The following is a 542,752-nucleotide window of genomic DNA, read 5'->3' as shown; positions in this document are numbered from 1 at the left end:
GCCTCTGGGCCTCTCTACCTGCACAGCCGTCTCAGTCTCTGTCCTCAGAGCTGCCACCACTCCAGCCTCTGCTTTGCTCTCCTGCAGCCTTGCAGCCGTGCCACTGTGTCACACAGAGCACTGGGCAGGGCTCTCTATATAGAGTCAATAATGACGCATTGCCCACACATGTAGTGAGCTAGCCAGCCAGGGCCAGATGAGAATCCTGGCCACAAGAACCTTCACTTTATCCACATTCCACCCCTTCAGGATTCTCGCCTCTCAGTCTGTGTGCCCTCAATACTCTGCAGTGGTCCCTGTGTGAGAAAGCTGGAGCATTGTAAACAAATTCCATAACATAATACAATATACAAATAACAAAAATTAGGATAAATTATAATAACCCTCAAGCCTGAGGAAATCCATTGCCACCAAGTGGTCATCCTGGCTGTATTCAAACCAGTTCTACTCAAATGAGTTAACCAAAAGAACCATGAATGGGCCTTACAATACCCACCTTCTCCAGCTTTTCCAGCAAAATGTCTTGCAAACACAGGCTGATCTTGTTGCTTTATCTCTGCCTTCTGCTTCGTCCTCAGCAGCCAGAACTGCTGCTCCGGTCTCAGTTGTTGCCACAGCTCCAGTCATCCAATTTCCCTATGTCTGCTCCTGCCTTTTCAAATCAACCCACATCAGGATCCTCACAACCATCACAGAGCCCTTTAAATTCTTCCTTCGAGAAAGCAGACTGTATTTCCTTTTGTGCTTGAGCCTGAGGATAGAAGCAGAGCATGGAATGCTCCACGACCTGAGGGGGCTGCACCTCTCCTGAAAGAACCCATGGTTGCCGAGTCCTGGCTTTCCACCAGCTTTCCACCAGGTGGGGTCTCAACCAAGGAGGGGCTGATGCCTCCAGCACCAACAGGGTGTCCACCCCCACCTGTTCGTCAAACCACTGCTCCTCCATTTCTGGGACTGATGGCTACACTGCATCCTTCACCTGCACCACAGCACCTGGCAGCCTGCATGCTGCTGCTTCTCATGCTGGATTCAGTGTGACCAAAGAAATGACAGTAGAACGTTGTTAGAGTGAAAGGGTTTATTACCTGGCTTGTTCTCCTGGTGGTAGGTTGAGAACTAGCATCTCTGCCTCTGCCCAGAGCACTGGGCCGAGCTCTCTATATAATGCAATAATAGCTTATTGCCTATGGGGGTGGAAGCAGTAGCCTAGCAACAGGCCAGTTACATCATCAAGTGGTTTAAGTTCAGTGAGGATCCTGGCCACAGGAACCCCAACTTCCCCACACTCCACCCCTCCATGATTCTTGCCTTAACAACCTACATGCTCTCAATCTTCTGCAATGGCCCCTATGCAAGAAAGCTGGAGCACTATAACCAGATTCCACAACAGCAACAGAGGATAACAACTTAGAGATAATAACAAATTAAGATACAACAAGATTTTGATGCAAGTAACAAAAATTATAATAATCCTCAAGCCCAAGGAGGTTCCCAATCCACAAAGACCTTAGGGGCAATATGACACATGTTTTAATGACACCAACATAGGCAAATCTTGTCCATCAGGTAGGATGCAGGCAAGAGAGTGGTCCTATGATAGGACTGTAGCAGGAAGGAGGTCCTGTCCAGGTCTAGTATACCATACTTTTACTCCTCTCCCCAAGGGGGTTACTGAAGGGTCTACATATAGTGCTACTGGAGGTGCATGCACTGGCCATAATGATAAAACAAAACTCCCCGGTAAGATGCTCCTACCTTCTGGCCGTTCAGGATATACTACTGTGAACTTTGGTCGTCACTCTGCTATAATTCCAGGGCTACACAGGAGGCCAGCTTCCAGGCCTTGTCCCCAAGGTGCCAGGAGAGCCAACCATCGTTGGTCCATGTGTCAAAAGGTCCAAGGCCACGTTCACTCAATGGAGTCTCCAGGGTTCAGTGCAGTTGGTGCTGGCAGCAAGGTATTATTCTGGTGGCCGAACTTCGGCTTCAACGATTCTTTGTATTTTCAGTTGTATAGGGGCAGCAGCAATATGTGTTAACATGTCTACGGGGCTCAGGGCTCCCTTTAGGGGTGTCTCGTTCAAACGCTGTAGCACTGTCCATAAGCAGACTGACTATTGGTATCTGACTTCAGTCTGGATTTTAACAAACCATTGTGCCTCTCTATCATGCCTGCCCTGGTAGGGTTGTATGGCACATGAAACTTCCATTTGATTCCCAACTGTTGCACCCATTCTTGCAGTGCATGTCCAGTAAAATGGGTGCCCTGATCACTCTCAATTACCTTCACCTCAATGCTTCACAGCTGGCGTTCTCATGCCACCTCCTCCTGTGCTTCCCTCAGGAGTACCTTTTTCCTCTATTGCCTTTTACTCCTTCAGAGCACCTGGCAGCGCTGCTGTCTCATTCTTCCTTCACTGGACCTCATAGCTCACGTTCTCGCTCTGCCTCTTCTTGTGGTTTTTGCAGGGGTCCGTCCTTTTCCTTAATGCCCTTTACCTCTTCAACAGCACCTCACTGCCGGCGTTCTTGTACTGCCTCCTCTTGCATCAATGCTATTCCATTCTTCAATGAATCCACAGCAGTTCTCAGCTTGTGTTCTCGTGCTGCCATTTATTGTATCTCTTTCAGGAGCATATTCTTCTCATCTTTAAACTTTTTTAATACTGTGAGAAGCAGCCAATCCACAGTCCCCACTGTCTCATGTGCACTCTGTTTCTCAAAAGACCTACTTACTACAGGGCTACCGCTACTGCCTCAGGTATCACCTCCACTTGCCTCCAGTCCTGGGGTGGGGCCCAGTCCTCTAGGAGGCAAGCCACCTCAGACCACATACCCATTGGGGGACAATCCACTATCTCCCCATTCATAGGGGCAGCCTGCTGAAGCAACCCTCCCATAAGGACAGCCTGTCTTTTTCCTTGGTCAACAATGAATCCCAACTATGCCAATTGTCTTGCCAGTTGGTTTCAGCCCCGGGCAAGTTCACTATGGATTCAATGTGACCACAGAAATTATAGTAAAACTTTTTTGGGGTGAAAGGGTTTATTACCCGGCTTGTTCTCCTGGCAGTAAGTCAAACACTAGAGTTATGTCTGTATCCAACACACTGCAGGTCTGTAATCCTCCGTCGTCTCTGCCTCTGCACAGAGCACTGGGCTGAGCTCTTTATATAGTGCCTCACTCAATAATAGCTTATTGCCGATGGGTGTGGAAGCAGTAGCCTAGCAGCAGGCCAGTGATATCATCAAGCGGTTTAGATTCAGTGAGGATCCTGGCCATAGGAACCCCAACTTTCCCCACAGTGGAAGGTATAGAGGGGGTGATTTTTGGCTTTGTATGTGAAAAAAGCCTCCAGATATAATCAGGATCTGTCCCTTAGTAAAAAAAAAAAAAAAGAAAAGAAATTGCTTTGTAGGGATAGTGAGCAACTTGTCATAAATATCCAGATAGATGTTACATAACTGCCATGTAGAGTTGCTTGGATGAGTTCAAACAAACAATTAAGATTGATCTTGGTCAGGGATCAGAAAACTGCTACCTGTGAGACAAATCCTACTGACTGCCTATTTCTTTTTTTTTTTCTTAAAGTAATTTATTGAGGTAAAATTCACATACCATAAAATTAACCATTTTAAGGAAAACAGCTCAATGGTATTTAATACATTTACAGTGTTGTGCAGTCACCTCTATTTAGTTCCAAACCCCATTGCCTGTTTTTGTAAACGAAGATTTATTGGAGCAGAGCTATGCTCATTCCTTCACATACTGCCTATGGCTGCTTTCACATGACAATGGCAGAGTTGAGTATTTGTGACAGAGACTGCAAAGCTAAAACATATGTGGCCCTTACAAAAGGTTTGTCAAGCCCTTGATTCTCAAACTTAAGCTTGCATTTTAAGGATCACCTGGAAGGCTTTTTTAAAAATTTAAAATATTTATTCATCTCCTACTTTTTTTATTAAGGTATCATTGATATACACTCTTATGAAAGTTTCACATGAAAAACAATGTGGTTATTACATTCACCCATATTATTGAGTTCCCCCCCATACCCCATTGAAGTCCCTGTCCATCAGTGTAGTAAGATGCCACAGAGTCATTACTTGTCTTCTCTGTGCTACACTGTCTTCCTCATGATCCCCCCCAACACACACCATATGTCCTAATCATAATACCCCACAATCCCCTTCTCCCTCCCTTCCCACCCACCCTTCTCCACCCCTCCCCTTTGGTAACTGCTAGTCCCTTTGTGGAGTCTGTGAGTCTGCTGCTGTTTTGGTCCTTCAGTTTTGCATCATTGTTATAGTCCACAAATGAGGGAACTCATTTGGTATTTGTCTTTATGTGCCTGACTTATTTCACTGAGCATAATACCCTCTAGCTCCATCCCTGTTGTTGCAAATGGTAGGATTTGTTCTTTCTTATGGCTGAATAGTATTCCATTGTGTATATGTACCACATCTTCTTTATCCATTCTTCTACTGATGGACACTTAGGTTGCTTCCACATCTTGGCTATTGTAAATAGTGCTGTGATAAATATAGGGGTGCATATGTCTTTTTGAATCTGAGAACTTGTATTGTTTGGGTAAATTCCAAGGAGTGGAATTCCTGGGTCAAATGGTATTTCTATTTTTAGTTTTTTGAGGAACCTCCATATTGCTTTCCACATGGTTGAACTAGTTTACATTCCCACCAGCAGTGTAGGAGGGTTCCCCTTTCTCTGCATTCTTGCCAGCATTTTAAGGCTTTTAAAAACAAATTGCTAGATACCACCCCCACATTTCCTGATTTAGTAGATCTTGAGTGAGAGCCTAAAATTTTCATTTCTTACAGATTCCAGGTGATGTGATGCTGCTGGTTGAGGGTTACCACTAGTATAAGTGACCTCTAATGACCTCTAGTGTCTTTCCTACTCTGAGCATTGGTGTATTCTTACTTTTGAACATAATGGCTATCATTTATTGAGCTAGACTCTGTGCTAGGTACTACATTTGCTCTAATTTTCAGTCTTTTAGGGTGTGTATATGAGTGTGCATACAGGTGGATATCTGTGTGAAAATGTATGTGTGAGTGCATGTATCTGAGTGTGTATGACTGTATCTCATTCATATTTATTGAGCCCTTATTATGCTGTATAGTTTATACAGATTATTCTTGAGGTTGGTGATATTATCCTAGCTTTACACATGGAGAAACTGAGGTTTGCTGAGATAAAGTGATTTCTTAAGGTCACACAGCTAGTAAGTGGCAGACCTCTCCCCCCTGTTCCCCAGTGCTTCTCTGGGATACCCTTATAGGTCATAGGAGCTCAGAGCATTTTTTGCATTGCATGTATGTCTCTGAAACTCATCAGTTTCAGTCCTGAAGTTATTTTGGTTTCTTTGCCATGGTCTCCAAGGGCAACAAGAGGAAACTCAGATTTCCTCCCAAGGTATATAACGGAGGGCTCTCCAGATAGCAGGTGTCCTCAGTTAAAATGTTTCTCTGAATGCAAATTGAAGGCTCAGCAGGCCAGGACTTGCAAGTGAACCCCACTGGGAGTGTGGGCAGAATTTCCTAGGTGAGTACTGATATTTTAGTTGTAGAATTGCTGGTTGCTGAAATCTCCTTTAGTAAAAATAGAAGAACAAAAGCTATTAGATGAATGTAAAGTTGGGGGATGTATAGTGACATGATGAAAAAATATCAATAAACACATGTATACAAACACACACATCACTCCGTATCACATGGACAGTGTCACATGGACCCCATTTAGGAACTCGGTAAACAACAGTGTTTTCCAGTGTCTTGCCAATGGGCTTCAGCCCCGGGCAAGTTCACTATGGATTCAGTGTGACCAAAGAAATCAACAGCAAAACGTCCTTGGGGTGAAAGGGTTATACCCAACTTTTATTTCCAGGTGGGAGGTCAGTCACTAAAATCCCGTTCACTCAGAGCAAGTCTGCATGCAGCATGCTGGTCTCTGCCTCCCGGCCCCTCTGTCCCCACAGCAGTCCTCCAGGCCTCTCTGCACAGTCGTCCCGCACAGCCATCCTCTAAGCCTCTGTCCTTGACGCTGCTACCACTCCAGCCTCTGCTCTCCAGCAGCCCTGCCACTGTGTTGTTTGTGCCCAGAGCACTGGGAGGAGCTCTTTTTATAGTCAACAGCCATGTATTGCCCACAGGTGTGCAGTGAGCTAGTCAACCATGGCCAGGTGAGAATCCTGGCCACAGGAACTCTTTTTATCCACACTCCACCTCTCCAGGATTCTCTCCTCTCAATCTATGTGCCCTCAGTCCTCTGCAATGGTCCCTTTGCAAGGAAGCTCGAACATTGTTCTCCAGCGTCTCCAACAAAAAGTCTTGCAGACACACAGGCCGGACTCGTGGCTCTGTCTCTGACCTCTGCCTCTTTGGTCTTAATGGCTGGAACTGCTGCTCTGGTTTCAGTTGTTGCCATAGCTCCAGTAAGATCCTACTTGGCTTCCCGTCTAATTTCCTTGCATCTACTCCTGCCCATATCAAATCAACCCACATCTGGGTCCTCATGACCCTCACGGGGCCCCGCAAATTCCTTCTGTGAGTAACAGGTCTTACTTCTTTCTGGGTTCTCATTGCTTCAGCTACTGTATGTGTCACCTTGCATTTTGTAATCGCTGCCTCAAGGCGGGCTGCACTGTCAGGGAAGACAGCTTTCCCATCTCTGATCCCAACAGAACAATTCCATCCACCCCTAAGTCCCACAGCCACCGGCTCAGCCTGAGTGTAGGGGCGGACCATAGAGCGCTCCACGACCTGGGGAGGGGGCTGCTCCTCTCCTTGGGGAACTTTCAGCTGCTGGGTCTTTATTTTCTTTACAACCACTGGGAGTGCTTTCGATACAGGAGGCGCCAGTGTCTCTGGCACCACCCCTTCATCCTTCCCCAGCTCCTCCATTTCTGGGGCTGATGGCACCTTTCTCTCCACTCCCCCAAGTGCCTCCTCTGCTACAGTACCTCGCAACAATGCCAGCTCAGTCTTCAGAAGGTCTCTTATCTTCAGCTCAATACTTCGCAGCTGATGTTCTCATGCCACCTCTGCCTGTGCTTCCCTCAGGAGTTCATCTTTTTCCTTGATGTCCTGTTCCTCTTTCAGAACACCTGGCAGCGCTGCCATCTCATCTCCAGTGGCATCTTGCTGCCGACGCTCTCGTGCTGCCTCCTCCCACATGAAGGTCATCTCCTTCCTCAGGGAATCCACAGAGGTTTGCAGCTCACGTTCTCATGCCGCCATTTCTTGGGTCTCGTCTGTAGATTTTTTTAAGACTGTGAGAAGCAGACAACCCACAATCCCTGCTGCCTCCCGGGCACTCTGCTTCTCAAAGGATCTAGTTATTATACCAAGGGCCACCCCTACAGCCTCAGGTGTCACCTCCACTTGCCTCCAGTCCTGGGGTGGGGCCCAGTACTCTAGGAGGCAAGCCACCTCAGACCACATACCCATTGGAGGACAATCCACTGTCTCCCCATTCACAGGGACAGCCCACTGAAGCACCCCTCCCATAAGGGCAGCCTGTCTTTTTCCTTGGTCAACAGTGAACCCTGCTGACTTCCGCCAATTGTCTTGCCAATGGGTTTCAGCCCCGGGCAAGTTTGCTATGGATTCAGTGTGACCAAAGAAATCAACAGCAAAACGTTCTTGGGGTGAAAGTGTTATATTCAACTTTATTTCTAGGTGGCAGGTCAGTCACTAAAATCCTGTTCACTCAGAACAAGTCTGCATGCAGCAAGCTGGTCTCTGCCTCCTGGCCCCTCTGCACAGCTGTCCTCTGGGCCCCTCTGTGGCACAGTCATCCTGCACAGCTGTCCTCCAGGCCTCTCTGCACAGTCATCCTGCACAGCCATCCTCTGGGCCTCTGTCCTTGGCACTGCCACCACTCCAGACTCTGCTCTGCTCTCCTGCAGCCTTGCAGCCCTGCCACTATGTCGTGCCCAGAGCACTGGGCAGAGCTCTTTTTATAGAGTCAACAGCCATGTATTGCCCACAGGTGTGCAGTGAGCTAGTTAACCATGGCCAAGTGAGAATCCTGACCACAGGAACTCTCATTTTATCCACACAAGTTGCCCACTTATCCTTGTTACCAATTTGTGGAAGAGGATGCAGGATACTATACATAGACAAGATACTAGATTAATACTGAAGGACCCTAGGGACCCACCAGCCTAAGCCTTTCCCTCAGCAAGCAGAAGTTAGGTCCCCAGGAAGGACAGTGCTTTACCCAACGTCACAGGGCACCTGATTGGCAGAGCTGGGAGCAGGATTCAGATCTCTTGATTCTCAGGCCATCCCTTTCCATTACATCACTGAGGGATGAGTCATACTTATCTCTTATACAAGAGGCATCTGGTTCTATCACCGTGGAGCTCTTGTATCACTGACTTAGTTGATGATTTATCCTCACCACTCAAAGGGCTTGTGTTGTTCCTGATGAGTCTGCCCTGAGACAAATGGAAATTGCCTATAATGCCTGATGCTGCTAAGAGGGATGGGAAAAATTCTGACTGCTAGAACCTCAAAGTTACAAAGTGATTATGAGCTTCATTTGACCCTCTAGCGTGAGGTCTGAAGGGAAACAGAATTTCTTAGGACCACATGGCAATGAAATCAAATGGAAGGCAAGTCTCCTGGCTCTAGGTTGAAAACATCTTTCCTTCCCTCTCAGAGACAACATATTAGAAGAGGCAGGCAAGCCTGGGCTATTCCTAGTTTTGAGGCATCAGGTGAGTTATTTTTACCTCATTAATAAACTCAAGTTTTCTGATTTGTAAAATGGGAATGATCCCTTTTTGGAGTTTGATATGGAGATAATAGACTGGCAAGTGCTCAGTAAATGTCAGATTACTGTTCCTTCTAAACTTGCTCAGCATACATTTTTAAAAGTTTTTTTTTAGTTGAGGTATAAATTATGTATAGTGAAACACACAGAACTTCTATGTATTTGGTCGGTTTTGAAAACCTACACTTCTATGAAGATAAAAAACATTTCCATCACCCTGAAAGTTCCTTTACATTCTTTCACAGTCATTCTTCCCAGAAGCAACCACTCATCTCACTTGCAGTGCCATCGATGAATGTTGCCATAGATTAGTTTGCCTATCAAGTACTATATTTAAATACACAGTATGTACCTGTGGGGAAAGCTGGGGTTCCTATGGCCAGTATTCTCACCTGAATCTAAACTACTTGATGATGTAAGTGGCCTGCTGCTAGGCTACTGCTTCCTGTAGGCAATAAGCTATTGTTGACTGAGTCACTATACAAAAAGCTCTGCCTAGTGCTCTGGGCGAAGGCAGAGACAAAGGAGGATTACAGACCTGCAGACTGTTGGATGCAGACGTAATTCCAGTGGTCGACCTATTGCCAGGAGAACAAGCAGGTAATAAACCCTTTCACCCCAAGAACGTTCCATTTCATTCTTTGATCTCACTGAATCCATAGTGAACTTGCCCATGGCTAAAACCCATTGGCAAGGCAGTACCCTTTTGTGTCTGACATTAGTCATGTATTCTGTTCTGTCCATGTTGCACATGTTAGTTCATACCTTTGGCACTCTTTTAGTTTTGAATGCCCATTAGTGTTAACCTGTGCCTAGAACTGCCTGTGAAGACACAAGGGTCAGGCAGAAGAGATGGGTAGGGAATGGATTGGGGATCAGAGCAGCTGGGTTCTAGTTTTGGCTCCATCAATACATAACCTTGGTCTTGATTTTACAGATGAGTTAACTGCCCAGGAGGGAAAGAGACCTGTCCAGGGTAACCCAATTAGCCAGTCACAGCCAGAGATAGCTTCAGGTCATCAATTCCTGGTTCAGTGGATATTACTGAGACTTTTAGAAATGATTTTTATGTAGATCAGCAACTTTCAAGGACTGAATGCCTGGGTCAAATGGGCAGTTTTCCTAGTTAAGGCCAGTGGATTCCTCAGCTTCATGTTTTTGTCCTTTCCCTCTGGCTGAGGATGACTTGTTCCACCACTATGGAACCCTGGAAATTGCCAGTTGCAGATTCTGACAGAGAATGTTTTAGTGGCAGAAAAAGAAACAAAATGTGGACATTTTGGCCATTCAGACACTGTAGCAATACTGAGAGACCCCTCGTTCCTACTGTTTCTACAACATAAATTGTATTTGGCGAAGGAAAGCTCTGAGCATGCAGTATGTCTGGAGCTAAACCTGCTGGAGAGGCACTGCAGACAGAGGTGGCCAGTGTGTCTGTGCTTGTCCAATGTACACTTTGATCTCTTTGGGCTGTTTTTATCTTCAAATGTCTGTCTCCCTGAAGATTATGAAATTATTCATTTAGTTCTTATAATCCCCCTGGAGTAACTCATTTTCAGTCATTTTGGGTTTAGGTAATCAGCTCACTGTTTAGACAGAATACCTAGGATGCCTAGGCTCTGAAGAATGAAAAGTCTGTTCAGAGGATAGATGCTAGAAAAGGAAAGAATCCCTCCCACTTCTGCTTACTTTAAGTTCCTGCTGGAGCAGAGCAGGGAGCCCTGGCCTTCAATATAGTGGGAAAATGGAATGTTTCAAACTGGACTTGCTCCAGTTCTCTTTGGATTTCTTGTCAGCAACCCAAGGACTTAGTCTGGCAACTCTACCTGAGGGAGGGAGAGTGGGAGGAGTATCTTATTACTCATCTAATAACACAATTACAGTGCACCTTTGTGCTGAGCACAGGCCAAGTCCTCAGCCAAAGTCCTTGCAGAGAAGAACCAAGTTAGGAGTCTGCCAAGGCCTAGCCAAGGGGTGCACCTGGCTGAGGTCTCTCCTCATTCCTGGCACTAAGCCTCCCTGCAGAGGTAGGTGTAGATTGTATATGGATAGGCGTGGAGCACCTTAAACTCCAGCTCTGTGGCTGTGGGCTCCAGACCTGAATGACAAAAAAAACACGCTAGTCTAGAATACTGTGCACAACCTGCGCTGGTTAATTTCCATTTTGTAAAACACTAAAAAAAAAGGTAAATTTATATAGTAAATGTGACTACTGTCACATGTGACTTACTGTGTGTTAAGCACCATACTAGGTACTGGATGCTTGTGAGAGAGCACAAAGCAAAGGCCATCATAGGCTTTAGAGTAATACCACTCGAGTCTGATCCCCAGCCTGACCTTTATTTCTTCCTCTGTAGAGTGGAGTTAATGGACTGTTACCAGAATTAAATAAGAAAATGTGGCTCAGGTCGGTGACTATAGCCTACAATGATAATGATAGCTAACATTTAGTGAATGCAGTGTACCAGAGAGCTTCTTAGCTCTTTACCAATATTAACTCATTGTTTCAAAAACTCTGTGGAAAGTCTACAATTACTAGTTTTGAGGACTATGAGGAAGGTAATTTTTACTCAAAACTAAAGATTCTGAGATGTTAAAAAATTTGCCCCAAATCACACAGCTAGTAAGAGGCATGGTGGCATTTTAAAGCAATATATCATGGGGATTGATAGCACACTCTAGAGCCAGAGAGCCTGTGTTAAATGCTCCATAAATATTAGTTATAATAGTTCAATAAATGCTAAGTTTTTATTTTTAGGTATTTACATATTACCCCTCATTTAATGTGTAGTATGCCTATTAAATAGGAATTGTCCCCATTTACTTGCAGAAACAGGTTTGGGTGGCAAGAGAGCATTCTTTGCCCAGATTCTGTGGCCCACCGAGTTAGCTCCCTGTTAGAGCTGGAGTCCTGCAAAAGTTGCTCCTTCCACTTAGCTGCTTTGGAAACCACTGTTTCTTCTACGGTCCTTCTCTGCTAGAATCTCTGCCCTCATGGCCTATTATTTCTATTTTAATTACACAAGTTAATATATAGAACACATTCTTGTATTCTAGACTTGAATATATAAGACTTGAATATATAAGCAAATAGTCCTTATTGATGGAATTTTACATCATGACCATTTATTCACTATTGGAAACAATGCTGCAATGTAGATAATAGTAAATACATCTTGTAAAAATATATTTAAGAGGACTCCTAAAGGAGGAATTGCTGTATAAATATTAAAACTATTTTAAAATTCCACAAAATTGCCCCACAAAAGCTTCACTAATTTATGGTCCCTTCAATAGTGTGAATGCATCTATTCCTCTCCATGCCCAATACTGGACATTATAAACACTTAAAATTTTTGAGAATAGAATGAGCTAATAATACTTTAACCTTGTTCACTTTCAGTTGGGCTGTTTGCCTTTTCTTACTGACTTCTAGGAACTTTTTGTTGGTGATGGTAATCCTTTCTATTCATAAATAGGTTAACATCTACTTTATCTTTGAAGGTTAAACTCAACTCCTTTGATTTTTGCTGACGAGCTTCAGTCCACATTGCTCCTCTGATGACCCAAAGCACTGAACACACATGGCCCCACAGAGGCTTATGTCTATAACCCAGTCATCCCCTTCTGCTTGAAGGCTCAATTGAATTTTATTGCTTTAACAACTGGTTATTCCTCATACCTTCTCCCCAAATATCAATACAAAATAGTTTTAGGGCCTACTATACTTCAGATTTGTGATTATACATAGCTGCTTAAAAAATGTTACTGATAATGATGAAAGCATATAACCTGTTTCCTTCCAGCTTCTATGACAGGAATCATTCTCCCAAATCCCTTTCCATTCTCAAATGCTTAACAAGCCTAGGCAGAAAGTTAATAGAATGGGTAATACAGTTCCATGTCAGAAAAACGATCAGTGGTGGCAACTGTTATGACCTGGAGAGTACAGCCACCTATAAGAGGTATCGTTATAAAGCTCCAGCAAATTGTCGTCAAGTAGGAACATAAGCTTCAGGTTGACAGCGTCTTCATTTTTCAAAAGCTGAAAATATGATTTTATGTTAAATGTACTTTTTAAGGGTCAGACAGTGTGTTTACTGGGTTGGGAGTGTTGAGGTCAGAACTGCATCTTTTAATTCAACATTTTGGCATTTAAGAATCACTCAGTATGTTTTCTTCTTTTCATTAGCCTGAATGAAACATCCAGAACCAACAAAAGTAAAGGCACTTGTATCACTGTCAGGAATTAGTTAGTTGTCCTAGTGTTGTTTTATTTCTTTCTTCCAAACCAGACTAAGTAATCTGAAAGCAGGTTCATATTACTCATCATATCGGTTTACAACATAGTGCCTGGCACAAGGGAAGATCTCAGCAAAACTTGCTATTGTTGAACCAATGCCTCAATAAGTGAAGACCTGGTTGGATAGCCAGTTTACCTTTATATTGTGAATTTACTTTTAAAATTAAATGTCCATGAATTCAGCTCCATACTTGGCACACTGAGGCTGACCCAAGTTGTAGGGTAGGAGAGCATCCTTTAGCCCCACTGTTTTACTTGGCAAATATTGGCAATATTTAATATAGGTGGAACAAGATGGGTGAGGATGTGTGGGAATCTTGCCATGAAAACATGAGCTCTGTATGGCAGTAATGTCTAAACCCACAGTTCCCTGCCTCTCAACCCAAGTCCCAAAGATTATCCCTGAGTTTTACATCTCCTGACCCACCCTTCCACTGTTGAGGACTTCTTCCCCTCATGATTTCTCTGGGTGCTAGTTTCTGCAGGGCTGTCCTCTGGGGATAGGTGGTGTGGGGTCTCAGCAGTGGGCATTGCCTTGCTCTTTCTTCCTCTTCAGCTCCTCCCGACGCCTTGCCTGCTGTTCACTCATGCAGTCCTTGAAGGCCTGCACCTGTGGCTGGCACTGTCGCCAGTCCTGGTGCTGGGCCATGCACTCCTGCACCGCATAGTGGGAAGCAGCACAGCCAGAGCGGATGATCAGCTGGTCCAGTGGGTCTTCTTCATCCTCCTTTCTCACCTGCTGGGCCCAGCTATGGCCTTGAGTTGACATCTTTGGGAATCTCTAGAACATCAACAGAGGTAAAGGTTAGAATAAGGATATGATTATGAGGTCCCTCCACTATAAGCAACATTAAGCAAACTGTACTGTTGTAGCCTATTTATGCATCTATCTCTGCTTGGGGGCTGTCAGCTCATGTCAGTACAGATACTGGGCCTGATTCACCTTGGTGCCCCCAGACTTAGGCCTGGCAGAGAGCAGTCCTGCAAAAACGGTTTGAACTGAAAGGAATGAGATAAAATATGTGAAAATGCTTAACACAACACTAAAGAAGTTGAATAAATTCTGCTAATAGAATTTGAATTAGGCGAATGGTCACCTTTTTGGAGATGTTCTCTCTGATCCACCCCAAAATAATTAATCTCTTTTCTTTTTTCCTGTTGGCTTTATTCTATGGCTGGAAAAGAACAGTTTAACACTTGGAAAAGTACCCAAATATGTATAGAGTTTGACACATAGAAGGAATGGAAAGAGTCAGTATGGTTATAGCATAGTGTGTGCAGGGGCCAGGCAAGAGATGAGTCGGTGAAGTAAGAGTGCTTATGTGAGGTCTATACGCCTAGAATGTCTTCCCAAGATCATCTGCTTCAGAGCACCCAGCAGAATGTAGCTTACAGAAGGAATATAAGAAAGGTTTGAAGACAAATGACCTCAGCCTCTGCATAAATTTTGCCATGATAGGCTCTATAGGAGTTAGGACTCCTTAGTGCCTTTCCTGTGTCTCTCATTCATTCAACAAATGATCATGACTACTTATCATGTATCAGATACCATACCAGACTTGAGGATACAGGAATGACCAACACAGATACAGTTCCTGCCTTAATGGAGTTTACTATCTAGACAAATGAATAGGCAGTTTACTACACAGTGTATAGCTAGCTAAGACTGGGGAACACAGTGAAGGGATACCTACACTTCAGACATTGCAGGAAAAAGCAGGGAAGGCATCCCGGGGGAAGTGATTTCTAAACTGAGACTTTAAGGATGAATATGAGCTAGCCAGAGATGGGCAGAATATTTCTGGCCAATGGAAGAGCAGGGTGGGGGGCTGGGACAGAATTTGACAAGAGAGGACCTGAAAATTTTGTATGACTGGAGAATAGAGTATGAGGAGAACAGGACAAAAATGAAATTGGCAAGATGGGAAAGTATCTGATCATAGCAAGACCTTGTTAGCCATGTTAAGGAATTTAGAGAGAAATGGAGAATGCAAAAGAGAAGGATTTAAGCAGTCCAGAGCACTAAGCAACATTCATTTGTTTTGGAAACAGTACAATCTAAAGAAAGGGAGAAATGGGCTTTAAAAACAGACTTGGATTGGAAACCTAGCTTTGTTACTTACTACTTTCTCCAAATTCTCGTTTCCTTGAGCAAATCACTTCACTATCTCCCTTGAAAAAATAATCTACCTCACAGGATTGTTGAAGACCAAATGAGATAATGCATTTGACAAATCAAAAACTCTAGAGACCAAGAGACCTCTGAATTAAAAAGGGTAATTGAGCCTTTACAGATGCTGGCCAGAAAACGGATGGAGCCCCGCAACAGGAAGTTTCTGCTACAGCAGCAGCAAGGCCAGTCAACAGAAACAACTTGTCCACCAGACTCAACAGGGGACACTTTTAAGAGGTCTCAAGGAAAGAAAGATCTTTAAATTTACATTGGCTATAAGTGGGACAAGTCCAGGGATAGGCGGTTATTCCATAGAGAAGGCTCATGGATTGGTTGTTGATGATGAACAGGCACTCTTCACACTCAGGAAGGAGCAGGAGGGATGCAGTGGTTCTGGGGACGTTCTAGATAATTGTTGAAAAGACTTCGGGGAGTTTCTGGTTACTGCCTATAGTTACTGACTACCTTACCTCTCTCATCCCATTCTCTGGCCCTTGTGTCACTTAATTTTAGGACATTAAATTCCTTATCACTTGTAAGAAGCCGAGTATGTCCAAAGAGCTCAATAAATGATAGTTCTATTACTGTACGTGTCCTCTTCCTTAATACACTGTGAATGTTTTAAAGTCAAGGGGCACACCTCTTAGGGCAAGCATGGTGAAAACCGCCTTGGATACTAAGCCAAGAAATCCGTGTTCGAATACCTTCACCACGCCTTCCTCCTTAGAATATTTAACTCGCAGAATAAATATAAGGATTAACATGACAATGAAAAGTGCCTGCGCTACAAGATTCAGTATATGCTACTGCACTTTGCCCACCACATTCCGGCTTCAGTGTCCCCAGGAGTAAGAAGACCCTTGCCGAGAGATCAGGGTAGGCTAAATGTGCCGCAGCTAGATCGTGGAAGTCCGCCTAGACTAGGAAGGCGTGGAAAGGATGGGAAAGCAGAGAAATTCAAACGTCCAAATCCTTTTAAGGATCCTCTCCCACCTAAAGGAGACGACGCATGCGCGCGCTCGCACCCGCCGCACTCTCGCCGGGCCGCTACGCTCCACCGCACAAGGATGCGGCACGTGGTGCTCACCTAACAGGCAGGGCAGGAGGATCTGAAGGTGCACTGCTACACGGCGGCGCCCATCCTGCAAGCAGTTGGAATTCTTCCGACCGTCCTGCCAGACACCAGCCTCCTTCGGGGGAGTGCGCACGCACGGAAGTGGGAGGATAGGGACCCACTGCGCATTTTCATTGGTGGTCTCCCTAGATCCTGCCTCTGACCTCACCGCAGCCCCATTGGAAGATCCACTTCCGGGAGAGAGCGGAAGAGGCGGGCTGATGGGGGAGGGGCCAAGATGTCGGCACCTTTGAGGATTCAGAGCGACTGGGCCCAAGCCGTCAGGTGACTCCAGGCACAGAACAGGGACGGAGGAAGCGGGTGGCGGATGTTGTCTTTGCGTTTAAGAGAGAGGGTCGTGTCCAGTCCGGGATATCCATAGGGGTCACCTTATTAATGGTTTAGAAAAAAGAAGTCCCAAACCCCATAGTCATTGTCTTTCACTCTTAGAAGAGCTGTCCTGAGGCCAAGGGAACATAAATGCGCTGTGTGATCCCAGAGTCAGACTAAGATCAGCGAACTGGAGAAAGGGAAACTGGGCGGCAAGAACACTCTTGGTCGAGGAGTTAGAGTCATTTGGCGAATATTTATTGATTGTCAGGTGTTTGCCAAAGTCCTGGTGCTCAGCCACCACCACGTTATCTTGGAGTTTATGATGGAATCTTTATATCCTCCTCGGCCCCCAGGCTCTATGCTCGGTGAAATTCAAATGTGTATTCTTAATTTAAAAAGTGGTACCTGCCTTCAAGAAGCTTACAGCTTAATTGCAAATGCACAGCAAATTACGAATTTAACGTTTATTGTTCATATACTGCCCAAATTATTCTAGTCACCAGAATGAGTACAGCAATGGCACGAATGGCAACTGTTATTACTAATAAGGGTATTTCAAATTGAAAACAGTGGTGAAGATGAATAAAACACAGCTTTGCGCATTTAAGAAACTTACACCTTGCTAGGTGGGCTAAAATACACATTAATTATATTAGCACAGAATGTGTGGTATGTAATAACGGAAGAACACTGACAATTATTAAGGACCATCAGGTGTCTGTGAATAAAGAATGCAGGATCAGAATCAGAGAAAGTAACTTGCCCAAGGTCTTGCAGCTAGTAAGTGTTAGAGAGTTGCTGTTAACGTAGATTTTTCTATCTAAAAGCCTAGGTCCTTTCCACTATACTCTAAAAATGTTAGGGTGATGAGGTAAGGATTTATTGGATAGGTGCTTTCTGAAACATGTAAAGACAGAGTGAGGTGTAGAACACAGACATTGTGTACTATCCCAGGTTTCAATACCCGCATCATAGCTGGGTGACCTTGGCCAAGATACTTCTCTCTGAGCTTTAGGTTTTTTATCTTTAACATGAGGATAATAAAAGGTATCTTGTTAAGTTGTGAGGATTAATGATACTATTATGCATGATGCCCAGCACAGGGCCTGGTTAAAATAATCCCAATACATATCTAAGTATAAAATACTGATTTTTCAAAACTGTGTAGCTCTAATTGAATAGTGAACTCCCTATTGATTAACTATTTCAGCTTTCCTTTAACCGACAGACATCTATGTATTTAAAAATTCACAAATATTTCTTCAATAAATAGAATTTGTCTTAGAATAACCTACATCTGGATAAGATGTTAGACTAAGTCATGTCTAAGTACTATGACCAAAGTGGAAATTATACGATCTTTCTCCCTTACACTAGTGGCATCCTTTTTAGCACTGTGTGAACCTAATTAGGCTTTTGTCTCTCTTCATAGGAAGGATGAAGGGGAGGCCTGGCTGAGCTGTCACCCCCCAGGTAATGTCCATAAAGCTGTATGCCTTCTCTTTAGAAAAAAGGGAATTACTGCCCCTAGAAGAGAGCTCCCTACTTTCTCCTGGCCCATACTCCTTGCACAATGCTGTAGTCTTCAAATGCTCTTGGCCAGTCTGTACTGTACTAATGTCATTCCAGTCCTTCCATTCCGGTAGAAAGCCTTTAGATTGGTTTTCAATTTGGAAGCCACAGGCTTATTCATGGAGACATTGGTGATGCATCTTGATCAGTCCCTTAGCCATATATTGTATTCTAAGCAATTTCGTAGCTTCATTTTGACTTTCCTTATGATGATTCCTAGATCTGCAGCTCCATCGCTGACCTCTTGAAGTTCAAGCAGAGATTGAAGAGTTGCCTGCTAGACATTTCTACTTGAAGCTCTTGCTGTTATCTTGATTTTATCAAATTCAAAACCAGGTTGAGCACTTCTCTTGTTAAATAGGTTCTTTTTCTTGATTTTCTAATTAAGTTACCATCATTTTAGGCATTAGAGTGAAAAACCTAGTCACTTCACCCTGCCGTTTTCAGATAACTCCCAAGTCCTTTTAGTTTTTCCTTTGAATGGCACTTGTGGGTTATTTCCATCTGTTCATTTGCAGTTAGTGTATCATTCAAAATAAAAAGATTTTTTTGATTTGTGAGAAAGTTTAATTTTACTGATTATTTTTCATTTTCAGATACTTGATATCTTTTTATAATATAGTTTATTTCTATAAGAAACAGAGTTTTAAATAGTCTACTTTTGAGGAAATTGGTGCTGCATAGAAGAGAGGATGGGAGCTAAAAGTTCTCATAGCCAAGGGTTTTGTTTTATTTTTAAAGATGGGAACTAATTGGAGAGCAATTAAAATACAGGTTATAGGTAGAGGAGAGAAGTACTAACTGAAAAACCAGTGTCTTGGCTGAGAGAGAAGTATGTTCAGTTAAGTCTAAAAGACTAAGATGAAAGAAGGTGAGGGTCGGTGCTGGTACAGATAAGTGCATAGCCGTGGACATGGGATGTTGAGTGTCTGATAGCCTCAGTTTTCTTTGTGATGTTGGAGGTGGTGCCAGCCCTTAAGAAAGAGGTTTGTGGATTATTTTTTTTTAAACAACAGTTTTATTGAAATAAAATGTGTTGGATATTAAATATATATTATTTCTATTTCTCACACTTCTATGTGCTAGGTACAATTATGATTTTTTTTTAAAAAAAGAAAACTTTATTGAGATATAATTCACTTACCAGAAGGTTCACCTTTTTAATTCATTGAATTTTAGTGTATTCACAGAGCTGTGCCTCTGTCACCACTATCTAAGCACATTTTCATCCCTCCAAAAAGGAACCCTTTAACTGATTAGCAATCATTTTCTATTCTCCCCAACTCCAAGCCCTTAGCAACCATTAAATGACTTTCCATATGGATTTGTCTATTCTTTTCATTTTGTATAAATGGAATCATATAAAACATGGCCTTTTGTGTCTGACTTCTTTCATTTAGCATAACATTTTAAAGTTTCATCCATTTTGTGATATTTAATAGTATTTCATCCCTTTTCTGTTGCGTGGATATATCACATTTTTTTACCCATTCATCATTTGAGGACATTTGAGTTGTTTCCATTTTTTGGCTCTTTTGAAGGAAGAAGATTTTGATGGCAGGATATTTGTCATGAGAATTTGCTGCCATGAGGAATAGAAGGGACAAAAGGACACAAGACTGTGCTGTCTTTGGAGGCACGTAGTGGTGTCAGTCAGCATAGTTAGGTCCTTTTCTGAAGCAGCACTTAGCAACCTGCATGTAGGAATATACAAGGTGAATGTTTGGGTTAATCCCAGGTCTATATTATAGACCAAAATCCAAAATTGAGATCACTTCAGTGACTAGGAATGTAGAGAGGTCATTTTGAGGCTGCTGGTAGAAGACTGGTTGAAATGATGGTATGAGGACCAGACTTCAAATGGCAGCTTGTGAAGCCAGGAGGGAATCGTGGAGTGGGACAAAAAGCAGAGTTCTCACAATCTTATTTTTTGTGGCATCTCTCTGAACTAGCACTTCATATCACTTCCCTGCTGAAAGCTTCTTCACTGGATTTTCTCTAGTCCAGAGTTCTACAATAGATTGTGAGTTCCTCCATTAATATCCTTCAACTTCATTTCCTTTGACTGTTGTAACCAAATTGATATATTAACTGATGTCTCCTTTCCCCCTTATGCTTTCTGATACATAATTTAAAATTCTTATCATGCCCCTCCCTGGCTTGGAGTTGCCCTTCCCTATCTTCTGCCTAGCCCTGTCTTTCTAACTTCAGCCTACATCTTATCTTTCCAGGCCCTACTCAGGTCCCACCCTCTAGAAAGCCCTCTTGTTCTTTGTGAAGCCATTCTGGTTTCTACTTCCCTCTTACTCTTAAAATTTCAGTTTGGTGCAAGTTATTTACTGAATCATTTGTAGCATCCTGCTGGTGTCTCAAATAGTCTAATAGGGAGGTCAGACATGTAAACAGTGTGTTAGGGGCTGTTTCAGAAGTGTGTGTAAGGACAGAAGAAGAATAGAGAACCTTTTAAACTCTACTCCATGATCTGTGCATGTTTTTGTGTATATCTTATTTAGGCTGTATCACTACAAAAGCAGTGCTCCATTTGAGCAAAATTTCCAGATTACTGAAGCTATGTGTATGTACGGTGGATAAATATACATATGCATGTTGATCTTCACCTTTAATCCTGAAAGAATTCCATTTTCCAGGCAGTAAAACTGAGGTTGAGAGTACTCTAATGGCTTTCTCTACAAATGCTAAATTACATCTCTAAATCTTTGTTCCTAGCTTTTAGCCCTTTGCTTTTTTTCCCACCCCAGTGAGGTATGCTTAGGCTAGTGCTCTGTCACCTTCACCTCACCTTTAACACAAGTACCTGCTTTTCTTTTGTGAGTCAATTTCTTACCGTTTATACAGATGCCTGAATTGGGTCTTCAAGAAGAACAATGTTAAATTCTTATTTTTTGAGACATGCTTCTTTTGTGCTATATAGGGAAACCAACTTTGTATGGCAGCCTAACTTGTCAAGGGATTGGCCTGAATGGCATCCCAGAAGTTACAGCTTCAGAAGGATTTATTGTGAATGAAATAAACAAGGTAGGTTTTTATTTTCTTGTATGTCTACTTTGAATATTTGTACTATTATCTGTATGTCTGTGTTATCTCCATTTCATTTGTACAATAATCAAAGTTTTTACTGCCTTTGCATGTCAAAAGTTTTATTTTTCTTTTGTAGTTACCTGTACTTTTAGATGCACTTTAACTTCCTCTTACTTACCTTACCATTACTGTTTGGTAGATAAATAAGGTAAGCCACATAGGTAATATTAAATTTTCTAGTAACCACATAAAAGTAAAAAGAAAAGTGAAAAGAAACAGGTGAAATTAATTTTAATAATATATTTTACTTAACCCAATATATCTAAAATATTACTTCAACCTATAATATTAAATAATTATTGAAATATTTTACTTTCCATTTTTCTTATTTGAGATCATGTGTATATTTTACACTTACAGCACATTTCAGTTCAGACTCTTTAATTTTTTATTGGAAATACTTGGTATGTATGTATTTAGATTTTATGAAATTTACAGCTAAGAATATAGATTCACATACCCTAATAGTCCCAAATATATGTGAGAGGTTTTCCAATAACTGAATCCATTTGAAGAGTTTAAATTAAATTAATTTAGTTCCTCCTTTACATTGGCTACATTTCAAGTGCTCAGTAGCCTCATGTGACTAGTACCTACCAGACTGGATGGCATAGCCTTACAGTGTGTCTGGCAAGGCCACGGAGAAGATGGACATCGATAGTACTTAATAGTTTTTCTCATTGGTCTTTGAGGTAAGTAGATGGCCAAACTACATGTTGCAGAATCCAGGATCTGACCTTCCTTACTCACTGTGATGGCTGTAGTCAGTATGCTCTGGGAGATGATTCCCAAAGAGTAAACCAGCCTTTCTTTTTTCTCTTTTTTTGTATATTTAAATTTTTTTAGTTGTAAAATATTCCAGGTATACTGATAAGAATAGAGAATACTTAGTTTTTTACATAAGATTTTTAGCAAATATTTATTCATTGCCCTCTGTGCAAGGTAATAAGCTACATGTTATATATATTATAAATTTTTTTCATGAACAGTTATGGTATGGTAGAGAGTGTCAGAAGATCTCAGTCCAAGTCTTAGTTAACTCCGACATTACTAGCAACATGATTTTGGACAAATAACTTAGTTCTCTGATCTTCAGTTTCCTCATGTATAAAATAGAGGTGATACTCTACCTCATAGTCTGGCTTTATTGGGGAGTGAGACTTCATATTAATGAAACTAAAATATTACAAAAGTGAGTATTGTTGTTTTACCGTAACAATCCTTTGGGACTAACATTTCACATTTCTATTTTGCAGATGAGCAAGTAGACTCAGGGAAGTTAATTAACCCTAATAATCAAAGCTAGTTAGATCATATATCAGACTTGAAGCCCAGTTCTATCAACTTTAAGTATCACAGCACCTTGGAAGCCTGCATTTTTCCCAGGTGTTTTGCCTATATCCATCCACGGCCTGGGTGCTGACTTCCTTTCTTCCCTTTGTATGTAGGCCCTGATACAATCCTTATCTCTTCCACCATTGCCAATTTCTGCCATGCGTACCTGCTGGGTCAGACAGTAAGTGCTAATGGTTGAACATTCATTTGTTTCCTAGCTGCCATGAGTCACTTCACTAATTTATGTTGCTACATGGTTCTATTAAATGGTAGATTATGCTTACATACTTAACTGTGAAGAATAAAAAATTTGACTTTGAATTTTATCTTAGTGTGGAATACTCACACTTTCCCCCTCCAAATTTTGTCTGTTTTGATATCTCTTTCAGCTTTTCTTTAAAATATTTTCATTAACAGCATGATTCTTTGCTGCTTACATTGGAAGTAGTTTAACATCTGTCTTCTTCCACAGTTTGATTATGGGTTAAAGGTTGGTTTGCCCAGCTGATAAGAGTAGGAGAAAACCACTGTTTCTTGAAATTTTGCACATAATTAGTCCCAAAGAAATTGAGTCTTCTGAGAGCAAACCCAATTCTTATAGATGCCTGAACACTAAACTCTTGGAGCTCCTTGCTGGTATGAATATTTAGCCAGGAGAGTTTAGCTGGCCCTTTGGTTTTGGGTACAGGAGGTAATTCCATATCCAGGTTAGTTCTCTTGCAGCTGTATGGTCTTTGTCATGCAGTTAGAAGCAGAAACTCATTTACTGCAAGGCCTGCAGGCAGCCAGGCCTGTATATGCTGGCTAAGAAAGAACTGTTTTATAGATATCCTAATTGCCTTTTTAAAGGAATAGAAGACCTGTAATAGGAGCACATTGATTTTTAGTGATGAGAATATTAAAACTTTGAAAATATTCCTCCCAGTTAACTGTGAGGACCTGTGCTTGTTGTATATAGATAAGCCTTGAAAGGAGATTTAGAAAATCTTGATTATTGAAGATTTTTATTGTCTAGCAGAATTTCCAGAAGCTTTGAAGTACTACTGCAGAAGAGATAACAGGTTAGGGGCTATTTGGTTAGAGCAGTTCCAAAGTACATTCATGTCCCAAGTATAGGATGTGCACACTTAGGTGGTGGTGATGGTTTTTTGCTGGTTAGAGTAAAATATTGTCATATTGCAAGAGTCCAAGAGGAAGGGTTTACCAGGCCTTTTATGCCTTTACACATACTACCTTCAAACACCAACATACTCGTAATCAAATGGTTACAAAGGCTACCTTTAACAAGTCATGTCCCCTGAACTTAACATTTGCTTCTAGATTTAATTTCTTACTATGTCAGCAGTGTTATCTTGCTACAATGGCTGAAAGTTATGTGATTAACGACTAGGCAAAACACATGGGGAATCATACGGTAGCTATGTGATGATGACCAGTCTACAATTATGTAAAGGCAGTTTAAGTCTGAGGTAGGAGTGGGCACTGTAAGCCTGGCCAGGGCCTACACGTATGTCTACCATAAATTACCTTACTGATGTCCTCTGGTGACTGTAGATGTCAGTAGACCAATATTTTTTCTGAAATTTCTTACAGGCAGCGAATTTAAATTTAGGCTAGTCCCTTAGACCTTCTTTCCTTACATCTCTTGATCCTGTTCTTTGCCTCACTGCTAATTGGGAATACTAGTATTAGATTTTCTTCTAAAAATTAATGCTCTCATGTTTGCTACTTGCGCCTTATTGTTGCGTGTCTTCTATAGGACAGTTTACTTCAACATAAAAATATAATGGCATTTCAGCAATACCAGATTACATTGTAACCTTCTGTAGTAAAAGGGCTGCTGATCTATAATAGTGGAATGATAATTTTGTAGGCTGGGGAAGGAGAATTAGAAGGTACACTTAAAGGATGAGAATTTCTTGTCATCCTCATGTTTTCTTTAAGAGGCTTTAATTCCATTGGAGTAACTTTGCTGATGGGTTTCATATTTCCTTTTCTGTTTAGAAAAGCATTCATATTTCATGTCCAAAGGAAAATGCATCTTCAAAGTTTCTGGCACCATACACCACTTTTTCCAGGATTCATGCAAAGAGTGTAAGTATTTTGATAAAATGAGGAGAAAATGTAAAAGTATTCATTTTTTATTTTATCTGCTTGTCTAGTGCTCTAAACATATTCTTAATTAATGGGTGTTTCATTTACTTTACGTTGTAAAGTAACACAGCTGATGAAGTATGAAATGTACCACTTCTTATTGTGTGGTATATTTTTAAAAATAGCTATTTTTTACCCTTACTGCAAACAAATATATTTAGTGATGAAAATTTAGGGAATATAAGAGAAAGTGAAAATTACTCATATTTCTATAATCTAAAGATAACTGTTGTGAACTTTTGTTATATAACCTTATTAAATATAATCATAGTAGTAATAGCTAATGTTTATTGATGGCTTACAGTGTGCCAGCATCATGCTAAGCTTTATTATTTTATTTGATCTTCCCAATCTTTTTCTTTAAATATTTTATTAAAATAGGTTTATAGATTACATTGATATTTTATAACTTGCTTTTTATTTCTTAATAGTATATTATGTACATCATTCTGTCATCTGTCTATACTTTAAAGAGCTGCACAGTATTCTACTGTATGACTTTACTATAATTTGTTTCTCCAATCTTACATTGGATATCCAGAGACTCAGATATTTCTGATTTCATGATTTCATATCTTGATTGTATACTTTTAGCTAACCCTTTGCTCACAAAGGTAGGAAGAAATTAGAATATATTCGTAAAAGTTGAGTTGCCAAGTCACAGGCAACTATTCTAATCTACTACACTTAATTGATGTGTTGAGTCAACAGTTGCTCTGCATTTTCTCTGTAAAACATAGTGACTGATACCCACAGCACATTGCAGCTTATAAGCTCTTCTCTGAGTCTGCAAACTTCTGGTACTGTAGGTTAAGTTGAATGCTTGCCAGAAGTCAGTTACGATGCCAGTTACATTGTTTTCGAAAGTATGTCATTTGATTAAGTATTTTTAACTAATGAAATGGGAATGTGAAAAGGCAAAGTGATTTTATCTTTGAAAACTAAGTTGATTGCTTTGCATAGACATGACAAAGAGTTTTTTTTTTTTAACTTCTCTTATAGTATGTATGCAAGATAGATGAAAAATTTTTAGGAAAAAGATTTTTAAAAAGCCCTAAATGAATTTTTTCTCTTAAATTTCTTTGTAAGTTTAAATGAAGATTTGCCTTACTTTAAAAAACCTGGAAGGTATGAATTGTGCCTTTTGGTTATAGTTTATCACAAAAAAGTCAGTGTGAAACTTCCTTGTAGTAATCAGTGGACTAAAGAAAAGACTAGTGAATTTTTATGTACATTTATATATTTGAGTTGAAATAAAATGGAGATATTTATGTATCATTTTTTTTTTATTTCCTACTTTAACTGGCTTTTTGTTATTAATTGACTGACCACTGGGCCATATCCATTGATTAAAATGGCGTTTACTCTTTCTTTTCTACCAATCTGACTTGACATACTCTGCCAATACTATTAGAAGATTTTTTTAAGTGTTACCAATTTGAGAGATGGTATTTCATTGTTATTTTAATTTGCATTCCTTTGATTAATCATGGTTGACCACTTTTTCATGTTGGCCATTCTTCATGGCATTTGCCCACTTTTCTAAGTGTGAATTTTTTTCTTTGTTGGTAAGAGCTCCTTTTATATTATTGATCCTTTGCCATGTATCTTACAGATAGTTTTTTCTAGCTTATTGGTTATTGTTTATTTATGGTGTCTTTTGACATACAGGCATTTAATATTTATAGATAATAAAACCCATCAATTTATGTCTTTATGGTAACTGTCTTCAGAGTCCTGCTTAGGGTAGACCATGATTTTATATATATTCACTTTTAATTGCCCAGCATAAGAGGTAAGGGCACAGTCTCTAGAGATAGCGTCATCTTATTTGACTCCTTGGATTTGAATTTTGGTTCTGCCACTTAATAATTGTGAACTTAGGCCAGGTACTCAACCTCCCTGTACTGTAAGTTCCTTATCTGTAAGATGAGGGTAAAAATAGTATTTATCTCTTAGGGTTGTTATGAGGATTGAAGCAGGTAAAAGTCGGTCTGGAACATAGTAAGCATAATATAAGTGTTAAAATATTACGTTATAAATGTAGTATTTTCTTTGTATTTTTATGTTTTATTTTTTACATTTCAAACTTTTGTTTTCATTCCTTGGTTTGAAGTAGCATGTCATAGCACTGTAAAGTAATCCATCCTTTATCTCACTGACTTAAATTGTCATCTTTATCCAGTATTTAGGATTGTCCCATTGATCTATCTGTTATTTTGCTATGAATAAGGAACAGATTTGAGCTTTAGACTCTGACCTAGGTTTGTGTTTTGGCTTTGCTATGTCACTTCAGGGAAATTAATCACCTCTTAAACCTTAAATTTCTCCTCTGAAAGATAGGAATAATAACCTATCTTATACATTTTTGAGGGGATTATATAAGGGTAGTGTCTGTTACATGTCTGGCACACAATAGCCAGTAAATGTTAGTTCCCTTTCCTCTTTTTCTTTGATAAAATTTGAAGAAAGGAGGTAGCTGGTATGCCCTATAATCTGTTTTTCCATGTTCTATCGTTTTGGAAGAAATGGATAGTTCAGATTTAATTACTTTTTTAGGTGTAGGAACACAGATAAATAACACAATACCACTGTCCCCTTTAGGGACAGTATTTTAACTGAGAGGACACAATACAATACATCAGAGTTTCTCAATCTTGACACTGTTGACATTTGAGCTGGATAATTCTTTGTTGTAGGGGGCTGTTCTACTGTGCACTGTAGGGTGTTTGGCATCATCCCTGGCCTCTACTTATAAGTTGCCAGGGGGACACTGTCCCCAACTGTGGCAACTAAAAATGTTTCCAGACATTGCCAGATGTCCCCTAGAAAGCAAATTCGCCCAGCTTGCCAACTACTACAATAGGGGAACATGGTGTTGCAGACTACTGGGGGAATAAGTAATGAATTCCTTAAGGGAGTTAGGAAAACCACTTACATTTTGAGAAGTAGGTCATTTAAAGAAAAAATCATTAATTGTGCCTCTTTTCTCTCTCTTATTCTCTCTTTCTCTTCTTTGAGCTCATTATTAGGTGATTTATCCATTTATTAATAACCTACTGTATTCGAGGTACTCTTCTGGGCCCTGGGGCAATAGCAGTGAGTAAAACTGGTTGTGGCGCTTACATTCTAGGGGTGTGAGACAAGACAAGATAATGCCAATGACTTGGTTGTGAAATATGAGAGAAAATGAGGAGTTAACATGACTCAAAAAATTTTGACCTGAGAAGTGGATTAATTGTGCCATTTACTGACTGGGGGACAAGTAGTTGTATTGGTATGGAGCAGGGGAAATAAGAGTTTTGTTTTGGACATGTGAAGTTTGAGTTGTCCACTATAAAGCCAAAGGTAGATGCCTAGCAGGCAGCTGGATAGATGCCACCTGAGTCGGGAAACAGGTTGAGCTATACTGCTTTAGGGATTAGATCGATTCAGTGAGTAGGAAAGCATTTCAGTATGCCTTGTTTCTGGGGCCCTGCAAAGAGGGACAGTGATTGGTCTTGTTGTTAAAGGTCATGCTTTACTTTCCTACTTAATGTTGATGAGGTACTTCATCCTTGTCCCCAAACTGCTATATATATTTTTTGCACGCATTTGTTACTGTGTGCATAGCCTGTGATTTGTTTAAGAAAGTGCTGGACATGGTTCTGATACTTAAAGGGCTCAACATGTATCTGGGAGCTAGACAAAGAGTTGAAAGAAGTTGATTTAATAGCACCATTCATAAGATATAAGGCTCAGGATTAGAATGGAAGATCTGAGATATGTCTCCTACACTAGAATGTGAGGCAGGGCTAAGTCAAATTTATCTTTGAGCAGAATGGAATTATGAAGGTCAAAGATGTAATGCATTTGAAAATATTTTGTAAATGATAAAACATTATATAAATGTTAATTGTTATTATAATCATTAAAACTAAAGGATCCACAGAGACCTAAATGTAAGACATGAAACCATAAAACTCTTAGAAGAAAACATAGGCAAAAATCACTTGAACAAATGCGTGAGCATTTTTTTCCTGAACATATCTCCTTGGGCAAGGGAAACAAAATAAAAATGAACAAGTGTGATTACATCAAACTGAAAACCTGTACAGCAAAGGACACCATCAGCAGAACAAAAAGGCAACATACTGTATGGGAGAATATATTTGTAAACAATTTATCTGATAAGCAGTTAACATCCATAATATATAAAGAATTCTGATTCCTCAACACCAAAAAAGCAAGTAGCCAGATTAAAAAATGGGTGGAGGACCTGAACAGACATTTTTCTAAAGAAGAAATACAGATGGCTAACAGTCACATGAAAAGATGCTTCACATTGCTAATCAGGAAAATGCAAATTAAAACCACAATGAGATATCATCTCACACCAGTCAGAATGGCCACTATCCAAAAGACAAGAAATAACAAATGTTGTCGAGGATGTGGAGAAATGGGAACCCTCCTACAATGTTGGTGGGAATGTCAGTTGGTGCAGCCACTGTGGAAAGCCGTATGGATGGTCCTCAAAAAACTAAAAATAGAAATACCATATGACTCAGTAATTCTACTTCTAGGAATTTACCCAAAGAAAACAAAATCCTTGACTTAAAAGATATGTGCATCCCTATATTTATTGCTACATTGTTTACAATAGCTAAGATATGGAAGCAACCTAAGTGTCCATCACTGAATGAATGGATAAAGAAGATGTGGTACTTACACACAACGGAATACTATTCAACCATAAAAAATCCATTTGCAACAACATGGTTGGACTAGAGGTATTATGCTCAGTGAAATAAACCAGGTGGCAAAGACAAGTACTGTATGATTTCACTTATTTGTGGAATATAAAAACAAAACAAAATGAACAAAATAGCAAATAGACTCACAGACACTGATAAGCGTTACCATGGGGGAGGGGTTGGGGTCAGCAGTTAGGGAGGGTGAGGGGGATAGAGGGGCATCAAAATTCTCAGTTATAAGTTGATCATGGGGATAGTATAGCATGTAGAATACAGTCAGTGATTCTGTAACATCGTCCTATGTTGACTTACAGTAACTGCACTAGTGGTTATGAGGATTTAATAATATGGATAACTGTTGAACCACCGTGTTGTATACTTGAAACCAATATAAAATTGTGTATCAATGATACTTCAATAAAAAAAAAATCAAAGGATCCACAGTTAAGAGTACTTTTATTCTGAGGAAACAAAATAACGATGGGAAAATCTCAGAAAGTGTTAGAGTTGACCAGTATATCCCTTTAGTTCTTGCAAAACCTATTCATTATGGTTTGACTGACATAGAACAAAGTAAAATGGAAGGTTAGGTAATTAAAGCAAGAATCCCTAGTTTTTTCTTAATACTTTAGGTCATATGGGAATCATTGTTGCTGCAAATATGCTTGGGATTTTATCTTAGTCCTACATTTCTGGGATATTTGCAATTTGTTTTTTAATAAAAAGGGTATGTATGCATGCATGTGTATGAAGGAGACTTGGCATTCTGATCATGGCTTATTCATGAAGTGATTGCTAATGTTGAAACTGCATAATGAGTCTGAGAATTCTGTTACTTATTCTGAAATGCACATACAACACAGACACACAATCAGGACTTTACAGAGGGAACGTGAAGTAGTAAATTGGGAGCATCTTTGCTTTTCCTTGACTCCTATTGGTGCATCTTGGAAAACTGTGTTTTGTTTAAGCGGGTTCCTAAAAATTGGGAAAGGTATCTTAATTTTACAATAAAATAGCAAAAGATAGAAACTGTGGAAATGATAGAGGAACAGTGTAAACTTCTTAGCTGAAGCAAGGGACTAATGATAATTATAAGAATAACTTTCTGTTTTGAGAAATGAAAGGTATTGGCTCTAGCCTTTTGGGGAGATAGTGATAACTCAACCTTCAAATGAAACACGTCGTTTGTGTTAGGAAGCATAGGCTTGAAGAAGTCTTACAGGCATGTGAAATGGAATGTTTATAACACATTTCAAGGGAAGAAGAACATTTTGTTATTTGTAACACTGGTGCTTCTATTTTTTGAACAGATAACATGCTTGGACATTTCCAGTGGAGGAGGCCTTGGCGTGTCTTCTAGTACCGATGGGAGCATGAAGATCTGGCAGGCTGCCAATGGAGAGCTCAGAGTAAAGGCTTTGAATACACTTTTAGGGTCTTACATATAAAGGGTGGTCTTAGAAACCTTAGACTGGGTCATGGCAAGAAGAGTGGTACATTCTGAAAATTTCGGACCAGTGCACTTAAGTTGATACTTGTTCTCCCATTTGTTAATCTGAGAACCATCCCCAGGCTTGGTGGTTTACTATGGGCTGGAACAGCAGAGGAGTCAGGCCTGTGAATGTCTGAGTAGGTGGTCCCTTGGTAGGAACTGCTTTCAGTGACTGGTTTCTAAGACCAAGTAGCTAGGCTATTACACATCATATGGCTGAGTTCCCCAGCCTATACAGAGGATTTTAAGAAAAAGTAAGAGTCCTCAAGCCTCCACAGCAACTTGTATGTAGAACTAGACTTAGGGATGGCCATGAAAACCAAGGAGTTCAGATCCACAACATCTGGAGCCAAAGCTGAGGAAAGGGAGCCAGCAGCTCTCAGAATACTACCTGGTAGACAAATGTGCTGAAGAGATCCTTTGGACTTAACTTAGTTTTAAACCCTAGCATGTGGTATAGCTTGTAGATGCTTCATTTAAGGGACCAAGGATATGGGAGGTAAGAGAACAGTAAGGGATGGACAAGAGAACTAGCATGGACTTTTCTTTTGTTTTTCCAGAGGGTACTGGAAGGGCATGTGTTTGATGTGAATTGTTGCAGGTTTTTTCCATCAGGCCTTGTGGTTCTGAGTGGGGGAATGGATGCCCAGCTGAAGATCTGGTCAGCTGAAGATGCTAGCTGCGTGGTGACCTTCAAAGGTCACAGAGGAGGTATGAAGGGTGTTCTCCAAAAGGCTTCCCTAATGATCTCTAGAGACACATCACCAAAAAGGTAGAAACAGAAGCCAGTTATCCACAGGAACACAAATAATTCATCTATCTGGTCATTTAAATGAGCTTCTTCTCTAAGGATTAGAAATTCCCTTGCTGCTCAATCTTGTTATTGCCACCTAGGACTAACTGCCTTACACAGATAGTTTTCCACAATTGATAGAGGAAAAACATCCTCCCCAGAGGTTAACTACTTGTGTCCTGGGGAAATAAAGGGGGAGAGAGAAGAAAAGAGGGTTGTGCCCACATTTTCTCACTATTAGTCCTTTGGCTGAGGTGATAGTAAAAGCTGGGTGGCAGATGGCTGCTTTGCCAGACAGCACAGAGAGAGCTTGGTACTGATTGTTGATTCCCATTTAAATCAGAGTATAGATTTTTAAAAATGGATTAGCCATTTGACCAGTTGGTATCAGATTGTAGAGACAGACCATCTTCTCTTTGGTAGAAAAAAATAACATAATTCAACACCGCAAAATCTGTGGGATGCATTGAATGCCGTGCTAAGAGGAAAGTATATTGCAATACAGGCCTACCTCAGGAAAGGAGAACAATCCCATATAAGCAATCTTAACTCACAATTAACGAAACTAGAAAAAGAAGAACAAATGACACCCAAAGTCAGTAGAAGGAGGGACATAATAAAGATTAGAGCAGAAATAAATAAAATTGAGAAGAATAAAACAATAGAATCAATGAAAGCAAGAGCTGGTTCTTCAAGAAAATAAAAAAAATAGATAAACCCCTAGCCAGAATTATCAAGAAAAAAAGAGAGTCTACACACATAAACAGAATCAGAAATGAGAAAGGAAAAGTCAGTACAGATACCACAGAAATACAAAGAATTATTAGGGAATACTATGAAAAATTATATGGTAACAAACTGGATAACCTAGAAGAAATGGACAACTTTCTAGAAAAATACAACCTTCCAAGGCTGACCCAGAAAGAAACAGAAAATCTGAACAGACCAATTACCAGCAACAAAATTGAATTCATAATCAAAAAACTACCCAAGAACAAAACCTCTGGACCAGATAGATTCACCACTGAATTTTATCAAATATTTAGTGAAGACCTAATACCCATCCTCCTTAAAGTTTTCCAAAGAGTAGAAGAAGAGGGAAAACTTGCAAACTCATTCTATGAGGTCAGCATCACTCTCAGACCAAAACCAGGCAAAGACACCACAAAAAAAGAAAACTACAGACCAATATGCCTGATGAACATAGATGCAAACATACTCAACAAAATATTAGCAAACTGAATTCAAAAGATACATCAAGAGAATCATACACCATGATCAAGTGGGATTCATCTCAGGGATGCAAGGATGGCACAACATTAAAAAATCCATCAACATCATCCACCACATCAACAGAAAGAAGGACAAAAACCACACGATCATCTCCATGGATGCTGAAAAAGCATTTGACAAAATTCAACATCCATTCATGATAAAAAGTATCAACAAAATGGGTATAGAGGGCAAGTACCTCAACATAATAAAGGCCATATATAACAAACCACAGCCAACATAATAACAGTGAGAAGCTGAAAGCTTTTCCTTTAAAGTTGGGAACAAGACAAGGATGCCCACTCTCCCCACTTTTATTCAACATAGTACTGGAGGTCCTAGCCACAGCAATCAGACAACACAAAGAAATAAAAGGCATCCAGATTGGCAAGGAAGAAGTTGAAGTGTCACTGTTTGCAGATGACATGATATTGTACTTAAAAAACCTTAAAGAATCCATGCCAAAACTACTAGATCAAATATCTGAATTCAGCAAAGTTGCAGGATACAAAATTAATATACAGAAATCTATGGCATTCCTTTACACTAGCAATGGACTAGCAGAGAGAGAAATCAGGAAAACAATTCTATTCACAGTTGCAGCAAAAAGAATAAAATACCTAGGAATAAACCTAACCAAGGAAGTAAAAGACCTATACACTGAAAACTACAAGATACTCATGAGAGAAATTAAAGAAGATACCAATAAATGGAAACACATCCCATGCTCATGGGTAGGAAGAATTAATACTGTCAAAATGGCCATCCTGCCTAAAGCAATCTACAGATTCAGTGCAATCCCTATCAAAATAACAGCATTCTTCAACGAATTAGAGCAAATTGTTCTAAAATTCATATGGAACCACAAAAGACCCCAAATAGCCAAAGAAATCCTGAGGAGGAAGAATAAAGCTGGGGGGATCTCGCTTCCCAACTTCAAGCTCTACTGCTAAGCCACAGTAATCAAGACAATTTGGTACTGGCACAAGAACAGATCCATAGACCAATGGAACAGACTAGGGAGCCCTCATATAAACCCAACCATATATGGTCAATTAATATATGATAATGGAGCCATGGACACAATGGGGAAATGACAGCATCTTCAACTAACTGGTGTTGGCAAAACTGGACAGCTACATGCAAGAGAATGAAACTGAATTATTGTTTAACTCAATACATAAAAGTAAACTTGAAATGGATAAAAGACCTGAATATAAGTCATGAAACCATAAAACTCTTAGAAGACAACGTAGGCAAAAATCTCCTGAATGTAAGTATGAGCAAGTTCTTCCTGAACGCATCTCCTCAAGCAAGGGAAACAAAAGCGAAAATGAACACATGGGACTACATGAAACTAAAAAGTTTCTGTACGGCAAAGGACACCATCAACACAACAAAAGCCATCCTACAGTATGGGAGAGTATATTTGTAAATGACATAGCCGACAAGGGGTTAACATCCAATATATATAAAGAACTCACACTCCTCAACACCCAAAAAGCAAATAACCCAATTAAAACATGGGCAATGGATATGAAGAGATAATTCTCCAAAGAAGAAATTCAGATGGCCAACAGACACATGAAAGGATGCTCCACATCACTAATCATCAGGGAAATGCAAATTAAAACCACAATGAGATATCACCTCACTCCATTTTGGATGGCTAGCATCAAAAAGACTAAGAACAACAAATGTTGGCAAGGATGTGGAGAAAGGGCATCCCTCCTACACTGCTGGTGGGAATGTAAGTTATTCAACCATTGTGGAAAGCAATATGGAGTTTCCTCAAAAAACTAAAAATGGCAATACCATTGGACCCGGGAATCCCACTCCTTTGAATTTACCCAGAGAATACAACTTCTCAGACTCAAAAAGACATATGCACCCCTATGTTTACTGCAGCCCTATTTACGATAGCCAAGATACAGAAGCAACCTTAAGTGTCCACCTGTAGATAGATGAATGGATAAAGAAGAGGTGGTACATATACACAACAAATACTATTCAGCCATAAGAAAGAAACAAATCCTACCATGTTGCAACAACATGGATGGAGCTGGAGGATATAATGCTCAGTAAAATAAGCCAGGCGGAGAAAGACAAGTGCCAAATGATTTCCCTCATTTGTGGAGTATAACAATGAAGCAAAACTGAAGCAACAAAATAGCAACAGACACACAGACTCCAAGAAGGGACTAGTGGTTACCAAAGGGGAGGGGTGTGGGAGAGCGGGTTGGGAGGAGGGAGATGGGGATTGACAGGTATTATGTTTAGTACACATGGTGTGGGGAGTCACAGGAAAACAATGTAGCACAGAGAAGTCAGTCAATCTGTGGCATCTTCTACACTGATCGACAGTGACTGCATTGGGGTATGGGTGGGGACTAGATAATATGGGTAAATGTTGTAACCACATTGTTTTTTCATGTGAAACCTTCATAAGAGTGTATGTCAATAATACCTTAATAAAAAATTAAGGGACTTGTATCTGTTTGATTTGATATCTAAAGCCTTTGCAGCTTCTGGTAGGTCTTAGCTATAGATGCTTCTCTTAAAAAGACATTCCTGCTACTTCTCATACTTGTTTGTAAAGTTAATTCCTCAGAGATTCCTGCTCCTATAGGGCTCCTCTTTCTTATATTCTTATCATCTAAGAGGAAAGAGACTGACCTAGATACCACCTGTATTGTGAGTGGCATTTTATTAGTTTTATTAGAGAGGGGGTAATAAATTTTCCACTCTACTTTTATGGAAGGAAACTTTCTAGATGGCAGCTCTTTGCTGAGTCTTACTTGAAGTTTGCACAGTTAATACCATTCACAGCTCATCCTGCCTTGTACATGCTTTTCCGAACTATTTTTTTTTAAAGGTTGCATCACTTCCATGGGACTCAGTAACATTTTAAAATAGCAGTTGAACTTTACAAAGACATAAACAGATCTTTGCTTAATAAGAGCTGAAGGCCCTTCCTAATATTCCTATTGGAGCTTAGGATTCTTAAAAGATCTAAGAGCCTTTTCTAGCTAGATTTATGCTGAATGTATTATGGAGATAGAATGGAAAAGGGTGTTTTGCAAACTCAGAATACTTTGCAGTTACAAAATATATTGTAAATAAGAAACATAAAATAGCAAAACATGTTGCCTCCTTAGCTCTGCTTCTGAGGGGAAGGCTGTTTTAAAAACCATGTCTATAGTGGCCTTTATCCAATGGATATGGAATTGCAAGGATTACATTTTATTTTTCCAAAAACAGCAGTCAGCTGTGTAAATGGATTTAAGTTTTATCTTTAATTGGGTAGCTTTGGAAACACTGTGATTAAGTCCTACCTGAGTTGTCTGTAATCATATTTTCTTAAACAGGCTGTAAATTGGCTCCTTTTTCAATCTGTGGCATTTTTATAACATCTTTTTCTAGAAAGGGCTTTTAAAGCAATTTCCCATGGAAGTTGAACATACAGTCAATTGTGTTGGTCATTCTTTCCCTGTACCCTGTGTTGAGTTCCTGTGGAGTTTTTGTCAAGGCTTGTATACTGAAGTCATCTCATTGTAAGAGGAATGGGAGCAAGCAAAAGATGGCTAATTCACTAAGTGACCTTTGGTCAGTACTCTTACTACTCAATCTGCAAGTATTTATTGGGTATTTATAATAGGATCAGTAAATGGGTTTTAAGAATAGAAATATCAGCCTTGCTGGTATCACCACAGGGTCAGACTACCTTTCTACTCTATGGTCCTGTGTTATCAGCACCATATGTCACTGTATTGTAACTTTATGCCCATGATTCTCTACCTTTTTATACTGCGTACTCCTGTGTCCAGGAATCATAGCCAATATGCAGATAAAGAACTTCAAAAATTATAAAATCTGTGGGCATTTGGAATATTATAACACTCTGGATCTTATTTGATCTTTCTTAGCAGGCAATCCCCTGTCAAGGTATGGTGTAGATGTGTATGTTCAGCTTCCATCTGGGCCCTTCTAACACTACTCTGGCAGAAGTGAAGCACTGGCCATACAACCTCTTTGCAGACAGGTGAGGTGGAAGCTTTGCTTCCCCCTTGGTCCCACCGTCACCTTCGTGGTGACGGTGGGACACCAACGTGCCCCACCGTGTCTTGTACCACCTCCTTGCCTCCGGGTGGGCTTGTAAGCTCAGTTCCCTGACTAATACCAGGGGAGGGGTTGGGGGAAGGTGGAGTGCTACTTCCCACTACCTCATTCTACCTCTCTCTGCCCATTGCTGCCAGGTTGGGGTAGAGACTCAGCTCACCCCCGACCCTGCTGGGCCTAGTCAGTGTCACTGGGGAATCTGTGCTGCCTCCTGCTTCCTTAGAGGATGGGGTAGAGTGGAACTTCATAAAATGTCTATTTAACTTTTGTGTAAAAAACAGGTTTTAAAACCAAAATAAAGACTTGAAAACCACTACTCTAGAACACTGCACTAAAATCCAGAGTTTCTTTCTCTGTGTCTGTCTCTCACAGCTAGTCTTTGAATCATTGGGAAGCAGGGACTCTGTTCTATTCATTTGTTTTTCTAGCACTTGAACGTGCCTAGCCTGTGGTATGTGTGCGGTACCTTTTGAGAAGGAATGGGGTCACTGAGGTAGGTCCATCCGCATTGCCCTTGTAGTCTCTTCACTACCTATTCTGTCTTAGAGTCTTTTGTTCCTCTTGCCAGGTATCCTGGATACAGCCATTGTTGATCGGGGAAGGAATGTGGTATCTGTTTCTCGAGATGGGACAGCACGACTCTGGGATTGCGGGCGCTCAGCCTGCCTGGCAGTCCTTGCAGACTGTGGCTCTTCTATCAATGGAGTGGCTGTGGGTACTGCTGACAACTCCATAAACCTTGGCTCCCCTGAGCAGGTGCCCAGTAAGTTGATAATGATATAAGAGAGTGTTTTAGATTAGTATAGATGAGAAAGGTGCCACAGAAGACATTGACTTGAATGTTGAAGGATGGATTCAATTTGAAAAGATAAGAATGGGAAGAACAGGAGAATGGGAACTAGGGCAAGGGATGAGGGAGGAGCAGTTCACATTACAGCAGCATGGAGGAGGTGGAGAAAGACATACCATATGATTTCACTTACTTGTGGAATCTGAAAAAATGAACAAACAGCAGTAGACTCAGACACTGAGAAGTGACTGGTTGATGGTTACTATGGAGGAAGAGTTGGGGTGGGAGGTGCAGAGGATAAGCAGGATAAAGGTGCACAAAAGTCTCAATATAAGTTGGTCACAGGGATAGTAGTACAGGGTGGAGAACATAGTCATTGGTTCTGTAACATCTTTCTATGTTGATAGTAACTCTTCTAGTTGGGGGTGAGGATTTAATAATGTAACTGTTGAGTCACTGTGTTGTATAATTAAAAAAAAAAACTAGCATGGAGGGAAAATTGACTATTGGGAAAAAAGATAAGCATGGCTGGGCCAGAGGTTGGATTACCAGTAAAAGTAGTAGGAAATAGGTCAATGGAATGCTAGTTCTGGTGAGTCAGAATGATAAAGGTCCTAATACGGCAACTTGCATTCTTTTCTTACTTTCACATGATTATAATACTTGCTTCTTTGTTTCCATAAGACTGTATTTCTACCATCATCTTTGCCTCTCATATTTAAGAAAAAAATGGACTGTTTTAGAGCAGTTTTTGGTTCACTGTAAAATTGAGCAGAAAGTGCAGAGTTCTCGTATACCCTCTGCCCCTACACATGCACAGCCTCCCCCATTATCAACATCCCCCACCAGAGTGGCACACTTGTTACAATTGATAAATCTACACCAACACATTGTTATCACTCAAAGTCCACAGTTCATATTGGGATTCACTCTTGGTGTACATTCTCTGGGTTTGGATGTATGTATAATGACATGCAGCTATCACTGTAGTATCATACAGAAGTTTCATTGCCTGAAAAATCTGTGCTCCACCAATTCATCCCTTCCTTTCCTATAACCCTTGGCAACCACTGAAATTTTTACCGTCTCCATGGTTTTGCCTTTTCCAGAATATCACAGTTGGAATCATAAACTATGTAGCCTTTTGATATTGGCTTCTTTCACTTAGTAATAATAATAAGCCTTTCAGGTTTCTCTGTGTCTTTTCATGGCTTGATAGTTAATTTCTTTTTAGTACTGAATAGTGTTCCATTATCTGGATATACCTCAGTTTGTTTATCCGTTCACCTATGAAGGACATCCTGGTTGCTTCCAAGTTTTGGCAATCATGAATAAAGCTTCTATAAGTACCCACGTGCAGGTTATTGTGTGAACATATGTTTTCAGCTCATTTGGGTTAATTTTGCCCCTCACTTTTAACGTGCTACAGATACTCTCCTCCTCTCTTAAACTTCCCATACAGATGCACTGTGGTCCAAGAACTAAAACTATTGCTGACCACCAGATGTTCCCTGGCCCTCTTTGGGAATTAATGGGTTAATAGGCAGAGCGTATTTCGCAAAGTGTGGTACACGTGCAGTTAGTTGTAAACAAGATCATTTCAAGCAGCACACATTTTTAATAGCTATATATTCATACACATACTTCAAACCTAAAACTTCATAGATATTACTTAAAACAAGATTAAATTTTATAAGTTAGCTGATTTAAAGTAACTTACATGAAAATATTCTTGTTTCCTCTATTTCCTCACTTCCCACTTAGTCTTCAGCCCCTTCTCGAATGGTTTGTGCCCTCCTACTTGACACTGACTCTTGGCAAGGTCCCCAGTGGCTCCAAGTTGCCTAACCAGTGTTACTCTCTACACTTGTCTCTCTGAATTCTCAACAGCATTCGACATAGTGAGCTCCTCTTCTTGGTGCTTCACTTTCTTGGCTTCTTTCTTCCTGTTTCACTGGCGGCTGCTGCCTAGTCTCCTTTTATGAGTCTCATTTATGCTACCTTTAAATATTGGAGAGCCCTCAGCTCTAACTACAATTTCTCCCTTGGTGATTTCGTCAGTGCCCTGACTTTACTATATTTAAGCTGGTGATTTCCAAAAGTATTGAGTCTAAAGTATTGACCACTCACCTGAGTTTCAGACTCTATTTATAGATGTCTAATAGGCAGATTGATCTGGTCTAACATGGAGTGTTTGATTTGCTTCTTGCAGATCTGTTTTTCCCCATCTTAGTAAATGGCCCCACCATCTACCCGTTTGCTCAAGCCCAAAGCCAGAGACTGATGATCTGCCCCACCTTTCCTCTCGGCCCGCATCTGCAGTCTGTCACTTCTGCCTTTAAAGCGCGTGTAGTTTTTCCACTTGGCGCTCTCCCATTCTCCCTCCTGCCAGCATCCTGGCCCAGTCTATCATCATCTGTTGTCTGTACTGTTGTATAATCTGTTCTCTGCAGAGCAACCATTGTGGTCACTTAGAAAACCTGTCTTGTAGCTTGCCTTTGTTCCTTCTTTCCTCCAGTGGCCTTTTTTTAGACATGTATAAAATACTCACTCCTTACCATGCCTTAGCACAAACCCTTATATTTTCTGGCCCCTGCCTTCTCCTCTGGACTTATTCCTACTGCCCTCCACCAGGATCACTGTGTTCCAGCCACAGGCCTGCTGTTTATTCTTTCAGGATGGCAGAGTGTGCCCGCCTCCTGGCCTTTGCCTTGTTCTTCCCTTAGTCTGGGATGTGCTTCCCCCAACTCCTCACATGACTGGCTTCTGTTTAACATTCAGGTCTCAGTTGAAAAGTGGCTTCCATGGCATCTTTTTAAAGTTGAGATTTAAATTTACCTCTCCTGACCCATCCTCCAACCATCTACACTTTTTATCAGTATTTCCCTGTTTTATTTCCTTTGTAGAATTCAGTGTTTGAAAATAGCCTGCTTGCTTATTTAGCTATTCTGCTATTTCCTATTTCCACTAGAATCCTTGAGAGGAAGGACCTTGTTGTTCATATGTCACTATTTTCTCAGCACGTAGAGTAGGTCTGATACATAGTAGACCCTCAGTAAATACTGGTTTAGTGAATGAATAAATTTCATTTCCTCCAGATGGTAACAGCCTTGAAGTTTGTTCAGCACTGTACCCGTGCCCTAGCTTGGTGTTTTATCACATTACAAAGGACTTAATAGTACTGTTTTTCAGTTGGGTTTTTGGAGGTATATTTTACATATAATACAAGTCATCCTTTTCAATTGCACAGTTCTGTGAGTTTTGACAAATACGTATAGTCTTATGAACAACACTGCAGTCAAGATGTAGAACATAATAAAAGCCTTTTTAAAATAATAAGTATTCTCTTAGAGTAATTGAGTAGCCATCAGTATCTGTGTTTCCTGGGTACTGCCTACTGATCAACCTAGCCCATTTCTGACACAGTTTTTCTGTCATACAGGTGAACGGGAGGTTGGAACAGAGTCGAAAATGCTGCTGTTGGCCCGGGAAGATAAGAAACTTCAGTGCTTGGGGCTACAGAGCAGGCAGCCGGCAAGTGGTTCCTCTCAGACTTTTGAATTCTGGGGCAACATGGGTCACTCTGATTCTTGGAAAGCCATTTTGTAAACATTTCTACTTGTTCCCGTGTTCACCTTTTGAGGAAGCTGCATGAGTGAGAGGCAGTATGGTGTAGGGATTTGGAATAAGGGCAACATTAAAATACCAGCACTTAACAGCTGTGACATTGGACAGACTACTAAACCTCTCTGAGCCTCAGTTTCCTCATCACTAAACTGAGCATTGTAGGACTTACTTCATAGGGTTATGTGATGCAGATTAATAAATGCTCTATGCTCTGTGACCTTTGTTACATCACTTTGCATCTGGGACCCAGTGTGCTATATATACAATGAAGTTGTATAGATCCCCTTCTACATCTAAGGTAACATGAAGAAATTCTGAGTAACGAACTCAGGCATTCGTGACTATAGATCAGTTAATGACCAGAATGTCTTTTATAGAAGCATTAGCTAATTTTTTTCCCTTCATTCTTTGAGGTTTTGCTGGGCAGACTGCTCCTAATTTTGAACTCAGAGTTCCCTGGGATTAGATTTTTTAAATTTCTTTCCAGCTCCTGTCATCCTCACCTAGACAATTTTAATGATTTGATTTGGCCACAGGCATTGTATTTTCATTTCATCTCATTACTTCATCATGCTGGTGATGTTTCTATTTTCAAAATTTGTTACAGGAACATCACTATTCTTTTTATCATATTTCCTTTGTACTCTGAGTTTCCATGCTGGCTTTTACTTCCAAAGGGAACTTAGGGATATTTTATTGTTTTCTTTTATTTTGTTTACTTTCCTTTTTAGAACATTAGAGGGAGAAATAATCAGTTTGAGCTAACAGTAAGAAATAAATAGTTATTTCTTTTATCATGGGGAAAATTGTGACTTTAAATTGCCACTTTATGTAAGCATGTGTCTTTACCTACAAAGTACCTCCCTTCAAAAGGTTGTTAGAAGTGACATGAAGCAAAACTTAAAGACAAAAAAAGTGAACTGTGAGTGTTTCTCAAATGGAGGGTTGTAATGAAAAGAGGGAAAAGGAGGGGTTTTGGTGTTGAGGACCCTATGAGTCAGTGGGTTGAGTGGTACAGTTTGAAAATCGCCACCTCAGAGTATTACATAAACTACTTAAGGTGTCAGCCAGCCTCAGGTTCCTGAAATTCTGGGGGTGCCTCCTCCTCAATTGGTAAATGTTTAGTTTAGTTAAGAGTGCTAAAGGGGAAAAAAGAAAATATTTTTAAAAACAGTAAAATTTTTCCTTTTTTGGTGCCTGTTGATTCCTGGAAATAATCTTTAAATAGCTTTTGGCTCCTGCTTGTTCCCAGGTGTTCCTCTTCATTGGCTCAGACGCCTTCAACTGCTGTACTTTCCTCTCTGGCTTCTTGCTATTGGCTGGGACACAGGATGGAAACATTTATCAGCTGGATGTAAGGAGTCCAAGGTGAGTCACCATTCATTTGCATGTTGCAGGTCTTCTACAGGTGGAAATCTTTATTGGCTTCAACACTGACTTAGCCTCGCATATAGGTCACTATTGAAGCAAGGGTATGTTTTTCATTTATAAAGGTTCCAGTGTGAATTGTCTGATTGTTCTTATTCCTGGAATCATGTTAAAAGATAATTTGATTCATAACTGTCATGATTGTCCTATTATAGTGACCACTTGGAAAATAAAGGTTAAATAATGAACTAACATTTCACTTAAAATAATCTTGTAGAACTTAATTTTAAGGGGCTTGGTAATTTTATTTGATTTTTACATCTGGGTTGGCCTAAGGTTGATCATTTTTTAATTCAAATAAACCAGCTCTGTTTTTTAATTTAGCTTTGATCATAACCTATCTAAAACAGACCTTATCCTGGTCTTAAAGATATGCAGAGAACCACACAACCTCTTTGTCCCAGGATTGAACAGTTTCTACAGTTCTGTCATCTCCTCTTCCCATATCCTTTGTTCAACTGATATTTGTTGAATGGCTCCTGTGGGCACCAGGCCTTGTGCAGGACACTGGGAAACAAAATTGAAAGACAGACTCTACCTTTGAGGCACATGGAGCCTGATAGAAAACGCACAGAGAAGAAAAGACTGTTGTGTTGCAGTGTGATCAGTGGTCTGATAGGGCTGTGCACAGGAATTTGAGGAAATACTAAGAAGGAAAGGGACAAAGGTGAGACTGCTTCTCCAAGGAGAGGAGCCTTTAACTGGACCATGTCTAGCAGGAAGTTACCAAGTAAGGAAAAGAGAGACCTGCCCTAGGTAGAAAAGCATATAGAGAAAGATGAAGGCATGTGAAAGTAAGGCACTTCCAGGAATCTCTGAGTAGTTTAACATGACAAGTATAGACTCTGCAGATGGGGCAGTGGTCAGAAGTGATGCCAGACAGGAACACATGAGTTTGCTGAGAAAGGACTTAAATACCATCTGTCTTGCCATTGGGTTTCAGCCCCGGGCAAGTTTGCTGTGGATTTATTGTGACCAATGAAATTGACAGCAAAACGTTCTTGGGGTGAAAGGGTTATACCCAACTTTATTTCCAGGTGGCAGGTCAGTCACTAAAATCTTGTTCACTCAGAATGAGTCTGCATGCAGCAAGCTGGTCTCTGCCTCTGGGCCCCTCTGTCCGCACATCCGTCCTCTGGGCCTCTGCCCTTGGTGTTGCCACCACTCCAGCCTCTGCTCTCCTACAGCCTTGCAGCCGTGCCACCGTGTCGTGCCCAGGGCGGAGCTGTTTATATAGAGTCAACAGCCTTGTATTGCCCACAGGTGTGCAGTGAGCTAGTCAACTACAGCCAGGTGAGAATCCTGGCCACAGGAACTCTCATTTTATCCACACCATCCTAAGGAGTTTCCAAGAACAGTGAAGAAATTCCAGCGAAAGACTGATTAGTTTATGCTTTTTCTACCATAAGTTACTTAATTTTTGTACTTGTTTTTGCCTCCATGAAGATAGGGAATCTCTGATCAATATTATAAAATCATCTTTACATATATATTAAATTTATTTTCCCTTTTTTCTTGTCTTATAGAATCCTGACAAGTGTAATATTTCACAAATGCCTTAATTCTGTCTATAAGTAAAAAGATTAACATATTGTTGACATTGTTATCTTAAACCCTTGTCAGGCCTCCCCTAAAAACTGGAGATACTGGTGGTGAATTAGTTCATTCAGCTCAATGACATGTTTAGAGACATGTTTAGATTTACTCCAGGGTGTTTGTGAGTGGATTACCCTTATCTACCATTTAACAATCTTGCCAAGAAAGAAACCAAATGAATATTTAATCTCTGTCTACATTTGTCCTGTTTGCTTTTACATAGTTAGTACTATTTGTTGAGTATAGTCAAGTATAGCTTTTGAAGAAAAAAAGTAAAATTGCTCCTTTTACTCTGAATTCTAGGGCTCCAGTACAAGTCATCCACAGATCAGGAGCACCGGTTCTGTCCCTGCTGAGTTTCAGAGATGGATTCATTGCTAGTCAAGGTGGGTCCAGGGACCAACAAGAGAGATGGTTCCATGTAGTTCATTAAACATAGGTTTAAGTGCCTGATGGGCCCATGGCTGGGCTAGGGGCATGGTCCTCCACAGTTCTTTGGCATACAGTGGTTATACATGGTACTTACCACCCTACACCATAATTGTCTATGTTCCCCTCTAGTCCAAGCTCTTTGAGAATAGTAGCTATCCTTAGCCATTATTGTATCCCCGGCATTTAGCTCAGTGTCTGCTATGTAGTTGGTGCTCTGTAGTCATTGGTAGAGTAAATGTATTGGCATTTATTGCACACATGGAGGGTTCAGTAATAATCTGTTAGTTTCTGTCCTTAAGGTGCTCAGAGTAAAGCAGACAGACATGTGGACATGTGATTGAGTACAGTTTAATAAGTGCTGCAGCAGAAGACTATATGGGAATATGTAGAACTCTTGTTAGTAGTAGGAATGTTGCATGATGTCTTCATGGACTAGGTGACATGTAAGCTCATGAATATTTTACTAGCTGGAGATGTAAAGATAACAGTGAAGGCCACAGTTACGGAGTGTGCAGAAGGAAGAGGGGCAAAAAGAAGGGATCTATCATTTACTAGGTACCTTCTATGCCATATGCTTCATATACATAATGTAGGTAAAGTGAGTACCTTGGTGTAGCCAGAACAAAATATTTGGAATGGAGTTCAAGAGTGGGGTTGGAAGAAATGCATGGAACAAGGTGTGCACTAAGGGACACTGTAAATTCTTGCTAGGAATGCTGTAAGTGAGGAGGCTTGGATTGTATGACCACCTTAGCTGAGTATTTCAGTGTATCAGTTAGGATATTTTTCATTGTTAGTAACAGAATACCCAACTGAAAATGCCACCAATACAACCAAGAATTAGGAGAAGTGCAAATTGTAGCGCTCCAAAATCTTACAACTACAAACTATTTACTGTTAAAAGAACATATGGGATGTGAACAGTGCCCTGGAATGGGTTGTTTTAATTTGTCTGATTTTTCTCAAACTATTCAAATTCAGTTAGATAATAACCATCATATCATTGATAAGTTTTCACAAATGCCTAGGGTGCCTAACTGGTTTTCTTGGTTTCACTGGAGATGGCTGGTAATTACAGGTATGCTTTGGTTATGTAACTATACTCCTATTATGTTAATGTGTGTGCGCAATTTAAGTAGTAGCTTAAAATCTATACATGCTGAAGTTACTCTACAAGAAGATATGTCAAAGAAATAATCAATCTTCCCATGTTTTCTCCCGCCTGCTACTTCTATAGCTTTTCTTCTTTCTTCCTAATTACAACGAATTCTTAAATAGAATTCGTGCCTCATATCAAATTTACCGAGTATCATAACTCCTCCAAGTGGTAAAGATACCTCAAGACAAATGCTGGGCATAGAAGCCACAGGGCATAAATATGCAAAGAAATAAAAAGCTAACCATTTCAAACAATAAGGCTTCTCTCTCACTTACCAACTTAACATTTCCCTGTATGGCCCCGGAAGATGACTGGTTAGCCAGAGACGGGTAAGATTCCTCAAGGGAGGAACAACCTAAGACAGGCACAGTCGCAGGGGGGTCATCAGGTGAGAAATTGGGGATCAACAGAGGTGAGGCTTAGAACCTCACCCCCCCGTTCTGAGAGAAATCTTCTGCATATGTGGATGTTTTATTGCCCTTGTCTAGCTTGGATTAACACATAGTCTACAGGCACACACCTGATCATCTACATTTGCTCTCTTACAACACTAAACTATGTTTTCTACCTTTATGTTGTATCTACCTACCACTTCAGCATCTTATTAAAAATAATAAAGAGAGAAATGTGGTATCCACATATAAATCAAGTATAAAAATTCAAATGTGTATTCATATTTGAACTGACTGTTTATAGTTCATAATGCATGAGCAAAACCAAAAGTTTCTGTGATGACTGCCCTTGTACTGTTCACCATGTAACTTATTCACTATGTAAGAATTTGTTCTCCATGTAAGAACTTGTTCGTTATGCTTCAGAAGATTGGAGACTGACGAAAATTAGGCTTGGGGTGGATTAATGATTGTGCATTGAGCATTGACTCCCCTATACAGAATTTTATTGTTGTTAACAACCATTTGATCAATAAATATGAGAGATGCCCTAACAACAACAACCAAGAAAAAGTACACACTTCCAATTGTAAAATAAATAAGCAACCGGGATGTAATGTATAGCATAAGGAATATAGTCAAAATATTGTAACAACTTGGTATGGTGATAGCTGGTACTTAGAATTATCATGTATATAAATGTTGAATCACTGTGTTGTACACCTGAAACTAATGTAATGTAATACTGTGTGTCAAGTACCCTTCAATAAAAAATAATTATCTAAAAAAAAAAAAGAAAAGATTAGGTGAAATAAAAATTACATTGTCCAAGTAAAAAAAAAAAAAAGAAAAAAAAAGAAAATGCCACCAATAATTAGGGAAGTGTACTACTTCACTTAACAAAAAGTACAGGTTTGTTGTGGTTCCATATTAGATTAATTTAATAATTAAAAAATTAAGTCAACCAAGGAGACTAAGGAAATGTGACTGCTAAATCAGTGTTTCTGGATAGGATTTAGGACATTAAAGTAAAGATACAAAATGCAAAAAAGTATAAACTGAAACTGGCTGAGGGGTGTATAAGAACTTTCTATACTATCTTTGTAATTTTGCTGTTAATCTAAGCTTATTGTAAAATACAGATTTTTTTTTAAATTTAAAAAAGAAAGAAAAGCTTTAGTGAGGAAAAAGAACGAAAGTGAAGAGTCCAGCTTTTTTTCCAGCTTTTGGTGCTGTCGTCTCTAGCACGCCCGGCTTTTGTCCTCAGGCTTGTTCCGTCTTGGCCACAGTGCAGGGTAGGTACAGCAGCTCTCATCCCCACAGAACTGTGGGTACTCTTTATCCCTTTTGAGAATGAGGGAAATTTCCTCAGGAGCAGCCCAGCAGACTTACTCTCATACCCCATGGGCCAGAGTTCAGATGTATGCCCAGGCCTAAAGCAGTCACTGGCAGGGGAATGAAATTATCATAATTGCTTGGTTAATCAGATGTACCCCTGTGCCACCTGTTACTGGAAACAATTTGGGATTCTGTTATTGGAGAGGGCAGGGAAGGGCAGGGAAATAGATGAATAGGCAGCTAGTAGTGTCTGTACGTCCATGGCCATCTGTCTGATGTAGGTAGGTACCCTTCACCTTGTCAAAACTGGTATCTTACTTCCTTACCCTTCTCCTTCAGGATTTCAAGACAGTAACAGAGAGTAATCAGGAATCTGTAGACCTCACTTTCTAGCTCTCTGTACTCACTTGCCCTCAACCTCTTTCTCCCTCGTGTCTTGGAGGCAGTTTAGTGATGTAGCAGTACCCTTCACAGAGCCTTAGTAAGGGGACAGCTGGCGTAAGCTAGTGGAAGCCTTCCTTGATGCTGCTGTCACTGCTCATTGTGACCATTTTTCTTTGATTCCCTCTGCTGCCTTGCCGCTCTCTTCCCTGAGATTGCTGTAGTCTAGCTTCCATCCCCATCCCTCTAGTCAGACTGCCCTCTTGAAGGACACCAATGATGAATTTCTTGCTAGATCCGATGGCATTTATGTATACAGGCCCGTCTTATCCACTAGTCCCAAAGTTTCCTTGAGGGCAGACACATTCTTCATCACTGCATCCCCAGCTCTTGCACAGGACTGAAAATTCTCAGCAAGTGTTTGTTGAATGAATGAACATATTTTTCATCTTTCATGACTTAGTGCTGACGAATTCTGTTACTGTTATGCCCTTCTTAAAATCACTGGCCTCTTAGGATCACAGGAGGATGGTGGCATGAGTAGTTCAGAGGAAATCTCCTCCCCAAAACATATATATTTATGAAAATACAATAAATACAACTATTCCTAAAAGAGACACCAGTGGATGCAGTACAACAGCCAGGTTACATCTACATCTGCGAGAACTCAGCATCACCCGAAGTGGGTAAGATATAAGCCGCGGCCAGGCAGGACCTGAACACTCCCCCACCCCAAAACTCGGCGGGAAGAAAGGAGTCAGAACGGGGAGGGAGTGAAAGCCCAGGACTGCTAAACAACCAGCTCTCGAAATCCGCACCTGGAACACAGACACGAGGTGCACGGGGTGCTGGATATTAGAGAAATGGAAAAGCAAAACCTGTGGGCAGGTCCCTGCAACCGGCGCCCCTGAGACAAAAGAAAAGCGAGTGCTTTCTGCAAGTCTTAAAGAGACAGGGACCCCATAGCTGGATGAAGTTGTCCCAGCAGCTGGGAATACCGGGGAAACTTAGGCACCCTAAATGGAGGCAGTGCAGCTCTGAAGCCCCTCACAGGACTAGACAGCCTGCCAGTCATTCCTCCAACTGGTGCGGACCCCGACACACGGGCCCAGTAGCAGGAGAGTGGGAGTGCGTGCCGGGGGCGGAAGCGCTAGAAGGAACCGAGAGCAGATCCGTGCGCCGCAGGGCTAGCCTGCAGCGGCACGACTGAACAGCCCGGGCGCAGCTCGCACGCACCGGCGGCAATGAAGCCAGAGCCCAGAAATAGAAGCCTGTGCGGAAAAGCCCCTTGCGCACCGGCAGCGGAGCCAGAGGGAGCAGACGTGCTCCCAGGAGCCGACCGGAATCCCAGCTCAATGCACAGCCGCCCAGGCCAGACCCAAAGGCCGCTGTTGCCACACAGCTGCCTGGCAGGGTCGCCGCTAGCACAGAGAAGCGCACCTTGTGTGCCTGCTACTCCCCGCAGGGCTCCGCGCTGCTCTGACAGACACCCTGCCCACAGCAGCTTAGGAGATTAACCCGGTGGCTGCTCCAGGAGTGCAGGTAGCCGTCACAGGCAGCGGAGAAGGGCAAGGCATCCAGCAAGCAGGAAAGGACTTTCTTCTCCCAGCTGACACACCCACAACCTGCCTACAGCCACTGCAGTCACCATGAAAAGGCAAAAAAATCTGGTCCAGACCAAGATAGTTACACCTGAGGAAGGATCTGCAGAGGCAGACCTAACCAGTCTCCCTGAGAAAGAATTCAAAATAAAAATCATAAACATGCTGACAGAGCTGCAGAGAAATATGTAAGAGCAAAGGGATGAAGTCCAGAGGGAGATTACAGACGTCTGGAGGGAGATCACAGATGTCCGGAGGGAGATTACAGAAGTGAAACAAACTCTGGAAGGATTTATAAGCAGAATGGATAAGATGCAAGAGGCCATTGATGGAATAGAAACCAGAGAACACGAACGCATAGAAGCTGATGCAGAGAGAGATAAAAGGATCTCCAGGAATGAAACAATATTAAGAGAACTGTGTGAACAATCCAAAAGGAACAATATCCAATTATAGGGGTACCAGAGGAAGAAAAGAGAGAAAAAGGGATAGAAAGTGTCTTTGAAGAAATAATTGCTGAGAACTTCCCCAAACTGGGGGAGGAAATAGTTGCTCAGACTACGGAGGCACACAGAACTCCCGAGAGAGGGGACCCAAAGAGGACAACACCAAGATACATAATAATTAAAATGGCAAAGATCAAGGACAGGGACAGAGTATTAAAGGCAGCCAGAGAGAGAAAAAAGGTCACCTACAAAGGAAAACCCATCAGGCTATCATCAGACTTCTCAACAGAAACCTTACAGGCCAGAAGAGAATGGCATGATATATTTAATGCAATGAAACAGAAGGGCCTTGAACCAAGGATACTGTATCCAGCACGATTATCATTTAAATATGAAGGAGGGATTAAACAATTCGCAGGCAAGCAAAAGTTGAGGGAATTTGCCTCCCACAAACCACCTCTAAAGGGTATCTTAGAAGGACTGCTCTAGATGGGAGCACTTCTAAAAAGAGCACAGAACAAAACACCCAACATATGAAGAATGGAGGAGGAGGAAAAAGAAGGGAAGAAAATAATCATCAGACTGTGTTTATAATAGCTCAATAAGCGAGTGAGGTCAGACAGTAAGGTAGTAAACAAGCTAACCTTGAACCTTTGGTAACCACAAATCTAAAGCCTGCAATGGCAATAAGTACATATCTTTCAATAATCACCCTAAATGTAAATGGACTGAATGCACCAATCAAAAGACATACAGTAATAGAATGGATAAAAAGCAAGACCCATCTATATGCTGCTTACAAGAGACTTACCTCAAACCCAAAGACATGCACAGATTAAAAGTCAAGGGTTGGAGAAAGATATTTCATGCAAACAACAGAGAAAAAAGCAGGTGTTGCAATACTAGTATCAGACAAAATAGACCTCAAAATAAAGAAAGTAACAAGAGATAAAGAAGGACATTACATAATGATAAAGGGCTCAGTTCAACAAGAGGATATAACCATTATAAACATATATGCACCCAATACAGGAGCACCAATATATGTGAAACAAATACTAACAGAATTAAAGGAGGAAATAGAATGCAATGCATTCATTTTGGGAGACTTTAACACACCACTCACCCCAAAGGACAGATCCACCAGACAAAAAATAAGTAAGGACACAGAGGCACTGAACAACACGCTAGAACAGATGGACCTAATAGACATCTATAGAACTCTACATCCAAAAGCAACAGGATACACATTCTTCTCAAGTGCACATGGAACATTCTCCAGAATAGACCACATACTAGGCCACAAAAAGAGCCTCAGAAAATTCCAAAAGATTGAAATCCTACCAACCAACTTTTCAGACCACAAAGGCATAAAACTAGAAATAAATTGTACAAAGAAAGCAAAAAGGCTCACAAACACATGGAGGCTTAACAACACCCTCCTAAATAATCAATAGATCAATGACCAAATTAAAATGGAGATCCAGCAATATATGGAAACAAATGACAACAAGAACACAAAGCCCCAACTTCTGTGGGACGCAGCAAAAGCAGTCTTAAGAGGAAAGTATATAGCAATCCAGGCATATTTAAAGAAGGAAAAACAATCCCAAATGAATAGTCTAATGTCACAATTATCGAAATTGGAAAAAGAAGAACAAATGAGGCCTAAGGTCAGCAGATGGAGGGACATAATAAAGATCAGAGAAAAAAATAAATAAAATTGAGAAGAATAAAACAATAGAAAAAAATCAATGAAACCAAGAGCTGGTTCTTCGAGAAAATAAACAAAATAGATAAGCCTCTAGCCAGACTTATTAAGAGAAAAAGGGAGTCAACACACATCAACAGAATTAGAAAGAAGAAAGGAAAAATCACGACGGACCCCACAGAAATACAAAGAATTATTAGAGAATTCTATGAAAACCTATATGCTAACAAGCTGGAAAACCTAGGAGAAATGGACAACTTCTTAGAAAAATACAACCTTCCAAGACTGACCCAGAAAGAAACAGAAAATCCAAAACAGACCAATTACCAGCAAGAAAATTGAAGTGGTAATCAAAAAACTACCCAAGAACAAAACCTCTGGGCCAGATGGATTTACCTCGGAATTTTATCAAACATACAGAGAAGACATAACACCCATTCTCCTTAAAGTTTTCCAAAAAATAGAAGAGGAGGGAATACTCCCAAACTCATTCTATGAAGCCAACATCACCCTAATACCAAAACCAAGCAAAGACCCCACTTAAAAAGAAAACTACAGACCAATATCCCTGATGAATGTAGATGCAAAAATACTCAACAAAATATTAGCAAACCGAATTCAAAAATACATCAAGAGGATCGTACACCATGACCAAGTGGGATTCATCCCAGGGATGCAAGGATGGTACAACATTCGAAAATCCATCAACATCATCCACCACATCAACAAAAAGAAGGACAAAAACCACATGATCATCTCCATAGATGCTGAAAAAGGATTCGACAAAATTCAACATCCATTCATGATAAAAACTCTCAACAAAATGGGCATAGAGGGCAAGTACCTCAACATAATAAAGGCCATATATGGTAAAACCACAGCTAACATCATACTGAACAGTAAGAAGCTGAAAGTTTTTCCTCTGAGATCGGGAACAAGACAGGGATGCCCACTCTCCCCACTGTTATTCAACGTGGTACTGGAGGTCCTAGCCACGGCAATCAGACAAAACAAAGAAATACAAGGAATCCAGATTGATAAAGAAGAAGTTAAACTGTCACTATTTGCAGATGACATGATATTGTACATTAAAAACCCTAAAGACTCCACTGCAAAACTACTAGAACTAATATCGGAATTCAGCAAAGTTGCAGGATACAAAATTAACACACAGAAATCTGTAGCTTTCCTATACACTAACAATGAACTAACAGAAAGAGAAATCAGGAATACAAGTCCATTCACAATAGCATCAAAAAGAATAAAATACCTAGGAATAAACCTAACCAAGGAAGTGAAGGACCTATACCCTGAAAACTACAAGACACTCTTAAGAGAAATTAAAGAGGTCACTAACAAATGGAAACTCATCCCATGCTCCTGGCTAGGAAGAATTAATATCGTCAAAATGGCCATCCTCCCCAAAGCAATATACAGATTCGATGCAATCCCTATCAAATTACCAACAGCGTTCTTCAATGAACTGGAACAAATAGTTCAAAAATTCATATGGAACCGTCAAAGACCCTGAATAGCCAATGTAATCCTGAGAAGGAAGAATAAAGTGGGGGGGATCTCGCTCCCCAACTTCAAGCTCTAGTACAAAGCCACAGTAATCAAGACAATTTGGTACTGGCACAAGAACAGAGCCACAGACCAGTGGAACAGAATAAAGACTCCAGACATTAACCCAAACATATATGGCCAATTAATATTTGATAAAGGAGCCATGGACATACAATGGGGAAATGACAGTCTCTTCAACAGATGGTGCTGGCTAAACTGGACAGCTACATGTAAGAGAATGAAACTGGATCACTGTCTAACCCCATACACAAAAGTAAATTCCAAATGGATCAAAGACCTGAATGTAAGTCATGAAACAATAAAACTCTTAGAAAAAAACAGAGGCAAAAATCTCATGGACATAAACATGAGTGACTTCTTCATGATCATGTCTCCCTGGGCAAGGGAAACAAAGGCAAAAATGAACAAGTGGGACTATATCAAACTAAAAAGCTTCTGTACAGCAAAGGACACCATTAATAGAACAAAAAGGTATCCTATAGTATGGGAGAACATATTCATAAGTGACAGATCCGATAAAGGATTGACATCCAAAATATATAAAGAGCTCACATGCCTCAACAAACAAAAAGCAAATAATCCAATTAAAAAATGGGCAGAGGAGCTGAATAGACAGTTCTTTAAAGAAGAAATCCAGATGACCAACAGGCACATGAAAAGATGCTCCACATCGCTAATCATCAGAGAAATGCAAATTAAAACCACAATGAGATATCACCTCACACCAGTAAGGATCGCCACCATCCAAAAGACAAACAACAACAAATGTTGGCGAGGTTGTGGAGAAAGGGGAACCCTCCTACACTGCTGGTGGGAATGTAAACTAGTTCAACCATTGTGGAAAGCAGTATGGAGGTTCCTCAGAATGCTCAAAATAGAAATACCATTTGACCCAGGAATTCCACTTCTAGGAATTTACCCTAAGAATGCAGCACTCCAGTTTGAAAAAGACAGATGCACCCCTGTTTATCACTGCACTGTTTACAATAGCCAAGATATGGAAGCAACCTAAGTGTCCATCGGTAGACGAATGGATAAAGAAGAGTGGTACATATACATAATGGAATATTATGCAGCCATAAGAAAAAAAAAGATCCTACCATTCGCAACAACATGGATGGAGCTAGAGGGTATTATGCTCAGTGAAAGAAGCCAAGCAGAGAAGGACATGTAGCAAATGATTTCACTCATATGTGGAGTATAAGAACAAAGGAAAACTGAAGGAACAAAACAGCAGCAGAATCACAGAACCCAAGAATGGACTAATAGTTACCATAGGGAAAGGGACTGGGGACAATGGGTGGGAAGGGAGGTATAAGGGTGGGGAAAAAGAAAGAGGGCATTACGATTAGCATGTATAGTGCGTTGGCGGGGGTACGGGGAGGGCTGCACAACACAGAGAAGACAAGTAGTGATTTTACAGCATCTTACTACGCAGATGGACAGTGACTGTGAAGGGGTATGTGGGGGGGACTTGATGAAGGGGGGAACCTAGTAAACATAATGTTCTTTTTGTAATTGTAGATTAATGATACCAAAAAAAAAAAATCACTAGCCTCTTTTACTTTGGTGATACTAACTAATCTCCTCCTGATCTTTCTCCTGTTACTTCTCCTTTCCCTGTTTTAGCAGCTTATGTTTATAAGTGCTTACCCTGGTTCGTGGTGTAATGAATTTTTGTTGATCTTGAATCCTTTTGCTATTTCTACTTTTGTTGCCTCCCTTAACCAGAGATATTCCCAGAGTTCAGCCATTTCCCTTTTTCCTTTTCTTCTCCATGCTTCCTCAAGGACTGACTTTTTCATGGTTTTGGCTGTTAATGATTAGAATCCATAGCTCTAAACCTGAACTCCTACTTAGGCCTTACTTACTGGGCAGCTGCTTGATGTAGAAAAGTGTAGATTTTGGACCCAAACTGACAACAGCTAATCGGTAGTTTAAATCCTCACTCCATCATTTACTATTAGATTCAACTGTATGAAATTCCTAATATTTGACCATTTTGGATTTAGAAAAATGGCAGTTGTATGTGGTTAATCTAATAGTTCTGTGATCTTTGGTAAACCATCTCACTAAGTCTCAGCTGCCTTTGAGATAAAATATGTAAAGTACTTGATATCAAGTAGACATTCCATAAATAATAGTTTCTTCTTAATCCTGTGGGTACCCCTTGGCCCTATAAGCCCTCCTAAAAAGTACTCCTTATTGTGGTCCAGTGACAAGGCACACAACCACAAAAAGTAGAATCATGCTATACGGCAAGATATGCTGAAGTATCAAAGGAGTAGTGAGTGTAACAAGAGATGATGGGGAAGAGTTGACTATATGGGATGGTTAAAAATGGCTTCCCAAAGGGAATGGGAATAGAGCTGGGGCTTATGCATACAGAAACCTGAGTGCAGAAGAACAACTATGATGATCATATTTTTTTTGAGATGAGAGAAAAGGAGTTCAATAGTAGACGTCAATTTTCCTTGCTGAAATAGTAAGGGTGAGAAACCGATAAAAGATTATGGTTGTTTTCCCACTCTGGGTGAAAATGAGATTTGGAGACAGGAGAAATAGAAACTTCAAACCAAGAGCCATGTTGCAGTGTGTGAGACTCTTTATGCCTCAGTGGCAGCTCTGAAGTAACAGAGTTTAGTATTCCTGAGAACTAGCATGAAGGCTGCCCAAGGCCTCTGCATTTCTTACCTCCCTTGTCCTACCTTTAGGACATATAAAAAAAATATTCACATATCTATTACAAGGGGGTGTGTACGTAAAGTGAAGGAAGGGTAATGTGGAACAGAGCTAACTCAGGGCCCTGTACTTTCTGTAATGCTTTTCTACTTGAAAGAAGGAAAGGCATAACTTCTGTTGTATATAAAGGCAAAGAGTAAAATTGTAACTGTTTTCAGAAGACAAAACCTAAGACCAATAAAAGTAAGTTATCAAGAGCTACATTTCAGTTCAATATAAGGAAAGGCGTTTTGTTTTGTAAAGAAGGAAACTGGTGTTGGTGGTTAATGGTGAGCACCCTAACTCTGGGGATGGACAAGCAGAGGCTGGCTGACTGCTCTGCAAGGTGCTGTAGACAAATTCTGTACTAGTTTGGAAATTGGAAATAGATGATCTTTGAGGTCCTTTGAAACTAAACTCTTCGATTTATTAGAAAGGAGATTGAAATGCCAGATTAAACAATTTTTAAGACTTTTTATTTTGGAAATTGTCAAACAGATACAAAGGTGTATCTGTAATTAACCCACTGCACCCATTATCCAGTTTCAGCTCTTACCAATTTATGGCTAATCTTGTTTCATTTTGTTTTGTCCATTCCCTTACAATTCCCAACCCTTTTATTTTAAAGCATGATAAACATCATATTATTTTACCTGTCACTATTTCTATATGTATCTTTAAAAAATAAAGATTCTTTTTTGGAAAATATTTTTAATAGTAATACCAGAAAGGATAAATTCTTTCTGTATGCTACTGGTTGGAATATAGATTGATTAACAGATAAATTAAAATGAAGTTGATTAACAGATAATTTCATAAAGCAGTTTTTCAGATTTCCAAAAAATTTGAAAAGGTTAATATCTTTTGATTCTTTTCCAGGTTTCTCTACAAAGTCATAATCTTAATACATTAAAAAAACTATACATAAAGATATTCTTTCATGCAGTATGCTCTCAGCCATGTAAAATAAGAATTTTCACAAAAAATATTGGAAAAATAAATAAAAATGTTAACACTGTCTTTGGTAGATTATGGGTGATTTTTCTTTTCTCTGTTTCTTTTAAAGTTGTCTTCAATGAGCATGTAGTAGTTTTATATTAAGTAAAATAACATGAAAAAAAATCACCTTATTCAGCAGCTTATAGATTATCCTGTTTCATTTGTCCATGTTCTGAGAAAATTAAGTTTAAAAATTAGATAAACTTTTTATTTTCTTGGTATAACTTTCTTCCTTCACCTAATATATATTGTCAAGTTTATAGACTGAAGAATAATTTGGGAGAATAGATTTTTCTCAAGGAAAATGCTTATATAGGCAAATTCTCTGTTAAAACTCACCGTCTATTCATATTTGAACTGACTGTTTATAGTTCATAATGCATGAGCAAAACCAAAAGTTTCTGTGATGACTGCCCTTGTACTGTTCACCATGTAAGAATTTGTTCTCCATGTAAGAACTTGTTCATTATGCTTCAGAAGATTGGAGACTGACGAAAATTAGGCTTGGGGTAGATTAATGATTGTGCATTGAGCATTGACTCCCCTATACAGAATTTTGTTAACAACCATTTGATCAATAAATATGAGAGATGCCCTCACAAAAAAAAAAAAAAAAAGTACACACTTCCAATTGTAAAATAAATAAGTAACCGGGATGTAATGTATAGCATAAGGAATATAGTCAAAATATTGTAACAACTTGGTATGGTGATAGCTGGTACCTAGAATTATCATGTATATAAATGTTGAATCACTGTGTTGTACACCTGAAACTAATGTAATGTAATACTGTGTGTCAACTACCCTTCAATAAAAAATAATTATCTGTAAAAAAAAAAAAAAAAGACACAATTATCTTCACAAAAAAACAAAAAAAACAGAAAAAAACTCACCGTCTAGGATAAGTTTGCAACAGATACATAAGCTGCAGTTGCTTGCTCTGTGCCTTTGGCAGGCTTTGCTAATCAGAGACATCCCTTCTTCCCACTGAATTTGTACTTGGCCTTTAAATCCTGTCCAGCCCAGCCTTCCAAATGGCCAGTATATGTCCTCAAATTTGGCCCATATAATGAGACCTGTTTACCATTCTGGGTCTTACAGCAATCTTTGGGCTAGTGATGTACAGAAATAATCTAAGATACAGATTTTTTTAAACTCCTTTGCAGGCAGCTTTCTCTTCAGTTATCTAAATTTTCTTCCTGCCTTTTAGGTGATGGAAGCTGTTTCATTGTCCAGCAAGACCTAGACTATGTCTTTGAGCTCACTGGGGCTGACTGTGACCCTGTATACAAGGTATGACCTGAGAGGAGACCAGGCTGGGTGATTCTCATGTGTGATCTTCACACCTCCCCCAAAGCTTCTTTACCTCCCCAGTGTGCCAGTTCATGTGTAAAATGAGGATAATAATGAGATGATGACACATGTGAAAGCTCTTTGTAGATTTAAAATATTCTATATTAACTAATATTATTATTATTATTATTATTATTAAAAGCTCAAGACTATCTCATTTGATTAGGGTAGAAAGAGAAAAACGAAAGGGGAAGTAATATTTATTGACCAAACATGGTGGTGGATGTCTTACATACATTATCTCACCTAATCCTTATTACCATTCTTGAGGTGTAGGTATTATAATTCATATTCTTAAAAATAATTTTTAAAAAGTTAATGTATTAAAAACAATATATACCTATAAAAATTCAAACAATACAGTATTATACAGACTTAGAAGTCCCCTTTAAGATCTTTTTAATTCCATTCTTCCAGAAGAAACTAGCATTAACAGTTTGACACATATCTCTCAAGACTGTTGGAGAATTTTCAATTACATCTTTGTGTTTATGTATTAAAGTAAAACAGTTTTATCTTTAGTTTGTACATAATTGGGATAATTCTATATAAATTGCCCTATAACTTTTTCTTAAAACATCTGAAGCTCTTTCCAGACAGATGCATATGGATCTTCATTTTTAAAAATTCTTGCAGTGTTCTATATTGTGAATTAACATTATCATTTTCATTTTACAAATGAGGAAATTGGGGCCCCCATACTTAAAAAGTTGCCCTAGGTCACACAGCTACATATTAGCAAACCTGAGAGTAAGCCAACTCAAGCCCTCATGCTATTTCCACTAAATTTCCACCTTCTTTGAGGCTCAGACTTCTTTGAGAAGTTGATGAAATCTTCAGAAAAAAAGGCACATATTGAGAACATCTTTGGAAACAATTTTGTGAGGTTCAGTGATACCCAGGCCCATCTATGGACCATCTCCTTCCCAGGTACAGGAAGTTTCTGCACTCAGCCATAGAGAACACCAATGGGTTTGCTCTCCACTTGGCCAGCTAGTTTCTCTTTTCTATAGTCCTAAGTGCCCTTGACCCTGGCTAGATTTTTTTTAAATACGTATCATGGATGTAATTATTGTTTTGCCTTTGGAGTCAATAGAACTTCTCATACTCCCTTATACTAGTAGGGATTAATGACAAGTCTATCTTTTTGAAATGCAAGAATCCCAGGCTTCCTTTGAGCTGTCAACCCTTATGTTCCAGGTAGCCACATGGGAGAAGCAGATCTACACATGCTGTCGAGACGGCCTTGTGCGACGCTATCAGCTCTCTGACCTCTGACCCCTTGGAAAGAGGAGTTCCAGTTAATGAAAAAGATTGGTCCTGATCAACAATGAGCAGAAACTTTATCAGTCCTTTCCAAGGACCATGGCCCTTTATTGTCTTGGATACCCTTTGGAAGGCACAGAAAGCTACATTGGCCGTGTGGAACTATCATTCCATGATAAGCCCTACTTTGAACAGAGTAAGAAGCTGAGATGTGGTCACTGCATTTGCCCCATCACCTCCTCTTTTAAATTCACCCCAGCCTCACAGGGCAAGGATTGGATGCTTACAGTTTGATCTCACACTGGCTGTGTTAAATGTTTACAAAGACCAGAGGACTAAAGTCTGTTCTCTGAAAGAAATAAAGAGAATATGTTTGGAGGACTCTGATTTGGAAAAACTTTAAAAATACTCTTAGTTCAGCAAAAAATTAGGCAATCTGATAGAAGGCCTTTCTCAGACTCTCCCTGTTGGCCTGGCCATAGAGAAGGACTGCTTGATGGTAGCAGTAAATGTCCCATAAGCAGCAAGCTGGGAAAGATTCTTCTACAGGTAGGATTCCCAACCATTCCAGTTCTCCTCAGACTGAGGGGTTTTGTGTTACATGGAGCTGTTTGTCCCAGGCAAACCAGCATGGGTGGAAAGCCCATACCCAGGTGATGAAGTTGGATCATACCTGTAGAGAGGCAGTGGCTGTCAAAGTGCGATCCCTGCAACAGCTCCGTCAGTATCACCCGACAACTTGTTAGAAGTTCTTGGGCTCCACCTCAGACCTAAATCAGAAGTTCTATGGATGGGGCCATAATCAGTGGTTTAACAAGCCCTACAGGTGATTATTAAAACCCCAGAGTTTGAGACCTAGAAGAAAATATGGTGAAAGGCACTTTTGTCATAGGTGGAACCCAGAGTGAGGCTGGCCTACAGGAGATGAGGTAGGGCCCAAATAGTGAAGGGGTTTGAGTGCCAGGGAAGGAGCTTGAACTTCACGTGGCTGGCAGAGGGGAACCACGGAAGGATTTTAAGTAAGGGTATGACATGGTCACTTTTTTTTCTTGAAGTACAAATGGAATTATTATGTATTGCATGGTTTATTTTCACTTAGTCTCACTGAGTTCGTTCTTCAGTACATTTAGACCTTGTTCTTTTTTTAATAATTTCTAGAGTATAAATACCATATCACTTGCATTTTAGAGATGAATAGAGGAAAGGTTTCTTGGAGGATGCAAAATTTGATCTGAGCCATGTCAGCTAAGATTCGGATTTATTTTAACGGAGAAGGTAATTCCTGGCTGGGGTGGTAGTATGATTCACATAGTTCTTAAAGATACATTTTCAGGTAATCTTTATAACCAGGCTGTGACATGCGAGTAGTGAAACTCAAAGTGATGAGGTGATTTGCTAAGGGTTATAAAAGAGTTATCTTAACCTTAAGTCCCATTTTTTCTACCTATTGCTTATGCTTAACCCAAATTGTGAAAATAAAATACTGTAATTCATTGAGAATTTACTGGGTATCTACTGTGATCTAGGTATTTATATATTTAATCATCACAGCACTCAAGGAAATTGTATTATTTCTATTTTACAGATAAGGAAACTAAGGCTCAAGAAATTAAGTACCAGAGCCTTGATTTGGGCCTTGCTCAGTCTGTCTCCAAGGCCTATGCTCCTTGCACTATACTATGTGGCCATGAGGCCTCTGGGACCAAAGCAATTTCGTTCAAGGAGTGGTTTTGTGATAGGGTCAGGTAGACCTGAAAGGGACATATCCAGAGTTCAGAAACACTGAATCCTAGGAGCTCCAGGAGGAACACCTAAGAAGTAAGAAAACAGGATGAGGAAGGGTATGGCTGAGTTCATACAGCAAGTGTTTCTCTGAGTTCCCCTTCCAGGAGTCGCTCTTCTCCATTGTCCTGATGTTCATGAGCCCCTCTTCATAGGTCTCCGGAGTTGATATCCTGGCTGTAATGGAGTGCCCCTTGACAATCCAGACCTAAACAGAAGGAGCACCTAGCCCTCAGGTACCCCAAAGACTTGCCCACTATAAATGGAATAATGCCCTACTTATAACAGACAAAGCCTTTTCCTCTTGTGGATCGAGGAGTGCCTTCTGAGTAAAGAAGGGTGGACAACCCCCAATCACTGCGCAACAGGCCCAGGGAAGCTCTGAGGAGGCCTCCTTCCTTGGCTTTCAGATGCCCCCTTGTGACTTCCTTGGAGAACTGCCTGGTTTCTCAGGCCTGAAAAGTTGGCAGTGGCATCAGCTATTGAGCATGTGTTCTGTGCCAGGCACAGTTCTCACAATAGCCTTGCAAAGTAAAGCTTTCTTGAATAAGTGTCTTTGTGGAGGTATTTTATATTTTTTTCTATTTGTAATTTTTTTTCTGTTTATATTTTATTTTGAAATTTTAGACTTGCAGAAAAGTTGCAAGAACAGGACAAAGAATTCCAGTATATCTTCACTAGATCTCCCAGATGTTAAGATTTTATTATGTTTGTTTTATCATTCTCTCTCCATATGTGTGTGTGTATGTGTGTCTGTGTGTATGACACAGGTTATATATGCTGTATTTTTTTCTGAGTCACCTAAGAGTAATAACACAAATATTATGTCTCATTACTTTTAAATACTTCAGTGTGCATTTGCTAAAAACCAAGGACACTCCTGCATAACCACAGTACATCTGTCAAAACAAGGAAACCAGCATTGAACCTCCCGTACTGTCATCCAATCTGTGGATTCCAAGTAACCTCCAGTAGCAAATTGTTACTTTCCTTAAAAAATATTCTGATTTCTGAGTTGAGCGACCCTTATTAGGGTCACAGAATCAGCCCCAGCACTCCTAGCCCTATTCACTCTCTATTAGGCAGAGCTGAGAAGGCCATTTGCTCAGGCAGGAAGAATTACAACTCCCAGAGTGCACCTGTGGGTTGTCAGGAGCAACCAAGGAATGCAGACTAACAGCCGTGCCGGAGTCAGTACTATCCACCAAACGACTGCCTTGCCAGCAGCCATCCATGGGCCAGGATTATTACTCTGTGCTCCAGATCACTCGCAATTCAGAGGATGCCCAGATCAAGAAGGCGTAAGTTGGAGTGAGGCTTTATGGGGGTGCTGGGGCAGGCCCCACCCTTATCTCTTCCAAACAAAGCTTTCCTGTATAGCTTAGGGCAGACAAGGTAAACCTGGTTTCTTCTCTTGCTTCCTGTATAATTACATCCTGGTTTTGTGCTGGGTCAGGGTTCCCAATCCATCATCCTTTACCCTCCCTGTCCTGTCTGCTGAGTGCCCTGGTTTTCCTAGCAATGAAATGGGGACAAAGGAGACATTTGAACTGTATCCTGAATATTATGGAGAAACAAAGGATGCAAACAGAAGAGCGACCTGGCCAGATGGGTGTGTTGAAATTTTATTTTGGCCATCATGTGGGTTTTTGACATTGAATAAGCTGCATCTCTGAATACTTCCATCAAGTCTTGGGGACTTTGTGGCCTATTTCTAAGAAAGTCTAGGACAGGAGTCAGCACAGTTCTCCGAAAATATGGTATTTTTTTTTTGTAAATATTTATTGAGTGCCTATCACATGAGTTGAAGCAGTGGTAGCAGCTGGAGATATAATTGTGAGTCAGACAAATGCACAGCTGAAGTTGTTCGGTGAATACATGTGTTGACTAAGTCACAAGCACCATGTGTGTTACAAAAGGGGAGGAAAGGGCTTGTGGAAACCTATTTTGGAAGGAGAGTTTGGAGGCTGTCATGATAAGGCAAAAGATGAGGCTTACAGCAGGGTTGTGGGCTGGAGAGAGGAGAGGGAATGGATTTGGTTATTCATTGGATGACTCAGTCCATTCAGGTTGGGTAGTGAGAACCTTCTGTTATTTCATTTAATCCTCATAACAACCTTGAGAGGTAGGTGCCATTATTGTCCCAAGGCCATGTGCCTGGTAAATGGCAGAGCCATTATTTACACTCCATGCCTACTCGAGTTGCCTGCCACGGGCAAGGTGCTAGAAGGGACCTAAGTAGGGTAAATGGAGAGAGTCTAAAGTGTGATGGGAGAAACAAGATACAAACTCACAAAACAATTAGAGAACAATTTAGGACAGTGCTTGATGTCACCCACTGTGGCCAGTGGACCAACCAAGCTAGGGAGAGGTCACAGGGAGAGAGGGCAGTTGAAATGCAGAATGATAAACTCAGTTTAAGGATTGTAAAGGTCCAGGTCTGACTGAATCCAGGTTTTCCTACCTGCTAGCTGTGTGACATGGGAAAATTACTTTATCTCTCTGAGCCTCAGTTTTCTCATCACTAGAAAAATAAGTAAGGGTTGTTATGGTATTAAAATGAGATTATCTGAGATAATGAACATGAAAATGCCCAGCAATGATTTGCATTTGGAGTCATGTCATACAAAGAGTGATGTAAAAAACTGTGTATGTCTCAAATAACAGTCCTTAACCCTTCTCCCCTGGAACAACTCTTAAGGGATGAGTCACATGTATAATGCATTGTCCCATTGGGAGTACCTAAATTTTGACCAAAAGAAAAAAAAAATCTTCAAGTCTCTGAAGGTGGACAGAGCCGATTCTCTCTGTAAGGTGTCCAAGGACAGAGCCAGGACCCTGGTGGATGGAGGAAGCTGCAGAACAGCATACTCAGCTCAGTAAGAGGAAGTGTTGCCTAAAAGTCAGAGGGGTTCCATGGTGAGATGGGCTGCGTTAGGGGACAGACAGTTCATATCATTCATTTGCTCATTGCTGATCAGTGCTAGGCCTAGGACACAGAAAATGGGCACAGCAACTCAAGAAACTCCCGGGCTAGTGGGAGAGACAGACTAGGCAACAAACAACCGGAGCACTGCGTGCTAAGGACTGCATCAAAGGCACTGGGGCTGCAGGAAGGGGAATCTAATCTACAATGGAGGCTGCAGTCAGGGAAAGTGTCCTGGAGGAGTTAACCCCAAAGCTGAATGTTGAAGAACAAATAAAAATTTGCCAGAAGGAGATGGGAGGGGCTGGAGAGGGGTGAGCAGTACAGGTGAAGGGGGTAAAATGTCAAAAGGCATAAGCCAGCCAGTGTGCAGAGTATGGAGAGTGGTGAGAGGGGCCAGGGAGGTCATGGGAGCAGGCAAGGAGAGCTGTGAGTGAGAAGGCCAGACAGAGGCAGGCTTGAATCTTAGAGACGTGTAGATTTTATGCTGAAAACAAAGGGGGAACCAGTGAAGGACTTTGGCAGGAGAGTGACTTGGTCAGGAAGCATTTTAGAAGCATCAACCAAAGACAGGGAGATGCGTTGCATGGCCGCACACAAAATGGACTGGAGAAGGGAAAACTGGAAGCAGGAATACATGGTTCTGTAATAGGTGTGGGGATGAAGAGACAGGGACAGAACATTGGTTAGAAGAAAAAACCAACATGGCTTGGTGACTGATGTGATGGGGTGCAGGGCTGAGGGAGAACTTGGAGTCAAAGATGATGCTTAGCTTTCCAGCCTCAGTACCTGGACAGGTGGCGAAAAGTTAGGGAATGGAAATGTGCTCAATTTTGGGCTAGCTGTGTGACATATTTATTTTTAAAAAAGTGAGTTTGTGGAGCCTGGGGGGACATTGGAAGGAAGATTCTGAGTGGGCAGCTGGTTGCAGAAGTCTGGGTTCAGGGAAGTGGCCTGGGGTGAGATGGCACTTTGGGAGTCATCAGTGAGTGGGTGGTGCTCCCGGCCGTGGGATGGATGACGAGCTGTCCGTGGAGAGCTGTGGCGTGAGACGAGAGGCGGCAGAATCTGGGTCACCAGCCTGGGAGGCGTGAGCAGGGCAGAGGAGCTGACCCAGCGGAGCCTATGTGGGGTCACACTCGTACTGATCAACTTAGGAGGCTGTACTAATGCCCTGTCTTGCTACATCCTGCCCTCCGCTCTGGAGGCTGGCCTCACTAGATTTCCTGGCCCCCAGGCTTTCTAAGGCACCCCACAAAAGGGAGCACAAGGCAGAAGATCACGAAGGAGCAGAGTGGGGCTGGGGTACTTATTCTCTGCTCCCTTCCTGCTCTCTTCAGGTTGGATCTGTCCCTTAACTGAAGATTACAGCTCCTGCTAAGCACCCCGTCCACTTTCTCTCCTGTGGGTCTTTGGTGGCCTCTTTCCTCTCACCACTCTAGGGGCAGGGGTGTCTGGGGTGCCTCAGGGCACCTGGCCTGGGGACACTGCGCTGTCCCTTGTGGCTTCCCACACCTTGGTCCTTTATTAAACTCTCCACAAATCACCCAGTTTCTTCCTCCTGGGACGTTGATAATACAAACTCAGGTGCTGCAGGTGTCACCTGTTACGTCCCTGAGCCGTGAGACTGGGTAGATACAGAAGCGGGAAAGAACCGCCCAGAGGTGGGAGACTGCGAGAGGCCGATGGGGCTGAATGCCGCTCAGTACCAGGCCCTTTGCAACGTGTTTTATCTAATCTAACCAAGAAGCTTGGTGTTAGTTCAGTCACCAAAATACAATTAGATGTGCAAGAAATGTACTGGGGGAAGCACTTGTGAGGGGGACAGGGGAGGAGACCACAGTGCAGGTGGGCCTGACACCTGTGAACAGAGGGCAGGAAGGAAAGGCTGGGTTGTGGGTGCTGCAGGGCTGGAGAAATTCTCAGCCAGGCTGATGGTCCTCAAACAGAGGACTACTGTCCCAGCATTAATGTCCCCACCATGCGTGGGCATTGGCTGGGAGCAGCTTGGGGCATGTGTAGCCTCCGCACAAATGCCCAGAGCTGTCAGTCAGCCACGCTCCCTACACCACGTCCTCTTCAAGGGCATCTGAACAGTGTGTTTTCCTGGCCACCACAGTGCTGATTTATAGTTGGGAACATCAGAGCTCTGAGAGGCCAACCAGGCAGCAGACTGCAGAGCCAGCTCAGAACCATGTCTGCACCCCAGGATCAGATCAGCGGCGATGACTTGTATTTACCCTCCCTCTAGGTACCGGAAACTGGCCCTTAAGAACCACCCGCTGAAGTCCGTTGCGCCGTCCTCAGCAGAGACATTCAAGCAAATAGCAGAGGCCTACGATGTACTGAGCGACCGTGAGTGACTCCAGGACATGTCCTCTGTCCCACCTCTCCATTAAGATCATTCTTTAATTCCCTGAGTGTTGGGATTTTTGAGGGGGCCCAAAAGAGAGTAAGCATTTCTCCTCCCTGCCCAAAATCTAAACAAACTGAGAAAGAAAACAGAATGAATTGCCTTCCTCGGTAGACACAAGCTGAAGTCGAGGACATGGTGTGGAGAGCCCCGGAGGTAGGCTGATGTGCTCTCCCCTTCTCCGCAGGGTAGGACCTGGGCCCAGTCTCCCCTCCTCTCTCTCATTCCCTTCAGGGTCAGAGTGAGAGAGATGCCTGCTGCCAAGGGAAGAAGGCTGAAACTGAGAGGCAGGCATGCTCAGTTATTCCTCCCAGGTTACCAAATTGCTAAATGTCTTTCTGTCAGAGCACAGCATGCATATGAAGGGGCAGAGAGGCCAGTAATTAGGAAATTTCCTTCCTAAGGAAACCAGAGAGTGAAGAAAGTGTGATTCCCTGCCTTGGCCTTGGACAGTGCCCACATGGATTTCCCCAAGGGTTTGTCCTGAAGGCTATAATCATGGATACTGTGAAGAAGAATGGCCAGAAGATCACTAAGATTTCTCCAGCCCCAGGTTTTCAAGACTGGAGGATCCTTAGACAATAGAATTTCAAAGCTTCAGAACTTGGAAGCTCTAGAATTTTTATATTCTAGAATTTCAAGGCTCTAAGATTCTGTTTCCCAGATAAGGCCGTAGCTTGATGCCTGAGTTAAACCAAATCTCAAGACAATAGCCTGGAGCTTAGTCTCTCCAGCCCTCCTCCAATCCCCACCCATCCTCCAGCAAGTCCCAGTCTTTCCCAACTCTTGTCTAGGTATGGGACCACGCCTAGGTATGGGACCATGCTTAGGTTGACCCACAATGAAATCAGCCCCTTATTTTCTAGGGTCTTCCTCCTCCAGACTGCCAGGCAGTAGGCACTTTAGAAATAGCATTTTTGCCCCTTCTTCTCTGCCCCACATCCTCCTGTTTCCCAGCCCTCCAGCCATCTTAGCTCCCAAGGCTGGACCCCTCCTCAAGCAGACACATATCCACAGCTGTGAAGAGAGGCATCTATGACAAGTTCGGAGAGGAGGGTCTGAAGGGCGGGATTCCTCTGGAGTTTGGATCCCAGACCCCGTGGACAACTGGTTACGTCTTCCACGGCAACCCTGAAAAGGTTTTCCATGAGTTCTTTGGAGGAGACAACCCCTTTGGTGGTAAGAGATCCTACCTACCCCCTTGCCTCACTGGCAGAGGACATAGCTGGGAAAGATGCTTTTTTAAAATTGTTTTATTTTGTTTAAGAAATATGTATAGTACATGGTAAAAAACAAAACCCAACAACAAAACAATTTGTTGAAGAAGAAATAAATTCCAGTCCCCTGTTCCTGCCCCAGAAGCAACCACTCACATTTAACAGTTTATGTATCTTTCCAGAAATTTGCTATGCATTTATGAACATATATTTATTTTTACATAAGCCTTTTATGTTAAGGAAATGGGACCACATTGTACCCACTGATTTTTTTCAGTTAATATATCTTGAAGATTATTTAATTTTATATTATAAACAGATCTACTTTATTCATGTTAATAGCTGCATAAAATTTCATTGTATGGTGTGTGTTAGTCAGATGAGTACTCGGATGGGTGGATAGGTGGATGATCCCAGGTCCCAGACAAACAGTTCTGAGGCTCAGAATCATCTTGCAAGGACAGTTAACCTGGACCTGTCTTCCTGGCTCCAGTTCCAGTCATGCAACTCAGAGAGTCTAGATTTGTTTCCTCAACCCCCTAGCCCCTTCTCCCTGGCTATAGGACAGCTTTTCTGCATTTCAAAGGTTCTCTGTACCTTTTCTCCATGTTAATAAGGTAAGTGGGCTACAGCCCACTGCCCCTCCATGTCAGCGCTCCTTCCCACAGTGCACTGCCTTCACCTGTCAGAGGAAGCTAAGTTTACAAACTCCATGTGACACTGGAAGAAGTAAGGGACTTGGAGTCAGAGGCCTTGTTTCAAAACCATGCTCTGTCACTTGTGAGCTGTGTGATTCTGGGCAAATCTCTTTGCCTCTCTGAAACGTCAGCTTTCTTACCATTAAATGGCTGAAATAGTCCATTCTTCACAGGTCATTATGAAAAATTGAGATAATGTTCATGAAAATGGGCTTTGCAGTCTGAAAACTGTGATACAATGGACTTGTGTCTCCCAGGGACAGGTGAATGGAAAAGAAGGAGTTTAGAGGAGCCACACCAGAGCTCAGGGGAGCATCACTCATTAGGGAAGGTCAAGCTCAGGGTCTGGGGGTCCCTCAGGCAGTGCCTAGGAGCTATACTACTGCAGGGCTCCACTCTAGGGGTTCTTGTGTTCCCACTCCCTGCAGGGTGAGGGGCTAGGCTTCCTGTAATCTAGTTCTTGGGGGGTCTACTACCTGGCACTCCATAGGTGCTGGATGAACAAATGAATTCAGCAGAGCAGGAGTGGAGTAGGTAATTCACAGGCCTCTCGATTACCAATCACATCTTAGGGGCACATAGTGTGACAATGCCTTGCCCTCTCCAGTCTAAAGTGATTGCACCATTCTAGCCTGTGAAGTTCATTCCACTGCATTAACTATGAGAGGCAGAGTACAAAAAATCTTAAGTCATAATAGCAACCCCTGCCTGACTACAGTTTACAGTGGGCTTCATGTCTAGCAATAAGCATAGTATTAAGGGCATAGGTTCTGTAGTCAAATCATCCAGGGTTTAGATCCCAACTCTACTGTTACTAGCTATGGGACTGTGAGAATTTTGTTTGGCCTCTGTGGGCCAGTAAGATAATGTAAAGAGATGGAAAGAGCACTTAGTGCATAGTGAGCTCTCAACAAGTTTTAGCTCCTCTTCTTCATCATCTTGGTGTCTAATCTTAATGGTGGAAGGCAGGTCAGGCATAATATTACCCCATCCCACAGATGGAGAAACTGAAGCCAAATAATTGCACAGCACTTCAAGGGACAGGGGCTTTTTGCACTAGAAGGGAAGGGCAGGGTAGCAAGAGGTGTTATAGGTGTAGAATTGGGCAGGAGCAAAAGAAGTTGAGGAAAGAGGAGTTTGGGACCAAGTTTGTTAGCAACCAACCCTGCCTCACCCCCATCTTAACTGCTGACTTCATAGAAACTTGAGTCTGGGGTTTCTAGTGGTCTTGGGGGTGCTGGAAAGTGAAGGATGGGAGGAGCCCGGGGAAGGGTGGGGAAGACTGGAATGCTGTGAGCCCCGCCTCATAAGGCTAACAGCCGAGTCGTGTTTGGCACTACCAGGGACGGCCACCAGAGGGCACCCTCTCCCTCCCGAGGCAGCCAGCCTTGAGGGGTATTTCCCCAAGTTGGAAGGGTGGCAGGGAGAGAATCAGGAAAGTGAGGGAGTGTCCCCAATGGGAATGAAGCAGTGGGGAGGGGCCAGACACGTTAATCATTGGATCTGCAATTAAGGACAGCTTCCTGGCTAAACTGTATCAGCAAGGTGAAATGGGATGCTGGGTATCACACCTGGGGTCTGAAGGGGGTGTTGATGAATTCAAGTCTCTGGATACAGTTTTTCTCCCACCTCCTGCAGAATTTTTTGATACAGAAGGAAGTGAGGTGGATTTGAACTTTGGGGGGCTCCGGGGCCGAGGGGTCAGAAAACAGGATCCCCCAATTGAACGAGACCTTTACCTATCCCTGGAGGACTTATTCTTTGGCTGCACCAAGAAAATTAAGATCTCCCGAAGGGTGAGTACTTGGTTTGCTCCCACAAAAAGCCACCATCTGTCCCTTCCAACCCCACCAGTCACCTCCTTCCTGACCCTACCTGGAGACCTCTGGTATGATCTCTGACAGAACCACGGAATCAGCTGGGATCCTTGAATTCTAGAGTCTGAAGTTTGGAAGGGACAATTGAGAGAACTGTTCTGTTCTTTTCTAGTGCAGGGATCCCTTCCTACCAGACCAGGGCTGGCATTCCTAACTGGGTTGGGAGGTTTCACTTCTCGTTCAGCCCCATCTCTGAGGGAGGTCTGGGCTCTGAATGGGAGGAGTCTACTGTGAATTCTGACCTCTGGGCAAGACCAGACCATATACCTCTAGAGTTTCATCAGGGTGTAGGCCTCATGACTAAGAAGGAGCAGTGTGGGCACGGAGGGTAGACTGGGGGACAGTTCCCAAAGTCCCCGTGCTAGGCACATGAGCAGGGTCCCGCACATGTCCTTTGCCCAGCAGAGGAGTTGGCAACTGTGGCCATGCTTTCCACAAATGGTACCCATCTAGGTATGTGATTGGGGAATGGACAGATGACATAAAAGGAAGGCTTCTGTTGAGGCTCAGATATGTTCATCTCAGTGGATTTTCTCCCTTTGAGATTATGAGACTTTCCAGAGGCTCAGGGCCAGAACCTTGGGGTGGGAGGGAGGAACTGAGTGCATGTTCACTGCGTGTCCATTAGTGGCCAGGACCACATGATTGATAGGGCCGGAGTTGTGGGCTTGATTAACTCATGGTGACTGCTTGGCATCTCAGGCCCCAGCTCGGTGACATGCCTGCCACCCTGGAATCATAAGGTCTTGGTTCCACTGGAAGCAGGTGGGAGTGGGACTGGCTTGGGGGCAGGTTGTCCTCATTGCTAGAGGATTGAGCCTGGGCACAGATCCCACAGAGCATCTTTCACGTGTGTAATAGCCAGCTGGGAAATCCGGGGCCAACCTCCCCCTGCCGTCTCACTGCAGGTGCTGAATGAGGATGGGTACTCCTCGACCATCAAGGACAAGATCCTCACGATTGATGTGAAGCCTGGCTGGAGGCAGGGCACTCGGATCACTTTTGAGAAGGAAGGGGACCAGGTGAGAGGGAAGGCAGCTGACTAGGGCAGTCAGGGCTCAGTCACCCAGGCTCCCGTGGTGGGAGGACAGAGGGGAAGAAAGCAGAGCTTTTCCCTGCCCCTGTGAGCCCTGGTCTGGTAGGGGACCAGTCTGCAGAGTGGGCAAGATGATCCCTAATGTCCCCTCCAAGGGACAGAGCCTCACAATGCCTCTGTGAGTGGGTAGCCCAGGGCTTCTCCCCATTTTGCAGAGTCGGAAACTGAGGCCCAGAGAGGGAGGGGACTGCCCAGGGCAAGAGTACAAGCGTTGAGAGGAGAACCCAGTCTTACTGCCCATGCTCTTCCTGATCTCCAGTGCTTCTCTGAATACAGCCCAACTATAGGAGCTACTGAGAAGCCACTTATTAATAGTAATTTTAATGCTGTTTAATATTTTAATTTTAACTATTTATTGAAGTAAAAATATAAAATTGTCCAAGGTATGAGTCCTTAAGTCCTGAGAAGAGGCAGAATGATGGTGTATTTAGAGCCAAGAGAGATTAATTCCTCTGTCCACACTTCTTGCCCCCTTTCTTACCTATAAAACATCTACTTCCAAAAGACCCCCTTGAAGACCCAGCACCAGTGCTCCCCACTCAGAGCAGCCTCCCCTGACCGCTCCTCCCGGGTCAGCCCCAGTCTGAGCTCCCGCCTCTGGGTGCCCTTTACCATAACCTTGAGTGTGCTGAAGACTCACTGTGTGCCTATTTCCCCCACTAGACTGTGAGCTCCTTAGGGGTCGAGGCCAGTCTGACTACTCTGTCCCCAGTGCCCAGAAGAGCGCTCTGCAGAGTTTTGGTGACTTAATGAGGCCTAGCAGGACAGAGACTTGCAGGCAGTTACCTGACATGAGCTCAGTGCTGTGCCCACCACCTGAGGAAGCCTGTGTCCCACTCCAGCTGAGCGCGTGTATTTGAGCATGCTCAGTAGAGAAGTAATGGGGGGCGGGGCAGGCTTCTCAGAGGAGGGGCTATGGAGCCAAACTGAAGAGGCCTTTCCAGAAAACCTGGTCTAATCTCATCATTGTTCAGATGAAGACATGGAAACCAGTAGAGGCAGGGACTTGGCATGTCACACAGCCAACTAGTCCTTGGCCTCCCCTGCCTAGGGCCCCAACATCATCCCAGCCGATATCATCTTCATCGTGAAGGAGAAGCTGCACCCTCGCTTTCGCAGGGAGAATGACCACCTCTTTTTTGTGAACTCCATTCCCTTGGGCAAGGTGAGTGGGCAAAGCAGAGGAGCAGGGAGTGGGCAGCAGAGTGAGCCCCCACTCAGGTGGTCCCAAGGCGAGCAGGCCTCTCCTCACTCGGCCCAGTGCATGGCACAGGCCCTCAGGACGAGATGAATGCTGTGCACCATCTCCTGAGCATGAGTGGCCCCTCCGTGCCCTTACAACCCAAGCGAGAGATGGCCCCAGCCTTGACTCTGCCTCCCCTCGCCGGCCCCGCCCACAATCTGTCACTCAGTTCAGGCGATGCCACCTCCAAATCTCTGCTTGCTCCACTGTTCATCCTCACCTGGGTCTGCGCACCTGGCTCTGTGTGGCAGACTCCTCAGTGGCCTTCCTGCCTCCCTTCTCCAAGATCTTCCCACAGAGGTCTTTCCACACACTCATCTGACCGAGCCATACTCTTGTCCAAACATCTTCTCATGGCATTCGAGGCCCTCTGCTATCTGGCCTCTGCTGGTCTCATCCCCTGCACTCCCGCCACTGTGCCACTTAGAGCTCCTGCTCTTTTGGTGCATTTTCACACCTCCATTCTCATTCATGCTGGAACACTATCCACCCACTTTGTTTAACTGGCAAGGTCCCACCCATGCTTTAAAGGCCCTCATCAACAGCTACCACCACTGAGGAGCCTTCCTGTCCCACCCCAGAATAGTTTGGGGACCTCTCTTTGGTTCCCATTGATCCCTTTACTTCCCTCTGTCAAAACATGTATCCACATCAGTCTTACCTACCAGACTGAACTCCTTGGGGGCAGGTACCTGCCTCAATCACCTGTTAGTCCTTGAACATCCTTTTGTCTCCTTGAGGCTCAGCTCAGGGCTTGGCATTGAATAGGCTAAAAAAATGCCTGCTAAACAGAGTGGCCATGGTGACCTTCCCCACTCCCACCTTCAACCCTGACATCCCCTAGGCTCTGACCTGCTGCACCGTGGAGGTGAAGACCCTCGATGACCGTCTGCTCAACATCCCCATCAATGACATCATCCAGTGAGTCCATCTGCTTGGGACCCAGTAGGCAGAAGGGCTGGCCTGGGCCTTAGGATAGTGTCAGTCAGGTTGGCCTGGTACACCCACCACAAGGGGATGAAATAGGACTGAAATTCAGCTCCAACTCTGGCCAAGCTGTAGGCTGCCTTCGCCTGGCAAATGGAGGGCCTTTTTCTCACTTGCATGAAGCCACTGTAGAAGTGAGAGGCTCCCAGTGCTGGGCAATCCTTGCTGCCTTCATTTTCCAGAACCTTCTGTTAGAGTTCTGAGTTGCATTCCCTAAGTCTCCAAGAAGGGTCATCTGCATGGGAAGCTTTGCTGAGCAGCCCAGCATCCCCCACCCCCAACAGGGTCTGCTCACCTTTCCTTCCTTGTCCTGTCTTCCATATCTAAAACAAGATTCATGGAATTCTCCATCAGAGACTCCATGTAAATGGGTTTTCAGGGAGGAAGCTGTCTGGAACAAGCCAGTCTCTCCCCTCTCACTGGTTCTTTCTGAGAAGAGCCATCCCATGACAGCTGTGGGGACCGCCCTACACCTGAGCTTGTGAGGAGTGGTGGCCTGGGGCCTGCCGCAGGGCGGCTCTGGGGGATGCTCTAAGCTGCTTTCGTTCATCCTCCCGTCTCAGTCCCAAGTACTTCAAGAAGGTGCCCGGTGAGGGGATGCCATTGCCTGAGGACCCTGCGAAGAAGGGGGACCTTTTCATCTTCTTTGACATCCAGTTTCCCACCCGCCTCACAGCCCAGAAGAAGCAGATGCTGCGCCAGGCATTGCTGACATAACTGCTGGGCTGGGAGCTGGAGCGGGGGACAGAGAGGGCGAGCTGGGCCTTAGCCCACTCCTGCCCCTCCACAGCCTCAGGTGCACAGACGACATGAGGGGGGCATGGCATGGGACTTGTCAACTGACACAATAAAGATTTATTTCCTATCCTCCAGCTACACCCTGGAGAGTGTGTGTTGGGGGAGGAGAGCTTCATTTAGCTCCTCTGTGGAGCAAAGGGCAGGGCCCAGGAAGCCCATGACCCGGGTCCCTGTCCTGGCTCTGTGGACATGGCCAGGGCTGAGGGATCAAAGCTCTGTGCTCCCACCTTGACAGAGGGGCAGAGCCGAGTGGCCTCTGAAGGTCACCAGCTCTGCTCTGATTTCTCATGACATGTGATCTTCAGCAGGGGCAGTCTCAGGAGTGTGATATGGTCACACTGTAGAGATAGGAAGCACAGAAAGAAAATTCTGTCCCAGGTCACACAGGGCTCAGGGGCCAAGTTGTCACCAGAAACTTGACAGCCCACTTCCCAGACTCAGTGCTTAGACAGGCAGCACCTAGGGACCGACCACTGGCAATGGCTTGGTTTCCATCCTTCCAGCCTGTCCCCTTGTTCTGTGGGTGGTCCTGCACTCTCTCTAGGAGGCGCGTCTGGGTTCTGCTCCCAGCCCAGCCACTGACCCTGTGGATGTTGCTGCCTGTCTTGTCAGTGAAGCAGAGCTCATAACCCCCGCCCCGGGCTGCTTGTGAGAACTGAGTCATTGGTGTGGAGGTGCTTGGTGAACTTGCTGCTTAGGCTTCAGGGTTACAGCATGGCTGCTGACGTGACTTGCAGAGTCCCAGCTCAAGGCCAGCTGTGCAGCCCACAACTGCCTCCACAGTGCAGTATATCCCTCCTCCATACAGGTGACACTCCCCTCTCTGGAGTCTAGGTTTAGACTAGGATCAGCCCAAATTTACAGGCCCCATAATCATCCCCCATAATGGACATATGGGCCCCATAATGGGCCCTTTTCGGAGGTCCCAGAAAAGGCCTCGTGTTGTCCATATTGCTTGGATTCTATGATTCTAAGCACCATATTAGCTAAGGTATTTTTCTTAAGTGGGGGCTGGGGAGCACTTGGCCACTTCTACTGCATCGGGAAGAGAGCAGCAGCAGCAGGTGGAGATGTAGCATCTGGACCAGGGTTCTAGGAAGCATCTCCAGTTACTACTGGATGTGGGCTTTGGGGTCAGACACACCTCAGGTGTGCTACTTACCTGCTGTGTGCCCTTGGGCAAATCACTGCACATTTCTTGAGCCTGTTTCTTAAAGCAAAAATCACGACTCCTATCTTGAAGGCTTTGGGGAAACCAGATGAGGGAAACAGACTCTGCCCTTTGGGGCAGGAGAGCGGCAGTGGTAGCTGGCCTGCTCTGAGAGCAGGTGAGTAAGGGAGTGTGGAGCCTGTGGTGTGTATCTCTAGCACTCCAGGTCTCCTCTGGGCCAGCAGGGAAGCCTGCTCCTAACCTCTTTTTCATGGTGAGGCTCTGGAGGAAGCCTGGTCTCAGGCCTGAAGAGCAACCTCTAAGAGAAGTCTACCTCAGTGATATTCAGGGCTACCTTGTGAGCCAGGCAAAACAGGGCTTATGGTGTTGTATAGGCATTAAGGATGGAGGCCCAGTTACTGAATTACTGAGGCCTACTGATATGCTGTCCAGTGGTTCCTATCGCCTTCCCAGCAACTTGTCCCAGGATCACGTGCAGAACCATGATGAAGTCTGGTGGCCTTGAGTCCATTCCAGTGTCTGGCACACAAGCCGGTGAATGAACAGCTGAGACATGCTCATGGCAACAGATTGCACCTGTTCCCTCTGGTGCAAAACAGTGAATAGCCTGCCTCACAGGATTAATGTGAGAATTAAGGTGTATAAGACACACTGACCAGGTCCTCCGTTTACGCTGATTCCCTGCTGCCCAGCAGAGAGAACAGCCTGGCTGCACTGCCTGCCACCTTCACCCTGGTTCAGCTCATGTCATCCAACCCTGCCCCTCGGGGACGATGAGGCCTTAGCACATTTGTCAGAGGGTAGGTAGTAAAGCGAGGAATCCTGGGCACTCTGATGCAGGATTCTGGGATCTCACAGAGCCAAGTCCCTTACCCCTGGAATCAGAAGTAGCTCTGCCCACCTGCTTTCTGTCTGAGGACAGGTAGTAGGAAGAGGGACAGAAAGGCTGCCACCTCCGTGCAGCCTAAGCCCTGGTGTCTCTCTGCCTCCTTGGGATCTCTGCCCAGAGAGAGGATGAGACTCTAAAAGGAAAGTATCTTCTGGCTGAGGCCGGCTGTTTGCCCTGCAGCCCGTCCCCCAGTAGTAACCCTAACTTCTGTGAGTGTGCGTGTGGACATGGAAGGCAGCCTGACAGGCTTCAGTAGGTCTGAGGCTTTGGGCCATTTGTAATATGGAATAAAATAAGCTTATAGCATCTAAGATTCCTAAGTTCCTCTAAATCTTCCAAGAAGCACAGGGCATTTAGGGCAGACAGGAACGCTCTCATTTTGTACATCAACAGGCCTGGGGCCAGCTGGCAGTTTGAAAAGGTAGGTGCAGGAGTACCAGGCACCAGGGGAGTGAAAGCTCAGTTGGCCTGGCAAGAGCAGAGCCACTGTGACTCGGGGCTGCACCTTCACCTGCCACCTAAGCCCTGGGCCTGGGCCTGGGCCCAAAAGAGAGGTGGGCTCTGTGACCTCCACAGGCCCAGACTAGATGCTGGAGGTGGAAGGTGGGTCATACCCGCCTTTCCAAGTCAGGTGGCTCTTCCCCTGCTCACCAGGGGCCAAAAGAGTCCATTAGACTAAGACCTCTGTTAACAGCTGCAAGAGAGGGAGGAGGAGACACCAAGGTTGAACTTGTTTTATGGTAACATGCTGGCTGGACTGGGCTTGGGGAGAGGACGGAGCTGGGCTGAACTTTTCAAGGGACTGAGGGCTTGGCATCCTGGCTGGTGCTGGGCCTCCCCGTCACTCAGGGTTAGCTCTACCAGGACTGAGAGGCAGTGGGGAGAAGAGGTGGGGAAGAGGGGTGGGCATGTGAGGAGAGGGAAGGGGGGAGGTGGGAAGGGGAGCAGTTGGAAACAGTGGGGAGAGAAGAATGGGAAGGAGGGGAGGAGGAACAGGATGGAAGAGAAGCAGCGCCTGGCCGGAGCTGAGGCCAAAGCCAACGGTGGTCCGGTCAGCAGCAGAAGGCTCAAAAGGAAGGCCCCTGGGAAGTGCAGGCAGCCATGAGGGCACGTTTGAGCTGCTCATAGGTGACAAACATCACCACATTCCAGGAACCCAAACGGAGAAAGGAGGGCATAAACCTAGAGCAGAGAAAACACAGGTCACAGATGGCACCTTGACCTTCCCTCACCCTGCTGGGCTCTGGCATCCAGTCTAACCCCGTTGCTTTGTCCCAAAGGAGGTAGGGAGGGCCCAGGGAACAGAGCCTCACAGCTGTGTGGCTGTGAGCAAGAAACCCTGAGTCTCCATTTCAACACCCTTACAGTAGGGATGAGAGCAACTCTGGGGGGAAGGAGCACAAGCATGAGAGAATGCCGGTGAAATGCCAGGAGCAGCATCAGAAATAGTCTGACGTGTGATTGCTACTAGGTTCCAAGCCGTTCTCGGCCCCTGTGTGACAGGTATGGGCAGACAGGAGGCCTGGCACTGGGCGGGTGGATCAGAGGCTCACCCTTTGTAGAAGGCTCGGGGTCCCTCCTCCTGGAGCATGGTAAGGGCACAGTGGCCAGCGCTGCTGTACTGCCCCAGGGCAGAGTTCATGTATCTTGTCTTGACCACGTCAACAGGAGAGGCAATGATGGTGGTGCAGAAGCCTGCCCCGAAGGCGGAAGTGAAGTGGCAAGGGAGGTCATCTGCCGAGGAGGAGGGGCGGGCAAGGCGGTTAGGACTCCACACCTGGCACTCCCGAGGGGAAGAGATCAGTTAGGTAGCCAGGGATCTCCTGATTTTCAGGAGACAGAGACCTCACTGGGCCCTCTCCTGTGAGCCTGAGAGTCATTCTGCCAGCTTAGCCTCCATGCTTCAGTATCAGAGTGGGAGCCCCATCCCCGCTGGCTTCAATACGGCAGGTGAGAGAGATGAACTCACTCCGCAAGCAAAGGGGAACAGGATGAGAAGTCGTGGTCTTCAGGCACCCAGACTCCCTCAGCCGATCCTGGGTTGGGTAAGGGTGAGCCCCAGCACCATTTGTCCTAACTCACCTGTCATGAGGTTGGCTTTCAGGAGGGCATCCTTGATGAGGTCATAGGTCACCAGCTCAGCACAATTGACAATGGCATTACGAGCAACATTGGGAGAGGTCCCTACAGGAGGAAAGGGTATCTGTGTCAGACCAGGGAATAGGGGAGGAGGAAGATGGGGGAAAAACACCTGGTACACACCTTTCCAGAGTCCCCGGAACCCTTCCTCTCGGGCAATGGTCTTATAGGCATCAACAGTGCTTTGGTATCTCTGGCCACCTCCAGCTCGGGCCTGAGCCTGGAACCGGACCTTTACCACATCTGTGGGCTGAGCCACAGCCACAGCCAAGGCACCTGTGGTGCTGCCTGCCAGAAGGCGGCTCCCGATGCTGGCATCTGTGGGAGAAAGTGGGGGTCAGTGGCCAGCTGGGCTCACACTCATTTTATGCCTCTCCTCACCAGAGCCACTATGTCTTGCAATCTTTTGCCTTTTGGGAATAGGTTCCAGACCAGTTCTTGCTCTAAGAACTCCTTATGGCAGACAAATATCACTGCTTCCTACTTGCTAGATACTAGGACATAGCAAGGAGTGGGACAAAATGGACTCAGTGCTCCTTCGTAAAGCATTTCATTCCCTTCATTCACCCTACGCGACAGCCCTGAGAAGTCAGAATCATTTCCACTGGACAAATGTGAAATCCAAGGCTAAGAGAAGTGGCTTTCCCACATACTGAGACTCATAAGGCTTTGGTTCTCATCCCAGATCTACTTATCTCTGCCATGTAATCTTGCGAAAAGTCAACCTTTTGATCTGGGTTGTCCGTTTCCACACGTATAAAATGGAGGGTGGGCATGGCATGCTGAGGAGATGAAAAACTTTAGAGGCGAAAGTCCTGGGTTTGTTTTCTGGCTCCCCATTGTGCGCCCTTGGCCAAGTCCTTCCCCTGCCCACAAACCTCAGTCTCTTCATCTGTAACAGGGATGATACCACCTGCTCTCGAGGTGGTTATGAGGACGGCCACGGGATCATGACCTGCTCAGAGCATGGCACATCCCAGTGCTCAGGAATCATAGGAGAACCAGGGCCCCTCCTAGTTCTCTGTTTCCTCTGATCCTCCTCGGGCGCTTAGGGCCTAAAGGAGCTATGCAGCGTAATGAACTACGGTCATCGTCCCCGAGAAGAACACTAAGGGGTCTACAGCCCAGCCCCACACTCACGTTCAGAGCCCTTGGTGTAAAACTGCTTGACAGAGTCGTAGAGGCCAATGCGGATGGAGGCGAAGCTCATCTGGCGTTGCAGGCCGGCGACCAGCCCGTTGTAGAGGCTGCGGGGGCCCTCGGTGCGCACCATGGTCAGGATGGTGCCTAGCACTCCGCGGTACTGGGTGCTGGCCACAGTCCGCACTTGCCCCTGGCTTTCTCCTTGGATCTGCAAGACCAAGACAGGGAAGTTTAGGGATGGGTAGGTTGCTCTCCCCATCTCCTGCCATCCTTATGCTCCGAAGTTTACAGTCCCGAACAGCCCTCTGGTCCTGAAGGAGTGCGTGTCTTGGGCAGGGAGCAGACTAGGCACTGTCAGGACTCCTAGACTTCATCCCCTCACCTGCAGCCGGACTTTGGCGGTGTCCAGGGGAAAAGTGATGAGATCTGCAATGCAAGCAGCGGTGCCAGCCCCCAGGAACTTCACAGTGGCTGTAGGGGGCACATCTGTGGCCTTGAATCCAACCATGATGCTGATTTCCTGCTACCTCCCAGGAGATGGAGAACAATTGGAGGAGGGGCACCTCCAATCAGCAACGAGACGAGATAGAGGAACTCTGCCGGGGTCTAAGCCAAGGAGACAGAATTCCCATCAGCTCACCACCCACCCCCACCTGCCCTGACAGCACCACAGCCTGTGAGGGAAAATAGAAGTGAGCCCCAGAGGTATTTACATAGGGGCCAGAGAAGCAATTCCTGCCTGAGGAGTCCACACTGTGTGAAGCACGCTCTCCCTTCGCTGCAGGGCCACCTGACAATTCGCACTGGCCCATCTCTATACTGGGTGCAGAGTCCACCCACGATGCCCCCACGTTCCTGCTTCTGGGGGTCTGTCCAGAGGACAGGTAGAAGTGGGCAACAGGTTTCAGCCAGACCAAGACCTGACAGGCATACACCCATAGGCTTATACCCTGGATTTCTTAAGCAGGAGAGGTTCCTAGGGATCTGGAATTATCTAAGTTTAAAAGAAAAGGAATAGGTAAGACCAATTCAGTCCCTGCCCAGCCTTTCAGTCTAATTGTCTTCCTCAGTCCCCACACTGCTCAGACTCTCTAGAGTTATTCTTTCAACAAGAATGGTTTGCTGGGCACTCGTTCACTGAGAGACAGGAGACAAGATCTACCCTAGTAGGGGCTTATTCTCCAGCATAGGGTGGGCAGCTGATTCAAGCTGCATTAGGGGCTCACAGCACATGTTCTCAAAATGCAGAGGAAAGGACAACTAACTCCACTGGAAAAGAGGTAAGGATGAGTCAGTAATTAGAAAAGGTAATGTTTAGCTGAGCTTTGAAGGATACCGGGTGATTTTCAGGGCTGAGCTTAATGCATAGGCAGTGGACTCTCCCTCCGGTCTACTGTCCAGTCTACTATGATGCAGGGAAAACTGTCTCCCTTTCTGGCCAGTTGCTCTCCTCCAACACAGGGGATCCACATCTTCACCATAAGAGATGGGTATGGAGAAGTGCAGGCTGGGGCTATGAACAGTGACGGAGGAAACCAAAAGCTCCATTTTGTTCTCAGAGCCGGAATCGTGCCCTCCTCCACTGCCTCAGGAGGAAGTGAGCGCAGCATGTAGTGGGGGAGGGCGGCCTGCTTCTCTGTCCTGAGCTCATTTCTCTCACTTCAGAGGGGTAGCTGCTCTCAGCTCAGCCTGATTGGCTGCCTCTGTCGCTGCGCCAGGAGGCAGGAGCTGGTCGACAAGAGCGTGGATGTGGTGGGCGGGAGTCAGTTGTGAACACAGAGACCCATGGAAACAAACAGCCCACCCAGCTTCTTCCTCCCAGTGGAAGGGGGCTTTGCACCCCACATGGTTGGGGCAAACAGGGAAATCCAGAGTTTCCTCACAACACCCATGCATGGGGAGCTCCTACAGGGTGGGCCTGGCTCACATGAAGCTAAGGGATTGGCACTCAAAATGGCAGAATGGGTTGATGAAGGTGCTCCTGACTTACCTGCTTCTGACAAATTTCACACCTTTCTCCATACCACTGCCCAGGGCATTCTATGAGCTCTGACTCCTCAGAGCAGCCCTTTGACATGGCTGCCCTTACTTCCATGTTACAGATGAGGTAACTTAGGAAGAGTCACATCTGTGGGCTCCAAACCTTATGTTATTATTTGCTTTGCACTGGTGCCCAGAATATGTCTCTCCTGCTGTATTCTCAGCCCCAGGCACAGGCAGGGCTTGTCCAACACTCAAGTTCTCACATCCCAATATGACAGCTCTGAGAAGGCTTAGGCAAAAGGTGTCCCTTCTCTGGGCATCAGAGACATGATGAAATGAGCCTATCCTGTCCTCACCTTGAGCTGGGCTGCAAAGGGTGGTGAAGACCAGAGAAGAAGACCCAGCCCCCATCTGCCTCAAAGACAAGTGCATAGAGCTCAGCTGCCATTTTGAATGCTGCTCTGGGTTTGCCCAAATCCGTTAGAGGTGTGGATATGTGGGCAACATTTGTCTTTGCTCAAGACCCTACTGAGAAGAGTGAGTAAAACTGGCCTAGAAAGGGTTAATTATATTACAGCCCCTAGCAAATAACCAGTTTCAGTGTTAAAAAGTACACCTGATTACTAATCTCAGTCTCAGGAAGGGTCAAAGCTGAAGTCAACAAATGTAGTTAGAATAATAGGTTCCTGTCCTAGCTCTGCTGCTGATATTCAAACAGTATCCAACCTGGGCTTCAATTTCCTCCTTTGTAAAAAGGGGACCACCACCCCTTGGCTTGTCAGGGTCAGCTGAAAGGCCAGAATGAGACCAGGGACGTATGAAAGTGCGTTGTGAACTCTGAAGAGCAACTTCGCTGTGTTAGTAGTGGTGTTATTTTTGCTAATGTCCTACTGACCCTGGTACCCACCACAGGGTTAGGAGGCCACAAGAGATCCCCCTTCCCTTGGACTGGATTCTTACCCGGCTTTGAAGGTCCTACAGTGAGGTCTCCAAGATCAGGCTTCTTTAAAGGCATCCCATTCTTCAAAGCTGCCAGTGGCTATCATGGCCAGATCCCTTTGGTTTTCCATAGAAAATGGCTGGGAGACGAAACACCTAATGGTCATACTATGTGTTCTGTAGAGAGGGCAAAGGAGGAGAGTTTAGAAAGGGAAATCTGCCTTCAAGGACCACACTCCATCAAGGAAAGGGAGCCTGCGCAAGCCACACAAGCCCACCCAATCCTTGCCCTAGGGTGGTGGCTGGGGAGTGGAAGTGGGCCTGTGGGTTCCAGACCTGGGTCTATTTCACTCAGGGCATCCAGGGATTGATTAAGTGCACACACTGGAGGGTGGAAATGAACCCAGTAGTCCTCCCTCCCCCATCTGCTCTCTTAGTGTCACAAACTGACTCTTTTCCAGATTCTGCTTCAGTGGCACTCAGTACTCTGGAGAGCCAGCCCCAGCATAGTAGCTGACTCTGGGGAATGGGCATGTTGTGAGGATGTCATGATGGGTCAGACTCGCTGGCAGTCAACTAGGACCCAGGCACGGGTGAGGTTGTAAGAGGGGCTGGCAGCGGGCCTGCAGAAAATGTGCAGCTCAAGGCCTCCTCTCAGCATAAACAGCCCCAGGAATGGCCTGGAGTCGCCTGGGGAGGAAGAGTCACTTTGGTCATTATAGAAGCGCTGAAGGTCCCCACCCAAGGCGAGGCAGGACACCCTCCCTGGTCGAGGGGAGGGAGTGGAAGGGTGAAGGCTAAAATTACAGCCAACTGAACGCGAGAGGTAAAGAACAAAGGGAGAAAGATCAAGGATGAAAGAGGAATAGAAGAGCAGAGGACAGAGAGGAAACACACGGAATGGGCTGGGAAGAGAGGAGGAAAATTAGAGGGAAGCGCACGGATCCGCGCGGCTGGGAAGCGACAAGAAGCAGGTGTAGCGGGCGCAGGGTTGTGGCGGGCGAGGGCCGGGCTCACCGGGCCACAGGGAGAACACGAGAGCGGGCGGCTCGGGCGTCCGCGGGCGGAGGGTGCGGCACCGGGGTGCAGACAGCGGCCGATCCGGAAACACGGTGGAGCGGCTTGCAGAGGGCTCTGCAGAGGCTGCGGCTCGACTTAGGTCATGGGGGCGGGGCGGGGCGGGGCCGGCGGGGCGGACGCGCTCCGCGTCACCGACCGGGTGAGGCAACTCTCTACCCGCTGCTTTTCCGGGGGACTGTCGTGCCTGGGGCTCTCTGCTTGCCTTCATCCCCTCCGCTCCGCGTGCAGCCGGAACCCGCGTCCAGCACGTCGTTCCCAGAGTCACTCCCTCGCTCCGCCTCACACTGCCCCGCCAACCGCTTTGTGAGAACGGCTAGACTGACGCCGGAAAGAAGCAGAGGCTGCCCGGGGCCACACGCCTCTGCTCTCCCCCACACCTCCCGGCCAAGGCTCTCCCTAACTGCGGCCCGGGTGCGGGTGTGGGTGCACGCAGACCCACACACCGGGTCCGCAGCCCGGACTCTCACGCCCGCCGCCCGCCTTCGGCGCACGCGCGGGCTCCCGCGGGGCGTGGCCTCCCGGCGTCGCGCTAGCGGAGGGGAGCCAATCCCGGCTGCATCTGCAGGTGGCGGCAACCGCCAACGGCCGTTGGGCGCGGCTGGGCTTCCCGACTTCTCCCGCCGCCTACTCACCGTGCTCTTGGGGCCCCGGGGGACATCAGGCCTGGGTGGCGCGGAGACACCAGGCGTGACGCTCTCCCCTCTCCTTACAGACGAGCGAGCGGGCCCGCGCCCTGCGACTGGGAGGGCCGCACCGAGCCCTGGAGTGAGAAAGGGACCGGACCTGGGCCGCCCGTAGGTGGCTGGCGATCTCGTAGGGGTGACAGACACGTAAACAACCAGTAATTGGGTCTTGTGGCCTGGACAAGCACGTGCATTTAGGGAGTAGAAGCCCACAGGTCTCTTGGACTCTGCCGCTACTTTTGACTACCTTCTGCCTCTCTCTTCCTCTGTTTTCATCTTTGTCAGCCTCCCAGGGCTGTTGTAAGGATTAGTCAGGGTAGTGCAAGCCGCTTCCCTGACTACACTGTAAGTTCTGGAAAGCTATTTTCATATTTGTAGTATTGGGGGAGATGAACATTTGGTGAATGCAGTCACTGTATGTGGCTTCAGTGTGGATATTGCACTGGTATCAACCTCCACTTTACAGATGAGGATACAGTCCTGATAGGTTAAGTCCTGCCTAATGTCACACAACTAGAAAGTGGTGAGCCCTGACTTAAACCCTGGTCATCCAGGTTCTATGCATGTGTTTTCTGTACTATCCACAGCAGAAGGCATTGTCAGCTGAGGAGACTAGCTGGAATGGGACTGGAGAATTACAGCAGGAAAGAAAAACACACTGAGCACTTGGTCCTGGTAAAAGCAGAAGCAAAAGCAAAGTGGAAACTGAGAAGTGGAGCCGGGAGATTTACTTAGCATTGCGGGGTTTCCCGTCCACTAGTTGGCCGAGCTTTTTCACCTGAGCTTCTGTCTTTTGCTGTAATGAAACGATTCCCAGGATACTCAGTAAACTTGTGGTGAAACCGCTGGATTCGTCAAGTGATTTTTGAGGAGACATGAACAGGGTGCAACCAAAGGCCTGGAGATGAGAGTGGCTCCCTGATTGCCCAAACAGGGTAGAATCCAGATTCCAAAGGCTATGTAACAGCGAGATGTGTGTTCATCCCTGGCAAAATTCAAGGGTCTGTTAAAGGGTGGTTGTGTGGACACTTAAAAAGTGAAGTAGAGGTAGAGGACCCAGTATGGATTCTTTAAGAAGAAATCCTGTTAAACTCTCTCAATGAAAGGGTTTGAAAAGAACAAACAAAAACAAAAACTCAAAAACCCAAATTCTCTTTTATTTTGGATGGAGCCTGGCAGATTAGAACAATGCTACACTGTTACCTCTGGGTTTTTAGGACCTGTATCATCCAAGCCTTAAGAGGTCCCGTGGACAAATTGGAGAATGTATGGCTAGAGGTAAGTGCATTTTAAAAGCTTGTTTCATATCTATTTCATTGACTATATACACCCCAGTTTATTTGTAAACACCTATGCCAGAAACCAAATTAACAAAGTTTATAATGTTAATATCATTATCAGAAAACAATCCACTGTATTTATAGTTTTGGGACTTAAAAATTTTAAATACAAACTGTGAATAATTGAAAATGAAAAAGATACAAGAATAACAAAACTGAAAACATCAGGTAATAAAAACCAACTTTAGAAAAAATTAAAAGTGTCCCTGGTAATTTCTGCTGAAAATATTGAGTGGGGTTGTAGTAATTCCTTTCCCCCAAGTAAACAGAAAATTATTGCATTTTTAAAAAAGAAGTCAAGGCAATTTGATGATCATTTAAAAAAATGAGCTGAATTTCTTTAACCCCTGTTGAGACATGAAATTAAACCATATGTTTTCAGCTTCTACGTCCTTTTTGATGTTGTTCTTTTCTCTCTTGGTTTTTTAAAAAAAGGGGGTCGGGGCTGGGGGAATGGTGACATAAAGCCAGATAAACACACTTTAAATATATGCAGTAACAAAATCAGATTAATATTCTTTACTGAATCTTCATTGGCAAATAATAAACCTTATATTTTAAGTGTTGAATTGCAAAAGCTCTGTTAAGAGTTAAAAGGTGCATCTTTATTCAACAATAAAAAGGAATGAAGTACAGATATATGTTACAACACAGATGAACCTTGAAAACATTATGCTAAATGAAAGAAGCCAGACAAAAAGCATCACTTTTTGTTTGTTTACATGAAATGTCAGAATAGGCAAATCTATGGAGACAGAAAGAGGGCTGGGAAGGATGGGGGGATGGGAACATGCCAAGGGTAAGGGGGGTGTTTGGTTTGGGGTGATGAAATGTTCTAAAATTGATTGTGATGATGGTTGTACAATTACGTGAATATATTAAAAATGGCTGACTTTAAATGGATGAATTATATGGTATGTGAATTATATTTCAATACAAAAAAAGGAAGAAACAAAAACAAGCAAAATGCAAATCAGAGCATGTTAATCCTTTCAAGGACTGCTTGTTTTACACTCTGAATAAATTGTGAATGGGTTAAAAAATGTTTTACAAAACTTTTCCTGCGATGTCAGTAAATCTTTATAATCTGAGTTAAGTAAGACCTGATAAAACAAGGTTAAATTATCCCTAACTGTGCTGATTTGCATACCTTCTACAAGGTTCAACTGACGTGCATAACTTATAGATACTCACAGGAATTCTTAATGCCCCATCATATCATCTGTCAACACTGGGTATTTATTGTTTATACTCTTCCTACTCTAAACACCAAGAAGTTCTTTACGTCTCTTCCCATTATTCCAGAAAGTAAGTAATAAAATGCACAATTAAACAAGAAATATTTGAAAACCGAACACATCAAATTACCATTATAATATTCGTAATGACTGCTTGTAAGTGTTAACAGTCATCATAAAGCCTTTAATTTAGATTTATAAAGTGAAATGCAGATTGACTCAAGATGGTCAAGACGACTGACAATGCTGATTGCTAAAAAAGCTCTTTATTTTTAAAATAGTCCATTTTTTAAAAGCAACTCTTTATTGCTTTAGTATGTACTATAATGAGCAAGGCTCCAAACAATATTAAATGTTTCCCAAAGTACAACACAGCATCTGATTAGTGTTATTTAAATATGAGTTATACTACACCAGTAGGAAGCTTTTTAGTGACTGGCGCTATAAAGCTGACTTCAAGAAAGAAAAAAGACACCAATGTGAATAACAAACGATGTTACGAAATTATTGCAAATGAAGATTAGCGGTGAGAAGTGAGGAAGGTGACTGTTTATTCCATTCTGATAAGATGCCATCTCAATATTACATTCTTTGCAGCAAGTGGAACTCCCATGTCAGCATAAGATGATAAAGCGAACTTGAAAAACTGACTTCGGTGTGAATATCCAGCGCTGAAGCACCTTCCTGGATGAGTGAACAAAGGTAAGGACAGGTAGACAGTTTTTTACTGGAATGGAGGTTTTGAAGGCTTCCTTTTCTGCAAAGGTTGTGTGTAGCAGTTTTCCTACAAACTTTTGCAGTTAATTCAGAGCCAAACCTTGGGATTTCAAAGCACGGCTCAAGAAGAAACCAGTCGGCCTCTGTTGTGGCAACATCAGGTTTCTGTTTGTTGATGACTCCTTAGTTGCTTCCTCAATGACCATATCAGATGATTCTGTACTTTCATTTGCTCTGAGCCAGAAGTTAAATCAGGTTCTCCTTTCTCCTTAGAAGTGCCACCAAATTTTCTGATTGCAGGTTGGCCAGAAGCATGCAACATGGTGACATACCCACAGAATTCCCTGCAAGCCCATTTTGTTCCTTAATATTTGCAGTACTTTATGAATACCCATATTGACATGAGCACAGTCCTTGTAGTTGTTTTATCAAAAGGAAAGTTTTCTCTCATCCCATCATTTTGACACTGCAAGCTTATCTAAAGTAGAAATTACTTCAGGATTATGACACCATGACATTATTAATGCTCAGTAATAACCCTGAAATACAGCAGACCGTTTTGAATTCTTATACCTTTAAGTTTTAGGAGAGTAAAACAAATGAGATGTGACTTCCAGGCAGCACCTTCTGGGTAACTGGTTTAGTACACTGAGGGGTTCTAGTGCTGATTCAGTAGTGACAGGAGCCATTTTTGTTTAAACTGTTCCAAGTTGTAGGATGTAAATCAAAAAGGCTTTCAGAGTGTAAGAGATTCAGAAGAAAACCATAATTGGGTTCTGGCTATGTAGCTATGCAACTGTATTGTCAATCTGATGTGGATATGATAATTGTGTTTCTGTAAGTAACTGATCAAAAATATCTCTGCAGTCTGCACTTCTTCTTAAATGTTTTGAATTTTTTCTAGTCTCTAAGGAAGCTGTCTAGAGACTATGTGACTTTTCCCATCATTAAAGATTTTCTATCATTAAAAAGGCAAGAGCTGGGTCAAATAGGAGAGTAATATGTTTTGTATATCCTGTAGACAGACACAAACTGCTTGTCCTGTGTCAGCTGGATCCTGACTGTTGGTGTCAGTATCAGAGCTGACAAAGCTTCTTGTTCAGGACTCTTCCTTTCCTCACCGTCCTGTGGTAGGAATATCTTCTGTGGATCTATAGTACTTTTACATCTGTTTACAGATGGAATGGTCTGTCATGATGAAGGAAATTGATCTAAATTTATTGCTTGTCTTTTCTTATGGGCAAAGCCCGATTCGCAATATACAGACACATCATTGGTAAGCAGGGGCAAGTCTACCTCCAGGACCTTTGCCAGCCTGGCAACATGAGAATGCTCATCTATTGAAAGAAATGTAGTTTGAGAGTAAGCATCTAGTTATCTTTAACTCAATTCATTCAAAACCTTCTGGAGAATAAAACTATTGTCAGATACTGATACAGTTACATAAGTAATCCTTTATCATATAAACTATGTTCCACATTGTAGTCTAGAGAGTTGAGGACCTGAATCAATTATCTTAAATTTTTTATATTTCTCAGGCAAAATGCATATCTTTATGTCATTTTTGTAATTTGACCAGCCTGTACCACCCACTATGCCTCTATGTTTCCATGGACTGTTTTGGTAGAAAAGGTGACCATGCTTCAAATGGTCACACTATATGTGACCAGTCCTCCAAATTTGAAAAACAAAAAAATTTGATGGTTTACACTGATTTGTAATATCAATGTATTGTCTATGCCAGGAAACCTCTGCTGGCCCTGATAAGACTGGACAATGAAACATAGCTCTTCTCATTGTTCATGATGTCCTCTTTCAGTATAATGCAAAAATGGTGTTACCTCAGGCCCTTTACCACAATATCCAATAAATGGTAAAGGTACAGCATAAAATAATCTAGACTATAATAGTTCCTCAAAGTATTTGCATTCATCTTTCTTGACATGTGTAAGTTATACTTCTGTAGCATAGCTCATTGTGGATATGTAGAGGACAGCCTACTTTGCCTGTTTTCTTTGTGAATTTTGAAGATCCTGTTACATGTTGGCCAGCAGCTTGCTCTGAGTGTAGCTATGTGGAGCTCCGTGTCTGTGGTGTGAGGGCCCTGGGACAGTGAGGGTAGCTCTGGAGGCCCAGTGTCTTACGCTTGAGAATGCCCAGGCCACCCCGTGGTGAGGGCCCTGCACAGCTCAGCATGGCGGAGAACAGAGAACAGGGACAGGTGAGTGGAGGGTGAGGTTTGAACCCAGTTCTGTCATCAGAGCCACATAGGCTGCTGAGCAGCAGAAAGAGACTGGCATTCTGGGTCCTCATCATCAACCTGAAAGACATCCAGTCAAGTTCAGAAGGAGGTCAGGTGGTTCAGTCCTGCCTTTTACAAGTAGAGAAGCTAAAGCCCTAAAAGGCAGAGCAACCAGCATGCCGAGGGCAGAAGGCAATGTGGGCATGTGGGGCCAGATGCGGCCCAGCCCTGACAAACAGGAAGCCTGAGGTGAGAAGGGGCAATTTTGTCCAAGAAAGAGGAGGCTGAAAAGTGGCTGTGCTCATTCCCACACTCAAAGTGTGAATTTCTTTATTGAGTCATAATAAATTTCCAAAACACTCTGAGTCTTGCTACTTGGGGCTGTCAGCTGGCATGTACCCCCTCTCCCCCAAACCCCACACCCTTCCAGGTGCCTCTCAAGACTGCCCTGGAGCGGGGCTGCATGGGAGCGGGGCTTCTGCAGCTGCACATCACCCTCTGTCACCTTGGCCCTGGCCCCTGCTTCCTTCGGTCTCACCTCCAGAAAACCGTCTTTCAACACCTTCTTCCCTGGCAGCTCCCCACTCTCCTGACAAAACCTTCCCAAAGGCATTGTCCTTACTTACATCATACCAAGGTTTTGCTCTTTAGGCACTTTCTGTGCAGCTTCTCACTGATCCTCATAACACCCGTGGGGTGGTAGGAGGGAAGGGATTATTACTCCCAGGAAAGGAGACGGCACTGCCCTCTTGATTCTGCAGAGTGGTCAGGGAACATCTCACATTGGCCCAGCAGTGCTCCTTTGGCCTAGGTTCTAGGTTTTCTCTTTTCTTTCTCACGTTTCCTAGAATCCAGTGGATTCTACTGGCAGACACATTACGCACATGGCCGATGACCTGCGGTTACTTGAAGGCTGTGCTCACAGCCTGTGTAGCTCTGGCAGTGTCCGTCCAGCCTCCGTAGCTGATTTCCAAGTATGCCGTGTCTGCCACGTGGTCCTGGGCTGGCAGTCTTTCCTGTTTATAATTCATCATTTAATCATATTTTTAGGGGACATACATGTGCAGACTTCCATTTTACCCAAATGGATCTGTTTTGGTTCATTTCCTCATGCCTAAATGTTAGGCATCAAACCTAAATTAATATAATTTATTTTTCATCTTGTCAGTGCAAAACAAAGGTGTTCTTAAGATAAAGCACTGAAGACCAGAATCCTTCCTCCTCTTCTATTTCTTGAGTCAGTAGAAAGGAAAAAGTTCTGTAAACATGTGTGGGTCTGTGTTCATGTGTGCATGGACCCACTGCTTTAACTGGTTTTGTTCCAGTTAAGTACTGAGTGGCCTTGTCTCATTCAAAACGGAGATTCCCGAAGTGCCTGGACTTTCATCAAGGCCCGTTTCATCTGCTCGTAGGTCACAAACATCACCACATTCCAGGTTCCCAAACGCAAGAAGGAGGGTGTAAATCTGGTCAGAGAAACAACAAAGCATCAGGTGGAGCGTTGGTGCCCAGCCTTCTGTTAGTCACAAGCATTTTCTGAGATCTGTTCAGTCTTTTTCTTCTCTGCTGATGGGGTTTAGGCAGAAGATGGAGTCAGAAAAGGAAAGAAAACTTACATTTTGAGCCAGGTTACTGTGTCAGGCAATTATTCCCACAGTTCTGTAAGGTGACTAGGATGGTTGCCAGGCTTCTTCTTTAGAAACTGAGGCCCAGGACAGTTAAGCAGCTCATCTACAACTACCTGGGTGCACCCTGCTGCTGTGTGTTTCTGGGCTCATTTACATGCTGAGTGGCCATCCCTGAGGAGGCCCCTGCCTGGTCACTACAGGGCCAAGACAGTGTGACACCAAATTTACCTAATCTCCAGGGAGCCTGCCTGTCCTGTGACAGCACAGCTGGGAGGCGGTCCCCACCTCAGCCGTACTTCTCACACTAAGGGAGCCCTGGGTCCCTGGCCTGGCCCCTGCACTGCTCTGCAGCCTCTCTCTCTGCTAGTCTCCTCCTGGTCCTCCCTGCTCCTGCCAGACTTCTACTTCCAGGCCTTTGTCCATGGTGCGCCTCTGCTTGGAATGTGCCCTACTCTCCTTCCTTGTCTGGCTTGTTGCTCTTGGCTTTGTAGGACTCAGCCTGGGCACCAGAACCTCATACCTCAGCCCCTCACATAGTATAGCCCTGGGTCAACAAATGTGAACTCCAGTCAGACCTGAGTTCACATTCTAGCTCTACTAGTTCCCAGCTGCATGACCTCGGACAAGTTCCTTAACCTGTCTGAGCCTCAATGTCCTCATCTATAAAATGAGGAAAGTAATGATATTTATGTCATAGAGTTGCCACGAAGGATTAAAAGAGTTAATAAACAGCACACAACACAGGGCCCAGTACCAGTGAATGCTCAATAAATGCCACTATGTGTCTGCTGCTCTTTGAGGGAAGCATAGCCCAGGACTCAGCACATACCAGATGCTCAATACACGTTTGGCAAATGAAAGAATAAATGGAGACAAGTGGCTACATTTGATAGAGACACTTTTGGAAAAGAACCATCTTTCGACTGAAAGCAGTTTTTTTTAATGTCATCCCAGACTGCTTTTTGGGTCCAGTCTCCCACTGGGCCCTGGAAAGCTATCTTCTGGAGCCACTGGCAGTGGGAGGTGAGAAGGCCGAGCAAAGAGCTTGGTGGTAAGAGGAATGATGACGTTTCGCATGGCATCTAGGGTTTGGGTTTGAGCTGTGGCTGTGCCATTGTAACTTTGTGATCTTGGGCAAGTTACTTGCCCTTTTTGAGTCTTGATCTCTTCTTCAGTCAGTGTGGAGAACACTGCCCAATTCAGGGGGCTGTTGTGATACTGTATGTGAAGTGCTTAGCACAAGGCCTAACCCAGCAACGCAGTGATCATGATTGTTATCGAGTGCTGGCTTTGTGCTGGGACTCTGGGAGGTGAAAGATGTATAAGCCACCAGTCCTGGCTTCAAGGAACTTACACTCTAGCATGGGGGCTAATTTAAACTTACAGATGCTGTAACACAAAGTGGGAAGTGGTAAATACCAAAAGAAATGGTAGCAAGGAAATATTGCTGAAGTTTACAGAGAGGAAGAAATATTTATACCTCAGGGTGTTGGGGAGGAGGTGGCGTTTGAACTAGTCTTGAAGGACAGCTAAGGTCTGGAGAACATAGCATGGGAAAGGCATTACATGCAGAGGGAACGGTAAAAGTACCTGAAGCCAGAAAACGTGACCATCTTGGGCCCTGCAGCTGCTTTCAGTGGGGAGCCCCCGTCGCGGCAGGGGGTCGGCAAAGGGTATCAGGTCACCAAACTCCTTTCCCTCCTTCTCCCCTGCCACTAAGTTTGGGGATAGACAGCGCTGCAACCTATGCCTAGACTCCTTTTTCTTAGGTAAGCTTTTCCTGACTCTCTAAATTAGATTTCATCCATTTTTTTTTTTTTTAACTTCCATAGTTCATTATACTTGACCTTGGTGGCATTTACATCTGTGCTGTTCACCACTGTGTCCCCAGATGCACCCATGGTATAAGCACAGGATACATGGAAGGAAGGGGGTAGGAGGAGGGAAACAAGCTCAGGTTCTCTGCGCGGGGCGCTGGAGGCAGGAGGGGGAGGCTCACCCCTTGTAGAAGGCTGTAGGGCCCTCCCAGGCCACCATCTTCAGCATACAGTCCAGGGGGCTGCGGTACTGGCCTGGGGGCGAGTTCATGTACCGGGTCTTCACCACGTCCACTGGGGAGGCCACCACCGTGGCACAGAAGCCGGCTCCAAAGGCAGAGACGAAGTGGCAGGGTAAGTTGTCTGTCGCAAGGACGGGAAGAGCAAACGCCAGGCTGTGAGATGGGACCGTGCTTGCTTTCTGTTCGTATGTGTTCGTCATTTGTCCCCAACTAAACTGCGAACTCCTTGAGTAGAAGGAGAGTATTTTCCATATTTCTCATGGTGCCCAGGGTGGAGTTCTGGGTAAGTACTTGAAAAATAGAACTGGGTTGTCCCAGAGTTGGATGATTTCCTCATTTGAGGAAACTGACGTCAGAGAAGGTGACCTTCATTTAAAGATGCATGGTGAGAAGTGGTGCTGGGCTGGGGCCCTGGCCTCTGGCCTCCCACCCAGGGCTCCTTCCTGCTCATCACACTGATGTGCTGGGCCCTTTTTACTGGGTTCTGCTGTCCTGCTCCTTCTAACACCCGCTGCCTTTGCATGAGGGCGCTGCGGAGTTCCCGTTCCCTCCCTGCTGTGGGCGTGCTGCCTGCGCCACAGTCTTACCAGTGAGCAGATGATAGTCTAGCAGCTTCTCCTTGATGATGTCGTAGGTCACCATCTCAGCACAGTTAACAATGGCATTCCTTGTGATGTTGGGCCACGTTCCTGTTAGGAAGGAGGGGGGCTGATGACTGGGGAAAGGAGAAGTGGACCCCCAGGCTTTGAGGCCATAGGCCCCATTTTGGGGGACATTGTGCCCATTCTAGTGGTCTCAGAGGAGCCCACTTCAGCTTCCTGATCCCATCCTTTCCTTTCTGGTGTTAACTCTCAGCTTACCCATGTCCACCTTAGGACAGAAAACGGAAGCCTTTTTATGTTTCTTTGAGCCATGTTTTGAAAGATAATCTGCAACATCTATCAAAATTAAAGTATGCCCCCTGAGACTTGACTAGAGCTGGAAAAGGATGTCTTTCTCTGTTAGAGGGAGGCGGGGTGCCTGGAGCGGTGACAGAATGTCCCTGGCGGGGCCCAGGGAGAAGGTCAGGCACAGCCTCTGTTTCACAGATGAGGGCTGGGCTCCGGGAGGCACATGGCACAGGAGGCTGTGGTCCAAGTGCCCTGTCCTCAACCTTCACAGGTTGCGGTTTCTCCTGCAAGTGCTCATGATCCTTGGTCCACATGTGGGTGTCAAGGTGGCTGCCATTCAGACACATTGGGAACCCTGCAGCCCTGCTCCTGAGGAAGCCCCTTCTTCATGGCGTCCCCTCATGGCTGCCTCCTCTGGTGCCTCTGCTCCGTCTCTTGGCCCTGCAGTCATCCCTCTTAGGCCTGTGCTGGAGACACTCTTCCCTCCATCTCCACATGCCCTGAGCTTGCTGAACCTTGAGGCCCAGCTTACCTGTCACCTCCCTCCTGAGCCCACATGGCCTCTCCTCCGTCTCTGGCCCTGCACTCTGTGTGGACCTAGCACAGCCTGCCCTCTGGCATGGCTGTTCCTTGACACATTTCATCTCTTGTGTGTCTGTGGTGGTTGTGAGCAGGTGGAGGCTGTCTTCTATTCATTTCTGTCTTCCTCACACCAGCCTGTACATGGCAAAGGGCTGGCAAGCTGAACTGAACTGGGGGTACTATGGCTGGTCAGTGTAACATTTTTGGTTGGGGTTTCCTTTCAGAGTCACTGGAACACACCACGGCGGGAGCCTCCTCGCTCGGTTCCCTGCCCCAGACCTAGGGTAGGGGAAGCTCTGCCACAGGCCCCGAGTCCAGAGTCCACGCCTACCTTTCCACAGGCCCTTGATGCCTTCCTCTCTGGCGATGGTCCTGTAGGCATCCATTGTCCCGCTGTACTTCCTGTCGCTCCGAGGCCCAAGGCACATGCTGGCCTGAAACCGGATCTTTACCACATCTGTGGGCTGGGCGCAGGTCACCGCCATGGCCCCTGTGGTGCAGCCTGCCAAAATCCGGGTGGTGATACTGGAGCCTGGGGAAAAGGAGAGAGTGGCCAGTGTCTCACCACTCAGCACCTCTCTGGGCCTGGGGCTGCCCCTGCCTCTTTTCCTGGCCCGGGGTTCTGGAGCTTCCTTGACGGAGTCTCAGAGTCTCCTCATGAGCATCCGTTACCAGCTTCCCACGCCCCAGCTCTGCCTGAGTCTGCCCTGCCCTGCTCTCTGACCCACACACCTAGATCCTGCTTTCACCCGCCCCCTTGGTGTCCCTGGGAATCTAGGCACTCACAGTCCGATCCTTTGGGGGTGTAGAACTGCTTAACGGAGTCGTAGAGGCCAATACGGATGGAGGCGAAGCTCATCTGGCGCTGCAGGCCGGCGACCAGCCCATTGTAGGGGCTGCGGGCGCCCTCGGTGCGCACCATGGTCAGAATGGTGCCCAGCACGCCACGGTACTGGGCGCTCTGGGCTGCGTGGTTCTCCCCCTGGATCTGAGGGAGGTGTGAGGAGCGGATGGAGGCGGGTGGGGCCATGTGCAGAGGGACCTGCCTGTGGCTGGACCTCAAGAACACGACGATCACAGCCATCAGGTCCCAGTAAAAAGCACTGAGGTTTGTGCAGCAATTTACAGCTCACCATTGTTCAGATCTCAGAGCAAATGATGGGCAGATTGTTTTCCCACTGCAAGTGGTCAGTGGCTTGCCCAATGTCACACAGATACTTAGTTCTGCTTCCTAGTTTACAAAAGTAGGGCCAGGACATGAATTTTAGGACCCTGTCATTGTCATGCCAAGGAATTAAGGTTTTTTTGTCTTGGGTGATAGTGATGGGGAGGCAGCAGGGAAGGGTCCCAAGCAGGGGAGTGAGTGGCCTGCTCAGGGTTCTGTGTGAGAAGAGCACCCTGGCAGACTGTAGGGGCTGTGGTGGGGAAGCCAGCCTCTCCTTTGATGTGAACAATGACCTTTGGCCAAAGGGCACCTACCTGCAGGCGGACCTTGGCTGTGTCCAGGGGAAAGGTGAGGAGGTCAGCAAAACAGGCGGCCGTGCCTGCTCCCAGGAACTTCACAGCTGTTGTGGGAGGCACCTCTGAAGGCTTTAGTCCAACCATGGTCCCCAAAGGCTCTGCCTAGTCCCTGCAGGGTCCAGAGGAGGTCCAGGGAGGGAGGCCACTCTGTAGTCCTGGGCTTTAGTGCAGGGAGGAGGCTGCAGGAGGCAGGCCAGAGGACGCAGATGGAACCTGGGACCCCTGAGCACTGGGAGGCCTTTGGCAAGTAAAAAGTCTGGGCGTTGCCATGCTTAGCTGTGTGGATTTGGTTTATAAAGACAGGTCACTTTCCTATCCTTTCTCTCCTGTGATCCTTCCCTGCCCCCTCTGCCCTCTTCCCCACTGGAGATGGATCTTCACTGACTTAGGCTTTGAAAGGTGGGCAGGATTTCAACAGCTGGAGAGGTGGAAAGGGTGTTCCAGTTGCAGAGAAAGGCATGAGCTTGCAAGACTCCAGAGCATGACTTAGGGTGGGGTGGGTGACATGCCCACCTGGCCGTGAGGCCCCCACAGAGGAGCTTTACATACAATCTCATTGAATCCACAACTTCCTGAGAAGTAGTTGCTCCTTTCCTCTACTTTTGGATGAGCAAACCAAGGCCCTGTGTCATTAGCTTGCTTAGTGTTACCAGCCATTAGTTTCAGGGCCTGGTTCACTCTGCTCTACAGTCCTAGAAAGAAGGCAGGGCTGCATTTAAAGCCATTTTAAAGATGAGAAAATAGAGGCTTGAGGGGGAAGTGACTGACTTAAAGTCACAGAACTCCAACCAACTTTAACATGTCAATAAAGTTCCCTTCACCATTGCCCCTGGGGCACCTGGGTATGTACTGGTAGGGATTTCAACAGTCTTGCCTTTTTCTTTTGGTATCATTAATATACAATTACATGAGCAACATTGTGGTTACTAGACTCCCCCCATTATCAAGTCCCCACCACAGTCACTCACTGTCCATCAGCATAGTAAGATGCTATAGAACCACTACTTGTCTTCTCTGTGTTGCACTGCCTTCTCCATTCACCCCCAACCTACACCATGTGTGCTAATGGTAATGCCCCCTTTTCCCCCTTATCACTTCCTTCCCACCCATCCTCCCCAGTCTCTCTCCCTTTGGTAACTGTTAGTCCATTCTTGGGTTCTGTGAGTCTGCTGTTGTTTTATTCCTTCAGTTTTTTCTTTGTTCTTATACTCCACAGATGAGTGAAATCATTTGATACTTGTCTTTCTCTGCCTGCCTTATTTCACTGAGCATAATACCCTCTAGTCTCATCCATGTTGTTGCAAATGGTAGGATTTGTTTTCTTCTTACGGCTGAATAACATTCCATTGTGTATATGTACCACATCTTCTTTATCCATTCATCTACTGATGGACACTTAGGTTGCTTCCACATCTTGGCTATTGTAAATAGTGCTGCGATAAACATAGGGGTGCATATGTCTTTTTGACACTGGGGAACTGCATTCTTAGGGTAAATTCCTAGGAGTGGAATTCCTGGGTCAAATGGTATTTCTATTTTTAGTTTTGTGAGGCACCTCCATACTGCTTTCCACAATGGTTGAACTACTTTACATTCCCACCAGCAATGCAGGAGAGTTCCCCTTTTTCCACATCCTCGCCAACATTTGTTGTTGTTTGGCTTTTGGATGGTGGAGATCCTTACTGGTGTGAGGTGATATCTCATTGTGGTTTTAATTTGCATTTCCCTGATGATTAACAATGTGGAGCATCTTTTCATGTGCCTGTTGGCCATCTGAATTTCTTCTTTGAAGAAGTGTCTGTTGAGATCCTCTGCCTTTTTATTTTATTTTATTTTATTTTATTTTAGTATCATTAATCTACAATTACAGAAAGAACATTATGTTTACTAGGTTCCCCCCTTCACCAAGTCCCCCACACATACCCCTTCACAGTCACTGTCCATCTGTGTAGTAAGATGCTGTAGAATCACTACTTGTCTTCTCTGTGTTGTACAGCCCTCCCCGTGTCCCCCATGCACTATACATGCTAATCATAATGCCCCCTTTCTTTTTCCCCGCCCTTATCCCTCCCTTCCCACCCATCCTCCCCAGTCCCTTTCCCTTTGGTAACTATTAGTCCATTCTTGGGTTCTGTGATTCTGCTGCTGTTTTGTTCCTTCAGTTTTCCTTTGTTCTTATACTCCACATATGAGTGAAATCATTTGGTACTTGTTCTTCTCCGCTTGGCTTATTTCACTGAGCATAATACCCTCTAGCTCCATCCATGTTGTTGCGAATGGTAGGATCTTTTTTTTTCTTATGGCTGCATAATATTCCATTGTGTATATGTACCACCTCTTCTTTATCCATTCATCTACTGATGGACATTTAGGTTGCTTCCGTATCTTGGCTATTGTAAACAGTGCAGCGATAAACATAGGGGTGCATCTGTCTTTTTCAAACTGGAGTGCTGCATTCTTAGGGTAAATTCCTAGAAGTGGAATTCCTGGGTCAAATGGTATTTCTATTTTGAGCATTCTGAGGAACCTCCATACTGCTTTCCACAATGGTTGAACTAGTTTACATTCCCACCAGCAGTGTAGGAGGGTTCCCCTTTCTCCACAACCTCGCCAACATTTGTTGTTGTTTGTCTTTTTGATGATGGCGATCCTTACTGGTGTGAGTTGACATCTCATTGTGGTTTTAATTTGCATTTCTCTGATGATTAGCGATGTGGAGCATCTTTTCATGTGCCTGTTGGTCATCTGGATTTCTTCTTTAGAGAACTGTCTATTCAGCTCCTCTGCCCATTTTTTAATTGGATTATTTGCTTTTTGTTTGTTGAGGGGCATGAGTTCTTTATATATTTTGGATGTCAACCCTTTATTGGGTATGTCATTTATGAATATATTCTCCGATACTGTAGGATGCCTTTTTGTTCTATTGATGGTGTCCTTTGCTGTACAAAAGCTTTTCAGCTTGATATAGTCCCACTTGTCCATTTTTTATTTTGTTTCCCTTGCCCGGGGAGATATGTTCATGAAGAAGTCACTCATGTTTATGTCCAAGAGATTTTTGCCTATGTTCTTTTCTAAGAGTTTTATGGTTCCATGACTTACATTCAGGTCTTTGATCCATTTCGAATTTACTTTTGTATATGGGGTTAGACAATAATCCAGTTTCATTCTCTTACATGTGGCTGTCCAGTTTCGCCAATACCAGCTGTTGAAGAGACTGTCATTTCCCCATTGTATGTCCATGGCTCCTTTATTGTATATTAATTGACCATATATGTTTGGGTTAATATCTGGACTGTCTATTCTGTTCCACTGGTCTGTGGGTCTGTTCTTGTGCAGTACCAAATTGTCTTGATTACTGTGGCTTTGTAGTAGAGCTTGAAGTTGGGAAGCGAGATCCCCCCAGCTTTATTCTTCCTTCTCAGGATTGCTTTGGCTATTTGGGGTCTTTTGTGGTTCCATATGAATTTTTGAACTATTTTTTCTAGTTCATTGTAGAATGCTGTTGGTATTTGGTAGGGTTTGCATTGAATCTGTAGATTGCTTTAGGCAGGATGGCCATTTTGACAATATTAATTCTTCCTACCCAAGAGCATGGGATGAATTTCCATTTGTTAGTGACCTCTTTAATTTCTCTTAAGAGTGTCTTGTAGTTTTCAGTGTATAGGTCTTTTACTTCCTTGGTTAGGTTTCTTCCTAGGTATTTTATTCTTTTTGATGTAATTGTGAGTGGAATTTTTCGCTGATTTCTTCTTCTGCTAGTTCATTGTTAGTGTATAGGAAAGCCACAGATTTCTGTGTATTGATTTTGTATCCTGCAACTTTTAGATCTAGTAGTTTTGGAGTGGATTCTTTAGGGTTTTTTTATGTACAATATCATGTCATTGGCAAATAGTGACAGTTTGACTTCTTCTTTACCAGTCTCGATGCCTTGTATTTCTTTGTTTTGTCTGATTGCCATAGCTAGGACCTCCAGTACTATGTTGAATAACAGTGGGGAGAGTGGGCATCCCTGTCTAGTTCCCAATCTTAGGTGAAAAGCTTTCAGCTTCTTGCTGTTAAGTATGATGTTGGCTGTGGGTTTGTCATATATGGCCTTTATTATGTTGAGGTACTTGCCCTTTATACCCATTTTGTTAAGAGTTTTTATTGTGAATGGATGTTGAATTTTGTTGAATGCTTTTTTGGTATCTATGGAAATGATTATGTGGTTTTTGTCCTTCTTTTTGTTGATGTGGTGGATGATGTTGATGGATTTTTGAATGTTGTACCATCCTTCCATCCCTGAGATGAATCCCACTTGATCATGGTGTATGATTCTCTTGATGTATTTTTGAATTCGGTTTGCTAATATTTCTTTGAGTATTTTTGCATCTATGTTCATCAGTGATATTGGTCTGTAATTTTCTTTTTTTGTGGCGTCTTTGCCTGGTTTTTCATATTAGAGTGATGCAGGCTTCATAGAATGGGTTTGGAAGTATTCCCTCCTCTTCTATTTTTTGGAAAACTTTAAGGAGAATGGGTACTATGTCTTGTCTATATGTCTGATAAAATTCAGCATTGAATACATCTGGCCTGGGGGTTTTGTTCTTGGGTAGGTTTTTGATTATCAATTCAATTTTGTTGCTGGTAATTGGTCTGTTTAGATTTTCTGTTTGTTCCTTGGTCAGTCTTGGAAGGTTGTATTTTTCTAGGAAGTTGTCCATTTCTTCTAGGTTATCCAGCTTGTTTGCATATAGATTTTCATAGTATTATCTAATACTTCTTTGTGTTTCTGTGGTTACCGTCATGATTTTTCCCGTTTCATTTCTGATTCTGTTTATGTGTGTAGATTCTCTTTTTCTCTTAATAACTCTAGCTGGGGGTTTATCTGTTTTGTTTATTTTCTCAAAGAACCAACTCTTGTTTTCATTGATTTTTTAAATTGTTTTATTCTTCTCAATTTTGTTTATTTCTTCTCTGATCTTTATTATGTCCCTTCTTCTGCTGACTTTGGGCCTCATTTGTTCTTCGTTTTCCAGGTTCAATAATTGTGACTTTAGACTATTCATTTGGGATTGTTCTTCCTTCTTTAAATAGGCCTGAATTTCTGTATACTTTCCTCTTTGAACTGCCTTTGCTGCATCCCACAGAAGTTGGGACTTTGTGTTGTTGTTGCCATTTGTCTCCATATGTTGCTTGTTCTCTGTTTTAATTTGGTCATTGATCCATTAATTATTTAGGAGCATGTTGTTAAGCCTCCATGTGTTGGTGAGCCTTTTTATTTTCTTTGTACAATTTATTTCTAGTTTTATACCTTTGTGATCTGAGAAACTGGTTGGTAGAATGTCAGTCTTTTTGAATTTACTGAGGCTCTTTTTGTAGCCTAGTATGTAGTATATTCTGGAAAATGTTCCATGTGCACTTGAGAAGAATGTGTATCCTGCTGCTTTTGGGTGTAGACTTCTGTAGATGTCTGTTAGGTCCATCTGTTCTAGTGTGTTGTTCAGTGCCTCTGTGTTTTTACTTATTTTCTGTCTGGTGGATCTGTCCTTTGGAGTGAGTGGTGTGTTGAATTCTCCTAAAATGAATGCATTGCATTCTATTTCCTCCTTTAATTCTGTTAGTATTTGTTTCACATATGTAGGTGCTCCTGTGTTGGGTGTATAGATATTTATAATGGTTATGTCCTCTTGTTGGACTGACCCCTTTACCATTATGTAATGTCCTTCTTTGTCTCTTGTTACTTTCTTTGTTTTGAAGTCTATTTTTTCTGATACAAGTACTGCAACATGTACTTTTTACTCCCTATTGTTTTCATGAAATATCTTTTTCCATCCCTTCACTTTTAGTCTGTGCATGTCTTTGGGTTTGAGGTGAGTCTCTTGTAAGCAGCATATAGATGGGTCTTGCTTTTTTGTCCATTCTATTACTCTGTGTCTTTTGATTGGTGCATTCAGTCCATTTACATTTAGGGTGATTATCGATAGATATGTACTTATTGCCATTGCAGGCTTTAGATTCGTGGTTACCAAAGGTTCAAGGGTAGTTTCTTTACTATGTAACCATCTAACTTTAAGTCACTTACTACGCTATTATAAACATAGTCTGATGATTCTTTATTTCTCTCCTTTCTTATTCTTCCTCCTCCACTCTTTATATGTTAGGTGTTTTATTCTGTACTCTTTTGGGTTTTCCTTGACAGCTTTTATGGATAGCTGATTTTATTTTTTGACTTTAGTTTGTATTTGTTTGGTCTGATTTCTTTGCTGTGATTTTATTTTCTCTGGTGACATCTGTTTATAACCTGAGGAGTACTTCCATCTAGAGCTGTCCCTTTAAAATACCCTGTAGAGGTGGTTTGTGGAATTCCCTCAATTTTTGCTTATGTGGAAGTTGTTTAATCCCTCCTTCAAATTTAAATGATAATCTTGCTGGATACAGTATTCTTGGTTCAAGGCCCTTGTGTTTCATTGCATTAAATATATCATGCCACTCTCTTCTGGCCTGTAAGGTTTCTGTTGAGAAGTCTGATGATAGCCTCATGGGTTTTCCTTTGTAGGTCATCTTTTTTCTCTCTCTGGCTGCCTTTAATACCCTGTCCTTGTGTTTGATCTTTGTCATTTTAATTATTATATGTCTTGGTGTTGTTGTCCTTGGGTCCCTTATTTTGGGAGATCTGTGGGCTTCCATGGTCTGAGAGACTGTTTCCCTCCCCAGCTTGGGGAAGTTTTCAGCAATTATTTCTTCAAAGACACTTTCTATCCCTTTTTCTCTCTCTGCTTCTTCTGTTACCTGTGTAATGCAAATATTGTTCTGTTTGGATTGGTCCCACAGTTCTCTTAATATTCTTTCATTCCTAGCGATCCTTTTATCTCTCTCTGCCTCAGCTTCTCTGTATTCTTGTTCTCTTATTTCTGTTCCATTAACAGTCTCTTGCCCCTCATCCAGTCTGCTCTTAAGTCCTTCTATTGATTGTTTCATTTCTGTTATCTCACTCTAGACTTCATCCCTTAGCTCCTGCATATATCTCTGCAGGTCCATCAGCATGGTTTTCACTTTTATTTTGAATTTTTTTTCAGGAAGATTTGTTATTTATATCTCACCAGGCCCTCTTTCTGGTATTGTTTGAGTGATTTTGTACTGGACCAGGTTCTTCTGCCTTTTCATGGCCACAGAAGTGATCGCTGGGAGGTGGTGCATGTGTCAGCTGGGAGAACAAAGTCTCTTCCTGCCTGCTGGTTGCGTTGCCCTTCTCTGCTGCCTGTGCCAGTTACCTGGGCACAGAGAGCAGTCTCTGGGTTAATCCCCTGAGCTGCTGTGAGTGGGACGGCCCTTGGGATAGCCTAGGGCACTGACAGGGGTCACAGAGGAGTGGTGTGTGTTCTCCTGCAAGGATGGCACCCCTTTTTGCCTTCGGGACCTTGCGCTAGCTTCCTCTGCCTGTGGTGGGCAGCTGTGTATAGGCAGAAGCCCCTGGGTCTGGCCTGGTTAGCTGCTTGCTGAAAGAAGACTCTGTGTGGTTGCTGTGGGTGGGGCTGCTCCCTGGCTGGTCCACAACAGTGGCGGGTCAGCCGGTTTGCTTGCAGCACCGGTGGGTGGGGAATGAACGGCAGGCTGCTTATTGCCAAGAGGGGCTTCAGAGCTGCATTGCCAACCAGGGGGTTAGGGTGCCTGGACTTCCTTAAGATTCCCAGCCTGGTGGGCTGAGTGTGCCACAATGATTTTGTCCACCTGTTAAACCCTTGTACCTTTAATACTTTTAAAGCGCCTGCTTTCCTTTTCTCCCAGGGGAGCCGGCTGTGGGGACCCGCCCGCAGTCTCCATCTCGGATTTTACTTTTCTGTCTCTCTCATATCCAGTACACCATGCAATGTGTGTCTGTGCTCCCAGTGCCGATTACTAGGGCTGGTGATTTAGTAATCCTGTGCTTCCACTCCCTCCCCACGCTGATTCTTTTCTTCCTGCCGGTGAGCCGGGTCACCGCTTTGTATCTTACCCTTTTCATGAGTTGCTGACTTCTTGCAGATGTAGATGTAGCCTGGCTGTTATACTATATCTTCTGGTCTCTCCTTTAGGAATAATTGTATTTGCTCTCTTTTCAAAATATATACGGTTTTGGGAGGAGATTTCTGCCACTCTACTCACGCTGCCATCTTGAGCGCTCCGCCTCTTGCCTTTTATTGAGGACATTCAGAGCCATTTGAAGGTATTAAATTCAGTGCAAACCCATTTGTGGGGAATTAAGTGCTCAGACACAGAACAACATTTGGGTGAGGAATGCTGGGTGAACATCACTGCCCAGCTTTGCGGATGAAGAAAATGGGCCCAGAGAGGCTAAGACCTGTGCACATTGTAGTCAGGCCTGGGCTCTCTCTGCAGTGCTCTCCTTAGCCCATCTTCCTGCCTTTCAGCATTGCTTCCTGAGAAGGTTCAAGAAGGAACTCGCTCCTTGGGAGGGTGGAGTGGAGGCCCTGAGCCTGGCCGAGGGACAGCACTGCATCATGCTAGGGGACCACCATTCTGCCCCTGCCTCCTCTGCACTCCCCTTGGCTCTACAGGCAGAGCTAGGTGGCTCAGTCTTCAGCAGGGGGCTCTGGCTCCTCTGCCAGGGCTGGAATGCATGGGGACTGAGGAGGTCAGCTGTCTGGTGTTCCCCAAGCCCTGGCACCTCCCCTGTCCTTCCCCACTCTGTTGTGAGCTGGGCTGCTCGGAACCTCCGCATCAGGAGGCAGAGGGCCTGACACAGAGCGGGAGAGGCCTTTGGGGGTTGTGTTCTCTAGTGTCTCTTACTGGCTGTAGGAGTGTTCCTTTTTCAAAATCTTTGGTGATCTCCTGGACTCTAACAGAACCCTGTGAGTTAGGTATTTTTACTCTACTTTCAGAGTTAGAAACTGAGGCCCAGACAGGTGAAATGACCTGTCAGAAGTCACACAGTGAGCAGAGGTGGGATTCCCACTGGGGATGTGTGACTCCAGTGCATTCTCTGCCCTAGGCCGAGGGTTTGCAATGTGCAAGGCTCTGCCGGGAGCACTTTGTGGGCTTATGCCTTAGGTGCTGGGTCTGTCTCCTCAAGGGAGGCTATTTTCCCCTGGCCAGGGGCCTGAACTGTCAGGCAGGGCTTCCCTTTGGAATTTCCTTTGTCTGCAGCTGCCTCTGGTCCCACATCTTGTAGAATTAGCTCATACACAGCAGTGGCTTCCCCTCTAGATGGGGAGTCCTAATGGCCGGGACAGCAGCTGCTTATCCTGCTTCTCTGTGCAGCCTGGTACAGGGATGACCCAGGGCCTGAGGGGCCCAGGGAGGACTAGCTGACAGAGGAACCCCACTTGTTGAAGTGGGGAAATGGGAAATGAGATCAGAGATGCCCATGGTGTTCTTTCGTGCAGGGCCTGGAATACCATGGCTATACTTAAATCTAGTTGAGAATGGGGAGTGGTTGGCGGTTCTTAAGTAGGGGACTGACACTGCTAGACCTGTGTTCTGGGCACGCTGGTCTGGGAGTCAAAGATGGGCTGGAAGGGAGAGATGGAGGCTCAGAGACCAGGTGGGAGGTTGTTGGAAAGGTGAGGCAAGAGGTGTTGGAGGCTGACCTCAGCCAAGGGCAGCTGCCAGGATGAAGTTGGAGCTTATCCGAGAGGCAGTCCTGAGCCACCATGAGAGGTGGAGTGCATGCACATAGACTCAGGTCAAAGGCCACACCTTGGAGGAAGGGCTCTAGGACTTCCACTGGCCAAGTTGTGGTGGAGAGAGAGCCCATGGTGGGGGCTGCCCTGAGGCCAGTGCTCCCCACTTTCCTTACCCCCCTTTACTCCAGCCCCCTGAATTGGTGCTCGAGGAGCCCTAGCAGCCAGCAGACTTTGCCTTTAGCAAAGGTGAAGTTGAGAGCAAACCCCTCCTCTACACTGTAGTTCTCTTGGGGCACTTGAAGGATGGGATGCTTCTAGTCTGCGTAGCCCAGAGTAGAGGTGCCCTGTTAAGTGTCTGCGCAGGTTGCTTCCTGCACCAGGTGTTGTGCTGAGGGCTTTACAGGCTTGACTAATTCAGTCCCTTTAGAAGGTAGTTGCTATGATTAATCTCACTTCATAAACAAGGAAGCTGAGGCTTTAAGGGCTTCAGCTGTCATAAGACTAAGGGCCAGGGTGGGGACTGGAGTCCAGGTCTGTCTGATGCCTGGGCCTGTCCCACTGCCCACAGGCTCAGACTTCACGGACAGCTCAGGATCCCAGAAGCTGCTTGTTTACAGAGGGGGTCTTGGCCCTCAGTCCCAGAGATCCTGATTCAGGTCTGGACAGGTCCTGGGAATCTGCTTAGAAACAAGTTCTCTGTGGTAGCTCTGAAAGAGGGGTCAGAGGACCCTGTTCTGAGATTCTCTGCCCAACCCCACCATCCTTGCAAAGCCTCCCCAGCAGCCCCACTGAAGAAGCTGCCTGAGCACAGAGCTCTATGGTTTCTGTAAACATCCCACTGAGCGACCTGGGCCTGGCCTCAGGCCAGAGGTGCTCCCTCCTCCTCAGGAAAGGGGTCCTCATAGGGAGAGGGCTTCATGCTCTGGAGGAATCCTGGGGATTCTAGACTAAGGACAATGCCGCTTATATACAGGGATTTGCAAAATCACAGCAGAGGCAGCTACAAGAGCAAGGGGGACGAGGTTGTAGGTGATAGATGTTGGATCGAGTCCCAGTCCTACCACAGTGCCCTCAGCAGTACTGCAGTTCCCTGCTCTTGGCAGGATGGGGGCTGGACTCAGTCTCTCCCAGCTCTGTCCTGCTGTGGCTGGTGGCCCCTGACAGCTCCTGGCTGCTCTCTAAGCTGCCGCGCGGGGGAGAGCATGGAGGAGGAAGGTGTGTGGAGAAGAGGTCTTACCTGTGAGTCCAGCCAGGGTAGGGGAAGCACGGGGCCTCCTTAAGGCTCCTTAGGGCTCCATCCCAGATGGCGGCAGCAAGGATCTGCCTGCTTCTTGCCATTCACTGTCGTCTCTGCTGCCTAGGCTTGGCACCTATCTTTATACACCCCAGATGACCTGAAACCTTACCCTAGAGAAGCTAGTTGACAGCCTGATCACTTACAAGAGGGCTGGTGAGAGGCAGGGAGGGGAGAGCAGAGCTCAGAGTTCCAGGTCTGCTTCAGCTCCTTTGATTTGGGGTTCTTTAGAATAGCTCCTTCCAGCTGCTGAAAGAAGAGCTACCTTGGTGACAAGGGTATATTTTGGAGTGGCGGGGTTGAACCTGTCACCTGTGAGAATCCAGAGGTCAAGGCCTTCCATGATAGGCTGGGCTGAACTCTTCTGGGCCTCCTCTTAATAATGACAGTGATAATAACTGCCATTTCTTGGTGCCTACTATGTGCTAGATTCTTGAAGTACATTATTGCTATTTTTCACAACCCTATGAGGTAGGTACTATTAGGATTCTAAGATTTTTAAATAACAGCTTTATTGAAATATAATTTGCATGCCATATAATTCACCTATTTAATGGGTACAAGTCAGTGGTTATTAGTGTGTTCAGTTATGCAACCATCATCATGATTTTAGAAGATTTTCATTACCCTTCCCGCAAATCCCTGTATATATGTTGGCAGTCACTTCTCTTCTCCCTTTCCACCCAGCAGTCACTGATCTACTTGCTGACCCTCTAGATTTCTGAACATTTCATATAAATAGAGCCATATGATACATGGCCTTCTGTGACTGGCTTCTTTCACTGAGCATGGTGTTCTCAAGATAGTACTTCATTCCTTTTTATTGCTGAGGATTCTAGTATTTGTAATGCTTATTTTACAGAGGAGAAAACTGAGTCTCAGGGAGGGATGACTTACCAAGGTTGTACAGCTAGTAGGTGACCGGGCCTAACTTCCTACCTGAAATTTATAATGGACTGTGGGCCTATCTGCTGTGACCCTATTGTCTACGACAGGGCACTTGGAGGCTTCAGCATGGACACTGCTGGAGCCAAAAGGGAGCTGGGGAGGGTGTGGGGGGCAGGCCAGGAAGGGTCTGTGGCAGCTACTGTAGGCTTCACTGGTAGATGCTGAGGGTAAGGCTTGGGCATATCTGGAACCTGAGACCAAGTGACAGGAAAGAGAAGGATGGCGGGAAGAGAGGTAATTAAGTGGGTGGGACAGAGGCGACAGAGGCCATTTCTGGACTCGTACACAGAACTGTGGCCACAGGGCACATGGTCACAAGTCCAGACACTCAAGTGCTTAGTCTGGGCTGTGTCTGCCCGCCCCTTAGGACCCGGCCTTGCCCTAATGTCAGCAGCACAGGCAGTAGTGTTCGTGTTGTGAGGCAAGGAGTGCTAGGGCTGCTGTGGTTGGGAGCCCCCAGCAAGCAGGTTCTGGGCTCCATCAGGAATTGCTGGCCCAGAGGTGGTGGGTGAATTGCAGTGGGTATGTGGGGAGGGATAAATAGGAACTTAAGGGGGCAGAGGGCCCTGGAGAAACCCAGAGGCAGGGAGGGCTCAGCTTACCGTTGACCTGGGAGACTTCTTGAGGGCAGGGCCTGTCTGCTTGGCTCCCTGTACCCAGAATCCAGCATGTGCTAGAAGTTCCAAAGTTGGCTACTTTGGGCTAGGATCAACCAGCTTCTGGGTGATCAGAAACACTTGTTTTCAGGTCTCTGCGGAGGGAGTGCTTAAAGGGAAGTGGCCCGTTCTGTTGGTCTTGGTGGTGGGATTAAAAATGTACCTTGTGCCCTTAACCCATGCTGCATGACTTCCCAGCTGTCACTGGGAATTCAATAAAAGTTTCATGGGGAAGATAATGGTAAATATCACACTCTCTGTAAGTGTAGGTGGTGGGCTTCAGACCTTCAGGGTGCCTTTGTGTTCAGAGGCTGCCCTCCACCTTGGTAGGAGTACCAGGGTCCTCCTGTGATCTTATCCTAAATTGACCCCAATCAGGTTATTTACAGGAGCTGGAGCAGGATTTGGAAGGAATACCATTCACCTGAGGCTAACACCTCAGGCCTGGGCTCCTGACTGCCCCTCTGTAGGTTCTCTGTGGCCTCAAGGGAGGCGGAGCCCTGGGTCTTGAAAGCTCTTGACTTGAGAGGGAGACACTGGTGGGGAGGGAAGGGGGCAGGCTGAAGGTTAGGGGCCCAGATGAACAGATGAAGTGGGGCAGGCTGGTCAGAGGGCACTCGCTAACCTCCTGGGGCTCGGCATGTCCCTGTGCCCTAGGGCACATTCCTTCGGAGGTGTGCTGGCCTCTGTGCTGACTGGCCCCAGGAGCTCCAGGGGAGTGGGTGGGGCTGACATTTCCTAAGCTGCCGCTAAGTGCCAAGTGCAGGCGAAGCACTTTCACAAATGTCATCTCATTTAATCTTCACAACAACCCTATGAAGCTGGGGTTGTTATCTCTGTTTCACACAGGAGGCAGCGGGGGCTCAGATGAGGGATAGTCAAGCTGGAGGGGGCCTGTCAGGGACACGGCAGAGCCAAACCGGTCTCTTCTCTATTCAGAGCTGCATGGGGCCCCAAGTGCCTTCCTGGTTCCTTCTCTGGGCTCACCTCCAGACTTCTCTCTTCTCAGAAGCCCCCTCACTGCTCTAGCCCACGTCTTTCCCCACGAATCTGCCAAGTCAGAGCACTTAGTCTGTACCCTGGTGCAGAAGCCTTGTGACATCTCTGGAGATGTATTGTGTAGTGATCCACTTCTAGCTACATAAACAGGCAGATTACTTACCTTCATTGAGCTTCAGTTTAACTATAAAATGGCTATCATAATATGTAAGTTACAGAGTTATTCTTTGGACTAAGTGAAATGACCCGTGCTTGGGGTAGAAAGCAGGGCCCTCCATGTTAGTTAGCTTCCTTCCAACCTTCTCTCCCAGCCACTCTGCACATCTTGGTCCCTTTCCCCACAAGCCCTGTCTTCAGTAGCTGCTCAGATACTTGGGAGTGTGACAGTCTAAGCCAGAGCTACCCATCCCACAGAGTGGGGGATTCTGAGTCCACCTGTTCTGGGGAGCACTCCACTTTGCTGACAGAGGCGAGGCAGCAGCAAAGAAAATACTGGGTGTCACCCTATCCTGGACCATCCTGATCTTTGGGGGAGCCCAGAGGTCTCATGGTGACCCTTCCCCCATGGGTCCAGATGAGCTTCTCCAAGGGACTTATGGTTGTCAAGCTTTCTGTCTGGCCCTCAGAGCACAGACAAAGTCCTAATACCTCAGGCCAATGGCCAACGCAGGAGACACTAATGCACAGAATACAAATACCAATATGATTTTATTCAAACACAGGCAGGAACAATGACCTTCAGAGCTGGGTAAAAACAATAAGTTAAAAGTATGGTTAGCATTTCATACTTTTGTTTGAAAGATAAAAAAAGTTAGAGGGAAGTGATTTCCCTCTCCTCTCCTATTAATTCAACAGCACAAAAATAATTTGTATCTATGAAATACCCTTATCCCAAGCAAATGAACAGGAGAGGGCCCTAGTTTTTCCCTTGGTAGGAATGATGCACACAAACCTTGCCCCTCACCCACCGTCCCCCAACCCTCAAGGCAAAACGACCCAGCACACTCGGGCAGAGGGTGGGCTCCTATCAGCAGTGGCTGTGTGTCAAGGACACTGGAGGAGTTTCTCAGTGACAGATGCCTGCTTGTGTCCCTTGGTGAAAAGACGTGTGGGCCACCAGGGCGCTGGAATCTGTTTTGTCACCAGCCTTTGCCTCACCATGAAAGGAGGATCTGAAGTCCTGGCGAGCAGACACCAGGCTGCTCTGGGGCGCGCCTCCAGTCTGGGCTCACTGGGCCTCGCGGCGCCCACGGACGAGCCTGGTGGTGGCCTCACAGCCCTGAAAGCAGCAGACCTGGTGCCTCCTGCAAGGCAGACAAGGCTGAGGGGCGGTGGGCAGGTGGGTCCTCCCTCAGGCCCTTGGGCTGCATTAGTCTTTCTGGGAGTATTGAGAAGAAAATATCCGTGCGATCCTGCGAGTTTCTTCCTCAGGCAGGTTGGGAGGCAGCAAGTGAGATCTAGGGCGACAAGGCCTTTGGGACGAGGCTCCACGGGTGGCCTCACTCTTGTCCTGAGAGGGAGAAGTTAGCGCAGTGAGTACTGAATATACGGCCCTGCCAAGAGACGACTTTGATTCCTCTAGTCTTTTGGCCCTTGGGTTGATAGTGATATAGAGCTGACTGGTAGACAAAGCACTTAATACACCTGATCGGGTATAACCCTCACCTTGACCCCACAGGTGGGTTCATCATTCCCGTATCATGGATGAGGACACTCCTGTTCAGGTTAAATAAACTCAAGGTCCCACAGCTCAGAGTGGCAGAGCTAAGATGTGAACCCAGCTCAGACTCTTTCCGTGCCTCTGGACAAGGAGGGGCATCTCCTCCAGGACAGGTATGAAGCCTCATTGCCTCGGTTGCTGCAAGAATCTAGACAAATCATTTGACCCTGGGAATACATCCAACTGCCAAAGAGAAGAGGTTGGTGAGCAACGCATGTTCTACTGCCCTGTCCCAAGCTGAAGCTGCCAGGTGACGTGAAGTCCATGCCCATGGCCCTGCTACCAAACATCTCCCTGCTCTGGGCTGACAAGGTACCACTGATCCCCCCACTTTTTTGGCTGCATACTCTGTGCCAGGTTCCTACCCTGAAGGAGCTCAAAGCTGAGAGCAAGGCTCTGGGGAAGAGGCTGTGCTACAGACATGGGAGTTGCTCCCACAGGCAAACTTGGCTGACTTCCCAGCACGCAGCCTGCCCTGTGGATGGGTATCTCTTCCCTGTCCCAAAATCCCATGAGCTGAGATTGTCCCAAGCTGATTAGACACTGAGAGCATACAGTACCACTCTCCTCAGGCGTCGACAATCAGCTTGACGGAGACCCTAGAGCCTGAAATTACCTCCCTGCTCCTTGCAGTTCTGCTAATGGGAAACTGAGGCCCAGCTAGATTTGCTTCTGGGATCTGGAACATTCAGGAATCCTTTCTTTCCTTCATTTGTTTAACCTTTTTAATGCCTGCTCTGAGAGGCAGACAGATATGAACAGAACCCAGTTCTTGAACTCCACAGTCAGAGTTAAGCTGGAGACACAGAAAGATCCACTCAGATTTAGAACAGCAGGTAGAATGTGACAAGGGAGTGTATTCAACCTGAGCAAGGGGTCAGCACTGAGAGCCCCCAGGCAGGGTTTATGAGGGAGGTTCATGAGACTAAGAATGCAGTGGTGCTAGAGGCTGCGCAGGCCCAGCAGAGGGGAGCACGGACAGTTCCCTATCTTCTTAGCAGGCCTCGGCTAAAAGGGGAATAAGGAAACCCATCCTTTGCTGGTGTCTGTTCTTCCTTCCAAAATATAGGAGGTACTTGCACCCCATGATGCCTCAGGCTGGGGGAGGCCAGTTGCCCAGCCACTGCCTGTTGCTCTCCCACTCCTGACTGGGTGCTCCTGCAGGGCATGGACTGAGTCTGATGGTTGGGACTCCAACTGTGGCATGTCCAAGATAGGAGCTTGGCAGCTGCTAGACCAGTGAATATGTAGGACCAAGCCATAGTGACATAGGTTTAAACTGGGTGGGGAAGAGACTGCCTCTTGCAGCAAACATATTCATTCATTCATTCTAGAACCAGTGGTTGTTGGCCTATCATGTGCCAGGCCTTTAGTCAAATCCTTTCAGTGACTGCAGCACTTTGAGCCTCCACATACCCTTCTCTACTTCTAAGATCCAAGATTGTTGTTTCTTGAGCCATTTAGGATTTAGAGGTGACACCAAGTTCCATTCCAGTCCCCTGGCTATACTGCAAATGGATCTTCTGGGTCATCATCTGTATCTTACTTTCCATTTCCTTCTCTGCTACAGTGTAAGGGGACTAGGGAGATGTTTGTTCTATAAGCCAGATGGGAAAACAGGTCTAAGAGCATGATCCCTTAATCTCAAATCCTAAAACCAAGCCTCTGTGTCCTCAACTGCCAGTAGAGAAGCATTTAATTTTGGAGAGGCTCTGATGGGCCTTGTTCTCCATAACTGGAAGGATCAAGTACCTCAGTTGATGAAATGATCATCAAAAGACTTTAGTTAGTGATTAACCAAACCTTTAAGGAGCCTAAGATTTATTCAACCTCATCAATTTTTAAGGACAAGTGGCTATTGTTCCTGTCTTCACAGGGCTGCTCTAGCTAGAGGGGAAACAGATGCTAACCTACCCAACAACAAAAGAGGTGAAGCTTAGAGCTTAGGAGTATGTCAAGCCAGGAAGGAGAGGGAAGGCTTCACACAGAGATGGGATCCCAGACGGGCAGGGTTTCAGCAGAGCTAGGGTTTGGGTGAGGTCATTCCACTGGAGGGAAGAGCAGGAGTGCAGGCCAGTACCTGCTGGCTCGGGCCAACATCTACGCTGGAGCTGAATCAAGGGTAGATGGTGTAGCCACCCTCCCAGCACTCACACCTGATCTAACAACCTAGGGGGCCTTATCTGCATGGCCAGGCCTGGGGACAGGGACAGGGAGTGGCTCTGTGTACTGGGCACGCCTGGGGTGTGGAAGCACAGAGAACACAGACTCAGCAGCATTTGGCTTTTGTTGACTTCAGCAGGGTCTAAAAAACATCTTGACTAGTGGTAAAGGTTCTTTCTTCATCAGGGTTGCTATCTCAGAACACAACCTTGGACTGGGCAGAGGTGAACCTGCCCAGAACAGCGACACCCCCTACATGTACTACCTGCACCTCTGAAACACTCCCATGCTCTTGCTGGAGCCCCCAGGGCACAAGCAGATTCTTACCACAGCTTGTGATTTGCAGGAGGCTCAGCCTTTCTGGAGGGCAGGGGGAGCCCACATGGAAGCAGGATCCTCAGATTGAGGGGCTGCAGGGGTTATGGAGTCTAGACAGTGGGCATCTTATTTGGAGTGAAATCCCTGGAAGGGGACTTTGAAGAGGGGCTTAAAATGACATAAAGGTGGAAGTGAACAAAGATGAGAGAATCTCCAGGTGGAGGCTCAGCTTGAGCAAAGGTATGAAGAAGGAATTTCTTTGCTGGGAAAGCAGTGATGGGATGGGCCTTGCTGACTACAGGTATGGAGAGCAGGAGACAAACCCAGAGGGGCTGATGCTTGCTGAGGGAAGTTACTGGATGTCTGGGGCAGGAACTGACCGGACTCACTTTCTTGGATCCCAGTAAACAGGGATCTTGAGGTGGGGGGTTGACTAGTATCCTGGGCTGAATGACAGAACTGGCTTTACTGTGACCTGGGTGTCAAGTATGGCAGTAGGCCAGGGGCTCTCTGGCTGTACCCATTAAATCCAACCAGCTCTCCCATTAAGTTCTCCCACTTCCAAATATGGGGACCTACTCTCTTCTGGGAACCTAGACACCCAGGCCACAAACATGAATAGGCCTCTCAGCCTATTATTTGAGACAGATGTTTCAAAGAGCTTTCAATGCCAAAGGCAGAGCTCTGCTCGGGTGAAAATAAACATTATGGGAAGAGTAAAGAGCAGGGGTGGTAGGAAAATCTGGGGCTTCATGGGGCTCCTCAAACCAAGAGGCAAACCTTGGCTGGGGAGTTTGTTCTAGTCCAGGCACCGCCACTTAGCCAAGTGGCTTTGGGCAAGTCACTTTTTCTCCATGCCTTGGTTTCCTCTTCTGAAAAGGGCTTGGGATGAGCAGATAACACAAGTTGTTCTGTAAGCCGGGGACTTATCCGGGCCCATGATCCCTCTTGGTCAGGACCCTGTGATACAGCATCTTCTCCAAAACCTCAGGAGGGTCCAGCCCTTTTCTTTGGTCTAAAATATGTATTTTCTGATCCAAGCCACTGTGTTCTGGGTTCTCTCCACTCTAGTCCCCAGATGAATCCTTCTGAACAGGCCCAGGAGGGTGATAAGTGCAGGTGTCCCCACTTCTGCTTCAGGGTGTCCCCAGGACTTTCTTAGAGGGGAGGCAGGGTGGGGAGTGGAAGGAACACTCGTATGAGGCTCAGCCCAACTCTTCCACTTGCTTGATGCCAAGACACTTTCTCTCAGGAGGTCTCGGTATCTTCATTGCCAAATGGAGCTAAGAACTTTGGTTTGGCCTTCTTACCCCAGGTCTACTGTGAAGCTGATGTAAAAGCACATGTAACCAAGACTCTGGCCAGGTCAACATCTTGCAAAACACAGGAGCTAACCTGGAGCTAGAGCTGACACCAGCTACCAAGAGCAAAATGAAGCCTTGCCAGTCTGAGACCCTACTGCAGGCAGAGCAGGGGTGGGGTACAGCACTGCCCCAAGGCATGCCCAATGCTAGGCCAGGCCTGGCCAAGCGCCCCCCACCCCACTGGCTCCTGCCCAGTGAGCCTCTGGGCCTGGCATTGGGGCTGAAGTTTTGTTGTTTTCCAGAGCAGCTCCCTTTAGTGACATGAACATTGACTTAGGAGCTGAAAAGTCAAAGTAAACAGTGCCAGTTCCTAGCTGGCTAGGTCGGCTTGCATATGGATTGCTGTCTCAGAGACGAATGAGGGCTCAGTATGCTGCCTGCCTTGCTCAACTTTCACCCACTTGGCTGGCTGCCTTCCCCTGTGGTGGCTCTGAGTCCTGCAGGCTGGGACTGGGACTTCCTGAGTCTGAAGAGAGCAGCACACTCAGCTGCTGCAGCTAGAAGCAAGGGAGGTGGCGTCAGTCACAGACCAGCGCCCAGCCCCGAGGCAGATCCCAGATCTGAGCACCCAGCCTAGCTGCCAAAGGGCTGGGCTCCACGCTGTACGTCTTCCTCCACGGCTGTGTTCTCTCCACCTGTATGCTCCCTCCATTCCCCACCACCCCAGTGCCTCCCTGTCCTTCCTGAGAAGCCTTCCCTGACAACAGGGGCACGGTCGCTCGCTCATCTTGGGCCTGACTAGATAAGACTCCTCAATCTTCTGAACTCATGTCCTGCCTGTGAGGGCTCAAAAGTCCAGGTTCCTGAGAGGGAAGGGTTAAAACGACACTTCTGGCAGAGCTCCTGGCTCCTCCCGGACTCTGGCCTGACAGCAGTCAGGCCACTTGAGCCCAGCACTTGTCCAGCAGACCCGTGGGCCCTCCCTTGAGGTGCCTGCCAAATTGCATTCTGGACCAGGGTAAGCAACAGCCAATTCTGGCTGTTTCCCCTGACTTCTGTACCTACTTGGCCAGGGAGCTCATCTCCTCCCCAAAGCTTTGTGTGGCCTTTATCAGAAACCCTTTGGTCTTGATGTCTCTTTGGGGGTCTGCAGTGACCTACAGACTTGGTGAATCAAAGAAAGGAGACTCTATGTCAGGGCCTTCTGCCCCAAGAGGGGCAGCTCAGCCATCAGGCCTAGACCACAGGCTGAGAAGAGAGGACATGGGGCTCAGGAAGCTCCCCGGACCCCTGCTGATCTGAGCGCTGATTTTGTGGAGGCTGAGTTTCTCTACCAGAAGACCACATCCTTTGGATGCCTCTAGGCTTGGGAAAGGGAAACTCAGGGACAGACTGTGGACTTCTGAGGCTAGGGCTCTGTCACTCTTAGGTGGGGGTGTGTGTCATCCTGGGCTTCTAACTCAAGTCTGAATTGAGCACACAGTCACCACTACAGCCCTGAGAACTGCTCTCCATACTTCTGGAGTGCTCTGTGGGGCCCAACTTCCCTGCTCCCTAATGGTGCTAAACTTTTGATCATGTCCCTATCCCTTAGCACTTCTTTCCTATCAGTTTCCCCCAAATGTAACAATGTAAGAGGGAAGCTGTCTTAATAATGATGATAAAAACAATGAGTTAACACATAAAGTTCTGTTATGTGCCAAGAACTGTTCTAAATACTTTATATAATCTTACTGGTTAACCCTAAACAAACCCTTGGAGGCAGCTCTATTATACCCATTTTTAGGTAAAGGAACTGAAGCACAGAAAAGTTGAGTAGCTTGCCTCAGTTTAAACAGCTAGTAAGTGGCAAAGCTGAGCTTTAACCTTATGCTCTCTGTATTCAGAGGTCATATTCCTGGCTATTACACAAAACTGCCTGGTAGGAGAGAAGAGGGAAGCATAGTCACAAATTAAGTCTGTGTTGCTTCCTCAGAGATCAGACAGAGATCAGGCCAAGTCCTCAGAAAGTGAGCAGCAGAATGAGGGCAAAAAACCAGGTTTGCTGACTCTCAGCTCCCCGGCTGGCCTGGAGCACCTCGAGCCCTTGTGGTGTCTGAGACCCTGTGGTCTGGCAGGGTGGAGGGAGAACACCAGGGTAGGAGGGGGCAGATTTTCAAGTTATGCTCATTCCTCAGGAAACAACAGCACGTGGCCCCATGCCTGTGGTTAATCCAGGAGCTCGTCCATGATGTGGGCAGAGCTGGCCTTAAGGCAGGAAGGCACAGAAAACGACAGGGCCCATCTCATGGTAAGGAACTTCCATGCAGGCAGGCAAAAAGGCTAAGGCTCAGATGACAGGGTGCCTCTGCTCTTGGCTGCTGATTCCTATCCAGCCCATAACTGTTTCAGTTGAGTCTGATCTCTCTCCACCTCTGACCTGCTCTTGAGCACATATTGTTTGTACCTCCCAGTTGCCAAATTTAATTCTCTGAGAAATTCTTTTCTCCAAATCCACAACTTGCCAAGCCTTCCCTTCATCTTTGCTGAATTCTTCTTAAGCTACCCCATGTGGCTCTGTCTTCCTTTCCCTATACTCATTCTCTTTGCTTTGTTTTACTTAAGTGTTAATATAGGCTAGTATCATTTGAGAAAGTTAGTGAGTGGTTTGGAAGCCAGTGCCTCTCAAATAACTGAACTCCCTGAAGGCAGGGTGTCCAGTACCAGGCCCAGTTCTTTAACATGACATACTTGGTAGGAGTTGGTGGCCTTAAAAGCTGGCTCCCTGGGGAACTGTGAACTCCTGAGGAAAGGGACCATAGTTCCTTCTTCTATCTTCTCCTGCACATAGCTCAGGACCACGGCTTTGTGATTTGCCAAAAGATGCTATTTCAAGTTTGAGGTCCAAGTTACCTTCCTACTCTCTGGGCTGCCTGTTGCCAGGCTCAGCTCTGGCTCCTCTAGTCATCCATGGGAAGTTATTCGAGGGTTCTGAGCAGAAAAGTCACATGATCTATTCAAAACCTTAAAAGGTTAACAGGATTCTGTCTAGATCGATACAAGGGGGCAAGGACAGAAGCAGAGAGGCAAGTTAGGAAGCTCCTGCAATAATCTAGGCAAGAGATGATGGTGTTTTAGACCCAGGGTGGTAATTGTAGAAGTGGTTGGATTTGGATATAGTTCAAAGGTAGAGCTGCCAGAATTTCTTGGTGGGCTAGAAAGAGAGGCATCAGGGAGGATTCCAAGGGTTTTGGTCCAAACAACTAAACGAAAAGGACAGAGCATCTATTAGCTGAGATGGGAAGAATAAGGAACAGATTTGAGGAATAAAATCTGCAGCTGAGTTTAGGTATGTTGAATTTCAGATACCTGTTAGATATCCAAAGGGTGATGCTAAGTAGGCAGTCTGACCTATCAGCCTAGAGTTATAGGAAGAGCCTGAGCAAACATAACCATTAGGAGACCTCAGCATATAGAGGGGATTTAAAGCCTTGAGATCAGATGGGGTCATCTGGGAAATAAATGAAGTCTAAAGACTATACCCCGAGTCCCCCCTATATTAACAGGCAGGGGAAGTGAGGAAGAGGCCACAAAGGCAGCTGAGTAGGAGAGTGAGGGAGGAGAGCCAAGAGGGACTGATGCCTTAGAAACAAGTGAAGAGAGTGTTTAATGAAGAGAAATCAACTCTGTCACATGCTGCTAAGAGGTCAGATACACTGGGCACTCAGATTTGATCGCTAGTTTAGGAATGTGGAGGTTTTCCTCCCCTCTCCATTGGTGAGGTGGCCTTACAGTCTGATTAGACCACTGGGCTGACTGCAGTATGGAGAATGCAGAGGTGGGAAAGCATGGATATGAATAAGACTAGTTAGAAACAGTCATGAGGGAGATGGCTGGAACCAGATAATGATAGGGATAATAAATAACTAGGTAATGGTAGATTCAGGATATTTAGGGGGTAGAATTAACAGACCTAGGTAGTAGATTGGCTGTGGGTCATGGGTGATAAAGGGGTAAGAGGAGGGAAAGATACCATCTATGCTTCTGGCAGGAGGGAGTACATGATGGTAGTGGACTTTGCTGAGATAAGGAATGCAGGCTGTAGAGGGGTATGCAAAGGGAGACGACGAGCTCAAGTTTTGGACACAGCGAGGTGTTTGTAACACACCAAGGAAAAGATATCAAGGATGCAGTTAGGTTAGATCCACGGGCGTCTACAACGTGGGAGAGAAGTCTAGATTGAAGATAAGAATTTGAGAGTCATCAAACTGTACAGAATTACTCAAGTAATTGGAGTGGTTGAGATTTTTGCAAACAAACGTCCACAAGACATAAGTCTGGGGAAAACAACATAAATTACTGCTGTCTCATCTTCTACCGCTTTCCTCTTCTTTTAGGGAAGCTGATTTACCCATAAGCAGCTAAACAAGCAGAACCAGAAGTGACTTAAACGAAACAAGGAAGCTGTTCCAGTGAAGAGGTACTCTATCTATCACAAGAGACAGGAGAGAGCAGAGGCAGCAGAACTCCACCGATTCACAAGTCATTTTGAAACCATGCCGCAGGATGGCTGTGCAGCAGTGCTGCTAACCCTGCCACCCTTCTCCCTCCTTTCCTTCTTGAGGCGGTGATAAACGTAAGATGAAACGAGCAGGAGATCCCAGGGCTGGACTCTTATCTCCTATCTGTGTGGCAGTTGGTCTTCTGCAGTATAGCCACTCTGTGACACTGATAACCCCATCTGACCAGTGAACAAACAGACTCAGAAAGATCAGAAGACTTGACTAATGTCCCACTAGTCCACTGTACTGTTGGGGAGGAGGGGAAAAGCCTGTTCTCATAAATGCTGGAAGTGGAAGTGGAGGCTGTCGGAGAGGTTCCTGGGCTCAGGTGCATCATTTCAGTGTGGAGTAGATGGTTAGGCCTCCCTTCGATCCTGTGGAGCCAGAGCAATTACGCCAGCACTTTTTCAGGGGCGGGCTGCTTGCCCTGGCCCTGAGGAGGTCAGCTGTAGACAGCAGTCCAAGGGCACTGGCGGAGAAGAGCCCAGAAGCACCTCAAAATGCTCCTCATCAACCTTCAGGGCCAAGACCCCTGCCCTCCCCTTCCTACCTCTCACTTTGACAGGTTGACTGTGACAGAAACATTACATAAAAGAGAAGGCACGAAGATTTGATTCCATTAAATGGGAAATTCTACCCCCAATCTCTAGTTGTATCAGCTGCAGCACCCATCTTCTCTATCTTCTCTGCTTTCCTTCATGGCATAGGGTGTGTTTTCTTTTTCCTTTCAAAAGGCTACCTCGATATTTGCTCTGAATCCCATGCCCTCTCTGACCCAGACACTATTCTTTCTATTCTCTCCCTCTCCTGCATCTTGCCCTTCACCGTTTCCCTACTGAATCACTGAATTAGCATAGAGAAAGCTGTAGCCATTAAAAAAAACAAAACCTTGGTTTCATATGCTACTGCAGCCTCTATCCTGTCTCCCTGCTCCATATTCGCAACCAAATTTATGGAAGGAGTTGGTGTCTGCATTTTGTCAGGTTACTCAAAGTTTTAATTACGATTTTGTGATTTCATTGTATAACATACCAAAGAATCTATGTAACATATGTAAACTATGAAGCACAATAAAAATGAACGTCTGTAAACCCATAACCCAACCTAAGAACTGTGAAAGTAAAGGAAACCTCATTTAAAATGGAGTTTGGAGGCCGTGAAGGGGGCGGTCTCATGCATTGCCATGTGAAGTAAGAATACCTGTCATTCCCCAACTGGAAGCAGCTTACTTTCCATATCGCACTGGGAAGAAGGAAGAATTTCTGTTTGCCCAGCAACAGGCTAGCCAATGAGAAATCAGTGAAAAAGCCCCTCCCAGCTTCCCCCTTTTCCCTATAAAAGCAAGCGGCTCTCCTCTGTTCTCTGGACTTGTCTATGGTTTGTCAAAATTTCCTTGTCCCAAATTGCAATTTCTCTGCTATTCCTAAATAAACTAATTTTTCTGGTAAAATAAATGGCTCTTTGTTTTTTAGGGTCGACAGAACTAAACCTAAATAGACACAGGTGCTCTTCCTCTATTTTATCCCTGCCTCTGCTACTATGAAACTTGCAGTCAAATAAAATCAAAGAGAAATCTTAAAGTGACACAGACTAAAGGTCACATTACATTCAGGGCCACAACTGTAAGAATGATGGCTGCCTCTAATCAGAAACAATGGAAGTCAGTAGAGTATGGAATGATAGTTCTAAAATGCGGAAACAAACAAAGCTCAAGTTAGAATTCTATATCCAGTGTAAATCTTTCAAAAATGAAGGCAAAATATTTTTTTAGGTCTATACTACATAAAATTCTAAAAGAATTTCTTCATGATGCAGGGAAATGGTCATAGGCTGAAACCAGGATGTGAAGAAGGAATGAAGAACACTAGAAATAGTAAGTATGTGTAAAATAGAAGGCTATTTTTTTGTATTAAATTCTTCAAAGTGAGGCCACTTTTGAGACTTAAGCTGATGAAATTATGTTGCCCTTTCCCAGAAGTAATTCACAATTAAGTTTAAATAAATCCCTAAGTATAAGGAAGTTAATCAGTTCTGACTTATCCCATGGTGACTAATTTCAATGCTTTAAAAAGTACATAATTCTTAAAAATTTTTTTCTCTTAATTTTTGGTGCCGCTACTTACTAATGCCTTAATCACATCCTTGATTTGATTCCCAGGTTACCCAGCACTGGCTGGCCACCAGCCAAGAGCATTAAACTGAGGAAGTACGCGGTACAAACACACCAAGCAGTGAGTGAGGCTAGTGAGGGCGGCCAACTTCCCAAGGTTCCTGGGCTGTGGGACTTTCAGCGCTGAAAAACGGGAGGGGGGTTCTGGGTAAACTGACAGCTGATCAGCCTAACTAGGACCCAGAGTGAGGTCCGCAGAAGGCGGCCCTGAGAGCAGCAAACAAACAACAGTCTGGCTGTGGGCAAGAAAGAAAAATACTGAAAAGGGTCTGAGACTGTTCTCTTCTCAAAACTAGCCTTGCTCTTTAATTGAAGTGAAAATTCTTATTTGTCCCTCTCCCGTACTTTGTATCTTATGTTAATAGATCAAGGACAGTGGCCTCCCCCGCCCCTCACTGGAGAGCCGGCACATCACCAAGACATAAACACAAAAGCAGCAACAGCTTTCTGCCGGGCAGTGGGAGGTGACAGCTGGGACCGAGAGGCTCACAGACCCCTTTCCAGCGGGGCATGACTCACTGACACTTCACCCACTTGGCTGGGAGGGGAAGAGGGAAAGAGAATTAACAGTGTCTGCATTTTCCCTCTAGGGCAATTCTTGCCATCATCCTGTTAGGCAAGAATTATATTAGCCTGATGTTACTTATAACGAAACTGAGACTCAGAAAGGTCAAGACAATTGCTGGAGATCAGGTAGCTACTTAGTAACAGATCCAGTGTTTTTCCTCAGGGATGTCTCACTCAACAATATTCCATCTTACTGGGTTGTTGAGAGAATTACTTTACACATGTAAAGTACTTAGAATATGTTAAGTGCATAGTAAATGTTAAATAGGGGTTAGCTATCATAATAAGCTAATATATTTTGTTTATAACACATTATTCTCTGAAATTATCTTGTTTAAAATGTACAACGAGGATCTAGAACAGTGCCTGACACACAGAAGTACTTTACAGCACCTTCCTCCACTACATCACAGCGATTAACTCTTTCAAGATCACCAATGACCATCACGCTGCCAAATCCAAAAGACAACCCATTCTCCATTCAGCACCCTCAGTGAATTCTTTAAAATTTAAATCAGATCTCACTCTCCTAGTGAACACACTTCAATGGATACCCTTGCATTTAGAATAAAATCTAAACTCTTTCCCAGGGTTTACACGTCCTGTATGATCTAGGCTCTTCGACCTCATTATGTCAGTCTATGTTCCAGTGCCACCGGCTTTGTGTCAGGATCTAGATCATGCCAAGCTCTTTCAGCCTCAGGGCCTTGGTATGTGCTGTTCTTGGCCAGAAATAGTCCTCCTCAAGTTATACACATGGCTGGTTCCTTCTAAGCAGTTAGAAACAGAGAATTTTAAACCAGACTGTTTGCATTCCAATTTTGGCTCTACCATTTACTACCTGTGTGAGAAAAGATACTTAACCTCTTTGTACCTAGGTTTCCTGATCTTAAAATAGGGATAAAGTATGTACCTCATCAGACTGCTGAATTAAATGAGTTAATATAACTTGCTCTGAACAGTGCCTGGTGCCTGGCAAGTACCACCATGATCACTACCTTTCAGCTTAAGTATTACCTTCTTAGAGAGACCCTGTTCTTTATCAGTACACCTAGTACTCATCGCAATCTGTAAATATTTTATTTTTTGTTTACTATCCATGCTCCATGAAGACAAGGAATTTATGTTATTACTGTATGCTTAGCATCTAGCACAATGCCTGATACAGGTTAGGTACTCAATAAATATATGCTGAATTAGAAAACTAGTTATTTTCTTACCACCTGCAAGACAGGTCAGGTGTTGTGCCAAGGCAGAGAGGAGAAAAGTTGGGGTATATACCAGGGTTCTAACCACCTCACTCAGCTGAATGGTGAACAGTTAAAAAGAGGTGTGTTGTCAACACCAAGTAGGTATACCACTGATGTTACTCTCCATCAACCGTACTCAGCCATCACGGTTTCGTGAGGTTGCACTCCTGTCTGAGCGTCTGCCACTCACACCCCCTTGGCTTAGCTGCAGCTCTCATGGCGGGCAGCACACCTGTCTTAGCTGAGACCTGTTTTTATGCTCCTGCACTGCTCTTCCACATGTAGCTAATGATGCCCTGCTCTCAAACACATTTGCTCCTCCCCACTTTTCCTGAGCTCCTGGGCCTGCAGAATGTGCTCAGAACAAGCGTGCAGAGTGACCCCTGCTGCACCTTTCCAGGAAGCTGGCCTGGGGAAGCTCTGCTTTTTGTACACACTTTGACAGAAGAGTCTATGATTATAGGAGAGGGAGGTTGACCAGCTGTTCTCTTACCTGGTCTGTTGTTGCCAGTGGCAAAGCTGTGGAGAGTGAGAGCAATCGCAGGGAAGCCTCCAGTTGCTGGGGAGGCAGAAAGAAGTTGGGCACCACAATGGGCTCTGGACTATAGGGTAGTTAAGGGACACAAATACTAGAACTATTCCCCTTGCCAGACCAGCACCTCCACTGATCTGCATCTCTTTCATTAGTTTTTTCCCCAACTTATTCCTGCCCACAGAATTTTTGGCTCAAGCACTTTCCTTTTGCCTGGAAGGCTTGCCCACGCCTAACAAATCATAGTTTGTATTTTCTTCATGGGCCAGTTCAATCTCACCTCCTCCAGGAAGCCGCCTCCTAATCTCACCCCTCTGATAACTCCTTAAAGTCCAGAGCACAGTTAGCAACACAGGCTGATGTGAGATCATTTAGCCTGATGAGATTCTCAGTTTCCCTCTGAGCTTCTCAGGCAGAGAGGTTACCTCACTACTTTCCTACCTGGTCTCCTGATCTACACCATCTGCCAGGTACTGGGACTTTAAAAATATGTAGATCTGACCAATCACACTCTGGCTTAACATTTACTGAATAGTATTTATATACCAGGCACTATACTAGGTAGTTTTCATCATTATTTAACTTTTTACAACCACCCCACAAAAGAACTATTACTACTACCTCCATTTTAAAGATAAGGAAACTGAAGTTTAATTTACTTACAGAACACAGTCCATGTACCTTAGCCAGGCATAAAACGCTCCTTAAGATCTGGCCCTGCCTTACCTCTCACCATCCCACTTATCCCTGGGCTCTGGCTACAGTGAACTGCTGCCTGCAGGCCAGGCTCTTTCACATGGCTATTCCTCTGCACATAGTTTGCTGTGTCTAGAACTTTCTCTCGTCTCTGCCTACAGAATGCCTATTCATCTTTGAGGCCCAGTCCCACTGTCTCTCTTACTGGGCTGCCTCCAAGCAGTGTTACGGTAGTCTCCTCCTCTTGCTCCCTAGCATTCTGCCCACGTCTCATCAAGTACTTAGAACAGTCCCCTGCCATTGCCTGTTTATGGTTTCTGTCATTACCTGCCTTCTTCCTCAGAGAAGGTGCTTCTCAAGGCAAGGTCTGATTCTAACCTGTCCTCAGTATGCAGCACAGGGCCTGCCAGTACTCATTTTTTAAAAGAATGGATAGTTGGAAAGGTTCAAACTAAAGCAGTACCCTTAGGACCTGACACATGTGACTGCTCCTCCACAGGCCATACATTCTGAGCTCAACTATATGTTCAGTTCAAAGTACATTTACCAGTCACTTCTCTTTACAATGTCTAGGGGATGCAGAGAAAGACAAGGTCCCAGACCTACCTGGGGAGTCTGGTGGGTAAGGTATTACTGCCTCTATTTTATAGCTGAAGAAACAGAGGCGCAGAAAGGTTAAACTATATGCCTGATGTCATACAAATTTTGAGAAGCTGGGTCTAGAAGGGTCGAAGTCAGATGCCCTGATTGTAGTAGAGAAAGATCTCCAGTGAGGCAGTCTGCTTCACCTTCTAGCTGTGCAGGAACCCCTGCCTGTTGTCAGGACACCAGGTGAGCTGAGCTGATCAGCTGGTCAGGCAACAGATGTGAGGGCTGCTGATGGTGCTGGGATGATTCTTTTCCCCCAACACGTCCACCTGCATTTCAAAGGGGAAGAGAGGGCATGTCAGGTGCTCCTTCTCCCCATTAACACTGCCAAACTGGGGGACTTGGGAAAATCCATTTCAACTGTGCCCACTTCCCCTCTCCTTGTTGCCATCACTTGCCTTTAAAAAAAAAAAATTAAGCATTAGGCAAGTCACTATAACTTTGAGCCTGTTTCCCCAATGCAAAATAGGACGATCTCGCCCTGAAAGGCTTGGCAATGACTGAATGAAAAATGCGCATCAAGCGCCTGAGTAGTGAGTGCTCAGTCAGTGGTAGCAGTCTTCTCTCCCTGCTCTCAAACCCTCCACTTCTATTCCAACTGAGAGTGATGCTCTCATTCCTTACATCCACAGCCTTGCCTTCAGGGTTAAATACCTGCTAGACTGAACAGACAAATCGGGCTAGGCTAGGCTAATGACCACGCTCCCAGCATCTGCACCCGGTTCAGAGCACTGTGCTTCAGCAGGCTGGTGTTAACAGGGGAGCTGAGCACTTTGTCAGTGCAGGCGAGTCTTCTGAAAGCACTTTCCAGGCCTCTCAGTGCATCCCATGAGGATGGCCATGGCTCAGGCTCAAACTTACTAGGCAGGCCTAAGCACCAGTGTCCAAAATGCCTAGAGATGGTGTAAGGGGCTAGGTGAGGGAAACAGCAAAGGATACAGGAGGCTCTGCCTTGTGGACACCTCTGATCCAGAGGTGCCCTTGTTCTGCCTGATGTCAGGGCAGCCGACGGGTGGCCCCTTACTGTTTTCCCTTCTGCTCGGGGAGGCTAGGTGTAGAGGGAAGTTCTCAAAGCTATCAGCAGAGTCACTCAGCTCACTGGAGACAGCTTCATTCTCAGCCTTGGCCTCTGGCCTGGGCTCCTGGTTCTGATCTGCTTTCGGTGAGATCAGTCCAACAAAGGCGTTGCTCTTCTGGGCTCCTGAGAGTGTCACATGGGAGATGAGCTGAGGGCCTGCAGAGGCAGGCTCTCCAGCCCTGGCCTTTGAGGATTCACCCTCACAGGGAACAAGACTTTGGCTAGGAGGGTCCGGCCTTGGCAGGTGGTGGTTGACAGCCCTTTCTGGGCTGGACAGAAGGCCACTTCTGACCTTGAGGTCCTCTCTGGGGAAAGGCTCTGTCAGAGGACAAGAGGGGCCTTCCCTTTGACCTTCTTCAGGCTGAAGGCTGATGATCTCACTTGTGTCTGACATGAAACTGGACCAAGGACTGGTTTTGTCTGTCACGGTGGTGATCTCATTGAGGGTCCTGGGCTCAATAATGTCTTCTTCATAGTCCTCATCACTGTAGGCTGGGCCTACCGCAGGGTCCTCAATGCTCTGCATCCTTGTAATGGGTACTGTGTGCCCCTGGGAATCATGGAGCATTCTTCTACCAGCTGAAGTCTCTTCAAGAGGAGGGGGAGGCAGGGAGTTTCTGCTCTCATCTGGAGCTCTTGCCAATGGCAGGTCTGGAGTTGTGCTTTGTTCTTGCATGGCCACTGTGTCCTGAGCACTGGGTAGAGTGGTGACATCTCTGTTTCTACTCTTGGCTAGGTGAGAACTCAAAGATGCTTGAGAATTCCTGGTGATATTCTGCAGATCTAAACAGCAAGAGAAATCACTCTTACTATAAGGTAGGGCCACAGACCACTCAACTTGCCGATACTAGCCCCCAGCTTTAGATATTTTCTTGCAACCAGACTTTCAACAAATCGTAAAGATAGTTAATCTACCCAAGAGTCAGTGAAACTGTATCAAGGCAGTACAATTTTTAGCACTTAATTCTAATATTAGAGGACCACTATCTAATCTATTCATAGTAGTGCTTCCATCTGTGGAAACACTTTCAGAGACTATTTGCTCATGTTCAGGAATTCTTGGGAATTGGGAGTCCTAGTGCGCATATCATGCTTCCATTTACTTCAGTAATTACCTATATTAAAAACCAAAATGAGAATCTACTCATTTACCTATTTGATGACAGTTATCAGATCTATTTTATTTGGAAAATAAAAGCAAGGAATTTTCACCTAAATGGCAAGGCAGGGGAAGTTTATGGAGAAAATGTAGGCAGTGTGGGATATTGCAAAGAGCAGAGGCTTTTGGAGCTGGTCAGTCTCAGGTTCAAACCTCTACAGTCACTTGTCAACTCTGTGGTCATAAGCAAATTATCCTCTCTGAGCCTGTTTATCTTATAATGCGATTAACACTACTCTTTTCACAGGGTTATGGTGAAGAATACATGAGATAAATGGACATACACTGTGTGCATATATATATATATATATATATATATATATATATATATATATATACACTTAAATAAATGAAGCTATAGTCACTTCAAATTGCTTTTGGGGTGAAATGGGAGGGAATAAAATAATAAATAGGCCTAGTAAATGATTTGCTTTCATGATTATTTGAGAAGAGAAAGTTAGGAATTGGAAGGTAAATTTGACTCCTGGGGTGTAAGGTTACACCTAGTGGAGTGCTCAGCCTACAGGAGGTGCTGGCTGAGTTTAATACATTAACAGTTTTCAGGTCTCAGGGGGGAGTTAGTAGATGTATGAAAGTGGAACATCCCTGCCCGCAAATACAAACAGGAAACAGGGAGCAGACTTACTTGATTCTGATCTTTTGGCCTGAACTACCTTTGTCTTGGAGCAGTCTTTCTGATTTTACAAACCAGCCCATCCTTTAAGGACCTGTTCCACTGTATCTCCTCCAGGAAGCCTTCCCAGATGTACCAGCTGGATGGGATGGCTATATGGCTTTGTTCTACAAGAAAGTACTTAAGAATATGCTACTGTATAACTGTCTGCATGTTTTTCTCATCATTTTGTGGGCTTCTCAAAGTCAGAGACTGTCTGATTCATGTTGCATTTTCGGGGCCCAGCAAAGGACCTGGCACATACATTTGGCAGAAATGAACCCCAACTCAGTAACTCACTCTCAAGCTTTACCTGTATTTACCTAATGACTTCTTCAAAGGTGTAGAGATATGATGGAGGCAGAGGCTGTTTGTTCAAACTGGTTTCCTTGAACCATTCATCCCTCCCTCCCAAAATTCATCTTCTTCTTGTGAAAATCAATTCATTCTGTCGTTCTCTTGCTTAGAACTCTCTACTTTCTTCAAGGATAAAGATTAAATATCCAAGCTTGGCCTTAAGGCTCTCCAACATCAATCCTCCTTCTCTCTCCTCTTTCAATACAGCCCCCTAAAGGGATTCCCGGCTACTCCACCTCTTCTCCAAACAAGCCTCCCTTGGTTCTGCTCTTACGCTTTCCTTCTGGGGGACAGTTTCCTTGGTTGACTATGGAATGTATGCTTCATGAAAGCAGAGGCAATGCCTGTCTTGTCCATTAATGTATCCTCCTGGAACTAGTAACACAATAGTGCCTGGTACAACTGGTTCTCAGTGAATGACTGAATATTTCCAAGGAAGTAGAAGCCACATGCAGAGGAAAAAGGACACCAAGTGAGGGCTAAAGGTGCTGATCTAATTGATTTCTCAGTATTCCCCAAAGTGTTCTTGATATATGTATGTTTGCACACATTAACCCTGTTCTCTGACTCAGTAGGGTGGAGTAGGACCCAGGAATCTGTATTTCAAAGTAAGTACCCCATTCTTATGCTCAGGAAAATTTGGAAAAATACTTGTTACAGAGTGGTCTCTGGGTTGCACAGTGGAATTACTTGGGTGTATGAAAGATACTGATGTCTGGATCCCACCCTCAAAAGATCCTGATGCAACTGTTCTATATATAGTACAGCCTGGGCATCTGAATTTTTAAAAGCTCCTCAGTATGTACCACCAACATTCAGAATCATCTATGGTACTTGCTAAAAATGCAGACTAATGTGCTCTGAGAAAGAGAATACATTTGCAGTTGATTTTTTCTGAAAATGAGTGGCACAAGTTCAGAGTTGCTACTGAAGAATTTGTTAAATCCATCCCCCTCTTTTTTTGGCTGGAGAACCCCAAGAAGGGGAGGGTATGCTGAGTCAAGTACTTAAGTCTGTGCCAGAAACTGACCAAGGCCCTGAGCTGGCTCTCCTGCCTCTCAGTCCTGTGCATGTTCCCCGTGCTACGCTGCGGTGTCTCCCTTCACAAGAGACAGTCAGTAAGTAAGCAGGACAGCAAAAGTTGTTCTCTATTGTCATAGGCACTTGTCTGAAGGCAGATATTCAAGTGCTTTCTGAATAGACACCAGTGACCATAACTCCTCAACAAGAGGGCCCCTGAGCCATACCCGTGATTAAGGAGCTGACTTGTAACACCAGGTTATTGGATTTCTCCAGGATGCACTGGCTCTCGGGGTCTAGGCTGCTGGCTCCCGGCCCCAGATGGTCCCTCTGGCTCTCCTGGCACTGCAAGATGGTATGAGTCTGAGGACTGAGGGGGAGTAAAGGCTTGGTGAGCTTCTGGCTGAAGTACCGCTGGATCTGATCTAGCTCATTCATATTCCTCCTGTAAAAAAAGAAGGGGAAAGAGGACAAAGGGTCATTCACTGAGATTACAAGCATCTCTTATGTTCCCCTGACATTCTACCACTTGAGCTAGGACCTTAATACCTCTCACTTGGTCTGTTAATACTAAGGCTCTCTCTGATCCTCCAACTCATCCTTCATCTGTCTATAATCCTGCTGTCAGGGACAGGGACAACTTTCGCCCCCTTCTGTCTGGTTAATGCAATTCCTCTGCTAATGTCTAGCAAAAACCTCACCTTCTTATAGGAAACTATTCTTGACACAATCCTCTTTCTCTGACACAATAAGGCCTTTCTCTGGGCTAACGCTGACCTTTGCTACCACAAAACCATTCCTGATTCTTGAAGCAAGGGATCTCTCAGCAAGTCTACCCTGAGCCTCTAAATTGGCCTAAGGGCTCCTCCTCAGTGTTCCATGGTTCCTTCTGTGCTCTTCCATCACACCCCGTGTTTGTTTCCCATCTATTCCTCCTGAGGTGCTGTGAGCTCTGTGCTGATCCCTCTGTATCTATTGCACCAGCATAGTGCTTGGCACAAAATAAACAAACACTGAATCGTTAAACAGACATGAATAAATGACTTAAAGAATCTGTTCAAAAACCTTTAATGGAGCCACATTCATTCCTACCATTGTCTAATGAGAAATCACACTAACTGCTACTACTTTCAGTTGCAAAAGATTTCATGGTTTATGCTTTCAAATGCATTATCTTGTTTATTGCTCACCAACCAGAGTAGGTCTGTAATTATTGTTTTATAGATAAAGAATGCGAGGATCAGAGAATTTAAGTGATTCATACAGGGTAAGTAGCAGTATGCAGCTACTCAGAATTTGGGGCTGCATGTCTTGTGAGTTTTCTGTGATAACAGATCCGCCCTGCCCAGCTGAGTTTATTCCTGCCTCATACCTCTGAATGCTGGAAACTGAGCTGAAGCTACTCCCCTGCACTGTCCCTACTCCATTAAACTGCTGAGGTGCTCATATTTCTCCTTTTCAAAGTCATCCCACCCAATCACTGGACCACATCTTCCTTAAACTCCTTCCCTATTGGCATCTCCATCAACTTTCTGCCTTAGATTTTTCTCTTAGTTTTCTCACTGCATGTTAGTTTAGCTTCTCTAACTAGGCCATGCGCATCTGGTAACAGAAGATAATATCTTAATCTTCTCTATTTCTTGAGTACACTCAATGTGCCTGGTACAGTTGGCACAACATAGATACTAAATACCTGTGAAGTAAGCCAAACCCTTTCTACCTTTTTGTTAAGAATAGTCTGCATGTCTTAGAGTCAAATCCAAATTAAATAAGAGGAAAAGGTGTTTTCATTCTGTCATTAGAAGCCATAACTATCAAATCACAATGGATTTACTTAGGTGTGTAATCTTGGTGTATGCCACATAGATAAGTAGCTGTCGCAGGAATATGCAAACAAATGTAAGCTTGGTGAACTTCTGGAAAATATGCAAACCCAACTGGCTTTGTCAGAGGTTCTGGGTGCAGAACCTATTAACGCCAACCCACAATTTTTCTCATCTGTGAGTAAGGTTTATTGATATTTGCTTGGCAGGCTTCATAGGATTGCTGTGACTCAAATGAAAAGAAACACTGTTTTAGGGCTCTCAGAACCCAAGGAAATAGTGCAAAATTGTTTCATCTTATTTAGTAGAGAATTTATATATAGCAGTGGTTCTCAAAACCTGTTTCTAGAACTAGCAGCATTAGCAACGCCTGAGAACTTGTTGGAAATGCAGAATCTCAGGCCCAAGCCCAGACTGAGATCAGAAACTGTGTAAGTGGGTCCCCGCCATCACTGCTCTAACAAGCCCTTTATGTGATTCTGATACACACTAAATGCCCTAGGGTAGTGGTTTTACCCTGGCGATTTTGGGCCCTCGGAGATATTTTTGGTTGTCACACTTGGGGAGGGGTGCCAGCCCTGGCGTCTAGCAGACAGAGGCCAGGGATGCTGCCAGATGACCTACAGTGCACAGGACAGGCCTCCACAGCAACACCTCTGGCCCAGATGTCAGCAGTGCTGCAGCTGAGAGAAACTGTTCTAGGTAGGAGAGGTTTTTTCTTTTCTTAGTGGATCTTGAAATACATTATGTGAATGACCCAATAAAATGCAGCCACACCAACAATGGTTTTACTCAGCATCCAGTCTCCAGCTGAGAATCTTACATGACAATCTGAACATATTACTTCTGTAAGCCTGAGCAGTTTCCCACAGTCTAGAGCATGACTATTCAATCCCTTTTAACCCACGTCCCACCAATCATAAATATTTTCCCAGTCTTTTCTTTATGAAACCAGTAGGTTATTTTTTTTCAAATATAAAACCTTTTCCCACAAACGTTACACACTCTATTCCTCCCTTCCCCATTGCTTTACGCTTGATAATCATTGGCTAAAAGTCCAAACTCTTAGCCTGACATTAGAGGCCCTTCAAGATTTGACCCCTACAGAACTCGCCCTGCTCCTTTACGTCCTTTACCCTAACTGCACTGCTGGTGTCTCCCTAAGCTTGCAGTTGTAAGGCTGTGGGCTTCAGCACGTTTTTTCTGTTCCTAATGCCCCATACACATTTGACTTTCAAAAGACCAGTTCAAACACGCCTTCTTTAAATCATTCCATGACCAACCTAGAATGTCATTCTTCCTCCATCTACCCTTGGCCAGGAAACCTGCAGCTCCTATCATACATCATTTTAATCATCTAGCAACATGGTTATCTCCTCCACTGGGAATGGCAGAGCTGGGACTGGAAGTCAAGCCTATTAAACACTGAAGACAAGTCCTTTCCACTGCATGACACTTTTTACTAGATAGTCCAGTGGCTGCCCAATAATCTCTAATGGCCCTTTCAGTTCTCACAGTGCTTCTCTGGCTCAGGTGATGACTAAACTAGAGACAGGGAAGCATTAACAGGACAGATGCTGGCTTGGAAGAACTGAGGGGTTGTGAGGATAAAGATGGCAAGCAGAGAGAGGCTTTGTAAATTGTGAAGTAGATGTGAGGCTATTAAGCTTGGTGAATAACCTACTTTCTATACTAACAGGTGGATCAGTAATAGAGCCCCTGAAGGACTGGAAGGCTCCACGCTGAGACAGACGCATCCATGAGGAATCCTGTGAGGCTCCAGAGTCCAATGCAACACTAACATGCACAAGAGTCCCTATAAACCTTTCAGAGTGTGGGATCTGATACAAAGCAGGATCGCAGGCTGCCACTGCCTATTCACCTTGTACTCCACAGGATTTTCCATGTCTTTTCTCAGTAGAGGGTCTCACCTGAGAGAAGTCAGAATGGAAGGATGGGAGGACAAGGGCGATGTGGTCAGTCCGTTATTGTCTGGCCCGACTGCCTCCCCGTGCTGCAGGGATTCATGAAATCGGCGGATGTTCTGCACATGTTCCTCATGGCGTGATGTCTGGCTTCTTGCAGTACCATTTCTGTCAGAAATAAATGGGGGCAAAATAAATTCCCAAAATAAACAAGTAAATAAAGGGGCAATGAGAAAACTACTAGTGTGACAATAAATCACTCTTCTGAAATGGTTTTTCAAATCTGTCCCCATTACCACATTCTCACTTCATTAACTTGTTTGGATTACAGCCATCTCCCAAATAATCTTGCTTTCAGTCTTACCCATGCCCCTTTAACAAACTCTCCACGTTTTAGTCTGAGTGATTTTTTTTAAAACCACAAGATCTGAAGTTAACAAGAACAACAATGTTTAGGGAGTCCTTATTATATTATGTGCCAAGCACTTGTCTAAGCATTCAACATACACTAACCTGTTTATAATCACTATCATTCCTTTCTAGTTTTGGCTTCTCTCTCTCTCTTTTTTTATTAAGGTATCATTGATATACACTCTTATGAAGGTTTCACAAGAAAAACAATGTGGTTACTACATTAACCCATATTATCGAGTCGCCACCCCATACCCCATTACAGTCACTGTCCATCAGTGTGGTAAGATGCCACAGAGTCACTACTTGTCTTCTCTGTGCTACATTGTCTTCCCCATGACCCCCACACACCATGTGAACTAATCACAATACCCCTCAATCCCCTTCTCCCTCCCTCACCCCTCCCTTTTGGTAACTGCTAGTCCCTTCCTGGAGTCTGTGTGTCTGCTGCTATTTTGTTTCTTCAGTTTTGCTTCGTTATACTCCACAAATGAGGGAAATCATTTGGTATTTGTCTTTCTCTGCCTGACTTACTTCACTGAGCATAATACCCTCTAGCTCTATCCATGTCATTCTTATGGCTGAATAATATTCCATTGTGTATATGTACCACCTCTTCTTTATCCATTCACCTACTGATGGACACTTAGGTTGCTTCCATTTCTTGGCTATTGTAAATACTGCTGTGATAAACCTAGGGGTGCACATGTCTTTTTGAATCTGGGATCTTGCTTTCTTTGGGTAAATTCCTAGGAGTGGAATTTCCGGGTCAAATGATATTTCTATTTTTAGTTTTTTGAGACACCTCCATATTGCTTTCCACAATGGTTGAACTAGTTTACATTCCCACCAGCAGTGAAGGAGGGTTCCATTTTTTCCACATCCTCACCAGCATTTGTTTTTCCTAGTCTTTTCGATGATGGCCTTCCTAACTGGTGTAAGGTGATAACCATTGTGATTTTAATTTGCATTTCCCTGATAATTAGCGATATGGAGCATCTTTTCATGTGCCTGTTGGCCATCTGAATTTCTTCTTTGGAGAAATATCTGTTCATATCCTCCACCTATTTTGTAATTGGGTTATTTGCTTTTTGGGTGTTAAGGCGTGTGAGTTCTTTATATATTTTGGATGTTAACCCCTTGTCGGATATGTCGTTTACAAATATATTCTCCCATACTGTAGGATGCCTTTTTGTTCTGTTGATGGTGTCCTTTGCTGTACAGAAGCTTTTTAGCTTGATGTAGTCCCATGTGTTCATTTTTGTTTTTGTTTTCCTTGTCCGAGGAGATGCGTTCAGGAAAAAGTTGCTCATGTTTATATTCAAGAGATTTTTGCCTATGTTTTCTTCTAAGAGTTTTATGGTTTCATGACTTACATTCAAGTCTTTGATCCATTTTGAGTTTACTTTTGTGTATGGGTTTGGACAATAATCCAGTTTCATTCTCTTGCATGTAGCTGTCTAGTTTTGCCAACACCAGTTGTTGAAGAGGCTGTCATTTCCCCATTGTATGTCCATGGCTCCTTTATAGTATATTAATTGACCACATATGCTTGGGTTTTATATCTGGCCTCTCTAGTTTGCTCCATTAGTTTATGGGTCTGTTCTTGTGCAGTACCAAATTGTCTTGTTTACTGTGGCTTTGTAGTAGAGCGTGAAGTCGGGGAGCATAATCCCCCCAGCTTTATTCTTCCTTTTCAGGATTTCTTTGGGTATTCGGTGTCTTTTGTGGGTTCATATGAATTTTAGAACTACTTGTTCTAGTTCAGTGAAGAATGCTGTTGGCTTCTCTTTTTTATCTATAGAACAAATCTCAAATTCCTTAGCATGGTACCCAAGAACTTGACTCCAGCAAGTGCCTTCTTTAAATAACAGCCTCACTGAGACAGAATTCACAATTCATCCTTTCACAGTGTACAATTCAATGATTTTTAATGCATTCATAGAGTTGTGCAATCGCTACCACAATCAATTTTAGAACATTTTCATCACCTCAAAAAGAAACCCCATTCCCATCAGCAATCATTCCACATTTTCTCCTACTCCCACCCACCCAACCTCCCAGCCCCAGGGAACCATTACTTTCCAACTTTTATAGATTTGCCCAACCTGGATAGTTTATATAAATGGAATCATATAATATGTGGTCTTTCGTGACTGGCTTCTTCCATTAGCACAATTTTAAAGAAGTTTCATCTATGTTGTAGATATATCAGAACTTCATCCCTTTTCATGGCTGAGTAACTTTCCATTATATAGATAAACTGTATTTTGTTTATCTACTCATCAATTGATAGGCATTTGAGTTGTCTGTGTTTTTGATTACTAGGAATAATCTGCTAAACATTTGTGTACATGTTTTTGTGTGGACAAATGTTTTCATTTCCTTTGGCTATATACTTAGGAATTGAATTATTGTATCATATGGTTTAATAGTTTATGGAATTGCCAAACTGTTTTCCAAAGCAGCTGCACCATTTTAAAATCCCATCAGCCATGTATCTGGGTTCCAATTTCTCCACATCCTCTCCAACACTTGAGATATTTGTCTTCTTCATTATAGCCATTTTACTAGATGTGAAGTAGCATATCATTATGGTTTTTATTTACATTTCCTTGAGGGCTAACGACATCAAGCATCTTTTCATGTGCTTATTGACCATCTGTACATCTTTGGTGATATGTCTATTCAGATCATTTGCCCATTTTTATTTGGTTATTTGCTTTTCATTATTGAGTTATAAGAAACCTTTATATAACTCTGGATATAAGTCCCTTGTATTGCAAAATATGATTTGCAATTATTTTCTACCAATCTGTGGTTGTCTTTTCACTTTCTGGACGGTGTCACTTGTAGCACTGAAGTTCTTAATTTTGATTGATCCAATTTATTTATTTACTTTTGTTACTTCTGCTTTTCGTGTCATCTTTAAGGAATCATTGACTAACCCAAGGTTACAATGATTTATTCTTATGTTTTCTTCTAAGTTTTATAGTTATAGCTCTTACATTTAGGTATATGATCCATTTGGAATTAGTTTTTGTATATGGTGTGAGAAAGGGGTCCAACTTTAATCTTTTGCATGCAGATATCCAGTTACCTGGCACCATTTGTTGAAAAGATAATTCTTTCTTCATTAAACCATCTCAGCACCTATGACATCTTGGCATCCTTGGCACATGGGTTTACTTTTGAATTGTCAATTCTATTTCATTGGTCTATATTTCTATCCTTCTACTAAGTAGTACACTGTGTTTACAGCAGCTTTGTAGGAAGTCTTGAAAATGTGAATTCTGTTCTTATTTTTCAATATTGTTTCACCTATTCTGTATCCGTTGAATTTCCATATGAATTTTAGGACTAGTTTGCCTATTTGCATGAGGAATCCAGCAGGAATTGGGATAGGAAGTGTGTTGAATCTGTAGATCAATTTGGGCAGTTCTATCATCTTAACAATATTGAGTCTTCCAATCCATGAAAATTAGATGTTTTTCCATTTATTTAGATCTTCTTTAATTTTTTCAACAATGTGTTTGTATTTCTCAGAGAATAAGTTTTATATTTCTTTTGTTAAATTTTTTAAGTATTTTATTATTTTTGATGCTATTATAAATGGTATTGTTTTTCAATTTTATTTTGGATTATTTGTTGCTGATATACAGACATACAACTGATTTTATATATTATGTTTTAAAAGTTTCTCAGTTAAAAATTTTAATGTGGTACAATTTGATAGATATAACCTACATAAACAAACCTCTGAGGTCATCAATAAGTTTTAAGAGTATAAAGGGGTTCTGAAGTGGCAATGTTTGAGAAGTTCTGCTTTACTGAGGTATAACCAGTATATAATCAACTTTGGACATTCAAAGGGTACAATATGAGGAACTGTTGACATATGTGTACATCCAAGGAAATCATTACAACATCAAGATAATGAACATATTCATCACCCTAGATGTTTCTTCCGGTCCTGTCAATTCTGTCCCTGTTCCATTCTTTCTGCCTTGTCCCTAGGCAACAACTAATTTGCTTTCTGTCACTATAGATTAATGTGCATTTTCTTTTCTTTTTTTTTTATTAAAGTTTCATTGATATATAATCTTATGAAGGTTTCACATGAACAACATTGTGGTTTCAACATTCACCCATATTATCATGTCCCCACCCCCCAACCCTACTGCAGTCACTGTCTATCAGCATTGTAAGATGCTACAGTCATTACTTGTCTTCTCCATGCTGTACTGCCTTCCCCATAACCTACCTATACTGTGATTGCAAATTATAGTGCCCCTTATCCCCTTCTCTCTCCCCACTGCCCTTCCTAACACCTCCCCTTTGGCAACCACTAATCCTTTCTCAGAGTCTGTGAGTCTGCTGCTGTTTTGTTCCTTGTTCTGTTTTGTTTTTATATTCCACAAGTGGGTGAAGTCAATTAATGTGCATTTTCTAGAATTTATATAAATGGAATCAAATACAGTGTACTCTTTTTTGTCTAGTTTCTCTAAACATAGTTAAGATTCATTTTGGTGTATATCAATCTTGCCTTTCTTTTTATTTTTGAGGGTATTGCACTGTGTATTGTATTTACATCACAATTTGTCTATCCTTGGCTGTCTGGCTGGATTAGACTATGTCATTTTGGTATGGCCCTTTTGAAGTGGGAACAGGGACATTTCTATGTGGGCAAAAAGCAAACTACTGAACTTTTAGCTTTTACAATTACTAAATAGTAGCCTCACCATTGATTTATGCTTCTATCCTTGTATCAGTCCCCTTCTCCTATCCATATGTCTTGCTGACTGGCTGTGGTCAACGTAACACCCATAAAATACATTACAGGGAAGCTATCTCAACTTGGGATTGAGGATTTGACAGACACACAGGCTCCCTTTATGCAGAGGGCAGTGGCTCTCTTTATGTGGTAGGAAAGCTTTCAGGTAGAAAGCTACGTAGCACTGAAATGGGCCTCTGAGTGGCTTAGCAGTAATAGTGAGTGTCTTTCTCGGAATACAGATGCTAGTCAGTAACTGCTGCTGCCGTAGTGGCTGCTAGAGAGAATGATCCCTTGCCTTCTCCCCAAGGTGGAGAGTTAGACATCAGAAGGTGTGGTGGAGGCACGGGGATGCCGGTGGTGCTGGGGCCTGGAAGGGAGTGAGGTGGGAGGGAGCAGTCCTATTCTGAGACTCTGCCCTTTGACAGGATGGGCTGTGCTACAGCCCTGAGAACCGGACGCATATCCACAACTGGCTTGGTGAAAAGGATGGGCCAGGTGCTTTTTAAAAATAACCCAGCTCACAAGTTTGGGAGGGGAAAGATCATTTGATTCTCACACGGCTGATAATGGGTTTTAGGGATAAAGGCTAAAGTTCTCTAAGGAAAAGCAAAAAGTATCCTTTGCACCAAAGCTATCTCTTTGATAGCAGTGAAAGTTCAAGTTCCTATTTTATAAAAAGTTTGTTTTCATAGGATCCTGGGGTTCCCAGGGTTATGATAGAAGATCAACAAAGCTCAATCCCAATCTCTAGCTTCTCTACCTTTAATAAAGGAAAGAGAAAAATGACAAGCCAGTTCTCACACTTCCAATTCTTTGACTCCATTTCTTCCCATCATTAAGAAATCACTCACCTCCCAGGAGAGAAGAAATCAAATTCCTTTGATGAGGTGTGAGCAAGTTCTGTGGTCTGTTTTACAATGCAACTTGGGAATGCAGCATATACATCAGAAGCAGGGAAGGAAAAGGTACTATATGTTGGGATCTGTAGAAACAATGAGAAAAATAGTGTATTTGTCACCAAACAAAACAGTAAAATGAATCTGTAACATTTATTGTATGTGTATAAATATAATTAACTGAGTATTTTCTATGTGTTGAACAGTGTACTAAGCAATTTACATGCATTTTCTCATTTAAACTTCATGATAATCTGATGAGGTAGGTACTATTATTATCCCCATTTTAAAGACTATGTTATCAGATTTTTTTGTTGCTTTATCTATATTCTCTTGTTTCTCCAGCTAGTTGTGAACTCTTGGATGGACACCACGTTACATTCGCTTTACATGTGAGGATAATCTGGCCTGGATATTTCTTGTCTCATGACTACCAGGGTTAATGTGAAGAAAAGACCTTCCTATATAGGGACTGTTTAACTCTGTCATTTGCTCATTCATGCATTCATTCAGTGTTTACTGATGCCTGTTCTTCCAGTCTCTGGGCCAAGCATGAGTGTAGAGATGAAAAGAATAGTCTGTTTGATAGAGCTCCTCTATCTGGGACAGTCTGGAAAATTTTCCTTTCCTCCCTGAAAGAGTTGTCTATACCTATTATTGTTGATAATTTCCCTCTTCCCATTCTCTTTTTTAAAATGATAGACCAATGATTTTAATCTAAAAGAGTTTTTTAGTTCAATTAATGTTTCAGATTCCACACTGCAACTAAGCTTATCTTATTTAAAAACAGATACAATTCATGTATTATAAAGTTCACCCTTTGAAAGTGTTCAATTTAGTGGTTTTCAGTATATTCAGAATTGTGCATCCATTACTACTATGTAATTCCACATTTTTGTCACCTCAAAAACACCCTTAAGTTATAAGACACAAATATACAATGTGTTCTGTAATCTGGAAAGTACAAAACACATGTTAAAGGAGCACCTTATAGGATTTGCTGAGTAGAACCTTATTCGTTAAGGATGTGAATGAGGATACATACCAGTGATCCTGAGGTCTGCACACCACGTCTTGATTGTCTTTCTTCTTTAAAGTGCATCAAACTCTCCAGAGGGGAGATAGCAACTTTAATTTGCCCTTGGCACTCTCCACTAAAGTCTGTGATGTTGTACCAACCACAGACAAACTGGAAGCCAGAGAGAAGTGGGGAGAGGTCCACCGAAGCAAAGCCAATCACCCTCTCCTCATCTGTGGGGGAAAGAGAAGAGCTGGGCAGTGTGGCTGGCATGTCCTGCCACTGAGATCAGAGGCTGCATAGAGAGAAGCTGATTCAGGGGATGGGGTGGGGGTTCAGTGATTCCAAAACCAACAGTGAAGACAGATAATGAGGGAGAGAGAGACTGGTAACCTCAGCCTGCTTTCACTATAATGAATTCCCCTTTTGTACATCAGGGAAAAGCTGGCAGGGTTGGGTTTTGTCCTCTTGATATTGGCAAATGAAAACACCCCTTAAACATAAAGAACACTTGTTCATCTCCCTATGTTACCATGTCTCAGTGATTTTCTTCAGGGAAGTGGGTCTTGAAAATCATCTGAAAGACCACCACCCTTGGAATTAGGAGGGATTTGTGTTTTCCCATTTATACTTGTCTTTGTTCCCCCAATTTTCTATTTCATACAAATATATTTAATTAAGAACATAAGTGACACAAATCACAAAAGACAACACCCTGGAAAATGAGCACAGGGTACAAAATGAACTTAGGCTTAGGCTCACAATGGAGGCTGCCATTAATGCCTGAGAAGACCCCTTCTTGGTTGAACAGGCTACCAGGCAATGACCTATGTTCTCAGATTTACTGCTTCTTGTTCCTCATTTCTGACATGAAAGTGGCTGGGGACAAATAGGCCCCTACCACTCCACAAGTTCTTGTTTTGCACAGGCTTCATTCCCTACACTAAATATCCATGGCTGTCTCTACCAAACATGAACAAAGTTCTTAGTTTTCAATTTGCTAAAGAAACCAAGGAATGCAAATTTTCAGGAGAAGTCATTAGTGTCCCAGTTCCTTGTGCACACTGCTGGTTACACTGAACTCTTTACATACTGTCTAGCATTTGTGAGCATACTTGCTCTTATATAGATGGGGACTTATCTAAAAGCTGAGACCAGGTATTGCTCACTTTATGCTCCCTACACTCTCCACAGCTGGCAGAATATTTTCCCATGTCATGAGGAACTTGATGAACATCCTCAGAGAGCACAAGTTAACTGGCCACTGTAGAGTGTGGCAAAGCAGCAGTGAGCCACAACAGCAAATCTGAGCTACTGAAAACACATCACTCTAACTCCTGGAGCCTCAAGTCTCATGCATATAAAATGAGAAGCACTGAATTGTATTAAGATTTCCTTCAACTTGGACAGTCTTAGATTTTAGGAATACTTCAAGTTGTATTCCCTAGAGAAGGGGTCAAATAATTCTTATCCACTAGGGGTAAAGAATGATGGCTCAACCCATTAATTTGCACTCCAAATCGTTATAGCTTGGCAAAGAAAACCAATTTCGCTTTATTTGGTTAATGAAGATGTAACCTCTTCTTGATATACTGTAACTTTAGGTAACTCCACTTTGGGGGTTCTGCCTAACATGAAAGCGCTACAATGAGAAATCTGGCTAAGTCTAACTTGGAGAAAAACAATGGCTTTGAAGAGTTAGATTTAGCAGGACAACTCACCATTCTCCATTTGCAGTTTTATGTTCTAGTGATCTTGAACTTTCCTCATCCTCTTTCTTTACTCCAGACTTGTGTACTTGCAATTCCCTCTGACTGCACTGTCACACCCCTTCATTTCTCAGCTGAGGTATTCTCCAGGAAGCCTTTCTGACATCTGAAGTATGGTTTAGATGCGCTCTATCAGAGCACCTGTATTTGCCTAATCATATTATCCTGTAATTGTGTCCCCCACTGAACTGTTAGCTCTGTGAGGACAGAGACCATGTCTGCCTTATTTTTACCTTTATAACCTAGCTCTTAGCATAGTGCCTGGCACAGAGAAGGAACTCACATATTTAGTGAACACAGTTGGGTCTGGTTTGAATCCCTTTTGCAACAGATTTGTGTAGTCTGTGTGGAAAGTAGAGAGTTAAGGGGAAAGAGGCATCTACATACACTGAGAGATGGAGCCAGATCAGCAGTGTCAATGGTCTGGGTGTTTCCCTCATCTCTATTTAAGGCAGAGTCTTCTAGGACTCTTACTAGGGGTCCTGGAAGGTAGTGAATGTAGTTTATTCTCTATATCCAACAGCCCTAGCACAGTACCTGACATACAGTGGGCATAATAAAATAGCTCCATTCATTAAGCATCAACTATGTGCCAAACACTTTATATATAGTATCTCTAATCCTTACAAAAACGCTGTAAGGCAGGAACTATTATCCTGATTTTATAAACAAGGAAATAAAAGGCTCAAAGAGGTAAAGTGATTCGATTTACTTCAGGTCACACAGTTGGTTAATGGCAGAGCCAAGGTTTGAATCCTTGTGTGTGTAAGACCAAAGCTTATTGTTGAATTAAGTGTTGAATTGAGGCAAACCCTTGTCTGCCTGACAATCTCTGGAGTACTTTAGAGAGAAGCAGAGAATAGAAAGCAAGAGAGGAGTGGGAAGTCTAGATAAAATAGCAAGGATTCCTTGTGTTGATTCAGAGAAACCTGACTTATGATCAGTTCCCCCTGTATCTATGAGCTTAGGCAGGAATGGGGGACACAATGAGTGAATCCAAGGTAGCAGCATGGGATGAATCATCAAAACCAGATCACTGCATCATTCCCAAGCAGGAGCACAGGAGGAGAGGTTAAGCCCATACCCTTGTGCCTGACTACTCTCAGGTCTTTATCAGACTGGCTTTGGGGTTAGCTCTGAAATGCACCCCTGGCAAACGCCAACTGTGATGCTGCAGATGACTCAGAGCAATCAAAGGCTGGGAAACCAGGCCCTAGCAGGGGTGTTAAAGGAGCTAGAATTATAGGAGGGATTTAGTGTGACAAAATTTTCCAAGTCTAGGAGCTGTGAGATAGTTGGTGTCCTCATATGCCATCCAATCTTACCAGCAGGGTGAAGTACAAACAGTGAAGGCTACAGCCAGTCAGAACTGGGTTTGAATTCTGACTCCATCAGCTAATAGGTGTATGACCTCAGCCAAGCCACTGAACTTCCTTGTGACTCAGTTTTACAACTATGAAGTTGAACTAATTATATTTTTATCTCGCAGGATTAGAGATGTTTGCAAAGCTCTTAGCACACTGTTGTTCACTAACAAAAACAACACAAACTGAGATGTTGTTTACTAAGCATAAGGCACTCATTTAGTTCCCCTGAAGCCCTATGAGGTAGGTTACTGTTGTTATCCCTATTTTATAGATAAGGAAACTGAAGCACAGAGAAGTTAAGACATTCACCCAAAGTCGCCCTACTTTGTAAGGGGCAGAACTGTATTTGAATCCAAAAAGTATGGCTTCAGAGTCTGTGCTCTTAATGCTACTGTATTATGTCTCTTAATAAATGGTAGCTGAGTAAAGCTAGGTTCAAGGATCACGATGTTAGCACTTTGGTACTGGGGAGGTTCTTAAAACAAGAAAGGACAAGTTGTCAGACTGTAGTCTTGAATAATGTCTGAAATGCTTGTGTCTTGGTTTAAGCCAGAGTTGACAGAAAGTATAACATCATAAAAAAGGGAGGAAAAATCACTTGTGTTTGGTGGGCCATATATTACGATTGTTGAGATACAATTGGAAAGACTCAAATATACTTGGATTTCTGCATGAAGCAGGTAGTCAAACAAAATGATATAATTTCTAAGGACTTAAATTCCATAGGAGAATAATGTGGCATTCTGTGGAATTCCTTTCAAATACACATGTTCCCAGTACCTTCAGAGCCATGGTTTCACTTGGTTAAAAAGAGAACAGGATTGGCAAATTGTCAAGGATGTGAGTTTATTTTTACAACCAAATACATATTCATAGAATAGTTCATACCTCCTTTATGCCAAACTTTGAACACCAGAGTTTGTCGGGGGTCCAAAAGAAGCTCTTTTGATAGCCTATTAAGAAAAACAACCACCATAAAGTAACTGTATAGGAAGCTTCTGCAGTATGAAACTTAGATTTCAAGGATATCTTTGCAAAGCATTTTCCTAAAACTTTCATTTCATCTTCATGTTTACCTTCTGTGATATGTTTTTACTTTCACCATTAAAATGAGAGGATGGAAGCTCCGAGAGAAGTGATTTGCCAAGACCTGAAATCAGGCTCCCCTCCTATAGTACTTCCCACACGCGCCCAAACAGCATCTGCCACGGTCAGACTCTATTTCTCAAGACAAGGAAGGGAGTGTGGAAAGGGAGCTTCTTGTGAACAGTTTTACTGGAGCAGGTGAGAATTCTTATGCTGTGGGGAGAAGGGGGGAATGGTGAGAAGGGAGGGCAAGGGGAAAAAGAACACTTACCGAGTGTCTACCTTGGGCCAGGCATGGTGCCAAATATTTGATAAACATGTAATCTGTACATTATTATTATTATTATTATTATCCTTATTTAAGAGTATAAAACTGGGCTCAGAGAGAGGAAATGATTTGCTCAAGGTAACATGAGAATCAGTGGTAGGGCTGGGATTTGAACTAGTTTGCCCAACTCCAAAGCCACACTGCAGAGGCAAGTCACCAAAATAAGAAAGTGCTCACCATCATACCAGATAAAGAAGTTGTAGAATTCAATGAGCACCTTTGATACTTCTTATATGAAGTAAACTATGCAGTTATAAATCAAAAAGATTTGGGAAGTTTCAAACCAGGTACCACTGCTCCAAATGAACAAGATGGAGATTCAGGGAAAACCAAGAGACTTATTTCCTTCCCTAGACACCACTGGGCAACTGAAGAGAGCCTACTTCACGAACAGTGAGAGGTATTGTGCTACAGTGAAATGAATACTGTATTAAAGATTTGGATTCCACACGGGGGTCAAAATACCTACCTTTGAATTCCAGTTCTAATATCACCTGAGTGACCCTGGGCACTCAGCTCCTTTGAGCCCTGGTTTTCTTACCTGTAAATGGGATATTATCTACCTACAAGGTTGCAAGGAGATCACATGAAACAATTGTGATAAAGGAATTCTACACAGTACCATTATTCACTTTTCTTCTAATCCTGCCTCTGCTACCAACAGACTATGTAACCTCCCTCGCCACAGTCTCAACTGTAAAGTGAGGGGATGAAATCAGGAGCTGTTAACGTCCCTTCATCAAGTTTGCCAAGTTATGTTCTGAATGAACAAATCACCTTCACTAAGGGATTCAACCTCTGGTCTCCTTGCCTAAGGCAGATTTGATATTTTAGACCAAGTGCCCTGGCCGCTATAGCCAGAATTTGTCTAATTTCCAGTAGCTCACCTCAGACGGTAACTGAGTTGTCACTGCAGTTTTGGCTCCTGACTCAGCTCAACCTCTCAAATTTCAAAACACTAAACATGTGAGCAACTGATCAGACTCAATTAGGTACATAAACACTAAGAAAATAGATCAGACAGCCTGTTGGTGGGCAAGAATCAAACTTTATAAAAGATGATGCGGCATAAAGGTAATAGTAACAACAATTAGTAACAGAGCTCACACTGTCAACGATGATGTATCAAGTAACAGAAGAAAAGGGAGGAGTCCCGCCCCCAGCCCCAGGCCTCTGTGCCAGCCCCGCCCCCACCGCAACATGACTCCGCATTCCAAAGGGGGTCTAACATTTGTTGTGTACCTGCCATGTACCATGAGGTAATTTTCCTAAATGTCATCTAATTTGGACTTCACAATAACCCTGTAAATATCACCCCCACTTTACAGAGATGTAACTTGTTACAAAGCTAGTAAATGACAGAGATGGGGTTGGAGGCCAAGCCTCTCTAGTTCCAAATCCCAGCCTCTTTCTATGGCACCAAAAATCTTCTCCAAGGAGTTATAACTCATAGCCTTCCCTGAGATTAGGTCCCTCTGCCTTCTTCATCTAGATACTTGTTTATATTCTTTGACACTTAGCTGAAGTGTTAGCCTAAATAGTCTTTCCAAGATCCACACATCCTCTTCACAACTCTTACAGCACTTGCCACATTCTTTTGGTCGTTTTCTCACGCAGGGCATAAACACCTCAATAGCAGGGAATGTCTTAATCATCTTTAATTTCCAATGCCTAGAACACAGCAGAGGTATCTAAGAGGTCCTCACTGAATAATTTTTGAACTATACTGAGCAGAGTTAAAAAACACCACAACAAAACTTTTAAGTCACTGTTAGCTGTGAATTAATAAGCACTAGGATAAAATAATTGCTTCCCAGTTCTGCTCAATATTGTCCTTGATCTGAGTTTGTCTCTTGGAACAAAAAATAAATTCTGGAAGGCTGATGGAATGCATCATAAAATACAAACCTTGATTGATGTTGAAAATTCCAGATGGGGGAATCTGTGTTTTCAACCACTTGGGTGTAGACAGGAGATGGCTCATCAGCTGTTGCAAAGGATACACAACAACTGGGTATTGATACTTTTCGCTTTGTCAAGGGGCTCCCTGAAACAGAACAGAGTGGAATAGCTGTACTTTAGGGTACCAAAACGAATGTGCTGGAAGCCTCCCATTATACAGCTATAAGCTGGGTCATTCCTGGCCCTCTCCAACCTTGAGTTACACCCTGAAATGTTTCCAGTCTTCTTTCTACTCCTGAAGCTGTCCTTTCAAGGCTCAGTTCATAAACATTCCAGTGAGAAATGATTTCTCCTATCTCCTTGTACTTTGTGAGATAAATGGATTGAGAGGCAAAAGATGAAACTGCAAAGAGCCCTAGACTTAAAAGTCAGATGAACAATCATCAGCTCTGCCACATACACTCTGTGTGACCCTTGGGCAAGGCCTATCTAGGCGACACCTTCCTCAAATGGGGGATGTGACACTTATATCCTCTAAGATGTTGTTAGGATTAAAAATAAATAATAAAAGTAGGCAACACTTATATATCACTTACTGTGTGCCAGGAACTGTTCTAAGTACTATAAATATAGTAACATTTAATCCTTATAACCACCCTATGAGGTAAGTATTATTATTATTATTCCCATTATATAAATGAAAAACTGGGATACAGAGAGATTAAATATTTACTAAGTGGTCATGCATCTATGAAATGATAGAACTGAGAGTCAAAGTCAAGCACGTTGGCTCTGGAGTGCAAGCTCTCAGCCATCTCCCAAACTGCCTCTCTCAGAGTTAGCAAATGCAAAACACTGAGTACTATGCTGCTGTTAATTTTTACAAGATCAAGTTTCCAATGTGGGAGACTCAATCATTTATTCTCTCTTAAAACAATGTAGATAGTTGATGAAGCCAGATAGTTGAACTGAGCTGTCTAACAAGATAACCACCAGCCAAATGTGGCTATTTAACTGTAAATTAATGAAAATCAAATAAGATGAAAAATTCCATTCATTAGTTCCTCTAGCCACATTTCAAGTGCTCAACAGCCACATGTGACTAGTGGGGACCATATTGGACAGTAAAGATACAGAACATTTCCATCATAGTACAAAGTTCTTTTGCACAGTGCTGAATAATAGAGACTCTACATCATATAGATTCTATATACTCCATAAAAACCCTTTCAGCTCTAAAATGCTACGAATCTCAGGATTACAGATAAAGGGATGAGAAAAGAACAGAAATAAAAGAAGTATGTCATAAATATAATTTAAGTAAATCAGAGGAACAAATTCTATACGTGGGTTTTAACTGGTTTGTGTTCTTTCTACCTGTCTAGCTCAAGGTTTCCCCAAATCCATACTCCCACTTCACCGTGAAGATGAAGTTAATCTTTGAGGCTCAAACCTGCTCCTTCTCTATCTGGTTGCTCCTTTTAGTAACTATGCATCAAAGACCTCAGGCTGTCCCTGTGGACAGAAAGAAATCTGATGAACAAATTCATACTCAGGACCTGGTGATTTTACTCCCCTCTACCAGCAATGTACCATTTAATAAACCGTCTACAGAAGATTTAATAAGTAGCCTATAAAAGTATTCTAGCATTATCTACTCGGAGAAGACTCTCTTGACTCTCTAGACAGAATCACTAACTTTACACCCCCAGTTAGGTCTCTCCAATTTCAGTTTCTCTTAGGGAAACAGAAGTACCTATAGCTTTGTTTTGATATATTTTTCTCAACCGAAAGAATTCCCATCAGAGCAGACCAATTCTTTTCAAACTTTCCCATGGAAGTAACAACCCAGATTGAGGAAAACATTAAACTCTGAAGTATGAGGATTTCTGTTGTTTTGAAAGGGCAACAATTAAGTGTGGTATCTATTAGCGGCTTGTATTTTATCTAAAAATTCATAAGCATTTTATATTATTTTCTATTATACAGCCCTAGTGTGTTTGAACTAAAAAAATTTTGTCCCTAATCTTGGGGAAAAATCGCCATGCCATGTTACTTAATCTTGTGACTTCCAGTAGCTCAGAGCACATAGACCGGACAGCATTACTTTGTAGTCCTTACTGGGGATAATTAATAAAGAAAGAAAATAAGTGATGAGGAGAGAAAAGGGAATGGAGATTTTGCAAGGAGGCCCTGGGAAAAGAGAATTGCAGAGCAGGAAAGAATGCTAGCCCTAAAAGTGGGATCTGGTGGTATCTATAAGGCAGGAGGGAGCTGAGACATGTACAAGAGCTGTCAATGAGGCAGGACCTGGAGAAAGGCTGAACCGGCAGGCAGAAAAGCCTTAGAATCAGAAAAGCACTGAATATACAGAGAAGAACTATATGAGCAACAAAATAAAACAATAAACCATTGGCCACAACATGGCAAAACCAGTTTACAAGCATATTCTTGAAAGAGCAGGAAAAAGTTATTCTAATAAAACAGCAGTAAGCAAAGAATAATTAGTAGAAACCAATAATACAGTACTCACCACTACAGATGTAAAATAAGTAGCACAGCACTAATAGTAGCTTTATCTAGGTGAGCTATTTTCTTAAAGACTGAATAAAACTAAGCAATATTTACGTGATGACTTGCTCAGTATCCACTGCCATCAAATTTTATTCCTTTATTATAGTGATTGAAAAGGTCAAAATTCCATTTCCTAGACTCTTTTGTAGCTACAGGCTAGATGCAAATTGGCTTTTACTAATTAGATGCCGTAACAACAGACTTCAAAGGCAGCCAGGAGGCAGAGGACATCTGACTCTTCCTTTTGCTGCTGTTATTAGCAAGGATGACACTGAGTTTTTTGCTCCAGGGTTTGGGTCCTGGGTGCTGGGAAGCCCTGGGTAATAGTGATGATGAGACCTTCTGATCACTAGACTGTAGTTTTGGCACTGTGTTCTAAACTTAAAAGATCCAGTGGCTCTTTCTTGAAAGTTTAGCCTAGAGTCCACTCCTCTAGCCTTTCGAGTGACCTAAAGTACCTTAATATTCTGTATTAAACTTTCTGTTCACAATGGCTGGGGTGGGTTCTACTTCCTATAACTAGACACTCCCTGACACAGCTTTCATCTCTCTCAACCTCACCGCTCTCTCTCTTTCTTTCACTTTCTTTAGTAGGCTCAAGCTTCTCAACAGATTTCTTCTAATAAATCATCATGGCTCGGGAGAGAGAATCTGAGTCTAAGCTGGCAGTGTCCACAGTATTCTGCAACAATCTGTGTATCTGTATTTCCCTCACTAAACTAAGAGTTCCTTGAATGCACGTAGTAGGCCCAAGGCCCTTAATAAGGTTTGCAGACTCCCCACTGCCCTTCCTCAACAGACGGTTGCCAGGGTTGGAGAAAAGAGAGAAGCTCCTTTGTCTGTCTGCAGTGTGTACTAGCAGAGGAGAGTGACATCTGTTCAGGAAAGCTCTGAGAAAGAGATCCATAGAGTGGACTAATTATGGTTCTGAGAGACAGGACTCCTAGGTTCCTGTACATTCTGCCACTGATTTAGTGTGACATGTTGGGTACGGCTCTCTGGGTGTCAGTCTTCTCATCTAAACACGTGCTCTGATATCACTCCCCACAATAAAATTGTTTAATTCTAGATGTACAGCAATACTGTTCAGATCTCTCATACCTTTATCTCCCACTCCCCTGCCCCCTTTCAGGTTTGTTCTTTTTAAAGCTACTATTTGCTAAAGGCCTTGAAACAAAATTACTATTTTGAGTTTGGAAGAAAATTGTTCCCTACTGAGTCTTGAACAGAAAAACTTTCAGCCAAAAAGGCAGGTGATAAAGAAATCAGCTTTGGAGAATGGGCCTATCAGGTTTCCCTGGCTCTCCCTTTATGGGCAGAAATTCAGCTGGGTCTGTTACATTTCTGGAAAGGGTCAAGTCCTGAAACACTTCTGGGGGTAGCACAGAAGAAAGCCGCTATACCTCCTATGGTTTGGACACACATTGAGAGCAGTTAAGTGGAAGAGGTGAGCCAGCTGTACTATTTTCAGTTTTCACTAAATTTCCTTTGTTTTACATAAATATGAGAAGTTTTGTGCATCAAGAAAGGTAAAATTACTTAATGAAACTAAATTAACAAAACCTTCTACTTGGATAACAATTTATAGTTTACAAATGTTTCTTACACAGTTCTTACACACTAAATTTGGGCTGATAACATTCCTGAAAATCACATAAGATAGATGTCTCTATCTGTATTTTACAAATAAGGCAACCAAGGAACAGAGCTAAAATGGCTTGTTCATCACACACCTGGTTAATAACATTTGGAAGCTAGACCCAGGTTTCCAACTCTTATTCCAGGGTTTTTTCATTGCAATAGTTCTAATTCAGAACTTCCCTTCTGGCCTGGAGTGAATGGATGGAAACTTTCTCCTCAAACAATGCCCACATTTCTATGTTAACAAAAACTTAGTCTAGTTCTATTAAGCTCACTGACACCTCCTCTGTGTCACACATGCAGACAAGTCAGATTTGATGCTTTACCTGGGAAGAGAGAAACAAACATAATTACGATAAAATAAAGACTACACCAAAAGCACAGGGGGGCTCTGGGAACCCAGAGGGGCTCCTAACCCTGACTGAGGAGATTAAAGAGAGCCTTTAAAGGCTGATGACACTGAAGATAATTTTAGTTTTTATGAGTATAATGCAGATTACTTCAAATCACTTTAACAGTTTGTTCCTCAGTTGCCTTATTTGTAAGACAGAGCTAGAGACATCTGTCCTGTCTAGTGTAAATATGCAAATCTGAAGAGTACTGAAGCTGATCTTAAAGAAAGGTTCCCCAAAGCTTTCTCTAATACAAGTATCCAAGAAGCTGTTTTTAGAACCAGGACCACAGAAGTTCAAAGCTACTTCAGGTGTAACTTCGCTGAGAAGAAAGCTCACAATTTAGGGCTGTTTATGAATCCTCTGCAGCTTTGCACTAAGGAACCACTTGCATGCCTCCTTAAGGAAGAGGCTTCTAAGACATGAGAGGGATAGACAGAGAACACTGCTGAAGGCTGGAGAAAAGTCTATGTGGCTATTAAGGAAGCATTTACATGATTTTCACAAAAGCTTGGAAAGTTAAAGCTAACTCACAAAGAGTGGTATATGCTGCCCTCAGCTCCATATTTTTAGAAGATGAGAGCTGAAGAGAATCTTAAGAGGTGATCTTGTGGGACTTTCACATTTTACATCTGAAGAAAAGGGATATGGGTTACTCAAAGTCACAAAGCAAGTTTACAGCTTACCTGGGGCCAGAACCCAGTCCTCTGACACCCATTCCAGAACTGTTTCTGACATTATCACTTGGAAGGCACGTTTCAGAAGCTGACTGGCAGTCTGCACTCTCAGGGCCTGGCATGATGCCTGACTAACACACAAACGACCGTGGGAGGAAGGACTAAATGCACCTATCACTGCAAGGTGGAAACACACATCTCTGAAAGTCAGATATCCACCTGATGTATGCTTTTCCTTGGCTAAACAGAAAGCAGCCAAATGAGTGATTTACAGACTTGTAACTCATGCCAGAAATGTGAGAAGTATTAAGTACCATATTCACAAACAAGAGGACATTGTGTTTGCTTAGCTGCATCACAACGGTCAGGGTGCTGGGATACAGAAATACACAACACACAGCCCCTGTCCCTAAGGAACAGACAGACTAATGGAGAAACACATTAACGGACATTTTCAATATAGAGTAATAAATTATATGAAGGAGGAAAACTGTGGAGGCGGGTGGTGGTATGGGGATCTTTGGGGAACACGGAGTGTTTCTGCTAATGGGGTAGTCAGTAGGCTTCAAAGTGTTGGTATCACTTTAGTATATTCTTGAAGGATGAGGAGCAAGTTAAAGAGAGGAAAAAGGCATTCTAGGTAGAGGAGATAGCATGGCCAAGTCTTGGCAGTAGGAGAGAGAATGGGGCATTGGCAAAAAGCAAATTGCTGGATGTAAGAAGTGGTGAGAAATGAGGTGGAAAAGACTGAATAGGTCACATGGGTGGCCCTTTGTGTGCTATGTCCCCAAGACTGCTAGTAATACAAAGCCAAGAAAGTATTGTAAGTGGAGAGAGATCAGACTTGTTGACCAGACATCTAACCTTGGCGGCAGAATGAAAAAAATATTCAAAAAGGATACTGGAAGCAGCAACTACTTAGAGGGCTATCCCATTAACCCAAGTTTCTGAGGCCTGAACAAGCAAGGTGGCAGTGAGAATGGAGAAGAGATAACAGACAGTTTCTGTGTAGGAGGCCATTGACCCTATACCCTGTACTGGAAACTTACTAAGTATTTGTTGAATGAATCTATTAATCCCTGTGACTTACACTCTGCTAAATTCCCCAGAAGCAACTTGCCTCCAGGAGAGGCAAAGTGGGACATCAGCAAAGGCACCAAGGAGGAGGTGGCACTGAGCAAAGCTGGCGAACCCACCCACTTCCTTATTCAACAAATATTTGCTGTTTATTGTGTATTAGATGCAGTTCTAGGTGTTGGGGATTTAGTAGTTAATAAACAAAAATCCCTGTTTCTGTTTTTTTGGGAAAGATAGAAAAATAAACAAAATCCACTATTAAAGGCTACAGACAAAAATAAAGCAGGAAAGAGGGATAGAAAATGTTGAGGAGGGGCTGTGAGTTTATTTTTTATTTTATTTTTTTGCAACTTTAGGTAAGTAGTCAAGGAAGGCCTCACCAAGACACAGTGATTTCACTATAGACATGCCAGAAATGAATATTCCAGGCAGAGGAACATCAGATTCAAAGGCTCCAAAGCAGGGGCCTGCCTATATTCAAGAAAAAACAAAGATGGGCCAGTGTGGTTGGAATAGGGTGAATGAGGGGAAGAACAGAATGCCAGGAGGAATTTGGTGGCTGGGAAAGGGGAAAGGAATCTAGGCTAAGGAAGGTACATGAACAAAGGCCCCAGTGATAGCTTGTTGTCTGCTGTGGTGGTGAGGGAAAGGAGGCAAGCACTGCTGGAGGAAGTCACCACTGGACTGTCCCCAGCCTCTCGAACGGACCAATCCCTATCACAATCCCCAAGGCCCGCTGTAAGCAAACACAGAACATACTTTCCAATTTCAATGTCTTTTTTCAAGTTGAAGTAGTCACCTGAAATTTCATTCCATATTTCTGAAATCCTACTCCTTCTAAAAAGTTCTCCTAATTTCTTAGACATATCTGACTTCTCTGTTTCTAAACTCTCTAAACACTATATGTTGTATTATCCTTTTGGCCCTCACAGCATGCTGCTTTACATATCGTTAACTGTGTAGTTGCTAGTCACTTTAACTGGGTTATCAGCTCTTGGATGACAGAAGCTATGTGGCACTTGCTCTGTACTCTTTGTTCCTGGCCTAGCACAGATTTACTACTTGCTAAACTGAACTACCATTCTTGCAATATAAGACCAGAACAGTATGCAATACATACCCACTCTGGGCTCCAGTGACTTGTAAACACAGTGCAGACAGGACTAGCTGATAAATAAAGCTATAACTTCTACTCCAGAGGCAGGATGGTATGGAGGAGAGCATGGATTGTAGATTCAGACACAGCTGGATTCAAATTCTGGCTTTGCAGAGCTTATCAACTGTGTAACTCATGTCCCTTTACCTTTCTGAGCTTCAATTTCCTCATTTGTGAAAAGGGTATGTACTATAATGTATTCATACCATAACCCTAGTTGTACTAAGGATATGAGATAATTAATGTACAGAATGATGGGCACAAGGAGGAAGCTCAGTAAATTACTGTCAAATCACCTTGCCAAGTCATATTTTAAAAATTTAATTTGCTACCTAATTGAAAAGTTGTATTTTGCTTTTTGCAATATGGGGACTACCCCATAAATGGAACTTAAGTATTTTTGTATATTAGGTTTTATTTCAGTGCAAAGACAATACAAAAACAAAACAATTCTTGCAAAAATCAAAGCTTTTTATGCTTTTCTTAAATTCATACATCTATTGATTTTTTTATTTTAAACAATTCAGTTTTTATATATCAGACTTGTCAAAAATAGGCTGGTTTGGTGGGGCAGTAAAAAAGCAAAAACTGTTTCTCAATTCTGTGACTTATGAAATCAGTATCTCTAATACAGCGAAGCAGGACTGTACTTGGAGAAGACTTTTCCTGTGATAAAACTTTTCAAGGTCTCTGATATGAGAAGGATGAGATCCCTTAGGGATTATTATAGAAGTGTATAATCCCGGTAGAAGTGTCTATTGTTGGTGTGTATGGGAAAACAGGAATGAAAGATAAATTAACAGTTACTGTAAGCATGAGTTTTTTTCTGTTCCAGTATATCACAAACTGGGAGGCCAACAGAGAGATGACAGAAGCCAATTGGCAGGACAAACCAAAAGATGTACATTGAAACCTTGTGGACTCATAAGGCTATGGGGTTGTCTGGCTCTTAAGCCATCTCAGAACTGTCAACCCCAGCCATTTAGTTAAGAAATTCAAACCAGAGAGAAATAGTAACTTGCTCCAAATCTCACACACACACACCTTATAGGCTGGGAATACAAGGCTGAATACATTTCTGTCAGAACATAAGCTCCACAAGGGCATGATTTTTGTCTGTTTTGTTCATTACTTTATCCCTAGCCCACAGACAGTGCTTTCACGTTGCAAATACTACACAAGTTTTGTTGAATGAAGAGTGAACAAATGATATAAAGTCTCTGCTCTTCAACAGCTCATCTCTAGTGGAGAAGAAAATGACTCAAACAATTTCAGTACGTGTGTGATACGTGCTATGAGCAAGAGTGCAAGAAAGTGCCAGGAGGGCAAACAGGAAGGGGGCTTGTAGGTCAGGGAACCTCTCTGGTAAATGGCGATGCTTGAGCTCAAGCTTAAGAGGAGGCCAAAGAATTAGCCAGGCCAAAGAGAAGGATGATGGCAAAGGGAAGATATTAGAGAGATTATAAGGATGAATAAAGGTAGAGAAAGGATTCTTTGGCTGTCTAGTGAGGTCTATGGACCTCTTCTTTTAATACTATTTTTTTTAATGCATAGTATAAATACACAGAAGTATGTAAAATCAAATTATATTGGCATACCTATCAAAATATTTAACAAATTTTGTGATATTGTAATATATGTGCTTCACTAATACATAAAAAGATCTAACTGTAGGCTTAATAACCACTGTAATTTTAAATTTATGACAGGTATAAATGATATTCCAAGGTATCTGCAATAACTATAATGTGATAGGAATATAACTGACTTCTACTCACATGATTTCTATTAACATCACAGGTTCTGTTAATATTACTAGGGTCTATTGCCTATATTCACAATTGGAGGGAAATGCTAAATTTTAGTTAGAGGCTAATAAAAGTAAGATACAATCATTTTTCTACCTAAGCTCACCAGCCCTGACTTTTATCCTTGAATTCCTTGGGGTTCATGGATCCAGTATTAAGAACTTTTTGGCCCTTGACGCATAATGAAGACGATGGCCTGTTGTTGGTAGCAGCAATAGAGAAGGGGGAGATCTGAGAGAAATTTAAGGGATGGAACAATTTAAGGGGTCTGATGATTTGATGGTGAATAAGGAAAAGAGAGGTATCTAAGCTAATATTCAGGTTTCTGGACTGGAGAATTTATGATATGAAAAATAGGCTAACTGACAAAGTCCAGAAGTTCAGAAAGGCTTTTGTGTTGCTTAAATCTTTAGTCTTGAGAAATAAAAATTATTAAGATGGTTAACAGTTCTTACAGATCCTGCCATGATTTGAAAGATTTAAGACAGGACCACAGCCTGAGGAATCAGATACATTTTCCAGAATAAGTGAGCAAAGCATACCTTTCAAGCTCAAGTGCATTGCTCTTTCCACCAGGACACTGACGGCAAAAGTCCCATCCAACTCAGCAGGGCCCTCTGGGGCCGGGCAGACTTCAGCTGTGATGCTGTTGCAGGGGAGCTGGGTGGACACAGGAGACTTCTGGCGGCCCGGTGGGGAGAGCTGGATCTCCTCACTCCTTCTAGGGAGTTGCTCAGACTCACTGTGGCTGCTGCAGTCCATGGAGTCCAGCTCGTAAGTGGGCCCAGGGTGTGGGGAAAGAGAAGAAAGAACCACGTGAACTCGCAAGGCAGCTCCGGAGAGGTTGGAAGCATTTCGTCCAAATAGAGGATACACACCTGCAAAAGGAAGGAGGAGAGGAAGCCTAAGCAAGCAGGAACCAAGAACATTCCCTAATCCTGGAAAAGATGCTTGTGGTGGGTGCCTGTGGTCCTCTCCTTTGGAAGGCCTACAGGTCCCAACAAACCAATATGCAAAAGAACCTGTGAAGTTAATATACAGTATGGGAATTTTTACTCCCCTTTCCCCCAACACACACTATTTCCAATAATGAAAATCATGAGAGTTCTGATTTGAAGCCAAAGCCAAATGACTACCAGACAGAGCTGTTGTGGAAGGGATTTGTGTGCTGAGGGATGACTAGGCTTAGATGCCTTCTGAAGCCTCTTAAAAGTCTAAGATTTGTATAAAATCAGGAATAGCCTGTCTTCTCTTCTACAGGTCCCACTGGCTCTTGTTCTTAGGAATTCTGCTCATCAGGAAGCTGCCCTGATGCTCAATTTTGCCTGTTTCAAGAACTACATATGTTCTGGCAGTAGCTCTGAAGATCACTCGGAAGATAAGTAGGAAGCGGTGGCAGATAAGACAAGACAAAAAGTAAGGAAATTAATACTTGTTGAGTGTTTTTCATGTGCCAGAAACTCAGAGGGGTTAAGTAACCTGCCAAGATGACTTTTACTGTAAGTGGCAGATTTAAACTCAGGGATTTGAATTTTACTGGCTTGCTAGATATTACAATGAGATTTTATTTATAAAGCAGAAGGTACTAATAGTTCTTTCAGAATCTCAACATGTACTTCATTTGACTTATTTCAATTCAGGAAGGTAGAGTTAATTGACTCACAGATTAGCAATAAGATGGAACCTTTCCTGTCTTTTTCTGTTTTTAGGTCATCTGTTTTCTTCCAATTCAATGTGTAAATTATGATTATCACAAGCAGAAAATAAGGGTAAGTCATAGGAGAGAAGACATCCAAAAGCAACATAATTCAATCCTTTTTCTCAAGAAACTTATCTGTAGTTGAACAGACAGTTGGATGGATTGGATGGTTTGATTAACTCATTTAGTGATTAACAAATACATCAAATGCTACACCTTGTATAAGGCCCTTTTATGAGAGGATAAAAAAACTATATACTGGTGGGATGTGGAGGGAAATGGACAATCTGAAAAGTTAACTGAAAAATATAATACTGCCTTTGGTATCACTCAATAAAAGGAGGCAACTGTGAATGCTGATCCTTAAATCTATATTCAGTGTTCCAAACCTACTTTCCTCAGCATAGTGAGGTTAAAAGCCCATCTTTATGAACTTCAGTTCAAGTGAGCTTTGCTTATTTCAAGGACTTTTTCTGCAGTGTCTTTGAAGTGACTCTAGACCCACCCAGATAAAATAGGGCACATGACATTTGATGAGGTGCTTGATGGAGCCAGAATTACACATGTGGGATCCAGAGGGAACCAGAGAATCTGGGATGATAGTTCTCCTCCTTTAGCTTGGGCCAAGTGCTCAACAACTAGGTCAGAGAACAAGACTAACAGAGCTAAAACAGGGTTGTGACTCAGTTTCTTTAACTGTGTAGTAGAGAAATAATAACCAACCTTACAGGAATGTTAAGATGAATAAATACCATGTCTGTAAAGAATCTAGTCTGGCCATCTCCAATTCATTCTGCACTATAGTTACAAGACTTATTTTTCTGGAATGTAAAGCTCTGTCACTCTTCTATTCAGACCTGATTTATAATAGCTTTCCATAGTGCTCAGTAAAAAGTCCAAACTCTTTTGTTTGAAAGAGGCTTTCAACACAGGGCTCTTGCCTGCCTTTTTGCTTCCTCTCCCATCATTTCCCACCATATCTATCCTATGATCAAGCAGTAACACATTACTTAGAGTGCCTAAAATGCATTAAACTGCTTCATGCTTCTGTGCCTTCTCACAGGCTGTTCCCTTTTTAGATGCCCTTCTTTCCCCCTTTTTTGGCTTATTCCTAAATCCTTTGAAATTCAGGTCAGGCATCATTTCCCCTGAGGTGCTGTCCTTGAACCAAGGAGATGTTGCCTCCCTGGGCCCCCAAGGCACCACAGAGAATATCTTTTTATAGTTCTTAGGCTTCACTCTGATTGTTTTTTTTAAACTATTCTCCCATTTAGACCATAAGCTCATTGACTATTTCTTACTCAACTTTGAATTCTCAAGGCCAAGCACATGTATCAAGTATGAATAAATGTTTGAAAGGAAAGCACCCAGGACACGTGCCACTTGCAAAAGTTATTTTTCCCCCTTTCTGCCTTGTGAACCAGTTTATTACCATGGAGATTTTCTGTCTCATTTAAAGGTGTACTGACCAGAAATAATATCTTAGCCTCTTTAGCAGGTATGCTGTTAGGTATATTAAAAAAACTAGCATTCTAGGTTCTCATGTAGGCTATTATATATGTTGTTAAAGGTACATCCCAATTCATTCATTTTTTTTTTTTACACATATTAACTGAGTGCTAACAATATGGTAGACACTATGTTTGATGCAAAAATCTGATGAATTTGGGTGTAATCTATAGCTACAAAGTTCAGAGCCAGTTCTTATGTATCATACATACCCTACCAATGTATGCTATCACTAGGTAATGCACTATTTTTAAGCAGCCAGGAGACTTTTAAAAAAATCACTTTAGTTTCAGAAAGTATCACTAAATTTTACTAATCTTCTAGCATGCAATAATGGGAAGAACACTTAATAGTTTGTCACCCTGGGTAGTGATCCACCCCTCTGAGCCTCCATTTTCATAACTGTAAATGGGTCTGATGCCTGTATCACAGGATTGCTGGACTTTACTTAGAGGATCAAATAAAATCATGTTTGAGGCAGCATCTCACATAGTGCTCATCACAGAGTAGGTACCCAAACCATAAGAGTTGAGGCCGATCTCCTCACTTACCACTGACAGTTAATGTTCTTCCTGACCTCTCCCCGAGTCTGGCCAGGTCCACATAGGCTGAGCCAATCCAGCTGTCCGTCTGGTGGGGCCTTTCCATACGGTCATTGCCATAAGCCCGCCATACTTGGATCTCTAACCTCTCCTCTCTGAAGTACCAGAGCAGTGATGGGCCCCTAGTGACATCTGCTCTTTTGGATGCCTTGAAAGTAACCATGACCTGCTTTTTGTTTGTAGATTCCTTAGGCTTCCTGAGAGGGGTCCAAAAGCTTTCATGATCATACAGCTTGTAGCGGAGGTAGCAATATGTGTTCTTATGAATGTGCCTATGGCCAGCAAGAAGCACACAATGGATGGGCAACCAGAGCCGTGGAGTGGAGATGGTGACAGTGGCTGGCTCTTCTCCATCCATTTTGACAAGATTCTTCAGGTTGTTCTCAAAACTCCAGCCCAATAGCTCAGTAGCTTCCAACACCCGCTCTCTATCTCCAGGATGGGTGAAGGAAACTGAAAGTTCCAGACCACCTACAATCTTCTGCATGAGCTCCAAGCCATGAGGCAGGGCCCCATCTTCTGGTAAAATGATAGGATACCATCCTGTAATCCCTTATGGGAGAAAAGGGAGAATTTCAATTACTGTCTTAAAAGCGAAAAGATTTACCCAGCATCCCATTCCAGAGCCACCATCACCCTGGCCCAAGACAGCAGAAAACAGCCACAGTGCATTGGAGTTTGTCTCATCTGACCACTGAAAAGCCAAGAGATCAGGTGCAAGAGCAAAGGCTAGGGGTTACAATACTTGAGATCTCTCCTTGGCTCAGCCTGAAACTAGTGGTTCAGTCTAGGTAAGCCAGTGATTTCTTTCAGCCTTGGGTTTCCCACCTGACAAGTGGGAAAATTAGTGCTTATCTTACCTAGTAGCCAAAATTGTTATGATCATAGATGAGGTAATGGTCTTGGAAGAGGTTTAGAAAAGAAGTACTATAAAAAATGTAAATGTTTTTTATGGTGTTATGAGTATAATGGAAAAGTACATTATGTTATGAGTACAAAGACTAGTCCCAGGTCTCCCATTAAGGGACCTGCCACTTAAGTGAACATATACCAAGGACCAGGCATGGAATTTCAAAATAGTAACTACTGACTGTTTACTATGAGTCAGAAATTCTCCTAGGGCTTTGTATATATTACTTCATTTGATTCTCCTGATAACCCTGTGAAGTTCAGAGGATTAATTTAGGATAATAATCCCTATTTTACAGACGAGAACATGAAAGATCAAATTATTACAGCTACTGAGTGGTAGTGGCTCCAAAGTCTACACTACAGTTACTATAGGTTCATAGTATCTTATCTGAAATCCTTAGGGCCAGATGTTTCTGAATTTATGATTTTTCATATTTTAGAAGAGTAATACAGTACATAAACTGAATATTATGTAATAGTCAGTGGTCATGTAAGTCAGGGGTTGGTAAACTTATTCTGTAAAAGGCCAGATAGTCAATATTTTAGGTTTTTGGGACATGTGGTCTCTGTTACAACTACTCAACTGTGATTTTGTAGTGAGCAAGTGGACACAGACAATATGCAAATGAATGGGCAGGATATGTTCCAGTAAAACTTTATATAATCAGGTAGTGGCCTAAGTCAGAAAATAAAGACTAAATAATCTAATGTTAGTTGAGGTCAGACTTGGTTGCTTAATAAGTTAATAAAAAACTTTATTTTCCGAGCTTTTTTGGATTTCACAATTATGTAAAACAGACTGTAGACTGCTATAATATCCACAGCAATTTTCTGAAAAAGGTCTTATTAATTATATTTCATTTTTTAAGAAGGTTTGGACTTATTGAGATTAATTTGTCAAAGGTCACTTAAGGTTTTATAACTTTTGGAAAGGTATTTAATTTTTCTGGGCCTTCCTAATTTTTGTTGGTAAAATGAGGGGGCTGAATATGTTGATCTCTAAGACTCCTTTTGGTTTAGTCAGTCTAAGAACCTAAGGCCTTGGCTTTAGTAACATCTCATTTCCGGTATTAATTTCCCTACAACCTAGTGGTTCTTAACATTTTTTTATCACAACAGCTGTGACTTAATGAAAGCTATTATCTCCAAAAAAGATACATAAATGCATGAACACACAAAATTTCACACCATTTTAGCATTTACGAATTGCTAGATTAGATGGTTCTTTTTGCTGTGTTATTCTGTGACTCAGATTTTGTGGGTAGAAAACAAAATAGAGTGTTCACTTTAGAATAACTCTGAATACAAAGGCAAATTGTCTAAAAGGTTTATTTCCAAGGGGTTAAATTTAATTTATACAGATGGGACTTCCCAGATGGTTGCTTTCACTGACAAACTGTAGTAAGTTTCAGAAGGAAAGTGATGTATTCTATGAGCTTATTCCTGTGCCAAGATCTTTCACCTGTATAATTTCTTTGAATGCTTCAATAATCTTGTAGATCTTATTATATCCATTTTTACAGAGGTGGAAACTATGGATCTGAGAGAAGTGACTTATTCTAGTTCACAAACAATAAATAATGTAAGTGAGAATTAAATCCTATATCAAGTTGTACAGACTTTTCTTTGGTAGGAACACAGGTAGTACCCATTTATTAGAGTACTGCTCAAATTTTAACTCACAGTTAAACTTGGGAGATGTGTAACAGAAATCCGGAAACTAGATTATAAAATCCTAGGGAGGAAGATGGACAAGAGAAGGAAAACTGACATTTACTGAAAGCCTACGGTGTATCAAGTACTTTATATATTCTATTTCATCAATTCCTACTTTGTCAGGATTGTAGACACGTCAGGATTAACTGTATCTATGAGATAAAAAAACTGGGACTCAGAAAGGTCCAGGTCACTCTGTCAAGGTCGCTGAGCTAGTAAAATACACAGAATGGGATCATAATTTTAAGACTGTCTTGGTGGCTGTCTTTTTTTTGAGTCTTTACTTCATACTTTTATTCTTTCTTCAATCAGAGAGGAGAATCTAGTAGAAAGGAACAGGTGAATCTCGATTTGACTTTCAGTATGGCCGCTCCACTAGTTGTATGGTCTTGGCATATCATTTAACGTCTGTGAGCCTAAGTTTTCTCATCTAAGAAATGAAAATAGTAAGATCCTGTATTCCCCCCTACCAGACAGAGTTAAAATGAGGCTCAAACAAGATCTGAGAAAATATTTTACAAAATGCTATATAATGTAATATAACCACCATATTTATTATAATTAATATCATCATCATCATCATCATCACCAGCATCATCTTCCCTAGAGTAAGATCACAGTACACTGTTTTGATCTTTTTTGCTTTGTTAGAAGACTTTTGAAATGATTAGGGCTTAAGTAGAAGACTTAAAGTACTTTTGAGAAAATGTTTGAGGTATCTGGGAGAATTCAGAAGCATGTGTTAAGAGGTCATGTTTTCTTCTGCATATCTTGCAAGTGAATCAGATAAGATGATCTCTTGTAGGGAAGTAAATAGGAAAGGGTAGGGTTAGAAAGTGATAGTTCTTACCAGATCTCTTGACCAGCAGCTCTTTTGTGGGTACCTTTACTAGTCCGAGCAGATACTCTTTGAATGACTGGAAACTAGCTATATCACTGGCTGTTAAAGCCAACAAAAAAAGAAATTATTTGGTGGTCTACTGACCAAATGGCTTATGTTTACAATATATCCACATAACCCTCCATTTATTCTCACTAAATTTCACTGTTGAAAGATGCATTAGAGATCATCTTGCTCCAGTTAAAGCTTGAATGCCCTCTAAATCATTAATCATAAATACATATATGTATATACACATATATATACATATACACACATACATACATATACATATAATTTTATTTAAAAAAATCTTCAGCCATACAGAAAAGTTGCAAGAATATTACAACGAACTCCTACATACCCCTCACTGAACTTCACCCGCTAACATCTTGAAACATTTGCTTTCTCTCTCTACATCCTTTCGCACACACATACACTCAGTATGTATTTTTTTTTTTTGCTATACCCTTCAGAAGTAAGTTGCAAAGAGTATGACCTCTGATCCATAAACAATCCAACATGTATTTCCTAGGAAGGGCTATACTATTCAAAACAGATCTCCCTTTAATTCTGATTGTGATGAGTCACTTGGTGCTCACCTGATTTGGTATCTTCATGATAAATAGCAAAAGTGACCTCTGCAAACTCCAACAGCTCGGCCAGGAAACAGGCCTCTCCAGTGCAGTGCTGAGTCACCAAGTTACACGGGAACTCAACGTGATGAGAAAACTCAGGGCAGAAGGAACAGGCCACCGGGCGGGTTCTGCGCTGTTCTCCCTTGGGCAGGAAGGAGAGATGAGCAGTGACGAAGGCATTGACCCCAACTGTGGCACTGAACTGTAGAGCAGGTTCGTGCTCAGCCAAAGCCCTGAGGGCAGAAGGGGGGGGGAATGAGAAGAAAGTAATATCAGAAATGAGCCAGATTGCCTAGAAAACATCTCTGCCATTTCCATGAGGCCACCAAGAATGCTCACTGATCATGCATTTCTTATCTAGGCTTTTGGCAGAGCCATACTGTGCTTTCTTAGTAATCTAGATATCATAGTGTATGTGTATGGGCAGAGGGGAGACAACACTCATCTGCTACCAGAATGAGACTCCAAGGACACTCCACCGTACTGTCAACGCCCTTCAGCCAAGACCGCCAGGAACCAACTGTAGTAGAACAAGCTGGCTTTACTGCTCATTGCAGAGGGAGAACACACACCAAGTGGAACCATGGGGCATCTCAGGAAGAAGGTGGCAGAAAGGATTTATAACAGTAGGCTTATGTTAGCTGATTTGGAGGACTGTTCGAGGAAGTGAAGCTTTTCTCTGGATTGGTATTCTAATGAATCTTATCTAGAAGGAGGGAAGACTACTATAAGGGTAAAGCTGTAAGAGGTAAAACTGTATGGTTACTCATTTTAGCTAGGATGGGGATGTTGGGTATTTTTGTGTTTTTTTTAATGACCTTGTTTTGATTTGTGCTTAGACAAGATTATGGAGTAATCTTATTTTAGTTTCACTTCATCCTGGTCACAGAGCATTCCTGGTCTAATGCTGGTGTTCTGAGAGACTGTTTATGTTCAACAGGAAAACACCAAAGTCTAGCTATGAGTGTTAGATCAGTTCCCAGATATCAGGGGCTATTATTCTGTTTCTCAGTACAGATGCTCTACAGTGGACAGACAGAATCTACCCACCTTTAACTGACACTCATTAGGAGTGGTCAAGTCTTTTGTGTGTGGCTATAGTTGAGACAAACTCTCTTAGCACCAAGTTCCCCAAAGGTATAAAACTGATATTTAGGCAAAGAGGTCACCTCTTTTTGAAGCATTCCCTGATAGCCCCAAAGCAGACTTAGGTGTTCCTTCCTTACTGCACTTGGTATACATTAGTAGAGGGTAGTAACTTGGAGTTACACAAATCTGGGTTTGAATCCTGGCTCCATCATTTACTTAGATGTGTGGCCTTGGGCAAATTATTCAACCTCTCCCAAGTTTCACTATCCTCTTTGCTAAAAGGAAGACAACACAAGGATACAACAAATACTAAAGATGTATATATATTTGAATACTTATTGTAATTTCATTTCTAATGAAATTAATTAACCCACAATGATCATTAATAGGAGACTGGTGTATGTTCATACAACAGCATATTCTGAAGTATACATTATGCATAGGAAAAAAGAGATGTAAATAAATCAAATGTTAGCAGTGGCTAAAAAAAAAAAAAGGATCAGTTATTCAAGTAATTTGTAAAAACTACATTAGATAATATACTCAAAGCAGAGAACCTGCCCACAGGCAGTGAAAGGACTCTTAATAGGGAACTCTCAGAAGTATAGTGACATGTCAGAAAATTTGGGCCCCAAGCTGGTCTGCATTCATTCATTCAATAAATGTTCCCTGAGTATCTGCTATGTGTGCCATGCACTGGGCTCAGAGAGCTAGATATACAGCAGTGAAATAGCTACAGTTTCTTACCTTTATGAACTTAAGAACTATTGGCTATGTCCAAGGAAGTTTCTACTCACTCTCAGTTAAAGATTAGGTTAGTTAGAAGACTCAAGTGTGTAAGAAAGAAGTGCCTTCTTTACACAGACACTGTAATGTTTTTAGGAAGACCACTGGCACATAAGGTAAGAGTTGGTGTCTCTTGATGAAAGAAGGTTGACTTCAGAGCACCTGCTATTCAGACACCAAGAATTCTTCTCTTCAGTAAGAGGCAATGTAAAACTTATTTCTGATTTTACTATATTCTACTGGCTAATAAAGGTAACAATTATCTATACCAGTGGAACTATAAAAATCCATACATTTGTATAGTAGTTAGTAGTTGAACAAAGTAACTTCATATTTGTTCAATTTTTTTTTTACACTCATCCTTATAAAATCAAGGGAGGTGTTACCAATTTCCGTATTTCAGATGAAGAAACTAAGACCTAGAGAGCAAAGAAACTAGTCCAAGATCACATACAGCTACTGGGAAATGGGGGTGGGACGAGAAGCCAAGGGGTCCAATTTCTAGTACAATTCAGTTGCCATTATGTCATGCTTTGTCTCATATCCTCTGGAACTCCACCGACCTGCCATTCTGGTAGTGTAGTGCTAGAAATGGCTTGGCTACTTGGCCCTTCCTTCTAGTAACACCAACACAGACCAAATGCAGGACTTAAAAAAAACTGCCTGTTATCTGATCTGACTTTACCCAGGAAGTCCCAGAAAGAGGAACTATTGAGATTCTTATCTGTTATTCAGTCTTTCTGGGATTTACTGAGTATCTAAATTTCAAGTCCTTCTCTGCCAATTAAACAGCAGTTAATTGAACACCATACTCACAATTTTATGGATCTTACACAGGACATACTCACATACACAAATTTCATGCCTCCATGCCTTTGACCAGAATAATTTTCAGCATCTTAGGCATTTTGATAACTCCTACTCTTCATTTGAGACTTAGATTAAGATATTTTGAAGGACCCTAAATGCCAAGTTGAACAGATTGGACGTTATACTGTGGACCAATAGCCCTTACAATGTGAACAACCTAAGGATTTCATAGGGTGAACTATTTGGGTACAGGGAGAAAATATTAAAACTTCTATATTTGTTATCCCATAAAGTTTTACAACTCTATTATATATTTTATGAACTATTTAATATTTTAGTATAGTAGTATATAAAGATGATTTATTGGAGGGTATGCTACATTTTAATTTTTCTGTTAACTGGAATGCACAATTGAAATTAGGAGGCCACTGCTATGTACAATGGGAAACCATTAAGAGTTTTAGTATGTGGGAGTGACAGATTAAAAAACTGACCTGGTGTCACTTAGACTAAGATGTTCTAGGGCAATTATTGAAAAAGTCTATTTGGAGAATTTAGTGAGGAAAAATATTAATTAGACTGAACATTTTATTGGCTGCTTCAGTGTCAGATCTCACAGGGAAGAAATTTCATTAGTTATTTAGAGACTGTGAAGTTAAAGGCATACAATCTGACTCTAAGATACACCAAAGTAAAAAGTTAGGGAGCGCAGGCTGGCTTCTTCCTGGAACTCATATCCAAAGTGAACCTGTTTACAGTAGGAGTGTGGCCTACTTCTCTTGCTAACTGGGGACCTGTTATGTGCTAGACCTATGCTATGTGATGGGGTTGGGTAGCGAGAAGTCCAGGCAGTCACTAGAGGAACTCGAGTGGAGGAAAGCTTAGTGGAGGAAAACTCAGGGTCTGAGAATAACTGCAAATAACTGAAACAGAGTCATCTGTACTGCAACCAAGGTGCTAAGAGACAAAGGACAAAGCACGAATATGTCCACATGTAGGAAGAGATAAAGGAAGGCTGCAAAGAAGCTCTAAAATCTTGAAAGAAAATAGGAGTTTGTTTAGTGGCCAAAAGGAAGAAGAATATTCAAGGTAGAGAGAGGTATGAGCAAAGACCTGGAGGAAGTAAGAGAAGGCCATGCTGTTTGCATACAGCAGTATTCTAGGCAGAAAAAAGCGGCAAGACGAAGGCACAAAGAAATCAGGTCCCAAAGATAAGAGGGGGTTCAGATCATGTGGGGTTTTATAGCCATTTTAAGGAGGAGTTTGGCTTTAATTTGAATGAGGTGGGAAGTCATTAGTGGGTTTTCAATAAAGGTGTATTGAGACCTGACTTAGTTTTCATAGGATGCCTGGCTTGTATTGAGAACAGACTGAAGGGGAACAAGCTAGAAAACCAGGAGGTGGAACTGAGACTGAATGTGAGATCACAGAGGAGCTGTGGTGATGGGTCCTGGCATGGTTTGAGGGCACAGGATATGACCATAAGAATAAGTGGTCAAGCAGGGTTGAGGATAAATTGCTGGACAAGGTCCAGGAACTAAGTTGCTATTAACAGTTAAAATAGCAAAGTTTGTAAGTGATTCTATTCACTTATATTCATATATGCTTTTTTAAGAGAAAAGGAAACAAGTAGAGTATGGTTAATGGATTGGAAATTGTACACAAGGAAATTCTGCATATCTGAGCATCATATATCGTGTAGACTGCAATGGAAAAAGGTTTGAGAATTGCATTTCTAAGGCGGACTTACTTGGCTGCTGCTTGCAGACCACAGGCTCTGATAATCTGGACTGAGATAGACACAACTCGGGCAGCAAGAACTCCCTCTGCTGTCCTTGGAGTACGCCTGTACCTTAGGCCCACATCCAGTAATCCTGAAGAATGAAGACAAAAGGAAAAAAGATAAAAAGGTAGACTGGAAGATTCTCTGTACTACCAGACCTCAGGAAGGAAGAAGATAAACACTACAATTCCAATGAACAATAACGGGCTTTAGCAGTGAGATAATCTGTTCATGGTCACAATCACATTATATTATTGTACTTTATGATTAATAAAGGCAGAACAGAAGTTACTATTTTCACTTTACATCCTAGAAACTATGGCTCAGAGCTTCAACTGTTTGCCAAGATTACACAACTATCAGAGGCAGAACTTTATCCCAGATTTTCAATACTCGTTATTTTTATAGAATTGAGATGGACTCTAATCTTCCTTCTTTTTCAAACTTCTAAAAGGTTTTCATACTCTTGTGCTTCTATCACCTCCTACCACATCACCTGAAACACCCTTCCCATGCCATTTTTTAAATAATAATTCTACCATCTTACTATCACATTTCAGAGAAAGCCTTAAGGAACATCAGAACAAGCTGATCCATTAGGTCAGGAGGAACAATCAGATCTTAATCACAGCAAGATAAAACCTTTTGTTTCGGCAGATGCTTCCCAGCAAACATGCACAATAACTTGATCTAGGAGGCTAATGTTAGGTATCTGATGATGTATTTGGAAGGTAGGTCATCCTGCTGAAACCATTAGGATATAATTCAAAACCCCAAATTGTATACTAATCCTTTCCAACTTTAAGTCCTAACATCCTCCTCCCTTATGGTGAATTCCCAGTTCATGCTAACTATATTCCACCAACCCCACATCTGCTCATGTTGCTTCAGAAAACCAGTTCTTTGAGTATACCTATATAAATAGGATTTATGCTGCGAGGACTCATGAAACATGCTTGCTGAAGTTAAAGGTGAAATGAGATAAGCAACATTTATATAGAGCCAATGGAACTACGAATTTTCTAATTTGCAGTGTATATTCTATATTCATTTTTCTAAAAGAAGCTGTGTCATGGTTTTCATCAAATTCTTAAAAGGGTAAGTACCACAAAATGTGAAGAATCATTAACTTAGAGAAAAAGGGGACATTTAAAGTATTCTGACTTTGAGAAGTTAAGACAAACTAGTCTTCAATTACCCGATGATTGGTTCCTCAATTCTTTCCTGTTCTCAAACCTGGGGGTTAAAGGGAGATTAAAGGTCTGTAGTCCCACATCCTCATGGTGCTGCATGGTTACCATGGCACAGATCCTCGATAATGGTAAGGTTCCTTTGGCGACCATCTGGTCTCTTACAGTAGGATAATAGTATCTGTAGGTCACAAAAGCACAAGCTGTCAGTTGTAAGAATTTGGGGGACGAATGATTCAGTCTACTCCAGGGATCAGCTTTCAGTATTAAGTTATTTTTGGAGCTTGATTGTTCTGTATTTGTGGTATACAGCTGAGGTCATGTCTGGCTGGATTTATTACCCATAATAATAATGAGGAAGGGCCCTACAAATTATACCATGTATTCAGGACAAAGACTAGCTTCCCCCAGGCTTTCTGTTTGAGTTACAGCATCTGACTTGGACCTCTGGGATTAGCCACTTTTTAAAGAGTCCATCCTGCAGCAGGAAAAGCAGTTCTAAGTGGAGCAGTCCCAGTCTTTTCTATGGCTTCAGGCCTAAGCCCCTCAAATTTGGAGGGTCATTGAGGATCTGTCAGTCTATACTTTATTTCCTTCTCATGTCAAAACATTTCATCCTTATTTCACAAAGTTATAAATCCAACCTAATTTCCACCTGATTGTACTTAAAAAAAGTTTCTGATGAGAGGACAATACTCTTCCCCAGTTCTCTTCTTGATTCTGTCTCCTCTTATATCACACTCTCTTAGTCATTTTAGTTGGCTTCTGGGAGTAGGAGGCAAAGGGGGTGGGAGGTCAAACATCTGTATTCATGCCAAAGTCTGTGACATGGGTGAGTGGACTTTTATTTTATGAAGGCTACTCTTCTGGTGGTGTGAAGAACATATAAGGGACGACTCTAAAAGTGGGGAGAGCAGTTAGGAGACTGTCACAATAATTTAGACATGAAATGATGAGGTCCTCAAGTAAACAAGGCAGTAAGAGAAGCAGAGAAAGGTGACCGATACATGTAAGATATAATAGTAGGAGATAAAACTGATAGAATAGCACTTCGAAATGTAAGTAGTGGTTAGATGTATGAGATAAAACTGCTTCCAAGATCCTAATAATTTAGCAGAGTTCAGTAAAATCTGGATAAGAATCACTAACAAGCTCAAATAATATCAAATAGGGCAGAAGGGGTCACTTAGCTTCCATAGGGTTCAACCTAGCCTGTTAAGGGAAGGATGTGCCCTTTCTTTCTAGAGACAGGATTGGGTTCTCCACTGTACCTGCACCAGATTTCAAACTGGACTCCACCTCCAGGCACAAGACCCTGTGCAGAGAAGGCACTCAGTAGGAACCTCTGTAGTGGAACTTCAGTTGGCAACAGGAGAGAGTGGTGGTGCTTACTATTAAAGATGGGTTCTGGAACACAGAGTGTGGTCGCAGATCTGAAAGGCTTCAAAGTGATTCCTTTGGAAAAGAAAAGCAATTCAGAATAATCGAACACATCATTTAGTGTTTTACATGTAGTAAGATAGTAAGTACATTAATATCCAGTATTAATCAATTTTATCCTCACAAAACTCCTGTGAAGAAAACAAAACAGGTATTATTACGCCTATCAAACAGATGGGATATGAATACCTTAAGGTCACATGGTGAACTCAAAGGTCTTAAAGCTAGGAGATCACTGACCTGGAATGAAAGCCTGTATCTTTCGACTAAGTTATGCCTGCTAATAAGGTTCATTTTCCTAGCAGCTATGGTCCCCTAGGGTCCCATGATGCAGAATAAAGAGATCCCTTTGTTGGTGAGCAGCATATGAGGGTTCCAGTTTCTCCACATCCTTGCCAACACTTGTTAGTCTGGTTTTTGTTTTTAAAATTATTGCCATTGTAGTGGGAAGAAGTGGTTATCTTGTGGTGGTTTTGGTTTTCATTCCCCAAATGCCTAATGATATTGAATATCTCTTCATGTGCTTATTGGCCATCTGTTTACCTTTGGAGAAACATCTATTCAAATCCTTTGACCATTTTTTAGTGGAATTGTCTTTTTATTATTAATTTGTAAGAGTTCTTTGTATCTTCTGGATACAAGTCCCTTATCTGAGCCCCCACATCAATACTGACAGCACTTCTGCAGTTATTTGTGAACATACTCAGAATGGTGAAAAATCTGAGTCACCTGACTTGTTTATTTCCAGCTGAGCTTGAATAAGGTGATTCTTGTTTTAGCTCTCAGAGAAGACCAGAAGATGGAGATGTAAGGGGCAGTGCAGTGCAGTGCAGTGCCAAGAATATCTGGTTCTGGGGCCAGGTGGATAAGGCACTTGTTAGTGGGGTGGCCTCAGTCACTTAACGCTTCTGAAACTCATGTTCTCTTTTATAAAATAAAGAAAATAGAACCTTCCAAAAGAACTATTTGGGAAGGTAATGAACTCCTAAGTTGTTTTTAGGAGTTAAGATTATGATCTACATGAGATATGTATACATATATATTTCCCCTGGGAGCAATGGCTCAGTATTGTCTAATTAGTGTTCTTGACAACTTTGTAAAACATAACTGCCATGAATAATGACCATCAACTGTATGTGTGTAAATAAAAGTGAGTAGGTATATAAATGCTGGAAGATGGGTCAGAATGTAAATAATCAGTGGATACAGGTAAAGAGTACACAGAAGTTCCTTGTACTATTTTTGCAACTTTTCCATGAATTTGAAATCATATCAAAAGTTACAAAAAACAACATAAGAAAAATAAAAATTTTGGTCATCTCCTGTATTGTCCAGGTGAGACTAGAAACATTCAAGAACACAAAATTTACTCAGGAAAAAAAATTCCCAAGTATATTCAATAAAAGAACCACACAAGAACAAGAAGTCCTAACCTCTCAAACCTACCATTTTCAAGGAACCCAGGCCCTTTTAGCACACTAGGTTGTGCGTCTTGAACTGGAAAGTAGTATTGAATATAACAATCTGCTTCTCCCCAAACTGTTGCCTGAAGAGGGGCTAGCCCTTTAACCTTTTCTACATGAAGCTCAAAGTGGTGCTCCATCAGTCTGTTTCCTTGGTCCTCTGCCTATTAAATGAAACAGAGACACTGGTGAGCTTTAAAGAGTAACTTGCTTAGAATAGTCCTGGATCTATATGAAGTCTGAGTATAGAAGAAGAAATAAGCGTAATGAGATGATAGTTAAAGGGATACTTAATTTTTATTGTGTATAAATCTCACAATTGCTCACTTTTATCAGATCAAGCCAGATTTACTCTAGACTGTGAGACTGGGGTTAATATTAGGAAATCCAAAAATGTAATTCAGTGCATTAATGGAAAAGGGAAAAAAACATGACTATCTCAATAAATGTTAAAAAGGCATTTGACAAAATTCAACATCTGTTTCTGATTCTTAGCATGCTTAGAGGCTATTTCCTTATTAAGATAAAGAATACATATTTGAAGTAAACATGTGTTAATTTACTTATAACTTATTTACTATTTTCTAATGAAGTTGGGACTAATACCAAGACTGTTCAATAATGGTAAGAACTATTTGGAAAGGTAGTGAACTTAGTGTTACTGAAGGTACTTCTACTACTAATAATAATGGTTTTACTATGAGCCAGGCGCTGTACTAATAAGCCCTTCACTTGTATTAGCCAATTTAACACACATAGCTAATAACAGTGGAACTAGGGTTTGAACTCAGGTGATCTAACTCCAGAGCTAATGTTCTTTACCTCTGCCCTGTACAGCTTCAGCAGACACTAGACAACCAATTGCTGGGGACGTTCAAAGGGGGGATTCAGGATTCAGATAAGGGTCAGAGTGTATGATTTTCATATGTTTAACTTTCTAAATAATCCAATAAATTTGAAATAGATTACATTAGGTCTTTGTTTTGAAATCTAAACATATCAGCAATATCTGCTCAAAACCTTCCTTAGGAAACTGAGAACTTTCAATTTAATTCCCCTGAAAAAAAAAGAAAGAGGGAAAAAACCTCCTCAGAATCACAGTGGCTTTTGGCCATATAGTATTACAGTAATTAAATAATTCAGTTCTGCAGATGCTGAACTGGATGAGGGACTCAAGTATAGGAGGAAAAGCAGTTGTATTTGTAGGTATCTACTCTTTGAAGGACTTCTTTTCTGTTCTTAGTAACATTTTCTAACTTTCAGTATGGAATTAACAAAATCTGAGTCTACACTGTAATGTGAGGGTCATATAACACCTAAAAACACTTGGGAATGTTATGGATGATTTTCTTTGTTTGTGCTTTTATGTCATTATTAAATTTAAAAAGCCACTATTATCTACTGATAGACATTAGTATCTAATAGAAACAGTAAAGAAAAGTTTATAGTTCACAACATACAAATAAACAATAACCTGTTAGTAGATTATTTTCCTAATAGTTCTCTTCTAGAGATATTATATTTGTCATTCAGATTCTGATTAAAAAACATAACTTACTTACATGGTGTGGAGACTGAGATTTGGCTATACCAGTAAGTGAAGAAACCAAATGTTAAGATACAGTAGGACATGATATAGTGGAATGATTGGACTTCAAGTTAGAAGACCTGTGCCTAAACCCCAGGTCTCCCATCCTTCACTATGTGATCTGGACAAGTAACATAAGCTCTCTGATTCTGTTTCATCAACTACAGAGCAATGACAACAATCCACCTTATGTAGTGGTTAGGGAAATAAACATGATAAAGTACATCAGTGTACTTTCTCAAATGTACAGCACTGTACAAATTATTTTTAAGTTCCTTTAGTAGAAAAGCAAGGAACTTTACTATAACTTTACAGTAAGGATTTGACTGAGAAACAGAATAAGATCTCACTGGCTTGCACTTGCAATCACTCTCCACTCCTCAACTCCAATTTTTTTTCTCCCAGATTATCTTTTTTTAGTGCAGTTTTAAGTTTACCCCAATTTTTAAAAAACAATTATGTTCCTAAATTATAGGATAAAGATCTGATTGTCCAATTAGATTTTCTTTATAAATTCAAAGAGCTCAGGGAGACATTGATATCCACTTAAACCATAAAAGAAAAATATAAATGATTCCTTTGATCTACAGCAAGTATTGGAGTGCAAGTATGTTCTTTTTCACTACTGTAATAAGGATCTGGGGCAATGGTTCCACTAAAGTAAGATAAAATGAGATTATAATACTTGAAATTTGCTAAGAGCGATCTTAAGTGTTCTCAGCACACATAAAACAGCTAACTAGGTGAGGTGATGGATATGTTAATTAGCTTGGTTGTGGTCATCATTTCAATGTTATGTGTATCAAAACATCATGTTGTACACCTTAAAATGAAATTATGGTTTTGTAAACAATCAAGTTTTTAGTCACTACCACAGCAACAGAGGCTATAGATGGCTGGTCCAGGAAATGAGCTGGCCTAGGGCTGAAGAGAGGAAGTATTCTTTCTTCATTCTTTAATCTTTGTAGTGCCATTATTTGATCTGAAGAACCCATGGCTAAAAAGACTCGAAGATTCCCATTTTGGTGGCCCGAGAACACATCAATCACCGGCATGTAGCTGTCAACAGCAACAACTGGGTACTGAGCATCAAGCAGTAGGCGAGAAATCTTGGGGTCTCTAGAGGGAGAGAAATTGTGGATGAGCAAATAACAATCATCAATTATGTTAGAGTTGCTGTATTTTCAATTTGGCTCATTTTCTCAGTTTGTTAAAAATGGATCTACAATTAGAAAAGTAATAGTGGTTTGAAAAAACACAATTTTATCCATAATCCATCAAATAAAAATTACCAGGCAGGTAAATTCCAAATGTAGCAATTTAAAGGCAGGGAATGTATCTGATTTATCTATCATCATGGCCCCAAGCCCAGTGCCTGGGATCAAGAGCTATCTAGGTAAAGGGTTGGTGAATTATTTTACAGGAAGGCAGTATGGTCAACCAGAATAAGTATGGACTTTGAAGTCTGACAGATAAGATCTGGATAATATTACCAATAATATCTGCCATTTACTAAGTGCTTACAATGCAATCCTAACACTGTAAAGGTATATCCATTATTAACAAATGAGAAAAATCCAGTTGCTTTACACTATACCATACTGAATCTTAGCTCAAGTCACTTACTTGTTGTATGAATATAAGTAATCAGTTTAATCTGTTTCTTCTTCTATAAAATGTAGGTATAAAAATTCCACCAAAAAGCTGTTGTTAAGACTAAACTAAGATAACAGATATAAAATATCAACCATGATGCTTGATACATGGTAAGTGGTTAGTAAGTGATAGCTACTATTATTTCAAGCTCTCATAAAAGAATGGGGTTCTAACAAAATGAGCAGGGAAGGGGGAATACCAGACCAGACTAATATCACAACCAAAAAGAGGGTTAAAAAAAAAACCCAAAAGCTTACAGCTGACAATGACATCCATGATTCCAGCAGTGTCCTTAGCCTGACCATACTTCTATCATAAGTACTTAACTGTTCATAGCAGATTATCCATTGATTTTCTCACTAGATCCTGGATCACATTGCTCCATAAAGGAGATAGGGGATCTATCATTCCCCTTATTTTACAGATGATGAAAAGAAAGCCAGAGAGGCTGACTTTTCTAAGTCAAAGAACAAGTTTCTGTATTTGAAAAATGGGGATAATGATAACACTTCCTGGGGATACAGAAAGGCTCACATGATATAGTGCCCACAAAGTGCTCTTTGTAAAATGTAAAATGCAGCATTTAAAACAAAGAACTGTGAGAAGGCTGTTAGGCAAGAGGTCAGTGCTAAAATAATTAAAAATCAGCACCTTGCACCAAAACAAAAAAATTAAGTTTGTACTTCAGAAAGAACTAACCTTACATAAATCAATACCCCATCTAGGTGTTGGGTAGTGAGAAGTGAGGTACAGTATTCAAATCTGAAGGTCCAAAAGATAGTACAGAAATCTTGCGAATAGCTAATGTGAACAGTATGAACGTTTTGTGACTGAGATAAACCATTAGTTTTGTGAGGTGGTAACTTTTGGCAATAGAGCTTCCTGGTGAAGCAGCGGAGCTCTCTGGGTTCTAACCCTGGGTCTACTACTTACGATGTACCTGACCAATTATTTAACTTCTCTTTGCCTCTGTTAAGTCATCTGTAAAACAGGGGAAATAAAAGTTACCTGCCTGAGAGGATTGCTGTGGAGCTTAAATGACTTAAATGAATGTAAGGTTCTTAGCACAGGGCCTGAAACATGGTAAGCGGTATCTGTAAGAACGCTTTAACACAGAAAGAGCAGCAACTGTGGTGAAACTGAGAAGAGTCCTCTAAGGAACTATTGGGCTAGTTATGTCTGCAAACTGAAGGAATTCCTCTTCTGTCCACACAAAGTTAAAGATGTAAAATAAGTAATACTCCAAAAGATCCTATTTACTTGAATGACACGTAAAACTGGTGGAGAGGGAGTTTCACCAGCCCAAGCAACTTGTCCTGTCCTGGGCTCCGCACCTTGTTCCAAGTTTCAATTACCATCACATTGTTCTTAAGCCTTTCCAGGTATTTGGAGGACAGAGAGACAGGAATCACCTAGGGAGAAGAACAACAAAAAGCAAAACAAAAACCCACACCAGAGAAAATAAAGGATTAATTTATACTTCTATTCAACATTTACTGAAAGCCTGCTATGTGCCATGCACAGTGCTAGGAGCTGAACACATTAAAATAGAACCTATTCTGTATCCTCAAGAGAAGCCACAGTCTGGTTTTAGAGAACATATGAAGGCCAAATACAAAATGGTCCGAGTTCTCTGATGACAAACCTCATATAGATGGGACTTTGGGGATACAGAGAAGGTTGTCAGACATGTCAGTCATTGTGGTTGCCAAGTTCATCCAAGCCTTTCCAAGGCAAAGTGACCCATCTGCAAACCCTTGATGAAAGACAGAAGTTTTTGAAAAAAGATGGCTAGTGACTAGACAAGAGTTGAGCACCTAGTCAAACGGTAGCCAATCCCAATGGGTGGTGTGACCCAGCGCAAAAAGCTCTGTTCAGATGTCATGGCAAATAGCAAGCCTACTCTTTATTTGGATTTTCAATGTAAAATTAATCCAGAATTGGCCAGTTAGGTGGTAGCTGAAAGAGAAAAGAGAAGTCATAAAAAGAACCAGAAATGAAGGGCCAAGAGCAGGTCAGTCAACTTAATGGCAGAATCAAGGGCTCACCAATCTGAAGGAACCCAAGCTGTAGTATAATTCCAATAGCAGAGGAGAGATAAGCCCCAATGATGAAATCAACAGAAACACGAGAGGCAAAATGGGTAAAACAAGAAATGATATGGGGCACGATGAAAGGAAGATATCAGAAGAGTAGAGAACCTGAGCAGAAAGACTTTTGTATCCATCTAAGAAACTCCAATTACATAGGGTACCTTGAGCACATTTCTGTTACCTGAAACCAAAAAAAGGAAAATACAGCAACCTAACCTACATGTAGGTGGATTTCAGGGAGAGATTCTGGGGGTAAAGTAACCCTAAATCTTAAGAATAAGCAGGAAATAACTAGGATAAAAAGCTCTGTGTAATAGGAATCATGAAGGCTGACAAGGAAATTCAAGGTAGAAGGAAAAGAGAATGGTCAGGGAACCGCAAGTAACTGAGTGTAGCTGGACTACCTCGTGGGAAGAGAAGAGTGGCAGGAGTTGAGATGGGAGACGTATAGTCAGTCCATTCTTAAAGGGTCCTGTAGTCCAAACTAAGGATTTGGATTCTGTACTGAAGGCTATGGGGAATCACTGAAAAGTTTTAAACAGGGTAGTAAAATAATCTGGTTAGTGTTATAAAGATCATTCCTGTTAGTGCACAGAAGGGATGGGTGGGGAGAGAACAGAAACAGGCCAGTCTCATGGCTCTTTGGAGTGAGCATGAGGCCTGAAAGAAAGCAGTGGCAATGGAGTTGAGGTAAAAGAACTTATTCCAGAGATAATTAAGTTTGCAGCATCTATTGGACTTGGTAAATAATTATGTAAGAGCAAGCCAAGGAGAAGTTTAAGTTCTGCTTGGGTTTCTGAGTATAAATTACAATATTAAAAAGGGCAGAGAAGAGGAAGAGTAACAGATTGGGAAAGAAAAATAAATTCAGATTTGGATACATGTGAATTCCTTCTTTCATTTATACATCTTTGTTGAATAACTGCGATGTGCCAGGCAATGCATTAGGTGCCAAGTATAAAGTACTTTGAGACACTCAGGTGCTGACGACCAGCAGGCAGTTAGATACAGAGACCTGAAACTTGAGGGAGATGTCTGGCCTATACGGAAGTGTGGATTTGGAAGTTATCATCATAAAAATAATGGCTGAAGCTATGGGAATGTTTATGACCATGGGAAAAGGAAGTGTTGGCTTGTACAATGCCAAAGATAAACTAATGAAAAGGAGCACCAATAAAGCTAAGAGAATGGGAAAAGTGTTGGGTCACCACTGTTTTCTTAGTTTTCCTACTGGCCCAGTACTAAAGAACATCTGTTGATTCAGGAAGAAAGTAAGAGTTACAGAAGTCAAGAAAGGATACAATTTAAGCAGTAGTAACAAATTCCACAGAGAAAGCAAGTAAGATGAGTACTGAAGTAAGCAGAAGAATAAATGAGAGTACAGAAAAAATAAAAATAAAAAATAAAGAAGAGTTTGAAATACAGAAAAGAATGGGAGAAGTTTGGTAGTAGTAGAGGCAGAAAGGAACAGAACTCAGAACTCAAGACAGAAGAAGTAGTAGGAAAATCATATCAACTGAGACAGGACAGAAGGAAAGAAAGACATAGGAAAGTTTTACAATGTTGGCAATGTCTCTCCTTTTTGCATCCCATAGTGGGACTGGATCTGCACACCAGATAATTACAAAGGCCCCTCCCAGTCCATATATTCTAGGTTCCTTTCAAAATGGAATTATGATTTGGGAAACATTCTGGTCTCTCACCCCTATACATCTCTACTGGATGCGTAATGTTCAGACATGTATAATTACCTGAGAAAAGTTAAAGACTGGTTGTGTTGTGCCCCAGGCAATGACAGATCTGGAGAATTCGTCTGTGAAGAGCTTGCAATTTAAATAAACATTGCATGGTGGTTGTTTCTCAGAATCTCCAGTAATGAAATCTTTCCCATCTGGCACCATCAGCAGCACATACAACAGCAAAGTACTCTCTTTTGCTGACCCACTTGTCTGATTTACTGAACTGTGAGAGGCCAGCACTGCCATGAGGGTTGAAGGATTTGATGCAACAGGGCTTGGTGCCTTTGGGTTGGAGCGTACCAAATTCTGTGCTTTCTTTGCAGTTTCTTCATGAGTTTGGCTTAGATTCTGTGGGTTCTGGGTATGGGCAACATGTTGGCTAGGTTCTGGTAGTGTCTTATCTGGATTTGTGAGAGCATGAAGTGAGGTATGTTGACTGCTGCTACTTAACTTAGTATTGACCCCACCGGTGAAATCCTTGTTATCTGTAATAAGCTCCACAGTAACCTATAAAACACAAAGGGAAGAGAGTTAGTAGGAATGTTTTCTAGAGTCAGAATCGGAATTTTAGAGCTAGAGGCAGCACTGGATAATTAGGAAATAAACTAATCTTCAGATATATAGTACAAACACTAATAGGATTAAGAAAAGCCAGAAATAGGATTTATCAGTAATATAAGGTGAACCTGGAACATCATTGTGCCAAAAAAGAAGGAAGTGCTTAGAAAAGGATGGAGACCTATTGAAAGGACACAGAATCCAGTTGAAGGGGCTCCCAATGGCCAAATCTGGGACAATTTCAGCATCAAAATTAATAATAATGGGTTACCTATTGAATAATGTAAGAACCCATGAGTTCAATCCAATATAAATAAATATGGATGACAGGAGAACTCTTCCATCGAGTAGGATGCCAATTAATAAGTGTACAAGGAATGGAGGAGTTAGAAAATCAACATCTTACAGTCATCATTGTAATGACTGATTCAGGTAACCCCAATGGAGGACATTCTACAAAGTAAAAGGCCTTAGTTTTCAAAAATATCAAAGTACTGAAAGACAAAGAAGGGTTGCACAACTGCTCTAGACTAAAGGGGAATAAAAGAGATGACAATTAAATGTAACAGATGATCCTGGACTGGAAAAAAATTTGCTATAAATGGAATGACTGGCATAATTGGTGAAATTTGAGTATGGACTATGGTTAGAATATAGTATCAATGTTAAATTGATTTTTAGAACTATACAGTGTTATGTATGATAATGTCCTTGTTCTTAGGAAATAAAAAAATTCAGGGGGAAAGAAGCATGATGTCTATAACTTTCTTAAATAGTTCAGACCTATTCTGCAATTTTTCTCTAAGTTTGAAGTTTTAGGGATAAAGAGGACTCACTGTTCCTTTTATTTAAAACCTACTACAAAGTTTCTTTAGTCTATTGAATATGGACAACAACCTATATAAAACAATACTTCAACAGAGGCAGGAAAAAAACAATTTCTAGTTCATTGATTTTTTTAATTACCCCTTTCTGATTTTAACCTTGAGGTCCGGAATGAACTAGGCAAGTTTCACTAAAACTTCAATAGTGAAAGAGTATTGTGCATTAATTTTTTGCAATGATAATCACACAAGTATTTAAAACTAAATGTTATTTATTAATAAGAAGACCAAGAAGGGGGCAGAGAAGGTTTATGAGAAGCAGCAGCAGCATGAAAATCAGGAACAAAAGCACAGAGGTATGAACCAGCATGATACTTTACTGATTCTTTGCGTGGCTTGACATGGCTATTGGTGGGGAAGCCGCAAGACAGCTGGTAGGCTGAGGTCATATGGTGAGCCTTGTATTTTATCCTTTGGGTGACGGGGTGCCATGGAAATGTTTTAGGTAAGGCTGTGGTGATTTAAAAAACTCACCATGACAATCAGAGAAAGCTATACTGAAGTCACACATCCAAACTCTGCCACTTAAGAAATCCTGAAGTTTCTGAATAGAAGGAAAGAACCCTCTCTCCACTGAATTATATATCAGTTTATTCCACCAGGACACAAACTCAGTTACTTCCCTTCTTGTTCACTGCCACTACTCTAGTTCAAGCCATCAATCATCTCTTTTCTGGACTAATGCAATAGGCTCCCTATATTCCCTCTTGCCCCCTACAATCTAGTCTCTGCACAGTCATCTTTTAAAAATGTAAATCAGATGTCATTCCCATGCTTTAATGTCCTTTTTTGGCTCATAAGATAAAATCTAAACCCTTAACCCTAACCTACAAAGCTCTAAATGATATGGCTCCTGTCTGCCTGTTCAATTTCACTTTCTGCCACTCTCCCTCTTGACTCCCTATTCTGTGGCAATTTTCTGTCCCTTAATGATGCCAAGCCTATTCCTGCTTTAGGGCCTCTGCATGTATTAGTCCCTTTCTCTGGAAAAGTCTTCCCTGTGCTTTTTACTTGGCGGCCTCTTCCTCTTATTTTCAAACCTTACCTTAAATGTCACATTTTTAGATAGACCTTTCCTAACCATTATCTCCTACTTCCTTCCAGGTATTATCATATCATACCAATTGTTTTCTTCACAGCACTTCTGTTGCTCTATTTTAACATAAGCTGCAAGACCAGAACTATGATTTTCTTGTTCATTGCTATATTCTCAGTGCCAGCCAGTAATAAATGCTCCAAAACTTGACTATCGGAAAGTATACTTATGTACCTTGAGGGGACCAACTGGAGTCTGACCATTTTCCTGTTGCACTGGAAGCTGGTTATAGAAAGAAAGCAGCTCAGACTGAATGACAGATCGCAAAGGCAGTGATGCAGATCCAATGACTTCTGGCTGAGAGAAGGAAAGAAAAAGTTTAGGTTAAATGAAGAGGACTCACAGGGGACTTTAGAGCAGTTTATAAAGGAACCCATGCTTTATGAAGTACATAACTTAATTATTTGACTCAGGCAACTTTAAGTGGCAACCTACATTCTGCCGTATTTTGGTTCCCCTTCTAGATTTCACTGCTTCTCCCTGGAAGATTATAGAGGGTTTCATAAATCACAAAGAAGTTGGAAGACTATCTTTTTCTATTTTTAATGGATAGTTCTTTATGAAAAACATTCAATTTCACTATTAAAAATAAGAAATAATTTAGATTATACAAATTCTTGTCATTAAGCTAGGAAAATCACAAAACTTAATATACCTGATGCTATCAACGATATGAAGAAACAGAGGCTGTCATATGTGAAGTTGGGAGTATGAACTGGCAACATAGTTCTGGACAGCAAATTTGATGTTGAATGTTAAAAGCTTTAAATATTCATACTCTTTGCCCCACTACATCCATTTCTGGGAATTTATACTAAAGAAATATTAAGGAATACACAAAAATATTACACATAAAATGTGTATTTTAAAAATTAAAAATCAGAAATAACTAGAGGACCAATAATCAGTAATTATTAAGTTAATTACAGCACATTCCTACAACGCAATATGCAGCCATTAAAATGTTGTTTACAAAAAGTCTGAAATAATATGAACAATATTTGTTATGTTGATTAAAAATAGGCTATTAAATTATACATAGCAAACTTTCAAATACTTATAAAATTATGTGGAAAAGATTAAATATATTTTTTGAAAAAATTACTAAAAACCCTCAAGAGCATATTAAGATTTTTTAAAAAAGGATAAAAATTACATATAAAATTATCTTAATACTAAATACAAAGATTAAAATTATCTTAATACTAAAATATAAAGATTTACACATGTAATATATTTTATTCATTTGAAAAACACAAAGAAGAAACAATTATTAACAATAGTTATTTCCTGGTGATGGGATTATAAGTGATTGTAATTAATTCTCTTACTAGAAAGAAGCCATTAACTGGGTGATTCAATGTCAATATAGAAATGCTTAGAAAGGGTGTTTTGAGGTTGTAGAATTATGTTTTTCTACCTCTTCCTATTTTGGTATATTTTCCAAAACAATTTCTATTATTTATATTCTCTGAAAAAAACAAAAAGAAAATAAGATATATTCCTTAAGCTATTCATACTAAAGAGGAGGTCAAATCACAGACTCCAAGAAGGGACTAGCGGTTACCAAAGGGGAGGGGTGGGGGAGGGTGGGTGGAGAGGGAGGGAGAAGGGAATCCCCTTCTTATGATTAGTGCACATGGTGTGGGGGGGATCATGGGGAAGACAGTGTAGCAGAGAGAAGGCAAATAGTGACTCTGTGGCATCTTATTACACTGATGGACAGTGAATACAATGGGGTATGGGGGGACTTGATAATATGAGTGAATGTAGTAACCACATTGTTTTTCAAGTGAAACCTTTATAAGAGTGTGTATCAATAATACCTTAATAAAAAAAAAGCAGACAAAAAGTAAAGAGGAGGTCAAAGATTATAAAGGCCACTCTTTTATTGAAGGAAGTAAAAACTGCTCATGACATAGTTTCATTGATATATACTGTGCCAGTTAAAGTGAATTTTATAACTTTGGAATTAGTTGATCAAAACTGCTTTCAACATTATATTATTTTGTGCATGGGCTGGATACTTCACATATTCTGCTTGCAAACAGGAAGAGTCTCAAATTAAGGCTAATTACATCAATCCAAACAGTCAATTCTCCAGAGTGGTGAGCACAATGAAGAAGTTAGGAAGTTAGGATCTTAAGTCAAAAAACTTGGGATGGAGTTTTGGCTTTGTATTTTGTGAGCTTGGGTGATCTTGGACAAGTTACTTCACTAATCTCAGTTTCCTCATCTGTAAAATGAAGATAATAATGTATCTAATTCACAGAGTTATGATGATTAAATTTGATAGCATGTGTGTGTAGTGCCTTTAGCATATCTGGCCTAAAACAGCAAACAGAAATAATAAATAATAAATAATAAATAATCATGAGCATTAGTGTTGTTTGAGTATGGAGGAATTCCTAGGTCAGGTAGGAATACCCATTTTTAGCATATTTTATTTTTATATTATATTTTTGTATGCTATAATAGAAAAAATGTTTCAGCATTATTTAAGTATGCTCCAGTTCCTTGGTATAATAGTAAGAAATGGTTAAAATCACTTGAAGTACCTTTTTCTGTGGGGTTTTCTTTGTGTAAATCTGGAAGGTGAGGTTGGAATTCCACCAGTGTTCTATCATTGGGCCACCAAACTGTACTGGAAACACAGATCGCTGCTGGAATTTCACCACTGTAAGGAGAACCAGACACATGAGCACATGTCACACCACCCAGCTATTGCCATCATCAATCCATGCCTTGACACCACCTGCCTCCTTTTCAAATCTAGCTAAAATCTCAGGAATCCAGTCAGTGTAATTTCACAAGTGTTACGTTTGTAGGACTGACCAAGCAGAGACAAAGAGAAAACCCTAGGTATAGTACAAGGGAAGGTAAGCAGTGTCATGTTCTCTGCTTTGCTGTGAGAAATGAATGTCAAGCATATGCGCTCAGGATGTGTAAAGACACATGATACACTTCATTGAGAGTAAAGTAACATGACTTACTGTTTTAAAAAGACAAGTTGGTAAGTAGTGTTTACAAAAGGAAGGTGGGAAGAGTGTTGGAGGTTGGACAATGTGGCATACAGGAAGAGAATTAAACCAAAAACTATAATAAAAATGAGTTTATCTTCTGGCTGAAGACAAGGGGATTCCTACTGTAACATTCAGACAAGATACCAGATACTGATGTTCACTGGCAGTGTCAGGTGGGAAGATCTGTCTCTTGGATGGAAAGAAGGGGTTTTTGCTGCAATAACAAGTGTTAAATGGGATAAAGTGACAGCGGTATCTGAGTCTGTGCTCACTGCTATGGGGCTTTGGTAGATTAAAAAAAAAAAGGAAATTTGGGACTAGAATCAAAGGATACAAGTTCAAGCTCCAATTCTGTCACTTATTAGTGACTACCTCAGTCACAATTTATCACTTGTAAAATGATCTTCCTGTCCATGTACTTCTAGGCCCTTAAAGTACATCTGAAAAACCCTCATAAAAGGTTAGAGAGAGAACCTGCTATCTCTGGTATTCATTCAAACTGCCCATTTTAACCTGCTGATCTTTCTGTTCATCTTTGCCATCTTACTTGTTGACTCTGTATACTTCTCTTGGTGCTCCTGGCCAGGACCTGGGACTTTCTATCTGGACCCACATACAAGAACAATGAACAAAACTTTGAGCCCAGGAAGCCCATACCCACTAGTTTATCTGCTTGTCTTAGCAGGGGAAGGAAGGTAAGATAGCACCTACACCTCACTGGAGTGCTGGGAGGACTGACTGAGGTAATAGGTGAAAAAGCACTTTGGTCATTGTAAAATCCTTTATGTACAAACAGAACTCTATTTCAATTTGGTGCCACTCAGATTTCTCCTCATTGCCTGGGTACATTTTTGTACTGTATTTCTCACATACTCTGTTTCTTATTTTTAACCACAAAAGTGAGGTAAGACAATAATGGAAGAAGAAATTCATGTAAATAAACTACTAACAATGTTCCAGAGAAGATTTTTTTAAGATTTGGAAGGGATCCTGAAAATAATAAGTCTAATCCATATTATTGTTAAGAGAGGCCCACAGATAAAGAGTAATTCTGCCTAAGATCACAATTAGCATATGGTAAAATCAGAACTAGAACTCTGTCTTCCAATGCCTGGCTTGATGCTTATTCCACACCTCCTATATGATCTTTGTCAGGACCTGGGGAGAAATCAACCACTGAGGCCAATAATAACAATAATGAATGAGAAGCAATATCAGTTAAGAGCATGTGACATGGAAAAAAGAAGATCCAAAAAAAAGCATGTGACTTGGAATCAGAAAAGTTCTAGGTTCAAATTTTAGTTCTACCATAAACCAGCTGTGTGATCTTAAATAAGGTGCATTATGCCTGTTTCCTCTTTTCTCATCTGTGTGTGTGTGTGTATGTGTGTTTGTTTTCATTTGAGGATTAAATGCTTCATGTATGCAAAACACTGAGTATAGTTCTTGGCACATAGGATAGTGTCCAATAAATTTGAGTTACCATTAGTTATACACTATTTTAGAGTTTAAGGCTTTTACATTCATTATCCCATTTGTCCATTAATCCCTTGTGTCCTTGCTTTGCAGAAAGTATGTTAGCTGAAATTCATTCATATGAGAACTGTGTCCTTTCTGTATCTTGATTTTATAGATGGGGAAACTGAGGCTCAGAGAAGTTTTAAGAAATTCATCAAATGCCACATAGGTATAAAGAGGTAGCAGGGAAGACCTGGGAAGAGGATCCAGCATTTTCCTTGCCTATGGGGGTTCAGTAAGAAGTTTAACCACATTAAAGCTCTTCAAACATATTTCCTTTCAGCCAACAGGATAATTATACAGTTTTGAATGCTCTGAACAAAACTCCAGGGCAGCTTCTGTTGCTATTGGTAATTTAAGCATAGAGCCAGGAAGTAAACATATGAAAATTTTTAAACGCCCTAATTCTTCCTTAAGGTAATCAGGAACTCAAACAATGTAGTCTAGTAAAAGAGTATATTAAATTACTTTAGGCACTATTTTTTAAGGGTAAATAAGTATTTTTAATGTTTGTGCTGGATATAGGCATCTTAAGTGAGAAATAATGCATGCACAAGATTACTCACCAAAGTACTATTTTTAACAGCAAAAGATTAAAATAAACTTAAATAGTGATAATGTTGAACAACAGGGGGTGTTTAAATTATGGCAAAGCCATACAATGGAATACTATGTTGTCATAAAGGACTGAGACAGTCATAAAAGACTGAGCTCTTTATGTCCCGCTATGAAAAAAATCCTAAGATATACTACTAAAGGCAAGGTAAGAATAGTGTATATAGTCCCCTAATACTTGAGTAAAAATGAGGAGAAAGCAAAAAAGATAAACATATTTGCTTATATATGCATAAAATACTTTGGAAGACTATAAGACTCACAACATTGTTTGCCTACAAAGATTTTGAAGCACATGAATAAATTGTATCTAGTTCAAAAACCGAAAAAAACAAAGCAAAATAAAAGTTTGAAAATGCAATGTTACTGTGCTGTACAGGAAAGTTACTGAGAGTAAAGGAGAGTTAGGACCATATCTTTTGCTTCTCAAACCACTTGCCAGAGAAGAAACTCAACAATGATCAACTGTTCACAGGCCAAACTGGAGAACCAAGGCAAAGTTACTTGCAAAATCATTCAAAAGCGTTTGTAATTCTGGATGACAAGAACATAAATGTCTTTTATATTACCCTTTTACTTTTCTGTATTTGAAATATTCAAAGCAAAACAGAAAAAAGACATCAAAAGCTCAAACAAGAAAAGAAAAAAAACGACTACAGCAAAATTTTAAAACTTTTGTGCTATAAATGATACTATTTAGAAAGTGAAAGGACAACCACCCACAGAATGGGAGAACACATTTGCAAATAATAGATCTGAAAAGAGTCGTATATCAAAAATATGTAAAGAACTCTTACAACCCATTTAAATGCGTAAAGGATTTAAACAGATATTTCTCCAAGAAGATATACAAAATGGACAATAAACTCAGGAAAACAGACTCAAGTCATTAGCCATTAGGAAAGCACAAAACCAAACCACAGTGAATATCACTTCACACCCTCTAGGATGGCTGAATGAAAAGTGATGGAAAATAACAAGTGTTGGTGAGATTGTGGAGAATTGGAACCCTTATACACTACTGATGAGAATGTAAAACGGTGGGGCAGCTGTTGAAAATAGTCTGGCAATTCTTCAAAAAGTTAAAACATATAATCACCATATGACCCAGCATATGGTATATACCCAAGGGAAATGAAAACATATCCATACAAAAATGTGTACAGAAATGTTCAGAGTAGCATTATCCACAATAGCAAAAAAGCGGAAACAATCCAAATACCCATCAGCTAATGAATGGATAAATAAAAATCATAGTATGTGATATATCCATATGGTGGAATATTATACAGCCACAAAAAGAAATGAAGTTTAACCACATTAAAGCTCTTCAAACATATTTCCACAACATGGATCAAACTTAAAAATATTATGGTAAATTACAGAAACCAGTCACAAAAATCACATATTATATGATTCCATTTATACAAAATGTCCAGAACAGACAAAATGATACAGATAGAAAGTAGATTAAGGGTTGCTTGCTGGTTGTGGTGGGGAAAGAGGGAAATGAGGAGTGGATGCTAAGGAGTACAGAATTTCTTTAAGTGGTGATGAAAAAGCTCTAAAATCCTACCATGGTGATGGTTGCACAAGCCGTTAAATGTAATAAAAACCACTTAATTGTACACTTCAAATGGGTGAACTGTATGCTATGTGAATTTTATTTTGATAAAACTGTTTTAGAAAGTAGAAGGAAAGAAACATGTCAACAGCTGAAAGAACATGATCTAAAGCATCAGGAGTTCTGAGTTATAGTCTCAGGCATGTTGCTGGCTTGCTGCCTTGCACCAGGATAGTCAAAGCATCTCTGGGCCAGTTCCCTCACTTCTAAAATAAAGGATTAGAGTATATTTATCTCAAAGTTCTTTCTAGGTCTAAGATTCTGTGATACTGTAAAAGTCAGATGAGTAATTAGGGATTCAAATATTCTTCTGAAGCCAAAATGTCTAAGTAGCAAACCACCCTCTCTCTTACTTCCATCTGTAGTTTTACTGGAGGCAAGTCGGACAACCTCAGTGATCAAAGCTGTCTTTTCCAATCCATTTTTGGTAAAGCCCACAGGAAAATGATATTCCACAAAGAAGGTGCTAAAATTCAAAACAAAAAATGTGATTAAAAACAAACCAAAGAAACAAAAATAAAATACAACAAACAAACAAAACAAATATTATGCCTATTTTTTGTCCGATCAATCCTTCATATCTTTCAAGGCCTATTTTTCAGGACCTCAGGTCCTCAGTGGACCTACCTCCTCTCTACAAAGCCATCACCAGTCCTGTAGGGCAGAATTAAAGGTTTCCTCCCTTACGCTCCCACAAAAGTACTTTTAAAAAATTATCTATTTAAGGCGGAGCCAACATGGCGGCGTGAGTAGGACAGTGGGAATCTCCTCCCAAAAACATATATACTTTTGAAAATACAACAAACACAACTAGCCCTAAAAGAGAGACCAGAAGACGCAGGACAGTGGCCAGACTGCAGCTACACCAGCGAGAACCCAGCGACTGGTGAAAGGGGTAAGATACAAGCCCCGGCCCGGCGGGACCCGAGCGCCCCTCCCCCCAGCTCCCGGCGGGAGAACAATAGGCAGAGCGGGAGGGAGACGGAGCCCAGGACTGCCGAACACCCAGCCCCAGCCATCCGGGCCAGAGCGCAGACACAGTACATGCCCAGGGGGCCCTGGATACTGGGGGAACAGGGAGTAAGACCTCTGAGTGGGTGCTGAAGCTGATGCCCCTGTGACAAAGAAAAGCGGGGGCTTTTTGAAAGTCTTAAAGGGACAGGGACTTAACAGCTTGACGGAAACAACCCAGGTCACAGTACAGCAGCTGGAAATTACAGGGAAAACCGGGTGCACTAACCCCCTGGGCAACAGCTCTGAGACCCCTCACGGAGGCAAACAGTCAAGCAGCCCCCCCATCCATCACCCCACCGGGCGCTGCGAAAGCAGAGAAGCAGCCTGAGACAAATTCCTCCCACAGAAAGGGAAATTTCTCCCTCCCAGCCAGGCAAGACACAAAGACCCACTCTACACGCAATTACCCAACACAAGCCACTAGGGGTCGCAGTTGCCCCAGTAAAGAAAGGCCAGTAGTAAGTGAAAATTTTGGCCCTCCCAGCTGACAGTCAATAGCACCTGTCAACATGAAAAGGCAAAAAAATATGATCCAGACAAGACTAACCCAGACAGCTTCAGCATCTGCTACATCTTCCCCTGAGAAGGAATCTGGGGAGATAGATTTAACCACTCTACCTGAAAAAGAATTCAAAACAAAAGTCATAACCATGCTGATGGACTTGCAGAGAAATATGCAAGAACTAAGGAAGGAGAATTCAGAAATAAAACAAGCTCTGGAAGGACTTCAAAACAGAATGGACGAGATGCAAGAGACCATTAATGGACTAGAAAACAGAGAACAGGAACGCAGAGAAGCTGATGCAGAGAGAGATAAAAGGATCTCCAGGAATGAAAGAATTTTAAGAGAGCTGAGTGATCAATATAAAAGGAATAATATAAGAATCATAGGCATTCCAGAAGAAGTAGAGAGAGAAAAGGGGATAGAAAATGTCTTTGAAGAAATAATTGCTGAAAATTTCCCCAAACTAGGGGAAGAAATGGCCTCTCAGACCACAGAGGTACACAGAACTCCCATGACAAGGGATCCAAGGAGGGCAACACCAAGACACATAATAATTAAAATGGCAAAGATCAAAGACAAGGACAAAGTATTACAAGCAGCCAGAGAGAAAAAAAAGGTTACCTACAAAGGAAAACCCATCAGGCTATCATCAGACTTCTCAACAGAAACCCTACAGGCCAGAAGAGAATGGCATGATATACTTAATGCAATGAAACAGAAGGGCCTCGAACCAAGACTACTGTATCCAGCACGAATATCATTTAAATATGAAGGAGGGATTAAACAATTCCCAGACAAGCAAAAGTTGAGGGAATTTGCCTCCCACAAACCACCTCTACAGGGCATCCTACAGGGACTGCTCTAGATGGGAGCACTCCTAAAAAGATCACACAACAAAACACCCAACATATGAAGAAGGGAGGAGGAGGAATAAGAAGGGAGAGAAATAAAGAATCATCAGACTGTGTTTATAATAGCTCAACAAGCGAGTTAAGTTAGACAGTAAGATAGTAAAGAAGCTAACCCTAAACCTTTGGTAACCACAAACTTAAAGCCTGCAATGGCAATAAATTCATACCTTTCAATAATCACCCTAAATGTAAATGGACTGAATGCACCAATCAAAAGACACAGAGTAATAGAATGGATAAAAAAGCAAGATCCATCCATATGCTGCTTACAAGAGACTCACCTCAAACCCAAAGACGCGCACAGACTTAAAGTCAAGGGATGGAAAAAGATATTTCAAGCAAACAACAGAGAGAAGAAAGCAGGTGTTGCAATTCTGGTATCAGACAAAACAGACTTCAAAATAAAGAAAGTAACAAAAGACAAAGAAGGACATTACATAATGATAAAGGGCTCAGTCCATCAAGAGGATATAACCATTATAAATATATATGCACCCAATACAGGAGCACCAACATACCTGAAACAAATATTAACAGAACTAAAGGAGGAAATAGAATGCAATGCATTCATTCTAGGAGACTTCAACACACCACTCACTCCAAAGGACAGATCCACCAGACAGAAAATAAGTAAGGACACAGAGGCACTGAACAACACACTAGAACAGATGGACCTAATAGACATCTACAGAACTCTACATCCAAAAGCAACAGGATACACGTTCTTCTCAAGTGCACATGGAACATTCTCCAGAATAGACCACATACTAGGCCACAAAAAGAGCCTCAGTAAATTCCAAAAGATTGAAATCCTACCAACCAACTTTTCAGACCACAAAGGCATTAAACTAGAAATAAACTGTTCAAAGAAAGCAAAAAGGCTCACAAACACATGGAGGCTAAACAACACGCTCCTAAATAATCAATGGATCAATGACCAAATCAAAATGGAGATCCAGCAATATATGGAAACAAATGACAACAACAACACTAAGCCCCAACTTCTGTGGGACGCAGCAAAAGCAGTCTTAAGAGGAAAGTATATAGCACTCCAAGCATATTTAAAAAAGGAAGAGCAATCCCAAATGAACGGTCTAATGTCACAACTATCAAAATTGGAAAAAGAAGAACAAATGAGGCCTAAGGTCAGCAGAAGGAGGGACATAATAAAGATCAGAGAAGAAATAAATAAAATTGAGAAGAATAAAACAATAGCAAAAATCAATGAAACCAAGAGCTGGTTCTTTGAGAAAATAAACAAAATAGATAAGCCTCTAGCCAGACTTATTAAGAGGAAAAGAGAGTCAACACAAATCAACAGTATCAGAAATGAGAAAGGAAAAATCACAACAGATCCCAAAGAAATACAAAGAATTATTAGAGACTACTATGAAAACCTATATGCTAACAAGCTGGGAAACCTAGGAGAAATGGACAACTTCCTAGAAAAATACAACCTTCCAAGACTGACCCAAAAAGAAACAGAAAATCTAAACAGACCAATAACCAGCAACGAAATTGAAGCGGTAATCAAAAAACTACCAAAGAACAAAACCCCCGGGCCAGATGGATTTACCTCGGAATTTTATCAGACATACAGGGAAGACATAATACCCATTCTCCTTAAAGTTTTCCAAGAAATAGAAGAGGAGGGGATACTCCCAAACTCATTCTATGAAGCTAACATCACCCTAATACCAAAACCAGGCAAAGACACCACCAAAAAACAAAACTACAGACCAATATCCCTGATGAATGTAGACGCAAAAATACTCAACAAAATTTTAGCAAACCGAATTCAAAAATACATCAAAACCATCGTACACCATGACCAAGTGGGATTCATCCCAGGGATGCAAGGATGGCACAACATTCGAAAGTCCATCAATATCATCCACCACATCAACAAAAAGAAAGACAAAAACCACATGATCATCTCCATAGATGCTGAAAAAGCATTTGACAAAGTTCAACATCCATTCATGATAAAAACTCTCAGCAAAATGGGAACAGAGGGCAAGTACCTCAACATAATAAAGGCCATCTATGAAAAACCCACAGCCAACATTATATTGAATAGCGAGAAGCTGAAAGCATTTCCGCTGAGATCGGGAACTAGACAGGGATGCCCACTCTCCCCACTGTTATTTAACATTGTACTAGAGGTCCTAGCCACGGCAATCAGACAAAACAAAAAAATACAAGGAATCCAGATTGGCAAAGAAGAAGTCAAACGGTCACTATTTGCAGATGACATGATACTGTACACAAAAAACCCTAAAGACTCCACCCCAGAACTACTAGAACTGATATCGGAATACAGCAAAGTTGCAGGATACAAAATCAACACACAGAAATCTGTGGCTTTCCTATATACCAACAATGAACCAACAGAAAGAGAAATCAGGAAAACAACTCCATTCACAATTGCATCAAAAAAAATAAAATACCTAGGAATAAACCTAACCAAAGAAGTGAAAGACTTATATTCTGAAAACTACAAGTCACTCTTAAAAGAAATTAAAGGGGACACTAACAGATGGAAACGCATCCCATGCTCATGGCTAGGAAGAATTAATATCGTCAAAATGGCCATCCTGCCCAAAGCAATATACAGATTTGATGCAATCCCTATGAAACTACCAGCAACATTCTTCAATGAACTGGAACAAATAATTCAAAAATTCATATGGAACCACCAAAGACCCCGAATAGCCAAAGCAATCCTGAGAAAGAAGAATAAAGTAGGGGGGATCTCACTCCCCAACTTCAAGCTCTATTATAAAGCCATAGTAATCAAGACAATTTGGTACTGGCACAAGAACAGAGCCACAGACCAATGGAACAGACTAGACAATCCAGACATTAACTCAGACATATATGGTCAATTAATATTTGATAAAGGAGCCATGGACATACAATGGCGAAATGACAGTCTCTTCAACAGATGGTGCTGGCAAAACTGGACAGCTACATGTAGGAGAATGAAACTGGACCATCGTCTAACCCCATATACAAAAGTAAACTCAAAATGGATCAAAGACCTGAATGTAAGTCATGAAACCATTAAACTCTTGGAAGAAAACATAGGCACAAACCTCTTAGACATAAACATGAGTGACCTCTTTTTGAACGTATCTCCCCGGGCAAGGAAAACAACAGCAAAAATGAACAAGTGGGACTATATTAAGCTGAAAAGCTTCTGTACAGCAAAAGACACCATCAATAGAACAAAAAGGAACCCTACAGTATGGGAGAATATCTTTGAAAATGACACATCCGATAAAGGCTTGACGTCCAGAATATATAAAGAGCTCACACGCCTCAACAAACAAAAAACAAATATCCCAATTAAAAAATGGGCAAAGGAACTGAACAGACGGTTCTCCAAAAAAGAAATACAGATGGCCAACAGACACATGAAAAGATGCTCCACATCGCTAATTATCAGAGAAATGCAAATTAAAACTACAATGAGGTATCACCTCACACCAGTAAGGATGGCTGCCATCCAAAAGACAAACAACAACAAATGTTGGCGAGGCTGTGGAGAAAGGGGAACCCTCCTACACTGCTGGTGGGAATGTAAACTTGTTCAACCATTGTGGAAAGCAGTATGGAGGTACATCAAAATGCTCAAAACAGACTTACCATTTGACCCAGGAATTGCACTCCTAGGAATTTACCCTAAGAATGCAGCAATCAAGTATGAGAAAGACAGATGCACCCCTATGTTTATCGCAGCACTATTTACAATAGCCAAGAATTGGAAGCAACCTAAATGTCCATCAATAGATGAATGGATAAAGAAGATGTGGTACATATACACAATGGAATACTACTCAGCCATAAGAAAAGGGCAAATCCAACCATTTGCAGCAACATGGATGGAGCTGGAGGGTATTTTGCTCAGTGAAACAAGCCAAGCAGAGAAAGAGAAATACCAAATGATTTCACTCATCTGTGGAATATAAGAACAAAGGAAAAACTGAAGGAACAAAACAGCAGCAGAATCACAGAACTCAAGAATGGACTAACAGGTACCAAAGGGAAAGGGACTGGGGAGGATGGGTGGGTAGGGAGGGATAAGGGGGGGAGAAGTAGGGGGGTATTAAGATTAGCATCCATAGCGGGGTGGGAGAAAGGGGAGGGCTGTACAACACAGAGAAGACAAGTAGTGATTCTACAACAGGTTGCTACGCTGATGGACAGTGACTGTAAAGGAGTATATAGGGGGGACCTGGTATAGGGGAGAGCCTAGTAAACAAAGTATTCGTCATGTAAGTGTAGATTAATGATTAAAAAAAAAAAATGCAGTTCCTATGTGGTGACCTCTAATGAGTTCTACACAATGATATAAAGGACATATAAAAGTGTAGGCAAAGGGTCTGTTTGTGTTTATACAGAGGATCAAAGCCTAATTGGGCTACCCCGAAAATGAACTAAGATACGATATGAAAAAGAACTTCCAACATCAGCACTCTCGGGAAGACTCATGCCAGAAGATGATCATCAAAAAACCCCAACAAAGATCCACGCGCTGCTACAGCTGTAGATGCACTCATCCCACCAGTTCCTGGACTTGCCATGGGAATGAAGGAGATATCTAAGCTGGCCTGTGCATACAGTAAAACAACAAATTTGACTGGATCTATACTGTTGGAACTCAACCAAGAATTAGGAGAAGTGCAAATTGTAGCGCTCCAAAATCTTACAACTACAGACTATTTACTGTTAAAAGAACATATGGGATGTGAACAGTGCCCAGGAATGGGTTGTTTTAATTTGTCTGATTTTTCTCAAACTATTCAAATTCAGTTAGATAATAACCATCATATCATTGATAAGTTTTCACAAATGCCTAGGGTGCCTAACTGGTTTTCTTGGTTTCACTGGAGATGGCTGGTAATTACAGGTATGCTTTGGTTATGTAACTATACTCCTATTATGTTAATGTGTGTGCGCAATTTAAGTAGTAGCTTAAAATCTATACATGCTGAAGTTACTCTACAAGAAGATATGTCAAAGAAATAATCAATCTTCCCATGTTTTCTCCCGCCTGCTACTTCTATAGCTTTTCTTCTTCCTTCCTAATTACAACGAATTCTTAAATAAAATTCGTGCCTCATATCAAAAAAAAAAAAAAATTATCTATTTATTTATTATTGAGACATTATTAACATATAACATTATATTAGTTTCATAATGATTTGGTGTTTGTATATATTATGAAATGATCACCACAATGTCTAGTTACTCCCCATACCCACAAACAGTTATAAATTTTCCACATCACTTTTAACATCTACTTTGGCCCCTACAGCCATATATTACAGGCAGCCATGAAGTGTTTTCTCTCCTGCTGACTGCTAAGGTATGCAAGAACAGAGCCTGGGTTTTAGTTTTCTTTATTTTCATACTTACCTAGTGTAGTGCTTGGGCCTAGTGAGAGATTCAATACATTTTTGTTGATTGAATCATGCACATGAAAGCACTTTTCAAGTCATAAAGTGTCACACAATTATTTATTTATCTATGAATTATTATTATTATTATCAGACATACCTTCCATAAATGTCAAATTTAGCTTTCCCCTGTTAGAGACATACCGCTTTTTTGTTGCTGTCAGTTTAGGGGGTCTCCCAGGAAAGCTTTTTTTGCCAGGGGTCATCTGAGGACTCTCTGGGGGAACTGCCATTGTTTCAATGATGATTCTGACAGAATGTGTTCTACTCAGAAGGGCCAGTCTATCCACACTTAGTGTCACAGTTTGGGCATCTTCTGGAGTTTCTGGTAACATCTGTTGTTGAACCAAATTGCTGAAAGGAGTTCATACAGACAGTAAGGCAGATGGCCAGGGGCCCAACATGAAATGATCTACTTTGCACAGGCAAGAGGAAGAGAGGAAGGGCAGTAAGCATCTTAATGAACAAGTTATCAAGTATTGAGAAATGGCTTTAATCATCAGAATTCTGGTCCTCATCTACAGTAAAAAAATTTTCAAAAAATGTAAAAATATTCTTATAATCAAAAGGTTTATCTCCACACAAAGTATAGAAACTGGTGCTATAAAATGAGATTTTCTACAAGCAATACAGACTTTGCTTCAGTTACCTACTGCTTTAATAAAACTACCATCCATCACTTTTTCTTTATTCCTTTTCATTTGCTTTCTTTACCCATATTGTCTATGTAAGTATAATATAGCATACATACAACCTAGAATTCTCCTTTCTCCCTTAACCATTTTATTGTATCCATCTTTTCAAGTTACTATATTTTAAAGGATTGCAATACTTAGTAAGTTACTGTAATTTACTTAAGAGTTTGATTGTGTTGCACAAATGCAGGTCTTTCACGTTAGGAGATCTTATGAAAATAATCTTCCTTTGCTTTCACCTCTACGCAAGCACTGAAAGGAAGGCTCACCTATTTTTCTTGCCTGATGCCCTCTTTTTCAACTTAGAATCATTTGACTCCAGAGCCTTAGGAGACCTAGCAAGAGCTTTTGGCTGGTTCATTTTTTTAGAAGGGACAATATCATCTTCACTGAAGAAATCACTGATGCTGGTATCAGATTTCTGAGGGAGGAAGAAACAAAAAGAGAGCCACTGAAGGGTGACTGCTTCAAGGATAGTGGTAACGAAAACATTTCTCTAAAAGTAAATTCTATACACATATCATTTTCTTCAAGAAGTAATACGCACCAGGAAAATAATTCCATGTTTCTCCTGTTTATACAAAAATCTGAAGTTCACAAAAATAACCTACAAGCTCAGTTCAAAGTAAATAAATGAAAAGAGATTATTTTTTCAAATTCTCAATAATAATCACCACCACTATTTATTGACTGCCTACTATGTATCTAATACTATGGTGCTGCATGTATATTTCTAAAACTCATTCCTATAAGGGGCCCTTATCTCAATTTTTACAAGTGAAAAAATGAAAGCTGAGAAGTTGGGCATTTATGATTCACAGCTAAAAGTAGTAAAGGCAGATTCTGATCTTCCTGAGTTCCAAAGCCTGTATTTCTACCACAGTTTGAGGCAGAATGACTGGTAAAATGTCACCTAACTATATGGATGAGAAGACTGCTTTTTTCACCACTCCATACTACTATTGATTCATTATGCTTTTAATTTTGCTAAGATGAACTATTTATTATGTTACAAACTTCCTTAAAGGGGGAGCCAGCTGCTAAGCCCCCTATAATTTTTATTTTGAGAAAAGGCAGCTACCACAATTGACTGATCAGCCCTTTCTATCACAAGATGGAAAAGAAAGAGAAGATAGTGTTACAGTTATTTGGCTCCAAATTTTTAAAGAGCTTGCTAATATAAATGCAGGAGACCAATCGAAAGTAATTTTATTAACTCTGACTCCCTTTTTTCAGCATCTCAGGGCATCTGATTTGTTGACCTGTGATAATGTAACAAATTAATAAATAAGCATGAACAGATGTCCTACGAAGCAATACAATTTCATCAAAGGCAAAATTACAAAACTGTTTGCTCTAGGTTTATCTTTATAAGTGGCAGCTTTTAAAAATGGTTATTGACAAGGCATTCAAAATCTAGACAGGTCCATAGCCTGAAGGAAATTAAACATAAGCAAGGTTGCTGAAAGACTGAGAATTTCAGGAACCAAAAAACAAGGTCATAACGCTCAATTTCTAAGCTGTGGATGTTGTTCAACATTAAAAACATAAAACACTGACCCTGGGAACATGAGCATTCTAATTCCTTGGTCTTCTCATTGCCACATGGCCAATTGGTTCACTCTTTCTTCCAGTCAACAAACATTTTCTAAAATTGTTTTGTTCAAATAGTATATGGGATTACTTAGTGTCATTTACATGTTCATTTCTTCACTAAGTGTTCACTGCATACTCAGTATCTGTCAGGCCTTTACTGTACTGGTAATAAAAAGATAACGAAGACATGTTACTGTTGTGAGGAACTGTACCATACAACATGATAAGAGCTATAAGAGAGGTATGTGCAAGAGACTGTGGACATGGGAGCAACAAAATCTGCTTGGAGGGGTCTGTGATGGTTTCTTCATAGAGGTGATGAGTTGATTTTTAAAGAATGAAAAGAAGTTTAACAGATATATAAGCCCATTTCAACATTCAAAGTAGAAGGATCAGTATGAGTAAAAAATATGGATAGAAAAAGAGCTAGAGTGTTTGAGGAGTGGTGAGGCAATAGGTATGACTGGATTCGCTAGTGGGTATAGGACAAAATGGGGATGAGGTTGGGGGACTAAGTATGAGATTCTAATGCCATGCTCAAGGATTATGAATGGGGTGGTCTAGTGGGAAAAACAGGCTTTTTGCCAGATAGACTAGGGTAAGAACTCTAGTTCTTTCACTTAATTATTAGTATTAATGTCTTTAGCTTTTATTTCATGATATATAAAAGAGATAACAGTTATGTCATGGGACTAATAAAAGAATTAAATTAAAGAATACATTTAAAACATCTGGTACAGTACTCAATAAATAACATAACATGTAAATGTTTGACAAACAGAAAATACATAAAGTTCCCTTTCCTTTTCATCCTATAGATAAAATAGAATTGATGATTTTTAAGGTAGGAAGTCATGAAACCCTAACAATTCATAATGTATTTTAAACCCATCTCTTCCTTTCCAATCCTATTGCTTCTACTCTCATTCAGGCTCGCTTTCTCACACCTCCAGTAACCCAGGGGCTTCTTATCTGCTTCCAGTTATTCTCCCCTCAGTTGGCCCTCTACATTACTGCCAGATTAGCATTTCTAAAACACTATTTTGATCATGACATTTCCTCCTGACTTGACATTTAAAGGCTTTCACAGACTGGCTGCAATGTGCTAGCCTGCCTAATATTGACAATTTCTTTTTCACATGAATTCTCACCCAGTTAAATTAGATCCCTTGCAGTGCACAAATTGCTTCTTTAGACACGGCATTCTTTCCATTCCCACTTCATATCCTTTCTCTGTTTCTCTAAACACTAGCTTTCAAGTCTAGTTAAAACCTCTTATTCCTCATGATGCTCTTCCTGACAATCTTATGTAAAATTTCTCCCTGCTTCCTCTAAACCCTGGTAGCTCTCACTGTCTTACCAATGAGCTGGTATAAACCACCTTGTATTTATCTTTTCTGACCTGGAGAAATGGAAAATCAGGAACATGACAGTATACTTCATAAATATAAATGATTACTTGTTAAACAGGCATTGTACTTATTGCTTATTGATTCTGGAAGATGCTAAACCAATGAATAGAACATATGGCTTGATATAAGAAAGAACGTGGAAAATACTAGAACTGAATAAAAGAGAATGTGCTGTCTTAGGGGTCTGTAGTGGTATTTGTCATCTGTGAGTAGAGATGTTTCTGGAATATTTTGAAGAGATACCAGTCAAGGGTGGTTCTGAGAGTATATCTGTATTAGCCCTTCCTTAGATGAGCTCTAATATTAATTAAGACCATTAGGCTTTGGACTCATGTAAACTTGAATTCGAATTTTGACCTGAACACTTACTTGCTATGTGTCCTTAGACAAATACTTATTGGCCTATCTCCCCAGCTATAAAATGAAGTATATGAACTGGATAGCTTTTTGTCTGGCAGGTGGTAATATGCGTGTACCTACTAATATTATTAATACACTTATTCTCCAATTCCTAAAGCTTCAGATTCAATGACTTACAGGTGCTGTGTAAAATAAGCTCTCCAGGAGACTCTGGTCATAGTGAGGGTCATTCGGTTCACTGCTGCAGTACACATCACTCCCTGGAGATGGGGAATCTGGAGGAGAGCCCAGTCCATCCCAGTAATGACCTTGGGATAATTCCACACTGCAGACAAAAGAAAAACAAAAGAGAAAGACTTTAAAAGAAGTTTAGCTAAGTTGTTCGTTTTTAAGGGAAAAATTTCTAAAGTTCTAAACACACAAGAGGACATGTTAAACAGAAAACTAACACTGAACAGAAGACTATCTAATGTTTTCATATTATATTTCCCCTCCTCTTGGATGTCAAAAGCTAGTATTAAAAAAAGTACACCAATGACACTGACTGTGATCTCATTCATTTATTTAACAAACATCTTACTGGGTACTTATTATGTGCCAGGCATAGTATTAGGTCCTGAATGAAACAGAGATGACTAAGCTAACTTACTTTACTCTTATGCTGCTTATGGGCTAGCAGGAAGGAGAAAAGATAAAAAATAACTGTAATGAGTTAGATGTTACATGTTGTTTTTGTGAAGAATGGCTAATTCATAAATATGCCTTCCTCCATTAAGTAAAAATTTGTATATTTAAGGGTTAATTATGGCAAGATTAGTTCTATGTGGGACACAGAAATGAATAAAACAGACCCACTATTTAGAGTTTGTAAACTAATAAGGAAGCACACAAGGACATGTATATTTCATTCATTTTTGTTTCTCCTATAGTAACTAGCACTTAATGACCATTTGTTAATAAACTTGCTGAATACTTAATGAACATGTTATTAATAAAAAAATGCAACAGTTATTATACTTATTATGTGCCAGGCACTGTGCTAGAAATTTCAATTATTCTTTCAACTTTGCTTCCTTTTCAAGCTAGCTACTATACTTTTTTCCCCTTCTTTAATTTCTCAGAAAATAGTAATAATTACTACCTTCAAATTAGATCATGTTCCTACATTTATTGGAACAAACAGATGCTCAATAAATGTTCCTTTCCTTAATCTATAGCAGAGTTTCTCAACCTTAGAACTCTGACATGGTGGGTCAGATAATTCTGTCAATGGGAGCTATTCAGTGTACTTTGGATCCCTGGACTCTACTCACAAGATGCCAGCAGCACTCCCCCAGTATTAACAACCCCAAATGATTTCAGACATTACCAAGTATCCTGTGGGGCGGGGTGGGGGTAAGGGAGAACTGCCCCCCTCATTAGAGAACAATTGATCTGTAGTAGTCTCTCTCTCAAAGGTCAGAGCAACTACTTAATTGCCAAAACCAAACCAACAACTTCCTAGTCCACATGGTTCTCTGCAGCTTCTCAGCACTATTCCTTTTTGAAGATTTACTTACTGATTTTCTTCACAACTCTCATTTGCCACTTAGGGCTTCCCTCCTACTTAGTTGCCTGAACCCCCTGCTCTCTCCCCCACACCCTTAAAATTGAAAAGATTTCCACTGTTCTGTATAATGGTCATCTACTTTTTCTTTTTTTCAAATTAACATTTCTTTGAATTCAACTTTATTTTGGATTCCATATATAAGAGATCCATGCAGTATTTGCATTTGCCTGGCATAATTTACTTAGCATAATGCCCTTCAGGTTTATCTGTGCTGTCACAAATGGCAGAATATCCTTCTTCCTTAAAGCTGAATAATATTCCATTGTATACATAAACATCACATTTTCTTGATCCATTCATTCACTGATGAACACTTAGGTGGTTTCTATAAACTGGCTACTATGAATACCACTGCCATGAACATGGGAGTACAGATATTTCTTCCACATAACCATGCCATTTCCTTTGGATTTATACCCAGAAGTAGGGTTGTTGAATCATATGGTAGTTCCATTTTTAATTTCCTGATGAGCCCCATATTGTTTTCCATAGTGGTGGTACCAGTTTACAGTCCCACTACTGTACAAGGGTTCTCTTTTTCTCCAAATTCTCACCACATCTCTTGTCTTTTTGATAATATACATCCAAAGGTTGTGAGATGATATCTCATTGTGGTTTCATTTGCATTTCCCTGATGATTAGTGGTGTTGAGCACTTTTTATGTGCCAGTTGGCCATCTGTATGTTTTCTTTTGATGTCACAACCTGCAACTTTTTGTTCTGCTACATTGTGTTCTATTAAGATACTATAGTACATTTTCTAAAAATTTTATTTTGGTATCATTAATCTACAATTACATGAAGAACATTACGTTTACTAGGCTACCCCCTTCACCAAGCGCCCACATAAACCCCATTACAGTCACTGTCCATCAGCGTAATAAGATGCTGTAGAGTCACTACTTGTCCTCTCTGTGTTTTACAGCCATCCCTGTGCCTTCCTGCACATTATACATGCTAATCATAATGCCCCCTTCCCCCCCCGCATTGTCACTACCTTCCCACCCATCCCCCCCAGTCCCTTTCCCTTTGGTAACTATTAGTCCATTCTTGGGTTCAGTGATTCTGCTGCTGTTTTGTTCCTTGAGTTTTTTCATTGTTCTTATACTCCACAGATGAGTGAAATCATTTGGTACTTGTCTTTCTCTGCCTGGCTTATTTCACTGAGCATAATACCCTCTAGCTCCATCCATGTCATTGCAAATGGTAGGATTTGTTTTCTTCTTATGGCTGAATAGTATTCCCTTGTGTATATGTACCACATCTTCTTTATCCATCCATTTACTGATGGACACTTAGGTTGCTTCCATTTCTTGGCTACTGTAAATAGTGCTGCAATAAACATAGGTGTGCATCTGTCTGCTTCAAACTGGGCTGCTGTATTCTTAGGGTAAATTCCTAGAAGTGGAATTCCTGGGTCAAATGGTATTTCTATTTTGAGCTTTCTGAGGAACCTCCATATTGCTTTCCACAATGGTTGAACTAATTTACATTCCCACCAGCAGTGTAGGAGGGTTCCCCTTTCTCCACAACCTCGCCAACATTTGTTTTTGTTTGTCTTTTGGATGATGGCGATCCTTACTGGTGTGAGGTGATATCTCATTGTGGTTTTAATTTGCATTTCTCTGATGACTAGCTAGGTGGAGCATCTTTTCATGTGTCTCGGAAATCTGAATTTCTTCTTTGGAGAAGTGTCTGTTCAGCTCCTCTGCCCATTTTTTAATTGGATTATTTGCTTTTTGTTTGTTGAGGTGTGTGAGCTCTTTCTGTATTTTGGATGTCAACCCTTTATTGGATCTGTCATATATGAATATATTCTCCCATACTGTAGGATGCCTTTTTGTTCTATTGATGGTGTCCTTTGCTGTACAGAAGCCTTTCAGCTTGATATAGTCCCACTTGTTCATTTTTGCTTTTGTTTCCCTTGCCTGGGGAGATACGTTCATGAAGAAGTCGCTTATGTTTATGTCTAAGAGATTTTTGCCTATGTTTTTTTCTAAGAGTTTTATGGTTTCATGACTTACATTCAGGTCTTTGATCCATTTCGAATTTACTTTTTTTTTTTTTTTTTTTTAGATAATTATTTTTTATTGAAGGGTAGTTGACACACAGTATTACATTACATTAGTTTCAGGTGTACAACACAGTGATTCAACATTTATATACATGATAATTCTAAGTACCAGCTATCACCATACCAAGTTGTTACAATATTTTGACTATATTCCTTATGCTATACATTACATCCCGGTTGCTTATTTATTTTACAATTGGAAGTGTGTACTTTTTCTTGGTTGTTGTTGTTAGGGCATCTCTCATTTTTATTGATCAAATGGTTGTTAACAACAATAAAATTCTGTATAGGGGAGTCAATGCTCAATGCACAATCATTAATCCACCCCAAGCCTAATTTTCGTCAGTCTCCAATCTTCTGAAGCATAACGAACAAGTTCTTACATGGAGAACAAATTCTTACATAGTGAATAAGTTACATGGTGAACAGTACAAGGGCAGTCATCACAGAAACTTTTGGTTTTGCTCATGCATTATGAACTATAAACAGTCAGTTCAAATATGAATACACATTTGATTTTTATACTTGATTTATATGTGGATACCACATTTCTCTCTTTATTATTTTTAATAAGATGCTGAAGTGGTAGGTAGATACAACATAAAGGTAGAAAACATAGTTTAGTGTTGTAAGAGAGCAAATGTATATGATCAGGTGTGTGCCTGTAGACTATGTGTTAATCCAAGCTAGACAAGGGCAATAAAACATCCACATATGCAGAAGATTTCTCTCAGAACAGGGGGGGTGAGGTTCTAAGCCTCACCTCTGTTGATCCCCAATTTCTCACCTGATGACCCCCCAGCGACTGTGCCTGTCTTAGGTTGTTCCTCCCTTGAGGAATCTTACCCGTCTCTGGCTAACCAGTCATCTTCCGGGGCCACACAGGGAAATGTTAAGTTGGTAAGTGAGAGAGAAGCCTTATTGTTTGAAATGGTTAGCTTTTTATTTCTTTGCATATTTATGCCCTGTGGCTTCTATGCCCAGCATTTGTCTTGAGGTATCTTTACCACTTGGAGGAGTTATGATACTCGGTAAATTTGATATGAGGCACGAATTCTATTTAAGGGTTGTAATTAGGAAGGAAGAAGAAAAGCTATAGAAGTAGCAGGCGGGAGAAAACATGGGAAGATTGATTATTTCTTTGACATATCTTCTTGTAGAGTAACTTCAGCATGTATATATTTTAAGCTACTACTTAAATTGCGCACACACATTAACATAATAGGAGTATAGTTACATAACCAAAGCATACCTGTAATTACCAGCCATCTCCAGTGAAACCAAGAAAACCAGTTAGGCACCCTAGGCATTTGTGAAAACTTATCAATGATATGATGGTTATTATCTAACTGAATTTGAATAGTTTGAGAAAAATCAGACAAATTAAAACAACCCATTCCTGGGCACTGTTCACATCCCATATGTTCTTTTAACAGTAAATAGTCTGTAGTTGTAAGATTTTGGAGCGCTACAATTTGCACTTCTCCTAATTCTTGGTTGAGTTCCAACAGTATAGATCCAGTCAAATTTGTTGTTTTACTGTATGCACAGGCCAGCTTAGATATCTCCTTCATTCCCATGGCAAGTCCAGGAGCTGGTGGGATGAGTGCATCTACAGCTGTAGCAGTGCGTGGATCTTTGTTGGGGTTTTTTGATGATCATCTTCTGGCATGAGTCTTCCCGAGAGTGCTGATGTTGGAAGTTCTCTTTCATATCGTTTCTTAGTTCATTTTCGGGGTAGCCAAATTAGGCTTTGATCCTCTGTATAAACACAAACAGACCCTTTGCCTACACTTTTATATGTCCTTTATATTATTGTGTAGAACTCATTAGAGGTCACCACATAGGAACTGCATTTTTTTTTTTTTAATCATTAATCTACACTTACATGACGAATACTTACGAATACTTTGTTTACTAGGCTCTCCCCTATACCAGGTCCCCCCTATATACTCCTTTACAGTCACTGTCCATCAGCGTAGCAACCTGTTGTAGAATCACTACTTGTCTTCTCTGTGTTGTACAGCCCTCCCCTTTCTCCCACCCCGCTATGGATGCTAATCTTAATACCCCCCTACTTCTCCCCCCCTTATCCCTCCCTACCCACCCATCCTCCCCAGTCCCTTTCCCTTTGGTACCTGTTAGTCCATTCTTGAGTTCTGTGATTCTGCTGCTGTTTTGTTCCTTCAGTTTTTCCTTTGTTCTTATATTCCACAGATGAGTGAAATCATTTGGTATTTCTCTTTCTCTGCTTGGCTTGTTTCACTGAGCAAAATACCCTCCAGCTCCATCCATGTTGCTGCAAATGGTTGGATTTGCCCTTTTCTTATGGCTGAGTAGTATTCCATTGTGTATATGTACCACATCTTCTTTATCCATTCATCTATCGATGGACATTTAGGTTGCTTCCAATTCTTGGCTATTGTAAATAGTGCTGCGATAAACATAGGGGTGCACTGATCTTTCTCATACTTGATTGCTGCATTCTTAGGGTAAATTCCTAGGAGTGCAATTCCTGGGTCAAATGGTAAGTCTGTTTTGAGCATTTTGATGTACCTCCATACTGCTTTCCACAATGGTTGAACAAGTTTACATTCCCACCAGCAGTGTAGGAGGGTTCCCCTTTCTCCACAGCCTCGCCAACATTTGTTGTTGTTTGTCTTTTGGATGGCAGCCATCCTTACTGGTGTGAGGTGATACCTCATTGTAGTTTTAATTTGCATTTCTCTGATAATTAGCGATGTGGAGCATCTTTTCATGTGTCTGTTGGCCATCTGTATTTCTTTTTTGGAGAACCGTCTGTTCAGTTCCTTTGCCCATTTTTTAATTGGGTTATTTGTTTTTTGTTTGTTGAGGCGTGTGAGCTCTTTATATATTCTGGACGTCAAGCCTTTATCGGATGTGTCATTTTCAAATATATTCTCCCATACTGTAGGGTTTCTTTTTGTTCTATTGATGGTGTCTTTTGCTGTACAGAAGCTTTTCAGCTTAATATAGTCCCACTTGTTCATTTTTGCTGTTGTTTTCCTTGCCCGGGGAGATATGTTCAAGAAGAGGTCACTCATGTTTATGTCTAAGAGGTTTGTGCCTATGTTTTCTTCCAAGAGTTTAATGGTTTCATGACTTACATTCAGGTCTTTGATCCATTTTGAGTTTACTTTTGTATATGGGGTTAGACGATGGTCCAGTTTCATTCTCCTACATGTAGCTGTCCAGTTTTGCCAGCACCATCTGTTGAAGAGACTGTCATTTCGCCATTGTATGTCCATGGCTCCTTTATCAAATATTAATTGACCATATATGTCTGAGTTAATGTCTGGATTCTCTAGTCTGTTCCATTGGTCTGTGGCTCTGTTCTTGTGCCAGTACCAAATTGTCTTGATTACTATGGCTTTATAATAGAGCTTGAAGTTGGGGAGTGAGATCCCCCCTACTTTATTCTTCTTTCTCAGGATTGCTTTGGCTATTCGGGGTCTTTGGTGGTTCCATATGAATTTTTGAATTATTTGATCCAGTTCATTGAAGAATGTTGCTGGTAGTTTCATAGGGATTGCATCAAATCTGTATATTGCTTTGGGCAGGATGGCCATTTTGACGATATTAATTCTTCCTAGCCATGAGCATGGGATGCGTTTCCATCTGTTAGTGTCCCCTTTAATTTCTTTTAAGAGTGACTTGTAGTTTTCAGAATATAAGTCTTTCACTTCTTTGGTTAGGTTTATTCCTAGGTATTTTATTTTTTTTGATGCAATTGTGAATGGAGTTGTTTTCCTGATTTCTCTTTCTGTTGGTTCATTGTTGGTATATAGGAAAGCCACAGATTTCTGTGTGTTGATTTTGTATCCTGCAACTTTGCTGTATTCCGATATCAGTTCTAGTAGTTCTGGGGTGGAGTCTTTAGGGTTTTTTATGTACAGTATCATGTCATCTGCAAATAGTGACAGTTTGACTTCTTCTTTGCCAATCTGGATTCCTTGTATTTTTTTGTTTTGTCTGATTGCCGTGGCTAGGACCTCTAGTACAATGTTAAATAACAGTGGGGAGAGTGGGCATCCCTGTCTAGTTCCCGATCTCAGCGGAAATGCTTTCAGCTTCTCGCTATTCAATATAATGTTGGCTGTGGGTTTTTCATAGATGGCCTTTATTATGTTGAGGTACTTGCCCTCTATTCCCATTTTGCTGAGAGTTTTTATCATGAATGGATGTTGAACTTTGTCAAATGCTTTTTCAGCATCTATGGAGATGATCATGTGGTTTTTGTCTTTCTTTTTGTTGATGTGGTGGATGATATTGATGGACTTTCGAATGTTGTGCCATCCTTGCATCCCTGGGATGAATCCCACTTGGTCATGGTGTACGATGGTTTTGATGTATTTTTGAATTCGGTTTGCTAAAATTTTGTTGAGTATTTTTGCGTCTACGTTCATCAGGGATATTGGTCTATAGTTTTCTTTTTTGGTGGTGTCTTTGCCTGGTTTTGGTATTAGGGTGATGTTAGCTTCATAGAATGAGTTTGGGAGTATCCCCTCCTCTTCTATTTCTTGGAAAACTTTAAGGAGAATGGGTATTATGTCTTCCCTGTATGTCTGATAAAATTCCGAGGTAAATCCATCTGGCCCGGGGGTTTTGTTCTTTGGTAGTTTTTTGATTACCGCTTCAATTTCGTTGCTGGTAATTGGTCTGTTTAGATTTTCTGTTTCTTTTTGGGTCAGTCTTGGAAGGTTGTATTTTTCTAGGAAGTTGTCCATTTCTCCTAGGTTTCCCAGCTTGTTAGCATATAGGTTTTCATAGTAGTCTCTAATAATTCTTTGTATTTCTGCGGGATCTGTTGTGATTTTTCCTTTCTCATTTCTGATACTGTTGATTTGTGTTGACTCTCTTTTCCTCTTAATAAGTCTGGCTAGAGGCTTATCTATTTTGTTTATTTTCTCGAAGAACCAGCTCTTGGTTTCATTGATTTTTGCTATTGTTTTATTCTTCTCAATTTTATTTATTTCTTCTCTGATCTTTATTATGTCCCTCCTTCTGCTGACCTTAGGCCTCATTATTTCTTCTTTTTCCAATTTTGATAGTTGTGACATTAGACCGTTCATTTGGGATTGCTCTTCCTTTTTTAAATATGCTTGGAGTGCTATATACTTTCCTCTTAAGACTGCTTTTGCTGCGTCCCACAGAAGTTGGGGCTTAGTGTTGTTGTTGTCATTTGTTTCCATATATTGCTGGATCTCCATTTTGATTTGGTCATTGATCCATTGATTATTTAGGAGCGTGTTGTTTAGCCTCCATGTGTTTGTGAGCCTTTTTGCTTTCTTTGAACAGTTTATTTCTAGTTTAATGCCTTTGTGGTCTGAAAAGTTGGTTGGTAGGATTTCAATCTTTTGGAATTTACTGAGGCTCTTTTTGTGTCCTAGTATGTGGTCTATTCTGGAGAATGTTCCATGTGCACTTGAGAAGAACGTGTATCCTGTTGCTTTTGGATGTAGAGTTCTGTAGATGTCTATTAGGTCCATCTGTTCTAGTGTGTTGTTCAGTGCCTCTGTGTCCTTACTTATTTTCTGTCTGGTGGATCTGTCCTTTGGAGTGAGTGGTGTGTTGAAGTCTCCTAGAATGAATGCATTGCATTCTATTTCCTCCTTTAGTTCTGTTAATATTTGTTTCAGGTATGTTGGTGCTCCTGTATTGGGTGCATATATATTTATAATGGTTATATCCTCTTGATGGACTGAGCCCTTTATCATTATGTAATGTCCTTCTTTGTCTTTTTTTACTTTCTTTATTTTGAAGTCTGTTTTGTCTGATACCAGAATTGCAACACCTGCTTTCTTCTCTCTGTTGTTTGCTTGAAATATCTTTTTCCATCCCTTGACTTTAAGTCTGTGCGCGTCTTTGGGTTTGAGGTGAGTCTCTTGTAAGCAGCATATGGATGGATCTTGCTTTTTTATCCATTCTATTACTCTGTGTCTTTTGATTGGTGCATTCAGTCCATTTACATTTAGGGTGATTATTGAAAGGTATGAATTTATTGCCATTGCAGGCTTTAAGTTTGTGGTTACCAAAGGTTTAGGGTTAGCTTCTTTACTATCTTACTGTCTAACTTAACTCGCTTGTTGAGCTATTGTAAATGCGGTCTGATGATTCTTTATTTCTCTCCCTTCTTATTCCTCCTCCTCCCTTCTTCATATGTTGGGTGTTTTGTTGTGTGCTCTTTTTAGGAGTGCTCCCATCTAGAGCAGTCCCTGTAGGATGCCCTGTAGAGGTGGTTTGTGGGAGGCAAATTCCCTCAACTTTTGCTTGTCTGGGAATTGTTTAATCCCTCCTTCATATTTAAATGATATTCGTGCTGGATACAGTAGTCTTGGTTCGAGGCCCTTCTGTTTCATTGCATTAAGTATATCATGCCATTCTCTTCTGGCCTGTAGGGTTTCTGTTGAGAAGTCTGATGATAGCCTGATGGGTTTTCCTTTGTAGGTAACCTTTTTTTTCTCTCTGGCTGCTTGTAATACTTTGTCCTTGTCTTTGATCTTTGCCATTTTAATTATTATGTGTCTTGGTGTTGCCCTCCTTGGATCCCTTGTCATGGGAGTTCTGTGTACCTCTGTGGTCTGAGAGGCCATTTCTTCCCCTAGTTTGGGGAAATTTTCAGCAATTATTTCTTCAAAGACATTTTCTATCCCCTTTTCTCTCTCTACTTCTTCTGGAATGCCTATGATTCTTAAATTATTTCTTTTATATTGATCACTCAGCTCTCTTAAAATTCTTTCATTCCTGGAGATCCTTTTATCTCTCTCTGCATCAGCTTCTCTGCGTTCCTGTTCTCTGTTTTCTAGTCCATTAATGGTCTCTTGCATCTCGTCCATTCTGTTTTGAAGTCCTTCCAGAGCTTGTTTTATTTCTGAATTCTCCTTCCTTAGTTCTTGCATATTTCTCTGCAAGTCCATCAGCATGGTTATGACTTTTGTTTTGAATTCTTTTTCAGGTAGACTGGCTAAATCTATCTCCCCAGATTCCTTCTCAGGGGAAGATGTAGCAGATGCCGAAGCTGTCTGGGTTAGTCTTGTCTGAATCATATTTTTTTGCCTTTTCATGTTGACAGGTGCTATTGACTGTCAGCTGGGAGGGCCAAAATTTTCACTTACTACTGGCCTTTCTTTACTGGGGCAACTGCGACCCCTAGTGGCTTGTGTTGGGTAATTGCGTGTAGAGTGGGTCTTTGTGTCTTGCCTGGCCGGAAGGGAGAAATTTCCCTTTCTGTGGGCGGAATTTGTCTCAGGCTGCTTCTCTGCTTTCGCAGCGCCCGGTGGGGTGATGGATGGGGGGGCTGCTTGACTGTTTGCCTCCGTGAGGGGTCTCAGAGCTGTTGCCCAGGGGCTTAGTGCACCCGGTTTTCCCTGTAATTTCCAGCTGCTGTACTGTGACCTGGGTTGTTTCCGTCAAGCTGTTAAGTCCCTGTCCCTTTAAGACTTTCAAAAAAGCCCCCGCTTTTCTTTGTCACAGGGGCATCAGCTTCAGCACCCGCTCTGAGGTCTACCCCCTGTTCTCCCAGTATCCAGGGCCCCCTGGGCATATACTGTGTCTGAGCTCTGGCCCGGATGGCTGGGGCTGGGTGCTCGGCAGTCCTGGGCTCCGTCTCCCTCCCGCTCTGCCTATTGTTCTCCCGCCGGGAGCTGGGGGGAGGGGCGCTCGGGTCCCGCCGGGCCGGGGCTTGTATCTTACCCCTTTCACCAGTCGCTGGGTTCTCGCTGGTGTAGCTGCAGTCTGGCCACTGTCCTGCGTCTTCTGGTCTCTCTTTTAGGGCTAGTTGTGTTTGTTGTATTTTCAAAAGTATATATGTTTTTGGGAGGAGATTCCCACTGTCCTACTCACTCCGCCATGTTGGCTCCGCCCTCGAATTTACTTTTGTGTATGGGGTTAGACAGTGGTCCAGTTTCATTCTCTTACATGTAGATGTCCAGTTTTGCCAACACCAACTGTTGAAGAGACTGTCATTTCCCCATTGTTATGTCCATGGCTCCTTTATCATACATTAATTGATCATATATGTTTGGGTTAATGTCTGGAGTCTCTACTCTGTTCCACTGGTCTGTGACTCTGTTCTTGTGCCAGTACCAAATTGTCTTGATTACTGTGGCTTTGTGGTAGAGATTGAAGTTGGGGAGCGAGATTCCCCCCCACTTTATTCTTCCTTCTCAGGATTGCTTTGGCTATTCAGGGTCTTAGGTGGTTCCATATGAATTTTAGAACTATTTGTTCCAGTTTGTTGAAGAATGCTGTTGGTAATTTGATAGGGATTGCATTGAATCTGTAGATTGCTTTGGGCAGGATGGCCATTTTGACAATATTAATTCTTCCTATACACGAGCATGGGATGATTTTCCATTTGTTAGTGTCCTCTTTAATTTCTCTTAAGAGTGTCTTACAGTTTTCCGGGTATAGGTCTTTCACTTCCTTGGTTAGGTTTATTCCTAGGTATTTTATACTTTTTGATGCAATTGTGAATGGAATTGTTGTCCTGATTTCTCTATTAGTTCTTTGTTAGTCTATAGGAAAGCCACAGATTTCTGTGTATTAATTTTGTATTCTGCAACTTTGCTGAATTCTGATATTAGTTCTAGTAGTTTTGGAGTGGAGTCTTTAGGGTTTTTTATGTACAATATCATGTCATCTGCAAATAGTGACATTTTGACTTCTTCTTTACTAATTTGGACTACTTGTATTTCTTTGTTTTGTCTATGTTGAATAACAGTGGGGAGAGTGGGCATTCCTGTCTTGTTCCTGATCTTAGAGGAAAAGCTTTCAGCTGCTCACTGTTCAGTACGATGTTGGCTATGGGTTTATCACATATGGCCTTTATTATGTTGAGGTACTTGCCCTCTATACCTATTTTGTTGAGAGTTTTTATCACAAATGGATGTTGAATTTTGTCGAATGCTTTTTCAGCGTCCAAGGAGATGATCATGTGATTTTTGTCCATCTTTTTGTTTATGTGATGGATGATGTTGATGGATTTTCTAATGTTGTACCATCCTTGCATCCCTGGGATGAATACCATTTGGTCGTGCTGTATGATCCTCTTGATGTATTTTTGAATTCGTTTTGCTAATATTTTGTTGAGTATTTTTGCATCTATGTTCATCAGGGATATTGGTCTGTAATTTTCCTTTTTGGTGGGGTCTTTGCCTGTTTTTGGTATTAGGATGATGCTGGCTTCATAGAATGAGTTTGGGAGTATTCGCCCCTCTTCTATGTTTTGGAAAACTTTAAGGAGAACGTGTATTATGTCTTCTCTGTATGTGTGATAAAATTCTGCGGTAAATCCATCTGGCCCAGGGGTTTTGCTCTTGAGTAGTCTTTTGATTACCACTTCAATTTCGTTACTGGTAATTGGTCTGTTTAGATTTTCTGTTTCTTCCTTGGTCAGTCTTGGAAGGTTGTATTTTTCTAGGAAGTTGTCCGTTTCTTCTAGGTTATCCAGTTTGTTAGCATATAGTTTTTCATAGTATTCTCTAATAATTCTTTGTATTTCTGTGGGGTCCATTTGGTTTTTCCTTTCTCATTTCTGATTCTGTTGTGTGCTGATTCTCTTTTTCTCTTAATAAGTCTGGCTAGAGGCTTATCTATTTTGTTTATTTTCTCAAAGAACCAGCTCTTGGTTTCATTGATTTTTTTTTCTACTGTTTTATTTTTCTCAATTTTATTTATTTCTTCTCTGATCTTTATTATGAACCTCCTTCTCCTGACTTTAGGCCTCATTTGTTCTTCTTTTACCAATTTTGATAATTGTGACTTTATACTATTCATTTGGGATTGTTCTTCCTTCTTTAAATATGCCTGGATTGCTATATACTTTCCTCTTAAGACTGCTTTTGCTGCGTCCCACAGAAATTGGGGCTTTGCATTGTTGTTGTCATTTGTTTTCATATATTGCTGGATCTCCATTTTAATTTGGTCATTGATCCATTGATTATTTAGGAGCATGTTGTTAAGGCTCCATGTGTTTGTGAGCCTTCTTGCTTTCTTTGTACAATTTATTTCTAGTTTTATACCTTTGTGGTCTGAAAAATTGGTTGGTAGAATTTCAATCTTGAATTTACTGAGGCTCTTTTTGTGGCCTAGTATGTGGTCTATTCTGGAGAATGTTCCATGTGCACTTGAGAAGAATGTGTATCCCGCTGCTTTTGGATGTAGAGTTCTATAGGTGTCTATTAGGTCCATCTGTTCTAGTGAGTTGTTCAGTGCCTCTGTGTCCTTACTTATTTTCTGTCTGGTGGATCTGTCCTTTGCAGTGAGTGGTGTGTTGAAGTCTCCTAAAATGAATGCACTGCATTCTATTTCCTCCTTTAATTCTGTTAGGAGGTGCGCTCGGGTCCCGCCGGGCTACAGCTTGTACCTTACCCCCTTCGTGAGGCACTGGGTTCTTGCAGGTGTAGATGTAGCCCGGCTGTTGTACTGTACCTTCTGGTCTCTCTTTTAGGAATAGTTGTATTTGTTGTATTTCCAAAAATATGTATGGCTTTGGGAGGAGATTTCTGCTGCCCTACTCAGGTCGCCATCTTGGTTGGCTCCTCCCTTCTACAGTATATCTTAATAGTTTTGTATTCATATCTTCATACTAGATTTGTAAGTGGTTATTACTTACCACCATTAGAATATTAAGAGTATTCTGAGTTTATATACCTAACTTTATGAGTAATACTTTCTTATGTTTTCCTGTTACTAATTAGCTTTTGATCCAGCTTGAAGAACTCCCTTTAACATTTCCTGTAAGGTTGGACTAGTAGTGATGAACTCCTTCAGCCTTTGTTTGCCTGGAAAATTCTTGCTTTCTCTTTCAATTCTGAAGGACAACTCTACCAAATCTTCCTGGTTTGTAGTTCTTTTTCCTTTCAGCACATTCAATATACCATCCCACTCCTGGCCTGCAAGGTTTCTGCTGAAAAATCTACATATAGTCTTATGGAGATTCTTTTGTCTGCAACAAGTTGCTTTTCCTTTGCTGCTTTTAAGATTCTCTCCTTGTAACTTTTGACAATTCAATTATAAATTATATTCATGTGGGTTTTCTTTGATTCATCTTAATTCTTGGAGCTCTCTGGGTTACCTGGATCTGGATGTCTGTTTCTTTCCCTTATAGAAATTTTTAGCCATTATTATTATTATTATTATTATTTTTAGATAATTATTTTTTATTGAAGGGTAGTTGACACACAGTATTACATTAGTTTCAGGTGTACAACACAGTGATTCAACATTTATATACATGATAATTCTAGGTACCAGCTATCACCATACCAAGTTGTTACGATATTTTGACTATATTCCTTATACTATACATTACATCCTGGTTACTTATTTATTTTACAATTGGAAGTGTGTATATGTATATATATATATATATATATATTTTTTTTTGTGTGTGTGTGTGTGTGTGTGTGTGTGTGTGAGGGCATCTCTCATATTTATTGATCAAATGGTTGTTAACAATAAAATTCTCTATAGGGGGTCAATGCTCAATGCACAATCATTAACATTATTTTTTTAATAAGGTTTTTGCCTCTTTCTCTCTCTCTTTCTTCTGGGACCCCTGTAATGTGTATATTGGTCCATTTGTTGGTTTCCCTCACTGATCAGACCAGCCCAAGCTCTTCATTGCTGCCAAAGCTTTTGTGATTGTCCAAGCCTCTTTCTTTGTTCTTACTGGCTCCCAGTAGTTGAGGGTGTGCCAAGACCTATTACTGTTCTGTGGGTAAAATTGCAGTATTTCCAGAATGTCTCGCCTGGCCTTAGTGCATCTCTATACCAACAGGTGTTTCTAAGACGTGGAGAGAAGTAGTCCATCTCCATATCGATAGGTTATTACAAGGAGGAGCAAGGGCATATCTGGACTGGAGAAGTTGGGTGGGGTCCCTTTTCTGCAGCCGGTTCACGAGAGACATGGCCGAGCAGAAATGGATGACTGCTTGTAAGCAATAAATGGGTTTCTCCCACTTTATTTCTCCCTTTGATTGATTTTGGCTTCAAAGGTAATTTGCCCCAGGCTGGGAATATATTTCACCCCCTGGAGTTACATGTTCCCAAGGGGAGGAACACAGTCAGTACCTAGATGCAGGCTTCTTAGAAGCTGGACCCTCAAGCAGAAGCTGGAAAATTATGTAGTTAAGCCCCTTCCAGGGATAAATTGGGAGATGGGCATTTTTGCCTGCTTCCTCTGAGCTGGGTCCAGGTGTATAGCTACAGGGGTAGGGGTGGGGGTGCTCCTGCACTTGTTAAGAACTGTTTGCTGTGGGACTGATATATGCAAGCTCCATTCGTTATTAGAGCTAGATGATCCAGGGGCCCATTCCTCAGGTGGCTGATGCAAAACCTGGGGTGCTAGATGGGTATACAAGTTCCTTTGTGTGAGCTATTAAGAGACTTGGCTTTATTATTGGAGTGGGCTGGAGGGAGAAGGCATGAGAGGTATCCACCAGCTTCCATGGTCTCTGGGGAAGATTGCAGTCATCCCCTAGATACCTGATAAATTAGAAGGCTGGCCTTCAGACAGCAGCTTTTAAAGTATGTAGATAAATCTTTCAGAGAAAGACTGGGAGATGGGTAATTTTGCCAGCTCCATCAATGCTAAGCTCTGGAAGATAGCCAGTTAAGAATTGCTTCTTTGGGTCTTGCAGTTCATAGCAGGATCCAGGGCCCCATTCCTTGGGCAGCAGCCATAAACGCAGAGTCAGATGTCTGTATAAGCTCATTCCAGGGACATACTAGAGATTTGACAGCGGCTGGGGGTGGGGGTAGGGAGTAGTGTCCATTAGCTTCCCCTGTGTCTGGGGAGGATCACAGCTACTCCCTAGAACCTGCTGAATTAAAGGCCTAGTCCTCAAGCAGCAGCTTTTAAAGTATGCAAATAAACCTCTTTCAGGGCAAGACAGGCAATTCTGCCTGCTCCCACTGTGCTAAGCCCTGGGGGAAAAGTCATGGTGAGTACTCACATGATCATTAAGAATTACTTCTTTGTTTGCCATAGTCTTGTGAGTCTCGTGGACCCAAGAGCAAGGTGTTGTGGGGACGCATCTCTCCGGGGAGACTTAAAAGTTGGGGCACTTGATGTGGGATCCAAATCCTTTGCTTCTCATGGAGAAGCTAGGAGTTGGGAGTTCCCTCCTCACCCTATGGCACTGTGTTGGGGGTGGGGTTTATGGTGACAGAGTGCCTTAGCCTTTTCCAGCCCTTTCAATGGTATTTTCTCATTCATCTGATGTGTAGAGGTTGTTTACTTACTTTCTGGATATCTTTCAGAGGGAACTGCTCTGTGTGTAGCTGTACATTTGTTAGGTAGAAAGACAGACATGAGCTGGGTGGACAGATAAAGCCAGTAAAGACCACTAAAAGGGACTCAAAGAATTAACCAGATAAAACCAGTCAGAAACGACTCACAGAATTAATCAGTTAATTAGTTGAAGTGCAAAGGGGAGAGAAATGGGACACGGGTCATGCCACTGTAAAATCTACTTAGCCTGTGAAAAAGGCCCATCTTATTTCTTTAACTTAATCTATATGTTGTTCTTCCTCTTCTTCCAGTCACTAAATCAAGTAACTTTGTAACCAAGACAGGAGATAGACTTCCAAAGTGTAAATGAACCTATGTGGATAAAGAATGCCAAGATGAAGATCAACACAGTCACCTAAATAACTCTGCTCTTAAGACAAAACTTAAAGGAATTATAAATCACCTATATACATCATCTCTTATGCTGACCCCTACCCAAAAAGCCCTCTAACACCCCAGACCCTAAACCTTTAAGCATGCCTCCTCCCTGAGGTTGCCTGGACTTGCCTTTCTTTGAATGTGTCACTCTGTTCTATTCCAGATAAGTAGGGAGGTGCTACTGAGAGCTCTGATCGGGGCTTCCAAGTTCCTATTGCCAGGGTGACCCGACAGGGCTGCAGTTGTAAGATCACGGTCTTTAGTAGTGTGGGTAAATTGTAATATTTCCAGAATATCTCGCCTGGCTCTAGTACATTTGCGTATCAATAGGCATTTAGAGGTGGAAAGAAGTATGGCTTTAGTGCATTTGCATCATTCCTCAGGGGTGGAGAGAAGTTCATCACCATATCAGTGGGTAATTACCTGGGCAAGGAGGGTTTATCTGTACCCAAGAGGTGAGGGGAGAGCCAGTTTTCCTTCTGCTGGAGCAGGAAAGAGAGAAGGGCCTGGACTGCAGTTTGTAAGCAATAAATGTGTTTTAAAGTTTATTTCTCCCTTTGACTGATTTTGGTTTTTAGAGGTATTTTGCCCAGGGATTTCCTCTCCCCAGACTTAAAAAGTAGCCTGCCTGAAAATCTCCTTTCTTTGCTTTTGGGAAGTTCTCAGAACATAATCTTACTCCATCTAGTGCTCTGCAGCTCCCCTCCAAATCTTGGGGTGGTAAGGACTTAGTTCCCACACTGTGCAGATTTTCAAGCAGACACTGGTTACCAGGTGAACCTGGCTTTAGGAGTTGGCAAGGGATTTGCCCCATGCTGAGCAGTTCAATGAGCTTCCCTTTCTCCCTCTGTTCTTCCTTGCCCTCTGCTGCCGGCAAAACAGCTGTCATTCCATTATTATCACTTTAATTAATTCCTTCTTCACCTTTGACTCTGACTTCCCTGAGTCTCCGAACCGAATTCTTTCCCGACACATTCAGTGTGAACATAAGAGAAGGGGAGCTCAGAAGCCTCCTAGGTCACCATCTTGATCAGTATCTGATGTCATTCCAATTCCTGATATTGTATATATGATCTTTTTTTCTTTTTCACTTTTCTGAAAGCTTTTAAGATTTTTGAAAATATTGAAAATTTTTGTATTTTGAGAATTCATGATTGTGTACCTTGGTGTTTTTTTTTTTTTCATTCACTGTGCTGTATATTCTTGATCTTATTTTTTTAAAGTAGCTTTATTTGGAAGTAATTCACAGAACATAAAATTAGCCCATTTAAAGTGAGCAATTCCAGTTTTTAGTATATTTACAAATATGAACAGCCATCACCACAGTCAATTTTAGAACATTTTCACCACCTCAAAAAAATAAACTCTGTATCCTTTAGCTACTACCACTTACCTCACTCCATCACACCATCACACCCAGACCTAAGGAACCACTGATCTCTCTAAAGATTTGCCTATTTTGTATATTTTGTACATTTCATGTACACTGAATCATAAAACATGTACTCTTATGTGACTGGCTTCTTTCATTTAACATGATATTCTTCTCAAGGTTCATCCATGCTATAGCATTAGTACTTTATTCTTTTTTATGGCCAAATAATACTCCATTATATGGCTATATCATTTTTAAAAAATCCATTTATCGTCTGATGCACATATTTTACTATTATGAATAATGCTGTTAAGGAAATTCATGTACATGTATTACATGGACTTATGTTTTCATTTCCCTTGGGTATATACCTAGGAGTTGAATTCCTGGGTCATATGGTAACTCTATGTGTCTAACAGTTTAAGAAACTGAAAGACTATATGACTCCTTTGTTCTTACTGGCGCCCAGCTGTTGACTCCAAAGTGGCTGTACCATTTTACACTGCTATCAGCAGTGGTGGGGTGAGGGTTCCAAATTTTTCACATCCTTACCAACACTTATTTGACTTAGATTCTAAAATCCTAGTAGGTATGAAGTGGTATTGCATTGTTGTTTTGATTTGCATTTCCCTGAAAACTAATGGTGTCAACATCTTTTCATGTCCATATTAGCCATTTGACTATCTCCTTTGGAGAAATCTCTACTTAGATCCTTTGCCTATATTTTTAATTGGATTATTTATCCCTTAATTATTAAGTTGTATGAGTTCTTAATATATGTCTTTAATCAGATATAAGATTTGCAAATATTTTCTCCCATTGTGTGATCATCTTTTTACTATCTTAACAGTGTCCTTTGAAGCACAAAACATTTTAAATTTTGATTTTTTTGTTGCTTGTGCTTTGGGTATTATATTTAATATATTTGGCATTATATCTCTATATAACATCCAGATATTATTGTATCTAATATATAAACATATCTATATGTTTTCAAATCCTAGGTAATAAAGATTTACGTCTGTTTTTTTCTAAGAGTTTTACAGTATTGGCTCTTCCATTTAGTTATTTGGTCCACTCTGAGTTAACTTTTTGTATATGGTTTGAGATAATGGCCCAACTTCAGTTTTTCCCATGTGGCTAGCCAGCTAGCTGTCCCAGGCCTATTTGTTGAAAAGATCATATCTTCCCCACTGAATGGTCTTAACACTTCTGTTGAATTCCAGTTGACCACAGATACATGGATTTATTTCTAAACTCCAATCTATTCTATGACTTGTATGTCTGTCCTATGCCAGTACCAAATGACCTGATACTATTGCTTTGTAGTAAGTTTTAAAATAAGGAAGTGTGAATCCTTTTACTTTTTTTCTTTTTCAAGACTTTTTTTTTTCTGGCTATTCTGGGTCCCTTGCAATTTCATAGAACTTTTAGAACCATCTTCTCAATTTCTACAAAGAAGTTAGCTGCAATTCTGACAGGGATTGTACTGAACCATGAATGTAAGATTTTTTACTATTTATTTAGATCTTCTTTGATTTCTTTCAATAAAGTTTGCAGTTTTCAGAGTTCATGTTTTATAAATCTTTGGTTAAATTTATTCCCAAGTATTTTATTCTTATCAGTACTGTAAGTGGAATTTTCTTAATTTCATTTTTGGATTGTTTATTGAAAGTATATAGAAATACAACAGACATTTGCATGCTGATCTTGTACCCTGCAATCTTCCTGAATTTATTAGTTCTGATAGTTTTTTAGTGGATTTTTTAGATTTTATACATACCACATCTTGTCATCTGTGAATATAGTTTTACTACTTCCTTTCCAATTTGGATCCCTTTTACTTTTTTTCCCTACCTAATTATGCAGGCCACAAAGTTAGTAAGAGGTCCCAAATTTCAACTTCTATCTCTTTAAAAAATCCATGCTCTTTTCATTATATCCTGCTAACTTTGGTGTTAGGATAGAGTTGGGAGATGTAAAGGTGGATTGGGGAGACCATTCTGGTAAATGAAGCTAAGAATGAAAGGCTAAAGACTGGATTTTTATTTAGTAGGTAATAAATAATGACTTTTATTAGTATGCAGTGATTAAGGGAATGACTTGGCTATTCTTAGGAATTGTTGCTTCAGGAAGATAAATCTGTTAACAATGTACACAATGAATTGGATGAAGAAAGTGAGTTAAGAATTCTTACCTGCCCAAGAGCAGCTGTATGGCCCTGTTATTAGCTTTTGTATCATGCTTCCAAGATGTATTCTCAGTTGAAGGGAGGAGGTGATCTTCAGTGTGGTCTTTAAATTGATTCTTAGACAAGGCTTTGATTCTAAGGTGTGGAAAGATATACTGAATGGTTAACATGGGAAAAATGTAAATCAGAATTAATTTACCTAAGAGATAGTACATAGAGTTGGTTTAACATGGAAAATTTAATACAGCTTTAGACTTAACTGCCTTAAATACATATACAACTTTACAACTTTCAAGGCCCTTTACTATTTTTAGAATCTCATATAACTTCTAAAAAAGGAGGAGGAGAGAATATTGCAATTTTATATGTAAGCATGCTGATTCAGAGGGGGTAAAGAATTTAGCTATTTACATATTTAACAAGTGACAATGCCAGGTCTAGATTTTGAGTATCTTAATTCCTGTTTAGGCTTCTTTTCTACCATATTAAGAATTATTTGTTGAACATTTCCAAGATTATCTAGTCTGTAACTTGATGAAAACAAAAGCTAACAGCTATTAAGAAATGAACTGTTAGGGTTCATGCTTATCTTGTAACTTACTGTATTGATGCTCTATGAAAATCTTCTTTCCTAGGAGGATGAACTTCATCCAACAACATGCTAGTATCTGGGCTTGATTTCATTGTAGAAATCACCATGGCATTACGTAGTTTATTGCCTTGTTCTAACAGAGCTGAAGAGGGAAAAGGAACACAGAAAGTCTAAAATCAAACAAATACTTGCAATATTTAGCACCTTCCTTCTACCATAGGACTCACCATAGTGTACTATAATGGCCTACTTGTCTACCTTTCCCCCAGCTCAAAAACTCCTTGAGGACATTCACTTTACAATAAATGTTTACTGAACTTCTATTATGTGGACTGCTTTAGATGCTGGCATTATTATAGCAGGGAATGAAGTCTCTATTCCAGAGACTGACCTCTTTGTGGGAGTCACAGTATGTATTCACTGATTTTTCCAACTGGTGTTTGCACATAATAAGGTTAATGATATCTATATATATTATTTTTGTATCCAGATACCTTACTGAATTCTCTTATTATTTGTAAGAGTTTTGGTGGCATTATTATTCAAGAAACACTAATATCTATCTATATCAGCTAAACTTTTAGGAACCATGGTGATCATCTATTCCAAATGTATACTTTTATGGATGAAGAAAAGGATGCCAAAAAATTTCTATGATTCATCTGAGATCATAAAGCAAGGTTAATAGAAAAGTCAGGATGGGTCGGAAAAAGATGGCAGAGTAGGAAGGCACAGCAGAAACCTCCTCTCACAAAGACATAAAGGAAGAAAGTATAGCAAATACAACTAAACCTGAAAATGACCTGAAGACTGGAAAACAGACCACTTACACTTGGGAAGAAGAGAAGACCACACAGAAAAGGGTAAAGTGGCAGAGTTGAAATTGAGCAGAATGCAAGCCCTTCCTCCATTCCAGCCCATAGGAGGGAGGAGGAGAAGAGAGTGGGGAGAGGACAGATACCCAGAAATTCTGTACACCTGGCCCTGGAGATCTGCTCCAGGAGTGCAAATCCACATTACCTTGGGTTCTGATGATTAGCAGGGCTGAACACCAGGGAAATTTTGAATGCTCTGGAAGGCTGAGACTTCAGCCACTGGTCATCCTCCACTGGTCCCACTGAGACCCAAAGCAGAGATGGCAGTTTGAAAGATTGCCACCAGTGGAAAGGATGTCAGAGGGTGAGAATTGGATGGTGCTTTCTCCTCAAGAGAAAGGGCAGGTAGACATCTACCTAGTCTTCCCTTGGCCCAACAGGCTGGGAACTCTTGGAAGCCCCAGATGCTCTGGCCCCCTTACTGGTAAGTCAGCCCCAAAGTATCCCCTACGTGCACTGCCAGGGAGCCGACCCACTTGGCCCAGCAGCAGCATCAGACTTAGCTGCCTGGCAGGCAGAGGGAGACTCTCCCAGTTTTCTTGGCTCTGTTTCAGCCCAACTGGGGAGGTGTCAGCAGGAGCCAGCTCCAAGAGCTCCTTTCTCCCTGCAGGTGTCCAAGCCTGGTGCTGCGCATCCTGCCCTGCCCCAGAGCCACACAATGGGCCCCACCCACCCCATTAACCCTGAAGCTCAGCCAACACTGCAGGTCAGGGAGAGGGAGGCCCCATCCACAGCGATTCTAGCAGAGACGTCTGCTCTGATCACAAAGGTGGCTAAGGCAAACTGCTGGTGCAGACTCGGACCACTACCAGTAGATAGACAGAAAGGTGGCCCTGTCCATTGCACATCAACAGCACCTGGGGCTCCTTCAAAGTGGAACCAGGACTGGAGAGAGCACCATAAGATGCCTCCTTCATAAAGCTATTACTCTCTAGGCCAGGAAGCATAGCAGACCCATCTAATACAAAGGAAGAAACACAGAAATCCTGACAAAATGAGGAGGCAGAGAAGTGTGTTTCAAACAAAACTACAGGACAAGACACCAGAAAGAGGCCTAAATGAAACAGAGATCATGGATCTTCTTGATAAATATTTCGAAGTAAAAGTTTTAAATATGCTCACTGATTTGCACAAAAGTATTAAAGATCTCAGGGAGGACTTCAACAAAGAGAAAAAAGAGTCAAAAAAGAGCAGCTCAGAGCTGAAGAATACAGTAACTGAAATGAAATATACAATGGAGGGAATGAATAGTAGATTACTGCAAGTAGATGAGAGAGTCAGTGGGATGGAAATTAGAGAACAGAAACACAAAGAAGCCAAGGAAGAGAGAGAAAAAAGAATCACTAGGAATGAAAGAATGATAAGAAAGCTGTGTGACCAATCCAAACAAAACAACATTTGCAAAACAGGGATACAAGAAGGAGAAGAGAGAGACAAAGGGATAGAAAGTCTCTTTGAGGAAATAATTGTGTCCGAGAAAACAGACACTCAGGTGTTGGAAGCACAGAGAGCCCCTAACAAAAGGAACCCCAGGAAGACAACACCAGCACATATAATAATTAAAATGGCAAAGATTAAGGATAAGGAGAGAGTACTGAAAGCAGCCAGAGAGAGAAAAAAATTACTTGTAAAGGAAACCCCATCAGGCTATCAAGCAGATTCCTCAGAAGAAAATTCACAGGCCAGAATGCAAAGTCATGAAATATTTAATGTATTGAAGCAGAAGGACCTTCAACCAAGAATTCTCTATTAAGCAATATTATCATTTAAATTTGAAGTGGGGATTAAACAATTTCCAGATAAATGAAGGCTCAAAGAATTTATAACAATCAAACCAGTGTTACAGGACATGTTAAGTTCTGGGACTGCTGTAGATGGAAATGTTCCTAAGATTAAATTATTTTCATCAGCGAAATTAAAGGTAGTAGACCAATTAATTACCAAGTAAGTTAGAAATTAAAAGTAGCAAAACCAACTATATACAAAATCAATCAAGAGATACTCAAAAAATGCAGATTATGACATCTAATACATAAAGTGTGGAGAAGGAAGGAGAAGGAAAAAGTTCTTTTAGATTGCATTTGAAATAAGAGAAATCAGCAAACAATATAGATAGACTGTTATATAGTCAGGAAGCTCTCCTTGAACTTTTGGTACCACAAACTTAAAACCTATAATAGATACACAAAAAATTTAAAAAAGAGAAATCCAACCACAATGCTAAAGAAAACCATCAAATAACAAGAGTATAAAAGAGGAAGAAAGGAACAGAGAGGAGCTAAAACACAAAAACAAAAACCAGAAAACAATTAATAAAATGTCAATGAGTATGTATCTATCGAAAATCACCTTAAATGTAAATGGACTGAATGCACCAATCAAAAGACATAGAGGGGCAGACCCATCTACATGCTGCCTACAAGAGACTCATTTCAGACCCAAAGACATACACAGACTGGAAGTGAAGGGATGGAAGAAGGTATTTCATGCAAATAATAGGAAGAAAAAATCAGGAGTAGCAGTACTTACATCAGACAAAATAGATTTCAAAACAAAGAAAGTAATAAGAGACAAAAAAAGCATAGTGATAAAGGGATCTGTCCAACAAGAGGATATAACCATTATAAATATCTAAGCACCCAACATAGGTGCATCTATATATGTAAAACTAAAACTAACACAATTAAAGGGGGAAATAGATTACAACACAGTCACTGTAGGAGACTTTAACACACCACTCACCTCAAAAGACAGATCAACCAGGCAGAAAATAAATAAGGAAACAGAGGCACTGAACAATACATTAGATCAAATGGACTTCATAGACATCTACAGAACATTCCACCCAAAAGCATCAGGGTACACATTTTCCTCAAGTGTACAAGGAATGTTCTGAAGAATAGATCATATACTAGACCAGAAAAAGAGCCTCAATAAGTTCAGAAAGATTGAAATTGTACCAAGCAACTTCTCAGACCACAATGGTATGAAACTAGAAATAAATTCCACAGAGAAAACAAAAAAGCCTACAAACACATGCAGGCTAAACAATATGCTTCTAAATAATCAGTAGATCAATGACTGAATTAAAACAGAAATCAAGCAATACATGGAGACAAATGAAAACAAAAACACAGCAGCCCAAAATCTGTGGGAGGTGAAAAAGTCAGTTCTAGAGGAAAGTACATAGCACAATCCCAAATAAACAGTTTGAAATCACAATTAAAGAAACTAGAGAAAGAAGAACAAATGAAGCCCAAAGTCAGTAGGAGGGACATAACAAGATCAGAGCAGAAATAAAGGAAATAGAGAAGAGCACAACAATAGAGAAATCAATGAAACCAGGAGCTGGTTCTTTGAGAAAATAAACTAAATAAACACCTAGCCAGAGTTATCAAGAAAAAAAAAGTGTACACACATAAACAGGATCAGAAATGAAAAAGGAATAATCACAATGGATACCAAAATATACAAAGAATTATTAGAGAATACTATGAAAAATTATACACCAATAACCTAGATAAACTAGAAGAAATGGAATACTTCCTAGAAAAATACAACCTTCCAAGGCTGACCCAGGAAGAAACAAAATCTGAACAGACCAATTACCAGCAAAGAAATTGACCTGGTAGTAAAAAAAAACTCCCCCAAAACAAACATTCCATATCCAGATGGCTTCACAGCCAAATTCTACCAAACATTTAAAGAGCTAATACCCATCCTTCTTAAAGTATTCCAAAAAGTAGAAGAGGAGGGAATACTTCCAAACTCATTCTATGAGGCCAGCATCACTCTAATACCAAAACGAGACAAAGATACCACACACAAAAAGAAAATTACAGTCCAATATCCCTGATGAACACCGATGCAAAAATCCTCAATAAAATATTAGCAAACGGAATTAAAAAATACATCAGAAAAGAACATCCATCACGACCAAGAGGGATTTATTCTAGAAATGCAAGATTGGTACAATTTTTGTAAATCAGTATCATACACCACATTAAAAAAAGAAGGATAAAAAGCACATGATCATCTCAATAGATGCTGAAAAAGCATTTGACAAAATTCAACATTCATTCATGGTAAAAACTCTCAACAAAATGAGTATAGAGGATACATACCTCAACATAATAAAGGCCTATATGACACACCCACAGCCAACATCATACTTAATAGCGAAAAGCTGAAAACTTTTCCTCTAAGGTCGGGAAAAAGACAAGGATGCCCACTGTCACCACTTTTATTTAAGATAGTACTGGAGGTGCTAGCCACAGCAATCAGACAACACAGAGATAAAAGGCATCCAAACTGGTAAGGAAGAAGTTAAACTCTATTTGCAGATGACATGATATTATACATAGAAAGCCCTAAAGAATCCACCCCAAAACTACTGGAACTAATAACTGAATTCAGCAAAGTTGGAGGATACAAAATTAATACACAGAAATCTGTTGCGTTCCTATATGCTAAAAATGACCTAGCAGAAAGGGAATTCAGGAAAATATCTCCACTTACAATTACATCAAAAGAATACAATACCTAGGAGTAAAACTAACCAAGGAGGTAAAAGACCTATATACTCTGAAAACTCAAGACACTCATTAGAGAAATTAATGAAGAAACCAATAAATGGAAATCTATCCTTTGTTCATGGATAGGAAGAATTAATATTGTCAAAATGGCCATCCTGCCCAAAGCACTTTACAGATTCAGTGCAATCCCTATCAAAATACTGACAGCATTCTTCAATGAACTAGAACAAATAGTCCTAAAATTCATATGGAACCTCAAAAGACCCTGAATAGTCAAAGCAATCCTGAGAAAGAAGAACAAAGCTGGAGGGATTATGCTCCCTATTTCAAGCTTTACTACAACACTACAGTAATCAAAACAATTTGGTACTGGAACAAGAACAGACCCATAGATCAATGGAACAGAACAGAGAGTCCAGTATAAACACAAGCATATATGGTCAATTAATATACAATAAAGGAGCCATGAATATACAGTGGGGAAAAGACAGCCTCTTCAACAACTGGTATTAGCAAAACTGGACAGTTACATATAAGAGAATGAAACTGGATTACTGTCTAACTACACACACAAAAATAAACTAAAAATGGATAGAAGACCTGAATGTAAGTCATGAAACCATAAAATTCTTAGAAGAAAACATAGGCAAAAATCTCTTGAATACAACCATGAGCAATTTTTTCCTGGACACATCTCCTTGGCCAAGGGAAACAAAATGAAAAATGAGTAAGTGGGACTACATCAAACTAAAAAGCTTCTGAACAGCAAATGACACCATCAGTAGAACAAAAAGATAGCCTACTGTATGGGAGAATATATTCGTAAATGACTCATCTGATAAGGGGTTAACATCCAAAATATATAAAGAACTCGTATGTCTCAACACCCAAAAAACAAATAACCCGATAAAAAAATGGAAGGAGGACCTGACCAGATACTTTTCCAAAGAACAAATACAAATGGCCAACAGGGACATGAAGAGGTTCCATGTCCCTAACCATTAAGGAAATGTAAATTAAAACCACAATGAGATAGCTATCACCTCACACTGGTTAGAATGGCCACTATCCAAAAGGTAAGAAACAACAAATGATAGCAAAGAGGTGGAGAAACAGGAACCCTCCTATGCTGTTTGTGGGAATGTAAAATTGTGCAACTGCTGTGGAAAGCAATATGGAGTCTCTTCAAAAAGCTAAGAACAGAAATACCATTTGACACAGAAATTCCACTACTAGGAATTTACTGAATGAAAACAAAATCCCTGATTTGAAAAAGATATATGCACCCCTGTGTTTATTGCCACACTGTCTGCAAAGCCAAGATAAGGATGTAACCTAAGTGTCCACCAATAGATGAATGGATTAAGAAGATGTGGTACATATACACAATGAAATATTATTTTGCCATAAAAAGAAAAAGAAATCCTGCCATTTGCAACAACACGGGTAGAACTAGAGGGTATTATGCTCAATGAAATAAGCCAGATGGAGAAAGACAACTACCATATGATTTCACTTATTTGTGGAATATAAAAACAAAGCAAAACAGAAGGCACAAAACAGCAATAGACTAACAGACACTGAGATGTGACTAGTGGTTACCAAGGCAGAGGGGTTGGGACAGGTGCACGGGGGAAGGGTGGGGAATAAATGGGCACAATAATTCACAATCACAATATAAGTTGATCAGGGGAACTCTTGAACCACTGTTCAAGGTTGCACATTTGCAACCAACATAAGATTGTATATTAACGATACTTTAATAAAAAAAAAGAAAATGGTAATAGGTACTTCAGATACTTACCAAAAACAAGTTTTAAAAAAGAAATAAACATTGAGGAGAACTAGTAGAACAAATGTAAACACAGGTGGTCCACTTGTTTGGCCTCCTAGTGGTTTCACTGGTGAAACAGCCATTCTGCATAAGGCTTCTCTGAAGTCTAAGACATAGTAACAAAACATCTCTTCCCTTCTCAAGAGGAAGCTGATACCTATACTCTAAGAGCTGTCATGGCACCTGTCTGCACCTCAATTCAATAATGATTTCCTGAACACAAAGGAAGGGCACTCAGGTGAGTTCAGGACAACTGTTTCCCTTGTTTATTTCCTACATGCTGTGGGAACAGCCCCTGCTAATAACCAGAAGGAGGTATACAGCTTCTGTTTTTTGTTCCAACTCCTTTCTATCTTTCTAAACCCCAACTTTTAAAAGCAGAGTATGCAGTGTTTTATAAATAGCAGCTGGTTGACTAATTTAGCTCTATACCCCCTTTTCTATAATGTCAGTACATGAAGATCAGGAAGATAATTAGGTTTATGTATTTGTTATATTCCTCCCATGGCCTCAGCTCTAGATCTACTTACTAAAGTGGCCCACTTAATCTGAGTCCTCCAGAAATTTGTGGTTGGAAGGGACCTTTTAAGATTGTATCTATTTGATGATTTAATCTAATCTGTAAGAGTCCCATAAGAAGGTAATTGAGCCTGTGCTTGACCATTTCAGGTAATGTAAAATTCACTACTTCTCGAAGCTGTCTTTCCCATTTCTACACAGGTTGGACTATTAAATCAGGCTGAGTCACAGTCTGTCTTGTTTTATCTTTAAACCCACTCCTTCTAGCAACTCTTATGGAAGAGGTTGCACATTGGCAGACCACAGGTTGTATGTGGCGTATTTTGTTTGGCTTGAAGAGTTGGCCAGCACAGTCTTGATTAAAAAAAAAAAAGCAGGCTTTGGTAAACAATACACCTACAGTAGGATGAAGCAGAGGAGTTTGCCTTAGAGTTTAAGACAATAATGAACTGGAGCTGAGGAGCTGCTGTCCCCTTTGACAGGACAGGAGCTTCCTAACTCTGAGCCTGTGTCTCCATTTTAAAAGGGGGATAACAATCCCTACCACACTTGGTTTTTGTAAGATTACATGTGTAAGACTTGGCACAATAGCCAGCACATAATGAATGCTCAATAAATGGTAGCTGTTTTTTGGGGGCTAAGTATCTCTTGGTGGTCCCTTCATCAGCCTAGTTACTGTCCTTAGAAGGAACTCAACTTTTTTAGATCTTTCATGGTACCTTCTTAATGAAGTCCTCCTTTGCCAACCTATAGAAAACTAATGTCCCCTCCTCTTCCTTTCCTTGTTCATTTTTTCTCACTGCCATTATTAGCATCTAATACTAATACTAACACTAATACTAATACTAATACTAATATTAACACTAATACAGTATTAGAACATCTAATACTATATACTTATCTAATTATTGGTCTTCCCACCTAGAATATAAGATCCATAAGACAGGAGTTTGTGTATTTTTTAAAAATTTATTTAAACTGTTGATTCCTGACACCTGAAAGAGAGACAGACATTTGATAGATGCTCAATAAGCAACTGCTTAAGAGTGAACAAGTATCTTTCTGAAAGTTGGTGCCCAGGGTTCAGGTGTTAGCTGTTAAGTGCTGAGTATAGTGAGACAACTTTCTTGTTAACTGTAGCCTAGAACTGCATTAAAAACTCAAGTTAATAGATTATAATCAGAGTATGTTTTTAAAAATAGGGGATCACAGACATTCCAGCAGAGAAAACAGAATGTCTTTCTTTAAAAAAAAAAAATTCCTTGCTAATGTAAATTATGTACCTAAATCATTACTTAAAAGACTTTTCTACTAATGCTGCAGATATTCTACTTTGGAAATTTTACTTGTGAGAATGGAGACAAATTCCTGTCATGCTCTTGATGTTACAGATATATATGTTTGCCCTTATAGTGTAATGTACAGTACTTCAGTTGCCTTGATAATATCACTCCCTAACATGAGGTAATCGACCTAGTTCCTATCTGCTTTTTTATTTCAGTATAAGCCCTTATTTAAGTAAACTGACTTCTTTCTACTTCTCTTTGCGAGTCATATATAATTCCCAGGCTTAAGATCAGAAGTTGCTGTGCACTGAATGTTCCCAGTGAGACCAACAGTTTTCAGAATGTGAAATGGACTTAACACTAGCTTCTGCAGTGATAAAAGAGCTAATGATGAGACAAAAACCTTATCTGCCTTGAATAATTTAGGAAAAGTAAGGACTAATATTTTTCTATGATACAGGCTTTCTTCTCATATCCAGGTACATTTTCAATGGTTCCTTTACCAAGCCTACAATTTTAAGTACCTAGTAATTATTTAGAAGTAACTCAGTGGCTTAATACAGCTGCTGTTAAATGGTGAAAGATTCTTAACTCACTTTTATTTGATTATTTAGTTCAAACATAAGTCTTGCTTCTTTTTGTAGGCTGGCTAACAAGCAAAGTAATCCCAATAAATATAGCTTAGTCTCAGCTCACAAATACATACATACCTGAAAGAAGGTCCTGGGTAGGAGGGATGTTTGAAGAAAAGCATGAGTCACTGTGACTCTTGGCAACTGTTCTAATTTGAGGCTGGAATTCAGAACTGTTAAGAAGGGACATCTGCTTCTGTGGGGCTTTGTCTTTCAGAGTCATGGCCTCTGAATTAAGATGGTGCTGTAGTCCAAAGAAAGAGTCCTTTATTGTATCAGAGTTCTCTGCAAAGTGCAAGCGGTCCTTTCCCCTGTTTTAAAATAAAGGAGAACTTCAGCAGTACATTATCCATTATAGTAATATTCCACTTTGTCAGAGACAGAAAGTGGATCAGAGATTTAGAGCAGTATAGCTTAGACTTTGTAAATATGTTTTTCATCACCTAAATGAAATAAATAACAGATGATTTACTTACTGTTGTATGGTTGTGACTAAAGTGAGACAATGAAATAAAGAGCTCAATGCTAAGCCTGACACAAAGCAAATCAGAATCTATTTCTCTTACTCTATTCTGTTTCACAAAATACTGCCTTTGCCTCTTCCCCCTCAAGGACATCTATCATGGCTTCTGTATATGGCTTAAGCATATTTATTTATCTGTATGTTGGCATCCCCATCAGATTGTAAGCAGTCCCCAAAAATGAGAATTATGTCTTATTAATTTGTATGCCCAGTGCCTGGTGCTGGACACCAGGAACACAGTGGGTACTTAACAGTTATTTGCTGAATGAGTGACTGACTACCTTTAGTCTTTTACCCAACACAAACTTAAGACAAATTATGAGTACAGCGAGAGTAAGCTGACAGAGTGGTATAAGGTGGGGTAATTACCGTGGAGTTGTTGATCTACTACTGTTAGATGCTAACTCTTTTCCATCGATTTTGGTGGTAGGTACCCTATGAGGCCTTGATGGAACCAGAAACTGGGTACTGCTGGGTTCAGTATATTCCCTGAATCCCTGCTTGGATAAAAGCACATTTTCTGTCTTATCAGTGGTAGGAAGAGGACTGTAGCTATCATAAGTTTCTGACAGAGGCTCCAGGGCAAGTGAGACCTGAAAAAGACATGTAATATATCAGAAATTTTCTTTAGCATTGATCACTAATTTTAAGACTCCTGGCTTAATATAAATTAATGGTCCCCATTCCTGCCTACCTCAGAAGCCTCATCTCAAATGTGCTCTCCTCCTCAATCCCTCTCTCCTAAATAGACCAATTATTTAGGGCTCTCTAAGTGTACCTTACATCCCATTTCCTCATGCCTTTATATATGCAATTTCCTCTAGCATTACTCCTCTGTGAAATCTTCTTCATGTCTTGGTAGAGATGTCATGGTCACTCCCTTCTTCTTTATTTTTTTTTCTTATTCTGTATCTGTCCATATCAATATAACCATCATTTATTGAAAACTTTACTAAGGCCAGCTGTGCTAGGTTCCTCACACAGAGATGCTCATGAGATGATAAAACTCTGTCAGGAAAGTGTATTATCCTAGTTGAAGATGACATGTGATAGGAAATTATGTGTTAGGATGAAAAGCTTTAAGGTATCAAAATTCTCTTATGGATGGTAAAATTTATAAAAGAATGTCTAATGAATGCAGCAAAACTTGTGAGTAATAGTTTATACATATGTAGTTCTAATTAAAATGATAGGTGCTCAAAATGTTAGTGATATGGCTGCAAGATCACCAAGTGCATTGAGTAAAAATGTTAATTAGTGGAATTATTTTTTGTAGCTGATGAGAATACAGATGAAAATAACTCCCTGAGCTGAGCTTATTTGAAAATTTTGATGTAAGTGAAAAACTTCTGGACAAGATGCTCATGACAAATTATCAAGGAAATGGTATTTCTCCAAATTGAGAAAAGTCTTGAAAAGTTTAATAAAGACTGATGACAATGAATGATGCTCTTGCAATGGTCTTTGTTGACAATGGATTTGTTTCAAAATTTAAATATAAAATGGCAACACTTTGCCAAGACACAGAACACAGAACCCTGAAACCATACACTATCATTTTTACTTTGTTTAAAAAGCTGAAAGTTTAAACAACACATGTATATAATAACATGACTTAAATAAACTCCTATGCTCAGTGTTTTGCTTGATAAACTAAATGAACACGCAGGATGGCAGCCTGTTTCTACTACACAAGTACTAGGTGGCTTAAGGCTCAGTATAGCGCTAAATACTTTTGAGCCTGGGGTAAAATAAATCTCCTGGTTTGTTTTCCAAGGAGAAATCCCAGCCTCAGATCACCAGCAGATATGATTAGATACAGGGTCATTTTAACTGACATTACAGGCTGCGTAAATAATTCAATTACAGATCTGCAAGTGCATTCACAAGGAACCATATAATATGTGACTCAATTTATTCATTCATGGATGATTATATCTTTTGGGAAATTTATATGGCAGGAAGCGATCTGTCCTACTTTTCTACATTTTTCTATGCTGAAATAGGATTTCCTGAAATAAAAGTGATGGCATGAATACATTCCTAAAATTGCAGAGCTAAAGACCGATACACCAAAATATTTTTTTGATTAAAACTTTATGAAAAGCAGCACTGTTTGATTTACTTTTCTAAGCATGTACTGAAAGTGTCACATAGGGAAGTTAATGCAGGGCAATATATATAATACTTGGATTACATACATTTGAGAATCTTAAATTTTACAGATATTTTTGGAGTAATACCCTATAAAAACAATTGTGTCAAAATTCTACCTTTGGAAATACATGTTTGCAAATGGTTATTTTGTTATGAAACCAAATGAAAACTAAATCTTACTCAAATAAGTGGTTTTAAAATGTAATGCCAAGGAGCCAAGATGGCGGCATGAGTAGAGCAGCGGAAATCTCCCAAAACCATATATATCTTTGAAAATACAACAAATACAACTATCCTAAAAGAGAGACCAGAAGATACAGGACAACAGCCAGGCTACATCTACATCGGTGAGAAACCAGTGCCTCATAAAGGGGGTAAGAACAAGCCGCGGCCCAGTGGGACCCGAGCGCCCTCCACCCTAGCTCCCAGCAGGAGGAGAGGAGTCAAAGAGGGGAGGGAGAGGGAGCCCAGGACTGCTAAGTACCCAGCCCTAGACATCCGCACTGGGAGCGCAGACATACAGTGCGTGGTGTGCTGGATATTAGGGGAATGGGACAGTAACACCTGTGAGCGAGTCCCCACAGCCGGAGCCCCTGGGACAAAAGGAAAGCAAGTGCTCTTTGAAAGTCTTCAAGGGACAGGAGACCCACAGCTGGACAGAAGCTTCCCGGTGCACTCAGCCCATTAGCTGGAAATCCGGGGGAACTCTGGGCACCCTAACCCCCTGAGCGGCAGTGCAGTTTGGAGGCCCCTCATGGCGATAAATAGACTCCCACCCATTCCCCCTCCGGCGCAGACCTGCCATAGTGGAGCAGCAGCCTGAGGCCAGCCACACCCACAGCAGCCGCCTGGGCCAGATTTAGAGGCCCCATCTCTGTGCAGCTGCCCAGCAGAAGCCACTAGGGGTCACTGTTCTCACAGGAGAGGAAGGCCACAAACCAGCAAGAAGGGACGGTCTCCCAGCCGACACACATGCCAACTCCCTACAACTACCTCTATGGCCATGAAAAGCCTGAAGAATTTGATCCAGAACAGAATCACACAGACGTCCTCCCTTGAGAGGGAACCTGGGGAGACAGATCTAACCAATCTTCCTGAAAAAGAATTCAAAATAAAGGTCATAACCATGCTGATGGAGCTGCAGAGAAAAATGCAAGAGCTAATGGACAAAGTAGGGAGGGCGACTACAGAAACAAAACAATCTCTGGAAGGACTTAAAAGCAGCATGGACAAGATGCAAGAGACCATTGATGGAATAGAAACCAGAGAACAGGAACACAGAGAAGCTGAGGCAGAGAGAGATAAAAGGATTTCCAGGAATGAAACAATATTAAGAGAACGGTGTGACCAAATCAAACGGAACAATATCCGCATTATAGAGGTACCAGAAGAAGAAGAGAGAGAAAAAGGGATAGAAAGTGTATTTGAAGAAATAATTGCTGAAAACTTCCCCAAAACGGGGGAGGAAATAGTGGCACAGACCACGGAAGCACACAGAACTCCCAACAGAAGGAACCCAAGGAGGACAACACCAAGACACATAATAAATAAAATGACAAAGATCAAGGACAAGGACAGAGTTTTAAAGGCAGCTAGAGAGAGGAAAAAGGTCACCTACAAAGGAAAACCCATCAGGCTATCATCAGACTTCTCAACAGAAACCCTACAGGCCAGAAGAGAATGGCATGATATATTTAATGCAATGAAACAGAAGGGCCTTGAACCAAGAATACTGTATCCAGCATGATTATCATTTAAATATGAAGGAGGGATTAAACAATTCCCAGACAAGCAAAAGTTGAGGGAATTTGCCTCCCACAAACCACCTCTACAGGGTATTTTAGAGGGACTGCTCTAGATGGAAGCACTCTTAAGTCTAAATAGATGCACCAGAGAAAATAAAATCACAGCAAAGAAAGCAGACCAATCAAATACTAACTATATAAAGGCAAAAAAAATCAACTACCCACAAAAGAAGTGAAAGGAAACACAAAAGAGCACAGAATAAAACACCCAACATATAAACAATGGAGGAAGAGGAATAAGAAGGGAGAAAAATAATCATCAGACACAGTTTATAATAGCTCAATAAGCGAGTTAAGTTAGACAGTAAGATAGTAAAGAAGGTAACCTTGAACCTTTGGTAACCACGAATCTAAAGCCTGAAATGGCAGAAAGTACATATCTTTCAATAATCAAGCTAAATGTAAATGGAATGAATGCACCAATCAAAAGACACAGACTAACAGAATGAATAAAAAAGTAAGACGCATCTATATGCTGCTTACAAGAGACTCACCTCAAACCCAAAGACATACACAGACTAAAACTCAAGGGATGGATAAAGATATTTCATGCAAACAACAGGGAGAAAAAAACAGGTATTGCACTACTAGTATCAGACAAAATAGACTTCAAAACAAAGTCACAAGAGATAAAGAAGGACATAACATAATGATAAATGGGTCAGTTCAAAAAGAGGATATAGTCATTATAAATATATACAAACCCAATACAGGAGCACCAGCATATGTGAAACAAATACTAACAGAATTAAAGGAGGAAATAGAATGCAATGCATTCATTTTAGGAGACTTCAACACACCATTCACTCCAAAGGATAGATCCACCAGACAGAAAATAAGTAAGGACACAGAAGCACTGAACAACACACTAGAACAGATGGACCTAACAGACATCTATAGAACTCTACATCCAAAAGCAACAGGATACACATTCTTCTCAAGTGCACATGGAACATTCTCCAGAATAGACCCCATACTAGGCCACAAAAAGAGCCTCAATAAAGTCACAAAGACTGAAATTCTACGAACCAAATTCTCAGATCACAAAGGTATAAAACTAGAAATAAATTGCACAAAGAAAGCAAAAAGGCTCATAAACACATGGAGGCTTAACAACACGCTCCTAAATAATCAATGGATCAACGACCAAATTAAAATAGAGATCAAGCAATATATGGAGACAAATGACAACAACACAAAGCCCCATCTTCTGTGGGACGCAGTGAAAGCAGCTCTAAGAGGAAAGTATATAGGAATCCAGTCATATTTAAAGATGGAAGAACAGTCCCAAATGAATAGTCTAAAGTCAAATTATCAAAATTGGTAAAAGAAGAACAAATGAGGCCTAAAGTCAGCAGGAGGAGGGACATAATAAAGATCAGAGAAGAAATAAATAAAATTGAGAAGAATAAAACAATAGAAAAAAATCAATGAAACCAAGAGCTGGTTCTTCGAGAAAATAAACAAAATAGATAAGCCTCTAGCCAGACTTATAAAGAAAAAAGAGAATCAACACACATCAACAGAATCAGAAACGAGAAAGGAATAATCACGACAGCCCCCACAGAAACACAAAGAATTATTAGAGAATACTATGAAAACCTATATGCTAACAAGCTGGAAAACCTAGAAGAAATGGACAACTTCCTAGAAAAATACAACCTTCCAAGACTGACCAAGGAACAAACAGAAAATCTAAACAAAACAATTACCAGCAACTAAATTGAAGCAGTAATCAAAAAACTACCCAAGAACAAAACCCCCAGGCCAGATGGATTTAACTCGATATTTCATCACACATACAGAGAAGACATAATACCCATTCTCATTAAAGTTTTCCAAAAAACAGAAGAGAAGGGCACACTCCCAAACTCATTCTATGAAGCCAACATCACTCTAATACCAAAACCAGGCAAAGACCCCACCAAAAAAGAAAATTACAGACCAATATCCCTGATGAACATAGATGCAAAAATACTCAACAAAATATTAGCAAAACGAATTCGAAAATACACCAAAGGGATCATACACCATGACCAAGTGGGATTCATCCCAGAGGTGCAAGGATGGTACAACATTCGAAAATCCATCAGCATCATCCACCACATCAACAAAAAGAAGGACAAAAACCACATGATCATCTCCATGGATGCTGAAAAAGCATTCGACAAAATTCAACATCCATTCATGATAAAAACTCTCAACAAAATGGGTATAGAGGGCAAGTAACTCAACATAATAAAGGCCATATATGATAAACCCACAGCCAATATCATACTGAACAGCGAGAAGCTGAAAGCTTTTCCTCTGAGATCGGGAACAAGACAGAGATGCCCACTCTCCCCACTGTTATTCAATATAGTACTGGAGGTCCTAGCCACAGCAATTAGACAAAACAAAGAAATATAAGGAATCCAGATTGGTAAAGAAGAAGTTAAACTGTCACTATTTGCAGATGACATGATATTGAACATAAAAAACCCTAAAGACTCCACTCCAAAACTACCAGAACTAATATCGGAATTCAGCAAAGTTACAGGATACAAAATTAATACACAGAAATCTGTGGCTTTCCTATACACTAATAATGAACTAATAGAAAGAGAAATCAGGACAACAATTCCATTCACAATTGCATCAAAAAGTATAAAATACCTAGGAATAAACCTAACCAAGGAAGTGAAAGACCTATACCCTGAAAACTATAATACACTCTTAAGAGAAATTAAAGAGGACACTAACAAATGGAAAATCATCACATGCTCATGGATAGGAAGAATTAATATCGTCAAAATGGCCATCCTGCCCAAAGCAATCTACAGATTCAATGCAATCTCTATCAAAATACCAACAGCATTCTTCAAGAACTGGAACAAATAGTTCTAAAATTCATATGGAAACACCAAAGAGCCCGAATAGCCAAAGCAATCCTGAGAAGGAAGAATAAAGCGGGGGGGATCTCGCTCCCCAACTTCAAGCTCTTCTAGAAAGCCACAGTAATCAAGACAATATGGTACTGGCACAAGAACAGAGCCACAGACCAGTGGAACAGAGTAGAGACTCCAGACATTAACCCAAACATATACGGTCAATTAATATATGATAAAGGAGCCAGGGACATACAGTGGGGAAATGACAGTCTCTTCAACAGTTGGTGTTGGCAAAACTGAACAGCTACATGTAAAAGAATGAAACTGGATCACTGTCTAACCCCATACACAAAAGTAAATTTGAAATGGATCAAAGACCTGAATGTTAGCCATGAAACCATAAAACTCTTAGAAAAAAACATAGGCAAAAATCTCATGGACATAAACATGAGCGACTTCTTCATGAACATATCTCCCCGGGCAAGGGAAACAAAAGCAAAACTGAACAAGTGGTACTATGTCAAGCTGAAAAGCTTCTGTACAGCAAAGGACACCATCAACAGAACAAAAAAGCATCTTACAATATAGGAGATTATATTCATAAATGACAGATCCGATTAAGGGTGACATCCAAAATATAGAAAGAGCTCACGCTCCTCAACAAACAAAAAGCAAATAATCCAATTAAAAAATGGGCAGAGGAGCTGAACAGACAGTTCTTCAAAGAAGAAATTCAGATGGCCAACAGACACATGAAAAGATGCTCCACCTAAAGAGTCATCAGAGAAATGCAAATTAAAACCACAATGAGATATCACCTGACACAAGTAAGGATCGCCACCATACAAAAGACAAACAACAACAAATGTTGGCGAGGTTGTGGAGAAAGGGGAACCCTCCTACACTGCTGGTGGGAAGGTAAATTAGTTCAACCTCTGTGGAAAACAATATGGAGGTTCCTCAAAAAGCTCAAAATAGAAATACCATTTGACCCAGGAATTCCACTTCTAGGAATTTACCCTAAGAATACAGCAGCCCAGTTTGAAAAAGACAGATGCACCCCTATGTTTATCGCAGCACGATTTACAATAGCCAAGAAATGGAAGCAACCTAAGTGTCCATCAGTAGATGAATGGATAAAGATGTGGTACATATACATAATGGAATATTATTCAGCCATAAGAAGAAAACAAATCCTACTATTTGCAACAACATGGATGGAGCTAGAGGGTATTATGCTCAGTGAAATAAGTGAGGAAGAGAAAGACAAGTACCAAATGATTTCACTCTTATGTGGAGTATAAGAACAAAGAAAAACTGAAGGAACAAAACAGCAGCCGACTCACAGAACCCAAGAATGGACTAACAGTTACCAAAGGAAAAAGGACTGGGGAGGATGGGTGGGAAGGGAGGCATTGGGGGGGAAAAAGGAAGGGGGCATTACTATTAGCATGTATAATGTGGGAGGAGGCACCAGAAGGGCTGTGCAACACAGAGAAGAGAAGTAGTGATTCTACAGCGCCTTACTACGCGGACGGACAGTGAATGTAATGGGGTTTGTGTGGGGGCTTGGTGAAGGGGGCAGCCTAGTAAACATAATGTTCTTCATGTAACTGTAGATTAATGATACCAAAATAAAAAAAAATGTAATGCCCATCAAATATAAAATATCTGGTATTGACAACTTGGTACAGAAGTGAAAGTATCAAGTTTCTAGCCAAATCAAGGAATGGATTTCAAAAGAATTTATAATTAAGTATTTTCATTTTGTAAAATAATGAAAATTTGGCATTTTTAAAAAGTCAACTATATTTTTGGCAGTTGGTTTTCCTTAACATCCAGCCTACTTGACTCATTTGTTACTTTTGACATCTGATCTACACCAATAATGGAATATAACAAAGCTTCCTCTTTAAATTAGCTTGGTTTAATGATTTTTACTGTTAGTCGACCCATCTTGGCCCTCATTGTCATTCAGATTGTTCTAACTCCATAATCTCAGTTTCGGTTTAGTTACTACATATTTGTCTTCTTTTGGGTCTGACTGCACCCGATCTCTTTCACAGCAACACTGTAAAGCCACCTCTATTCCTTCATCTTCCAGTCTATGAGCTCAGCATCAACTTCACTTAACACTAGTCAGGAAGGATTCCATACTTAGCCAATTCGGTACTTTTCTTGGGGATAGCAAAGCAGTGGTATAACAAGAATTCCTTCACTCACTGCATGTTTTCTGTTTCTAAAGTTATTTTTAAATTATTATTATGCTCCCGAATAATTTAAAGAATAAATAGTTCTACAAGTTTGTTACAAAAAAACAAGTCCCATTTCCTGGAGAAAAAGATAGCGGTGTAAGAATTTATATGGAAATACAAAGTACCCAGAATAGACAAAATAACTGTCTAAACGAAAAAATTAGAGGGCTCAAACTATCTTATTTCAAGATCTACAATAAAGCTTCAGTAATACTCCTAAAAGTAGAAAAATAAATTAGTGGAACGAGAGTCCAGAAATAGACCAATACAAATATAATCAACTGACCTTGTATAAAGATTCCAACATAATTTAGTGGATCATCTTTTCAATAAATGGTGCTAGAACAAGTGGATATACTTATAGAAAAAATAAATTCTGACTTTACTTCATACCATACACAAAAATTAACCAGACATGAATTATTCTAATGAAATCTAAAACTATAAAAATTTTAGAGGAAAGCAGTAGAGAAAATCTATACAACCTCAGAATAGGGAATGAATTCTTAGATGCAAAAAAACATGAACTATAAAAGGTAAAATTGATACATTTGACTTAATTAAAAGAAAAACTCTGTTCTTCAAAAAACACCACTAATAAAATTAAAAGATAAGTTAGAGGCTGAAAAAATCCCATCTATCTATAACAATCTACATATACCCTGCACATAAAAAAGGTCTTCAAACTAAAAAAGATATGCTGTTTTTAAAATGAGCAGAAGACTTGAATAGAAATTTCACAACAGTACATCAGAGGGTGGTACATCATTTTTCCTATGAAGAAGTTAGAGAGTCAATATTTAAGGCTTTGCATGCCATAGTCTATGTTATAATTACACTTCTGCTGCTGTAGCAGTAAGAGTTGCCATAGACTACACACAAATGAATGAGTGCTGCTGTTTTCTAATGAGACTATTTATAAATATAGGAAGTGAGCCAGATTTGCCTTGTAGGTATAGACTGTGAATACCTGATGATTAAAGAATGGCTAAAAAGCCCCCCCACACAAAAATGTATTGGTCATCAGGAAATGCAACCCAAAACCTCAGTAAGATATCAGTACATCACTAAAATGACAAAAATTAGAAAGCCTAACTATGGATTAAAGATGGCGGCGTGAGAGGTGAGACAGAGGCTTCCTCCTAAAACTATATATAATATGAAAATATAATTAATACAACTAATCCAATCCTGAAAGAGCAACAGGAAAGAAGGCTGCACCAGACTGCATACCCCTGGACAAAAGAGCAGACCTCATGGAACAGGGTAATGTACCAAAGCTCTGGCCTGCGGGGGCCGAAGCCCTTCCCCCACCCCAGCTAACTGGCTGGAGGAAGAGAAGCAGAGCGGGGAGGGAATGGAGGCCTGAGATTGCTGACCACCTAACTCTGGAAACCTGCTCTGGGAGCACAAACCTACATTTCATGGTGCTTTCATGATACTCTCGTGATTAGGGGATTGGAAAGCTAAGACAGGCAGAATTCCTGGAGAAACTGAGATTCCAGCTGCTTGTGGAAAACAGGGATCCATATCTGGCTGCTCTGGGTCAAAAGAAAGGTGGGCAGTCTGAGAACCTTCCTAACAAGGAAGACCTTAGCAAGAGGGCTGCTAAAGGGGCAAGGATTGCACAGAGCTTACTACTCAGGAGAAAGGACAGGCAGACAAAATTGTCTGAGTGCACTCTGCCCAGCAGGTTGGGAGGTTTCACGATTTCCAGGTGCTCCAGATCCTTGGCTGGCTACACAGCTCCAAAGACCCCCTCTGTGATAGGCAGTCTACTATGCCTTTCTCACGGCCAGCCCCACCTGGCTTGCAAACCGGCAAACCCTACCAAGGCATTAGGCCAGCCAGAGGGAAGATCTGTCTACAGCAACTACAAACACAAAGCACAGAGGCTTATATCTGTGTGCTCGGCCCACTGGTTCAGGCAGTGGAGACAGGCATAGCAGCCAGGAAGCAGGAAACAGCTCTTTCCTCCCCTCAGGCACCAATACCACTCTCCTGCCACCCCTGACATTGCTTCAGGGGATGAGTAGCTCTACAGAGTAGAGCTCCTGAACACCAGAGGGCGCCATATACAAATATGAAACGCCAAAGGAACCTGGTTCAGAGTAAAATTAATATAACTCCTGAGAAAGATGACATGGACCTCATGACTCTTCCTGAAAGGGAGTTCAAAATAAAAATCATTAACATGCTCATAGAGGTACAGAAAGATATTCAAGAACTCAGGAATGAATTCCAGTCAGAGATCCAATTGTTGAAGAGCACAATGGAGGGTATTAAAAGCAGATTGGATATGGTGGAGGAGATGATGAATGAAATAGAAGCTAGAGAAGAGGAATACAAAGAAGATGTGGCACAGAGAGAAAAAAGGATCTCTAAGAATGAAAGAATGTTGACAGAACTGTGTGACCAATCCAAACGGAACAATATTCACACCATAGGGATACCAGAAGAAGAGAAAAGGGATAGATAGAAAGTGTCTTTGAGGAGGTAATGGCTGAAAAATTCCCCAATCTGGGGAAGGAGATAGTCTCTCAGGCCATGGAGATGCACAGATCTCCCAACACATGGGACCCAAGGAAGACAACACCAAGAAATATAGTAATTAAAATGGCAAAGATCAAGGATAAGGACAGACTATTAAAAGCAGCCAGAGAGAGAAATAAGATCACATACAAAGGAAAGCCCATCAGGCTATCATCAGACTTCACAGCAGAAACCTTACAGGCCAGAAGGGAGTGGCATGATGTATTTAATGCCATGAAGCAGAAAGGCCTGGAACCAAGATTACTTTATCTGGCAAGACTATCATTTAAATTGGAAAGAGGGATTAAACAATTTCCAGATTAGCAAAAGCTAAGAGAATTTACCTCCCGCAAACCATACCTACAGTATATTTTGGAGGGACTGCTATAGATGGAAGTGTTCCTAAGCTTTCATAGCTGTCACCAGAGGTAATAAAACCACAGTAAAGAAAGAACAGCTAATTACTAAGCAAATGCAAAATTAAATTAACTATCCCCAAAGTCATTCAAGGGATAAACAAGGAATACAGAATATGATACCTAATATATAAAAAATGGAGAAGGAAGAAAAAGGAGAAAAAGAAAAGACCTTTAGATTGTGTTTGTTATAGCATATTAAGTGAGTTAAGTTAGACTCTTAGATAGTAAGGAAGTTAACATTGAACCTTTGATAACCACGAATCTAAAGCCTGCAACGGCAGTAAGTACATACCTATTGATAATCACCCTAAATGTAAATCAACCGAATGCACCAATCAAAAGCCATAGAGTCACTGAATGGATAAAAAAGCAAGACCCATCTATATGCTGCCTACAAGAGACTCACTTTAAACCCAAAGCCATAAACAGACTAAAAGTGAAGGGATGGAAAAACATATTTCATGCAACTAATAGAAAAAAGCAGGAGTTGCAGTACTTGTATCAGACAAAATAGACTTAAAAACAAAGAAAGTCAAAAAAAAAGGACATTACATAATGATAAAGGGGTCAATCCAACAAGGAAATATAACCATTATAAATATCAATGCTCCCAACACAGGAGCACCTACATATGTGAAACAAATACTAACTGATTAAAAGGGGAAATAGAATGCAATACATTCATTCTAGGAGACTTCAACACTCCACTCACTCTGAAGGACAGATCAACCAGACAGAAAATAAGTAAGGACACAGAGGCACTGAACAACACATTAAAACAGATGGACCTAACAGACATCTACACCCAAAAGCAGCAGGATACACATTCTTCTCAAGTGCACATGGAACATTTCCAAGAAGAGCTGATATACTAGGCCACAAAAAGAGCCTCAGTAAATTCAAAAAGTTTGAAATTGTACCAACCAGTTTCTCAGACCACAAAGGCATGAAACTAGAAATAAATTACGAAAAGAAAATGAAAAAATCCCACAAACACATGGAGGTTCCACAACATGCTCCTAAATAACCAATGGATCAATGACCAAATAAAAACAGAGATCAAGCAATATATGGAGACAAATGACAACAATAATTCAACACCAGAAAATCTGTGGGATGCAGCCAAGGCCGTGCTAAGAGGAAAGTATATTGTAATACAGGCCTACCTCAGGAAAGAGGAACCATCCCATAAAAGTAGTCTAAACTCACAATTAATGAAACTAGAAAAAGAAGAACAAATGAGGCCAAAGTCAGTAGAAGGAGGGACATAATAAAGATTAGAGCAGAAATAAATAAAATTGAGAAGAATAAAACAAAAGAAAGAATCAATGAAAGCAAGAGCTGGTTCTTTGAGAAAATTAACAAAATAGATAACCCCTAGCCTACCTTATCAAGAAAAAAAGAGAGTCTACACACATAAACAGAAACAGAAATGAGAAAGGAAATATCACAATGTACACCACAGAAATACAAAGAATGATTAGAGAATACTATGAAAAATTATATGCTAATGAACTGGATAACCTAGAAAAAAAGGACAACTTTCTAGAAAAACACAACCTTCCAAGGCTGACCAAGGAAGAAACAGAAAATCTAAACACACCAATTACCAGCTACAAAATTGAACTGGTAATCAAAAAAATACCTAAGAACAAAACCCCTGTAATAGATCTCTTCACCACTGAATTTTTCAAACATTTAGTGAAGACCAAATACCCATCCTCCTTGAAGTTTTCCAAAGAGTAGAAGAAGAGGGAACACTTCCAAACTCATTCTATGAGGACAGCATCATGCTAATACCAAAACCAGGCAAAGACACCACAAAAGAAGAAAATTACAGATGAATATCCCTGATGAACATAGATGAAAAAATACTCAACAAAATATTAGTAAACCCCAATTCAAAAATACATCGAAAAGATCATCCATCATGATCAAGTAGGAGTTATTCCAGGGATGCAAGGATGGTACAACATTCGAAAATCCATCATCATCCACCACATCAACAAAAAGGACAAAAGCCACATGATCATCTCCATAGATGCTGAAAAAGCATTCAACAAAATTCAACATCCATTTATGACAAAAACTCTCAACAAAATGGTTATAGAGGGCAAGTACCTCAACATAATAAAGGCCATATATGACAAACCCACAGCCAACATTATACTTAACAGCGAGAAGCTGAAAACTTTTCCTTTAAGACTGGGAACAAGACAAGGATGCACATTCTCCCCACTTCTATTCAACATCGTTCTGCAGGTCCTAGCCATGGCAATCAGAGAACACAAAGAAATAACAGGCATCCAGATAGGCAAGGAAGAAATTAAACTGTCCCTGTTTGCAGATGACCTGATATTGTACATAAAAAACCCAAAAGAACCTACTTCAAAACTACTAGATCTAGTATCTGAATTCATCAAAGTTGCTGGATACAAAATTAATACACACAAATCTGTGGCATTCCTATACACTAACAATGAAGTAGCAGAGAGACAAATCTGGAAAACAATTACACTCACAGTTGCATCAAAAAGAATAAAATACCTATGAATAAACCTAACCAAGGAAGTGAAAGACCTATACTCTGAAAACTACCAGACACTCATGAGCAAAATTAAAGAAGATACCAATAAATGGAAACACGTCCCATGCTTGTGGATAGGAAGAATTAATATCGTCAAAATGGCCATCCTGCATAAAGCAATCTATAGATTCAATGCAATTCCTATCAAAACACCAACAGCATTCTTCAACGAACTAGAGAAAATCATCCTAAAATTCATATGGAACCACAAAAGACCTCGAATAGCCACAGCAATCCTGAGAAGGAAGAATAAAGCAGGGGGAATTATGCTCCCCAACTTCAAGCTCTACTACATAGCCACTGTAATCAACACAATTTGGTACTGGCACAAGAACAGACCCATAGACCAATGGAACAGACTAGAGAGCCCTGATATAAACCCAACCATAGAGATCAATTAATATATGATAAAGGAGCCATGGACATACACTGGGGAAATGACATCCTCTTCAACAGCTGGTGTTGGCAAAACTAGACAGCTACATGCAAGAGAATGAAACTGTATTATTGTTTAACCCTATACACAAAAGTAAACTTGAAATGGATTAAAGACTTGAATATAAGTCATGAAACCATAAAACTCTTCGAAGACAACATAGGCAAACATCTCCTGAATATAAGCATGAGCAACTTCTTCCTGAACGCATCTCCTCGAGCAAGGCAAACAAAAGCAAAAAAGAACTCATGGGACTACATCAAACTAAAAAGTTAATGTACGGCAAAGGACACCATCAATAAGACAAAAAGGCATCCTACAGTATGGGAGAATATATTTGTAAGTGACATATCTGAGAAGGGGTGAACATCCAAAATATATAAAGAATTTACACACCTCAACACCCAAAAAGCAAGTAACCTGATAAAAAATGGGCAGAGGATATGAAGAGACAGTTCTCCAAAGAGAAATTCAGATGACCAACAGACACATGAAAATATGCTCCATATCACTAATCATCAGGGAAACGCAAATTAAAAACACAATGAGATATCACCTCATACCAGTAAGGGTGGCCAGCATCGAAAGGCTAAGAACAAGAAATGATGGTGAGGATGCTGAGAAAGGGGAACCCTCGTACACAGCTGGTGGGAATGTAAGTTAGTTCAACCATTGTGGAAAGCACTATGGAGGTTCATCAAAAACTAAAAACAGAAATGCCATTTGACGTGGGAATCCCACTCCTTGGAATTTACCCAAAGAATACAACTTCTCAGATTCAAAAAAACATATGCATCCCTGTGTTTATCGCAGCACTTTTTACAATAGCCAAGATATGGAAGCAACCCAAGTGTCCATCAGTAGATGGATTCATAAAGAAGAAGTGGTACATATACACAATGGAATACTATTCAGCCATAAGAAAGAAACAAATCCTACCATTTGCAACAACACGGCTGGAGCTGGAGGACATTATGCTCAGTGAAGTAAGCCAGGCGGAAAAAGACAAATGCCAAATGATTTCCCTAATTTGTGGAGTGTAACAGTGAAGCAAAACTGAAGGAACAAAATGGCAGAAGACTCACAGACTCTAAGAATCAACTAGTGGTTTCCAAAGGGGAGGGATGTGAGAGAGCGGGTGGGGAGGGAGGGAGAAGGGGATTGAGGAGTATTATGTTTAGTACACATGTTGTGTGGGATCACCGGGAGAACAACGTAGCACAGAGAAGACACATAGTGAATCGGTGACATCTTGCTGCACTGATGTACAGTGACTGCATTGGGGTATGGGTGGGGATTTGATAATATGTGTAAATGTAGTAACCACATTGTTGTTTCATGTGAAACCTTCATAAGAGTGTATATCAATCATACCTTAATAAAAAAAATAAAAAAGAAAGAAAGACTAAGTATACTACTGGTATGGTTGTGGTATGATTAGTTTATAAAATGTTTATACACTACTGATGGGAATGTAAAATTATACCAGTTTGAAAACAGTTTGGCAGTTTCTTAAAAAGTTAAATATACACTTACCATATGACTCAGCAATTCTACTCTTGAGGATTTTCACAAGATAATAAAAACATATCCACAGAAGAAGTTGCTTTATTTGTAATATGAAAAAAAGTGGAAAAAAAGCAAATGTCCACCAACTGGCAAATGGAGAAAAAGTTGTGGAATATACATACAATAGAATATAACTCTGAAAAAGGGAACTACTGATATACAAATATGGATGAACATCTAAAATTGTCTTTTATTTATTCTATTAATACAGTACTTAATCTGGGTGAGGAGCGAATGCACGTTCAGTGTATGGTTTTGTGTGTTTTTTGTTTTGATATTGTTAATGTACAATTACTTGAACAGCATTATGGTTAGTAGACTCCCCCTATTATCAAGTCCACCCACATACCCCATTACAGTCACTGTCCATCAGCATAGTAAGATGCTATTGAATCATTACTTGTCTTCTCTGTATATACTGCCTTTTCCATGTCCCTCCTCACTACATTATGTGTGCTAATCATAATGCCCCCTTTTCCCCCTTATCCCTTCCTTCACACCCATCCTCCCCAGTCCTTTTCCCTTTGGTAACTGTTAGTCCATTCTTGGGTTCTGTGAGTCTGCTGCTGTTTTGTTCCTTTAGTTTTTTCTTTGTTCTTTTACTTCACAGATGAGTGAAATCATTTCGTACCTGTCTTTCTCTGCTTGGCTTATTTCACTGAGCATAATACCCTCCAGCTCCATACATGTTGTTGCAAATTTAGGATTTGTTTTCTTCTTATGGCTATATAATATTCCATTGTGTATATGTACCACATCTTCTTTATCCATTCATCTACTGATGGACACTTAGGTTGCTTCCATTTCTTGGCTATTGTAAATAGTGCTGTGACAAACATAGGGGTGTCTATGTCTTTTTCAAACTGGGCTAATGCATGGTTATTTTTCATATCTTATACATATATTCTCTTGTATATCTCCATTTAATTAAAAAAATTAAAGCAAATAAAATGTATAGTACCTAACATATGGTAGACATACAGTAAAATGTTGATTAAAAATGTTATCAGCATGAACTCCTTCAATTTTGTCCATCTCAAAATGTTTATCCTCTTTCCCTTCTGCTTGTAATTACTCCAATCCAAAGGTAACCTATCATAATTATGTTCATGATAGAAATTTATTACCATCTAATTCTCTTCATGACCTTCATGATCTTATTTGCTCAATTATCCTTTTATTTTAATATCTTTCTTTAGTTGACTTTCTCTTTGGTCTATGAAACAAATCAGATCTTCTGTACTCTAAGAAAAGGGGTCTGCAAACTTATTCTATAAAGGGGCAGAGAAGAAATACTTCAGGCTTGACTGCATTCTTTTGTAAAGCCTTTAAAAATGTAAACAGTATTTTTACTTAGGCAAATAGATTTGGTCCACTGGGCAGTTTGCCAACCCCTGTTCTAAAACAGTGTCAACAAACTTTTCAATTCTGCTACCAAATATGAATACCAGCCTCTCAAATTCAAGTACATTTGGCATGGCCCTATCATGTGCCTGAGGACTTAAGTGTTTCTGTATTTTTTCATCTCATTTAATTCCCACAACAATGCTAAGAGGTAAAAGTTTCAGTATACTCATTTTACAAAATAGGATACTAAAGCTCAGAGTGTATCAGGGAACACCAGAATTGCTTTTGTAACCAATTTCTCCATGTCCAATGCTATTTCCATTGGATCACCACCTCTCCCTCTCTTCACTGCCATTTATCTGGGACACAGAAATCTTTAATTGTTAATTTCTACTTCTTCACTGTAATTACTACTTATTTCCTTACTCCACAATCTTCCAAAATCCAACTTTTGCCTCTACCGCTCTACCAAGACAATTCTCCTCCAACAAATCCAATGAAATTGAAGTAAAGAATCCAGAATTATTATTGTATCAGTTAACAGTTGAATATTGAAAAAATGATACAGCCATTTTAGAAAAGTCTGGCAGTTCCTCAAAATCAAATGTAGTTATCGTGACTGAAATACTACTCCCTAGGTATGTACGGAAGAGAACTACAAACATATATTAACAAAGAATTTGTACAGGAATGTTCAGAGTAACATTATTCGCATAGTCACAAAAAGTGGAAACAACCCAAATGTCCATCAACTGAAGAATGGATCAACATGTGCTCTATCTATACAATGGAATATTATTCAGCCATAATAAGGAATGAAGTACTGATGCATGCTACAACCATGGATGAACTTAAATATTAAGCTAAGTGAAAGAAGCCAGTCACAAAAGACCACATATTGCATTTCATTTACATGAAATGTCCAGAATAGGGAAATATATAGACAGAAAGTAGATCAGTAGTCGTCAGGGGCTGGGGAAGGATGAAAGGGGAAATGACTGCTAATGGGTACAGTGTTTCTTCTGGGGGTGATAAATGCTCTGGAATTAGGTAGTAGTGATAGTTGTACAATCTTGTGAATATATTGAAAACCACTGAATTGTATACTTTACATGGGTGAATTTTATGGCATGTGAATTATATATTAATTTTTAAAATAGGAAAAAAAACCTCACCTAGAATTCTGTTTTCACTCTTCCGTGTTTTTCCTTCCCATTGATCATATGTATATATGTAGATATAATTTTAATTCTTATTTGTCATCAACCCCAAATCATTTGTCCATGCTGCCACATAATCATAACTATATAATTTTGTCCTTATGGAGACAATAGTTCATTGACTACAATTTTAATATTGTTGAGTAAGTCTCATTTTTTTCAATATTAAAAGTATAATTTCATACTAGGCCTAAGTATATAGCCTCCCTCTCTTTTTATGTTATTTCCTTACATTCCCAAGGGTAGAACTGCTGAGGTAAATGATATATGATGATTTTTATGGCTCTTGAAACATAATTCCAAACTCTCTTACAGGTCTGATGCAAATTTATATACCATTATCAAAAAAGTCTGAGTAAACCAGGCTTACTTCCCCATAAAGTTACCAACATAAGGTGTTACTATTATTTCATTTTTAAATTTAATGTGATAAATACAATTTAAAAAATATTAAGTTCTTCTACTTAGATCTATTTCTGGACTCTATATTCTGTTCCATTGACACAATAATATGCTTGTGATTTTATAGTAAGTTCTTACATCTGGTAATGTTGTACATTTTTTTCATCTTTTTTGAACTATTTTCTTATAAACATGCTTAAATAGCTATATATATTTTAGAATACACTCGACAAGGCATAAACCTCATGAGCTTTCTAAGGGGTTTAAATACTCAGAATTCTCTAGGAAGCACTCCCAAAGAGTATTCCTCAGAAAGGGACCCTTCCATGTTCTTTCCCACCATCCCAAATATATCTATAGTATAATATGTATCACATTGTATTCTACTTGTTACTCTTTTCCATTTCCTCCCACATGACTTTGGAAAATTAAATGAAAGGACCATCTCTTATGTCATATTAAGTTAGTGGCATATAACAGTGTATCAAAAAAATGTAGGCTGAATCAATCAATGAATATATCAGATACCACTTATATGAGTCAAACAAGCAATTATTGCTTGGCACTGTGTTAGAAGGTGGGAGAAAAACAAAGGAAGTAGAAAATACTGTCCTGCTTTCCCAGAGAACCTAGAAACTAAATCAAAGGGAAATTGTCTCAATATATAATTTTGGAGACTATGGTGGATATAAACTGAACAATGATTATGTAATTAGTGTTATTATAAATTTAATAAAGAGTATGGAGAAGACCAAGTGCAGTAGTTGCTGTGAAGGATTCTTGGAACATGAGATGGGCTGCAAAGCAATAAGAGAATCTAGGTAAGTGGGAAACAGATGTATGTTACAAACTTTGCGTAAAAACATGACCAAAGGCTTGAAGTGGGAATTAGCATGGTATATGTGAGTCATGTCCCTTTCCATTCTACAAACAGACTCAACTATTTGTGCCCCAAAACTTTTATTCTAGGCAAAAAAGAATTAAAACATTTTTACCTGGAGTTCTCCAAGTTTCTTAGATGTTGGTGAAACAATGGTAAAAAGTCCACTGATGTGATGGGTTGGAGAAAGCTGGGCTAGTCCACTGATCTGAACTCTACCAATTGGAAGATGATCAAGTTTGGTGATTACTTCAAGCACGAGCACAGCCATATCTAATCAGAAAGTTACAACACATACAGATATTTTTCACTTACTTTTTTTTTATTTTTATTTTTTTGGAAGTTGGCAGGAGAGTACATTTTAGAAAACTTTTTTACTTAAAAAATTATTTTATTTTTCAAATAAGCCACACACTCAACAATATCATTCTGGGTGTAGGGACAAGTGAACCCAAGATTAAAAGAAGAAAGTTTTAGAGAAGAACAATGAATAAAATATTTAGCATATCAAGTATCTGATAAGGAAAGTATCTTTACAAGAGTATTAAAAAAAACATATCTGGTAAAAACTCAGGCTTTGGTATTGAAATATAAAAGCAAAAATCCTCAGTTCTTTTATTCTTACCATCTCTAGTTTTAAACTGGACAAAGGACTTCTCTTGCATAGATGCAAAGTTAGGACCCTGAGTACCAAGAATATCTAATTGCTTACTCCTCAGTTATATCTGGAGCACTGAAATACTGAGGGCACTTGGAACTAAGAGAAATGGAAATAAACTCCTTACCTGTATTCTTCAACTAGTCACTTAGACATAATACCTTCACATGGTAATAATTTACAGCAGAAGACATATAAGGCATGCTATGGAAACTGAGATTATTCCAGGACTGTGTAACTTCTGAATATTTCCTTACAAAGTTGAGAAAATGATTCATTTTCACCATTTGTTCAATACTCCAGTGAAAAGAGCACAGGACTTAAAATTAGAAGTCCTAGGATTGTGTCATGGCTCCAATATTCACAAGCTACTTCTGTATAAGCCAGTTGTCTGTAAAATAGGCATTGTAATACTACATCATAGTTGTGTAAGGGAGGGAGTAATGCAAGTAAAATATGTAGCACAGTATCCTCTCACATGGTGGTTGCTTAAGGTCGCTGTATGATTTTAGGTAAATTACTTAACATATTGCAGTCCCTTTCTTACCTACAAATGAAAGTTATCTGAAAATCTTACGAGCTAATAGATGTAAAGTGCTTTGAAGACTATAAAATGATGTGTATATGCAGAATAGGGGAAATGTACCAACATCTGTTATTTACTAACGGGGTCTGCCATGCCTCATTAATTCTCTTCACAAATTTGTGATACAGTTTTCTCCATCCCCATTTGAGGATAACACTGAGGCTCAGAGAGGTCATACAACACTCCTAGGTTTAACCAGCCTTAAAGTAACCAAACTTTAAATAGGGCTAACACTCAGTTATGTCCAACTATGAAGTACATTATACCATGCTGCTTTATTATTTATTACATCCAGCAAGAAAAAAAACTTAATTCCTAATATGCTTCTGACTCTTATCTTTCACTTTGCTATAGAATTAGAATCCCTACTATTCATCATTCTTCCCATCCCCATTGTCTTTCACATTCCTACTAACGGAATCCTATCTGATTAAAGAGAGGCAAAAATCAAGTAGTGAGGCTTAGTGAAGTAATGCAATTTTCTCAGTTTCTACCCTAACTTTCCCATGCTCCAAACATTTTCATGGCTGCTATTTCCTGTAAAGAGATAAAAGATAAAGATGTAAGAAGAGAATATGAGGCATATCTCAGAATCCTATACTCCCTTAATTTCCTGAGGTAGTATGACAAATACAGAAACAGGAATGGTCTTCGAGCCTTCATTCCTGAAATTAGGGTTGGTGTTAGGGTGACATTGGTAGGATACTTCCTAATCTGAAACTCAAATTCATCACGGAGAAAACAATGATAACAACCACTGTCAATGTACAGGGCCTTACAGCATGCATTCTGGTATTTCCCAGTGGCTTTCTCTTATTCCTCCCACTCTATGTTTACCTTCCTTAAACAAAGTTTTAAAGATTTAAAATGCAAAGATTTTCTCAACTAAAAAAAAAATCTTTCTGTACTCAGCTGCTTTTGCAACTGCCCTAACTTACATTCAGGATAAGATGAAACAGATAAAAAAGAATGAATAAAATAAACCACCCTACCTACTTCACAGGTTCATTTTAAACATCAAATAAGATGATGAACCTGAAAGTGTTTTTTTTATTATGGTATAATCAATATACAATCACATGAGCAACACTGTGGTTTCTAGATTCCCCCCATTATCAAGTCCCCACCACATACCCCATTACAGTCACTTTCCATCAGCGTAGTAAGATGCTATAGGGCCACTACTTGCCTTCTCTGTGCTATACTGCCTTCCAAGTGCTCCCTCCTACATTATGTGTGCTATTCATAATGCTGCTGAAAGTATTTTATAGACTGTAAAATGCATGCATTTTCAACTGTTCCTATATATTATTTTAATCTGAAGAATTCATATACTCCACTTTACTGCCTTCCTCTTCCCAACCTGGACCCATTCAAGTTTTATGCTAATATGTGACAATATAGTCCTTAGTACACTTTATGCATTTTATTTTCTTTTAAATGCAATATGCATACAAAACAGTACATAGAACACTAATATTAAAACACATACTGATCACAAGGCTTAAGAAATAGCTATACTTTTTCCAAGTTTTCGGTTTCGAGCACATACTCTTATAAACTAATGTTTATTTCTTGTGTCCTTATTTTCTTATGTCACACTCATGTCCACAGCTGGGCCATCACTTACAAAGTTCACCTCATTTCTCTCCTATTCAAATCCTACCTTCTCCAAAGATTTTTTCCTAACTAGAATCATGAAATTTGAGTACTGGACCATTTGGTGGTTAACCACTTCAACTTACAAATGGGAAAATTAAGGCCCAGAAAGATGAAATGGCTTGCTCAAAGTCAAGCAGAACAGAATAGGATACTGGTTTCCTAACAGCTTATGATATGTTTTTTAGCCCTTATTAATTTCATACTAGCCCTTATTAACTTCCTGGAATATTCATATAGAATATGTACTAAGGAATCAGATATTTAATTACTTATTTTCTGGCATTGCTCACTACTATTACATATATGCAAATTCTATTTTTTTCCAACTAATCTATAAGCTCCTTTTTATCAGGGATTACATCTAAAATCTCTGTATCCCCCACAGTGCCAAAGACTTTATTTATTTATTTATTTATATTTTGGTATCATTAATGTACAATTACTTGAACATTATGGTTACTAAACACCCGCTATTATCAAGTCCCCCCCTCATACCCATTACAGTCACTGTCCATCAGCGGAGTAAGATGCTACAGAATCATTACTTGTCTTCTCTGTATATACTGCCTTTCCCATGTCCCCCACTGCTACATTATGTGTGTTAATAGTAATGCCCCTTATTCCCCTTATCCCTCCCTTCCCACCCATCCTCCCCAGTCCCTTTCCCTTTGGTAACTGTTAGTACATTCTTGGGTTCTGTCAGTCTGTGGCTGCTTTGTTCCTTCAGTTTTTTCTTTGTACTTATACTCCACAGATGAGTAAAATCATTTGATACTTGTCTTTATCTGCCTGGCTTATTTCACTGAGCATAATACCCTCTAGCTCCATCCATGTTGTTGCAAATGGTAAGATCTGTTTTTTTCTTATGGCTGAGTAATATTCCATTGTGTATATGTACCACCTCTTCTTTATGCATTCCTCTACTGATGGACATTTCCATTTCTTGTCTATTGTAAATAGTGCTGCGATTAACATAGGGGTGCATCTGTCTTTCTCCAACCGGGCTGCTGCATTCTTAGGGTAAATTCCTAGAAGTGGAATTCCTGGGTCAAATGGTATTTCTATTTTGAGTTTTTCGAGGAAACTCCATACTGCTTTTCACAATGATTGAACTAGTTTACATTCCCACCTGCAGTGTAGGAGGGTACCCATTTCTCCACATCGTCGCCAACAATTGTTGTTGTTTGGCTTTTGGATGGTGGCCGTCCTAACTGGTGTGAGGTGATATCTCATTGTGGTTTTAATTTGCATTTCTCTGATGATTAGTGATGTGCAGCATCTTTTCATGTGCCTGTTGGCCATCTGAATTTCTTCTTTGGAGAAGTGTCTTCAGATCCTCTGCCCATTTTTTAATTGGCTTATTTGCTTTTTGCTTGTTGAGGTGCATGAGCTCTTTATATAATTTGGATGTCAATGCCTTATCGGATATTTCATTTATGAATATATTCTCCCATACTGTAGGAGGTCTTTTTGTTCTACTGATGGTATCCTTTGCTGTACAGAAGCTTTTTAGTTTGATATAGTCCCACTTGTTCATTTTTGCTTTTGTTTCCCTTGCCTGGAGACATATGTTCATGAAGAAGTTGCTCATGTTTATGTCCAAGAGATTTTTGCCTATATTTTTTTCTAAGAGTTTTATGGTTTCATGACTTACATTCAGGTCTTTGATCTATTTTGAGTTTACTTTTGTGTACAGGGTTAGACAATAATCCATTTTCATTCACTTACATGCAGCTGTCCAGTTTTGCCAACACCAGCTGTTGAAGAGGCTGTCATTTCCCCACTGTATATCCATGGCTCCTTTATCATATATTAATTGACCATATATGCTTGGGTTTATATCTGGGCTCTCTATTCTGTTGCACTGCTCTATGGGTCTGTTCTTGTGCCAGTACCAAATTGTGCTGATTACAGTCACTTTATAGTAGAGCTTGAAGTTGGGGAGCATAATTCCCCCTGCTTTATCCTTCCTTCTCAGGATTTCTTTGGCTATTCAGGGTCTTTTATCGTTCCATATGAATTTTAGAACTATTTGTTCTAGTTCATTGAAGAATGCTGTAGATATTTTGATAAGGATTGCATTGAATCTGTAGATTGCTTTAGGCAGGATGGCAATTTTGCCAATATTAATTCTTCCTACGCAAGAGCATAGGATGATTTTCCATTTATGAGTATCCTCTTTAATTTCTCATAAGTCTTGTAGTTTTCAGGGTAAAGTCTTTCACTAACTTGGTTAGGTTTATTCCTAGGTATTTTATTCTTTCTGATGCAGTTGTGAATGGAATTGTTTTCCTGATTTCTCTTTCTGCTAGCTCATCGTTAGTGTATAGGAATACCACAGATTTCTGTGCATATTAGATCTAGTAGTTTTGGAGTGAACAGAGACAGTGTGACTTCTTCCTTGCCAATCTGGATGCCTTTTATTTCTTTGTGTTGTCTGATTGTCGTGGCTAGGACCTCCAGAACTATGCTGAATAAAAGTGGGGAGAGTGGGCATCCTTGTCTTGTTCCTGATCTTAAAGCTTTCAGCTTCTTGCTATTAAGTATAATAGTGGGTTTGTCATATATGGCCTTTATTATGTTGAGGTACTTGCCCTCTATAACCATTTTGTTGAGTTTTTATCATGAATGGATGTTGAATTTTGTCGAATGCTTTTCCAGCATCTATGGAGATAATCGTGGCTTTTGTCCTTTTTGTTGATGTGGTGGATGATGTTGATGGGTTTTCAAATGTTGTACCATCCTTGCATCTCTGGGATGAATCCCACTTGATCATGATGGATGATCTTTTTGATGTATTTTTGAATTCGGTTTGCTAATATTTTGTTGAGTATTTTTTCATCTATGTTCATGCGGGATATCGGTCTGTAATTTTCTTTTTTGTGCGGTCTTTGCCTGGTTTTGGTATTAGAGTGATGTTGGCCTTGTAGAATGAGTTTGGGAGTATTTCCTCCTCCTCTATTTTCTGGAAAAATTTAAGGAGGATCGGTGTCAGATCTTCACTAAATGTTTGATAAAATTCAGCAGTGAAACCTTCTGTTCCAGGGGTTTTGTTCTTAGGTAGTTCTTTGATTACCAATTCAATTGCCTTGCTGGTAATTGTTCTATTCAGATTTTCTGTTTCTTTCTGGGTCAGCCTTGGAAGGTTGTATTTTTCTAGAAGGTTGTCCATTTCCTCTAGGTTATCCAGTTTGTTACCATATAAATTTTCATAGTATTGTCTCATAGTTCTTTGTACTTCTATGGTGTCCATTGTGATTTTTTCTTTCTCATTTCTGATTCTGTTTATGTGTGTAGACTCTTTTTTTCTTGATAAGTCTGGCTAGGGGTTTATCTATTTTGTTTATTTTCTCGAAGAACCAGCTCTTGCTTTCATTGATTCTTTCTATTGTTTTATTCTTATCAATTTTATTTATTTCTGCTTTAATCTTTATTATGTCCCTCCTTCTACTGACTTTGGGCCTCATTTGTTCTTCCTTTTCTAGTTTCATTAATTGTGAGTTTAGCCTGTTCATTTGGGATTATTGTTCTTTCCTGAGGTAGGCCTGTATTGCAATATACTTTCCTCTTATAACTGCCTTCGCTGCGTCCCATATATTTTGTGTTGTTGAACTATTGTTGTTATTTGTCTCCATAGATTGCTTGATCTCTGTCTTTATTTGGTCATTGATCCATTGATTATTTAGAAGCATGTTATTAAGCCTCCATGTGTTTGTGGGCTTTTTCATTTTCTTTGTGTAATTTATTTCCTGTTTCATATCTTTGTGATCTGAGAAGCTGGTTGGCACAATTTCAATCTTTTTGAATTTACTAGGTTCTTTTTGTGGCCTAGTATATGATCTATTCTTGAAAATGTTCCATGTGCCCTTGAGAAGAATGTGTATCCTTTTGCTTTTGGATGGAGTGTTCTGTAGATGTCTATTAGGTCCATCTGTTCTAATATGTTGTTCAATGCCTTTGTCTCTTTACTTATTTTCTGTCTGGTTGATCTGTCCTTTGAAGTGAGTGGTGTGTTGAAGTCTCCTAAAATGAATGCACTGCATTCTATTTCTCCCTTTAATTCTGTTAGTATTTGTTTCACATATGTAGGTGATCCTGTTGTGGGTGCCTATTTATTTATAATAGTTGTATCCTCTTGTTGGACTAATCCTTTTATCACTATCTAATGCCCTTCTTTGTCTCTTGTTAGTTTCTTTGTTTTGAAGTCTATTTTGTCTGATACAAGTACTGCAACTCCTGCTTTTTTCTCACTATTAGTTGCATGAAATATCTTTTTCCATCCCTTTACTTTCAGTCTGTGTATGTCTTTGGGTTTGAAGTGAGTCTCTTGTAGGCAGCATGTAGATGGGTCTTGTTTTTTATACATTCAGTAACTCCATGTCTTTTGATTGGTGCATTCAGACCATTTACATTTAGGGTCATTATCAATAGGTATGTACTTATTGCCATTGCAGGCTTTAGATTCGTGGTTACCAAAGGTTCAAGGGTAATTCCCTTACTATCTAACAGTCTAACTCACTTTATATGCTATTAGAAAACACAACCTAAAGGTTCTTTTTTTTTTATTTTTTTTTATTGAAGGGTAGTTGACACACAGTATTACATTACATTAGTTTCAGGTGTACAACATAGTGATTCAACATTTATATACATGACAATTCTAGGTACCAGCTATCACCATACCAAGCTGTTACAATATCTTGGACTATATTCATTACATCCCGGTTACTTATTATTTTACCATTGGAAGTGTGTACTTTTTTTTTTTTTTTTTGTGAGGGCATCTCTCATATTTATTGATCAAATGGTTGTTAACAACAATAAAATTCTGTATAGGGGAGTCAATGCTCAATGCACAATCATTAATCCACCCCAAGCCTAATTTTCATCAGTCTCCAATCTTCTGAGGCATAACAAACAAGTTCTTTCATGGAGAACAAATTCTTACATAGTGAATAAGTTCTTACATGGTGAACAGTACAAGGGCAGCCATCACAGAAACCTTCGGTTTTGCTCATGCATTATGAACTATAAACAGTCAGTTCAAATATGAATACTCATTTGATTTTTATACTTGATTTATATGTGGATACCACATTTCTCTCTTTATTATTATTATTTTTAATAAAATGCTGAAGTGGTAGGTAGATACAAGATAAAGGTAGAAAACATAGTTTAGTGTTGTAAGAGAGCAAATGTAGATCATCAGGTGTGTGCCTGTAGACTATGTGTTAATCCAAGCTAGACAAGGGCAATAAAACATCCATGGATGCAGAAGATTTCTCTCAGAACAGGGGGAGTGAGGTTCTAAGCCTCACCTCTGTTGATCCCCAATTTCTCACCTGATGGCCCCCCTGCGACTGTGCCTGTCTTAGGTTGTTCCTCCCTTGAGGAATCTTACCCATCTCTGGCTAACCAGTCATCTTCCAGGGCCATACAGGGAAATGTAAAGTTGGTAAGTGAGAGAGAAGCCTTATTGTTTGAAATGGTTAGCTTTTTATTTCTTTGCATATTTATGCCCTGTGGCTTCTATGCCCAGCATTTGTCTTGAGGTATCTTTACCACTTGGAAGAATTATGATACTCGGTAAATTTGATATGAGGCACGAATTCTATTTAAGGGTTGTAATTAGGGAGGAAGAAGAAAAGCTATAGAAGTAGCAGGCGGAAGAAAACATGGGAAGATTGATTATTTCTTTGACATATCTTCTTGTAGAGTAACTTCAGCATGTATAGGTTTTAAGCTACTACTTAAATTGCGCACACACATTAACATAATAGGAGTATAGTTACATAACCAAAGCATACCTGTAATTACCAGCCATCTCCAGAGAAACCAAGAAAACCAGTTAGGCACCTTAGGCATTTGTGAAAACTTATCTATGATATGGTGGATATTGTCCAACAGAACTTGAACAGTCTGAGAGAAATCAGACAAATTAAAACAACCCATTCCTGGGGAATGTTCACATCCCTTATGTTCTTTTAACAGTAAATAGTCTGTAGTTGTAAGATTTTTGGAGCGCTACAATTTGCACTTCTCCTAATTCTTGATTGAGTTCCAACAGTATAGATCCAGTCAAATTTGTTGTTTTACTGTATGCACAGGCCAGCTTAGATATCTCCTTCCTCATTCCCATGGCAAGTCCAGGAACTGGTGGGATGAGTGCATCTACAGCTGTAGCAGTGTGTGGATCTTTGTTGGGGTTTTTTGATGATCATCTTCTGGCATGAGTCTTCCAGAGAGTGCAGATGTTGGAAGTTCTTTTTCATATCGTATCTTAGTTCATTTTCGGGGTAGCCCAATTAGGCTTTGATCCTCTGTATAAACACAAACAGACCCTTTGCCTACACTTTTATATGCCCTTTATACCCTTGTGTAGAACTCATTGGAGGTTACCACACAGGAACTGCTAAGGGTTCTTTTTTTTTTACCTCCTTCATTCTTTGTATGTTATGAATCATATTCTGTACTCTTTGTCCCTTGGTGACATCTATTTAGCCTTAGGAATAGTTCCATTTATAGGAGTCCCTCCGAAATGCACTGTAGAGGTGGTTTGTGAGAGGTAATTTCTCTCCACTTTTGTTTATCTGAAAATTGTTTAATCCCTCCTTCAAATTTAAATGATAGCCTTGCTCGGTAGAGTATTCTTGGTTCAAGGCCGTTCTGCTTCATTGCATTATATATATCATGCCACTCCCTTCTGGCCTGTAAGGTTTCTGTTGAGAAGTCTGATGACAGCCTGATGGGTTTTCTTTTGTATGTGATCTTTTTTTCTCCCTCTAGCTGCTTTTAAAGTCTGTCTTTATCCTTGATCTTTGCCATTTTAATTATTATATGTCTTGATGTTGTCTTCCTTGGGTCCTTTGTGTTGGCAGATCTGTGTACCTCCACGGCTTGAGAGACTATCTCCTTCCCCAGATTGGGAAAGTCTTCAGCAATTACCTCCTCAATAACACTTTCTATCCCCTTTTCTCTCTTCTTCTTCTTCTGATACCCCTATAATGCGAATATTGTTCTGTTTGGATTGGTCACACAGTTTTCAATATTCTTTAATTGTTAGAGATTCTTTTTTCACTGTATGCCTCAGCTTCTTTGTATTCCTCTTCGTTAATTTCTATTACATTTACCACCTCTTCTACTACATCTAATCTGCTTTCAAATCCCTCCATTATATGTTTCTTTTCAGATACAGAATTTCTTAATGATTGAATCTCCACCTTAAATTCGTTCCTGAGTTCCTGAATATTTTTCTGTACCTCCACAAGCATGTTTATAATTTTTATTTTGAACTCTCTTTCAGGAAGATGGTGAGTTCAGTTTCATTTGGCCCTTTTTCTGGGGTTTGTGAGATTTTGGTCTGAACCAGGTTCTTTTGACGTTTCATATTTCTGTGTGGTGCCCACTAGTGCCCAGAAGCTCCAGTCTCTGGGGCTGCTTAGACCCTAGTGTGAGGTTGGGGGGTCACAAGGGCGCGGAGCTGGTGCCTGGGGGAAGGAAAGTTCTGTTTCCTGATTCCCCTTAGCAGTGCCTGACTCCAGTGTCAGAGCCAGCGGGCCAAGCACACAGGTGTAAGCCTCTGTGCTTTGCGTCTCTAGCTGTTGTAGGCGGGGTCTCCCTCTGGCTGGCCTGAGGCCAGCACAGTGACTGCCAATTTGGAAACTGGTGCCGGCAGACTAGGAGGAAGGCACAGCAGGCTGCGTGTCACAGTGGGGGGCCTTGGAGCTGAGTGGGCAGCCAGGGGGATGGAGGCTTGAAGCTCCTCAAAGTTCCCAACCAGCTGGGTTGAGTGCACCCAGACAACCTTGTCCAGCTCTCCCCTCCCCCGCAAAGCAAGCTCCGTGCAAACCCCGCCCCTTCAGCAGCCCTCTCACTGCTAGGAAGCCTCTCAGACTGCCTGCTTTTCCTCTGACACAGAGCAGCCGGATGTGGATCCCCTCCCCCACAGACGGCCGGAATCTCAGTCTCTCAAGCACTCGGCCTATCTGGGCTCCCCAACGTCCAGAGCACCACCCAATATACATTTCTGCTCACAAAGCAGATTTCCAGGGCTAGGTGTTCAGCAGTCACAAGCTTCCACCCCCTACCCACTCCATTTCTTTTCCTCCCGCTGGTGAGTTGGGGTGGCGGAAGGGCTTGGGTCCCGCTGAATTAAGGCTTTTGTGTTACTCTGTTTCCTAAGGTCTGCTCTGTTTGTGAGGTCTGTATGCAGTCTGGTTCAGCCTTCTTTCTGGTTGCTATTTTAGGATTAGTTGTATTAATTAACTATATTTTTGTACTATTTGTGGTTTTTGGAGGAGTTCTCTGTCTCACCTCTCATGTCGCCATCTTGAATCTCCCCTATATTTTTATAATACACTTACAATGTGCCAGGTACTTGACTAATCACTTTACAAAAATTTTTCCATTTAATCTTCACAATAATTTCTGCCAGGTAAGTGCTATTAACCCCAAGTAACTAACAGGAAACCAAGGAACCTCCCAGCATCACATAGTCATCCAACCCCGAACCCAGAGTTCAAATTCAAGACTGACCTCAAAGCCCATGTTCTTCTCATTCAACCAGCCTGCTGCTTCATGAAAAAAGCAAGGTGAAAGGGCAGCTATTAAACCCCATTTTATAGATGAGGATAAAGGAGATCAGAACTGCAGACTATCCTAATATCCCACTGCTGATTAACACCAACCTAAAGTTCAAATGCCAAGTCTAATGCATTCTTTATTATACTACAGGATGCTCAAATGTCTGATCTTTTGATTATATTAATAAAGACCTCTCTTACTGAAGAATTTCTAATCACTCTTCATTTATTGAGTTATATAAAAATACCATCTGATGATTTTTGTCTTAGGTTTATAATACTCGGAGTATCTATGGGTATCCTTTAATAGCAATTACTGCTTTCTACCTACCATTGTAACTAAACTTATTTGTGAATTCAGTTAGAATTAGATAACACTCTGATTAAATTTTTAAATTCAATTGGTAATCCCCACAATACCTAGCACAATGTCTAGCACATGCTAAAGGTTCAATATATATTTTTTGAATGACTGAATTTTTTCTTTACATTTCACATTTCCAAATTTTTTTCTTAATAAAATGTAAACTTCTTAGGAACAGAATAACCTTTAATTCACCTCTGACTCTCCCGTATTCTTACCCTAACAATATTTACATGATAAACGCTTAATTCTTATTAACTTGAACTGGATTGATTTAATAACCCGGCATCCAAAATGTGTTTATGTGAAAGCTGACCTGAACAGAAAAATAATATAGTACATTTAGAATGCTTTCCTTGACAGAAATGAAGAAATCAAGGCTCTTGGATCCCTAAAGGGGTATCTTTCCCTTCTCTGAAAACCCTTATCATCAACTCACTAAACCACTCATTTAGCATTTAGCATATATTATCTTTCACTACTAGTAAATTTGATACCTATATCCTCTTTCCTAGAACATAATTGAAGTTTCAGAGCAGAGACTAAAGTTATTACTTAAAGAAGCATGGTGTGGTGAAAAGTGCATGAGTTTTGGTGTCAGAAGCCAGTTCAAATCCTAGTTTTGCCAGTTATCAACTATGTAAGCTTAGAGAGTATTTATTTATCCCTCTGAACTTCAATTTCACTGTCATAAAATAGAGAAAATACCTCTTTCAGGAATACTAAGGATCAGAAATAATATGTATCAACTGCTGGCACATTGTATACACTCAACAAATGGTGGCTATTATAAAACCTCTTTGATTCCTCAATAATTAACAATGTCATAAATAGTAGGTATACAATAACATCTATTAACATAACCACATACTTATTAGACCAACAGATGAAATAAAACATAAATATACCTGTTAGATAAGAGGTAAACTGCTTTGGACCACAACGAACAGCATAACGTGTAGTTGTTCTCACAGCTTTTGGTTCAGTCTGCAATGTGTCTCTGGGACAAAAGAGGGTTCCATCTGAGGTTTCTCCCCACCATCTCACTCGGACAAGTACACAAGTGGGAGGCTTTGCAATCTTCCATATGACCTTATTAACAGTAAGTTTTAGAAAGCAGCGTAGCTGGCCCTCAACCAGAGGTGGTAGGCTTGTAGATGGAGAAATATCACTCAAACCTTTGGGGGAATCCAAAATAGGTGAAAATTTAGACTAAATAGTGAAAACATATCATGTGTTTTTTGAATGAAAACACATAAAAACATTTCAGTGTCTATATACAGAGAAGGCTAATTCTAATACATGAGAAGCACATAGCAAACCAGACCATATAATAACCAATCTGGTCACCCAGTCACTTAAGCCACACTGATAAACTAATTAATACTTAGGGTTTGATTCAGCTTATTGTATGTAAAGAGCATACTAACTTAACACATGCTAATACAAACTCCTCTTTAATTGAAAGATATTTGAAAAATACAAATATGATACTGTAGATTTTAGTATCTCAGAAGTAGGGGAAATTTTTCTTTCAAGCACTGCTGTTTTGATTATTCCAAGTTCCACAGGTTTTAAAAATATGCTACCTTTACCTAACTCTCTTTAAAACCATCACTAAACATAAAATTGCAACAAATCCCTTCACTCAACACTCAAAGGAATAAGCCTATACTATACAAGTCATCATTTCAATTAAGACCACAATTAACTGTCTGTGTCTTTGCTTTCCTGCTAACACCACAGTCAGTGAGGACAGACTATCACCTTCAGATTCTTCCACTATTCTTTAACACTGTAGTGTGTTCATAATATTTATTGGCTTTTATAATATTTATTGTATTTCAGAGATAATCAAATGTAAATGAGGCAATTAATCATGACTTTTCATAAAATTTTCCTTTAATGACCCTGATTGTTTTCTACTTAGGATCTTCTAACCATGACTTAGGAAATTTAAGAAATCGTTCCTATATTACACGCATCTTTCTATTACTCTGACTTTTCCCTTGGGGAGTGGTCATGCCTCACAAGAAGAAAATCTACTGGAGTCTCTCATATCAGGAATCTATAAAATTAATTCCTTGGATTTCTAAAATGAAACCCTCTCTGCTCTGTAAAGTGGAAAGAGTTACACTATAATCATTATGAATAACTAGTTTCAATATGTAAAAATTATACCTAAATGTATATGTGAACATGACTGTATATGCATATATATGCTCCAAGACAACCAAGCTCACCAGGAGAGTAGGAAAATGTTGGCGTCTGTGAGAAAAGTCACTCTAGGAACCCAGGGCGGATCAGGAAACTGGAAATTAAATCTCTACAGGGCTGCCTCAAAAGGAAAACAGTATTTTAAGATATATGTAGTGAGGACGGTATATGAGAAGGACATTCTTACGTTATTTATATTTTGATTTCCTTCTGTCAACCAAATATGCTTCAGTGGTTTGACACAGGGAGCACCAGCCTTGAACACGTCCATGCTCCTCTCTCATATCCTGTCCTGGCAGGAAAGGCACTGTCTCAAAACTGCCTTAGTTATCTTTAACTATGTTATCTTTAAGCAGCTTGACTAAGATACCTTTCCAAACTATAGCTTCAGTCCTCAGCCCAATGGCCTAATGCACTGTTACCCTTCCTAATACCTCTTTTGTCTACAGTATAAAAAGCAGAGTCACCCAATTTTTCTTTCTCTTTGAGGCAGCCCTGTAGAGATTCAATTTCCAGGTCTTTTGATCTGCCCTGGGTTCTTAGGGTGACTGTTATCACTGTAGCTAATATTTCCCTACTCTCCTGTTAAGTTTATTTCTCTTTGAGTATACTAACCTGATAAGGTCCTCTTGCTACACTCCTCTCCCCTCTGATCCTTGAGAGATCTCATGCCCTCACTTACTACACTGTGTCACTCCCCACTGTTTCTTTCTCTCTCCACAACTATCTTTCCCAACTCCCACCAGTAATCCTTCATGCTTTATGATTGTCTCATCTTGATTCATTCAACCAACATTTACTCAGTCTTGCTTTTTGCTACTTCTTGGAGATTAAGTGATACACAAAATGGAATCCTTTCAGATTAGGCTTTATTGACATACTGCCCTCTCCAATCTAAGATTTTTCCAGTCCCATATGGTCCTCCAAAGCTATACCCCCTCACACACTCACTCACACATTTAACTTTGTTATGAAAAACACATCTAAATCATGGGGATATAAAGTACAGCACATAGTTCATGATAGTGTATTGTATATTTGAAAGTCGTTAAGAGTAGAACTTAAACACTCTCATCACGAGAAAAATCTTTTGTAATTAGTGTGCGGCGATGGATGCTAACTAGACATTGTGGTGATTTCTCAACATACACAAATATCTGATCATTTTGTTGTACACCTGACACTAACAAAATATTGTATGTCAATTTTTAAAAAGGAAAAGCCAAAAATCTAAAATGTTTTGTTCTCTTCCTCTAGAAGCAGTCTACCCGTACCCTTCTGGCTTTCACGTAGCCCCATCTATTCGTCCACTTTGCCCCCAACTCCAGCCCCTATTTCCTTTCCATTCGTCAGAAGGCCACTAGCCCTCCCTTGTAACCTTGATTCCCTGTTTATTCTCCCTCCTCCGTCCTTTATTTTTTTCTTCCCCCCATAGGGCGGGAACTAACTCCCTAACTCCCCGCATTACGCGTTCCTCAACTTTTGTCGTTCAGTTTACCTCTCTTCTTGCGGCTACGGCCGCCCCCAGGCCCTTGGACTTTTCCTTGTTTCATGACGAGCCCGACCTCTTCACCAAATCAGCTCCGGCCCCAGCACCAAAGCAGTGGCCTCCCGCCATCCCTTCCCAGGGCGCCTGTGTTCCCCAGCAACCGGCGCCGCTGGGCAGACTGGGAGGCAGGAAGAAGCGGCTCTTTCTCTAACAGACTCTGAGAAGCAGTGAGAAGAGAAGGCGCCGAGACTCCTTCCCGCCAAAAAAAACTACAACACCCAGGATGCTTTGCCATACTGCTGCTGTGGGATTGACCAGGGTCGCCTCCAACTGCGCAAGCGCAAAGGGGTACGCGATTTGAGGACTCCATTGCCTAGGGTGCATTTCCTTCAGGAGCTCTTATTTCCTGTGAGGGCGAGGGCGTCGAGTTCTCCGCTGGGGTTTGAGGGGTCCTCAGACTCCGTTACCCAGCTACCTTTGTGGAGGGCTGTTGCGCACTTCCGGTGGAAGCGCTGAGAGTGGGTGGAGTTTAGGGAGCCGGTGGGCGGTGCTGCCAATTGCTGGTTGCTGTCCAAAGGCTACAGGGCGTCGCTAGGAGAGCGAGCCGTGACCGGCTGGGCCGCACGTAGCGTGGGACTAAGCTTCGGTTACTCTTCAACTGCCTGCGGCCTGCCCTTCATGTCGGCCCTCGAGAAGAGCATGCATCTCGGCCGCCTGCCCTCCCGCCCTCCTCTACCCGGCAGCGGGGGCAGTCAGAGCGGAGCCAAGATGCGAATGGGGTACGTAACCTGTACCCCTTCCCCCTAGAGGCCAGGCCGGCCATTGGAGAATGGGGCCTTGGCTTTTCGAGAGGCACAGCAAGGGAGGCTAAGGAGAGGAGAGAATGTTGGCGGCGGCCTGGAGACGTTTGGTTGGAGTAGAAGGCAGATTTGGGGACTACGGGAGGCGCCAAGTCAATGGAAATGAGGCAGATTTAGGAAGCTGAAAAGATAATTTAAGAGATGTGGGAGGCACCTCCAGAAGAAGGGATAGAGGAGGTTTGGGGGGAAGGAATAGGGCGGTGACAAAGGTGGGTGGGAATCTGCCAGGGAGGGTTGAGGGAAATGGTGAATGACTGAGAGAAAAGTTGAGGGGCAATTAGGGAAATAACTCTGGAAAGATTTGGGAGGAATAAGAAGATTGTGAGAACTAGGTATTAGAAAAGCTGAGGAAAATAGAAAACATCTGAAGCAGGGTTGGAGAAGAAGAGAGAACTAGGGGGCAGAAGGTTCTAGAGAGAGCTGGTGTAAGAGGCAAATTGAGGGAATGAGGGGGTGACTAGGATATGAGGTATCTTTAAGGGAGAACTGAGAAAGCTTGGGGACAGGCTTAAGGAAAGATGGAGAACATAGTCAGGAGGACTGTTAAGGGTAATGGTAATGTTCTGAGAAGTGAGGGTGAATAATGGGAGGAGTGATGAAGGAGACAACTGAAGAGCTTAAAGAGTGACGTGGGCTCTTGAGGTTGAGAAATGAGTAGGAATCGGGGTTTAGTGAATGGGAGTACTGCAGAGGCAAGGTTTGGGGAGCTTAAGAGACAGATTTGGGCAGTTGATTTTTGCTGGGCAACAAGTATGGTGGAGACTATGTTCTGGTCTGATAAGACCTCAGAATTAATGAAGCATTGAGAGTAGCCATTAAAATATTTTGATGGAAACCATTTGCTGGGAACAGAGGAGCTATGTTGAAGAGATAAGCTTTTGGAATTTTAGGTTGTTGAATGGCTTGTGCCAAGTGAGGCGATACTTAGGTGTAGGAGAGAGAATATGGTGAGTTGAACAGGGAAGAGGAAATTGCTGGAAAGCAGAGAATTGAATAAGCAGTTGGTTGTAAGGGATATGTGTAGTATCGAACAGGATTTTGGAGACTAGTGAATGTAAAGAGGAAAGGATTAGAAAGAATACTTAGGTATGAAATAATCAAGATTGTGTGTTTGGGATTCTAGAGATGGGTTGGTAGATACTTTTGAAATAAGGACTAGAGAAACCTTGGGCTATGGAGAGATGTTAGGTTTAAAAACTGATCAAAAAGGAGCTGAGGTTAGGAAATGCAGTACTATGAAAGTGGGTCCTACAAATGAAGAGAAAGGAGAATCATAAATTAAAACAGTGGGGTGTAGGGGTGGTGAAAATGGTTGGAAAAACCAGGAGGAAGTATTAAGAAGTAGAGACCTGACTATGATACACAGTAGAAATATGAAAAAGCGTTAATGGAAGAGAAAGATCAATGGATGCAAAAGAGGTGGTAGAAGCCTTCATATAATATAAAATGAGATGGTTTTGGCTTTGGAAGACAAAAAGGTAGGACTGTAACATGAATCAGGAGAATCTGGAAACTGATCCACACAGATTATTTGAGAAAATAAACCTGGAGTATGAAATTAATGTAAGATTTATTGTTATTATGTATCTTAGTTGATGACTTCCTTTAACAAAAATTTGATCTTTCTGTATACCAGCACTCCATAAAAATATATAAAAATATTAGCTTTTTAATAAAACTATACATGCTTCAATAAGTTTAATTAGAGCTCAGTTTCTCACTTTGTCAAAACAAGTTCTCTGAAAATGAAGGACTGAAGAAAAATACTAAGGGAAAATCTGATTAGAAGATTGTATAATTGTACCTTATCCTCTTTGAATAGATGCTTTTGTGTTTTTAATTTAGGCCAACTGCTTATCCTGGAAAATAGTTATTTAACAAGATGCTTCTTTATAGTATTGTGAAAAGAAGAGCATATGTTGGTGAATTTTATGTAGTCCTCAGGTAGCTTCTTTTCCTGTATTTTTCTTTCCTACTTCATGTTGGAGTATAGGCAGGCCTCAGCTAATGTTAGTGATGGTTACAGACTCTCTCCCTCCTAGGATAATAAAGCTGGAAAAGAGCTTCAAAATGAGCTCATCTTACCACTTAACTATATAGTTGAGGAAACAGGCTCAGAGAATTCTGTATTCTGTAAGGTAAACTAAGAGGCAGGAGACAATATTTTCTCTTAATAAGAGAGAAAATAAAAACAAATCTTCCTCATACTAAGGCACCCTAGAAGCTTAGCGGTAAGGCAACTAAGGACTAGAAATTGAGTCTGTCAATTCTGGGACCCGCTGTGTTTTCTGGATTCATAGTTGTTTTCCTGGCAATATCCTGTGTATCTTATTTCTTTGCAAATACTCTAGAATCCAGCCTTTCCTCTTCCTCAGTCAGTCCTAATTAAGGAAGTCTCACTTCCAGCAGTCTCAAAGCATCCTTCTTTATTTGCTTTTTTCTTCCCATCTTTTCCCACTCCCTGGTCTCTTACTCTCAAGTTGAGCCTGTTCCTTTGACAGTCTTTTATATGACTTACTCTTTCAAATACTTTGCATAAACTTTTGCCTTCAATTTCACTAAACCTTATTTAGATGTGTTTGCATATTCAAGGTGGTTTTGAGTTTATAATTTTTCTTGAGTTTCCATTAACTTAGTTTTTCAAATTGAAATGTAGTAATTCCAGAGTATAATGTACTAATGGCAATTCCTTTTTTAGGGGGGTGGGTAAGAACTATATGCCAGGCATCATAGTAGTAGCTTTATGTATGTTATTTAATCTGCCCACAACCTTGCAATACTAAGAAGTTCCCTGCATTTATGTGTAAGAAAATTCAGACTCAGAGATTAAAGGTCACCCAACTAGAATGTGGCAGAACCAGGATTCAAGATAGGTTTAGTTGCTACAATACATTCCCTTTCAGGACACTAACACTTTCTCTTGGATAAGACCCAAAATCCTGGTTTCATTGTTCCTTGATAGATACCAGCAAATGATAGATGCTAAAATAATGGTTTTGAACTTTCTTATTAAAGATTTTGGAGCTACTCTGATCTGGGATCCCTACTTTTAACTGGTATCTTAGGGTTGCCATGACAAAAATACCATAGACTGGGTGGCTTATAACAGAAATTTATTCCTCAGTTCTGGAGGCCGGGAAGTTCAAGATCAGGGTGCTGGCAGATTCTGTGCCTAGTGGGGACTACTTCCGGGTTTGTAGATGGCAGTCTGCCCACTGGGTCCTCACATGGCAGGAGGGGACAATAAGCTACGTGGGATCTCTTTTATATGGGCCTGATCCCATTCCTGAGAGCTATAACTGCATGACCTCATCACCTCCCACAGGCCCCATCTCCAAGTATCATCACATTGGATGTCAGGAGATAACTGAATTTTAGGGGGACACAAACATTGAATCTCTAATGTCTGGTGTGCTTGAGAGGAGTATGTTTTGGAAGTCACTGCTTTAGTACATTCCATTACCATTAGAGAGACTATAGATTATTAAAACCTTTCATTTTTAACGTATTTTTGCTTTATCAATAGTACTATGTTGTGTTCTTACATTTCTACAGTGTTTTAATTGGAATATACACATTAGTGCCTTTTTTTGCATTATTTAAGAGGTAAATCATTAAGTAGCAGGTACAGAATTCAAATCCAGACTTCATATTGTTATACTTTGGTGCAAAGAGATTGCTATTTAAAGTGATGTAGATCTGAGTTCGAAGCTCAGTTGGAGTATTTTCATTGGTCAAATCATTTAACCCCTCATAGTCTTATTTCTTATCTGTGCTTACCTTAGAATGCTGTGAGAATGAAATAATACTTGAAAAGCACTTATGCTTCCTGACACTTAGGCTTTTAAGGAATGATAACTAGTAAATTATTTTATATTGAGAGCTCTAACAAAGGCTTATTCTTTGTGAAGTAGGAGCGCTCCTTCAGTTTCTAAGATGTCAGCTTCTTCCCCTCAAGCTGTATGCTTATTCATATCTGATTAGATAGGTCCCTTAGGAGGGCTTATGGAGCTATTCACACAGATGGAGAACTACAGGCTAAAGTGAAGTGAGTTGTTCAAAGACACATTCAGTGACTAGAATTAAATCCTAGTGTTTCTGTTTTTGTTACTATTTTTTTAAGAATTAAGTTGTAATTCACATACCATTGAATTCACCCTTTTAGAATGTACAGATAGTGGCTTATAGTATATTCAAGTTTGTAAAATCATCACCATTTCCAGAACATTTTCATCATCCCATAAAGGAACTCCTTACCTGTTAGCAGTCACTACCTCCTACCCCAGCCCCTGGCAACCACTAGTCTACTTTGTGTTGCCATATATTTGCCTGTTCTGGGGAGTTCATATAACTGACATCATGCAATATGTGGCCTTTTATGACTGGCTCTAACTTGGGTAATGTTTTCAAGGTTCATCCATGTTGAACATGTATCAGTATTTCATTCCTTTTGATTGCTGAATGATATTCCATTGTATAGATATACCACATTTTATTTACTCATTTATCAGTTGCTGGACACTTGCATTGTTTCTAGCTTTTTGCTATTATGAATAATGCTGCTATATAAGTATTCACATGCACATCTTTGTGTGAATATATGTTTGCATTTCTCTTGGGTAAACCTGAGAATGGAATTGCTGCGTCATAATGGTAAATTGTGTTAAACTTTTTAAGAAACTGACAAACTGCTTTCCAAAGTGGGTTTGAAAAATTCTTCATGTATTAGGGATATTTTCTTTTTATAAGTGTTAAAAATATCTTCCCAAGTTGCCTTTTTTACTTTGCTTATGTATTTTTCCCATGTAAAAAGTTTTGTTTTTAAATTTTTATGTGCTCACATTTATCTAGAATGTATGGCTTCTGCTTTTTGAGTCATAGTAAGACATCTCCAACTCCCATGCTGTAAAGGAGCTCATTTTTTTTTTCAGGACCTGTATGTTTTCTTTCTTTTTTTTTCATCCATTTTATTTAAAGTTTCTTTTTTTTTAATTGAAGTATAGTTGATATACAATCATATTGCTTTCAAGTAAAGAACACTGTAGTTCAACAGTTATCCATATTATTAAATCCTCACCCCACTAATACAGCTACTGTCTGTCAACATAGGAAGGTGTTGCAGAATCACTGACTATATTCTCCATGCTGTACTATTATCCCAATGACTAACCTACATTATGATTGAGAATTTTTATGCCCCTTTATCTCCCTCAACCTCCCTACCCACTCACCCCAACCCCTCTCCAATGGTAACCACCAGTCACATCTGAGTGTCTGTGAATCTACTGCTGTTTTGCTTGTTCTGTTTTGCTTTGTATTTATATTTCACTGAGCATAATACCTTCTAGATCTGTCCATGTTGCTGCAAATAGCAGGATTTCTTTTTTAATGGCTGAATAATATTCTACTATGTATATGTATCACATCTTCCTTATCCATTCATCTATTGATGGACACTTAGGTTGCTTCCATATCTAGCTATTGTAAATAATGCAGCAATAAACATAGGGGTGCATGTATCTTTTTGAATCAGGGATTTTGTTTTCTTCAGGTAAATTCCTAAAAGTAGAATTACTGGGTCAAATGGTATTTCTGTTTTTAGTTTTTTGAGGAACTTCCATGTTGCTTTGCACAGCAGTTGCACCAATTTGCAGTCCCACTAACAATGTAGGTGTTTCTTCACATCCTTGACAGCATTTGTTGTTTCTTGTCTTTTGGAGTGGGTGTTCTGACTGGTGTGAAGTGGTATCTCATTGTGGTTTTGATTTGCATTTCCCTGATGATTAGCAATGTGGAACATTTTTTCATGTGCATAGATTTCCATCATTTTCTTCATTGGAAAAATATCTGTTCAGATCCTCCACCCGTTTTTTAACCGGGTTATTTGTTTTTTTGTTTTTGAGTTGTGTGAGCTCTTTATATATTTTGGATGTTAACCCCTTATCAGGTAAATCATTTCTAATATATTCTCCTGTACTGTAGGTTGCCTTTTTGTTCTGCTGATGGTGTCCTTTTCTGTACAGAAGGTTTTTACTTTGATGTAGTCCCCCTTGTTCATTTTTTATTTTGTTTCCCTTGCCTGAGGAGATGTGTCCAGGAAAAAATTGTTCATACTATGTTCAGGAGATTTTTGCCTATGTTTTCTTCTAAGAGTTTTGTGGTTTCATGACTTAAATTCAGGTCTTTGATCTATTTCGACTTTACTTTTTTGTATATGGACTTAGGCAGTAATCCAGTTTCATTCTCTTGCATGTAGCTGTCCAGTTTTCCCAACACCAGTTATTGAAGAGCTCTCTTTTTCCCATTGTGTATTCATGGCTCCTTTATTGTATCTTAATTAATTGACCTAATATGTATGGATTTATATCTGGACTCTGTTCAATTGATTTGAGTCTGTTTGTGCCAGTACCATACTGTTTTGATTATCATAGCTTTGTAGTATAGCTTGAAGTCATGAAGTGTAATCGCCCCAGCTTTGTTCTTCTTTCTCAGGATTACTTTGACTATTTGGGGTCTTTTGTGATTCCATATGAATTTTAAAACTATTTGTTCTAGTTTATTGAAAAATGCTGTTGGAATTTTGATAGGGATTGCATTGAATCTGTAAATTGATTTGGGCAGGATGGTCATTTTGACAATATTAATCTTCCTATCTATAAGCGTGGGATAGATTTCCACTTATTTGTGTCTTCTATAATTTCTCTCATGAGTGTCTCAGAGTTTTCAGAGTATAGGTCTTTCAAAAAAAAAAAAATTTCCAGAGTATAGGTCTTTCACTTCCTTGGTTAGGTTTATTCCCAGGTATTTTCTTTTTGGTGCAGTTTTACGTCTAAAGTTTTTCTTAATGAGCAATGTGAGAAATTTTATCTTTATCCACAGGCTAACACTTGTTGTCAGTTGTTGTAACACTATTCATTAAAAAGTCCCTTATGTAATTTCATCTAAAAAAGAAAAAGTCTTCTTCCCCACTGAACAAAATGATATCTTTATCATATTACAAATTTCCACATAGATTTGGGTTGGTGTATGAGGTTTCTTTACTTTTCCATTGGCCTGTCTATTTATGTGCCACTACAACACTTTTAATTGGAGAGGCGTTAGTAACATGTTCTAACAGATGGCAGAGGCAGCCTCCCCCTCATTCTTTTTAATGATTTTCCTGGCTCCTCTTACTGGTTTTTTTCTTACAAATAAACTTTGCAATCAAGTAGACTAGTGCCAGAAAAAAATCCTGATGGTATTTTTATTGAGATTAAATTAAATATGTAAATTAACGTAGAATAAACATTTTTATGATACTGAGTCTTCCTTGAAGAAATTGAAGGAAAAATATTTGAGATCCCAAGTATTGTACTAAGTTGTATTTAATGTAATGTTACTTAAATATGAACAAAATAAAGCTGGGAATAAATTCCTTATGTATAAGAGTAATGTACAAATTACTCTTACATAATTATAAACTCAACAGATTTATTATTAAATACAGTTAAACCTACAAAATTCTGCAAATTCAAATCAGCAATATTACATTCATGTGAAATAATCTAATTTGCTGTTAAGAACATAGTGTGGTTTAAACCAAAGGATACTTATTATTAATAGGAAGTTCCAAAGTTGATTTAGTCATTCAACTGTATCATTCAAACCCAGGCTTTTTGCATTCTTTCTTTTGCCATCCTTAGAAATGTTGACTTTTTCTCTCTTCCTTGTCACTTTATGGTTGTACGATGGCTGCTGCAACTCCAGTTGCATCTTACCATTATCTGTATTTCCAAACAAAAAGGAAGAAACAGTAGCAAAGGCCTTTTCCCAGCTAAGCTTGTCTTTTTTTTTTCTCCCTAGACGGGGAAGCTCCCTTCAGAATTTTCCCATAGGTCTCCTTGTCCAGAACTGGTTCACATGTCCAGAACTGGTCACTGGAAATATGGAATCAGATTACTATAACAGGTTTACACCAATACTGATTCATTGCTTTGGGTTGGGGGAAAGATAGTAAGAGATCTCCATTAGCTACTAAAAACAAATCTGAATTCTGTTAGAGAATAAAGGTGGTGGGAAGTAGGGAGGGACAGCCTGGAGTACACTGTAAACAGCATCTCTGCCTGGAGTTCCAGTGTTAAGGGAACACAGTGATCTTCTGACTTTAAATTCCCCACTGTTTTCTGCATAGGTGTAGAAAGTGATTGCATTCTCTCCCTTTTCTCCCCATTGTGCCAGGTTTGAGCCCTTAGACCTAAGTAAATGTCCACTTTCCATGTTGCTAGGCTTATTGCCAGCAAATCTTTTTCTTCTTAGTGTCTCCAAAATTGGATAATTTGATTTTATTTTTTAAACCTAATGAGCCCTCCTTGTTACATTACTTAATGTCAGATTTGAGAAAACACCTCTGGTTGGTTAGGAAAAACTTGCTTCGTGCTAGGAAATAGTTCCTTTTAGAGAAGAAAGTTTTAATTAATAGCACTGTTAAAAGGGTAGTCTGCTTATATGCCACACTTAGATGTTCTTCAAAATACAGTATTGACAACCAGTCTAAGCCCATACTACCAATATATTTTGAAGATTGAATAAGAGATTATGTGGAAAATTCTTGTCATTCTAAACTGTAGCAGAAGGCTGCAGTTGTTTACTATCAGTCCTTTTCCAACCTGCCTTTGTGGGGGTCCTTTGCCATGGACTTTTTCCAGGTGTTAAGTGGAAATCCTGTCTCTGCCAATAATAAGCCATGTGGCTGTGGTTAAGTTATTTTTCTTTTTTCTGGCCCTCACTATTATAGTGTAGTGGAAAGAATACTTTGTCATCAGACAGACCCAAATTCAGTCCTCCAGTGCTCCTCCTCACTGGAGCTCCAGTGCTCCTGAAAGTGGTTCTGGACAAGTTATTTTACATCTTTGAGCCTGTATTTCCCCATCTTTAAATTGGGGATACTTGTAGAATTCAATACACAGCTTTATACATAACAGACAGCTAATTGTTCCCTTCCATGAAGATTTGGGTTGATGATCTCTAATAGCCTGATCTAGTAAGTAGTTCTTAGAATTTAAGTCTGCTGCTTTAATCACATGGACTTATATAAGCACTGCAAAAATACTACCACTCCAGATAGCCATCTGGTAATCTATTCTACTAACAACTAGATTATGATCTACTTGTTTAATCTTCCCTAATTTAATTAAAAACTCCTTTTCTGTTTTATTTACTTGCCCCAAAGATGTTAGCACACAGGAGCTCAATAAACACTTGATGAATGAATGAATGATGCTCAGATACAGCAGACATGACATTTTTTCAACAATTTAGGATTGTCCACTCTAAGTTTAGTAGGGAAGTAAAATGGGAGAGAAGAGCCATAGACTTGTTGAGTGTAGAAGTGATATTTAAAACTGTGACTATTGACAGCATGCAAAAATAAACTTATGCTCTATTTATGTCCTCCTATGATTCCTTATTTATATCCTTCTATGTATCTTCTGTTAAAAAAATATAGATGAAGTTGTTGTGAGGATTAAATTTAATAATGCTTGTAAAGTGCCTTGCACAAGTACATGCATGTCTGGTTTGTTTCATTAATCCTACTCATCCCTTTAAGTAAACCAGCTTTTCCTTAAGCATAAGAACCATGGTTCAGGATATAAATATATATCACTTCAAATCAGTTTTCTGTGTTAATCACATAAACAGCATCATTATTATTAGCTGAATTTCATCACAAATAGCATTTTAGCATATTATGGCTAAGTAGGCTTGGGGGTGGAGCTACCCAGAGAATCCACCAATATTTTGTAATACTGGTAATCAAGAAATGTACTTCAGTTTTCCCAACAGCCTATTACAGAGGTTTGGAATATAAACCCATTTTTAAGTTGGAAAATCTCTATACTAACATTTTTCACTGAATATTGGAAAATTGTAATCTTTTATTGGTTATTAGAGGATTTGTACTTTGCCTCTTCCCTATCCAAGCCATTGTTTAATGAGGATAATACTTCAGATTTTTATAACATTTGATTTAGCAGAATCTTCACAACAGAAATCATCTTTGTGACTTCTTGTAAGGGTCCCAAACAAGATTGGGTGTTCCTGTAAGGGTCCCAAACAAGATTGGGTGTTCATCTGTAAGCTCTGATGGTATGCCAGGCTGATTTCTGTCATAGCCGTAGTATACAGTGACTGTTCACATACCTGTTCCCTCCCTCATCAGGTATGAGCTCTTTCAGGGCAAGAACAAAATTGTATTCATCAGTGGAAACTTACGGTCTGCTGATCACCCTCATGCCTAGGAAGTGTGTCAAGGCCTGCCATACAGGGCATACTCAGATGTTTCTTTAATTGCACTGGAATTAAATTAGCTGCTTATATATCCAGGTTGTGACTAGAAATAGGCTCTAAAATAATTGCCCTAAAGATATTTGCTGTTTGTCTATGAAATATGTCTTTTACTCTTGATCATCATGGCATTCACATGAGTCTGGGGAGGGGATTATGTGGCCGTTGGTTCTGAAATACACTTCATTAAAGTCTTCTATATGGACTTTATTGGCTTTTAAACTCTGACCCTAAGTTGCTTGCTTTCTTCCTGTTGTACTATCTAGGCAGAATAGTAGCTTATATAAGTTCTAATCACTGAATACAGCCACACACAGTGATTTTAAGAGTAAACAACTACATTGAGCCCCAGCAAAACATCAGAAAGCCTTGTATTCTGTTTTTCATGCTTTCATTACTGGTGTCTCAGTGCTTGTGTTTTGTTTGAGGCTAGATCATTTTAGTAAAGTTGTCATTAGATCCTTTTTTCTCTTTACTTTTGGGGTTTTGGAAAAAAATTATTATGTTGTTCTTAAGTTGGGTGAATGGTGGAAATAAAATGCAGAAATTTTTCTAACTTAGGTAAAGCTGAATTCTTTATTATTAGAGGTATAAGATTATAGTTGTTCTTCCTGTGCTGCAGCAGTCTGTCTTTATCCATCCATTGAAAGTGAAGTATATTTTCGTGTGATCTGACTCAGAAGATTAGAAGTTCTCATAGATTAAGTATCTTATTTGAAAGCAGTTTTAAGTGAAGCAAGGTTTGATTCATTTGTTTGAAACCACATCATACATTGGGCCATAAGTATCTTGTTTTATCAAATGCAGGACATTGTGTGAAATGCTACTATTTCCATTTTTTAATTCCATGATGCCCAGTTAACAATTAACCATTCTCAGCAATGGCCAATACAGAAAGCAATAGGAATAGGATCTAGGATTTTCAAGCATATGGTAAATAAATAAATATTTAGTAAGTTGGAACTCTTTAAAAAGGCTTCCGCTGTTCTCACTCTGTGAATGGCATCAGCGAAACTTGAGAGTTATCTTTGATGCCTCCTCCTCACTCCACCTTCCTGCTTCCTTCCATCATTATCACTACAGTTGTAAACCTTGTCTTTCTACTTAGTTTCCCTGGAACTCAGGCTTGCTACAAGTGTCCTTTACCAATCACTATCCCTACAGCAGGAATCAATCCTCTTCCACCTCTTCTTGGAGATATCTGGGTACTCATTGCAAGCTTTGGTAATTTCAGGAATGGAGATCCTAGTATTATTTTGAGAGTAATATTGCAACTGATAAAAAAGTGACCCGAAGAATAAGATTACAGCTCAGCTACTTTCTATGGTCTTTGATAAGCTAGTTAACTTCCCTTGGCTTTAGTTTTGTCCTTTGCAAAATAGGGATGATAGTAACTACCCCAGAGAAGAGTTATAGAAATTAATTCAAGTGTTTATCTCCATTCTCTTCCCAACCCCATTAAATTACAGTAAAATAATTTAGAAAAAGGAATAAAACCAAAGGACAAAGGGGAGGCAGGAAGATAAGATACCAACAAAATTTAGGAAGGTAGCAGTTTGAAGAATATTAACTCACTAACAGAACAGAGTAAACTGAAAACTACCCACAGAAGGCGAATGAAAGTGCAAGCTCATTCATAATATAACTCCATAAGGTTCAGGAATTGTAGGTGCTAAGTGCCTCTGAAAGAGGGCCAAAAATAGGAAGACTGGTTGAAAACCTGTATAAGGCACCATTAGACTCTCAAATCTTTCCTTTTCCCTCAGTCTAATGGGAGACAGTTTTCTAGAGACACTGGCAGAAAACAATCCCTGATATAGAATTTCTATATCTTGGAAAACTGTCAGTCAAGTATGAAAATGGGGGGTAACAGCACTTTCTAAAATGCAGTTTCAAAATTAATCCTCCTTTCTCAGGAAGTTGATGGAGAATGTGTTCCATCAAAAAAAGAATTCATCAAGAAAACTACTGGATATGGGAATCAGGGATTCAACACAGGAGAAAGGCAAGAGAAATTCACAGGGTGATGGTGAAATGGCAGCAATTCATCACATCCAGAGAGCAGGCAGTCCCAATTTGAGCAGATGAATGGAAGGTGTCAGGAATGAAAGTTTCCAAAGAAAAAGTGGACCTGATAGATTATTTAATGCAATTGACCATATTAAGAGAAGTTTTACAGATTTCTCAAGGTTCTTTTTTTAATTAAAAGAATATATTGTAAAATATACCTATAGAAAGTTGTTTAAAATATTTATAAACAACTCAAAGAAGAATAAAATAAATTACCAACTATCTACTACCTCACTTATGAAACAGAACATTATTAGCACTTTAGAAGCTCTTTGCCTCTTCCAGGAGAACCTCCACTCTCCATAGTCTTGAATTGCATATTTATCATTCCCTTGCTTTTCTTTTTTTTTTCTTTTTATTAAGGTATTATTGATATACACTCTTATGAATGTTTCAAATGAAAAACAATGTGGTTATTACATTCACCCATATTATCAAGTCCCCACCCATACCCCATTGCAGTCACTGTCCATCAGTGTAGTAAGATGCCACAGATTCATTATTTGCCTTCTCTTTGCTACACTGTCTTCCCCGTGACCACCACACACCATGTGTACTAAACTTAATACCCCTCAATTCCCTCTTCTTGCCTCCCCCACTGCCCTCCCACACCCCTCCCCTTTGGTAACAACTAGTCCCTTCTTGGAGTCTCTGAGTCTGCTGCTATTTTGTTCCTTCAGTTTTGCTTCATTGTTATATCCCTTGCTTTTCTTTATAGTTTTACCACCTATGCATGTAATTATAAAAAAGATATTACTTGGTGTTGCCCGTTTTTTGAACTTTATTATTAATGAAGTTATACTACATCTATTCTCCTATGCTTATTTCATTCTCTAAATATTTTTGAGATCCGTCCATGTTATTGTGTATAATTCTAGCATGTCATCTTTATTGCTATGCCACATTCCATTGTCTGAATATATATATATTCACAGTTTATATATTCCACTGGTGATATACATTTTTGCTTGCTTGTTAATTCTTTTATGGAAATGCTTCGGTGAACATCCTTTTATATGTAGGTTATCTGTGAACATCCTTTTATGTGTATCTCAGTGCCTGTGTGCAGATGTTTCTGTATAAAATTAAACTACTAGATTAAAGGACTATTCAGTTTTCCCAGCTGATGCCTCACTGTTTTCCAAAGTTTTCCGATTTACACATCTACCAGCAGTGGATGACAGTTCCATCTGAGCCAGATCCTCAGCAATACCTGGTGTCATCTAGCTTCTTAGAGTTTGCCAACATAATGGGTATGAAATTATACCTTACTGTGATGTAAAATTTTACGTCTCTATGAGTTAAATTGGGGGCTTTTCCATATGTCTGTGGGTTCTTTGTGTTTCCTTTCTTTGTGAAATGTCTTACTAAATGTCTTCTGCCCGTAAAAACGTTTTGGGCATCAATTTATGATACTTTAATAGAAAATTAAGTGAACAAAATGAGAGAATTATTCTGGAAAAAGGAAAAAGTTGTATAAGAAAATATGTAATTAGTATATTATGTGGCTCTGCTGTGAACAATATTTCTGTAACAACTAACATTTATGAAGCCCTTATTATGTGCCTATTTGTAATTACTTTCCAGAGCTTTCAGTTGAGGAAATTAAGGCAGAGATTAACTTGTAATGGTCAAGCAGTTACAAAGCTGTAACTACTGGAAATGAAACTTAAACTAAGATCATCTGTACATAGCCATAGTATAAAAACTGTAGAGTTTTAAAAAAACTTTTTAGTTATCCTAATGCCATTTGTTGGAAAGGCTGTTCTTTCCCCAATGAATTGTCTTGGCCCCTTTGTTGAAAATCTGTTGGCTGTCAATGTTAGAGCTCATTTCTGAACTCTCAGTTCTGTTTGATCAGTCTATATGTCTATTCTCATGCTTGCACCACAGTCTTGATTAGTGTGGCTTTGAGTGTCCCATTTCCTTTTACTAGAAACCTTATGAGTTTCAGTAAGGAGGAACCTGTTTATTAACCTCAAAGCCTATTAATAATAATAATCATAATAAATGCTGATTGAGACACCAGGCTTTATGCACATAGCTCATTTCATGTCAACAGATGTGTCAATACGTCAGGCTGTGAGAGTGCATTGGTGAACAGATGTCTCTTATGGATCTCATATTAGTAACAAATTAGGTGGAGTGAACTGGAGGATAATAACAAATATAGGAACAAACTAACTTTAGAAAATGATTAGTTCTATGTTAAAACAAAACAAGCTAATTTAAGAGTAACCAAGGGATAAGAAGGCTACTCTAACCCTCATAACAATCCCTATAAAATTTGTAATACAACCCCATCTGACATGAAGAAGCTCTGCTTTAAAGAAGTTAAGTGACTTGCCCAAGTTCACACAATTGAAAAAGGCAGAATTGGGTTATGAAAACAAACTAGTTGTTAGCAGATGGGAAATTAATTTAGGTTTAGGAAGTGTTAAGGGTACAGTATTTCCTTATTCCTTGCTTCCTTTTGTATTTTTCCTCTTTCTGCTGGAAAGAGGTTATTAAGGTCAAAGTATATGCCAAGGGTTTTAATATGGAATTCATAGATGGATTTCTTGAAGCTAGTGGACTTGTATGCAAAATATATTTGTGTGAACTTTTTTCTAGAGTATGTTTCATAGCATTTGTCAGATTCTGAACAAGTCTGTGATAATAGAAAAGGGACCATAAACACATTGATTTGTGTGGTGTAGACAGAAGCCATATTTCCTTTATGTCTCTTGTTGCATTTCTTTGTTCTTTCTCTGCCAGACTCCTTCCACCTAGGAAGAGGTGGGAGGAAATTACATACTTATTTTGTTTTGAAATAAACTTTATTCCAACCTCAAAAAATCTGTATACATTTGCTTCCCAAAGTAGATTTTTATTTACAAATTTGCAACTTAATAATTCATCTCTCTGTACTTCAAAACTTTAGAATTGAGTTTGATTCTACTGTCAGTCATCTTCCATATCTTGAACATTTCTGATATTTGTTGATTGCCTTTTTGAAAGGTTTTTCTATGTTTTCTCCTTTCTAATTCTATTGCTCGCCTAGACTCCCATCTTATCCTAACCAGGTAGTTGTAACATATTTTTTTTCCAGTATCAAATTCATCTGTACCTTTCAGCATATTGATCTTTCTAAAATACTTTAATCTGTGTGCTTTATTGGCTTCTCACTTTCTGTAATACCATCCAAACCCTATCTGACTTTTGGAACCTAACACACAGATAACAGAAAAGAACATATATTCCCCACTTTATTATAGCTAATATTATTCTTCCCCCACTATTTGCTTTTAGTTGTATCAGTTTCTTTTGCAAAACTGCTGTACTTACTCTTACCGTGTTGCAGTCAGCTATTTTTATTACTCATTTGTTTTTAATCAAAACCAAAGTGTTCCCTGTGACATGCCCCACACTGGATCCTTATTTTGCCAGCTGAAAATAATTTTTCTTTTTCCTTTGAACATTCACAGTACTTTAGCCATACCTCTTAGGGTATTTAACTCTGTATGTTATGTTAGACTCTTTATGTACATGACATAGGCTTCTTGAAAGCAGAGGAATTGTCTCACTACTTTTATAATTATCCCTGCATCTCCTATCACCCCACCCCATTTCCAGCTTAATACATATAGTAGATTCTTGGTGAGTAAATACTAATTTTTAAAGTATAAATTAACTTTGCTATACTTTTGAAAGTTCTTCTCATTACTTCAGACTTCTTCAATTATGACACCATGGAGAAAAAAGTCAGTAATTAATTCATTAAGAAAATCGTAACTAAAAGCCTACTCAGGCTGTAGTGGCCATCAAATAGATAGGTATAAAAGAATAAGGAGCAAACTCCTTTTAAAAAGAACCAAAATTATATCCCTAAAATATGAATATTCTCTCACTAGAATATAAAGATTAATGTAAGGTCCTTGTTATCTACTTCATGTCTAACATTAGTTGCAAAATTAGCTGAATTTGTGGAGTGTATAAACAATATGTGTACAAATGAAGATATTAGGAGTACGCCAGAAAAGTCTCTCTGGGATTAGGAGCAACCTTGGAGGTATAGATCATTGGATCTTTAACCAAAGATTAATTACTCATATGTTGTTATAAGTTGGGTAGTCCTTGGAACTTTTTTTTTTTAAGAAGAAAATTGGAAGTAGAGGGTGTTCTCCTAGGAATAACTTCTGCTTATAGGAAGTAATTTTTCATTAACTGGTGCCAGGCCAACTCGGAAAGTTTCTGTGGCTTTGGCAAATTCAGTCATATTTAGACTGATTACTTTTCAGAAGCACAAATAAGGAAGGAAAAAAGGAATCTGAGATACAGTGTTGGGATAAAGGCCAGAGGCTTTGAGGAGTGATCCTGTCACTGACACTCAGCACCTGTCTAACCTTAGGCAAGTTAACTTTATATCTCTATATTTTGTTTTTTATCTGGGAAATGGGGATAAAAATTCTCTCAAAGTTTGTTGAGAATTAAATGGAATCATGCTTGTAAATTACTTGATACAGCAATTCACTGCTGTGCACAGTAAATGTTATGTACTATTACTATGATGATATCCTAGGTCCAGACATCAAAATTCATGGATACTTAGAATCCATTATACCATGGTTGGCATGCCATGTTGTGTTTGTTATACTCAAATTAGTATGTACCTAAGTGGATTTGTGAGTGACTAAGTATAATTAAAACTTCTGCTTTTATGATGGAATATTATTCAGCCATAAAAAAAGAAAGAAATTCTGCCATTTGTAACACCATGGATGGACCTAGAGGGTATTACACTAAGTGAAATAAGCCAGGTGGAAAAATATACCATATGATTTCACTTATTTGTGGAATCTAAAAACAAAATAGAATGAAAAAAAAGCAGCAGTAGACTCATAGATACTGAGAAGTGACAGGTGGTTACCATGGGGGAGGGTTTGAGGTGGGTAGGTGGGGAAGGTGTAACATCTTCCTATGTTACAGAAAGACAGATAGTAACTGTACTAGTGGGAATGAGGATTTAATAATATGGGTAACTGTTGAACCACTGTGTTGTATACTTGAAAGCAATATAAGATTGCATACCAATTAAACTTCAATTTAAAAAAAAAGGAAAAGCTAAAAACAAACAACAAAAAAAAGTTCTGCATTTAGTTTCCCAGTAGGAATTCAGGTGCAACCAGTAAACCCCCCCCCAAAAAAAAGGTCTAAGCTGAAATTGTAGTTAACTTCCACAGACGCAGTTTTCTTTTTTTTTTAATTTTGGTGTCATTAATCTACAATTACATGAAGAACATTATGTTTACTAGGCTCCCCCCTTCACCAAATCCCCCCATATACCCCTTCACAGTCACTGTCCTTCAGTGTAGTAAGATGCTGTAAAATTACTATTTGTCTTCTCTGTGTTGCATAGCCCTCCCCGTGCCCCCCAGGCACTATACATGCTAATCATAATGCCCCCTTCCTCTTTCCCCACCCTTATCCCTCCCTTCCCACCCATCCTCCCCAGTCCCTATCCCTTTGGTAACTGTTAGTCCATTCTTGGGTTCTGTGAGTCTGCTGCTGTTTTGTTCTTTCAGTTTTCCTTTGTTCTTTTACTCCACATATGAGTGAAATCATTTGGTACTTGTCTTTCTCAGCCTGGCTTATTTCACTGAGCATAATACCCTCTAGCTCCATCCATGTTGTTGCAAATGGTAAGATCTGTTTTTTTCTTATGGCTGAGTAATATTCCATTGTGTATATGTGCCACATCTTCTTTATCCATTCATCTACTAATGGACATTTAGGTTGCTTCCCTATCTTGGCTATTGTAAATAGTGCAGCGATAAACATAGGGTTGCATCTGTCTTTTTCAAACTGGAGTGCTGCATTCTTAGGGTAAATTCCTAGAAGTGGAATTCCTGGGTCAAATGGTATTTCTATTTTGAGCATTTTGAGGACCTCCATAGTGCTTTCCACAATGGTTGAACTAATTTACATTCCCACCAGCAATGTAGGAGGGTTCCCCTTTCTCCACAACCTCGCCAACATTTGTTGTTGTTTGTCTTTTCAATGATGGTGATCCTTACCTGGTGTGAGGTGATATCTCATTGTGGTTTTAATTTGCATTTCTCTGATGATTAGCGATATGGAGCATCTTTTCATGTGTCTGTTGGCCATCTGGATTTCTTCTTTAGAGAACTGTCTATTCAGCTCCTCTGCCCATTTTTTAATTGGATTATTTGCTTTTTGTTTGTTGAGGTCTGTGAGCTCTTTATATATTTTGGATGTCAACCCTTTATCGGATCTGTCATTTACAAATATATTCTCCCATACTGTAGGGTACGTTTTTGTTCTATTGATGGTGTCCTTTGCTATACAGAAGGTTTTCAGCTTGACATAGTCCCACTTGTTCATTTTTGCTTTTGTTTCCCTTGCCCAGGGAGATATGCTCATGAAGAAGTCACTCATGTTTATGTCCATGAGATTTTTGCCTATGTTTTTTCTAAGAGTTTTATAGTTTCATGACTTACATTCAGGTCTTTGATTCATTTCAAATTTACTTTTGTGTATGGGGTTAGACAGTGATCCACTTTCATTCTCCTACATGTAGCTGTCCAGTTTTGCCAACACCATCTGTTGAAGAGACTGTCATTTCCCCATTGTATGTCCATGGCTCCTTTATCATATATTAATTGGCCATATATATTTGGGTTAATGTTTGGAGTCTCTATTCTGTTCCACTGGTCTGTGGCTCTGTTCTTGTGCCAGTACCAAATTGTCTTGATTACTGTGGCTTTGTAGTAGAGCTTGAAGTTGGAGAGCAAGATCCCCCCCACTTTATTCTTCCTTCTCAGGATTGCTTTGGCTATTTGGGGTCTTTGGTGGTTCCATATGAATTTTTGAACTATTTGTTCCAGTTCATTGAAGAATGCTGTTGGTAGTTTGATAGGGATTGCATCGAATCTGTATATTGCTTTGGGCAGGATGGCCATTTTGATGATATTAATTCTTCGTAGCCAGGAGCATGGGATGATTTTCCATTTGTTAGTGTCCTCCTTAATTTCTATTAAGAGTGTCTTGTAGTTTTCAGGATATAGGTCTTTCACTTCCTTGGTTAGGTTTATTCCTAGGTATTTTATTCTTTTTGATGCAGTTGTGAATGGAATTGTTTTCCTGATTTCTCTTTCTATTGGTTCATTGTTAGTGTATAGGAAAGCCACAGATTTCTGTGTGTTAATTTAGTATCCTGCAATTTTGCTGAATTCTGATATTAGTTCTAGTAGTTTTGGAGTGAGTCTTTAGGGTTTTTTTATGTTCAATATCATGTCATCTGCAAATAGTGACAGTTTGACTTCTTTACCAATCTGGATTCCTTGTATTTCTTTGTTTTGTCTAATTGCTGTGGCTAGGACCTCCAGTACTATGTTGAATAACAGTGGGGAGAGTGGGCATCCCTGTCTTGTTCCCCATCTCAGAGGAAAACCTTTCAGCTTCTCGCCATTCAGAGAGGCAGTTTTTCTATCAGAAGATAGGCTTATCTATTTACTGAGCAACTTCCAAATGCCAGATATATTAGATTATTTTAAAAGGTATTTTATTCTATCACAAGAATCCGAGGCAGAGAGAGTTATAGTATTCAATAAATGCTTGACTGTTCAAAGAATGCATACCTGACTGCCACTTATTCCATAGTAATTCTTTTCAGTATTATACTCAATCTAGAATGCTTTTCTATTAACTTAAGCCTTTAAAAGGGGCTTCGTCTTGTATTATACTTTGTACATTTTCTCTTTGGCTCTGCGGCATATACAGAAACATGTCAGGTAGGAAGTTAACATTTTGCTGCTAATAGAATTCTGAATTTCCTCCATTACTGGGAAGAAGAATTGGTATGGAAATAGGGGAAGAGTTAGGGTTTCTTTCTTGTGTACCGTCCAAGGTTGAAGACATACATTGTAAATAGACATTTATTGATTATTTTTGTTTTTTTTAAGTAATTTTATATTTTTAAATAATATGTTTCAAAAATCAAAAAATAGAAAGGGACAGACATTGAAAACTGTCCCTCTCATCTCCTAATCATAGTTGCCCTTACAGGATACCATCAGTGTTTATCAGTATTCTTCTAGAGATAATCTGGAAGCACATATATAAGGTATTATATATACATATTTTACATTTTTATGCAAACTAGTATGTGCATTATGTTTTCCACTTTACAGTGTATCTTATCCATATATAAATAATTTTATTAGTATGTAATTGTTTTCTTCTTTTGACAACTAAATATTGTTTCTGTGTACCACAGTTTATTTGAGTCAGTCACCTGTTGGTGGATAGTTTCCAATTTTTCTCTATTATAATACTACATTGAATAGGTAAGTCATTTAACCTTTGTGTGAGCATCCCTTTGGCTAAACTCTTAGAAAGTAAAAGTATTGATATTGCCAGTTTGCCTTCTATGAAAGTTGTATATTAATTGTTTGGGAAGTGATTTAAAAAGTATGAATGTGAGGGATTAAAGGTATGAAGAAGCAATAGTAACAAAAAGTGGTGGTAGCAGGCAGGGGTGATATTAAAGTGGGTTGAGAGGATAGGAATGAGCCTATAGCCAAGAACAAGCAGAGAAAACCAGCAGGTTTTGTGGTATGTGTATACATGGAATATATTTGTGATTAAAGTCTACTAATGAGTTGCTTAAAATCCTAAAATTTTTAGTTTTAAGTCTATTTTAGAGCTTTTCAGAACATTTTTAATGTGATACTTTGTGTATAAAAGTTCTTCATATCTTTAAAATACCTTTGTTATTTTATTTCAGATTTACATTTAGCATTTGTTGATTAAGATTTCTTTTCCCACTATGATGTACATTTGAAAGCTACATAGATTGTATATTAATGATACTTTAATTAAAAAAAATTTTTTTTAAGCCTAGAGATTTCACCAAAATTACAATAAAAAATATTTCATCTTTTCATAAGTAACTATTTTTTACTTGAACTCTTTCCCTCTCTTTTTTAGCCCTGGAAGAAAGCGGGACTTTTCCCCTGTTGCTTGGAGTCAGTACTTTGAGTCCATGGAAGATGTAGAAATAGAGAATGAAACTGGCAAGGATATATCCTTTGCAAAATGAACTGTTCTTTAGTAAGCTTATAATATTGTTTTAGAAGATTTTTGTAATTTCTAGAATGTTCTTTATTCCTGCTGTTTATTTCATTTTTATTCCCCACCTGTTCTTTGCACAGCATGGTATATTACCTATAAATCTATGCCAGATCTTAAATGGCTATAATTGTGTAATGTATGGAGAAGGGATCAAAAATTAAATTCCTGAAATTGCTAACATCTCTTAAGGGCCTAGAGGAAGGTTTAATGACTCAAATGAGTTGAATTGGTTTAACGTCTAGAAGCCTGGGCCTACGTCCTCAGTAGGGCAAAGAGAATCTTTATTTTTCCATTGAAAAAGTGGTAATATTGGCTCTGCTCTTCAAAAACAGAGGTCTGGTGTCTCAGAAACTTTTGTTTAAGTGTCTCTTAAGTTTGGATGTCTGTAGCTTTGCATATATCTGGGTGCTTCCTGAGTTTCTAATTAGTATTATTATGACTAAATAGTCAATGACTTCAAGTGAGCAAAGCTTAGATATGTTATCTTTAACTGTCCATACACTTTTCGAGTTTATAAGAGTGGTTCAGAGGGTCCAGTCCTACTCCTTCTGCATGGAGGAGGCCATTCTGCCCTTTCCTGGGCTGTGTTTACGGTAAGTAAGTAGTTGATAGTCAAAGTTGATGTTAGTACAATCACTGTTTACTTGTGGATGTTTTTGGCTAGCCTAACCTGTTCTTTAAACTAGAGGTTATTAACTGGTAGGCTTTAGTGCATGAATTCTTTAGTTTATAAAATGTTCTGTACATATTGCATTGAGATGAGGGGTATGGAATTTGTGCCTTGTTAAAAGTGGGGTCTGTATCTCAGTGATCTAAATAATGGATAAACAAGCATATTCTATTCAGGCTCTTTAGACAGAGGGAATGTTTGTCCTTTATTTGTCTCCCTTATATAGCCTGCTTTGGTACTTACACATGCAGACATCCCATGAGTGTTTGGAAAATGTTCCTCTTTTTAAATCCTGTTTTATATTTTATGGTACTTGTGAGCTACTAGGAAGTAAACAATATTTGGTTGATGATACCCTGGTCTAAAGCAAGAATATGTGTGTGTGTGAATGCTACCAGTTGTAGATAATTCCTAAAAAATAGAAAGGGACAGACATTTGACTCTGGGACAGCCTATGTGCAAGAAGAGATACTGCTAAGGAAGATGCTAGCAACATTCCTATCTAAAATGAAATTGCCATCTCTTCTTGTTTCTATCAAGCAGAGAAACGTACTTCCTCTATTTACCACTAGGGAGTCTGAAGGACAGAAAATGGGAGCAAGTTGGAGCACAGCACTAGATACCTGGAGACGATGGCTGTGTTGTTGACAAGGGCCCTAAATATACCATTTTGTTCCTGGCAGTGAGATTTCTGGAATTAAGCATAAAAGCACCTTTTCATCTCTTCTGTTAGACTGAATTCTTTGAGAACAGGGATAATGTCTTACTGCTTTTTGTTTCTCAAATGTCTGAGTTAAATGATTCAGCCAGTGATTATTCAGCAGTGATTAAATGATTTGGTCCCTGTCTTGTTTGCTACTTCCTTTCTCTTTAGGACATAGCTGTATGATTTATTTGCCCATTAATGCCAGGCTCTAGACCTGCATTGTCCAGTAGTAATATACTGCAAGCCACATGTGTAATTTTAAATTTCCTAGTAGGGTTACCTCAAATAGATAAAAAGAAAGCTGAAATTAATTTTAATAATAAATATTTTATTTAACCATGGTATCCAAAATACCATTTCAACAGGTAATCAGTATAAAAAATTACTATGAAGTATAGCACATTATTTGTTCTGTCTGTGAAATCTAGTTTGTATTTTATACTTACAGCACATCTCAGTTTGGACTAGCCACTCAAGGAAACTCAAGGAAAGTTTTTGAATGAACAAGTAACAGCAACATAATATAGCAGCTATAGTAGTAAATTTACTCTGGTTGCCATAAACCAAGGTCAGATTCACCAGAAATGGTTCATGTGTCATAACTTGCATGGCTCTGCCCACTGTCACTAGGCAGCTAACATGTTTGGGACATGGAAGGAAAGATGTGTGATTGGGGTGGGGAAAGAAGCACCATCTTAATCGACATGTCTCATTGACACAACTGAAAACTTGCTGGGTACAGTGATTCCAGGCTCTGCCTCATAAGAAATTTGCCAGAAAGTAGTATGTAGATAGGAAAAGCTTTATTCCAAGGATAGTACTTAATGGGTCACAGATTTTATAAAACTATGATAAGAATTGCCTATGTAAGCCAGAGGTAGCCTCACTATATTCTCTGAACTTTCAAGTAGCTCTCTAGGACTTGAGAGCAAAATCAAAGCTAATGCTTCCTATTTGAGCATTCAGAGTCCTTAGAGATGAGGGATCTAAGTAGGGCTAGAACAGACTTTCAGTGAAAGAGCTATTGCTTTGACCCTAAGGAACAGAACAGTGAAGTAGGAGTTGGAAGATGTGCCTTCTAGTTTCAGTTTTACCAGTACTAGTAATATATCCTTGAAGAAGCGACCTAAGCCCTTGAGCAAGCCATGTAAGCCTTTATTCTCCAAAAATACAGTCTCCTTACACTTCAAGGTTTCTTTGAAGATGATATAAAATAATGGATATGAAAACTAAACTATTAAGCTTTGTACAAATATTATTATAATAAGCTATTTGCTGACATGTATTGATATTAAATATTTTTATCCCAAAGATAGGAACAATAAAGTAACATGGGAAGTGCCTGACATTCAGAAGGTGACTGATAAATAGCTGCTGACATTAGTATACTTGTCACTGTAGAGGATATTGCTAGTTCTTCTTTTACCAGAATATATTCTATAGATTACAAATTCCATGAGAAATTAATAGGGATTTTGGTGATTAAATGAATTTGAGAAATATTACATATAATATCCTTCTCTCTTACAAATTTATATATAAGTGTATTATGATTAAAGTCTTTAGGATGTTCTTCTAAGTAAATCTATTAATTGCAACTGTGTCTTCCAAATGGATTTGACCACTCAATTCCTTTTTTCTAAAATACCTACTAGCATCCCACACTTTTTGGAACTCTTTTATAGATAGATCATTAGGTCCCAATTACTTACCTGGTTTACTTGCATAACCATGGGAATTCCTTGTCACTTAGTTAGCTTATTAATAGTTTGGTCTTTGACTGGTTAAATTTACCTGCCCTTTTTTGTTGTTATACCTGATAGTGTACCAGCCCACGGAATGAGTTTATATGTGATGCTGCTTTGAAAATAAAAATGGCTATGTAGAAGTTAGTGCTTTAGCAATTGACTTGACTCCAGAGGTCATATTTCCTCAAGCACTGGAACATGTCTGTGGCAAACAGCAGGAAGGCAGCTGTGGCAAACAGCAGGAAGAAGTCCATGTACCTTATAATCATGAGAGGCACAATTTCCCTCAGAACTTCACCCAGATAATAATTGGTAAAGCAATAAAATAAAAGCAGAAAGGCACTAGCATAGCAAGAGGACAATATACTAACAGCCAAAGGATGAGACGAACAACTACAATTGATTTTCATGACGCTAAATCATTAAATTCTTGAGAGCAGGGACTGCACCTAACTCACTCTTATATGTCCAGCACACAGGGCCTGTAATGGCATTGGCGCTCAGTAGTTGTTTCTTGAGTAAGTTAATGCCAACGCTGAACAATTAACAAAAGGTTAAATTTTGTTCATTGTATTCTGTTTAAAAAAGCAGAAAAGTATGTAATGACTGTAAAGGCTTTATCAAATGACATTTAAGTCATTTACATACAGGTGATACATAAAGAAGTTGTATAACATGATTAGAAAAATCCCAAACTCCAGGAGACACAAAGTCAAAGGACATGATGAGACAGTTCACGGAGAACAAGCAGACATGAGAACATTTGTCCTCACTAGTAATCAGATATGATCATAGGAGGTATCTTTTTTATATAATCAAATTAATGATATTTTTCAGAACAAACCCTGAGTTGGCAAATGTACTAGAAAAAAATACCTTTTAACATTGCTGGTGGCATCGTAAATAGGTAGAGCTCTTTTGGGAAGTAATTTAGCACTGTGACTGAATCATCAAAATATTTTTACTATTTGACACAGAAATTGTACTTCTAGGAATCTGTTCTTATGAAATAATACCAAATGTAAGAAAAGCATTTTGTTTAAAATTAACAGTTCCAATGTCCAACAAAAAGTTAATGACTAAATAAACTGGATGTACCTATAAGACAACCTTATACAAACTTTTAAAACCATCTGGACACAAAAGTAAAAGGCTGTGATATTTTTTTTCCCTGCCTTTCTATTTTCTAGGTTTTCTTCCAGTTGTATGTTTTTTATTAATTTCATAATTTAAAGATTTTTTTTCTTTAATGAAAACTATTTTCAAAGGAAAAAGTTTGTTTTCCATTCAAAGGTTGTATTCAGTTCTGGAACCCAGAAGTTAAAGGGAGATTGACTAATTAGAAGTTGTTCAGAAAAGAGCAGCCAGGATTAGAGTATTTGTAACCATACCATTCAAGGAGTAGTTGAAGGAACTGAAAGTGTTTGGCCTAAAAAAAGGAAAGACTTGGGAGATGTTATATATGCTTTTAGCTACAAGAATATTTTAAAAATCAGCTGTATCTTTTAAACGTTTACTGTGCACCAGGTCCTGTGCTAAGTGCTTGTGTGCATAATTCCATTTACTACTTCCTGTATTTCTATGAGGTTACAGATGAGAACACTGAAATTTTGAGAACTCAACATAGCCACTGACAGCACCAAACCTACCTCTGCCCACCTCCATTGTGCATGTTTCTCTGAAGACCAGTTCTGTACTGTCTAAGAGTGCAGACTCAGGGAAGAACCAGAGAGACATATTTTTGACACACATAAGGCAGAACTTCTGATGATTAGGTATTTCAAAGCAGCCCCGGTCTTCTACAGAGGAAAAGTGAGCGTCATCTTGGTAGTGTACCAGCACCGTGCATACTGTAGGATTTAACTATGAATGTATCCTTCAGAGTTCTTACCTATCAATCTGTAAAATCTTTGGAACCTGAGTAGAACCCATTTTCTACATAAATGTTTTGTGGAGTTTTTTTGGGGGATGGGGATGACCCAGACATTCACCAGAAGTCCTATTAACTATCAAGAGAAACTATTTCTACTCTGGCTCTAGTAACAGAAAAAAAGATATGTGTGTGTATATAAATATATATATATATACACACACACACACACACACACACACACACAGTTATTTTGTGGAACTATCAAAGGGTTATAACTAATAGAGGGAAATTAGGATGTTTTAGAGGGTAGGCTTTAGATTTCTAGATTATATCCAATAAATTAGTTATTACTGTAGTTATTACTGTAATAATCATGTTGATCATATGTAGTGGAAGATACTTAGGGCTTCTGTAGCCCTCTCCTATCAAGGGTAAAACAGACTAATTGCTGTGAGAGAATCCAGAGCTGAGTGGAAATTGAAGTATGACTGAGAGGAAAGGAGCAGCAGAAGCTTATTAGCACATACAGCCTCAGCAGGCCAGATTTTGCCAGACTCCAGTTGTTTTCAGCTTTGGTACCTTGAGGGACCTGGGACCAACCAAGTGTGAATTGATTAAAGCCAAGAATTGAATCTGAAGTATCTGCTAATTCCAGTTTCTTCTTCCAGTTGTTTCAGTTCATGTTAGCAAATACTTCTTGAGTGTATTCTGTAATCCAGGTTTTGTGCTGGGTTACTAAGTATAGAAAAATGAGCATTCACTCTTTAATAAGATCAGCCAATCAGGAAATACTTGTTAAGTCTCTGCTTTGCGCCAGACATTATGCTAGGTGCTGTGGATATAATGGAGAATTAAACATATATCCTGTCCTCTTTTTTGTATGATGTTTTAAGTCTAGTGAGAAAGATAGGAAAAATAGAGATGGCACATGTATGCAAATAATTTTTAAGAAGGTTTTATCAATTTTAAGGAATTTTCAGGCTAGGATTTGAATCCCAAAACAGTCTAATCTGTCAAGCATTAGTTTCTTAATCTGTGAACTGAGTATAATACCACTTAGTTAATAGTTGTAAGAATAAACAAAAAATGGAAGGTTCTTGACAAAGTGCTTGACTTAAGCACTTAGTTTTAGATGAATTCACAGCATCTATAACAAGATACAAAAGTAATGGAACAGGGAATGATTAACTCTGGTGCTGGTTGAGGGGACTATAAGGATAGTCTCGTAAGAGAGAAGATATCTGACCTGGGTTTTAAAGACTTAAGAGAAGTTGGATTAGTAGAGAAAGCATTCCAAGGAGAGGGCAACGCAAGGTAGTAAAGAGTGGAACAGTGAAGTATTTTGGAAGTTCTAAGTAGGCTTGAGTATATATAAAGTATGAGATGAGTAGAGAGATCATAGGGGCAGAATTATGGGAGGGCCCTGTATACCTGGCCAGGGAACTGTACATTATCTTTTAGTTCAGGGTAATAATAGGGCTGTTTTTAAACAACACTTCCCCCATCCCCATCCACATTAAACTTATCTTTGGCATGTCAAGATTAGGGAAGGAGGTTATTCTTGAAACAATTGCAGACACATCCAGATAACAAAGTTCTGGGCAGTTGAACATTTCGATACACTTCTACCTACTTGTAATTGAGTGTCACTGTTTTAGGCAATGGGAAGCTACTGAAGAGCTTTAAAATAATCAAGGTACTAGTATAGCTGATAGCATGGACAGGAGACACAAATAGAGGCAGGGAGACTACTTTAATAAAGGCTGTTCTTGTATAACTCAATTCTAAATATTTAATACCTTGAGGACTGTTCATTTTTTTCCTCAAAAGAAGAAAGTTCAGTTAAAAAATTTACCTTGTAGAAACACTACTTAGAATAGTACTGTTTTAAACTGCCCAATTTACTTATGAGGGTAGCATTAGTCTAATATCAAAACCAGGCAAGTACTAAAGGAAAACTGAGCCAATCTTGGATATAACATAGATGCAAATCCTGAATGAAATAACAGCAGATTGAATCCAACATGTAGTAAAATAATAGTACACTGTGACCAACTAGGTTTTATCCCAGGAATGTGAGAATGGTTGAGCATTAGAAAATCTATCAGTGTAGTTAATCTCTCACCTCACTTGATGCCAAAAAAAGACCTTATCAAATATAATACCCACTCATGTTGAAAATTCTGTAGGAACAGATGAAAAGAAAAGCTTCCTTAGCTTTATTAAGTTTATATGCCAGAAAATTACATGAATTTACTTAGTGAAACATTAGACACTTTCCTTTTAAAGTCAGGGACAAGGTAAGGGTACTATTTTTGACATTATACTGGAGGTTCTAGCCAAACAAGGAAAAAATGAGTTTTAACAATTTGAAAAGAGTATTGTCATACTTGTAAATATTGTCTCCCTAGAAAAATCAAAGAAAATAAGCTGGCAAACTACTAGTTAAACCATAGTATACAAAGTCAATATAAAAAACCCTACTTTTCCTACATGTTAGCCCTTACTAAATTTGGAAATGCAATAGGAAAAATGATCCTGTTCATAAAAACAACAAAACCATAAAATACCTGCAAACAAACCTTTTTTTTTTTTTTAAACATTTATGGAGAAAACAAAACCTCACAGAAGGACATAAAGGAAAACCTGAATAGAGAAATAAATCATGTCCCTGTATGATTTAATCTGACTAACTTGTTAAAATTCAATGGGAGTTTTCATGACACTTGATCAACAAACTCTGAAGTTCACACAGAAGAATAAATGCCCAGTGAACCAAGATTATTTTGACTTTTGAAATTATTACTGAAAAATAGCAAGAGAAAAGGGATTTGCTCTCTTGGATATCAAAACTCTACAATTCTATCAAAAGTATGATATTGACAGAAAGAATCAAGAAATAAGCCCATGTATAAAAAGAAATTTAATATACAATAGAATAATAATCCAACTGGATTAAACTACTGAATTTAAAAGACAAATCATAAGAACATTCATATGTGAATGTTCTTAAACAGGCGTTCTTAAAGTTAGCCACAAGAAGTGAAAGCTGTAAGAGGAAGGTTGATAAACCTAACTTTGCCAAAACCAGAAAGTTGAGGCAAGATACCTTAAAGTTAAAACACAGCTATGGGCTAGGTAAAAAGGGTTTGAAATATGTGCAATAAGAGTAACAGGCAAAGGGTTCATACTTTCAGTACGTTAAAAAATTCCTGCAAAGCAGTAAGAAAAAGAAGCCAGTAGAAAAATGAGCAAGCAATACAAAGTGGCAGTTCACAGGAGAAATATAAATAACTGACACACTTATAAAAATGGGACTTACTATCATGAGAAAAATATAAAATAAAATAAAAGAATAATCACTTTTGACTAATGGAATTTGCCAAAATACTTAAAGCTTGAGGAAATCATGTGTCTGGGAGGACATCAGTTTCTTCCTACCTTCACCAAATTAGGCTATTTTCCCAGCCTACTTCTCAAGGAAAGAATTTGGTGAGAGAACAAAGAATATAGGAAAATGTTATTACTACCCAGATCATACTTCCAGTCTTGTTTCTTATCCTGGAGTCGAGGACTAGGCTGAACCTCGGCTGCACATTAGATTGACCTGGGGCCCTGTGAAATGGATTGGCAGAGCTGCAGCCGCTCCAGATCGCGTCTCAGAGTGCGGCTTGGCCCCGGTGAATGGCTGGGTGAAAAGCTGCCCTTGGAGAGCTGGACGCCCACCCTTGGCGGGTTTACGGCGTCGGCAGCAAGGGCAGCAGTAGGGCTGCACTCGGTGCGGTGAGGCCGTGGATGGACAGTCTCTCCTCACCGCGCTTTCCTTCTCGGAAAATCTTCATCACGTTGCACAGCACATTCTACAGAGATTGAGTAACTTGCCCAGGGCCAAACAGCTAGTTAATGATGGAGCCAAGATTAAAATCCGAGCAGGTGGTTATCAACTGTGGCTATATGACAGAGTCACATAAGGAGCTTTGGCAAATAATGCTGCCCAGACACTAGACCACCAGAAATTCAGATTTCCCCGATCTGAGGAGAGAGCCAGGGTGTCTATACATTTTACAGTTCTGACAAGCTAACGTGCAACATGGTGACTATAACTGATTATACTGTATTGTGTACTTGAAGTTTGTTAAGAGTAAATCTTAAATGTTGCCACCACACACACAAAAAAATGGTAATTATGTGAGGGGATGGAGGTATTAACTAACCTTATTTGGTCATCATTTTATAGTATACATATATCAAATCATCTGATTGTGCACCTTCAACTTCCATATTATTTGTCAATAATATCTCAGTAAAGCTGGGGATGGAGGGGAGGTCACAGGAAATACCCAAAGAGATGACAGGGACTACATTTGGATGGCAAATCAAAGGTGGGGTGTTTCTCCTTTCTTTCTTGGTAATTTTCCATATTCTCAACATTTTATAATGAGAATACATTCAAGATATATTTAATCATTTAAAAATAAAATAAGGGAAAGTTTGATTTGAGAAATCTGACTTGTTTTGTGTTATACATTGACTGCTATATTGGTACTTATCTTAATAATGATTCTGTTTTTACTGCTAACCTGTTATATGACCCTGAGCAAATATTTTCCTTTCTCTTGGCCTGTTTCCTTATTGATAAAATAAACATGAGGGCTAGGCTAGACCGTCGTCCCATTTTATTTTTAAGAGTTAAAAAATGTTGATGACATTTGCTAAACACTAATTGTGATGTATTATGTCAAAGAATCTAGTTCATTTGTGAAAGATCCCCAGTTATTTCATGTTTATTTAAACTACTAAAATTGTACCTTCCCTCGATATTATGGTTTCTTTTTAAATATATTTTTGTTTAACTAAGGTACAAGCTTGTGGACACTGCTGTATTTATCCTAAATGAATCTTTGGTAGATTTCATGACTTGCACTGCTTTCAGTGTTATTTCATGATCTGAATGTCACATTTGTTTGATATCCTGAGTCATGATATAAACTGGCACATGGTCCTTATCTAGGAATTTCTTCTCAGAGCAGGAAAAAGATAACCAAGGAATATGGATGAAATCATAGGTAATAGCAGAGTTTAGAGGGTCATTTCTTAGAGGTGCTGACTCTGTGTTTATTGAAAAGCTATGAAAAGTTAAGGTTTAAAGAGGGATTTAGGTAGAAAAAACCATTTTTTGAAGTTGGGATAGAACCTGAATATGTATCAAAAAAGCAAGAGTGATTTTGAAAATTTTACTGAAAAATGGGAAGTCTTTTGATTTTCTTGAGATTCTTGAATTCTGATAGCAGTTCATTCAACAAAATTTTCATTGGTTCTGGGGAAAGATTTGCCGACCCAGATGTACCTTACTACTTTTCCTTTTCCTCCTAGGCAGCGATCATTAGTAGGGTTCAATGTAGGATTGTGGCTTTGGATCTGCGAGGTCATGGTGAGTGAAGTTCTTAATTAGTCACTGACTCAATATATTTGCCAAACCCTTTGAATAGTGTTAAATATAGTAAATTTCAGTGTGGCCATAAAATAACCTGCTCTGTTCCGTTTGAGCACTTTGAGGGGAGTCCTAGATTCTAGTTTTTATGAATTATTTATAAATACACACACACATATACATACACATATATGTATTTTTTGTTGTTTTGCTAAGAAAATATCTTTTAATGTAACCAAATTCTGATACTGGTCATGTATGAGGAATGATAAATCATTGCTATGCTACTGTAATTATCCTCCCAGGGTAGCCAACTATAAAGACATATCTGTAACAGAAAATCCTTGTTAAGCACATCATATACAACTATAAAGTCCCTATTTCATTGTCAAAAGATGAGATTTTTTTTTTAAAGAATTCTCTTGCTCTTTTAATTCCTGTCTTTGGTAAGTATATCTTTAAATACTTTCTTTTTAGGTGAAACAAAAGTCAAGAATTCCGAAGACCTGTCTGCAGAAACAATGGCAAAGTAAGTAATCTGATATTGCTTACACATCACCTGGCTTCCATTGCTATTATAAATAGTAGTATAACTTTATCACTCTCCTGGTGAGATTGTTGGACAATAATTAGCACAGAGAAAATCTTATTTCTGTTCTCTTTCCTCTATATCTGGTGTTTCCTTACTATTTAATCTTGAAAGAAACTTCCATCTTTCTTGGTATATTCAATGTGAGGGTCATCACATAAAGTGCTTGAAAATTCTCTGAGGCAATTTAGTTTGTGTTCGCTTTTGAAAAGTTTTCTTCTGTTGACAGAGTTGAATAGAATCTACATATCTGTTGGAGACCCATGCATGGAAAAGTAGTTGTATGCAAGAGGTCCTGTGAGATGTTCTTAATGTATCCTACCCACATTCTTGGTCCAACTTCATAGATAGAATGAGGTATTAAATAATAACTAATTATACCCTGGGTCTCAAAGTAAAAGATGAATGAACATATACAGCAGCTCTCAAACCTGGTCTCTTACTAGAATCACCTGAACAGTGATTAAAATACAGATGATTTGGTCCTTCCCCAGACCTACTGAGACCTCTTACCAGTGGAATCTGCACATTTATACTTTGGTAAAGCTCTATAAAAGAATCTGATGCAGCCAGTCCTGTGACTGGTTCTTGGGAACCACTATCCTACATTGTATGTAGGATTCTTTTAACTACCCTGTTTTCCTATGTGCTCTCTCAAGTATTTGAACAACTTTGGCCCAAAATATTTTGTCCTTTCTTTCTTTAGCGGCTTTAATTACAAGAGTAACCTGTTTTTTCCTTCAGAATCCAAACTCCCATGGCCAGTTTTGCTGTTATAGTAGGTGCTATTTGTGTGCTTTCTATCTGCCAGGCCTTACTCAATGTAAATTAAGCATTTATTAAGAATAAATTATTTATTTATCTTAATCTGATTTATTAACTCTATAATATAGATACTATCACTTTTTTTTACCAATGAGGAGACTAGCTCATATAGGTTGAATAACTGTATGAGGTCACATAGCTAGTAGACCAGAATTATGATCATTCAACTACAGTGCTTCGCAGAGGGAAGGAGAGAAAAGTAGCAATGTTTGAGTATCATTCTACTCAATGAACATAAGCCTGAGAAACCATGAAAAGGAAATCAGGAATCTGTTCCCTCATTTGTTCCTAATGGCTTTGTAAGGTGAGAACAATGAATCCTGAAACAAAGAAGCATGTTAGGTACATATAGAAAGATCTATGAATTATTTTTTAGAATTTAATGAGTTTCTTGACTGTTGACAAAAAAAGTGAAAATATCATCTAAGTGGCCAGGCAGCCAGACTAAAGGGTGATTATGGCTTGACTGACATTCTAAAGGAAATTAAAGGATGAATTGAGGACCTTAAGGAAACATATAATGTATTAGTCTGGGACAGTTAGGAGAGAGAAACCACAGGGTAATTTGAACAGGGAAAGTTTAATATGAAGATTTATTAACTCTAATAGCAGATTGGACTAATGAGCAATTGGCTAGTAAGAAGAGAACTCTAAACAATGTAGGGTTATTAACTTGATTGTGAAAATCATCACATTGTGTATTTTAAATATAATACAATTTTATTTATCAATTATACCTCAGTAAAGCTGGAAAAAAAATTCAAAAAGAAAGAAAGAAAAAATAAAGGAATAGCAGATGTAAGAAGTAGCTGCTATTTGCTCAGGCTGAGATAGAACACTAATGGAAGACCTTGTTGGAGAAGGCATGATTGTGGCTTACTGAAGGCAGAAAAGTCGTTTTGATGCCACATTGGCAGAGCTTGCCAGAAATCTGCCCTCTAGAGTGTAGAGAAAGTTGTTCACAGGGAGGTATCTCACCAGGGGCACTCTGCAAGCACAAATAATGGGGGTTGGTTGGTCCAGAGATCTGCTGTACAACACTGTATAGTTAGCAATAAGATATTGTATATTACAAGTTTGTTAAGAGGGTAGATCTCATGTTAAGTGTCCTTCCCACACACATACACAAACACATGCACACAGGCAAAAGCAACACAAGGACTTTTGGAAACCTGATAATAATGGTGACAGCATTGAGTGCATATATCCAAACTTAATATACTATATACATTAAGTATGTACTCTATTTTGTACACTAATTATGCATAGTGGCATAAAGCTAGTGGATAAAAACCATTGGAGAAAGGGGGTGGAGTGCTGGAGAAGCTGCCTGTGCTACAGGAGTTGGGCACTGTGAAGCTGTGTGCTGCAGGAGCTGGGTGCTACAGAGTGCAAACTCAGGAGTTTGTGGAGTAAGTGCCCTTGAACCAGGGAACGCTCCCTCTGTAATGTCTCTCCTGTGCCCTCTACTGACGTAGCTTAACATTGTGCCAGATAGCCAAGGAAAAATACTTATAGGATTCAGATCCAGTTTTGCTGAACATGCAATGAAAGGCCAGTTGGAGCTGAGAGACAGTAGGTTCTTAACTGGCACAAAAAAGTTAAAAATAAATGATTAAAACCATCTACAAGAATTACCAAGAACTGGAAGAGCCATTAAGTTGGATTCTTGCTGAAATAGTCAAAGCAATAGAACATTTATATGATTTTTGAATTCAGTCATTCGGTGAAACAAAAATCTTAAAATCGGCAAACTTAATGGGCAATTAGTGGGTTTTTCAAGTATTACTGACAACACCATTCTTGCCTTACAAATCAACTTCAGAACCTAAACCCTACTTATGATGCACCTCCACTGAAAGTTGGAGAGCCAAGATTTGAGCACAGGTTACTCTTGATATTCCTTTTTATGTTATGTCTATATATACTGTACTGCTTCTCAGATACTGAATCTGTTATTAGGAAGTATAATAGAATCCCCTTAAAAAGCACCTACCAAAATTGTGGTACATCCAGTTACAGACTAAATTTGTAGGTAATCCCTACTACTTCATTTTTATTACTCTGGAATTTCAGGACGTGTCTCAAGTAAGGCAGTAATCCTGGTGACTGAATACTCTGACTTAACAATGTAGTTAACAATAGATTTTTCCTAGTGGTAGATGATGGTTAATCATAACTACCTTTTACCTGGATGAAATATACCTTTTGTATGCTTATATACAATAATTAAGTTGGTTTGTTTCAGACCCTATCTACCTCCATGCATGAAGCAGATATCATAGAATCCCTCTAACTTAATATTTTAAGGAGACATGGATTTAAGTAATTTTCCATAATACCCTTTTATTTTGCTCATTGTATCTTTTACTAACCAAGTTTTAGCCTTAAATTTAATTCCAGTGTAATATTAAACTACTGGGTTTCTTTTTTCACTTATAGACTGGGTGGCCTCTTTATCTCTTACTCAGATCTGCAGATGCTGCAGCTACCCTGTTCATATCTTCAATTGTTGTAGGTGATTTTTAAGATTAATTCCTTCAGAAATAATATTTACCTTTGCCATTCTGGATACTGTAGAGACCATATTTGAAAGGCTGTGTCTCTACATCCATACCTGCTGTATTTGGCTAACACTGTGTGAGTGCTTGAGTTATGTCATGATAACTCACCAAGATAAAACTGTCTTTTGAAGTTGACTGTCACTCCCAAAAGAAGACAGTAGAGCCAGCTCCAGAAACACACCATACTTACCTATTGCTATGGTAATAAGGCCTATATGCAAATAAATACCAAGTTCCTACTTTAGTTCTCATTTTCAAAGCTCTAAGGTTTGACTCTGTTATACAGATCAACTCATAATTAAAGACTAGGACAGAAGCCAATAAAAATTAAGCTCTGAACGTCTTTCTGGTTTCTCAGAACACTATACTTACATTTATGTTCATACTTAAACAACTTTACATGACAAATTGTAAATAATAATTAATGTTTGTATGGCACTTTACTCTTTTCAAAGTAGTTTCACACTCACTGTTTCAGCTAATCCTCAAAGCAATTCAGAATAGTAAATGATATTGTCTTCATTTTATAGATACTGAAACTCTGTCTGAGTTTCTATAACTAATAACTAATCCCAAGTCCACATAGTTAAAAGTAAACTGGGGCTGCAGTTCATCTTGTGACTCTGAATTTCATTACATTATAAGGCTTAATAAAGTTGTTTTCCTGCTTTACAGATGGGGAAACTGAGCCATAAGGCAGTTAAATGATTTGTCCAGAGTTTCGAGCTTAGGTTTAAAATAAAGGTGTATGTTTATGTAATTTTACTAAAAGTGAAAATGTGATATAAAGGAAAATCAGAAAATTTGGGGTTTTAGTCCTTAACCTACCATTTTTCAGAAGGGCTAGATATGTGACTATGTGTATAGATAACTAAGGGGCATGTTAGGAGATTTACACAGGTATGCTTACAAGATGGCCCAGTAGACTTTTATAGTCCTGGAACTATTAGTTACAAACCAAAGGAAGGATTAGGAAAGAAAGAAAACATGTTTATAGTGTTGTCAGAGAGCATTCCTACCTTTTTTTCTTTCTCTTTGTAGAGATGTGGGCAATGTGGTTGAAGCCATGTATGGGGACCTCCCTCCTCCAATTATGCTGATTGGACATAGCATGGGTGGTGCTATTGCAGTTCACACAGCATCAGCCAACCTGGTGCCAAGCCTCCTAGGTCTGTGCATGATTGATGTTGTGGAAGGTAAGTTTGTTAGTATAGACTAAATAAAAAATCTGACTGCTCTAAGAGATATCCATGGTAGAATATTATCTTGTTTTAATTTATTGTTGATTTCACTCATCCAGTATGCCCCTCTTTTATGTATTTTTTTAATGTTATTTTATGACAAAGGCACTCCAAGTATTTTTTTATTGAGATGTAGTTGCCATAACTTTGTATTTGTTTCAGCTGTACAACATGAGGATTTGATATATGTATATTTTGCAAAATGATCATCACAATCTGTCTAGTTAATATCACTACACATAGTTAAAGTCTTGTGATGAGAACTTTTAATCTACTCTCTTAACAACTTTCAAATATGTATAACAATGTATTATTAACTATAGTCACCATGCTGTATATTATATCCCAGGACTCACTTATTTTATAACTGGAAGTTTGTACCTTCTGAAGTATTCACCCATTTTGCCCACACCTGACATTATATAATGATTATCCATGCCGTCAGAAACTCTTAACAATCATCTTTTTTTGGCTGCATAATATTGCAATTGTATGTACGCTCTATACTTTTATTTAATATTTAAAAAGAAGCTGCCAGGAATAAATCTAACCAAGGAAGTGAAAGACCTATACCCTGAAAACTACAACAATGTTCATGAGAGAAATTAAAGAAGACACCAATAAATGGAAATACATCCTATGCTCATGGATAGGAAGAATTAATATTGTCAAAATGGCCATCCTGCCCAAAGCAATTTACAGATTCAATGCAATCCCTATCAAAATACCAAAAGCATTCTTCAATGAACTAGAACAAATAGTTCTAAAATTCATAGGGAACCACAAAAGATCCCAAATAGCCAAAACAATCCTGAGAAGGAAGAATAAAGCTGGCGGGGTTATGCTCCCCAACATCAAACTCTACTACAAAGCCACAGTAATCAAGACAATTTGGTACTGGCACAAGAACAGACCCAGAGATCAATGGAATAGAGTCCAGACATAAACCCACATATATATGGCCAATTAATATATGATAAAGGAGCCATGGACATACAATGGGGAAATGACAGCCTCTTCAACAGCTGGTGTTGGCAAAACTGGACAGCTACATGTTAGAGAATGAAACTGGATTACTGTCTAACTTCATACACAAAAGTAAACCCAAAATGGATAACAGACCTGAGTGTAAGTCATGAAACCATAAAAATCTTAGAAAAAAACATAGGCAAAAATCTTTTGAATATAAACATGAGCAACTTTTTCCTGGATACATCTCCTCGGACAAGGGAAACAAAAGCAAAAGTGAACAAATGGGACATAAAACTAAAAAGGTTCTGTACAGCAGAGGACACCATCTGCAGAACAAAAAGGCATCCTACAGTATGGGAGAATATATTTGTAAATGACATATCTGACAAGGGGTTAACATCCAAAATATATAAAGAACACACATGCCTCAACACCCAAAAAGCAAATAACCCGATTAAAAAATGGGTGGAGGATATGAAGAGAGAATTCTCCAAAGAAGAAATTCAGATGGCCAACAGGCACATGAAAAGATGCTCCACATCGTTAATCATCAGGGATATGCAAATTAAAACCACAATGAGATACCACCTCACACCAGTAAGGATGGCCAGCATCAAAAAGACTAAGAACAACAAATGCTAGCAAGGATGTGGAGAAAGGGGAACCCTCCTACACTTGGTGGGAATGTGAACTAGTTCAACCATTGTGGAAAGCAATATGGAGGTGCCTCAAAAAACTAAAAATAGAAATACCATTTGATGTGGGAATCCCACTCCTTGGAATTTACCCAACCAGTATACATTCTCAGATTCAAAAAGCCATATGCACCCCTTTGTTTATTGCAGCACTATTTACAGTAGCCAAGAAATGGAAGCAATCTAATTGTCCATCAGTAGATGAATGGATAAAGAGGATGTGGTACATATACACAATGGAATATTACTCAGCCGTAAGAAGAAGAAAAATCCTACCATTTGCAACAACATGGATAGAGCTGGAGGATATTATGCTCAGTGAAATAAGCCAGGCAGAGAAGGACAAGTACCAAATGATTTCCCTCATTTGTGGAGTATAACAACAAAGCAAAACTGAAGGAACAAAACAGCAGCAGACTCAGACTCCAAGAAGGGACTAGCGGCTACCAAAGGGAAAGGGGGTGGGGTGGGGTGGGGAGAGAGGGAGAAGGGGATTAAGGGGTAGTATGATGAGCACACATAATGTAGGGGGCACAGGGAAGGCAGTATAGCACCAAGAAGACAAGTAGTGACTCTATAGCATCTTACTATGCTGATGGAGAGTGACTGCAATGGGGTATGGAGGGGACTTGATATGGATGATTGTAGTAACCACAATGTTGTTCATGTGAAACCTTCATAAGATTGTATATCAATGATACTTTAATAAATGAAAAAGTTGCCTGTTTTTTTTATGTTCCAGCCTCAGAAGTCACATTATTGCTTATATAAGTCATCCCTAGTCAGTCTGGGGGTGGGCCTACACGGGAATGAATACCAGGAGGCAAAAATCATTGGAGGTCATCTTGGAAGCTGACTATTACATCAGTCTTCTGAATTTTCTTATACTGCATCTTTTTTTCCCCCAAGCATCACTGAATTCTGACATTGAAAACAGGTGTATACAGTTGATTCAGTAAGTATAAATGCTCAAAATATGTTAAGTCTGTGGTTAAAATTTTTGTTTGAAACATCTAGGTACAGCCATGGATGCACTTAACAGCATGCAGAACTTCTTGCGTGGTCGTCCTAAAACCTTCAAGTCTCTGGAGAATGCCATTGAGTGGAGGTAACTCTCAAATCTTATTGTCTGTATTTTAAATGTTAGATTGTAGCTTTCGTTTTTTATGAGCTCAAACACCAAGTTAATGGAATAGTTCAATAGTTCCGAGCCTTAGCTTTATTGTAATAACATGTAGAAACATTGATGTATAAAGAGCAGAATTTTTTTTTCTAATATTGTAAATGTTTCAGACTTGGCTAAGTTGTTTAAAACCAATCCTTTTTCCAAAACACTATATAGTACCTCCAGAATCTTAGTAATTATGGATCTGTTGCTTAGCTGTTCCCAACTCTAAGGTGAGAGTTTGGACCATATGTGACTCTCAACCTCGTCTACCTCTGATGCTCCATGGTTCTAGGTTTTCTTTCTGTTTCCAGAGAAAATGATGGAGAAAAAGAGGATGGGTTAAGTTCCTTTCTCACTTTTATTTGGGTTTTAGATAAATAAAAACCCTTTGGGTAAATAATTTTCATAAAAATCACTGATAGATTTGGCTATGGCTTCTACTTAAGTAAAAAGGCTGTTTTGTCATTTAGTCATTAATTCAATCAATTATTTGATTAAATGTTTATTAAGCACATTGTGCTAAAGGGTGAAGATTCAGAGACAAGTAAAACACTGTCCCTGCCCTAAGGAGATGAGTATTGGGATAAAATATCCTCACTCTCTTGTAGTCCTACTTACTCTTCAAAGTCCGTGTCCAGTCCCTTTTCCAGAACCCTTTCTCTAACTCCTCCAAAACACCCAGATCACTCCTTCAGTGAAATTGCTAGAGACATTTAGGTCTATATTATATTGTACTGCTTTCCCCTTAAGTTTTCTAATTCTCCCTTAAGGGATATGCTTATATTATTAATTTTCATTTCTGTCTTAATGCCTTTCCTGCATCATAAGAGCAGAAGCTGTTCTCTATTTCCTTTGTACTTATCTATAGCATATAACATACTGCTGGCTGCCCTCAGAGGCAGAACATATGAACTGAATGAGAGATAGCAAATGGAAATTGAGGACCTGGTAAATATATTCTAGGAAGTTTTTCTGGGAGAGAGGGACTCATGCCAAATGTGGCTTGCCAGAATGATGTTTTGTGTTTAGTGAGATTGTCTGTCTCCCCTTGTTCACACTACTGTGATGCAGGATTCCTGTTCTCTCAGAAACACTGCAGATTTCTCCATCTTGGGCAGCCACAGCATTGAGAATGCAGCTGCTGCCGGCTAAACGTGCACCTCAGGCACTCTGCTTGCTTCCCCAGCAAAAACCAGTGAGAAAATCCTTCCAAATAACTTATAAAATGCATTCAGTAAACATTTTTTTTAGTATCTAAGATGTGTTAGTACCTGATTTAAGACCTGGGGATGAATCAGTCTTAGTTCCTATTAGTGAAAACATGGGGATGCCAGCAAGTAAATATATAAACACAACACAATGAAGAAAGCACAGGAAGTACAGAAGATAAGTACCCAGTCCAGCCTAGGGGGCATGGTGGACCTTCTCTTAAAGGAAATGGAGTCATGATTCTAGTGCCAGATGCAGGATTGGATAAGGGTTCTGTTTGAAGTGTTAAAATGTTCTGGGTTCTATGAGAGCCACTGATTTTAGAACCCACTTTCTGAGCCTGAGAATCAGAAAGACTACTAAGAAGTATTTGGTAATTTTGTTTTGTACTCTGCTGGATATCTTAATCAAGTTTATGACTCATGGCCATTTTGGCTATTCTAGATTGAAAAAAAAAAGATGTTGAAATACAAGGCCAACCTATTTAATTCAGCAAAGATTTAAAGGGAAGTGAATTCCTGCTCTTACTCTCTTGGTTATTCTAATGAGAAGCAGTAGGATATAGTCATTAAGAGCCTGGGCTTTGAAGTCAGATAGAAATGGATTTACATCTTGGTTCCACCATTCTGGTTTCTCTGAAGAAAACAGAATAGGGAAACAAGTGGGGAAGTGGGAGATTGGTTAGTAGACAATTGTAGTATAGGAGAGTAATGATGTAAGCATAGATGAGGATGGTAATAACAGAGGAGTGATATGGTCATATTGATATGGTCACTTTGAAGGTAGAACTGACAGAACTTCTTACAGATGGGATGTTGGAAGAGAGTCAGTGGGGATAGGATTGCAGGGAGGCACAGCACTCAGAGATGACTCCTAGGTGCTTAGCCGAAGCCATTAGTAGAGACAAAGAGAGGTAGATTTGGGGGTAGATTTGGGAACAGTAAGGGGCAAGGAATCAGGACTTTTGTTGAGATAAGCCAAAATGCTTACTATGTATCTAAGTGAAAATGTTAAGTAGGTACTTGTATATACTATTTAGAAGAGGTTGAGCTAGAGATAAATTGGAGTATCATCATCACACAGATAATCTTTAAAGCAAAAGATTGAATGTAATCACCTAGGGATTTGATGTTGGTAGAAAACAGATCCAAGAACTGAGCTTTGGGATACTATATGATATTCAGAGCTGGGGAAGAAAAGGAATATCTTAAAAAGGAAAACAAAAAGGCACAGTTGGTGGGAAAGAAGGAAAATTAGGAGAGTGTTTATAGAAGAAGTGTTTAAAGAAGAAGGTAGACAATATCTGTGTCAAAAGCTGCTGAGAGATCAACTAAGAAGAGGACTAAGACATGACCATTAGAACTGGCATGATAGACATAATCTTGACAAAGGAATCTTGGAAGATAAGTGGTAGATTAAAATTTGGTATAAGTTGATGTAAGTTGGGGAAAGGATGGGAGGTAACAAAGTGGAGAAAGCAAGTAAGTAACTTTCTTGAAAAGTTTTGTTGGATAGGAGAGCAGAAAAATGGGGAAGTATCTGGTAGTGAATGTGGGGTTGAGAATGTTTTTAAAGGATGTTTCATAATATCAATTAGAGAAAGAAAGGTGACACAGGAGAAAGACAGGCTAACTAAAAGAAACAAGGTCCTCATAAGTAGGAGGGAATGAGAGCAAAGGCCCAAGGCTGGCCTTAGTATAGGAACAGAGATATTTCGTACATTAAACAGTCACCAAAGCAGAGTATATGATTATAAATACTGGTGGATTTGAGATTCTGTAGATTAAGTTGGCAGTGGAAAAATGAAGTAGTAGTTCTGATTGCTTTTGTTTATCATTAAAATAAGAAACAAGATCATTAAGGGGAATGTACCTTGGAATTTTTACATGATTTTTTTAAGCTAAAAAATAAGATTTAAAGAAAGGTATTCTGGTGGCCTGCTTCAGGTGGTACTTACAGTTCCCCGAGGACCTGGATTTTGCTTGGCCCTTAGGCATACCTAAACAGACATCCCTGAGAAGACTAATTTGGATCTAAGTCCCTAACCTCTGACATAGCGTACAGGGCCCTGTAGGAGCTGGCCCCTGCCTCTGCCTATCCTCTTCTGTCCCCCTTTGCTCTCCCCTGCTTCTTCTTGCACTTTCCTCTAAAATCATCATCCTGCAGACTTTTTCCCATCACAGTACCTTCATTCACAACGTGCCCTTTACCTATAATACTCTGACCACCCTCTTTCATCTTCTGCTTAACTTCTGACCTTCAGTCCTCAGTTTAGGCAGGACATTTGGGAAACCTTCTCTAAGCTTTTCATTCAGAAGAAAGTGATCCTTTGAACCTTGCCTTATTATATTAAAATTATCTATTTGTGTTTCTCCTTCTGAATTATGTGCTTCTTGTTCACAGGCCTGGCACATATTATCCTCATGGTAAATATTTGCAAAACTGAAATGGCTTCAATGTTTTCACTTAATTTTTACTGCTTAGCTTATAGCTAGTAATAACAAAGTGAGAAGTAGTAGTAATCTCTATAATAAGCTACATTGGTAACCACTTTTTAGTAGTTCCCACAGAATCAGCAGAATTACTCATTTGACCCTAGTGACCTGATGAGATGATTGCCGAATAACCTCCTCTCTCTCCTCACTTTTCTCTTCTAGTGTGAAGAGTGGCCAGATTCGAAATCTGGAATCTGCCCGTGTCTCAATGGTTGGCCAAGTTAAACAGTAGGTCTGATTCTTCCCCCTTGGGTTTGTTAGAGACTGCAACATGGTGACGGAATTACACACAGCTTTATTATCGTACACTTACCCTTCCATCCTGGTGAATGTCTTCATTATGTTAGATAATTTTTATAATTTGAGCTCAGTGTACCAGCCATATAGATTTTCTTTTTTTCTTTTGGAAAAAACCCAAAAGCCAAATAGTGTCTCCTTCGTAATACAGGAGTACCTTATTAACACAACTCAAGGTGTTAAAAGGTGAAGAATCTCAGAGAATGGATGTTAGAATTTAAGTGTCTGCTCTTGTGGTTTCATTCTGGCAATAGTCTCCTTCTAAGCTAAACCTAGCTGTAAGGAAATTATAGTATAAAAGCTTTAGCATAGCCAGAGTGAAAGCCAGATTCTAAAGGTGAGCTAAGATTAGCCCAACTGATTTTTCTGGATAGGGTTACGTGAGTCCTGGGTATTGCTATGGAGTCTCAAAATAAACATTAGATGAATTCAGAAAATGTTACCCAGTGGAAAAGACAGGGAGCACATCGTTGATGAAAATGATAATGGCTTTATTGAATACCTGCTATTTGCCAGACTCTGTGCAAGGTATTTTAGATACACTAACTCATTTTTAAAACCTTGTATTACAGAAATTTTTCAAACATAAATTAGAATAATACAGTGAATCCCAATGTACCTATTGCCCACTTTCAGTTATTAACTCATGGCCAGTCTTGTTTCATCTGTGCCCCTATTTATTTCCAACAAATTCCAGACAAACATAATTTCCTTTGTAAAATTTCAGTGTGCTCTAAAAGTTGCCTTTTAATACTTTAAACACAATCACATTACTTTTATCACACGCAAAAAAATGAACAATTCCTTGACATTAAATGTCTATTCAGTATTCATATTTCTGTCTCATGACTTTTTTCTAATTCAAATCAGAATTACAATAAGGGAGATGCATAGCAAATGGTTGATATATATCTCTTAAGTATCTTTAAATCTGGAGGTTCCATTTCTATCATTTTTTTTCCTTGCAGTGTATCTATCGAGGAAACCTGACTGTTTGCCCTGTAGAATTTCCTCAATCTGGATTTAATGGTTGATTCTTCAAAGTATAATTTCACATGCTCCTTTGTTCCCTGTATTGTCTATAGATGGTTGGTTAGATCTAGAGATCTGATCAAGTTCATGCTTGTTTGTTGTTATTTTGATTTTTTTCCCTGTTTGCAAGAATAGGTGATACTGTCTACTGCCGTCAGGAAGCACATAATGTCTGGGTGTCTCTTTTTTTCAATGTTAGTAGCCATTGATGATCATTACCTGGGTGATGTTTTGTAGGTGAGGAAATAAGACATTCAGAAAGGTAAAGTGACTATCTCAGGATCACACAGCTAGTGAATGACAGAGCTCAGATTCAAACTCCTGTGTATTTGACTTTAAGGCCTATATTATATTATAGACTTTATGCATAAAAGGGCAATTTGAGTAGTAATTTCTGGCAGACATAAGCAGAGACTTTGAATGCTGTGAGACTGTCTACTTTTCAGTGCCTAAATGTTTTGAGACCTGACTTGTCTAAGCAGTGGTAAAGTATTTTGTAAGGAAGTTATGTGGCTTATATGCAGGTAGTTCAGTGGTTGAAAAATTGTACTTACTATGTAAACTTAAGTGGTGTTTTCTCTTAATATGTAAACCTGTGTATGTAAGAGTGTGTGTGTTTTAATGGCTAAATAGATAACAGCTTGAACCTTCCTGCAGTTCTTGATCTAGGTGAAATTCTCCTGAACCTCCCAATCCATAGCTGTGGAAATCCAAAGCTTATGTTGTTTCTTTGTTATGCTACTTTGACCTGGAGGTGTCATAGAAAACCCCCACTTGCCAAAACATTTATGAACACACACTTCACTGAAGATTTGGTAGAGGAGACAGAGAAGGAGACAATCATTCTTTAAAATTCTTAAAAATCCACCACTCACGTTTCACTGACCCTCTGTTTATCCCAGCCTCTTTTTATCTTGCTTGTTCTCTCACCCTTTCAAGGGGAAAATAACAAATTGGCACTAGCTGCTACCTAGGCCTGTGGGATTTTTACCTTTAACACTTACCGAACTATTTTTTCTAACAGGTTCTCTCTAAAAGAAATGATGGTGCCAGCTGTTCATATAATTTTTCTACCTAATTACATAATAAAGAATATTTTTAGAGGAAAAACAACAACAGTAATTGGTTGGATCAGATGTTCTAATCTCTAGGGTTCAACTGGCCATAGTTATTGTAATTACCAGTTTCCATCAGCTAATTAAAAAATGGGGGCCTTTCATCATTCTGTTTGAGCTTTGTTCTACTGTAAGTAGGGTGCAGTAGAAAAGCATCATTAATTGGGCCTCAGTGTGCCTCCCAGCCTCACTCACTCGTGAGCTAGGTTATCTGGACAGTTTTTTTTTAACTCATTAGGGCTACTTCATAGGATTGTTAGGAGGACTATATAAGATAATGTCACCGTGCCTCAGGAAATGGTTACTCCTTTCTCTGGGTCAGTATTGGTCCAAGAACTGGAAATTAGCTCTTGGAGTAGAGCCATATCTTAGCCATGAACTTCCATCAGCCCTGGTCTACTTTTGCACATTTTTAAATGCACATTATTCACATCCTGTTTCTCCCAGAAGCATTGTTAAGTTTTTAACTAACATTTGATTTTAAGTGGCCTTAAGTATCAGTATCGCTGGATAATTTTTGTATAGAAGACAGGTGTGTGATAGCACTTTTCTTAAAAACCTAGGTGTGAAGGAATTACAAGTCCAGAAGACTCAAAATCTATAGTGGAAGGAATCATAGAGGAAGAAGAAGAAGATGAAGAAGGAAGTGAGTCAGTAAACAAGAGGAAAAAGGCCGATGACATGGAGGTGGGTGTAAGCCTGTGTTCTTGGAATGATGTGGTAGAGAATGGTTCAGAGTGTGTGGGAGTGAGGAAGGGGAGGCTACATTGTTCTTTGTGTCCACCATTAGATACTTCAGGGAGCAAAGACTTATCATAAGAGGTACTTACGTTAACTGTAAGATACAAGGTGCCTGTTGATAGCTCTGACAAACTGGAACAAAAGCTTATTCTCAAACAGACTACTTTCTCATCAGGTTCTTTCTCACCTTTGGTTTCTCATGAGAAAATCCTGTTTCCTACCAGGCTACGCAAAGCCCATCCAGATCTTACCCATTTTTCAAAGTGTGTCTCCACAGGGAAGCTTTCTGATCTCAATTTTTATCTCTCCCTCTCCAGTATGGCACTAAGAGTCTCTATGACACAACCTAACAGTTTCTTTTTTGAAGTTGTAGCTAAGTCACAGAAACAATTTTCAAAACCCACATTCAAAGATACTATCTATGATTTCCTGGTAGTCGTCCTTAGAATGCAGATTCTCTGTCCTCTAATAGAACCAGAATTGTCTTCCAACAAAAATAACCTGTGTATTTTGAGGGTAAGAACTGATGTTTTGTGTGAATTTCCCTCAGCATTTAGCTCAGGGTTGTGTGCATAGTAAATGTTCTGTCAGTACTTGCTGAGCAATGGATTTGAGAATAGTAGTGGGGAGGGGTACTTTTTTCTTGGAAATGGTTACTGAGTATGAGCAGCAGATTTCTGGGATGGATTATAAATATCTTACTAGTGACAGGTAATGGACTTGTTGTATACCCCATATTCCTTTGCATTTGGAGATGCTACTGTTAGCAAGGTACATTTTTAAAAAAACAATATTTTTAATTTAATGAGGATCTTCTTGTCATTGTTTAAATCAGTGAATAATACTTTTTGTACCTCTTTGGAGTTTACAGAAATATAAATAGTGCATGATAAGTTTGCCCTCCCAACACTCTGTGAGGTGAAGAAAGATCTTTTCTTCCATATTAACAGTTCAGAAACTAACTTGAGATGAAGAGACTTGCTTAAGGTAATCAAGTAGTATGTATTAGATTTGAGACTCTGATGCAAGCTATCAATTACTTGTTATCTTCTATGGGCCAGGAACTATACTGAGTGCTTCACACTTATCTCTAGTTCTCTTCTGAGCTTGGCATTACAGCTGTTATCACTGTTTTACACCTCATGTACAAGTACTTGCCTATAATCACACATAAATATTAGTGCTAAAACATACCTGAATCCTCTGATTTTAAATTCCAACTCATATTTTCTTTACGATTGTTTTATAAGCCCAATTATGTGGAGTTTTATAAACTCCAGCAGTTACGTTAGGAGGGCAGACTGAGGCTCACCAAGCAATAATGACTGTAGCTGAACATCTACACTTGAGGAAGGACAAAAGGAAACTCCAGTTACAACTTCTTGAAACTATTAAGTCCTGGAGAGCTAACGTACAGCCTAGTAAATATAGGCAACAATACTGTATTATAAACTTCAAGTTGCTCAAAGACTAGATCTTAGTTGTTCCCACCACAAAAAGGAAAGATAATTATGTGATGTGATAGAGGCATTAGCTAATGCTATGTTGGTGAACATATTGCAATATAGAAATTATCAAATCAGCATTTGTATACCTTAAACCTGTATGATGTTATATGTCAAGTACATCTCAATAAAGAAAAATAAATAAATGATGGATAAATGTTAATAATGCAAATTAAACTTAACAACAACCAAAAAACGATTATAACTTCTAGCATGGCATCCAGGGGCCATTTAGGGCCCGTTAGCCCTATGGGGCATCTCTATTAATAGCACAGTATAGAGAGTGGTGTTGAAATGACCCTGAGACATACATAAGAAGTCACTTGCATCCATTCTGCTCTATGAAAGAAGACAAAGCATGCATTTTATGGTGGGTAAAGGAGGAAGGGAAATCTAATACAAAACGGTTAAAATACAGAAAAGAAAGGGAAAACATTTAAGCTTTGGTCCTTAAAGGAATAAAATTCAGTTTTCCAGGAGATATTCCTTTATACACAAATCTCTTCTTTTTTTAAAAACTGCTTTATTGAGAGATAACTTACCCAAAGTATATAATTCAGTGGTTTTTAGTATAATTACAGATCTGTGCAACCATCACAACAATCTAATTTTAGAACATTTTCATCACTTATAAAAGAAATGTCATATCCATTTGCAGTTACTTCTTGTTTCTCCCCAACCTTCCCAGCCCTAGGCAATCACTAATCTACTTTCTGCCTCTATAGATTTGCCTAATCTGGACATTTAATATAATGGAATTACATAATATGTGGTATTTCATGACTGACTTGTTTCACTTAGCGTAATATTTTCAGGGTTCATCCATGTTGTAGCATGTATCAGTACTTCGTTCCTATTTATGGCTGAATCATATTCCACTGTATGGATAGACTTTATTTTTATCCACTCATCAGTTAATGGACATGTGGGTTGTCTCCATTTTTTGTCTATTATGAATAATGCTGCTTTGAACATTTCTGTACAAGTTTTTGTATGACATGGTTTTTTATTTATTCTGGGTATATCCCTACTAGTGGAATTGCTGGATGGTAGCCCTGTTCAGTCATTTGAGAATACTACATTGTTTTTCAAGGTGCCTGCACCATTTTATATCCACAGTAGCAGTGTATGAGGGTTCCAGTTTTTCTGCATCCTTGTCAGCACTTGTTATTGTCTCTCATTTTGATTATAGTTACTCTTCATGGGTGGGAATGAGGTTGTGTCTCATTGTACTTTTGATTTACATTTTCCTAGTGACTGTTGATGTTAAGCACCTTTTCGTGTGCTTATTGACAGTTTGTATGTCTTCTCTGGGAAAGTATCTATTCAGATCCTTTACCGATTTTTAAATAGGGTTATTTGTCTTTTTATTACTGAATTTTGAGAGTTCTTTATATATTCTAGACACAAGTCCCTGATTTGCAAATATTTTGTCCTGTGAGTTGGCTTTTCATGTTCTCGATGGTGTTCTTGGAAGTGCAAAAAAAGCTTGATTTTGATGAAATTCAATTTATTTAGTTTTTGTTGCTTCACATCCTTGCCAACACTTGTTATTTTATCTTTTTTCAATAGTAGCCATCCTAATGGGTACAAAGTGAAGTTTCCCCATATGTTTTCTCCTAGAAGTTTCATAGCTTTAGGTCTTAGATTTAGGTTTCTAATCCATTTGAGTTAATTTTTGAATATGGTCCAAATTGATTCTTTGGCATATGGATATCTAGTTTTCCCAACACCATTTGCTGAAAAGACTGTCCTTTTCCTATTCAGTGTTCTTGGCACCTTTGTCAAAGGTCTTTTGTTCATATATGTGAGAGTTCATATTTAGGCTCTCTGGTTCATTCCATTGGTCTATTTGTCTGTATTTATACCAGTACTATGCTGCTTTAATTACTGTAGTTTTGTAAGATGTTTTGAAACCAGAGAATGTAAGTCCTCTAATTTTGTTGTTATTTTTCAAAATTTTTGGTTCTTTTGGGTCCCTTGAGATTCCATATAAATTGTAGGATCAATTTTTTTTTTTCTGTTTCTGCCATAAATGTCATTGGGATTTTTTTTTCTTTGGTATCATTAATATATAATTACATGAGCAACACTGTGGTTACTAGAATACCCCCATTATCAAGTCCCCACCACATACCCCATTGTCTTCTCTGTGTTATACTCCCTTCCCCATGCCCCCCTCTTACATTATATGTGCTAATCGTAATGCCCCTTATTCCCCTTATCCCTCCCTTCCCTCCCATCCTCCCCAGTCCCTTTCCCTTTGGTAATTGTTAGTCCATTCTTGGGTTCTGTGATTCTGCTGCTGTTCTGTTCATTCAGTTTTTTCTTTGTTCTTATACTCCACAGATGAGTGAAATCATTTGGTACTTGTCTTTCTCCACCTAGCTTATTTCACTGAGCATAATACCCTCTAGCTCCATCCATATTGTTCCAAATGGTAGGATTTGTTTTCTTCTTACAGCTGAATAATATTCCATTGTGTATATGTACCACATCTTTATCCATTCATTTACTGAAGGGCCCTTAGGTTGCTTCCATTTCTTGGCTATTGTAAGTCGTGTGGCGATAAACATAGGGGTGCATATGTCTTTTTGAATCTGGGATCTTGTTTTCGTCAGGTAAATTCCTAGGAGTGGGATTCCAGGGTCAAATGGTATTTCTATTTTTAGTTTTTTGAGGAACCTCTATACTGCTTTCCACTATGGTTGAACTAGTTTACATTCCCACCAGCAGTGTAGGAGGGTTCCCCTTTCTCCACATCCTCGCCAACATTTATTGTTGTTTTGTCTTTTGGATGATGGCCATCCTAGCTGGTGTGAGGTGATACCTCACATTGTTTTTAGTTCTCATTTCTCTGATTATTAGCGATGGGAGCATCTTTTCATGTGCCTGTTGGCCATCTGAATTTCTTCTTTGAAGAAGTGTCTGTTCAGCTCCTCTGCCCATTTTTTAATTGGATTATTTGCTTTTTGTTTGTTGAGGCGTGTGAGCTCTTTATATATTTTGGATGTCAATCCCTTATCAGATATGTCATTTATGAATATATTCTCCCATACTGTAGGATGCCTTTTTCTACTAATGTTGTCCTTTGCTGTACAGAAAGAAGCTTTTTAGTTTGATATAGTCCCACTTGTTCATTTTCGCTTTTGTTTCCCTTGCCCAGGGAGATATGTTCATGAAGAAGTTGCTCATGTTTATGTTTAAGAGAGTTTTGCCTGTGTTTTCTTCTAAGAGTTTTATGGTTTCATGACTTACATTCAAGTCTTTTATCCATTTCGAGTTTACTTTTGTGTATGGAGTTAGACAGTAATCCAGTTTCATTCTCTCTTACATGTAGCTGTCCAGTTTTGCCAATATCAGCTGTTGAAGAGGCTGTCATTTCCCCATTGTATATCTTTGCCTCCTTTATTGTGTATTAATTGACCATATATGCTTGGGTTAATATCTGGACTTTCTATTCTGTTCCACTGGTCTGTGGGTCTGTTCTTGTGCCAGTACCAAATTGTCTTGATTACTGTGGCTTTGTAGTAGAGCTTAAAGTTGGGAAGTGAGATCCCCCCAGCTTTATTCTTCCTTCTCAGGATTGCTTTGGCTATTTGGGGTCTTTTGTGGTTCCATATGAATTTTAGAACTATTTGCTCCAGTTCGTTGAAGAATGCTGTTGGTATTTTGATAGGGATTACATTGAATCTGTAGATTGCTTTAGGCAGGATGAACATTTTGACCATATTAATTCTTTCTACCCAAGAGCATGGGATGAATTTTCATTTATTAGTGTCCTCTTTAATTTCTCTTAAGTGTCTTGCAGTTTTCAGGGTATACGTCTTTCACTTCCTTCGTTAGGTTTATTCCTAGGTATTTTATTATTTTTGACGCAATTGTGAGTGGGATTGTTTTCCTGATTTCTCTTTCTGCTAGTTCATCATTAGTGTGTAGGAATGCAATAGATTTCTGTGTATTAATTTTGTATCCTGCAACTTGGCTGAATTTAGATATTAGATCTTGTTGTTGGGATTTTGACAGGGATTATTTTCAATCTGCAGATTGCTTTGGGTAGTATGGACATCTTAACCATTCAGTGACCTCTAACACATGATATTGCTGACTCACGTTCACTTTAAGATTTCCATATTGTGGTTGCTATGGTATCCCAATTATTTATTTCAATTATAATATTTCAAATTTTCAGTGATGCAGAAAAGTATAGAGAATCATTCATTCAGCTTGTATAAGTGCCTACTCTGTGCTGCTTGTCTACTTTTTTACATCAAGATTTAACAGATACTATCAGATTTCCTTTTTAAACTCACCATTGGACAAACATAACATTATTGTAAGTCAAAATACAAGCAAAAATAGTCTACCAACAAATCAGTGTATTTTCAGTTTTCCTTTCTGGTTCTTTCTCAAAGTATACCGTTTTTTCCCAGTAGTAATTCTAATTTAGGTGGCATGTTGTACTCTGCTTCTTTCACTTAATATTACATCATAAGCATTTTTTTCCTATGCAGTGTGTTTTTTGTAATTATGCTTTTGAAGGTATGTTGTTTTTGCCAAATGGATCTAAGATAAGCTCAATCTTGGTGCTACCATTTACTAGGTTTGTGATCTTAAGAAAGTTTCCTAAGTTCACTGAAACTAATGGAAGTAAAAAGTAAACTTCAAAGTATCTAAACATGGAAATTACAGTAATAACCTATATCATAAGGATTAAATGTATACTAAAATGTCTTAGACATATTAGGCTCTTCATAAATGCTTGCTCCCTTCCCTTTCCTTTTCCCAGGGACCTAGTTTTTATCCTGTTCCTCCAGGGGTTGCCTTCGGAAACTTAGAACTTGCTTTTATTTCTCCAGACCAAGAAAGACCATCCATACACTTGGAGAATTGAACTGGCAAAAACAGAAAAATACTGGGATGGCTGGTTCCGTGGCTTATCCAATCTCTTTCTTAGTTGTCCTATTCCTAAGTTACTGCTCTTGGCTGGTAAGTGTGTATGTATATGTATTAGTCAATTTGGGCTGCTGTAACAAAATACCATAGACTGGTTCACTTAAACAACAGCATTATTTTCTCACAGTCTAGGACTGGGGTACCAGCATGGTTGAGTTCCAGTGGGAGCTTTCTTACTGACTTACAGACAACCACTTCTCTCTATGCCCTTACATGGCAGAAAGAGTGAGAATAAACTCTTTGGTGGTTATTCTTATCAGGACACTAATCCTGTCATATGAGGACCTACCCTTATGACCCTGTTTAACATTAATTACTTCCTGTTTAACCTTAATTATATCCATATCTCCAAATATGATCACATTGTGTATTAGAGCTTTAAATTATGAATTTGTAGGGCAGGACACAATTCAACCCATAGCAGTGTAGGAATCCTGTCATCTGACTATGTCCTTGTTAGAACAACTAACCACATGGGTAGTGACTTCCAAAGTGAAGTAATATCCTCACTCATCTGTGCCCTATCTCCTCCCCATGCCAAATTCCTAGACCTATCTTAGCATAAGCCTCCACCTGGCATGGCCTAATGCTGGCCTGGCCTCTACCCAGGCAAGCCCGAGTTCTTCTCCTCAAGAGGTTTAAGGATATTCTGAATATACTGGAAATTTAAAAAGTAAAACCCTGTTTTCAGAAACCAGTTTAAACAAACAAAAGGATCACAGGGGAACTTCAGCCTGGAAAGCTTCCTGTGGTAAGAATATACCCTCAGGGAGTTAGGATTGGCATTAACATGAATTGAGAATGTCAGCATGTTTACAACTTTGTAACAATTTTTACTTCACACTTGAACAGAAAAACCTATTTCATAGAGCCTTTTCTAGTAAGCTACTAATGGGTTCTCTTATTTTGTTTTAGGTGTTGATAGGCTGGATAAAGATCTGACTATTGGCCAAATGCAAGGTAAGTCATCAAGAAATTATGTCCCTAGGTCCTTCCTTGGGTGCAAAGAAAGGGGAAGAGTCATGTGGATGTTAATGTGCCAAGATGGTGAGGCGCAGAGGATAGAGCTTGAGCTTTAGAGTTAGACCCAAATTTGACATCTACCTCTACTCCTACTCTCTGTTATAATTATGGAAAAGTATTTTCCTTTTCTGAGTTTTGATTTTTTTTTTTCCCCCATCTAAAAATGAGAATTATACTCCCACCTATGTCTCAAGAGTTGTAGGGATTACAATGAGGCAGTGTCTTTGAAAAGAACATTATAAATTATAAGGTACTCTATAGGTATATAGTACTGTGAAAAGAGGTATTCTGAATACCAATCAGTGTTTTTATTAGAAGTCTTAGGAGAGCGAAGAGTCCAACATTATCCAGACACAAAAAGGTATAAATTCTGTTGAGAAGAAAGCATGGGGCTGTGGTAAAAACTAGCTCTGAGGCTGGGAGAACTGGGTTTGAGTACTGCTGCTTTCCTGCTGGTTTTTTGACCCTACTTACTTGACTTGCCTTAGCTTAGTTTTCTCAGTCTATACAGTTAGAGTCAATAGCAGCCTTGCAAGGATTGTGAAGTATAATGAGGAGGGAAGTGACATGTTATACTCAGGTCCAGGTATGTTAGCCAGATGGCAGTGGAGACAGTGGGACCATTTTGTGAAGGCTTTTGCTGTTGTGTGGATACAAGGCTTGGCAAAGGTGAGGTCAATAGTCACAGGCGGCTTTTGGGTTATGGGAAGAAGAGGCGATGGCCCCAAAGCCAGGGTTTCAGGCTTAACTAGATCTTGTTTTTGACTTTGCTTCTTTTCTGCTTCCTCCCTCTGGGCAGTCTCATGGCTTCTGTTTATACCCGATAAATCCCAAAGCTAAACATCTGACTCATACCTCTCTCCAGAGCTCCCGCCCTGGCCTTTGTGTCAAACCTGCTGGATTATTCTACTTGGGGGTTTCATGGGCCCCTCAGTTCTTTCGGCTCTCCTTTAGCTCTCCACAGAGAAAGGGGCTATATTCCCTCACAATAGTTACTCAAAGGCTCCTCAGTGATTTATCAAATTCTGGCCCAGACCCTCCTACCTTTCCCTTCCTCCACCCACACAGTGTCCTGAAGCCAGGAGCAGGGCTGTGGGCTGGGACTGTGATTTTTACGACACTGATGTTAGTAATTCTAAGCTTAGACACCTTTCCTTTAATTTCCTTCAAGCAAACCTTTCCTGAGCACTCTTTCTATGGAAGACCTATGCTTGACGCTGGGCAGACAGAAAAATCAGACATGGCCCCTGAGACTCTCTGTAAGCAGCTTATCTGGCCTGGGATAGCATTTAGAACCAGTGTTGATCACCATCCTTAAAATCAGTCTTGGGTTTGAATCACTGTTGCTGGTTTTGTGGCCTGAGTGAATTGCTAACTTCTTTAATCCTGAGTTTCTTCATCTATAAAATGGAGATAATGATATATCTCAGTACAACTGTGAAAGATTTAAAAGAGAAAATATGGGTAAAGTAAGAGTTTCACAAATCATGGCTTCATTGTGCCCAGGAAGCACTCAAATCCTCATTAGAGGCCCTCTTGTTTCCGCAGTAAGGATTATGACAAGACCACCTTCTCTTTCAAAGTGTCCCTTGAATATAGAGAATAAATGGCTGGGATCAGAGATAACCCACAAAACAAAGGGAAATGGCTATGTCAGCGTAGATTCCAAGCCACAGCCTTCCCAGCACTATGTTTAAAGCAGCTGAATTAGTTAAGGAACCCTAAAAACGCAGCACTCATTCATGATGCTCCTTGGGTGAGTGATTTAGGCTCTCTGAACCTAAGGTTCTCATCTGTAAGATGAGATGGGAGGGTTTGGAAATATGATCACCTCATAGAATTATGGTGAGGATTACTCATGATCATGTTATTTTATGTGTACCGGGCACAGTGTTGTTAGTATGTGTGAGTTCTCCCCCATTCCTTATACCCACTCTTCCAAAGAGGAATGAAAAAATGAATTCCTAGTCATCAGAGCCTGAAATAGTACATCTCTAGTCATCAAGGCCAGGGTGGTTGGAGCTGTAAGTTTTATCAGGTCATTTGCTCAGCCATCATTCATTCATTCATCCAAGACTTACCAAGCAGTTACTCAATGTCTAGCCCTGTTTTGGGCCCTAGTAGGGATATAGAGCAAGTAATGATACCACCCATGTTGTTATGGAAATGACACATCCTTGGGCAAGCAAGCACCAGGGGCACAAGCTGCTCTATGTATCCAAATGCATTAACAGTAGTGCATTAGGAGACACAGGGAGAGGGCTGTAGGCCAGAGCACCCAGGGGCTGCTTACTCAAGAGGAGGGACATAAGCTGGGCCTTACTGAACGGAATGGTCTCTTAGTTCCTCTACTAATTAAGCGAGCTTGGGCGAATCACTTCACTAATCAGGGCCTCAGTTTCATCATTTCAGAATAGACTTTCAAGATTTATCCTGCCTAATTTTATGGGGTAGATTTTGAGAATCAACTTAAAAAATGGATAGAACAATATTTTGAAAAATGTTTAAAGCACTTTGTAACTGGGGTAAGAATCATGGAACGTGATGATCAGAAGGACCTCCAGAGCTTACTCCCTTATTCTGTAAGTGGAGACACTGAGGCTCTGAGAGTCCGCTCGCGCTACCCATGGGAGCTCTGGGTCCCCTATCCTTTCTTTAGTCTACTTGAGGATCTTGCTTTATCAGTCATCTCTGTTCACTCGTGGTAGGTAGCATGTTGGTTGTGAACTTACAGTGTTCCACAGGATGTGTGAGAAAGTGCTTACTACAGTGTCTGGCACATAGTTAAACACTCCATGGTAACTTATTCTAATAATAAAATTCAAAATCCTTAATATAGCTTACAGAACCCTTACTAATATGGCCCCTGCTTGCTTCTCCAAGCCTCACTGTTAACTCTCACGAGCACCATGCCAAACATTCTCTTCCAGGAACAAATACCATTTCACCCTTTCTTTTGGGTAGGCAGTTTGGTTCTGAAGCCCCCTTTCCTATGTTCCCCCAGTTTCACGTATGCATTTTTATTACAGGAACTACATGCTGCATTAAAGTGTTGGTTTTTGTGTTTTGCTCCCCCACTAGACTATAAATCCCCTGCAAACAGGAACTGTTTCTTCCCATTGTGTCTGGCTGCAAAAAAATGCTCACTAAACAGTTGAAGAAAAAAGTGAAGGGAAAATGGTTTGCCCAAGGTTACAATTACAAGTATTACTGACCTCAGTAGGCGTGGTAGTTGGATCCAGAGTATTGGCAGGGTGGGGAGAGCTCCTGGGCTCCTGGAGTGACCTGTCAGGCTGCACAGGTGGGAAGGAGGGGGTTGTTTGAGTCCCTGAGGTCACTGGCTTTGTTTCCCCTCCAGGGAAGTTCCAGATGCAGGTGCTACCTCAGTGTGGCCATGCAGTCCATGAGGATGCCCCAGACAAGGTGCGTCTGGTCCTGGTACTTGAGGACTGTGAAAGGACAATGGTGGGAGTAACCTTGAATCTCCCAGAAAGTAGAATAAGCCTTGGGTCAGCCTGCATTGCCCGCAGCAGCTGCTGTGGGCTACATAGATGCACCTCCACCATCTCCCCAGACTTCTCCGTGGCAGCTGCCTCTCATCTTGGCTTCTGTGTGTGGGCTGAGGAGCTGCTGGCACCTGCTCTTTCATTCCACGGTCTTTTGGTTAAGACCTTAAGCTCTACTTTTCCATTAGCCCCAAAAGCCAGATAGAAGAAGGGATCATTGGGGTAGGAACAGCTCCCTCAATCAGTCACACTTAGGAATTCCTATGCACTCCTCCTGCAGGAAGAAGGTGCTTTGTAACTCTAAGGGGAAAGTAAGCCTCCATGCATTCCACCTAACTTCTCTGGAGCCACCCCAGTAAAGATGTTGGGAAGGAGTCTCCTTAGCCCTGCCAGGATCCAGGTCTTTTTGATTTCCGTCTCCTGAGACTTTTAGGACCCGTGAGCCCACTATAGAGCCTAACTTTCCAAAACAAGCCCACATGCCCTTCCAGGCTTAGCATGTTGCTGACCTTCATTTGGCTGTAATCTCTCCCTTTCCTAGGTAGCTGAAGCTGTTGCCACTTTCCTGATCCGGCACAGGTTTGCAGAGCCCATCAGCGGGTTCCAGTGGTAAGGAAGTACAGAGGTTTAAGCTGCCCAGCAGTGCTGGCCAATTCCAACAAAAAGATATTTGCAGGGTTCCAACTATCTCTACCTTCCCCCTGCCAGGACTGGGCCACCATGACTTTCTTCTTCCTCCTCAGTCCAGTCCAGCGTGAATGTTTCTACAAAGCCGTGGTTGTGTGGTTCGTGTGCTCAGGTCCAGTGGGTTGTTGCTGAACTGAGATTAAAATGGTGCCTAGTCCTCCCACGCCCCACCACAGTGTGTACTTGAGGCGCCCCCTCTCTGAGGAGGCTGGGATGGGAACCAGTCCCTTCCCAGGCCCTTAGAGAAGCTGTGCATGCCTTCTCCTACCTTGCTGCTGAGGAAGGCTGGCCAGGCCTGGAGGCTGTGTGGGCATCCAGAGCAGGGTGCTCACCCTCAGCACTGTTTGACATTAGGGGCAGGTGGGGGGCTTTGCTGTGCATTTAAGGTGTGTAACAGCATCCCTGGCCTCTGTGCACACTTGCACATGGACTAGTATCCACTCCCTACCCCACACCCCACACGGTTGTGACAAGCAAAAATGTCTCAAGGGAGACAGAATGACTCCCGGGTGAGAACCAGGAGGAAGGGTGCCTCTCGTCCTAGGGAGCTGTCATCCCATTGGGAGACACAGGTGGGCTCTTGGTTGAGGAGGAGAAGAAAGAGGCATGGTGACCCAAACCACACGTCCTGGCCACTCCTCAGCTCCTCGCCCCTGCTGCACAGGCCCCTGATCCTTGGCCCACAGGCCTGACGAGTCATGCCTGCCAGTTGGAAAGTCTCTTACCTATTTTGGTGAGGGTCCAGGGGAACTTGTCTCCCACCCTCAAGAAGTGTGAAGAAGAAATGAAGAAAAAGAAATGCATCCTTTAGAGAACTCTGAGTACCAGAGCCTGGGAGGTGAGGGCGACCACGACAGGCGTGGGAGGTGGCGACAGGAGCCTAGTGCAGTGAGCTCACAGGTGACTCCCCGAAGCAACTGACTGTTGATGGAGCCCAGGAAACAGCAGCGAAAGACTAATTTCTCTGAATAAGCAGCATTTGGGGCCCCTGGCCCATGTGGAGCCTTGATCAGACAGCAGCGCGCTGAGAGCAGACCCTGTGTCTTGCCCTGCGTGGGGCTGTGGGAGGTGGGACATATCTGCAGGGACTTCAGTGGCCTGGGAGGGCTCTCCGGATGGGACAGGGAAAGCAAGGGAAAGGCTGGTGGTTATCACATTTGTTTTCCCTTCTCTCCCCACTCTTCACAGTGTGTTCCCCGGCTGTTAGTGACCTGTTCTCTGTCCCTTCCTCAGCATTGAGCTCTGTTGTAAATACATCGCACCAGAGGCCACTGTGATGCCGCTGTCTCCTCACCATCCTGCCCGACCATGTGACACCGGCTCCCTATAGACGGGCATCCCAGATGTATAAACCTTTTGTGTGTTCCTGCCAAAAGCATTGTTTTCCAGGGCCTTTGACCAACCTCAGCCTCCTAGTCCAAGGCTCCCCAGCAGCTACCCTCTCCCTGTCCAGGGGTCACCCTGTCCCCCTGCCTTGGCCTAGGGTGAAACCTCCAAGAGAGCTGCCACCCTGGGCCCCTATTCCTGGCCTTAGGCCCAGGTCCAAATGTCTCCCTGGGCAAAGGGCCCTCCATTCCTTGAGATTGTTCTTGGCGTGGTCCTGCCCTAACTCATGGGATGCAACATGCTCAGGATGGTCCTTATTTCCCCTTGCAGATGAAACACCAGTAGGTAACTTTTTATCCCAGTCTTACTCTTCCAGGCTTGGAAAACCCAGAGAGGCCAGGATCCCATACTTAGTACAGGGAAGGGTGGTGGATAGCATCACAAGACACCAGTCTGAAAGGCAGGCCCAGCAGTCCAAGCACATGGCCTCCCACCTGGGGAGAGCCCATCGTCCCACTCCCACGTCTGGGCACCTGCCCTGGGCTGAGGCCAGGCTGCTCCGAGGGTCTCTGGAGCCCTTATTTGCCACAGAGCATCCCAGGTTAAATACAGCCCGTGCACAAGGCCACAGACCAGAGCCTATGGAGTTGTTTTTAAGAATCAAATTTAAGCATTTTCATAATTGGTCCTTGGAGGTGTGCAGAGTGCCCGCTTGCCTCTCCTAGACCCAGCTTATCTTCTGTTTTTGTGGTCTCCATGTCCCTCTTCGTAGAGGCAGTCCAGCCCCAGCATCCTCGGTCCTTGCCGCTCCAGCTGCTGCATCACAGCACTGCAGCTTCCCGCTGCTGGCCAGGCCCCCCGCTCCCCAGGGCAGGACGGGCAGTCTCCTGCAGCCCATCTTTTCTGTGACCATCTTCGGTGATACGTAACCCCCTCCACCTTTCCACCCAACAGCTTCCTGTCCCTGTCCTGCTGCATGGTCCAGAGTCTCGGACCTACTTGTTTCTTTGTTATTTATGACCTTGTTTAAAGAAAATAAATATCTCCCAGCCTTTATCAATCTGGTCTTTTCTCTATGGAGTTGTCCTTATTCTGATGTGGGGGCATGGGACAGTTCTTGGATTTGGTCACAGAGCTCCAGAAACCCACCTTCTGCAGCCGCTCAGCATATTGTGTCTGCCTAGTGGAATGGACAGAGCTAGGCTCCACTACAGGTAAAGAGACCTGGATTCCAGTCCCTTCTCCTCCAATTATTTGCTTTGTCAACTTCGGCCCAGAACAGGACAGTGTGTGCACTGTCTGTACAACCTCAGACCCTCAAGGCCTCATACCTGCCAACACCCAAATGTTGTCCACAACCAAGGTTATCTCCTGAGCTCTAGACACTAAGGTCCATCTGCCTCCTCATATCTCTTCCAGGTGACCAAAAGCCACTTATATTGACTGGTCCTAAAACTGATCTTCTCAAACTTGTCTGTCCTCCCTAGTTCAGTAAGTAGTAGGTTCCACCATCTCTCCAGTTGTCCAACCTGGACAGCCAGAGCTCCCTGGACAGCCAGAGCTCCTTAGACAGCTCCCTCTCTTGCAACCATAGCCAGCCTAGCCCCAAACACTATCCATTCTCTTTTGTATGTCTGCTCTTTTCTATCCCACAGGCCCTGCCCTAGCTTAGGCCTCATCTGTCGGCCAGATCACTTCGGTACCCTTGCTGGTCATCTACCCTGCCACTGCCCCTCTCTTGGTCATCTACACACTGTTGGAGTCTTCATCCTGGCAGGCTTTGGAGCCAGCCAGGCTGCCTAAATTAGAACCCAAGGCCCATTCCTGTATGAGATTGCAATGTATTTTCTTTGTGCTGCAATCTCCTCCTCTGAAAAATGATCAATAGTTCCTGCCCCACAGGATCTTGTGGCCTCAATAATTTAATATAGGTTCACTGGCTTTCTCAGTGGCTGGCACAGAGAAGGCACTTAATAAATAGCTCCTGTGATGTCACTGCCATATTATACTTAAAGCCTTTACTCAGAGCAGTGGTCGGTGAACCAGTAGCATCAGTATCATTGGGAAACTTGTTAAAGATTTTGTCTCCCCACCCAGACCTGAGTCCAAACTGATCTGCATTCTAACAATCCATTAATTCTGAGAAGTTACGATTTAGATGTTCAGTAAATACTTCAAGGTAAAGCATGAGCTCCCTAGCAGAGAAGAAAACACCTTGTGTGTGATTGGATTCCTCCTACCAAGCCCTTTGGGGAACCCTTTGCTGGGCTGTGTGTCCTGTCTATAGGAGGGCAGCAAGATGACACGTGGTTTTTCAGGGACACCAGTCAGCCACTTCTGTTCACCAGGCAAGTCATAGTGACCATCACATTTCGAGCATCATCTAATTCACTTTACACACATCTCATTTAATCCTCAAAGCAACCCTATGAGGTAAGTGATTTTGTTCCTTTTAGGTAGGCAGATGGATACAAATTCATACAGCTCAGAAGTAGTGGTGTCAGAATTCAAACCTGGCTGATCTCTTCATGCTGCTGCCTAGGCAATACAGGGGACCCTAAGCAGAGGTCATTTTGGTCCTGATACCTGACTTAAAAGAGCAAGAGGATGAGAACCAGGGAGATGAGGCCTTGGCTTGATGAAGACTAAAAATGAATGAAATATTCATTGAGCTTTGTGCTCAGCTTACACCTAGTGCTTGTCACTTACATCTCCCTTTTCCTTTGCCCTCGTGGATATAGACATTATTATCCCCAACTTAAAGGCAAGGAAACTGAAGCTCAGAGATGTGACAAGATGTACCCATAGCCCAGCTAGGAGGTAGCAGTTGCTTTGTTCACTGAGCACTCCACTCCGCCCCGGCAGGAAAGGAGCCACTTGCACATTCACACAAAATAGCTCTAATGAGCGCACTATGTGCTAGCCAGAACAATGTCCCTGTGAAGCCTACAGATCAGGACTGAACTCCAAAAGGGAGTAAAGGGGACCCTGGAGCCCTTGTAGGAAGGACTGCTGTAGAACCAGCAGGAGCATGTTTGTGTCCTTCCAAAAGAGGAAGGGGAGGCAAATTGGGGAGTAGATGCAAACCTAATGGTGGTAGTAAGGTTTTGAGATTGAGAGGATTCAGACAAAGGCATGAGGGGAACTGGGCATGCCTTCTTGTTGTTACCTTCTTCTAAACCTGCTGTTAGAAGCATTTGTTTGCTGTTTAAGCAAACCTGAGCACCTAATCTGTGTCAATGTACTTTGGAGACAGATAAATAAATAATGAGGCCTTTCAAATGAGCCCACAGTCTAGAGAGGCTGTTACAGAAACTGACCGCATTGCACAAAGGGGAGAAGGGACAACTCACCCTCTTCTGAAACAGGTCAGGGAGGGTTTTGCAAAAGAGGCAGCCTTTGTTGAGCTTTGAAGCATCATCACAAGGTAGAAGTGGAGAAGGAATGGAAATAAATAGCAGTAGAGAAGATAGCATATGCAAGCCAGGAGTCTGAAAAGTCGGTCTGAGAACTGGTGTGATTAGTATGGCTGGAGTAGAGGCTGTGACAGGAGAGGCAGCAGGAGGCAGGCCAGACAGGCCTTGAGTGGCACAAACGGGGAGTTGGGGGCAGATGGATGGGGGCACGTTGTGGAGATGGATGGGCAGGCACCATCCTCCAGGCAGGGAGATGAGGAAGGGGCAGCTGTGGGAGGCCAGGGCAAAGGCAAAGGCATACTCAACCGAGGAGAGCGGCCACAGGGGTAAGAGAAGGGGAAAGCTCAGCATTTTGGAGGTGGAATGAACAAGACAGAAACTGATTTGGGCAGCGAAGGGCCAAGGACCCATGAGTGGGATTCAAGGACCTGTCATCAGAACTGGGGTAGGGAGTTAAAAAGGGAAGACTTTAACAGGAGAAAAGCAAGAAGAAAGCCTGCAACCGGAGCAGAGAAAGCAAAGGGCAGCCCCATGCCTCCCTGCAGGAACAGTGTTTTGCTTGTAAACTTCGAGCCAACTCTTCTGCCCCAGCTGGCCACCCCATCAGCAGCCAGAGTCAACACATGCTCAGTCTGGGTCCAAGGCTCAGAAAGTTATGTAAACTCAAGGGGCTCCCTTATTCCTAGAGCTGGCTTCCTCTCCCACAAGTTTGCTAGAAAACTCCAGCCTGTAGCCAGGTGAAACCTTGGAGCTTGAGACTAGCTAAGTGGCTGGCCTCTTACAGGTGGATAGAGGGAATAGTTAGCTGAGTAGTTAACTGTGTGATGCGGGAGAAAGCATTTTCCCGACGATCCATGATGACGCCACATGTTGATGACTGAGCAAGCTCAGAATAACTGACGCAGTACAGTATATGCCATGAATAAAGTACATTGACAGAAACTTCACAACTCCTCTGTGGAGTAGGTAGGGCAGATGGATTGGCCATGCCAACCTACAGATGAGGAAATGAAAGCTCTGATAAGGAAAATGATTTGTCCACAGTGACACAGCAGCACAGTCTGGATGAGCACCCAGGCCCCCCGACTCCCAGACCAGTGCATGTCTCATCACTCCCAAACCATAGCAGGAAAGACGACGGGTGAGGCAGGGGCCTGGTGATGGGAGGCTCGCTCCAAGCTCAGTTCAGCCACTCACTAGCTGGGTAGCATTCTTTTGGAACTCGAGGTTTCTTATCCAAAAAATGGCTTGATAATTCACAAGGTGTCATGAAGGTTAAGTGAGACCTAAGTATATAAAGTATAGAAATGTGTTTCTGCAGTGCTCAAGGTGAAAAGCAGTAAATACCATGGTGCTGAGAAGAGATGAATTCATCCCGATTAGGAATCCCAAAGGGAGGGGAAACCAGTGCAAAAACGATTAGATGGGAGGTCCATTGGGTTCCCCTCTCAAGCAGGACAGTTAGTTGAACTTGGTGTGTACTTGGGGCCTGAGTGCTGCCCTCTGCTGTAAACCCTCTGGCCTGGGAACATCCTTCTCTTTTAACAGGTTTTCTTTTTTACAATTGTGAAAAAATATACATAACATGGTATTTATCATTTTGATCATTTGTCAGTGTATGATTCCATGGCATTAACTGCAATCACATGCTATTACTATCTGTACCAATACTTTTTTTTGAGGTGTAATTGACATATAGCATTATGTTAGTTTCAGGTGAACTATATAATGTATACATGCAACATTTGTATACACTGTGAAATGATCACAATAAATCCAGTTACCATCTGTCACCAAAGTTACAAAAAAATTTTTGTCTTGTGATAACCTTTTAGATTTACTCTCTTGACAACTTTCAAATATGTACTACAAAATTATTGACTATAGTCATCATGCTGTACATTACATCCCCATAACTTATTTATTTTATAACTGGAACTTAGTACCTCTTGATCACCTTCATCTGTTTCCCTGCCCCCGCCCCTCCCCCTGGTAACCACCATTCTGTTCTGTGTCTGTTTTTGTTCTGCTTGTTTTGTTTTAGATTCCACATACAACAGATCATTTGTTATTTATCTTTCTCTGACTTAATTCACTGAACATAATATCCTCAAGGTCCATCCATGTTGTCACATAGGGCAAGATTCCAATCTTTTTATGGCTGAGTAATATTCTACCACATCTTCTTTACCCATTTGTCCACTGATGGACACTTAGGTTGTTTCCCTATCTTGGCTGTTGTAACAATGCTACAGCGAACACTGGGGTGCATGTATCTTTTCCAACTAGTGTTTTCATTGTCTTTGAATAAGTACACAGAAACAGAATTTCTGGATTATATGATAGCATATTTTTAATGTTTTGAGGAACTTCCATACTGCTTTCCATAATGGGTGCACCAATTTACATTCCCACCAATAGTATAAAAAGGGTTGCCTTTTCTCCACATCCTCACCAACACTTGTTATTTCTTGTCTTTTTATAACAGCTACTCTAACATGTGTGAGGTGATATCTCATTGCGCTTTTGATTAGCCTTTTCCTGATGATTAATGATGTTCAATACCTTTTCATACGCCTGTTGGCATCTGTATGTCTTGTTTGGAAAACTGTCTATTCATATCCTTTGCCCATTTTTAAATTGGCTTTTTTTTTTTTTGCTATTGAATGTTAAGAGTTCTTTATATATTTTGGATGTTGACCCATTATCAGATATATAATTTGCAAAGATTTTCTTCCGTTTGTTAGGGTGCCTTTTCATTTTGTTGATAGTTTGCTGTGCAGATTTTTGTTTGATATAGTTTCACTTCTTTATTTTTATTTTTGCCTTTGAGGGGTTTTTTCAGATCATTTTTTCAGTTATTTTTATATCTGAAAAATGAAGCCAAGACCAAAGTCAAGGAGCTTACTACCTGTTTTCTTCTAGGAGTTTTATGGTTTTAGGTCTTACATTCAAGTCTTTAATCCATTTGAGTTATATTTTGTGTAGGGTATAAAATAGTAGTCTAGCTTCATTCTCTTGCATGTGATTGTCCAGTTTTCCAACACCATTTTTAAAGAGACTGTCCTTTCCCCATAGTATATTCTTGTCTCCTTTGTTGTAAATTAATTGACCACATATGCATGGGTTTATTTCTGTTCTTTGTCCTGTTCCAGTGATTGATGTGTCTGTCATGCCAATACCATACTGTTTTGAAAATCTGTTGGGTTTCTATACTTAACAACAAACTACCAGAGAAATTAATAATCTCATTTACAATTGCATCAAAAAGAATAAAACACCTAGGAATTTAGCCAAGGAGGTGAAAGACCTGTACACTGAAAACTACAGTTGACCCTTGAATAACATGGGTTTGAACTGTGTGAGTCCATTTATAAACAGCTTATTTCACTTAGCATAATGTTTTCAAAGTCCATTCATGTTGTAGCCTATATCAAACTTTCACTCTTCTTTATGGCTAAATAGTAGTCCATTGCATGTATATGCCATGTTTTGTTTGTCCACTTGGGTTGTTTCCACCTTTAAGCTATTGTGAACAATGCTGCTCATTGGTGTACAAATATCTGTTTAAGTCCCTGCTTTTAATTCTTTTGGATATATATATAGAAGAGGAATTACTGAATCATATGGTGGTGCTGCATTAAACTTTTTGAGGAACCGTCAAATCATTTTCCACAGTGGCTGCACCATTTTACTTTCCCACCAGCAGTGCATGAGCATTCCAATTTCTCCACATCCTCTTGATATTTGTTTTCCCTTTCTTTTTTCTTTTTTAAAAATAGCCATCCTAGTAAGTGTGTCATGGTATCTCATTGTGTTTCTCTAATTTTTGCATTCCAAGACAGTTAGATGTCGAGGAAGAGAGGGAGTGGGGTGGCCCTGGGCAGAGCCCCCTCAGAGAGCTTTGGAGTCAGGCATGTGGGCTGATGCTGGTTGGCCCAGCACTGAAGGCTTGGCCTGCCTCGTCCCCACGCCAGCGAAACACAGGGAGCTGCAAGGGAGGAAGGTTTTCTCTAGCCCCAGGTACTGGAGGGCTCAGGGCTCCCCTGAACCGAAGCAGCAGAATAGATAGCCTGGCTCCTCCAGGTGAGTCCTGAGACAATTCCTACTTCCTTTTTTATTACAGGAGGGTAAAAAATACAGATTCGAGAGCCCTTGAACCTGAACAGCATCGTGGGAGTTTCTTGGGTGGTGGCGCCCCCTAGGGGACCAACTGTCATTTTCAAAAAAATATTAATACAATTTTGTATATAGTAGAGGGGAAAAAAAATTTTTTTCTGAAACAGATTACAGAACATAAAGTTAGACAAAATATTTTCTCCTTTGGTGATGTACCTGAACTTTCAAGACTAAAGAAAAATTTTAATTTATCAAAAGAAAAGGGTATGGATTTTTTGAGTTTGAGAAATATTAAGCTAAGTACTCAGTATACACCTGTGAGGGAAATAAGCTCCACATCCCCAAACACACCCACATGAACCTTCTTGTCCTTCAAGGACCAAATCAAATGTCACAGGAGTCCACCACACCAGACATGTAGTGATGCTTCTGGAGTTTTATAAACTGTTGCATATCCTCTTTCCACTAGTATTATCATCATGTGCATTTTCCTTTCAGAAGCTCTTCACAGACAATCAGTCAATCATCCGGTACTCAATCATCCCAGGGTCTCCAGCCCCAGCAAAGGGCCAGGTTCAGAGGCAACATCAGTAATGCTTAGTTGAATGAATGAATGACAGACCATACACGAAATCTGTGCCAATGAAAACACCATCAAGGATTGGTACCATCATTTTCCCACTGTGCTTCTGCTCCAAGAACCACCTACAGAGCTTTGGAAAGGGCATGGGTCTCTGAGCCAGGAAATCTGCCTTCTAGTCTTGGCCCTGACATGGATATGCTGTGGACAAGTCACTTGACCTTTCTGGGCCAGGAAAAATAAATGCTGCCCTCTGATCCCACAAGGTAATAAGCAGATGAACATAAACAGATGAACAGGAGGCATAACGGCCATTATTTTAGTTATCTCCATCTGAAAATGGGGCAAACTTCAGACAGACAGTAGTTTGTTTCTGTGGGGCTCCATCTGAGCCATGCCCTTAAACCCTTAGCCATAAAGACTGTCACCTTAGCACCTAATTTCTTTGAGATAATCTTTTATTTAGCCCGGGGCTGCCCATTTCAAATGCAAATATGCCCCTAGCAGAGACAGAGGGACCCTCTGTCACTCAGACCTGAGCAGGAGCAGGCCTATCAAGCACGTGATGCGAAGGGTCATGTGACCAAGTCATGTGACCAAGAGAGGGCCTCAAAGAGGAACGGGGCAGAGAGGAAAAAGGGAAAGAGGCAGGCTCTCCTTCCTTAGGGGGAGAAAATTGGGGGAATCCCCAGGTGAGGAGAGAAAAGTCCAGAGAGAAGGAGTTGGAAGCAGCAGATTGGGGGAGGCCTCTTAGCCCCAGATCTGGACTGTGCTTCTAACTGAGGAGGTCTTTTCTTTGGGCCTCCTTTCCTCCCTTGTCAGAAGGGTTAAGAGTTGCAAGATAAGAGAGATCAAATGGCTGGCAGCTAACACAGATGTTTGTCTTCTCCCCAGGCCTCAGTGGACTTCACAGTTTTGCTGAGTGTACCCCAGTCTGCAGGCACAGCCCCCTCTCCCCACCCCACCCACTCTCCTTTGGCTTCTCTCACTTAGCCAGCCAAGGCCCCCAGACAGTGACTCTTTGAATGGTTCCATGAAAGGACAGTTTGTCCTGGCTGCCCCTTGGCATTGCTGGACAAGGGCCCCCCAGAACCAACTCCTCTCACTGCCTCCTTCCATACAGCTCTCTCTGCACCCCTTGTGTGTGAAAGGGGGATAAGTGAGGTGGCAGCTGCTTCTTGACCCCACAGGCCACATTCTCACTCCATTGTGTTTCTGGGACCCCAACATGGAAGTCTCTCAGCCCACTCAACCCACACGTTTTTCCCCTTCTCCAGCGCCCAGGATCCTTAGCATGAGCACCACACAGCTTTCCATCTGACTGCACTCAATTCTCTATTCCTAGGTTGCTTGTGCTGATTTTGCCTTAAGGGCAGGGAGCAGGGCTTCTCATTTTCTTGGATTCTCATGGAACACCTGGCATGGGGCTGGTCACATGGTGTTCACCGTACATCTGTGGAACTGAGGTGATTCTTTCATGTATTCAACAGCCACCTACATCTGACAGGGCTCTTAGCCATTAGGCATTAGAGGCACAAAGGAGAGACCTTTTCAACACCTGGGAAAAGCTCGGTGATTCCTCTCAAGCAGTGTCTGCTCTACAAGTATCACTGCCAACGGGAGCAAAGCAACCACAGCAAAATAACACATGATGGAGACAGCAGGGGGCGAAGAAAGGTCTTTGGAGACAACTGGATTCAAACCCTGCTCTAACTACATAACCTCAGGCATATGACATGTTTTCTGCCTCAGTTTCCCTCACCTATAAAATGGGAATAATAGTACCCATCTCATTGTGAGGACCAGAGGAGACAAGTGTGCCTGATTGCTAGCACAGCGCCTGGCCCATGGTAAAAGGTCAGTATGTGGGTACTGGAGAAACTGATAATAGTCACGAACTTAAAGAGTATTACCTGGAGTGAGGCTGGCAAGTGGCATTTTCTGCAGTGCCAGGAGCTGTTAGAAGAAGTTTCTTGCCAATGGGCTTCAGCCCTGGACAAGTTCACCATGGATTCAATGAGCCCAAGGAATGACAGCAGAACATTCTTGGGGTGAAAGGCTTTATACCCAAATTTACTCCCACAGTGGCAGGTCAATCACTAGAATCCCATCCACTCAGAGCAAGTCTGCATGCAGCAAGCCAGTCTCTGCCTCTGGGCCTCTCTGTCCCTGCAGCCATCTCAGTCTCTGTCCTCAGCGTTGCCACCTCTCCAGTCTCGTCTCTGCTCTCCTGCAGCAGAGCCACTGTGTCGCCCAGAGCCCTGGGTGGAGCTCTTTATACAGAGTCGGTAACAATGTATTGCCCACACCTGTGTAGTGAGCTAGCCAACCCAGGCCAGGTGAGAATCCTGGCCACAGGAACCTTCACTTTATGCACAAAATGTTGAAGAACAGGGCAAGAAAGAAGCATTTATAAGGAAGCCCCAAGCCACAGTCAGGCCTATTTAAAATTAGTTACCTACGTACAAAGCACTATCAGGGCCCCAAAGCCACATCACTTTCCAGCAGGACTATTCATGAGGGCATGGAGGCTGGTACAAATATCAAAGAATAAGGCCTTTCCTTTGTCCAGTTGTGGTGCAACAGAGGGACAGAGCTTTGGAAACCACAGAGTAGAAAGGGCACTGGTGAGGGAGACAGAAGACTAGGCCTCAGGCCACCCTCTACTGTGTAACCCCAGTCAAGCTCCGAACCATTCTAGATTGTCTCTCCACGATGGCCGCTCTCCTTCCCTCCACCCCTAATGCTCCCCCACAGAGAAGGTTCAGAGAAAGGACAGCTGAGGTGTTCTGAAAACTAACATACTGGCCAAATGTGAAGTGGCACTATTCCTAGCTCTTGGGACAGGCACTCTCCATTTGCCCAGCCCCGCCCCTCGCTACTGAGCCCCTCCACATCCTCACCATTTTCAGGACTTGGTCAGTCTCTCCTTCCCATGAGCCTCTGAGGAGCCGCCCAGAGCTGTGTTTCCACCTGTGGCCACACTGTGGTGATGATCTGATGATCTGGGCAGGTTCAGCATCTAATTCTCCTCTCGTTAACGTTCCTGGAACCCAGGGCCTGGCCCTGAGTCAGCACCTTGGCAGTTTGAATAAACAAACAGGCTCTCCCAACTGCCTCAGGACGCAAGAACCCCTCCAGCTCCTGACTGCAGCGTGCAATAATTCATTTCTTATTTCATGCAACATGTTCATATTGTGCTTAGCTGACATTTAACTCGGCGGACTGGTCTCATCAGCTCCCAGGGCTGCATCCTGCCCTCTCAGCACCCCCACAGCACCTGCCCCTGGGGAACACTCAGTAAGCTTTTGCAGCCAGACAGTTCTTGGGTCTCAGCTGCCTGGTCAAGATGTTTGATAACCGCACATGTCAGACACTGGGAAAGCAGGCGTTCAGAGTGGAAGGTTTGGAGCCAGCCTGGCAGATTACCTAACTCGCTCCCTCTGCCTCAGTATCTGTACAAGGAGCATGATACTGTCTGGACATCAAAGGACTGGGACTGGGATGAGCGTAAATCCCTGATACCTGTGAGCCCTTAGAACAGTGCCCATCACATGGCAAAGTGACCGAGGTCACTGTTGCTGTTATTAGCTGAGACTGACCCTGTACTTCCAAGAAGGCTGGACTCCATGAAGAGAGGGGAACAGTGCCACCTACAGACAGTAGCTTTCTGTCTCAGGCCCACAGCTCTGGAGCTGAAGGAGGAAGGTCATATGTGACAGAAGGGTAGCAGAGCATGCCACTCCCAAATAGACTGCTCTGGCATATTGATTACTTTGAGTTGTAGGCCCTTGAAAAAAAGCAAATGCAGGGAGAGGCTTCCTCCGAACTCCCCTTATCTGCCTAAACACAGATTGTCCAAAAGGGACTCAACTGTCATAAACCCCCTCCCTGGGAGTTTCACCAACCAGGAAAGATTGACTCTTCTTACAGGAGAGGAGACTAGAAATACATGCCACACCCAGACAGACTTTGTCAAACAAACACACCTCCTATCTATTCTTTTCAGGGCCCATCCATCTTTCCTAAAAGTCTCCCTTCACAGGCCTACCTCCCCCTCCCCATTCCCTATTAGTAGCATTTAATCCTGAATTCTAAGCCACCCGGGTTGTCACTAATTTTTCCTTGTCTACCATGTACACAAGGTATGCATGTTAAGAGACTGTTTTTCTCTTGTTAATCTGTCTTTTATTACAGCTGTCTCAGCTAACAACACAGAAGGGTAGAGGGAATTTTATTTTTCTTCCCCTCCATGACAGTACTTTAGTAAGAGGATCTCCAGAATCCTGCCACACTCAGTAGAAATACAGGGAATGTGACTCGGTGCTCACGGAGTCTCTAGAAGAAGCTGGGATCGGCACATCAGAACCCTTTCCCTGGGGGCCCGCAGATCTCTGGGAAGCAGAAGTCCTGAAGTGCGTGGTGCAGGAAGGGGTGGAGGCAGCGTAGCATCTCACCACTAGGTCCTTTAACTAGTTGTGTGGCTTCTTTGTGAGCAAGACACAAGCCCCTGTTGAGGGCCGTGGGCCAAGACGCCTGGAATGTTCTCTCTACACAAGTGCTCAAATATTACAGCCACTCGTTAACACAGCCTTAGCTCATGCTAGTCCTTCTGCTGGGAAATGCTCACTGGACTGCCTATAAAAATTCTATCTGTCCTCCAAAGCACAACTCAAAGGATGCCTTCTAATCACTTAGCCAAAAATATTTGCTGAATCCCTACTTATTCAAATCAGACCTCTTCCACCAAGAGGAAGGAGTGCAGAGTCTAGTGTGGGCAGCCAGGCAAATAAACATATTGAAATTCAGTGTGGGTGGGGGCAAGAATAGAGGCATTTACAAAGTACAGTAGGGTCTTCAAGCGCCCACCCGCAGGGAAGTTAATTGACCACGATTAAGTAAATGAATAAAGTCATTTCAATTTGAGAATCGTGTTGTGAAGAAAATAAAGTCAGTAAATGTGCAAGAAAATGGCTGGAAGTTTGGGTGGTCAAGGAAGGCCTCTCTGAAGTGACACTGAACCGAGATCAGGATAACGCGAAGAGCTCAGAATGGGGAAGGTTGGAAGGAGCAGAGAGGGCAGAGGCCAGGAAAGTGGGAACAGTGGTGACGGTGGTGAGCAGGGTGCTTTTGTGGAACAGAATTCACGTGTCTGAGGAATAGAAAGAATGTCATGGGTCTGGAATGTAGTGAGAGGAGAGTGGTGGGAGGTGAGCCAAACTGTGATTAAAGCATAAATAAAATATTATACTCTATATTTTTCACTCAATGTTATAAGGTAAGAATATTCTCAGTTGTGCAAAATTATTTGTAAACATTTTTAATGGCTGTATTAAAAAATCATCACATAAAAAAAAAAGAAAGTTACCTTCTGCTAAAAAACAACATCATCTGAGGTCCCCTCCCATTACGGAGACGCACTCTGCTCAGTCTTGAGCAGAAGTCGGTGGGGAGAAGGGCAAAGAGCCATGGGAGCTGGGTCGCCCCCTCCTGCAGGTGTCATTGCCACTTCTGCACAAGGCTCAAAGTGACAACAGCCACACTGAGCAAACCTTGGCGACTGTTATGTCCAGTTCCCAATAAAGTGTCTGAGCCCAGATACTTCTCTCTCCTGAAAACTTCCCGCCCCCTCTTTTGTGTGGTCGGTGCATTCCACTCTGACTCACAGCTTGAGGAGAAATAATGTAAATTCTCAGGTGTTCCCTGGTAAAGACCACTTCCTGTCTCCTATTTGCAAGGAACAGGCAATGCCGAGGAGGCCGTCCTCCAGCAGGGTGCTCCCCTCTCTCCTCTCTTACTCTGGCTTTTGGCTTCTGGCTTCTCTGGAAAGCCACGGATCCACGGGCTCCCCTCTGCCAACATTTTAGTCTTCGGGGCTTGGGCTGCAGGGTCTGCGGAATTCTTGCCCATACTCGTGTATCCACTTGTTGGCCACTGGGCAGGATGGGGAGGAAGAAGAGCAGGCTCAGCGGAGCAGGCGGCAGCAGGGCTCGCTCAGGGACCAGGTGAGGGCCTCCGAAATTCTGCGCCCCAGGCGACTCCCTCGCCACACCTGGCCCCCCGCCCTGGACTACAAGATGGTGCTCCCAGCCCAGATAATTAGCCAAGAGGACAGTGTCCTCTGGAAAAAGTCCCTGAGAGGTCCTGTCTACTACAGACAGATTTTCAGTCCTGTGGGTACTAAGGTCACTCACCCTTCATTCCTGTGGCTCCTAAAAGCCCACCTTCCCCATGGTGCCATTCTGGAGTGAGGAGGAAAAGGGGTAGCTTCCCCTGGCAAGGTCCATCTCAGCCTGAGAGTCCCTCTTCTGCTTCTTTAGAACTAAGTACTCAAGGACACATATATGACAACATGCCCACTGTGTATCTCTTCAGGGTTTAACCGTCTCCTCACAGGGAGGCACTAAATGGTAGAAGGGACAGCCTGATGGTTCTCTCCTTGGGATGAGGGCTGGGTCATAGCACCATTTTCCTCCTCAGCTGTCCTCAGGAATCAAAGCTGGTCTGGCCAGGCCAGTGGACTTTTCTGTGCACCTGCTGCCCTTTATGGGTTCCCAGTCTGCTGGGGTAACTCACCCAGAATCTGATGGCGATGTGGCACTGTAATGAAGCTTTGGAATGTAAGAGCTATGCTCTTTTCCAACCACCCCCTATTTTACTCCACTCTAAACCACTCACCCCATTCTGATGCCCTGAAAGGCAGGCCTTACCCCACTTATCTCCGACCAGGACAGGACAGCCAGCGTGAAGTGTGTCACCATCGCCTTCACCACTCCTGTGCAGGTTCCACCAAAACAGAGCTGCGTTCTGGAAACGAGAGGCCCGCCCCGGGGAGGGCCAGCCCAGAATTCAGTCCGTTGGAAGCACAGGACTAAGGACAAACGCAAGCATGTCATTAAACAGGAAAATGTGCATGCAGACTGGGGGCAGGGCATGCATAAAATGGCGAAGTTGCCATTCACTCATTCCTTCAGGCATATGCCAGTTATTGAGGACCTGCTCTGCTCCAGGCCCCGAGGAGGCAGAGACAAATCATGTCCAATTCTGCTCTCAGGAGCTCACGGTCTTGTGGGAGAGACAGACATAAAAACAGACCCGGACAAGACAGTGTGGCAAGTGCTAGGACAAAGGTGACCCCGGAGTGTCATTGGGTCCCTGAAGAGAATCCCCCAAGAGAAACCACAAGATGGAATAAAATACTTCTCATACAACTAAGAACTTAATTTATTCCAACACTTGCCCTTCCTTAGGCACTTACTAGAGGGACCCCCAGGAAGCAGGCATTAATAGACTCCCCACGTTGCCCACAAGAGAGTTGAGGCTGAGGGTCTTTAAAAGTGCAACTACGAAGGAACAAACTCAGGATGCAAAACCCAGGTGTTCTGACTCCAAATCCTAAATGTTCTCCCCACCCCCTTTACAGCTTTTACCCCCAGTACAATGCTATAGACTTGGTTTGACGCTGGCCATCAAAAGTAGACGAAGCCCAAGGAAATGGAGAGCTTTCCGAGCTGTGCTGATGGCCTCTGTATCCCGGTGCCTAGAAGGGCCCCACCCAGAGTGCTCGCAGGTGTATCCTGCATTTATGGATTGATCACTCAGGCTGGGCCCAGCATGGTGCTGCCTGCTTTATGGGCACGGACTCACTTGCTTTCATTCATTCCTCAGCTAGGTACTGGGAAGGGCTGCCAGGGAATCTAACTGAGCTCAAATTTGGGAGAAATGAAGCCTCTCATCACCTGGCCTTTACTTCACAGATCTTCCTGCAATCCGTGTTCCTGCCTGTTAACTTCTCTGCGAGCCCCTGGAGGACGAGCCCTGCACTTTCCTCTGCACCCTCAGTGCTTCCAGCCCTCTGTGTCTACTGAACACTGAGGGGACTGGTTGCTCTAGGGGAGCCTAAAGTCACTAATACAGAGTTCTTACCTTTGAGGAGCTCTGCTGCAGTAGGGAAGGCAAACATGTAATCATCTACTTGCAGGTTAAGGGTAAATAAAAAACAGAGGCACAGGTAGCATGTAGTCATCAATTCTGGGAATCAGGGAAAGAACTCTTTTTACCCTTGCCCCAGGAATAAGCTTGCAAGCACAGACAACATGGACTCAGGGTGCTAGTTCCGCACTCTTCTGGTCACCATCTGTTGGGAACAGACTGTCACTCACCTTGACCACAGGCATGCTGAAGTTGGCATAGATGAAGGCTGTGGCTCCTCCAGCTTCCACGGAGCTCAGCTGCAAGGCCGGAGGAAGAGCCAAAGTTGAAATAGCCTCTGACTGCCCTACTTGACATTTAGTGTCATTTTTGCATACATTCTCCCTGTGGTCCCCTATTTCAATTCTGGGAGAAATACTTATTGAAAGACAATCACCCAGTTAATTAAGGGGCCCTACTCAATGGCAGCGGTGTGTGCCTGCAGGGCCATGGGAGGATAACATTTAGAAATTCCCCCTTTCTTTGTCCTTCTAGCTAACATCCTCATTGAGGGCTACAGTAGGTTCAAACTCTGAGACCTTCAGGAAGAGGTACAGTTTATATATCACAACCCAAGACACACATACCCCTGAAATAAAATTTCATAAGATATATATATATTCTTTCTACATGAGATACTCTTTGTTATTTTCCATTTTACTTTATTCTATTCCAGCTCAGGTTTCTTAAATGCTAACTAAATCCACTAAATTTCTTTCACATTCCACTAATGGATCATGACCTGTGGCTTGCAGAGCACTGTTTATACCACAAAGATTAGTTTTGAGAGTTGGGCATCATATGAACTATTGACTGCATCTTTGGTGTGCTTCCCAGATCACTCCGCCCCTCTCCAGCACCCTCAGCTGAGGAGTTTCACCACTGGTACATTGGAGAATAATGGATGTGTTCTCTCAGTATGAAGACTTTTTTCTGGTTGTCAAAGAAATTCATTAACATTTTTTTAAAATACAGGAAAATACTTAAAAATAATACTATTTATCATCTTGCCATCCAGAGAAAAAAGCACTGTTGTAATTTATGTATTAATAGTTGACATTTATTGAGCACTGTCATTATAAGCGAGGCATTCTGCTTAGTGGTGATTCAGAACCTGGAAATGGCAGTGGTGATTTTAAGCATTTCGTGGCCCTCCCAGGAGATCTTTGGGAAGGGCACTGAAAGCAATAATTTGCTCCTTTGTATTGAAGTAACAAACAAACTGGATGATTCTGTTCTAACCCCTGTTGTCAACCACGATGGTTGTAAACAAGATACAGCGGGGAACCTGGACTTTCCTGCACTCCTTTTCCTGCGGTTTCACAGTACAGTGGGAAGGGATGGCTCATTCAATAAACCTAAAAGAGAATCTGATCTGCATGCTATGAAGCTCGGGAGTCAGACTGAGATAAGTGGGGCGGGGGTGGTGGGGAGGAAATCTTCCTTCTGCAAACCTTCCACTGTTTTGTACTGGGACTGATTTTATGTCCAGATTGAGCAGAAAATCACTGACTTGATTTCCAGTCAACAGTCTGTACATCTCAAAGATTATTTTCTCCCCATAAGATTACTTGTATGTCCTCCACAAACCTTAAAGCTTGTCTTTAGAAATGTGTATGCTGGTTTTTATCCCAACCTGAAGATGGAAGAACTGGGCAAAACCTAATGCTCCCTAGGTCCCACGAAGCCAATGCCCCTTTGTGGGGTCCTATATTTGGTTTGTGGGATACAATAGAAACATACTGCATGAAACTTTACAGAGTGATATCCCTTTATAGTATCTCATCAGATCCTCAGGACAACCCTGTAAGGAGGTACAGGACAGGAAAACAAGCTCAAAGAATTGATGTGATTTGTGCTGAGGCCACATATTAAGTGGCAGCACCAGAATTAGGCCAAGTAACTGCAAACCCAAAGCACATCCCATTCCACACACTTGCATTTGCCATTTAAAACTGCTGGGCTCTTGCATCCATGCTACACTTAACATAGTAACTGGGCCTCCATTACCAGGGAACCAAACGTCGGAGATATTAGGCGAGTGACCAGAGAAATACTGGCCCTTAAATGTCCTATTCTTTGGTTGATATCAATATCCTTAACTGCCTGTGACCTCCCCCAGCCTGAGTCATCAACCAGAGACGCAACCAGCTGCAGATCCAAGACATGCCTCCTGCCTGGAGACTCTGACGTCAGCTATCCCTCTGTGCCTGAGCAGAACATTCAGAATGACCACAAGAGGCCAGACACCATTGGAAGTGGCAGCCTTTCAGTTCTGCAGGAAGTATAAAACTGAGCCACATGAAGAAACACATTGGAATTGCCCATCTTACAGACTATAGCATGCCAGTCTCTCTCCTTTCTTGGCTGCACCGTGGAGACCAGATACAGCACTAAGAAAAGAGGGGGGATTGTTGTTAACAACCATTTGATCAATAAATATGAGAGATGCCCTCTCAAAAAAAAAAAAAAGAAAAGAGGGGATGCCAGCGTGGGGCGTCTGCTACTCTAATAAGCCTGAAACCAGGACTTCATCTTCTGGTGTTATGCACAGCCCTTACAGAGCATGTTTATCTCTTCACTTACAGTGACACACCTCTTAGAATTTAAGTGGCAGATGACTGAAATCATGACTTATCCATGGAGAGTGAGGTAAACCCACATGATCTGAAGGGAGAGGAACAGGTGAGATCATAAAGACTGAGTCCTGTAGGATCAGTTCCGAAATAAGGAGAGGCTGATTTATTTGTTACAGGGCTGTGATGTAGATTGTACTGAAGATTTTATGGGGAGATAAGGAAGAGAATGTTCACCACACATGAGAGAGTGCACATGGAACTCTGGTTTCCTCTGTAGGCATCTCTACTTTTCCCTCTTGTAATTGTAGCTGCCTCGTTTCTCTTCCCTTTTTCCCACCACAGCTCCACAAGCTCCTCTACAGGTCCTGTCTTTTCAGACGACGCAGTCTATGGGACCTCAGGGGCTCTACATCCTTGTTCTGTGTTGATCAGGTCCCAGGATCTCTTGGCCTTCAATGTAACCCCACTTCCCATCCTGATCTCTGCCCACGACAAGGCCGTATTTCCATCCACACACTGTAAACTCTTTGCAGGCAGGAACTCTGACTTGTATTTCTTTATATTTCCTATAGTGCTAACATAAATGCTGCCTGAAATTCACAGAAGTCCTGGAGATTTTTGTGCTGTATCAGATGAAATCAATACCTAACATTGCTTTTTAAACCATAAAATAAAAGCAATATAAGTGGGCATTAATTAAGCAGCCTTGGTCCCTCCAAAGCAAGACTCACGTAGATCATAAATGTTGCAACTCGGTTCCCAGACTTCATTCTGTACAGTGGGCTGGTTGGAGACTGAAACAAACATAGAATGTTGTTATTTTATGCAGATGATACCAGAGTAGCAGCCATCATAACACAGGAAGGAGAAAAATGGTGTCACAGATGGGGTCTAGCATTGAGCTACACCTAGTTGAGTATGTGCCCATCTGTGCTGGCAGGTACTCAGTATACTTTTTGCTCTTTTACCAATTTATTAGCTGCTCATAGGAGTGAACTGTAATCAAACAGAATTGCTTATCAGCAGTGAAAGTACTCTATGAGTAGTTGATTGTACCTTCAGGTTCTTGGTGAAATAAAGAAACTAACATATAAACTATTACAGATGTTTCTGTAGGAACACCAAGTCATATGACTGGAGTTCCCAGTTGTTTTCTGAAGACACACACTCTTTGGTTAGATTAGGTTAGAACAGTGTAATTGAGATACAATTTATATACCATAAAATTCCCTCACTATGAGAGTATTTTTCAATGAGATTTAGTAAATTTTAACAATTGTGTAACCATTCCCACCATCCAATTTTAGAACGCTTGCATCCACTGAAAAAGTTCCCTCATGTCCATTTGCAGTCAAGCCCTGTCCCACCCCCTGCCCCAGGCAACCACTGATGTGCTTTCTGGCTCTCTAGTTTTGCCTTTTCTAGAAATGTCCTGCAAATAGAACCATAAAACATGTAGTCTTGTGTGACTGGCTTCTTTCGCTTAGCATAGTGTTTTTAAGGTTCATCTGTGTTGTTGGATGTATCAGTAGTTCATTCCTTTTTACTATCGAGTACTAGTCCATTGTATGAATATAGAAAAATTTGCTTATCCATTCACCTGTTGGTGAGCATTTGAGTTGCTTCTCTTTCTTGGATATTACCAATAAATCTGCTATAAACATTCTTGTACTAATCTTTGTATGGACATATATTTCCTTTTCTTTTGGGTAAAATATCTAGGAATTAAATGGCTGGATCATATGTAGGTGTATATTTAACTTTTTAGAAACTGCTAAGCTATTTTTCAATGTGTCTGTACCATTCTGCGTTCCCATCAGCAGTGTATGAAAGTTCCAGTCCTCCATATCCTCCTCGACACCAGATATGATCTTTTTTATTTTAGCCATTCTAATGGAAGTGCAGTGCTATCTCATTTTAAGTTTTAATTTTCATTTCCCTCATGATGTTGAAGATCTTTTTATATGCTTATTAGCGATTCGTTTACCTTCTTTGGCAAAGTGCCAAATTAAATAATCTATTTTATTATTAACCAATCAAGATTAATTCAAATGACCATTAAAAAATTGTCTTGTTTGTCTTATAATACTGAGTTATGAGTTCTTTGTATATTTTAGATATAAGTCCTTTATCAGATACATGATTTACAAATTTTTTCTCCTAGTTGGTGGCTTGTCTTTTCATTTTCTAATTGTGTTTTTGAAAAGCAAATTATTTTAATTTTGGTGAGGTCCAATTTATCACTTTTATTTTCTTTTATGGATCATGTTTTGGTATCCTTTCTAAGAAACCTTTGCCTAACCTGTGGTCACAAAGATTTTCTCTCTGTTTTCTTCTATAAGTTTGATAGTTCTGCATATTTTCACATTGAGGTTTGTGATCCATTTAGACTTAATTCTGTATATAGTGTGAGGTAAGGATCTAAAGTTTCTATTATTGTTATTATTTTGCAGATAGATATCCAATTGTTCCAGCAGCATTTGCTGAAAAGACTGTCTTTTCCACAGTGACTTTCTTTGGCATCTTGGTCAAAAAACAACTGACCATAAATGTGTGGTTTTATTTCTAGACTTTTTGTTCTGTTCTATTGACCTATTTGTCTATCCTTACACCAGTACCACACAGCCTTGATTACTGTAACTCTAAATTACATTTTGAAATCAGGCAGTGTATGTCTTCTAACTTTGTTCTTTTTTCAAAATTGTTTTGGCTGTCCTAGGTCCTTTGCATTTCTATTACCATTTTAGTATCAGCTTATTAATTTCTATAAATAAGTCTCCTGTAACTTTGATAAAGATTGGGTTGAATCTATAGACCAATTTGGGGCAGATCTTTTAATCCTCAAAAATAATTTGCTGAGTGCCTGATCAGCAAAGGTGGGCAGCTGAGATCATGAAGAAAGGACAGTGACTGCAAGAAGGAAAATTTTCACTGGGAAGTCCCTGAGTGAAGCAGGACAGAAGACTCCCAAGAGGCCACATTCTTCTCTTCACCAGCAAAGTCTGGAGAGAAGGATGGTGGCACAAAAGAAAAAGTCAGCCGCAATCAGCTTAAAGCCAAGACTTTCAGATTTTCCTGGAACAAAAACTTTTGTTCTAAGATTTTACTTGGCATTCATCCCTGAGAGTCCTGTAAGAATTCTGCCTTGGAGACATAAATAATAACCTGGTTTCCTGCCCCAGGAGATTGGTCATTGACCTGATAGTTACCGTAGCGTGGTCAAAGTGAGGCTCATAGTGCCCACCGATTCCATAGTTCACCACCTGGAGATACTCTGCATAGGGAGGCTGGACATCAAGGCCTGTGAGGGCAGCAATGCGATGGTCAAGGGTCACCAGCATTGGGTCAACGGTGTCCTTCAGCCAGGCACTAAAACACCACAGATTGGAGCATCAATGATTTGAATGCCAGAAATGATTAACTATCTGTGAATGAATGACTTATGTCAATTGCCAGAAGGAAGGAAGGAAGGAAGGAAGGAAGGAAGGAAGGAAGGAAGGAAGGAAGGAAGGAAGGAAGGAAGGAAGGAAGGAAGGAAGGAGGGAAGTGAGGAAGGGGGGAAAGAAGGAGGGAGAAAGGAAGGAGGACAGAGAGATAAACACGAATGCCTAATTACCTCCTCACTCATGGTAAGGCCACCCAGCCCGTTTTATCCTCTGTCTCAACATCCACATATTCATTCACTCAACAGTCTTTGAAGCCTACTGTATGCCAGGCCCTGGGCTAGGTGCTGAGGCTACAGGGTGAAGGTGCACAGCACCAGGCACTGGGATAGAAAGAGGAATGACAAAAAGCCTACCTTTAAAACCACTGTGTTTTATAGACATCTCAACAGAGGGAGCTGGGTGCAATGGAAAAAGCTTTGGATTCAGACTAGTAAAACCAGTCCCTGATTCTCTGTGTGACCCGACATCAGGCACTTAACCTTTAACCTCTAAGATTCAGTGTGTTCACCTATAAAATGGCGATCTACTTCAGACTTGTGAAGACTGCAGGAGACGATGCTTATGAAGATGCTTTGTAACCTATGTATTTGTGATTGCTGTAAAACACAGAAAAATCTCTGTTCTTCCATGGTATTCCAAGACAAACTGGAATAGGTCAAAGGCCAAAAAGCAAGGTCCAGCCCCTTTTCCTGAATGCCTTATTGAGGTTCTAGAGGATTTAGAATCAGAATGCAGGTCCCTGGGAGGTGAGGGTGCATTTCTCAAGCAAAAACATGAGCCTCCTCTGGAAGCCATGAGGGCTCGGAAGGGAAGAGCCTCAGCAGGCTATGGGAGGATCATTTCCTGGCTTTTTAAATGATGGATTAATTTGTTCACACTCATGAATAGCATGCATGCAAAGTGCTATGCTACGTGCTCTCAGGTTTACAAAGATACCCAGGACAAGGTTTTGCATTCAAAGAGCTCAAGAGAGAAGACACAGGAATATAACTTGAGTACAAACCAAGGTAGAATAAAAAATAAGAAAAACTTTTTCAGGTAAAGTGCTGGGGAGCATAGAGGAAGCACTGATTCTGAATGGGGCACTGAGGTAAGAGGGTGACATGGAGGCCAAATTTTGAAGGGTGCATAAAATTTCAATAAAGAAGACATAGGGGGTTCCAGCATAAGTACAGACATGGAGTGTGACAATACAATGTATGTACAAATGTGAAAGCATCTGGTCTAAGAAGGAGGTAATAGGAGATGAGGCTAGATAAGTTGCTTCAGGATATGTTGCAGAAAGCGGAGGACACCACGGTGGGAAAGCTGGTCTGTGTGGATCCATGGGCAGGAAAATGATTTGGCGATTAGGAGCTCACAGGTGACCTTCAAGCGACCAGTTCCAGTGAAGTTGTGAGGACAGAACCAAAATTCAAAGGGTGTGGAGTGATGGGAGGGAAGAAATAGGAGGCAATGAGCATCTTAGGTTTTTAACCTGAAAAATAAACAGAGTACCACCTACCCTCCTAAAAACAATAAATCTAAACAGAAGGTTGGATTTTCTCTTTGACACTACAATGTCAGAAAGATAGAAAAGCAATGAAGCTGAGGTCATATGGACCTTCCAGGGATTAGAGAGCAATTTCTAATGTGAAAGGTCTCTAAATGTACCAGCCCAGTAAATTAAGCCGAAAGATTCTGACTCAAAGCTTTCATTACTCACCTCACGTCCCAGACAACAAAAACCATCCACCCATCTGGAGGTCTGGCCTCTCCCCAAGGCTGCCTGTGTCACTGTCTCCCACGGCCCTGCCCGTGGAGACGCGTTCTTTTGCTGTGTCATCAGTCCTGTCCTCACAGCACAAATCAAGGGCTGCAGTGGGATGGCCTGGCTCGAGGGGAGAGGACAGAGCTGGGCTCTCGTAGCCAAATCTGCCCCTCTGGAGAAGCCATCAGATCCAGAGATTCTGGTCATCTTTCTTGCCTGAATGTTGGCAAGTCATGCTTTGAATATGACTCAGGAGGTGGGAATGGAATCTTACAAAGTCAAATTCCAAGTGGGGATGGGACCATATTCTCTGGATAAGCAGTTCTGAGAAAGCACAACCACACACTTATGGTTTAGGGCACAAGAGCTTCAACAAGCCTTTCCCTAATGGCCTCAGCTAAGTCCTCAGACTGTATCACAACCTGGGAAAGGCCCTTGGGTGAGGGGAGTGGAAATTTCTCCCTCTCAACAAGAATGTGCAGATAAAAACGTGAACCATGGGTTCCCCAGTGGCATCTCTGATGGCACCTTCGGTCAGCTGCGCCATGGGCCTGAGAGTGGCCAGCAGGTATGAATGGAGTCCTTGCCAAGAAAGGACCCAGACCCCTCTTACCTTTTGCTGATGCGGTACTCCACTGGCAACTGCTTTTCACCTGATGCCACCACAGATCTCTGAAGCTGACACAAAGGATGTAAGAGAAAGTCCACGTGGTTACAATGTGAAGGGCAGGGCTCTGTCATTCCCATAGACATGCCCCTCTCTTATACACAAACCTAACAACCGCCATTTCCTCCCTAGAGATTGAGCACATGCTACTAATTTAGTGATAGCGGTCCGTCTTAAAAATAAAAATAATAAGTGACCCAAAAAATCTCAGGGTTGAAAATAACTGTTAGCATCATGTCTGGTAGACAGCACTAAATAAACTCTTGTTGAATGGAAGTAAAGTGATATTTGAACCCCTGCAAGACGGCGGGTTCTGTAAGAGCATGAGCTATTTCTCATTCATCTTTGTAGCCCAGTGGCACAGGGCCTGGCCTATGGTAAGCACTTACTGTTTGTCAATTAAACAAACACCTCCAGTGACAGGAAACTCCATCCTCAGAGGCAGTCCACTCCTCTGATGAATTCTGACAAAAGCCCTTCTTTACAGAGAATAAAAATCTGTTTTGCTGCAACTGCCTTGATTGTGGGGGGAAGAAACCACCCTACAGGTTTGAAATCATTAATTTAACTGAGTATCTGTATTTTTGTTCTGAATGTCTGGATATAATTTTAAATTACTTTTAAATGAAGTGGCTTCTAATTGCAAAAATTAAATAAGAAGTGGTTCAATTGCACTGGATCAGGGACAGAAAGAGAAATATTGTTTATTTACATAAGGATGTGCCTACTTGTGCACCTATCATCAGAACGTCAGCCCCATGAGGGCAAGGACTGGGTCTTCTGTCACTGCTATATCCCCAGGATCCACAGAAGGCCTGGAAGGGAGCAGGTGCTCAATATTGGAGAAATGAACAAGTGAACGAATGAACTAGAGTTCTGGGCTTAAAGACCCAGTTCTGGCACTTCACACGCAGTTAAAGCAGAGGACAGGGCGATGAACTACACAAGACAGACACCCTTTCCCTTCCTGGAGGCTTTTCTAATATTACTGCTCCTGCTGCTAAACCAGGTAGACAACCTTGGAAAAACCTCTTCCCTTCCTTGGACCCATCTCCCCAGCTGTAAAATGAGGCATATGAGCAACACATCTTGGCAGTTACTCTCAGCCCAGTTGGGGAGACAGGATGCTAACCCATGAAGCTGTTCTTCACAGCAGACAACATGTGAATGGCAGAATAAATGAAGAAATTAGGTACCAAACAACTGGTGACAAAGGCTTTGATTTGAGTTCAGAGAAGGGAGAAGTTACTGTTTGTGGCCCCAAAAAGTGCTCTGAGAAAACTATTCCTACTGAAAGAACCAATGAAAATGAGGTGGGGGGCCAAGGGAGGCGTGTGGATCCCACTGTCTTCAAAGATGAGTAGGATATGGATAGAGGGAGAAGAGACCAGAGAGCATTCGGAACAGGGACCATCTGTAGGCAGCAGATAAACTGGACACAAGCCACGGAGGTATCGTGCTCTGTTCCCAGGGGCAGGCACCACCGCATGAGCCGGGCTGATTCCTGGCCAAGCCAAAGACCAGACAGAACCAGCATCCTCTGTGGGATGCTTCTGGGAGAAGGGAGTGCAGAGAGGCCTGTGCATACTGGATGGATGACGTGGCCATGAAGGATTAAGCGAACATCTCTGGGTGGGCTGTCTGTCCTGTTACCATGGCAACAGAAGCTCCTGACTTGTTACAATCATTCCAATTCACCAGTGGAGCTTAATTTTCTCAAAATTTTTCTGTACAAAGATTCTAGACTTCACTGAAGGGACTTTTCGGATGAAATGATTATTGCCACTCTTCTCCCTCCAATCTAGGTCTGCTGTCAGGATCTCCCTTAAAATCTGAAGATCTGATCAAGCCAATCTCCTGTTTAAAACTGCCAGAGAGCTCTCCCCTGCCTGCAGGACAACATCCCAACTCCCAGCATGGTATTTACAGCCCTTTGCGGTGGTGTCTCACTGAGTAGCCTCACCCCCTCCCACCTCCCACCCATCCCTGGCACACTTCAGCTACTGAGCTTCTCCTCACCCTGTTCTCTGAGTACAGTGCACATCAGGTCCTTGCTCATATTGCTCTGTCTTCCTGAAATGCCCTCTGCCACCTCACTGCTCCGACAAATTATACATCCACAGGGAAGCTGTTTCTTCCTCTCCTCCCATCTGCTCTTTACCCACTGCCTTTCCCTCAGAGGAAGGTTCGCTTGTTTATGCTGCCAGCGTAGGGCGCCCTACTGCAGTACCTATCCCAGTGCATTGCAAGTATCTGCCCTTTCCTTCAGCAGTAGGCTCCCAGTGGGAAAGGGCCAGTACTTCATCTCTGTGAAAGCCCAGTGCCCAGTACAGTGTCTGGCATACCACAGGCTCAGCTCTGGTGATGAAGGACTAAATGGCTGCCTGGACGAACAGTGCACCAGTAAGGGCATGATGACATATGTAATTCTGTAATTCTGCACACATTAATTCTTAATGTGCCATTTGTAAAGGGGCAATATGCTTATTACTGATGAGGTTGACTGTGTTATTTTTCTAAATATTTGCCATACTTCCTGGGGATGGATTCAACATCCCCTCCCCATTGACATCAAGTTTGGCGCCACAACTGGCAGTGCCTCCCCTGTGGGAGAATCTGATACATTATCCCTGTTGACAGCGGTGCCAGCACACCTCGCCTTAATCAATGGAACACGGACAGAAGTAATGTCTGGCCTTTCCTAGCAGACACTTTAAGACTAGTTTGCCCTCTTTGTCTTCTTCCTCTCCCATGGGACCCACACTCTGCTCTGTCAGGCTGGGTCCCACAGTGAGAACAGTGTGGGGCAGAGCTGTAGCCAGCCTGAGACAGACAGGGAAAGTGAGCAAGAAACCTTTACTGTCATCCTTGTGATTTGGGGTCTGCTTGTTACTGAACCTAACAGCCTAAGTTCACTGATACCAGAAGGTACACTAACAGCAGCAATCAATGTACCCCTAAATTCCAGTGCCGGCTCTAGTGTGACCCTAAGGCTCTCTCCCTGTCTGGGCCTCAGTTTCCTCTAACAAAATGATGGAAGTTAACTAGATAATCTTTCTACTCTGTAGTTCTGTAAATGAATACAATGCTCTCACTCCTTGCTCCTATCATTTCCCCCTCGTCCACCTATCATATGGAATGACTGACATTTTAGGGGGGTTCCTTTTCAGTTTCTAAGTTAAGTGTACATACAGTGATATGCACAGATCTCAAGTATAGTATTTGCTGAGTTATAACAAATGCATAGACTCCCTCCACATCCCTAACGACACTGGGAGGACATTTTCAACACTCCAGAAATCCTCTGCACCCTTTCCCAACCAAACCCCTCCTTCCAGAAGCAACCACTGTTGTGATTGATTAGTTTGGCATTCTGAGCTCCTGGGCTGCTGAGGTGTCTAGTTCTTCAGGCTGCCTGGTCTCACATTCCTCAACTCCAGGCATGTGAGACACAAAGGGAAGTTCTTGGCAGGCTTTGGAGGCACTCACCCACGGTTCTGCAAGCCCTCTAATTTTCTGAGCCTCCAAGTCACTGACAAAGTCATGGTAGAGAACAACATAGGGCTCCAGGTGAATGACCTCCTTCCGGACAGGCTGAAGCAGCAGGTAGGGGCTGGAATTGGTCTCATAGGAGCAGTAGAGGCTAGGGATCTGGTAGAGAGTGGGCTGGAAGGAAAGCCTGGAATCAGCATAAGAGAAGCGTGTAGGACTGGAAGGTAATTTAGGGGAATTAGGGCCTTAAGCCTGGAATGCTGGAGATTCAGAATGTGGCCACTCTGATGCCCAAGTGAGCTTTATTTTTTTAATGTATCGGCTCTTCCCCCTTACATTGTCCAAATTCTATCTTCTCTCTCTCTAGCCAAGCCTGTCTGCCCTTTCTCTTCCCAAGGAATCCTACCTGGGAACCCAGGGTCTGGCATAACCCCTCGTAGGTGTCTCTGGTCTGCAGGTGGGGTACATTGGGCCTCTGGATGACAGTCTCAGCTACTGCCTGATTGGGGTGCTCTGCCAAGAACTTTTCATACTTCAAGACATTCCTGGCCATCCTCTTATTATCTGGGCCTGGGAGGAATCAGAGCATAGAATAGTACAGATTAACAACTCTGGTCCAGGGAGTACTGCCAAAGTTCTCTGCACCTTCACTGTCACCCACACTGGCAACTGGACACCCTGAGTAACTCCTTGTGTCCATGTACAGGAAGACATAAGGCCCTCAGTCCCAGAAGAGTATCTGGTATTAAAAAGACTGAGTTGGGCTGGTAGATCTGAAGGTACAAAGGACTTGGGGAAGGAAAATGGCATGTAACACTCTTAGATCAAAGGATCATGAGGATGGTGGCTCTAGGATAGTGTGATGCTAAGTTTCATGCAGAGGGAAGAAGCTTCATTCTTTCACTCATTTATTTACCCATTTACCCATCCATCCATTCAATAAATCTTTAGTAGCATCTGACGTACCAGATACTGTGCTAGAGGCTAACCTCCCAGAATTTAGCATGTAATTGGAAAAAGTCAAATTAAATAACTACTTACAATGAAATACAAGTAAGTACTATGAAAGAAAAGTCCAGAGAGCCAAAGCCTATAGCAAACAGACCCAGCCTGGAGAGCTGGTAGCTACTTCATTCCCAACTCCACTGGATCCTTTAAAATTCCTAACTGGCTTAGACACTGAGCAGTGCAGTGTAGAACAAAAGGGTTCTAGGCTGCGGTTCTATTCTGGTTTCCCATAGGGGTCTCGTATCTTGTTTGTGCCCACCTGCTTGTGTCCATTTTGGCTGCAAGATACTCTGTGGATTGGCAGCTACCCATTCCCAGCTAGCCTTTGCACGTGATTTTTAGTGCCTCTCAGAAGGGGGTGCTGAATTATTCTGATGCTCTGAAAGCATCTTTCTCTGAGGAGCTCAGTGTGCTTCTAAGCAACACCACCACAGAAATTATCATCGCTTTTCAACAAGAGGAGAAATAAAGGATGAGAGAATGAATGTGATGAGCCCAAAATGCCAAGGAAAATACTGCAAAGCCAGAAACAGAGCCAGGAGTCTCCATTTGCTGTGTCCTACTCGTCCACCAGCTGTAAGAGTACACGAATTGGGTTCTCTGGGAGAGGCAGAGATTTTAACAGATCAAACACAAAGAAATAATGGGGGGTTGAGGTTTTGTTTTACCTGTACTATTGCCTACTTTACCAGACTATATAGCTACTTCCTTATTCAACTGTTTACCAGATTATCTCAATGGAATAAACATTACTAAATGGATTCATTAAAATGTGATAGATACTTACAAATATTAAGTCCTACATGAAATACTGCAAATGTTAAAACATAAGAATGATTTTTTACTTTAGTATCTAAATATCTTATTTAAGGAAAACCGGGAAGCCATCAACCATCAACATTTTAAGCAAAAATATACAAGCAGAGAACTAAGCTGGGAATTCTCTCCTGTGCAACTCTGGGGAGGGTCAGAGCTGAATTCCCTGCTAACTGGGCAGGATGCTTCATAGAAAAGTGAGCTCTGTTGAAAGGGAAGAACTGATATCTCTTTGTGAGCAGCCACACTGAATAATCCTGCTCAGTCCCTCACCTTCTTCATACACAGCTCTCATTGATTTTATTCATTCCCAGGTCTGCTCTAAAAACCTGGGGTTTTAAATGTCTCCAAAGAAACTGGCTCCTAATCCTGGACTTGTTCCCCACTAAAGCAACACCACTATGTAACTGATTGGGGGTGGAGGAGGAAAGGCACAGGCTGATATCTGCTTTTTCAGCATTTTCCAACGAACTGAAAAATTTACCCCTGACACATTGACCAGTATATAAGTAAGATTTCATCCAGAATTAGAAATATGCCTTGGATTATAAAATTAGAAAAATAAAAATAGATAGCTGTATTTCACTTGCAGGAATTAAAGGCCAGGAGCAGAAGGGACTTCCCAGGAAATCAGAGCTCTGGTTTATCTTTTATCGTTACGTACTGTAGAGAAGAAACTCTCGGGACAGGCTGAGAGCACACGAAACATTTCCCGCCTACAAAAAATAAAAAGAGAGGAAGGGAAAAGAGTTAACTGCAGTGAAGATATCTCCTCTAACCAAATTATCAAATGAATTTTTTATAGAACTATAAAATACCCTTACTGCAAGCAGATAATAAGAGTCATTGACACGAGCAATGAACTAGAAGTGACGAGGTTCTCTGTCCTAATTCAGGATTTGCAGCCCTAATGCAAATTAGGTCTCCTGAGATTCCTAATTTACAAATGATTTATCACCACCCTTACCAGGGAAGGTAGAAAAATAAATGAAAATAAACTTTCTTAAAGTGCCCTCAAATCTTAAAGCATGCAAAACTGTGTAACTGCACTGTACTGTTGTTTTGGTATATTTTAATATTAAACTTAATAATGCATTTATTATTCAGCTTAAAATATTAATAAATATTTTATATATTAAACTATAAAAACCCTAGAAAGAATGTAATTTGTTCTCCAGGCTCAGTACTTCCTAGAGTCTACAAAGTTAATGGGAGGGGCGAGGGCAGTGCCAACCCTGGAACACTTGCCCTGCTGAGTAGTGAGCTCTCCCTGCAGACATTCAGCCTTAGGCTACACTTGGTCAAAGGTAAAGGGGCTTTCCGGACTAACCTGGGGGACAGGAGCCAGGGTAGGTGGGCTTTGTTCCTGCTCTGGGTACCATGGAACAATGATGAACTGATACAACTGCATTTCCTTCTGATTGTTTGGTTTTTACATGTTAAAAACTTCATTTTTAATGATAAAAAACAATAATAAGCACACTATAAAACATATGAGAAATAGGAAAAATCATGCTCCATTGAAACCCAGGTACTCAAGTGCTTTGGCTAATATACAGTGTTTACACAGTTTTAACGTATATCATACACATTTTTATATCCTGATTATTTCCCTCTACATTGTTATCAGGGGTACTTTTAATATCATTACATAGTCTTCAGAGATGGTATTTTTAATTATTAATTTTAATTGTGGTAAAAAAATACAAAACATAAATTTACCATCTTAACCATTTCTAAGTGTACAGTTCAGTAACGTTAAATACATTCACATTGTTGTACAACCAATCTCCGTATTTTTTCATCTTGCAATACAGAAACTCTGTACCCTTTAAACAACTCCCAATTTCCTCTTCCCTTCAGTCCCTGGTAACTGTCATTCTACTTTGTCTTTATGAATTTCACTACTTTAGATATAAGTGGAATCCTGCAGTATTTGTCTTTTTGTGACTGGCTTATTCCATTCAGCATAGTGTTCTCAAGGTTATATATGTTGTCATGTGTCAGAATTTCCTTCTTTTTTGAGGCTGAATACTATTCCATTGTATGTATATACCACATTTTGTTTACCCATTCTTCTGTTGATATACACTTGGGTTGCTTCCACCTCTTGGTTGTTGTGAATTGTGCTATGAATGTGGACGCGTAAGAGAGATAGCGTTTTTAATGGCTGCATTCCATCTAGAAGCTGTAACACAGATGACCGATTCATTCCACCATTTTTGGATATATAGTTTCTCATTACTTAATATCATGAATTATTCTGTTCTATACTTAACAGAGGGATAATTAAGTAATCTATTGATACAATATCAGATGTTAACTCAGTGTTGTAGTTTTTCAAACTTTGGAATGAAGAGAACTAAAATACAATTTTACATATTGTTTAAAACTCAAGGGCTTAATCATGAGATAAAATTCTATTTTACCAAGAACAAAGTTAGAGTTACTTTTGAGATCTTCAGTTAAAATTTCTTTGGAAATGTGTACACTAAATAATGTTAAGTGAAAAAGAGGAACATAACACTGTAGTGTATAGTAATAGCTTACATTTATTGAGTACATATATGTTCTGAATTATGTTAAAGGTTTTACATGTATTAGCTCATTTAATCCTCACAACAACCCTTTGAGGTGAGCATTGAAGGGTAGAATATGTCCCTTTGGCCTAAGGATTATTTTGAGATAATCATTCTGAGAAACAACAGACACAGGAGTTCTGAAAGAGTAGAAGTTACCCTTTTTTAAGCAAAATTTACATGTAAAAAGGAAATCTCCATTTGTAAGGGTGTCTCCCTCTGTGTACTTGAAAGAGAAGGCTGACTCTAACCAGAAGAGTATCTTATGGATAGAGAAGGAACCCACTTAAATCTGCATAACAGTCTTACCCTGTTTGCTTTGCCTAGTGGCCTCCCCTAACTAGGCTGTCCCCCTGCCCCCACCCCCCATGTCTCTTTCTTTTTTGTCTTTAGCTGAAGATGGTATTTAAGGTGGTGGCTTAGGTCACCTCAGTGTTACTCATTCCCTGGTACCTGCCATGTATACATGAGGCATACATGCTAATAAACTCTGTTTTTCCTCTTGTTCATCTGTCTTTTATTACAGGGAGTTCTCAGCCAAGAACTCAAAAGGTTAGAGGGAAAATTACTCCCTCCCCACTGAGCACCATTATTATTTCCCTTTTTAAGGTAAGAAAATTGAGGTTAAGTAAATTGCCCAAGTTTTCATGGAATTGGAACCCATGTCTGTCTGACTTTGGAGCCTATAGTTTAATTATCACACTCCACTGTCTCTCATTAGCAGTTACTGTAATAATTTTTTGCTAAAATATATCATGAAAGATTGTATAACATATAGTATTATAATATGATATTACATATTATATTTTTCATGTTATATCTTCTTATATATATATGTATAGCAAGATACCATATATAGTTGTTTTTGTTTCTTTTTTATGTTTTTTATATATTTTTTAATTTTGGTATCATTAATATACAATCACATGAGCAACATTGTGGTTACTAGATTCCCCCCATTATCAAGTCCCCACCACATACCCCATTACAGTCACTGTCCATCAGTGTAGTAAGATGCTATAGAGTCACTACTTCTTTTCTCTGTGCTATACTGCCTTCCCTGTCCCCTCCCTGCTACATTATGTGTGCTAATCGTAATGCCCCTTATTCCCCTTATCCCTCCCTTCCCACCCATCCTCCCCAGTCTCTTTCCCTTTGGCAACTGTTAGTCCATTCTTGGGTTCTGTGAGTCTGCTGCTGTTTTGTTCCTTCAGGTTTTGCTTTGTTCTTATGCTCCACAGATGAGTGAAATCATTTGGTACTTGTCTTTCTCCGCCTGGCTTATTTCACTGAGCATAATACCCTCTACCTCCATCCATGTTGTTGCAAATGGTAGGATTTGTTTTCTTCTTATGGTGAATAATATTGCATTGTGTATATATACATCTTCTTTATCCATTCATTTACTGAAGGGCCCTTAGGTTGCTTCCATTTCTTGGCTATTGTAAATAGTGCTGTGATAAACATAGGGGTGCATATGTCTTTTTGAAACTGGGATCCTGCATTCTTAGGGTAAATTCCTAGGAGTGGAACTACTGTGTCAAATGGTATTTCTATTTTGAGTTTTTTGAGGAACCTCCATACTGCTTTCCACAATGGTTGGACTATTTTCACACTCCCACCAGCAGTGTAGGAGGGTTCCCCTTTCTCCACATTCTTGCCAACATTTGTTGTTCCTAGTCTTTTCTATGTTGGCCATCCTACCTGGTGTGAAGTGATATCTCATTGTGGTTTTAATTTGCATTTCCCTGATAATTAGCAATGTGGAGCATCTTTTCATGTGCCTGTTGGCCATTTGAATTTCTTCTTTGGAAAAGTGTCTATTCATATCCTCCGCCCATTTTTTAACAGGGTAATTTTCTTTTTAGGTGTTGAGGTATGTGAGTTCTTTATATATTTTGGATGTTAACCCCTTGTTGGATGTGTCATTTACAAATATATTCTCCCATACTGTAGGATGCCTTTTTGTTCTGCTGATGGTGCCCTTTGCTGTACAGAAGCTTTTTAGCATGACATAGTCCCACTTGTTAATTTTTTATTTTGTTTCCCTTGCCCAAGGAGATGCGTTCAGGAAAAAGTTGCTCATGTTTACATTCAAGAGATTTTTGCCTGTTTTCTTCTAAGAGTTTTACCATATATAGTTTTATATGATAATGAATGGAGAGACACTTATCCCTAATTTACTAGGGGTTCAAAAGGGGACCATAAATCATCTATGAGACAATACCTTATGTGTTCTGTTACTGTGGCATTAAAAACTGTGCTGTAAGAGCACAAGGAAGGAAAGTCTGAGGAGTCTGAGGAGAATCAAGGAAGACTTTACAAAGCAGGTGACATCTGAGCTATGCCTGTGAGATGAAAACAACTTCCCAGACAAAGTGCAAGCATGGAAAGGGGAAGTCTACCAATGCACAGAGGAGAAATCTCAGCCATCACAGGCGAAAAACAACGCAACTAATAATCAGGCACTGAATTTAAAACTGTGTTTCAGAGTAAGCTGCTTTAGTTTGTCTTTTCTGAGTTTCCATGTCAATTCTCCATTTCCTTCCTGTATTAAAATTTTATTCTTGCCCTTTGTTGCATCACAATGATTCTCTTTCAGCTTTAATATGTAACCATTGAGCAGAAGCATTAGAAAGAGCACACTGGAAAGTTTCATAGCAAAGATCCACTTACCAGGCACTTCCATGAGAGGAACAGGCCCATTGGCAGCAACACATGGATGTGGACCACCCACACCCTCCTCCCTTTTTTCAAGAACAGGGGAAAATAAAAAGGCATGCAGGAAGCAGAAATGGTTTATTAGCTTTGGAAGCTCTAAGGATTTTGGCTCTGTAGCAGTATTTCCAACCTATTCTTGAAGACTCTACAACTCTGGTGGGAAATGGAGTCAGCTGTACAAAAGGATGACAGCTCCCAAATTTGGGGAAATGAGCTTCCAAGTGAGGAACAACAGGTCAGAAATCACTAGTGCCAAGGAAAAGCACCCGCTGGAGGAGGCACTGAGCCTGGCACTATGCACCAATGACACCGGCTCTGTGGCGGATGACATGTTATCCTCTGAAGATGGGAAAATAACACCCTAACTTCTTCCTTGGACACTGGCAATTTACTCACATGTGAAACATGGAAATAATAAAACAACTGCCCTGCACTCACATTTGGTCCTGTTGGGAAGATGAAATAAATTAAGAGACATGAAAATGCTTAGAAAATTGTACAGCAGATACAAAGTATTACATTTATTGTGCAGGAAGCTGTAAGCCTACTTCCTGCCCTACCTGGAAACAGGCAAAGGCCAAGTGATCCAAGGCATCCTCTAGGCTCGCCTCATCCTCTGTCTTCCATTCTCCGTAAGATCCTCGGAAGAGACTGACAGCTTCCTGCAGCCATGGAATGGCATGGTAGTAATCCCCCATGTCATAGGCCACCTTTAGGGGACATAAGCACCATTATTAAAGCCTTAGTCCACAGGTAGGGAAAAGGAAATGACAAAGGGCAAGAGTGCTTTTGGAACCCAAGAAGACAAGGTTTCATCTCAAATTCACTTAAATTCAATTTATTAAGCATCTATTATATACAATACATTGTTCTAGATTCAGAGAAGATGCAAAATTTCTTGTATTTAAGGAATTTTAATCTGTGGAGAAAAGACATATGAACTCTTATAACTATAACACTGGTCAGAATGACATGAATCCTAGAAGGAAATGCACATAATTTGTTGTGGAGGCACAGAGAAGGCAGGAGACATGAGAATCTCAGGCTCCATGGAAGAAGTGGCATCTGAGACAGGCCTTCCTTGAAGAAGAAAATGGATTTCAACAAGTAGAGATTGGGAGAAGAGCATTTTAAGGTGAGCGAATGGCAGAAACAGAAGCCCCAAAGTAAGAATGCTTTCAAGTAGTACATTGTGGCTACAACCTACGGGGAAGGGAAACAGAAAATAAGCTTAGAAAGGCAGCCTGCGATGAGCTAGTGAGAATAGGAAATGTCATGTGTTTTAGGAAGATATTGCTGATAACAATGTAAGAAATGGATTAAATTAATTAACTTATTTATTCAATTTTCACTGAGTATTTACAATGTATCTGGTGGTCCTTGACCTTAAAGAGCTTATGAGGAGCATCCCAGTGACCATCTTATATTATGATTGAGAATTTTTTTGCCTCTTTATCCCCCTCACCCTCCCCATGCATCCACGCCAACCCCTCTGCCATGGTAACCACCAGTCCCTTCTCAGTGTCTATGAGTCTACTGCTGTTTTGTTCATTTTGTTTTGTTTTGTTTTTAGATTCCACATACAAGTGAAATCATTTGGTACTTGTCTTTCTCCACCTGGCCTATTTCACTGAGCATAATACCCTCTAGGTTCATCCATGTTGTTGCAAATGGCATGATTTCTTTCTTTCTTATGGCTGAATAATATTCCATTGTGTATATATATATACCACATCTTCTTTATCCATTCATCTATTGATGAACACTTTGATTGCTTCCATATCTTGGCTATAGTAAATAATGTGGCAATAAACATAGGGGTGCACATGTCTTTTCAAATCAGGGATTTTGTTTTCTTTGGGTAAATTCCCAGAAGTGGAATTACTGGGTTGTATGGTATTTCTAGTTTTAGTTTTTGAAGAACCTCCATATTGCTTTCCACAGCAGCTGCACCAATTTATATTCCCACCCACAGTATAAGAGGGTTCCCTCTTTTCCACATTCTTGCCAACACTTACTATTTCTTGTCTTTTGTATAGGGACCATTATAACTGGTATAAAGTGATACTTATTGTAGTTTTGATTTGCATTTCCCTGATGATTAGATGTGGAATATTTTTTCATGTGCCTGTTGGCTATCAAACAAGGGGCACATGAGTAAACCAATCATTGTGACATAATACATCAGCCTCACACAGGAATGCTAGGAGAGCTCAGGGAATTTGTTCTCACGTTGGAATGTCAGAAGGCGGGGAATATGACAACATGTGCTAGACATAGCTCCTGTTGCCTAAAAACTTACAGTTAATGAGAAAACCAGCACTGCAGGCAGAATTTCCTGAAAGCTGATGTTGGAGACAGCATGGGATTATAAAGACACAGAGTTGGAAGGACTCTCACAAAATTTAGGTGTAACGTCCAGACTGGCAGAAAGACAGGGCAGAACATGAAGATTCTGCCACTCTGCAGCCTAAATAATAAATAAATGGCTGTTCCAATTCTGCCATTCACCTTCTGTGTTATCTCTGGTCCTCAAGTTTCCCCTTTATAAAAAAGGTTGAGTTGAAGAACATCTAAAAATGACAAAACTTTTCTTGCTAAATTAATATATTTAAGATTACCATGAGGAACTTCAAGTCCCAACAATATGATAGATTGAGATAACTGGAATTCTTCCAATCACAAAGACTTAGAAATTTTGAGTAAAATGTAATAAGCATTTTATCATATTTTTTCAAGAAAGAATGGAAAATACTGAGGTACAGAAATAAAAAAGGAGCTAAAAACCAAGCAATAAGCATATGAGCAAATGCTGAAGCTGGCTTGGATTGGGGTGGATGTTAATTTTTGTAATCTTGGTCCTTAATAACCTTAGGTTATAATGCCCACACGAGGATAGAAGATGAGCCTTCCTCAGACTCCCAAAAACTAGGAATTGGAGCTAAGATACATTCATAAAGCTGAAATCTAAGAAAAAAGAAATTACTTATATCTTTTTTTTTACTTTTTAAAATTAAAATATCATTAATATACAATCTTATGTTGGTTTCAAATGTACCTCACAGAGGTTCGACAGTCCCTATGATCAACATATTGTGATTACACATTATTGTGCCTTTTTATCCCCCTTCCCCTGCCCCCCACTGCACCCACCCCAACCCCTCCCTTGTGGCAATCACTAGTCACTTCTCAGTGTCTATGAGTCTAATGCTGTTCTGAGGAATTCCTTATATCTTAAAGGAAAGGGTAGACAGGAAAAAATCTACCCAGTGTTACAAGGAGGGAAGAAAGTTGGTTTGTTTCTGTCTGGGCTCTGTTTAGGGAAATAAAATATCTCCTTAGAATATTCACAGTCTTGAGTCTTTGCTTCCTGTGAGTTTAGGGTTTGAATTTGCATTATTCATATAGTTAAGGAACCACCCCCATCCCCAACAAAATAAATCTTTAATAATGGATCTAAGGCCACTGCAAATCAAAACTATGAGAAATCACCTCACACCTGTTAGAATGGCTGTTATCAAAAGGATAAGAAATAAGTGTCAACAAGGATGTGGAGGAAAGGGAAGCTTCCGGCACTCACAGTTGGAAAGTCACTTGGTGCAGCCACTTTGGAAAGCAGTATGGAAGTTCCTCAAAAAATTAAAAATAGAACTACCATTTGGTTCAGCAATTCCACTGCTGGGCATTTACTGAAGAAAATGAAAACACTAACTTGAAAAGATATATGCACCCGCATGTTCACTGCAACACTATTACAACAACTGAGACATAGAAACAACCCAAGGGTCCATTAGTGGATGAATGGATAAAGAAATGTGGTGCGTGCACAAACACACACACACACACACACACACACACACACACACACACACACACCCCACTGGGATTTTACTTGGCTATAAAAAAGAAGGAAATCTTGCCATTTTCAACAGTGTGGATGGACCTAGTAGGCATTATGCTAAGTGAAATAAGTTGGACAGAGAAAGACAAATATCATATATTCTCACTTAAATGCAGAATCTAAAAACAAAAACCGAACAAATGGGACTATATCAAGCTGAAAAGCTTCTGTGCAGCAAAGGACACCATCAATAGAACAAAAAGGTATCCTACAGTATGGGAGAATATATTCATAAATGACAGATCCGATAAAAACAAAAACAAACAAGAAATGAGCCCACAGGCACAAAGAACAGATTGGTGATTGCCAGAGGATGGAGGGGGGTGTTGGGCAAAGTGGGTGAAGGGAATCAAAAGGTACAAACTTTACATATAAATAAATGTCATGGGGATGTCATGTACAGTAGAAAAAAAAAAAGGATCTAAGGCTAGTGGTACCACCAGGGTACCTAGAAGAGGAAAACCCAAAGCTCGGTGGAGTGATATTCCCCCAACTCCAGGCTTGGAGAGTCTTCTGGGGGAAAAAAGCCCTGCTAAAAATTAGCACATAATCAAACATAAGAAACCATATTAGGAAATAATCAAACATGAGTAAGCGTCAACAGATAATAATAGCATCATAGAATTAGACATTCAAGAATTTCAGATAATAGAAAGGTTGATCTGCTTTAAAATAATCCATGGAGGACAGTATTAGACACATGTAGATGAAACAAATTTGACCACATGTTAATAATTATTGAACCTTATTCCTTGATCTAGCAATGCCACTCTCAGGAATTTACCCAAGAGAAATGAAAAGAAATGTCCACAGAAAGACTTACGTATGAATGTTAATAGCAGCTTTATTCACAGCAGGCCATGCTGGAAACAATCCAAGTATCCATCAGCCAGAGACTAGGTAAAGTGTGTGGTATATTCATACAATGGAATACTACTCAGCAATAAAAAGGAATCAACTACTGATAAATGCAACAACGTGGATGAATTTGACAGATATAATGTACTGAGTGAAAGAAGTTGGACTCAGAAGAGTACATATTGCATGGCTCAGGACACCTAGTACCAAGTACCGGGGCAACGGTAGAATAGAATGGGTGGGGAGTGATTAGAAGGAAAAGGAGTGCAGCTTTATTGAGCTATACATAAATTCCTTTTTTAATATTAATTTTTAATGCCTTATATTTTATGTAAATTGTCAGAAATCTGAAAAAAATACAGAAAAATTTGAACATTTATATCATCTCAGTTACAGATACAATTGTTTATTGTATTGTTTCAGGTACTTTTCTTATATTGGAAATATTTCACCTTTTAAAAATAAGTAAAAAAATACAGAAATAAAGAGTGCCTGTGAGGCTTTCAGGAAGTGATTTACTAAATTTTCAACTTGTGATTTAAAAAAAGCCTCAATAATAAAGCATATATTGGTACCATACATGGAACTACTCTAACTTGCTTAAATTTAAATAAGTTATGAACATAGGATTGAGTTCTGATTCCATTCAGGATCTCAGAAAAGTAAAAATGGTACAATGAGGGGCTCAGGGCACCTACTTTGAATTAATTTGGAAGACTGATCCCCAAAATTTGGATCCAGGACACATGAGGCCCACTCTCAGATGTGCTAATGTATACTGTAAGGGGCTGGGAAAAATTCACTTTCCTGCAATACACATCTTCAAAATTAAAAAGGATTTGCTCCATTTCTTCTTAAGGCAAAGACTAACAGAGAGTATTGTAAAATTACCTCAAGTATGCTGATAGTTTATGATCAAAGATCAGTTAAATATCTCATATGGAACACTCCTGAAGTCTATCTCCTCAAGTATCGTTAAAGTGAATGGCCTAGTTTTTGGACAGTGCTTTAATTTAGTACTTCTGGATGCTTAGGAAATGTTGCAAGGGCTTCCGGAAAGTCTCAGGAAGCTGAGTTTCCATGATCTTACCTTCACATCATCATCTCTTATCCTTCCCCCCACCCATTAATCTTTCTTTGCTTTTCCACCCAGCTGTTCATTTACTGGCAGGCAGCTATAGTCAGGGTGACCAAAGGATCATTTTGCCCAGGACAGTCCCAGTTAATGTCTGTCATCCTGGCATAACAAACAACCCTTTCGTGCTCAAGAGAGTCATAAGTAAATGATCACCCTGGACACCATGGAAAGAGCATGGGATTGGGAGTTAAAAGACCTGGGTTCAAAATTTAGTTCTGCTACTTAAAATTGTGTAACCTTAGGCAAGTTTTTTACGTTTTTAGAACCATAGTTTCATCTGAAAATGATGAATAATACCAAATTTCCAGTTTGCTGTGAGGATTAGAAATATGTAAAAGCAATCAGACCATAGTTATTTCAACCACAAGAAACTAGAGCTGAGCAATTTGCCCTTTCTCTGAATATTGTTACCTTGCCAACTTGGAAGCAGTCATCTGCTGTGAGGGAGAAAAGCTGTCCAGGACTATACAGATCAGTGACAGCGGAGCCAGCAACTCTCTGAAAGACGCCTCGGGCAAGGCCCTTCACGTTGAGCATATACACATCCTGCAGCCGCATTAGAGCCCTTGCTGCCCCCTCAAGGTCCTCAAAAGCCGGAAGGTCCTGCTCCACCTTCTCATAACCATCCTTCAGAGCTGTGCAGGTAGCAAAAACATCAATCCACCATTCAAAAACAGGTGGTGAACCTCACCCCCATGTCTTGAGAGAAATCTTCTGCATCCGTGGATGTTTTGTTGCCCTTGTCTAGCTTGGATTAATACTTAGCCTATAGGCACACACCTGATAATCTACATTTGCTTTCTTACAGCACTAAACTATGTTTTCTACCTTTATCTTGCATCTACCTACCACTTCAGCATTTTATTTAAATAATAATAAGGGAGAAATGTGGGATTTACATATAAATCAAGTATAAAAATCAAACGAAAATTCATATCTGACCTGATTGTTTGTAGTTCATAATGCATGATCAAAACTGAAAGTTTCTGTGATGACTGCCCTTGTACTGTTCACCATGTAAGAACTTATTCACTATGTAAGAATTTGTTCACCATGTAAGAACTTGTTCATTGTGCTTCAGAAGATCGGAGACTGATGAGAATTAGGCTTGGGGTGGATTAATGATTGTGCATTGAGCATTGACTCCCCTATACAGAATTTTATTGTTGTTAACAACCATTTGATCAATAAATATGAGAGATGCCCTCTCAAAAAAAGAAATAAGCTTAAAAATTATATGAAGAATAAAAATAGGTGGAAAAAAAATAATGCAAGTTACTTAAAAAACCCTGTTTTCTCAAATAATGTTGCTCTTGAAATGGATGATATAAAAATACATATAACATTGATTAGTACAGAAAATAATTAAACCCATTAACATAAAAAAAACAAAAAAAACCAGGTGGTGAGCACTTAATACATGCAAGGCATAATAATCACCTGTTCAATATACTGTGAGTAAAGGTAATGTTTTATCTGGTTTTGTTCCTGGTGGCAACTACAGTTCCTGGCACAGAGTGGAGGCTTAACACAACCTTCTGAATGAGGAACACACACTCTGGAGTGAAAACCAAGGTACACACCTTTACCGTGTTGTTCCATCCTGTGTCTCAGGGAATCTTGCCCTTTGTGAGGACAGCTCTTCTGCCTCGTAACTTCCCCAGACAAGCAACATGACTTCAAGTACAAGGCGAGTAAATTAGGAAAGTGATCTTGCTACAGATCACATTGTAGTGGCAACTTAATAAAATAAAAATTACTGGTAGACATTATTTTCTACACATAAGTAAATGGGATGATAACCTGTACTTCACAGGATTGTAGTGAAGCTCAAATGAGATAATGGGTGTGAAAGTGTTTTCTAATATATAACTGCATAAACATATTAACAAGGGACCTAGTTCTGCATAATAGCTAGAGCTAAGGAGACCAAGCAGTACCCACCCTCTTCATTACCCTTCATCACATCCCATCAGAATCTCTCTTGTTGCCACTGAGCGAAAAGATAGAATCTTCTCGTACCCTCCAGCCCTCCTCCTCATTACCTCGGATGTTCTCACTGGCCTCCAGACTATGTACCACATTCCTCCAGTCAGACTGTAGGCGTTTGATGAGAGTAAACGCAAGCAGAGGGTTAGACACAAGGGTGGCCGAGTCCTCATGCAAAGAAAGCACCTTGTCATAGAATCTGAAAGAGAGGAATAGAATGACCTCACCGACTGATACAACAGCTACATCAGGGAAGGCTGGCCTGGGGTATATACACTAAGAGTAGTTAAAAATGAAATGCTGAACCTCTTGAGAGTCATGTACAGTTATAACCAATAAGCCCAAAGAATATGAAAACTACCAACACAACGAAAGTAGGTCCATTCATTTGTTTATTCAGTGAGTCAGTTTGTACTAGCCACTTACGGTACATCAGGCACCATGCTAGGTGCTGGAGAAACAAAGGCAAGACAGGGTCAAGCTCTCATGAACTTACTTGCTAGATGCTGGCAAGGCAGAGTCCAGTGCTCAAGGATTTCACTGATGAGAAAATAGCTCTTTTTCTCATCACTGTAGACCTAAATTCAATAAATATATTTCTATGAAAGGATGAATAAAATATACTCTTCTAGGAGCTAGATGAGTAAGACAATTACCTTGGTCTCAAGGTCTCACAGTATAGTGGGTAAGATAGACACAAATAATTATATTACCGGTGCAACACCTGATTTAAGAACAAGGCTTAGTGGAGGACAGAGAAGGGTGGTCAGTTTGGCCAGAGCAGGTCTGAGATGGTTTCACAGAGGAGATAATAAACCCAAGACTTGATACATGAATGCAAACAATGAGGAAGGGAGGAGGAGGCCTCCTTCCATGCAGGGATAGTCCAACATATGCAAAGGTACAGAGAGAAACAGCAAATAATTACCAGCAGTTTAGTGTTGTTGGAGCACAGGATTTAGTGGGCGGATGGGTAGACCAGACTGGAGAAGTGAGGAGTACCTCATCGGCCTTGCTGAGGAGTTCAGTTTTTACCCTGAGTGCAATTAGGAGCCACCGAAGTGTTTTAATTAAGAGTGAGATACATTATGTTTACATATATATATCTGTGAGAGGATGGGAGGAGAGTTCAGGAGTGGAAGTGACTGGAGGCAGAAAGACCAGTTAGGAGGCCAGTTCAAAACTGTAAGAGAGATGAAGAGAGTCTGAATCAACACAGTGACAGTGGCGGTGGAGAATGGGATGGATTCGGGAGGCATTTAGGAAGTAGACTGTATAGAACCTGGTGACGGTTGTAATGGGAAATGAAGAAATGGGGTTGTCTGGAATGCTTCCAACCTTTCTGGTTTGCCAACATTTGTAGAAAAGGGCCAGAACTGATGATGCCAAAATGATGATCTCTCCAGTTAATTTCTCTCCTCCTTGGATGTCCTACATGAGTGTTCATATAAGCAAAAGATGCTGTCTCCTTTCCTGGTATACTATGGTTATTCCATTTCTAATACACTAGTAGGATTAATATTATTGACATTTATTGACTTTAATAAGGCAGGCTTATGAGTTCTAGTCCTGCCTTCTAAGAATTTTTTCTTATTTTAAAATCATTAATTTCAAAAGCAATACAATAACAACAATGGAAGTTAAAAAAAAAGTGTGTGCAAAGAGAAAAGGATATGGAGTTACATGAAAGTGTGCAAGAGCATGTGAGAATACAGGAGTCCTTTGCCCAGTGTGGGGAACTTCTGCGGGTGGAAAGGGGAGAATGTAAAGAGTTGAAGGAGCGGTGCGGGGTGGATTTCACTCCTGTGAAGCAGTCTGACCTGAGGATTTCTCAAGGGTGGAGCCCTCAACTGTGAATAGAACCTCAAATAGATGACTTGCTTCGTGGTGCTTCCAGGGAGCCAAATGTCCAATTAAGCATGAACGAAGGGACAAGAATCTGGGACAGGATGCCCCAGGGAAGAAATGAGAAGCCCGTCAGGTCCCAGGATGTCTCTGATCCCCATGACAGAGTGATTTGACAGCAACAATTCGAAGGTTTTAAAAACTAAACCAGCCTCCAGGGTGTGGGATATTTTTTTACTACCCATTATTCCCTGCTTCGCCTTCATATGGAACTACTTAGTGAAAGATATTCCACTGCTGGACAAAAACACTTATAAGCAGAGACTTGGGCTGAGGCCAGACTGAAGACTGTGTCCAGAGATGACAGAGGTTGAGTGGGCAGAGATTTTGTAAGACAGTCGGATAGGAAGGTGCTGGGAGGGGACCTGACAGGTATCCTGACCCAGTTTCCACCCTGTAAAATGATAGAACTGGTATAGTCTAGAAGACCTCTACAGATTCTTTCAGCAAGACCATTCTATTCTTTCTCCCCATCACCATCTCTACAACTGAATAAACAGGCTCCTCATTTGGTGCTTGAGGACTGAGGTTTAACAGGCATCAGAGGAAACTGAGGCACGAGGGAAAGAGGCAAGGCAGAGAGGCGAGGGCTGCTCCCAAGGTGGCCACATCAAAAGCCCTACCTCCTTGTCCTCTGCATGTCCCACTTCCAATTACAGGGTCAGTTTATTTAGGGCAGGACTTTGGTCTCCACTGCAAAGCAAAAATCAGTTCAGTTGTTCAGATACATCATTTTTCTGTCACACAAAGGGAAAAAAAGACCCATCAGCTGAAATCTGAGACTGGTTTGGAATCCGATCGTTGGCCCTATGCCCAGCCTCTGAGCAAATAGCTGGTTTTCAGACACTGAAACTTCAGGGTTTCCTAAATGGATTTTTGCTTTAACAAATGCTGCTGAGAGTGGAAAATCAGACCCTTGCCTTCAAGAATCTGCGCATAAAATTTGCAACCCAATCCCACATTAAACAGAGCCTGGACAGGTTATCCAGCCACAATACATGAGCTACTTTAATTGAATGTGTTTCTGCTTTGGAATTCAGAAATGGCTTTGTCTCAGTTCTTCTGAGTATTCTGAATGTTTAATTACTGGCACAGAAATAATTGCTGCTTATACTCCTCTTCCAATCTTGGTAGATTTTTTTAAACTGCAACAACAAAAAAGTTAGGGGTTGAATGTGTTGTATACACTTATATACATTGTATATATATGTGTAATTTATATATTAGATATCATTATTATATACTAATATATAGCATATCATATATAATACAAAATGTAGTATATATACTAGTTATATGTATATATGTAACATTACATATATACATATAACTAGTATATATATAACATTACATATATACATATAACTAGTATATATACTATGCCAGTATAAAACTATCTACTGCAAGTAGTATGTTTATTCATTAACTTGAGGTACAAGGTACAGTGTGTAGTTTCAACATCAAAAAATATTTCATTTCTAAATGTAGAATTCCAAAGAAGAATGTCAACTGAGGCCCTTTAAAATAACATCTCAAATTACATTAGATCACCAGATGGAGAGTATAGGAAAATGAGCAGGGAACCGCAAAAATTCTTTTTTTAAAAAGCAGACATTTGACTAGGTTTTAGCATTGACTAGAGGACAATATTCTCTAAAATGTCAAACTAAACTTTCTGAAACAAAATGTTCGTAAGTCATATGAGAAGAGAATCTAGAATTTTCCTGATTCTTTTTTAATACCTGAGCTCTCAGACTCCTACTTAACTGCTTAGAGCCAAAAGTGGGATCTAGTTTCACCAGGTAGTCTTAAAATAAGTAACAGTCATAAAGAGCTAACATTTGTTGAGCAATTATTACATTCCAAGCACAATCCAAACAAAATACCTTTACATGGTATTTAATCCTTCCAACATCCCTATAATGGCAGGTATTATCATTATTATCATTTTACAGATAAGGAAACTAATGCTTAAAGAGGTAAAGGAACTTGTCCAAGGCCAGAGCAAGGATTTAAATAGACGTATGTTAAATTCCTGAATCCACACTCTTAACCACTGTGTAATCCAGCTGTTCATAAAACCTTGGTGGTTCTAAGGCTTGCTCTGGGTCCTGGCATCTCAGGTAAAGCAAGAGTGGGGACATCATGGCGGGATAGAAACAATCAAAAGAAGTGTGTCCTAATCCTGGATTTGCTACGTACTAGATTTATAATCTTGGGTAAGGTACTAAACTTTAATTTTCTTATGTTTTAAATGATTTCTCATGTGTTTAAAAGAGTAATACAAACCAGTTTCAAGCATCGTGTGTAAGAGAGAATAAAATGAGATCAGGCTTGTGCAAGACCTCCCATTGTGACAAAGCTGTGACAGTGACAGTGGTGATAAGATAGGAAAGGAAACTAGCATGCCTGGGGGCCCTGGCCAGCCACATTGACCACATTGACCACATTGCAAGCACTCTCCTCCAAGCCTGTTCCCTGAGAATCGCATTGGGATGCTGATCCCCGCTGCCACCCAAATAAATATATTAGTGGTCTGAGAACAAGCACATGGGGAGCAGGCACCATGCAAGTATCAAAGAGAGAAGAGTCTGTTCTAGATCAACCAATGAGCCTGGACTCCAGTGAATCTGGACTTGAAATATAAAACATTAAAACATTAAGCTCTCTAAATGAGTGCCCAAAGAACGGTAGGCAACTACGCTGCTCCAATGAGTGACAAGAATTATTGAAATTATCATCACGCATTGTTATGATTTATACACACTTATCTACATTATATCTGTGTGCATATTGTCACATTATTTGAAACTACCAATAAATTTAAAACATGTGTATAACTTCATATGCAAGCTACATACCTAAAGTACATACCAAATTACATCATCATTCAGTCACCATTGAGTAACAAGATTTCTCACCCACACTTTCACACATGAACTGATTCCCTTCGATGTGGGACCTCTCATACAGCCGTTGTGTCTCATACACCTTCCCACGGACCCCAGGACTGGCGTTACTATCACACACACTCACAGTATACTCTGAGACAGCCCTCTCTTGTTTCAGCTCAGTGGAGAGTCACATCATTATGTAAGCACAATATTAATATATTCAGATAGCAACATGGTTATACTACAGTTCGTTACATTATAGGTTTCTTAATGTCCCAAGCTGAGAAGGTACATGTATTTATACACATGGTATCATACAATCATTCATCTTTCATACTTCGACACTGCAGTCCACACAAAGTGCCCCAGTGTTCCAAGTCTACAGTATTTGATCCTACAGAGTGTAGCACTGGTTTGTTGATTGTATAGCGAAACAATAATGGCTGATTATCTCCCTATGTGTGCTACACTCACATTCCCCTAACATTAAGTATGGTTTTACCCAGTGTTTTCGTGGTGTGAAATACTTTTATACACATAAAAACTCTCAGTTATATATTTAGAATATAGAGAGCTCTTACATGTATGAAGAGAAGGGAGAGCTGAAAGCAAAGGAAGTGATGGACATCTCTGATTAACAATCATATGCTTCGCACTCCAAACTCCTTGAGGGGACTGTTGGAACTTGTTCAGCATTTATACCAATGCCTGTGGCTCATAGCAGGCACTCAAACAAACAGGTGTGTTGAATGAATTGATGAAATGAAGCATTAGTCATATAGTGACCTATACAATCACTGGGCATCTTTCACACACAGAGTAGGATCTCCAGATCATACCCATCCAGTCCCAGTGACACGTAAACCTCCTATATGGTCACAAAAGGTCACCTCATACTAAACACCAGTTTGCTGGGTCACATGGCCAACAAATGTACGGCTACAGTACCACAGAGAATTCTCTCCGTCTCACTCCCGCCCTGTCGGTGTGTCTCTGTGACACAGAGCCTGGGGTCCCACACAGCTGGACAGTGCCTGTGAGGTCCTACGGGGCCTCAGTATCACTCCACCACGCTTTTCCACAGTGTATCAACTCGGCTGTGTGAATATGGCTCTGGAGAGCTACTGTGTATGTGTGACAGTCTGAGTTTCCAAACTGTGTGACACACTGTGACACTGGGTCTGAGGTCCCACGCAGGGCGACACGCGGAGTCGGCCCCGGCCCCGTAGCACAGTGCCTGGGTCTCGCGCTCTGCCTCGGTCTCCCCCACGCAGGCCCTTCTGCCGCCGCGACCCCCGCGCCTCACCTGGTCAGGTCCCGCAGGCGCGCCTCCTCCCCGCGCAGGTAGCGCCGCAGCAGTCCCAGCAGCCGGCGCTCCGGGGCCAGGGCGCGCGCAACGCTGGTCAGAGCCGAGAACGTGTCCCCGCGCGCCGCGGCCGCCGCCGGGTCCCCCGTCCGGAGCGCCAGGACCGCCAGCAGAGCCGCCAGCCGCGCCGCGGGGCCCATCGCCGGCGCTCGCCCGCGTCCCCCGGGCCGTCCAGCTCGCCCGGGCCCCGCCGCTCCCGCCGGGCCCGCCCCTCGGCCCCGCCCCGGGTGCTCGGCCCTCCCGGCCGCCCCGCCGCGCCCGCCGCCCCCTCCTTCGCTCCGACACCCACGCTGGCTCTGGAGCTCCCACCCTCCTGCCGCTGCGCCCCGCGCGCTGCGTGGGGGGCCTGCAGCCTCAGGGTCCGCTCGCGCCCCAGCCGAGCACACCCTGGGGAGGGGTTTCCGCCGAGCCCCTGTCACACGGGGGGAAACTGAGGCGGGGGCATGGGGAGGAAGGTGTTCACTGGTCTCTGGCTGTACAAGGCCAGCCCCAAAATATTCGCCTGTCCGGGTCAGGGGGGTGGAAGTACAGAAATACCACCGGATTCGGGTGGGGAAATCCAGGGGAGTAACAGCGATGCCGGTAAAGAGCTGAGAGTGAGCAATAGAGAGGCAAACACTTCACGGAGGACGTGACATCCGAGCCATGTTGAAGGAGGAGCAGAATTCTGACCCGAGATGAAGACATGAAGGCAGTTAGGGTCAGTACATGACAAATCTAGGACCTGCAGAACCTAAAACTCAGGGGTCCTGGATCTCTGCTCTACACATTATACCTATGGTGACATAAGCAAACAAAAATATTATTATTGTACTCTACTAAGCTATTTATTTTTTCCCTCGTTTTCCCAGGCAATATTCATCCATTTGTTCGTTCATTTAACAATTATTTAGCACCTCTGTTCACTGTACTAAAGACACAGAGAAATAGCAGATCCAACCCTGGACTCCCAAGAGGAAATGGAGATGTAAACAACCATTATAAAGTGCTGTGGGGATAATGGAGGGTTGTGCAATGAGCAATGGCAACACGAGGAGGGGGCCCATGTCCATACGTAGGTAGTGGGATGGGGTCCACAGAGGAGGCTATATGTGCAGGTCCAAAAGGATGCAAAGGAATTGTCTGGAAGAGGACAGGCAAGGGAGGAATGGGCTTTCCTGGCTGAAGGTACCTATGTGTACCGAGGTTTGGAGATGCAAAATAGTTTGAGTTCCAGAAATGAAGGGAAGTTCCTTGTACTTGGAACTATCAGATTGTCAAGGGGCTTTGCATGGCATACTAACAAATTAGCCTATCTGCCATGAAAATCCTGTAGAAGGTTTTTAAGGTGGCAATAATAGTAATAAAACAGCAACAGTAAAGATAACACTGAGTGCTTCCAGTGTGCAAGGTGTTGTCCCAAGCATTTTATTATGTATTAGCTTATTTAATTCCCATGCCTACTCTATGGCACAGGTGGTATTATTAGCCTCATTTTACAAATGAAAAATTGAGTTACAGAGAGGAAAAGTAACTTACTCAATGTTAATTACTTATAGATCACATTCAGAGGTGTGCTGGTAAACCAACACTCCAGGGAAAAAAGTCCTGATTTGTGACATTTGCCTATTTCTGCGGTGAAAATTCTCCTACAGTGACTTATTTCAAGGTACTTAGATGATATCTCTGAATGCAGTTGGGCAGACATGCTGACACTGACTCCTTGAGCTGGTGTGAGCCAACCCCAGCATAACACTGCTCATGGCAAATAGGGAGATGCACCACCCAAACCCCCCTTCAAGGAAGGGCTTGCCGCACAGCTCCAGGGAGTGTAGTCAGAAGACTCTCCAGCAGTCAGCCCCTTCGGGGACTCCCTGCAGCAGAGAACAGCCATACCTGAGGCCATTTCAAAACTTCCTTAGGCAGCCTGCATCCAGTACTGAGAGACATGAAGGAATGAAGGCTCAGCTTAACTTAAACCACATGTCATCGGCTTTGGCAAAGGCTTAAAGACCCTCAGAAAGACTGTTAACAAAATCTGGAAGGGGCCCTAGGACACTGTCAATGAAGGTTTGAAGGGCAGTAAGGACAACATTATTGTAGGCTGGAGAAAAGAGCACGCAAGTACTGAAGTTCTGTATTGGAAGAACAGTTAATGAACCTGTTGCCTGACAGTCACATGAAAATAGAGGACATCCTCACAGTTAGATCATGAATCTGGCTAGAGAACCTCCAAGCAGAATTATAAAATACAAGAAAGAGATGAATCATAGAAGGAATGGCTTAGCATCCAAGCAGAATTTAGAGGAAATATAGAAGGTCCAGGACAGTCTTTCCAATGATCTAAAGTTTCTCAAAGAAATGACTTAGGATAAAGAACAAGCCCAAGGTGCTCCAAGTAAAACATCACCTCAAGATCAAGCTCTCAGAGGTGTGGTTGAGAGACCCTTTGCTGAGACTTCAGAAAGATTTAAGGGCATACTTAGTAGAGATTCGAAGTATCTTAAGGGCATGTCTTGTAGATTCCCTCTGGTACACAAGAGAGCACAATAAAGAGTGTGTCCCACAAAATAGACTACTTCAATCAGGCAAAAATTATTCTAAGAATCCTAAGGCTACTGTTCCGTAGTACTCTAACTCTCAGCCAAAGTTAGTGAAGGACCTGGAAATAAATGAGGATGTGTTTTTGTCTACAAGAGTGAACTTCAATAAGATTTATAGGAAATCCTCAAAGTTTCAAGATAATTTAATTAGAAGAAGCACTGCTAGGTTGGGCTAGACAGAACACACACACACACACACACACACACAGCCTTTGGACTCCTGTATCATTTCCTATCGTACTGTGGACAATTACCCACAAACTCAGTGATTTAGAACAACTCAAATTTATTATCTTAGAGTCCGGGAGTTCAGAAGTCTAAAATGGTTTTCACTGGCTGAACTCAAGATGTCAACAGGGCTGTTTCTTCTGGAGCCTTGATCTGTAGCCCCTTCAAAGCCAACAACACATCTTTAAATCTCTCTTTGATTTTGCTTCTACTGTCACATTTCCTTCTCTGACTCTTTTAAGGATCCTTGTGATTATATCAGGCCCCCCAAGATAATCTCCATCTTAAGATCCTTAACTTAGTCATACTGCAAAGTCTCAGGGTTTGGGAATTAGGACATGGGTATCTTCAGGGGTTCATTATTCTGCCTATCACAACTCCCAACTTTTTTCTGTGGGCAGAAAGCAGGTTCTGATGACTACTCAGCCACAAACATAGGTCCATGGCCGTTTCAGCATTCCCACCATGGGGGAAGTGTTATGAGGGGAAGTGCAGAGGAGAGGATGTCAGAGTGAAAACAGATAACCAATTGCAGTCAAAATAGCTTTCTTTGGCAAGTTTTACAGATACATATAGCAATGTGAACACACTGCTAGGCTCCCCCATCTCCCCAGTCCCAAGGGCCTTGGAGAGAATTTTGCAGTTTAGGGGCTTTGACACTGAAGTTTCATGGTAAAACTGTCTCTAGTATCCATTAGAAATATGGATTATGGATTCATACTACCTGAGTTCAGGTCTCTGAACTAGCCATGTATGTTGTTGCATTGATGTTACAGATGGGATTCTTCAGAAACAGATGCTGAGATGGAGCTTGGGGTACAAGATATTTATTAGGGATCAACATCTATGAAAGGGGGAGGAAGAAGGAAAGTGCAGAGAAACAGGTCAAAGAGGCCTGACAAAGCTTTGATCAAGGTGTTAAGAGCGCTGGAGCTAGTATTTCTTGTGAGATCTGTCTCATGTTGGGTCTAAATGGCAGGGTTTTTATGCTCTCACCTCACTCAGTCACTGTCTGGGGTTCACTGTAGGCTTATGTCTCTTGTCAAATTTGGGAACTGTTCATATGTTATTTCTTCACATAGTTATTTTTCAAATTCTTCTGGAATTCTTATAACGTGAATTAGCTACTGCCTCATAGGCTTTGTTCATTTTTTAAAGAATCTTTTTTCTCATCATTCATATTAGATTATTTCAAGTTAACTCTTTCCTCTGTCATCTCTCTTCTGCTAATGAGTCTGCCAGTGAGCTTTTAATTTTGACTGTTGTACTTTCAGTTCTAACATTTACATTGGGTTCATCTTTATATCTGCTATTACTTTGCTGATATTTTGTATCTTTCCATTAATTTCAAGAGTGTTCATCTTTATTTCTTAGAGCATCTCGTAACACTCAGACAATTTTCAACATTTGTATTATCTCTTCCTGGATATCTGTTTATTGCCTTTTCTCAAACTTGAGATTTTCCTGGTTCTTCATATGCTGAGGAATTTTTTTATCAAATGCCCAATATTTTGAATGTGTATCTAGATCTTATAGAGAATATAAATATTTTTGTGTTAGCATGCAATCAAATCAGTTGGATTCAGGCCAGGAGTCCTGATCTGCCTTCTGTGGCGGTGGTTTCAATGTCAATTCAGTTTTCAAAGCTTTTGCATGCTGTTCAGATCTGCCCTGTTGTGTAACACCCAGTGGTTAGTCTTGGATCTGGATAGTGGTCTATCCCATGCCTCAGTTCTCAAGTCTATGGTACACTATTGAGCATCAGATCCATGCATGCACAGCTGAGGCGTGAGCCCAGGAATTCTGGGGTTGATCTCTTGAGCTCCTCCCTCTCTGCTATCTCTGATAGTTTCCAGTCCCCCGAGGCTCCCTTTTTGGTTGTCTGGCCAAAAATGTGAGCTTGAGCAACTATACCGTACTCTGTGCCTCTCATGTCTGCATGTGTCTGGAGCCAAGTGGCAGGAGGATACAGAGAGAAAAATGTCTGGGGATGAGGGTGGGGGCATTACCCCACTCTGTTTGGAGTGTTGAAAGCAGAAATTAGCATTATTTGAGATGATTTCAATTTATGTAAATTTATGAAACATGTAATACATAACTCAAAGTTTAGGTAGCCATAGGACGTCACTTCCACCGTTGTCTTTGAGGAATTACCTGGAGGAAGGGGTACAGGAAAAGAGAGAACAAAGGGAAGGAAAATGTGAGCTATCCACCCACTAGACTCCCACCCCTCCAAGTGTGGAGTTCGCGTCCTCTCTCCTTGAGCCAGAACTAGAAGCCTTCTCCTGCAGCTGTCCCAGGCCTCATCCTGGGGCTAACTTCTGGGTTTGGGAGCTACTGAGGATCAAAAAGGGGAAATTCAATGTCATTTCAGTGGTGCTACAAATTCTGTTCTTTCCCGGTCTGCCTGCTATCATTTATTTTTCAGAGTTCTCAAATGCCATCTCCATGCATTCTGTCCAGATTTTCTAGCTCTCAGGGGGTGAGACAGTTTAGAATGTGTCTCCTTCATCTTCTCACAACCAGAACTTCTTGCACTATAATATTTTATTTAAATTCTACATAAGAGAAGAATTTAAAGTCAGTCTAAGTAACAACAGAATTCATCAGTAAAACAAAAAGGCATCCTACAGTACAGGAGAGTATATTCATAAATGACAGATCCGATAAGGCGTTAACATCCAAAATATATAAAGAACTCACATGCCTTAACACCCAAAAAGCAAATAACTTGATTAAAAAATGGGCAGAGGACCTGAACAGACACTTCTCCAAAGAAGAAATTCAGATGGCCAACAGGCACATGAAAAGATGCTCCACATCACTAATCACCAGGGAAATGCAAATTAAAACCATAATGAGAGATCACCTCACACCAGTTAGGATGGCCACCATTCAAAAGACAAACAACAACAAATTTTGGCGAGGATGTGGAGAAAGGGGAACCATTTTACACTGCTGGTGGGAATATAAATTAGTTCAACCTTGTAGAAAGCAATATGGAGATTTCTCAAAAAACTAAAAATAGAAATACCATTTGACCCAGGAATTCCACTCCTAGGAATTTACCCTAAGAATGCAGTTCCCCAGTGTCAAAAAGATATATGCACCCCTATGTTTATCGCTGCACTATTTACAATAGCCAAGACATGGAAGCAACCTAAGTGTCCATCAGTAGATGAATGGATAAAGAAGAGGTGGTACATATACACAATGGAATACTATTCAGCCTTAAGAAAGAAACAAATCCTACCATTTGCAATAACATGGATGGAGCTAGAGGGTATTATGCTCAGTGAAATAAGCCAGGCGGAGAAAGACAAGTACCAAATGATTTCACTTATCTGTGGAGCATAAGAACAAAGCAAAAAATGAAGGAACAAAACAGCAGCAGACTCACAGACTCTAAGAAGGGACTAGTGGTTACCAAAGGGGAGGGGTGTGGGGGAGGGTGTGTCGGGAGGGAGGGAGAAGGGGATTAAGGGGTATTATGATTAACACACATAATGTAGGGGGTACATGGGGAAGACAGTATAGCACAGAGAAAAGAAGTAGTGACTCTATAGCATCTTACTACACTGATGGACAGTGACTGCAATGGAGTATGTGTGAGGGACTTGATAATATGGGTGAATGTAGTAACCACAATGTTGCTCATGTGAAACCTTCATAAGATTGTATATCAATGATACCTTAATAAAAAAAAACAATAACAGAGTTCCAAGTTTAACTAAAACCAAACTAAAATGTAACTAAATTATACTGCAAGTACAAATAATTACCTGATGATAGATGTTTTCCAAGCATAGCTAGATTTGTGAGGGCTTAATTTATGTTCCTTTTTGGTATTTAGCAAGGTGTTTTTTTTGTTTTTTAAATCTGTATTATTAGACAATACCTATTTCTGAATTTCAAAAACTGAAAAATGTAAATAGTAGTCCCTCCATACCCATGTTTCACTTTTCTCAGTTTCAGCTACCTGCAGTCAGTCAACTGTGTTCCGGAAGCAAACGATCCTCTTTCCAACCTATCATAAGAAAGTCAATTTATAGCAGCCTAATGCTACATCACAATGCCTATGTCTTTTGCTTCACTCCATCTCAGGCATTTTATCTATCATCTCGCATCACCACAAGAATAAGAGTGAGTAGAGTGCAATAAGATATTTTGAGAGAGAGAGAGAGAAAGACCACATTCACATAACTTTTATTATAGTATGTTATAATTATTCTATTAAACAATTATTGTTCTAAATCTCTTACTGTGCCTAATTTATAAATTAAACTTTATCATAGTTATGCATGTATAGGAAAAAACCTAGTATATATATGGGGTTTGGTACTATCCATGGCTTCAGGTCTCCACTCAGGGTCTTGGAACATATCTCCCTTGGATAAGGGGAGACTACTGTATTAGCTTTAAAGAAATGCTCCTATTATTTTAGGATTTCAAATACAAAAATGGGAATAAAATTGAAGTGGAAATAAAAGGGTTGAGGAAAAGATCATGATTTTCAAATAAATATCAAGACAGGAAAAGAGAAAGTCTTTCCCAGAATAGTCATCACCCCCGGCTTCATGCCATGCCCCTTTCTCCTGCTCTCTCTGCCACATCCATGCTGGCCTCCGGCCTCTTCATTTCTTCCTCCTGCCAAGCTCTTCCCTGATTCATGCATGATTTCTGACTAACTCCTCCTTGTCCTTTGAGTCATTTCCTCGGGGACATTTTATTTATCTGCTAACCAGGTTTGAATCCCCGTATTATTCAGAATACACCCTTTATTTTCCCTTGGTAGCATTTATTACAATTATAATTTATTTCTTTAATTAATGGTGATTTGCTCTACTAGATCATGTTAGATCAAGCTTTATGGAGGCAGGACTGCCTAGCAGAGTGCCTGGCAAAAGTAGGTACTCATTAAAAAACAAATAGAATAAATGAAATAGAAAGAGCCATCACAACAATCCCATTAATCAGTCTCTCTCAAGGGTCCTCCATGTGCCAGCCCTGGCAAAACTTTTATAATGTTTATCTCCTTTTTTCCTCACAATAAGCTTTTGAGCTATGTATTGTTCTGTATTTTACATTTGAGAAAACTGTGGTTTGTTGAGGCTGATTCAGTAGCAAGATGGCGAAGTCTGCGATTGAACCAGGGTCTCTAACTCTCCCTGAGTGCTCTTTCTGGTGCATGATTACTTTAGGCTGCTAACTCTCAGTTTCTGGGTCAGCCTCCTTACTACATCCAAGGAGAGTTTCTGGGGGATTCACTTCCGCTCACTTCTCCTCTCTTCTCTACATTGTGAAAAGATTAAACCAATAGGTTGATATTTCTAAAAATGTGGGCCACAGTCCATCTACATCAAAATCATGGAGGGGAGGAATGGATGTTCTTACAAAAAATTCAGTTTTCAAAGCCTCATCCAGACTTACTGAATCAAAAGTAGGGTAGGGGAAGGCAAAGTCCAGGAATCTGTATTTTTAATAGGCTCTTAAGGATATTCTTGTGCACATCTAAGTTGAGAACACTTCATTAGATAATTTCCAAATTTCCCTCTAGCTTTGACAGCCTTAATTTGGAGGGCATTCCTTTGTATCTCTATCCTGGAACTCAAATTATTTTAAGTGAATGAATACATTTGAATTTGGAAGACAGATTCAAGTCCCTGATGGGTATTTACCAGCTGTGATTCCTTGAGAAAATTTCTTAACCTCTTGAACCCTAGAGTTTTCATCTTAGGATGGGGTGGATAAAGGGAAGGATGCTAGGTTCTGGGGACAAAGGATTCTCACCTGGCCCTGGTCGGCTAGCTGACTACACACGTGTGGGCAATACATTGTTACTGACTCTATAAAAAGAGCTCTGCCCAGTGCTCTGGGCGACATGGTGGCATGGCTGCAAGGCTGTGGAAGAGCAGGGATGAGACTGAAGTGGTGGCAGCGCCAAGGACAGAGACTGAGATGGCTGCAGGGGCAGAGAGGCCCAGAGGCAGAGACCAGCTTGCTGCATACAGACTCGCTCTGAGTGGACGGGATTCTAGTGATTGACCTACACTGTGGGAATAAAGTTGGGTATAACCCTTTCACCCCAAGAACATTCCACTGTCATTTCTTTGGTCTCATTGAATCCATAGTGAACTTGTCTGGGGCTGAAGCCCACTGGCAAGACAGATGGAAATAATAATAGCAAGTACATTATAATTGTTATTTTAACAATAATAATTCTGGCTCCCAATAGTTGATGTGGGAGATAAAATAAATTACTTTTTTAAAAGCTCTTGTGATCATCCCAAGTGGAGGAACCACTACAGGTATAAAGTGGACACCAAAAGGGGTTACTTCAGTCCTTCAAACTCACAGATGGCTCAGGTATAGGTCTGTCAAGTGGACTGAATAGAGTGTTTATTAAAACACGAAACAACCACCACCACCTCTGAAGATCACATTTCCATTCAAAGCAGTATGGCCTTTCCAAGGAACTGTTTTAGGAGAAATCTGAGGTATTCCCATAGTGCCCCCTGGTGGAACTTGGAAGCAACTCAAATTCCCCATTCTTGTCGGGCATTTGCGGTTTGCTTAGCAGAGAGATTAATTTGTCAGTGTATACCTCTGTTCTCCACCCAGACTAAGAGCTTTTCGCGGGGCTTCTCTTTGTCCCCAGAGCCTAGCATTCATGCATCCATCCAACCATTACTGAGCATCCATGATGCCAGGTGCTGTGCTTGGTCCCCAGGGATACAGCAGAGGAGCTAGATGGTATCCTTGCCCTTGGAGCCCTATTGTCAAGTAGTGGAGGCAGACAAGTAAACAGCCAATAACAGTAATAATATATGCCATGTAGGAGGAAGTGCAGGGAACTACAGAAGCCACTTTCTTTGGCCAAAGCCTAATGATCTGTTTTGAGAAAAAGCATTGAGGGAATGGATGGCAAACACGAGGCATGAAGTGTAAACAGGAGCCAGATGATGAAGGGCCTACTCTAATAATAAATTTGGTTTTATTCTAAGGTCAATGGGAAGCCACTATGGTCAGTGGGCAGAACTGACTGAAAGAGGCAAGACCAGAGGTACAAAGGCCAGTTAGGAAGCTATTGCCTAGTCCAAGTGAGAAATGAATGTTTCCTTAGAAGGGGCACACAAGGAGGTTAAAATATAATGGTAAAATTCTATTTCTTTCCCTGAATGGTAGGTACAAAAAGTGTTTTATTCTTTTAATCTCACATTTATATTACAAAAATTCTTTAGTTTATAAGAGGTCATTCTTTTAAAAACATATAAAACAGAAAAAAATGCTGCATACTTTTCACATACATATATATATATATCACATACATAATTATAAAGACATGGAAGGGATGAATGCACAGCAAATTCATGATGCAGGTGGCCTCTGAGAAGGTATAGTAGACTGTAAAGATACCCATGATACTCATTCCTCCTTGAGCCACACCTTTACTATGTGATTTTGCATCTCCTTTATTTAGAGGTGGAGTCTGTTTCTCTTCTCATTGAATCTAGGAAGGCCTTATTACTTTCTTTAGCCAATAAAATGCCACAGAAGGGGCAGAGTGCCAGTTCTGAGCCTAGGCCACAGGAGTCCTTGCATGCTTGGGCCTTCTCTTTTGGAATCCTGCCCAGGTACTCATGTGAACAAGCCTGAACTAGCCTGCTGGAATATGGAAGCCACACGAAGCAGAGCTCAGATAATGCAGCTGAAGCCATCCTAAACTAACCAGCACCCAGTCAACTTGGCAGCTGACTCACTGTAACAAGTGAACCCACTTAAGACCAGAAGGAACAGCCAGCTGGCAGTCCAAATGTCAAACTGCAGAACTGTGAGGTATATAGATAGTTATTGTTTTAAGCATGAAGTTTGGGGGTAATTTGTTTTGCAGCACAAGTTGCCTGTTGTAGAAATTGGTCTCTGAAAGTAAAATGCTACTTTTAACAAAATCCCCAAGTTCATGACATTGACTTTGGGATCAGGGATGGGGTGGGGATTGGAAAAATGGCAAGCAAACAGTGAAGTCTGGAAAAATGGTGAGGAAATTGTTACTGGAGGCTGGAAAGATGGTAATCTGTGTTTTATAGTGGCAAAACACTTGGCCAAAGTATTGCCTATGGAAATGTGGAAGATGGAGGGGAAAGTACCAAAAAACTTGGTTAAGGAGCTGTAGGCAGAATGTTGAAAGTATAAGGTGGGTGCTCTTAACTATGTGTGATAACCTCGTAACAGGAAGAGAGGTATGAGCTAAAGAAAGAACTGGTCTATGTACAAAAAGAATTTAGAGAGAACAAAGAGGGGCAGGACTTACTAGGCTAAAAAATATAACTTTCTTCATCTTGAGGATCTCTAGTCATCAAAGGGTTCTTACAGAAAAACACAGCCTGGAGATGTGGATCACAGCAAAGATGTGGCTGTAACACACTTTACAAAGATGTCTGAAAGAAGTAAAGTGATGTTTAATAAAGTGAAGTCTACTCAGACACAGGGACTTCTCAGAATCTTAAGAGCAATATCCACAGAAGCCTAATTCCAAAATAGCAGTGATGAAATGAAAGAGATGTCTCAAAAACAACTGTGAGTGTGTCATTTAGAGTATGGAATCGACTATAAACAGATACAGAGAAAAGCTCCACACTTTAAAAAAAAAATTTTTTTTTTGAGAGGGCATCTCTCATATTTATTGATCAAATGGTTGTTAACAACAATAAAATTCTGTATAGGGGACTCAATGCACAATCATTAATCAACCCCAAGCCTAATTCTCAACAGTCTCCAATCTTCTGAAGCATAAGGAACAAGTTCTTACATGGTGAACAAGTTCTTACATAGTGAATAAGTTACATGGTGAACAGTGCAAGGGCAGTCATCACAGAAACTTTCGGTTTTGATCACGCATCATGAACTATAAACAATCAGGTCAAATATGAATATTCGTTTGATTTTTATACTTGATTTATATGTGAATCCCACATTTTTCCCTTATTATTATTATTATTTTTAATAAAATGAAGTGGTAGGTAGATGCAAGATAAAGGTAGAAAACAATTTAGTGCTGTAAGAGGGCAAATGTAGATGATCAGGTCTGTGCCTATAGACTAAGTATTAATCCAGGCTAGACAAGGGCAACAAAACATCCACGTATGCAGAAGATTTCTCTCACAAAACAGGGGGGGTGAGGTTCTAAGCCTCACCTCTGTTGATCCCCAATTTCTCACCTGATGGCCCCCCTGCGACTGTGCCTGTCTTAGGTTGTTCCTCCCTTGAGGAATCTTACCCGTCTCTGGCTAACCAGTCATCTTCCGGGGCCATACAGGGAAATGTAAAGTTGGTAAGTGAGAGAGAAGCAATATTCTTTGAAAAGGTTAGCTTTTTACTTCTTTGCAGATTTATGCTCTGTGGATTCTATGCCCAGCATTTGTCTTGAGGTATCTTTAGCACTTGGAAGAATTATAATACTTGGTAATTTTCGATATGAGGCACGAATTCTACTAAAGGGTTGTAATTAGGAAGGAAGAAGAAAAGCAATAGAAGTAGCAGACAGAAGAAAACATGGGAAGATTGATTATTTCTTTGACATATCTTCTTGTAGAGTAACTTCAACATGTATAGGTTTTAAACTACTAATTAAATTGCGCACACACATTAACATAATAGGAATACAGCTACATAACCAAAGCAGACCTACAATTATCAGCCACATCCAGTGAAACCAAGAAAACCAGTTAGGTACCCTAGGCATTTGTGAAAACTTATCAATGATATGATGGATATTATCTAACTGAATTTGAATAGTTTGAGAAAAATCAGACAAATTAAAACAACACATTCCTGGGAACTGTTCACATCCCATATGTTCTTTTTTTTTTTTTAGATAATTATTTTTTATTGAAGGGTAGTTGACACACAGTATTACATTACATTAGTTTCAGGTGTACAACACAGTGATTCAACATTTATATACATGATAATTCTAGGTACCAGGTATCACCATACCAAGTTGTTACAATATTTTGACTATATTCCTTATGCTATACATTACATCCCGGTTACTTATTTATTTTACAGTTGGAAGTGTGTACTTTTTTGTTGTTGTTGTTGTGAGGGCATCTCTCATATTTATTGATCAAATGGTTGTTAACAACAATAAAATTCTGTATAGGGGAGTCAATGCTCAATGCACAATCATTAATCCAACCCAAGCCTAATTTTCATCAGTCTCCAATCTTCTGAAGCATAATGAACAAGTTCTTACATGGAGAACAAATTCTTACATAGTGAATAAGTTACATGGTGAACAGTACAAGGGCAGTCATCACAGAAACTTTCGGTTTTGCTCATGCATTATGAACTATAAACAGTCAGTTCAAATATGAATACTCATTTGATTTTTATACTTGATTTATATGTGGATACCACATTTCTCTCTTTATTATTATTATTTTTAATAAAATGCTGAAGTGGTAGGTAGATACAAGATAAAGGTAGAAAACATAGTTTAGTGTTGTAAGAGAGCAAATGTAGATGATCAGGTGTGTGCCTGTAGACTATGTGTTAATCCAAGCTAGACAAGGGCAATAAAACATCCACGTATGCAGAAGATTTCTCTCAGAACAGGGGGGTGAGGTTCTAAGCCTCACCTCTGTTGATCCCCAATTTCTCACCTGATGGCCCCCCTGCGACTGTGCCTGTCTTAGGTTGTTCCTCCCTTGAGGAATCTTACCCGTCTCTGGCTAACCAGTCATCTTCCGGGGCCATAGAGGGAAATGTAAAGTTGGTAAGTGAGAGAGAAGCCTTATTGTTTGAAAAGGTTAGCTTTTTACTTCTTTGCATATTTATGCCCTGTGGCTTCTATGCCCAGCATTTGTCTTGAGGTATCTTTACCACTTAGAAGAATTATGATACTCAGTAAATTTGATATGAGGCACGAATTCTATTTAAGGGTTGTAATTAGGAAGGAAGAAGAAAAGCTATAGAAGTAGGAGGCGGAAGAAAACATGGGAAAATTGATTATTTCTTTGACATATCTTCTTGTAGAGTAACTTCAGCATGTATAGGTTTTAAACTACTAATTAAATTGCACACACACATTAACATAATAGGAGTATAGTTACATAACCAAAGCATACCTGTAATTACCAGCCATCTCCAGTGAAACCAAGAAAACCAATTAGGCACCTTAGGCATTTGTGAAAACTTATCTGTGATATGGTGGATATTGTCCAACTGAGCTTGAACAGTCTGAGAGAAATCAGACAAATTAAAACAACCCATTCCTGGGGACTGTTCACATGCCATATGTTCTTTTAACAGTAAATAGTTTGTAGTTGTAAGACTTTGGAGCGCTACAATTTGCACTTCTCCAAATTCTTGGTTGAGTTCCAACAGTATAGATCCAGTCCAATTTTGTTGTTTTACTGTATGCACAGGCCAGCTTAGATATCTCCTTCCTCATTCCTGTGGCAAGTCCAGGAACTGGTGGGATGAGTGCATCTACAGCTGTAGCAGTGTGTGGATTTTTGTTGGGGTTTTTTGATGATCATCTTCTGGCATGAGTCTTCCAGAGAGTGCTGATGTTGGAAGTTCTTTTTCATATCGTATCTTAGTTCATTTTTGGGGTAGCCCAATTAGGCTTTGATCCTCTGTATAAACACAAACAGACCCCTTGCCTACACTTTTATATGCCCTTTATACCCTTGTGTAGAACTCATTGGAGGTCTCCACACAGGAACTGCCTTTTTTTTTTTGTATCATTAATCTACACTTACATGACGAATATTATGTTTACTAGGCTCTCCCCTATACCAGGTCCCCCCTATAAACCCCTTTACAGTCACTGTCCATCAGCATAGCAAATGTTGTGGAATCACTACTTGCCTTCTCTGTGTTGTACAGCCCTCCCCTTTCTCCCACCCCCCCATGCATGCTAATCTTAATACCCCCCTTCTTCTCCCACCCTTATCCCTCCCTACCCACCCATCCTCCCCAGTCCCTTTCCCTTTGGTACCTGTTAGTCCATTCTTGAGTTCTGTGATTCTGCTGCTGTTTTGTTCCTTCAGTTTTTCCTTTGTTCTTATATTCCACAGATGAGTGAAATCATTTGGTATTTCTCTTTCTCCGCTTGGCTTGTTTCACTGAGCATAATACCCTCCAGCTCCATCCATGTTGCTGCAAATGGTAGGATTTGCCCTTTTCTTATGGCTGAGTAGTATTCCATTGTGTATATGTACCACATCTTCTTTATCCATTCATCTATCGATGGACATTTAGGTTGCTTCCAATTCTTGGCTATTGTAAATAGTGCTGCGATAAACATAGGGGTGCATTGGTCTTTCTCATACTTAATTGCTGCATTCTTAGGGTAAATTCCTAGGAGTGCAAATACTGGGTCAAATGGTAAGTCTGTTTTGAGCATTTTGATGTACCTCCATACTGCTTTCCACAATGGTTGAACTAATTTACATTCCCACCAGCAGTGTAGGAGGGTTCCCCTTTCTCCACAGCCTCGCCAACATTTGTTGTTGTCTGTCTTTTGGATGGCAGCCATCCTTACTGGTGTGAGGTGATACCTCATTGTAGTTTTAATTTGTATTTCTCTGATAATTAGCGATGTGGAGCATCTTTTCATGTGTCTGTTGGCCATCTGTATTTCTGTTTTGGAGAACTGTCTGTTCAGTTCCTCTGCCCATTTTTTAATTGGGTTATTTGTTTTTTGTTTGTTGAGGTGTGTGAGCTCTTTATATATTCTGGACGTCAAGCCTTTATCAGATCTGTCATTTTCAAATATATTCTCCCATACTCTAGGGTTCCTTTTTGTTCTATTGATGGTGTCTTTTGCTGTACAGAAGCTTTTCAGCTTAATATAGTCCCACTTGTTCATTTTTGCTGTTGTTTTCCTTGCCCGGGGAGATATGTTCAAGAAGAGGTCACTCGTTTATGTCTAGGAGGTATTTGCCTATGTTTTCTTCCAAGAGTTTAATGGTTTCATGACTTACATTCAGGTCTTTGATCCATTTTGAGTTTACTTTTGTATATGGGGTTAGACAATGGTCCAGTTTCATTCTCCTACATGTAGCTGTCCAGTTTTGCCAGCACCATCTGTTGAAGAGACTGTCATTTCGCCATTGTATGTCCATTGCTCCTTTATCAAATATTAATTGACCATATATGTCTGGGTTAATGTCTGGATTGTCTAGTCTGTTCCATTGGTCGGTGGCTCTGTTCTTGTGCCAGTACCAAATTGTCTTGATTACTATGGCTTTATAGTAGAGCTTGAAGTTGGGGAGTGAGATCCCCCCTACTTTATTCTTCTTTCTCAGGATTGCTTTGGCTATTCGGGGTCTTTGGTGTTTCCATATGAATTTTTGAATTATTTGTTCCAGTTCATTGAAGAATGTTGCTGGTAGTTTCATAGGGATTGCATCAAATCTGTATATTGCTTTGGGCAGGATGGCCATTTTGACGATATTGATTCTTCCTAGCCACGAGCATGGGATGAGTTTCCATCTGTTAGTGTCCCCTTTAATTTCTCTTAAGAGTGACTTGTAGTTTTCAGAGTATAAGTCTTTCACTTCTTTGGTTAGGTTTATTCCTAGGTATTTTATTTTTTTTGATGCAATTGTGAATGGAGTTGTTTTCCTGATTTCTCTTTCTGTTGGTTCATTGTTAGTGTATAGGAAAGCCACAGATTTGTGTGTGTTGATTTTGTATCCTGCAACTTTGCTGTATTCCGATATCAGTTCTAGTAGTTTTGGGGTGGAGTCTTTAGGGTTTTTAATGTACAGTATCATGTCATCTGCAAATAGTGACAGTTTATCTTCTTCTTTACCAATCTGGATTCCTTGTATGTTTTTGTTTTGTCTGATTGCTGTGGCTAGGACCTCCAGTACTATGTTAAATAACAGTGGGGAGAGTGGGCATCCCTGTCTAGTTCCTGATCTCAGAGGAAATGCTTTCAGCTTCTCACTGTTCAATATAATGTTGGCTGTGGGTTTATCATAGATGGCCTTTATTATGTTGAGGTACTTGCCCTCTATTCCCATTTTGCTGAGAGTTTTTATCATGAATGGATGTTGAACTTTGTCAAATGCTTTTTCAGCATCTATGGAGATGATCATGTGGTTTTTGTCTTTCTTTTTGTTGATGTGGTGGATGATGTTGATGGACTTTCGAATGTTGTACCATCCTTGCATCCCTGGGATGAATCCCACTTGGTCATGGTGTATGATTCTTTTGATGTATTTTTGTATTCGGTTTGCTAATATTTTGTTGAGTATTTTTGTGTCTACGTTCATCAGGGATATTGGTCTGTAGTTTTCTTTTTTGGTGGTGTCTTTGCCTGGTTTTGGTATTAGGGTGATGTTAGCTTCATAGAATGAGTTTGGAAGTAACCCCTCCTCCTCTATTTTTTGGAAAACTTTAAGGAGAATGGGTATTATGTCTTCCCTGTATGTCTGATAAAATTCCGAGGTAAATCCATCTGGCGCGGGGGTTTTGTTCTTTGGTAGTTTTTTGATTACCACTTCAATTTCGTTGCTGGTAATTGGTCTGTTTAGATTTTCTGTTTCTTTCTGGGTCAGTCTTGGAAAGTTGTATTTTTCTAGGAAATTGTCCATTTCTACTAGGTTTCCCAGCTTGTTAGCATATAGGTTTTCATGGTATTCTCTAATAATTCTTTGTATTTCTATGGGGTCCGTCATGATTTTTCCTTTCTCGTTTCTGATACTGTTGATTTGTGTTGACTCTCTTTTCTTCTTAATAAGTCTGGCTAGAGGTTTATCTATTTTGTTTATTTTCTTGAAGAACCAGCTCTTGGTTTTATTGATTTTTGCTATTGTTTTATTCTTCTCAATTTTATTTATTTCTTCTCTGATCTTTATTATGTCCCCCCTTCTGCTGACCTTAGGCCTCATTTGTTCTTCTTTTTCCAATTTTGATAATTGTGACATTAGACCATTCATTTGGGATTGTTGTTCCTTTTTTAAATATGCTTGCATTCCTATATACTTTCCTCTTAAGACTGCTTTTGCTGTGTCCCACAGAAGTTGGGGCTTAGTGTTGTTGTTGTCATTTGTTTCCATATATTTCTGGATCTCCATTTTGATTTGGTCATTGATCCATTGATTATTTAGGAGCATGTTGTTAAGCCTCCATGTGTTTGTGAGCCTTTTTGCTTTCTTTGTACAATTTATTTCTAGTTTTATGCCTTTGTGGTCTGAAAAGTTGGTTGCTAGGATTTCAATCTTTTGGAATTTTCTGAGGCTCTTTTTGTGGCCTAGTATGTGGTCTATTCTGGAGAATGTTCCATGTGCACTTGAGAAGAATGTGTATCCTGTTGCTTTTGGATGTAGAGTTCTATAGATGTCTATTAGGTCCATCTGCTCTACTGTGTTGTTCAGTGCTTCCGTGTCCTTACTTATTTTCTGCCCAGTGGATCTATCCTTTGGGGTGAGTGGTGTGTTGAAGTCTCCTAGAATGAATGCATTGCAGTCTATTTCCCCCTTTAGTTCTGTTAGTATTTGTTTCACATATGCTGGTGCTCCTGTGTTGGGTGCATATATATTTAGAATGGTTATATCCTCTTGTTGGACTGACCCCTTTATCGTTATGTAGTGTCCTTCTTTATCTCTTGTTACTTTCTTTGTTTTGAAGTCTATTTTGTCTGATATTAGTACTGCAACCCCTGCTTTCTTCTCGCTGTTGTTTGCCTGAAATATGTTTTTTCACCCCTTGACTTTTAGTCTGTACGTGTCTTTGGGTTTGAGGTGAATTTCTTGTAAGCAGCATATAGATGGGTCTTGCTTTTTTACCCATTCTATTACTCTGTGTATTTTGATTGGTGCATTCAGTCCATTAACATTTAGGGTGACTATTGAAAGATATGTACTTATTGCCATTGCAGGCTTTAAGTTCGTGGTTACCAAAGGTTTAAGGTTAGCCTCTTTAGTATCTTACTGCCTAACTTAGCTCGCTTATTGAGCTGTTATATACACTGTCTGGAGATTCTTTTCTTCTCTCCCTTCTTATTCCTCCTCCTCGATTCTTCATATGTTGGGTGTTTTGTGCTGTGCTCTTTCTAGGAGTGCTCCCATCTAGAGCAGTCACTGTAAGATGTTCTGTAGAGGTGGTTTGTGGAAAGCAAATTCCCTCAGCCTTTGTTTGTCTGGGAATTGTTTAATCCCACTGTCATATTTGAATGATAGTCATGCTGGATACAGTATCCTTGGTTCAAGGCCCTTCTGTTTCATTGTATTAAATATATCATGCCATTCTCTTCTGGCCTGTAGGGTTTCTGTCGAGAAGTCTGATGTTGGCCTGATGGGTTTTCCTTTATAGGTGACCTTTTTCTCTCTAGCTGCCTTTAAAACTCTTTCCTTGTCCTTGATCTTTGCCATTTTAATTATTATGTGTCTTGGTGTTGTCCTCCTTGGATCCTTTCTGTTGGGAGTTCTGTGTATTTCCGTGGTCTGTTCAATTATTTCCTCCCCCAGATTGGGGAAGTTTTCAGCAATTATTTCTTCCAAGATACTTTCCATCCCTTTTCCTCTCTCTTCTTCTTCTGGTACCCCTATAATACGGATATTGTTCCTTTTTGATTGGTCACACAGTTCTCTTAACATTGTTTCATTCCTGGAGATCCTTTTATCTCTCTCTATGTCAGCTTCTATGCGTTCCTGTTCTCTGGTTTCAATTCCATCAATGGCCTCTTGCGTCCTATCCATTCTGCTTATAAACCCTTCCAGAGTTTGTTTCATTTCTGCGATCTCCTTTCTGGCATCTGTGATTTCCCTCCGGACTTCATCCCATATCTCTTGCGTATTTCTCTGCATCTCTGTCAGCATGTTTATGATTTTTAGTTTGAATTCTTTGTCAGGAAGACTGGTTAGGTCTGTCTTCTTCTCTGGTGTTGTCTCTGTGATCTTTGTCGGCCTGTAGTTTTGCCTTTTCATGGTGACAGGAATAGTTTGCAGAGCTGGGACGAGTGACGGCTGGAAGAACTTCCCTTCTTGTTGGTTTGTGGCCCTCCTCTCCTGGGAGAACAGCGGCCTCTAGTGGCTTGTGCTGGGCAGCTGCACGCAGACAGGGCTTCTGCTTCCTGCCCGGCTGCTATGAAGTTTATCTCCGCTGTTGCTGTGGGCGTGGCCTGGCTCGGTCTGCTGCTCCAAAGTGGTGGAGTCGCGTTGGAGGGGGAGCAGCCTGGAGGCTATTTATCTCCGTAAGGGGCCTCCGAGCTCCCTGCCACCCAGGGGATTAGTGTGCCCAGAGATCCCCGGATTCTCTACCTCTGGATTAAGTGTCCCACCCTGCCCCTTTAAGACTTCCAAAAAGCACCCGCCAAAACACAATGACCACAAAAAAAAAAAATTTTTTTTAATTAAAAAAATAAAAAATAAAAATAAAAATAAAAAATGGCTGTTCGTTTTTCTTTATTCTCCACTGCCAGCCTCAGGCATCTGTTCACCGGTCTTGCTGCCCTGTTTCCCTAGTATTGGGGTCCCTATCCCTTTAAGACTTCCAAAAAGCGCTCGCCAAAACAAAACAGAAAAAAAAAATGGCCGTTCGCTTTTCTTATGTCCTCCAGCGCCAAGCCTCCAGTGCCTGCTCACTGTTCTTGCTGCCCTGTTTTCCCAGTATCGAGGGCCCTGCACTCTGGCCCGGATGGCTGGGGCTGGGTGTTCAGGAGTCCTGGGCTCCGTCTCCCTCCCGCTCTGCCTGCTCTTCTCCTGCCGGGAGCTGGGGGGAGGGGCGCTAGGGGCCCGCGGGGCCGGGGCTTGTATCTTACCCCCTTTACGAGGCACTGGTTTCTCGCAGGTGTGGATGTGGTCTGGATGTTGTCCTGTGTCTTCTGGTCTTTATTCTAGGAAGAGTTGTCTTTGTTATATTTTCATAGATATATGTGGTTTTGGGAGGAGATTTCTGCTGCTCTACTCACGCCGCCATCTTGGCTCAAATCTCCCATATGTTCTTTTAACAGTAGATTGTCTATAGTCGCATGATTTTGGAGCACTGCAACTTGCACTTCTCCTAATTCTTGGTTGAGTTCCAACAGTATAGATTCAGTCAAATTTGTTGTTTTGCTGTATGCACAGGCCAGCTTAGATATCTCCTTCATTCCAATGGCAAGTCCAGGAACTGGTGGGATGAATGCGCTACAACTACAACAGCACCAGGATCTTTGTTGAAGTTTTTTGATGATCATCTTCTGGAATGAGTCTTCCAGAGGATGTTGATGTTGTAAGTTCTTCTTCATATCATATCTTAATTCGTTTTCTGAGTAGCCAAATTAGGCTTTGATCCTCTGTATAAACACAAACAAACCCTTTGCCCACACTTTGATATGACCTTTATACCATTGTGAAGAACCTATTGGAGATCACCACACAGGAACTGCTTTTTTTTTTAAGAGAAAGGAATATTATCAGAAAAATGTACTTCCATAGCTGATCATCTGACACTCTTTAAAAGATCAAAATTAAGGATATGTGAAGTGTGCATTAATCGTTGATTTGCAGTTAGTTTTATCCTATCAGGGAGTAATCCCCCTTTTCTTTCTCTTTTTTTTTTGTTATCATTAATCTACAATTACATGAAGAATATTATGTTTACTAGGCTCTCCCCTATACCAAGTCCCCCCCACAAACCCCATTACAGTCACTGTCCGTCAGCATAGCAAAATGTTGTAGAATCACTACTTGTCTTCTCTGTGTTGCATAGCCCTCCCCTTTCTCCCACCCCCCACATTATACATGCTAATCATAATACCCCCTTTCTTCTTCCCCCACCTTATCCCTCCCTACCCACCCATCCTCCCCAGTCACACTTTTTAAATGAGTTGTACATGTGAAAATACCACAGCCTGGACTAAAAGGGACTGAAATAATTCAAATTGCTACTCAGCCACCAACAGGGCCACCTCTTCAGAAGGAGCCAAGGAAGGTGATGGATAAGGAAGGATGGTCCAGAGAGTGGAGCCAAGAAACCACAGAGATCCGTGGACTAGGGAGCCACTCCCAGGAAGCAGAATCTAGAACTGAGCAAGAAGTACTTCCTATCATGGGATAGACGACCTGACAATCTTTGTCTAGGAATCCAGAATCGCTCTGATTAAGGAAAATTATGTGCCTCTCATTTTTCTCCTTGAATGTCTACTGAGGTTATCCTGCCTCTCTGTCTCATTGCATAGTAGGTGTGTGAGAGAGGCAAATAACTTTTTTTTTTTAATTCATAGGTGTCAAGATCAGCAAGAACAATATTTATCAAGTCACGTAAAAATCTGATGTAGATGATGCAGGTGACAAGATCCTAGACTCAGAGCCTGATGACATATTCCAAGAGACTTCTGGTGGTTCTCGAATGGAAAAGTGAGCATATTTTGCCTGTTGGGGGAATGTGAATAACCATGGTGAGAGAGTAAACTATGGTAGAGTACAAAATTAGCCACAATCCTTCCATCCTCTCTGAATCCACACTCTTTGAGTTGTGACTTTGCAGCTCCTCCCAAAATATGGAGACTATTTCTCCTTCCCTTAAATCTGAACAGGCCTTGTGACATTTTTGGCCAATGGAATGCAGCAGAGGCATGGCACAAATACTACGCCTAAGCCTCAAGATGACTCACATGTTTCAGCTTTTTCCCGAAATCCTGTACTGCCAGCTATGTGAACAAACCTGAGTGAGATTGCTAGAAGACAAGAACCCACATGGAGCAGAAATGGACCATCCCAGCAGAGGCTCTCCATCACCCAGACAATTTGGCAGCTGACCTCAATCCATAAATGAATGTACACATGACCAGAGGAGCAATTCAACTGAGCTCAATGCGAATTATTGGCTTTGTGAGCTATATAAATACTTGTTGTTTTAAACCCTGGAGTCCTTGAGGGTAGTTTGTTATTCAGCAAAAGCTAACCAATTAAAAGAAATTGAAGCAACCTGGGAGTGAAGGCAGGGAATTGGATTATGTAGGGGTTTAAAAGGAAAGAATAATATATGAGACAAATGAGAAATAGTAATGACATTTGTTGTTCTAGGCATAGGGTTCATGATTATTTTTTGTGCCTTGCTATCCAATTGCCTGTATTTATGTTGAAGTTTTTATGGTAAAAAATAAGCTTAAATTGTAACTTTCAGTTTAAAATAAAAAGGGTACATGTTGCAGTTCCAAAAGGCTAAGGCCCTCTCTTCTCTCCACACTTTCTCTAATTTAGGTGATCATATTGGTTTCCATGGCTTTAAATATGTTGATAATTTCCAAATTTAGATCTCTAGCTTAGACATCTCTTCTGAGCTCAATTCATATTTCCAATTCCCTATATTTCATCTGACTTGGATGTCTCTCAGGGGTCTCAAATATAACATGTTCAAAATTGATCATTTCCTCTTTCTATCTGTGTTAGGCTGTTTCTTAGATGGCTACCATGACCCCCACCTCTTGGGTGATACCCCCATACTGTACCAAGATTGATCTGAGTGACAATAGAATTTTGCAGAAACGACAGTGTGTGACTTCTGAGGCTAAGTCTTGAAGATACCATTGCTTGTGCCTTGCTTTCTTTGGTCACTCACTTTGGAGGATGCCAGCTGCCTTGTGAAGACACTCAACCAGCCGTGTGGAGAGGCCCAGGTGCTGAGGAACTGAGGCCTCTTGCCAACAGCCATGCAAGTGAGGTGTCTGGGAAGCTGATCCTCCAGCCCTAGTCAAACCATCAGATAACTGCAGCTGACATCTTGAAATCTCAGAGACCTTGAACCAGAGCCACCAGGTAAGCAGCACCCATATTCCTAATCCATAGAAACTGCTGGGGCTTCCAGGCTCACATATGTGGCTGTGGCAAGAGGCCTCAGTTCCTCACCACATGAGCTTCTCCATGGGGCTGCTCATGACATGGCAGCTGGCTTAACCCAGAGCAAATGACTTGAGAAGGGGTGACCAATATGGAAGCCACAGTGTCTTTTATAGCTTAATCTTGGAAGTGGCATACCATCACTTCTGCAAGACAGGAATCACTGGGGCCCTCTTGGAAGCTGACTATCACACTGCTCAAGGTCTCATAATTAGTGATTGGTAGAAAGGGGAGATTTGAAACTAGGTACTCTGACATGAGAACTCTGAAATATGTTCTTAATTACTACAGGGTAGAGAAGGAAAAAGGGGGATGAGTTTTATATATATGTTATATGATAAAACTCCACAACAGAATTCAGTTGACAACTACAGCTGGATCTCAAATCCTAGTGGGGCTAAAGTTATTGGAGGGGAAAGCAAGGCTCAGTGGGGAAATCACAAGACAGCCTAACTTTGAAAACTGGAAAATAGAGGATGGGTTCCCAGTATCCCCAAATTTCTAATGAGTCAATCTCCCCAGATCAGCTGAATAAATGGATATCAATTGACCAGACAAGTTCCAGAACCCTTGCTGCCATCCCAGCCAGCCTTAGAACCAGGCATTGTTCCCAGGTGGGGCTACACCATGGTCAGGGCTAGACAGATCTGAATGGCGCGACCAAACTCCCAGAACTCCAGGCTGGCTCCACTGCCCTAGTGATCATATGACTCCATATTTTATTCAGTTTTAATAAAAAAAAGATCCTCACCTCCATCCTATTGTATTATGAAGGGGTTTTCATGCATTAGAAAGTAAAAATTGGCAGCACCAGGTACTTAACTCAGTGAGTGGGTAGGGAAGGGGGAGAAAAGAAATGATGACTCACTAAGACAGTCCATAGGGGAGAAGAAGCAAGATTGGAGGCATCAATGGGGATAGTCAGGGGTGAGAAAAATAAAGCTTAGGCCTGGACAATTAAAGTTTGAAGTGTCATAGGATATCCAGGTACAGATAACCTGAAAACCATTAGATGTATGGCTCTGAAGCTTGGAAAGAAGGTCTGGCCTAAAAACATAGACCAGATGGAGGTCATCAGCTTCAAAATAATAGAACTTTGGGCATTTCACCCAGAAAGAGTGTGTAAAACTGCAAGTGCCATTGGCTGGGATCAGAAACCTATCAGCCAACCTCCCCAAGATGCTTCTTCCTACTTTCTTCTGTCTCCTACAACTATAAACTCTTCCCTCTTTTCTTTGCCTGGCAAACACCTGCTCTTTCTTTAAGGCTCCACTCTAGACCCAGCCTTTCTTATTTTTTTACTTTTATTTTTATTTATTTTATTAAGGTATTATTGATATACACTCTTATGAAGGTTTCACATGAAAAACAATGTGGTTACTACATTCACCCATATTATTGAGTCCCCCCCCATCCCCCATTGCAGTCACTGTCCATCAGCGTAGTAAGATGCCACAGTCACTACTTCTCTTCTCTGTGTTACACTGTCTTCCCCGTGATTCCCCCACACCATGTGCACTAATCATGATACCCCACAATCCCCTTCTCCCTCCCTCCCCACCACCCTCCCACACGCCTCCCCTTTGGTAACCACTAGTCCCTTCTTGGAGTCTGTGAATCTGCTGCTGTTTTGTTCCTTCAGTTTTGCTTCGTTGTTATACTCCACAAATTAGGGAAATCATTTTGTATTTGTCCTTCTCCGCCTGGCTTATTTCACTGAGCATAATACCCTCTAGCTCCATCCATGTTGTTGCAAATGGTAGGATTTGTTTCTTTCTTATGGCTGAATAGTATTCCATTGTGTATATGTACCACCTCTTCTTTATCCATTCATCTACTGATGGACACTTAGGTTGCTTACATATTTTGACTATTGTATAGACCCAGCCATTCTTTAGAGCCCCTCATGGACACTGCTAGGTTGCCCCCTACTCCTGTGCTCTATTATAGCAATTCTATTGCATTGTAATTGTTTTTTGTCTTCTTAAAAGTAGGAGTTACATTTTATCAACTATTTATTTACCAATTTGCTCCTAAGAGGTTAGTAAATATTTACACTGAAGGAGTCAGGAGACCTGAGTATTAGTCCCAGGTTTGCCAATGACTTGTTCCGTGACACTTTTTCTCTCTGGACCTTAGTTTTCTCCTGAATAGAAGTAAGGAGGACTACTTTTGGCTGAAGACTAGGATTCACAGAATGAATTTTAATCGGCCATCCTCAGGTTATGGGGGAGAAAGCAGCAGATTGGAAATAAGATGATTTGGGTTCTGCAGAAATCCACTCTGTGGACTCAAGTAAATCCTGGACCCGACCCTCAGGCTTCCCTGACTCGAAGAAAGATGCTTTTATTGACTTTGGGTTCCTTCCAGAGTAAAGGTTCTGGGTTTTATTTCATGGAATATGGATCCATGTCCATCAGGAGAAAGCATGCTCATGTGGGAATGTTGAACAACTCGAAAAACTCTGATCCAGCTGCTGTTTTTTTTCTGTGCTTGTCCTCTTTCCACCTATGAATAAACCTCCTCTACTCTTTCCTCACTCAAACTTTTCAACTCAAGGTTGTTTTCCCTTTAGCTTATTATGACTTTGCTGCAGCCAGTCTTCCTGGAAGCCTACTAGCAAATCTGAAGTCTCCTGTGACCCACCAGCTCATATGTTTCCCTTGCTTTGAGTTTAAGTTATTCATAAACCATGTGTTCCCGCTCCCCTTTGCATATTCAGACACTTGCTTTTAAACACTCAGCTCAAATGCCAATTCGGTTAACTTTAGCTGCACCTTTTTTTTTTCCCTTGAGGGCTCATTATCTGCCCACTCGGTGCTAAGCACGGGGGTCCTGCAGTGAGTCAGCCAATGCCAGCCCTTGGGGAGCTCTCGATGGACTGGGGGAGTTCACTACACAATCAGATCGCTTTCTCCTGGCATGGGAAATGCTGTAACAGCGATTGGCACAGGGAGCTGTGCCCTACAGGCAGTACAGAGTAGGGCCCCTGCCTAGCTTGGTTGGTGGGGTGGGGTGGAGGGACACCCAGGAAAAGCTTTTTGGAAGGGATGCTGCTTGAGTTGAGGGTTAAAGGAAGACCTGTTTGCCGAGTGAAGCAGTGTCAGGGCATATGCTGCAGGCAGAGTGCCCCCCTTGTTGTGTCTGTTGTGCGACCCCCATGTCAGTAGGAAAAAAATGGTTTTCTATTCTGGGCTCATACCACCATTTCTAGGGTATTTTATTCTGGATCCAGCTCTTTGAAAACTGCCCATAAGGTGATCAGGAAGGTGAGGGGAACCTAAAACTGGTTGTACAGGAAAGAATAGTTGAATTATGCATATTTAGACTGAGGGGAAAGGACTGAGTGAAAGGGAAATGGAATTTTGTATAACACCGAGTTTCCGAGTGCAACCAAAGGGTAGAAGCTATAGGTTCAGCTGATTTCAGCTGAACACAAGAAAGAACTATCGGCCTTTCTTTAAATGAGAATAACCTATCTTGACAAGTTGTCACTGGAGAGGTTCAAATATCTGTCCCCATTTGTAGTCATCTTGTAGAAAATTATGAGCTGGATTAGGTGACCTTTAAGGTTCTTTCCAGTGGTGGATTCCTTCCTACCACCTCCCTCGCCCCATGTCTTGAAGCCTTTTGGTGACTCTCGTTACGCAGATGGCATAGCACGTAGGACCTCCCCGCCTCTCTACTCACAACATGGCAGTACCAATCCAGCTGCTTCTCTGCACATTCAGGCTGTTCTCTGCCTCTTCCTTTGCTTAGCTTTTACTTTCTCTCCAATTCTCTGCTCCTGGCACTGTAACGAGCATTTGTCCTTCTGTCTGCACCATAATTTCCAATGGGCCAATTAACTCTCTCCCACAGTGTTTTGATGGCAGAGTCAGCAGTGGCCTGCCTCCCACTGAGGGGGTCAACTCAGAAAGAAGCTGAGGGGGCTTCCCTTACCAGTGGAGATTCAGCTAGGAGGCAGGCATGTGACAAAAGTCCAGCCCACTAGGCCTTCTCTCCAGTTTGAATGTAAAGACATCAAGGAATAGAAAGTGATCTGGTGGTGAGGGGCAAGTGGGAACAGTATCCTGAACAGGCCGCTTCAGCAGTAACATGGTTGCTGCGTCTTCTTTCCTACCTTTTGGCCTTCTGGAGTGCCCTTAGTACCTACATATTATAAGGTAAATAAACATCTATAAAATGGGTGCAGAGGGATAAAGCTCAAAGACTTAAAGCAAATTTCATGCAAGGTTGGATCATTTCATGATTAGAACCAGAGAAAAGAGAGGAAAATGAACATAAACAGCAGAATGGTCACATCACTATCAAAGATGAGGTGCTATTTTAGGGAGGACAGGGAATACAAAATTTTTATTATAATCTCTCCTCCAAGATATCTCCATTTATATACACTCAACTCTTCTGCTTTGGGGATGAGAGCAGTTGGAGTATTATTTCAGGTTGAGTTAGCTTCCTGGTCCCTGTTTAGGTGGGTCTCAGGCCAATGGTCCTGCCCTTGCCCTCAGAGACAATTACATTTCAAGAACCTGTCATTCACATATTTAGTGGCAGGAGAAATCAAAGATGACTTGGAGGTTTCAAATCAGGAGGATACAGGGCAAGAAGAAAATGCTGAGCTCAAGATTTCAGCAGGACGTGGGTAGAGGTGACCCAGGGGCAGTAAGAAGTAGGTGTTGCTTGGATAAGACATTGATTAATGTGTTTAAAAATCTCTGATACCAGTAATATTACTATTGTGTACTTCCCATCACATGCAATTCTGTGCATTTGCAGAATCAAGCATTTGGCATTTTTTTTTGTAGGCAGAAAATTTATTGGGTACCTACTATGTACCACTGTTCTAGGCAATGGTAAGGTATGAAAAAGCTACCCTCATAGAGACTATGGAGACAGATACTACTTAGATTTATGTGTTTACTTGTTTATGTGCTGTGAACAATAAAATAGGTGAAGGGGTGAGGATGGGGTTAGCATGGCTCTCAGAATATTCAATGTAGAAGGTGATAAAATGACATTTTAGAATGCTACTCTCACTCATCTGGCCTTTAGCCATGGCCACACTGTATCACAGGTATATAGTTAGTACTTAGTACTTTGAGAGATTTTCCAACCTTTAACTATGTTATGTAGCTGATACTAACATGGGCAGACAAATGAGGTTGACTGAAGGAGAAAAAGGAAAAAAAAACTTTTAATACTAGCTCTTTCTTCTAGGACTTCTGATGAAACAATCAAGAAATATTTACTGAGTAATGAGCTAGAATATTCACACTTAGGCTCCAAGTAGATTCTACAATATACCATGCATATTATTTCAACAACATGTTCAGTTTGAAAGTGAACCATAAACTGCACCATATCTAACATAATAAAAACTACACAGAAACTCATGCCTATGAAGGGACCTGTTTATTATGGATAATACTTCATTTAGCTAAAACCACAAGAAATCCACACACAAATACTTAAAGTGCAAATTCTCACAGGCAATATTTATGATACACCCTGGCTTTTTTTTTTAGGGAAAAATGACAAGGTGTTGACAGAAACTATTAAAACAAGGGCACAATTTTGAACTACTGCTACACAGTCAGAAAAATAATTCACTCTTAACTGCATTTATCAGACATATTTAATTATAAATACAAAGAGTTTATTTTAGTCTATAACAGGAAGGCCTCACCATATATAGATACAGACTCTTGCTTGAGTGGCTCTTCTAAGATACATGATGAATCGTAACACTGGACAAAAATATACCAAATAGTATCAAATTAGTTGTGGCTCACTTGGAAGGTAGCACTATTAGGTTCTACATGTCACTTATACTAGTAATAATTAGTCTACATAGACATTTTCTTAGCCTTCGTGGCTAACATCTTGTTTTGAGTGTAGATACTAGATGTTATATATAATTTCCAATAGGAATATGCTTTGCTCTGTCCAAAGAAACTGAGTATTTGAGAGTGTGCATGCTTAACATTTACTTATTATAAATTTCAGTAATTAGAATTGTTTTACAAATAGAATTAGAAAATTAATGTTTTTGATTGTTTCTTAAACTATTTGCCTCTTTAAAATAAAATCCCTTACTTCCTATTGTCATCAAATAAGAACTCTATAATGGTACTGTACTGGGTGGTGTGGATATGAAAAATAATAAACTATGATCCCTGCTCTCAGGGTGCAGACAGTCAGGTGCTTCATTTTAGTCAAGGAAGGCCAATGAATTAAAGAGAACACACTGGGCAACACCTCTGACTGTATTATAAGGTTCAGTACATATAACTTTTCAAGGTTAGTTTAATTTGGCATTAATGCTTTCAAAGTTCAGCTTCTAAGGGGCAGAGAATATCCTAGATGCGTCCTACACTAGGGTGTGTGTGTGTATGTACCACAAAGGGATATGCAGCAATTGAAAGGAGCTGGAGGAGAAAATTGAGAGGCCATATGATAAACAGTGGGCTCCTGTCTGGCAGCACCACTTACCATGATGATTGAAGGAATTATTTTATATTAAAAGTTTTATTATGGAGAATGCAAAGTTCACTCACATTTTTAAGACACAACATGAAATGTCATGAGTGGTACGCTGCTTCTGATTTTGCTCTCAGGCTCCTTCCCCTACACAGTCATGCTCCTTTGCTTTAGGATTATACTGGTGGAAAACTTTGAGAAGCAAACTCGAGATATGTTATTTTGCCCTTACCTTGGTCACTTACTCATTTTTGTATGTTCTCTTCTTTTAGCTATGTTGCCTTGAACTAACAAAGAGAAAAGATGGCTTAATGAATGTTAACAATGTGGTGAATATTTTAAAGTAACCAATAGCAAATGCTAACTTTGTTTCCAACTAGAACTAAGTCAAGCTGTATAAAGAGTAGCTAAAGTCATGCTATATAAATAGTCAGACAATGAGAGATTCTCTCTCTTCTTTCCACTTAGACTTCTCATGGCTTATGGTAAGATGCTGTGAGTGATAAATGTGTAAAAAGATGTCCTCAAATCTTGTGCTTTCGGATGCCCAAAGTACAAGGAAACCTGAAATAAAATGCTAGATCAAACTGACAATTCATTTTGGTTAGTATGATGCCCATCAGTTTCTAGAGCAATCTCAGAAAACAAGTGAACTATAAAAGGCCATAATAAATTAACATGTAGTATACAGACAGACCAAAAAGGTTATGCAATAATAGATTAAAATTACTTCTTACAATGTCTTATTCTCACAATAACAACAAAACAACCAGAAGTCGATAGACAGTTTATGAATAAGTTTAAAGCATTCTGAATGAATACAGTTCAGATTTCTTATCAGTGAGGTAACAAGGGCAATAGCTTTTCACAGTAACAAAATGTCGAAGGGAACCTAGGAAAAGAGGGAGGTAGAGAGAAAGAGACAAAAGCATAAAATAAATTCATCCAAGAAGAATTTGGATTTTTCAAGCATCACAAACATCAGTGGAAAACATTTGAAAGAAATAATAGCAGCAGTTCATAGAACAATTTCTTCATTAAACTCCAGCTAATATCTTTGTTACATCACTTCTAGAAGCAACCTGCTTAATAGGAAGCATATTTCCTATATGAAGATATTCCAAAGTCTCCAACCTCTTACAACTTCTCTGTTTGCTGAAGTTACTATGTCCAAATAACAACACTTCATATTTAAAACAAAATCCTCAAATGTCCTCTAATGCCATACATTCTTTAAGATGAACAAAATTATGTTCAAGTCTCACTTAACTTGCCGGCTTAAGTTAAAAATAACATCCAAGCAGGTCTTCATGCACTGAATAGACTGCACTCATGCATCTACTACTCAACATACACAAAAACTACCTTGTGGGCTTAATTTTTTAGATATGGAGTAAAACTCAAATACTACTTTCAGTGCTCTTTATGACATCATCTTTGTTCCAACCTGAGTTTTAAAAAAAAGTACTGGAAGGAACCTTAAAAAGCTAGTTAATATATCTCTCATATTTAAAACTTTCATTTTATTTTTTAAAAGTGATCCTTATTCCCTTTTTCCATCCTTGCTGGAGATGAATAACAGCTCATCATACTCCTTCAATAAAAGACTCAATCAACCTATTAAACTATCTCAATATTTTTCTTCCCTCCAAAGTTAAATGCTTAATTCTTTGAACTTTTTCTCAGAGGTCTTATTTTCTAATCTGTATTTTATCCCTTTTTATTTCTGCTATATCTTTCCCTCCTCGGTTCCCATATGATCCTAAAAGATAGTAACATCCCAGCAGGAAATGAATCAGTCTGAGGGGTGCTTTCCTCACCTCCTAAAACTTGTCCCCTTTTTGGTAGTCAGTAGTAAAGAAAAACAAAAGGTTCAGTCTGCTCATCATAACAACAAACACACACAAGTAAGCAACTTGCCCACAGCCAGCTTATTCCCTGCTTTTAAGGTGAAAATTGTGCCCTTCACAAGAAGCATTTCGTATGCTGTCTTAGGAACCTTCCCATTGTTTCTTTCTACTATTTATTTCCAATGTATGCTTTGATCTTGCCCCACTAACTCCTTCCTTTTCCTGTAAGTTCTGGAAAAATCCCAGTTTTGATCTATACACTCAGTGAGAATGAATACATTTCCATGACATTATTCATAAAGAAAAAGAAACAATGTGAAGAGCCCAGGCTGAGACTACTGGCCAGAGCTTCTGTCTCTCCTGGTTGGCTTGGGTTACTGAATTTATCCTTGTTAGGCAAATATACACCCACTGTGTCAATCTCATGTTAAATATCACAGTCTTACAGACTTGAGAGCTTGGCTAGAATCAAATAATTCCCTCAATTTTCATACTTCAGGAACATTTGTAAAATTTTGTTAACTTTTACTTTGGATTTTTTCATTTTTTTGAAATTAGAATCCAAGCTTTAATAACTCTTCACCTTGATTAAGATGATTTGAATATTGCATTATATTAAAGCACTCAAAACTATTCTCTTCATCATAGAATGACAATCATGACATGGCTTTAGTGATTAGGAATTGGGCTAGTGCATCATTTTAGCTCCACTTTGTTCTTCAGTCACTGAAACACAGACGATAACAATAAATACACATATTTATATATAGCATTGTTCATACCATTTTGAAGAATATAGGCCATTTCCTAAATTACAATCTACATTCCTAAAAGCAAATAAAGCAAAAAATTCAACACATTTCTTTTTCAGTGCAAAGCCTTTGAAAACAAACTCATTCAGAAATATGGTGCTCTACATTTAGCTAGCTATTATCTAGAGTCATACAAGATCCAGCCATAAGAAAGTAAAGAAGGAACAAATTAACAATAGTGGCAATACAATAATTTGAAAATTATATTTGGATTATATGGGTTCAACCAAATGTTAGCTGATAGCTACTACTAGCCAAACCATGATTTAATATATATATATAATAATCAGTTCAAATTTTATATTATTATTTTAGGAAATAAATTCTGTACTATCAGTTATCTCCCATAGGCAATTTGTTTAGTATAATTATATCCAAGGGCTTGCTTGTCATTGTTACACCTTAGCTGTAGCACATGTATTTAAGAATTCTGTGAGCTATATAGGACAGGATATACTTTAAGAAGATAGCACTTGTCTACTAAGTCTTTTTTTAGAAAACTGCGGAATCAACCAAAAAAAGTGACATTCCAATTTTTTTTTTCCTGATCAGAAGTTCTACAGAAGCCAGAAAGATGTTAGGATAAAACTGGACTTCAGTTTTTAGAACACGTAGTTTTAGTGTTTCATAACACATAAAATCTGGATGTTTTATTTCTTAGTCAAATTAGCATTACTTCATCTGGTAAAGAAATAAATCTACTTATAAAAATGTTTCAAAAGTAAGACTTTTAAATAAATTCAGAGCTCCTTTCTCAGTTCAGATTTTTTTCTTTACTTAAAGGCTGTTATAACTGACTCTTAATTCTAACATGAAGATCCTTAACAGTTACTTTGAGCCTGCTTTTATTAAGATTTTTATTTACATTCGTAAGATTTTAAAATCAGCAAACCTATTTGATATAGAGGGAAGCACCTATATAGTTTGGAAGATTTTTCCTTAATTGTCTGAAAATTAACTGATTAAATTATAATCAATGCAGGAACACTGTTTTCAATTCATACCATACCTTGAGAAAGGCACTGAGAAATTTGACAAGAACAAAGCCACTAGGAGTGTTGCCACGATTGTTTTCTATCCAGTAAACATTGGGATTTTAAGTTCATACAACACACTGACACTGTACCAAAAACACCTGAAAAACAGAGGCACTGAAAACACGTACTGTAACATCTATTCTAAGCTAGAAATCCTAAATACCCTATTTCAAACACTCTAATTTGCAAGTTAATAGCTGAGATGTCATAACGACACTTTCCCACAGTATTCTGGGAGCAGTGCCTCTCTTTTCTTGCCAATTTTATGGATTAAGTTTCTGAACTCTACAGTTACATAACATTTATCTGTCTTAGTTTAAAACCATGCTATACACAATTACAAGAATATGGAATTAAGCTTAATCATCCTTTAATAAGAAAACTCACTTTTGTATTGTTTTGTCTCTGTTAAAGGAAGAACAATGTGTTATCGTGGTACTTTTGATGTAATGACTTTTGTTCAAGATTATGAAAAAATTGAGTCATTTCTTTCAGGCCACTTCATTTCAAATTTTTACAGTTTAGTCAGTGAACCAAAAAGAAACAAAATAGAAGGAGAAAGATACTTGTCAAGTTAAGGAAGAGAGAGAAGGCTAATATGAGTTCAGTGCATGGAGTTCTTGGTTGTTCTGATCCATATGCCATATGCCTGTGCAAAGATGAACTGGTGAACACTAAACAGAACGCCAGATCAATCCATTTTTATTGGGCTCAAGAAAATTCTCAATCAAAGCTGCAATGAGTTTCTTCAATTCCTCTTGTAGTAAGGCAGTGTCACTGCAGAAAAAGATCAAGAGTTTAAAATTCCTTATTTTCATAGTCTTAAATTTTGTTTAAATTGTTATATAATTTTTTTAAGAGTATATATACTTGATGGGATGATTAAACAACTGGTAAACAAAAGAGAAAATACTTCATGTAAAACAAAATGAAAGAAGACCAAAGCGGGGGAAAATATCACACACAAAGAAAACACCATTTTCACAAACTAAAGTTGAACTGCATTAAAAGGAGTTCCTTGGAACACAGTACATGGGTGGTTTATAGGGTATCTAAAGATTTCTCCCATGGCAGGTAATTGAATGGTTTAAAACACCAATACCAGGTATCAAGATAAAATGGCTTCTAAAAGACTTTGAAGAATACCCAGGATAGATACTGTGGGATAATATGGCATTATTTCAGGTAGCAGAGGGAGATGTGACTAAAAGAATGAGATGTTTAAAAATAAATACATACTTACAAGTATGCCCTTTTCAAAGTCATCACCTGAAGAGTTGCTGTTGTCCAAAACATTTCTAGGAAATCTTCTTTTGAACTGCTTTCACATTTATTTTTCAAGCCCACATCAAACCACTTTTTATTACTAATCATCCTTCGCTTCCAACCAAATATAGCATTACACAATTTGGCTTACTTTAAACTCTTCTAAATGACTTCAGAAGGACTTTTTTCCCCCAAAAGGAAATAAAATCTACTCTTAAATGCAAAGATTTGGGGAAATACAAAATAATATGCCTTGGGCTCTGAAGGCCATTCCAAAAAATCTCCTTCCCAAAAATCTACTGATCAGTGACATCATAGGAGGTGCTACTTTTAACAAGTTTAAATAGCCTCTGAATGGGTTTATTAAAGTCAAGTTAATTTAGTCACAATTCTTAAAGGGACAAAAATTGGACAAACTAAAATCATATTAGATATAAAAAATAAATACTTGGCAATAAATAATTTGTGATCACTTTGTTATGCTCACCAAATAACAGTTCAAGTTCAGAGAGCCTTCCCAGGAATATGAATTCAATAAATTAAATTTAAATTTTAAAATTCAATTCCCAAATGATGTAGCTGTTTTGGAGAACAGGCTGGCAGTTCCTTACAGGTTAAACACAGAACTACCATATGATCCACAATTCCAATCCCACATATATACCCAAGAGAAATTAAAATGTGTGTCCACTCAAAAACTTGTACACATAAACTTTTGTTCCACATTATTCATAATAGCCGAAATGTGGAAATAACCCAAATGTCCATCACCTGATAAATGGACAAAAAATGTGGCATATCCATACAATGGAATATTATTTGGCCATGAAACAAACTTTTAAAAAAGGAATTGAGCACAGATACATGCTACAACATGGATGAATCTTGGAAACATTATGCTAAGTTACAGATGCCAGTCACAAAAGACCACATATTGTATGATTCCATTTATATGAAATGTCCAGAATAAGAAAATACATAATAATAGTAGATCTGAGGTTGCCTAGGGCTGGGAGGAAGGGGAATAGGAAGTAACTGCTAATGAGTAGGGGTGATAAAAATGATCTAAAATTGATGGTCATGATGTTTGCAAAACTGAATATACTAAAAACCATTGACTTATACACTTTAAATGGGTGAACTGTATGGTATGCAAACTGCATCTCAATAAAGTTTTACATACATATTTAAACAGTCAATTCTCACCTCTGCTCAGGGGATGCACACATCTCTGCATAATACTTGATCTTCGGTTCTGTCCCGCTTGTCCGAAGAGTAGCAACACAACCATTTTGAAAAGTAAATGTAATCATTTGGCTGTTCTTACTCACAGGCAGCACCTATGCACAATTTTAACAACAGCTTAATTACACTTGGTACCTTCTTCATTTTCAGGAGGTATAAAATACCTTCCACTTTTATGAGGTATCTAAAGTAGTCAAATTCATAGAAGCAGAAAGTAGAAGGGTGGTTGCCAAGGGCTGGGGGGAAGGGGAAAATGGGGAGTTGCTTAAACAGTATATAAAGTTTCAGTTTAGCAAGATGAAAAAGTTCTGGAGATCTGCTGCATAACAATGTAAATATGGTTAACACACTGAACTGCATGCTTAAAAATCGCTAAGCTGGGGAATTTTATGTTATGTATTTATTACCACAATTAAAAATTAAAAATATATTTTAAAAAGAATTATAAAACACAAAAGAAGGTTACATACATAGTAACTCATAAATATGCCATTTGCTGAACATTTATAATAGTATAGGCTTTGGGTCACATACAGGATCTCTGGACCTCAGCAATAATCCTGCAAAGTAAATACTACGACCAATTTGCAGACAAGGCGCAAAGTAAGTAAACGACCTGCTCAAATGCAGAGCAAGAAGCAGAAACCAGCTCTATCTGTCCAAACTGCCTCTAAATTTGCAAAGTGCTTTACAATTTTAAAGCACTTTCACAGTTTATCAATAATCTCCAAAGCAGAGTGCACATATCCTAGGGAGAGGCAAAATAATCCACTGTGGTGCCAAAAATTTTCAATATTTTTAACCTAAAAATTAAAAACAGAAATGAAGCTTTACTAACATTGAATACATGGATTAACATTGGTACTCTTCCTAGTCCACAGATCAGTCTGTGATGGCATCTTGAGGGAACTGTGGGGGTTGACTAGGACAGAGGGGTTGACAGGGTGCTCTCCCTTAGGTGTCCTGAGCCTGGTGCTCTCCTTGAGGCCCCTCTCTCTGTCAGTGGTGCCACCATATACTTGTTTAAGAAAGAGACCTTCCTCCCCTCTTTCACTCACAGACCATCAACAAGCAAGTCTATCCTACTTAACTTTGTCCAATTTTCTCCATCACTACTGCTACTATATTAAATTTGGTTTCCTGTCATTTCTCTCTTCCTCATCACCCCTTGTTTCTCTTACATCTGGGTGATTCCTACTCATATTCTAGAACTCAGCTCACAAAAGTTCCTAGAGAGCCTTCCATGAGCCCCCAAATCTGCATTTAGTGTCCTTCCTATGCTCTTTTATGGTAACCTATGCACCCCCCAGTAGCACTTATCATTTTGTAAGGTAATCGCTGTTCACCTGTCCATTTCCCCACTAGATGCTTGAGGGCAGAAACAGTGCAGTTGTCATTACTGTATCCCCAGTATACCTGTAGCACAGAAGTGCTTGGATAAATGCCTGCTTAACACACAGATGAATGTCAACCTGAAGAATAAAGAATTCAGGAAGTCTGACATTTACTATGCGACCTTGGGGGATTAACAATATTTATACCACCTTCCTTACAAAAATGTTGTTAAGCATTAGTGGAAAACAGATAGAAAAGCACTTTGAATAATGAATATCATAAATCTTAAAGGGAGTTTGAGAGAAAAAAGAATCACATCAGCAAGTACTCTAAGCACAGCAACATAAGAGAAATAAAAGGCAAAAGTTTACTTCTTTTTCAAGTAGTTTACAAAGAAAAATAGATACATACATTCACATACACAGACTACCAACAACTGGGAACCAAAATTTGTTGACACAAAGGGAACATGGGTAGCATTCTACATAAGACACTGCAGATTTCCCAAAGTATATTATGCCCCCAGAATCCTGACACATCAGAATATTATAAGTGAAAATCTAGGCTAATAACAATAATAACAAAAACAAAAATAAATTTGACTAGCAATCTATGGTATTTAAATATTTGTTGAGCATCTATCACAGAGGCAGAAGCTTTGAGAGGCATCCATCAGAAATGGACCTGCCATGTACAACACAATGATAATGAGACAGGGACGGTGGATGTAGTCAGAGTAGGGTGAGGGCCTCTGGAGGGGGAAGGGCGGGATATTTGCAGTCAGAGCAGTGTAACTACATGCAAGGAAACCCCCCTACTAAAACTCTATGTTAAACATTAAGCTCTAGAATCATTCTTCAGTGAGATTAGTTAATGTTCCCCAGATAAAGAAGAGTAGCATATGTTTTACTATGCTAATCATTTGTAACCATGTATAAGATTCACTTTAACATACTAAAAGGCCCAGGCCTATGTGCTGTCTTTCCTCCTTCAGATCTGAAGTGATTTTGCAAACTGAGCAACTAACTTAGCATGCAGACCCAGCTGTAGACGACATGGTAAAAGGTAGGAAGAATTCCATCTTAAAAGATTGCATTTTAACACCCAGAAGTTTAAGAGGCAGGATTCTTTAGCAAATAGACAATACCTCAGCCCACCTTGGGGGCTGGGCATGCAGCCTTTTGATATGCTCCCAGACCAAGGTGCCGGTGTCCCAAAGAGAAATCAAGGCAGGAAATTCCTTATGTTGTTAATTTTCAATATTCAGGGACCACTTAACAAGTCCACACCCCTAAACTCTTTCACGTTCCTAAATATCCTCAACTGCCTATAAAACCCCCTAGACAACGCACCACCATGGCCTCTCTTGTCCCCTCCTGGCGTGAGCCGGGAGCTCTGTCCTTACACTTTATCTCTAAATAAAAGCCTGTACCTTGCTCTCCTACCTTGAGTGTTTGTGAAGCTCATTCTTTGGCTTCGTGAACAAGAACCCCGGCATCAATAACATAACATAACATAGAAAGTGGTAAATAACAAGAGGAAGGCACATAATATAATGAAACCTCAGGAGGAAGACATCTGATTATGGGACCTGGAGGGTATGTGGAGGAGGTGACATTCGCCTAAGTCTTAAATAATGGTTGAAGTTGGCCTTGCAGCCTTAGGACAAAAGGTAGACTGAGGAAACAGCTGGAGTAGAAATAAAGAAATTGAAAAAAAAATGTATGTATGTAAAACTATAGTTGTTCTATTTGGATGGAGATATAGGGAATAAGTTTGAAAAGGGAAGTTACAACTACGAAGGTGTATAGCTTTGAAATTATAGGTTTTTAAAAGACTTTATTTTCAACATATTCAGCAGCATTATACATTCCCCTTCCTTCCCTTTCTCTTTTGTTTCTCTCTCTCTCTCTCTCTCTCTCTTTCCCATCTCCCCACCCCCAGGGCACAGCAGGCACTGGCGGAGTGGTGAGGACAGGAGCAGATTCACAGAGCCAGTGAGACTTAAACTGCTCTGGAGAAAAGCAAGGAATCCTAATTGCAAGAAACTCACAGGCTTAAACTTCCATTATTTTATTATAGCATAAATTATTACAAATGTTAAAAACTTAAAAAAAAATAGGTACTTACTGATTTCTTCCTCGGCTGGCTGCTGTCATACCCAGTGGTAATGTCCCGTATGTGCAGTACAGCAAACGTCCCACAAAATTTTGGATATTCTTTTGGAGAATCAAAATTACGAAGCCTTTCAAATATACTTTTGATAGTAGTTGGATCATAACACAAGAAATATGAAGTTTTTGAAATATGATAACCGTATCTGCACAAAGATTTGAAGTGTTAAAATCAGAAATCAGGTAACTTCGGGACAGTATATATTGGAGATAAGTCTATTACACTATTATGTAGAAAGAGGCAGTCCTTAATTCAGACAAATGCAGCACTATTTAAAAATGTTGGCTATTCCTCAATGCCAAATTTAGAAGGCTAAAAGTAGGTAAAAAAAAAAATTAGCATGTGAAATTCGTAACAGTGGAACTTACTTTTCATAAACCTTAATCAGTTGCTGCTTCAATGTTACACTCATGGTTTCCAGGTAGGATGCCATCTCAGCTACAACAGCAGCTGCGCTCACCCCATCTTTATCCAAAACTGAAGTTCCACAGAGAAAACCTGAAAATTAAAAAACACCTTTAAAAAGGAGGAAAACTTAAGCCTACAGTAACTTCAACAGTTTCACATTTCTTCAGAAGGACCAGTTAATTTAAAAGCATAGTAATAAATGAAACTCATTGATACTGAAGGCAAGGGTCTTTTTTTCCTGATGAGAAATGCACCTATCCATTTAGGTTTTTACAATGCAAAATACAAAACCATAAAATGAAAATTCCTCTTTGTAGAACTACTACATTCAAAAACATGCTTCTGTTCAAATTTCAAACATTTTAATGTTTACTACATACCAATAGACTCTTCAAATGCAAAAAGGACTTCATTCCCATTTTCCAGGAGGTCTTTTATCCTACTTCCAATCCATTTAAAACCTGGTAATGTTTCCTGAAATGCAGAGGAGGCCACTCTAGTTAAGTGACTCTCTCATAAATACATACTAGAGAAAAGCCTGCCACTAAATGCACATAATATTCAGTAATCATCTGTTAAGGTTTCAATTCACAAAGATTTATATAGTGGTTAAATGTATAGTCATGAAGTGCATGGATATATACACAGACACCACAACAGATGACCTACTATTTATTGAGCACAGTGATAGTGATTTACATAAAATATAATCCAATATTTATAAGTGGTGATGCATATACTCACAAAAGTAATATAAACACACACATATTATGGTCATCTACTATTTACCAAGCAATGTAACAGATGCTTTACATCACTATATTTTTTTAATGCTCACAAAAAATGTTGTTGAAACAGGGCCTCAGAAGTTCAGTAAATTTGCCCAAGATTATGCTGCTTATATAAAGGATGGAGCCATGGTTCAATTACAATGCTTCTCAGAACTGTCCTTTAAGCTGTATAATAAGCACTAATATTGAGTACTATAAGGCTGTGATTTAGTCCCCCTGAGTAACCAAAGGCCATAGGCTTTTTAATGATGCACTTTCAACATTACCACAAATATGCTTGAACCCTGTGTACTTTACCAGAACATCATGGCCTAAATAAAACCACCAAAGTGAGTTACTAAGTTCTTCTTTGGTGATTAAAGTTGAGTACTTTTCATCTGATGAGACATGAACTTTAAAGACATGAATTTCATATTTAAAAACATAAACTGTTTTAGAGTCAACAGAAAGGGCATATGATACACACTGACTCTAGAGCTCACCATTACTAATTTATGATTCTAACTCACCTCTTTACCTCCACACTGGGGAAAACAAAAAAAGAAAACAACATAAAAGCCAAAAACCTTTGCCACCTGACTATTCCCAACAAAAACTGAGATTTTAACAAAACAAATAAAAAATATTGGTCTGTAGAATCATGTTCTTTTTTCTCTTTTGTGCTCATTATATTATTTTTCCTGCCAGACATAAATGAAGAAAATATTAACATTAGTGCTTAGGAATCTTAGCTTGGCTTGGGTAAATTTTGTTTCCTCTATTTTGCTATTTGTGTTTTAGAAAGCCTGGGATTGAAAATTCTATTTCACTAAGACTGGTATATAAGCCTATCAGTGTTAGGACCTGTAGTTTGCCATTGGCTCAAGAAAAAAATGCCCAGAGGTGATATTTTCACTGATTCTTGGTAAAGGTGACAGGAAAGCAACTTAATTGGCACTAGTCCCAGCAGTTGTAAAAAGCTCAGCTTAACTGCCTGTGGCTCATAAAGGTTAATGATCTATGCTGAAAGAGTCATTATTTGTTTTATGGAGGTAGAATCATTGGGTCTTAATTTACAACTCAGAAGATTACTTGAAGGGCCTAAACAAGTAGTAGATAACACCTACAATTTTTTGGAGTGGAGTTTATATACTGATGAGGTCACCAGGAGCCAGATTTTCTCAGTATGAAAACCAGATACTGTTGTATGAAATAACAGGCATTAATGCAGTTAGGATGTTTAGAGAACATAATATATTAGCTTCAGAAATTTACATACTGGATGAATCTGGCTTAAGGTGTGTAAACTATCAAAAAAAACTAAGCAAGTGCTAACAGAATTAGAAAAAAAAGGGGGGGGAATTATAAATGAAATCAACAAAAGTTTTGTGGAGAGATGACTTTATTTATAGAAATAGATTTTTAAAAGTAGTACACAGATATTATCTATTCTTACTTCAAAATGAAATCCTTCTTTAAGTGCAATTGCCTTTAAAATTTTGGAAGAGACTGTAGTGGCTAACATATAAATGTTCTTCACATCAGCATTTGGTGATTTATTTTTCTTCCAGCAATCAAACATCCACCACCCAAACAAAGCTGCCAATTCATTCCCTGTGAAAACTTTCCAGTGACCACTGTAGAGAGAATGAAAATTCAAGTCAAGACCTTTGTAACTTCTCATTAAAACTTCCTGACCCTAAGAACTACAAATTACCATCCTTCACGTAAGAAAACCCCAAACTATTGTATGGGATTTTTGAGAAAACACTTAGTACCACTTTTCTAACTGACTGGGGTGAACTTAGTATAGGAATGGCAGGAATGTCTTTTGAAAAATTATTACATTGTTACTTTTATTCTCCTACTTAATGAGAAAAAATTTAAAACGTGATGTCCTTCCCATGTAAGGACACTTGTCACATCATAATGTCAAAAATGCACAGCAACTGAAAGGACCATGATTAGGAAATGATTACACTGATAAAGCAAACTGTTGGGATATTATGCCATTTTAAAAATTAATATTTTAAACAAGTATTTCTGGACAGGGAAAATGTTTAAAATACAATATTAAGTGGAAAATATTATGCAAAACTATATATAGCATTCACAATTTTATAAACAAATATATCTTAAATGTTTGAGTAGAAAAAACTTGGGAAGGAAATGTCAAAATACCAATCCAGGTGGTTATCTCTGGGTAGTGTGGGCTTAGATTTATTTTCTTATTTTTTAATTATTTCCAATGTAAGACTGAAAATCAAAACTTGTTTTTCAAACTTTAAGCTTTTAATTAAATAGCAGCCTCTACTTACTTCTCCTGAAGTTCTGCCACTGCCAATCTGTCTGCATCAGGATCTGTGGCTAGCACTACTCGGGCATTTTCTTTCTCTGCCAGCCTCAAAGAAAGTTCCTAAAACAGTGACCCAAAAAGCTGGGTTGTACTGAAGACCTTAAATTCAATGTTAATATTCCTAAATGCAGGCACTGTGTTAATACTGAAATTTTAGAAGGAATATAGTTTGACTAAATTAAAAAGAAAGCCTATGAGTCAGGATATCAACCACAGAGATTTCAAACAAAAAGGAATATATGGCTCCAATATAATTAGAATGATGTAAATTAAAGTTGTTTCTGCTTTTGAAGTAATCACTGAATTGTCAGTAAGTTCTATCTGGTGAACTTTAATACACTAATAATAATTCAAGTAAAGAAAAAACATACCAGCACAGATTCTCCTTCTTCAGGATTTGGGCATTTAACAGTAGAAAAGTCTGGATCGGGATCTTTTTGTTCTGGTACTGGAATTGGAGGCTTAAAACCAAACACTTGAAAAGCCAACTGCACATAGTCATGTCCAACCCCATGAAAAGATGTATGTACAAATTTCAACGTGGTCTTTGAGTTTAATCCCCTATGAAGGAAAATCATCATTCTATCAATATCATAAAATCCATTACCTATGATAGGATTAAAATAGAGAAAAAGCTAAAATCTATTTTGTTAGATAAGGAAAATATACTCAGCAAGGCAAGATGCTTTCTAGCAATAATCCTTGCTATTTATGGAATAGTTATGGAAATATGGGAATAGTTAAGAAAAAAAATCAAATTTTAGAGGAAATTTCCTAATCTTATCTATAGAGGGAATACATGTATTTAACTATAATCTTTTAACAGCTTTCTTGAGAGGTAACTAACATACTATACAATTCATCGATTTAAAATATACAATTCAATGGCTTTCACTATATTCACAAAGGTGTTCAACCATTACCATTATCAATCTTAGAACATTCGCATTACCCCAAAAAGAAACTCCATACCCCATAGCTGCCAGCTCTTAACTCTCCCATTTCTCCCAGCCATAGGTAGCAATTAATATTTGATTCTCTCTCTATAGATTTGCCTTCTCTGGACATTTTTTATAAATGGAATCATACAATATGTGGTCCCTTTGTGTCTGGCTTCTTTCACTTAGCACATGTATTTAAGGCTTATCCATGTTGTAATATGTATCAGTATTTCATTTCTTTTTACTGCTGAATAATATTTCATTGTATAACACACTTCATTTATACATTCATCAGTTGATAGATATTTATATTGTTTCCATTTTTTTACTAGTATAAATAGTACTATTTAGCTATAATTTTAATATAATGAATAGCCAACGTATTTTTAATCTCTATTTCTTTTAATCCTGATTGTATCCCTATTTCTTTCCCTTATTTGTGAATCTTATTCTAAATTAATACAATCATATATTCCCACTTGGATACCTGTGAAAACAGATCTTTTTGAGATCTTCCATGTATCTCCTGCAAATGTCCTGCAGAGGGTCTCTCTTCAGTGGGCTGGTATCGACCAAATTATCATTCCAGGAACCATTCCAGGGTTCCACACATTCTTCTATACATTTCAGAATTTCTTTATCATGAGGAGATGTGATCTGAGCACCAGTTTCCCAATAAACCTAGATGACAGGTCAGTGCAGCTATAAATACTTGAAATGTTGGCCAGATATTTTCTTAACTACAGTAGAGCTATTTGACTGTATAAAGTATACCAAATTAATCAAGTAGGAAAATGTCAACATGGGACCATGGGACTAACTTTATAAATGCCAAAGGATTTGGTGGTAATGATTCCACAGGAACTTGTCAATAAAATGATCATGTATTATTTTCTCTTTTAGAATGTACTTTAATAACAACACAAGTAAAATATAATTAGAGCATCTTTATGACATTATCATAATATATATTTTCATTGTATTCAATCATACTCTTAGATCTACAACTACAAAGATAATCTAAGAAATGCTGGAATATACATAAAACTTGACACTAAGAAATTTCAGCATTATAAAGTAGTTCTGTTATATGATAAACAAGAAATTATTTTTCAGTTACAAATTAAAGCTAGAATTTATGTCACACCAAATAAAGTCTGTATCAGGGAAGACAACACATTAATTATTCCATATACATTTCAGTATATATTTTTTCAATATTTAATGAAAATACATTTCATAAGTTGTCAGTTTGTCAAGTAGCTTGGCCAACAAGACTTTAGGAACAGTTAAGCAAAAAAACAAGAAAATGTATTAATTCACAGGATCTCAAAGTTAGAAGGGACTCTGCTTAGAGAATATCTATACTGATTTCCACCATGTATGACATGAATCCCCTCTATTGCACCCTGAATGAGGGAAAGAATACATTTGAATATGTACTAAGCTCTGTGCCAAGCAGTATGGAAGACTAGATGACCTGAAAATTCTCACTCTATACACACTTCAAAATGGTAGCTAAAGTAGGAATACTACTATCTAAAATACATAGCTTAGTTCACAAGAAAGAGAGGGGAAAACTCCAAGCAATGGGAAAAAAGGAAAGAATTGAAAACCAGAGTGACAAGGCTGTGGTCTGATGCTGTGGCTCCTTGAGGTTTGGGAACTGTCCATTTATCTGGTTCTTGGAGTTGAAATGTCCATGTGGAAGATAAGAAATTAGAACCGAGACTCCCCCTCTAGAAGAAATATAGAATAGAAAAAGTTCTGTCTGTTATTATAGAAAGATTATAGGAAGCATGTCTGTTTATTCTTGGGTTCTGGGTGATAAAAAAAATTCGTATCTGAGGTCTAAATTAACACAGAAATTGTTTCCAATCAGTAAAAATCCTGAGGTTCTTGCAGAAATTTAAAAAACAAAAACAAAAACTGCTTTGAAGGTTTGTTCCCACATTCTAAGACAAAAGATAGACTCTATCTATAGGCCCTGAAAGCTCACCATGAAAATTTATGAAATATGAGAAAAAAATTCTGGCCTTTCTTCCTGACCACTTCTTGCCTTGTATGTAGATGTGATTATTAGAGGCAGAGCAACTATTTTATGATGCCTGTGCTTGAAGGAAATGTCAAAAACACTGCAGAGATGCCAGGCCCAACAACACTGAACTACAGAACCATGCCAGCAGCCACCTACCTCTGGACATTTTTTTGTTATGTGAGAAAAATAAATTCCTATCAACTAAAGCTACTTTTGTGGATTTTCTGAACCTGCAGCAGAAGGTGTCCCTATCTGATATAGTAATAGAAAAATTCATACAACAAAATATGCCCAGGAATAAATTTTTAAAGAAATATGAAAGATCTATTTTTTAATTTAAAATATTACTAAAGGATCTAAAAGAAGTCTTGAAAGAATAGAATGATACATCCTATTCATAAATAAGGAGACTCAATATTTTTTAAATTATTGAAGTTTCTAAATTAATCTACAAATGAAATATACCAATAAAAATGCCAAAATAACTTTTTTCCAAATGTAAAAAAATACCATAATACTAAGCATGGGAAAATATCATAAATAAAATCAAAAGGCAAATGATAATGTAGGGGGAAAATAACTGCAAAACAGATGACTAAGAGCTACTTTATAGATATAAAGAGTTTCAATAAATCAATAACAAAAAGAGCAACAACCCAACAGAAAAATGGGCAAAACCTTTAATAGATTTCTCAGGAAAGGGAACACAAATATGTTGTAAATGCATGAAAAGATGCTCAAACTCACTCATAAAAGAGGTGCAGATAAAATATATTAACATTTCTACAAAGATAAAAAATTAGATAATATAATATTGGCACATATAGGATAAAAACCATATTGTTAGGTGAGTGCATCCATTGGTACAACCACCTTAAATAGAGAATGACATATTTTCTTTCATACTCCCTTTGACTCAGAAGTTTTCACTTCTAGAAATTTATCCTGTAGATCAGCAATACGGTAGTGAGTGAAGATTCCTATGGCCAGGATTCTCATCTAGCCCTGGTCGGCTTGCTCACTACACACATGTGGGCAATATGATGTTATTGACTCTAAAGAACTCCGCCCAGTGCTCTGGGCTGCTGCACGGCTGCACGGCTGCACAGCTGCACAGCTGCAGGAGAGCAGAGACTGTTGTGGTGACAGCACCAAGAACAGAGACTGAAACAGCTGTGGGGGCAGAGAGGCCCAGAGGCAGAGGCTGGCTTCCTGCATGCAGACTCGCTCTGAGTGGGCAGGATTCTAGTGATTGACCTGCCACCAAGGGAATAAAGTTGGGTATAAACTTTTTTACCCCAAGAACATTCCATTGTCATTCTTCGGTTTCATTGAATCCATAGAGAACTTGTCCAGGGCTGAAACCCATTGGCCAGACAACTGGTGACATAAGCAGGATTCATTGTTGATGAGGATCAGAACAAGCTGCCCTCATGGGAGGAGTGCTTCAGTGGGCTGCCCCTATGGATGAGAAGACCTTTGAGTGTCCCCCAATGGACATGTGGTCCAATGTGGCTTGCCTCCTAGAGGACTGGGCCCAACCCCAAGACTGGCAAGAGGTGGAGGCAACACCTGAGGCAGTTACACTGGTCCTCAGAAAATAGGGAATTCCTTAAAAAAACAGAGTGCCTACACAGAGAAGACAAGTAGTGATTTTACAGCATCTTACTATGTTGATGGACATGACTGTGAACGGGGATGTGGGGGGGACTTGGTGAAGGGGGGAGCCTAGTAAACATAATGTCCTTCATGTAATTGTAGATTAATGATATCAAAATAAAATTTAAAAAAAAAAAGAAAAGAAACAGAGTGCCTATGGGCTGTGGGGAGTTTTTTTCCACAGTACTGAGAAAGGCCATAAGGAAGAAAGATGTCCTCCTGCAGGAAGCATGAGAAGAGGCAGCACAAGAACGTGAGCTGCAAAGTGCCATTGAGGAGGTAAAAAATTTGTTGGTGACTGAAACGGCATCACTAGGAGATGCTGTGGAAATGGTAAAGGACATCATGGTAGCCCGAGAAGCGGCAGCCCGAGAAGCGGCCCAAGAAGCAGCAGCATGAGAATGCAGGCTGCCAGGTGCTGTGGGGCAGGTGAAGGATGTAGTGGAGCCGTCAGCCTCAGAAATGGAGGAGCAGAGGTTTGACCAACAGGTGGGGGTGGAGGTCCTGCTGATGCCAGAGGCATCAGCCCCTCCTGGGTTGGAACCCCACCCAGTTTAAAGCTAGTGGAAAGCCCAAAAGAAAATAGACTCAGCAACTGTGGGTTCCTCCAGGAGAGGTGTAGCCTCCTCCCCAGGTCATGGAGCATTCTGTATTCTGCTCCTATACTCAGGCTCAAGCAATGAAAGCACAAAAGGAAATATGAACTGCTACTCAAAGGAAGAATTTAAAGGGCCCCGAGAAGGTCATGAGGACCCAGATGTGGGTTGATTTTATAAAGACAGGAGCAGACAGTGAAATTGGAAGCAAAGTCAAATAGAATCTTATTGGAGCTATGGCAACAATTGAAACCGGAGCAGAGGTTCCAACTGCTGAGGACAAAGAAGCAGAAGCCAGAGACAAAGCAACAAGACTGGTCTGTGTGTCTGCAAGACTTTTTGCTGGAGAGGCTGGAAAGGTGCGTATTGTAAGGCCAACCCATGGTCCTTTTGGTTAACTCATCTGAATAGAACTGGTTTGAATACAGCTGGGATGATCACCTGGTGGCAATGGATCTCCTCAGACTTGAGCATTATTATAATTTCTGTTATTTGTATATTGTTGTAGCCTCTTTTGTTACTGCGGAATTTGGTTACAGTGTTCCAGCTTTCTCACACAGGGACCATAGTGGAAGACTGAGGGTGCATAGATTGAGAAGCAAGAATCCTGGAGTGGTGGAGTGTGGAGAAAGTGAAGGTTCCTATGGCCAAGTGTGGGGAAGTTAGGGTTCCTATGGTCAGGATACTCACAGAACTTAAACCACCTGATGATGTAACTGGCCTGTTGCTAGACTACTGCTTCCACACCCATAGGCAATAAGCTATTACTGCACTATATAGAGAGCTCGGCCCAGTGCTCTGGGTGGAGGCAGACGCTAGTGCTCGACCTACCCCTGGAAGAACAAACCAGGAAGTAAACCCTTTGACCCCAAAGAAACATTCTACTGTCTTTTATTTGGTCACACTGAATCCGTAGCGAACTTGCCGGGGGCTGAAACCCATTGGCAAGACAATTGGTGAAGTTGGCAGGGTTCATTGTTGACCAAGGAAAAAGACCAGGCTACTCTTATGGGAGGGATGCTTCAGCGGGCTGCCCCTGTGAATGAGGAGACAGTGGATTGTCCCCCAATGGGTGTGTGGTCTGAGGTGGCTTGCCTCCTGAGGGCTGGGCCCCACCCCAGGTCTGGAGGCAAGTGGAGGTTATACCTGAGGCAGTAGGGGTAGCCCTTGGTATAGTAAGTAGGCCTTTTGAGAGACAGTGCCCATGAGGCAGCGGGGACTGTGGGTCGGCTGCTTCTCACTGTATTAAAGAAGTCTACAGAAGAGAAGGACATGCTCCTGAAAAAGACCCAAGAAATGGTGGCATGAGAACACAAGCTGCAAACTGCTGTGGATTCACTGAAGGAGGTAATGGCATTGATGAGAGAGGAGGCAGCACAAGAACACCGGGAGCAAGGTGCTATTGATGAGGTAAAAGATTCCTTACAGAACAAGATAGCAGCACTGCCAGGTGCTCTGAAGGAGGAAAAGGCCATAAAGGAAAAAGACAGACTCCTGAGGGAATCACGGGTGGAGGTGGCACGAGAATGCCAGCTGCAAAGCATTGAGGTGAAGGTAAGAGAGTCGCTGAAGACTGAGGTAGCATTGCTGCGAGGCACAGTAGAAAAGGTAAAGGATGTAGCAGAGGAGGCACTAGGGGGAGGGGAGAGAAAGGTGCCATCAGCCCCAGAAATGGAGGAGCTGGGGAAGGATGAAGGGATGGTGTCTGAGGCACTGACCCCCTCCTCTATTGAAAGCATTTCCAATGGTTGTAAAGAAAATAAAGACCCAGCAGCAGAGAGTTCCCCAATGAGAGGCACAGCCCCTCCCCAGGTCATGGAGCACTCTATGCTCCACCCCCATACTCAGGCTGAGCTGGTGGATTTGGGCTCCCAGTTTAGGCAGAAGCCCTCGGAGTCAATATCAGCTTGGCTCCTGAGTCTGTGGGACTTAGGGGTGGATGGAATTGTTCTGTTGTGATCAGAGATGGGAAAGCTGGCTTCGCTGACAGTTCAGCCCACCTCGAGGCAGTGGTTACAAAGTGCCATCAACCTCAGGGAATCACTCCTTCCTCGATTGGCTTATGGCTGCACTTCATGCTTTTGGCCCAATCAGGGTGATCTACCATCCTCTCCTACTATATGGCAGATGTATGCTGAGCTCCAACAAGTGTTATGAGAGCTAGGTATAAGAAATGCCATTTATAGTCCAGAGAATCATGGCCCAAATGAAGAGCCTTTCACTTCTGGAATGAGAAATATTGTACTTCGAACAGCTCCTACATCTCTCTTTGAGTCTTTAGAGGCCATTCTTTCCCCTCACTTAGGGCATCCCATAAGCGAGGTGACACATACAGTAGCAGACTTAGGAGAGGCTGAAGCAGTGAGAACATAGAAAGAAATAAGGTCTGCTACTCATAAGAAGAACTTAAAGGGCCCCATGAAAGTTACCAGGACCCAGATGTGGGTTGATTTAATATGGGCAGGAGCAGACAGAAGGAAATTAGAGGGGAAGTCAAATAGGATCTTACTGGAGCTATGGCAACAACTGAAACCAAAGAAGCAGTTCCAGCCATTAAGACCAAAGAGGCAGAGGTCAGAGACAGAGCCACAAATCTGGTCTGTGTGTCTGCAAGACTTCCTGCTGGAGAGTGAGCCAACCTCACTTGAGCCCACACAAGAAAAATGATTGGTAAACACGATTTGACTGAGGGGAAGGTCGAGGTACCTGCTCTGAGGGACTGGGGGGAGACCAGAGGCCACATGTTGAAATAGCTATCCATTGGTCCCCAGTGAACATACATGCCCTGGCTCTGGTGGACACAGGGGCTGAATGTTCACTGATTCATGGTAACCCTGAGTGGTTCCCCAAGACCCCCACTATCATAAATGGATACGGAGGTAAGGCTATCTGAGTGAAACAAGCTCAAATCCCTTTGGGAATAGGGCATATTACCCCCCAAAGAGTATACTGTGTATATATATCTCCTATCCCTGAGTATATTTTGGGGATTGATAGCCTGCAGGGTCTATGGTTGTAGACCACTGTAGGTCAGTTCAGATTGAGAGTATGTGTGGTGAAGGCAGTTCTGAGGGGACATGCTAGGCACCCACCCATGGCTTTGCCTGTACCTCGGTGGGTGACTAATACCAAATAATATAAACTGCCTGGAGGACATAAAGAGATTGGAGAAACCCTCCAGGAACTGGAAAAGGAGGTCATTATAAACCCACCCATAGTCCTTTCAATTCCCCAGTGTGGCCAGATGACCCCTGGCATATGACTGTGGATTACAGAGATCTGAATAGTCATACCTGCTATGCATGCTGCTGTCCCCTCTATTGCAGGCTTGATGGATACCCTCAGCCATGAACTAGGAACATACCATTATGTGGTAGATCTTACTAATGCCTTCTTTTCCATTGACATTGAGCAGGAAAGTCAGGAACAGTTTGCCTTCACATGGGAAGGATGGCAATGGACTTTCACCGTCCTTCCACAGGGATACCTCCACAGTGCCACCATCTGTCATGGACTTGTAGCCCAGGACTTGGCAGCATGGGAGAAGCTGCCAACAGTGCAGCTGTACCATTATATTGCTGATGCCATGCTCATGTCCAATTCTCTTTCAGATCTAGAAGGTGCAGCACCTAGACTGCTGCAACATCTACAGGACAAAGGATGGGCTGTGAACAGTACCAAGGTTCATGGACCTGGTTTGTCTGTCAAATTCTTGGGGGTCATCTGGTCGGATAAGACCAAAGTTATACCAGAAGTAGTTATAGATAAAGTCCAGGCCTTTCCTACCCCTATTGTAGCATTGCTACAAGAGTTTTTGGGTCTTCTAGGCTACTGGACAGTGTTTATCCAACAATTGGCACAAATTCTGAAGCCCTTATACCGGTTGGTATGAAAGGGTGTCAGATGGGACTGGGATGAGACATGTGCATTTGCCTTTACTACAGCAAAATAGGTGTTCAAGGCCATGCAGGCCTTAAGTGTGGTAGACCCATCAAGGCCCTGTGAGCTGGATTTTCATGTGACTGAAGATGGTTATGGCTGGGGTCTCTGGCAGCAGCTTGAACAAACTTGCCAACCTATTGGATTCTGGTCACAACTCAGGAAAGGGGCAGAGGTATGATACATTTTGATAGAAAAACAACTGGCTGCTGTGTATCATGTTTTGCTGGCTACAGAACCCATCACTAGAATGGCCCCAATAAAGGTAATAACCACCTTTCTCATCTTGGGGTGGGTATGAGACTGGACCCAAAAGCCAAGGAGTGGTGTGGCACAAATGCCCACACTGGCCAAGTGGGGTGCTTACCTACAGCAGTGTAGGGCCCTCTTTAGAAGCCCCTTGAGTGAAGAACTCCAACATTATTGGGGCTGGTGACATATACTAGTGAAAAGCAGGAAGAACCTGTTTTTGAACCATTAGTAGCAGAGATTCCCTATCAGGAGGGAAGAGCCCCTATACCCGAAGACACATGGTACACAGATGGCTCCAGCTGTGGGCAGCCCCCAAAACAGAGGGCCATAGCTTTCCATCCTAAGACTGAGACAATATGGATGGAAGATGGTGAGGGGAAGAGCAGCTAATGGGCAGAGTTGTGGGCTGTGTGGCTTGTGATCAGCCAGGAGCCCTCCCCTATAGTTGTCTGCACTGACAGCTGGGCTGTCTATCAGGACTTGACCCTGTGGCTACCATCCTGGTACCATGCCAACTGGCTGGTTGGTCACTGACCCCTTTGGGGACAAGAATTGTGGCAAGACTTATGGGCCTGTGGTCAGATTCAAACAATTACAGTATACCATATGACAGGTCATTTGCCACTGGCATCCCTAGGAAATGATGAAGCAGATAAATTGGGCCAGATACATTGGTTAGAAGGAAAGCCTGCCTCTGATGTAGCCCAATGGTTACATCAGCGTTTGTTGCATGCTGGGCAAAAGACAATGTGGGCTGTAGCTTGTCAGTGGGACTTGCCTTTGACCTTTGAAGTTAGTAGAGCCCAGTAGGAATGTGTTGTATGCTCTAAAAGGGACTTACACCAAGTTCCACAGCAACATGGGACAATAGCTAAGGGGCCTATACCCTTCATCAGGTGGCAGATAGACTATATTGGGCCTCTACCTGTGTCAGAAGGATATCAGTATGCCATGATTTGTGTGGACACAGCTACTGGACTTCTGGTTGTTTTTCCTACCCATTGTGCAGACCAGCAGATGACCAAAAGAGGCCTAGAGCATCTCTTTGCCGCCTATGGCTGACCATAGGTAATTGAGAGTGATCAGGGCACTGAGTTTACTGGACATACACTGCAAGAATGGGTGCGACAGCTGGGAATCAAATGGAAGTTTCATGTGCCATACAATCCTACCACAGCAGGCATGCTAGAGAGGCACAATGGCTTGTTAAAATCCAGACTAAAGTCAGACACCAATAGTTTGAGGGGATGGTCAGTCCGCTTATGGACTGTGCTACGGCATCTGAATGAGAGACCCTGAAAGGGAGCCCTGAGCCCCATAGACATGTTAACACATATGGCTGCCTCCCCTATACAACTGCCAGTACAAACCAAGGAAGAATCACTGAAGCTGAGGTTCAGGCACCAGAAAAATATCTTGTTGCCAGCACCAACTGCACTGAACCCTGGAGACTCCATTGAGTGGACGTGGCCTTAGACATTTCGACACATAGATCAACGATGGCTGGCTCTCCTGGCACCTTGGGGACAAGGCCTGGAAGCTGGCCTCCTGTGTAGTCCTGTAATAATAGCAGAGTGACACCCAAAGGTCACAGTAGTATATCCTGAACAACCAGGAGGTAGGAGCATCTTACTGGGGAGTTTTGTTTTATCATTATGGCCAGTGCATGCACCTCCAGTAGCATTATATATAGACCCTTCAGTAACCCCCATGGGGAGAGGAGTACAAGTATGGTATACTAGACCTGGACGGGACCCCCCTTCCTGCAACAGCCCTATTCTCTTGTATGCATCCTACCTGATGGACAAGATTCGCCTATGTTGGTATCAGTAAAACATGTGTCTTACTGTCGCTAAGGTCTTTGTGGATTGGGAACCTCCTCTGGTTTGAGGATTATTATAATTTTTGTTACCTGCATCAAAATCTTGTTGTCTTAATTTTTGCGATTATCTCTAAGTTGTTGTTAGGCTCTACTGCTATTGTGGAATCTGGTTACAGTGCTCCAGCTTTCTTGCACAGGGACCATTGTGGAAGATTGAGCGCACGTAGATTGTAAGGCAAGAATCCTGGAGGGGTGGAGTGTGGGGAAGTTGGGGTTCCTATGGCCAGGATCCTCACTGAACTTAAACCACCTGATGATGTAACTGGCCTGTTGATAGGTTACTGCTTCCACACCCATGGGCAATAAGCTATTATTGCACTATATAGAGAGCTCGGCCCAGTGCTCTGCGTGGAGGCTGAGACGCTAGTGCTTAACCTACTGCCGGAAGAACAAGCTGGGTAATAAACCCTTTCACCCCAAAGAAACGTTCTACTGTCATTTCTTTGGTCACACTGAATCCATAGAGAACTTGCTGGGAGCTGAAACCCATTGGCAAGACACCAGGATTCTCACCTGGACCTGGTCGGCTTGCTCACTGCACGTGTGGCCAATACATTGTTATAGACTCTATATAAAGAGCTTCGCCCAGTGCTCGGGGCAACACGGTGGCATGGCTGCAAGGTTGCAGGAGAGCAGAGATGAGATTCTAGTGAGTGACCTGCCACTGAGGGAATAAAGTTGGGTATATAAACCCTTTCACCCCAAGAACATTCCATTGTCATTCTTTGGTCTCACTGAATCCTTAGTGAGCTTGCCTGGGGCTCAAACCCATTGGCAAGACATGTAGATATACAATGTGAGCCACAAATGTAAGCCACTTACTCAATTAAAAAATTTTCTAGTAGCCACATTAAAAAAGATTAAAAGAAACAGTGAAGTTAATTGTTGTATACTTTATGTAACCCAATATATTTCAACATGTAATCAATATAAAAGTATTGAGATATTTTACATTGTTTTTTCAGACTGTCTTTGAAATCTGGTGCATGTTTTACACTTACAGCACATCTCAATTCAGACTAGTCATTTTTTAAATGTTCAATAGCCTTAGGTGGTTAGTGGCTACCATACTGGACAGTAAAGATGGTAATAAAAACAAGCACTAACATTTACTGAGCATTTATTAGAGCCAGACACTATACTAGACATTTTCCCTGCATTTATCTCCCTTAATCCTCATTCCCACCATACGATGTTGGTTCTATTATTATCCTGTGGGGAAAATAGAAGTTCCTATGGCCAGGATCCTTACCTGAACCTAAACTACTTGATGATGTAACTGGCCTGCTTTTAGGCTACTGCTTCCACACCTGTGGGCAATAAGCTATTATTGACTGAGTCACTATATAAAGAGCTCTGCCCAGTGCTCTGGGCAGAGGCAGAGATGAGGAGTGATTACAGACCTGCAGACTATTGGATGCAGATGTAATTCTAGTGTTCAACCTATCGCTGGGATAATAAACGGGTCATAAGCCCTTTTACCCCAAGAATGTTTCATTGTCATTCCTTGGTCTCACTGAGTCCATAGTGAACTTTCCCGGGGCTGAAACGCATTGGCAAGATATATTCCCAGTTTGCTGATGGGGAAATTAAAGCACAGCGAAATTAAGTAATTTGCCTGAGGTCACAAAGCTTCTGAGTGGCAGCGGTAGGTTTCAAACCCAACCTATACTCTTGACCACTACTCTACACTGACTACATAATCTACTTGCATACATGAACAAATATATATGCAGAAGAACACTCATTGTAGTACTGTTTATAAGCAGCAGAATACCAGAAATAAATGAAATTTTCATCAACAGAGGAGTGGTTAAATAAATGAGGCTGTTTCATACTGTTTGTGGAGTGAAGGTTCTTGTGGCCAGGATTCTCACCTGACCCTGGTTGGCTAGCTCCCTACACATGTGTGGGCAACACGTTGTTATTGACTCTATAGAAAGAGCTCTGCCCAGTGCTCTGGGCGACACGGCAACACGGTGGCACGGTTGCAGGGCTGCAGGAGAGCAGAGATGAGACTGGAGTGGTGGCAGCACCAAGGACAGAGACTGAGACGGCTGTGTGGGTAGAGAGGGTCAGAGGCAGAGACTGGCTTGCTGCATGCAGGCTCAATCTGAGTGGTTAGTGATTGACCTGCCACCATGGAAATAAAGTTGGGTATAACCCTTTCACCCCAAGAATGTTCTATGGTCATTTCTTTGGTTTCATTGAATCCATAGTGAACTTGCCTGGGGCTGAAACCCTTTAGCAAGACACAGTTGTATGATAAAAGCAAGGTATAGAACACTGTATATAGTGCCCTACCATTTATGGAAAAAAAAAATAAGGGAGTGAGAAACATACATACAATTACACATGCATAGACTATATCTGGAAGCAAACTAAAACCAGAAACAGTAGTTGCTTTTGAAATAGGATCTGCAGGAAGGGATAGGAAAGATACTTTTTATTGTTTAATGCTTTTATGCTCATTTTTATACTTTAAACTTGTGCTTATTTTGAGGGAAAAAATTCAGAGTCTACTATGTGAAAGTATGTGCAACAGCAATGATTATCGAAACAGATTAAGTCCTTGCACCCACAAGCTTATATTGGGGAACGAGGGGTAGGGAGGGTCAAACAAGTCAATAAACAAGATAAGTCATCTTAAAGAAAGCAGGTAGAGATAGTGGTAAGTTCTGTTAAGGAAATAAACAAGATGATGAGAAAGTCACGGAGGGAAGTCACTTCATATAAGGCAGCCAAAGAAGGTCTCTTCAAGGAAGCAACATGTGAGCGGGAACCTGAAGGATAGAAATAAGCAAGTGTGCAAGATGTGAGGAAGAGCAATCCAAGCAAGGAAAAAACAATTACAGAGGCTCAGAGGCAGGAAGGGGCTCAGTATAACTGGAGGAACCAGAGGAACAGGTAGGAGTGGCAGTGTGATTGGAATGGGAGCAAGGAGAGGAATGAATGAATGAGGTTCGAGACAGTGTCCTCTAAGCCCCAAAGTAAGAGTTTGAATTTTATTCAAAGATTGAGAAGCCACTGAAGAATTTTAAGCAGGAAAGTTACATGGCCTATTTATATTTTAAAAGATCCTCTGGCTGCTTGCTGGAAAAGGGATTGCAGGGGACAACAATAGAAGCAGGGAAGAGACCAGCTAGGGTGTTGTATGTAGTTCAGACAGAAGACAATCATGCTTTAGAATGGTGGAGGCATAAGACATGGGCAGAAGTGAACATATTCAACATATATTTCAGAAGCAGAATTTGTAGAACCTGTTAGCAAATTAAATGTTAGGAGTGAAGGAAAGATAGTAATCAAGAATGATTTTTTGGTTTTCGTTTGGGTGGATGCAGTGTCAATTTGCAGAGATGGGGAAGACTGGGAGAAGAACATAATTGCGTGTGTGTGAAGTAGGCTGTGGGGGAATCAAGACCTGTGTCCTAGAGACACTAATTTTAAGATGTCTGCATTCCAGTGGATATCAAGTAGGCAGTAGGTTGCTCAGAGTAGAGATTGAATTCTCACTCTCTTTGACAGTTACCCTTTTCCTCCTTGCCACTCCCTTATCCCTTTCGTTGTTAAGCCATCAATCTCCCCAGGTCTTTCTAGTATCTCCAGTACTTCTTTCTCCCTTCTCTTAAAATTGTTATTCCCTAGGGATCCCTTTGTACCTGTTTTTCTACTATATACTGTCCCTAGTCAACTCATCCAAGTAAAGGACTTCCAAATACTCTTAAATGATCTAAAATGTATGGTAACCCCTAAATTTGTAACTTCAGCCCAGATTTCTCTCCTAAACAACAGATTTATATATCTAACTGTCTATAGAACATTGTTACCTGTTTGATCCACAAATATATCTAACTTAATATGTCCAAAACTAAATTAATCATGCTTCATCCCTGCCTCTGTGAATGGTAACACTACCCACTTAGCTGGGCTAAAAATCTTAGATTAGTATTAAATATTCTTTTCCCAGTAAAACAGAGCTCATGGTACCTGAAGACTTCCTACACAAAAAGAAATACAAATGTAAGACTGTGGACTCATGACTCAGGTGCCGTCAACACTGGCTCAACACTGCTGTATTTTCTATTTGCCCCTCCAGAGCCTCTCTTCACATGCCTCCACCCTGCTTTCTGCCACAGAGGCTGACACAAGTGGATCCTGTGGCCAATGGTGTGCCCCAGTGGAAGAGTGTGAGGTCAAAGTACTATTCTTCTGACCCTCCTTCCGCAAACTCCCATCCATTCTTTTTTTCTTTAAATTGAAGTATATTTGATATACAATATTATATTGGTTTCAAGTATACAATGTAACAGTGACTCAACAGTTACATATGTTATTAAATCCTCACTCCAACTAGTGCAGTAACTATCTGTCAATACAGAAAGATGTTACAGAATCATTGGCGGTATTCTCCATGCTGCCCTACCATCCCTGTGATCAACTTTTATTATGATGAGATTTTTGTGTCCCATTCATTCTTCAAGTTCTTGGTACAATATGACTTTATTTCTGAAATGGTAGGGAGGATGGATTTAGGATAGGATGGAGAATTCAAGGGCAGTAAAATATTAGAAGTAAAAAGACCATTGAAGGGATGTTTGTTATAAAACATGTTGGGAGTACTAAGGGCCATTAGGGAATACACAGCCAGCCTCAATGTTTTATCTTCCTATCCCCAGTGTCTGACCCTGTTCCTCAGGGCAGAAAATACACTCAGCACATATTATTTAAATAAAATAAGAATTATGAAACAGCAAAGATCGAGTCCTAGGTTTACCTTGTAACCGTTGTCCTCTTTGCGGTTATGAGATGCGGTGATCATCACACCCGCAACTGCTTTGAGCTCCTGGACTGCATATGGCTGAGAAAACATTGACACCATAATTCCATTCTGCTTCCTAGTTACTTATACATTTGACATAAAAATAACTTTGATTAAATAACAGGAAAAGACATTAAGATATAAGTAGCCTAAAACCTCAACAATCAGCTCCAGGTTCATCAGGTGGGATACAACTAAAGCCACCTGTTAGGGCCACTAAAAACTACCTAACTGTTAGAGTAAATGGCTGCTCCCCTCAAGACTAATTTCACTTAGTCCTACAAAAATTTCCTACTATTTTGTACGTTTAATGAGTATTACATGAACACCTACTATATGCCAGACACTCCACCAGATTCTGGAAATAAGAGTGGTGAATATAATCATATTCATACAATGAAAGTTAATTTAGAAATCATCTAATGCATCACATTTTATACATTAAACACTCATAAGGGAGAAGATTCAAGGGTAGAACATGGGGCTCTTATCTTCCAATTTGAAGATATTTATACATACTCTGTGGTCTCTATGGCAAATAAAGGTCAACACACCATCTTCTTCCCCAAAGTTAATTCCCAGGTTGGATTTCCCTTTTTCTCTATAGTAGCTATTATTTTTCTGCCTATGATGTTCCCGCAACTCCTTCTACCATCACATCTGACTTCTCTCTTCCTGGCCACGGAGTGGTGGACATGGGACCAAGGTCTGACCAGAGTAACTTATTCCCCTGATGATATGATTCAGAGACTGGCTCATAATGCCTGGTTAGAATCCTTCCCCAAGATTTTTCTGCTGCAGCTGTCAAGGAATATTGCCTTCTGACTTGAAGTCATGGTAAGAAAGGGTGTAAATCTGGGACCACTAAAAATTTTTTTTCCTATAAGTTAGAGCAAGACTACCTGCAGTAAGAGAGGAAGGCCAACACATAGGGACTGATGTAGTTGGAATTGGCAACTCAATGGCAGAATCCTACAAAGTGGTCTAGATTTCTGGACCCTCTTTGGTTCCTGTCATTTATTATAGTTAGTTAATTGTTTAGCAATTCCCTTAATTCTCTGAGACATTCAGTGTATTTCCAATAAATCATTAGAATAGTTTATAATGACATTTCTAGTCCTCAAACATTTTGTAAAATTTGCCCATAAAATCATCTGGACCTGGCATTTTTAATTTGAGAAAACTAAAAACAAAAAATAATAAACTTACTCAATTTCTTTATTGGTGGTAGGTATCTTTAGGTTTTTATATTTCTTATCTGTTCTAATGTATCCATTACTCTATGAAATTGGTGAATTCATCTAAGCTTTCACATTTATTTGCATTATGTTGTTCAGAAGACTGTTTTCTTAATCTCTTCTGTATTTATTATTCCCCTTTTTAATTTCTTTGTCTTCTTTCTTTTTTTTCTTGAGTACCCTTGTGATAGGTTTGTCTATTTTATGAGTCTTTTCATAGAGCCAACTTTTGCTTCTATTAATACTGTTTTTAAAGTTTTCTACTAAATTGATTTTTCCCTTCATACCTTTATATTTCCTTCCTTTTATTTTATTTGGATTTATTCTGTTTTAGTGCTAACATACTAAGTTAAAGGCTTAGCTCACTTTTTTTAATATTTAACTTTTCTAATGTATTCTTTAAGTCTAAGAACTTCCCTTAAGAGGGCTTTAGTTATATCCCATAATTTTTGCTATTTATTATTTTCAGTGTTGCCAGGTTTTAAATACAGGCTGTCTTTGCTTTGCATAGTTCCAATATACATGAATTTCTGATACCATGTTTTAGTTAAGTAACACCCAACAACCCAGCCAACAACAAGAGTCTCCCTGCATGTTCAAATTCCAGTTACCATGGTATATTAACTGTAACTGCATCAAGAACAAACCCGTTAGCATTTCAATCCACAGATCACTTTGTCTACAAGGGGCCTGTCACCATCAGCGACCAATCATGTTGCTCTGGTACATCCTGCCCATGAGTGGGTGCTGTGCATCTGTTATTTAGTTCTCATACAGACAGCTGAGCATGTAGTTGCATTACCTCCTTATCTCCCAGTAACTAACCCATGTGACAGTTTACAAAAATAGACAATTGAAAGGAACTGGCCAACAAAGATGAAAGTTCATCAAATAAACAAAAAGTGATAAAAGTGGAAGGGAAATCTGAATCAAACATCAATGGAATTATAGAAAAAAATAGCTGGTAATGTTGACACCGCTGTCATTAACAGACCCTAAATATGGCACCAGATGAACTTAGTGAAGGTGAGGAATGATTGTGATGAAAAGGATGAAGATGTCCCAGAGGAAGTGATACTGGCAAAAAAACTTTGCATTAAAGGAACTCTCAGAGATAAATCCAACACTGAAAATACAAAGGATAGTATGCGGGAAGCTGATCGAAACTTAGAAGTAGTGGGACAACTGCCAAGACACAGAGAAGACGTTTGCTTGTATTATATGACAAGAAAGCACTGTTCATACTCTTGATAAATTTTTTACAAAGAAATACAACTAAATACAATTTAGTCCTTGGCGTTTCTAATGTTTAAATTACAGTGCACTAAATAAACATTAGAGTTACTGTTTTTCATTTTTAACCAAGATTAATGGTGTTTTAATGTTTTGACAAAAAATTTTAAAGTTTGTAGAACAATCATAATTTCCCCCCATTAATCATTAAAGTCATTTTGCATGGCTTTAGTTTATAGCTATCTTAAGAGCCTTGCACTACCATGCCAAGCAAGGAGTGCCTGTAGTTTCTCATCTTCATCATGATATCTTCCTTAATCATGAATTATTTATAAATGTGTTTTAAAAATTCCAAACATATGGGATTTTGTCAGTTTCTTATTTCTAATCTTATTGCACTGGGGTCCAGGGCTTGATAAGCAGTTCTCTGGTATTTGTTGAAATATTCTAGGTAACCCTGTTTGATAAGAATGAACATCCTACTATCACTGAAGACACACACACACACACACACACACACACACACACAGCAGATCAAGCATGCTAATAGTGTGTTCAAATTTATCCTTAATATTTGTTATCTGCCTGGTAAGTCAGTTTCTGAAAAAAGAATATTAAGATATCCAATCATGACTGTGGATTTGCCATCAAATTCTTTGATGGTTCAACACGTTTGTTAATGAAAATAAACTTGGAGCAAAATTTGTTTTCCTTCCTTTAGTCCTTCCTATCACTTAATACAGAACTATAAAAATGAAAAATACTTGAATTCTGACAAATGAAATTTTAACAGCAGCAAGCTGTATGATCAATAACGTAACACACTTACTACAAAAGGTGTAGGAACATATCTTGAAAAAAGGTACACAGGAACATCTTTGGCCAGTAAGACAGCAGCAGTGAGTTTAGCAAGCCTAAAAGCAAAAAAGATTTCATAGTTCTTAGATTACAATACTTTTAAAAACCAACCTTTCACAAAATATATGTTTTCTATTAAAATTGTTCTGAATATATAGTAGCCTAATACAACCAATTCGTATAGTCATTGGTTATTTAAGCTTTGGGCTCTAACTTAAAAATGTTAAATAAATGAGATTTTTAAAAAAGGAAATAGCAATGAACAAAACTGACATTTTAATTTCTTCCTTTTTCCTCATTCATCTTTTGATGGCTCCTTTACTAAGAAAAAAAATCCACAACAGGCAAAAAGAATAGAGGTAAGTGAAATATGAGGCTTTGAGAAACATAATGTGCATAATTACCTCCTGAAAAAAAGTGTCATTATATCATGATCATATGTGAAATATACTCTAAAACGAATCAATAACTACATAATTACTCTTACCCAGTGCCTTTGCCAACATATTAAAATTATAACATAAACTCTCACTCTAAATACTAATTCTTGATAATCAAAAATTTTTTACTCCTTTTTGTACAAGCGAGTTATCTTTGACGTGCTTCTATTTCAGCATTAAAATAACATTAGTATGTAATCATATTTCTATTTGACAGTTTCCTATTTCAGAAATCCTACTACTGGACAAAAAAAATTTTTTAAGGCTTTATTCCAATCCAACTTATTCTCTGAGACAATTAACACTATACCTCTGGCTGCTGCAGCTGCTAGTTACTTGACCCCGGGTGTCATACCCAACGACAAAGCCTCTCTGCTTGAAGTCTGAAAAACATCTCTCAAGGTATTTGTACATTCCCTGAAGCAGATAAATACAAGAGATTAGTTGCTGACTAATGCCTGCATTTTTCTATGACTTACAAATTTATTTTTATGTGTAGTGTGCAGCTTGTTGGCTCCTAGGGAACTGGCTTCCACCTTTATGCCCATCCTTACCAACATGGGAACAATATTGTTCAATCCTCAAATGTGAGATGTCAAAGATTTATTTTCTGGGATTTCAGACACATTCAATACCACAGAAATGTCAATTAGGTAACTATTAAATCTAATGCAATAGATAAAACATTAGGGAAAAAAGATGGGACAAAAGAAAACTGTTAGAAGAGCCAAAAGAAATAGTTTCTTGCCTTAAGAATAGAGTTTTGACCATTTTAGGCCTTGCTAAATCATATGATTGAAGTTAACCAAAAGATATGACCTACTTATGACACAAACATTTTCAATCAGTAGCATAAACCTTCATTAGAACATTTCTTAAGATGCCTGATTGCATTTGTAATTCCTTCACTTTAAAATTTCATAGAAAGAAAATCTCATGAACTAGGAATATTTTCAGTAAGGTGACAAAAAATTATTTAATGTTAAAAATATCACAACAATAAATTAAAACCATTGAACTATTTTATGAATAATTGCTAATTTTCTTTCATCTCTGAAAACAACACTCCATGTTGTTACAGCCTTTAAAACTGCTTTCACAAATGTTACCACTTTTATTCCTTACAACTCTGAAAAGAAAGAAATGTAGATACCATTTCAAGAAATGCAGATACCATTTCTATTTTTGTCCGTCTTTCAACATCTCTTCAAGAAAAAAGGGGATGGAATAAGACTGAAACTCAATTTATGACTTGCCTAAGGCTATTTATTCAACTAAAACTAAGTTATATTAATAGATTTAAGATCTACTATATGGCAGGCACTGCTAAATAACTACATGGCAGTACCAAATGAGGTCCCAGTTATTTCTGGACCCTTCTTCCATGGCTCTTTCAAGTATAATTATTCTTCTAATGTACTCCCTGTGAGTGTGTATGTATGTATATGTGTGTGTGCATGCATATGCTTAATATATCCCAAACTGACTAGTTTCACCTACTTACTAATTTCTAATGATCATACTATCCTAAAACCTCACAGAACCTCATATTATTTTCTGGTACAAAAATCCATTTTATCTTATCACCCTATACCTAGATTCTGAAAAGGACTATGGCTTAAGAATCAGCTTCCATCTGTTTTTTTTCTACTTCACATAATGGAATCTCAATTATAAATATTTACACTTCCATAGAAATTGATTTTCAAACACCCCTGCCACACTTTTAAAATAATTTTTATAAAGTCAATGAATCTTCATTTAAAATATAAGCTTATGAAGAAACCCAATATATAAAAAAGATTGAACTGAAGCATTTCTGGATGAGGAAAAGAAACAGGGTGGGGTGAAAGGTGTTGGCATCTATCCTTCCTATTTGTCATCTTGTTATTGCTTCTTCTCCATTCTCTGAAGTAACCTTTGCCTTTAGAGAATTCCCCCAGAACAAGGCTAAAGATGATTTACTCTTGGCAGTATTGATTAGAATTCATCTACTGAGCAATTATCTAGTCCAGAACTATTTTTAGTATATGCTAAATGCATTTTGGCCTGAGAAGGTAGTTCCTTGAAGCAGTGAGGATGATTCACTGAAGAGAAGTAATTTGTTTCTAGAGTAAGTTGCATAAAAATGGGGAGAAAAAATTGTATTATATTTATACTGTCTTAAAGAACTCTCAAATGGATATGGAAAACCATATTAAGGGGAAATATTTTCAACTAAATTTTCCAAATATTCCTGTTAACCTTTATCAATGGCCATATGACAAAATGATTAATCATCCTCTTTCATCTAAGTTTGCTTCTTTGCATTAATTGAAAATTGATATCCATTTCCTGGTTTCAAATGCAAAGTAACATGGTCAAGAAATTGACAATAGTAACCAAAATAACTCTTAATCAGATAGTTAGTTCCTGACCCTGAAGATACACAGTAACTAAATACTAAAATAAATCTTGTACAAGACCAAAGGTCAGAATTTATTCTTTTTTTACTTTCAAGAGAGTACCTTTTTGTATAAAGGTTTAGCTTTTAGAAAGGCACTACCTAAGGTATAAAGCAAAAAAAATAGTGTGATAAATGGTACACATAAAATACTCTGTAATACTTACCTGTGTTGACTGTATTACTGTAAGATCATTGATATAGCAAAATCCTGCCCCCATAGCAGAACGAAGTCCTGCAGTCCCAAAAGTCATTCGGCAACAAAGACGATCTCGCAGCTCCTTGTTCATCCCATTTCGTAACAGATTTTCAATTTGCTCTTTTGTTTTGGGATTCTGTGAAAAACAAATATTAAAACTTAATTAGGATCAGAAGCAGTCCTAATATGAAGCCCTCCTGAGGAGCCAGTGTTATGCATGTATCACAAGGTCCTATATTCACTATAAATTCCACAATGCTAACTTATTAACATTAGTATGTATAATAAAACAGTATCTTCCATTTATTGAGTCCCCAAAGGAGTCAGGCCCTACTGAGGGCAGTTTACATACCTCTAATTGTTTTAGTATTTTTTATAACATTCAAGAAATTTTAAAAAACACACTGATAAACAAGAGCTATGGATTAAAAACAAGTCTCTTAGTCAAAAAAGACATCGATTAGAGTCTATATTAAGTTTTAAGGAAATATGGAAGCTATTGGATAAATGCCATTAAAATATGCCTTCCAACTACTTCCTAAAGCTTTGCACTTTAAAATAACCAGATAAACCTTTTGCTCTTTAAATTCCCAGAAAACGATTCAATTTATTTACAGTAAAAGTTAGCCATAAAAAGGTCTTATGGACTTGGTTAAGAATGAAAGGGAAAATTCAGTCTAAAATCAGTTTGTGAAGCAGGACATGCCAACATCTATATTTTAGGATTTTGTATTTCATTAGCACATACTTTAGTTTTATAAAACTCAAGGATGCCTAGGATTGTGAACAGAACTTCACAACCGGTGGCAACTTTCAAATAGAAATGCAATTATAATAAGAATAAAATTTTAATGGAATTTTCCAATATTTTCTTTTTAGGAAAATAGTCAAATATCAAGAAAGTAAGTTGAACCACAATTTCTCTTTCATACTATATACAGTATGAATTTAGTATATATGAACTGCTGAGATCTTTTATTATCTATAGCCTATACAATGATAATAAGTATTCAGAATGATAGACTAAGGTACCCAAAAGATGCTAAATAGTAAAGCATATTTGTACTTGTAAAGAAATAATAATGTATTAATAGATAAAATCTAAACAAAAAGGTTTTCTGGTTATAGTGAAAATTAAAGTAACCAGAGTATGTGCCACAAACTAATGAAAAGCCATGAAATTTTGATTGACTGAAATTGTAATATGCTTAAAATGGATGCATGTAAAAAAATATATACATAACCTTGACTAAGGAGTCTCCATTTTATAAATGGCACATACTAACAAATACACAGCTTATGTAAAAATATGAATCACTATTAAAAGTCTAAACAGTATGATCATCTGGGCTTATATTGCTTCAATGTCTAAGATACCACCAGCTTTGATACAGAGGTCAAAGAGACCTGAAGAATTTAAAAGTAGGCATAAGAATGGCAAAAACTTTTGAAAAGACTGAAAAACTTCAGTACCGTAGAGTACACAGCACTGTTATACAGTTAGAAATACTGAAATTGGGATAGTCTTTTTAGAGTGCTCTCACAGCAAATATCAAAATTTAAACTGCATACACCTTTTGGCACATAGATTTTTCTGTCCACAGCAATACCTTCACATGAACAAACAGATTTATTCATACAAGGATGTTCATTGCAGCATCTTACTGGTATTATTATTATTATTATTAGCTTTGCATCGATGAAGAAATTAAGATTTTGAGAGGGAGCCTACTGACACTAAGCTAATATTGGAGGTCTAGACAGGATTTGAATTTAGAATGGTCTGGCTCTAAAGCCTATACTACCAAACAAAATAATTGTATAGGGAAGGTTAGTAATGTTTCTCACAATAATTAATTCCAGCCAGAAAGCGGAAGAATATTCCTTTTTATTATAGCTATATAAATATAAAACTGATCCACCAAATGTGAATAGTAGTAGTTTTTTGAGTATATACTTGCTAATGTTTAACTGCACAGCTACTAGAGTAGGGTCTAAAAATTCCATTCTCTGTTATAAATATCACAACCAATACCAACCTAATTCCTCATTCTGAAAAAAAACCTGTAAACTAGAGAAAAATTAAAATGGAAAATCATAATCCATTAGATGTAGGTAAATTTTTATGGTAAAAAACTAAGCAATTACAGTGACAGGGATCTGAAATCTACTTTAGACTTAGATTTCTCCACTATTCTGTACTTAGACATTAATTTGGATGTTGATGCTACAAACTTTTAAAAATGTAACTAAATGGCTATCCCTTTGTAGTCATTATTATCATAAATTTTCCACTCGATGATAAAATTGCATTTGTATTTGGTTGTTGAAATCTTCAAATAACTGATTTTTATAAACTGTAGTATATGAAAATTCTGAAGATCTACAAATAAATTATTTTTAAACACTATTTTAATATAGAACCCAGATATATTAAGTGAAAAGGAAAGCAGAAGAATACATAAAGTGTTTTGATTTGTATAAAAAGAGATAAAGCATTCCAGAATTACTCTACCTCTACACAAATAAAAGAGACTAAAAATAGTGATTACCTCTGATGGGGAAATCAGGGGTGAGGTCTGAGATAGAAAGTGGCTTATTTGTATAGTACATTCTTGCTACTATTTGGATATTTTATTTATGCATTACTTATTTTACAGAAAACCCTAGGCAGGTATCCATGATGGCTGAGAAAAACCACTACTTGTGTGTCCACATGAATACTTTTTACCTCAAAAACTGCTGTCTTTTTCTCACCCACAAAAAGTTATTAATAAAACCTGAATCTATGAAACATATATTAGAGGTTTCTCATATACAAAGTATCATTTGCTTTCTAAATGTGCCCTCCTATTCACAATTCATTATGTGAAGGCAGGAAAAGCCTAATCAGCAAAAACAGAAGAAGAAAATTGTTCAGCTGATACAAACTGTAAAAAAAAAAAAAAAAGCACCTAAAATTGCAATTTAGGTCGGTCAGTAGTAAAGTTATTTGATTTACATACTTTTTGTAAATTTACTTATTCGTTTACTATATAAAATGAAAATTATTTACAAACTAGATGCATTTGATCTGAACTTAGCTCTTAACTAGCATAGTTTAGAATCCTAGTAATTTTAGTGCCCCCAAAAAGTAATCCTGTAGAAAATCCAGAGATTTTAGTGACTACCAGCATTTTCTACACTTCATTAGGAATAAAGCTGGTTGTTTAGTATGAAATCAGTAGCCTAAAGAGTACAGAATTAAAGCCATGCACTATTTGCAAATTTTACCAATATACCAAAAATTTTTCTTTGGTTCTAATCCTATGGATTGCTGCAATGAAGCATTGCCATCAATATAGATGACTTTATAAGGCAGAGCCAAGATGGCGACATGAGTAGGACAGTGGGAATCTCCTCCCAAAAACATATATATTTTTGAAAATACAACAAATACAACTAATCCTAAAAGAGAGACCAGAAGACACAGGACAACAGCCAGACTACACCCACACCTGCGAGAACCCAGGGCCTGGTGAAGTGGATAAGATACAAGCCCCGGCCCGGCGGGACCCGAGCGCCCCTCCCCCAGCTCCCGGCAGGAGGAGAGGAGTCGGAGCTGGGAGGGAGAGGGAGCCCAGGACTGCTAAACACCCAGCCCTAGCCATCCGCACCAGAGCACAGACAGTGTATGTGTGGGGTCCTGGATACTAGGGAAACAGGACAGTAAGACCTTTGAGCGGGTCCCAAAGCCGGTGCCCCTGTGACAAAGAAAAGCGAGTGCTTTTTGAAAGTCGTAAAGGGACAGGGACCTCACAGCTGGACGGAAGCATCCTGGGTCACAGTCCAGCAGCTGGAAATTCCAGGGAACTCTGGGCGCACTAACCCCATGGGCAACAGCTCTGAGACCCCTCACGTAGGTAAACAGCCAAACAGCCCCCCGTCCATTACCCTTCCGGGATCCCGCCATAGCATAGCAGCTGCCTGAGGCTGGCCACGCCCACAAGGGAAGCTTCCCCCATACCTGCCAGGCAAGATACAGAGACCCAGTCTGCACGCAATTGCCCAACACAAGCCACTAGGGGTCGCAGTTGTCCCAGTAAAGAAAGGCCAGGAGCAAGTGGAAAGTCTTGGCTCTCCCAGCTGACAGACGAGTCAATAGCTCACTATTGCACCTATCAACATGAAAAGGCAAAAAAATTTGATCCAGACAAGACTAACCCAGACAGCTTCGGCATCTGCTACATCTTCCCCTGAAAAGGAACCTGGGGAGATAGATTTAACCAGTCTTCCTGAAAAAGAATTCAAAACAAAAGTCATAACCTTGCTGATGGACTTGCAGAGAAATATGCAAGAACTAAGGAAGGAGAATACAGAAATAAAACAAGCTCTGGAAGGACTTCAAAACAGAATGGATGAGATGCAAGAGACCATTAGTGGACTAGAAAACAGAGAACAGGAAAGCAGAGAAGCTGATGCAGAGAGAGATAAAAGGATCTCCAGGAATGAAAGAATTTTAAGAGAACTGTGTGACCAATCGAAACGGAACAATATCCGCATCATAGGGGTACCAGAAGAAGAGAGAAAAAGGGATAGAAAGTGTCTTTGAAGAAATAATTGCTGAAAACTTCCCCAAACTAGGGGAGGAAATGGCCTCTCAGACCACAGAGGTACACAGAACTCCCATGACAAGGGATCCAAGAAGGGCAACACCAAGACACATAATAATTAAAATGGCAAAGATCAAAGACAAGGACAAAGTATTAAAGGCAGCCAGAGAGAAAAAAAAGGTCACCTACGAAGGAAAACCCATCAGGCTATCATCAGACTTCTCAACAGAAACCCTACAGGCCAGAAGAGAATGGCATGATATACTTAATGCAATGAAACAGAAGGGCCTCGAACCAAGACTACTGTATCCAGCACGATTATCATTTAAATATGAAGGAGGGATTAAACAATTCCCAGACAAGCAAAAGTTGAGGGAATTTGCCTCCCACAACCCACCTCTACAGGGCATCTTACAGGGACTGCTCTAGATGGGAGCACTCCTAAAAAGAGCACAGAACAAAACACCCAACATATGAAGAAGGGAGGAGGAGGAATAAGAAGGGAGAGAAATAAAGAATCATCAGACCGTGTTTATAATAGCTCAACAAGCGAGTTAAGTTAGACAGTAAGATAGTAAAGAAGCTAACCTTGAACCTTTGGTAACCACAAACTTAAAGCCTGTAATGGCAATAAGCACATACCTTTCAATAATCACCCTAAATGTAAATGGAGTGAATGCACCAATCAAAAGACACAGAGTAATAGAATGGATAAAAAAGCAAGACCCATCCATATGCTGCTTACAAGAGACTAACCTCAAACCCAAAGACATGCACAGACTTAAAGTCAAGGGATGGAAAAAGATATTTCATGCAAACAACAAGAGAGGAAAAAGCAGGTGTTGCAATACTAGTGTCAGACAAAATATACTTCAAAATAAAGAAAGTAACAAAAAATAAAGAAGGACATTACATAATGATAAAGGGCTCAGTCCAACAAGAGGATATAACCATTCTAAATATATATGCACCCAATACAGGAGCACCAACATATGTGAAACAAATACTAACAGAATTAAAGGAGGAAATAGAATGCAATGCATTCATTTTGGGAGACTTCAACACACCACTCACTCCAAAGGATAGATCCACCAGACAGAAAATAAGTAAGGACACAGAGGCACTGAACAACACACTAGAACAGATGGACCTAATAGACATCTACAGAACTCTACATCCAAAAGCAACAGGATACACATTCTTCTCAAGTGCACATGGAACATTCTCCAGAATAGACCACATACTAGGCCACAAAAAGAGGCTCAGTAAATTCCAAAAGATTGAAATCCTACCAACCAACTTTTCAGACCATAAAGGTATAAAACTAGAAATAAATTGTACAAAGAAAGCAAAAAGGCTCACAAACACATGGAGGCTTAACAACATGCTCCTAAATAATCAATGGATCAATGACCAAATTAAAATGGAGATCCAGCAATATATGGAAACAAATGACAACAACAACACAAAGCCCCAACTACTGTGGGACGCAGCGAAAGCAGTCTTAAGAGGAAAGTATATAGCAATCCAGGCATATTTAAAGAAGGAAAAACAATCCCAAATGAATAGTCTAATGTCACAATTATCAAAATTGGAAAAAGAAGAACAAATGAGGCCTAAGGGCAGCAGAAGGAGGGACATAATAAAGATCAGAGAAGAAATAAATAAAATTGAGAAGAATAAAACAATAGCAAAAATCAATGAAACCAAGAGCTGGTTCTTCAAGAGAATAAACAAAATAGATAAACCTGTAGCCAAACTTATTAAGAGGAAAAGAGAGTCAACACACATCAACAGAATCAGAAATGAGAAAGGAAAAATCACAACGGACCCCACAGAAATACAAAGAATTATTAGAGAATACTATGAAAACCTATACGCTAACAAGCTGGGAAACCTAGGAGAAATGGACAACTTCCTAGAAAAATACAACCTTCCAAGACTGACCCAGAAAGAAACAGAAAATCTAAACAGACCAATTACCAGCAACGAAATTGAAGTGGTAATCAAAAAACTACCAAAGAACAAAACCCCCGGGCCAGATGGATTTACCTAGGAATTTTATCAGACATACAGAGAAGACATAATACCCATCCTCCTTAAAGTTTTCCAAAAAATAGAAGAGGAGGGAATACTCGCAAACTCATTCTATGAAGCCAACATCATCCTAATACCAAAACCAGGCAAAGACCCCACCAAAAAAGAAAACTACAGACCAATATCCCTGATGAACGTAGATGCAAAAATACTCAACAAAATATTAGCAAACCAAATTAAAAAATACATCAAAAGGATCATACACCATGACCAAGTGGGATTCATTCCAGGGATGCAAGGATGGTACAACATTCGAAAATCCATCAACATCATCCACCACATCAACAAAAAGAAGGACAAAAACCACATGATCATCTCCATAGATGCTGAAAAAGCATTTGATAAAATTCAACATCCATTCATGATAAAAACTCTCAACAAAATGGGCATAGAGGGCAAGTACCTCAACATAATAAAGGCCATCTATGAAAAACCCACAGCCAACATCATACTGAACAGCGAGAAGCTGAAAGCTTTTCCTCTGAGATCGGGAACAAGACAGGGATGCCCACTCTCCCCACTGTTATTCAACATAGTACTGGAGGTCCTAGCCATGGCAATTAGACAAAACTAAGAAATACAAGGAATCCAGATTGGTAAAGAAGTTAAACTGTCACTATTTGCAGATGACATGATATTGTACATAAAAAACCCTAAAGACTCCACTCCAAAACTGCTAGAGCTAATATCGGAATTCAGCAAAGTTGCAGGATACAAAATTAACACATAGAAATCTGTGGCTTTCCTATACACTAACAATAAACTAATAGAAAGAGAAATCAGGAAGACAATTCCATCACAATAGCATCAAGAAGAATAAAATACCTAGGAATAAACCTAACCAAGTAAGTGAAAGACCTATACCCTGAAAACTATAAGACACTCTTAAGAGAAATTAAAGAGGTCACTAACAAATGTAAACTCATCCCATGCTCCTGGCTAGGAAGAATTAATATCGTCAAAATGGCCATCCTGCCCAAAGCAATATACAGATTCGATGCAATCCCTATCAAACTACCAACAGCATTCTTCAATGAACTGGAACAAATAGTTCAAAAATTCATATGGAAAAACCAAAGACCCCAAATAGTTAAAGCAATCCTGAGAAGGAAGAATAAAGTGGGGGGGATCTCACTCCCCAACTTCAAGCTCTACTACAAAGCCACAGTAATCAAGACAATTTGGTACTGGCACAAGAACAGAGCCACAGACCAATGGAACAGAACAGAGACTCCAAACATTAACGCAAACATATATGGTCAACTAATATTCGATAAAGGGGCCATGGACATACAATGGGGAAATGACAGTCTCTTCAACAGATGGTGCTGGCAAAACTGGACAGCTACATGTAAGAGAATGAAACTGGATCATTGTCTAACCCCATACACAAAAGTAAATTTGAAATGGATCAAAGACTTGAATGTAAGTCATGAAACCATAAAACTCTTAGAAAAAAATATAGGCAAAAATCTCTTAGACATAAACATGAGTGACCTCTTCTTGAACATATCTCCCCGGGCAAGGGAAACAAACAGAAAAATGAACAAATGGGACTATATCAAGCTGAAAAGCTTCTGTACAGCAAAGGACACCATCAATAGAACAAAAAGGTATCCTACAGTATGGGAGAATATATTCGTTAATGACAGATCTGATAAAGGGTTGACATCCAAAATAAATAAAGAGCTCACACACCTCAACAAACAAAAAGCAAATAATCCAATTAAAAAATGGGCAGAGGAGCTGAATAGACAGTTCTCTAAAGAAGAAATTCAGATGGCCAACAGACACATGAAAAGATGCTCCACATCGCTTGTCATCAGAGAAATGCAAATTAAAACCACAATGAGATATCATCTCACACCACTAAGGATGGCTACCATCCAAAAGACAAACAACAACAAATGTTGGCTAGGTTGTGGAGAAAGGGGAACCCTCCTACACTGCTGGTGGGAATGTAAATTAGTTCAACCATTGTGGAAGGCAGTATGGAGGTTCCTCAAAATGCTCAAAATAGAAATACCATTTGACCCAGGAATTCCACTTCTAGGAATTCACCCCAAGAATGCAGCACTCCAGTTTGAAAAAGATGCACCCCTATGTTTATCGCTGCACTATTTACAATAGCCAAGATATGGAAGCAACCTACATGTCCATCAGTAGATGAATGGATAAAGAAGATGTGGTACATATACACAATGGAATATTACTCAGCCATAAGTAAAAAACAAATCCTACCATTCGCAACAACATGGATGGAGCTAGAGGGTATTATGCTCAGTGAAATAAGCCAGGCGGAGAAAGACAAGTATCAAATGATTTCACTCATTTGTGGAGTATAAGAACAAAGCAAAAACTGAAGGAACAAAACAGCAGCAGAATCACAGAACCCAAGAATGGACTAACAGTTACCAAAGGGAAAGGGACTGGGGAGGACGGGTGGGAAGGGAGGGATAAGGGCGGGAAAAAAAGAAAGGGGGCATTACGATTAGCATGTATAGTGTGTGGGGGGCACGGGGAGGGCTGTTCAACACAGAGAAGACAAGTAATGATTTTAAGCATCTTACTATGTTAACGGACAGTGACTGTGAATGGGGATGTGGGGGGGACTTGGTGAAGGGGGGAGCCTAGTAAACATAGTGTCCTTCATGTAATTGTAGATTAATGATACCAAAATAAAATTAAAAAAATATATATATAGATGACTTTATATAGTTGAAATGAAGAAAAGACAGTGTGTTCTTACATAATACTCTGTGTAGTTTTAGTTTTTCCATGTTACAAGTCCATAAGGTGCAAATTAAAAGAAAACATGAAGAAACTGATCTACAAAAAAAAACAGAAAAAGCAACACTTTAAATATATGCAAGTGCCTCTTCTAACAAGCACACTCTCATAGATGTGAAAAAGGCTACACCACCAGACCAAAATCACACCAATTCTGGCTGTCATCAGGTGAGATAGCAATATTCATTTATGAAGGATCATTTGGGACAAGCTTTTCTGAACCTATTGTGCTCATAATTAGGGGGCTTTTGCATTATTTATGTGTAATAAATTTAAATGTGGATGAAATGATATGAAAAAGTACTTAATCATTAGTACTTACACAAAATAAATCATGTTTGTCAATGAGGAATTCACCTGTAAATCTCCTTTCTTACTTTCACAAAACTAGTATTTTTAAATTTTAACAACTTGAATCTGCTCTCTTAATATTCTAGTACTAAACTTAACAGCTTAAAAACAACCTAAAATATGAATCTCTTTGTTTAGAAGATTAGAAGATTTAGAACAGATAGAAAAAAACATAATATATACAAGCAATCCAAATTCTAATATTGTTATAAATCTAAAGAGAAGGCAATATACAAAATTGACATTTTAGTGACTCAAATATACCTAAAAATTTTATTTGAAACTATAGCATTTAAAAATGTTACTGACAGAGACTGGTATCTAAATAATAAATACCAGTTTCATATTACCACAGAGCAAAAAGTTTTAAGTTTATTTCTGAACAGAAGTTAAAAGAAGAAACTGCAATCTGAAAATCTAAAGGGTGAATGCAACTAACATTTATTTCTAAGGGTCAGCCAGCTTGAAGATCCAAGTATAGAGTCCTGAAGCAGAACATGTTTCCTGAATCAGATACTTCCTTATTGAGTCCAAAACATACTCTTGCTAAACTAATCATTTTTCCCATTTAAAGGACCTTTGTGTAATTCTAAATTTAATTTCTCCATTAAAAATATATTTTTAGAAATGGGCATAAACTAAATTGGCTTAGATAAAAGACCTGAATGATTATACTTGTAATATAAAATGAGATTTCCTTAATAATAATTGGCTTAATCAAATTTGAATAATAATCACTTAATGAATATAAAAATCATATCCAGGAAATAAAGATGCTAAGTACTCAAAAAAGTACAAAATAAGCCTTCAAATATAACGGTATTATTTAGTATAATATTGAATAGGCCAAGATCAGTGTGAAAGAAAATATTTCTTCTATAAGTAAACACAACATTTCAAATGTCTGCCGTTCTTCTCTAGATATTCTGATACATCGTACTCTTCTTGACAAAGACCAGTTGTTGGTCGACTGTCTCAGTAGGTCTTTGCAGGGTAATGGAAAAACCATTTAACTATGATTCTAGAAGTCTTGGCCCTGATCTTGAGGATGCAATTAGTTAGCCAGATAATCTTGAACAAGTCACTTTACCTCCTAGAATTTGGATTCTAAGTAGGGTGTAATGACTTTTGAGATTATCTTTTTAAGCCCTGCAGTAAGAGATCATGTAAAGAACTAAGTATACTTTATTAAAAGACTCCAGTCAATAGCATTTACTACTAAAACTCTATGAAATCTGAACAGGGAATTTCTCTAGTATCACCTGTACTGTAAAAAACAGAAATAATGTTCAACTTTTCTTCCTGGACATACAACTAGAATATACTTTTCAGCTCCTCTTAGAACTAGATGAGATCATTTGATCCAGTTCTGGTCAATGGATCTGAGCAGAAGAGATGGGTGCTAGGGAGAGAGAGGAATGGTGAATGACTGTTAATGGATAGGAGTTTTTTTGGGGGTGATGACAATGGAATTAGTGGTGATGATTGCACAGTGTTTTGAATATATTAAAACCCACTGAATTATACACTTTAAAGTGGTGAATTTTATAGTTTTTTGTTATGTGAATTACACCCAAATTAACAATAGCTACAGGATGGGATTCACTACAAAAGGGCATGAGGAAATTTTCTGCAATGAAAGGAATGTTCTATATCTTGACTGGTGTTGGTTATATAACTGTATACACTTGTCAAAACTCATTAAACTAAATGCTTAAAAGAATGAAACTGACTGTCAATTATGTAAATACAAGTTACACCTCAATAAGCCTGACTTAGAAAAGTATATAGAAAAGCTCTGTCTAAAGGTGATGTTGGAATAGAAGAAACATGTATAAATCCAGATGCGTAGTGTTTTACTTTATAAAATATAAATTAATGATAAACAGTATTGGTAGTTTTTTCAATTCTCTTTATAAAACGTTTGGAAAATGTAATGTTAAAAAATACAATACTTGAAAGATGCAGCAGTTTTTTTAAAAGACATGCAAATTACAAAAAATCAATTCATGTTGGTGTGAATTGTACTGTACTATAATATCAACTCTGCTAAGTTTGTCTTTATAACTATGTAAAAGTTCCTTGATATTTGCGGGAGTGTACATTTAAGTCATTTATTTTGTGTTAAGTATGAATCTAAGTTTACAGAAACCACAAATGTAACTTACTATCTTTGAAAGCATGACATTTCTACTTAGAGAACATCTTAGACAACATTTGGTATGTTACTTTGTTGACTTGCATTTTGTTAAGAACTATAGCTTCTGAAAATCTTGTAGTGTATTATGTAGGGATAAGTCAATAGTATCCACATTTTCAAAAGTTATATATTAAGTATTTATATATGGTAAGAAATGTAATACTTCAATTTTGATTTGAGTGGTTTTAGGCATTTAGTTTTTTTTTTATATCGTTAATGTACAATTACTTGAGCAACATTATGATTACTAGACTTCCCCTATTATCAAGTCCCCCCAACATACCCCATAATAGTCACTGTCCATCAGCGTACTAAGATGCTATAGAATCATTACTTGTCTTCTCTGTACATACTGCCTTTCCCGTGTCCCTCCCCGCTACATTATGTGTGCTAACAGTAGCAATGAGTTAGTTTTTACCAAGTGATTTCTTTTTTCAAAGGAGCTGTTTAACTTCCAGGGTTATTTTTATTTAAGTGAGAAATAAAACTATGTTTCAACCAAACAGGGAATTTAGACAAAACCTTAGTATTTGTAGATATGCCTTGGTTACTTTGGGGAAAGGAGGAAGGGAGGAGAATGGGATTCAGGAAGTAGATAGAGGAATTTAACTGAATCTGCAATTTGTTAATTTTTTTACAAAGGAGATATGATTCAAATTTAGCAAAATGTTATGATTTAACAAAATGGGAGCTGTTTATCATTCTCTGTGTTTTTATAAAGAAGACTGGTCAGTTTGTTAGAAAGTCTGATTACTTCTTTAATTTTCTTACATACTACAGCCAGATTGATCAGCCAAGAATCAACAATAAGGTCCAATTCCAGTTACATCAAATGTAAAGGCTGGAAGGGTGGGATTAAATCCCAAGAGGCAGAGGAGTTCAAAACCTTTTTGGATTCAAATACTCTCCATTTCTCTGAGCTTGAGTTTGTGTATGGATTAAAAAATGAGAAGAACTACCTCAAACAATCTTGGGAGGATTAAAAGAGACTATATGAAAGCATCTTGTACCATGTCTGGCATATGGTCATTCAATAAATACTAGTTTTCCTTTACCTATTCTTAACTGCCACAGCAGTCCAATACATATGCTATACTTAATTTAAAATTTTTTCTTCATTTCTTGCATGCTCCCTGTTCAGTTTCATTTCCCTGATCAGTTTCACTTATATTTTACTATTCTATTTCTCCCATCTTAACATTTTCTGTTCCCATATCCATTATCTATTCCTATCCTACCTATCCTTCAAAGCCCAACTCAAATACTACTTGTTTTCCTTGACTTTAAACTCCTATTGCTCTTAAAGACTAGTATTGAACAGTTGACTGCTTATTCTTTGTTCATTAGAAAATTTTTATTTTTAAGTATTAATTATGAACTATATCAAAGATTTTCCTTGTTTAAAGAAAATATTAATAATACAGATAAAGCTACTGACACCTTTGACGATTACCCTCAGTTCCAGAATCCTCCTGGGGGAGCCAGTACTGTTTGTGATATATCCTTCCAGACCTTTACCTACATCTACCCACTTACAGCAATGTAATTTTGCTTTATCTTTTTTTATTTTACATATATGGTATCAAATTGCACATGATGTTCTATAACGTGTTTATTTCACTTATATCTTGGAGGTCTTTTTAATACAAATAGATTTATTCTATTTTTGTCCTGTTTTGTTTTTTTCCTGTTTTACTGAGAAATAATTGACATACATTATTGTATAAGTTTCAGGTGTACAGCATGATGGTTTGATTTACATATATTGTGAAATGATTACCACAATACGTTTAGCTAACATTCATCACTCATATAGGTACAATATAAAAAAAGTTTCTTCTTGTGATGAGAACTCTTAGGATCTATTCTCTTAACTTTCCTGTATATCATAGAGCAGTGTTACCTATAGTCATATTGTACGTTATATCCCTAGCAGTTATTTATCTTATGACTGGAAGTTTGTACCTTTTCACCATCTTCCTCCAATTCCATCTCTCCCTACCCCCTGCCTATAGTAACCACAAATAGGATTTTTCTGAATTTGGTGGGGGATTTTTTTGTTCTCTATTTTTTTAAGATTCCCATATAAGTGAGAGCATACAGTACTTGTCTTCCTCTGTTTGATTCACTTCAGTTAGCACGGCTTCAAGGTCCATCCATGTTGTTGTAAATGGTAGGCTTTTCTTAATTTTATGGCAAATAATATTCCATTGTGTTTGTGTGTATATTTGTATATTTATATGTACATCACATATACACATTCACCATATTCTTTTGGGCATTAAATATAACCACTGTCATAATTTTGTTTTGTAAGATACAGTGCTCATTAAATTAGTTGGTGTAAAAGATCCAATGCAGGATTGGATACACTATTTTCCATCACCATCAATTATTTTCTCCATTAACTCCCAACACCAGAGGGCAGTAGGTGCAGTATTAATTAGCAATAAGCAGAGAGTAATTGACTAATGAAAAAATACTCCTTTACTAAAACTTGCACTAAATTACTAATGAACATTTCATTTTGGGGAAAAATATTTCTAAAAAACAGAACAGACATCTGAAATAGGTAAAAACAATTAAGCAAATCATGCTGTCTCTCCACAAGAATAGATGAAAGAAATCTAATTTAGATTACCCAAGGAGGGACCATGAAAATCTGAGCTAATGGAAGATAATATTTATATCCTTTGGTTAATCCAATTTATCTTACAAGTAAAATCTGGAAGAACAAAATGAAGATAAATTCCTTTTCATCAGGTTCTCTAGGCTCTCTGATTTCTCAAATAGGAGGAAGGGGAAAATAATTATAGGTCAAAGATATATCCAAATAGGCTTTCCAATGGCCTTCTAGGAACTTGAAGGAGCTAAACAAAAATCCTTTACACTAGGAAAAAACAGGGCAAGGGCCCTCAAATAAAAAGCAGAAGTAGCCGGTCTACCTATTTTGAAAATTTCAGGGGGAAAAGAAGAAAATGTTTTGAAATATAAATGCCTCCCCTTTTAAATATATATATATATATATATATTTGAATTCATAGACTTTATTTTTAGAACAGATTTGGGTTTACAGAAAATTGAGCAGATAGTACAGGGAGTTCCCATAAATCCCCACTCAGTTTTCCCTGTTGTTAACATCTTGTATTAAGTGTGGTACGTTGGTTATGATTGATCCAACATTGAAACAGAATTATCAACTAAATGAAGTCCATAATTTAATCAGTTCACTCTTTGTATTGTACAGTTCTATGGACTTTGACAAGTATATAATGCCGTATATTCACCATTATAGTATCACATAGAATAGCTTCACTGTCCAAAAAATCCCTTGTTCTCCTTTTCTTCCCTCCTCTCCCCTGATAACCACTGATCTTTTTACTGTCTCTATAGTTTTGCCTCGTTCAGAATGACATATAATTGAAATTATACAGTATGTAGCTTTTTCAGGATGGCTTCTTTCACTAAGCAGCATGCATTTAAAGTTTCTCCATGTTTTTGTGGTTTGATGGCTCATTTTTAAAAAATCACTGAATAATCTATTGAGTGGATACACCACCATTCATTTATCCATTTCCTTACTGAACAAAATCCTCTTTGCTTCCAGTTTCAAGTACATTTTTACTTTGAAAAAATAAAATAATACAGTTTTAGTTGAAGGTGAAAGACTCGAGCACTTGTCTCCTCTTTCTCCTGAGTATTACAATGACAGTAAAGAAATAAAAGGGCTAAACTCATAAAACAAAAAGAACCGGGGAAGGGGTCAGTGGGTACTGAGGAGTGGGTGAGATTTCAAAATTTCTGTAATGACAGAAAGTAGCATGAAACAAAGCACAATAAGCCAAAATCCAAACTATGCCAATACCATCTACATTTTGTTACAGCAATCTCACTTCTGGGTATATAGCCAAAAGAACTGAAAGCACTGTCTTACAGAGATATTTGTATACCCCGTTTCACAGCAGTACTATTCACAACAGCCAAGAGGTGGCTGGAACCCAAATGTCCAGGTATGTATAAATGTATATAATACATATTATTCATATATATTATATACATATTATTCAACCTTAAAGAAAGAAATTCCATCACACACTATGACATAATGAACCTTAAGGACATTATTCTAAGTGAACTACACCAATCACATAAAGACAAAAACCATATGATTTTACTTACATAAAGTACCTAAAATAGCCAAATCCACAGAAACAAAGTACAATGGTGGTTACCAGAGGCCATGGAAAGGGACTTATTTAATGGGTACAGAGTTTCTGATTTGCAAGATAAAAAAGTTCTGGAGGTCTGTTTCACAATAATGAGAATATAATTAACATGATTAAACTGTATACCTAAAAATGACTCAGGTGGAAAATTTTGTTTTATACTTTTTATTATTATTATGGTATCATTAATATACAATCACATGAGCAACACTGTGGTTACTAGATTCCACCTATTATCAAGTCCCCACCACATACTCCATTACAGCCACTGTCCAGCAGCATAGTAACGTGCTATAGAGTCACTACTTGTCTTCTCCGTGCTATACTGCCTTTCCCATGCCTCCCCCTACATTATGTGTGCTAATCATAATGCTCCTTAATCCCCTTATCCCTCCCTTCCCACCCATCCTCCCCAGTCCCTTTCCCTTTGGTAACTGTTAGTCCATTCTTGGGTTCCGTGAGTCTGCTGCTGTTTTGTTCCTTTAGTTTTTGCTTTGTTCTTATGCTCCACAGATGAGTGAAATCATTTGCTACTTGTCTTTCTCCGCCTGGCTTATTTCACTGAGCATAATACCCTCTAGCTCCATCCATGTTGTTGCAAATGGAAGGATTTGTTTTCTTCTTATGGCCGAATAATATTCCATTGTGTATATGTACCACATCTTCTTTATCCATTCATCTACTGATGGACACTTAGGTTGCTTCCATTTCTTGGCTATTGTAAATAGTGCTGCGATAAACACAGGGGTGTATATGTCTTTTTCAAACTGGGCTGCTGCATTCTTAGGGTAAATTCCTAGGAGTGGAATTCCTGGGTCAAATGGTATTTCCATTTTGAGTTTTTTGAGGAACCTCCATAATGCTTTCCACAATGGTTGAACTAATTTAAATTCCCACCAGCAACATAGGAGGGTTTCCCTATCTCCACATTCTCGCCAGAGTTCGTTGTTGTTTGTGTTTTGGATGTTGGCTATCCTAACTGGTATGAGGTGATATCTCATTGTGGTTTTAATTTGCATTTCTCTGATGATTAGTGATGTGGAGTATCTTTTCATGTGCCAGTTGGCCATCTGAATTTCTTCTTTGGAGAAGTATCTGTTCAGATCATTTGCCATTTTTTAATCGGATTATTTGCTTTTTGTTTGTTGAGGTGTGTGAGCTCTTTATATATTTTGGATGTCAACCCCTTAGAGGATATGTCATTTATGAATATATTCTCCCATACTGTAGGATACTTTTTTGTTCTACTGATGGTGTCCTTTGCTGTATAGACCTTTCTGGTTTGACATAGTCCCACTTGTTCATTTTTGCTTTTGTTTCCTTTGCCTGGGGATACATGCTTATGAAAAAGTTGCTCATGTTTATATTAAAGAGAGTTTTGCCCATATTTTCTTCTAAGAGTTTTATGGTTTCATGACTTACATTTACATCTTTGATCCATTTCAAGTTTATTTTTGTGTATGGAGTTAGACAATAATCCAGTTTCATTCTCTTACATGTAGCTGTCCAGTTTCACCAACACCAGCTGTTGAAGAGGCTGTCATTTCCCCATTGTATTTCCATGGCTCCTTTATTGTATATTAATTGACTATATATGCTTAGGTTAATATCTGGACTCTTTATTCTGTTCCATTCGTCTATGGGTCTGTTCTTGTGCCAGTACCAAATTGTCTTGATTACTGTGGCTTTGTAGTACAGCTTGAAGTTGGGAAGTGTAATCCCCCCTACTTTATTCTTCCTTCTCAGGATAGCTTTGGTTATTTGGGGTCTTTTGTGGTTCCATATGAATTTTAGAACTATTTGTTCCAGTTTGCTGAAGAATGCTGTCAGTATTTTGATAGGGATTGCACTGAATCTGTAAATTGCTTTATGCAGGATGGCCATTTTGACAATACTAATTCTTCCTACCCAAGAGCATGGGATGAATTTCCATTTATTAGTGTCATCTTTAATTTCTCTCAAGAGTGTCTTGTTGTTTTCAGGGTATAGGTCTTTCACTTCCTTGGTTAGGTTTAATCCTAGGTATTTTATTCTTTTTGATGCAATTGTGAATGAATTGTTTTCCTGATTTCTCTTTCTGCTAGTTTATCATTACTGTGTAGGAATGCAACAGATTTCTGTGTATTAATTTTGTATCCTGCAACTTTGCTGAATTCCGATATTAGATCTAGTAGTTTTGGAGTGGATTCTTTAGGATTTTTTAGGTACAATGTCATGTCATCTGCAAACAGGGACAGTTTAACTTCTTCCTTACCAATATGGATGCCTTCGATTTCTTGTGTTGACTGATTGCTATAGCTAGCACCTCCAGTATTATGTTGAATAAAAGTGGTGAGAGTGGGCATCCTTGTCTTGTTTCCGATCTTAGAGGAGAAGCTTTCAGCTTTTCACTGTTAAGTACGATGTTGGCTGTGGGTTTGTCGTATATGGCCTTTATTATGTTGAGGTACTTGCCCTCTATACCCATTTTGTTGAGAGTTTTTATCATGAATGGATGTTGAATTTTGTCAAATGCTTTTTCAGCATTTACAGAGAAGATCATGTGATTTTTCTCCTTTTTATTGATATAGTGGATGATGTTGATGGATTTTCAAATGTATCATCCTTGCATCTCTGGGATGAATCCCACTAGATCATGATGTATGATCCTCTTGATGGATTTAGTTTGCTAATATTTTGTTGAGTATTTTTGCATTTGTGTTCATCAGGGATATTCGTCTGTAATTTTCTTTTTTTGTGGTGTCTTTGCCTGGTTTTGGTATTAGAGTGATGCTGGCCTCATAGAATGAGTTTGAAAGTATTCCCTTCTCTTCTATTCTTTGGAAAACTTTAAGAAGAATGGGTATTATATCTTCTCTAAATGTCTGATAAAATTCAGCGGTGAAGCCATCTGGCCTGGGGGTTTTGTTCTTGGGTAGTTTTTTGATTACCGATTCAATTTCATTCCTGGTATTTGATGTGTTCAGATTCTTTGTTTCTTCCTGGGTCATTCTTGGAAGGTTGCATTTTTCTAGAAAGTTGTCTATTTCTTCTAGGTTATCCAGTTTGTTAGCATGTAGATTTTCATAGTATTCTCTAATAATTCTTTGTATTTCTGGTGTCCGTAGTGATTTTTCCTTTCTCATTTATGATTCTGTTTATGTGTATACACTCTTCTTTTATTGATAAGTCTGGCTAGGGTTTTATCTATGTTGTTTATTTTCTCAAAGAACCAGCTCCTGGTTTCATTAATTCTTTCTAGTTTTATTCTTCTCAATTTTATTTATTTCTTCTCTGATCTTTATTATGTCCCTCCTTCTACTGACTTTAGGTCTCATTTGTTCTTTTTTTCCAGTTTCAATAATTGTGACTTTAGACTGCATTTGGGATTGTTCTTCCTTCTTTAAATAGGCCTGGATTGCTATATACTTTCCTCTTAGAACTGCCTTCACTGCATCCCACAGAAGTTGGGACATTATGTTGTTGTTTCCATTTGTCTCCATATATTGCTTGATCTCTGTTTTAATTTGGTCACTGATCCACTGATTATTTAGGAATATTTTGTTAAGCCTCTGTGTGTTTGTGAGCCTTTTTGTTTTCTTTGTATAATTTATTTCTAGTTTTATACCTTTGTGATCTGAGAAGTTGGTTGGTACAACTTCAATCTTTTGGAATTTCCTGAGGCTCTTTTTGTGGCCTATTGTGTGGTCTATTCTGGAAATGTTCCATGTGCACTTGAAAAGAAGGTGTATCCTGCTGCTTTTGGGGTGGAATATTCTATAGACGTCTGTTAAGTCATCTGTTCTAATGTGTTGTTCAGTGCCTCTGTGTCCTTACTTATTTTCTGTCTGGTTGATCTGTCCTTTGGAGTAAGTGGTGTGTTGAAATCCCTAAAATGTTTTTTATGCTTTTTAACACAATTAAAAGAAGTAAAACACTTTTCAGGTTGATCCTCAAATTTGAAAATAATGTGAGCACTAATTTAAGACTATTTTAGTATTGTTCACTGTAGACCCCAGAAATTGGCTTGGCTAAAATTTCCTTCTTTTCAGGCCCATTGTATCTCCTGAGATCAAATGTATTGCAATCAAATGGAATTTTTTTCTTAAGCTCCACCAATCAATTGTTCAAAATCATGCTGTTTTAGTTTGCTTATTTTTGGACCATAACTTGCTTATTCATGTCTGTCTTCCTCCCTGCCTCCTTCCTCCTCTCCTTCCTCTTCTCTCTCCCTCTTCCATCTGTGGATAACTGCTTTTCATTTTTCAATACTGCTGCCAGAAATAACAGGCCATCTTCACCATATCATTAAAGTCTTCCAGACATAGATGTTGGATTCTTTTTCAAGACACATTTCTTGCAGCCCAGTGTAGATCTAGTGCAGTGTTGCCATCTGGGATTTCTTTACATTGGCCTCCTGGAGTAGTTCCTGTAGGTCAACTTCCCTCATATTTCCTATTTCCTTTTGCTAAAGGTTTCCTCAACTTAAAGTTTTATGTTTTCTATTGCATGTAGCACAGGGTTGAGGGATGCAGTATTTTTATTTTATTAACTTCCAAGAGCTTGTTCTTGTTTCCTGTTCCCTTTTCATATCATCTTACTTTATTTGATGAAACAATTATCTTTTAAAATCTAATTTAAAGTTTTCAAGTTCTAGTTCTTATGTTTCCTTACTTACCTCAGTTTTTTTCTGAGCTGGTTTCTTTGTTTTTCTTAGTTCTCATGCTTCTTGTTTTCCTTACATAACCTGATCCTTGGTTAGTCATTGACATCCACAGATTTTTCTGTAAAGCTCGTATGCATTTTCTCTGTTTTTGTATATTGAGATATGTTTTCTGCTGGTCTCCTCTTAAATTAGAATGGCCATTTGGGAGCTCTGTGTTTGTGAGCCAGACTTGTTATTCTGTAGACTTCGTTAGCACTAATTACATTTTATAAACTTTCAAAAGAATGACTAAAACTAACAGCATCACCATAACCATAAATTTAGGAGGGGTAGAAATAGTGTGAGTGAACTCCCACATTTCATAGCATGTATTTGACAGATAATAACTAAAATAAATCAAGGAATACTGTTTACTAGCATATTATTTAGTCTTTTGATGGTAACCATGAAAATAACTAAAAATGAATGGTTAAAAATGGCTCCTATGGAGCAATCCAGGATGAGAAGAGCTGGTGGGGAATATTGCTACCTTTTATAATCTCTTTTGTATTAATTTAAAATCATAAGCATGTATTTCTTTGAAATAAGTAAAAATAAATAGAAAATAAAATGGTATAAACTGAAGAGAAAAAGAGTAAAAAAATTGGAAATGAAAAAAATAAATTTTATTTCTAAAAAGGGAAATAAACTCAAACCCTCACTTATGTGTACCGAATTTCTTGGGCAGAGGGAAAATGTTGCTGAGAAGACCAAAGCAACAACTGAGCTGCAGATTCAGCTCTTTAAAAATATTCCATGACAATTTACTCTGCAGAGTATTAGATCCTATTCCAGCTTTTACAAAAGCCAATAAAATGGTTTTAATGAGGTCTTTGAAATTTGATTTATGATGTCACTAACATTTACTAAATATTTAGGTTATAGATTCTAGTACAGTCATAGGAAAACTAAAGGTCCGATGACCTAGGTAAATGTCCCAGCTCTATCACGTAAAAGCTGTATGTCCTTGGGCAAATCATTTTCCTTTACGGAAAAGTTTCTTTACTTGTAAAAATGGGAATAACAACTACTAGCCTGCGCACCATGCAGGACTGCTGTGAATGATCAAATGAGATTGTAATCATTTTACGAACCTTGAAACACTACACAAATAAATTCAAGTAATACATACTATATCCCAAAACTAATAAAACTATATGTGTTCTGTACTCTTCATTGATTAAATACCAAGTCAAATATTAGAAAAATGTGGGGAAAATGTAATATAAACTAGTATTATAAAACTTAGATTGAACTAGGTGGCAGATCCAAGCTCTGGTCCAGGCTCGGGGCCATTATCCACAACTAGATAATTTCCACAACTTCTTTGAGTCTCTATACAATGATATACAATATACAATGGACTAGACCACCTTTGTAGAAGTGCTTCATGGGCATATTTTCCATTACATGACAATGATTTAAAAGGAAATTTGTTGTTGAAAGATGGCAGCATGGGAGGTGAGACAGAGGCTTCCTCCTAAAACCGCATATAATATGAAAATATAATTAATATAACTAATCCTGAAAGAGCAACAGGAAAGAGGACTGCACCAGACTGCGCATACACCTGGAGAAATGAGCAGACCTCATGGAACATGGCAAAGTACCAAAGCTGTGGCCTGGCAGAACCAAGCCCTTCCCCCACCCCAGCTCATCAGTGGAAGGAAGAGAAATGGAGCAGGGAGGGAGTGGAGGCCTGGGACTACTGAATACCTAACTCTGGAGATCTGCTCTGGGAGCACAAACGTACATTTCATGGTGCTTCCATGATACTCTAGTGATTAGGGTGTTGGAAAGCTAAGACAGGCAGAATTCCTGGAGAGACTGAGATTCCAGCTGCTTGTGGAAAGCAGGGATCCGTATCTGGCTGCTCTGGGACAAAAAAAAGGTGGGCAGTCTGAGAGACTTCCTAACAAGGAAGCCCTTAGCAAGAGGGCTGCTAAAGGGGCAAGGATTGCACAGAGCTTACTGCTCAGGAGAAAGGACAGGTAGACAAAATTGTCCAGATGCACTCTGTCCAGCAGGTTGGGAGCTTTCATGATTTCCAGGTGCTCCAGATCCCTGGCTGACTACACATCTCCAAGGATCCCCTCTGTGATAGGCAGCCTACTGCGCCTTTCTCACAGCCACCCCACCTGGCTCGCAAACAAGCAAACCCTACCCTGGCATTAGGCCAGCCAGAGGGAAGACCTGTCTACAGCAACTACGAACGCAAAGCACAGAGGCTTATACCTGTGTGCTCGGCCCACTGGTTCAGGCAGTGGAGAAAGGCATAGGAGCCAAGAAGCAGGAAACAGCTCTTTCCTCCCCCCAGGCACCAATACCACTCCCCTGCAAACCCCAACATTGCTTCAGGGGTTGAACAGCTCCAGAGACTAGAGCTTCTGGACACTAGAGGGCACCACATACAAATATAAAACGCCAAAAGAACCTGGTTCAAAGTAAAATTAATATAACTCCTGAGAAAGACGGTATGAACCTCATGACTCTTCCTGAAAGGGAGTTCAAAATAAAAATCATGAACATGCTCATGGAGGTATGGAAAGATATTCAAGAACTCAGGGATGAATTCCAGTTGGAGATCCAATTGTTGAAGGGCATGATGGAGGGTATTAAAAGCAGATTAGATACAGTGGAGGAGACGATAAATGAAATAGAATCTAGAGAAGAGGAATACAAAGAAGCTGAGGCACAGAGAGAAAAAAGGACCAACCAATCCAAATGGAACAATATTCACATTATAGGGGTACTAGAAGAAGAGAGAGAAAGGGATAGAAAGTGTCTTTGATGAGGTAATTGCTGAAAACGTCCCCAATCTGGGGAAGGAGATAGTCCCTCAGGCCATGGAGAGGCACAGATCTCCCAACAAAAGGGACCCAAGGAAGACAACACCAAGACATGTAGTAATTAAAATGGCAAAGATCAATGATAAGGACAGACTATTAAAAGCAGCCAGAGAGAGAAATAAGATCACATACAAAGGAAAGCCCATTAAGCTGACATCAGACTTCTCAGCAGAAACCTTACATGCCGTAAGGGAGTGGCATGATGTATTTAATGCAATGAAGCAGAACGGCCTGGAACCAAGATTACTTTATCCAGCAAGATTATCATTTAAACTGGAAGGAGGGATTAAATAATTTCCAGATAAGCAAAAGCTGAGAGAATTTACCTCCCACAAACCATCTCTACAGTCTATTTTGGAGGGACTGCTATAGATGGAAGTGTTCCTAAGGTTTAATAGCTGTCACCAGAGGTAATAAAACTGCAGTAAAAAAAGTAGAACAGCTAATTACTAAGCAAATGCAAAATTAAATTGACTATCCGCAAAGTCATTCAAGGGATAGACAAAGAGTAAAGAATATCATACCTAATATATAAAGAATGGAGGAGGAAGAAAAAGGAGGAGAAAAAGAAAAGAACCTATAGTTTGTGTTTGTAATAGCATTTTAAGCAAGTTAAGTTAGACTCTTAGATAGTAAGGAAGTTAACCTTGAAGCTCTGGTAACCACGAATCTAAAGTCTGCAATGGTAATAAGTATATACCTATCAATAATCACCCTAAATGTAAACAGACTGAATGCACCAATCAAAAGACATAGAGTCAGTGAATGAATAAAAAAACGAGACCCATCTATATGCTGCCTAGAAGAGACTCACTTTAAACCCCTTATTTTTCTTCAAGAAAATAAACAAAGTAGATAAACCCCTAGCCAGACTTATCAAGAAAAAAAGAGAGTCTACAGACATAAACAGAATCACAAATCAGAAAGGAAAAGTCACTACGGACACCACAGAAATACAAAGAATTATTAGAGAATACTATGAAAAATTATATGCTAACAAACTGGATAACCTAGAAGAAATGGACAACTTTCTAGAAAAATACAACCTTCCAAGGCTGAGCAAGGAAGCAACAGAAAATCTGAACACACCAATTACCAGCAATGAAATTCAGCTGGTAATTAAAAACCTACCTAAGACAAAACTCCTGGATCATATGGCTTCACCGCTGAATTTTATCAATCATTTAGTGAAGACCTAATAGCCATTCTCCTTAAAGTTTTCCAAAGAGTAGAAGAGGGAATGCTTCCAAACTCATTCTATGAGGCCAGCATCACTCTAATACCAAAACCAGGCAAAGACATCACAAAAAAAGAAAATTATAGACCAATATCCCTGATGAACATAGACGCAAAAACACTCTCCAAAATATTAGCAGACCGAATTCAAAAATACATCAAAAAGATCATCCATCATGATCAAGTAGAATTTATTTCAGGGATGCAGGGATGGTGCAACATTTGAAAATCCATCAACATCATCCACCACATCAACAATAAGAAGGACAAAAACCACATGATCATCTCCACAGATGCTGAAAAGGCATTTGACAAAATTCAACATCCATTCATGATAAAAACTCTCAACAAAATGGGTACAGAGGGCAAGTACCTCAACATAATAAAGGCCAAATATGACAAACCCACAGCCAACGTCATACCTAACAGCAAGAAGCTGAAAGTTTTTCTTTTAATATTGGGAACAAGACAAGGATGCCCACTTTCCCCACTTTGATTCAACATAGTACTGGAGGTCCTAGCCATGGCAATCAGAAAACACAAAGAAATAAAAGGCATCCAGATTGGCAAGGGAGAAGTTAAACTGTGCCTGTTTGCGGATGACATGATATTGTACATAAAAACCCTAAAGAATCCATTCCAAAACTACTAGATCTAATATCTGAATTCAGCAAAGTTGCAGGATACAAAATTAATACCCAGAAATCTGTGGCATTCCTATACACTAACAATGAACTAGCAGAGAGAGAAATCAGGAAAACAATTCCATTCACAATTGCATCAGAAATAATAAAATACCTAGAAATAAACCTAACCAAGGAAGTGAAAAACCTATACTCTGAAAACTACAAGACACTCATGAAAGAAAGTAAAGAAGATACCAATAAATGGAAATACATCCCATGCTCATAGATAGGAAGAATTTATATTGTCAAAATGGCCATCCTGCATAAAACAATCTATAGATTCAATGCAATTCCTATCAAAATACCAACAGCATTCTTCAACGAACTAGAGAAAATCATTCTAAAATTCATATGGAACCACAAAAGATCTTGAATAGCCAAAGCAATTCTGAGAAGGAAGAATAAAGCTGGGGGGATTATGCTCCCCAACTTCAAGCTCTACTACAAAGCCACAGTAATCAAGACAATTTGGTACTGGCACAAGAACAGACCCATAGACCAATGGAACAGACTAGAGAGCTCTGATATAAACTCAACCATATATGGTCAATTAATATTTGATAAAGGAGCCATGGACATACCATGGGGAAATGACAGCCTCTTCAACAGCTGGCGTTGGCAAAACTGGACAGCTACATGCAAGAGAATGAAACTGGATTATCGCTCAACCCCATACACAAAAGTAAACTTGAAATGGATTAAAGAGTTGAATGTAAGTTATCAAACCACAAAACTCTTAGAAGACAACATAGGCAAACATCTCCTGAATATAAGCATGAACAACTTCTTTCTGAACACATCTCCTCGAGCAAGGGAAACAAAAGCAAAAATGAACTCAGGGGACTACATCAAACTAAAAAGTTTCTATACGGCAAAGGACACCATCAACAGAACAAAAAGGCATTCTACAATATGGGAGAATATATTTGTAAATGACATATCCGACAAGGGGTTAACATCCAAAATATACAAAGAACTTAGATGTCTCAACACCCAAAAAGCAAATAACCCGATTAACAAATGGGCAGAGGATATGAAGAGACAGTTGTCCAAAGAGGAAATTCAGATGGCCAACAGACACATGAAAAGATGCTCCACATCACTCATCATCAGGGAATGCAAATTAAAACCACAATGAGATATCACCTCACACCAGTAAGGATGGCCAGCATCAAAAAGAATAAGAACAAGAAATGCTGTCGAAGATGCAGAGAAAGGGGAACCCTCCTACACTGCTGGTGGGAATGTAAGCTAGTTCAACCACTGTGGAAAGCAATATGGAGGTTCCTCAAAAAACTAAAAATAGAAATACCATTTGACCCGGGAATTCCACTCCTTGGAATTTACCCAAAGAATACAACTTCTCAGATTCAAAAAGACTTATGCACCCCTATGTTTATCGCAGCACTTTTTACAATAGCCAAGATATTGAAGCAACCTAAGTGTCCATCAGTAGATGAATGGATAAAGAAGATGCGGTACATACACACAATGGAATACTATTTGGCCATAAGAAAGAAACAAATCTTACCATTTGCAACAACATGGATGGAGCTGGAGGACACTGTGCTCAGTGAAATAAGCCAGGCAGAGAAAGACAAATGCCAAATGATTTCCCTCATTTGTGGAGTATAACAATGAAGCAAAACTCAAGTAACAAAATAGCAGCAGACTGAGACTCCAAGAATGAACTCGTTGTTACCAAAGGGGAGGGGTGTGGGAGGGCAGGTGGGGAGGGAGGGAGAAGGGGATTGAGGGGTATTATGTTTAGTACACATGTTGAGTGGGATCACGGGGAGAACAGTGTAGCACAGAGAAGGCACATAGTGGACCTGTGGCATCTTACTACACTGATGGACAGTGACTGCATTGGGGTATGGGTGGGGACTTGATAATATGGGTAAATGTAGTAACCACATTGTTTTTTCATGTGAAATCTTCGTAATAGTGTATATCAATCATACCTTAATAAAAAATTAAAAAAAATTTCTCCCTAGATATTGTTTTAGTGACATCCCACACATTTTGATATGTAGTGGTTTTCATTTTCATTACATTCAAAATACTTTCTAATTTCCCTCTGGATTCCTTCTTTGACCTATGCATTATTTAGAAATGTATTATCTAGTTTCCATATATTTGGGAATTTTCAAGATGCTTTTCTGTTAGTGATTTCTAATTTAATTCCACTGTGGCCAGAAAACAACTTTGTATGATTTGAATCCTTTTAAACTTATTGATTTCTTTGATGTGCTAGCATATGGCCTATTTTGGCAAATATTTCATCTGTCTTTTAAAAAATGTATATTCTGCTGTTTTTGTTATATAGAGTGTGACTAGTGTGATAGATCATCTTAGGTTTTTATTAAAGATGTGAATTTCATTCATTATCTCATCTTAAAAGGTCAAAGAGTAAGTTAAGGGGATAATTCCCAAGAATGTAAGGTTAAATAAAACTGAATGGTAAAAGAGAGAAAAAAATAGGAAGTTTGTTGACCACTTTTTTATCTAGGCTATATTTTACTTGAAAAACTTTCACTGCTAGATGTCTGAAAATCAAGATTTAGACTGAAGTCTTTTATTTCTATTTTCAGGCATTTCATAGCCCTAATCTACTGTAATCTATCTTTAACTCTACATTCTACTTTTTCTAAACATAGACCTACTTTCTGAGACCAGTGTGCTTTACTCACTATTTCTCAAAATGCCATGGCCAATTCCTGCCTCCACACCATTGTCACTATATAGCTGTTGCTGCTACAGCTGGCTGAGCAGCTCTGCCCTGTGTCCCATCCCACTCGCAACCCATACATTCACACAGCCAGACTTGGCCAGTGCTCAATATCTCAGTCAAGACTGCTTTCAAAAAGTTAACATTTATAGATCAGAAACAGGAGACAGCTGTCATGTTAAAGGGAACCTGGCTTCTAGGCCAGCAAGACTTGTACATAATTTGAGAGAATGTAGGAAAGCATCAAAAAAGAATTAGGAAGGAAGTGGGAGCCTTAGTTAGCCCTAGAAGGGAGAGAACACTGTAGAAGGGTCATCTGTGCACTATCTGGAGAAGCAACACCTTGATCCATGGTGATCTTGAACCCAAGAGCTCTTTAGGTTTCAGTGGTAGGACAGTCCCATCACAGTGATGGATGCATACACTTATTATATGCTGATGCTGTTGAACATTTATGCTATATATCTGACCCCTTGGGTTTTGATTTTCCTGATCACTAAAAATATTCCGACTCTTTAAATTCTTTAACTACCCCATGGTACATCTAGAAAATGCCCTGATTAGAGACAAATCCACTTATATTACATCTATAGCATACATTAAGAAAATAGCATTTTGATTTCAGACATCAGTTTCAGTTTCTAGAGTAGGATAAGTACTTCCTGAGACAAGACAGACTAACAAATTAGTATGAAGGCATAGGAACCAATGGTCAGATCCTGGACTATGGTAAATTTATCAACAGAATGCCATCCTATATAAACTACATGGGGTACCCCAGACTGCCCCAAATAAAAACCCTGTCCTGTTGCACTATTTTCTTTTTAACACTTACACAAACCTTTATTTATTCAAGGCCACTAAAGACATACTAAAGCCTTTCTATGATCTGGTCTCTAAATGCCTTTCTAATAATTTTCTTCTATACTACAGCAGAAACAAATATTCTAAGTCCACACATTAAAGTTTCTATCTCTGTTCAGAATAGACCTCCTCTCCATATTAGCAAATCTAAATTTTAACTAATTACAAAAATTCAGCACAAATAACACTTTTCCTGAAGACTCTTCTAAGCACACCACCACCCTACCAAGGCTAAAACTAGTAATTTTGGTGAGCTAGGCAAGTAGCAAATTGCCTTCACATCAATTTATAGCTTACTCACCAGTCATTAAGAATTAGCAGTTTTGATAGGTTTCTTTTTTCACTAAGTAGGTATTAAACTCAGTTTCTCTTCTAAAACACTACATATGCTATCCATGTGTAATGCAATAAAGGCTCTAAGTCTATTATTTTACATTTCTATACTCTAAATTTATCAGTGCCCTGGGACACAGCCTACCTTCCCTACACTATCATCTACAGTAGATATACCTTTCTTTACCAATTAAAAGTATTTTCTCCCATTAAGAGAGGGAGCAATTAATTATTATTTTTATTAAATGATTATTAAAATTATTTATATCTATTTCTTTGATAAGGGCACTTATTATTTGCTCCCTGAATTATATTTGTGAGCTTTTGTTTTATCTTCCCTTTCATGCTCTTTGAAGATATAATCCATATCTATTTCATCTCTGTATGTTCCACAGGTTTTAAGCCAGTGCCTTGTATGCAGAGAGCACTTGAAATATAAATTAAGAAATTCTCTCCACTATCAGTGAAGGCTCTCTTCAGTCTCTTTACATGTATCTTTTTTTCTCATATAGTCTTCCTTGACCATTCCAGTCCACAGGTCACTCTTACCCTTGAACTCCTCTAAGAACTGATTTCCTATAAAACATTTAATTGTGCCAATACTGCCCTAGTGTTATCTTTTTATGTGTCTACACATTTTATTGTCTTTTTATATTTCAGTATATCCCAATAATATCTGGGCACAGCATAGATAAATAATAAGTGCTAATTCACTCAAGCAATCTTTAAAAAAAATCAATTAAGAGATTCATCAGGAAAATTATAGTCAAAACTGACACCTAAAGAGAACAGAAGATGTCATCCATAGCAACAAAAAACAAACTCCTATTGTTGTAAGGCCAAGAGCTTTGACATACATAACAGTAACTAGTAAATTAAATTGTATTTAATTCTACAAATCTCTTTTAATTTCGTAGGTCTTCCTTTCACTTAGGGAGACATAAGTGCAACCACATTCATTTGCTGACAATACTAATGAAAGCAAGTGGCTTTAAGCAAAAACAACTATATTCAACATATAAGGATAACATTCATTTGTAATTTAGTTTTCCTTGCTGAAGACCATATAGTTGGTTTGTAATATGTATCATTTTGCTGTGTGCTAAGCCTTAGCTATTTTATATGTTAGGTTTTCTCCTCCTAATGGACTAAAAGCAGAACAGCAATCTTTGAATCTCCACTTCTTTTGTGTGCTTCTACAGCAAGGACCTGTATTCACAGCAGGGCATTCAATAAATACTGGCAAGATGGCTTTAAAGTTATTTGCATTTTGCACATCCTTATGATAATTAATGGGAGAGCACAGATTCTGCTCACTTGATTAAAAATATATACAGTCAAATCCTACAATAAAGGAATTACTTCTCTAACTCAGTATCTTAATTAGAACTCTATAGAGTCTTGCTACTTAAAAGTATGGTTCACGGACCAGCAGCATTGGTATTACGTAAGAGTTCTTTCTGAGGAAGAATCTCAGGCCCCACCCCAGGCCTCCTAAATCAGTATCTGCATGTTAAAGTCCCAGGTGATCTGTAAGCACTTTACATTTTCAGAAGCACTCTAGAGGAACAATTAGAACATCCAAATGCATATGACCAAGTAATACTAACCAACTCACTGTAATTGCTTATTTGCTGGTCTTCTTTATTTGCATACTGAAGGTTGTTGAGGGCAAAACCCTTTCTATCTTCCTCACCATTAGTATTCCCTCACCCTAACAAGTTATGGGAACATTAACCAGTGCTTCATAAATATTTTTTGCTGAATGCATGAATGACTGAACAAAGCGAACATAAAACTTTTTCAGAAAGTGAATCCTTTAGAAAATTCTTTCATACATTTCACATACTACCATACTAAATCTTTAATTCAGCATTATTAATTCCATTTTAAATACATTGCTTTCTCTACTTCAACAAATGGATTTAATGCACTCGACGAAGTAAAAGCTTGGATTCTCTTCCTCCGCTGCAGCTACGAGGGGCCTCTTTTACTAGAGAGATAGCTGCATATTTTAACTCTGGCTCTCAAAGATCCATCCATCCCATATGTCTGCACAAGATGAAATCATCACAATTTGGAGCGGGTGCAGGTAGAAGAGGAAGAGGGATGGGACAAGCAAAAACAATTCCTTATCAGGAGAATCATATGAAAACTGTAAAACATGATTCTTTGAACAGGATACTTCCAGAAAATAACTCCCGGCAAGGTAAATAAAGAGGTAGCATAACTCTTACGTTTCCCAAAAGCAAAAGGTGACACTAGAGATTACCAGGCAGTGATGAAAGACCAGGGACTACCTAGCAGCTGAAGGTGGAAACACACCAGACCACAACTAAAGCGAACAGCGGTTGGAAACATCCAAGAAGGATGCCAAAAACCACTTCCAGGTTTGCGGAGAAGGAAGTCAAGGGAGAAGAAAGGGGGAAGGAAATAGCCCTAAGAAGGGTATAACTTAAGATGTTTGTTTATTATTTATTTATTTATTTATTTATTTTTGAGAAAGGGAAATGACATGCACTTGGCGGGGGGTGCGGGTGGTGGTGGGGAGGAGGTGGGGGAGGTTACAATTTCGCTCACCGCAAAGGAAGCAACTACAGACGTCCCTACTCTGCTCCGACTGTCCCAGGGAGGCAGCCCAGGCAAAGGTGGGTGGCAACGCCCGGTTCCGCTGGCCCCCGCCCCGTGGCCTGAGCCATCTCCTCTGCAACCTACCGAGCACCGAGTGGGGACAGGAAAGGGCGGCTTGCGTGCGGGAGGAGGGGGCGGATGCTGGGCTGACCAGGTACCCACCTTATCCCAACGGAGCCACTGCCCGATGGCCGTGTCCAGCTGAGGGTCCCCGGTGTGGTAGGGAGCATGGAGCAGGTTGGAGTTCAAGTCCCCCTCTGCATTTTCAGCCATGGCAGCCAGACTGGGTGTGCAGGCCTGGGGGGCCTGCGAAGACACGGTGTTGGGGGGCCTGAGGTGCGCTCACCAGGGTTCCGACGCCCCCTCCTCACTGACGGGCATCGGAGATCGACCGCAGGCGTCAGAGACAGCTCCTGATGCAGCTTCGGGGAAGCAGGCGAGAGGGGAGATGCGGCAGCTCGCTCCCCACCAGCCCAGCTCCGGGTCTCTTTCTACGCGCACAGACCGAAGCAGTCCCGCCGCGAGAGAACAACAGTCCCAGATGTCTAGGTCCCGACTGCCGCTGCAGCTGGTGCCGCCGCCCTCGCCGCCTTAGGCCCCGCCCCGCGCGCCGCCGGTACCGCCCTCTCCCTCCCCTCTGATTTAAGCCGGGAGGGTTTGCGAGGCGAGCCAGAAAGCGCGCTCCCGGAGCCTAGGCAACGCCAGTTAGGATACGCAGGGGTTGTGAAGAATTGGAGCACGGCTTTTTACTTTTAATTTGTCTTTTGCCATTCGTCTTATCCTTCCTACAATGCCCACATTCCTTCACGTCTCCTTTTCTCGACCAGTAGCCTTGGCTGACAGGACCACCTGAGCGCTTGAGCGCTCGCTCTAAGGACCCCCGGCGCGCGCGGGCAGGACCCCTCAACCCGCCCGCTTCGCCTTGGGGCACGCGCCTGGCGGGCGGGTGCGCTTGGCTGTTCCCGCACGGCCTCACGGGAGTTGTAGTTTTTTTATTTCCCAACGGTCTGCATAGACTGCTGCGGAGACTACAACTCCCAGTGGCTCTGCGCCCTCCGTTTCCTTAACGGAAAAAGATCAATCCCGAGGCTATTCCCTACCGACACGCCCTGTCCATGTTTTGCTGCGCATTATGGCCCTGGGATTGAATTATATTAAACGAGAACTGATACAGTAAGGAGACTTTTAGTGCTTTAGAGTTTACGAATCACGTTCTATCGCTTCAGCCATCCTGTGAGGTAGGTGGGCGTGATCCGTCCCTGTTTTACAAGGAGGGAACTGCCTCTCTGAGACCGTTGTCAAAAAAGCGGAATTCATAAGTGAAGGAAACGGTTCCAACCTCGTTTTAGATATCAGTTGGCGGTTCTTTTTGTTCTACTGCTATAGTGGACTAGGAGGTAGGGAGAACAAGATGACTGAAAAATAGACAAGAAAACTAAGGAAGGAGGATGGGACAGCATTTAACCATAACACAAGAATGTATAGGCGTCATAAGATACAAAGGAATACATAGAAAAAAAGATTATTGAAATGATCTTCAATTTCTTCTTATTTTGGCCTGTATTCTGTGGAATACTCACCTTCAAAGCCGCACAACTTGAGGTCTGGAAGATAGAAGTGCTTCTCTGTTATACATTAATCTACTCCTGAGTTTCTTGGTTTGCCTTCTTAGAAGGGTTCTGATTTTGACCAAGTATCTTATAACTTTCCCTGGTCAGCTTTTATATAGGGAGGGTGTAATAACATTTACAGCATGGCTGTATAATAAATAGCTTTGGAGTGCTTCGAGGTTCACAGATAAAAGACAATAGTCAAAGTATTTCTTGCCTTTAAAGTGCCATTTACCATAATAAAATATAAACTACTAAGGTGCAAAAAGGACCATAGTGTCAATTCCTGAAAACTAACTTGCCATAGTTGGGAATTAGAGTTTTTGCTAAGCATTTGGATACTTCTGTTAGGGAGTCAGCAGGTTTTTTAATCACACAAGGCCTGGGAAACAACTATGTGTCCTGGAGAGAAGTTCATTGTTCAGTATCATTACCATTAGCGTCCGTGACAAACGTTAATTAGACATATGTATGCTAAGCATTATGCTAGGAGCTGAAACTACAAGGAAGTATATAGCATAATTGTTCATTTTTAAAAAAAAGTCTGGGGAGACAGGATATATTCAAGGAAAAGTAACCATGATAAGCAGCAAATGCATACTGCAGACAACTGTTGAAAGAATTCAGTCTGAAATGGTCAATAAAAGCAACAAGCAATGGGAGGGACCAGCATTGGTCTTTGAGGGACAATAATAAGTAGAGAAAAAGGTAGAGGGCATTTCAAACCCATAAGCCATTGGTTCTTATATATCCCTAGGAATTTGTTTAAAATATGTATTTCTGGACACTTCCCCAAAGATTCTGAATCAGTACATCAGGACAGGGCCTAGGTAACTATATTTAACAAATACCTATTGATTGTGACATAGGTGGCCATAATCTTGCTCCTTGAAGTGTGATAGGAGGACCAGTTTATTGGCATCCTCTGGGAGCTTAATAAGAGTTAGAAAATTTCAGGACCCATCCCTATTCTACTGAACCAAAATCTGTATATAACAAGATCCAATGATAATTTATACGGATAATAAATTTGATAAGCAGTGGTTTTTATTAAGACTTAATTCAATTATGAGAAACGCTACTAAATCAATAGAACTTTCAAGAGATGGAATTATGTAGAGCAAGTATAAAAGACAGGAGAAATACAAGTTTTAATTCAATACCAGAGTCAGTTAGCCTTCACTTTAATCAGCAAGATCATGACAGACATAAACTCGTTACTAGAAACCTTGCCCAGCATCTTTGGCTTGTTGCTTAGGACTTGAAGGGTAACCAAAGGAAATCAGAACTCATCAAATCCAAGAATAGTGTCTAAGTGTGTCCAGAAGAGGGAGTATGATAATTCTAGTAAGGGAAAGCTCAGATCTTTCATTTTTATTGCAATTTGCCCAGGATGTTCTGTATTTTTGTTTGTTAAATTTGGCACCCTAATGGAAGTTATGAAAGGGAATATCTGTCTTGGTGAATGTATGTATATATGTGTGTGTGTGCATACATACATGTATGTATGTATGCATATCTATATATACATAATAGATCATATATAATATATAGTAAATATATTTAACAAGTGGTTCAGAAAAATACTGTTTATATATAAATACATATACACAAATATAAATATATATTTACATAACAAATAATAAAACAAATGTGAAATTTTAACAATAGGTGGATCCGGGTAAAGGATAGACGTATAATATTTGTACTCTTAATTTTTACAACTTCATTTGAAGTTATTTACAAATAAAAAAAATCTTAAGAGTGTAAGAAATATCCATTTATTGTTTTAAAAAATCTAAGAGACTTAAAGCTCTCATTCTGTAAGGGTAGCAGAAAATTAAATTTTCTTTAGCATCAGGGGCTCCCCTTTCCACCCAGGCTTTATGTGGTACTGGGGAAACAGGGTCAGTAGCTCTAGTTCATCAAAGTTTCTGCTAACATCTATATTGTCCAAGGTCACAATGATATCTGGAAGACTGACAGCTTTCTCCTCACATACCATTCATAAGCTATGTCCAGGAAATTTGGTTGAAGCTATGAACCCCAAAGCCTCTTCCTAGGTTTAACACATGGTCATCCCCTCTAAAATATTGCCAATTCCTCGAAGAGCTCAGGGCCTCTTTCTCTTATCATCCTCCTATTTTAAGCATTTAAATCTTGAGGAAATAACTATCATTCTGTAATGTGATTTCTGTGAAAAGAGAAGTATTTTCTTGTTGCTCACAAAGATGCTTGTCATAAACTCTAGTGAACTGTATTTTATTTTAAAGTTAAAGTACCTTGCAAGAAACGTTGTACCTATATCCTTCTAAAGGGTAAATAAAACTTTTACATAAAACTTCTAAAGGGATACAACAACAAATAAAAAGTGGTTATCTTTGACTTCCAATTAAAAAATAAATTACAGGGATAAAAATTACAGCATAGGAAATATAGCCAATAACATTATAATAACTTTGTATGTTGACAGATGGTAACTACACTTATGGTGAGCATTTAATAATGTATATAATTGTCAAATCACTATGTTGTACACCTGAAACGAATATATTTTATATCAACTATAGTCAATTTTTTTTTTAATGTGAGTAGATTTGTGTATGGAGGGAAGGATACAGAGCACACCTGGGATTAGGGTAAAGGAAGGCAAAGAACCTAGGGTACAAAGTCTAAGGAAGTACTACTCCCTTTCAGGTTTGTGGAAGTGCAGGAGTGGCACCTGAGAGTGAGTTCCTCATTGTATATTTTTTAAACAGCCTTGTTGAGATATCATTCATGTATCAAACAGTTCATCCATTTAAAGTGTACAGTTCATGGTTTTTTCTTTGTTATTTTCACAGATCTGTTCAAACATCATCACCATAGTCAATTTTAAAACATTTCCATCACCTCTGAAAGAGCCTTACGCCCTTTAGCTATCAGCCACCAATTGCCCTATCTCCCACCCCAGGCCTAAGCAACCACTAATATAGTTTCTATTGCTACAGATTTCTGTTCTGAACATTTCACATAAATGGAATTATGTGATATGTGGTATTTTGTGTCTGGCTTCTTTCATTTAACATAATGTATTCAAAGTTCATCCATGTTGGATGTATTATGTGGGATGTATCAGTATTTCATTCCTTTTTACCACTGAATGGTATTCTAATGTATGGTATGCTGTATTTTTCTTATCTGTCCATTGATGACATTTGGGCTATTTCTGTCTTTTGGCTGTTATGAACAGTGCTGCTGTAAACATGCATGTACATTTTTCTGTGGAATGTGTTTTCATTTCTCTTAGGTATCTCTGAATGGATTTGCTGGATCTGGTGTTAACTGTTAATCATTTGACAAACTGCCAGACTGTTTTCCAAAGAGGATGCACCATTTATATTCCCACTAACAGGATATGAGGGTTCCACATTCCCCACAGATTTTCTAACACTTGTTATTATCTCACTTTTTGATTCTAGCCATGTTAGTAAGCATGAAGTAGTTTCTCATTGTGGTTTTGACTTGCATTTCCCTGATGCCTAATGATGTTGAGCATCTTTTCATGTGCTTAGTGGTCATTTGTGTATTGTCCTAAACTATTCACATCCTTTGACCATTTAAAAATTTTTTTTAAATTAAATACAAGATTTCTTTACATTTCTGGATATAAATCCCTGATAAAAATCAGATAATATTTTGCAAGTATTTCCCCTCATACTATGGGTTGTCATATGCATGATGGTGTTGTCTAAAGCACAAAAGATTTTAGTTTTGAGGTAGTCTGATTTATTTATTTATTTTGTTGTGCATCCTTTTGGTGTCATATCTAAGACTCCTTTACCAAATCTAAGGCCGTGAACATTTATCCTCTGTATTCTTCTAAGAGATTTATACCTAGAGCTCTTACATTTAGATTCATGATCCATTTTGAGTTAATTTTTGTACATGGTGTGAGGAAAGAATGTAATCTCATACTTCTGCATGTGGCTATCCAACTGTCCCAGCATCATTGTTGAAAAAAACTATTGTTTCCCTACTGGATGGTTTTGGCATTCTTGTGGAAAACTAGTTGACTATAGGTCTATTCTGGACTCTCAATTCTATTCCGTTGATCCTATATATGTCTATCCTTATGCTAGTATCACAATGTCTAGATTACTGTTACCTTGCAGTAAGTTTTGAAATGAGGAAGTTGAGTCACACTTTGTTCTTCTTTTTCAAGATTTTTTTTTACTATTGTATGTCAGTTACAATTCCATATAAATTTTACAGTCAGTCTGTTAATTTCTACAAAGAAGTTGGCTTGGATTCTAATTGGGATTACATTGAATCTGTAGATCAGATTGGGGAGTAGCACCATCTTAACAATATTGTGTCCCAATCCATGAACATAGGCTATTTTTCCAATTATAGATCTTTAATATATTCATTTCAATAACATTTTGTGGTTTTCAGAGTACAAGTTTTGTACTTTTTTGTTAAATTTATTCCTAAGCATTTTATTCTTTTTGATGTCATCATAAATGGAATTGTTTTCTTAATTTCATTTTTGGATAGTTCTTTGTAAGTGTATAAGAAATAAAATTGATTTTTGTATATTAATTGTATCCTGAAACCTTGCTGAACTCATTTGTTAGTTCTAATAGTGTTTTAGTGAATTTCTTAGGGTTTTTCTGTATACAAGATGATATGAATAGGTAGTTTTATTTTTTCCTTTTTAATCTGAATGCCTTTTACTTGCTTTTCTTGCCTATTTGCCCTGGCTAGAACCCCCAATACAATATTGAATAAAAGTGGCAAGAGAAGACATCCTTGTCTTGTTCCTGGCCTTATGGGGAAAGGATTCAGTCTTTCACCATTAAGTATAATGTTAACTGGGGTTTTTTTTGTAGGTGCTCTTTATCATACTGATAAAGCTCCCTTCTGTTTCTAGTTTGTTGATTGTTTTTATCAAGAAAGAGTATTGGATTTTGTCAAAAGCTTTTCTGTATCGAGATTTGCATGTAAGTTTTTTTTCACTATATATTGATATAAAGTATTACATTAATTGATTTTTGGAAGTTACACCAAGCTTGCATCCTGCTTGTGATGTATTTTCCTGATTTTTGGTATCAGAGTAATACTGGCCTCATAAAATGACTTGAGAAATGCTCCCTCCTATTCTAACTTTTGGAAGAGTTTGTGAAAAATTAACATTAATTCTTCCTTAAATTCTTAGTAGAATTCATTGTTGAAACCATCTTGGTCTGGAATTTGTGGTTAGTTTTCTGACTGTTAACTAATTTTCTTCAGTTGTTTTAGTTGTAGTCATTTGTCTATGTCATTTCTTGAGTCAATTTCAGTACTTTGTATCTTTGTAGGAATTTATCCATTTCAACAAGATTATCTACTTTGTTGTCATACAATTGTTTATGACATTCCTTTATAATCCTTTTTCTTTCTGTAAGGTCAGTAGTAATGTCCTCTTTCATTTCTGATTCTAGTAGTTTGTGGTTTTTTTTGTCTTGGTCAGTCTAGCTAAAGGTTTGTCTATTTTGTTGTTTTTTTCAAAGAACTTTCAGTTTCATTGATTTTCTTTATTGCTTTTCTATTCTATATTTCATTAGTATCCACTATAATCTTTATGGTTTCTCTTCTAATTTCCTAATTTTCTTTTCATCAGAATCTAATTTACTGCCCTGGGCCTTAAGTTTTGTGTATGTGCACATATTCCAATAAAACTTTGTTTACAATAGCAGGTGGCAGGCCACATTTGGCCTGTGGGCCAGTTTGCCCATCCTTAATCCAGAGTTACAGTTCCCAACCCTAGATGCACAGCTTTCAAGAACTGACTCCTGGACCTCTCCCAGGAGGGAGAGATTCTGGTTCAATTGATCTGAGTTACAGCATGGTTATCTGTTTTTTGGGTTTTGTTTTCTTTGCTTGTTTGTTTTTTGTTTTAAGCTCTCCCAGATGTTTCCAATGTGCAGCCATGACTAAGAGCCACCTTTTCAGAGCAGGGATCCAACCTTTGGGCTTTTTGTTTATTTGTTTGTTTGTTTATTCTTGGCTTAAAACAGCAGAAATTTATTATCTCAGAGTTTGGAAGCCTGAAGTCCAGGTTGAAGTGTTAGTGCCATGTTCCCTCAAAGGCTCTAGGGGAGAATCATTCCTTGCCACTTTCAGCTTTTGGTGGCTCTAAGCATTCTTTAGCTTGTGGCTTCATAACTTCAATCTCTGCTTCTGTCTTCACATGGCCTCCTGCAACTCAGAAAAAGCCAAATGGAAGGGATGCATAGGGCAAAGTATGGGGAAATAGAGTGGCATGGAGCTTCCATGCCCTCTCAGGGAATGCCATCCTCTTAGTATCTGGATGTTCACAAACCTGGAACTTCCACCCTTAATTTCAGTTATTGTTTTTTTACTTATAGAATTCTTTTATATTATTCTGCAAATTTGCTATAGCACTTTTTATGGTTTCCTATTCTCACAGAGCACTTCAGACTTCTCTTTTACTTCTTTATCTATAGTCATATAGTTGTTGAATATCTGAAATCTTTATGGATCTGTTTCTCTTGTCTATTGATTTTACTAGTTCTTGCTTATAGAGTCTAGTTGCTTTGTGAGCCTTGTTTTTGTGGGGGTGTTGGACATTATATTTGACAAATTATTTGTGGGAATAAATTAAGACTTGCAATGAAGTCTAACTTTTCTAGTTAGACTGGAGAAGATCTGTGTTTGCTTCTGCCAAGTACCTGGGAATTTGACTACTTTAAGACTTGAAATTCTCTGGTGTTCTTGTGACCTGTTTAGGCTGTAATTCCATATAAGATGTTTCTCTTCCATTTTGTCCTCACTCTGAGTATGAGGTATCAACATACTGTGGGGTCCCAACATATTGTGAGAAGGTTTTCCTATTAGCCTCTCAACTTTTTGCAGACCCTGAGTTTTGCTTTCTCTCTTTCTTGCCCACAGTGTTTTCAAATTAAGATACAGATTTTTCAGGATTGGGAAATGCTCTCAGGGCAAAAGGCATATTTTGCAGTTACCTCTCTGGGATAACATTTTCCCTTTACTTTAAGCTTGGTAATTTCTGGCTGATTTGCCACTTTTCCTCTGATTTAAAAAAAAGGTTTAAAAAATGATGGAGTTTTGTAGTTTGGTTATAACAGGAAGATTAATACAAATAACCTAGTCTGCTATTTCAGGAAGCATTTTATTATTTTGATAATTGTTCTCATGGCTATAAAATACATCAAGTTGCTCTACCATGGTATTTTTTAAATGAGTCTCATTTTGTAGAATTTAGCTTCTTTCATTTTTTTTCTATAGTAACAATAACAATGTACATCTTAGGAAACTAGAAAAAGAAGAGCAATTAAATCCAAAGTGAGCAGAAGAAAAGAAATAATGATAATTAGAGCAGGAATCAATGAAATTAAAAACAGGAACTCAGAGAAAAATCAATGAATTCAAAAGCTGATACTTTGAGAAGATCAATAAAATTGATAATCCACTAGCCAGGCTAACTAAGAAAAAAAAAGAGAGGACATAAATTGCTAATATCAGAAATGAAAGAGAGGATGTCACTGCAGATTCCATTAAAAGAATAAAAAGAATACTGTGAACAACTCCATGCCTACAAATTAGATAACTTACCTGAAATAAACCAATTCCTTGAAAGACAAAATCTGCCAAAACTCACACAAGAAGAAATAGACAATATGAATAGCCCAACATCTATTAAATAATTTGAATCAATAATTAATTCCCTTCCAAAATAGAAAGCACCAGATCCAGATTGGTTCACTAGTGAATTTTCCCAGACATTTAAAGAAGAAATTATACCAATTCTCTACAATCTCTTCCAGAAGATAGAAGCAGAGGAAATACTTCCTAACACATTCTGTAAGGCCAGCATTACACTATTACCAAAACAAGACAAAAACATTGCAAGAGAAGAAAATTACAGACCAATATCTCTCATGAACATATATGCAAAAATCTTGCAAATATTAGAAATCAAGTCCAACAATGTAAAAAAAGTTAATTAACATTATAAAAATCACTTAATTCAATCTATTACATTAACAGGTTAAAGAAGAAAAATGATCATATCAATAGATGTATGAAAAGATTTGACAAAACCCAATATCCATTCATGATGAAAGCTCACAGTAAACTAGGAATAGAGGGGATAATTCTGTTGATACTGAATATCTACAGAAAACCTACAGCTAACATACTTAATGGTGAAAAACTCACATCTTTCCTACTAGAATGAGTGACAAGGCAATGATGTGTCCTCTCATCACTGTTTTCAACATTGTGCTGGAAATCCTAACTAATGCAACAACATAAGAAAAGGAAATAAAAGGTATATTGGTAGGTAAGGAAGAAATAAATCTGTCTTTGATTACAGATGATGTGGTTGTATATGTAGAAAATCTAAAGGGCTGAGGAAAAAAAAACACCCTGAAACTAATAAGCAATGACAACAAGGTTTCAGAATACAAGGTAAATGCACAAGACTCAATTATTTTCCTATATATCATCAATAGAACAAGTGGAATTTGAAATTAAAATCACTGTACCGTTTACATTAGCACCCCAAAACTGAAACACTTAGGTATAAATCTAATAAAATGTGTATAAGATCTATATGAGGAAAACTATGAAACTTGAAAGAAATCAAAGAATAACTATATAAATGGAGAGATATTCCATATTCATGGATAGGAAGAATCAATATGGTCAAGACATCAGTCCTTCCGAACTTGATCTATAAATTGATAACAATCCCAATCAAAACCCTAGAAAGTTATTTTGTGGATATTGACAAACTGATCATAAAGTATATGGTAAATATGTATGGACAGGTAAATAGCCAAAACTGAAGAACAACAAGGTTGGAGGACTGACATTACCTGCCTTCAAAACTTAACTGTAAAGATACAGTAATCAAGACTGTGGTATTGGCAAAAAAATAGACAAATAGATCAATGGAACAGAATAGAGGGCCCAGAAATAGTCTCACATAAAAAATACAGTCAGCTGATCTTTGACAAAGAAGCAAAGGCAGTGCAATGGAGCAAAAATAGTCCTTTCAACTATAGTGCCAGAACAACTGAGCATCTATATGCAAAAAAATTAATCACAGAAATTAACTCAAAATGGATTATGCATAAAACACAAAACTATAAAACTCTAGAAGAAAACATAGGAGAAAATCTAAATGATCTTGGGTTTTGTGATGACTTTTTAGATATAACACCAAAGATACAACCGTGAAAGAGAGAGTGTTAACTGGACTTCATTAAAATTAAAACTTTCTGCTCTCTGAAGGACACTGTCAGGAGTATGAAAAGATACTCCACAGACTGTGAGAATATATTTGCAAAAGACATATCTGCTAAAAAAAAATTGTTATCCAAAATATACAAAGAACTTAAAACTCAACAATAAGAAAATGAACAACCCAATTAAAAAGTGGACTGAAGACCTTAAAAGACACCCCACCAAAGAAGATATACAGATAGTAAATAAGCATATGAAAAGATGCTCCACATATGTCATCAGGAAAATAGAAATTAAAACAACGAGATACCACTACACACCTATTGGAATGGCCACATCTGGAACATTGACACCACCAAGTGCTGATGAGGATGTGGACAACAGGAACTCCCATACCTTGCTAGTGGAAATGTAAAATGGCACAGCCACTTTGGAAGAGTTTAGTGATTTCTTTAAAAAACAAACATTCTTACTATGTGAACCAGCAGTCACATCCCTTGGTATTTCCCCAAAGGAGTTGAAAACATATGTCCACACAAAAACCTGCATGAGGATGTTTAGAGCAGCTTTATTCACAATTGCCAAAAATTTAAAACAACCAAGATGTCCTTTAGCAGGTGAATGGATACGTAAATTGTAGTACATCTAGACAGTGAAATATTATTCAGTATTAAAATGAAATAAACTATCAAACCAGGAAAAGACATAAAGGAATTGTAAATGCATATTACTAAGTGAAAGAATCCAGTCTTAAAAGGCAACATACTGTATGATTCTAACTATATGACATTCTGTAAAAGGCAAAACTATGGAGACAGTAAAAAGATCAGTGGTTGCCCAGACGGGGGTGGGGGGGGGAAATGAATAGACAGAGGATTTTTAGGGCAGTGAAATATTCTGTCTGATGTTAAAATGATGGACATATGTCACTATATATTTGTCCAAACCAATAGAACATACAACACAAAGCATGAACCCTGAGGTAAGCTGCAGACTTTGGGTAATAAAGACATGTCAATATAAATTCATCATTTGTAACAAATTAATACTCTGGTGGGGGATGTTGATAGTGTGGGAGGCTATGCATGTGTGGGGGTAGGGTTATTTGGGAAATCTCTGAACTGTCTCCTTAATTTTGCTCTGAACCTAAAATTGCTCTAAAAAGCAGTCTATTTTTTAAAATGACTATGCCACCTTAATGTTGTATCTGAATTCTAGACAAGAAGAGGGTGAAGGGTACAGGGCAAAAGGTATGTGTCAGCCAAGTCGGCCCACCTTTTTAAATCACGAAAAGCAGTTGCTTTCTCCTGAGCCCCTCCCAATAAACTTTCCCTTGTATCTCAGTGCCCAGAAGTACACCATATGGCTACTCCTGGGAAATCAAATTTCCACTGGTAAGGAAAAAAGAAGAATGGGTGTTTGGCAGGTAATTATCAATACTGCCACAGTGGCAGTAGGGAAAAGAAGGTGTAGCTCAAGACCTGGATAATCTACAAATGATATAATGTATAAATAAGAGTTTATCATCTAAACCTCTTTAGGAGCTATAAAGTATATCCTGTAAAGTTGATGAACATATCAGCCTCATTTGTCCTACACTTACATCAGTGCCTACCATGGTTCTGTAGCAAACAGTGGGTTTTGGAGTCTAGCTGTGGGAGCTGTGGTCAGTTACTGTCTCTATAGTTGGAAGTCTGTTGGGTGCATTCTCTAGGCTGCTACAGCATTCAAAACACTACGTTCTCCTGCCTTTCTTCCTGCAATTTATGGCATTCTTTTTTTTTTTTTTTTTTTTTGCTGTTCGATAGCATTTTTAAAAATTAAAGTAGTGTTGACAATCTTCTGTTCGTTTCAAATATACAACAGGGTGCTTCAACAGTTACCCATATTATTAAATCCTCACCCCCTCTAGTGCAGTTACTATCTATCAATGTAATAAGATGTTACAGAATCATTGACTATATTCTCCATGCTGTACTATATTGCATTCTTTTCTGCTGGCTTTTCTTCTATCAGCCCATTATTTAAATGGGTATTCTGGGTTCTTTTTGAAGCCCTTTTCTTAATTTTTACATTTTTCATGACTTTTATATCCCCATGGCTTCAGTTATTGATTGATGATATTTCTCAAACCAGTGACACCAGCATTTGTCTTTTCTGACCTCCCAACCCAATCAAGTATTTCCACTTGGATATCTCATAGACATGTAGTAGCATTCTGATTCTATTATTTTAATACTAATTTAACACCACTGTTTTAGCCATGAGGACATTCTGAGTGCAAATAATCTCATCAGAATTAGGTCAATATTGATGAATTTTCATTAAGAAAATATTGTTTGAAGTTAATTTTATCAAATTAATTTAATGCCATGATGGAATTTATAGTTTAAACTATTATTTCCAATTTTACACTCTATTATTTTTTCTAAAATAATTTTTAAAATAAATTCTTCTGTCTTTATATTTTACAACAAAGATTTCACTCACTGATCAGTTTTCATCTATATCAAATGTTTCCATACTTCTGCCATTGTGCATTTTCTTTTGTGGCCATTATTTCCACAAAATTAATTTTTGTGTCATAGATATTTTTAAATGTAATTGTTTTTGAGAAGCAGATAAATTATAAGGTAAAAACTATAAGTGAAAAGAGACTTAAGAAACGTGTCAAACAAATGCAATCTGTACACCTTGTTTGATTCTGATTTGAACAAATTAAGCATCAAATAAACTCAAATGAAACAACCCAGTAAATTTAAACACTGACTGGATGTCTAGTGATAATAATGAGTTATTTTTAATTTTTAGGTATGAGAATGCCATTTTGGTTATATTTTTAAGAGTCCTTATCTCTTAGCGATACTTGCTAATCTTAGAGGTATTTCCTAATGAAATAATGTAAGGTCTTTGGATTTGCTTCAAAATATTCTGGAGGTAAGAAAAGTGAGTGGGGGTATAGATGAAACAAAACTGACCTTGAGTTGATAATTGTTGAAGCTAAGTGATAACTGTTGAAGAGATTTATGATCTAAAAAATAATTTTATTGTATGCAGTTTTAGCCATTGTCAATTTTATTCTGGTATTAATAATTTCCATTAGTAATGTTTATTACAAATTGGATAGAAAATTGATAGTGTGTGTTCATTTCTTATCTATCCATGAGAAACTTGTGAGAAATTTTGTTAAAATGTTTTAGCTCCAAGTAATAAAAAACCTTAACTCAACTGGTTAACAACCATAGGTGAATGTACTATTTCCCATAACAAGAAGTTGTGCATTGAGGCCAGGGTTGATTCACTCAATAACTCAGAACTCTGCCATCCTCAGTGTGTGATCCTTGTCTTCATAGTTGAAAGGACTACTTCACTTACAGCCATTACATCTGGACCCAATAATGTCCAAAGGCAGAAAAGGACTGTGTCCTTTTTATTAGCTTAAGGAAACTTTTCCAGAGGTCTTTGGTGGCTTTCTACTCACAAGCAATTGTTCAAGTTACGTACATGCCTAATCAATCCCTGGCAAGGAGAATGAGACCACGTGAGTGCCTTAGTTCAGTTGTAATTCTAACCTGGCGTGGCCTGGAGCTAGAGAGCCTTGGACAGAGAGAATAGATATTATCAAAACTGGAGCTCTGACAGCATGAGGAAAGAAAGAAGTGGCATATGGAGAAGCTCCAACAATACTGCAAAGACAGGAGAGACAGGAAAAATAACAACTAGAGAGAGGGAGAGGGAAAGAGAATCAAACACCAAAAGAGAGAGAGGAGACAGAGAGGCCATACAATCTTAAACTCTTTTTTTTTTTCAATCTTAAGCTCTTGAATGCACTGTGGCATCAAAATTTCCTGAGGAAGGCGTAAAAACATCATGTATCTCCCATAGGAACCTGGAGAGAGATGAGTTAATGCAGAGATGTAGTAGGTGCTCCATTGTTATTTTTGAGTGCATGGACTTTTATATTAGAGGGAATAATAACTGGTCTCATGAAATACTTTTTCAAATGTTTGGTATAAAGTCTGTACCAGGGACAACCTGCTTCCTGTGAAAAGTGCTCATGGAACACTTGGAGAGACTGTTTCCGTTTGATCTCAAAGCACATAAGCAAAAATGGAGCTCTATAGACTATTTGCTTTACTTAAAGCCTTCTTTATCAGCAAGTAATGGGATATTATTTGAAGTGAGTGGAATTTCATTAAATTCCTTTGTGAGTCACTTTTGCAGTTTTCTCTTGAGGTGTTTAAAAACCTGAAGCAATTAAGGCAAGTTTCTATGAAGGTTGGCAACAAACCTCTTTAAAACAGGTTGAGCGAGTTTTCTGTCACCTTTCTTTAATCAAGTTAAACAGTTAAAACTAACAACACAGACTGTAGTTTATTACATGCATTCAAAATGAAAAGAAATGACGTGGTCTCAGCAAGTCACCTGAGAATAGCTCAAATTTTGTATTTAGCCTTGGTATGTGATTCTTTGCACCTGGCTTTTGGGTTCCCTTGTAACGGGAGAGCTCAGCCAAAGGAAGGATTGTTTTGACTGCAGACTGAGATCAGGAAGAAGAGCTGGGACAGGTGTAGACATATTGATTCAGGTCAGGGTACAATGAGAGCAGAGGACTGTGTGGATGTGTCCATGCTAAGCATTTTATGTTATTGTGTAGGAAAGACAGGCATTACTCAGTGAAATAACAAGGCAGAGTACAAGAGTAAGAGAGAAAACCCAGAGGCCAGTGGGGCAAAAAAGTTTTGTGTCCCCTGTTTTCCCCCATCACAGATTTTGTGCCCTAGTCTGGCCTAAAGTATGAGTGCCTGATCCACTCAATCCATCAGCCAGGCAAGGAACACAGTGAAAATGTATCTAATAAATAGCTAAATAAAAATCCCCTCTCGTCCTATTATCAGAGTATCTTGATTAGAAAAAAAAAACCAGCTTGATGCTATCTTGCTGAGGTGGCCCCAGGGGAAGGGATTTGGTGGCAAAGTAGTAGCTGGCTTTGCGAGAGCTTCTCCAAAGTGTGGAAGCTAAGAAGTCCTCAACTTTTGGAACAGCCAAGGAGTGTTGGGGAGCATTGTCTCCTAAGGTGACCCTGGGGATTGGCACTGGAAACTGACAAACTGAGACTAATTTAGAAGAGGGCTGTTGTTCCCAAGTTGGACCTGGCCTAATTTGATACACATTGATAAAGACTGGTCCTCAGGCAAGATACCCTTCTTGGCAGGGCATTCTGTCCACTTTCACTGTAGACACAGCCACCTCTTGGACTTCAGCTGCCACAGGGACAGTTTCGTAATTGATTCTGGTTTCTACCTATCACAGATACAGAACCATTCCATTCTTTATTTAAAGTTTTTCAAAAATATTTTTTATAGTTTTAAAATAAGTTTTAGTATTTTTATTTATTACTTTTTATTTGTTGCAATACTGATTCCAAGTAGGAGTAGAGCAATATACTTGTTCTCTAAAATCAGAATTGGAAAATTTTACCACTAAAAAGCGGTGATGAGTCATTTGACCCTCAGGAACTATTTCCTAATGAATCACTGACTTGAATGATGCCAGGTCTTTATTCTAAATTTGCCTTTTGTGTTACTTCCTCTATTTCCCTGACTTCCTGTTGGTGAAAAGGGAGTTTAGTAATGCGTAACCTTTGAAAAATGTACTCGTTAAGGCACTCAGCAGCACCATGACATTTGAGCATTATAATCCTGGCTTTTTAGTATGTACCTTTTCTACTTGTTCTCAGTTTTTATTCTTGAATGTTCTGTAATCTGTCTTTACTGCTTGCTTGAATTAAAAGTATACACAAAAAGAAGTGGCTTTTATTACATGCTAAGACAAGGATGTTATGTTCCAGCTTTACAATAGTAGCATTGGGGAAAATCTTTTATTTCAAAAAGATGGAATAGTTTCTACTTCAAAAGAGTTTCAGTTAATTAAAGTTAGGGTGGTGAAAAGCCTAAAATGTAACTCTTTGACCCTATGGTATTTTTATTTAACTATTAATTAAATATATTTTCACGATGTTAATAGACTTACCTATTACTACTTTGTTTTCAAACTGTCAAACAAAAATGAATGTGCCTGTTAGACTGCCTTTGCTGTATTTCATTATTTCTTTTAGCTATAGTATGGCTTATTAAAAATGATTTCATAGTTGCTGACACAGTATTGATGATTCACATTTTTGCATAGTTAATATGAGGTATATTTTGTATCTTGGAGCAGCAGCCTGGTCATCTGTCCACCTGCCCCCTGCCTGCAAGCCATCTGTTTTCTCTCAGAACAGCTAGACTGCTCACATACTCCACATGCTGCCCTTGACAAAAACCCACTTAATTTATTTGCTAAACATCTGATATGTCCAAGATACAATTGTGCACATTGCAAGAAATGTAAAAACCAACACTACCTTATATACTGTGTCATAGTTTTAAAAAATATATTTTACAATGTCAGGTGGGAAGAAGTCAGGAAGGAAGTAGGATTTTTATTAGAGAAGAACCCTCAAGTAGATGGGTAGGGTATTGCCAGACAATTGGAAGGGAGGAGATCCTTATTTAGAGAAGTGACGTAGGTAAGGTTTCTCCCTCATATTACTCCTTTCTTCATTCAAATAATGCTCCCAGCATACCTCCCTATTCCTTACCCGAATCAAAGTGAACTTCGTGAGGGCATGGGTTTTTATCTATTTTGTTGCCTGCTGTATATTCAGCACCAATAATGCCTAGCACAGGTAGATGCTAAGGATTCTGAGTTGTTGAATGAATAAGTATATGAATGAGATGATAATTACCTAAGGGCTTAGGGTCTCTGGCCTTCAGTGATGTCAATTAATTCATTTTTCCCTCCTTAAACCTTGGCTGATACAATTTATTATCAAACTTCTAAAAAGTTTCCAAATTCATGTCTTTAAAATTGTGAGATTGTACATATTATATATTTTACAGCTATTTTTAATTTGTTTTTGTTAACTTCTGTTGGTACCTTTTCCCATTTTTATATTGGTTGTCTCTTATTGTAAGCCCTTTATATATTAAGAAAATCAGTTTCTTTGTCATATGTTTTGCAAATATTTTTTCCAGCTTGTCATTTATCTTTTAACTTTATCGTATTATTTACTATGCATTATTTTTAATTTTTATGTAGTCATCTATGCAAATATTTTATTTTTATGTTTTCTGAGTTGCTTCTTGATTATTTAAGAAAAATTACCCCATGCATTCTCCTAGCACTTTATTTTCCTTTTGTACTTATATATACCTTTGATCTATTTAAGACAGATACTTTTTATTAAATAATCCATCTTTTTTGTTACTGATTTGAATTGTCATATTATCAGATACTTAATTTATGTATGTATTTGGATTCATAACTGGTCTCTCTTTTCCATTCCATTGCTCTTTTTGTCCATTCATGTGTCTATACCAACATTCTTAGAATGTTGTATCTTTATAATATGCTGTTTTTGTAAGTGTGTGTGTTTATATAGTTCTATGCAATTTTATCCCATGTTTATATTTGTGTAACCACCACCACATTCAAGTTACAGAACTGTTCCATAACCATAAAGGAGCTCCCTATTGCTACCCTTTTTTTTTTTCCAACCAAACCTATCATGCTCCTGGCAACCACTTGTTTGTTCTCCATGTCTTAACAGTTTTGTCATTTCAAGAATGTTATTAAATGGAGGTATGCTGTAAATAGTCTTTTAAAACTAGCTTTTTTCACTAAGCATAATGCCCTTGATGTCCATCCAGGTTATTGTGTTCATTGCTAGTTTTCTCCTCTTATTGCTAGGTAGTATTCCACCATATGGGTGTGCAAGATTTTGTTTAACCATTCACCAACTTCAGTTGGTGTTCTTTGGATTGGACATTTGGTTTCAGTTTTTTGCTATTACAAATAAAGCTGTTATGAACATGTTCTTGGTGAAGAATGTTATTGTTTGTAAATAGAGAGTATTGGATTAAATATAATCCTGTTTATGATACACTGTTGTCACTGGTCCAGTGCAGAGCCCTTTTATTCATTTATTTATTTTCATTTATTTGTGCTAATAAAATGAACATTTAAGAACCTAATGCCTAAGCTAAGAATAAATAAGTTACATCTTCCTATGTTCTCCATCCCTATCCCGTTCCCTTGCCTCCCCCTCTTGAATTTTGTTTTCATTACTACTTTTGGGGAGGAAGTGTTTATCCCATACATTGTTTGTTTTACTTATTTTTTAGTTTTATGAAAATATTTTAATAATCTATGTTATTTTATGGGATTTTTTTTGTTATCAAAATTTTGTCACAATTTTCACTCTTGAACATTCCATTGTAAGAACATAACAAGAATTTTTAGTTTTTGCTATTATGAGCAAAGGTTCTGCTTCTAAACCATTAAATTATAATTTAATAATAATACTTTATTTTAACAGTAATAAAAGTAATGCTATAATCTAATAACAATAACAATAAAAATAACGTGATTGCCCATCCTAACACTGCTACATTGATCTGAGATGCTTTGTGACAGCCCTAGCCTTGTGGTTTTATTTCATAAATTAAAAAAGTCAGTGTAAAACCAGGTAAGATCTAAATATTCCCCCCATTCTTGGTGACACTTATGTTTTATAGTAAACCTCTCCCTGATATACTCTTCCAAGGCCAACTCTAGAGAATATTAATTGGGAGTAAGGAAATGTATATCTTTATACAGTTGGTCCAAGAAGTGAGCCACTGTCCCAAAGGGAACAAGAATCTTTTTAATGGTGTTGACATTCAGATGGTGTGAAAAAGGAATGTTGTCATTCTGCAGGTTGCTAACCTTAGTGTACTGGACATCTTCAATATGCCCATTTAAAATCTACACTCTGCCTTCTACAGGCCACTCTGTGCCTCTGGAGGTTGACCTGTATGGAGTACATACATAAGCTAGCTTCTCTTCTGCTTCCCCTCTGGTTGGCCAGTGGAGAACACCAGTAAGTAATTGGAGGAAGGAGATTGAGGTTGGAATGCAACCTGATATGTCACTTGGGACAACTCATGTCAGGTGACCCTCCACATAGCCCTTTAGTCTTGGATTCCAGTAACTGCTACCTTTCCTCAACCCTTCAGACTTCAGAGAGGTAACAATTCTCTACCAGTCTCTTTCTAGCCCTGGGGCTCTACATTATCCTTTGTGGTATTTCTACCCATATTTTGTACATGATCTCTTTATTAAACTCTTCTCAGAGACTCAATCTGAAAAGCCTTTCTTTCCTGCCAGCACTCTCTGGTATGCTGAGGTGGCAGGGGATCATTTACTTGCCACGTAATGGAAGAAGCCTTTCTGCAGTAGAGGGAATGGGAGCAAATGAGTGCAAGGTGGAGAGGAAGAGTCCTGGTATCGTGGAGAATTGAATTCCAGTCCCTGAAGCCCTTGTCTCTGCACCTCTTCCTTCCATTCCCTGGGTCACCTTAGTCTACTCCAGGGCAGGCAAGCCAGTAACAGGAAGCCCATCAGTGTATAGGCCCATTGGAGTGGAGTTTTTTATTATTTGCCATGAAGTATACTAAAAGTAACTCATGGTTTATAAAACTGTGGTCCAGAGATCAGTCATACTTAAGAATTAGTTGGATCTGGTAGTTTAATGGTGTTGCCAAAGACCCTGTCTGCCATCCACAGTGTTGTAAAAATGCAGTTGTATCCATTCACCTCACATCTAGTGGGAGACAGTTGCTTCCAGATACTTTGTCAGAAAATTCAGGAGATTTTTATCCCTGAAATGCTCATCGAACCTCTCCTTCTTCCCATTGATCCATATAATGTCAAATGCCTATCCCTAACCAATAACTGTGACCAGGAGATGGTACTATGCTAAGTAGTGTAAGCATTAGCTCTTCTCCTTGAATTAAGGATGGGTCAGTTTTCCCAAAAGCATATTGGCTCCACAGTAGAGTTTGGAGGGGGGGAGTGGATAATGAACAACTAATAGAGATAGCAAGAAAAGGGAACAGATATTGGGAAGATAACCACAATATCTTATATACTTTCCCAACCTTATAAGCCAAGAGTTTATTTCCTGATTAAACTTCTATATTAAGTGTCTTGTCTTGAAGAAGGCAAGAATAATTAATTCAACCAGGAATATCTTGGTATAAGTCCTAGCTCTGCCCTTCCTTAGTTGTGTGACTTTGGGCATGTCACAGAGTCATCTAAGCCTTAGCCTCTGCTTCTGTAAAATTAAGATTAATAACATCTGCCTGACACGGTTGCTGGGTGCTCAAGTGAGGTGAGAGATATGAAAACACTTTGTAACCTATAAAAGGCTAAACAAATGTAAGGATTCTTTATTAGCAGTAGCTTTGTTCTTGCCATACCCAGGAGATCATGTTGCTCTCTTTAGTGAGTAAATTAAACTCTCCCACTTGACACAGAAGTGTTAAATTGCTAACAACCTCCCTAAGGTTTTATCCTCTTCCCTTCTCATAATAGACTTCTCTCTGAGCTGCAAAGAGCCAGAGTTGGATTAAATTAGAAAGTTTTCTCCACTGCCCCAGGAATCAAAATGTATGGGACATTCTAGTCAATCCAAAAGCACTTATTAAGCATATTCTGTTGGCTCCTACTGTGCTACTTATAAATATAAACATAACAAACTGTTGGTGGGAATTATCACAGAAAGAGCAGCCCTCTATGCAACTGGAGATTAGTTGAGCTGCTCACATTTATTGTGCTATCTTCCAGGCATTATGTGAGCTATCAATGTAAGTAGTTTTATGAGTTGACTGTGATAAGAAGAAAAGTATTGAAGGAAATTATATGGTTGGGAATTTGGCATGGTGGGTTTTGTAAGTAAACTGTAGAGCACTTAGGATGCCTATGAATGTTTGCCTCTCCAGTCCCCTGGAGATGAGAACTTTACTTTGAGAAAATAGTAACTGGGTTTAATTTAATACAAATAGCTCTCAGTAATCAGAATAATCATGGAGATATGGAGAAAGATGCTTTCTCCCAGCAACTGTGCAAAACTGTTAGAGTTAACAATGCTGAATAATCTCAGAGTCTAATGTTGTAGTGCTCTTACCAGGAGAATATTTTCCAAACACATCTCCTTTTCTCTTGCCTTTTCATCCTAGGCTATATCAATGAGTAAGGGAAGGATCAGGCCTGTATAGTATTTTCATAAAAGTGATCCTTTTGCCATTGACATCCAGTGGCCTGATTTTGAGTACCCAAGAGTCCCCACTGTCTTCATCCACTATCTTCTATTGAACCATAGAAGCTCAAGGGATAAGTAAATTCTTGGTCCAGAACCCCAGAGTCAGCATATAAGCTTAGAGCCTGTGCTTCTAAATCCAGTTTTCCTTCTTACTGTTCCAAGCTGCTTCATGCTCATTGTCCACATAAACCTTAAGAGTGTTTGGGAAATATGTATTGCTCTTCTATTATGTTTAGTGCACTATGATAGAACTACAAAGTAAGTTAAATGTATCTGCATATATTTATACATGTATATGTATATATCCCAAGGTCCTTGGGTTTATTAGTGTTTTTAGTCTAGTTAGGAAAACAGAACATATCCCTGAAAAGATTTAAAAATAAAGGAGTGTGTGCTTAGTGCCAAATGAGTGGTTTAAACAAGTGAAGCATCACAAATAATTTGTTGCTAATAATGAGGTTAATTTTGCAAGTGATTAATCTTTATAAAATAAATTAGAGCAGACAATAAGGATAACAAAGACTTTCACATTTCAGTATGCTTTCTTAAGTTGGGGAGAAACGGGTAGAATTATATCTAACTAGTCAAATTACAAATGATGCATAACAAATCATTTCATGTGTAACAATCAAGTTTTTTATGGGGTTGGAGAAAGGCTGTAAAGAGTTAATTTATTCACAGAATTTTGGTATTTCCTAATATAGACAATTATTAAAGGCTAGTAATTTTGGAAATTTTTGTAAAGAAGGTAAGAGTAAAACTACATTTTGATTGAAGTATAGGATTTAAGCAGACCTCAGAGATATTATGGGGAGTTGAGAAAGGATGTCTCTAGAAATGTCAACTATACGACTTGGGGGAAAACTAACATGGGATAAACAGTTGTTATGTGGTGGGGAGTTTGTTAGGTACATGACCTACATTATTTCATTTAATATTTTCAGGAACCCGAGACAATTGGGATTGCTTTCACAATTTTCCAAATAAGGAAACTGACCTTGAGAGAAAATAAATTGCCCAAGGTCAACCAGCTAGGAAGTAAGGTAGATTAAATATGGTGTCTTAGAGTGGGTTGCAGCCCCAGGCAAGTTCACTCTTGATTCAGTGAGACTGAAAAATGATAATGGAATGTTCTTGGGGTGAAAGGGTTTACACCCAACTTTATTTCCATGGTGGCAGGTCAAGTACTAGAATCCCATCCACCTCAGAGCAGGTCTGAATGCAGCAAGCAGGTCTCTGTCTCTGGGCCTCTCTGCCCCCTGCAGCTGTCTCAGTCTCTGTCCTTGGCACTGCTACCACTCCAGCCTCTGCTCTCCTGCAGCTGTGCAGCCCAGAGCATTGGGCAGAGCACTTTCATACAGAGTCAATAATAACATACTGCCCACATGTGTGCAGTGAGCAAGCCAACCAGGGTCAGTTGAGAATTCTAACCATAGGAACTTTCATTTTTCTCTACGTATGGCCAAAATTCTTTTCAGCTCTTCTCACCAAGATCACCATATAAGGAAGCTGGTTTTCTGGAGGATAAGAGGCCACATGGAAGGCTCCCCAGCAAAGCTGACATGTAAGTGAGGCCATGGTGAACCTTTCCAGATGAATGTAGCCCCGTGAGTAAGCTCAGGTGACACGAGCAGATGAACTTCCCAGATGAGCCATATAATTATGAGGAATAATAAAGTGCTGTTGCTCTGACTGCTAAGTTACAGAGTAGTTTGTTACACAGCCATTGATAACTGAAACAGCCAAACTTTGACTTTAGGTCTTACTTGTTCCAAAGCTGGTTTTCTTTCCATGAGACTTGCTATTACTTTGTCATTGATATCATAGGAGTATTTGATAAGATAATCTGTCAGACTCCTCTGAATTCTTAATAGCATGATATTCTAGATGCATGGAGTTGGAAAAGTCCCAGATACATTTGGATAAGAGGAAGAGGTCAGTCTAAGTAAGATAGAAGGTTGTTGTCAAAGAAGATACAGAAGAGTCTTGTAGCATAGTGATGAAGGGCGAGAGCTGGGTTTGAATCCTAGCTCCACCACCCAACTCAGTGACTCTGAGCAAGTCATATAACCTCTCTGTGTCTTGGTATTCCCATTATTAAAAGGAATAAAAATAGAATCTTTCTCCTAGGGTTGTTGTAGAAATTAAATGAGGTGAAGCATGTTAAAACTTAAAACAAGGACTGACTCACAGTGAGCACTCAATATATGGATGCCAAGTAGACTCAGGAAGAGACCAGAGGCAGGGAGTCCAGCCTGCCCTTGAGGTGAAGTAACTTCACAAAGGCAGTGTTTGATTCTGGTGGTGAAGTTTCCTTACGGCAGTAGCAGGGGCCTTCTAAACATTTAAGTCTTGGAAGCTTTTGTGAAGAGACTGCTTGATCTTTTTTTACATCTCCATATCAGAAGCAGAGGTTTTATTATAATGATAGCCGGTGTAATGAATCCTTTTAACATAAAAGGTCCTTCGCATCTGAATAATGTGTTCAACTATAAATTATTCATATCTTTTTGTCATTTACTACTGTGCAAGTAATTAGGAATCAGAGTTCTAGTCATTCATTCAATAAATAACTTATGCAGCATTTGCCATGTGCTGAGCTTTTTAGAGTCCTGGGGGAAATAATGGTACAGAAAATAGGAATGGTCTCTTGATTTCATATAAGTTATGGTAGAGTGGGAAATAGAGACAAAGTAAGCAGGGACTTACTGTCCAGGATGATAAATGTTTTGTTGGTGGGAGTACAGGGTCCTATAGGTGCTTATAGGAGGTATTCCTGACCCAGATTGGGTAGACAGACTAAATAAACTATATTTCACTTCCTAAGTAAAGTGGTCTCAGTGGATATCTGAGAGAGAAGTAGGAGTTAGCCAAGATGATGCCTGAAAATTTGCCACAAGTCAAAACTAGTTTGCTTAAAGAGTGGGTTCCTGTTGAGGAGTAGTGAAGAGAACACTACACCACTGGAAATGGGGGGCAGGTGTCTCTGGTATTGGAATTTCATTCCTGATTCCTGAGGATAAGACAACAGCCAGTTGACTGGAACTTGGAGGTGGCTAACCAGTAATACAGTGAAACTGACCTAGAGAAGGCATCTCAATAGGTGACCTGGAGAGACGGAAAGGAGGTTAAGGGATAGCTTATCTTTCAGGTCATAAATGTGCAGAGAAATAAAGGGTGGTATAATGGGAAAAACAAGTGTCAGATGACATGGAGTCTGATCTTACTTTGGCCATTAATTCCCTTTTAGTATGTGATGTTGGATAAGAAATATTTTCTCTCTGAGACTGGTTTCAGTAAGCTCTGTGAGACTATTTGAAAGGAATGCTACAGAACAGCAAGTGAAAGTGGTCAGACTAGGTGAATAGCATTCCATGTCTGTTACATTGTCACTTCAGCCAAAACCTGGCCACAGCACAGAAGATTTTAGGATCTGATGTTGAGCAGGTAAAGTCAGTAGCTACCAGATCTAGAAAGGGAAGTAGCCTTTTTAGATTTGTAGCTTGCTTCTCTGATTTTTCACTGAAGGTTTGCAGTAGAAAGTAGACTATGATTTTTCCTTAGTTGCCTCTCTTCCTGCTCCTGTCACCCTTCTTATTGCCTCCTTCTGTTATAGGGTGTGGATAAAATGAAAGTTCCTGTGGCCAGGATTCTCATCTGACCCTGGTTAGCTAGCTCCCTACACACGTGTGGGCAATACGTTGCTATTGACTCTATATAAAGAGCTCCGCCTAGTGCTCTGGGTGACATGGCGGCACAGCTGCAAGGCTGCAGGAGAGCAGAGCAGAGGACAGAAGCCCAGAGGCAGAGACCGTCTTGCTACATGCCGACCTTCTCTGAGTGAATGGGATTTTAGTGATTGACCTGCCACCGTGGAAATAAAGTTGGGTATAACACTTTCATCCCAAGAATGTTCTACTGTCATTTCTTTGGTCACTGAATCCATAGCAAAAACCCATTGGCAAGACATAGGGAACTCAGAAAAGGTAGATGAAAAAATGAGCCTAGAGGAGCAGAACCCAAACCAAAACTCAGTGATTTCAAGTAGTGGCATTTCAGGTCTCAGTGTGGGAATATCTATAGAAAACTGTGGTGTACATCTGTTGTTTTGTCTGCCTGGTAGACGTATCCCTCCTTGGAACAGTAACCTCCGTTCGATCTGAACAAGCTCATTCCCCACCTCTAATCAAGAGGTTCCAGTAGGAGTGAGAAATCATAGTATTCCTCAGCCTTGGCACAGAGGTGAATATGTCACGTCAGCCAGGGCAAAGGGAGATTTTGCAAGTTGTAATTAAGGGGCTCGGTCCCTCTCAGGTGGCAAAAATGTGAGATGGAGCCAGAAGCTACTGGTAGCCATGTCCCTTGTATGGAGGCAGCCAGTCTGTAGTGGGTAGGCTGACAAGAGAAGAAGGCAGGTCTGTGTGCATTAGGGGATGACAGGGGAAGGGAGGAAGAGAAGAGGGAGGACAAGAAGAACGCAGACTACTTTGTGACATTATTATGCTTATTTCCAGTTATCCTGGAGGCCTACCTTCAACTTTCCCTTTGTTACATGAAACAATAAATTTGCCTTTTGACATTTTTGGGGTTTTGTCCCTAGTGACCAAAACAGCACTGCCTGATGCAAAAATCCTTCATTTTCTGTTGAAGGTGACTACTTACTATGTTCAGATATAAGGCTACTCCTGGTCCTGCCCCCCTCATAGATCCAGCTTCCCTGGAACAGCACCTCACTTCTCATGTGTTTAGTATTTTTACAGTTTACCAAGTGGTTCTTTTCAAATGCTTCTCATAACAGCCCTCTATGGTGGACAGGGCAAGGTTATCCTTTTTTTTTTTTTTGCATCAAGGATACTGGGGTGAAATGACTTCTTACTTAAAGTCATGTAGTACGTAAGACCAAGATCTTGAACCCAGGATGTAGTGAGTACTCTTTCGACTCTGCCATGCTTTCTGTTCACTTGGCAAGAGCATTGTAAGGGCAAGGACTGGCTCAAAACATGTGGCTCACTTGTTCAACAAATACCATAGAACCTCTGCTCAGGCCATGCACTGTTCTTAGGCCTAAGGTACAAAGCTGAACAAAACACAGTCTCTGCCCTCACAAAGGTGACAGTCCAGTGTGAATTGTCTGTTTCTGAAGTAGAGTCCTTCTGAAGTAGTTAAGAGGGACACTAAACCCAGTCTAAGTTAGGAAAGGCTTCTCAGCAGGGTCACTGGCAGACCAGATGGCACGTTTGTGTATCAGAAATAAAGCTGCCCTTTCCTCAAAATGCTTAACTGCCAATGGCTGGAAAATTGTCATGAAAACGTTTAAATCTGTCATTTCTATGTGGCAATTGGCATACCCCAGGTGTGTACAGTGTGCATAACTGTGTATGGCACCCTTCTTCCTGGAGGGTATAACGTTTAAGCTGAGATCTAAAGGGCAACAGACCCCTACCTGTAAGGCCCCAGGTGTGTCTGAAGATTGGGTCGGCTGCCAAACAAGCCATAATTTATTTAGGCAGCACAGCCCTCCGGTGGCAGCTCTTGTGTCCTCCTGAATGCCACACCCTTTTCTCTTCATTTCTGCCTGGTCTCCCAGGGACCCTAGAGTACTTTCTCCCTGCAGGTCACTCTCCCTACATCTGTTTGTCTGCCAGAGACTAGGTCAAGAGCTTGTGTTTCTGGACCATAGCCCTCAGTCATGCTTAATTCTAAGTGGAAGAAACTTCAAGAGAAGACCCAGTCCCCTGTGGGCGGGGCTAGCCTGGAAGTTACAGTATCTGAAGGCCTGAGGATTGTGGAGACTTCTCTGATTGGCTGCTAATTCTGCCATCCCCTTGACTGCGGGTTTTTTGTGTGTGTTTGTTTTGTTTTTTGTTTTTAAGGGTGGTGTTTTCTTAGCTCAATAGGAGAAATAAATGAGAAGAGAGCATGGAACCCTGTTGTTCTGAGAATCCTAAAATATTAGGCGTGGGAAAAATCCCATGGTATTCTTCCCCCCAACCCAGCATTCTTATCTAGGTGAAAATAAAGAGCAAATGCAGTCATAAAGCGGAGTAAAAATTGTTTGTTTATAGAAAAGAAAACTGGAAAGTTCTGGAAAGGATAGAGACAGCTCCATCTTTGCATTGATAATATTGAGGGTTTGTGTGTTGATGGAATGTATATGAATCTCAGATCTTTTAGGACCAGCTGACAGGTGGTACCAGTTTTCTTCCCAGGTCATCTGTGCTTCTATATAAAGATAGAACAGAGTCATATTTTGATGCCTGGGATTTCTTGATCATGAATTTAGCTCCACTTTAGAGATGTTGCTGGTTCCCAATCCTACACTCTACTGCTTATCATAATACTTGTTATGTTGTGTTATGTTAGGCTACATATGTTATATTACATGATACTATATAATTCCTGGGTTTGTTGGAATTCCTTGTCATCGTACACTCCCTCTTTTTCATGCTTCTCTTCAGGCTCTTCCAAGATTAATTTAGAAAGCCATCAGAATCTTAGACTGTTCAAATGAAAGAACTTTAAAGAGTATCTAGCGTAGGTCTGCAGATGACTGCCAAGGAGCACAGGCCCAGAGGGGCATTAAGTGACAAAGGTCAGCCAGGGAGTTAGAGGCAGAGCTTAGATGTCATGCCCAGTGGTCTTTTCACCACAGACACAATCTCTTTTGCCAGGTGATTAGGTTGGGATGAATTTTGGCTTGGTTCTGAAAAGCCTGCTGTCATATCTTTCTAGCTACAAATCCTTCTTTCCCAGTTCCTTCCTCTTTTCTCCTTTCTCCCTCTCAAGTTTTGACTCTGATCCAGAAGCCACAACAGGTGTTGGGCCTGCCTCTCAGCAAATCCCGAATCTTGGCTGGCAGGGTCCTGGGGGTGGAGCGTGCCCTTGTGCCACCCTGTTGGCTGCCAAATCAGTTTCAAGGTCTCTCTGGTAACCTCCAAAGCCAATTCTACTAAAAAGTTCCTTCATCTTTGGAGCATCCAGTGACTGGTATGAGGAAAAGTTCAGAAGTCTCCTCTGAGCTGCCTAAGGGTGAGAGTTATTTTTATCACAAACCTACCTTAAGCTCCCTAATAATTGTTTTTTGTAATAAGTTTGACATAATATTAATATATAAGAAAGGCTATACAAACATGCCTATTGCTGAAAATAATAAACTCACCTATTATTTGAAAACTTCCCAGACTCAGTCATTCCACTGGAGAAGAAGGGGCTGCTTCAGTACTGAGTGCCAGTACCTTTTACGGGCTCAATAAATATTTGTAATAAATGTGCATAATAGGCCTCAGTTTGAGCTTAAATTATAGCTGCTTTTTGAATTCACACAGGTGTGGGCATGTCTGGTGTGGTAGGGTGGGGAGTACACTGCTCAGATGTCCCTCACAGAGAACCTGCTGGGAGGGGTGTACTTAGCTGACAGCCTCTAGCTGTAGCACCTTAAGAATCTACTGCAGTGTTCACTCAATGATCATGCTCTCATTGTCCTTCTCCCTATCACTGACAGCACTGCAGACATGCCAGAGCCGAGCCATTCCTGCCAAATGAGGGCAGCCCTCTATTGGACGGTCTTTGCTCTGCCACTCCCCATTAGCCCAGTTGAGACTTTCTCAGAGCTGTACTGAAGTCTGAGGCTTCTCCTGCCCAGTACACCTTCCTTCCCCATCTCCTTTAACAGGTGTCAGAACCACACTGAAGTCTGAGGCTCTCCCACCTACTCTTCCCGTTCCTCTTTAGCCCTCAAGGTATTTCCCCCAATAAATCTCTTGCACATCTTGGCATCTGCTTCTTGGAGAACCCAAGCAGTCACTTCCAACCTATTAGGCGCAACTCACCAAAAGTCTCTTTTCCATGATGGCTTCAAGTGCCTCCTGGGAGGGAACTTGTCCTAAGGAAAGTGAGGAGATAGGCAATGTAGGTCCAGTAACAGAATCTTCAAAATCAAAGATGAGGGAGCTTCAGTTCACCATAGGTTTATCACGCAGATTTCTCTCCTAGCCTCAGTGCAGCTGTATCCCTACCCCCACCATTAGCTCATGTTTTAGTAATCTGTGGCAGGGAACAGGGATGAGGAGAAATCAGCAAAATATAGAAGAGCAGCTTTACTAAAAATTCTGAATCAAAGGGCATAAATAATCACTGTTGGAAGCCCATGTGTAGCACGATGTGGGGGGAAATTCTTCTCTCTGCATAATCTATATAGCAAGTTCTTCGTACTGGGGACTCCAGAAGGGTCAGTGTCACCTTGCATTTCAACAACACAGCATGTGAGAACCACTCTCTGGGCTTCCCAGAAATTAAGAGGAGAATTTCTCAAGGAGCTAGGGAACTTTATTAATAGGTGGAGGCATGAGCTTGTATAAATTTGAATCAAAGACTATCAGAACTGAAAGGAACTATATAGATCATCTAGTATGTTGGTTCTCAAACTGTGTTTCATAGAGATTCTCAAGGGCCTGGGGGTAGGAGTGCTACAGATAAAATGTAAGGAAATATAAATGCAAGGTAGTTCAAGGATGCAAGAGGTTTTCAATAAAAGTGGGATATGAGCAGATGAATTAACCAGTCTAGGCCAAATAGCTAATAGGCAGAGGAGCAAGGGTGAGAATCATGATTTCCCAGCTTCTTATGTGCCGTCATATGAGACTTTAGCTGTTAATTTTATAATGTGGTGGCTGTGAGCAAATTACTCAGATTGGAAAAAATGTGGGGGTCATGGTGTATGTTTTGTCTTGGTAATCCTTCTCCTAAGAGGGGGCAGAGTGGATTTGCCTTTTGAAGAAATGGGGTGACTCTGAACAAGTATACTCTTCCTGGAGTCTGGTTTTCATTATTTTTATGTCCTCAGTCAGGGCAGACATGCTGACAGAAAGTCCTAATGGAGGTAATATGCTTCTAATTTAGAATAAGAATAACCACACCCACAGATCAAAACCCATGGAAACTTCCACTGCCCTCAGCAGTGTATAGAGTAGCATTTCTGAAAGAGTTCTTAGAGATATTTAATATGCTTCTGAGAAACGATTCCCTATCAACATTCCTCATCTTTGAGATTCATGTTGGTCATAGAAGTCTCTGAAAAGTTCTGCAAATGCTTAAACTTAATCCAATGTTTCACAAATTTGCTTGTTGATGGACGCCTATATTCATGGAATATTTATTATTGTCATAGAGAATATACTTGGGAAATGCTGAGGTAAAAATTACTGGCTGGGAACAGAGGAGGTCTGGGTTGTGGTCCTGGCTCTGCCACCTAATTTGCATTTTTCATCTTCTTGAACTTCAGTTTCCTCAGCTGCAAAAGGAGAGGGTTGCCATCATTGATCTAGAGAGAAAAAACCTTTTATTGCACACTTACTCTGTGCCAGGCACTGACATGCCATCAGGACTGCATCCTTAGAAGGGCCTCATGCTTGGTTTAATCTACTGCCACCATCTTGAAGTGTTTAATAATTTTTAACACATAGCTCTGCATTTTCATTTTGCACCTGGCCTCATAAATTATGTAGCAAATTAAATTATATAGCTGTTCCTATGTGTTTTATATACATTATATAACATATACATATACATATATACATATATATAGAGAGAGATTGTCTCTAATATCTCTAATTTTCACAGTCTAATGAAAATGTAGTGTGTTATTATTTGTGATATGCACATGTGGAAGCTGAGAATGAAAGAAGTCAAATAAATTGCTCAAGGCCGCATAGGGAGTGAATAGCAGAGCCAGGATTCCAGGCTAGTCCACCGGTTTGTAAAACTTTTGTCCTTCACACCTGGCCAGTTGCCAGTGCAAACATCTTATAATTTTGATTCTTTTGTTTTTCAAACTATTACTAGATCTATCTCACTGTTCAAGTAACTGTATTAATATCATTCATTGAGTGAAAATCTGACTAAATGAATTAGTGAGCTATGAACTAGGTATCAGTGAATGCAAGGTGAGATGACAGGGAATAGGTGGCTATAGAAATTTGACAGACACAGAGTCCAACAAACCCAACTGTGCCATTTACTAGCCATGTGGCCTGGTACAACCCATTTAGCTTCTGTCTCCATCTACCTCATGGGTACATTGTGAGGATTAAATGAAATAATATATTCCTTGACACATGGTAATCCCTCAAAAGATTATTATTCTTTTATTAATGTGGCCACGCTAGATTTGCTATTGTGATACCAGAGCTCCAACTATTGGGATCCATTTGATTGAATAACAGTGCAAGAATGTTAGATTTCTTTACTTGTTTTCTGAATCAAATCAAACTGAAACTTAATTTTTCTAATTCAAATAAAATTAAATTTAGCTTCACCCTCACTTACCAGGTTGATGGGACATCCAATTTCTGAGCTTTTGTGGGAATGCAAAAACCTCAGGGCTTAACCGATCTAGAAAACATGGGGAGCCATCTTCAGCCCATTGTAGCTGAAGCACATTGTCCCAGGAGGTGTGTTGGAGTTAGATGTATCTGGCCCACTTGCTCAAGGCATCTGCTTCTATCCTAAACTGGCACCAATAACTGCATGACTCCCAAAGCCATGGCTTGGTGCTCATTCCCCAGGTGTCCTCATAGTCTTCCCTGCAAGAACTACTGGAGGAGTGGCAAGTGCATGTCCCCGCCACCCCTCCATCCTGGCTTTGCTTTCTCCCTCCCAAACAATCCAGCTCTGTCCCTGTAAGGATGTACATGTTGTAAATAAGGACCTTTAAATGTTTTCACCCTCAGATAAAGAAAGCCTCCCAAATCTGCAAAGCACTAACTGTCCTTCCAAGAAGTGTATGGAGGAAAATTATCTTCAAGTCTTGTTACTAAGTTCACAGCAGAAAAAAAAATTGATTTAACTCATTCAATTACACTATGTTCTCAGACTTTTTCATCATCTGTGAAGACTCCCATGACCCATTTCTCTGTTGGCCACTGTATTTCACATCTAAGCCTGTGTGTCTTATCTTTACCACAAGCTGGGGAAGCAGGGGGGCTGTGGAAAGTGACAGGACTAGAGAGATTATGTTGCTGATTTTCTCCATTTCTGTGTGAGAATTGTCACAACCAACTGTGTGGAATTCCACATTTCTGATCTTCTGAGCCCCTTGGGAAAATGGGGGGTGGAAAAAAAACAGACATGTGAAACATTTATACGTAATGGCTCAGAGGGCTTGGTGACAGGGTATTGGGACAGTCTATGACGCTGATGTCCACAGAAGAGGTAAAAGAGAAGCACTGGACTGACACTTTTTTCCCCCAGAGCGGATGATTATGCTGGGTGTCTGCCAGGTCAAGGGCAAAATTAGAACTTCACTCTAAGGTATTGGCAGAGCTATAGACCAGTAGTGCTGGGCCCTCTAGTGGCTAGTTCTGATTCAGTGGCCATGACTGGCTGTTGGCCACCCTGTCTCTGTCAATGCCTTTTTGGTTTTTGGTTCTGCTAGATCCACTAACTGGTTCCATCTTTATCCTAGCCCATCCCTCTATCATTACTGAAAATTACTTTGGTACAGACTAAGTGCTAGGGCCCAGTTCTTGAGGGAAAGATTGGTTCCCTTGGAAACAGACTGAGATGGAGAGTGTCACACAGGTATTTTAGGGATTGCTCTTGGGAGATGTACCAATATGGAAGTGAGAAAGCAGGAGTAGACAGGAAGAAAAGCTAACTCACAGTGTGGTTGCAACTGAAGCCTCAGCTGACCATATGGGAAGTTCTGGAACTGAGATGGTCCCTCAAAGTTGTCCCAAATTGATGTGATGAAGCCAGACCTGTACCCCTGCATCCATCTGTCATTGGTTGTGAGCTGCCCCAGGAGGGGTATGCCTTGGGTGAAATAGTTCCCTGTGGCTCATGGCAACACACAGAGAGGGATGCAGCTGTGAGCTGTCAGCAGCCCACATTCCCAGCAGCTGGGCAACGGGTGCCTTGGCTCCAAAGATCTGGGCCAGAGCACCACTACATCCACTCCTGGGAGTTTACGGTCACATTCATGGGCTCTCTGAATACTTTGTGCCTTCTTTTATCAGTTTCCTCTTAAGGCAGGAAGGAAAAGACCAGAAATGGAAGTCAGGAGACATAGATTCTAGCACAGACTCCTGCTGTATGACCTTAAGTATGTCATTAAGTTATCCTAGCTCCAGGGCTAGCAAGAGTGTTCAATAACAGTCCTTCACCATTTATATTTTAGAGTTCTCTCACATTCACTTTTAATTGAATCCACAGGACCAAACTCTAAACCAAATGAATTAAATGGAGACAACAATATTTTGAAGGGTTGGAAGCACCACATACATGTGAGAGATTATATAGCACAGCACTTAAAATAATGTTGATTCAATCCAATATTTATTGAGCATCCACTCTGTGCTAAGCCTTACTGGCACAATAAAGGTTTTCTAGTTGATGGGACATGAAGATGCATTAGACATGGCCCTTGCTTGTGCCTTGGCATTGTTTCTAGGAGGGGAAAAGACATACCAACCAGTACAATGTGATAAAAATTATGATGGAGTTATAAACAGGGAAGTAAGATGAATAAAAGATGCCTTGACCTCTGTAGAGGAGGGACAGAGAGGGGTTCAAAGTAGAGCTTCACAGATATGGTACATTTTTATAGGAGTAAAACTGAAGTGGGTGAGCTAATCCTTGCTGTCACGAAGGTGGGGACTGTTCCTATCTTGTTTGCTGTTGTATTCTTAGTGCCAAACACATTGCCTGACATCTAGGTACTTAATAAATATTTGTTGAATGAATGAATAACTGTAGACTGTAGTGTCAAAAGAGCTCTTTTGTGATGTATTTAAATGATCTCGTTCCTTCTCTGAGGGATATGCACTAATGATTCACATTAGATACTTGGAGATTGAAGCCTTCTGATCTCCCAGCAGATGCTATGGCTAGTCTCTATGTTATCCCTGTCCCTAGTGTTGTGAGTCAGTACTGCAGAGACTCAAGGACCCTCATCCAAGAGCTGTCCCAACTGGCTTACTATTCCCATAGCATTGTGATAATGCCCTGTCTTCTCTGTGAGGCATCTTGGTTGGGGGTAGAAGGAGCTGGGCAAGGATGAGATTGTGACCGTTCTGCTTGATCCCTGAAGGGGAACAGAGAGGCCCACCACAGAGTCTGCTGGGAGATTTAAGAGGGTTTAGATTCAAGAAAGGATCTAATGTGCCTCTCAAAGGAACCAGCTGCAGTAGGGAGAACATGGGCTTTGGCTTCCGGTAAGTGTGTGTTAAAATCTAGGCTGCTCTATGATTAGCTAACTGGATATTAAACAAGTTTTACTTCTCTTTCCTCATCTATAAAATGAGGATTAAAAAAAAATTACATCAACAGCTTTTAAAAGGGTTAAATAAGGTAACAAGAAAATTCCCAGCACAGAGCCTGGCAGAGACTGGTTGCTTATTATATATTAGTTTTTCTTCTCTTTTTCTTTCCTTTACTAATTTCTGACTCTCCCACTCCCAAGAGCTCCTTCTTTGTCAGTATAACCACTGCCACAGATGGCTTCTCTGATTTCATCCTGGCAGATCATGTTCTTGGTTTCTTAGTGGCACCTGAAACAGGATTCTTTTTCCTATACAAGGTTGGCTGAAAGCCTTGCTCTGTCTGTTTCCCCTGTGCCTAAACCAGTATCTTGGATATTACCACTCCAGTGAGAGGAGAGACCAGACTCACCAGCGCCAGAAAAAAAAATGAGCAAAAGTCACACTCCCAGGACAGGCTTAGGTATACCCACAAAGCCCTTACCCCTACCCCCTAAAAAAACACAGTCTAATCAGATTAACAGCACTTCTGCTTTCTTGGCAGGACTGTGCATTTTTTTATCATGACCAGTCCTGGGGGAAGAATGAGGAGGCTGGGGTGAAGACTGCCAATTGCCCAGATAGGAACCTCATTTGCCAGCTCACTTGCAGTCAGTTGTGGCCAGGTTACTAAGCCCTTGTCAGTAGATGTGAGCGGAAGGGACGTATGCAGCTTCTGTCTTCCTTGCTTAAGAGCAAATTTCCAGCCCTGGAATTTTGTTCTTTCTCTCTTCTCACTAACTAGAAATGATTCAATCAGGGTAAACTTGGAAGCTACATGTTGAGGATGGCAGTCATTATCCTAGGCCCCTGAATGCTTGAGGAGAGTAGAGCCATGAATGTATTTGGAGAGCTGCCTTCAAACATACTACACTGAACCTCCTAATCAAATCCTACCAGTGCTTCATATCCTCTCTCAACTCTCCAGGGAACATCCATGAACCCTCTCCTCTTCTTAACCATCATGTTTAATATCTGTTCCCCCCCATTTTCTGGCACTTAACTGTATTGTTTCCTACTTGGTTCTGTTTGGTGTTATCTTGTTTTGTTCTTTATTTGGTGCGCACTTCTTATTCCCAATTAACTAGAAGGAACTCTCAAGATGTGACATTCTGCTTCTGCTCCCAGTTCCCCAGCAGCACAACTGTAGTGGATGCTGATGGAGCCCCACACAGGCCCCCTTACCCAGCTGCTGTGAGTGTTGGCTGCCATCGCCTTGGAGCTGTCCACTTCTCCAGAAACTTGGCCTCAACCAAATGTGAGCACCCCCGGGGAGGTTAAGTGCCCCCATTAGCAGCCAGCAACCAATGATGACTGACATAGAGCAGAAAAAGATAGCCACAAAAGGTGGGGCCAATTCTGTGATGAAAATTGAGCTTCAGAACCTTCCTGAGTAACCAGGTTGTTGCTAATCTCCAACCAAGACAACTTCCTTACTTTGCTTTCTTCCACCGCTCTAGCCTGCAATATAGGTGCCATTCTTCTTCAGAGAATTGTCCTCAGTTGATAGGATCCTTACACCCCTTACAATCCTCCTCTTGTCCCCACTTTCCTACCAGGGTGGTCCATAACCAATGACTGACTGATAGAGGGGCATAAAAGGCCAGTCCCCTTGCCTCCAGGGGGTGTAATCCTGCCGTGTGATTTATGCCCCAGCTGCATGTGACAGTTCCCCATGGATCAGGCCAAGGCTAGACCCCAAGAGACACCTTGTTTGACTCTTTCCCTTTCCTATCTACTTCACTCTCTAGCTTACAGGTTTTCCCTGAAAAACACTCCTAAGTAAATGTCCATCTTGGGCTCTGCTTCTAGGGAACCCAACTTCAATCTATTGATGTCAGTATTCTATCATCATTTTCCCAAATCACTTTATTCTGGAGACTATTCAGATCCACACTCTGGGCTGGGTATGCCAAGGTGCCGAAATTGGGTTGACAGGTCTGCAGCGGCTAGATGACAACAAATGGGCTCTACTAAAGTAATTGTAAGAAATTAATTAGGATTGTTATGAGGGTATGAAAGCTAAATGTGTTAATTTTAAGTGTGTGTTAAGCACTTAGACTGCTGCCTCACATGTAGTAAATGCTCTTGAGTATTCAGGCAGGGATTCCTGTGATCCTTTTTGTTTACTTTTTTATTTCAGGTGTGCCTAGATGAGTGCCTGGCACATAGTAGGCTCTCAATAAATGTCTGTTGAATGAGTGATTATTAAAGTTTTGCTTTAAGGGCTCAAGATGATGTGCTGAGATCTGGCCAGTAGAGGGCAGAAACAGTGCAGAGAGAAGCTCCTATGGGCTGAGGAAGGTAGTGGGATGGAACTGGAGTGGCATAGAGCTGGGCGGGTGGGGCGGGGTGGGGAGGACCCAGGGGAATACCTACATCATAGAATATACCATGTGTGTAATGAGATGTATGGAGCCCCTACTTTGTGAATCCAGACAAATAAGTAGTTTCAGGCTCCAAGACCTGTGGCATTGCCCTGATGTCCGTAGCTCCTTTTTCGAACTTGTGACTACCCCATACTCCTAAATAAATCCCCTTTTGTGTTAATGCTAATATACATTGGATATCTGCAACATGCAAGTGAAAGGATTTGTATTATTTTATTTCTAAGCCCTGTGAGTATAAGAACTGTGTTAAGGGGAGCTGCCTTCATGGCTGGAGACATTAAAGTCCCAGGGAAACCACAGTGGACTTCTTTCCTGTTCTGTCCCCCAGTCAGCCTGCTCTTTTCAGGAGGGTGATCTGATCACCCTCAACCTTCAGGCTTTCTTTGTCTTATTCCCTTTATTCACTCTGCCCATTTAGATCTGTCCTCTTTCAAAGCTCTCAGTTCAAATCCTACCTTTCTCTGACTTCTCCTCAAAACCCTAATTGTATCAATCACCTGACCATTTACACATAATCACATTTCATATTTTATTTGGGAGTTTGGGCTTGGTGGTCTCTAAAGTCCCATTTGGCTGTAGACTGCCAAATCTGTTGTCTTCCCGTATATCACATCTTATTAGGCAGGTCTCCATCCTGTCCTTCAAGAAAGGCTTGAGCCCACAGGGAGCTCAGCACAGACTTGCAGGAGTGAACATAGCTAACTGCTCACACGAGTCCATGTGTTCTGTGACCCTCCATTCAAGAAACACACAGGCATTTATTTGTATTTTTCCAAGTGGAAGTAGTTCCCCTCCACCCCCACCTTATTATACAAGAACATACTTACAGTGAAATAAATCAAATATTACATAATTTTTTTAAGTGAAAAGGGAAAATTACCCATAATCCTTCTCCTCAGAGATAACTACTATCAAAATATTTTTTTCAGAGTTTTTGCTCTACATAGATATGTATGTTTCAACAGGGCCTTCTGAAGACCCCACAGAGATCCCTTAGATAGACATCAAACAGCACAGTGGGAGATTCTGGCCTGGGATTTGTAGCTTGTGAAGTGTTCACCAGTCACACTGCACATACTGGACTGAACCATAGAACTACTGATTTCAGCTGCTTTTAACCTACAAACATAACAGCCTTATATGGTTCAACTTAATGTATGTGAAGGCTAGAATGTCAGAAGCGGTAGAGCCCTTGGAAACTTTCAAGTCTAATTATTTCATTGTGCTGAAGAGGGAAAAGGATCAGAGAGAGAAGTGACTAGCCAGTTCATATACCATATTAATGGTGGAAAGAGATCTGGTTCTCTTTCCGCTGAACCAGGTACCTGCCTTGTATACTCTGCTTCTTTTAATATGATCATCTTCTAGGTGTGATAATAGTATTCTAGAAGCAGATTTCAATTTGGTACCAGAATATTGGTTACAGAACTCAAATAGGAAGAGGCTGCATTAGAGGTAGTCAAGTCCCCATGTCTGGATATGTGGCTGGGAAGAGCACTGTGACATGGCTGGAGAGGCACATGAGCTATGGAGCTAAAGTGGCTTGACATTCAGGGCCTTGCATTTGCATGACTACTTCTCAGGGTCTTAGGAGAGGCCCTAGCAATATACTAACACAGTAATATGTTTTTGTATTATTTGCAAAAGTAAGGTATTTTAGAAATCTTTTTCTTAAAGAGGGCCTGAGGAATTGTGTAAATTTCAGGCCTGGATTCACTCCCATGCGGCACAGAGTTTTGTAAAGCACTAGACAAGGAGACCAGAGTTCCTGGGTTCCAGTCTGGCCCAAATGGACAAATTGGTGCTTGCCCTGCTTTCCCTCAAAGTGGGGTAAAATCACAAATGTTAAATGTGTTGAAAAACACAAAATATGAACAAACTTAAGTAAGTAACATTATTCAGATTTCCTGTCTGTGATATGGGATAATCATCACTGCTTCACATGGTCATTGAAGATAACACATCAAAAAACATGTCCTTAATGCATCTTCCTATTTCATTTCCCTCTGCCACAGTGTCCTCCTCTTCTTCCTTCAGGCTCCTGCCCCTCATATTCCAGCCATTGGACCAGTCATTGGTCATTATCTTTTGCTACTTCTATATATTTGTTCTTGGAGCTCCCACTGTCTCTAAAGTCTGTCTTTGCTGGAAAAAAGAATCCTTATTCAGAAGGCCCAGATCTTCCAGCCCTTCTCCTCCCACCCCAAAGATGGCCTCCCATGCCATTGTTTCTTGTTGATCTGACAGATAGGGACACTAAGGCCTGATGTGGTCCATAGCTGAATTCTGGTGCCTTGACCTTCCGCTGTCTAGCCCCCTAGATCAGATCATAGACACACGGTTCTTGATGTACACATGATAGGGGTCACTGCGCTTGTCCACTTTGCGGGAGCGGGTATACCCCAGGATGAGGCTGCCCACGGTGGCAGCAAATAGGAACATGACAAAGAGAATGTACATGTAAGAGTTGTCATCACGGCTAGGTGGGCTGTCTCGCCGCTCCTCAGTCAGGTCGTCTGGCCCTCGCCCTGGCCGGCAGAGCAGGTTGCTGTGAAGAGTGGCATTTAGAGCCTTCAGAACAGAGTGCAGGCTCTCATACCAGGTCTCAGTCCCATTGGTGGTCTCCATAGCAACAAGGATTTAGGTGGGGGAGGAATTGGCTCTGTTGGTGACAGAAAAGAGAGGAGATGGCTTGCAGCTTAAATTACCTCCCTATTCCTTCAGACCCCCAGCTAAAAATCCCAGCATCACAGTTTATTCTAGCTACTTCTTTACTTTTCTGTCTTCTCCACTAGACTCAAGGTCAATGAGAACAGGGACCATGTCTGTTTTAGTAACTGCTATATACGAGCTTTTGTGACAGCACTCAATAGATGCTCAATAAGTATTTGTGGAATCAAGCTTACCTTGACCACCACGTTAATCCCTTATTAATATCCTTTCTTTGGATCCTTTGGGTTCTGTAAATCACTGAGATTCAGGCTAGAAGGACCTTAGAGATTATTTAGTCTATCTCCTTCCATTTTATACACAGGGAAACTTAGACCCAGAGAGAATAAATGGCTTGTCCATGATCACAGAGAATACTAGAGGTAGAGTCCAGATACATCCCCTCTCTATCTCTCTGGCAGCCAGCTCAGAGCTTCTTCAGCTTTCATGTTTGCTCTTGGCAGATAGTTTCACTCCATTAAAAGTCACTCCTCAGAACTCTCCTTCAGTACAGTTCTATTTTTATATTCCACAGACACCATCTAGAAATGTTGGGATGACATTCACCCTACCTGGAGGCCAGAGGCTGGGTCACTTGACCTCTCAAGCATCCTATGTCTCCAAGACTCTAGGTATTTATTCCTGCATTTTGGGGGGAAATTCTGTTGTAAAGAAGGTGGCTTGGGCATCAGGGAGAGGCTGGTCACCACTGCAGGCACTGGAAAAAAGGAGAACAGGGCTGGACCCAAGGATGGGAGGGCGAAAGGAACACCCAGTCTGCTGCAGGGTTTTACCTCCCCAGAGAGACGAGACACAGGCAGCTCACTTATCTTGCCTTCTGACACAAAGCCACTCTGTACTTGGCATATAATAGGTGATAATAAATGTTCATTTTCCTTCCTCTCAGAAATCCTTAATCTGTAATATAGAAAACAGACAGCCTGGCATTCTGGTGTCTGAAAAGCCATATGTCATTCCCTTTAAACAAGGTTCCACACTCACTTCCTTCAGGAAGCCTTCATCAGGGGCTCCCCACCCTTAACCATACTCCACAAGCCTTATCATCACAGTCATCTCTTTCTGCCCGCACTTATGTGTAAGACAATGTATGGCTGTTCTCTTGTTACTGACAAGGGGTATCAGCAGACTACTTGCTCCTGGTCAGCAGGGCTGTGTCTATCTCCCAAGTCTAGGGGACTAGTTTTCCTTACTCAGGGGCCCTATCCTGACACTGGCTGGGTGTTCTTCCCTTCATGGTCTCCAGTAAACATGGCCACTTCAGAGATTTCTCCAAAGGCTAAGCACTCAAGAGTTCACTGACTGGTTCCAAAGCCCTCCTTTATTATCTACGTAGAGCTGTCAATCAACCAAAGTTAATAAACTTGACTACTAACCATAAAGTGTCTCCCCTAGAAAAGATGACAGTTAGTTATGACCATGATAAAATTCATGAACAACTCTATGACAGCAGAAGTTGGGGGTAAGAATCTAAATAATACAGCAAACACCTAGGTCAGGCCCATGTTTTGTGGAAGGCCTTTGGGACCGCTGCTATCTGGTACCTGGGCTGCCTTGTCTGGATGGATGAGGGGAAGAGTTAAGGGCTCACTGAGTTAAGATCCAGAGGGCATAGGTTCTTACCTACTACCCCACTTGTCAGGCAAGAAATTTGTGCCTTGCTCTTCCCTCGTATGGGCCAGTGGAAAGCAGGAGCAGCACAGTGAAATTAATGGCTCACCTAAGCATGGAGCCTGTCATCATTTATGGAGGCCACTCTTGGGCAGGCCTTATGCTGGGAACTTGGGGAGAGGGCGCTGGCTCTGCACTTGCAAGCATATCACCAGCTGATCTATAACGCAGGGGACAAGCCAAGGGCTACTGGGGCTTAAAAGAAGAAGGGACGAATTCTGCTCACGGCTCAGAGAGTGTTCACAGTGAAAGAGATATTTCAGTTGGACTTTGAAGGGTTTTTAGGAAGTAGAAAAGGCAAGAAAAGGAAACATGAACAAAGGCATGAAAAAAAGAAAGTGCATAAAATGTTTAGAAGGCAGTAGATACAACAAAGGTTTCAAGTGGCCCAGGGCTCTTTCCCAAGGTAGTCACCATGACCAGTTTTCTTGGAAATCCTTGCAAGGGGGTTTTAACTGACATGGAAGAGGGAGGGCAGCCTCAATCTGGAAGGCTCACCAAATAGTAGGCAAATTCTCTGACTCTGAATTGGTTTCAGCAATCTTCCTATGGGCACCCTAAGTCTCCTCAGACTCAGCCTCTTCAGGATGTCTCTGGACACATCTGGGGTCTTAATATTGGCTTTGGAACTGGGAAGGCCCAGATCTAGAAAGCAGGGGAGGGGGCAGGAAAGGAAGGAGGAACCAGAAACACAGAAAAACCTTCAGAACAAGTGTGGATCGTCCAAGGCTGGGCTCCAAGGGTTGTGCAATAGCCTTGCTGTGGCTGCTGACACCCTCCCACATGTCTTCCCCTTCCTGCAGCAGCTGGGTCAGACCAGCCTGGGGTTGCAGTTACAGGAACTATGTGGAGGCCAGGGCACATCTGATTGCGGTCTCCTGACTCCAGGCCCACAATGTGTCAATTAGGTGATTTAATGAGAAACATCAGTTTAACACATGGACTCCTGCTCAATGAGCAGCTAATAGTACAGCCTAAAACAGTCATTCCCTTTCCTAAGGGTACTGATGTCTTAGTAGGAGCCTCTTTAAGGCTGCAATGGCCTGAGACCCAAGGGAACGATGTAAGCAGTAGAATGTCTGTTGGCAGTTGGGTTGATATTTTACATAGGAACAAACAATGTTCCAAAACAGTCTACTTGGATAAACTGGTCACAGCATCAACACTATCCATAGCATAGCTCACTGTGAAAATTAAAGAAGAAAATGATGCAGTGCCTGGCACTAGACACTCCACAGACACGGTGGTAGTTTTATTTTTGTAGAGCAGAGCTGGCAGGGCCTTCAGAGTCCATCTAGTCTACCCTCCCTCATTTTAGAGTGAAGGAGATAGAAACCCAAGGAACTGTGTTGGCTCAGCTGTGACTGTATGACTTTGGGCATGTGACTTCCCCTTTCTGGGCCCATGTTTCTGTCCGCATCTGTAAAATTAAGGGGTTTTACAGTGTACTCTTGTAAGGTTCCTGTCAGCTCTATCATCCTATGAGGGTATGAATCACAGTAACACACTGTGAGATTATGGAAGCGTGGTAGGAAAGGCATTTTGGGAGCTTCCTAGAGCCCATGAAATCTCAAGACAGAGAAGGCTGCAGGCTTTTTCCTCACAGGTTAAGATGTTTCTGAGCCCTGGGACTAGGTTACACTTACTATTCTAGCTTAGATAAACTGAGAGCCTAATCAGTTGACTTAATTCTTTTTTCCTCTTAACTCACCTGCCAGGATGATCTAGCAGGTGGAGGACATAGACTCTCTGCAAAAAGTGGGCAGAGCAGGCAGTGCGGGGGACAGAATGGGCTCTGAGATGGGGTTCAGTGAGGGGAGTAAAGGTTCATCCCTCAGTCCCTCCTTCCTGGGCCTCTATGGATAGACCTGGATGTTTGTGGTTCTGACAGGGAGGAGCAAAGAAGCCACAGCGATACATCTTTAGGTGCTGGGTTGGGGTGGGAGTGAGGGCCACGGTACAAGGGCATCCTCTTGGATGAGGAGAGGCAGAGAGCCAATAAAGGGACAGGTTGGTTCTCTTTGACATGTCTCTGGGTCCCAAGTTAGAAATTGTAGGTTGGCAACATTGGGAATTTTGTTCCTCTTCCTGGCTCCTTGGCTTCCCTCTTCAAGATAGTCACTGATTATGAAGTTCACAATAATAGGGGAGACAGAGCTCCTGCCCTGGAGAGTCCTTAACTTGAAACAGGAGATAGACCAGTTAGGAAGGAAGGTGAATAAGCAGTGAAATGAACACCAAGGTGAAAAAGATAATTTAGAATCTAGATTCTAGTTCAACCCCTCCATTTTGTAGATGGGGAAACTGACAAGTATCCCATCCACAGATATTTCCACTGTAAGTTCCCTGCCTATAGGACAGGTCTTTGGGGTGCGGTCAGGTGCTCTTTCCACTGCAAATAGCAACATTCCCTGGCATCTGAGCTGTGTATTACACCAATCACAGCCTCCTGTGTCCAGGGGCATTATTTTCTCTAACTCAATTACTCTTGCTTTTTCCTGCACTACAAGTTCTCACCAACCTTAAGGGAGGACCCAGCAAGTGGGGGGAAGTTGTTAAGTTTTGGAGGAGGAGTCAGCCTTTCTATATAGTCTCACCTCCCACGGCCTTTTCTGCTCCAGACCTACTCCTGATCCCCCAAACAAGCCAGGTGCACACTCATCCTCCATACTCTGTTGCTACTATTTCCTGCATGTTCATAGGTTCTTTCTAAATATTCTTGACTTGAACTCATTTGGCCTCTAACTTGAGGGTGGAAGCAGAAAGCTGTGAGCTGAAGGATGAACTGGGTATCTTAGTGAGATTTTCTTTCAGGTTTCTCTGGAGAAACTCTGCCATTGGTTCCTCTGGTTCTCCCATTGCTCTGTTCACCTACTCTTTCAGAATGAGTGTCTTATGTTCCTAGAAGTGAGGTAGGGATGAAAGAGTCACATAAAGCAAGTAGGGTACCCAAAGACAACTCCTGGGACTGCACAACTTTGCCATTAGTCTCCTTGGTGGTCATACCACCTCCATGGGCTGGGAACCAGTGGAGTGGGAGAGGATTTGAAAGAATGGACCTTCACATATAGATGGAAAAAGACACAGGAATAAAATCTGAGCTGGAAGGCACCTTCACAATCATGTCGTTGTTGCAACTCCCTCATTTAACCAGTGAGAAAATAGGGTCCCCCTCCACCCATCCCACCAGGGGGAAATCACTTGCTCAAGATCGATCTCAGCCCAGGAATGGTAGAGCTAGGACCAGAAACAAGTATCCCATCCACAGATATTTCCACTATAAGTTCCCTTTTGCCTATAGGACAGTCTAACCTCCTCTGATTTTCATTCAAACTCCTTTGGATGTGACCCTGCCTCTAGCCCCATATCACTGCAGCTCTCCCCAGTGCCCTGTGCCCCATGATACTGAGCTACAGACCACCTCTTGCCTTTGTTCATGCTATTTTACTTAGGCAGGAATGCCCTTCCTCTTTTTTTTTTTGCATTTCATTTTTTTAAATTTTTATTTATTTTTATTTTGGTATCATTAATCTACAATTACAGAAAGAACATTATGTTTACTAGGTTCCCCCCTTCACCAAGTCCCCCCCATATACCCCTTCACAGTCACTGTCCATCTGCTTAGTAAGATGTGGTAAAATCACTACTTGTCTTCTCTGTGTTGCGCAGCCCTCCCAGTGCCCCCCCATGCACTATACATGTTAATCGTAATGCCCTCTTCCTTTTTCCCTGCCCTTATCCCTCCCTTCCCACCCGTCCTCCCCAGTCCCTTTCCCTTTGGTAACTATTAGTCCATTCTTGGGTTCTGTGATTCTGCTGCTGTTTTTTGTTCCTTCAGTTTTCCTTTGTTCTTATACTCCACATATAAGTGAAATCATTTGGTACTTGTCCTTCTCCGCTTGGCTTATTTCACTGAGCATAATACCCTCTAGCTCCATCCATGTTGTTGCGAATGGTAGGATCTGTTTTTTTCTTATGGCTGAGTAATATTCTATTGTGTATATGTACCACATCTTCTTTATCCATTCATCTACTGATGGACATTTAGGTTGCTTCCATATCTTGGCTATTGTAAACAGTGCAGCAATAAACATAGGGATGCATCTGTCTTTTTCAAACTGGAGTGCTGCATTCTTAGGGTAAATTCCTAGAAGTGGAATTCCTGGGTCAAATGGTATTTCTATTTTGAGCATTCTGAAGAACCTCCATACTGCTTTCCACTGCCCTTCCTCTTTTTATCTGCCTGGTGAACTCCTACTCACCCTTCAAGACCCAGCTGCAATGTCAGCTCTGTAGACCCTTCCTTTCTTTCTTTTTTTAGTATAGAATTTCCTTCCCTTTTCTTTTTTTCCTTTTGGTATCATTACTATACAGTCACATGAGCAACATTGTGGTTACTAGATTCCCCCCATTATCAAGTACCCATCACACACCCCATTACAGTCGCTGTCCATCAGCATAGTAAGATGCTGTAGAGTCACTACTTGTCTTCTCTGTGCCATACTGCCTTCCCTGTGCCCCCCCTACTTATGTGTATTAATCTTAATGACCCTTATTCCCCTTATCCCTCCCTTCCCACCTCCCTCCCCAGCCCCTTTCCCTTTGGTAACTGTTTAGTCCATTCTTGGGTTCTGCAAGTCTGCTGCTGTTTTGTTCCTTCAGTTTTTGCTTTGTTGTTATACTCCACGTATGAGTGAAATCATTTGATATTTGTCTTTCTCCACCTGGCTTATTTCACTGAGCAAAATACCCTCTAGCTCCACCCATGTTGTTGCAAATGGTAGGATTTGTTTTCTTCTTATAGCTGAATAATATTCCATTGTGTATATGTACCACCTCTTCTTTATCCATTCATCTACTGATGGACACTTAGGTTGCTTCCATTTCTTGGCTATTGTAAATAGTGCTGCGATAAACATAGGGGTGCATATGTGTAGACCCTTACCTGAGATATACCCCTTTCCCCACTCCCTAGCCAGTTAGTCTCTCCTTTTTGTGTGTTCCTAAAAAGTAAGATGGGGTTTCTTGTCTTACCTCTCAGGTATTTTGAGCATCACTCAGTGAGGGATGAAAAGGGTTATTTTTTATTATGCTAAGGAGCCAAAAAAATATGAATATACAGAGCACTATACTGTACTGAAATTGTGTGTGTGTGTATACATATCAATAGATATAGATAGAGACACTAAACTGTGTGCTGTGAGGCATGAGGGCAGGGACCTGTGCCCCTTACAGTTTTTTATTGCCTGAGCTGAGCATAGCAAGCACTGAAGAATAAATGAATTAATGTCTCTTATTAGACTATCCCCATTCCAGCACACACATATACATTCATGAAAACTGTTTATAGTACTTAAAAAGTAACATCAAGAGCAGGCCCAAACAGATTGCATTTCATCTGGTGGAGGTGCAAAGAAAAGGAGCCAACTCAGTCAGGTGGGGAAGTCTCCTTTGAAGCCCAGATATTCCCTGTATCTGGACCCCATTTAATCCAAAGATCAAACATTCTTGGCCCCAAAACACCAGCAGTGGCCTTGTAACCTCTTGCCGGTGTACCTACCCCGGGTGTGGTCATACACACCCACCCACTGAGCATTCATAGTCCAACTCTCAGTCACCCATTCTGTGATCTTCCCTCTTAAGTTTAGCTTTCACAGCTCCAATCTTAGCTGTATGCTTGGCTATGTGACCTTGAGCACTGTATTTATATCCTCTATGAGATGGGGATGATTACCTCCGCCCTGCTTACCTCACATGGGCGCTGGGGAAGACAACTCAGGAGAAGGTATTGGACAGCCTGGTTACCTTGTTTTCTGTTTTCCTATCTGTCTCCTCAGGCCCCCGTATTACCAAGAACAGCCATCCCTGTGTCCCCTCTCCTGACCCTTGGTTCTTCTACCCTCATCAGAAGCCAGGAGGTTCTTATTATTCTTTTTGATTCTCAGACAAACTTACCTCCTTCAGAAGCCTTCCTTGTTTCTCAACCCTCTGATCAGCCCTGTAGTCTCTTTCCATTTAAGGGTACTGTTCTGTAGTCCTGTAGTTGATGGAGAACACACCAGAGTTGGAATCAGGAGACCTGCCCCTATTTTGCAGGCATAGTTAGCCATATGTCTTGGTTAAGTCTCACTTCTCCACTCTGGGCCTCATTTTCCCCATCAGTAGGATGGGGTTTCTTGTCTTACCTCTCAGGTATTTTGAGCATCACTCAGTGAGGGATGAAAAGGGTTGTTTGTTATCATGCTAAGGAGCCAAAAAAATCTGAAAGCAGTTTCACGGACTCCAGCCTGGGTCTCCTCCATTAGGAGCCAACAAAGTGGCTGGATGCCAGGAGGTAATGAGTTTATACATTTACAGTGCACCTTTGTCGGTGAAGTGGACCGAGTAGACTTGGACCAGCACGACCAGGAAGCCCATCTTACAGGTGGTGACCCAGGCAAAGAGAGCCTAAGGCACTGAGCAGCCAGGGGACCGGCACTGGGTGACACAAGTCTCCTGACTCCCAGGCTAGACCTATGTTATTAGCAGCAAAAGATGCCTTTGGGAGTCCCCCGCGAGGGTCACAGTGGAATATCAAATAGGCGGGGCAGCACGGCACCGCAAGCGGCTCCCGCCAAGCGTGAAGCGCGCGCAAGTTCCCGGAGTGCTATTTCGGCGGGCACACTCGCTGCCCCGAGGGCAGGTGTTCGCTTGCCTTTCTGTGGATGTGGAGGAAGCTGTCGTGCTGCCTTCTGGGGCCCTGTGAGTACCGGTGCAAACGGGGAGTACCAGGAGCCCAGCTGTGCACTCCCACTTGGGGCCCCGGGGTCCCTGCCGCTGGGTCCTGGGAAGGATCAGCTCGGTATTTGTGCCGCCTCCCATCTCTGATCGCGGTTTCAAGGGAGGCAAGGAGATCTCTCATTTCTACCTCCGGCTGCAGCTCAGCCTTCGACCTGCGGATGTGCCTTACCTGCCTCTTGGCAAGACCCCGAGGGGTGCCGTCTTCTCGTGGGACCCCGCACCGGGTGCTCGCGGGCCGCACACTACACTCTCTGTGCAGCCCGCGCTGCCACAAGCGCTCGGCTCCCTTTTCCCTTCCCCAGGGCGTCCCCTCCCCCGGCCCCGCCCGGTCCCCAGCACACCCACTTCTCCCGGGCGCCTCCGCCCAGCTACTGGGCCTCACCCGGCTCTGGGCTCCGACCCTTCCGTCCCCTGCAGCGCCCGCTTCCTGGACCATGCCTCTTGCTTCGCTTCAGCTTGCACAGCATGAGACTGGTATCCAGAAGACCGCGATGCTGAGGCCGGGTCCTGGTGGAATCAGTCTTTGCTTCTAAGAGACTGTGTGGTGGTGGGCAAGTCACTGCTCCTCAGTGGGCCCTGGCTTTCTCTCTATAAAATGGGTACAGTTTCCGCATACGTTCTTTACAGGATGATGGATTGGGTCAGATGAGATCTTAAATTCCAAAATATTAAAGCCGGGTGGTCACTGAAGAAATCATCTGATTGTAAAACAACCCCTCTTTTCAAGACATGGTGCAGAGGCCCCGTTTGGGGAAGGCACTTGCTCAGGCTCACCAAGAAAGTCAATGGCAGGGTTTAGACTCAGAATATACTATGTCGATTTGATAATATGGGTAAATGTAGTAACCACATTGTTTTTTCATGTGAAACCTTCATAAGAGTGTATATCAATAATACCTTAAAAAAATACACTATGTCATTGTCTCTCCTTTGCCCCAGCTTATGTCTCTTCTTTCCAAGTCTGTACAGTGCCTCACATGCCCAGAAACTGGTGTCCAGCCACACCTCCCTGGTCTCCATCCCAGGACACCCTTCACTTTCTGGCCACCAGGCCCTCACTGAAATTATTGCTTCCTTGCTGGTGACACAGCTGGCTCCAGAAATGAGAAGCAGCCAGGGACAGCAGAGAAATGAGGGTCAGGAGGCAATGGGTAAGGGAGTTGACACTGGCAGGGAACAACCTCTCAGAGGCTCTGTAGGGAGCCTTTATCAGAACCCTCTTTACAGCCTGTAGCCTTGGAATAATTAATAACAAACTGAGGTCAGCTCTTGCTCCCTTGCAAACAAAGATCTGTTTCAGGACATCTAAGGCACAAACCTTCAATCATATAAGTTCAGATAGTATCTAAGAAGTGCTATCATTTTTTTTTCAATGTACCACACGGAAGTTTTGTACACAATTGCTAATCTTCATGAAAACACGTTACTTCCGTGTTATTTCTGTGGTTATGTATTTTGACCCAGCTACTTCTTTTTCTCAGTCTGGATATCATCTCTCAGGGAAGTTATCCTGACCCTGGGCATAAGTCTCAAATTTCAGTCTGCCTAAGATCACCCTGGAGCTTGTTTTAGTAAAGTAGATTTTGGGTTCCACTCCAAAAATTCTGACTCAGGAAGATCTGGAATGGAGCCCAGAAATGAGCATTAAAAAAAAAAAGATTCCTAAATGATTCTGATTCAGGTGGTTCTTGAGATCAGCCTGAAGGAAAGAGCCCTGGATCACTGAGGGTTCCTTCCTACACCCTGCCCAGGGTCTTGCATTTATTCTATAGGCCTATTTATTACAGTTATCAAAAGTAATTATTTGCCCACTTCATCTACTAGATTGTGAGTTCTTTGAAGATAAGGATTGTTTCTTGTTCTAATAAAATTTTAGAATCACACCACCTTGGAGTTCTGAAAACATTTAGTGATAGAACCTAAGCTGGAAGGACTCTTCAAGTTATCGAGTCAAATTCCTTACCTAAAAATTCCCTATATTTCATTTTTGACGTGAGATTATCCACCTTTTCTCCCACACCTCTAGTAACAAGGAGCTCACTGTACCCAAGAAGCTAGGGATCCGATTGTTAGGAGGTTCTCAAATTTTGACAGAAACTGCCTCTTACTCATTTCTACTCTTTGTTCCTTTTGCCCATTGGAGGCACAAATTTTACACCTAATCTTTGTTCCCTTTTTCAGTCCTTCAGAAACTTAAGGTATATCCTCCACTTCCCCTTCCCTGAACTGAGGGTTGGGCAGGAACCTGTCAAGGAAGGCAAGTGGCTAAGGGGCTATCAGAAAGTGGACTGACCTGCTTCATCTTCCCATCTGTGCTTTGCAGGCTTGCTGTGTGGCTTAGGTGACCCAATATGTGTGCTACATGCCAAGAGGCGGGCCCAGTGTGATACATGTGCTTAGTAAATGGCAGCTTCTATTGTTGTTATGTGAGACAAGGAAGGATGAAACAGAATTCCTGACTTGGGGAGACCATAGCCTATGAAGGACCCTCAGGGAACTCTGCAGTCCAAAGCAGTCAGGGCCAAGGCTCTGACATACAGGGAGGGTGAGGGGTGGGCTGCCTGAAGGGGTCAAAGACTCATGTAGAGACTCATTTAGAGATACTCCTCTTTCAAGTCTTAAGTGCTTAAGTGCTACCTTCTTGGTAGGGCCTTCCCTAGCCATCCTATTTACAAATCCTACTTCCTCCCTTCTCCTGCCCTCCCTAACTCCCTTCCCTGCCTGTTTTCCAATGATAGCTAACATCATCTGGTATATATATAACATCATCTCTTTGGATGACACGTGTGACTGGAACTCGTGACATCTTTCCCTGGCTCCCCTCAGTCTCCTCTTGGTAAATGGAACCATCGTCCATCAGTTCCGTTTGTTTTCTTTATAGAACTCAACCCAGTCTTCCATTTACCTGTGTACTAATATGGTGTCTGTCTTTCCCATTTGGCTATGAGCACAATGTGGACACAGACCTGGTGTATCTTTTTTACAAAGAATACACAGGATGTAAAATATTGTCTGTCTAGTAAATGGGAAAGAAGGGTTGGGAGGTAGGGTGAGCATGGATGGTATCTTCCAACAGTCTCAGAAGCCTGAGTCACCAGGGAAAACACAGCATGAATCACAGAGGAAGTTTAATGGGCACATCAAGTTATTTTATTCCATTACTATTCAGGAGCCTGTCTCTGGGTTTCTGTGATCTCATCAGCTTGACCTGTCAGCTTGACCCTTAGAACTCTTCTTGTTCTCACTTTGTTTTCACCTTTCTCCTGCCTCTGCAGGCAGCACAGGGCAATGGCAAGAGCCCTGAAAGAGGCGGAGGATAGAGAGAGTGGACTCAGGAGGCTGCAGATGTCAGTGGCCTCTTCCCCATCTCACACTCACACATGCTGTGTCCTGAGAAGCAGGGTGGCACAGTAGTCCAGAATATGGCCTCTGGGGTCCAACAGAGCTATGTTTGAATCCTAGCCCTGTCACTGTTGGCTATGAGAGCTTAACCACTCTGAGTTTTAGTTTCCTTATCTGTAGAATGGGGGTTAAATACCTACATCATGGTTGTGTAGATTAAAATATTATATATAAAGTGCTTCATGTGGTACCTGGTACATAGCAAGTGCTCCATAAAGAATAACTATTAATGAGGGCATGTGTGCTCATGATCAGGTAAATATGGACTTTTGAGTCTCATGGTTTAAACAATAAGGGCCATGAGAATGCAGAAGAAAGTGGGGTCAGTGAGGACTAGCATTTGAAGAAGAGGTGGATGTATCAGTCAGGAATCTTAGTTGTAATAGGCAGGAAACCCAACTCAAACTGTCTTAAGTAGAAAGGGGAATTTATGGGCTCATGTAATTGTAAAATCCAAAGGCACTGGCTTCAGGCATGGCTGGATCCAGGAGTGCAGGCAATGTCTTCAGGGAGCTGTCTCTTTGCATCTTTAGGTCTACTTTTCTTACATTGCCCCATTCCCAGACAGGATCCTATGTTGTGGTAACAAGATGACTGCCTAGAGTTCCATGTATACAGTCTATCCTGAGAGTAAAATCAGTAGAAAGAGCTTCTTCCCTCCACAACTCTGCTAACAGAAGTCCTAGGTCAGACTCTTATTGTTCCAAAACAGTCCTAGTGCCCAGCCCTGCACCAATCACAGAAGCCAGCAAAAGAAGCTGGTAGGAACATCATTGCTATTCAAACTATATAAACTTGGGTGGGTGATGGGAGTCAAAAGGTACAGACTTCTGGTTATAAAATAAATAAGTCATGAGAGGATATGATGTACAGCATGATGACTACAGTTAGTAATACTATAGTGCATATTTGAAAGTTGCTAAGAGAAAAGATCTTAAAGTTCTCATCACAAGAAAAACAGTTTTGTAACTATGCACAGTGACAGATGTTAACTAGAATTACTGTGGTTATCATTTTGCAATATATACAAATATCAGATAATCATATTGTATACCTGGAACTAATAGAATGTTATATGTTAATTATAACTCAATAAAATAACAACACTACACTTAAAGTTGGTGGGAGGTGGGAACATGATTCCCTAGGGAAATGTGGATGCTATTATCAGAAGTTGGGCGAATGGCTGTACATGTTGAAACAATAAGTGTCCTGTACAGTGGTCTTGGAAAACAAATATGACTAGGAGGGAGGAAGTTACCTGAGATTCACAGCCAAGCAAAAGCATGAAAAGGGGAATATGTGTGCTGCGAGCATGGCTCACCCATTTGGGGCAGAGGGAGCAAGCACGTTCTGTGGCATCCTAGAGAGAAGTTCTGGGTCCACATGGGCTTGGGGCCTGAGGAGTCACAAGACCTGTATGTCCACTCGCTGGGAGTGTGGAACAGGCTGCCTCTGGCAGGGACGTGCTTCTCATCACTGAGGGTGGGCAAGCAGAGATTCCTTGTTGGAGTGACTATCAGAGAAGCTTCTCAATGGGCTCTGAGATCCCTTGCATTCCCCAAATCTAAAATTCTATAGTCCAGAAATCAGCTTCTTCCCTATCCCACCCCTTCTTTCTCTTCTAAACTCCTCTCTAAAGAGAACGCTGCATCCTTCTCACTGATATGTTTATAGGGTGTTTGTAGACCTTCTGGATTCTAATTCTGGCTCCTATAGCAAATGAGGGATCTAGGAGGAACCACTTGTCCTCTCTGGGGCTGTTTCCCCCTCAACACAGGACAGGAAGGCTCTCTGATCTCTGGGGCTCCTGCCAGCTCTGACCTTCTTCAAGCCCTCTGTCAAAGACTCAGCCTGGCCTTCTGGGAAGGGACAGGAAGCACCACAGTTCTCAGGCCAACCAGGTGTGTTGGCTCTTCAGGGTCTCAAAAGCACCTTCACTCTTGCTGTCTTGTTCAGTCCTTTCACTTGACCTTGAGGATAGTAGAGTGGAAGTCATAGGGGTGCTGTTTGATGCATGGCCCTTAGAGTCCAGGCTTGAGTTTAAACCATGGACCTGCCTTTAAGGAAATAACTTGGGCAAATCTTCATTTGAGCTGGTTTCCTCTTTTCAAAACATGGCCAGTAGTTCAATCTTGTGGGTTTATTTGCTGTGAAGATTAAGTCATGTGTGTAGAGTGCTTAGAAGAGCCTTGTGCCCTCCTGGGTTGGGCTTGAGAAGGATGAATGTGGTGGAATTGAGTTGAGCTGAATACCAATAACTCCTCACAAGCACCAGCATTTCAGAGAGCATAGTACACCCTTAGTCTATCCTCTGCCTGCAGACTAGGGCTGTGTGTCAGGGTTCTGGCTTGAAACAGATGGCACCCTGAAACTGGGTAATTTGAAAAGAGTATGGAGGAGGGTTTAGGAAACAGCAAGGAGGGATGCAGTATGCCTGGCCAGCAACGGGTGGGAGGGAAACCACCGCTGGACTGAGAGTGTTGGGAGGAAGGGGTTCCTGGCACTGGAGAGGACAGCCCGCTGGAGCTGTGGCCTTTGGTAGGGACCAACTCACACTGACCCAGTGGTGGGAGAGCTGGGGAAGTGCCCCTCTCCCTCCATTCCATTCCCTCCCACCCTCGAGTCTTATTTGAAAAAGCAAAAGAGTAATAATAACCTCAAAGTCCTCAATAGGGTACTAGCTAAATAAGTCATGGAAAATCTACTGAATGGAATACTTCATAGCCATGTTTTTAAATGAGGGTGCTTTTTATATCCTGGTCTGAAACAAATCGCTAAAGTGCAGTGCTGTGCTTATAGTATGTTACCATATGAAAAGGAACATATATAGTCTTATATATGCATAAAATACCTCTGAAGTATATAAAAAAGACCTTTACTCTCATTTAGGCCACTAGGAAAGGGAACTGGGTTTACAGGAGAAAAGGATAGAAGCAAGACTCACATTTTATTGCTACCATTTTGTACCTTTTATATTTTATTCCATGTGCATGCATTACCTATAAAAAAATCTAAGTCTTAAAGGAAATAAAAACAAACTTAAGACATTGAAAAATATAATTATAAAGATTGTTTAGCAATGTGGGAGAATACTTATAATGTGATGTTTGGTTTAAAAGAGTATACAAAATTTTATCCACATAATTAAAAGTACATATAATACATCTGTGATCATGTACTTGAGACACACTCAGGTGAAAGGGATGTGTGTTAGGTGGGAGTGCAAGTGCTGTTTTCTTTTAAACTTTGTAGGTATTATAATACGGTATGATAATATGTATGATAAGTTAAAATTTGGTAAAAAGAAAAATCAGATTTAGATTGCAAAACTCTGATTTCCATGGGGTTTCAGAGAAAGGCTGTTTACACAAAGTGAGATGCCCCTGGTCACACTGCCAGAGCTGGTTGTTTGGCTTCCTGCCAGCCTCACTGGAGGAACAAGATGCTGAGCCAGTCACTGAGGTTGGTCACGTCCTCATGTCTAGCACTTGTTCACTGGCCCCTGGACAATCCATTTGTTTATGGGAAAAAGACTCTGCACAAACAAGAAGAGACTTCTGGAGATGGGAAAGCCAGGGTGTTAAATATCTTCCTTCAGATGCTCAGCTTCCTTCCTTGAGGAAGAGCCCTGGTGGGAAACTAGAGGTGGACTCTGTCCAGGCAGGAGGAGGGCCAGGGACCCGCTGCAGTGGCCTGAGGGATTCCAAGACCCAGCCTCAGCTGAACTTGGATTTTCTGCTCTGCATCCTCCCAGCTCTGCTGACCCACCGTCCACCTGCTTAGAGGTTTGTCTCTTCCAGGTTGCCTGGCGTGCCCGCCCTTCAGAGGCAGCTATAGAAGAGTGGAAAGACCTAGCCTGTAGCTAGAGACTAACTCTGCCCCTTACTGCAAGATCTTAAACAAGTCTCTTAACCTCCCTGAGTCTGTTTTCTCATCTATAAAATAACTATCTTGCTGCACTGCTGGAGGAGTGAAATAGACCATCATGTTGTCTTGTTCTGGCCCCTGACTACTTCCGTGCCACCACTTCTCAGTCCCCTTAGCCGTGCCTCACATTCATCAGTTCTCTGCCCTCCTCTTTTCCCTCCCTGGGCTCCACAATTTAAACCATCTCTTATCACACCCATGCTGCAGTTCCATGTACCCAACTGCCTAGTGGCTCTCTTCTCTGGTGTCTCCCACAAGTATCTCCAATGGATTTATCTCAAACTGAAATAATTATCTTCCTCTCTAGACTTAGTTGTCATCCTGTGTTCTCCACCCCAGGAATAACTCTAGCGTCCACCCAGTTGCTCAAGCCAGAAACCTGGGGATTTTCCTTGACTCTCTTCCAACATTCATGGATAACAGCAGCTGCAGCCATCTTCTACCATGTGGCTTGGGAAACAGAGAAAGCTGGGCTGAAGCAAGATAGAATGAAGCAAACACATTAAGAGGCCTGGCAAAGAATAAGAGAGAAAAGGCTACCTGGGTTCCTAAGGGCTACATGCTCTCATTCTGTTCCTGAGCCCAGCACAGCCCCAGCCTTGAATTTTATGAGACCCCCCCCAATACCTTTTCACATAATGCCCCTGTTGTCTTTTTAATTTTTTTGGCTTAAGTTGTTTTGAGTTGGGTTTCTACACTTGCAAATATAAGAGTCCTAATTAATGTAAATGTTGGATCAGTCAGAACAGGTTACCTTATGCTGTGGTAATGAACATCCCCCACGTTTCAGTGGCTTAACTCCACCACCTATCCAGCAGCAGCATGGGGCTCTGCTCTTTGCAGTCCCGCAGGAAGGAACCACCCTCTTGAATGTTGTTGGTTACTGTTCCAGAGGGAACCAGGAAGGGTCTGACACCAGCTCTTCACTGCTCTAGCTCAGAGGTGCATGTTACCTTCATTCATAACTCATTGACCAGAACAAGTTACCTGGCTCAACTACAAGGGGGGCACCAGGTGTAGTCTTGCCACATAGCTGAAATATTTGGTGGACAATGTTAGTGACTACCAGACATTTCCTGCTGCCTATTCTGTGCCAAGCCTTATGAAACTGAGCCTTGGGAAGGTCAGGTAACTCAGCCACCACACCATGCAGTATGATTCTGTGATCCAGGATGGACAGGCCGCTGAATGAGACAATGTGCTCATGGGGACTAACACAATACCTGGTACTAAAAATACGTGCTGAGTAAACATTTCTTTCCCAGGCTCTGGAGGCACTGAAGAAGTGGCTGTATGGTCACTTATTAGGGTGGAGGGGTTAGCCAAGTACTAGATGGGTAGATGCTCAGCCTTCCAACCATGAGGATCCAATCCACTTCTCCTGTAATTATTTCCCTTCTTGGCAGTAATACTTCAAGGTAATTATCAACTACTCTCACCCGCTACACTCCTAGTACAGCACTGTTGGCTCCACAGGTGGGAAACAAAAGGCTTGGGAAGGACATGGGTAAATTGTGGGTGGACAAACCACCAATCAACTAAGATTGACTGAGTGTCTGTGAGCTGTAAAACATATTGTCCTGAGCTCCCAGTCAGTGTGCACAGCAGGAAAAATATATGAGAAAGGGGCTTATACTGGGACCTAGACCCAGCTTTGTCATTAATTTACTGTGTGGCCTTGAGCAACTTTCTTCCAAAGTCTTGTACAACGAGGGGACAAGAATGTACCTCTGAAGTCCCTTTCAGCTTGAATAACTAATATACATTATGTGCAGACTCAAAAAACCAAAGCTCAGATGTGGGAAGACTTGCCATTCTTCCACAGAACCCTGGGAGCTCAAAAAGTTTAGATTCCATATTATCTAAAACTGCACTTTCCCATCTGGTAACCACTAACCACATATGGCTACTGAACATCTGAAGTGTGGCTAGTCCAAAATGAGGTGAACCATAGTGTAAAATACATACTAAATATCTGGACTTAGTATGAAAAAAAGATACGCAAGCCACTTTTATATTGACAGTATTTTGGGTCTGTAGGGTTAATAAAATGCCATTACTGTCACATTTCTTTTTACCTTTTAAATGTGGTTACTAAAAAATGTAAAATTTCAATGTGGCTCATATTATATTTTCAACAGTGCTTGTATAAGAGGAAACTGAAGCCCAGAGAGGTTAATGACTTACTTACAGAGCCAGCACTGGAACTGGGTCACCTGACCTCTCATTCACGGCTCTTTCCACCCTAACTTCCTGTGCTAGCCAGTCTTGAAGATGGCTAATAATTCTCATCACCTTTCATCACCTTTTTATCACCCTTGTGTAGTCCCTGCCACACTGACTGAGGCTCACCTATTAGGAGACACTGAAATGACTGTGTGACTTCCTAGGCTGGGTCATAAAAGACTTTGTGGCTTCTACCTTGTTTCATTCTGGCATCACTTGCTTTGGGGTAAGCCAGATGCTAAGTCTTGAGAACACTAAAGCAGCCCTATGGAGTGGCCCACATGATGAGGAACTGAGGCTTCCCATCAAAAACCAGTACCAACTGAGCATATGAGTGAACTGTCTTGCAAGCTGACTCTTCAGCCCCAGTCAAGTCTTCAGATGATAGCTGCCCAACCTGACATCTTGATTATACCTTATAAGAGACCTTGACCTAGAACCTAAGCATCTCCCAAATTCCTGACCCACAGAATATATATATAATGTTATTGTTTCGAAGTCATTACATTTTGGGGTGATTTGTTACATACATAGCAATAGATAATACACAGCCTTATAAACTTAAAGACCTCGTTTAAGAAAAATTTACTTCTCTCTTTGGTGTTTATACAGTGTGAAAAATTATTCTTATCTTTCCCCCAGCCTCTGGCCTACCTTCAGTTACCTAACTAAAAATAGCTGTCAGGCTTGGGGAATCCAACCCAGGAAGACAGGATCCCATTTTATTCTTTGAGGAGTTCTTTCCTTTCTCCCTTTATTGCAGAAAGCTCCCAGGTCTCTTGAGAATGAAAAAGCACCACAATCACCTCACTTTCACCTGGGCCATCCAGAGATATGATTCCTACAAAATCAAAGGAACTGGAGACCAGGGTCACCCAATTAACTACAGTATTGAGGTGGGAATAAATACTTGAGAAATTACACTATGAGTTTGTCTAAGCTGAAAAAATGGTGTCAATAGTAATGTTAATGCCTTATATTTATACAGCATGTGATACTTTTCATAATGTTTTCACATCTTCTATATTTGAGGTAGGTGGGGAAGATAAATAAACCAGGATACATATGGAAACAATGGCTCAGACCTTATGATCTGTTCAAGGTCTCACGGTGAGCGAATGATAGGGTCAGGTCTAAACTAATCTGGGTTTCAAGTGACTGCAATGCAGGCTTGGTGCTTTCCAAGGCAGGACCTCCCGGCTGTGATAACGCGAACGTCCTTCAGTTGGCGCTGTCCTCTGAGATAAAGGTGCACTTGTAGGTCTCCTTAAAGGCCTCAAGGAAAGGTGGTATTATTTCATCCACAGTTATGTGCCTTTGGAGCTCCTTACTCAGGGAAGTGACGCCTGTTCCCACCAGCCCACAGGGCACAATGTACTCAAACCACGTGAGGTCCGTAGAACAGTTCAGAGCCAGACCGTGGGACGTGATGTGCCTTCCACAGCGGACTCCTGCAAGACAAGCCAAAGGGTCTCAGAATAGATACCTCCCCACCAGGGATCCACATCCCCCTCAGTGTGATCAAGGAAGCGGACTAGATCAACTGGCTTTCCAACTTTGTTTTCGACCACCGAAGAGATTGTTCCCAGATCAGGGGAGGAGGGCAAAACTGGGGACAGGTGTGTGGCTCCACAGCGCTGTACTTAGGGAGATTCCAGAAAACGTCCTTTAACACAGATTCCGATTCAAAGAGTTTGAAAAGTAAGCGCTGTTATTGCCCTGATATTGTGATTCATAGGAAGTAATCTGGCAATTCACGTCTCTTAAAGATGACCACTGAGAGCCCTTCTGAAGGCTCTGAATATATCACTGAAGCGCCTTAAAAGAACTTAATCGCAGCGGGTATCAGATTCAAAGCCCGCGCCAAATATACCTCCTCCCGACCCCAGCCTGCGCTCCCTTCCATTGGTCCAGTTCCGCCAGGCCCCGCCCCCTCCCCGCGGCCCTCACCGATCGCGCAGATCTTACGCTCCCCGAGCCAGACGCCGGTGTAGGGCGAGGGTCGCGCGCGGGTGCCGTGCAAGCCCTGGAGCTCGCAGAGGCGCACCGCACACGCCTCCAGCGCCGCCACGTAGGTGCGCAGGCGCAGGCCCAGGCGCCGCAGGTCGAGCACCGGGTGGCAGAGCAGCTGGCCCGGGCCGTGGAAGGTAGCTAGGCCACCGCGGCCTGTGGACCGCACCTCGGCGCCTAAGGCCCGCAGCCGCGCCGCCGCCTCGGGCGTCAGGCCGCCGCGCAGCCCGGCCGTGTACACAGGCCCCGCAGGCTCGCAGAGCAGGAGCGCGCCCGCCTCTGTTCCGGATAGGGCCGCGGTGCCTGGTTTGGCCTGCAGCCGCCGCAGCCAGCGCTCCTGCAGCGCCAGTAGCTCGGCGTACGGCATCCGATTCAGCCATACCAGCTGCACCGCCGGCTGTCTCATCGCGCCGACCTCGGCGTCCCCGGGCCCCGCCCCCTGCCCGGGCCGGAGGGCGGGCCTACAGAGGCGGGGATACGGGGCACTTCGCAAGCCACCGCTAACAAGTGCTTGTTACGGGCCCTTAGAAGCCCAACAAGGTGTGTCTCTGCCATTCATTTCAACAACTAGTATTTAGGGCCTGCTTGCCTTCTGCAGGCCCTGCCCTAGGCATTTGATACAGTGTTGCAGTGTATGGGGAAAAAAAAATCTGTCCTGGGAAGTTTACATTCTTAGAGCAGACAATAAGCAAGGCTTAAAGCGTTAAATAGATACGGCTATTTCACATACTGGTAACTGCTATGAAAAGAAAACGAGTAGGGTAGTGTGTGTCCTAGATAGAGTTCCCCAAGGATACTCTGAGGAGAAGATGTGCAGGTTTACATGTGGGGGCGGGAGGGGTTACTTTCAGGACTATGCCTGTAAAAGAATGATGGGAGCAGAATTAAGCAGAGGGAGACATTGAACTGGGAAACAGCTTAGTAAAGGCTTCAGCCAATCCCAGAGAATGCCCTTAGCCTGGGATGACCTTTCAGAGTTGTTCCAAATTAAAAAAGGGGTCCCAAAATTTATATCCTTGCATTGACCAGTGATAGAGGCTATATCTGGAGAGGAAATAACTTTTGGCAAGGCTGATTCCTTCGGTGGAAGGCAATTCCTAGAGAGGAAGTATGAGCCATGAGCAACCTACTCCCAGAAGCTGGGGCAGTGACTGGCTAGGTCTTGAGGGTGAATCTGGACCATAGCATCCATTTGTTGTACTGAAGTGCCATTTAAACATACCTGAATTCATTCAATAAACTTTTACCGAGTACTAACTATGTGTTAAGCCCATTGCTAGGTGAAGAGGTTACACAAGGCTGTCCCACCCTAATTGCTTATGGAACTCAGGTTTTATGTCCTCATCTGTCCTCTGAATCTGTTTTCCAAGCTGCAGCCAGTGATTGTTCAATGAAAAGATTAAAGAAGAATGTAGAAAACTATAGAGAATAATGTAACAACTTACTGTTTACCCACCATCCAGCCTTATCAAATTTAATATTTTACTACTTTTACTCAGGTATTTCTATTTTTAGACACTAGTAACACTGATTGCTCCAATAATTATCTGAAAGACATTTTGTAATATGGACAAAAGTATCCTAAACACGTATTAACAAAATGAATCCAGCAATCTATAAAAGGACTAAATACATCATGATGAAGTAATATTTATTCCAGGAACGCAAGGTTGATTTGACACTCTAAAATCAAACAATGTAATTCACTGTAAAGGAGGAAAAGCCATATGATTATTTTTCAATAGATGCAGAAAAAGCAGTTGGTAAAAATCAACACCTATTCTGACTAAACTCCCAGCAAACTAGGACGAGAAGAGAAATCCCCCAATCTGATGATGGGTATTGCATTCAAACTGGGTTCAGATGAAAAAGAAACCACACAGGTAATATTTCAATTAAATTTTTTATTTTGATAAAATTGTAGGGAATAATACAGAGATCCTGTGTACCCTTTACCCAGGTTCCTCCAATGGTAACCCTTGCCATTGTCACAATTAGGATATTGATATTGGCAAAGTCAGAATACAGAACATTTCCATCACCATAAGGATCCCTCATGGTACTCTCTTATATCTACACCACTGCTTAACTCCTGGTAACCCTTATCTGATACAAATTGAATCATACAATATAGTAAACTTTTAGAATTGGTGTTTTTTTTTTTTACTCAGCATAATTTTATAGAGACTTATCTGGGTTGTTACATGTATCAGTAGTTCATTAATTTTTATGGATTAATAGCATTACATGGTATGGATGTTCCACAATTTGTTTAACCATTCACCCACTGAAAAATAACTAGGTTCTTTCCAGTTTTCAGATATTCTAAATAAAGCTGCTACAAACATTTGTGTATAGGTTTTCTATGTGAACATAACTTTTCATTTCTCTGGAATAAATGCCCAAGAGTGCAATTGCTGGGTTATGGTAGGTATGGGTTTAGTTTTTCAAGAAACTGCCAAACTGCTGTCCAGAGTAGCTGTACTAATTACATTCCCATGTTTCAGCCATTTGGATAGTGTTTAGTAGTATTTCATTGTCATTTTAATTTGTATTTCCCTAATGACTAATGGTATCGAAGATCTTCTCATCTGCTTATTTTCTATCTGTATATCTTCTTTAGTGTAATGTCTGTTCGTGTGTTTTGCTCATTTTCTAATTCTGTTTTTTACTATTGAGTTTTGAGATTCTTTATATATTCCAAATTCTAGTCCTTTGTCAGAATTGCAGTATGTAAATAGTCTCTCCCGCTCTGTGGCTTGTATTTTCATCCTCTTAATAGGGTCTTTTGCAGATCAAAAGTTTGTGATGGTGGTAAAGTCTAATTTATCCACTTTTCCTTTTATGGATTATGTTTTTGGTCTAAGAAGTCTTTGCCTAACTCTAGATGCTGAAGACTTTCTCCTGTGTTTTTACCCAAGTTTTGAAACTTTAGTAATGATTGTTTCATTTTGTTTTGCCTGTGAATGTCCCATTGCTCCAGCTTCATTTGTGGAAGGCCAGATCACCCTCTTGGTTCACTGATGTGTTCATCAACCAGAAAGCTCTACTGGGTTTTGGTGTCCATAGTTTTTGTTGGGGTTTCATTACATAGGATTGACTGATTGAATCATTGGCCACACGATTGAACTCAGTGTCTAGTCCTCTTCTTCTCCATGGAGATCAGACTGGCTCAAAGCCCCAACCCTTTAATCACATGGTTGGTCTTTCTGGTGACCAGCCCCCATCCTGGGCCATCTCATCTCTTACCAGAAAATCAGATTTATGATCCTAAAAGCTCATGACAGCAAAGCCCTCCAATTACTTGGGAAATTCCAAGAGTTTCAAGTCATCCTCCTAGGAATCATGAACACAGGCCAGTCAAATTCTTTATTATATTAGAGATGGGTATTATCATTGCACTTATTTTACAGATAAGTAGAGACCTTTCAAAATTACACAGCTAGTAACTAGCAGAACTAGGACTCAAACCTAGATATGTCTGACCATAGTCTTAATACTCTTCTCCCCTATATATATTGTCTGAAAGTAATGTCATACTATCTACTGAATGAATAAATTACTAATAAAATATCCAAAATGATTCTGAAATTTCTAGCTTGGGGGACAGAATGATTAAGGCCTTTCTAAGGTCTTCACTGGTCCTGGGTACATATATTTTGTAGGTCCTATTCCATGTTAAAATATTTCTAGATCTCATATCAAATATTATCTTTTTGTTAAAAATTATTTGAA

At 40.6% G+C, this 542,752-nt stretch overlaps 12 protein-coding genes and 2 pseudogenes across 26 annotated transcripts; 4 read left to right on the top strand and 10 right to left on the bottom strand.

The window, feature by feature from the left end:
• Window positions 1-11,899: 11,899 nt before the first annotated feature.
• On the bottom strand, window positions 11,900-16,505 carry LOC118934340 (cytochrome c oxidase assembly factor 4 homolog, mitochondrial). Its single transcript, XM_036929769.2, has 2 exons — window positions 16,366-16,505; window positions 11,900-13,886 (listed from the first exon to the last, which is right to left on the bottom strand). The coding sequence occupies exon 2, from the start codon at window positions 13,872-13,874 to the stop codon at window positions 13,623-13,625; it is 252 nt and encodes an 83-aa protein (XP_036785664.1). The 5' UTR covers window positions 13,875-13,886; window positions 16,366-16,505; the 3' UTR covers window positions 11,900-13,622.
• Window positions 16,506-16,508: 3 nt separating this feature from the next.
• On the top strand, window positions 16,509-60,505 carry PAAF1 (proteasomal ATPase associated factor 1). Of its 3 annotated transcripts, XM_036929761.2 has the most exons (12): window positions 16,509-16,677; window positions 18,158-18,198; window positions 21,230-21,333; window positions 24,736-24,825; window positions 30,932-31,030; window positions 31,674-31,824; window positions 37,866-38,060; window positions 41,530-41,621; window positions 42,967-43,082; window positions 45,042-45,124; window positions 58,716-58,798; window positions 60,059-60,505. In XM_036929761.2, the coding sequence occupies exons 1-12, from the start codon at window positions 16,631-16,633 to the stop codon at window positions 60,134-60,136; spliced, it is 1,179 nt and encodes a 392-aa protein (XP_036785656.2). In that variant the 5' UTR covers window positions 16,509-16,630; the 3' UTR covers window positions 60,137-60,505. The 3 variants fall into 3 exon arrangements, with proteins under 3 accessions (XP_036785656.2, XP_036785657.2, XP_036785658.2); XM_036929762.2 differs by lacking the exons at window positions 58,716-58,798; window positions 60,059-60,505 and adding an exon at window positions 57,386-57,523; XM_036929763.2 differs by lacking the exons at window positions 16,509-16,677; window positions 18,158-18,198 and adding an exon at window positions 22,845-22,912.
• A 2,110-nt stretch (window positions 60,506-62,615) lies between these two features.
• On the top strand, window positions 62,616-76,839 carry DNAJB13 (DnaJ heat shock protein family (Hsp40) member B13). Its single transcript, XM_036929765.2, has 8 exons — window positions 62,616-63,207; window positions 67,084-67,187; window positions 68,263-68,424; window positions 70,799-70,956; window positions 71,946-72,059; window positions 73,185-73,298; window positions 74,221-74,297; window positions 74,927-76,839. Exons 1-8 carry the CDS (start codon window positions 63,140-63,142, stop codon window positions 75,078-75,080), a joined length of 951 nt encoding a protein of 316 aa, XP_036785660.1. The 5' UTR covers window positions 62,616-63,139; the 3' UTR covers window positions 75,081-76,839.
• A 1,100-nt stretch (window positions 76,840-77,939) lies between these two features.
• On the bottom strand, window positions 77,940-84,581 carry UCP2 (uncoupling protein 2). The gene is made up of 8 exons (XM_036929766.2): window positions 84,443-84,581; window positions 83,447-83,602; window positions 80,886-81,109; window positions 80,501-80,711; window positions 79,484-79,678; window positions 79,304-79,405; window positions 78,775-78,955; window positions 77,940-78,403 (listed from the first exon to the last, which is right to left on the bottom strand). Exons 3-8 carry the CDS (start codon window positions 81,009-81,011, stop codon window positions 78,289-78,291), a joined length of 930 nt encoding a protein of 309 aa, XP_036785661.2. The 5' UTR covers window positions 81,012-81,109; window positions 83,447-83,602; window positions 84,443-84,581; the 3' UTR covers window positions 77,940-78,288.
• On the top strand, window positions 84,326-89,064 carry LOC130685027 (uncharacterized). Its single transcript, XM_057508194.1, has 3 exons — window positions 84,326-85,533; window positions 86,406-86,466; window positions 88,364-89,064. The coding sequence occupies exon 1, from the start codon at window positions 84,326-84,328 to the stop codon at window positions 85,301-85,303; it is 978 nt and encodes a 325-aa protein (XP_057364177.1). The 3' UTR covers window positions 85,304-85,533; window positions 86,406-86,466; window positions 88,364-89,064.
• Window positions 87,747-89,172, bottom strand: LOC130685026 (protein FAM91A1-like; annotated as a pseudogene).
• Window positions 88,296-90,873, bottom strand: LOC118934339 (protein FAM91A1-like; annotated as a pseudogene).
• Window positions 88,296-108,557, bottom strand: UCP3 (uncoupling protein 3). Of its 4 annotated transcripts, none has more exons than XR_008999217.1 (7): window positions 108,248-108,557; window positions 97,364-97,584; window positions 96,671-96,872; window positions 96,216-96,416; window positions 95,000-95,101; window positions 94,353-94,565; window positions 88,296-88,450 (listed from the first exon to the last, which is right to left on the bottom strand). XR_008999217.1 is itself a non-coding variant. In XM_057507229.1 (7 exons), the coding sequence occupies exons 2-7, from the start codon at window positions 97,487-97,489 to the stop codon at window positions 92,273-92,275; spliced, it is 828 nt and encodes a 275-aa protein (XP_057363212.1). In that variant the 5' UTR covers window positions 97,490-97,584; window positions 108,248-108,492; the 3' UTR covers window positions 91,026-92,272. The 4 variants fall into 4 exon arrangements, 2 of the variants coding, with proteins under 2 accessions (XP_057363212.1, XP_036785662.1); XM_057507229.1 differs by lacking the exon at window positions 88,296-88,450 and adding an exon at window positions 91,026-92,288 and having other exon boundaries at window positions 94,353-94,533; window positions 108,248-108,492; XM_036929767.2 differs by lacking the exon at window positions 88,296-88,450 and adding an exon at window positions 91,026-92,191 and having other exon boundaries at window positions 94,353-94,533; window positions 108,248-108,480.
• Window positions 108,558-111,303: 2,746 nt separating this feature from the next.
• C2CD3 (C2 domain containing 3 centriole elongation regulator) lies at window positions 111,304-270,628 on the bottom strand. 4 transcript variants are annotated; one of them, XM_057507225.1, is made up of 33 exons: window positions 270,386-270,628; window positions 267,579-267,848; window positions 254,934-255,091; window positions 234,709-234,932; window positions 233,895-234,127; window positions 224,145-224,277; window positions 223,550-223,678; window positions 202,777-202,924; window positions 199,501-199,652; window positions 198,681-198,890; window positions 190,995-191,107; window positions 186,420-186,538; window positions 184,036-184,158; window positions 181,336-181,830; window positions 178,752-178,903; window positions 176,708-176,954; window positions 174,231-174,411; window positions 172,616-172,799; window positions 171,353-171,525; window positions 170,122-170,245; window positions 165,651-165,919; window positions 165,019-165,108; window positions 161,490-162,092; window positions 158,273-158,608; window positions 148,412-148,550; window positions 145,978-146,042; window positions 141,981-142,186; window positions 140,891-141,021; window positions 134,858-135,019; window positions 131,331-131,548; window positions 127,756-128,677; window positions 125,434-125,542; window positions 111,471-112,417 (listed from the first exon to the last, which is right to left on the bottom strand). In XM_057507225.1, exons 1-33 carry the CDS (start codon window positions 270,438-270,440, stop codon window positions 112,277-112,279), a joined length of 7,014 nt encoding a protein of 2,337 aa, XP_057363208.1. In that variant the 5' UTR covers window positions 270,441-270,628; the 3' UTR covers window positions 111,471-112,276. The 4 variants fall into 4 exon arrangements, with proteins under 4 accessions (XP_057363209.1, XP_057363208.1, XP_057363210.1 ...); XM_057507226.1 differs by lacking the exons at window positions 145,978-146,042; window positions 148,412-148,550 and having other exon boundaries at window positions 111,304-112,417; XM_057507227.1 differs by lacking the exons at window positions 234,709-234,932; window positions 267,579-267,848; window positions 270,386-270,628 and having other exon boundaries at window positions 254,934-255,071.
• Window positions 270,629-270,755: 127 nt separating this feature from the next.
• PPME1 (protein phosphatase methylesterase 1) lies at window positions 270,756-332,194 on the top strand. Of its 2 annotated transcripts, XR_008999215.1 has the most exons (15): window positions 270,756-271,155; window positions 292,621-292,715; window positions 293,266-293,357; window positions 303,135-303,192; window positions 303,670-303,721; window positions 308,212-308,366; window positions 311,096-311,186; window positions 315,113-315,178; window positions 317,958-318,081; window positions 324,500-324,629; window positions 325,512-325,556; window positions 328,978-329,042; window positions 329,667-329,734; window positions 331,001-331,157; window positions 331,911-332,194. XR_008999215.1 is itself a non-coding variant. In XM_057507224.1 (14 exons), exons 1-14 carry the CDS (start codon window positions 271,055-271,057, stop codon window positions 331,017-331,019), a joined length of 1,161 nt encoding a protein of 386 aa, XP_057363207.1. In that variant the 5' UTR covers window positions 270,756-271,054; the 3' UTR covers window positions 331,020-332,194. The 2 variants fall into 2 exon arrangements, 1 of the variants encoding a protein (XP_057363207.1); XM_057507224.1 differs by having other exon boundaries at window positions 331,001-332,194.
• Window positions 332,195-344,948: 12,754 nt separating this feature from the next.
• On the bottom strand, window positions 344,949-380,527 carry P4HA3 (prolyl 4-hydroxylase subunit alpha 3). Of its 4 annotated transcripts, XM_036929785.2 has the most exons (14): window positions 380,274-380,527; window positions 374,225-374,367; window positions 372,591-372,814; window positions 366,843-366,992; window positions 361,647-361,698; window positions 359,565-359,728; window positions 359,156-359,332; window positions 355,613-355,677; window positions 353,013-353,172; window positions 350,535-350,597; window positions 347,416-347,484; window positions 347,180-347,224; window positions 345,964-346,060; window positions 344,951-345,187 (listed from the first exon to the last, which is right to left on the bottom strand). In XM_036929785.2, the coding sequence occupies exons 1-14, from the start codon at window positions 380,471-380,473 to the stop codon at window positions 345,117-345,119; spliced, it is 1,680 nt and encodes a 559-aa protein (XP_036785680.2). In that variant the 5' UTR covers window positions 380,474-380,527; the 3' UTR covers window positions 344,951-345,116. The 4 variants fall into 4 exon arrangements, 3 of the variants coding, with proteins under 3 accessions (XP_036785680.2, XP_036785682.2, XP_057363206.1); XR_008999214.1 differs by lacking the exon at window positions 347,180-347,224 and having other exon boundaries at window positions 344,949-345,187; window positions 345,964-346,124; XM_036929787.2 differs by lacking the exon at window positions 347,180-347,224.
• Window positions 380,528-409,386: 28,859 nt separating this feature from the next.
• Window positions 409,387-479,142, bottom strand: PGM2L1 (phosphoglucomutase 2 like 1). 2 transcript variants are annotated; one of them, XM_036929784.2, is made up of 14 exons: window positions 478,693-479,142; window positions 446,229-446,396; window positions 443,929-444,035; window positions 443,150-443,234; window positions 439,805-439,888; window positions 425,152-425,345; window positions 424,095-424,284; window positions 423,686-423,783; window positions 422,824-423,004; window positions 420,978-421,071; window positions 420,558-420,687; window positions 420,145-420,334; window positions 416,641-416,774; window positions 409,387-414,945 (listed from the first exon to the last, which is right to left on the bottom strand). In XM_036929784.2, the coding sequence occupies exons 1-14, from the start codon at window positions 478,801-478,803 to the stop codon at window positions 414,843-414,845; spliced, it is 1,869 nt and encodes a 622-aa protein (XP_036785679.2). In that variant the 5' UTR covers window positions 478,804-479,142; the 3' UTR covers window positions 409,387-414,842. The 2 variants fall into 2 exon arrangements, with proteins under 2 accessions (XP_036785679.2, XP_057363205.1); XM_057507222.1 differs by having other exon boundaries at window positions 478,877-479,142.
• A 37,867-nt stretch (window positions 479,143-517,009) lies between these two features.
• KCNE3 (potassium voltage-gated channel subfamily E regulatory subunit 3) lies at window positions 517,010-527,996 on the bottom strand. Of its 2 annotated transcripts, XM_036929790.2 has the most exons (3): window positions 527,619-527,772; window positions 526,625-526,706; window positions 517,010-518,933 (listed from the first exon to the last, which is right to left on the bottom strand). In XM_036929790.2, exon 3 carries the CDS (start codon window positions 518,897-518,899, stop codon window positions 518,594-518,596), a length of 306 nt encoding a protein of 101 aa, XP_036785685.1. In that variant the 5' UTR covers window positions 518,900-518,933; window positions 526,625-526,706; window positions 527,619-527,772; the 3' UTR covers window positions 517,010-518,593. The 2 variants fall into 2 exon arrangements, with proteins under 2 accessions (XP_036785685.1, XP_057363204.1); XM_057507221.1 differs by lacking the exon at window positions 517,010-518,933 and having other exon boundaries at window positions 527,619-527,996.
• Window positions 527,997-537,505: 9,509 nt separating this feature from the next.
• On the bottom strand, window positions 537,506-539,461 carry LIPT2 (lipoyl(octanoyl) transferase 2). Its single transcript, XM_036929791.2, has 2 exons — window positions 538,958-539,461; window positions 537,506-538,458 (listed from the first exon to the last, which is right to left on the bottom strand). The coding sequence occupies exons 1-2, from the start codon at window positions 539,421-539,423 to the stop codon at window positions 538,229-538,231; spliced, it is 696 nt and encodes a 231-aa protein (XP_036785686.2). The 5' UTR covers window positions 539,424-539,461; the 3' UTR covers window positions 537,506-538,228.
• Between the last annotated feature and the right edge of the window lie 3,291 nt (window positions 539,462-542,752).

This window comes from Manis pentadactyla, chromosome 9 (genome assembly GCF_030020395.1).
Source record: "Manis pentadactyla isolate mManPen7 chromosome 9, mManPen7.hap1, whole genome shotgun sequence".
Taxonomy (NCBI): domain Eukaryota; kingdom Metazoa; phylum Chordata; class Mammalia; order Pholidota; family Manidae; genus Manis; species Manis pentadactyla.
The sequence above is the reverse complement of the archived record's forward strand: the minus strand, read 5'-3'. Positions and strand labels throughout refer to the sequence as shown.

Coding starts and splice junctions, on each gene's coding strand:
- LIPT2 (XM_036929791.2), bottom strand. CDS start 539,423: ATGAGACAGCCGGCGGTGCAGCTGGTATGGCTGAATCGGATGCCGTAC. Junction 538,459..538,957: donor GCGTAAGATCTGCGCGATCG/GTGAGGGCCGCG, acceptor CTTGTCTTGCAG/GAGTCCGCTGTGGAAGGCAC.
- UCP3 (XM_036929767.2), bottom strand. CDS start 97,489: ATGGTTGGACTAAAGCCTTCAGAGGTGCCTCCCACAACAGCTGTGAAG. Junction 95,102..96,215: donor CATCAAGGGCCTGTGGAAAG/GTAGGCGTGGAC, acceptor CCTTCCTAACAG/GAACGTGGCCCAACATCACA. Junction 92,192..94,352: donor CCTACAGCCTTCTACAAGGG/GTGAGCCTCCCC, acceptor TTCTCTGACCAG/ATTTACACCCTCCTTCTTGC.
- PGM2L1 (XM_036929784.2), bottom strand. CDS start 478,803: ATGGCTGAAAATGCAGAGGGGGACTTGAACTCCAACCTGCTCCATGCT. Junction 416,775..420,144: donor GCCAGCCGAGGAAGAAATCA/GTAAGTACCTAT, acceptor AATTGTGCATAG/GTGCTGCCTGTGAGTAAGAA. Junction 414,946..416,640: donor TGTGCATCCCCTGAGCAGAG/GTGAGAATTGAC, acceptor CTTTTTCTGCAG/TGACACTGCCTTACTACAAG.
- C2CD3 (XM_057507225.1), bottom strand. CDS start 270,440: ATGAAACAAGGAAAAGTCCAAGGGCCTGGGGGCGGCCGTAGCCGCAAG. Junction 202,925..223,549: donor ATACAGCTGCTCTTGGGCAG/GTAAGAATTCTT, acceptor TTTTGTCTGCAG/TGTGGAATTATCCCAAGGTC. Junction 128,678..131,330: donor AGTCAGCTCCTTAATCACGG/GTATGGCTCAGG, acceptor CTTGCTGTTTAG/ATCTGCAGAATATCACCAGG.
- LOC130685027 (XM_057508194.1), top strand. CDS start 84,326: ATGGGCTGGGAAGAGAGGAGGAAAATTAGAGGGAAGCGCACGGATCCG.
- LOC118934340 (XM_036929769.2), bottom strand. CDS start 13,874: ATGTCAACTCAAGGCCATAGCTGGGCCCAGCAGGTGAGAAAGGAGGAT.
- DNAJB13 (XM_036929765.2), top strand. CDS start 63,140: ATGGGCCAGGATTATTACTCTGTGCTCCAGATCACTCGCAATTCAGAG. Junction 68,425..70,798: donor AGGAGACAACCCCTTTGGTG/GTAAGAGATCCT, acceptor CACCTCCTGCAG/AATTTTTTGATACAGAAGGA. Junction 74,298..74,926: donor CCCATCAATGACATCATCCA/GTGAGTCCATCT, acceptor CTCCCGTCTCAG/TCCCAAGTACTTCAAGAAGG.
- KCNE3 (XM_057507221.1), bottom strand. CDS start 527,885: ATGGTCCAGGAAGCGGGCGCTGCAGGGGACGGAAGGGTCGGAGCCCAG. Junction 526,707..527,618: donor GGGGTCTTGCCAAGAGGCAG/GTAAGGCACATC, acceptor CATCAACTACAG/GACTACAGAACAGTACCCTT.
- PAAF1 (XM_036929761.2), top strand. CDS start 16,631: ATGTCGGCACCTTTGAGGATTCAGAGCGACTGGGCCCAAGCCGTCAG. Junction 31,031..31,673: donor CTGCCAATGGAGAGCTCAGA/GTAAAGGCTTTG, acceptor TTGTTTTTCCAG/AGGGTACTGGAAGGGCATGT. Junction 43,083..45,041: donor CTGGATGTAAGGAGTCCAAG/GTGAGTCACCAT, acceptor TCTGAATTCTAG/GGCTCCAGTACAAGTCATCC.
- P4HA3 (XM_036929785.2), bottom strand. CDS start 380,473: ATGGGCCCCGCGGCGCGGCTGGCGGCTCTGCTGGCGGTCCTGGCGCTC. Junction 347,485..350,534: donor TTGCAACATTTATGATCTAC/GTGAGTCTTGCT, acceptor CCGGCCTTGCAG/CTGAGCTCCGTGGAAGCTGG. Junction 346,061..347,179: donor TGCAGCAGAGCTCCTCAAAG/GTAAGAACTCTG, acceptor TCTCGTTTCCAG/AACGCAGCTCTGTTTTGGTG.
- PPME1 (XM_057507224.1), top strand. CDS start 271,055: ATGTCGGCCCTCGAGAAGAGCATGCATCTCGGCCGCCTGCCCTCCCGC. Junction 311,187..315,112: donor GAGAATGCCATTGAGTGGAG/GTAACTCTCAAA, acceptor TTTCTCTTCTAG/TGTGAAGAGTGGCCAGATTC. Junction 315,179..317,957: donor ATGGTTGGCCAAGTTAAACA/GTAGGTCTGATT, acceptor TTAAAAACCTAG/GTGTGAAGGAATTACAAGTC.
- UCP2 (XM_036929766.2), bottom strand. CDS start 81,011: ATGGTTGGATTCAAGGCCACAGATGTGCCCCCTACAGCCACTGTGAAG. Junction 79,406..79,483: donor GTTCCGGGGACTCTGGAAAG/GTGTGTACCAGG, acceptor TTCCTCCTGTAG/GGACCTCTCCCAATGTTGCT. Junction 78,404..78,774: donor CCCCGAGCCTTCTACAAAGG/GTGAGCCTCTGA, acceptor TCTCTGCTCTAG/GTTTATGCCCTCCTTTCTCC.